We start from the raw sequence: 562,842 nt of genomic DNA, 5'->3' as shown, positions 1-562,842 counted from the left end.
GAGAGTAAAGGGAGCGAGGGAGCGAAAGGGAGAAATGTAGAGAGAGAGAGAGAGCATGAAAGACAGCAGAAACACAGAGGCAGAGGCAATGAAGAGACAGACAGACAGTGAGTGAGAGAGAGAGAGAGAGAGAGAGAGAGAGAGAGAGAGAGAGAGAGAGAGAGAGAGAGAGAGAGAAGCACTACAGGTAGATATAAGAACATGGAGATGGGAGGGAGACAAAAAAAGTCTTTTGCAGGTTTTCTGGAGGCGAGATTACTCAAATGTCTTTGAAGGCCTCCACGACTGTCTTCTCCCTCTGCATTCGGGACGACAGACAGACAGACAGACAGACAGACAGAGAAACAAACGGATTCAGAGCGAGAGGTGGATGCAGGGACAGTCTGGTGGAAATGTCAGGTTTGCAAATGAGTGGTTTTAAGGTGCAGCAAGGTTCAGTGAGTCCGTGACGACAAAGCGGAATCATTCAGAGGAACATGACACAGCCCGGAAACAGAGCACAATTAAAACAGTATAACATCCCAATTGGAGTTTGATTGAGGATCTTATCACGCAGACAATTTTTTTATTTATCTGTGTGGGCTGCAGATTCACAAACAGATAAACATAATATTTTTCAGTTAATCTGTCGAGTACACCACTAAATAACAGCCATCTCGAGACGAGTGGTAACAATCTTCAGTCGAAAGAAGTATTCCTTGTCATCACTGTTTGAGGTATTTTCCTCAAAACTCGTTCTTGGCTTCTTATGATATTTGGTTCGAGTTGAATCTGCAGCTTTTTTTTCAGCAAACAAGCTCTATAGTCCCACAGTATGGGATTTGCCAAGTGTCAGCTGGTGAACACACTGGAGCATGTAGAGCTGGTGGAGGCCATAGACCGTGTAAAAAGATCAACAACATGGCAGGCTCCCTAAAAGTCATGCCAAAATATCTTGATCGCTCCCTGGTGGCTGGCTGCAGTATAGGTTCATTAAGCCCAGCCTCAGTATTAGCAGATGAGACATGGATCAAACTATAAAGTCAGAGTAAAGATCAAGTACATTTTTCTCAAAGATGGTTTCTGTCATTTTAGTAAGTTCTTATCACACTGATGTATGTTCTAGATTTTTCCGACAAGGTTGGTTTCCATTAGGTATTTGATGCTAAAAAAATAGTGTAAAACATCATGATTGACAGCTGATACTCACTCATGATTGGTCGAGCACATGTATTGTGGGGACCTCTCTACAGAGGCTCCATCCCTTGATCACTTTACTGCACACACTCTGCCTCCAAATGACGTTTTTGGCGCAAGATGGCAACGTTTGTATCCAGAATACTTTGGCTCCATTTCTGGATAGTGGGAGGAAGTGGAGACGAGCCTTCCCTCTCTATACAGGCTATGGTGTAGAGAAAAAAAAAGAACAAAAATTTGTGTGAATATGAAAGTGGGCAAACACAACTCCAAATGAACTCTGATGCTGCTATGTACATTTTTGTCGCTTTAAAGATACAGACCAATGATCGTTAAGGGCTTTCCTCAAGGGCATTTAGTCATTATTGACAGGACAGTAGCGTGAAATGGGGAAAGAGAAAGGGGGGAGCCACGCAGCAAATGGCTGTGTCGGAACACGAGTCACAGCCACTGCAGAAAGAATCAAGCCTCAGTAATATTAGGAACAGATGTAGACCCTCATTTTTGTTGATAGAAAACGCAATGACATCAAGCTCTTATTTTAGCTTTACCATCGCTGATCATCCTCCTCGAGCTCTTCCTCCTCGTCCTCCTCATATCATCTATCTTGCGTCTTTGTGTACACCACATTACTGTCCTTGCACTCCTGGCCGCCCCTTCTTCTTCTAAGCCTCCCTGTCTCTTCCTGGAAACCTGTTGCACATCTCTCCAACTCCCTCATTTCTCTCTCACTCCCCATGCATTCCCCCCCCCCCCCCCCCCCCCCCCCCCCCCCCCCCCCCCCACTGCCCTCCCTCGCATTTCTAAATACCGGCCACTTTAACGGGCAGGTACTTTGGTGGCAGATAAAGCAGATCGGTGATGTTGACTGCTCTGACCTTGTGTACGATGGTGGTGTTTTCTTAAAGCAGATCTGTTGGTTGTCTGTGTGGGGCTTCTCTTCCGAGGCTCATCTTCCAAACACAGATATTATGAGACGATGTGGAGCAAACATTCCAGTGAAAGCACTATTTAGTTTTGTGCTTTTGGACACTTGTATCTCTTTCCTGGAATGGCTGCGTGTTGTTACAGCTAATGTGCTGGCTCAAGTTCAGAACCCAAACACTGTGATAACGGCACAGCGAGTATTTGTTAGAATAAAGAGCAGGCGGATTTTTTTCCTGTAGTCGGCTCAGTGAACTGTATCAGTAAACCTACATCTGCAGATTTGTCCCAGCTGCACTCTGGCCTTTGTCCTCCTTACCTCTAAATGTATAACTGAGGGCTGATAAACAGTCACAGTAGCCTCCATATAATTGCTATTTATCCAACTATACTGAAAAGAAACATAATCCCTGCTGCTGAGCTGAATGACAGTAAATAACCCATTTGCTTTTATTCCTCTCCATCAACATGTTGAGTTTGCTCTGACTTTGACCCCACTGTGGGAAAGAGGCCTTTTGTTGACAGAGATATGGTTTATGTAACTAACATGTTTTACGTAACTAGCATGTTTGCATAGCTGTTGAATTCCTCTCAGCCTATTAAACCCGAACAAGATTTTTCAAGTGCATTTCAAACAGAGGGAACATTGTTGAATGGTGTTGTTTAGCATCAACAGATAAGAGGTTTACGACTCGAGATTCCTTCGTTAAACTCTTATGTAATGTCCCAGTTCTTTGTCGATGGTTTACTGAGGGCAAATACTGAAAATATTATAACACCTTTCATTATTACACAAGACTTAAATAACTTTATGTAGTAAAATCATTTATGATACTAAAACAAACTTATATGTAAGTTTGTTTTATAGCTCACAAAAGGTTTAAAGGTGCTATTTGCACGTTTTCTCTGTTACTGAATGGTTACGTGCCATGAGTGTTTTTTATTGTGTTTACGAGACAAGAGATCATGATACACACTCTGAGCGGCACGAGTATATTTCTTTATCCTCTCATGCTGAACTGGATACCAGTGTTACCAGAAGTATGATAATCCTCAGATTTCTACAATGATTTTGCCCTCTGTATGGTGTATGACCAATAAAGCAATGTACAATAATTTCATCACTTAGGGACAGTAGGAGTCTTTGTTTATTGATCATGTATGTGAATGTGGACCAATGGGTCTGTCTCCTCTCATGTCACATCTTTTTTTCCCAGTGTTGCATCCTTCATGTGTTAGAAAAGAAAACAACAGCACTACTTGCTCACTGTGAATTCTTCAGACCTTTTTCTGCCTATTCTCATATGGGTTCACTTGGACATTGTCTGTACATATTACAAAGGGGCAGGCAGGAAAAACTCTAAAAATGATCCAGAGCAACTGACTCTGGATACTTTCAGGAGAATGGCTGGATGGCTGGACTTCGGTGCATGTCTGAAACCATCATGAGGTTGATTTTAAAGGATTACAGCTCTTCTCTGGAGCTGTAATCTTTAAAATCTTTAAAAATTAAAATTTTAAAAATAAGATTTGTATTATTTAAATACATACCTGACCCGTTGTAATGAGGCTAAAACTGAGCATTTGGTCTTTGTTGGAAGTCTGACAACAGATAATTTATTAAAGACAGACAAACTGAATGTTAGTAAAAAGAGTTTGAATAATCTCAGTAGGTTGCCACAAAGGTGTGGATTCATTTATAAGCATCATGACCTGAGAGAATTGATTTGATTTTTTTTACAATTTTCAGAGATGAAGGAACCATGACAGGGGTAAAACTCTGTAAAAGAGATGTCGATCTTAGTGACACTTTCTGAATAAAACAACAAAGCATAAAAAAAACGAAACTAAAACGTGAAAACTTAAAAAAATATATCCAAATTTTTGCAGACATTATGTGGTTAGTGAAGAGAGGTCAGGGAATGCTGACATTTACCAACTGGGAGAGTCGGGCCAACATTAAGATCTAAACATGTCAGCATCCATCCCTTCATGAAAAAGTCTTTAAGTCTGCGAATGGTCGGAGATAATGATGATAACATAAAGAGACAACATACCCAGATACAGAACCAAAGCAATCAGAGCTATCAATAATTATATGTAGATTTGAGCTAACCTTGTTTTTTTTTAAATGATGTATACATCCAGTTCTCAGGGAGATTTCCATGCAGTTTACCATTTCAATAAGATGTGCGCATGCATGTAACTGAATCTGAACACGAGTGAGGTTTGTCAGTGTTGGAGCAGAGATGGAGTAAATCTTTTCTACATAGAATAGAGCAAACTTCTCAAATGCCTGGGGGGGGGGGGGGGCATTCATCCTGCTGTCATTAACCCTCCGTGTTAGCATGGGGCACGGACAAAACTAAGAAGTCTAATACATTTTTAGATGGTTTCTGGCATTTTAGGTAGTTCTTATCAATTGATGTATAACCAAGTGCAAATGTTTCCGGTAAGGCCTGCCTGACAGCTGAGACGGAATTTTTTATTGTGATTGAGGGATTGGTCGAGTGCATGTATCGTCAGGACATCGCCACTGCAGCTCCATCCCCAGATTGCTGCTGCACTCCAAATGATCATCTTTGTCGTAAGATGGCTGCGTTTGTTCATTTTTCTGGATAGTGGGAGGAGGTGGAGCCTATAGTCATCCATCTATACACACAGTCTATTGTGGAGACCAAAAAGAGAGTAATCGATCGAATACATCGAATTCATGTTTTCTACAGAAATAAAGCACATTTCTCAGATGCCTGGGGGGGTCGGAGTGAGCATCAGTGGGAATATATCACGTACCTATGTCACATACAAACTTTTAAAGGAGCTTTACAGACCTGACAATAGAGTCGACGGTAAGCAGAAACTTCAGGTAGTCATAATAACTGTAATGACCATATTCAACACAACGTGTGGTCCATGAAAGGTTATTTAGGCTGTGACAGAGCATCGCCTCCCCCTTGTTTCCACAAATAATGACACACTTGTCCTTGTTTTAGGTTAATAGAAAAAACAGAGAAATACTGGTCCACTCTCAACATCTCCCTGGTTAAATATGGACGAATGGGTGCACTGGGGGTGAGGATTATTAAAAACGATCAGTCAGTCAGATAGCAGCTCACGCTCCCACCACGCTGCTGCCAGCCTAAAGCCATTTGTGTCTCTACGGAGCCCCTGATGATGAATAAAGACATGTCTCACTTGCAGGGAATAGCTCGGCTTTTTTTAATATGCAGCAGCAGTAGCGAGTATTCTCTCTCTCTCTTGAAGACATTACATTCAAGTCTACCGCAGCCCGTAGTCTGATGGTGTGGTCTACATGGAGTCAAACAGAGACGAGAAGAGGCTCCTTAACTGGATATCAGGGGGAGGTTATGTAGGAAGGCAGACCAGTCTTCTGGAGCAATTCATTTTCTTTGACACCTATATTGTGAACTGTACAGGTCCAGACTGTGATTTCGCTATATGGCAAACCCTCAGTCAGAGGGCGTCTAAGGACAGCTACCAGATACGAAATAAGCCAATCAGAACATCAAACAAAAGCAATTGTAATAAAGGTAGCTCAATAGCTGTTTGCATCATCAAGACAGGGTTTTTTTTGTCATACAATTTGCTCTGGGAAGGAGTCTCACTGCCTCTGTTAGGTTTTGTGGCTGAATATGAGTGTAATATGAGAAACCAAAGCATTGCAGCACATATCATAGTTAGAGAAGACAATGAAGACAGATAACCTCCCAAGTTAAATTCACACCAACACTGATGAGCAACTGCCATATTTGTCATCCTATGGTATATAAAGGATGATGTCATTATGAAATGGCATTAAAACAATAAAGAAAAGTTAGCATTGGGGTATACAGCATGCTCTCACTTGTTATTGAGGGAAAGATCACAAAAGATCACAATTACATAAGAAGAAGCACAACTGAGCCATAAACAACCTGATCTGACGACTCTGAACAGGGAAGGAAGAAACCAGTGAACAGTTTGTGGCGTTAGTTGACCAGACTGACTATTTGTGCTTCAGCTTTTTCTTCATGGCACAATATGGTGTATAGCAATAAGAGAATACACAGAATAAAGCTACATGCATTCTCATTAAGAAAACATCCACAGTTCAAACCAGCGGTTTCCAATTTCAGCTCACAGTCCACTGAGCACTGATGGTTTTCTCTCCAACCACTCAGTTAATAGCGTTCACCTTGCGTCCCCTCTCAGACGCTCCTTCATTAACTGCCTAAAATGAAAAACCAAGCAGCACCCGGATTGAAGACCACTGATCCAAACACTTACTCCTTCCCTCCCTCCTTCCTTCCTTCTCCCTTTCACTCTCTCCCTCCCCCTCTTTTTGCCAACCTGTAATCCTGCGATCAGTTGTCGGGGCAACAGCACTGGCTACCGTTCCACCACGTGCACGGTGCTGCCGGGTCAGGATGAAAGGGCCTGAAGGGGGCGATGCCAATCATCCACTGCACCCCGCTGGAGATCCTCATATAAATCCAGGGCATAAGCCTGCCCTGGGGTTTCTCTCCCAGCGATGGTGCAACACCTCTGTGTGTTATTAGTGCTCTGGTGTCAAAGATCTCTGCCATTAACATAAAGTAAATCCAGTGTCGATCCAAGACAGATCTCACTGTGTTTACATGCAGTGTGCTGCAGGGTGTTCATCACATTTGCAATCTGATGTTTTATCAGAACCAAACATTATTTCATTCTAGGGCTGTGGCCACAAATTGGCAACTAAACTATTCAGCATTAAATATTGTAGACGCTACCTTGCTGTAATGCCGAAGGTTGAGTCTGTGAGAAGCCACGTAGCAGGGAATAAGCATATACATACATGTGCACATGCTGTGGCTCAGTTGTTCTGCCTTATTGCACATGCACACATGCGTCACATTGTTTGCTTACTTGCACGCCATCAACAAGACTCATTGAGCACACTGCTGTCGCGGAATTAACTCATAACCTTGTGCACTCCGGCATTTCAGGCTCCTCCATAATCTCTCACTCAAACTTTGTGTGAACTCTGGTGCACATAATACCTTCTTTCAGCAGTCAATAGCAGACAGGACAATAGCATAAAGCAGTTTCGGAATATATATATATATATTTTTTAGGGACGACTGCTTAAAATGCTGAAGATTTTGTTTTGTAAAAAAGTGAGATCCTGTAAACTGTGTTAAAGTCTTCAACAACTATATTCCCTCAGATTTAGATAATATAAAATTTTCAGATAGTTAGGTTTAAATTAAACTTTACAGAGATACTATTAATCCCTGAGAGAACTAGAATAGCACTCATGAGAGTATATACGTCCACCAAGGCACAACAGTCCCCTTCTGAAACCACACTTAAATTCCCTGGATCCAGATTTTTATTTGGATCTGCACCAAATTGCACACTCATAATTATTAGTTCCCTTAACATGTCCCATTGTTCTTTTAATTCACTAGATCCAGATAACAAAAACAACTGGAATAGACAAAGTTGTCATATTTAATATCTCCGAATATTGCATCATGCACCAATTAAGTTGCATGCAGGAAAACATTCCATCTTAAAAGTTGTCAGCAGCTGCCAGATTTCTTCGAAATTGTTAAAACAAGCAAGATTAAAACAATAACACTATTTTAAAGAGTGTCCCTCAGTAGAGTGCATACCTCTGCCAAGGCCCAACAGTCCCCTTATGAAACCACATTGAAAACCACACATAATATTAGTTCCCTTAACATGTCAGATTGTTTTCATCAAGTTCCATGAATTATTGTAAGAGAAATTAATGAAAATGTTGCAAAACACCCAATCTCATAATGATAAAGAAACAAGGATCTGCAGATTTATTCGGAGCCGCATCAAAATCGAATGGCTTCTTACACATTCTTACACATTCTTCCACAAAGTTTGGTGGAAATCTCTCATGTAGTTTTTGCGTAATCGTTCTATCTAACAGACAAACTAACAAACAAACAAACAAAAACATAACCTCTTTGGCAGAGGAGCTGGTGAAGGTCAATGTTATGCAAACAGCCATAATTATACAGGCAGACATTTGAATTCAACTAACAGGGTAGAGTCAGTCTGGTCACTGTTGCAGTGGCACTAACTTCCTGAGACGCTCAAAGGGAAACGTAAGTGTTCTTTTACCACAGAGTCTATATTTTCCTGCGTCAATTTCTCTCCCAGTAATTTTCTCACGATCTCCATCTGTCAGCCTCACAAATTCAAAATTGTAAGCCTTCACTTTCTCTGTCTGCTTCCCCTCCGACTGTGAGCATAACTGTGTTCCTGCTTTTGGTTGTCAAACACAGACAAGATACTTGGTGCGTAGAAATTACAAACTCTTGTTAACAAACACACGTCCCATTTTCCCTCCAACAAAGTGGCAGGAGAGACAAAAAATCCTCTCCCATAGAGCGATGGTTGAAATTGCAGTGAAGTGGAGACGTAATTTGGCTCTTACATGTTGAGTTTAATGGTGTGTCCGTACAGCCTGTACCCAACCCAAATTAACAACAACAAAACTTTGGGGCTTTTCAGACATTTGTATGGTTTAAATCTCCTCATAACGTACTCTCTCTGTGTCTCCTCTCTAGCCCTGGTCTCTTCAGCAGAATGGGATCTGACACCTGTTCCATGCATTCACACTCTCTGCAAACTAAATGATTTGTGTCACCGTTATAATACTTTTTTTTCCCCTAACTATTGTTCTGCCGCCGGGTACCAGACCTGTAAAAACTCTACCCGACCTCGAATAGCCAGATAAACCCACAGCCTCACAGAGGAGCGGGGAAACTGTGTGGAAAAATCCGCCGGCGGAGAATGACTGTTGGAAAATTCGTACTGACTTCTTCTCTCTTATTTATCTTTGTGACAGTGGGTCGGGGGATGACAGGGAGAGCGTCCCGTTGTGTTGGCTCTGCGTGTTCGAGGGAGGCTGCGATCATGACTGGCGCTGGAGAGACAACAGTGGCGGGAAGGGACGGCGGGGCCAGAGACAAGAGCTGAGATGGTAATGCGTGTCACATCGATGAGGCCACGCCAAGAGGAGTTGGGAACGGGGTCAGCTCCACATCCCGTCTCCCAGTGTCTCAGCTCGAGGCTCTAAACTCCAATTTTCTCTGCTATCATCAGTTCGGTCTTTCTCTGCCTCTGTATTAGCGTTTTTCTAATCCGCCCTCTTTTTCTCTTGGACTGTTCTTGCCTCTACTTCTCTGCTCTTTCTTCAACGGACACTATTCATCTGTCACTGCTGCCTTTGTCTTTCCCTTCTCTATAGTCTCTCTGAATTCTTTTCAATTCACTTCAATGTTCTGGGAGACAGATTTTTTTTTTACTAACTGAACAGGGCCCCTTTAAAGCCTCATGTGCTCCACAAATGGTTGTACATTCTGAGGCTGTCAATTTTTGTTCAAAATAGAAAATTTATCTGTAATCATCCCTTCGAATGTCCCCTTACACCAAATAATCGTAGAAGTATCTGAGCATTTTGGTTGTGACATAAATGGAAAAAAAAAGTGAATAAAGGTACAGCTGTTAGATGTTAGCTTGGCAGTGGCAGATCTAGGATTTCTCTGGTCATAATGGAGCCACAATTTACACAGAGGGGCCATTTACACTTCCAACATCCATGCACAATTCCTGATTCGGTAAGGTGCACATTTAATTCATTCCTTGTTTACTGTTAGCTCTGTAGCTTTGAGTTAAGCTACACATCAATGTATCTATTTTGAAAACTGTTCCTTGTTCAAGCTCATTGTGAACTTAAAAAGAACTTAGAAGCTAAGAAATCTCAACAAATTGTCTTATTTATTGTTTGCATTGTTGGCAAGTGGCTGGTTTACTTTATATTGACAGGACAAAAGCACTTCAGGGGCCAATCAGATTTCGGCTGGGGCCAGTGCCCCCGACCTTAACCCTGGATCCGCCCCTGTAGCTCAGGGGGCTGTGTTTGAATGAATGGAAAGAAAACAAAATCAAATTCTGATTTGTTCATTGATTGATGGATGATCCTGCTCTAGATGCTCTAGACCCATACAATAGGGAAGAGTTAAAAACTACATTCAGTCACAGCTCTTTTCGAGTTGCTTATACTTTTGAATACTATTTCCTGCTTCTTTTCCTCTACATTTCAAAGAAGGATTGAAAATCTAACTCTAATACATTTATATAAAAACTTAACTTACTTAACATTATCCATTATGGCCGTCATGCTTAGCATCCAGCCAGGGACCTTTTACACATGTGTCATTTCCATTTCTTGTTATTTTTCTTCTCTGCTCTGTATTAAAAAGCCTAAAATGCCCCCACATATAAAAGAAGAGTTGCTCCATTTGACCGGCTGCATTAAATACTGTATCATCTTTAAATAGAAGAAAAGATCAGTAGCCTGGTTTTCTATGAAGTTCAAAAATACAACTTTTATGACCAGCGTTCTCAGATTGTGGTTGTATCTTGTTTACCATTCAAAAATGGAAATGCCTTTTGTAGGTGGAGTTGTTTGCTCTGTAATTATTTCCTGGTGGACAGAAGCCAGGCACTTAGACTTCCCATTCGTCACAGTTAGATTGCCAAAGGATCTAGATTATACAGATGCTCTGCAAAGAAATGCTAAACTAAGCTAGTTGCTTTACAGCTTTGTATGTAACTCAGACATGTGCAGATGGGACTGATCAGGATCATAGAAAAAAAGCTGATGAATTATTCTCCAAAAATGTTTAACTATTCCTCTGTGTCATGTGTAAAACATAATAGAGTGATTACATATGGTCATGCAAGAGAACTTTTACAAAACTTAAATTCAGACTTTTCTGTGTGACTACAAGTGTTTGACTACATGATCCAAACACTTCGGTCACACCTCAGGTGATAATCAATGCAGTTTCTCATGCGTCCACACTTCCTCTCACCCACCGCGTGCCAGGCGGGTGGCGTTAGTCTGGGTGGGCGACACGAAGGTGTCCACAATCCTCCTGCAGCCCACCGCTCTGCTGAGCTGCTCAGAGGAGCTTTTGGGAAGAAAGAAAACAGTGCTAATCACTCCCCCACACCCTCACGCTCTACCCTTCCCTGTCTGCTCCTTCCCACCTCCTCCTCCTCCTCATTAAAATAACTCGGAGAGAGCTGGCCTGCATACTGATGCATTGTTAAGCCCTGTTAATTGAACTTGTGGATTCTTAATTTGCCATCATTCAAATGCTTAGTCTGTGTGCTCTCGGCCGCTTAGTTGGAATCGCCCTCTGCGCTGCATTTATCTCCACCTCCTCTGCTGCCCGTCCATTCAGTTCTTGGTGGACGGGACGAGGGGCTCTGTGGCAGATTTGTAATGTGCAGGCACGGAGGGAAAGGACATTGACTCTTAATTCAACAGAGGGAACAAAAAGTGTTCGCTGGGTGCCAGCTGGGGGTTTCATCATCACCCAGGAGAGAGAGAAAGGAGGCAGTGGGAAAGGGCGAGAGATGGAAAAAAAGTTATTGGACTAGATAGGGCAGGGTGACATCAATAGCATCCCAAGCAGGGCCACAAATTAGCCGGGCACGAAGCAGCGCAGCATGGGAGCCGACAGCTGGGGCCCTGCGCCCAATGCCACCAGGGGATTAACAAGGTTTCAGGATCTGACACAGAGGGGATGAGCGTCATGGGCAGAATAAAGAGCAACGCGGGGATTAGAGAGCTTCCCGACACTCCAGCAACACTCATGAAGGGCTTAAAGGGCTATAGATATCATTAATGAATGGCCAGAGAGAGAGAGAGCGAGAGAGAGGGAGAAAGAGAAGTTGCTAGGGGCTGTGTTTGTATTTAAATTCAGCCTGACCCTTTTCAATGATTTTCAATGATCATACATTCCACGTACATACATTAAAAGTCAGCGAGAGGCGGGCCAAAGAGGCCAACTGCCCGTCTGTTGATCATTCGACAGAACGCACAGCAAACCAGACAGAAATGGCCGACGCAGACCGGTGTATGTTCCATTCATGCCACCCTCTGAACGTTAGGTGTGAATTATTCATCTGAAGGTCGTGGTGAAAATGCCAAACAGGAATTTGAATATTTGTGTGCTTTTTTTGTGTGAGGATAACAGAACAACAAGATTCATTGTGGGTGTGATGCTGGGATACGTGCATCAAATCCAGCACTCAGACACCGGGTGATTCTAGTGGCCACCGGGCTGTGTGTTGTTTTGTAAAAAGGAAATTGCAGAGCTTTTCTCCTGTAAACAGACCATGCCTTCAGATAGGCACAGCCCCATCAGCCAGTCTGCACAGCCACTGCAGGGATTTGGCACCAAGATAACCTTTGCTCTAAGTGGCTCACAACACAACCAAAAACTGAGATGAACTCTCGGAGCTGAGATGGTTTTCGGAAAATGCCACACAGAAGTGAAAGTTTCCAGAGAATTCGCACAATCTGTGAGCTTCGCAACATCCCAGTGCAGCCGCCAGGATAATGACAGCGCTCCTGAGACAAATGGGATATCCTGGACGGGAAGGCACGGGGAGATAAGCCTGCCTGTTGTTTAGGAACATGAAGTTTTCATCTTCCTCCTCCTCCGCCTCGCCAGAACTCTGTGTGGAGCACTAATGGAGTCTTTATCATGAAAGAGTTAACTACTTATCACTGGTTCACTGCTACAGCGATCAAGAGCACAACTGGATTTGCTGAGGGGGCAGAATGTCGTTTGATGAACTTCAGTCAAAGTTTAACGAAAGCAAATTTGCATCCGCAGTGAAGCTCAGCTTGCTCTCTAAGCAGTCTCTCACTCTGTGGGTTCGGTATGAGGAGTTCTGGGAAAGAGGGTCCATGATGTCAGACCATCACAAACAACATACACAAGGTCGTATCTTTTTTATTTCCAAGTCCGAGGACAAAACAAACAGAGCCTACGTGGAGCTTTTAATTGTTATTTTCTTCCTCCCCATGTGGACTTGGTCCGGCGACTCACATCCAAGTAGTCATGGATATTAATTTGGTGCACAGGCGTTCCTGCCTCCCACTGTGCAAAGACAAAAACTGCCCGAGTCCTGCTGGGTCGCAGTGGCCACACCTCATCCTTGAGTACAGTATCCCACCATTGTCCTCAGCAATCCCCTGAGATCTCCAGGAAGGGTGTTTGAGTGTGTGTGTGTGTGTGTGTGTGTGTGTGTGTGTGTGTGTGTGTGTGTGTGTGTGTGTGTGTGTGTGTGTGTGTGTGTGTGTGTGTGTGTGTGTGTGTGCATGTGTGAGTGTGTGTGCCTCCTCTTCCCCGTCTCACCTCTGAACAAACAAAGAATGTATAATCTGCTGTAATACGCCTGAGGAACCAAGAGTATAATACTCTTTATATGAAGTCGTATTCATTTACTATTCCTCTTGTTTCCTGATTGATGTTACACAGAAGAGCCTTGTTGCAATTATTGAGCTTCTTGTTGCGGCCGCACCACGCTTCACTATCCTCTTGGTGATACGTGCACAGGAGAAGAAAAAGACTTGGTTTGACCTTAATTTAGAAGAATAAACTCTCCAATGTGAAACTGCAAATGCATTGATGACATTTTTTTTTTTTCTAGTATGGATTTGAGGGTGTAAGGAATCTAAACGCTGCTAAATTGCTTCTTTGCCGTCAACACGCTTTGTTAAAAATGGAACCAAGTGCTTTGTTGACAATGAATCTCAACTTCAGAACATAAGTGAAGTATTGGCTTCAGAGCAAAACACGCAGACTCAGGAAGGTGGTGGTGTGTAGTTATTACCGCCTCCCATTTTCACATTGGGATTTTAATCATCGGCTACAGTATTTCTGATTGATGTGTGTGCGCGCGCTTGTGTGTGTGAATTGTGCGTGCACATGTATATCTTTGCACACGGGGGGTTGTAATACATCTCCGTAATTAGTCTCATAATTATGAGGCAATAAACTGCAGCACACATGGGAGACTGATAGATCTCTGGGATGCTGCAATTACCCTGCTAAGATTTGTTAGTGTGACAAATCTCCACAAGCAAAGTGGAGCCGAGCACAGTTCCGCTTTAAAACAACATGCAGAGCACACATGGCGCAGGTTAGGGTGTGTGCATGTTTGTGTGGGATGTGTGAGTGTGTCAAAACAAAAGGGTTTAATTGGACAGTTTCTTGGAGAGGACATATATCCGTATCATTTCGTTTTTAAATTCCTGTCCTGTTGCCATGCCGCTCTCTGCACATTTTTTTGTTTCTCTCCCAAGGCTGTCTAGACCGACCAATTCCAAATCTTCTAATGCTGATGCACAACAGCTTGTCTTTGAGTTCTCATCAATCTGGTCGATGTGCTGATATCAGAAGGCCACTGAGTGAGTCTAAATTGGCTTTGCCTCTATTAGATCCAGCAGCGTCTCATTATCAGCAGCCAACATCCAGCCTGCCGGGCCAGACCTCTGCTACTCCGCCACCCACTAGTTCCACATCGAACACACACACACACACACAGGGAACTCACAGGTATGCATGACCATAAGCACATAAGGATGTTCTCACTGTCTTTCACACTCACACTCTAATACTCCCATTTCCATATCTTTGATTAAGCCAGCAGGATGTTCAGGTTACGACTGAGCACACCTGCTTTCACAGCAGCCACCCATGAAGACTGATGGGATGTTTATCAGTAGGAGATGGGATGGGAAACTGCAGCTCTTCCCATTGGTGGGAAGGAATGAATGAATTAATGAATTAATGAATGACTGAACGTGAGCGTAGAAACATCCTCCCTCTCAATGTCATCATTCTGTAAGTGTGTGTGTGTCACTGAGCAAAGGTTAAGTTGCTCAGAGAGAGAGAGATACAATATTGCTCTGATCATAACCTTTTCTAAACCACATGCAGACCTTTTTCCCATTCAGCATCGGTGGTCCCACTCTGATCACAGCCGTCACGCAGAGAAGTCGCACTCCTGCAAAACACTGGATCAGTGATTCAAGCCCAAATCAATACTCTACTTTTTGAAATTAATATTTTTTACTCAGGAGACATGATACAGAAAGGGAAACATAATAAATCTATGGATTATAGATAAGCGCATGTTCAGTTGAAAAATAGATTATATTTATAGGTAATTTTGATCCCCAGACACAATGTGATGTGCTTAAATGTTACATTGCATTATCTAACAGATAAATGTACAGTTTTTTCTAATCTTATCAACGGCTGCTATATGCAGCACAAACACCAGGGGCAGTTCTGGGTTCAGTATCTGACCATTTTATTTGGCCTCCTTGCAACAAAATGTAACATGATGGAGAGTTAAGGCCGATTTTTTATTAGCAGTCAGATTAATAATTGTCTTAGTCATCTGCAGAGTGGGCACAACAATTCATACAGGAGCTGGAGAATTTGATATTGTTGTGAGTATTCGGTTGAGTTGTGAGTATTCGGTTGAGTTGTGAGTATTCGGTTGAGTTGTGAGTATTTGGTTGTGTTGTGAGTATTTGGTTGTGTTGTGAGTATTTAGTAGTGTTCTGAGTAATTGGTAGTGTTGTGAGTATTTTGACGTGTTGTATGAATATGGTTGTGTTGTGAGTATTTGGTAGTGAAATGAGTATTTGGTTGTGTTGTGAATAATTGGTTGTGTTGTGAATTATTGGTAATGTTGTGAGTATCTGGTAGTGTTGTGAGTAATTGGTTGAATATTTGCAGTTTCCTGTTTGCCACACGTGTTGTGACATTTCTCCTTTTGCATGTGTTGTGTCTATTTACACGTGTTTGTGTGTTGAGCTCTCAGGGCCACAGTAAAAACAAGTCTAAGCATCTAACACGTTACGGTGTAGCACAATCGCACCAACATTACCCTCCTCAAATTCCAAACGAGCCATTATCAAGCTCATCACCTGCTGGCTCTATAGCTTCATGTTGAGTCACTGTGAGGTTATCAGACAATCTGCAGAGGACAACACCACAAAACTGCACCAAGGAATAATAGGCGTACCTGCCTGTAAAACAACAAATGGTTGTTTTTTAACGCTTTGTTTTCGTGCTATAACAAATAAGATACAGCGTGTTAATTAGAAAAGTAGTAGAGTTTGTGTTACCTTGGGTTTGTGGTTTCCCTCAGTCTCTAGTATTTACATGCTAAGCTAACTGGACTTTGTATTCAATGCAAAGACACACACGACAATGATCATGACTCCGTCGTCAGTCACTGTTTAAAGTGCTGCCTCTTCTCTGTGGCGCACAGTAGAGACGACACTTCTCTAAACCAGATCCACTCATCTAAATATGCAATTCATGATTTTGAAAATGTCAGATCATTTTGAGTCAACTGAAACAACTCGAAATATAACTAAGCAAGGAGGAAGACAACAGAGAAAGGAGGCAAAGAAGAAAGGAGGGAAAGCACATTAGAATACAGATGACCTTTTATTTAATTTTTTGTGAAAGGCATAAGAAAACACAGCTCCATCCCTGACAATTACACTGAGGGAGCACAGGTGCACAGTACGGAATTAAAATTAAAGAAGAGCAGGAAAGTTGATGAGCGCTAATTTGATTCTCTGAGATCTGGGAGGAAGGTTTGAAAAGACAGCCGCGAGGGTAGGCTCTATTAATTGTCAGAGAAGAGACGCTCAGGGGGATTATGACTCTTGCTGCCAGGTAAAGTGCACTGCACACAAAATCTCACAGAGAGTGGGGTTCTTTATTGCTGCTGTTTTTAGGAGTCTAAACCTGGTTATATATTTATCCGATTTTGCGTGATACTGCACATACATGTACATCGGGTCAGGTATCGAACGTGCTACCTTTCAAGGGTACAACCGAGCACTGATTCATGTTGAATCTATCGGTAAGAAAGCAAGTTAAGTCATCTGAGTGAAAGTGGAATCTATGGAGAGCCTCTGTAAGTGTTGTACGCATTGATACGTGTGGGCTAGCGTATCTGCGTGGCGAGCAATGCTACATTTCTTGGAATGTGTCCATCATGCTCCGGTGACGGTAATCAGAGGCAATGGTGAGCCAAAAGTAGTCTCCAGTGTGATTTCACTTTTCAAAAGTTAAAGGAGACCACACTGTCTGTAGTATTTGTAATGTAAAATGCAAACACTAAACATAAAGCTGAACAGTGTATATTTGATAGCCTGAAGCTCAGGTCCCCCACAGAAGCCTCAGCTAACGTCAGCAGCGCGCCTGCAGCCTGCGTCATAGAAGTTGAACCCTCCGTGGATGACGAAACTTTATGTGAAGCCTCGACAGCTTAACAGACATCGACTTCACCAGTTGGATTAGTTGTGGCTGGAGAAAACGTTCTCGTTCACTGTTGGTTAGCTTGTACTTTGGTTAGCATTTTTTACTGGCGGATCGCAACGATTGACTGTATATGAATTGCAACCTTAAGGTGCAGGGCGCCACCTCCTGTTCTGTCTATTCAATCTATTTTTACGTTATTACATTTTCTGGCATTACAGAGAGAGAAAAGGTTGGGTGGTGATGCACAATTTCAAGTACTCAAACTGGTACTGAATTGATTCAAATGTAAACGGTACCCAACCTTACATATATGTTGAGTGAATTATAAAAGAGTAATAAAACATGAGCTGAGTAAAGGATAACAACTGAGAAAGAACTGAATTGATTCAGAGCTATTTCTCTGCTTAGTTAACCTCGTGCACAAAAGAAGGTCCATCATCAGCATAATTAGACCCACTTAAATTGTAATATTCCTATATTTCCCCCCTTTGTTAATGTGTGGTAACCAGCACAGAGCTGGTGAGTGAAGCCGACGAGGCTGCAGGTCGGGAAATGCTGTGAGGACTCAGGACGAGATGAACGCTGATAGTTATTGAATCAGGCTGCCGTAAATAACTGAAGTGACAAACAGGTCAGAGCTCTGGAACACAAACACTCTCAGTCACATCTCACTTCAAGTGTGTGAGTTTAATAACTACTCTCATATCTGCTCCCTCTCTCAGCTCATAACTCTTCTTTTTTCTTTCTTTCTTTCTTTCTTCCTCTCTCTCCCCCCTCTCTCTCATCCTTCCTTTCTTCTTACCTCCGTCCCTCTCTCTATCTCTTTCTTTCTTACTTCGTCTCTTCCTCTCTCTCACCCTCCTTCTCTCTCTCTCCTAACTTCCTTCCTTCTTTCGTTCCTCTCTTTCTTTCTTTCTTCCTCTTTCTCTCCGTCCTTCTCTCTCTCTCTCTCTCACTTCCTTCCTTCCTTCCTTCCTTCCATCTTCCCTCTCTCTCTCTCTCTTTCTTTTCTTTCTCTCTTCAATCCATCACCACCTGAACAAACAGTGTTAGTCAATTAAAGGTTTCCTCTCTCAGGTAATATGTAACTTCTTTCTGTCTGTCTGTCTGTCTGTCTGTCTGTCTTTCTGTCTTTCTCTCTTCCATCCATCACCATGCTAATAAACAGTGTAAGTCAATTGAAGGTTTCCTCTGGCCCTTCCCTATTGTCTGGCCATGCTTATATAAACCAGACAGCCCCGGCTGACCGCACACGACAGCTCAAACTAGAATAGAGCCTGATTCCATTCTGAAATGCTCTCTCTTCAGCTCCTGTCATCTAAGAAGTAAGAATTTGTTCCCTTCCTCCAGACAAAACGGTCAAATCAAGGGTATTCTTACACCATCTTACACAGCTATCCTGATGTCTTGTATCTTCATCCGGCCTGATGTGCAACATCATTTTGTATTCTTGTTTCCTTGCTATTTCCTTTCAACCCTCACAATTTCTTCGAAGCGATCATTTCTGAGCAAAGCAATTCCCCAGCTCCGGCTTTTAACAATGGGCTTTACTTTCACAGCCTGACGCTCGCTCCTGTGAAACCACATTTGTCAAGTAAAGGTGAAAAAGAAACCCCAAATGAAGGACGAGAACATTGGTCGCTTGTCTGTTTGTGCCGTAGTATGCAAACTAAATCAAATTGTTGTCGTTGAAAAGTAGCAGGCGAAGCACAAACAGTTTCAAAAGTTGGCTGTTTGGGAATGTAGCTTTGAAACCTAGAAGTCCATGTTACCAGGAGGGAATGGACTTTGCCATTGTGCAGCTGTCAAAACAAACAGTCATCCCATGTCGGGACAAGAAAGAATCACAACGCAGCGCCAGTCTGAGAGGAAGAGTAAACAGTGAAGTCCGAGCCAAACTGGTGGGAGCCCCATATTAATTATTAACCCGGTGCAGGGTGGGCATTAGAAGAAATAAAGTTGCCAGTAAAGTGTGGAAATAAGAAAGTTGTGTGTGATCAATGATTGCTAATGAATAGAGCGTAGTTAATTATATAGCTACAAGGGTTCTGGGAGGTTCATTATACTCACAGGAAATGGAGCTGTCTCTCCAAACACAGGCATAAACATGATTCAGGTGAGTGGGCCTGTGGAAGTGACCTGACAAAGTAAACCCCACAGCACTGTCTCTGCCAAACGGTTTTGAAGGTGAGGAAACACATTCATACTTTTTACAACCATTATCAGGAGCGGAAAAATGGCCCAGTTTTCAAAGACTATCCTGATGTTGACCAACTCTGTCTCGAGGAACAATTGAAATATCCTACATCACCGCTCCTAATCAAAGGCTGGTGTAATCTCAGTAATCCGTTTCACTATTTTATCTTACAAGTGCACCCTCTTTCCCAACAGGCGTTCATATTCTTTAGTGGTTGAAGAGGAATCGTGTCTTTTGGCAAAAAAACGTGAGCCGCTCAGAGACGATGTTTGAGCAGAAGTTTAAGTGGCAGAAAACTGGCAAGCTACTAGAACCCTAAGGTTCAAATGCTAACTAGTCAAACTAGAATTGTAAACTGTCCTCAAATAATCTGTCTTGAAGCTACACAGTGTTTGTCTCTCATGGATAACAATCTTATGGCTCCAGGCTACGTCTGAAATACACTCCCTCTTCCTTTAGCCCTCGTTAGATATCATCTCCTCATGAGCACGGTCCTCTTCAGTTCAGACATGTGCGTGTGGGGAGGAGTTTTTTGTAGATAAGGACTCTTTGTAAACATAAGGTGGGACTGATTTGAGCTCCGGCTTGTCCCCAGCTTCTGTAGTGTTGCCAGTTTTGCCTGAAGGGGGTGGACACTCCTCCAGTCCCCCATAAACATGACAGGCTGACTCGCCGAAAGGCTGACATCCATCAGCTGACGTGTCAAACCAAAAGCTTCCTCTGGTGTGTGCAGCAGGGTAAAAGAGGGCTTTGTAACATATCACTCTCACCAGCCACGTCTAATTTTGTTTAGAGACAGATCTCACTGGTGGTATTTCTTCTGAGGCGGTTTTTGTTCAGTCAGGGATGCACAATGGCTCAGATTTCACAGGATGATACTGGACTGAAAGTGAAACAGATTTAGGCTAAATCCATACTGAAACTGTTTCATTTTAAAATTGTGTGTTAAAACTAAAATGATCTCTGTCCACTCAAGTGTTTTAGCTCGTGTAGCATTACTATTCCCCGTCCATGCTAACACACCCGTACTCATATCACATGACCATTCACGTGCACTGGGCATGTGTGTGTTACAATGCTCTTAATATGCTGGTTTATCTTTCTCACTGTAATGTATTATTCATGAGTGTGGACAGGTGTGTGTAGGAATGTGTATGGGTCGTGTTCTTTTGGTGCTGCACAGCAGCTTCGTTCTATTGTTTTGTGCAATGACAATAAAGCTTTCTGATTCTGACTCTGGGGCCAATGACGAAGTGGAGCTGTTACTGACAGTGTAAACAACCTTTTGCCTTCACTGCTGGTAGTTGCGTTGCGACTAGATGAACCAAACAGGAAGCGAATGTGGGTGACGGCGTCATTGTTTTCAAAACATCTCCACTGTTGCTCATCCATACAACACAAGCTTCAACTATCTAAAAAATCTGCTTTGCAAAATTTGCTATAGTTTACAAGCGTACATGTCGTTTTTGTGTATTGTCATTTTTGTGTGAAACACAGAATGTAAACTTTTCTTTGTATACAAAAAGTCAGCAGCGCAGAAGTTGCACAATAAAACCGAACTAAAGTTCATAAGTTCACAGCTTTATGGCTTTTTTCTTAACTAAATGTCAGATTTTTATGACACATGGCACAGCATCTTCACGCACAGACCAGAGACAGAGGAAATCAAACTGAATGTAATGTCCTTTACAAGACGTCAGTATAATTCCATTTCAATTTTCTCACACATGATGAGGATTGTTTAATATTCACAGTGACACAACTCCACTAGCAGCTGCTTTAACATTGGGTATTCACCCAATGCCTCTAAAAAAATTATGTCATATTATCATAAATCTGCAGCCCATACACACACAATGACACAATTCATATTTCATCACGGGGCTGGACCACAGAGGATTGAAGAAATGCTAATGTGCCCAGCAGCTTTATTATTTGGTACCTGATGATGATCCTGCTTTTGGGGTCCAGCAGGACCGTACCTGCAGCTGAATGACTACAGAATTATCTCCATGCAAATACTGGAAGACAAACAGCAAAGTGCTCATCCACCGACTGGCTGTGAAAGAGCCATGAGCTGCTCTGAACCACAGAGGGAGGAAAGAAGAAAACAAGACATCTAGCTGTTCAAAACAACCTCAGAGCTTGCAGTGATTTCCGTTGCAGACTCTGTATGTGAACACACTGCAAGTGTTTCTCAGGCATTTATCGTTTCACATTACTTAGAGGTTCGCTTTTAAAATATAGCTCGATTTGTATCTAATACGGTATATATCATCAACTTTTATATCTATTTTAATCTATCTGAACTCTATGAAGTGCTAATATGTCTATATATTCATTTTTCTTACAGATATTGAGTGGAAATGTGGCACAGAAAGGCCTATTTGTGCTTAAACACACACTTACACACACACACACACCTTTCTGAATGCTGTAATTCCCGAGGAAGGAAGGAAAGCCAAACATGGGCGGATGACATTTTCTATCCTGCAGCTAAACTTTCAAAAAAATGTCATGAGGTGTAAACAGAGCAAAATGGCCAACATGGTTTAAACGCTACTTGACACGCACGCCAATAACAAAGTTGAGGTTTAAGTCGTTTTCAGGGAACTGCTGCTCGGAGGCCAATATTCAGAGCGAAACTGGAAACCGGCAGCATTAGCAGCTTTAAGCACTCTTTGTCACACATCAGAATAAAAAAAGCAGGGGTCAAGCTGAACAGAGCCGTGCATGGCTCCCCCAGGGTGGGAGCCGGGACTGTGATGGTAGAGTTGTACCTGCTCTTACATCCTGTGCACAGTGCAAAACACTGCTGTGATAAGGATGCAGGGTTTTTGGTAGAATATAGAATAACCTGTACTCTTTCAGCTGAAATATGTAAAAGGTCACAACCCTTCTCTAAAAAAAATAAAAAATAAAATCTTTACTGTTCAAATATAGATTTATTTCCATATTCCTTCATACAAACATATTTTATCCCGAAAAATAAACTGTTGAAAGGGATGAATCGATTCAAAGTGCACAGTCGTGGCTAATGAGCCGTGTCCACAACACAGTCACATAGTGGGTAAAGCTGTGTGATGATCAGTTATAAAGCACAAGAGGGGAGATCCTCCACGTTGACTCAAAGGGTTCAGAAAAGCTATAGTCCACTCTGTATCGGTGTCCAACACCTGAGTTGCACAGGAGGACGCTCTTCTCATCAGGTTGAAGTGCGTCACTGGGGTTTTGCTCCTCTGTGCAAAGACTCATTGGATTAGAAAGATAATTATGGACAATTTGATTCTCACTTCATCTGCAAAAACAGACCAGACTGCAGCTCTGAACATATCCATCAAGTCACTGAAGGTTGGGTGGAGTGTAAAGCCTCAGTTCTCTTATAGAAAAAGAAGGAAATGTATCACCAGGGCGGCTGATTTTCACTTTAATGCTAATAAACCTTTGTTTTGACACTTGTGATGAAGTTCACTAATGCACTTAAGACCAGAACAAGTGTCACCTCCAGATGTCAGAGCTTTTGCTCCAACTTGGACATCTGTTTGCAGTGTGGCACGCGCACAGGTTCATGGTCACAGTTGTCTTAATGGAAGGCATGGATGTTCCCTCACGTGCTCCGTCTGTTATCGTTTCATCTGGATCGTCCCCTCTCAGTTGACAAATCGCTCCTCTTTGATTTCATGTGTTGTGCTCAGGTGGTTGGCCAGCTCTTGCATCACGGCGTCTTTCCCGATCTGATCGTTCCTCCTCTTTTCCATGATCACGTCCTCCAGGCTCTGGAACTCCAGGACGTGATGCTGCTTCTCGGAGAACAGCAGCTTCAGTCTGTACGGCTGCTTCCCGATCCGAATCTCCCCTCCGATTTTGAACTCCCTTTTGCCAAAGCGGCACCAGGCGGCAAAACACTCAGAGTTTCTCCAGTACAGCTCCTGGTCCCTGCAGCCCACATAGTCCCGGGCGTTGCGCACGATCACCTCCGGCGGGAGCGCACGGTACCTGTAGAGGCCGTTCACTATCCTGCCTTTCTTGCCCTGGCTGACATCGCTGAGGAAGTTGTTCTTGATCTCAGCCCGGTGCAAATGAATCACCTGGAAGTCCCCGACGTACACGGCCCAGTGTGGATACTGTCCCGTGGCCACGAACTCCAGCAGGTCCCCCGGTCTGCACTTGTTCAGGAGACTCTCCGCAGTGTGCGTCGCGGCTCCGCGGCTCCTCTCGAACACGCTCTCCTCCCGGTAGAAGATCGCGCACTCCACCTCGTCCTGCGGGTCGAAGGGCTTCTCCTCGTGGTTCCCCGTCCTGCTGTCGGATGAGTAGTGGTCCATGTGCTCGTCCTGGTCGTCGTCGTCGTTGGAGAAAATGTAGGAGACGCCAATGCGCGGTCCTTCGTCGCCCGGGTCGAAGCCATTCGGGTCCGACGTTGGCACCTCTGCGTAATTTAAATGCGTAAGTTTCTCCACCTGGTTCCCCATAAGGGTGACAGGTGGATGAAGAGGGGCGGGGGGGGGAATATGGAGTTGGACGCAGAAACCGGATCCACCTGCTCTTCACGCACACGCACTCTCATTCACCGGGGAAGAGACCGAGGGAGGCGCAGTGTATTTTTCACTTAATCCACCGCGGCGAGGACGGACACCAGTGATCCATGTCCAGCTGGAGACACACGAACACCACCTGGAGAGAAACACAACGCAGCACGTGAAAAACTCTGACTCCTCACCGAAGCCTTTCCGCAAATAGAACTACTACGCGTAGCCGGCGTTTCCAACAGGTGCGACCTGACACACCTGTTGGCTCAGTTTCCACGCAACTCGCCATCTTGACTAGAGCTGAGCACTTTTTTAAAACACCTTCTGATTCCTCCTGAGAGACACACCGTCCACACTTCAGCGGACGTGGTCTCCATCAAGTGAACAGAAGTATAATTAATGATCTGCGCGTCAACCCACAGTGAAGTCAGCAGAAACACTCACCTGCAGCTCCCCACACTCTCCTGTGGTCACATCAGTACAGTAAATACACAGGCTCCCAGCTGCTCTGCTCCCTCTGTGTGTGTGTGTGTGTGTCTCTTTCTCTCTCTCTCTCTCTCTCTCTCTCTCTCTCTCTGCAGTACACACACTGTCTGTAGTATGAGGCTCAGTGTGCGTTGCGGTGAAACTCATCCAGGATCGAGTGGCTGCTGCTGGGAGGTGTTGTTGCCATTTAAAGCGGCAGTGCGCCTTTTCCTGCCTCGTTTACATGATCCGGTCTCCAGGATCGTTTTAGACCAGAGGGAGAACGTGTCAGTCAGGTGACACGAAGTCCTCCTTTTGCATAGGAGGTCGTTTTAGAAGTGTAGAACCATAACATGCTACTTTAATCTATATCATTTAGTATATTATATGAAATAAATAAAACAGAAAAAAAGTATTCCACATTGTGACCTCTAATACCAAGATGTGTGCTGTTATATGAATACATAATACAAAATATGTAAACAATAATACATAAAGTTTACATATTTTTGGTTTATACTTAATACTATTGTTTTATTCTATTGCACTCTATTGGATATTGTGCTGTTGCTGTAATCTTGGAGAAAAAGCTGGCCCAACAATCTCCTATGGGATTAATAAAGTCTATTTTATCTTATATCTTATGTTGTATTCATATGTTTTTATTAACAACATGCTATTCTATAACATGAGACCATAAAATGTTGAAATCATAAAAACCCCAACATGAATAGAGAGCATAAGACAGTGTGTATGAAGGAAAGTGAGGGAGAACAGAAACACATCCACAAAGGCTGCAGCATGCACTTCTCCCATTCAGTTCTATTAATCAACACTGGATGTTACCTTTACGCAAAGGAAGTTATGTTCTGATCAAAGTTTGAATAAATTACCAGCAGGATTACGCAAAAAACTAATGAAAGGATTATCAAAAAACTTTGTGGTAGGATGTGGTAGGGGTCATGGAAGGAATTATAAAGTTTTGGTGTGAATCCAGATCAGGGGCAGATCCAGGATTTTGTTATATTATTCACTTTCTTTAACATATTGAGGTTGGGTGTTTTATTTATATTTTTACCAATTTCTTGATTTTTAAAATCATATTTAGGGAGCTGATATCTATGAGTGTGACATTTGGTGCAGCTTGGTTGAATTTAAGGGGGCTGTTGGACTGCCTTGGTGTATGTGCTTATGAAATGCTCTCCCTATAAATTTCCTTATTTGTACCTGGACCTTTCCCACTGTGACATGTCAAAATGTCTCTGCCATGAAATAGGCCGACTCCAAACTCATCAGTGTATGAGTGTGAGCACAGGAAGCTGATGCAGGATGTTCATACAGGAAGATATACAGCACATAGATCTTGTTTGTATTTAATCAAGTCAACTCTGCTTGAGAAGAAATTGTTTTGGTGAGAAGTGAAACCACAGAGAGAACCGTTTCCTTGACAAGTCCGTAGAAGTGTGTCAACTCTGGAAGCAGCTCAAGGAGGCACTCTTGTTTTTCAATGAGACAAACAGTTTGGGTTTAGCCCTCGATAAAGGGGGAGAAAAATGCAAAACCTGGATCAAGCCGGAGTTCAGGGTGCCAGTCGTGTCCGAGTCCCGCTGATCTCCTCCCTCTGCATACAGCTTCCACACAGCCGTGGCCGGGGGGGTCCTGTGCCAGAGAGTGAGACTGCGGGAGATAAAATCCTCCTCGGACAAATCAGACATTGATGCTTTCAGTGTCTCAGGCAGCCATTACACCTGCTCTTCTGAGCTTTTCAATAGATGAGTGTGAATTCCACATCGAACATAAGCACGTCTATTGTTTTTTTTCTCAGCATTGCATGTGTGTGCGATGCTGTGATTGAATTCCTGAGGATATTTACAGCTCTGCCTCCCTCCAAAGAAACAGCATGATAGCTTTGACTGTGATTTGGTGAATGTGTGTGTGTGTGTGTGTGTGTGTGTGTGTGTGTGTACTTTCCACAAATTGAACCTTGTTGTAAAATTACCTGTGACTTAACATGTCGTGCAATAAACGAGATTGGTTTAACGGCATCGTAATTCAAAATGAAGCCGAGTGGAGAAATGAATGACTCAACATTGGCTCGATCATTTGTTGCCAGTTAATATCTTCATTGGCAAAATGCTCTTAGGGTTGCGTGACGCACTCTTTGGAGAGAGAGAGCAATTAAGAGTTTTTTTCCCCCTTTTTTTAAATGCCTGATGCAAGGTTATTAAAAGATTAGCTTCACCTAGTTTCATCTCAACGCAGCCTTTGTTTGTTTGTCTTTGAAACAAAGACCATTCACAGAGAACGGGAGACGGCAGGAAGTGAGAGATTTAATCGCAGAAATGCATTCAAGCAGACGTTAAGGAATAGTTCGTGAAACTGGTGTTTGACGAACTTCGTTTGTCATCTCCAGGACCCTGCATCAGTTATCTGCAGATTAAAGGAAGTGTCTTACTTTGAAATGGATACCAGGGAATTCAAAGTTTATATATATTTTTACGTATAGGCTCATGAAGTTGAAAGCTAAAATGGACACCTGGATTTGTAATTGCCAGTGATGGTCACAACTATTAATAGATCAGAGAGAGCAGAGATTATAGCTACATTTTTTTGTTCTGGCTGAGAAATTGGCTTTACTAGTCTCAAAGATTTAAAACACTTTCCACTACAAGTCCCATTCACTCATTCACACACATACTCATTCAGCGCCTCCATCTTTGACACCTCTCTATCACACATCCCGCTCACACTATGCCGGCATGGCCGTCAGGGAGTTCAGGGTCTTGCCGAAGGACCAGAGGAGACGGGAGGATCAAACAATTGACCTCCTGGGCCACAGCCGCCCTGATAAACGTGTGTCCTTGTGCAGAGGCTGCTCCCTTGTGGTTCTGAAAAATTACTGCATCTTGTGCATCTGGAACATAATTGCAATCTTATAATTACCCCCATCCCAAATTGAAAAACATATTGGACAGCATTGTTATTATCAGCAAGATTTGAAGGTTTTATTAAATTAAACAAGTCTGGATTTTAAAACACTCCAGGTAAGACACAAAAAGCCATTAACTCTGAAATATAAAACTTGTATTGATGAGCTTGTATTGATGTTTTTCCTGAGGTACAAATCAAAAAGAAAAGTACATTCTCTCAAACATTGATAAAATAGATTAGAAACCTAAGAAGGAACTGTCTTGAAGACAAGACCCTTATGATACGTTATCGGTTGTTGTGTCTCTTCTGGCTCTGGATCTTTCTCTTCAGTATCTGGTCAAGAATGAGGTCCGACTCTTTTACATCAGAGTTCCCGCAGCCCACCACAGGGCAGCTAGAGGACACAGAAAGACAGAAACACTTAACACAGACAGAGAGCTCTATATATAAAAACTTTTTTGAACGTGCATATTCAGTGGTCGAATACCTGGTTTCCCTTTGCTCTATTCGTTTCTATGCCAACGCTTGTGCATTCCCTGTATTCTTATTCTGATGTGTGTGCAACAGGAACACCTTCAAACAATAACCATGCTTTGGTGAGTGTTGAATCAAAGCTTTGATACCCGTAAGGACCTGAATGCTGATGTGCACTTCAGAGCTGCAATAATATGGAGATAGTAACGACTGATACAGCTGAAATGCTGCTGTACCTCCGGTCACACACCTAATCAAGAAAAGCCCTCTTGGGAATAGCTGCTATAACTGTGCATGTAAAGTGTGCGCAGTGACCGCAGTCAGGGCTCAAGACAATAGGCAGGTTTCTTAAACAACAACACGGACCAGCTCTGGGATTTCATCAGCGTTCCTCTAGGAGCAGCCACAGTTAATTTGACTCTAACATCAAAGCAGGATATTAAAGAAAGTATGAATTGAGGCAGAATGTTGGTCCCACGCCAGCTCGCTGCCGCCGCGAAGCCTGACTCAACTTTCTATCAGTCCTCCGAGGGAGAGACAGTGTCTTACCGGCACTTCTTTTTCTGGCTGTGTCTTGTTTTGATCAGGCCCAGTATAGCTGCTTCATCATAGAGGTGGTTACACTTCTTATTCTTCACTGGGTTCACCATTTCCACCTTGAATACAGATACAGAGGGGTTATATAATGAAACACAGAGACCAAAAACACAGAGATGGCTGTATATTCGCTCTTCTTTGGGTCTGATATAGAGATGTGATCTTTAAAGAAAGTTTTATAAATGAATAAAAAGATTAAAAAAAAAAAAAAACAGGAATCAGTGAGTGTAAATTAAAAAAACTAAAAATGGCTGGAGTGGTGTACCTGTGTGAGTGGGCAGGTGAAGTTGACTTGGCTCTGTGTAACAGCGATGTCGTCATCCAGCTCCTCCATGCCCTCTGCTGACTCTTGGTTGGCTGAAAACACAACATACATGCAGTTTGGTTCCAAATGTCCAATCACAGGAATCAACCATGAACCGGATCATTGTGAAGATGGCAGGTAAGGACATGAGCTTGGATGAATCTTCTATCTACTAAATCCAGAAATGTTCTGTCTGTATGTTGCTCACATATCTCATCACCTTTACCCCCAGCATGTGTAATGTTAAGGGCCCAAGAAAAGAGGCAGTGACAAGCGATTCTCCAGTTTGAGGTTTTGCGTACTGAGTTGAGTTTCCCTGAACTTTGAATTAACAGGTGATCAGCTCTTTGTGCAGCAGCGGAGGTGCAGCTTCAGTGTTCTGTAACCTGAGTCCTGCAGTCTGTCTTTGCAACCAGTATTACCACAGGTATGTTTAGAATGGGCACTGGACTACTATATGTAAATCAGAAACATCTCCATCTGAGGTGGTATCAGATTCATTCCATTAGCCAACACTAGTTACAGTTGCCTTAATGAACACAAACAAACCTCACCCACATGAAGCATTCGCCCCTTTTTTTGAATCCACGTATAATGTTCACAAGATCTATTGTTGTTTTCTCGGTGCAGCTACTGACTCAAAGGTCAACCTGAGCCCAGGGAATTAGAGAAACTCTACATGCTGCCACCTGAAATTGATCCAGGCCACAGAGCAATGACACAGCCACAACTCAGCTCACAGATTTTGATTTAAGCCTTCAAGGGCAACATGTGAGCTTCAAAATATGCTCACCACAATGAGAACATGTGATAGTTTTGACAACGATTCAGTGGACAATAATATTGTCTGATGGGATAATCCTTCTCAAAATACATTCACCAGCTGCTTTCAGACATGCACTGAGCTCTATGGACTCTCTCCACCTGGTAGAAAGTCTGTAGAAAGTCAGGAGAATCCAATGTGAGTGCACAGCAGGGGATCCCCCCCGCGGGATTCACCGCGAGCGAGGGGATTTGTTGCTGTGGTGAAAACGTCTGTGCAGAGAACCTCCCGCTGCGTTGTGCATGTGTGAAAAGCAAAGTCCGGACCCAATTCTCTGGACTTTACCCGTAGTTCGAGTCTGAAAAGGCTTCTGTAAGATCTCACTTCAGTTTTCTCACATTTTTTTTACTGGGTAATCTAATTCAACTTTTGGGACTGAGTCAGCTTAGGGAAATTTACATGAGCGCAGCAGCTATTTCACTCAGTGTCTACAGAAAGCAGAAAGTCTGTGTGAGACCGCGCTTTTAATAAGGAGTATAATGAGGACAACAATTAAAGAGCAGAAAATAATAGCCACAGGGTGACAGGCAAACACAATTATTCAACAGTAAATAGAGGGAGCTGTGCATTTAAAATGAAGCTAATTATCTTGAAAACAATATACATCCCTGGATTTATCTCTCTTGTTGTCTGAGAAGCTCTCCTGCAAGCACAGCAGCTATTATCAAAGTCTGTTATTAATCCTGAGTCCACTGCACACTGGTGCCAAAACTTCTGACTATTGTTTCCTATTTTCTTCTCTCTGCAGCAGAACTCTCCACAAGCAGTGGCTGTCAGCCAAAAAGCTGACTACTTTATTACTGACTTTCCTCATATAGTGAACGGGTCTTTTTTTAAACCTAATTTGCAGGGTAACAGGCTTTGATTTGAGTCCAGCTTGTATTAGAGTATTATTTATGTATTTGGATTTCTCTCAGATTAATAAGTGTTATTATTTATATTTTAATAAGACGCCCCATTTGCCCTCTGTGCAGGGCTGCTGTGCATGCTACACACACACACACACACACACACACACACACACACACACACACACACACACACACACACACACACGCACAGTAAAAGACCAATAAATACACAACCTGCTCAACAAACTAAAATAACAGCAAATTGTTACAAAGAAGCTAAAACAAAAGCTGCCTATATGTGGTCGAAATGATTATCTTATAACTCTTTTACACCAAAATTGTTAGTGGGCGTTGGTGGTTTTTTGACCAGTGGAAAAGGGGGTTTTGCAAAGTCTTGTAAACCTATCTACTGTCTGAGACAAACCAAATGTGATAAAATGGAAATTCCTGCTGCAATATATATATGATCCAATGTGAGTATTCTTCCATATCATACATTATTTCCACGGTTTGCAACTTGTTTATCTTCTCGTTGAGTTGTCAACTCTTTGTTGAGAGTGCAACAAAGTGATTGTTCATTCTTGATATTTTGTCTTTACAATAATTCACTACATGTTTTGGATATTTGTATACGATGGAAAAATGGCATTGAAGTGAATTTGGGGTTTACGTGCTTTGGGCATGCCCCCTGACCCCCTTACACTATAGCCTGGTGGAAAGGCCTCACCTGGGTTGACAGAGTTCTTGATGCTTTCCTTGAAGGCCACCACTTTCTGGTGGCGGTGCAGATCAGCATCGGAGAGTCTGGCCGTTCTCTCAGTGAACTTCTCCTTCACTTTGGCCGACAGGTTGAACATGGCCTCTGGCTGCTGCGTGGCAACCTACAGAATTGAAATATGTCATACTCTTTCCTCGACCTTTACAATTACAGTCAGTGTTTTTCCTGGTGTTTAAGACTTGCACCTTCACACTGGGCCCATTCTATAGAGTCAGTTATATAATACCTTGCATGTATTCAATAATCCAGATGAACTTTTTATTAATTCATTTACGAAGTACATCTTTTAGGAATACTTATCTGACCGAATGTTCATTTAGTATAGGGTAAACATGTGTTCCACCTATGTGATTAGTTCATGCCAGGTCGCCCCTCACCTCTTGTGTGACTTGTTGCACAGCATCAACAAAGTAGTTAATCTCTCTGTCCAGCTTGGCACACTCCAGAATCATTGCCTCCATCTCTTTGACGCCCGGGTTCCCCTCTCCATCTGGATCACAGGAGCAAACACACAGGTGGAGCAAGCATTTAAGTATTTAGGTGAAGCAAAAATACAAATATCAAACTTATAAAATACTCCCAACACATAAAAACCCTGCATTTAAGGTAATATTAATATGAAAATACAGAGATTTGGTTAACAGATGTGGTTAAAGTACAAGTACTCATGTTGCAGAATGGGCATTACAGTTAGCTGTTGCTGAAATAAAATACAATTACTGCAGACATGAATACAACCAACTCGTGACAGGTCAGCAGCTCAGCTTCTAAAGACTGAACCTACCCTGAGCCTCCGCCAGGTCCATGGCCACATTCGTCACTATGTCCATCCCTGTCCCGATGTCCGTCTGACATGACTTCAGAGTCGTCAGGGTCGCGTGAACTGAGCTCAGAGACATGATGAGGAATCCTCCAGACACAACCTAAACCCGAGCTAGCATCACATTAGCCTAGCTTGCTAGCGTCACCTGCTGCTCCCCTGGTTAGCTTAGCCACAAAGCTAACGTGCTGCTGTTTTTCTTCAAAGTGGAGCAGCGCTGTATTAACACGTGTTACTGTCGGATGTCAGGATATCATTAGAACAACAGCGTTAAAGGTAAATTAAGAAAACACGACAAATCACCCGCGAAAATTCAATTCACATCCGCATTCACTAAGTTCCGGGTTTGTCTTTTCAAAGTAAAATACGCAAATGAGCAGTAGACACAAGATCAAATCAACAGAGGAGAAATATAACAACAAATTATGAACTATAATATTTATTAATTCATTTCATTTGAAAATGGCACAAAGTGATAATACACACAGTTGGGAAGTTAATTCATTGATTCAATGTTTTATGTACAATCTCTTAGTGCATTAAGACTTTTAGGTCAAAAATATGAAATGTAAGTTAACAATTCAATAGGCCTGTATCAGAGAAGACAATCTGGAATGTTCCTGTACTAAAAAAGTGAAGGTGTAAATCATAACATTCATAATGGCTGACATTGTGCAGATACCAGCTCATACAGTGTTATGGTTCACTAGAAGAGAGCCATCTTTCCTGTTATTAGTAATACTTGTTTTTATTTTACCATGACTAGTCAGACTGTTTCCTGTGAAACAAAAGCCTTTGGCAGCGTCATTTTCTGACAAAGGGTTTATCCAGATCTTCACAGTACTGTTCTGAACTCATCAAAAATGAAACTGGGCACATGAGCTTCAGCCACCTAAGGAACACAGAGGGGAAAAAAAGTGAGATACACCTTACAATGAAAAAGCAAATAAAAAAAAGATGAACGATATGACACCTTGGTATATAACAATACATATTTTTGAGATATTACTCAAACATATCGTTAGAAATCAAAGCCCAGGCTTTCCTCCCACCCCGGGTTATTGTAAACTGTCAATTAAAACATATTTATAACATTGAAAGTGAAAGCCAACCTACCTTACGTGACAGTTTTGTGTACTTCACATAGTCTTCCAGGAACATCAGGGCTCCCACCACATCAGAGGGCATGTCAGGGATTTTCTGACTATAATGGAAATTCAAATGTAAGTTCATAAAGCAAGCAAGCAAGCAATCATCAAAAAATATTAAATCGTGTTTAAATATGTATCATATATTCCAAGGTCTCTTGCCCTACCTTGTGCACTGCTCCATGACTGAGCGGATGAACTGACCAATAAGAGCCAAGAACTGCTGTGTGTATCTGGAGTGGAACTGCTTAAGGAGGGTGAGCATGCCGAGCACCAGCGGAGGCCAGTCGACCGGGTCTGCGGCTTTCTTGCACGTCATTCCTGGGAAAATACAAGACATCAGTAGCGTGGATATGTACACGTGGAGGCAGTCTTACATATACCAGAATATATCACTACTACACCAAGAATCAAGTGTGCACACATTCCTAGACCCTTCCAGGACTAAGTAGTGACATCCTACATTTCCCAGAAATATCCTCAATTTGTGCCAGCCTATCCAATTAGAAACCAAGTTCAAGCCAATTATAGTTGTTACGCCATGTGGGTGACGAGGTCCAGAACAACCCTCACATCAACTCTCACAAAAACCAATACATGAAGGGGAAGCAGAGCTACCCAATTTTCTTTCTAAGAAATACAAATTAAATTTTGATGGATTAACAGAACCATAACATTAATGTTCTCTAAAACATAAATAATTATCAGACACTATTTTTCCTGTTACACTCATATATGTACAACTCAATAACTCTTTTAACGTTAATACGTGGGAAAACTGACAAAAACAACTTACCTTGGTTTTTGCTGTACTGAAGTTTAGGCAGCTGAGCAATAACAAACAGGAAGTTGATAATGGGAAAGTAAGGTAGGCGCTTGGTGGTGATGTAGATCTGTAAAAGAAATGAACAGGAAACAGACTGAGAGAGTGCAGATGATAAACACAGGTTTACTGTGTGTGTGTGGAAGTGTGGGAATCTACGCACCTTGTTGAGCGGGTTGTGAATGCCGGCAGCCTCCAGAGAAGCAGTGATCTCGTACAGAAGAATGTTGTCGTCTTTTGGGTATGGCAGGGATGGGTCCTGGTAGTGAGCTTCGATGTCGGCCAGCAGAGACCTGGAAAGGAGTGAGCATTCAGCAAAAGAACTAAAAAGGGCCTAAATATGTCTAATTTTGTTCATAGAGAATTAATTAATCTCTGAAAAGTTAATGAAAATGTGGAAAATGTCCTATCATAATGTTATAGAAAGTGAAAAAATGTCCTCAATTTGTCCCTTTTCCCTGAGTACTGTTGAACCAAAATGTTATGGATTCTTTCCTGGCCCATACCACATCATTCCTCCAAGTTTCATGATTATTTGTCCAGTAGTTTTTGTGTAATCTTGCTAACTAACAGACAAAAAAAGTGAAAAAATTATCTCCTTGATGGAGATAATAAGGAAAAAGTCACATATTTTCCCCTTAAAAACAAAGAGTAAAGGCAATAACATTAACTCATTAATGCACTAGAACTGTAAAATAAATAAATAATAATTAAACATTTATATACTTAATTAAATAAACATATCATGTATCATCTAAATGTTATAAATAATAACCAACATTTAGAAGCAACAAACAACACTTATGGGTATCTTTACATGACACTTAAACAAAGCAACATCTTCCCCTCAACACTAACCACAACAACGAAATAGTAGCCTAGTTCCAGAGATATGATTGTGATGATATGCACTTTGTATTGAGAGTAGACTGACTTGTTGAGGTTCTCCAGGGCAGCAGCCAGGTGTTTGGAGTCAAACTTGCATGAGTAGTTCAGCTCATTAGCGATCTGCTGTCTGAGAATCTGCATTTGACCAACCTGTAAAAAAACATCAGCATTTAACATATTTTTATTTATGGCAGCTCAACAACAAAAATAGTCATTTATAATTAAACTGCTCAGAGAGAATAACATGGAGCAGTACCTTCATGATGGCCTCCAGGTATGCGCCCCAGATCTTCTGTGTTTTGGCCGCAGCGCTGGCGTACACTTTGCTGGCATTAGCTATAGCAGGAAAGAAAAGCAAGTCAGATTTTTTTCAAGAAGTAAAAAGATCCTGGCAGGTAGAAGAATTTTGTGAACGAATACCTACCCACAATTCCCTGAATTGGGTTGACAGCACCCAGCATTGCTTTCAAGACATCCACCATTGCTTTGTCCCTCAGGATGGTCTTCTGAAGCATTGTCAGGAAGTTCTTATGGAAATAAACAGGTTGCCAATTATAATATTCCAGCAGACACACTGACAGTACTATATACACTGACGATACAGTCAAGGCCGTCACAGACTGAGATTTGATTATTATTTCAATGAGAGCCTGGTGATAGCTTTGTCTCACAGCCTGATATACAGTATGTTTTTCATGGGCAAATTACCTGCAGCTCCTTGACGATCATGAAGCAGAGCAGACGGTCCAGTCCGTTGAGGCCAAATGTTCCCAGAGTGTTCTGGATTTCAGAGAACAGCCTGTTGTTGGTCACCTCCTGGTGGCTCTTCAGGTCGTACCAGGTGTTCATCTGCTCAATGTAGCAAGTTATCCTGTGGAAAGGACACGTGTTTCTCTGTGAGCTTATAAAATGCTGCTCCATTCATCTACACATATGCCTCATCAGATCTTAACCTTCAGATTAAAGCCCAGCTGTTCTGAGACAAAAGACAAGACAAGTTCAATATCACGTTTTAGGAGACGTACTTGGGATCGGTGATTCGGAGGATTTCTCTGCAGAGACGACCGATGAAGGTGGCAGACTCATCCACAGAGGGAAACTTGGGGATGGGGATGTGGGTGGACTGGTGCACACTCTCCCAGTCCTGGATCTGATCAGAGCAAGGAAAGTCAATCAATCAAAGTCAAATCAATCAATCAACCCCTATTCCTGACTAGAAGACAAAAACCCAGAGCATTTCCTATTGATTGGACTAATCGGTATTTAGGGATGGGATCAGAGAATGTTAATTGGTTAGTGGATTCTTATAATGCCTGACCTTGGTCCTGAGGAAGTTGTTGCACTCCTGCTCCACATTGTAGTTGATGATGCGTGACACTTCCTCCTGCCAGATTTTAAGGCCATAAATGCTGACATAGTCTTGGATGTACTCAAACGACCTGTAGAACCCGTCCATGGTGGCCGCCATGTCCTTCAACTTGGGCATCAGCTCACTGGGCTGAGAGAAGGGAATATTGTATATTTGTTCAGTTCATCCTTTAACACTTCACTGTTACTATCCATCCCTGATCCTCACAGGGGAAGAAGACATGCACATCAGATCCTAACCTTTTCAGTACATTATATTGAGCCATATACTTATACACACAAATACACACAAACTTGTGCTCAAGATAGAGTTTTTATTTATTACGTGTATTTTTTAGGGACTGTGCATATTAATAATATTGTTAATATATATATATAATATAAACATGAAAACAATCAGTGGATCTGATGTCTGACCTTAGACTTGGGGTTGAAGATCAATCCTTTGTGCAGGGCATAGGCCACCCTCTTCACCAGCTCCTTCCTGATGCCATCCTCCAGAAGCTGCTTAGGATCCACCTGAAGCATTACAGTGTGTTAGAAAAATAAAATCCAATATGATAACTTATTTGTGGACCACACTCTGACTGATGTGTGCACCAAATGCCTGCCAGAAGGTTGGAACAAGGGCAAATACATGTTAATAGTATGCCACCAAGCAAAGAGTAAAGGGAGCAAACATATTAAATATAAATAAAATATCTAACTCTATAAATGATAAATGTATAATTTACCTTAATGATCCCAACAAGAGTGGTCTTCATCATCAGGATCCCCTCAGTGAAAATGGAGATGTCATGGGTGAATTTAGCCACCTGTCATCACATGAAGCAGAGGCATGTTCATGCACAGATGTGAAATCATTCAAATTTCAAAGTATCAGGATCCGCTAAAGGAAGAAGATTCTACATTGATACAATATTATCAAATACATTATTCATTAAATTACAGTGCATAAATAGGACTTTGCCATTCTTTTAAGTTTTTTTATTGAAATTCTAGTCAAAATGTAAACTACAGTGTAAGATTCACATTCAATTAAAATTAATCCTTGACAATATCAGCCTGACCAATTCTATTTAATGTAATTTAAATATGATTCTGAAACATAATCTGTTTCTATATCAATCTGTCTTCTCCAATTTGTTTTTCACATCAAAAGCTCTGCGAGATTGAAAAAATGTTCAGAAACTAGTGATTGCCTCTGACTCACACACAGCAGATGAGTCGACATCAAAACAGTAAAACTTCAGGCCTCTCATACAACAACTTCTAAATATGTATAAGATCTAAGGCATTTCTTTCCTCAGTTCAGTTACATCCTGAACATTAAAGAACAGTCCTGTGACTATCTCAACCACAACAGTAGTTTTACCTCGTAGCGCGCCCCGAGCTGGGAGTAGTCCTTCAGCTTGTCCTTGTCCAGCCGGGTGGGCACTTCCATGATGTCGTGGATCTGAAGCTTGATGATCTTGGCCAGAGAAGTGAACATACTTTCTGGGATGATCTGAAGCACCTGGAAACAAGAAGTAAAAAAAAAACACTGAGAACCAATAAGAATTCTTATTTAATATTTGCATTTATGTTTGATGAGTTTGAGAAAAGAGGAATCAAAAAGCTTTAAAAACAGATGGTGCAAGATGCTTTAAACAAAAAACAAAAAAATCTTGTGCACAGACAGCATGAGCAAATCCTCGAGCATAAAGTAGCGTAGGTACACATCCATTAAGTGGCTCTTTTTAGGTGCATTTTCCAAGCAGATGGTGGTAAAAACATGAATCATTGCTGCAGCTGTTAGTGCCTACGTCCTGAACAATGATAAGCAGCATACACAGCTCATTTTAAAAAATGTAGTAAACTATGCTCATGTATTAGTACCACAGGAGGTGTCTCCTCTCTGATTAACAGAAGCTGCTTTGACGTGATTTACCTTTCTGACATAAGACACCAACTCTCCAGAGTAGAACTGGGAAACACTCAGCAGGTCAGCACTGTTGGCCTGGTTGATTCGGAGCAACGGCAGATCCAGTGCAGATGCCAGCTGGTTACACACACACACACACACACACACACACACACACACACACACACACACACACACACACACACACACACACACACACACACACACACACACACACACACACACACACACACACACACACACACAAAGGACATCTTCTTACTTTTACAAATCAGAATCAAATTCAATCAAGAATTGAAATCAGTTCCATCTTTTCCTGACCTAGAAAAGCTTATTCACGCCTTTGTTTTCTCACACCTGCACTACTTACATCTACCAGTCAATCCTGCAGAACAATGCTGCTCACATTTTAACCAGCACCAAGCGTAGGGCCATATCTCTCCAATACTTACCTCCCTCTATTGGCTACCAGTTCAAATTAGGTTTCATTTCAACATTCTTTTAATAACTTTTCAAGCTCAACACGTTCTGGCCCCCAGTTATATTACGGGGTTACTAACTCCCAATGCTCCGAGCCACAAGATCTTCCAGCCAACACATGATGGTAGTTTCTAAGTTAAGAGTAGCAACTAAGGGTGACCGGGACTTGGCCCTTGGGGCTCTGAGGCTCTGAAATTTCCTTAACTTCTTGATTGCTGTTCGTAACCTTTTTTCAATAAAAGACATAGAAATAAAGTTCTATCATTATTTTTATCACAAGTAACAATTCCCTTTTATGAGAAAACCACAAATCCAATATCTATCTGCCTGTATTCATATGGCAGAAATAGTCCTGACCTTCAGAAATGTAGCTCTCAGCTTTGTGACCATGGATGGGTTAACTCTGATGCTCTCCTGCATTATGGATGTGAAGCTGCAGAAAAAAAACATAATACAGAAAAGGAAAGCTTGGTGAAATCAGGCTAAAATAAAAAGTGTCTTCAGCACTGTGGTCTTCTTGATGGTTTATATAAAAAGCCTTGCAGACGCTTGCTGTCTTTGGTGGACGTTGAGAAAGACATATCTGATATTGTCTACATGTAAGTGAGGATATTTTAAGAGAAAATGTGAAAGCATAAAATATGCAAGAAAATCAGTTATTAACACAGCATTTAACTATTAAGCTGTGTAGCAACTGCATTACTGACAATTTTTGTATTATTTGATCATTCATATTTTTTACCAGTATTGCTGTATGGCTTTAAAATGTATCAGTGATTAAGTACCTGTCAATTATCTGCCATGCGTACGACAGGTCTCCGACTATCTGCATGGTGATGAGGACTTCTTCTTTGATGTTGATGGTGCGGATCATCTGGTGCAGGAACTTCCTGGTGTCAGCCAGGAACTGACAAATCTGCAGGTTCGACTCCAACTGGTGGAACTCCTGGACCTGAGGACACGAAGAAAAACATTTTACAGAAGGAAGACAAAGGGATCTTCTTAGCAGTTATTGTCTTGATGTTAAAAGAAAAAAAACTCTTCATCGACCTTGATTTCATTTTTGGCTCATGAGGATTATTTTGCCCATGAACTAGGTGATTGTGTAAACAGTTACATGAGCTAAATAGAAGAAAATAACTTTTTGAAAATATCTAATTTGACAACAGTCTGTGGCAGAATAAAGAGGAGAAAAGGAGGGCATTGCAATCCACAAAGCCAACAACACATTTCTATCATGTATTCTGGTTTTGTGACTTTGTTTTGCTTTTGTTAGCATTCATTGGGCTTGGATTCAGTTATTGGCTACATGTATGACCGAAGGCAATCAAAGTTACTCCTGAACTGCAATAAAAGATATAAAATAATTCATTTAAATCAGGTTGAGGTAGAGATAGAGGTATCATTATGTTGCTCACCTCAACCAGAGCCTGTATGAGCTGCACCGTCTTCCTCCCGGCAGCCGTAGAGTCCTCATAGTTTAAAGACTCGATCTGCTTTGAGATTTCTCTGAACCAGGCTTGTAGGTTCTCTGTGAGGAGTAAAGTAGACGTGCAGTACAAGCAGAGAAAGATTGTTATCAAAGTGTTTCACAAGTGGCAGTTAAGAAAATGTCTCTCTCCACAAAAGCTAGAGTCACAATGACTGAAGAAAACATGAATGATTGAATCCACCTCTCCCCACGTGTTTCTTTTATGCAGTTTTTCTGTGATGTTTTACTACCTCAACATTTTCCTCTGGAAAGTTTCGAGCTTAAACTTAAAAAGTGTTTGTGTTCCATCACTGAAATATTCCATGACTTCAAAACACAAAACCCTGCACGGTTGAGGCTCCTTGTGTCTGATTCTACTTTTTGCTGAGTGTGCAATCCTTCACCTCATCCAATGTCTCACCGTTTTTCTCCACCCTGGTGAGCGGTTTGACGCCGGAGAAGACTTCGGCCAGCTCCATCATTCTCTCTGATCCCTCCTTCTGGTAGCTCTCCCATTTGATCTGCTTCTCTGACAGCATCTGCTTGAACATCTGGAAGAGGGACAACGCAGATGCTGAGTCGACGAGGAGGGATTAGTCACATGAGTTGTGTAATGACAACATTAAATTTGTGTCCTTTCTTATAGACAGACTGCCAAGCCATATGCTGGCTCACTGTATGCTAATAGAAAACAGAGCAGACACACCTAACGGCTGGCTGGATCACTGTGGAATTACTCTGACACAAATTTCCCACTGTTAATGCTCACTTCACATTTTCCAGTATTGATGTCTCTCACCTCTTTGAGCGTGAACTCAAACTGGGCGGTATCCAGCAGAAGCTGGAAAAGGATCTTGGGTTTGTACTTGGAGTCGTTGAGCACTTGATCTTTGATTTGACGAAGACGCTTGTTGTTTGGGTCGTAGGCTATAAGACAAATGAATAATCTATTTTCATAAACATCTTTTCAACAGTAAAGTCACAAATCTGGAACTTTGCTTCAAAGTACTGAAAGAACCTTTAAGCAAAAACAAAACAAAATGAAAATTCAGGCTGCTTCGGTACTGTAAAACTTTAATTTCTTATCCTTGAAGAAGCCTTTTCGTGGTTTTAAAGTAAAAATAAATTAGGATTCCTACCAGACTCTGCAGAGTGCAGCATTAGCCAGCGGATGGCGACATTACAGTCCCTCAGACAGTTGAGCAGTTTGGGAATGTTGTCCAGGATGATCTCCTCCCTCAGGAAACCTTCCTTCAGCAGCTGCTGCACCTGAGGCCTCAGGGACTCCATGCCCGCTGCATATCTAGTGGCCTAAACACACAGAGATGGTGTTTCTTTTAGGAGGGATATGATCAAAAGTATCTTTTATCTTGGACGATAGATTATATGTTTCCTCCCACTATTGGCCTTTGGCGAGCACTGCAGTGTCTGCAGGCCACAGACTATGCATGGATCATTCATTTGCAGTGGTGCTATGAGAGCAGAGTCCTTCACAATCATGATACTGTGCAGGTAATTTCGATTCAAGTTCATTAATATATTCAATTTCTCTTCAACTAACTTATCAAGCGAAGTATAAAAACGTCTTTCTAAAGTATCTGATTTGATAAATATCCTTGAGTTTTAATTTAGATTTTGCACAGTCAGACTGGATGATTTCTTACTTCTGTAAAATTGAAAAAGCTGGAGATTGTGTGACATTGAAACTGTCACTTTTGTTTTCATACCTGCTCTTTGATATTAGCAGTTTCCAGAGTGTAGTTGAGAGCAGTCTTGGCAGCTTTGTACGGTTCCCAGGCCTCCACCAGGTTCACTGTGATGCCCATGTAGATACTGATAACCTGCAGACAGGCAACACACACACACACACACACACACACACACACACACACACACACACACACACACAGACACACAGTTCAACTCAGTGCAACAGTGCAAATGATAAAACTCATAAGAAACAAACTGAATACCCAAAATAACACAGTGAATCCTATATTGTTTGAATCCCACTATTAAGATTAGGGGCATACAGGATGTCCACTGAACAGTCCTGTTTATAACAAACATCTCACCCAGTTGTCAGGGAAGTACTTGTCCACTATCTCCCTCATCTTGGCCTGCTGGGTCTGCAGTATGGAAGGGCTGAAGTAAAGGCAGACATACAGCATGGCTGCCTGGTTAGCCAGCGCCGTGCTACGATGCTCTGGCAGAGGGTACGCAGAAACCTGAGAGGAAAATTTGAAACAAACCATTTCCACTCAAGTTGTTAACAGTCCCCGTATAAATTCAGTAGTCTTGCAGTAAGTCTAATGATCTAAAATGTGTCTTACTTGATTGTAGATGTCGTCAGAGCGCAGCCTCCCAATGACCATGCTGACGAAGGGGTTGCTGATGGGAACTCTCTGGAAGTAGCTCTCTGGGTAGTTGGCCGGACGTTTGGCTCCAGGATGGCTGGAGAAGCCGGTGCTACGGAGGAGCTTGCAGATGTCGTCAAGGTTGGAGTCTCCTGATGAACGAGCAGCGCTACAAAAAAAAGTTAAACAATACATTGGGTTTTGATAAGAACTCAGAAAAATAGGTGATTAATAATAAAATACTAATAATTTGTAATATTACAAAATAATAAAAGATAATGGTCAAAGCACCAGATGTAGTTGTTTATGTAATAAACCAAAATTTACAAACAATATATTTATACACTATGTCATTCAAATCTGCCTTACAAAGGCCAACTGCAGTAACTACACATCTGATCAAAACTGAGTTAAAAATGGAAATGGACTTTGGGGTCATTGTCATTATCAAAAAAAAAATCCTAAAAAGACATTAAATGAAAGCTTTACTACTAATCTAACATATTTGGCTGGGCATTTTAAAAACTTTAAAGGCATTTTAGTCCATTTCACTGTTTGCATAGTTAATGCTTGGCCTATGCAGGGTATAAATATTAGCATGTTAGTAATCTATTCATAGATAAACTAATGTTTTGTAAATGTAAACATTGCAAAGAAACAACAAAGTTAATGCTAGAAAAGATTAAGACAGAGGTAAAAAAAACTGGGGGGGTGTTCATAAGCTCACCTGTATCTATAGTAGGAAACAAGCATCCTCTCTCGGACCTCCCCTTCAATCTTTTGGTCAATGACCAGCAACATGACTCCGTACAGATACAGAGCTTCACACTGTGTGGAAAGGCAAAAACAAAAACACAATCAACTTAAATCCCTGTGCAGTCTCTCTTTAATTAGGTTTGATGTATCGACTACTGTTAATTAAAGTTGATGTTTACTTATAAAAGATGTTACATTGTTTTATGCTTGTAATGTTGATAAATTAAAGCAGATTTTCATCTGTATTACTCACTAGAAGCTGTTTTCCATCCTCATTTAGAAGCACAGTCTCCAGGGTCTGCTGAATATAAACACCCTCATATAGGTCATCCAAATATCTGGAGGACAGAGGGAAATAATATCAAATCAGCTTGTAACATAGAGGCTTCATTGTGTTTTGTGTTTTTCTTTAAAAAAAGGAGAAAGTTTGATGATATGTGCATCAAACTCAGTTTTCACTGAACTACAATTGAACTGAACAAAACCCCTAAATAACCCAGTCCTGTCTTACCTGTTGAGATCCACTATATATTTGTGGACACTCTCGAAAGCCAGATAGAACCTCGACAGAATCTCAATGTTGTTCTCTCTAAACTCTTCATCCAGGTCTTGAAGGTCGGGTTTGGCTTCCAGCTTCCCTTCGTAATACTCGGGGCCCTGGGGAGGAAGCAGCATCGTGAAACAATGCAATCAAAGTGCAATCGATACTTGTGTCTTTATGAAGATTAACACCAAGCTAACAACATTGGGGAAAAGGGTGGTAGAGTTACCTCAATTAGGGAACTATTGCTACTATAAATCATTCAATGAACTACAGTTCTGAACTCTGGGAAAACCTACAGCAGTTAATCAAAGCCAGAACTAAATATGCACTCACTTCACATGAGATGAGCACACCTCAACTTTACAACCATTAAATAATAATACGTAGTAATAATACATATAATAATAATATGGTCTTCACAGTGACTTCATTAATCCCAAAGGCAATTTAGTTTAAGGTTATTAAAAGAAGACAAAAATACAAGATACAGACATGCACTGACAAACATCCACTGAAAAAAATAACACATTAAAACACCATAAAACAGCTGTTTAGTTGTGTTGAGCTGCAATTTCTATCAAAAATATTAAATTTCTACAAAAATACTAAAAGTTATAACAAATAAGTAGTTCACATTGCAGATAGAACAGAATTGTCCTGAAATGCCTTCACCAGGTGGATGGCTTCAGGAATGAATGAAGCCCTGTGCTAGTTGGTTTAGCACCTGGGGAGACAAAGCCGCCGCTCGAGAGGGAGCATCGTGGACTGGGTTTAGAGAAAATGGGTTGTGTGTGTGTCTCTCATAATGTCATGGACCTAAAAGGGAGACCAGGCTACAAATTTGGAGATGATAATAAAATTATTTGATTTAAAATATCATCCTCTCAGACAGCAGGTGATTCCTTCCTTAACTATTTACAGCTGGAAAATGTTACTGTACCTTGAAGTAGCTGAAGTCACAGACAATGTCTCCATATTTCTGCTGATCACTTTTGTCCTTGAGCCTGAAAACTGCAGGGATGAAATCAGAGAGGCGGAGGAGCTCGGCGATGATGGCGTTTCCTCTGGAGACTATCCTGAGGATGGCTTGGCCACACAGGTTGTTCTCTGCCAGGAAGTCCACCATCGCGGCTGGAGGAAGATGAGGAGGAGGCACAAAGCAGCCACACTCTATTGGGGGGCTTCAGCAAATGTTGCAACTGTCAGAAAAGAAGAGAAAAGAAAAGCAGGGTGTTTGAATACAACAGGTAGTTTTATTTTAATACTTTTTTTTTCAACCACTCATGCTCTCCTGCACCTTGTCTGGTCCTGAGATCTCTGAGGGAACATGCATGTGCGCACATTCACCTTCACACACACACACACACACACACACGCACGCACGCACGCACGCACGCACACACACACACACACACACACACACACACACACACACACACACACACACACACACACACACACACACACACACACACACACACACACACACACACACACACACACACACACACTGAAATCCACAGAAACAGTCTTAGCTTTTTTTGTGTATTCTATACTACTACTATTTTTATTGTCTTGTCTGAAGTATGCTACTGACCTAAACGAAATAAATTTCCATTTTGGGAATATAATATAATATAATATAATATAATATAATTTAATATAATATAATATGATATTACCTTGACTTTGAAAATGTATGGTCCTATCAGAGTACATTAAAACACATCTCTTCTTTTAACCTTAGACCTAAAATATCTGCAGCACTTAGCACAGCCCGGTTAAATAATGTCCCTGTTTCTTGGTGACGCATTAAAACACATGTTATGCACTTGTTTAGCTTCTTAGAAAACAGTTACTTTACAGTCGAGCATTAGCTGTTAGCTTTTCCTATGACTGCAAAGCTAACGTTAGCATCCAGCCTGCCAGCTCCTTTCACGAGTCTCTCTACTGCAGACGACCACACAGGACGAGATGTAAACTAACTATGTGCATGTTTTGATATTCAGATGTAGAAATGTATAAGTCTGTGATGATAGAAAAAGAAGACTTGCCTCTGTGGATGATAATTCCTTCCCTGTTTACTTCCTCATGACTGATCATGTGACTCTACCGCTGGGTGTGTTTGATTCGGGACATTCAACGTACTGGAGACGGGCGGGGGCATCGGTGCACAGAGGTCTGACTGAAGCCTTTATCATTCTGTTACAGCGGGAAACTAAAATACTTCTTTATAGAGCCTAACTTTTAGACAGGCTCTGGTTACAGAAGTAAATGTCCCATTAATTTTCTCCATGGAAATCTTTAACTAAGGATTTTAAGCCTGGAACCAGCTACGATATTAAACCATTTAAATCGAGGCAAAATAAATATTAGAAAACATTAAAATAAAAATCCACAATACTGTGTGTACATGATTTTTTTTTTTAAAGTGAAGGAACTAAATATCCCATAAACCATTGCGATGATCCCTTTTCAACGACTTCAAGCACTTCTTGTTGAATTTAAACTAGTTGTTAACACAATGTTGCAATATATTGCAGTTTGTACTTTATTTATTAAGTACTTTTCATTCAAACAAAAAGAAACACAAAGTGCACACAAACACACATGCACACACAGCATGATTACATAGCACAATATTATCTCAGGGCTTACTGGGGAACTAAAAATCCCCTGAGGAAACGTTATCCCACAGATCTTTAGGACTTGTACACGTACCCACAGGCAGCCATCCACATGAAACACAAGCAATCCCAGCTGCTCATACACACCTGCACAACACACACAAGATGCAGGGAAGAAACACTAGAGTTAAAATAATTTTTAAAAAAGACTCAAATTTAAATTTTAAAATAAAAAAAGTGAACAAAAGGGAAATGGAAAGTAAGATAAAATGATGAAAACCTAAGAGAGAATAGATGTTTGTTATGTTGGTTCACACACTGTCAATGAATGAACGGTGAATTAAATCAAGTCAGAGTTATTAGTTCTATGTACATGTTTCTCTAGATGGCGACAAAGATCCATTTTACTCTGAGTTCATCTCTCTCACTGCTGCTCCACCACACTGAGGGTCCCTGAGTGCAGATTTCACAGCAATGCAGTGATTCTCAGGGATCTGGCCATGAGAATGAGCCTGAATTAAAATCATACCAACCTACTGTGGAAAAGCTCAGAGATAAATCAGCAGGGAAGAAGTGTAACATCCCCTGTTAGCCAGAAATACCCTCCTGAAACATCTCCTGTTGCAGGCCTCTGACGTGACCTTCCTGTCACTTTAACAGCCCACCACTCATTATTAATCATCATCTTTTCAATGATAATCAGTTGGTGGCAGAAATAATGAGCCTAACTTGTAATTACTGTAGTCCAGCAGCCACTGTGTCTGAGCGTGGTTGAAATCGCTGACAACCTGCAAGATCACCAGCATGCGGTCAAGCATAAGCCCTCATGTTTCCTTCAACTTCTGATTGAATTGGACTTTTATTGCCAATAAGTCTAAGACGCTGGCAGACACTTCCTTAAAGCAGTGTGAGCCAGAGGTTAATGACAGTCACGTGGAGGGAGCTGTTTGTTTGATCCTGTCACCTCTCTGCATGGCAGAGCCAGGGTTCATCTCAATCCTGAAGCAGCTGACATGTCTGTGCACATCCGTCAAGATCCATGTGGTAAAATCGCTGTCAGTCTTTCAATAAAACACAAGCGCATCACTTCAATTGCATTTTATCCTTGATATGCAAAGCTCTCTCTGCTTGAGGGTATTTTCAAAGATTATTTTTACTTTACTCATTAGTGCTAAGTGGAGCTTGACAGGTGAAGGGGAGGCCGGGGATGTGACATAAGGCGAGCTGGGCTGCGTTTAATGTCCTGCGCGACGTGCCTCTTATCTCGCCGAGCCGCCGGAGCAACATTATTTCAGAGCGTTTTATGGTGGGACAGGAGAGAGAGAGACAGACAGGTGCAATTTAGATTCATAGCTGGCCTCCTCATTGACCTGGCTGTCCACATACTGCACACGGTGTCCCTGCGGCCGCTGGATTTATTACCCATTTACCATCACACCAAGGTCACATTCTCTGTAGCACCTGGGTCAGCTACTGTATATGGGCTTCCTGGGAAGCCTCATGAAAGGTTTTCACTAATGAGGGCTCCCACTGCACACCTTGTTTATTAACCTTCTGCTGCCTTGTGGGCTTTCACTTGTTGTTATCATGATTGCTCTTTGAAGAATCTCGTCTGAGAAAAGCAATTTCTTCAACAGGGATTGCTTGTGATAATGTTATGGTAAGGTTAAGAGTGTAATCTTATCACAGACAGTACTATCCGAAACAAATGTTGTGTATTAATTAAGCCATTGACTGAAGAGTGACCAAATGACCCTCACATCTCTGCCCATTAAGAACATTGACGTATCTACGATCTCGTTCCCTGAGTAGCCCGGCGGCCATTGACTGTTGGGTCAGGTAATTATCATTTGTCAGTGAAGCTCTTGAATTGGCTGACAAATGGTGATTTCCTCTTACCTGTGAGCTACTTTATGTGATCGCAAACTCACCACACTTCGGACTTCGGACAACATTGTCGAGAGTGACTCAGAGATTTGTAAATTAGAGGTTGTTATCTGCTACAAGTGGGTCATTTTCAAAGCTCTTTGTATGAATTGCCTAGAAGCACATGTGTACAAACGCGCGTGTGTGTGTGTTTCTGCGTGCACATGTGTCACACGTGCCCCCTTAGGCCCCGCGTGCCCTTTATTAGTCGCGAGTTGACTCTATTCAGCTTCGCTAGTGATTAAACCCTTTCGTGGCGGGAACTTTCACACCGCTGTGAGTTGTGTGAGGTGATTAAAGGCTGCTCAATTTGTAGGCCAGTCCCTCTGCTATTCTTCCTCATTGATCTTTTTCAGGCCCCTTGAAGTGAGAGCTGCACACAGCAGGCTTCTCTCATTGGAATTAGACAGGATGCACACTCTGCTCTGCTCTCTCTGCCTCCCTGCTCTCACGTCAGCAAATATTTCATCAATATGTTTCACACCTAATTACAGCTAAAATTAGCTGCCGTGTACGGCTGGTATTTTAATAACACTTATGTGATTAACTTTGTTGTGTTTCCTGTGATACTGTTTGAAAGTCAATTAGGATATTTTTATGTTAAACCCTGTGCATGAATACATTAGAAGTAAAACCCTTTCAATCATATATACAGAGAGTGTAGATTTGTAATAAATATTTAATACCTATATTCTAGATAAATATAATTTGGGGAACATTTTTCCCCCTTTTTATGAACAAGACTAAGTATCTGCAGCCATGTTAGCATCTTTGTGAGGCTGCACTTAGGCACAGTGGTGCTTTGAACTTAATGCTTGTGTCAGCATGCAAATGTGCTCACTAAGATGCTGATGTTTAGCAGGTATAATAATATAACTGGGATGGGGAAGGCTGTTTATAGTTTGTAATGTTAGATATTGGAGGCAGTTTGTCCCTGTCCAAAATGAGGGTCTGAGTCTGAAGATGGAGGGTGTTATACAGTCTGTTTTCAGATTTAAAGGAGACATAGGCCCTGTCCCGATTCCTCTCCCTTGGCCCTACCCCTATGAAGTGCCCTTCACTGGGAGGGTCCACCTTCAAACAGAGCCACAAGGAGTAGGGCAAGAGAATCTTCCCCTAGGAATTGGAAACTTCTGCATGCTTGTTTTGATGGCGTGGAAAAAAATGGCCTGAAAAGCTTGTCGTAGCAATTTAATTACACTTTAATTTGCTACTGGATAAAAATAAGATATTCCGCTGGATATAAATATTTTTTCATGGCTATTTTGCAAGATTTCATACTTATATTTATGAGCATTTTATAAGCAGCAGTCACCGTGTTGATTTGCTTTGTCCATTTGTAAAGCATTCAGGAATTTCGTTTTTAGGGGGGGTCCTGAATACACTGTGGTTGAAGGGGTGTTTGAAGGACTAGCTTTACATGGCTTAGTTAGGGGGCGTGCCAGACAGGCTGCTAGGTGTGCTTTATGCAAATGACACATGACAACATGATGATGCGGAAGTGTCGGCCGAACCACTGTCGAGGCGTTTCGGGATCTTTAGGATCAGTGTCTTCTGTGGAGGAGGGGAGCCCCCTTTAACTTTGTAGAGCTTTTACATAAACAAAAAAACTAGAACACACTAGAGGAAAGAGAAAACTGAAACAAAATAAACCCTGTATTGTGAATTTGGTCGAACACTGACTTGACTCCAGTTGAAATAAGTCTCTGTTTTCAATTTCCCCAAAGGGTGCACAGCTAACACCAATACAACACTATTACTCACTGCAGACAGACGGCTAGGAGATGGGTTATTACATCACCAATACTAGCTGCCAAAACACTTCCCACAAGGAGTTTCAAGACTAACAAGTGGTTTCAGGACAAATAGCAAAGGGTGATGGTGGTAATGCTCTAATATCAGATTTGATCAAGCAGCAGATGTCTTTTTATTGCTAGTCATTACTGCTGTCATACAGATTAGCATATAAATGGTTTCTAGGCCTGCTGAGACCCAAAAGTTATTGCATGTGTAATTGAACCTAATCTCTGCTCTGTGATTGAGATATTGCAACACAGACACACACACACACACACACGTTGCCACGCACACACGCAAAGTGGTGAGTGTTTTGTGCACGCACTCGTTCACAGGTGTTCAAAGTGTTTTTCCTCTGTTCTTTTCATTTAGTAACCATCCTGTTTTTTTTTGCATACACACATCAGTTGAATAGCAAGAGGAGGGGGGAAAACAAGGAGTTGGGAACATGAAGTTAATCATGGCTCTGTGTTTATAGCGATCGGGATCGTTCACATTCATACAACTTACCTTTTAAAATGGTCCATTACACAAATGAAACAAGGGAACGGCAAATGAAAATAGTCAATATTTTAACAAAACTACTGCGCAGTAAAAGCTTAATCATTTTTGGATAAAGGATGTCTGATTTGTAGTGCCAGGAAAGAGGAGAATATCAGCCTTTTATAGAGCATAGTAATTCACTGTGAATTTAAACAGGGTCGTGACAGGGTGAAAGCTCTTTGTGTCTGTCATTCAAATTGATGTGACAGGCTCTTGTGACTGAAGCACATCACAGAAATTACTGTGAGAAGCAGAAGGAGAAGACTTTCATAATTCAATAGGGGCCAGCCGACCTTTAATTGTGCCCTCATCTCTAGTGGCTCTCTTCATGCAGATATTATATCAACAATATTAACAGGCTGATGGTTTGATTTAAAACGGAGCTTTGATTTCTTGCTGAGCGTTAGATGAGAATATCAATACCACTCTGGCTATTGAACATGCAGCTACAGCCAGCAGCAGTAAACTTAGCTTAGTGCAAGGAAAAAAGAGGCCACAGCTCCACCCAACAACCACTCTACAGCTCTCTTAAGCCGTTTTTTCCGACGTGACCTGCGGGTAGAATCCGGAGAATTGGCTTTGGAGTTTACCCGCAGTTTGCCTTTCACACAGCAGGAGGTTTTTCTGCACAGACACGTTCACAACGCAACAGCAACAGATCCTCCCCCATTATTCAAGCGAGAGGTGGAGCAGCCGGGTGCAGCAGGCAGAGGCAGGAAGTGACGTATTAACTCTGCTGCAGAGGTCACGTGATTTTGTTTACAACACACAGACACTGGTGTCGGCTCCTATCACCACAAACTCTCCTGACACCTTCATCTGTGTTTTCTACGCGTGTGGCACCGCTTTTTCACTGGAAGGTGTTTGTTTTTGTTGAGGAATTTTTGACCATCCTTACACATTACTGTACATGTCATTATGTATATAGTGTATAGTGCACATTATATCTGTACACCATTAAGAACGTGGGGTATGTTTTGTTCCACAGATACTCCCTTCTCTCTCTAAGCAGTGCCAAAGGTCAGGTTATAGATAAAGGACCAACCAACAGTACATTGTAGTGTCTACACTCAGGGACTTTCATATCTAACTCAGATGTGCCCAGACAGAGAGACACCAACTCTAACTGTTTTGCGTATTTCACCAGTGACAAGACGTCAGGACACAATGTGATTTAGGAATGCTTCAGGCTTAACTATCCAATAGGATGCGAACACGTACATGTAACATAGAGAGTGACAGCAATTCTAGCCATTCATGGATGTGCTGTTAGAATGGGTGACGCAAGTAGAGGGAGATATACTGGGATGCTGTGGGAGACATCTTCAGACTTGGGGGTGACAATTGCTCATGTTACTCTGTTAGAGTTTGTATATTGTTTCACCTTCTGGTCTCCTTGATGCATCAAGTCTACATTGAAATCTTCTGCATAAGACATCAGCTGCTGCCTAAGTTCTCCTTTCACCAGCTTCCATAAAACTTCCACAACAGTTTCCTTTATTTTATTTTTTTTGGTGTCTGTGGTGTGTTTGCAGCGTTATCACCGACCCCACTCGCTCGCATTGAATCCCTGTTCTCACATCGATTTCTCCTAGATTTCTACAGACATTACCGAGGCCCGTTGAACAAAGTCTGCAGAAACTGCGGAGCGTCCCACTCAGACATTCGTGTTCACACATGCACCTCCTCCAGAGAAAGCCCAAACACTAATTATCACAAGAAGTTCCTTGTTACTAGAAGAACAGAAGAACAGTGTCACCAATGTATTTACACAATATGTCAACTGACTGTCTGCCAACACTGCTCTCGTTTTTTTATAACCTTTTATGTTGCATGGATAATGTGTCTTAACGTGTCTTATGTTGTCTTTGAATGTGACCGGCACCCCGATCTGTTGAGTGCAGCCTTTCAGTTTTATGTATGCTGTAATGTTTATTGTGGAAGTGACATAAAAAGCAGAATCTGAATTCATCAAAAGAAAAACAAATTGGAATGTTTTCCTCGTACATGGGCCTAATATTCCTCCATAGCTATTTGTACGACTACCTCTCGGTAATGTTCTTTTATGCCAAACTAAGCGAACCACAGACTAGTGAGCTGTAGAGGTGTTGGTATTGGACAGAGCCAGACTGCCTGTTTCCCCTTGTTTCCTGTATTTATGGTGAACTTGCAATAATAAGCTGGTTCGAGCTCCATATCTAACACACAGCCATGAAAGTAATACTAATCTTCTCACATAACTCGCAGGGATGACAGAAAGCATTTGAGGGGCTATTGGAGTGTGCTTTTTTGAAAGTATCAATCAACATGAATTGTTCCCTCTCGAGGATACAGTAGCTGGGTGATGCACAGTAGATCAAGTAGCCCCCCAGGTAAACCCTCTTTCTGCATCGAGACACTGACACTTCTATTCGTCACATGAAACCTTCATTTCACCGTTTGTCCTGATGTGATTTGTGCATTTCAGCACCAACACATATGGATGAGGCTCCTCACCAAGGCTGTCGGCCTCAGTCACCAGGGGACGTTAAATTATCACATCCAAGGCTGTGCTCTGCGTGAAAGAGACACACACAAAGTATTTACACTCCCACAAATGACTGTTTGCTGCGCATATGCAACATATCAAGATTCAAGATTCACTTTATTGTCATTCAGATCAAACACAAAACAAGTGCAGAGTATAATTTTGTTGCATGCAGCTCACAACTGTAATTTAGAATACTAAGTAGATTAAATCTGTCACGAAACCAAATAGTGGTTATTTGTATATATAGTGTAAACAGACATTAGGATATTGCACGGAAATGACTGAAATTACACAAATTGAATAAATAGATACATAAGATGTAAACAGGCATGAGAAATAATGCACATAATGGATGCAATTGCACATACTGATGAATAGATAAATATGACAGACATGGTGTAATGTACTGTGAACTGAGTGTATTGCACATATTGCTCAAGGCATTTCTCTGGCGTATACTACACATTTAATATTTTTATACCTGCAATGACAAATCTGAATTGAATTCAAGTTCTTATCAAACAGATTAGTGACCCCAAAATGTACTCAGGAGGAAATAATAAATCACCATTTGGTTGTTTAGTGGCTTGGCCGGCCGACTTGCTGGCTGGCTGGGAAAACTCTGCTGACCTGGGTACATCCAAATTAGAAACTGGCACGGTTGTGTGTATTACACAGTGGGAGTGCGGCTCTGGCTCAGTCACCCTGCTGCTCTAAATCTGGCCAGTGCTCAGCTCAGCAAACACAATGCAACAGCAGGGAGACGGCATCTCCACGTTCTCATTAAGCTGCAGTTAATAACAAGACAAAAGCAGCGCCCCACATGATGTTTTTTTAAGAATATAGGTCTTTTTCCCTGGAATCCAATTGTCTGCATTTTTGTTGATTTGTCCCGACTTTGTCATTATATTGGTTTTGAAGCGAGGCATCCAAATACACTGGAAGTACAAAAATGCAATTCCAAATGTGAAGCGGGGGGGCTGTAACAATTCGGATTGACCACTTTAAAGAGCCTGAATTAAAATGCAGTGACATATAGACAAAGCACATCTCCTCAGCCAATAGTGCCAAAAGCTGAGGAACATAAACCTATGCATATCAGTCACCAGCGACACCCTCCCTCGTAAATCAGTTAAAGGGATGAAAGAGAGAAGGGATGGAAAGAATGCCAGAGAGCAGCAGAGGGGATGATAGAGAGAGAAATGGAAAAGGCAGGAGTGTGGGGCGACAGAGACAGAAAGAAGAGAGACAAAGGGGGAAGGGAGGAGGTACAGAGAATGAGGAGGTGGCCATCGTACCCCTCCCTGTCTTTGATCAGTGGTCCATGGGGAACTGTGCAGATAGCTGGTCCACAGCTCCTGAGGAACGCAGCTTCACATTCCTCCTTGCTCTTTCCCCGCTTCTGCAAAATCACTTCTCGTCTTTCAGAGCAGAGCAGCTGTGAAAACACATCATGGCTTTTCCAAATGCCAGAAAAGACCTGTCTAATGCACTGCAGTGCCATTGTCCTGCTGCTCCACATTCACTGATGCAAGCTCTTTCGTTTACTCTTACCTTATGTATTCTATTGTATTCTATTTCTGTTTAGATTGAAAATTATGAATTTCTCTCCCAAAAAAGAGAGGTCAGAGGTCATCTTCGACAACAGAGCAGGACTACGATCCAGTGTTTGCTTTGGGCCGTTTTTTACAGACATTGTTAATCACATTGCAGAGTCACTTTGTCAAGACCGAGACCTGAACAGAAACCAGTCCACCAGCCGTGTGCCAAGATAACTATCCAATAATCGGCAGCACTGGAACTGCTAATAGAAGCCTGTCTTTAAATTGAACTGACAAAACAATAAACCACTATTACTGGAATATTGATTAATGGGCAAGACAAAATCATTTATAATCCTCCGTTATTATTCACAATAATATTTTTTTCAGCCTAACTCAATAATGTGAGATTTGGAGTGACAGGGCTATTTGGATGTCGGTTCTTGCCAAAGACCTTGGCCTTGAGGGACTATACCTACTCAACATATGAAGAAACACAATAACAGTCCTTGAAGTTGCAATCTGTTAAAGTGTCTAAGGGTTTTTTAACTCCACCAAAACTGGTTATGTTTTCATCTACATTTTTTTGTTGCTGAGCAGGATTACGTAACAACTACTTTATGGATTATCACAAAAAATAGTGGATGTGATATGGGTCAGGGATCCAGATCAGGGGATGGATCCAGGAATTCTTTTTTACTTTCTTTAACATTGTGAGATAGGTATTTTCCCCAGGGAAATCAGATCTGGTATCTCATGAGATGAAATTTGGTGTAGATGGAAATGTGAGTTCATAAGGGGACTATATTTGTGTAATTATTATTTTTTTAACCTCACAAGCAACATCAAAATAATATGTTGTAGTTCCAGAGGGATGTCACATTACACCGATGAGTTTCAGTTGACTAATAATATTTGTTTCAGAGTTCAGTTATCTTTTACAGAGGTTCTTCTTACAAGACAGAAAATATTCCTGTGGATCCCCTCATGTGTGAACTGTGAAACAATTTGACATAGCCTATTTTTTACGCTCAGTGAAAGAATAATAGAAAGGAGTTGTATTAGAAATATATTATATATGTATGAAAGATATTTTCACCATGTCCTGATATTTTAATGAATTAATCCGGAAACTTTTCACGGACCCCCTGGCAGTGTCGACAGGCCCCCGTGGTTTGAGAACCACTGATCTATTACAATGGACCTTGAAGTCAAAATGCATGAGAAGGCCTCAAAGATAAAAGTGAAATTATACTATATTATATACTGCTAATGAAGATCAAATGATCAAAAGCTATTTAGGATAAATTGGGTTTTTAATTTGACTGCATTGAAATTGTTTCTGATCTTTCCCCGCTCAACTCTAATGGATTGGCAAATACATCTCAGCTCACGCTCTGTGGAATCAAACTGTGGTTAACAACACAAATATCTAAATGAGTGCAGACACTCGTTCCCCTGCCTGGATTTGAATAGGTGCACGGGAAGCCCCGCCCGCCTCGGACGTAACGGGAGCCAATGACAACGCACCGTGCACCGTGTGCGGACGTCACTCCACCATCATCAGTCGTCCCGGTGGAGCCGCCGCTCCGCCTGCTCCAGTCTCCACAGCTCCTCTCTGCCCGTGTGCCCAGTGTGAGCCGCTGCCTGAACACTTACACGCCCGGGGAGATCCACGGAGCTCGTCGGGGGAGCGGAGGACACGTCGTGGAGGACTGAGAAGACATGGTCGCAGACGGAGAGGAGAGGACGCCCGGCTGTCTCTACCTCCAACCAGCGATAAATCTACTTTGATGCGGCCGCTTAGCTAACAAGCTAACAGGGGATGTTTTCACAAAGTAGCCAGGTAGTTAGCCTGCTAGCTAGCTAGACCGCCGGCTATAGGAATTGTCTTCCCGGATTTAGCTTTTAACTTCAAATGCTACTTGTATCCAGCGATACGTTCTGTTAAATCATTCCGATAACGTTAGAGACGGGGTGCTGGATGTTTGGGACTCCGGAGCCCTCTGTTTGCTAATTCCCAGCAGGGACAATAGTTAATAGTCCAGGCAACAAGTCTGCTGCTGAACACCCTCAAGTTTGTGCTCATTTTGTGTGGTGTTGTTAGTTTCCTGTGCGGCCCCGGTTAGCTGCTGTCATCCTCTGGGTTAAAATCATAGACTGTTTGTCTAGGGCAAAGTAAAGGTATCTGTTTTCACAAAAGGAAAGTAGGTGGCCACTTTAGATGCTCAGATTGAAAAGGGTCGGGTGTACCGGAGAACCTGTTGTCAGTTGTCGACACAACCACTGACGAGGAGACGAGGTGGATGAACATTACAAATCGCCCACATGCGTTGGATCAGCTCCCGGACTTGTGAAAGGCATCTGAAGCAGAAGGTGGGAGACGTGAGCGCACAGCCCTTGCAGCCCGGGGGAAGATGGCGGAGCGTTCCCGCAAGAGGTGGTGAAAACAAAACTTGGGGACGACTTGGATTTATCACCGGACATCTTATCTCAGATCGTAGGACACATGCAGGCCAAAAAACGGTATTTAATTCTGTTCTCCGCCGGTGCGTGTCTTATCCTGTTGTTCTGTTTTGGAGGGATACAAGTCCCGCTGTCCAGGCGTGATGACCGCAGCCTCGCCGGTTATCACCCCGGGGCTCGGTGGCGTCGCTTCCCGGGGTACCTGCAGCATTTCAGCTCCTGGGAGCAGGACTGGAGCGATGATCGCAATGAGCACATGTCTCCCAGGCAGAAGAGAGACGCCAACTCTGGCGTTTACTCTGGGAAACGCTGCAGAATGGAGTCCTGCTTTGATTTCTCCCTGTGTCAGAGGAATGGCTTCAAAGTTTATGTGCACCCCCAGCAGAAAGGGGAAAAGATGTCGGAGAGTTATCAGAACATTTTGTCCTCTATTGAAGGGTCCAGGTTCTTTACACCTGACCCGGGACAGGCATGCCTGTTTGTCCTGAGTCTGGACACACTGGACCGGGACCAGCTTTCACCCCAATATCTCCACAACCTGAGAGCAAAAATCCAGAGCCTTCCACTGTGGAATGGGGGCAAGAATCACATCATCTTCAACTTATACTCCGGCACCTGGCCAGACTACACGGAAGACCTTGGCTTTGACATCGGCCTTGCCATGTTGGCTAAGGCCAGCATCAGCACAGAGAACTTTCGGCCTTACTTTGACGTTTCCATTCCTCTTTTCTCCAAAGACCACCCCAGGACAGGAGGGCAAAGAGGCTACCTAAAACATAATGCCATTCCCCCGTACCGGAAGTACGTGCTTGTTTTTAAGGGGAAGAGGTACCTAACTGGAATAGGTTCAGACACTAGGAACGCTTTATATCATGTTCATAACTCCGAGGATGTGGTCCTCCTCACCACGTGTAAGCATGGGAAGGACTGGCAGAAGCACAAGGATGCACGCTGTGATAGAGACAACGCAGAATACGACAAGTGAGTACACTACCAGCTATTCAATCTCAATGGTTAATTCACTGCTAGGCTGTCATTCAGACCTTCTTGATTTGTACAGCACACAGTAGCTGTATGGGATGTTGGTTTAACTACTGATTTTGAAGGCCATAAACTCTATAGTCTTTTCATCTTGTCCTTATTTATGTCAGCATCAAAATCAACTCTTATCCAACCCTACCATAAATAGGCATTTCCTGTTTATTCCTAGATTCCCAGGTTGGTGTCAGTAACATAATCAATCACTCATTAGTAGATTAAATTTGGAGGGATTTGATTGTGGTAATATCTCAACAACCCACATATATTACAATGAATATTCTCAATTTTCATCAGATTGTGGCTTTTATCAGTATTGTTCCCATGCTGTGTTTCTTTCTTATCTGTTGATGGGATCTAGAGACTTAAGTCTGGGATGTTGATACATAACGAATCAATCTGGATCCCAGACCTTTGGAAGTGTGATGAGAGTAGTTCTAAATGCAACATGACCCGAGGGCTGTCAAGATCCCAATTCCCCATGTTTAAGCTGAATTCATTTTACACTGTTGTTTTACTCAACAGCAACAGACTTAAATGAACTTCAGTGATTTGTTACTTTTAAATAGTTTTCATATCATATGACCTTATTTACCAAATTAAACATCACAAGGCTCAGATAAGTTGATTTTCCTTAATGCCATCCCTTAGTTACTGTATTAATGTAATTCAATTGATATCTCCATCCGTCTATAAAGCCTGCTATTCACCAGTGAATTTAGCTCTTGACATTTCCAGCTCTCTGGTTATTTGTTCATTATGAGTTATGATAATCTCTGGCAGAAATTTATGATAATGAACATGTTTGCTACAATCCAACCCAGCTGGAAAGTTCAATAATGCCCTGTGATACTGTCTCTGAAACTCATCCCTGCTGAAGGCATCGCCTCAAGAAATTGCTCTGTGACCATCACCCAGCCCTACTGTTTTCTGTGCCCAAATCTGATGAGCAAACTGGCGTCTGTCTCCCTGCTTTTGCCAGTGGGATTCATTTCATGTCACCCCAGACTGTGCTGTGTTGTTACTGGTGACTGTATGGCGCTGGGTGTTTGACTGTGGCTCTTTGGAGTGGATTAACAGGGACAAAGCGCTGGTGCCAGTAAGGGGAAGCCACTCTGGCCCCTGTTTGCACAGTCATTTCCCAGACAAACCCAACTGCATCAGCCAGGAATGCCCTGGCCCCAACCCGTGTCCTGTGTGACCTCTCCGTTATTTGGGGACCTGCATTGATTGATCCCCAATGATGTTGTCTGTTGTTCAGTTAGTGTGACCGACCATCTCATATTATGTCATAGGGTCAATTACGACACCTGGCTGTAACACGTACATCCTCACTTAAGACTCATCAGACTAGTGTAATAGCTCCATTTCAGAAATTATCCTTGTCCATACTAACACATGAAAGTGCATATCACATCACTATTATCATACATGTGTATGCGCTTTAGGTAAATTGAGGCAAATTGTCCACTTTGCCGATGATTGCTTAATATTTAAAAATACCATGAACGAGAAACAGTAATGGCAAAAAGTAAGACCAGGGATTTCTTTTGCTTGGTTTATCGATGAAGTGAAACTGTTACTGACGATGTTTGCAACTCTTTTAATTTGCCGTCCATGTTTCATTTACCACTGGTAGTCGAGGCTGATGCTGTTTTTATTTTAATTCAGTAAAACGATCACATGGTAGAAGCAGGTAAGGATAACTGATCAGGAAGTTAATGTGGTTGCCTACGTTTTTGTCTCATAAAGTGTTGGTTTCTACCTGTCCAAGCTAAAATGGAGGTTTCAAACTAAAACTGGGTCAGCAGCATTTTCAAAATTTCTGTTTTAGGGGCTTGAAATCTCTGTAGTTTTGTGCCATGCAAAACTATAGCAAAAGCAGCATATTAGTGTGGATGGAGCTTTACAGAGATGAGTTGTTTTCTTCATTTACCTTAAATTAGTAGCTTATTTTGATGTGTTTTTATGTCACGATGTCTGATGTCTGATGTTTGCTTAGTGTAAATCCTCTCATGTTTGTGTGTGCCTATGCAGGTAAGAATCAGCTTAGATGGTTCATTCATTGGATTAAGCAAATAACATTCTCCATCCAATCTTAAGACATGAGCTATCTCGGCTCTTTCTGCCAGCTGACGAAATGCTGCTATGTGCTGCCAAGGAATGATTTCACACTGTGAGATGGGTGGCATCAGACCCATCACATGAAGGGAAAATTAATCCTCCTGTCATTAAGTAGCATTGGGCAGAAAAAAAGGGTTTAGGTACCTCACTAGCCCTTGCCAGCTTAACTTCATTGCATGGCCACAGATTGTTCAGTGGCTTTGAGTAAGTACATCCTCAGTAAGCCACACCACTATCCGTCAACAAGCTATGGCTTGAACCCCAGTCAACTGTAGAATTCCTGTTAAATTATATACAAATATACCTTCTCCTCCTGGGAGGAGTGATGGTAGAGCCACAATATTCAGTAAATGCTTGTGAAACCAATACAGTTACTAAAAGTTCTTGCACTTAAAAAGTGAGAAGCATCTATTACATTAACGTTCAAAGTAGACAATATAGACAAATTCCAATTGACAGGCTTTCTTATCTAAAGCCCCTTTTGTACATAGATCCCACGACATTGCCATTGACATTGATACAACTACCAGGCTACTTCAAAATATATGGCACCGAATCATACACATTATGATGTTTCGGAGCTTTGCTAAAGGAAATTTTATTTTTGATAAATTCATTATTATATTAATCGAGTAATAAAAAATAATCGTTAGATGAATCAATAAAATAATAATCGATATGTGCAGCCCTATGTAAAATATTAGCCCACTCCCTCTTTACAGTTTCTGTGGACTTTCAGTGGAGTTTCATAACTGTTCCGAGTTGTGACAGGCTGAAATGAATGCTATCTATCAAATATAATGTTATACGGTAAATTCTATATAACCTGGCATGATTGCCAGTGTGTAATGTAGATGCCAATGAAACATGAATACTCATATTTTATCCTTTCAATTTCTTGTTTTTTGTTATGAAGAAGAATCAAGGGACCTCCTAGGTGGTATGGGTCACATAATATCAAGCGATGAGATGTGATCTGTGGACGGATTTTTTTTAAACAAAAAACTAAAGTTTTCTGGTTTCTCTTGCTGTGTTCATCTTTAGTAATAGATGCTTTCTGGGAACCAGTCACTGGTACATTGAACCCTGAAAATTCTATTATTATATCACGTTTATTTGAGTCTGTTTGGAGTGCAAGTTCAGTGGTGGTTGTCCTTTTTTTGGGAAATCCCAATGTTTAACATTCATCAGTCCCCAAAAGCTGAATCATTTTCAACTGTTAATCATACCCAGACTCACTCTTTATCTCTGGCCTGGCACCGAGCTGTACTTGGCGTTCCAAGCGAGTGAGACTTGAAGGGGCCAAAGATGTGGGTGGGACAGTAGTCAAGGAAGGCAGTTGCCAAGGAGATCAATATTTGTTTTTGGGTCATGATTCCACTTTCCAAATGAAAAGTGTCTGTGACTTGTACTGGGCTGTAAACAACAGACAAGCTGGAGTAAGCTGCTTGTAGCATGTTGCAGATTGGGAAAATATTAACTGAGCTGAGCTCTTAAAACTACCTCCCTGGATTATGCAGCAATTTGTCAGTTGGACATATTTACACTTAGGTTGAGACATTAGCCAAAAGTGTTGTATTTTAACAGCTGTAGTTGTGCCAGATTTATTCTTTATTCCATAGAGAATCATCTCATGTAAAGCATAGATCTAGAAAGTCTTCTGTTTGAACTGAACCATCTTTGAATTGTAGTGATTTCTCTATGCAGGTTGACTTTTTTTGATCGTGACTGAGTTGGGCCCTTGTTACACAGCCCTGTGGGTCAGACAGTACAGTCTGTTGTCTAACTGGGTGGAAGTAATAGTTTCTGTGCCTGGCTGTGCTTCTGTGGTCCTTTGTGCAACAAATCCCTCTTATCCTCTCCCACTGACAACAAGGAAGTTGTGACAGACTCTCGCTATAATTACCATGTAATGGCCATGTCATGTTTGTGTAATAGTTGAGAATTTAGGCTCCAGATGTTTGCTTGGTATGTATATGGGTATTTTGATGTACAGTGTATGGACATGTGTTGCCTTGAAGTGAACATTTAATTACATCTGTCCAGAGCTTCACACTGACTTTAGTTTGTTGGTTGAAAAACAAAATAATCCACCTTTTTACTAGTTTTTCACTGCTCATATCTTCATGTAGTTCATTTTTGTTTTGACTGTGGTGATAGCAGGGGCTGACTAAAGGAATGTTTTGTCATAAGGCTTGATTAATCAGTCTTGTTTGTCTACCTGATAATGCATCTTATGTTTTTCCTGGGTAGGATTTTCAAGGAGTAAAAACCCTGAGTTACATATTCTCTGTTTGGTTTGTGTTTACCTATCACGTCCCTGCTGAGTGGAGCCAGTATGAAGAGTCAACTCTCTGCTTCCCTCTTCACCACACTCTGTCCTTTGTACATCTGTTCTCAGCCACCGTGTACAAGCCTGTAAAACAGCCAGAGGAGAGAAGAAAAGATACAGCAGGAGGCAGGTCAGATGTAATTTTAACCTCAAACTGAAAGCCTTCACACAGCTTGTTTCCAATTAAGAGGCCCTGCCAAGCAGGAGAGTATGAGAGGGGATAGATTGAGAGTCACAGAAGAGTGAGAGACTGGGGGAGGGAGGTGGAGGGGGAATACAGAAACACAAAAATAACTAACAGTGAGAGTCTGAGAAACTGAAAGACGGAGAGACAAATTAAAAGCATGTGAGAAGCAGAAAAACACATGCCAGCCATCCAGCAGTGAGAGGTGAGTGCAATATCTAGCTGGGTGCTGACGTTAGTCTGCTAGGTGTATTTATAGGCTTGCAGGGTTTTAATCCTCAATATTGGCCAAAGCCCCTGGCAGAGGGCTGCTAGCCAACTTGATGCAGGCTTTGCAGTGCTTGGGGAAAACGATAATCGTTGGGGGAAGGATGGTCGATCTCTGAGTTACTGCATATTAACCATAAATGCTTCATGTCAACTATCTCAACTCATGGGATCAGTAGTTGGGTTTTTGATTTAAACAGGCATTTGGTAGACTTGTTCAGAGCCTAAAACATTTTTCTTCTGAATGAATATTCCTTTCCTTTCCTCTTCTTTTGTTTTTATTGCCTCTAGCCAAGCAAATTTATGACACCAACAATGCCAAATGATAAGCATTTATCCATACAACAATGGCACAATACAATAACAACTTGTCTAGCATCACTGAAAAATATCCTCATAGTATATTTTGTTATAGTCCCTAAAGCCCTGGTGTGTAGGTGGACACATTATTGACGTAAACATCCGCTCCATTGGTATGACAGAGCCACAGATCACATACATGTAGTCTCAACAACACCCTGACACACAAGCATAAATCACCTTTAAGGGCCACATAGCAGTGTGTTTCCTCTGGACTGTTTCATTTGGTGAAACTGGTAGATCATTCGTCTTTCTGAATTAAGATGATGACATTGTGCTCAAAGTCACCTTTCTCTTTTTATGCCGTTGTTTTTGGACGATTTCTTTTTTTTTTTACTGTACTGCTATATAGCTATATGGTATTTAATGCTGTGACTTTGTTTATTGAAAGACCCTTCTCCCCACATGGCCCCTTTTTGCCATCCTTCATAAGTCAGCTCTGCTAGTAAACTACACATTCAGTTGGCCATGCAAGAAAGTGCTCGATAACATAGCAGGAAATGAAGGAGGCTGGTAAACCACAAGACCACTCTGAACAGATTATGTTTACTCATCATCAACAAAGGCTTAGAAATGACACTTACATGACCACACAATAGCTTTGGAATGGTCAATATATTTAAAAACAGTATATGGTGTACTGTGCTATGCCAGTTTATCTATCAGAGTGAGTGTACAGGTCATGTAGCAAGCGAGAGGCCTACAAATACCTAAACAGCAAAGGGGTTTGAGAAGGCTCCCCAACAGCTCATTTTCTCCATTCACTGAAGTTGCATTAGTCTCTCAACTTGGTCTTCATCTTTCTCCTGGCGCTCACTCTCACTCAGTTCTCCCGAGAGTTTATTAATTTTATGTTCTCTTACATGTTTATAAGCTATATATAGGAATCGAATGCAGATGAGCTGTGTCTCAAGGATATAGCGTTGCCGTCACACAAACAATCATTTTCACCCACCTTGCTAATTTCACACATAATGTGATGTTAAATTATGTTGTTAAAATGAATCCAGTGTGATCTGATGATTTTTCTCACTGGCTGTTCGGTTCCCCTTGTCTTGTTTCGGAGGCTGAAAAACGGGTTCAGTCCCACTGAGAATATGCTTGAACAATCAGCCCCTGATAACAATGAGTGGAGATGAGCTCCCCTGAATGCTGTGATTGGAAACATGTCTCTTATCTTTGTGTGCTGATGTAGATCTTTCATAAGGATGATAGACAATAGAACAGTAAATGTGTCACTGTGACGCACCAAGCTCTCATCTCGCCTCCAACACAAATCGCCCTGCAGATTTTCTACTGTATTTTGTATTTCCATTTGGTGTATAACTTGTTTGGTTGTGAATATTAAATATATTTTGTGCAGTTTTTGTTTCAAAGTATTTGATCTACGTCAACTAGAGGGTGTGCTTATATATCTTCTGGCTTATGACTTCTATGTAAAAGGGGATTTATTTACCCGGTGGCTCCTAATGGCTGGTGGTCTTGGGTTAAGGGGGTGGAGTGCTTAACTAGATGGATGATGCACCGTTTCCTATAGAGCCCGGGGATTACAGACTGCTCATATTTAGAGAGCCCGCTGTAAGTGATAGCTAGAGAAACAAATGTAGGTAAGCGGATAACAGAACCACCATGATATCCCATGGCTGGTATTGTTATTTTCACAATGGTGTCATGTGATGTAAAAAGGTTAACTGACTTCCTGGTGCAAAGATATTTGCCATATATAGTATACCCTTTTTTGTCTGCTTTCCCAGAAGGGTTCAATCCTCTCAACTCTCAAGTGATTGCCATCTCATTTTTCACTGCCAGGATTTATAAAAAGAGAGGTCGAGGTTATTACCATCAGTGCTCACGTCTCATCACTCATTAATTACTACAGGGAGCTTTGAATCCGCTAGCTCCACTTTACCTTGAGTTCTGCTCTTGAGAGTTAAAGAGTTAAAATCTGGAAACATGAATGGTCATCTTAGTCTTGAGCCGTCAGACAGGGGGGTTGTTACCAGACCCCGGGCAGACACCCAGGGAGCCACATAGGGCTCCACAAAGTCAATTTACAGTGTTAATTTGAGGTCTATTCTTACATGTTTGCACTATATAAAGGTTCTTACAGTTTTTTTACGGCTCTGTCAGTAATTTACATCTCCTCTGTGTCTCTATCATTCGCGCTGCTCACTGTCAACCGAATCGAGCCAAACCGAATGTGCCCCTCCGTCTCGGGCTCTCCGTGTATTGTCTAAGTTTACAAATTCTGTTGTTTTTACCCAGTCTGAATTTACACATGTGTGTGATGACACTGTTTGTGTGTGTTTACGTGTACGAAATTTGACAGAGGACGCCGCATCGTAATTCTCTATGCAGGAAAACCCCTGTTTGAGCATGTGCTTGAATGGTTGCAGTGGTTTTCTGTTCTCTCTTTCACACACACTATGATTCAAATTCAAATATGCTTCATTTGCCTGAATGGGTTTTAGTTACACACTCACTCTCATTGGAGGCTAGTTGTTTAGGACAGAGGGCAGTGCCACATGTTTACCATGCTCCCTCCCTATCTCGTCTCTTCTCCTGACAGGATGATGTATGTGTCGTCCTTGGCAGCCTTATGCAGGTGATGTATTCCAGTTGGAATGCTGACAGAGTGGAATAGGGAACGGGATGTCAACGTGCCAGGCACTGAGTGTGGTCCATTCCAGGAAGAGCTTTTCTGTCATCGTGTAATGGCTCATATCATTTCGTTGCTGCTAGACAGATATAGGGGTGCCACTTAAGAAACATTCATCAGAGAGGGTGAAGATGTACAGAAATGGTAATGAAACACAACAATTCTTGACCTTCATCAAGAATTGATCTAAAATCTTTCAAAACACCTTTCAAAAACTCAGATAAGTTGCTTGCTCGTCATGACGGGGGCTTTCTCAATTATCCCTCATGTACAATGAAATACGTTGTGAGAGCTACATGCAGAATTAAGCAGCACTCTAAAACCAAGGCCAGCCAAATCCTATGGGCTTTTAATCCTTCAGTTACTGTGGTGAGTACGCCTGCCAAGCCCACAGACATTTTTCAGTGGCTGTGACTCCTGACTCTGTGCTACAAAATGTTTTTAATATTTTATATATTATTTTAGGAATGGGGGAGGAGGTTACTGTGGAGTTCGAAAGTGTTTTGAATACTATTTTGGTTTTTAATATTTGTAGGGAAGAACTGACTTATCCTTAATGAAGAGTTGGGCCACAGGAATGTGACTGTCCTTGTATCTCAAAGGCTACTTTGGCATCATATCATCATCATCACCATGTGGGACCTTGTTGTGCTGTGTGAAGTTAACCACACTTGGCAGCATCAAAAAATTACAAGCCACCATGTTGTGGGGCTTGGCTGGGTAATGACTTGGAACATCAGATAAATCTGGCACACACACACACAGATGTGCTATCTCTCACTGTCCTCTTTGGACTCTGTCTGATAAGGGCTTCAGCCAGCACTGTGAAAGGAAGAGAAGCTCCAGCACATGATGATAATCCTTATTATGTGATAGTCTTAACTCTTCCTTGAAATGGTGGCCTGTTCTTTGTCACAGTCCTTAACAGATTAAGTTAGACCCACAATAATAAAGTCATGAAATATGTCAAGACAGCAGTTATATTCGGGGAAAATGTGGACTTGATGGCAAAAATGAAAAACATTTACAAAGACTCCAAGCAGCTATCTGTTTTATTAACCACTTTCTGTGATTCTAACCGAAACAACTTTTCAATGGTACAATGGTTTTGTTCTGCCTCTTGGTGAAGCTTCGTAGAGTTTTTTTCCCTTCTCTCTCACCTGGTGAGATCTCTGACTTTCTCTTTTGAGGCCACAGCCAGAGGGCAAGGCAGGATGTGTTGTCTGTGATCTTTCCTGCTGTTCAAACTAATTACCTGCCCGAAGCAGCAAGCACTGCTGGCAGTGGTATTCATTAACAGCTGATAAAGCTTTGTTCTGGGCCAGTTGTCTGTGAAGATACAGAGGAATTCAGCTTCCTCAGAGGGTACTCTTGTGCAGCCTCTGCAATCAGGTTAACTTGTAGAGTGTTTTAGTATTTGTTAGGCTTCCCCACCTAAATACATTGCATTGGCCTGACTGGGGGGGTCCTGTTTTGTGATTGAAATAATTAGGAATGGCAGATTGGATTTAGAATAATAGAAACTTTATGAAATAATTGTTGTTTGTTATTTATGTGTAAAGAGGATGTATTTGTTGTCTTCAGCATGGCAGTAGCAGCAGCCTTAAGGCCAAGTCATGGTTTTATTTGCCATTGGATGTCATGTGTATGAAGATATATTCTACACATTCTCATAGACAACAGGTCTGTGTTAGCCTCATGACACAATGAAGAGCTCCCTTTTGAAAAGTGTAAAAAAAAAACAACTATGGGCTGTCCATGGAGGTCATCCAATTGGACAAATTGGATGAGAAATAAATAGTACACACATGGTTCACAAAACAAGCACAGTCCCATTTACTTCCATGTGCAGCCAGCGCTGTTGCAGTTTGGACAGTTTCAAATTTTCGGGCTGCACATGGACTTGGACTGATGACCAAACGTACAACAAGCCGACCAATGCAGACACACAAAGCATGAAATGGCCTTTAGATTGAATACAGTGTAATGTTTGCCTGATGAGCTCACCAGATCTTCATCCAATTACATTGTCCTCATATTCTCAAGTATTTATAAAGCTTTGTATTACATTGTGCCTGTGCCTTCTCTGTCCATGAAACAGGTTGTGATTAATATGAGTCATGGAGAAGAGCCATAGATGGAGGCTAGAAAATACATAGTCGGTATGAGTGAAGACTCAGAGACATTTAGGGACTTTCAACAGTTGAAAGATGTCTGACAAAAACAGTCTGACCTCAGAACGTTTTGTACAGTTCTAAATATGTTAGATGTAGTGTGAGTGTGACGACTGTAACAGGAAATTACAATACACCCCCGTGTAGGTAGAAATGATGTTTTTACTTTTTTGCATGTATTCACACCTCCATAAAAGTCCCCATATTTACATTTGTGACTATCTTAAAAGGTAATTGAAGGTCTGCTAAGCTCTGCACAGTTGCCCAAATATATTTTACCCTTCTGTAGTCGGTGCAATAATATGAAACCGTTTTAGGATTTTAGCTTGTGCATGCAGTAGGGTCTCCTTTGGCAGCCCTGATAGCCAGTTGATGTGCAGGTCCGTGTGTGTGTGGTGTATCATGGTATCAGTGTGGGATTAGGTCGCCCTCCCCCACAGTCATCACATTAGTACGTGAGGATTTAGTAGATGGCTTAAAAACTGAGGGGTGGTAGGCAATGGTATATTGCAAAGGTAGCCATCCTTTCAATTCAAGCCTTTATGAGAGAGACCATGTTACAGAGCTAATGTAGGTCGTACATATGGCATACAAGTCAAAAGTGTATTTAGCCACTGATGTTAGTTAGCATGTTGTTTTTGCTAATCAACTTGATTAAATAATGTGACAGGCCTGGTAGTTTTCACTGACTGGAATGAGTACTCATCACTGTAGAACAAACATGTTTCTGACATTCACTGGCCACTGTGCATCTCAATGCTGCTTTGCTGAAACAGAAACCTGTTGAATGCCTCTATGGATGTTTGTGTCTCAATGCTCAGCAGCAGGTCATGCAACGAACAAAGCAGTCCCTCTTCATCTGTCATTTTGAAGAGCATCGCCAACGTGTCAGCCAAGTGCAACATATTTCTGTTTGTTGCTGCAATTTTGTGTATCCTCTGGGATAAACTGCAGTATTTCTGCTTTTCCCCATCATCATTAGTACAGCCGCCACCCTGTAATCTCTCTTTCTGTCACCAAAGCAATGGGGCTTCTCTCTCTTCCGTGGTCTTGTAATTGTGAGGTAATCATCTTTTCCCTCTTGAGAGCTAAAAGACTGTGTTTACACTTCGTTTTTGGCGGCTCAACTTGGCGAGACACTAATTTACTCTCTCAGCAGCAGAATGAAGCCACACTTCTCATGGCTTCACACTGGCTCCGCACTCATTGACTTTCTTTTCCCTGAGTTTTGAGGCTGGTTTTCATCAGCAGGTTGAATGAGCTCAATTTTCTCTCTTTTTCATGTGATCATTTTCCAGATTTGATTCACCCAAATAACGAATTTCTCACTTAATTGTAGTGGTACAGTTGGGGCCCAAAAATCTGAGACCACTTTCGCTCTCACTCAACTGTATCAATCCATCCATTTTGGTTTTAGATATTTAAGTTTGAAGAAGCACGTCTCTAATATAATGAAGGTAAATTTGCAATATTGTATAGTCTAAATAATAATATTAATAATCAGTAATATAATTGTGTATTTCTTTCCAAAAAACTTCATTTGGACTACTTTCACTTTCTGAAGAGATTATGTATTTTTTGCAGTAATGAGGCCAGTGTCTCTTTTTTGTAATGTACTTTTAATCAACTTTAATTTAAACCTGTAATAACCCCAGATTAAATTCCATTAACCTGTTTTAAATATGAAAATGTCCCAAAAATCGGGTTAGGGTTAAATGTGTGTTTTAAAGAAGCTTTCGTGAAAGATATTTCAATAAAGGCAAGTGAATTTTTTATTTGATTATGTAGGCCTTGCTTACTTTAATCTCCCTCCCCTCACTACTCACTCTGTTTTCCCTTCTCCCCTGAAACAGTTGCATATGGCCAGCTCAGATGTCTTTAAAAATAAAAAACGGACTTGCTTACATAGACTTGCAGTTAGTCTGTCGCATAACCCCTCAGATACTAAAATACACCCACACATAAACAAACATAACATGCTTTCAAGCCGACTTCTCAAAGCCTCAGCAGTCAAGATTGATCTAAATCCCTCTCTCAGCATGGTGGATATTGGATCAGATCAGACACAGCCCACCGGTCCATTTGATGGGGAACTGATAGCAAACTTGGTTGATAACAGCCCATATTGTGAACCAAGAGAGACATTACAAAAGCCCCCTCTTCTGCCTGTCATGGCTGTTGTCACGGCTGCTTTGCCATTAAAGGGAGGAGGCTCTCTGAGAGTTGACAGTATTTTCACCCTGATAAAAACAAAACACAAACTGATGTTTGAAAAAGCTTGACATGCTGAGAACTCATTCACAGAACGCACACAGGTAGAAAGTTATGCCTGTGGATACATTTTATTTCATACATTTTTATTGTTTCTTTTTGCTGATTAAATTTCCGCCTGTCTTCATCTGTTCCATGTTTCAATCTTCTTTGCCTTTTGTTATTCTGCTGTTTCCTCACATCCCACCCTTCACCACTTTCCATCTTCCTCTGCCTCCTTCCCTAACCCCACCCCTTCAATCAGTTCCCATCCATTCATCACTCCTGTTTCCCTCTGACTCACCCTCTACCTCTCTGTCATTCAATCCATCCCTTTTCTCCATCACTCTTTCCCTTGTCACGTCCTTCTATCTCTTCCTCCATTCATCCCTGCTTGGCTCAGGCACAGAGACATTCCTGACCTGGACTTATCTCTCTTGCCAAGCAACCACTGCAGCAGCAGCTAGGCTCTATCTCCAGCAGAAGTCAGTTACTGGCTGTTGGACAGCATTCCTTCGAACTCTGTGATCCCACAAAATAATCTGCTCATCTTCCACCTTTATTTCAAATGGGACACACTCACAGCCCATTTTGTAATGTGAATATTAATTCTTGCCTTCAGTTACTCATTAGCCAGGATCATGGTTTTGCTTGATAGCTGGACTAATAGATCTGTAAGTCTGTCAGCCTCAGGCGTAAAAATGTTAATTGGTGACCTACTTGTATTCAGAATGATTAAAAATGTGAGATATAGTTGAATAATTAGCAATCTAGACAACTGAAGGATTGGGCTATATTACTCAGTTCCTGCTGTGTTCCCAAATATGGCCGCTCTCAGCTATTGGCAAAGAGGGCGAGTCCCTTTGTGGTCACTGCAGTCATATAATTTGACCCCATCTGGCCATTCTTGACATCTTTATGGTGTCCGACTTCACAAGTCAGAACTGACATTCCAGCACTAATGGCTTTTCCACTAAGAACAGTCATTTCATTATCTCTAATACTCCCTTGCTCTGGTTTATTGTACCCAGAGAGCACTTCAAAGCATCTTTCACCAATCTCATCAAGCTGATGGATGGCTGATTAGAGAAGTGGGCAAAACTTCCTTTAAACTCCAAAGGGAGTCTGTGAAAATCAGCAGCTCTGTTAATGACACTTTTTGGACGGATGTTAATAAGTGTGCATGTTTTGGTTAGTGCGTGTTCAGCTCAGTGGAACTAACTCTAGGGCGTGTATGGCTCCATTTTGAGGAGGGGATATTTGTAGAGGTGAAAGGTTCCTGCTTTTTGACTCTACCACTGAGAGAGCCTTAAGATGGATTCAGACTGAGACGAGGGAGGAAGAAAAAGAAGAGTGATGGAGGATTCAAAGCATAGTAATTAGGTTAATTAACCTGGGGTCACATACAGCTCGAGACCCCCCCTCTGTGTCTCTGTAAATGTTTTATAAACCTGTCTTTGAACCCGTTAACAAGAGGGAAGATGGGTGAGCCCAAGGTGCCTTGAGGAAATCAGTGTAGGGTTTGTTTTTCAATGAGACATGTTGGTACTAAATTCATCTTTGCTCTATCGACTTATGCTTGAGCACAGACCTTTATATCCTTAAACCCTCTTAGCAGTAATACAGATTTTTTTAGACTTTTGGAAAAGCAGCAATTAACTTTATTCTGTTAAATTTGTAGTGAAAACAAATGTATTTTGCAGAATCCTTAATATGATGCACTATCATCATCATCATCATCATCATCATCATAACAGGGCCAAGCTCATGTAACAATGTGTGGTATTTGTAGTATTGTTGCCATCTCCATTTTTGGACCAGTATCATGCGCTCTGGGTAACATTAGCCAGGTCCAGTGCCTCAAAAAAAGTTGCTCATCTATCATGGTCACAGGTAAAACCACTAAGATTAACTATGCCATTAGGTACAAGATAGTACAGTAATGCCATTCATGCCAGTGTTGGCCATTAATCTCTAATGCTGCCATCCGGAGGCCATTGGAGTATTTTAAGCTCCGTAACTAATTTAGGCAAGTCAGTGTCATGCTCTTCAGTTTTCCTGGCTACTAAATGATATGTCCTCATCTCTTAAAACTCTTAAGTTTTGCCTGCATGGCATTGCTGGAATAGTCATTAGTGTAATTTGAATCCAAATGCAGCACATAGACACACACACAAACACACAAATCAATCATTCTGTGTGTGTGTATGTGCTGGGGGGCTCCCATTGGATTGGTGTTACCAGATCCCTACACGCTCAATAACACCACTGCTGATGTCTAATGTTTCCAGATTCCTTAGGGATGGCTTTCTACAGAAGTATAATACACTCCCTATAACAGAGGCCAGTCCACTTTCTAATATCTATCTCTGATGGCTAATTAACCCCATGTAACATGAGTATGAGGGGGGTGCTCATTAACCCCATGTTATAGACAGCCGTTTGATCCCCTTGTGGAGAGGAAAACAGTCGTGACGTGACAGCTCTCATGCTTGAAAACGCAGTGTATGTGTGTTTACTTGCTGGTCTGATGTAAGTCTTCCACAAAGAGAGTGTATTTGTTTTTATCCCCCTGTGCATGTCACTATGCATTGTACACATCTGTGTCTTGGTGTGCAGTCCTGTCAGGGGGAACTAGGCAGCTGAGTCTGGCTGTGTCTAGAACTATTGAAGTAGCTCTGATGTGTATTGAGATCAAACTGAGGCTTTATGTGTGCGTTAATGTTGTGTGTGACATTCTTGCCCTGGGTGGCGCTGGCTGTGTGGAGCTCGGATGTAGCGTGCGGTTGTCAACTGCTGTTTTTTTTCTTTCTTCCCTTTCTCATTTGATGACACTCACTTTTCCTTGGTGGCTTTCAGGCTGAAATTCCTCTGGCTTGAATTCAGTCCCGGCAACAGCCAACTGCCCATCAACTTGGCACAAGCGTGACAGAAAAGAGGAAGCAGAAAATGAGATATGAAGTCAGTACAGGATGGGAGTGGGGTGAAAGAGTGGGATAGTACTGGAACTGCCCTCACTTTCCCTCTGAAGTTAATTTTAGAGAGTCCTTTCTTGTTGTGGACTCTCCTACTGACCAAGATGAGGGATTGCTACACAATGAACTGCTACACAATGAACTGCAGCCAATGTATTTGAAAGAGTTATGCCTGTAAATGTTTTACTTCATTGATTATTCTGGCGACAATATAAAAGCACAAATTTGAACCCATATGAATTGCTTCGGGCCCTCTGTGGGCTTGCTTCCTGTCAATCAAGGCACAGTGAAGGTGCATGCGATACAGTAAAGTAGGACATAGTGAAGCTTCCCAAGAGTAAAGGAATGCTTTCTCATTTGTTTGAATGAACTTTAACACAGCTTTGTGTATCGTCACAATGGTGCAAGCACACAAATGAGTGGATAAGGATTGCAATATCGAGGCCATAGTCATTGTTCTATAGGCCTGTGGCAAATATACCAACACCTTTTATCCTGTCTCTCCAACTGAGCCTGTATCATTTACTAAGAGATGAATTATTTCTTCAAGATTCATACAAATCAAATCATCTTGTACTGTGGTGTATCGTTTGTGAACTGCTAATTTCTTAAATTAAAGGAGAGGGATCGTGGTTGACACACTTTCCCGGGACAGAGGACAGTCTCGGGGAACCCACATGAGCACTTCAACTCGTCACAGATCAGCCAAAGCAATGCCTCCTTTGATTGCTGTCTTCTCTCTGAGTTGTTATGTTAGAAATGTGTGTGGTCTCTTGCACAGATTATGGGAGACAACTCTTTGGCTGTTCTTCTGAGGCTCCTCGGGCACTTGACAGAATGAGCCATGCATTTCTCTTCCACTCCATCCATTCTTGTTGCTAGGAGACTGGTTGATGTTTTTTCTCGACCCAGCACACTTCCTGTTATTCTTTTCTCTTTTTGCGACTCAGACTGCAATCCTTTCGTGCAATATTAATAAATGACATCTGATCAAATCCATGAACGAGAAGGTTTATATAAAGATGGCACGACAGTACATCTCCCACACCATCAAACTAAAGGTGCTGTTTTACTGCTGGCACCGAGCTCTTTGTTCCAATAAAATACCTTGTAGAACTGAACCATTTTCAGGAATAGACTGTTTCATTATTGATCTGAGTAACAGTGATGAAGTCATGATGCTGCATTAGAACACTTAACATCTCTCTTACTGTAGATGCAGAGAAGAGTTTGTATTTCATAAAAACTGACTACACATGTAACGCACTAGTTTTTTCATGAAAAGTTGTATTTTTTTATATAATGGGTGTTTCAACTGACAGTGATCTGGCCATGTCAATCTACACATACCCTTTTAACAATGTAAAGAAGGTGCATGTAAAGAGTGTATTGTAAAATATTCTTTGCTTTCTGTGGAGATATTTACAACAAGTATTCACACCTTTCTGAGCAATGATAAATCACTGTAGAATTTTCTGAACTACTTTTTGGGACATTTCTTTTATATTATACCTACTACTTACAGTCACCATGAAAACCAGAGTGGTCACATGAAACAACTGCATTTCTAACCAAAAAAAACCAAGGGCAACAAACTGGTCAGAAAACGTCAACAGTTTGGTGAGTCTGATTGAACAGTCGGTCGAGGTTAAGTCCCCATTGAACACGTTCTAGTCCACCACATGAATTCTCCTTGGCTGAACTCTGCAGTACACATTATTACACCTGGACAATTTCTGTGCTAATAATTTCAAACAAATAAAATATCAACATTCATTTAATTTTATCATTTGGTGAAAGCACATTTATGATAATGTCCATTTAATACCCGATTTTTTTTTTTTTTTAATGAAGGATGCAATTACATTAGAGTTTTTATAGACTATAAGACAGTTTATCCCCATATAATTCTAGTAGTTTTAATTATAGCCTTAATTGCAAATCTCTGTTTTATGACAGCTTTTATTTTAGCAATTCCATTACATCATAATAGGAATATAGCAAAAAATAATAACTCGAGCTCATTACTTTAACAGTGTGATTTTTATTTTTTTCTCAGTGATATCCAATCTGTTACTAAGCGACTGCTTTGCTCACCACCAGCCATCTGCATGTTGCAGCACTGAAAATATAGGACAAGGAAGGATTTACCTAATGTCATGTATAGTCAATTGCGGACATTTGGGCCAGATACAGGGTATGAGTAAGTGCTCGGTGACAGCAATCCTTTTTTCTTACTAAGTGTGACCAATCAGTTGAACACCTAAATTAATTGCTCAGAAAACAACACACCAATACAGGAGCTGGTGTATGAAGAAGATGTTTTTTGAGCACTCATACTTAACATCTCTGCTGACATGCGGTAGCATACTGTGAAAGTGGTCCTCCCACAGGCAGCCATCTGGAAGAGAGAGGAAGAATGGAGGTATGCAGGGAGAGGAACATCTGGTCTTTTCTGATTTTTCTCAGGAAATGTAATGGATGTGAGATTTAGACCGTGCCAGGCCCAGATACAGATGTATGCTTCTGTTTGTGTAAGCCTGCAAAATGGTCAGTTATTATGTGCCTCTTGCTGGATTATTTATTTGTCATGTTTAATGATTGTAATGGAGGCCGGATGAATTAGGCCATTGTTTCGTAGTGTAGATGAGAGAAGCCTCTAGTATTAACTCCTATGTGCCATGTTGATAATGGATCTCTGTGTATAGTATAGTGCATTCCTATGGATGGAATCAAGCTTAAATGTAGCTTTCATGCTTTTTTGTGGCTGTTAATCTTCTCTAACACCACTGTAGTGGCTGTAATTGTAAAAGGCATGTGTGCTCTAAAGTGGGATTATGCAGATAGATATTACATAATCGCCAAAGTAAATTCTACATTGCAGTTGATATGTTGCATTGCAGTGATTTCTGACTCCCATGTGATAGTACTGTAAATGCTCAGTATTAACACTTTAGTGAGACCAAGACTTTGTGTTTGGTGATGTGTGTTTAATGGTTACACAGGACTATGACCTCCACTGGAAGACGGCTGTCAAGCCAAATCTTCCAAACTCAATTTTTCCTCAAAAAAGATTAGTCAGACTAATGTCCACTGAGAATTTATTGAGCATATTAGTAGGAAGCTAGAGCCATCTAGTTACGATGGTGACAGTTCTAATGGGTTAAAATAAAGATTATTGTTAAATTATAAAAGATCAAACCTTTACATTACTTTACTTTGTCTCGAGGGTTTGATAACGACATTTTAGGAACCATTCCATTGTTTTTAATATATATTGGCAGATTTTTTTCCCCTCCCAAAAATCAGCATCTGCTTCCAAAAATCCTTTTCAGTAGGGCTCTAAAGAGGGCAGCTCCGTAGTTCATGTTTGCTTTTTAGCAGCTGTTGGATGTAACAATTCAACTGTGTCAACCTTGTCTATTGTGTGTAAGGAAACTTAGTTTTTGTTTTATGTAAATTGCTCTGTAAATGTGAATTTAATTGGCTAATTTAGTTGTGTGTCTGCAGTATTCTTGCAAATGAGGTTTAGCTGAATCTCCTTTAGACATAAGAATTACATCAATATAAAAAAAGACACTATTTTGCTCAGACTCCATTTTTAGATATTTGTTACATAACATGAAATATAGCTCAGAGGGCAGAGAGAGCATTCCTGTTCTTCTGCACTCCTATTGCTGCATGTACATGACATAAATTTGACTTGTGTCTTGGCTGTGCAGTGACCCACAGAGGTGTGGGTGGATCTGTTGAGGCATCGGGTCTTCAGTCATGGAGCGATTTACTGTAACACTGACACTGAGAGAGAGACCGTGCAGCCTGAGGGCATAATAAATCTGTACACACACAAATACAATCAAGGAGAGGGCAGGCAAATAGCTACAGGCACGCACATCACCCTGAGTACACAAATAATCACTCACCTTTACATCCATATTTGCATTCTCATGCAAATGTGACGACACCTTGTCTTAAACACACAAATTTGGAAGCTAAGTGTGCAGGATTGCTCTGTTTACTCAGGATACACTGAGAAATGAAATATGCACACACACACACAGTCCTGTCTCATAAAACCCATTCTAATGTATGAGCAGGCAACACAAGAACAGACACTCTGACTCGCACTCGCTCCTTTGCACATAAAATATTGACACTAAAGGAATTCCAAGCAGCTCCTTAATCCAAGCAAGTGCTGACGGAGGCTTAGATTGGATGGAGGGAGCGGGGAAGAAGCGAGAGATGTTGAGATGTGCAGGTTAGAGGGCGAGGGGTTTAAAAATGAGAGGGGAGTTCAAATGAAAGTATGGGATTTTGTTCCTGAAAGTATTTGTGCTTTTGAAATATTCCATTGTTTGAAAGAGGTGGGTTTTTTTTTTTACATTTTCAGATAGATTGGGCCTGATATGAGCTGCATTCCAAGAGTCAACATTTTATTATGAGATGTTAGAAGTAAACTTTGAAAAGAAAAAAACAATAGAAGGAACGTGTGTCATTTTGCTGTTGTGCGCTCAGTTTTTCTGTGATTCTTCTCACTGTCCTGCATCTGCGTTCAGATTGTGTTGTTTAATTTGTTGAACGAATTAGTTCCTGATGTTTCCTCCTCTTTGCCATCTTCCTGCAGGTACGACTACAGAGAGATGCTGTACAACTCCACGTTCTGCCTGGTACCTCGAGGACGACGGCTGGGTTCCTTTCGCTTCTTAGAGGCTTTGCAGGTCAGTGACACAAATACAGATGTTGCTCATTATTGCCAGATGGAGTGGTGATTAAATGTGAATCACGTAGAGTAGGTGTACTCTGGTATTTCAGAGGATGCATGCTGTGTTTGATTCCTCCAGAAGAAACAAAACAGTAAAGCTGTTAATCAGTGGTTTTGTGTGGAAAAAGTGACGTACAGACTTTACTCCCACTCACTCCTTCACCCACTGCCAGTCATTCTGTGGTTGTGCAGCTTGTGTTACTTCAGCTGCTTCTGACTGTGTCTTCATGCTGCCTTTGCCATCTTTTCTTCTTCTTCACCCACGTCTTCTTCCTCTCCTTTCCTTTCCTCCTCAATCAAACTGATTGAATTATAACTTCAATGTACAGTAAATGCTTGGCTGCACATGCAACATTCCATTGACTCTTTCTTCATTTCACCATCTAGTCTTCATCAAGTGTCCCTAATTCCCAGCGGTACTCAGCACGTCAGCCTGCTCATTTTAGTGATCTAAGCCAAGACCACAGTTATATTTAAAGAATACCTAAATTCTTTTTAATAACCAGTTTTGCCTGAGGCATTTTAAATGCCTTTTTACTTTCACACACTTAGGGTAGCAGTAGGTAAAATATGCATATAATTAAATACATATGGTAGAATGATTTGAATTTGAGATATTAAGCTATTTTTTCTCCACCAGTGACTTACAGCACACTGTACAATGCAACCATGGAAAATTATTTCCTGGGAATAAAAATAAGTATTATTTACATCCACAAAAAATCAAAAGCAACCCAAGTTATGGTGTTGATGTACCGTGTGAGGTTTTTTTGTCAAGTCCTGCAAGCACCAGTGTGGGAAAAACAGCAGAGAATATGTTAGGGAAGCAAGATATTTAAAAAGAAGAAGAAGAAGAGTGATCACTTTTGAGCTTATAATAGAAAATGAGAAGTGATTCTATATTGGGTGTAATGGGAAGATAATTACACCACAGAGGAGGAAGAAGCGACACATAGTGAGACAGTGAGACTGATTACCAGGTCGACGCTGGAGGAGGTGCAGCTTCACTTGGTAGTAGCATGCAGAGGTTGGCTGGAGTTCAAGGGCTGGACCACAGCCTGGAGGTAATAGTGCCTCTATACAAACACAGCCTTACACTGGGGAGCACAAAAGTTGAAGAGGCCAGGCACAAATTGGGGAATTTGGGGAAGTTGAAGGCTACTGAGATTTATTAGTTACACTGGCTCAGTGAAGTATTCCAACAGGCCAGGTAGGACACAGTGGAGACGGTCACAGGATTTAAGTGAGAGCTAGGTTTTGGAGGAGGGGTTAAATAAAGCCCCTTATCCACTGGTCAAAAAAACCCACTAACACCCAAACAGACAGATGTTGGGGCTTTTTTCTGCTATGGATACAATCAGCATTCAATCCTGGGTCAAATTACTCTGCAGTAGACACGTTTTTTTTTAACTGTCTCCGATAGGCAGTGATGGAAACATGACACCTGGCTGAATGTCTAGATGATGACGTTGCACGTTTTCTGGCGTTGTGACGCGCATTGAAGGTGTTGGCTTGTAAAAAGCCATGAACATTTGTGTGGTTATTGTTTTTTACATCTTGGAAACTCACTGTTAGACATGATGTCCAACAGTGAGTTTCTCAGTTTTTGGTGCGTTAGTACAGTGGCCAAGACGTCACAACATAACCACAAAAGGAGCCCCTAAAAAGTTAGAACACAAACATTTTAATTTACTCCTTTTTGGGCGTTCAAGTCACCTCTACCGTAACTCCTCAAATAGACAAGCATTCAATTTTAAGCGGCCACTGGCTTGTCCAGGTTTTCACAAACGACTGCTCACCCAAACACCCAATGCTTGTTTCATTGTCAGCATCTGTTGTCGCTCTCTTCATTTGTGGTTGTGTTTTATGTTGTGTGGTGATAGGTCCAGCAGATTGTAGCCTTTACTAATAACACCGAGGAGATTAAACGTGTGCTGCAGCAGTGCCTGGACGTGCTTTTGCATAAGACCAATCAGTGAATGGTACTCGCTTTGCAGATTATAAGGCTCCTCACTCCTGGCAGGAAGCTGCATGTACTATCCAACTCTTACACACATACACACCTAAAGTCACAGACCGAAACAAAAATGGATAACTGGATAGACAAGAACACACACACACAAATGTGGACGCACACTTCAATACAATTTCATTAATCTCTCAGAAGAAGGGATTTCATTTACAAGTATATTTATCTCCTATTCCACTGAACATAATGGTCATTTAATGAAAGCACAGTGCGTCGTCGCTTTGAGAGTAGTCATCGTGGTGCTGTGATGATTCTTTAGTTAATGGAAATGTGTGGGAAGATGTTGCCCCTCTTGGTTAAATTGCCTGATTTGATTGCTTGAGAAATGGACCTTGTACAGTGATTGGCAGAGCATAAGCCTTTTATTTTTCAGTTTTCTCATTTGCTCATTTTATCTTAATAATAAATAGAGATTATACCACAGACAGGGGTAATACCTTTTGAATTTGAATATTTTAATGTAACGGGAGATATGACATGGCTCTTCTTGATCGTTTCCACACCACAGATTTAATACCTTTATTTATTCATACATTACGTCTTGTCGCTGTAGGTTTGCATTATTTCCATACTTTGGATGTCATGATAATTACAGGTTCCACAAAAACATCTTGTCTTCAACAATTCATCTCATTAACCACGAGTGTATAAATTGTGTGTGGTGTTGTGTGTTACTCTTACAGGCAGCATGTGTGCCCGTGATGCTAAGTAACGGCTGGGAACTTCCCTTCTCCGAGATCATCGACTGGAATACGGCAGCTGTGATGGGGGATGAAAGGCTGCTATTACAGGTAGACACGGCGTCTTTCATACACAACTGAAGTTGTTAACACTGCTCCAAGAAGAAAAATAAATCTGTACACCACTATTTCATTGTTAGGGCTTTCATTTTTTGCTCATGTCACATTTTTGGGATCACAGAATGACTTTGTTTTACATGGACACCAATAGTCCGACATCACTGCCATGTAAATATTGATTACCTTTACCTGAATCAGGTCAAACTTGGAATAAGCAATAATTAAAGTAAGAAATGTGGAGTATTCCAATCGTAGTTGCATTATGTAGACATGTATGCATCTTAATCGCAATATAATTTCCTATCATAGTTTTCACTGCCTTTTGCAACATCGACATACTGAAGTTACCAACTGCTTGACAACGCATTCCCCTGTGCACAGGTTGGCTTGCGCTATAAAGAAATCACATATCGGGGGTGATGGGGAAACTGTAGTTATGCTACGTGTTTTAAGGGAAATGGATATTATGAAGTGGTTGGAAAAACATCGCAATGGCGATATTTTCAAAAAGGTCTTGGGAAAACATGATGTATGAAAAAATGGGCGTAATGATGATGCGAGTCATATTTAGACTGTGCTCTCTACCAGAAATATGAATGGAATATTCTATTAGCGACTCATGTAAACACCCTAACTGAAAGAATGTCAGGTCAATAGTGGGAATATTGGTGCCCATGTAAACATAGTCATTGTTTTGTTTTTTTATCTGGTCTTACAAATGGTTTGAAACACAGCAGTAGTGTGCAGGTGTTCAGCTTGTACAGTGTAATTATAGATGTGTCATTCTTGTATTTGATGAAATGTTTTATGCCTTCCCATTTGACAGCTGAGACTTACTCTTTGCATTTATTGAGGCAAATCTTGCAGTTGTTCTCCTGACAGCATTCTGTGCGGATTAAATGACAGTATCTACTTTAGCATACTGTTTTCTGTTTGTCTTCTCGTATATTAACATGTGCTCACCTCTGTCCCAGATCCCCTCTACAGTGCGCTCCATCCACCAGGATAAGATCCTGTCCCTGAGACAGCAGACCCAGTTCCTATGGGAGGCTTACTTCAACTCTTTGGAGAAGATAGTACTGACAACACTGGAGGTACACACACGCTTTACAATGCTTTCAAAGGAAGGCATAACATGCTTTAAAATATTAAGATTGCCTTTTTTTTTTTTATCCAATTTGTTTTAAGTCACTTATCCCAGATATTGACATTTACTGGCATCTTACATTTACAGACTGTAAGTGTTGTTGCAGACTTCATACCCACAATGGAACTGCTCCAGACAAGACAGAAAACCAAGAGGGATGATGTGTATTGTTAAACACTGCTGTCATGTTCTTTGAGGCTGGCTTGGCCATCAATCATGTCAGTAATTTGTTCCTGTCAGAGTCCATTTATCTGTATCCCTCCCATGGAGGACCAGTCTATCATACTGCTCTTGAGCTGGAATTACAAACAAGCAAAGATTAGAGCAGGGGGGGAATGAAAGGGGAGCAAGACAGAGAGTCTGGCAGAGGGTGTGTTAGGTCGGCTAGCTGCAAGTATCATGTAAATCATGCTCACAACACGGAGTAGCATTTGTGTCTGCAAATGGACCTGCCTCTATCATTATTTTCTCCTAACTTCAACAGTAATGGATGTGTAAACCATGGCAAGTAATCTACCAGACATGTAGGGGAAATAAATGTATCAGCTTTATTATTTGATGCAATAAACTGGAAAATCTCTGCTGATTTGTAATTGTGTTACATTTACCGTAAGCCTTATGGCTGACTGCAGTTTACAGTTAGCAGGTTGTTGTCCACGGATAGTGTTACAAAGGCCTCGTCCCAGGAGGTAGCAGGTCAGGCTGCTAGAGGGCAGAGCTGGGATTTCTCTGTCAGCAGGGTAAAGTTACAGCCCCAAGAAGCTGATCTTCGATCTGTTTACACTCTTTCGTGTCTTAACCCTGTTTGTTCCGAGACATACCTTAGTACAGCACATCAGGGTTTTGGCTCCAAATATTCTCCAAAAGTTAGATACCATTAGCAAGGGATCCTCAATGTTTTAATGCTCAGGTGCAGCTCAAGCATCACTTCATCAGCACGGTTTCCTTCAGAAAGCAGACAGGCTTTACTTTGCAGCTCCCGAGACTGCTTAATATTTTATTATGGTTTCATCTCACTGTTTAACAATCTTAGAGCTTTGGTGGAGTGGGAGACAGGTGATGACGTGGGCCTGTAAAGCCTGCTGTCACACTGTATAAGATACTGGGCTGTAAATTTGGTTTAGAATAATGGAAAAGCTGGTGCCAGCACAATTTATTAAGCAAAACTGAGTGATCTGATGTTACTGTTAAGTTATATTTTGAGTCCTTTTTTACTATTGTGTGGAAAAATAAAGCATTTAAAGCTATTTATTCATTATACCAGTGTTCCGGCCCTGCTGGAGAAGGTGTAAATATGTAGAAAATTTAAGTTTGGCAAAGTTAGTTTGTTACTGTAAGTAGTACTCATTGGTCAGTGATAGAAATGTGTCTGCCAAGAAAACAGTGCATAGAGAACTGAATATAGGAGAGGAATTTGTTTTTTATGAGATCATGTGACACTGTAATGGAAACGTCTGTCGGATCATTTTTTATCTAAAGGGACTCATTATTTCTGATGTTAATTTGAGAAGTGCCAGAGGATACTTGTCCGCACTCAGTTTCCAAATAACATATAACACTGGCCTAATTGTTTAGTTTTAAGTGAAGGATAAAAGATCTTCCAACATCCTGCAACAAAGCTGTTTTCCGACTCATCACACTGACATGCCACAGTCGTGCAGCTTCCGCCTTTCATAGAAATATCTGTCACTTGTGATCCTTTATTCGATGAACAAAAAGTAATGAGTAAAAATTTGTAATGAGCATTTGATTTTTCAATTGAAAAAGTCCCAGAAAACATTAGTTTAAATCTCATTTGCTTCTATTTTTCTCCAGATCATCCAGGACCGGGTCCTGCAGCACACCTCCAGGAGCAACCTGATGTGGAACAGCCTGCCTGGAGGTCTCTTCACCCTCCCGCAGTACTCTACACACCTGGGAGACTTCCCTTTCTATTACGCTAAGCTGGGTCAGTTAATTCTTCATGCATATGGTGCGCTGTACGCAAAGAACCACATTAATGCTCACCCTAAGTTTTGATGGACTCATTTTCAGTAAGACACTGCACAGGAACAGCTGGTGTGTAGCAGCTGTTGCCTATTTGTAAACTAACATGTGAATCAGTGACATTGCCACAAGTTGTGCAATATATCTTTATTAATTCAGGATTTGTCTTGCGGAAGCTCACCAATTAGACCTGCCATGTTGCCATGATGTATTTGTGCTTTGTTAATTGGAAAGATATGTGGCTTGTTGTTGACTTTTAGGATTCAGTTTACTGGCACCTTTTACAAGCCTGATTAAACCTATCAGGTAAACGCAGCTTGAAGTAAACAAGCACCAATGAAGAAATGCTTAAAGCTGTCAAAGAGATGTTACCTGTTTATATAACATAGAACTACAGCTGATTTTCTATCACTGTCATTATTAAAGTGCCGTATACAAGTGATGTAGTATGTTGGTGAACTGGATTCAGAAGGTCAATCTAATGTTAGAAAATGTCATGTGTAGGTTTAAATTGTGTATTTTCTTACCCCCGATGTGCCAACCTTTTCCAGGTATCAAGCCATACCCCAAGTTTACAGCAATCATCCATTTGGTGACCCCACTGGTCTCCCAGTCTCAGCCAGTCATGAAGTTGCTTGTGGCCGTGGCCAAATCCCAGTACTGTGCTCAGGTAATCAAAAAGGCAGCACATAACTCTACATAACCCACCTCACACCTGATGTTTGCAAATGTTACATGGAACTTACACGGTGGACGAGATGTCCCAGAAGTCACAAGCACATTAATGGAAAACATGCAAACAATGCAAAAGTATCAGCACAACTACAAAAGCCATACAACAGAAACACAACCACAACACAACTGAGTGACAACAGATGATGACATACATATATAAATTAATAGTTGTGTATTTTGGCATCTAAAGGTGGGAGATTATGAGACTAGCTGTGCAATGACGTTAGCGTTAATGCTAGGTCATTTAGCTAACTTAAGTCGATCAGATGAAAGTAACTTAACTTGTTGTGGTGAATGGAGACATTAAGGCTGTTTTATGGCAAATTGTTATCTGCACACATCAGTTTCAATCTCTCAAATATCCTGTTATGTTTTTAACTGTTTAACCACCTTTTATATTGAGTGATCAGTCTGTCTGTGAGCACCACAGTGGGCTTGGAAATATAATCACTGAATCACTTCCGCTGGTTGTGTTTCCGATGTGTGGCTTGTACAGTTGTGTTGGTGTTTTTGCATTGGTGTTTTCTATTAACGTGTTTGTTTGAGACGTCTCGTCCACCATAAATACTCCCTGTAGATATGTTCATTCTATATTATCCCAACATTCTCTGTAGAACATAGGGGAAACCGCTACCTGCAGAACTACTTAATGTGCAGTTGTCAAACACCAGAATTACATGTAATGACTCTAATTTCTGAGTGAATTCATATACCTAAGATGCTTTATTAGTGGGGAGAGTGGTACGTTTTATAGTACTTAGTCTTTTAACCCTGAGCTCTCAATTTATGGAGCATTGATTTTAATGTGAACAGTAATCCCTGTAATTTTTTTATTGAATTCTATTTTACTCATTATTTTTGGTATTTTATAAATTGTGTTTTCCTGTATTTGGGACAGTTTTATAGCATTTATAGTAATACAGTGTTTCGCTGTCAGGTAATTGTAGGTGGTGTGACAGTTCTTAAAATAGATCTGCAGAGAAACATCAGGAAGTTGTTGCCTTTCACATAAAGAAGGGATAGATATAAATATAAAAATATGTGGATTTTTAATCTGTACATGCGAGACAAGATTGTCGAACATTAAACTTGTATTTTAACATGTTTTTTCATTGGGTGTTGTATTCAGAATGATGTCTAAGTTTGGTCTGTTTTCCTTTTGTGCAGGTGATAGTTCTGTGGAATTGTGATAAACCTCTTCCTGCCAAGTACCGCTGGCCTGCCACCTCAGTCCCTGTCATTGTCATAGAAGGGGAAACCAAGGTAAACGCCTTCTCCAGATGTTTCTCTCTGTGGGCAATGTTGAACGTTCAGTTCTGGAAGCCTGCGATTGAATTCAGTTTGAGTTGTAAAACGTGAAATGGCAGACAACCAAACATTTTCAAGTGTGTCCTGCTGTATCTGGCCTGACTCAAAGTGGTTTGAACAACCAGTGTTTTTCTTTTCTCTCCAATTTGGCAACAGCGGATTCTGAGACTTGGACTCAAATCACAGGATCAGTGCCAAAACCACATGAATCAAATTCTTTCATGTCCCATCTGCGGGTCCATTTATCTTGGAGTTGAGATTTCTTGTTATGACTTTGGTATTTATGGTGTTACTTACAGAAACACTTAATTTGATAAATTTCATTCGTTATTGATTTAAACCCACAAACTCCCAGGCTTAATGTTAAGAAATTGTTACAATGAGGATGAAAATATGTCCATTAGCCAAAGCTACAGTCCATTTATTGTCTCTATTCACAGATTGTACATGTGAATATGCAGAATATGTAGGCGAGGGACAAGGGTTCGGGGCCTGAAGCCTTCTGGTTTCTAGTTTGACCAATCACATTTGACCAGGCAAGGAAACAGGTAGATGTGGAGAGCAAAACAGGCAAGACCAAAAGGCATTGGCTGTAGTTTCTTTTATTTGTCTGCATTTATATGCACATAATTGTTAATAGAGATTAGCCATAATGTCGTCTGGACCTAAAAAGCATAAAAAAGTATCGCTGTAAACCGTGTGCGGAGAACGATAGCCGAATATCCGCTGTCAACGCTAGAGACCTCAAAATATTGGCCATAACCCCCAGAGGCACATTTTTTGTCCGACAGTAGTAAAGGGGCTCCAAGATTGTATATTTACTGTCTGACTATATTAAGTTAGGATACAGTACAGGAGACAAATATATAACTGCCGTGCAGTATATATTACAGGGTATTACAATACTGACTTGGTAACATGCATTTTCATCAAGAGTTCATGTTGTTACACTGTTGTTAGTGTTTATGTTATTAACAGGGGTCTTGTAGGTTGAATGCCAAATTAGCTACCAAGATTGCTGCAGTCAGGGATGGAAACCCACACACATGCTGTATTTAATTGAAACTAGCATTCAGATTTGTGTGCAGATATTTCTAAAATTGGAAACCACCTTCTTTGCACTTTTTTTTACCCAGTTATTTGCATAGATACATGCCAAAAAGCACAGGCTGCAGGGCTCATCAGGGAGCTAAACACACTCCACTGGTTGTAGATTCCTATCTGTGGTTTTAGATCATCAATGAAGTGCTGCAGTTTGCTATCATTTTGTGTAATGTCAGCTTGTATATTTGGCTGAATTCGCTGTCAACGCTGCAAGATGAAATGACTCTGGGGCACAAATAGACATGAAGAAACTGGTAGCGCTGCGTGTCAGACAGATGCACCTGGCTTGTGTTTATACCGGTTCTTTTTACACACTAATGGTTGCATGGTAAAACTGTTCCCTCCCGTTTTTGAACCCAGTGTCTGTGTTTCTCACCAGGTGATCAGCAGTCGTTTTCTGCCCTACGACACCATCCCCACCGACGCTGTGCTCAGTCTGGATGAGGACACGGTGCTCTCCACCACAGAGGTCAGACTGCCAGATAATTACAGCAAACATTTACAGCTATGTGTAATCTAGAGGACATGTTGCACAAGGTCTTGCTAATACAGCGTCAAATAATCACCTCTGTCTGGGTCAAATTGATTACTGTAAGTAGATGAGTATTCGCTTTTTTAATTTCTTGTGCAGATTACCATCTAATTGACATTTTTGTATTTATGACATTAGTTATAGGTAATGAAACTGACGACCTCACTATTTACTGCTTTTTAAACATTACACCCAACACATGTAACATACCTGCTGCTGTGAGAGGGCGACATTGTAAATTTTCCAAAATGTGGGCAGAGCAGGAACAGGAGGGCAAAATAATTCACAGAGCCATGGTGGTGTAAGTAGAGAAACATATCACGTGTCTGTGTGTGCACACAACAAGCATATGTACACACACACACGCGCAAGTAAACTTATGTTGCCGTAGCTGACAGGGATGGTCGTGAAACTCTTAAACAATGAGTTAGAACAAGTCGAAGTATATGACAGTTTGCGTTCATAGGCCACAACGTTTTTTTTTTTTTTAATGATGTCATGCATGAAAAGATCCAAAATGACCACTGTAAGCCGACTGCTTAATTTTTGAATATGGGACATCTTAGTGAATATCCCTTGTACACCATCTTGTCCTATATTCAAAAATGAAGAATATAAATCAGTGAATCGTGTACAGCATTTAAGATCCTTTTTTGTTGGTTCTTGTTCACTACAATCGCTTTCCACTGTAACTCTACAGGCATTTTACGGCACATATTTCAACAGATCAAAGTTGGCACAGGTGTAAATAATAAAATGAGTGATGGCTAAATTCCATTTAGCTGCTTGTCTTTCAGGGTCCTGGTATGTTGCATGCTGACTCACTGTTGCACGCTCGCGGAGCAGGAACAGGAGCACATGTCTTTTCTGGAACACTCGGCCTGAACAGAGCCCTTGTTAATGTTATCAATAAAATCTGTTCCCATTCCTAATATAACATGCCTTAATATCTGCTGTGAAAAAAGCCCTTATTCATTGTTAAATGTATTTTAGACACAGTTTCCTGGAATTATCTGTTGTGGATTTCTTGGCCCTAATGTTTTCCCTCCCTCTGTGTCTCTATCTGTTGGTTTCTCTCTGATCCTGGTCCAGGTGGACTTTGCCTTCACAGTGTGGCAGAGTTTCCCGGACCGCATCGTCGGTTACCCAGCCCGCAGCCACTTCTGGGACAGCAACAAGGAGCGGTGGGGCTACACCTCCAAATGGACCAATGACTACTCCATGGTGTTGACTGGGGCTGCCATCTATCACAAGTACTGATCTACTTCTGCGGTGTACTTTATTCAATTGTAGCTGCTGTCATCCTTTCTCTGATTCATTTCAACACTAAAACAATTCCCTCTCACTTTCTCCCTCAGATACTACCACCACTTGTACACCACTTACCTTCCAGTCAGTCTGAAGACCATGGTCGACCAGATGTCCAACTGCGAGGACATTCTGATGAATTTTCTGGTGTCGTCCGTCTCTAAACTACCACCCATCAAGGTCACTCAGAAGAAACAGTACAAGGAGACCATGATGGGACAGGTGAGGCAGAAAAACTATGCTGTAAAAGTGATTAATTGTGCTGCCTCAAAGGTGACATCAGTGGCTAGAGACATCTGTCTGTCCGTCTGTCCATCTGTCCTGTTGTCTTGAAAATGTGGTAACTCAAGAATGCCTTGAGGGAATTTCATCATATTTGGCAAAAACATTCACTTGCACTTAAGGATGACCTTGATTTTGGAGTCAAAGACCAAGGTTACTGTGACCTCACCAACCCTGGTATAGTTCATGCATTCATAAGACTATCATGAGAAAATATAAGTTTCTTCATACTTTAACCCATTAAGACCTCAGGCGCCAAATAAAAGCACACTGATGTCGTACCCGGTCTTAATGGGTTAATTTGTTTCAAAGTGTTGGCTTCATATAACAGAGGAATCTGGACTGACATGAATACAAACTGCCATTTGGGTGGTTGGCACAGGAATAGAGTAATTCTAGTTTTAAGCCTAAAGGTGGAACGAAAAATAATAACTAAATCTATTTCGATTTGTACACTTTGATCCCTAAAGGAGCCGTACATTACTTCTTATACATTTTATATTATAGTAGACAATGAGTGAATTTTCATTTCTGGGTGAACTATCCCTTTAAGGCAGGTGGCCTTTAAACTGTCAAAGCCCACATTATCTCATAATTAGTTTTCCACATGGGGCATGAGTATTTAACAGAAACCTGTGTTTTTCCTTATTGTTGTGTAGGCTAATGCCCTCTAGACACATCATACCACTTAAACTGTAACAGTTTTAGCCGTTAGGGGGAAAAAAACATCAGTCATTTGTAACTTTGAATTGAAATGTGTTTATTACAATATGGCATTTCAATAAAAAAAAGCTCATGAATAATTACAACAGGCTCTGAAAGGTCAGAATAATTGGTGATGCATTATTCAATTTGTTTGTCTCTTTCATTCCCTCTCCCAATGTTCCTCCTTGTGTCCATCTTTCTTTCTCCTTCACTCTTTTTCTTTCCTCTCTTGTTTTCTCACCCCCCTCTCCCCTTCAACCCCCACCGCAGAGCTCCCGGGCGTCTCGCTGGGCTGACCCGGACCACTTTGCCCAGCGTCAGACCTGCATGAACAAGTTTGCCAACTGGTTTGGCACCATGCCCCTGGTCCATTCTCAAATGAGGCTGGACCCAGTCCTGTTCAAAGACCAGGTGTCCATACTGCGGAAGAAGTACAGGGATATCGAGAGGCTATAACGCTCCGGAGCCCTCCCGCTCACCGGACACTAGAAAGAGAGAGCGAGGGGGCGGACACATGGAGAAATGCAAAGCAGTTCCATGATTGCATGGAAGGATCAATGGAGATGCAAATGGACTGGGTAGAAGGGGGGGAGGAAAATAAACTCCAACACAAGAGGAGAACAGCACATCCTTTTTGCTCCTCTGTTGTGTCTGTAAAGGTTCCTCCGTGTATTCTACTCTCCACCTTGTCTCTTTTGTGTGTTGGTGGACAGCTGAGCTCACTGGTCCCACTATATTCACTACGGCTACCAACAGCCGAGGGACACCTGAGGACTTTTAAAGTGTTTGACTATGAACTGAAGCAGTCAAATTCATAGGGTTGTAAATGACAACTTTGCAGCTTCTGTGTCCCAACGGTGGCAAACGACTCCAAACTCCATCCCACTGACCCAGACTGTCTGTTCTGCTCTGTACACTATGCACAGGTTCCTGAACGTTTTTGATGAAAATTATTGATGATAATGACTACAAAGAGGATAACACTATTTTGGATTGTGTTTTACAATTTTTTTTTATACAGTGAATGAATGGCCAGCACTACTCTCTGTATTGTCTTAATAAAAACCAATAGCAGGGCGGGCAAAAGGAGGAATGAAAAACCCATCAACCATCAATGATCTGATATTCATAGTGCCTCGAGTTTATGTAATGGTGTTGGAATGTGTCTGAGAGAAGAGCACGGTGCAGGACAAGCACCTTGACCTTGCTGCTTTCTGTTTTGTTTTTGATTCAATGGTTTGTGATTTTCTTTACAAATGATGAAATTATGGATCTTGTGGTAAATTCTTCAGGTCAGCATTCATGTTTTTATTTACTGGAGTGTAATAAATGTTTATTTTGTATTCAATTGAGCAAACTAAATTGTCATTATGTGCCATTCTAAAATCTATTTTTCATTTGTAAAGGCAGAACCTTGAACCTTGAAAATGTGCTGACTTGAAGAACATTATTGGATCATATGCGTCGCCTTGGTCAAGGGAGGCTGAGCTTTCTAGTAGATTTTTTTGAAACACAAACCACTCTAAAATCCAGGGACTGGATCGTGTAGGGCTTGGTCAGTAAGGGATATTTATGTGACATTATTATTCCTCTCAGACCCAATTTCAATTTGTCCAGTGAAAAGTACTTGACACAACCTAACACTGTTTTCATGTAGGAGCAACAAACGGCATTTGAGGTTTCAGACCAACAGTTGGCATCATACTAAGTAAACATCTTTATTTGACCCACTTGTTTAAAAGCAAATATGCAGATGGAGAATAATTCTTACCAAACATTTGAGATATTGCACCTTTGGGGAGATCAGCTTTATTAAGTAAGTGTTATCATTTGTGGTGTTTCCTTAACATAAATACATGGAATTAGAAGCCTTTCGGTAACCGTGTGCTAATGTGCATGGCCACTTTCAAAAACCAAAATGTAAAACCTGTATGTTAAGAAATATGTTCCATAAACGTTAATAATTCATTACATCTTTTTACATGTTAGTCTTCTCACACATCTCATTTGCTGCAAATCTTCATTGAGGGTCAAGTGTCAGTGGCACATGGAATAGTTTTTTTTGCAGATGGATCTATAGGCTAATTGGATTAAACAAATTGAATGTGTTAGGTTTTATTAATACTCATGCTAATTTGTTGGGGTCTTGGATTTGTCATATCAGATTATCTGGAAAATGTTAATGTAATTTGATGAAGCTCAAATGTGCCCTTGTATTTTCAAAACATTGTGCAAGTTAAAGTTCCTCTTTCCTTGAGGTGTGAAACCAGCAGCATTTCTGTGTGAAATCAAGAAATCTAACCACACGTGCTCTGATTCCTCCTTCAGCAGCCTCAGCTTTGAAACAATCATTTTGTTGAGCTCCCCAATCCTTCACAGACCCCCAATATGTGCCATTGGATCATTTGTGGTTTTGTTTGTATAATTTTTTTTTTCATCTAATATGAGGCATGCCATGCATTCCCATATTTATTTGGTTCAATAAAGTATTTTCTGTTTAAGAAAGTGTGTGAGGGGAAGTGGGGAGGACGGAGTGTGTGTGTGTGAGAGACGGAGGAATCAGCAGAGAATAGTGCTGCGTGGTGTTTTTCACTCCTGAGAATGTCCAGCTAGACAGCAAATGAACAATCCCAGTATTCCAGCGCTATCAAGACAACTGAATATTATCGTAAAGAAAATCACATTTCAGAAATGAACTTGGTGCAATATTTAAGGAGACATTTTCTTCATCTTTTCTTCTTTTCCCTTCCTTTGTGTTTCAGAGGGCAGGGGGTTACATATTGATGTGCCTTCAGAAGAAATACACTCACAAGTTGTTTTTCCCCATCTGCCTTGTGCAACAAACAGGTCCCCCATTTCATTACAGTTGTACATCTTTTGTGTTTTTGTTTTCCTCATGAATAGCCAGTGACATGCAACAGCTCCCTAAATGGTGTTTAACACTGGACGTGATACAGACATTCCGGCCTTTTCTGTTTGGAACATCTTTCAACGTCTCTTTAGACTCGTACTGACACACGCACTGCCTTGTATTAGTATACTTGCGAGGGCACAATAGCCGCCTCTTCCTGGTTGTCACAAGTGTAGTAATACATGTAATGCACACACAGTAGAATTCTCTCACCAACAAACACACACACACAGTATTTATCAGGCAGTGTTGTGTCTCCGCTGAATTGCTGCCTGCTTCCTTTCATTCTCCTCTGCAGAAATAACTTCATAGAGATGGAACATGGAAAGATAGAGGGGGGAAAAAAATCACAATTTTGTAAAATAATTTTATAAAACAACAAAATACAACAAATAAAATGTTTGATATAAATTGACTGTGGTTTTGGTCGTATTATTCTTTGGTCTCATTGTTATGAATGTCTTCTGAAGTTCCAATTAAAATTTAGACTTTTCATATACACCCTAAATGTAAAGAAACAACAGTTCTTTTTTCCCTGTTGCACCTGTTACCCCCCACTTCCTCTCTGTTCTGCCATAACAACCCATTTTCAGTTTTCCCAAACCTATTTTGCATGTTATTTCTCTGCATTGTGCCCACAGCGGGAGAGCGGGGCTAAGTATCTTGAGCTTCCTCCGTGTGCATGTGTGAACCTCGTCCTATGCCAGGGAGCTGCTGTGTTTACATAAATCTGTCAGGATGATTGGTTTAGACACGCTGCATAAATAACAGAATCTATCCAGGATGATCCCATGGTGCATGAGAGGTGCCAACTCAGCTGCAGCAACGGCTACGAGAGAGATGGCTTCAACGAAACTCAAAGCAAAAAGGTGAAAACGCTGGACCCGTGCCTGAGCAGGAGAGATGATCTAGTTACAGTTACACTGAGACCCCATCCACTCTGCTAGCTCTGTGTACCAAAACAGCCAAATAAAAACAGGACATCCAGATGGGTTGATGGAAATTAGTGATTCTCTATAACAACATTAAATATCAGACAGCGATACACTCAGCTATATTTTCTTTTTTCCTTAATTTTGTTTTCGGTCGATTCGGAGACATGGTTGCAGTCCTGGTATCAGGACATGATGGGAAATGATGTCATTATGGTGGTATCTGCCGCTTTGAGTTAACTTGATTGCGACCAAACACACGTTGCATGGTGGATTATTGCCATCACATGTTCTGCTGTTGTAATTTGCAATTGAATTTGGAGCATTTCATAAAACAGATATGTTACAGAAGAGTAGAGTGCGGTGGGGAGGGGAGGGGAGGGGAGCTCCCAGTGGCAACATAATTAAATACATTCAGATTAGACACATTATGACACTATTAGCCAGAAACAATTAATTCCACTGGATTAAAAGAATCTAATTCTTCAATCAGCATTTGCCTGGATACAAATCTATCTCCACATTCAGTCCACATCTCCTGTGGGTGTTTGCATGTGTATAAGAATGCTTCAGTGAAAACAAAGAACAAGACGTTTCACTTCATACAGCTGTGAAGATAATAATATACTTGTGTTTCGCTGTGTGGAGATAATCAGACGTTCAGGCTTTGTGACTCACACCTTGTAAGCGGGGAAAGCAAAGGCAGAGAGAGAGGCTGTTTCCTCTGAAGCCGTTTGGCTGCATCTGTCACACATGATAACAGAAAGCAGCAATCAGCCATCCTGGTTCAAATGATCTCATTTAAAAAGAATCGAGCCCAAATTCGGTGTCACCATCCAGACGTGGCTCTGCGGCTTTGTGTTGTGATGAGTCGCACAGCAGTATCTCTGCACACTGCACAAAGCATTAGATGTCTACACAAAAAAGGGCTTGATTGAATATTCCCTTCGATCCATCCAATTTTAAATTTAACACCATTTTAATTCATTGTTTTTATCCCTCGTATCTGTTAGCTTTTGATTCTTTATTTATTTGGCCTAGATCAATATCTTGTTAATCTCAAAATGAGACGGTTGGTGCGATGATGAAATGTGTGTGAAAGGGAGGATCTGATTGATTTTGGAGCATATCTGCACACAGGTAAATACATTTAGTCATCATGATGCGTAATGTTCATTGCATATAACGAAAACATGATGTGCCTCAGTTATCAACCATCCACCCCACTACAGTGACATGGAGCCCTGCTGCTGGTAAACCATAAACATGCTCAGCTGGCAGCGCTTCCACTGCAACAGATGCTGTGGCCCATGAGACAAATCCGCTTTACTGCATACCAATTTTGCAATTTGATTGTAGATGAGTCAGTCTCTCGGTCAGGCATGTTCCTCCTCATCTCACTATCTAATATACTGTTTGGAAATTGGTTTTGTAGTCTGTGTGGATCTCCAGTTCCCTGCACACACACAGGATTTACTTCAAAGCATTGATTTGGTTTTTCTGGGCTGCAGATTGCTTCTTTCTCCTGTAAACATTTTTGCTACAGATTAAGTTTGTCCCACTACAATTTTCGCTAAATGTACCTTAAGTGATTGATTCCTTCATCCGTTATATGAACAACAACAACAGCAACAAGGTGATTAGTCATTACAGAGCCTTTATCACAGCAGACATTTTGACTTTCATGGCAGAGAGCACACCTAATTATGTTAGTAATGTCCCTGTTCCCTTTAGGTGCACCAGTATGACATGGGGCACATGCAACTGAGATCCCTGGATGGAATGCAGCCAATTTAGTCTTTTCTTTCTAATGGAAAAATCTATGAAAGGGAAAATAGTGGGAGACAACAATTTAATTCAAGCTCCTTTCTATTAATATACAGCATGTGAGTCACATCAGGGCTGCGTCAATAATAATAATAATAATAATAATAATAATAATAATAATAATAAACAGTTTTCTTAACCATGTTACAGAGTGCTTTACAAATAAAATAGATAATAGATAAAATCATACAAATAGGTAAATGGGATTAGTCACTGTATCAGTGTATACAACAATAACAACAACAATATTTGAATTATTACTTACTTACTAATAGTAATCATCATTATTATTATTTTAATAATCATAAAATAAATATAATGTAGTCGTGTATTGTTGAGAATAAGCCTGTCACTTTGTAATTTAGGTCTCAGAATTAATTATTTTACAGCCAATTGGAGCATATTGTGACCTATACTACTATACTACTACTACTACTACTACTACTAATAATAATAATAATAATAATAATAATAATAATAATAATAATAACAAGCCGTCAACCATATTCCCACATTTGTCATGAAAGCAACCAACCTCTTGAAAACCAGTTGGTGCAACTCAAGGGGTTTATCCCATTTGAATAAATACATTTAATAAACAACCAGCACAGAAACCAGCACATTATCAACATTTAACAGCAGCAGCTTCATATTTTACAGTAGCATCATTTCAAACTTGAATTATGACCCTGAATTGTAGAGGTTAGCATGCTGGATAAATACAGAGTTCAAGAGAGGGAGACATGACTTACCTCACACAAGGTCAGAGTGCAATAAGAAACTTTCTTCAACTTTAACAGCATTAAAGACAGAGTCAAAAAGACAACAGCCAATCAGAGGTCTCCTGTGGAAGGTGTCCAATCAGATTTGTCCTGTTGATATCAAAGCCAATAAAGAGTTCTAAATGTGACATCTAAGGATCAAAGGACTGTTGTTTTTGTCATTTGACATTTGCCAAAATGGCCACTAAAGTCAAAATGGCGGGCTTCCTGTTGCTTTTTTCAAAGTGCACCTCTGACCTTTTTTGTTTGTCTGGTCATGATACACCTGTGTATCGATTTTTGTGAAGATCGGTCAATGTGAACGTGTTCCAGGGGGCGCGGGGGGCGCTGTTGAGCCATTTTGCCACGCCCATTTAAAATTACTCCAGAATACGTAAATTTTCACCACTTTCTAATTTTCTGCAAACTTTGGTAACTATTTGAGCATGTTAAAGCCCTCAAAAAGCCAATTCATTTGCCTGAAAAAAAATAAAAATAATAATCCTTACAATTTCAATGGGGCCTCCCACTGTCTCCTACTGTTCGGTGCTCGGGCCCTAATAATCACATGAATCGATTTATTACAGTTCCATGGTCACCATCCTTCCTGTTGTCTGTCAGGTACGCACTGTGCCACAGCGCCCCCTATCTGTGCCTGGCGCGCACAGCGGGCTGTCTGTCAGCAGACTCCTCCTCCGCCATTTTTGACTGTAAACATCCTGCCGATTTTAAAAGGACAGCGGTGAGCGGGAGGAAGGCGAGTGGCGCCATCTTGGCTCTTTTAATGAGTACAACAAGGGAGAATTCGCTGGGAGAAATAACCTAATAGTTGGAGTTTCACAGAGAAAGGCGACCTGTGGGTGAGTGAGTCTGCAGCGGAAACCTCCGCACGCTGTTCGCTGCGGGGCCGGGGGGGGAATCTACGCGCGCGTCTGTGTTTATTCGCCGCGGCCTTCACTGGACACGGAGCCTTTAGCCGCCAGCTAACGACACTGTTGTGCTGGTAGAGGGAAAAAAGTGGGAGCTGCTTTTCATGCGCGACTTTCTCCAGCGTGCTGTACTTTCTGTGTTTCCGTGAAAGAGCTGCAGTCTTCTCTGTTGTTTTAAGAAAAGCTCTAATTCATCGGCCAGGACGGAAACTGGAGACATTTCACGCGCAGCTCACGATTTCATTGCTCCTTTTGTAGTTAGCTGGCGGCTAATTTAGTTGACCCAGTTGATGGCGCCGACTATTTACTGGTGTTGATCACCCCTTTGGCGCTCAGACTATACTCTGCGAGGTGATCATGTAAACTCCCGCGTCTTACCGATACATGTCTGATTTATGTGCTTGTGCTAGTTAAGAGTCATATGTGTACTATACGGGAAAGCGTCTGTTGCCGTGGGTAGACATGTGCATTACCAATGTTTGCCTCCCTGCCTGGGAGACAGGCGGAACTTGAATGAAGTCAGCGCTTGTTTTGATTCCATAAAAATCTCACTCTTCCACGTTTACTGCTCTGTTTTGGTATTTTACAATGAGTATGGATCAAATTTACTTAATCGGTGTATAACAAGAGAGAAAAAATTGCTTGGAGGGAACCGCATCGATTTGACTGTTATAGTTAGCTGTATGCTAACCCTAAAGCCTCCAGCATAAGCATTGCGACATTATAAATTAGTATTAACACGATTCTTCTTTGAGAGAGAGAGAGCAAACCCTAAAGGTAACCAAAGTAATAGTTGCTTAAAACCAAAGATTTTAATAATATAAACTATTTTGTCTATGAAACGATATTATATATTAAATAGATCCATATCTTTACAGAGGCAGTTTGTTCTGTCTTGTGTTGCCTTTAAGACTGATGTTTGATGTATTTGACAACAAATATTTAAAACATTCAAATGCTAACCTTGCTAAGCATTGATTCTGTGCACTAGTGTAATTTATATCTACCACCACACTGTGCCATGCACTCCCTGAGCTCTGTATGCTTCTGAAGTTAGCTGATATCACCATTATCTCAGAGCTGCTAGTTTGTGTTTTGTATATATATTTTGTTCTTTCTGTCCTGAGCTTTTCAGAGTGGCCTCTCCTCATACATAAACAAATTGTGTTTTCCAGGTAAACCTTACCGCAGTGTGCGTGAGCCAGGGGAACCGGGGCAATGTTCTACGCCCACTTTGTCCTCAGCAAGCGTGGGCCGCTGGCCAAGATCTGGCTAGCGGCCCATTGGGACAAGAAGCTGACCAAGGCCCATGTGTTTGAATGCAACCTGGAGAGCAGTGTGGAGAGCATCATCTCACCCAAGGTAACAAGACCATGTTGCAGTTGCTGCTGCAGGTCATGTGATCACTTTGTGCACTTCAGCCTCGCTCAGATCCTGACTTCTTACTGGTGCCTGTCTCGTCTTTCTTGATATCTCCCAATAAGTCAAAGCAGTGGATGTTTGTGTTTCCTAATGAAATATTACAACAGAGTTTGTCTTTGCTTCATGCACAATCAATCAGTTGTACTTAGGTCTACATAGACTGGTTTATTTTCAGTGTCACTGATTGCTGTATTTAATGCACTGATATCAGTTCGGTCTTGTTTTTACACTGAACAATGGTCTGTTCGTTAGGTATTTATTCACTTTTTCTGTGGCTATTTTCATTAGGTAAAGATGGCTCTGCGTACATCAGGCCATCTGCTCCTTGGGGTTGTGAGAATCTACCACAGGAAGGCCAAGTACCTGCTTGCTGACTGTAATGAAGCCTTCATCAAGATTAAAATGGCTTTCAGGCCAGGTAAGATAAAATGTTGAGACAATTAAGTTCTTGGACCTTTCAAGACGTTGATGCATTTTTCTAGAATTAGTGATTTGTTTTCCCGAACAAAAAACAAAGTTTTCTGCTGTTGCAGTGAACAGACTTGTTATTATTTGAGGGAGACAATCATATTGTTACAATCATCATACAGTTGTGTGTTATAAAGTTATATCTTTGATTTTAATTCAGGTGTGGTGGATCTTCCTGAGGAAAACAGAGAGGCAGCTTACAATGCCATCACCTTACCTGAGGAGTTCCATGACTTTGACCAGCCACTTCCAGATCTGGAGTAAGTTCACAACATTTTCTTTTGATTTCTTAGTTTTGTGTTAAATACTTGAGCCCAACACTTGAAATGAAGGATGGGTCTGTATGGTGACATACTTTTCTTCTGTCACTAGTACTGGTGTGCCATTCACTCACCCATTCATTTACTGTTTCTCATCCCCAATGTCTTTTTTTCTTCTTCTGTTGTTTCAAACAGTGACATAGATGTTGCACAGCAGTTCACCCTGAACCAGAGCAGAGTAGAAGAGATCACCATGAGAGAAGACGTTGGAAACCTCAGTCTCCTGCAGGACAATGACTTCGGTAGGACACTGGATACTGATACATTATTTAAAACCCTCCCACTATACACAAATGAGTAGATATGATATTCAGTTCTATCAGATTATTAAATCACCCTATAGATGATTTACAATAGCAACCTGTTGTACTCTTCAGCTGACTTCGGTATGGACGACCGAGACATGATGCGCGATGCCAGCACATTTGAGGAGGACATCATGCACGGAGCCTCAGCCTCCAACCTTTTGCTGGAGGCTGAGCCTGGCCCAGCTGCTCTCCCTGACAAGTCAAACCACATGGAGTATGATGACTTTGGGGATGGCTCCTTGGGCAACACTGATGGGGGAATGTTAGGTGAGCAGTTTGACTTATTTCAATAATCTCATTTACTGTATTGGACTGCTCTTTAAGTAGCTCTGTGAAATATTATTAATAAAGTAACAAAAGGATGATTGTCATGTTAATCCTCTTTGTTATTTCCCAGTTGATAAGCTGCTGAGTTCTGAAGATGGAGGCGGTATTTTTGATGATCCTCCAGCCATCACAGAAAGTGTCCTGATGCCTCCAGATCACGGAGATGACGAGGATGACTTTGACAACCTCCAGTCTCGTAAGTGAAGCAAAGTCATTTGCCATATTGCAAGGGAAATTAACCAGGAAACTATGAAGGTTTTGTTGTTTTACATATTTCTCCTTTATTATCTAGTCACTGTTTATCGATAAAATACATTTTCATGTATAAATGTTGTAGAGGTCCCCAGGAAAACCTACATCGTCACGTACTATTATAAGTTGTGTGCACATTGTGTCATGATCTGCTTGTATAAGAGGAAATGCAATTTTTTTTTTGTGTAGCGGGTCCAGACAGCCCAGACTCCGGCCCAGCCGAGCCACTGCCAGCAATGGTTGATCAGACGGAACAGACAACTCTGGTTCATAATGAGGAGGAGGCCTTTGCCCTGGAACCCATTGACATCACTGGTAAGACTCCCTCTTCTTAAGAGGCTGTTTATAAATACATTTATTCTCATATATTTTAGCATTAAATTCTGTGTTAATTATTTTCTGTAGAATGTAAGTAGTTTTTTTTAGATGTGTTGCAACAACCTTATCTAATTTGACACACAATGACCCCAATGCATGAATGCTACCTAGGAACATTTCAATGTTCATAATGAATGCTTAAGACAAGGATTCCCTGATTTGAAAATACCACTCCCTTACACAGAGAGATGGATTCATCAACAGCACCACATTGTCCATCCTCCATAGTAATCGTATAGTTGAATCCTCAACTCTAAAATATTTTATATTAGAAACTGAAGATTATAACCAGGAGTGTTGCATTACACTGCATTAGGTTTAGCTAGATGTATTTACTTTTTCTCAAGGCGCACCTGTTGTAAATACAACTTTGGGGGGGGCAATGAAATTTTATCACAATGTGTTTTTCCTTTTAATAATGGGAACAGCGGTGACATTTACAAGGAAAAGGATTTTATTTGAATAGATAACGAACAATAGGTTTTTAATTATTCCTGCTTTAAACCATTTTATTATATATTGGGTATATGCTGATGCATCTTAACTGATACTTAAATGTTTATTTAACAGCTGTTGTATTCGACTCCTTTTGAATAACAGTTACAGACTTCTTAATCTCAAAAACATTATATTTATAAGCTTCATAATTTAAATGCTGAAGGCCATCGTTCAAAAATATGAAGTTTATGACTGTAAATTATTGCTATGATATCAAATGAAAGTTCAGTTGAGAGAGTCACAGTGATGTGATCCACTAGAAGGAAGATGTCTCACACTGTTGGAAGAAACAATCATTTCAATAATGGTTGTGCAGTGTTTGGGCCTCCATTCTGGGACAGTGCTATTTTCCTCATACCAGCTCTACATTTGACACTTGTTCTGCTCAATCGTTCATAGCTCTCCTTCTTTAAGCAAAACAGTTTTTCATTCCACAGTTTTTCACATATTATTCACATCTGATAGTTACTTTAGCTAAGCTCACTCTTCTCCATCTCGCACTTGCTCAGTGTTTTGAATCAACAAATGAACCTCTTCATAAAAAAAATGAGGTGTATTTGCAACTTCAGCAAAGAGGATTATATCTATTACACTTCTGCAATATCTGCTGCCTCACCTTTTAACACGCAGCTTTGCTCCCTCCCTGGAGCAACGCCAGTAAATGAAATCCTCTGTGTACACACTAGCATTCAGTGTTGATGGGCTATTGCTTGAGACCTGTAACCAACAGGATTGTGCTGTGGCTTGGATGATGCTCGACACTGCAGAGATTGGTGCTTCTAAACCATGAGTTGATTGTATCAGCAATCTGAACTTAAGGAAAATTATGGTTTCAATAATTGTAAAAATGCTGAATATTGGTTTTGAAAATTGGTTGACAATATTTTAAAGTTGAAGCATGTCATGAAGTATTTTTATTTTCTCGTTTGCAGTGAAAGAGACTAAGGCAAAGCGTAAGAGGAAGCTGATTGTGGACAGTGTGAAAGAGCTGGACAGTAAGACCATCAGGGCCCAGCTGTCCGACTACTCGGACATTGTCACCACCCTGGACCTCGCCCCTCCCACGAAGAAGCTCATGATGTGGAAAGAGACCGGAGGAGTGGAGAAGCTCTTCTCTCTGCCTGCTCAACCCCTGTGGAATCCAAGGTTGCTCAAGGTAAATAACAAAAGCTTTTATTAAGTATAAATATGCATGTATTTATGGAAAGTACTGTGTGTCTACTCCTGTTGGAGAACATACCAAAACTGTCAGCTGTCTGCCTGAAATCACATAGATAATATGGGTAAAAAGCAAGCTACACCTGAGGTCTTTCTCTCCGTGTGGGTCAGACTGAAGGCTGATTAAAGCAAAGGGAGAGAGTATGTTTACAATATTATACTGAAGGAACAGAAAGAGGAGGAAGTGATTGGTTTTTTTTTTCTCTCTCTTATCCATATCACTTCACAACCATGTTACACCTCCAGAATAGATAATGTGTTGATTTAGAATTTAGCAGACTTTCCCTTTGTCTTGCATCGGTCTTCCTTAACTACACTGTTATTGTACCACTATTTTGCTCCAAGTTTTAATGGTTAAATCTCTGATGACAGATGTTCACGCGCTGCCTGACGCCTCTGGTGCCAGACGAGCTGAGGAAGAGGAGGAAGGGCGGAGAAGCAGACAGCCTGGATGAGTTCCTCAAAGAGCTGGAGAACCCCGAGGTGCCTAGAGAGGAGGCCATGAGTCAGAACAGAGATGTTGTTGGTAAGTGTTGCTGGAGGAGATGAGTGGAGATCAAGAGACTGATGGCAGAGGTTTTTAAGTGAGACACCTTCATACATATCAACATCTCTCACAGACCAGACTATCATTGAGGAGCCCAGCATGCTGGCAGCCTCTGCGATGGAGGGCAGCAGAACGACCCTGGATGAGACAGCCATGCCTCCTCCCTCCACCCCACGTGGTGTCAAGCGCAAGACCCTTGACAAAGAAAGCCCCCTCGCAGTGAGTAAAAGTCAACTGAGTTTTCCTGTGTATTTCACGATTTAAAATTCAAAGGCGCTGTTTAAAGTTTCTGAGTAATTGTTGATTTTAATGCAGTAGCAGCAGATCCATAAAATGGAAAAAGTTGTTTCCCAATTTTTTTTGTTTTCATACAAAACGATTTATAAGTGGGGTGTCATTACTATTATGTTATCGAATGGCATCAGGATTTATTTATTTATTTTCTATTTACAAAGGCAGTAAAGGTTTGTTGCTCAACAGCCAAATTGGAGAAAAACAAAACATAATCACTTCAGTCTTAGTCTTGGCTTCTTCCTGACCTCCACCCTGCTTCCTCTCTTTCAGATGGCTACGTTGGAGCAGCAACAAGTTGACCGCTCAGTCTTGTCTCAGAGGTTAGAGATGCCTCAGGTAGATCTGCCCCCAGAGGAGACCCTCACCCTCACCCAGCTTGTCCCTGAGTTCGACCTCATTGGCGAGAAAAGCAAAGACAAGAAGGATGATAGCGATGAAGAAGAGGTGAGAGGAAAATTAACCGCTGTCTCTGACCCAGTGGAAACATTGTTGATGGTAGTAGTCAAGTAAAAGTGATGCATTTTGTCATTTTGTTTAAAAACTGCCCAAAGTGCTACTGCAGAAATTGCAATAATAAGAAAGAAACTGTATGAGGCAATTGATGCTGATGACTGTGTCTGTGTTCCTCAGGACGAGGATGGTCAGACAGGAGACCAGGATCAGGAGGAGAAGAGATGGAACAAGAGAACCCAGCAGATGCTGCACGGTCTCCAGGTACAAAACTTACTGTATTCAAATTATGATAACAGATTCAAAGTAGACAAACAGTTGTTAAAAGATTAGTTTGTAGGTTGTTTGTAGTTTGCCACGTTTAGAATATATTTTCTATATATGTTAAAATTAAAAAGGCATTGAGTAACTCTACTTCCTAGAGTAGTATTATTTTCCCTCTCTTGATGAAAGTAAGGTTAAAGATGAGCATTACCTGCTTGTTAGATTAGTCACCACAGCTCAAACTAAAGGACCTGGACTGATATCTTGTGCCTCTTTCTCCACAGCGTGTCATGGCCAAGACTGGAGCAGACTCAGTCAGCCTGCTCGAATTGTGCCGGAACAACAACAAGAAGCAGGCAGCAGCCAAGTTTTACAGTTTCCTTGTCCTTAAGAAGCAGCAAGCCATCGAGGTCACCCAGACAGAGCCCTACAGCGACATCGTTGCCACCGCTGGACCAAGATTCCACCTTATTTAGACATTGGAAGAACAGAAAAAAACACTCTGCTTGCAACAGATATACTTTTTTAATTACTCAAGTTTTTGGCCTTTTTTATTTTGTTTTCCTGTCAGCCCAATTTGTTTCTGGGGAAGGGGCGGGAGTAGCGGGGAACGGGTTGGAAACTTAAAAAAAAACAAGATTTTACTGTACTACAGATGGAATCATGCAGTGTTCATTCGGGTAAAACGAAGTGAGGAAGAATGTTTAACAATTATATTTATAAAACAACATTTTTTTAGTCACCGATTTGCAAGCTTGGTTTCATTGTGTTTTGTAAGTTAAATGTCCATTGTCTGCTCATTCCATTCAGTTTTGTACTATTGCCCCTGTCACCGGATATCGTTGAGATTTTAGATAAAGAGCCCTGTATTTTCACATGAAGTCCCTCATTGACTCTACATGTTCTGGAAAGGTACTGTTTTATTGCTCCAAAGTGTAGCCTCTTCCACCTTCTCCTTGTTGCACTTGTTCTTTCATGATAAACAAAAAGGTTAAAATGTCAAAAGAAATCAGTAAATCTTACCTGGCATTAAATAATGTGTCTCAGATGTATAATTCAGGCAGTTTTATCAATTCAGTTCTTTGGATTTTTTTTTTTGTACCTTTTTTATGCTTATTCACCTTTTTGCATCATGTAACTAGGTAATGTACTTGTTACAGTTAAGTTCGGTATCCCACCTTTTTAGTCTTATGGTAACTTCTAGTTGTGATACATCTGTAAAGATTTCAAATAAACTGTTTTAAGTACTTGGTAAAAGTGGATATTTTTATTATATCTGTATTTTATTTTTTTTTCAAGCATCGTTTTTTAGATTATTTTATATGAAAAAAGAAATTAGCTAAAATCTACTTTTACATATTAAATTACCCAGAAATATTAAGTGATCAGTTTTAACACCTTGGTAAGAAATGCAAGTTACCAGTAATGATAAAACTAAATGACAGTGTACAACTATTGAGCATTCGAACTGAATTTTGCTGATAATTTAATATTTTTATATAATTTCATGAACAAATCTACATTGATTTCATATAGGAATGTGAGGGATTCTTCCAATGTTGAGGATAGGGCTGGTTTTTTAAGGAAATATGATAAAATGACAGATGAAGCTAAGACTACGAGCATTTTACTGGACTCAACCAGAGCATCAACGGCTTCATCGATCTGGACGAGTAGTTCAACAAGTAGCTCGTCGAGAGAAAAGAGAAGGTGAAGCTGAAATTGGGCTGAAAAAGAAGATGCCCTGATGAAGAAGACAAGCAAAGCAGAGGAGGAGCCCAAGTCTGTGACTATTAAAAAGATCCATCTTCAGGTAAACGGTTTCATCTTCAATTACATCTTTGGAAAAATGGCTCTTTGGATTAGATTAGAATCTTTGTTTAGAAGAAGCCTTTCAAATTAAAGTAGAATATACAGCTTTATTTCTCAGGAGCTCAGCCGTACAAATACGAAGAAGATGCTCGTGGGGATGAACGTTGGCGAAATTATACGAAGCACGTCTGTGAAAACTGCACTGAAATAACTTGATGTAATGAATTGACGATTTGATGCTGGGTAAATCAAATTATTTTCATCTTCAGTTTTATTGCGGATACCTTTGCAACATTACAACATGGAGGTGCAGCCTCTTCTGGCTCTGCCATATACAGTTCACTCTTCATTTGTCTCATTAGGATCCAACTATTATTGAAACAAATAAATAATGTAACACTGATAAAATGTAATGAATTCAATCATGATATAAAGACATCCGGGGTCTCTACACAAAACGCAGCATCTGTCTCTCGTGTTCCTGAGTCAGATGTTAAATTAAAGCAGATGAAATCTTGAAATTCGTGTCCAGTTAACTTGTTTCAGCACGAGCAGGAAAAGGGGGGACGCATAGATACCGGAAGAGTCCGCCAGTGAAAACTGTCCTTCCTTTACACGCGTTTTAAGAAATGGCTGCACGTAAAGAGACAACTCCGGTACCCACCGTCGCAGTGGCTACCCCCAGCGGCACATTGGACTCTCCGGTCAAACAGATCCAGATCGAGGGGCTGGTAAGTGTCACCGCGGCGCCCTGGAGCTGTGTGTTGAAGTTTAGTAGCGGCTGTGAGGGAGAAACCGGCCTCCAACTGTTAGCATCTGTGGGTGGGAGCTAATATGTGAGCATCGTCATGGCGGCCAGATGACGCCAAGGGGTGTATTGTACAGTAACCAGTGGCTTTACCTACATTACGTTACATTTATCCAAAATGCTCTGTAAAAAGAGCTAATATTCGTGGTGTAAACCCTCTAAACTACCCGAGAGGCTAACAACAAGCTAACTCAAGTTAGCTGCTGTTAGCTACGGCGGCGTGTAATCCTAAATGCAGGACCCGAGAGAGCATCTGGAGACTATGAAGCCTCAGTGGTTACAGGGACATTTGTTAGTCGCTGTCAGTATCTGAAGGTTTGAATTTCAAAAACAGCGGAACCTAATTCCCAAACTAAATTGGTGTTTTCTTAAATACAGGCTACAGAGTTTCTGTGTCTCTTGACAACCATCACTCTGAGTAAAGCCTTTTGAATAACTCCTGCATTTGGAATAAGAAACATGTCTCACTTCGGTAATGAGTAAGTGGAATTTATTTAATGAAGCACCTTTTTCTGACCAAATTCACAAAGTGCCTTTGATAGATAAAAGGACATTAGAGAGTAATGCACAATACAAATATGCAATAAAAAACAGATAAACATCAGAAAGGCAGTAGAAACACATGGGATTAAACGCAGTACTGCAGGTGAGTAACAATTGGGGTTTCAGTTGTTTTTTAAAGGCCTCAATAGAAACTTCTGAATGTAAATCTATAGGCACCAAGATCACCTTGGGACGACTGTGACCAGTAAGTCCTGTAGGGAAGGAGCAGGTCAGTGATGTAAGCAGCGGCTGGAACATGCAGAGCTCTATATGTGAACAGAAGTATCTTGTGACTCAGTGGTCCTCAGGTTGACCATATTTCCTAGGTGGAAATAACAGTTTTGGGTTAATGATTGGATAGAATGGTCAAAGAGCTTGGTCTGGTCAAATACACCGTCCCTGTATGAAAACATTATTTTTATTAACGTGTTAATGGTATGAATGCAAAGGTGGTTTTTTTTTATGGTAGATATAAAAATAATAAACAAATCGCTGATGTACATGTTCCCCACTTGGTATTGCTCTCACAGCACAGAGCAGCTTATCAATGGGCTCTGCTCTTTTTTGTTGGCCTTTCGTTTTAATTGGATTTGACTTTTAATACAGAAAAACAACTTACCTCAGGCAGGTTTTTCTCTTAGAAAGAGAATATATATACCAACAGCCAGATTACAATTCAAACCAATTTATTCTCCGCTATACTGTTTTTATTTATGTTCCTAAGCCAATTAAACATACTGGGAGTGGGTAAGGGCTGGATGTAGAGATGTCTCGATACCAAAGACATCTCTACATCCAGTTCCCAATTAGATACCACAACCAAAACAATAAATCCCACTTACTTCAACATGCACCCCTTTTATTCAAATATTTCAACATACAAAACACAGTGGCTATGTAACCTTCATGTAATAAGTAAAAAGATAAGGCTGTTAACATTATACAACAGAACAGTGGCAGAGGCTGCACACTCCATCTACTGACACACATCTATATACTCCGTTACTGTAGAAAAAGAGCACCATGATGTTTTTAGAATTTTGGCATTGACTTGGAACCGATGTATCGGTTCTCGTGACAAACCTAGCTGGACAATGTGGCAAAAATTCTATCAAGATAAAGTCATATTAGTAGATCAATAACTATCATAAATTTCCCATTATTTATTGTTTCTTCATGAGCATAGAATGACAAACACTCGATTTACAGCAAAACGTTTTTCAAATCGGAGTTTGATCAACTAAGTGTTGTACCTCCTCACTGGGCTTACACGATGCATAGGCAATATCAACATTAATTTAACTGTTATATTGCTATTGATGAAAATTATGTTGCGATAATAATTGATGTTTTATTTCCAGGACTTTGACTTGGTGGCACTATTTAATCACATGTTGAAACTGATCTTCACACAATCTTAACAGGTACTCTTCTGTAGTACCCCTGTATAAACAGCAGAGGACAAACTTGCTTCACTGCCATGCACTTTATTTCACCCCCCCTGCCCTTAACAGCACTGGACACAAAGCCGCTCATTTGCCTGATGTGCCTGAACACAGTAGCAGGACTTAAACTTGCCAGCTGCTGCCTTCCTTTTTATCTTTCTCATTAAAGCTGCCCTAGAGTCTAGAGCCCTAATTTCAAATCTAAATATTTCACCTTAGTGTGTATTATTTAGACCTCCTAATGAGATTTTCTTAATTCATTTTCTCAGTCTTATCAACCAAACACTTAATCGCAGTTGTTAAATTACCAGTTGAGAGCTGTGTAGTGTGCAACCTTATTTAGAGTCGTCACATTGAAGGAGAAGTGTCTCTTTGAGGTTGGGTTATGAAACGCGCTTCACCTGAATGCATTGATATGCAGCAGTTGCTGCTGTGTTGCGTCATGACCCGTCTGTCAGAGGTGTAGCCGGGGGGTTGCCTACAGTGGGCATCACCACTGCTGTGTAGTAAAATTGGATGGTTTCCTTGCTTTTGAAGGAGGTTTCAGTGGTTGACATTGCCACGGGAGAGGAGTGCTGCACAGCCAAGGGCTCCATTAAACACCCACTGAGATCATACCTGTACTTTTGAAGAAGGCTCGATTCATTCTGACGTCTGATGAACGTCAGACACAGGTCTTATTCACATGCTGTGAATCAAGGAGAAGTCGGGGTGCGTTGTGCAGCACATGTTGACATTAAAGCTCAGGGGCAGAAAAAAGTCTGGAAATATGTCAAAATCACTTTTTAACATTTCCCACCAGTGGCAGACATGTTCTTTGTTTTTTTAGTGAATACATGAATGAGTAAAACACTGTGGCAGAATAGTCCCTTCTTCCCCCTGAGGATTTTCCACTTGTCTGTGGTTCTTAAGCCCGGGCTCGTCAGGAAGGTCTTCACACTACGTAATATGTCACAGTGTATCTGTTAACACACACACACACACACACCAGAGATAACTTACTACCCAGTATAGAAACATATGCTCCATCTGTCCACTACAGTTACTCATTACTATGGTTCTTCTATGACTTCAAATACAGAATCCAAAATTTATGTCCATTCGGTAATTTAAAGTTATAATTTCTTAAAATGTATTTCCTGATTGATTAGAGTTTGCTAGTGTTATCAGCAAGTGTGGTTAAATACTACTACTCCCTGAGCAGAAGAGCAACTAGTGTGTGTATTTATTACGCAATTACCCAAACTTGTGTTTAAGTAAGTAAAAAATATGTTTTAGCCACAATCTGATTTCATTCGACACATGATTCCACACAACAGCAGTTAACACTGGTTACCTTGCTGTGGCAGCTTCTTCTTGTTCGGTTACTGCTTTGTAAACATAAAAATAATAATTTGACTTGTTTTTTGCATGCTGTGATGGCTTCACAATAAAAGTCCCCCCCATGTTTCCTCAGTTGAATGGTTTTAATGTGAAGCCGCAGCCTTGTACAGCTCTGATGCTATAGGAGCCTGAACAGTAAACAGTGAGGCTGGTCTCTGTAAGATCACAAATTTAAAAACAACTAATGCTGTATATGCTGCATTGTTAACTGTGAATCCCTCCTCGATTTGAAAGCAGTTTTGATCCAATGGTTGTAGTCAGGGCCCCCGACTATCATTCCTCAGTCTTGGACTACTTCACACTGCAAGTCAAACATATTTGAGAAAGATCTAATCAGGCCGACAGGCGCAAGATGGCAGATAAAGTGGGAATCTTCGATTGGTCTTCATCCATGGTGCAACCGGACAGATAACATATGCCGCCACACAGACGCGTTCTCTCCGTCTTCGTACAAAAACAGCCCACACCGAGCGTAGAGTCATCTACACACCAGTGGAGCAAACATAAGTAATTATAGGATTGTCTCTCTTGCGGTACTTTCTCATAACTGAAGCCCTGTTGTGGCAGCAATGTGAGCACTTTAGTGTGAGCGAAGATTTATGATGAGAATTAAAGGCAGGCAACGCGGGATTTGGACCGCAATTGATTTTGCACAATTCAATTTTAACCTTGTTGATTTATAAGGCGCTGTCCGCACATCAATCTTGGGCCTCTCCATATGAGTTGAACTCTCTGGGCTAGCTGGTGAGCTAGATCAATACAGTTGTGTGGGTGGGGGTCTGTGGTCAAAGTATTACGCATGTCACAGGGACCCTTATATGTTAACACAATCTTAATATGAGGACTTTATTGGGATAAATACCAAGGCCCATTATTTAAGTTATTCGATTTTAACGTGTTATATATGTATTGTAAAGGTTGGGGTTAGGCAAGTAGTAGTAGTTATGGTTAAGTCTCAAGGAAATTAATGTAAGTGGTGCGTGTGTGAGAGAAAGCAGCAAAAGACCGTACTGGAGAGTGTTAGCCTGTGTGTTTGTTTGTGTGTGTGTGTGTTTGCACAATCCTGGAGATTTCCAGGCTTTGCTTACAAAACCTGCTGTCATTTACTCAACATCAGGAAGCCAGCACGACAAATCCACTGAAACCTCGTTCCTTCCTCCCCTCCCTTTCTTTATCACCTATTCCGTTACTCCCTTTTTAAAGCGTTTCTCTAGATTCAGGAGTTTTCTTAAAGCCTCGCTTGAATTTAGTTTTATTTATCTGACCTTCCCGGGGTTGTTTTTAGCCAATTGTCCATCACTCACCTCCTCCTTTTCCACATGGATGCTACTTAAGTGTGTGATGAACAGATTGCCAAGAGTCAGATAGCTGAGAGCATTGTGTATCTGTTGCTATCTGCACTCACTGAGACCAGAAAAGCTATTTGCAGGAGAAAAAGGAGCGAAAGATCAAAGGGGGGGCAGGGGGCTTTGTAAAGCGATTGCGCTGCCGATCCTGAGGACTTCCACCGTAGCCCTCTTTCCCCCTCGGTCTCCTTGGCCGTCATTTGTTTATCCATCGCTCTCCTTGCCCTCGCCTGGTTCCCCCTCATGCTATCTTTTGTCATCATTACCTGTATCCTTCTGGTTTCTCGCTCACATATTTTTACTCTTGCCTTGCCTCCGTGTTCCTTTCTTACCACCTTCTCCATCGTCTTCTCACTCTTACACTTTCTCCCCCCCCCCCCCCCCCTCTCTCTCTCTATCAACCTTCCCCGAACTATTGTCCAGACCTTCCTCCCCTCAGTCAGAGAAGCCAGGGCTGGCAGGCAGAGAATGAGATTTGTTTTTCTCCCCACTCCACCCCATATCGTCTCCCTTCTCCTGCCCCTAGCTCTTTTACTTGTTGCATGACAGGTGTAGCACTCTATTGAAATAAATCATCTCCCAAAACGTGTGTGTGTGTGTGTGTGTGTGTGTGTGTGTGCGTGTGCGTGCGTGCGTGCGTGTGCGTGCGCGCCTGGGCTACTGAGACCAGTAAGGGCTCCCTCATGGTGGTGACAGGTGTTTTGTTGTGAGTATGGCTCTAGGACTGCCACCCTGATCCTGCATGTATGTGTGTATTATTAATGCCTCTGGCTGTGACCTGCTCACACTGTTATCAGCATGATTTATGCTCTTCCCCTCCACACTATGCTTTCAGCTTCTTGTCCTGTTCCTGTTCATTTAGATGCTTTGCCTTATTCTGCACTCTTTGCTTTGGCTGCTCTCTTTTTTCAAAGCGTCTCATGATGGGTCGGTGTTTGTGTGTGTGTGTCTGTCTATGTCTACGTACTCGGTGTGTGTGTAAATAAGCCGTAGCCCTTAGGTGCTGTCCTTGGTGTCGGTGATGCAGCATTAGTTTAAACCAGGTCTTCAATCATTTGGATGCTTGTCCTTTTGGCCCATTTTTATCTGGCATTAAAAATTAAATGAGTACGGTGATGCATGGACACTTTGTCCAGCTGAGGCACGACAATGTGGGATATTAGAGGACAAGTCCAAATATACCCTCCCACCATGTGAGGGGAGCATTTTTCTTAACATTTCATTGTGTGTCACCTCCTCCTCCTCCTCTGTAAATGGCTAAGCTGTGTTGAATACTAACTGGCTTGTCCGCACTCAGGATCAGTGATGGACCATTGTCAGAGCCGACAGGTGGTGCTTACCATTCAATTTACCTCAACCATAGCCAGTGTTTGACTGAGTAACTTTCCCAAAGTTTCCTCCTAAAATAACAGATTATGGCCATTTACTGTAGTTTTATATAAGAGCTTGGTGACCAGTGAAGGGTGTAGACTGCTGGGTGAGGATTTATTGTGCAATTTAGTTTTGATGGTTAATAGATTCTAGTGATGTGGTAGATTTTCAGGCCAACTAACACGTGCATTCAAACTGAAATTTGAATCACCTTTTTTGTGGAAGGGCATAATGTGTCCACTTTATTAGGTACACTTGTACAATCAATTTTAACTGTTATGTCATAAATTTGGCTTTGATGGTGTCTTTAGGGTTAAACACTATTGTGGATGTGTTAATTAAAACAATGTCATTGTTCAATCTTTGTCACTCTTAATCATATGTTGGACTCCAGGACAAAAGCTGATGATGAAAACGATGATTATTGCCATAAATAGTGATTGATTAAAAATAGTATAAATGATAGAGAATAGTTTCAAATTCTATTTTAAATCTTCACATGATATATAGTGTGTATATACTGTTGCCGTATTTGTTTCAATAAAAACAGTACAAATCTAAACTCAAAAATTAGTATTGCTCGAGGTGCAGTACATTCCTTTTGGAATTTGGATTTTAGTTGGCCTAGCTTGCTGATGTCTAGTCTAGTGTTGAGAAAAGTTCAGGGTTTCTGTGAATGTCTGAAAGGAGCATTTGTCTGTCACAAATTGAAATATCTCAGTCTGTGTAAGGAATTGTGGCTCCATCTCTCTGCCACTCACTGAACAGAGTAGACAAACAGAGAAATCAGCCTCTCACTTGCAGATGAATTAATGGTGTCGGTCTTCTAAGGTTTTTCCAAAAATATTTTTTTAATAATAGGTTTCTTATAATTGAAACTGGCAAATGGCACATATGTACGTTTTTTTTTTTTTTTTTCAAATAAGAACTCAAAGTTTCATATTGAATTGAATGTCCATACCAGTGTGCCTTACAGACACCTACAGTGCAATTGGGTTACAAGACATTTTTAATGTTGGTTTGTTTAAAATAAAGTGTAGTAGGAGTTCAATTATAATAGGGTTCCAGAGTGGAGGCGGTGACCCTACTGAGGGTGGGCTGAACCTGGCAAGATTTATCACCTATAAAGGCTTCACACAGACAAAAAGCAAGCAGTAATTTCTTGGGAAAATCTACTTGTTTCCAATACAACAGCGCAGCAGTATTTCTGTGACATCTGCAAATCTAATTCATCCATAACATGAACACCACAACAGAGCACGATCCGCATGTCACTGTTCTGTAGCTGCAGGGAGGTAAAACCTGAACTAGATAGTGAGACTAAGCTCTTGATTAGGGATGCACCGATATGGAAATTCTTGGCCGATACCGATATTTAAAACAACAATCTAACCGATACCGATATTTGTTTATTACTTGCATGTGGCCTTCTTGGTGTGTAACGCCGGGTTTACACCGGGCGCTGAAGCGCCGCCCCGCGCAGCGTTATTCTCAAGCGCGCAGCCGCCTGGCTGTTCACACCGGACCCGCATTTCTCTGCGTCGGTCAGCCCGTGATTCTCCGCTTGTTGTTGTATGTAACCCGTTCAATGTCGGGTGTCGGGGGTAAATGACGTATTCTCCAAGCAAGCCTTTAGCCCCCCCCCTCTCTCTCTTTTTATCTATATGACTGCTTGTGTGGCTGTAGTGGATGGGCAGAGGGGGACATTTAATTATGTGATTGGGAAAATTGGGAAAATTAAAACTCCAGGACAACAGAAGGGGAATACAAAGTATGGGATGCATATTTGATCATTTATATCATATCAAATATGTAATTTATATCGTTTAAAATCATTTTTCAGTCTGTTTCCTGGCGCGATACGCTCGCTCGCACGCCGAAACCATCGGTGAAGGGCGCTGGCGCGGCGCATCGCAGCCCATGTGAACCGCACAAAGGTTTAACAGGGGGGGGGGGGGGCGCCTGGCTTTCCTGGGGGGGGGGGGCGCCTGGCTTTCCTTGGCGCTGCGCTGCGCGGCGCTTCAGCGCCCGGTGTAAACCCGGCGTCAGTGTACCATAATCTGGATGCCAGATTGGCAGGCTGCAGAAAACATACCAATGAATATCGGCCAATGTTATCGGTGAAAGTCAAGTTTATTACCGATACGCCGATAGCAGTAAACGAGGCGAATATCGGCCGCTACCGATATACGGCCGATACATCGGTGCACCACTACTCTTGATATGTTTGTGATTTTTAAGAAATATTTAATAATTTATATGTTTTTTGTAATTTGGTGTGGCGGTTGTCTCCATAAGAAAGGCCTAATAAAGTTCAAAGTCAAAAGAATTGAAACCATTATTTCCTACTTTATTGTATTCTCGAATATGTTGGATGAATGAATTTATTTGATGACTCGAATGTGAAGGTTCAAGATGTGCTCATGGATGGACCTTTTAATTCAACCCATATTGAGCCTTTGTGATTTGTTTTGCAGTGTTGTGATAATCTAGGGTGCCAGGAGATGGCAGTGTGATAAAATGACTTTGAACTAGAGTGCCAGAAGGATTGTGGTGTTCAGAAAAGTACGTTTTCTGACTAGAGACCCGATTCTTTGATTTATCTTAGTAAGGGCTTTTAAAGCCATCATTTCACCTGACAAGGACCTGTCTAAAGTGCAGCCAAGGTAATTTACGTTGTCTTTCACAGTTATATGGATGCCTCTACCTTGGACTATAAAATCCGATGACCTTGCTAATTTTGTTTGAGAACAAAAAAATGGCTTCAGTTTTTTATTATCTAAGATCTGATAGTCATGCACTTACATTTTATAAGTTCCTCACTAAAAATGTTCTCAAACGTTTTTTTCTTTTATATGCTACCAATAAAACACTTATCAACACAATATAAAAAAGATAGCATGACGAAGTGGATTTTAGGGTATTTATACACATAGGAAAAAATAACGGGCCCAGGATGCTACCCTGTGGCACCCCACATCCACAATTCAGGACTCTGAAAGGGCCCATTTCCATTAACCATTGAAGTATGATTTGATAAGTATATATCAATCCAAGTCAGGGTCAGGCCACTAAAACCCATGGCTCCCAGTTTCAATTCTAACAGGCTGTAATTATGTAGATCGCTATGCTCTTAAGAACATTCATTGCTGCCAAATGTTTTTTGTAGTATTTCTGTGCCATGACACAATCCTGTCTCTGAACTCTGCAGCCAGTTTCTTCGCCCCCTTTGCTTGGACTGTGCTCTGATGTGCATTTTCAGCTATAAGACTTAGTTGTGGACCTTTCTAATTACCTTTCATTCAGTTGAATTTTCTACGGGCTGACCCCAGTAAAGGCATCTCAATGATTATCTGTTTTTAGGTATTTCAATGCAAATTGATTTGTAAATATTTGAATATGTGTGTCTGCATTAGGGCTGTCAAACGATTACAATTTTAATCAGATTAATCACAGGGTAGCTGTGATTAATCTGATTAATCACCATTTCTAAATGCCTGAAAAATCCCCATTTTCTCTGTATATTGTTGTGGGAACGGAAAGATAAATGACAGAAGGCGGATTTAACATTAGTTTTTTTTATTGATGACAACTAATGATAGTTAAGATTGAAAAATCTAACTAAAACATACCACACCATAATTAAATTTGGCTGTCTCTTTGCTATGCCTCTGAGCAAACATAGAATGATGTTATTTAGACAATTGGAGCATCTTAGCCTTTGCTCTTTTTTTTTAAAGCAAATATAGGATTGTTGAATAAAACTTTTTTCTTTTCTTTTTTTAAATCAAACAAACAACCAAACCTTTACACAGTTGAATGTGAAATCAGAATCAGTGTCGCTCCCCTCATTTTAACACTGAGTCCTGACTGTGAGCGTCACGTCTCGTGTTGTACTGAGCACAACATGTTGACGAGTCATTTTCATGATGTTTAAATGCAGCCTCATAAACTCTGGAGCGAATCAAACAAACACTAAGTTACTACATGTACTGATCAGGTCCTGATAACTAGTGATGAGTGTTTATTAGTTCAAGTGAGAGCAGAGTCGAGGAGGACACAGAAAGTCCAGCTCGGTACAAACCAACTGCAGCTTCTATTATGATCATGACGCAGCGGCGCTGATCACTGAGCAGCTGTGACCAGAGAAACTCTGTATTACACTGTTCTTCTACAAAGTCACTGACCGGCTGCTTAACGTGGACGAGCTCTGATCTCACTGCGTGTGTCGCTCTGAGCGGGTGAGTGGGGGCGGGTATGGGTACATGGAGCGGGTCATTCTGCGCATGCATTAATGCGTTAATAAAATTAACCCGTTAATTCCACAAATTAATCATCCCGCGTTAACGCGTTCATTTTGACAGCCCTAGTCTGCATATATAAAAACAAAAGAAAACCACAGAACCGCTTCTGGATGGAAAGAAAAACCAAAGCATCTTGTAAAGAAACATCAACCAAACTATCCCTAAAAACCAAATGAGCACAAATCGACATTTGGAGCAGCAATCCAATTAAATTGAACAACATAAATCAAATGATGACAAAAAACAATTAAAAGAAATTCTGTAAACCACAAAATGCACACACAATGGGGAAAATTTATAAATCAGCTCAGGTTCTGAAAATGAAATTGTTATTCGAAGAAGGATGAAGCCGTCCTCCCTCTACACCTCTGTTCTTTTTTCTTTTGCGGTAGTTCGATACTTCAATGATTTTGCTCTTTTGTTTGTTTTCACAGGTTGTGCTAAAGATTATTAAGCACTACCAGGAAGAGGGCCAAGGGAGCGAGGTGGTTCAGGGCGTCCTGCTGGGCCTGGTCGTCGAAGACCGGCTGGAGATCACAAACTGCTTCCCCTTCCCCCAGCACACTGAGGATGATGCCGACTTCGATGAAGGTAAATGAGAGCACTCTATACTTTCTTTTATCTCTTCTGAGCTCAAAAATGTTTATTCCAAATTGCACTGAAAATACTAAATAGAATAAACGTGTAAAAAATGTGTTTTGGTTGTGGAAACCTTTTGTCTGTTGGGATTATTTCATTTGACTGTCCTTGACAGTTTGTCTGAAAAATTATTTTCGCAATTTTAGCGGGTCCTTGGAATTTCTGAAAGTTGGTGAATTTGAAAATAAACATGTGTTTTTTCAAAATGGACATAAATGGATATTGTTATTTGAAAGTGCCAGATTTGATCTAGTCTTATAAGCATAAACGTAACATCTTACAGTGCCCAGTTTCAGCAGCCAGACTATGTTGAGTTATCATGCTTTGCCCACTCGCTACAGTCGAACTTGGAATAAGCTAAAAGTAGAGTTGTTTGCTAACATTAGCTCATCTAGCTTTAGATGTTGAAATGTCCGCGTTCTAAACAGGCCAGTCATGGACAGTGCACAGGCAGACAAGACAGCAGCACCTTGCAACAGTGAGTTATTCAGGCAATTGTGGGGAAAAAGTGATGAATATCCACAAATCTATTATACTGTAATTAATGCCCAGCATGCTGCTCAGAGAAGTCAGTGGCTCTTCTTACAGCTCTCTCTCCTCTTATGTGGTTATAAGAGATCGTTATGCATTGGTGGCATTTATCTGGTATTTATCAGACACGAGTGCCATGAGTTAATCGTTTAATTTAGCTGCCAAGGTGTCAGAAGATGAATTACCTTTGTCGTCTTATCCTTAAATATGTGTGAAAGCACCATTGTCATAAGCTGTAAAATATGACAAATCCAAAGAAACAGGTTAGGATCGTAGTCGAAGTAGAATTTCCACGTTCCCTAAAGAAACAATAGATTTTCGAGGCTAGGAGAAAGTCATAATAGCAATTCACTAAACATCTCTCTCTCTCTCTCTCTGTGTGTGTGTGTGTGTGTGTGTGTGTGTGTGTGTGTGTGTGTGTGTGTGTGTGTGTGTGTGTGTGTGTGTGTGTGTGTGTGTGTGTGTGTGTGTGTGTGTGTGTGTGTGTGTGTGTGTGTGTGTGTGTGTGTGAGATGTCCCCAGACGCCGTGTTAAGGACAATGCTGACTTTTAACTAAGCTAACTAGGTGCTGGGTGTCCTACACTGTCAGTGCCTGGGTTGATGTGTGAGGGCAGTGGTGCAGGGATGGAGTCGAGGGTTTGATTTGGTTTTAATCTGCCCACGTTCGCATTTCCTTACCCATTCTGCCTCCCGTCAGCATTCACATTTAAGGATGCCATGCCCTCTGACCTCAGCCTTTCCTCTATCAAGCCTTGTTTGTTGCCCGATCATTGTTAGCACAAGGACAGTGTGGTAATGCAAAATCTGCTGCAAGTCAGGCTGAAGAATGGGATCGTGAGAAGATGTGAGGGCCAATGGAAAGGGAGAAAATCATGTTCCACTGCTAACGAGCAACTGTCGAAAATTCTACGAGAGACACAAGTGCCATTGGTGGCTAAAGGTCGTTAGTGGCAGGAACAGCTCACTCCGTTTGTGTGCGTGTGTGTGTTATGGTTGTGTTGTTGACTTTTGATGCGCTGGATTTTCCATCTGTCATTCTCTTTAAGTTAACAAGGCCTTCAGTGAGGAGCGCCCTGACACAAACCCCTTGAACAGAATTCCTCAACAGGGCTTTAGATCGAGCTCCTGAAGCTGACAGACATCACGTTATCTGTCGCTACACAACCAAATTCCAATTTGAAACATGCTGGTAGTCATTCATGTTGTGAGTGTTGTTTGGTGTCAAAATCATTTCAGATCAAGGACGGTACAGTACAAAGAGGACGACTCCGTGAACTGCAGAATGCTCGTCTCTGTTCAGTGTGTTTATGCTGCACTCATGATTTCATCCACTAACTCACCGCGATGGAAAGAGTGGTACTCCAAGTAAAAGTATCATGCAGGCAAAACATGACAAATTTATTTTATTCCTGTACATTTGGGCGTTTTGTTTTCATACTTGAGCCTGAATTGTCTGCCTACGCACACAGCTGACCAGCTCGACCACCCCCTTCTCTTCTCTCTCGTCTACACCGTAGCAACCAATAGTCAGTGTTCATCTGTGCTGATGGTGGGGCGGGTTGCCTTGACCCATTGCAGATACAACGGCACACAGAACAACAGTTTTGTGTGAAGTGTGACTTTGAAACAATCATGTCTCTGTGGAGGATCTGTGAACTTAATCTCAAGAGACATTGGAAATCTTCCAAATATCTAGAACCCAACAGAAGTAATGAAGTTCATATTTCTCCGCTCAGTTGATCACTTCTAATTTAATTCATGGGCTAAAAACGGCATGCTTCCAATACAATGCCAATTGCCACATCAGTAAGGACAAGCAATGGGAAGTGATAAATGAATAGTCTCCAGTGAAACACTGCAGACTGGCAATACCAGGGTCAGTGTCATCTGCGTAAACAATGCCACACGGACAATAAAACTGCTTATTGCCTTAAACAAGGAGTACTTACTTTAGGAGCCAGTGTGTTTTCGGAAGTAGTTGCTCCCACTTGCGTTGTTGCAACTTGCTGGGTCGATTTCTTCTGAAAGAAATGTTTCAATCTGCACTCTATTATTCTGTACCATGCTACTTCTTTTTCATCCGTGGAAGCGAATGGCCTGAAGTAGGTATATGATTGGGAAAGTTGGCAGGAGAGGGGAGGGACACGCAGGCACACAGCCTTGCACTTCCATTTTAGTCAGAACACCCTTTGGAAAAGTGCATTCCCTAGCTCCACCTCTAACATTGACCTTCTCAACTACATGCCTAACGCTAATTCTAACCCACCCTAAAAGTGAGTCTAAACCCTCCAATAGCCCTTTGAAAAAGGGAGCACTGGTTAAAATGTCCTCACTTTCCCTAATGTCCTCACTCCGTAAGGCCTATACTCAAAACGAGTACACACACATTCATGCACATGCATGAGACACAGGAGGTAATTTGGCTAAAATATATTTTTGACATTTGTATCAATTTTTAATAAATCTCTCTCTGATTTTGGTTGGATCTGCATTTCCTTTCTGTCACCGTAGCCGTATCTCTGACTATTGTATTGACTTTCTGATGCATATCAGCTAATCGTTACACCCCTGAGATAAAGCTTTAGATTTAGTTCTAGAAAGAGTCCGCAGAGCAGTTAGTATTCTGTTCTCCTCTAATCAGGCACCCTGCACAGGTTTATTCAGTGTGTTTATCTGTCTCTCTGCTGTGTTTAGCTGGACCAGTGTTGTCATGTGTTTTTTAACCTGAAAGCCTGCTACAGGCCCCTCAGATCTGTATTACTCCTCCAATCTATAACTCTGAAGGAGAGATGGACAGGATCAGGCAGCTGTGTGAGTGGGTGGGGTTTTGTGTGTGTGTGTGGGGATTTGTGTGTGGGTGTGTGATTGACATGAAGTAAGCTGTGTGTATGTGTGTGTGCCTGTGCGTGCCTGTGCTATGCTGCTCTTCCATCAACAGATGCCAGTGTGGAGCTGTATTTGCAGGACAGTCCGTGGCAGCAAAAGTGACTAACATGAGTGAGACAAAGAGAGTAATCAAATGCGCACTGTAGACTCCGATTAAAATAAGAGGAAAAAGGAAAAAAGCCTTGGCTGAACCCCAACTCCGCTATTGCCCATGTGCTGACATGCTCTCATTGACAAAATGTATGGAGAGAGATGTGTAGAACTGCAGGTAGTTATTCTTTTGACATTTTGTGCAATAGAGGCACACAAGTTGCATTTTGATAATGTGCTTTGGGCCTCTTCTATTGCTGTGGTATCAGCAATAAAACAAAGAGCTCTACAGAAAGATTAAGGTCTGTGGCAGAAAAAGTTTACATTAGACATTTCAGAGTCATTTGTTTCTTTGTAAGCAAAAACTACTGGACGGATTTCTACGAAACTCGGTGGAAGGATGGGACATGGGCCAAGAAAGAACCCTATTAAATACTGGCATGGATGCGGACAAAGCTGGATCCAGGAGGTTTTTTTTTTCTTCGACATTTCTACCAATTTCCCAGGGAGAAATTCATGAATTCTAGGACTGATATCCATCATTGTGCGCAATTTGGTGCAGCTTGATTTAAGTCAAAGGTGTTTGGCCTGGGTGAAGGTATGTGCTGTACCGGGTGCATTTATAGTTTGTTTATTAGTTGCATAAAAGCAATTTTTTTTTACATAAGGAAAGAGTTTTTTTTTTCAATGATGCTTAAAGCTACATCAAGCAGTAGATTCAGTGCTAAACTTTGTGTGTACTGTCAATTGTACTCAACACCTAACTCTGCGGCTTTTCTCCGTGCTGGTCCATGTGGTGGACTCTGGCCAACCTCGGCACAGTGTCAACACAGTGTATATTTATTTGATGGCACTGCACCTGTCTAAGTTTACAAAGATTAGTTTTTTTATGCTCAAAAACCCAAACTGTGGCCTGCAGCTGCTTTCTGACATGATCATACTCATGGAGTGCACAATGCTTAGAGTTCACTGCCCAAGATCCAACAACACAGAAAAGATGTAAGTAAAGTAAGTGGCTTGAAAGAAGAACCTAACATCTAGCTACCTAGACATTTTTTCATTGGACGCAGTGCACTATAGTGTAAAAAAAAAAAAAAATAAGTCAAAGGGTTAATTATCATTTCCTCTAACAGATGAGGTAAAACTGCAGTGACGCACTAAGCTATTTCTGTGTCACTTGTTATTTGCGTTTTGGTAGATCGAACTTCAAAAGCAGGTGAATAGAAAGTCTCAGCAATGTGTGAATTTCAGTTAGTTAAACAATGAAATCAAATGTGGCTCAGTACAATTCAGACTTGTACATCATGATTAATTTTCCTGGGATTACATCAACTAACTGCTGCTCAGTACCAATTTTGGGAAGTATGCTTAACATTCAACCCATGTCACTGGTATTCAGGAGCAGGATGAGGTATCCTGAAGGTATAGAACCGAATTAGCCTGCTCTTTTTCTTATTTTTATTTTTTCTTCCGTTCACCCTCTAATACCTCTCTTTCTTTCCCCCTCCCTTTTCCACTCTAACTCACTTGGTAAGGTGAAAGGGCTGCCTCCGCCCCTTCTTGCCCACAATGTCCCTTCTTCCTCCTCAGCAATCAATGACGTTGGATCTTTCCTTCAGTACTTTTCACAATCCCTTCTTTTACAGGGCTTTGTCTGGACAGAGAATTGAGCGGCAGCTGCCTCCACCTCCCGTCAAAATGCTAGTCCCGTGGAAACAGCGTCATGTTTGTCATCGGGCCAAATTCTTCACTTTAAACGGTTGATTACTATAAACAAATTGTGTAGCTTCTGTATGATAGTCCCAGAAGTTAAGGAAAGGTAGCGGTGTCACACACACAATGACTCTGCTGCTATATTCTCTCTCGCTCTCTTTCTCACAGACTCAGCTGACGTCTCTTACCTGCTACAATTTAAACCTAGATTCGTATGAAATGACGCCACAATATCAACACTGATTATCACATAATGATCAATACTTTTCTTAAATGCGTCAAATCTTTCTTCACAGCCGCGCATTCATTCAGAATTCAGCTAGTCTCTCGCACTCACACACACACACAAACAGTGTGATCGGACAATGTGTATACTCAAGCTGGGTAAAAACAACAGAATTTGTAAACTTAGACAATGAATGGAGATGGAGGGGCGCCACTCGGTTTGGCTCGATTCGGTTCGGTTGGCAGTGCACAGCGTGAATGATAGACACAGAGAGGAGGAGTAAATTACTGACAGAGCTGGTGAAAACTGTAAAAAATAACTTTAAGAGTCCAAACTTCTATGAAAAGACCCAAATTTATACTAAGTGGACTTAGTGGAGCTGTGCATGGATCCCATGACTCTGGCCTACCTGTGTCCTTGCCCCAACGCCCTGGAAAAACCCTGTTTCACTTTTCTCCTCGCTAATACACCCCCATTGTCTCGATCTATCCACTCCACTATCAAATCCTCCCTCCGTCCCTGGTGCAACGATTGGAGGATTTATTAAGCAATATACTGTTGGAAAGACGAATGATGCGAGTACCCAACCAACGTCCTGTTAGTAATTATGCCCTGGAAATGAAGCATTCATTTCCTGAAAATGATGTCTTTAAATAGCCACGGAAGGGTTTTGTGTAATCTTTTTGTGACGAGAGCAGTCCATCAATGACAGCCCAAGAGAACCTAACATTTGGAGTTATTACTTTGGCTCTACTTTGAGGGAATACCCCCAAATATTTGCTTGGATAAAATAAATTTCTCATGCAAGTTTGTTAATTTGTATGTACTTCATACATACATACAAACAAAACGTATGTATATTTATTATTGGTTATTTTCCCCTCTAAGAAGTATTTGTATTTTATTCCTTCTGGCGGTCCCACAGCCCCATGCCAAGCTACAAGCTCTCTGCCCAGCGCAGGTGGCAGGGCTGCCAGGCCCCTTGTCTGGGCTCATGTTATGCTTCGGCTTGGCCCAGAGGATGGGAACAGTTGTCAAACTGGCGTAGCAAACTAATTTTAAGGGAGCTTGTTTTCTGATGTGTCCTGATTCAGTAATTAGAGATGTTTTGATTTCAGCTGGGCTCCTCAGACAACACACAACAGCCTTTTCTTAGCCAATGAGCATTTCTTTTGGACATCTGACACCACAACATATAACAGGTTGTTGTTACTCCAATCCTAACAAGACACTTAATTAAAAAGAGCACAGAAAGATTTTCTTGGTGTATAAACAACTTGCGGTCATTAACGAGGTTGATTTCTGCTGATTGGCACCCTCTTTTCAGTTATTAGTTGTGTATGTCGCTCCTGCTGCCATTGTTTGAATTGCTCAGCAAACCAATTAGCCCCACAACTTCAGATGATGTGAATATGATTGAGCAGTGAGATAAAAACAATGCCTCCTTACAATGGGAAAACTGGCTGCTGGCATTAAAACTCCAAAAGGAAAGCCCAGAGCAAGTCATTTAAACAATTCTCAAAAATGTGTTTACCTGTAAAAACTGTAATCTGAAACTATCTAAAGCCCTTGAAACGACGCCATCTAAAGGCCCCACACGCATATCCAAGAGTTTTAACATGTCTTGGACTGATTAGACCTTAGGTTAGAGTTATAGCTGTCCACTTGTGGTAAACCTTTACATTGATCTGCATTACTGATGGTATGTTTTGTTTCCAAACAATATCACACAACCTCTGCAGGAGAACATGACACCGTTGCTCCTAATGAGCTTATTTAACAACTTGGAGGGAGAAGAAATCACTGCCTTCACTTCAAGAAAGTCTTTATTTCTTTAGGGTGTTTTTTTTTAATCCTCATTCTTAATTATGGAGTATGTCGAGTTAAAAGGATATTTTTTGGTTGTTGGGTCACAGTCACTGTGTGGTTGAGCTGTAACAGAGTTTTTTTTTCCCTAAAAGTCATGACGGTGAACAGTTTGTTGTTCATTTGGAGGCATGTTTAGGATCATCAGCATTCCACTGTTTATCTCTTTGACATTAACTGCCAGGATTTGTCAGTATTTTTGAAAATAAGAGTCCATTCTTTACCCACTCTCTATGAACAACACACCTTTCTAAGACATTTTGACTTGTCAAGCACAAGTGTAACTAATAACATTAATCATGGCGGCATTCCATTTCTAGGCATCGCAATTGCGCGTGCTGGCCCATTGGTATGGTGCACTGGAAACTAAATGGATCCAAGCAGTCTTTAATGTTATTAGATACACGTTTGCTTGTCCTGCTGTGACAAGTCAATACCAAAAGGTCTGTACCTCCCGTGCCTCTGGCTGCCAAATGACTCTTAAGTATAATAAATCCACTGCAATGCGAGTGTGTTTTTCTCCCCCGAATGCTTCTCCTTTTTGTTGGCCATACATTTTGTGATTGTGAGTTTTGTTTCATTAGTTTGCAGCACTTTGCTCCTACGAGCCTGACCAGAGTTTTGTGTCGTAGACTGAGGGCAAGGTTGCCTTAGGATTTACATATCATAAATCCCATATCAACATGTTGTACGCCATGTCCTTTATGCATACTTTGCATAAATTTATGACACTAAACGTGTGAGCCTTGACTATAAATGTGCAGCAAGATGCCAATGACGCAAAAAAAAATATTATCATTTTTTTTAAATGAGCTCTGCTTTGGTGCAATTAACACAATTTAAGCTTCAATAACCCAATTTATTTCCTAAAAGCAATGGGTCTGTGTAGTCAAACCAAAACATTAGACACTAATAAGTGTAAAAGAAGTGAAGCAACCACCTCAAGCCATTCACACAAAATTACACCTCAATTGAGGCGAAAGACCAGTTGTATCAATGATTCAAACTGGCGCTTGTACTGATCTATTCATTTAAGTACTTGGGGCCATTGTGAAAGTGGAACTGACGCACCACAGAAAATCGTCTCAGTCACCACTAATTTTAATGAAAACAGACATTAATTATTGTTACACCACCACCTCTTGTTATTTGAGGTCTGCTTTTAAGATAATTCAAGCATGACCTTTCAATGTGAAAACACAGATGTAATTTCTTGGTAGAAAAGTCACTTTACAACTGTAGAATACATTTACTAAATTATAATACACTTTTTCCTTTTTTTTCTTTAAGACATCGGGTGGCTCACATTTGCAAGCTAGTTCAGCTACTAACCTTTTTTCCATTTTTCCTTAACCACCTGTTTCCAGATATCATTTTAAAACATACCTGCTGAATATCTTCCTTCTGAGATATTTTAAACCATGGTAAGAACTTAGAATTAGACGAGGGATCAACATTTATTTTAATTAAGCTATCAAACTGGCTACAGCCTAGTCGATTGAGCCCAACTGTTACGTAAATAGAAATACCTCGGACTTAGGCCTAGTTTACGTAAATTTAAAATATATAATAATAAATACATATTTAAGCTGTCTCACAGCTTTCCCCTCAGTCTTTCAGCGGATGTCCATGTTGTGATAGTGACCTGGCAGAGGATTTCACAGCAATTTGTGGAAGCCTCATTCAGACCTCAAAGACATGCAAACTCAGGGAAACCTCCGGATGTATTCTGGAGTTTCACGTATGAAAAACGGAAAATCTGTGTCAGATACGTTCAGAACAGAGAAATTTCCCATCCAAACATTACAGTAAGGGACATTTTCTTTCATATATATTTTACCTGGGGTTGGGCTGGAAAAGTTCTTGAAAATGTCTGAGTCAGCGAACAGACATTTGCGTTGTCACATACAGCCCCTTCTGAATATTGTCCAGAAAATAAATCAAATGTCTGTACTGCAGCGTGGATCCAAAAGTAGCTTCACTGTTGTGGATATCTCCTTTGCTTTGTCTATAGCTGGCAAAAAAAGCTGCATCACCTGCTTCATATTCTTTGGCTCTTCTCCATCCGTCATTGTCCATCCAATGGTCCTTGACGCCTCCACTGAATATTCTACTCCTTGAGATTTTAGTGGCTTCCAGTGTCCTTGCCTTCCCTTTTATCATCCACCCCTCAGTTTCCGTTGCCACCTTTTGTCTGTAAATGTTTATTATTATTTATAATTAAGCTACCTTGCTCATTGATAACCAAGAAATGAGATTTGAAATGGCTTCAAAGGAAGAATGAACTTTATTTGGCAGTGAGCAAACCCACTTCCCATGCCCCTGTCGAGTTTCAGTGCGTGGATGTGTTCATCAGTGTTGGGTTTGAAACCAATGTTTGTTTAAATATTTAAAGACGTGTTTGCTTTTAATAATTTGGTGATACTCAATAAAAAAGACAAATTTGTTTTTCCAAAGTGAGGCACCTACATCGTATGGCTTGAATAATGCACACCTTTTATCCCAGAGTGAATACACTGGATTTCTCTAAAGGAGTAGTGGTATAGCTAAGGCGTGCTGCATTTCTTTAGTCGTTAAAAATTGCACACAGAAAATCAGTGCATGTGGTGGTATCTTGTACATTTTTTCTAGATTGTATTGCTTAAAAATTATCTGTGTCAAGATCAAGCTGAAAATTGTCCGTTGGAGGAGAGGTTTGTGAAACCACATTTTAAAATAAATCTTAATCTGCTTAAAGCAAGGCAAAGAAATGGAAGAGAAAACACAAACAGAGCTAATTAAGGCCAATTACATCAGCGGTTCCCTCCAGTAGGGTCTGCAAGGTTGGTCCTCGGTTTTGGGAGCTTTAATTGTCGTGTGTGACAGACATTTTCACGGTGGGTTAATTGAAGTCAGGGGGATTAAAAATACCTCTGCCATGATCTTTCCGCTCCTCCCAGTAAATACACTATTCAGTATGCGGCAAGGCGTGTGTGTGTGCATGTGTGTTTTGTAAAAAGTTGTCTCTCTTCCATTCTGATCAGGTCTTTCTCGGGGTTAGCCCTTCAATAGATCACTTTACCTGCCCCAAATGGGAAATTGATTTCCTCCGTTTTTCCTTGCTCTCCCTCAGTGGGGCTAATTAGAAATCACTTGGTATACCACCTTTTAAGGGAAATATATATACATTAAAGATATTATGGTCACTGTTGTGTATTAGGATTTTGGGGGGCACCTTTCCTGAGCGCTAAAAGATTCTCATTCGCTGTCTTTTTGCTCAATGTCCCCAGTCTCTCACCTTTCCTCTTTCCCCCCGCTCTATCTTTTTATCTGAATCCTCTGTCTCACCCACTGTAGTGTAGATCTGAGACTGGCTGTTAGCAGCGAGCTGGAGCTGTATCTGCTTTTGAATGCTCACCCGGCGTTATAAATCAAGAGTGTGGGTCCCCTGGGTGCCGTCACCACTGCCATCAGTTCCACTGTTTTATTCATCTGCTCCTTTGTCTCATCACGATTCAGCCCCACATTAAATTTTGTGTGTGCGGAGGTAGGGTCAAAATGCATCACTGCAGGCTGCTGCTAATCCAGGTGGGCTGAAGGGAGCAAGAGGAGGGTTAAAAGATAAGAACGAGAGAAGGATGTGACAAGGATGAGAGAAATGGAGGGTGACAAGAGAGGAGGGAAGGGAGGAATGAAGGGATGATGGAAAAAAAGGGATAATTATGAGGGGAAAATTTGAGAAACCGAACAAAAGATTGACAGTTGGGCAGAAGAAAGGAGAGAACAACTGGGAAAAGAAGGTTGGTAAAAGGTGGAGCAAGATGACGAGGAAAAGGAAACAACGAGAGGCAGTGAGAGAAAAGTATAGAAACCATTGTCATAACTTGTAGTCATGAAAATAGTGGAAATAATACAAAAATAACCACAGAACACCAATAGGAGACCAGTGAAGGGCTTTATCCCCCCCCTTTAATCTCTATGGTGAAAAAAAAACAATGATTCAACTGTTGGATGTCTAACATCATTTATGCAGAAACAAGAACATAACTTTTGCCTGCAGAAACCTGAATGCCTGAAAGTTTCCCTCCCACTTGCTGCTCTGTTGGGTCTGTATTAATCACCTATGGTCCAATGTTTAGTCATGCAAGTCTGACAGTTGTAGTTTTTTTTTTTTTTTTTTTACACAGGTGAGGCCATGTGGCATACGGATTAAACAAATGATGTAGGTGATGCCTCTGCAATTAATTGCTCCTGTGTGGGAACTACACCTGTGAATACATGCACAGGTTTTAGCTGCTACACCTGTTGTCCCCAGCACGGAGATGAAAGGATAAAGAGAAGGATTTAGGAGGATTTAAGCTTGTGATCTGTTTTGATGAAAGACATTTATTTGCTGCACTTATTTACAAATTTCTTTTAAGTTTTTCATATGAAATGTAACATTTCCATACAGACTTTTATATTGAGTCATAAATGTATGGCTCATGCATTTTAAGGACTACAGACGTTTGGTATGCCTTCATAACGATACATGCACACTCAACACTTTGTACCTGTTGCTAGCTTAGGGGTTGTTAAATGAGCGCTGACAATGAGATCAAGTAAGAATTCCTTCTCCCAAACTAGGATATAAAACAAACGGGCTCATCAGTTCCTCCTCTACATCATCTCCCTATTCTCACTATAAAAACAAAGCCCTGTGACAAGCGGCGCCGTCAAATGTGCATACGGTGAACTCGTCAGTGTGTTAAGCACACAAAGCAGCTGCTCCACTACGCTCTCACCCTCTCCCATGCATCACTGAGGGTGTTTGTGTGCCTGTTTGTGGCCTAGTGTCTGTTTGTATGTGCACGCACGTTTTAGGGAGGCAGCCCTCTGCAGGGCTTGCTTAACTAAGATTAATTGCACCTAATCCACTGTGCCAGGTGGAACATGGATCATAGTGGGTGCACTCGCAAAAACACACAGACGTACTCACAAATAGGCACACACATCCCATTATAGCCTCGCTGCTGAAAATTAGCCCCGTGTCTCTCCTGACACCCTGGACTAGACCACAACTCGATACCACCATTTACTTCCCGACAACTCGCACATTCATCACTGCTCCCTCCCTCCGACAGATGAACGCGTGGACGGACAAAATGCCGTGACAGGAGGACGAGCTATCTGCTCTCTCACATCAGCAGCTGCTGACCTTGACAATGCTTGGAAAGAAAGTGTTTGTCCTCCTTTCTCTTTAGAGGAAGGGAAGCAAAGAATGTGACTGAACCTAATGTCTTTGACAGAAGTACCCAAGATGCCGCCGGTCTGTAGGGCTGTGTGCTCTGTGAGGCACATGTGAATTGGGAAAGGGAGTGAGACAAGTTAGCAGTATACTTACTGAGCAGGGTGATTAGCTCTAGAAATTAATAGTAATGATTTTCAATTAATTTATAGTTATTACACTAATCTGCCAAATGCCATGGCCTTAAATAACTACCCTGCTTTTGTTAATGCTGATTTATAGTCAAATTAAAGTTGGCTTTAAACAAAGATGATTTGAAAATGGAAAATATAATATGGTTGAGTCTTATTTTGACAGGAAACTTTAGCTTAACATTTGCTTCACTCAATCAAAACTTTACTTTACTACGTTTCAACTACTGAAATGATATAAGATCACGTCATTATTTTCATATGTCATTAATATGAAAAAATGTTTTAGAAAGCTATTGATTTGCACTACACAGACCTACCATCTAGGCAAAGTCATCATTTTCTATTCTTTAGCTTGTTATTTCCACTCTTCAGACTCTTAAGTTACATCACACTCAGCTAAGGGTGATACATTGCACTGTATTTTTTATATTTATATTGTAATTTTCATCTTTTTCAAATTGTTGAGATACTTAAAATCTTTTCACGGGACCCCTGGGGTACATTCCCTGGTTGGGAATCACTGTTCTGCACCTTAATGAAAATGCCTCTTATCATGGTTGCTTCAATATTCTGGTGTTAATTTAGTTTTCTTACAGTTCTTTGGGGGGAGGTGGTTTAGTATGAGAGTTTTTATGTGGTTATTTTTCATCTTTTGTTTTAAATCTTGGCTTCTTTTTTATTGTCGGCTCAGTAAATGGTGCTGGAAGCCACCACCCTGCTTAATAAAAGCAGTTTAGTCAGCCCTGTACCTGCATGTGTGTGTGTGTCCTGCTTATTGGAAGTGAATATCGTTTTGTTTTCTTTAAGAAACCAGTCCAAGGTTTATGTAGGAAGCTCCTGTTAGTTCACTCAAGGGCAATGTCAGATAGCTCAAAGCCTAATTGACATATGTTATTGTGCCAGTGGGACGAATGAAGAGCCGTGTTTGGTGTTTTTCATGGAGGAAACTGTATTTTTCGGTGGTGCTATCAGGCTAAATCTCAGTTACACATGGGTGGTGTGGAAGGATGAGGGAATAGATCCATACATTCTGAGAATGTCAAATTTAGCCTCAGTGGCGCACCTTTAAAACGTCTCACCTCCAGGGTGCACGGTACAGACTTGTGCATTAGATGATATCATATCTTCAGTGTCCTTGAGAATAACTTTTCTTTTTTTCTGTCTTTCCTTCTGCCTTCATGTATTTCCTTATTTCATTCATCCATTCATTCAATGGTCCTCTGCTCTGTAAATGCCAAATTAACCAACTTTTTGTAAATACAAAGGTAAAAGCAGAACTAACTTGTCAGAGGTTCTTCATTCGATCTGGTGAAATTTGGCATACTTTTCAAAGTGATAACAAATTTCTCTTACAGGAATTTTGAAAAGTCTGTACAAATCAAAATGAATCGCCTGTATGTCTGACAGATCCAGAGTCAGTTACATAATGTTTTTAAAATATGCTAAATCAATTAACATATTTATCTCCACGAGTCTTCATTTAAATGTTACCTAAACTTATTTGGATACTAGTTTCAAATGGTGACCAGATATTTTAAAAAACGACAAGTGCGCTGTGACATTCAATGTCTTATTGTAATTCATAATGTACAGCATTTTCTATTTCACCAAACGCTTGATCGCCGTGTTTTCTACAATATACAGGAATTGGAATGTGTGATATAATTTTATCTCCAACATTTGACTGTCAAATGCACTTTGAGTAAGAATTGAAAAAAATACCCCAGTTACATCATAGCTACCATGTCTCCCCAGTGGCACAGTCGATGAGTAAAGTTCACTGGATAAACAAATATCTGGGGTTCGAATCCACACATTTCATTTATGTGCTATCCATTAACTGCTTGGACCTGGATCTTTGCTGCTTGCAGCTATATTTTCCTTCTGTATTCATTGTGAAGATATCGTATTACTTTCTAGCTTGATTACATTTCAATCTACGAGGACTGAGCTTTCCCTCAATAATAAATTGTATTGACCCAAGATGCTCAGGGCATCAATGAACACTTGATTTTCAAGTTCTCAGGACTCTACACAATACCGTTGTTTTGTATTGTGGTGAACAGACTCTGAAGAGGAGAAAAAGTTATTATCAGCAGGTATTATCTGTTTTTGTTTAGGGAATCCAGAGGAGAAGCATGGTTAAGAGTGGAAGGGTAAACAGGAATGCAGCAGTAGAGCAACAAGGCAGAACAGCCGGGTTGTCTCAAGGCCTTCAAACAGAGAGATTCACTTTGTACACCACAGTAAACAATAGCAGATGTAGTGTTTTGTTGCAAGTGAGGTAAAGTCAAGCCACGTGTATTTATACAATGCTTAGCAAAATTGTCACAGAGGATTTTAAAGAAAACCGAGGATCTGAAATAAACGTTTAAACACAGTGATGGTAGGAAGCACTCACTCACATTACAAAACAGCTTGGAGTTTGTTTTGATAAAGTTAATGAATGTCAGCGCGACTAAACATTGGACCATAGCGTGAAGTAAAAATATGTTGTTGTTGAATGAATTGGTCATAAGTGTAGACTCACTAAATTAGACTTGTTCCAAGTCCAGAGAGTAAGATGAAAAAAATATGGAGAAGGTGTGGAACAACAGACTTCTTCACAGAGCAAAACACTGGCAGAATAAGGTGTCTCTAAATTGTAAATCACATAAAAATGTGTCTTCTTTCCTTTTGGCTCTGACGTATTTATGAAACGCCAAGATGAGCATGCTTTGTTGCCACCACTAAGCACCTCGGGCAGAATATGAGGAATTAGCAATCCAGCAAACATAGCAGTTGCATCAATCATCCGAAATGACTGTTTTTATGTTTTTCATTTTCAACTCAGATGATATTGATGGGTCATCAAAAAGGAAAAATATGTTTTTTACTGCGTAAGAAAGCAAACTCGTCTCTTGACTTTTACTGTGCTGAACACCACTCCCCCTCTATGGAGGGCACTGCAGTCGGAGTTGAATATTTTAGTTTAAAACAACACATAGAAGAGTTATTTTTCACTCTCTTATAAATCATCTTATAAACAATTTTATTCTTCGTGACTAACAGAGAAAAAGTCTTCCACGTAATGTAATCTGGTTATTGTGGATAGAGGTCTGATTGGCTGACTATCTGAATTCCCCCGAAACTCATGAGGAACGTGAAGGGAATGGAAGATTAAGAAAATGTAGCTCTCCAGGTTTTTTGACACCATTTTATTATCCATCAGCTAAACTTGACGTTCATGGATATTTGTTTGAGTTTGTGTGTGCGTGCACGTGCTAAACCACAACAGTTATTCAGGCAAGGCCCCATCAGCCTGTCGGGGTGGTGATTAGAACATGTTGTGACACACAGCTACGTGCATCCTCACATCCACAGACGCACACACACACTCGCACACATCTCACTGCCTCTACTGAGATGTTGTGGCCTGCAGCAGCATGCAAGGTCTGATGCAGTTCACCTCTTGTGTCATTGAGTATTAGAGTATGGACTATCTGTCTGATTCACTGCAAAGACACACACTTGCACATAAAGTCACACAAGCACACACTGGAATCGCCTTGTTGATTATGACTCTTAACATTACTGCTGAAGGTGTAGAGTTTAGCTCCTAGCTGATAAATACATACACACACACACACACACACACACACACACACATGCGTGTCTCTCTATAGTTGTGAGAACACTCATTGACATAATGCATTCCCTGGCCCCTTACCCTAACCATCACAACTAAATGCCTAACCTAATTCTAACCCTAAAACCTAGTCTTAACCATCAAAAAGCCAATTTTATTTGTGAGGTCCAGCAAAAAATGATGGCATTGAACCAAAATTGGCCCTCATAACTATATATATATGCCCACACAAACACACACACGAGCGATTCAGACGTACAGCATGCAGTACATGGTATCCTTAGGCTTCCCATTTCCTAGTTTTTCCTCTTTCAGTGTTTTCCACACATTTATGCTTACCCACCTGCTCACCTACAAAAACATATTCTTGCTATCCCACATTTTGTTCTCTCACTTACCATCATGTCCTGTTTCCTTCCTCGCTTTCTGTTTCCCTCACTGAACTCATGATTTCACAGATACTCCGCTAAACACACTTTCATTTTCTCTGTCTTACGTACACACACCATCCCCTCTCCTTTTCCCCCTCGACCACTCTCTGTCTCTCTCACACACACACACACACACACACACACGCACGCACACGCACACACACACACACTTGAGCAGTGCAAAGGGAATGGGCAGACTCATTCCCTGTCTGGCCTCTGGACCTAGATTGATTGATAGGAGAGGCGGCAGGGCAGTAGAAATGAGTGAGGAATAGCAAACGGTGGCGCATGCTTCCCCTCTATGCCTTGATGATATTGTTAAATTGGCTATTCTCTGGCTAATGCTGCAGTTCCATCCACAAAGTATCACCAGCTGTCTTACTTGTACTACATTGGGGAGCAAGAAGGGTTTGTCCTGTTTTGGACAGAGAATATAGACGGATGTATAGCTTCTAAACTAGCTGGCCATGCAGGGACTTGCTGTAGATTTACAAGATATTTGTTTTGTATTATCATGTCAGGGCTCTCCTGAAACAGCTCTGTGACCCACAGTGGCTGCTAACATAGTTTTAGAAAGGGAGAGAGAAGGAGAATCAGATACCTGCTATGCTCCTGCTACCTAACCTCAAAATCTCATTTGCCTGAGGTACAGATCAACATTAGGGTTGCCACGGTAGTTGGCGTTACACAGTGTTCAGGCACACACTGATTACATAACATGTCCACTGGCCCCACCAGCTACGACCTAAAACCCATTTGGTTCATTTTCGTGGATCAGTGGTAGCGCCCACATTCATTACATTCATTGCCTCCATCTCAGTGGTACTGGAAAGAACGGAAAACATTATTATCCTGCGCACCAGCATAGCGACGCAAGCAGGATATTGTTTTTAGTCTGTGTGTGTGTAAAAAGTAACTAAACAATGCAACAACAAATTTCCACCAAACTTTGTGGAAATATTACTTGGGAGGGTATCTCCAGATGATGAACATTTGGAGGTGATTGGTCAAAAGCCAAGGTAACAAAATATGGTCAATACAAAATATTTTCCAGGATACCTGTTCAAATGTTATAAAATTAATAATTTTCATATATCGCTTTAAAAATACTTTAATACTGATACAAAACTTACCTTGTAACACGACTCAAAGTTCTCTAGATCTCCAGAGGCTTAACCATGTTGCTGTACACACAGTCTCCAAGGTCGGAGGGTCAGTTTTTGTGTTGTTGCGGTGTGGTTTTTAAAACAAATGTGGCATTTACAACACTCCGTGGTCGTTATTATCTGACATGGGAACGGCATGTTGCAGTTTGTAGGTCTGCCCCGTCTGCTTGAGTGCTGAAAGGAGGTTGCGTGTCATCCAAGGGCTTTCCGAAAACATCCAGTCCTTTTCTGTTATTTTCATATATCATGTTGTTGTAGACGTTGATTCATATAAGGAAAAGTACCACGTAATGTTCATACATGTTTTAGTCCACTTAATTGGGCCCAGATATTTTGAATAGGGCACCCGTTTTAAATTCTATATCTGAGACTTCTGGACCCTTTCTTCGAGGTGAGAATGTATTATAAAAATCAGTTTGCAGCAGTATTATGATTTTTTTGTTTATAAAGCAGCTTCAGAAATTATTTAAACCCCTTGACTTTACTGCAAAACTTTGTTGTAGATGTAATTGTAAATGATCAAAATTGCCATTTTACACAAAATATTCCAAAACAACACATGAAAAACATGTTTTTAGCAACTTAAAAAAAACAACTAACCTCATTTACTAATGAGTACCCTTAATGCAGTACTTTTTATTCTAAGTCCCCTTGGCAGTAATTAAAGCTCTGAGTCTTCTTGGGTTAAGTCTCTACAAGCTTTGTACACCTGGATTTGGGCAGTTTATCTGACTTTTCCTGGCAGATCCTCCCAAGCTCCAGCAGATTGGATGGAAGTATGTGTGAGCTGCCGTCTCTGCACAGATGTTCTGTGGGGTTTAAGTCTGGGCCACTGGAGGCCAGTCAGACATGTCCCGTAGCCGCTCCAGCATTGTCTTGGCTCTACACTCTGGATCATTGTCATGCCGAAAGGTTTAACTTGCACAAACGCTGGAGCAGGTTTTTGTCAAGCACCTCTCTGTGTTTGGCTGAATTCATCTTTCCCTCAATTTTGATCAGTCTCCTTTTCTCTGCTACTGAGAAGCTCCCATATAGCATGGTGGTGCCACAACCATGCTTCTCACTAGGTATTATGTTCTAAACAAAGTAAACAGAAATAAAATAAGGTTTTCCATCACTGTGTGTGAATGCTCGGCGGGGTCTCGGTCTATCCGTGGCTTGCAGCTGCTCAGTTGACCTACGAGCCTTGGGAAAACACTGTGGAATCCCATGTTTTTATAATTTCTTTGTATCCAACTCTGTGCTTTTGAAATTTTCGGCACAGACATAATTGCATAATCTTCCTACAGATCCACAACGTTTCCCATTTTAGACTTCTACACTGGAGATTCTGAATGAAACCAGTTGCAAAGAAGTCAAGGACACTGAGAAGAATTTGGTGACGACTTTGAAAACACTGCATCCACTGTAAAACTAAACATCAGACAAAGCCATTATGTCTACTAAGATTGACAGAGTGAAGGAGATACAGATATTTTGTTAGTAGTGTGGGATTAGACTTAATTTTATAAAACAAATATCACAATGGAAACAAGCCATCCACCCACCCACCCATCAGCATAAAGATATTTTCCACATAATAATAAAAAAAATAACTGGGAAGACTATTTGTGAACAGCTAGGAGAGGAGAAATGGCTGATTGGTTTCCCTGCCTCTCTTGTCAATCCTCCAGCCTTCAGTGTTCACTTTAGAGACAGATCACTTTGTGCACAATTTGCCCACTAATGATAGGGTGGAGGGGCAGGTATACGCATCAGTGGCCCCTGAGAGGTAAGCACCCTTACTGATTGGCACAGAAGTGCAGAGACAGATACAGTAGTTAGTAGGTGGGTGGCAGACTGCCTTCCTTCTCCATTGAGCTCTGTTTGTCTTGGAGTCTGCTGCTAGCCAGCCCCTGGGCAGAGCCACTCTCCAACAGACTCGCTCTCAGTCTGTCACCAACACTCGTCTCTTTCCTCATAATCTCTGTTTTGCTTCTTCCGCTACTTGTCTCTCCCACACGTTTTAATCCGAACACTCTTCTCATTCGTCACCACCGTCAAAGAAGAAGCTCCCACGTGCTAACCCCACCAGCAAATTTTTCTCTGTGAAATAGAGGCTACTAAACACACATTTCTCCTGTGGGTGTGCTACTACGGCAAAGAAACACAAACAGCGCCAGCCACCACCTTTACATGTCCTCCTCCTGTGGTTTGTTGCAGAATTGCTACACGGTCTGCAGTCTTTCTCCCACCCTCATGCACCCTATCTTCCCCAATTCCTCTCCTTCTTTCCCATCCTCCTCCCCTCTGTATTTCTCCCATTCATCTGCTTTGCTTGCTTTTGTCTCGCTGACCATGTCAGTCACTAAGTAAAAGGCTAGATTAAAAGGGCAGATAGGTACATACAGTCCATCCCTGCAGGACAGGTTGTGAATAAGCCCATTCCACCTGTCTGCCCCCATCCAGTGCTCCAATCCAGATGTTCACAAAATTCAATGAGATTTTATTGTCGGGAGAAAGAGGCACCTTAGCGTTGCTCTCCTTTTCATGGCACACACCTGCAGAAATTGTGGGCAATCCATTGCGATTTTTGTGTGTGTGCGTGTTGTGCAGTAGAGACGGGGGAAGGAATGATAGAGGGAGAAAGATTCTGAAATGCTTCAGACTTAATCTGCAAACTGCCACAACTGCAGCTCTGAGTCGTTTTGTGAGGAATAATTGTCAGGTCGAATGTCAAAGTGACCAAAGAACATGTTCATATATTTTGAATGAAGTCACTCCCTGTTTTACATAACATTAGCACAAGGGGTTGAATTCAGGTCGTTAGAAATATGCCAAAAGAGACATGTTGCCCTTGTAAGAACGTCCCATGTCTTCTATAATTTAGTTCCTCTTCTCTCTTCTTTGTCATTTTCCACGTCTCCACTGTTTCTCTCCTTTACTTATTTGTTCCCTTTTCTCTCCCTGAACTTTCTATCTTCCCTCTTTTTACCCCGCCTGCTTTCCACTCAACCTCTTCTCCACCTCTTCGGTTTGTTGTTGTTAACAGCCCCAGCAGGAGAAGGATGTGCTCTACAGTCTGGGGTCTTGGGGGCCACAGCTGCCCAATAACACCCTGATTTATCAACCTCCGTCAGCTAGCCTGCATGGCGATGCTGTTTAGCTCGCTTGCTCCGGTTGTTACTTACAGCCAACAAGGCAGGTAGTTTGTATTTCTGGCTGAGCGTCCTTAGGATGTGTCTGGTGTAATGAAAAGGCTGTGCTCGCAATCTATCTGGCCTTCTCTCCAGTAGCAGAAACCTGTCTGTGTATCTATCCAGCTGTTGTCGCCCTACCAGGATATATTTTCTCACATAAAGAACGAAAGGGTGACTTGTCATCCCAGTTGATGTTTGTTTTAGAAATCTCCACCACAACCACTTGATAACAGAAGATGAAGCCTTTGTTTTTCTCAGTTTCAATTAATTTCTCTTCACATCCCTGCCCTTTTTCGCCATTTCTCATGTGTGTCACATCCTCCCCCCCCTCCCTCGGTTCATGCACCATGTCCAGCTCCAGATGGAGACCAGATAATCGCAGATCCCAAAAAGTTAATCTAATTTCTATGTTCATTCTAAATTAATTGTTTTCTTTCTCTCTCTCTGTCCCCGACATCCTCCCTCTCTCCATGCCCACCCTTCTCTCTCTGCCTGTAGTCCAGTACCAGATGGAGATGATGCGTTCGCTGCGTCACGTCAACATTGACCATCTGCATGTGGGCTGGTACCAGTCCACCTACTATGGCTCCTTTGTCAGCCGGGCGCTGCTCGACTCCCAGTTCAGCTACCAGCACGCCATCGAGGAGTCAGTTGTTCTTATCTATGGTGAGTACGCCTACAGAGAAGACTGTGTAAAGTCTTTGCTTTGATTATATATTTCTTTTCAGGAATCTCACTATCTACCATATTACACCAAACTCAAGTAAAGAGGCGTTGACCACACAAGATGTTAAGCTCAAAATGACTGGGTTGTACCTGTGGTATCAGATTAAAGTAAAACACAACAGGATTCTACTAATCTTTGATGGATTGCAATTGGATACACAACAAACTAGAACGTTCCTTGTAGTTATGTCTCCACCAACCAGTCAAATTGCAGTTGGGCTATAATTTTTACAAAAATAAAGTTTGAATGTGCAACGGTTGAACACTTGACGCTGCACACTCGTCTGTGGTGCCTCCTCAGCTGCTGCTAACAGCTCTGGTGACACGATTGTCTGCTCAGGAGGGATTTGCTAGCTCATGTCCTCCATTAAGGGCAAAAGGACATGCAATAGGTCAAGCTGACAGTGATCGCCTTCTGCTGGATCAGGAGACAAACTACTTGAGATTGTCCAGTGCGCTTCAAGACTGTATATTTTGAATCTGAAACAGGTCATTACAGGTCCAATACAAACTTGTCCCCACACGTTGGAACGAATGTTCGATTTTGGACAAAAAGTCAAATCTTTAAGTTATAGAACACCGTACATTTGTGTCTATTCCTACTTTCAAGAATTAAAATGAAATTGATCAAGTGTTTGCATAACACTATGATGTCCCAGCAAAGTTGACATTTGACCTTTTGGATATTAAATAATCATAACTTGATAATTTTATCCAGTTTGACATTTGTCAAATTCTGTCATATGCAGATTACAATATCATGAGTTATGAGCAAAAATGTTTGTGAGGTCACTATGACCTTTGATGAGCAAATTGTAATTTGTTCGTCAGAAATTGCCTCCAGGTGTTCCTGAGATAAAGGACAAATGAACGGATGGATGTACAGACGACACAAAAACAAGATGCCTGGCCACAGCTGTTGCCAGTGCAGAGTCATAATAATTTAAATTGAAGGAAATAAAGTGACACTAAGCCATGCTACTGTATAAGAACACATTCAAAATAGATTCTGAAATTGTTTAAGTAGTTGAAATGGTTTAATGGTGAAAGCAAAATTAGGTCAGTGGTCAAATTAAACGTAAACCCATGCTCATTAAGTGTGTTTGAGTAACTAATACAGGTCCAACAGTGAGTGACCACTGGGAATAGTCCCATGGTGGTTTCAGCCTTTGCCAATCTATTGCTTTCACTACGAGGAAACCTTTTATTGACAGTTAAAGGAATAATAATGCAGAGAGCAGATCCGCAGCCATGTCGAGTCGATTATAACAGTTTATGATTTTATATTCATTTATGTTTCAGCAATGATTAGACAATCAAATCAATAAACAGTCTCATTATTCAATGTGGATCCAATAATTGGCCTGCTTCTGAGCAGTGTTAAGATATTCTACCCTGGTTCACATTCAGAGTCTCAGCAATAAATCAGTCTGACAGATGTAGGAAACTATTAGTTGATGTAACCACAAATGTCTGGAAAAAAAACAATTTCATCTAAATCAAACAATGTTTTATCCTCATGGTTGGATTTAGATTTACATTGACAGATAAATTCTGATGACATCAAGTACATTTCAAGTGGGCTGAAAAGCTTGAAGAATATTGAAGATATTTTATTTTTGTACAGATCTGAATTTAGGAAACCTGTGTAAAAACAGGGTAGCAGGATGCGTGGCTGGTGAAGAGGCAGTGAGGCATACGTTCTCGTCAAACACCACAAAGACCAGAGTTATTCCATCCTAGTAAATCTTCAATGACAAGTTAAAAAAATGTCACAGTACATTGCAGAGGTAGCCTATGTCTGCCTGCCACCCTCCTGAGGCCAGCAGCAGAGGAGGCAGTGACAAGATGGGAATATAGACAGGACTAACAAGGTTGCTGGTAGCAACTTACATGACACTTATGGAAGCTGGGTGCCTGCTTTACACTAAAAGCCTTTAAGAGCTTCCATTAATTGCTGCACCGTAACTGCCATCCCAGATGGTGAAAGCTTACTATCAAATGACAGCAAATGAAAACCTGTCACTATAAAGCGGTGTGCTTTTAACTCCTTGGTGTCAAAGTAAATGATAATTCATTACCACACTCACTGGTCATTGGGATCATAGGCAGTAGTACAATGCACGGATAGGTGCACATTTAAGTAAATGAGCAACACAAGTCATTTGTTTCTGGCTACTGAGAGCTCTGCTGGCTTTAAAGTTGCAGTGTGTAGAATTTAGTGACATCTAGTGGCGAAGTAGCATGCTGCAGATGAATGCCCCTCACCTCACCCTCCCCGTCCAAACATGACAGAGAACCTGTTGTAGCTTTCAGTTGTCATAAAAACTCAAAAGGAGTGTAGTTAATCCAGTCTGGACTACTGAAAAAAAAACCATGGCGTCCTCCGTAGAGAGGACCCGCCCTGCTGTAAAATATAGAGTTTTTAAATATAAAGGGCCCATTCTAGGGTAGACAAAACAACAATTTGTACAATTTAGATGATTACACAGTAGTGACCAAATCACTAGGATTATTTTATTTTACATTTCTGCCAATACATCAATTTCACCTAAATCTTACACACTGGACCTTTTTTAATATGTATGTATATTTATACATGGTGTTCAAATGGGACCCGCACGTCTAGCTGTAGACAAACAATAAAATGTAGACATTGTCAAAATGACATAGTATTAAGAGAGTATTTTCTATTGCAATTCACATTGCTCACTTTATAATGTTCTGAATCTGCCTCCTTCAGGTTTATGAACTGAAAATGAACACTGCTCTCAAACATTCACTGAGGTCTGGACATTTTACTGAAATATCCCGGAGGGGCTGTATGTGAATATGCATATGATTGAGTCAGTTGTTCAGGATGTTTTTCTAAGGGCTGGCAGGAAAGGTTCTGGTAAATGTCTGAGTGAGCTCGTGTGAGAATACAGCAAGAGAATGTCTGGAAAATTCACAGCGAGCGAGTGGGTGTGTTGACGTTTCTAACATGCTATGGTAACTTATGTGGAAGTATACAGATACATCAGGATGAAAAGGAGGTGTCATACATGTTTAAGGCACCAAAGAAGATGTCGAAACCAGTGTTCATTATTTATTATTATTAAAAAAACGATCAAACTTTATACGTCAAGTTTTGCCTCCTGCATGCTCTACCAATGGCGCCACTGCTCACTTAAATGTTATAGATCTACTGCTGTGTTCTATGTGGAAGGCAAACAAAAATAAGTTCAATTCTGAAAACATGAGCCTGGTTGGCACAAACAAGTCTCACTGATCTGAAATCAGTCTCATTAAAACTGCTCATTTGTTATTGACTCACAACTGCAATTGTAATTTTGGAAATAATTTCATTCATGTGTTTCCCCAAATCACTTCAGAGTGGTCATGCTCTCTGATACAAATCCATGATCGTCAAAGATTAATTTTAACCACCCGACATATGAACCCCTCTGATCTAGTCCTGCAGGACACTCGGGCAGTTACTCACTCTGCCCTTTCTCATTCCAAACGAGGTCTCCTGTTAATGTCAATCAATAATGCAGCGCTTAATGGATCAAAGCAACTCAAAGGAATTGACATCTCTGTTTAAAGTCAAAGGGAAAGAAAATTGATTTCTTTTTTTGTTCTCTTCATCATTAGCTCACTGGTCATTTTATACCAGCGCATTAATCAATACGATGGCCAACTGGCAAGTTAATGGCATCTGTCCAGTGACAGCTTAGAATACGAGCACGTTGTTAAACCGATTGGTTTAATATCTTTACCATGACAACAGTTTTCATACAGGAGTTGAAGAGGTGAAGAGGGATGGACACAGAGCTAACCTGCAAACAGCTCAATGCACTTTCAATTCAGGGTTATGTGCAACCCCTTAAGCACAGAACGTCATTAGAGGCAAAGTGTTAACATGGAGGAGGAGGAGATTTTTCCCATCAGGAGCCATTTCAATATTTATAACATCTTTCGTAGGTCATACTGAATTACACTGCTCAATGAAAAATAAGGGAACACTTTAATCACACATAGGATCTCAATGAACACAATATTCATGTCGAAAATCTTTATTGATATACATTGTATAATTCATTTAGAACAAAATAATGGATTCAAAATCACACCCAAATCACAGTGAAAATTTGGAATTACATGCTGATCCAACTTCACATTACAACAACTCTTAAGGTTGTTCAATATTGTGCATGGCCACCACATGCCTGTATGCAATCCCAACATCGTCTTGGCGTGATCCCGATGAGACGGCGGATGGTGTCCTGGGGATCTCCTTCCAGACCTGGATCAAGGCATCTGTGAGCTCCTTGACAGTCTGTGGCACTACTTGGTTGCGACGGATACACTGATACATAATGTCCCAGACGTTCTCAATCGGATTCAGACCTGGGGAACATGAGGGTCAGTCAATGGCATCTATGTCTTTGTCATCCATGAACTGTCTACACACTCTGTGGCCACATAAGGCCGAGCATTGTCCTGCACCAGGAGGAACCCAGGGCACACTGCACCAGCTTACGGTCTGACAATCGCTCTGAGGATTTCATCCCAGGTACCGACCAGCAGTCAGGCTACCGTTGGCTATGACATGGAGGTCTGTGCGACACTCCAAGGATACGCCTCACCAGACCATCATTGACACTCCCCCAAACCGATGATGCGGCAGGCAGCATGAAGTTCGCACCGGCATTTCCAGACTCTTGCCTCATGCCTATCATCAGTGCCCATGTGGACCTGCTCTCATCTGTGTAGAGAACGGGGCGAATGCCAATCGAGCCGCACAGTGCTAGGCTGAGAGCACAGGTCCCACTAAAGGACGTCGAGCCCTCATACCAGCCTCATGAAGTCTGTCCTGTTCTTCTTTGCGTGTAACGGCTGGTCTCCTGGTATCTCCTCCACGCTCTTGAGACTGTGCTGGGAGACGCAGCAAACCTTCTTGCTACCAGTAGTGACATATCAAACTCAGCAATGAGTGAAGAACTGGACATTTCTTGCAGTGTCTAATATTTTGTCAATATCTTGGAGCAGATCAGTCATTTGCTGCAATGGTAAATCAAGACAAACTGAAAGTTAAAATATGTATTATTTTTTAGGTTTAAGCAGCTCTATGGCAGCAACAAGGCTCTTTCACAATTTCTCCTCCTGAAGGAGGTTTTAACGTCTTGGCTATTAAAACTATTCCTCATTCAATTTCTGCTTGGGTGATGCTATACTCCTGTTTGTAAATAACATAGTGTTGAATATTCTGTTTGATTATCTAAGCTAATATCATTTTTGTCAAGCAAATCAATCAGTTTCTAAAACTGAAGGGAAAAAATTTGAGTTTCCTTGAGATGTAAAACAGCATCAATTATTAAACCTTTGCTGCGTTTCACAGGAGAATATCATCATTTTGGAATAAATTTCTTATTTAATTTAATTCCTCATTTATTTCTGAGAGGGTTTAAAGAGACTCTTAGGAGCTCAGGTCAAATCATGTTTTACTCATCAAGCTTCTTACAGATGTAGGAGGGTTGTCTCAATCAAGTGTAACTATCACCAAGCAGTCTCTATAGGAATTGGCTGCCAATTGTCTGTCTTGTTTGGGATTGGCTGTGGTGTAGGTAAATGACTGTTGGGAACAGTATACAGTAAGTCATGCTAAAATATCTGGTTGACCATTTTTGACCATCTACTTTAACTCGTCTCTCGAGCTCAGTGAATAGATTTTATAAAAAAGAGCTGTTTTGCATCACACAGACCAGTTGGTCCTCCACTCCATTCCTTCCAGCCCAGATGTGTTACCATGTGCAGAAATGAATGTCTTCCACCCTTAAAATGAAGTATTATTTTAGTTAAATGAGAAATCCATCAAATACAAGTTCTGACTCATGTACTGAACGTCCTGAAAATGAATTTTATCGTAGATCATCTCTTGACTGCATCTTTTTAATTTGAAAGTTGCTTGAAAATATGAAATTGACACTAAGCAAGTTATGAGTGTTTTTTGTAAGGACGTATGCATTCTAAATCAGTGAATACATTTTAATTTTGCCCTATGATGGTGGTTCATGCACAGACACATCGGTGTAAATAAAAAATAAATTGTCATGTGGTCGTATGATTTTAAATTGTATTTGCAAATTTAGTTGCTTAAATTAATTTTGCCTATTGGCATGAGAAGAGGACGATAACTTGTGAAATGTCTCTAATTTCATCACCGGGCTTTCAGTTAAACATCTTAAGAAATTGGTTGAATCTTACGTAAACTGTTCTCTCATGTCTGAAGTGAACACACTATACTGCTTTTAGTGTAAGGATTTATTAGAAACTGAAAAATCACCTTTGACTGTTTAGACATTTATATTCGCTCCACATACGTTTTTCTTTTCATATACACTGTTAGTTTGAGGAACAACTTTGATAACCACATGCAAATTAACGCACAAGAAGCTTTGGACTTAAGTATTCAGTTGGAAGCAGTTGCCCACAGGGTAAAAAAAAAAGGGAGACTTGTAATGAGAAGCTTGTTGACTGGGAAAATGTGGGCTACAGGAACTGAATGACAAATGTTCTCAACTCATTCAGTCATCTTTAAAGGTACCCCTGAGCAAGGCACTTAACCCCTGAATGCTTTATTTCAAGCCCCGAGTCGAACAGTGGAGAACCAGTGCTCATGTCCAAAACTTTTGGATCTTTGGAGCCCAGCGTCTGTCTGCAGACAACCATACATATTTACATTGAACTTATGGCTTGTTGTTGTTTTTGAATTCAAAGAATCTGATTCAAAGGACCGTTTCAAATAATTTGATAAACTCGTTTCTCTCTCCTGTCATTCTAGACCCCATAAAGACGGCTCAAGGCTCCCTGTCCCTCAAGGCTTACAGGCTCACTCCAAAACTGATGGAGATCTGCAAAGAGAAAGATTTTACACCTGAGGGGTGAGTAGCTCATCAAGTAGCACGCACACATACGGACACTATGTGGATGAGTTTCATGATCACATTCACACTGAAGTGCAGATGCTCTCATAATTTGAGCATATGTATTAACGCAGCGGCTCATATTACTCACAGAAATATAATTTATTTTGCTCTTTTTACTCTGCTTATTCAATGGATACAAATGCAGGCTTGTGCATCCACAGGGGACACATGTGGCTGCAGTCGGAGATGGATGCTGATGATTTATCAGCTCGTCCTTGCCCATCAAACAAATGTACCATGTTTACGCTTTTTCTGACCCCAAGGCTTATCGTAATTGCTTTTAAATTGCAGCTAAAAATGAATGTAATGAGGGGAACTATTTTCCAGGCTGTTCAGGGTAGTCCAACTGCACAAGCTCGCGCATGCATAAACACACGCATGACAAAAACACACACACACGCATTGCCAAATGTAAGCTGAACATGCTCAGTGAAGAAGTCCCTGGGGCATCAAATTGCTTCTCTGTCTCTCTCTCTCTCTCTCTCTGTGTGTGTGTGTGTGTGTGTGTGTGTGTGTGTGTGTGTGTGTGTGTGTGTGTGTGTGTGTGTGTGTGTGTGTGTGTGTGTGTGTGTGTGTGTGTGTGTGTGTGTGTGTGTGAGACAGACATATTTTGAACCCACTAAAAGCAAGTGTATTTGCGGGGAGAAGGGAGACTAAAGATCTGCATCAGTTTTATGTCACTTCCCCATTTCCTCTGTATTTCTCCACCTGTATGTCTTTATTACGAGCCATTCTGTTATTGACCTGTGTTTGGCCCAGAGTCAGAATCCTTCTGATTTCTGCGGCTTTTCATTAGTCCCTATGATTTATTATGGCCCCAATCTGTAGCTATCAGTGTTCCCAATAAGTCCATGATTGAAAGAGGGCAGCTCAGGGAAGGAAAGGGCAATATCGCCCCATTAGAACAATCTTGTCTCTATCTGCTTATTTTCAGAGAGACTGGAAATCTGAATATCAATAATGTGTCCTTTTTTCCAAAGATGCAAAACTTCAAAAGTGTTTCATTTTTTCCCACACAACAGTGTTTGTTGAAAGCACTCCCTTTCATGTTGGCGTATTTGATGTTACATAAGCTTGCATATATTGTGCACCTTTTTGAAATGAAAGGCAGGGATAGATGAGTGCTGAATAGACCCATCCCTTTGAACTGCTCTCCAAGTCCGCTGGACTATGGATGCAGTGGTCAATAGACTCCACTTCAGCACACAATCTAAAGCGTCAAATTAGTCAGCCTGTGGAGTCAACCTTTGGCTTTGTCCAGCGGGGACCGACTTGGAAAGAGCATGGCATTAAGTGTGTGCTAAGTCCAGTAGGGTTGAGCAATTTGTCCTGCCTGCAGTGTGCTGTCCTTCCATTTCCTCATAGACACCTTTTTTATATCACTCTGTGGGTATTTGAAAAGGTCATAATATGCAAGAAATGTTTTAAAGCACTCCAGATGGATAATTGTGCCAATATGTATAACAAACAGCATTCATAACATTATAGATTTTTCTTATAGACTGCTGTTATCCATACAGATTTTTGTCCTCCACACTCAGAGCCTGAGGCAGGGTTGTCCACTTCCGTTGCCTTTAAGTCTCATCTTAAAGTTTGCCCGAGGTGATGCTCTACTCTGAATACAAAACAGCATTTATCAAAATTACCGTAGCAGAATCAAATGATGCTCCACAACGCTATTTATCACACAGGCAAGCATAGTATAAACATCTGTTTGTGGTACAGTGCACATGGTGGATTAATGCAGCAGGCGTATTGATCCCAAAACAAGCAACACGTCGAACAAGCCAACATTAGACATATACAGACATTAGTTTGTAGCTCATGCACTGTGCACAAGTGACAGACTGAACCAACGCACTCAGTCAATGCTATTGGATTTATGTGAGACATTAAGCAAAGTTTGAAGTTCCATTTTGTGTTAACAAGCCCATGTCAGAGAAAGAGCGAGGCAGAGAGATATGCAGCTTTTAGATCCCGAGGAACAAGAAGATGTGGTTAAAGTCGCTCAGTGCTCTGCACACTTATCAGCACGGCCCATAAAAAATGTAATTTATGCTACTGAGTCGAACAGTGCTTGGGGTAAGCGATATGCACATCCTATCGTATCACACCATTCTTCGATATCAAATGCAACATGCATAACGTTATGATTCATATTTGCTTTTATATGGCTGAGATTCAGTTTACTTCGAAGTACAACATTAGTGGCAAGAGCAAAATACCTGTGTGTAATGAGAAACAAACACTGACAAAAAACAAGCCTGGAGGTAGAGCAACTGTTGACCACACCCACTCAGTTTACTTAAAAATATTCCGATTGGTCATGAATCGGCTACGATCTGGGTTTTTATTGGAATGACTTTTGTTTGTTACTGACTAACGATCCCCACTGATTTCACTCATTTAATCTCAAGGCATAAACACAAATGGTTTTCTCAGATAAAATATGTATTTCCCGGGGTTTTTGCAGTATAGATGTCTATCCACACAATAGAAACAACCGTGTTGCTGTTACACTATAGTGGTTTTCAGACATTAACTCCAGTATGTACATACAACGGGCTTCGGTTTTTCTCTGGAGTTTGCATTTCTCACCTAAAGAGAGATTCTCCAGTTAGATGCATTCACAATGACACAGACAACTCCCGAGCATGAAGGAGGCAGAGTGCAATGTGTGTGTTCTGCTACAGATATCGCATGTTTTTTTTTTATAGCACATAGACACAAGGGTCGTCCCTCTTGATATCTTTGTCTGTGTTTTCTATGTTTGTGGCACCGCTTTTTCATCCTGATATTTGTATTATTTTTTGTTATTTTCAGTTTATAAACTTAATCAAATCACTGACTCGCGGTGAATCCTCAGGAGGATCTTCTGCTGTTGTCACGAGGGCTAATTCGGACGTTCTCCGGAGTTTTTACTAATGGGCTGGCAGGAAAAAACTCTTTTAATTCATAGTAGGAATTTGAAGAGATTAGAATTAGAGACTAGAATTTAGAAGTGTTATTGCAATCGCTTTCAGTCTCATTGGAGGTGGCTCAAACAACATGTCTACATCGCCAGTGTGATGGTAATTGTGTCATAAATTGTCGTAAATTCTGACATTCTTCTCCTCCTCTTTCCTGTCCCTCGCTCTCCAGCTTGAAGAAGGCCAACATCGGCTTCGAGCATATGTTCGAGGAGGTGCCCATCATCATCAAGAATTCCCACCTCATCAGTGTAATGTTGTGGGAGCTGGAGGACAAGTCCACGGTCGCCGACAAGCACGAACTGCTCAACCTCTCAAGCAGGTCAGACATAAAAGCACGCAGCCATTTACCATGAGGGCCTAAGGCTAGACTGCTCGGTTGTAAAAAAAACGTTAGGAGAGAATATAGGTACATTTGATATCTGGATTAACAATTCCGCACAGGTTTTCCTCAAGGGATCAACATTTACAAGGTGCTTCTGCATGGTCTTGTGGGGAATTGTGTGCGTTTATCAACATCTGTCCTCTGTAAAAGCCTCTGACCTTCAATCCGGCTGTACATTTTTCTAATCTAACATTGCGGGGAACACGTAGGGGATCTAACAGATATCACTGCTGTGGATGCTCAGGAGGGATTTTAGTTCTCTCGATTTTGTATATACACATAGAGACGTTAATTCCATATCAAAATGTTTTGTTTGTTTTCAAGTTTTAATGCTCCTGTGAAAATCATGCAAAATTCTAATGTTTTATGGAAGTTTATTAGATTTTGATTGGAGGAAGCTTTTCAAACTTAATAATTAAACTGTCTGCCTCATGGTGTTTGTAGGAGCACGATCCAACATGAAAAAATGATCAATCTCATCAGTCTCTGTGCAAAATCATTCTACGGTCAAATCCAGGAAATAGAGGTTATTGATGGAAGTTACACCCCCCCTCCCCCAACCATCCAACACCAAGCAAAGTGTCACATTAATATGATTCATTTGCTCTTGGTATACCAATAGAATTGTGAATTCATAGCTACAGAAGAATGCAGTTCTCAGTTCTGGAAAGTGTCTTAAAAGCCTTCTTCAAAAGTGCATCACGGTATCTCTTAAAACCTACAGGCTGCTTTCACAGACATGAGTTAAAGCTACTTCTAAATTAAAATTGATTTGACATTAGAGAACTCCTGGGCATTAATCCATGTCTTCTGCTCTGTTCTAAACTGTACCAGATCGGAGGAAATAATACGAGGTCTATAGATGTATTCTTGCTTCCTGTTGCCCACCATACATGGCTTCACTGCTGTTTCCAAATACTTCTTAGGAAGGCTGTTTTATCTTTTTGTTGTCCTCACGCAAATCACATGAAAAGACAAATGTGAAAGTTAATTTATCTGAATAAGAATTGTTTTGTCGCCAACGCTCAAGCCTGTTAAAAACAAATAAAAGAAAGGTTTACTGATTTACACGTTCCTTCATTACAATGAGCACAGCCCAGATCAGATTCATAAATTGAACACTCCGCTGACAACTCTCATGCAGATGGGTTCAGATTTGGCGGACCAGCAATGTCACATGAGCTGAAGTACTCTGAGGAGAGAACGCACCGAGCTGAGCAACAAACTACACGCTCTGTGTTTGTTGTAATGAAGAAATATGTCACCCAGTGCAGCGTTATGGCTCTTTTATCTGTTTTTAATAGTTTCCTGAGGATAATGGAGTTATATGGTACATAGGCATAAGCTATATAAGGCTCCACAGATGCCGACTTGTTAGCAGAATAAATTCTCTGTTGGTTTTGGTCTTTTCATGGGATTTGTTGATAATAATAAAAAGTATACAAATACCACCAGCCTAATTCTATAAACCATATTTCAACCATCTGGGACAGCAGTACCAGGTGGGTGGGGGAACACAGTAGCTGGACTCCTGTGTGTGTGTGTCATGGAGATTTAGTTGAGCAGCCACAAACATGATGAGGTCCTAAGTAGCTAACACCTAATTCATGTCAATTCACAATTACATCATTAACAACACATTTTTCATTCCACCACTTTAGTTGAGGGGCCAGTCATGTCCAACCGTGAAGTCGTGAGAAGCAAATGTTTACTTAATGATCCCTACAGTTCTTGGATGTCAGCAAAAATTGCGAGCTACTGATCAATTTGTGGGTTTGTCCATTTACCTGCAGGCACCATGAACACATTAACACACGCTCAATAAAAAAGCAAACGTCATTTTAAGAGACCATCATTTTTATGATGACGTACTCGTCTTAGTTGATGGCTTGATCATAGGATGTTATTGCATGCAGGTGACAAATGGAAGAATTTAAATTCATGTTAATAATTCCTGAATCGAGAGGTTCTTGCATGAATTCATGATAATTCATGTACCCATTCTATGAAGTGTACCACAGAGGGGGTGTTTTATGCATCGTAATACCTGTAATATGCACAATATAGTTAAACCAAACTCTAACAGGTATTTATTGCTTGGATCAGATCTGCACACAGAGTTTAGTTTGAGTTCCTTTTCCATTTGAGACGACTTATTTGATTTCTGGAGCTTACTGTTGTGCCTCTGGGTCACTATTGGATGTTTGATTGAGATATACAGTCTAAAAAAAGGTACAGTAAATGCCACATATAAATGTCAGAGCGTATTTATTCCGAAAGCTCTCCAAAAGCAGGACTCGCCATCAAACTTTGTCTTCCATTACTAATGAGTGCAATATGAGCAAGCATCACCCCACCATATCCTCTCACAGCCTCTTTAAGTCTTGCATTTAGATCTCAGAGGCATCGGCATCAGTCTCGGGAGAATTTATCAGCAATCATTTATGGAGATAAACCGCTGCAAGTGGAGCAACAGCTGTGAAGCCGCTAATCAAAAAGCCTCCCAGGGGCAGGTGGGAGAAATTAGCACAATAACGACTCGCAGACCTGATTCACACTCTGTTAGCACACAAAATGCACCGCGCTTAGTTGTACACTGCAGTGGAACCCATCAGGAGTTGTTGTGATTCTCATCATCTGTGTCCTGTAACACAAGTAAGCCATCAAGTAAATGAATTGTTTCACAGCTCTGTAGAATGCATCCTCGTGGCCAGCCAAGCTTTGCAGCCGCAGTCCTTTTCTTACAAATTGTCAAATAGACTTGAAGGAGAATGGCTCGCTTTTCTTTCATATCGCTCCATTTTGAAGACGACTACTCAGAGGTCCAAACAAAGCTTCAGATATGACGCGAAATGGAGAAGAGGCAGCCCAGCCCTCCCCGTAGGTTTGTCGGGATGACTGCCGATGGGATGTCTGGCGAGATGAAATTGTTTCCTGAAGTTGTCAGATTGCTACGCAGCTCTGTCCTTGTGTTGGATTGTAGCGTCCGTCTCTCTACATCTTCTGCTGACAGCCCCACCCTTTTCTCCTCATTTCCACTCCTTCAAAAAGTAAACGATAATGGGTTTTATTTAATGTTTTTTTCCCTTTTGTCTCATTTTCCAATCTGCAGCCCCATTTGTCAATGTCATCTATGTCTAGGGCTGAGTGAATGCAGTTTCACTCTGGCAAACAGGGTTGTTCTTACCACAGATGATGATGTTGATCGTGGTGATGGATTGCATGAATGGAAATTCATTTATGTAGCTTTTACCCCCAAACAGGCTTGAAATGGCTCTTTGTTACACAGGAGCCTATATACGTCACATCTAAAAGCGCTTGTAGTGTAGGCCAATCTTACATGGTCTTTAATGAGGGTGATCCGATCAGGATGTTTGGGGCCGATCACCCATCACTGGGTCTATGTCCCTGTTTACGCCTGATTATATGATATTATGTGCCACCTTTGGTGATATAAGTAACCCGTTTGCAAAGATTACCACAACACTACTGAGCACCCACTGGGACACGTTTTTTTTTACACAAGTAAAGAAATAACTTCATGTGTAACGTTTGCCGAATTTACAAGAAGGCTCAAATGATTAAGAATTAGTCGTAGACAGCGGTTCACAAACTTTATAAAGTTTAAACAAGAGCATAAACACATCACAGAGAAGCAAATGGTGATCAGACAGCGTGCTTCATGTGCACGTCAGGTGCGTCTCATTTTGAAAGCCTTTGTATCATGTAGCATTTATTTAACTATATTAACATTGTATAAAATCAAGGAATGGGAAAGTATCATGAATTCATTGGCAACAGTTTATTATTGGCAGGGCAACAGCTGCTTAACTTTAGCTTAACTTTCCTGTGGAATCAATAAAATGCTGCGCATGTGCATCTCAACAGAGATGAGAAGAGAGATGCCTCACTCGCTACCTATTTCCACCATCAGCTCCTGGAATCAAATGAAAAGGTTACAATACAATAGTATTTACTGGAAGAAAAAAAATGAGTGAGCCATCTCGATTCCTTATCATCTCTGTTGAGAGTTGCACTTCCTGAGTGACAGCTGTTGGTTTTGCCTCATCTGATCGGCGTTTATAGAGATCGCTGTTCAAAGTAATAAGAGGGAATATCAACCGATAACAACCGGTGGCCAATCAATCGGAGCACCCTTAGTCTTTAACCATCTTCACAGTTCTCCTCATAGTTAACTGTAAATTATCCTTCAAACCTCATAATTACTCTCTGTTGTCCAGTATGAATAGAGCTACATCATCAAACCATTAGCCACTGTCTGATTAGCGTCATTGGCTGTCTGTACTGAAATGTACGAAAATAGAAAGATATGTAAACATAGCTTCATGCTCTGTAGAAATATGATGATATATTCAATAGGGGAGAAGTTGATCGGGAGCAGGCACAGAGAACAAGAAGAAGACTTTATTCAGGCTGCAGCTAAAGAGGGAATGAGACAAGAGGGAAGAAGAGAGGAGAAATAACGGAAAATAGGGTCACAAAGGAGGTGGTGACAGAAATGATACTGTGAATAAAATACTCTGAGGAAAAATGACCCTTGACAGACGAAATTGATTCAGTGAGACGGTGCTTTTGATCACCGGGCAATAATATTCCTGTCTATGATGATTCCTTTCCATAATGGAATAGTTACAACTGTGCTGTAGGCTATTCAGTCGCATCAAAGTTATATGATATGAATACGTGTGAAAATGTAGTATAAAAATGTGTTTTATGAATACTTAATTTTATATTTTGCCAAGACAACAGTGTACACCAGTGCTGGGACAATGTTCGATTTGCAATGTCCTCTTTAAAACCCTGCACTGCTGCAGAAGCACGTCTGTTGGTTTGTGTTGGGCCTCAGTCCATCAGTGAAAAAGGCTCCATCACTGAAAACAGTCATTGTAAGAAGGGAAGTCACTTCCTTGGCAGCTTTGTTAAACAACTCCTCTGAACTTTCAATTTACTGAATGTCGGCCTATTTTTGCTTGCACATCAATACCGATTTAGAAGTTGTCCTCTGCTGTCCTCTGTGAATATGAGCATGTGGGGCCGAGCACACATACAGTATGGGCAGCCATTGAACCCGGCGTTGAAACAGAATTGGTGATCGTAGGAACTGCCTCGATAGACTTTGATTTCTAATTCAGGATTGATCGGAAGGTTCACTGACACCTCTGAATAATTAAACTCTTTGGAGTTTATGGTCAGACACTGGGCAGTCTTGAATAGATTATTCAGCATGTAGGTTTTTTCAACCAGGTGTAACTGTTAGTCCCATCTTTCAGTGTTAGGAAATACTTAACCCTTTTGAAGTGTGTTTATCATACACAAAAAAAACTGAAAATGTCTTTGAAGTGGATGAAGAATTTCATAATATTTATTTTATTTTGCAATCAACATTGCATTCTCAATTCAGTTATGGTAGCTCAAAATATCAAATAGAGGTCCAGTGGATTCATATAACCCTTTACCACGTGGCAAGGACTCATACACAAGCCCTTCAATTTCACAATGTACTGCAAAAGATAATATGAAAACCTGATATTAAAATAACACACACACAAGATAAATGACTTGATGTATACAGACAGATGACGAAGAATTTTAACCCATCTGTAAATAACCGACAGATGTTTTCAAGGATCCTGCTCTAATGATTTCCATTGCATATATTATAAATGTACACCACACAAAGTGCAGAAGTCAGAACTAACAGACGTTTGATGTTAGATTATAAACTGATTTCGTCTGTCACTCATGTTGCAGTTTGTGAATAATATGATACCATAACAATTCCCCTTTTACTTTCATTTCTTATCACCTTCGTAGCACCAAATATACTGGATTCATAACTGTATTGTAGTAAGTTTTATGAGTGTGTTGTTCAAACATTACTTTTTTTTATTGTGCCACCCCTAAAGCCCGCCCAAAGTTGTTTGCTCATTGTTATAATTGACTCAGGATTCTGTTGAGAGATGAAGTCTATAGAGCTACTGTGACAAAGTGAAGCAATTTAACTAAAGTCATGTTTGTTATGTCGGAAAAGTAGCCTTAGAATTGTTAGATACAAAAATTTGCTACAAAGGAAATCTGCACTGATTAAAAAGGCATATTTGATTGAGTGAGTTCAATTCTGGGTTCAGTGGATCTTGTTTCTCAGCGGTACCAAAACTTTGCTATCTGTATTAATACACCATAAAGAAAGGTATTCCCAATCAATAGTTTCAAGGTAACAGCTGTGGAGACGGTGACAGGTTTTTTTTTTTTTAAGTCCAAGAAATTGAGGGTGGGTAAATTATTTCTCGACAAGATGATTTTTTTTTTTTTTGCTTGCAACAGAAGATGGAGCGTGTGAGGAGCCAGGGGAGCGAGAGAGAAATATTGATTTATAAAAATTGGTAATTGAAAAATCTCACAGCAGAGAGGACAGTAGCTGAAATCACCCAAACCTCTCTCCACTCTGCCTCCACATAATCACAGAAACAATAAAACACACACAAAACAGTTATGTCGGCGCCAGTGCACACACAGCCCAAACATACACAGGGGCTGGCATTCCTTGCGGGTACAATTGTCATTTAAATAAACAAGTCAGAATCTGTTTTCCCACAGTTACGTGCTGCATTATGTAGCACCCAAAACATTCATAAATAAGACAATATCGTGTAATTCCACAGAGGAAAGTAGAAGAGGGAGAAGATTTGAAGTAGAGCACTGCAGCCTGGCCAAGGTTGAAGTTAAGGCAGTAGTGAGATATCCTGTTAAAAACAGGGCTCATGGGAGGAGAGAGAAGAGGATGTTTGTTAGCATTGTCAGCACAGAAGTGTTGGGCTGGGGGGGCGGGGGGGATATGAGGAACATGAGCAGAGACATGTAGCACAGGGACAAGAGGACCGGTCCAGGGGTCTGAGTACAGTCAAACCCCAGGAGAAAGGTTTCCTGTCGGATCTCTTTCAGGACAAATAGGAGCCACTCTGGAAGACGGGGAACTCGTAGATTAGGTGTGTTCAGTCCCATCCGATGTGGATACAGCATTCTTAGACTGCAACGTCTGACCACAGGCTTTTGTATGTACACCTGGCACTAAGATTTCTTGTTATCTCAGTTCTCCCCACACTGTGATTTTAGTATGTAAATTGGTGCGGCAGAGCTGGCGGACTTGCCAAGAAATTTCAAATGTTCCAGGTTGTTTGCAGCCTTTGCTGTCTTTTTGCCAGATTTTTAAGATGGTGAAAGCAGTGGAAAATGTTAACTCGTCTCAAACAAACCAACCAACACACAGGGCAAAACTATAATCTCCTGGGTGGAGGTAATTAGTATGTGGTATCTGGAAGATCAGAAACGAGGGTGAATAAAATGATGTATGTCATTGCTGCTGACACTCACTGATGGCTGTACAAAAATGTGCGAATGACATACTGACATTTTTCTTTCCAGCAATCACTTGGAGAAGAGCCTTCAGCTTCTGATGGACAGAGTCGATGACATGAGCCAAGACATTGTCAAATTTAACACCTACAGCCGCAACCTGAGTAAGCAACAGCAGCAGAAACACCAGGTAACTCTCACGCATTCACACACAAACACACTCACCAATGCGCACACACCACCTACACACACAATCAGCAAGCAGCAGCAGCCGAGGCACCTACCGCCACAAACTCTGGAGGAAAACCGCAGTTATATTTCTCTCAGACATGGACACAACTAGTTGTAGCCGTAATACCAGTAGGCAAGAAGCAGAAGCACCAAGTTGTGTGTGTGTGTGCGCACACACACAGAGTCCACCAGGCTCACAAACACCCACTTAAAATCCACAGCGGTAACTACAGTAAACAGCAAAGGTTAAAGATATATTAACATTTATTGTGTCTGTGAAAGCAATGTATACTCACATTGATGTATGTGGATATTCCATAGACATATCACTGTCAGCTGAAGACAGGCAATGCTGATGATGATCAGATGATCAAATGAACATTAATGAAGTCTTCCACTTCAGTGTCCTTCTTCTTCTTTTTTTTTGATTTTCGAATGATTGTGATTTGAATAACAAATAAACTGGACATGGGGCCCAAATTAGGCAGGGTCCAATTTATATTCGGTCTGGTTGGGTTCAATTGTAGAGCTTCAGGTTTCCGCTCTGTGAGTCAGATCTCTCTGGAGACCACTAATCCGGGCAGCAGGCTGGCTTTTAACTCGCTTAATTAATATACCATAAAAAGCACTGATTATAGAACAACTGCCAGAAAATACAGTCGCACAAATGTTGCCTGATCCTTTTTTTACAATAGAAGCATTCATTTCAAACAGAAAATCCCCACCACCAGCACGAGTACTGCTAACTTCCAGCTCAGACACAGGTTTAAAAGTAATTTTCTGTTGTTTTGAGCTGACACTAATGAGATAAGAATGACTAATGTTAACCTTCAAATATCTGTCATAGTCTTATCACCCTCCACCTCACTGCAGCTGCTGACACGTGCCCATTGCAGATCAGCATCACTCGAATTTCAAACACGCCTCGCCTCCACGTGTTGCATTACTTTTCCTGTCAGGAATTGTTCATTTTTTATCACCATGGGGGTTACATCCATGCTAGAGTCATTCGTTTATCCATATATATAGAAAATGTAGTGCAGGGGGTGATTTAAATCATTCGTCACAAGCCTCTGTCCGACAATCTCCATATACCGTTTGCACCAAGGGGCAGCTGATGGACACAAATGGACATTAAGCTGATGTTAATAAATAGTGTTTCTTTTATTTTAGTCAGTTAGTTAAACTTTTAAAAAATATATATTTTCTGTACCAGCCAGACTCATCACAAACCCAGACTTTATTTCAATCAATCAATCAATCAAATTTTATTTGTATAGCCCATATTCACAAATCACAATTTGTCTCATAGGGCTTTAACTATTTATTTGAAAGCTGCAGCACATTGTAAAACACAGATTGTGTGTGTGTGTGTGTGTGTGTGTGTGTGTGTGTGTGTGTGTGTGTGTGTGTGTGTGTGTGTGTGTGTGTGTGTGTGTGTGTGTGTGTGTGTGTGTGTGTGTGTGTGTGTGTGTGTGTGTGTGTGCGCGCGCGCGCGAAGACTCGAGACACATTCACCTCCTACAAGCACAAACTGAGCCAGAAGCAGCAAAAACACCGGAGCAGAAAAACATACTCACACCCAGATGAAGAGTTGGCCACGAACCATCTGCAACTGCAAGCTCGGCCTGTTGCATCGTAAACATCCAGCATCTCATGCGTGCACAGACAAACAAACAGGAAAATGGAAGAAACGAGGCACAATGTGACACCTCACATGCATGTTCAAACATTATTCTGTCGTTATTCTCTGCGAGTGGAAATTAAGGAAACATCTGAAGTATGGATGTTGATCCAGGCTGAGTCATCATCATCCCGGCCAACAGCAAGTTCACACACATTAAAAAGACTCACAACAAACGTACACCTGCGACTACAGGTTGTCCCGGTATGTACACAAGACATTTACAACCTGGGCTGCAAAGAAACACACACCCCCAGGCCAATCACCCACACTGAAGCCCTCATGATCCATCATCCTCCACTACCGACCTTCTCATCATCACCGCCCCCCCCCCAAGCCTTAACCCCGACACACGCACACATACACACACTCATGTCATACACAATATCACACAGACAGGCAGACCCTTTAATGGGGCCTACTTTTTCCCATGTTTCACACTATTATCTACAATGAACAAACGGGGCACAGAGAAAAACAGAGTGAGCCTCTATTGCACTTTTCAGACATCTACAGTTCTTGCTCCGTCTAATCTTGTGCTATTGACCCTGCTGCTTCCCCGACCAATGGAACCTTATTAATCATCATAGAAAGTTGGAGAAATCGCGGCGTGCTGGGGTGGCTCCATTTTTCATTTACAACTCTCTCAATTTGGTGAATAGCAAGTTCCGTGGCACAATATGTGGTCTTAGCACCCAGTAATTTATGTGTCGCTGCCCTTTATTTATTCATTATCTTTTTTGTCCATTCACAGCAGCAAGAAAGACTTTTTGGTTGTCGAACTCCACTAGCTCACACATCACAAATGCTAGGGTGCCAAAAGGCATACGGGAAGCAGAAACAAAGAGTATTACGGTTTAATGGTCTGACATAAAGGTCTTCGCTTTGGACCTGATCCAAAACAAGCCAGAGAAAAACCTATCCCAACCGTACACACATAAATAATTAAATCCACACTTCTAAAAGAAGACTCAAGGACAGATGGACCAGATTGGTTGATCTCAATGGACTACAGTACAACCAGCAACATGATGCACTAACAGTTGTGGTTAAAGAATATCAAAAAACCATGACTACTCAGTATGGATGGGTCAGATCGCACTTGTCTTCAGATTCATTTTGATCCCAACCACATGACATGAAGTTTCATGATTGTATCTTACATGTTTCTGGTGTGGCTGTGATGCCTTTTCCAGCTCAGCAGGGGGTTTTATGGACAAAAACATGACTTCACCATAGACTTACTAGTGTCTCCCACTGTGCCAACCTCTACATGAAAGAACTAAGAACACAAAGCCCTGACCTCCTACAGAGGAACAGCACCAAGCCACTGGTTTAAATATGTGGATGATGCTCGGGTCAAAATTAAAACCCAGGAAGTGCAAGCCTTAAAATAACTCAAATCCCTGATGGCAGAAACATCAATTTCACATGACAGGATGTCAGGAGCAACAGCTGGCCTTTTTGGACTGAAACCCCACACACACTGACCAGTACCTACTCTTTGACTCCAAACACCCACCGGAACACCAGCTAGGAGTTATAACCCTTCAACACCGAGCTGATAATGTGCCTTCAAGTGCCCAGGCCCAAGAGACAAAGTAAACTTGGAGGATGGCACTTAAGGCTTGTGGAAAACCCTAACTGGACCTTTCTAAAAATACCTGCAATATCTAGGAAGAACACCAACACTGCAGGTGCTAAAGAAAATAATAAACACAACACTGTCATATATCTGAGCAGAAGTGTTCCTGAGATGCACTGGATGATCTTCAAGCACCAGCTAATGACCTGTTGTCACAACAGCAAGGAGCCACCAACCAAGTGACATCAGTCGCATTTATAATGACCCCACATATGTTGATGCCACTTTTTCCTATCACACATTATTCATACACGGTCGGCACATCCCTCAGGGGCAATTTGAGGTTCAGTATCGTGCCCAAGGACAGTTTGGACGGGAGGAGCTGGGGATCAAACAGTCCCCTCTACCTCTGGAGCCACAGCCTCCCCACCAGTGACTTGGCACAGAAAAGCTTCTTGGTTGAGTCCAGTTTCCATTGATTTAACTTTTCTTGGATTCGTTTCCATTGTTCAAAGACCGATTTTATGGAAAATACTTTTAGTCCCATTTTTCACCCTCTTGATCTACAATAAAAGACTCTGAAGCCAACTGGATTGGAGACAGACAGAAGATCATGTCCTTACTAATCAGTTACCTCCTGTGAATCAAATTCTATTTCACAGCATACGTTTTTGCACATAGGGTACAGATTTCCTTACATATTTTCTCCCATGCCACTGATAACCTGACCCCTTCAGGATTCACAAAGTGAGATACAAGGCTGACGTGTAGCAATAGAACAAGACCCTACTCTACCTAATTAGACTGAGTACACGTTGTACCCAGTCTGACTCTGATCCCAGCTCGTTTCTCAGTTCCTCAGAACAGAGTGGTCCTCTAGACTAGATAACAAAATGGGAGTTGTTAGCAATAATATTGGTGGTCCCAGAAACGTGCTGTGGAACAGGCCGTGGAAAGCCTGTGAATGTAGAAATCCAGATGCAGAGGAATCCTGCTGCAGTGCGAGAGAAGTGTGACGATTATCTGGACAGGATTATTTTTCCATCCAGACAACAGCGTCAAACATAAAGCTGAAACTAAGCAGGAGTCCAGACCTCAATCAGACTCAGACCTTGTGGCAGGACTTTAACGCTGCTGTTCCCTCAGTCTCCAGTAGTCTGTAAAGAGTAACTGGGGAAAAAAGCAGCATATGTTTTATATTTGTACTTGATTCGATTTTTTTTATATTTCTGCGTTTATTTCATGTTTTGGGGGTTTTGCACCTACGTTTAAGGTGCACAATGAAAACTGATGTGTGTTTCTACAACATGCGTTTAGTTATACATCAGTATTTTGATTATGCGGCGTCATGCTTTGATGCATCGGCAGGACAAGAACACCCTGGATGGAGGAGTAATGATTCATTAGAACAAATATTTAAACATTTCTCACATGTTTGTGTGAGCAGTTTTTGTCAGCTTTAGTCACCCGTACAGATGCAATGTGGGATGTTTGCTTCAAAGTACTAGAGGTGCTCCCACGCCAGTTTTCCTCCTCCTCCTCCCCCCTCCGCCGCTCTGTATCATTCTCTCCTCCATCTTGCCAAATTAACAAGGCTTTTAGGTTCTCCAGAGACCTGGCACCTCACTGATTTACCGACTGTCAGTCCTCCACCAATCACTCCATCCCTGTCAACACTTACAACTCCTCTTTCTCTCTCTCTCGCTCTCTCATATCATCATCATTGTTTCTCTACATCTCACTTCATTCTTGTTACTGTTGCTATTGTCTATCTCCTTTCTCTTCCTTTTTTCTTCTTCGTACCATCCACTGCCGCTCTGCATCATTCTAACTGTATTTCTCTCCTGCTTGTACATTGCCTTTTCTTTTTCCCGTTTCTCTTACTTCATACCTCTTTTCTCACGTTTACTCCCACTCCTCACCTTCCTGCTGTCAGTTTCACCCTTTCTTTTCTCTTCAAATTCTCATCATGTCTTTTCTTGCCTCCGTGCGCCCATTCTTTCCTCTTCTCTTTCCCTGACCAATTTCTTTTACCATCCATTCTCATTCCACATTCCTTTCTCTTGGTGCTATTAATGTTTGTTTTTCTCTTGCCTCCTGTGCCCCCCTCCGCTAATGTCACCTCTCTTCCTGTGTTCGTCCCTCCCTCCAGTACGTCCAGAGGCGGCAGCAGGAGAACGTCCAGCGACAGACCAGAGGGGAGCCCTCGCTGCCTGAGGAGGACATCACCAAAATGTTCAAGCCTCCCCAGCCTCCACCACGCATGGACACACTGCTTATTGCAGGTACGCACAAACGCACAACTTCCACACACAGACAGCACTCATCATCTCCACCACAGAGACCGCCCGCCCCCCCCCCCCTCAAAACTCCATCAGATGCCTCTGCTCTCCTCACAGGAGCACAGGTTCTGTTTTGTAATTATCTATGCCATTATCTTGAAATTACATTAATTTAAAGTTTATCGACTCAATCTCCAAGTCGACCGCCCCGTTCCCTGCTGCTTCACGCTGTTCAGCTCTTCTCCGCCTTCTGACAACATTCTGATCCTTCCGTTTACTCAATTCCCCACTAATTTGATGTTTCTCCCCTCCTCCTACCCCTCTCTCCCACCTCCACCTGTTTGTGTGCATTTGTCGTATGTTTCTGTGGGTGTGTTTGTGTGTGGGTGCATGGATTCATGTGGCTATCCTCCAACAGGGCAAATTAACAACTACTGCCAGAACGTTAAGGAATTCACCTCCCAGAACCTCGGGAAGCTGTTCATGGCGGAGGCTCTCCAAGGCCACAACTAGAAGAGACGACAGGGGGGAGGAACCTGCGAGAGAGGGAGAAGCAAGTGCACAGTGGAGGGAGGTCATAAAGAAAGAAAGGAAAGATAATAGATATGCAAAACCACGTCTGCAACAACTGGAGGAACACTGCGCCTGTGTTTGTTTTCTAAGAATTTATTCATTGTTTTTATGCCTAACTACATCTTGGATACAAACGTATCTTTGAAAATCACTTGATTTTGATTCGAATAAAAGACTTGCATCTCAATATCCGCTCAGGTTTCTTGTATTTTTTCACAGATAAACTGTACTATGGTTTTGATGGTAACTGCAGTACACTGCTGTGGGCCCTGACATTGTTTGGTTTACTCACCAAATTTGCTTGTTGTATTTGTTGGGAATAATAATTCTAAAATAGATCTTACACATTATACAATATAGTTATACACTAGAATAACACTAGTGACCTATTATCAGTGGATTTGTTCACATAGAGGGAACAATGATTTCTTTGTAAACAGAACTGCAACAGAAGTATCAGTAGAGTTGGGCGTTGAGTCATATGCCAGCTATGTGACTTGGCCCCCACTGTCTCGCTGCACTAAACAGACTTTTAATTGTCTTTTGAATCTGCCCATCTTGCACACAGGTAGCAATTGGCACCTGTTTGTTTTTAAGATGCAAAAGTAAAGTCCCAGTAGAAAGATTTGGCATGAAACAAAGAATTGAGTTCTCTAGACAAACATTTGAAGAAGGATCTCCAGGTGTGCCGGATAATAGACAGAGACGCTGTCATCTGCGTGGGGTGGCATTCCTTCTTTAGTCTGTAATTGCCAAAATCCCATAAATTATTTAACACAACCTTTGAGAAATGTACCAACAGTGGAACCAATTACATCTTTGTGATGTTTATTCATAAAAAGAGAAATAAATCAAAGCTGTGTAGCTGCTGATGAATGTAAGGCATGATTTATGACAAGATCCAGAGATCATTAGGCCTATACATAATGACAGCATTGAATTCCCAGCTCTTACAAGAACTCAGTTAAAGATAAGATTGTCAAGCATCTTCTTAACTTGTATTTATCAATCTGTTGCCAAGAGAGTCCTGACATTCAGATTTTATTTGCTGGTTTATCAGCAGGAGAGAATCAGCCTGAGCAGGCGGTGTAATTAGTATCGATTCAATAATAATTGAAGTCAGGAGGTATTTGGGTTCTTTTTTTGTCAAGAAATCATAAGGTAATCAATGAGCATATTGAAGCTACATGACCACAGCTCAGGAATCACAATTCCTCCACTGCCTTCAGGACATTACTGTACCTCTAAATTATTCCTCTGCTTGATTCCTCTGCCGTCAACATCTCAATACTTCATACATGTTTTTGCACAGCTTCATTACTGTTATTCATTCAGTTTATTTAACCAGATTAATATACGCAGTGTCAATACTGTTGTTGAATGCATTGTGGGTAAATATATTAATAAAACATGGGGTCTGCTATTTAGACATCTCCTGACATATATTATTTAATTCAGTCCGATAAACAACACGTTAAGGGATTCGCTCTTTAGTTATTTAGTTAGAACTCCGTGCCCGTACTCAACCTGCCTGTCTGGAATGAGCTGTTCTCTTGGTCTGTGTTAACGCTCTGGAGCTACTTCAGAATTATTTCTTATCTTTGGTGGGTCCTCCTCAAAAAGTTCTACAATATTCTGTCACTTTTTATTGTTTTGACGTTGTGTGCAGAGCTTTTTCTAAACAGTCTATGGTGCAGAGTGAAGTTAGAAAAGTTTGTGTCCATACTACCTGGTTTATCTGCATTGAAGATTTTATCGTCAATGTTTGTTGTGAATATAAACAGAATTTGCTTTGTTATTGCTCACTTGTCGGTTATATATGAACAGAATGTCTGTTATGGTAAAATGAAAATAATAAAATTCTCAAAATTATCTGCCAGCGATTTCGACCTGTTTGACCCAGTTGCCGACCACTGCTGTAGTTTATCTGAGGATGTTCACACTGCTCGGTCCCCACTGACTGCTAAAGAGCGAGTTTATTCCTATGTGAATATTGAATGATTGATCATTTGTCCAAATCGCACCAATTCAACTCTGCACTTCCCTGAAACATGAGGGGTTTGAAGTCGATAAGAACAACGGTTTGCAAGAAATGTGCTACCAAATACAAATCAATCACAGATATCAGTTAAGTAAACTTGTTATTAAATTATTTATTACTTTTCCTCATCAACAGTTGTCTGTTTTTTGTTTTAATGCACGTTGCAGTATTATTAATGCAGGAATGATCCTTAAAAGGTTTTGTCTTCAGGTGACTTGAGCCTGGGCTGACAGTTCCCCTCCCAGCACAGCAATGATCCAAAGCGTATAAAGCTGAGACAATGTTCGAGAGGCTTCAGGCCAAGTCTCTGTCTGTCCTTGAGTGGTCCAACCGAAGCCCAGATGTAAACCCCAGAGTGTCTGTGAAGAGACATGAAGACGACAGTTCACAGACACTTCCCATCTAATCTGATGGAGCTCATGAGGATCTGCCGGAAAGTCTTCGTGGGCTTTTTCTCCACATAACGTCTCTGGATCAAGTGGTCAAATCTAGGTGTGTAAACTTTGTAGAGATGTGTAGTAACTGAAATTTAATAGACTCGCAACGACATCTAAAAACATGTTTACGCTTTGTTATATTGGGCAAATGAGCGTAGACTGATTGGAATATTTTATTTTTTCCAATTAAAATGTAATCAACAAAGTGAAAAGGTCTGATTACTTTCTGTAGAAAAGCTTGAAGATGATTTGTAAGTGTTTTACAGCCTTGACCTACAGGTGTTGCTAAATAGTAAGAAATAAAAAATTGGATTTCAAAAAGTTGAGTCACCCAATCCCTGGTGGAAATTATGCCTGTGCACAGCAGCTGCGTGAGTCAGCCGAAAGTGTAGTGGATTTAAAATGAAAATGAACTGATAAAAACATCAAGACACAATAACCTCTTATGAATCCTGGTCATCCTGTACCCTTCATCCTCAGCAAACTGAGCATCCAGGAATTAGTCTCCCCCCCAGCTCACATCCTCCTGCATAACAGCGTTGGCTAAACACCTCACAAGTAGCTGGGAGCTCCTCTGCAGAGTGTCACACATCTGAGAAGTACCTTCCCAGGTCGTAGAGTTGCAGCTCATTTGCGAAGCTTGTCACCAGCGTCCGCTCCGCCCAACAACAAAAACCCTGAATGATGGCTCCCCTTGCTCGATTCAATAAAGAAGCTGCCATCGCGCGGTTCAATGTATGATAATTACAGTGCGGCTCTCTCGTCCCCTCCGCCGTCCCTCGACCTGCGGTGGAGCGGCATCATCTAATTCAGCGCATGATGTTATTTAACGTGTCGTCAACGTTGCCAAGTGGAGTAATAACTTGTCGCGCTCCTGCTAGTCATCGGCACAATGTCATTAACAATAATTACAAGTCAGCCGACATGATAAACGTTTATTAGAATGGCGACACTCGAGCCGGAAATGATTTCCTCCCTCAAATCATAACATGTTTCCCCCGACACGCTGGCAGGACGAGGAATATTAATTGAGCACACAGGGCCTCGTTGATATTTATTAAGATATCTGCTGCTGTGACAGGCACACCTGTGCATGTGATGGATGTGTCCTATGATGGGAGGCCTTTCCTCCTCCCAGCAGCTATTGATTAGCTTTTTTCCGGCAGCGGCTTGTGCTTAAGGTGAATCTGTGTTATTAGTCATTCTGCAGCAGCAGCTCTGCAGGACGACGTTTGCCCTTGAGGCCTGACGGGGGCACAGCCTCCCTTGTCCCTAATCCAGAGGCTGTGCGAGGAATCACAAAAACTTTTCCCCGTGGCCCCGACCGAAGCTGTGCGACGCCCCTGCAGAGTGTAAACACGCTGACAGGGGTTCGGCTTGTATTTAAAGTGACAATGTTTTGATTGGGGCGGAAGGCGGTGGGGACTGAATCATGCAGTCACAGCAGGGCTCAAGGGCAATGGAGCGGAGGTGCGCGGGAATCCAAGTGGTGTTTTTGCCTCCACGTGACTCCAGTCATATAAATCAGGACGTTACTGTGAAGTGATGCAAGCAGAGTTAAAGATAATGAAGTGCAGCCTTTTACGAGTGAAGCACAAGCTCGTATAAGAAGACAAATCAGATGGTTTCTCATATTAAAAGTCAGTTTCATGGCCTTCTTACCAATAAAGGAATAGGGAAAGGTTTCACAAACACTATAGTGCAGATATATAGACATTTTATAACTTCGATGAAGAATTTGCATTGACTGTTACTCATTGATAACACTGTTACTTAGCTGTAATCATTTTTAATGATACATGAATTTGGCACCTTCACATTAAAAGGTTCCCAGTTTAAATCCCCTCTTGGAATTTGCATGTTCTCCCCGTGTCTGTGTGGGTTTTCTCCAGGTTCTCCAGTTTCCCATAGTCCAAAGAAATGCAGACTGGGTTTAGGTTAACTGGAGACTCTTAATCCTCCATAGTTGGACAAACAATGAGGATATTATATTAATAATTATAAAAAACAGGTATGATGAATTAAAACTTTGTACAGAATACAGCCACATATCCTCATGTCAGTTGTAATGTCACCAAATTAAACTGCTTAGATTTTTATTAGGGCAAAGAGAAGCTTTCCTGCCTCATTAGATACATGTTAAAGTAAAGTTTCAACATCTAAGTGAAGAAACACTGAACAAAACATTTTTGAGTGAACGATGGCCTATTAAAATATTACACCTGCTTACAGTTATTTTTAGTGCTCAAATACATTTAGTAATTATTCATATTCTGCTCTGCTGATAAATAGGATTTTAAAGTAAAGTGTTGTTGTAAAAGTAATTGTTATTGATATTATATCGAGTTATTCTTGTCATCTTGAGTGTGTTGTAATAAAATGCAGCAGAGAGGTTGAGATGAAACACACATGTCCACCTCGTGTCTTGTTCCCACTCTCCTGATGTGGATTCAGACGTGCGGAGCGACTCTGCCTCGTCGTGCAGCTTGTTTTGAAATGTTAAACTGGTTGGAAGAAAGAGGCACAGGAACCCGCAGCAGCAGCAGCTGCAGCAGCGATTTCCTCTCCCACACTATCCTGCTCAATTGACCATGAGACGACTGTGAGTCAGTGAAAATGAGAATGACATCTTCAAATACGAGACCAATTTTTACCCACTAACAGCACAGCACTGGAGTCGGTGGCCAGCTGACGCAATACTTACGATGAAACTTTCCACCTCTTCCTCAAAAGTGATTTCATTTGCTCTCGCGGCTACTTTAAAAAAAAAAAAAAAACATTCGGTGATGTCACGTTTCTCCTCAGCATTTGCAAAGATTACCCTAAACTACGTGTTTGAACTCAGCATGGGAACCGAATGAGGGCTTTAGCTGTGTAAACAGCGAGGCGTTTTGTACACCGCAATAGGAGGAAATACTTAATTAGGATTATGGGATTTGTCTCTGCACCTTCAGATTCCTGAGAAGGAGGCTGAGAGATGTCAGAGGGATATAAGTTTGGTCTCATTTAATCAGTGAGTGCGGCCTGCACAGCCCTGACCCCCGCAGTAATTTATTAGCACACAAACACAAAGCTCTCTCACCGAGCCGCCCGTCGCCCTGTCATTGGTGATAGAGAGAATCAGCTGGCTGAATATAATGAAACCAGTTATTTCCCTGTCAACTCTGAATGCCATTTTCCTTTTTTTTTTTTTGCTCTCTCTCTCTCTCTCTCTCTCTCTCTCTCTCTCTCTCCCTCCCCTGCCACAGATATTGCCATGGCAACTGTGGATCCTGTATGGAGTAGCTGTTGAGGATGTAAAGTAGTTCCCGTGGAAAAATAATCTTACAAATCCCCAAAACAAGAGCAGAAAGGAAGGCAGATGCAGTTGTAGGATGAGGTGTGGGCATGGTTAGGGAATTTAGCATTTATGGGATTATACACTTAAATCCAACGCACACCGTGGTGTGAATACATTTCTCCACATAGCAACGCTCTACCTGTCATTGAAGCAGCTCTATATTTGCCTTATCTCTCTCTTTCCCCGTGGTCAATAGATCTGCTCTGTGATTGGCAACTGTATAGATTGAGCATTGTGTTACAGTTGCAATTCCTCTCTCCCTGCCACCCAATTCGACGGCTGTCATCCGGCAGTGGCACAAATCCCACAGGCCATTATGAGGTTGGTTTAATCCCCACAACAGCAGCAGCAGAAGCCTTTCAAGGAGGGTTTGGGAGCATGATACCCTGTCTGTCACATGCATCCGTGGGCTCCAGGCGAGGCTACGGTGCATTGTGGTGATCCGGCTCCATCACTAATGTCTTAACTCATCCACGAGCCACAAAGACAAATGTGCTGGATGTCCTCCGTCTGAAGATCAGTCACGTGTTGCCTGTAATCTTCTCCTGGGATTTGCGCGTTTGCCGTTGATGCTCAGATTTTTATACCTCGTCTGTTGTAAAAAAGTCAATTGTGTTTTTAGTGATGTCTTGATTTTGCTGGTGGAAGTGGATTCGTAACTGTAACTGGCTTTAGGCCCATTCGTTAAGTGTAATAGTGATTTGTTTGTGATTCAGGTACGAAGCAGGACAAGTTGTTGGCGAGTTAATTTCAGGTTTATCCACAGGCTGTTTGTAAAGACAAGTGATGCAGAATCATCTTGATCGCCCCCTGTTGGCTGGCTGCATTATTGGTTATCAACCCTGCCTCCGCCATGTTTGTGGAAGGGACATGGACCAAACTAAAACGTCAAAGTAAATGTTAGATAAATATATTTATTTTCAAAGATGGTTTCTGACATTTTAGATAATTCCTCTAACACTGAACACGTGTACAGGCAGGACCACGATCACTACTGCACAGACTCTGGCTCCAAATGGGCTTATCTGGGAGATTTTAGCTTTGTTTTTTTACTACGGGAGGAAGTGGAGACACGTCTTCCATCTTTATATACTCAACAGCTTATGGGTTTAACTCCGGGTTTTCTGTGAACAAAGCCGGTTCACTTGTTACCCAGGTAAATCAACTTGGCAACTTAAGCCGCAGCTCTTAAATCTGAAATAAGGGATCAAACCTGTCAACAGCCGGCTACTGACCCATCAGATCACCTGAAAACCAAAACCATCATTCTACAGGAGCCTGCTAGGGACAAAAGAGTTTACAGTAAAGTGAGTAAGCGATATTTTTAAAGATGAATTTAATTGTTTCGTTGTTTCAGATTTTCCACGTGTCCACTTTAAACCAGAGCTTCTATCGAATAGAGGGAGAAAATAAATACATAATAAATATCGTGGCTTCACTTTAACTGAACAAAGATTCTTTGATTGTGACAGAATTCATGACAGTGTTGATGCTTTTACTTTCTTATTCTTTCACTGCAGCTCAAAACAACATGAGGAGACTGTGACGATGATTACAAATAAAAACTAAACCCTCTTGATGTCTTTTATTAGAAACATTATCCACACGCTGTTTAATATTTCACATGATTATTGAGGAACATTTCAGTCGGATTGACCTTCTCACACATGAACTGCTTCTCTTCTCTCTGCTGTGCCTCCAGAAACGTTACCGCAATATACTTCGGTTCATGAACAGACAACAAAAGCAAAAGTAAGTGAACTCAATTCAATTTTCTTGTGTTTATTTGCAGTATATCTTGAGGCTGACTTTGTCATTGAAAATGATTTCTTATGTTCCGTGGTCATGTTGTTTACATCTCACATTGTGGGATGATTCTATAGCTGAATTTATCTGCAGGTATTTCGGTTTGTTTGTTTGTAATCGAGATTACAGATAAAAAGCAACAGATTTCCACGAACTTGGTGGAAGGATGTGGTATGGTTTCTTAAACATTTTTGCTCATTTATGGATCTTGATGAATAAAAATCAAACATGTTTAGGGGACTGATATTTACGAGTTCATGCAATTTGGTGTAGATTCAAATAAAAATTTAGATCTAGTGAATTTAAATATGGTTTCATAAGTAGACTGCAGGGCCTTGTTGGAGGTTTGCGCTCTATTGACTGCAATGATTCCTCCACATCAGTGTTTGTAACAGCGAAGGGAAACCCAGAATTAAATCCTCGTACAGATTATCCAGGACGACCAACGTTAGGCTAAGAGATGCCAAATAACGAAAAGATTCTCTGGTTATGTTGAACCTGCTTCATGTGGCAGGCCTTGATCTACAGTATGTGTATATTTGCTTCGTGTAAATTCCCTCACTGCTGCCAGCCCATGCCCATGTTGTCACGTGTATTTCAGTAGTTTGACATTTGAACATTCAGAGATTATTGAGAGGTTTTGAACCACTTTCATGTCTGTACAGTAACTGTGGAAGTAAAGTCTGGAGTCTGTTATCTCAGTTTGGCATAGAGAGGAGGCCGGGGGAAGCAGCTCGCCGTTCTTTCTCTGAAGTTGAGAAATGGACCTACCAGCACCTCTAAAGCACCTGTACATACGAGTCAATGTCATGGATTCTGTTCCCCAGGGTTTAGAGACTCTGCACTATTGACCTGCTTCCTGTGCAGAACACAGTCAACAGGGTTCCAACATCAGTCCCCAGCTGTAACACTATAGGACAAATGTACTAACTCTATAAAGACCACACTTAAGGTAACATATCTTCTCTGCAGTTTGTGACCTTCACTCTCTCCTAATGCTACATTCGAGTGCTTGTTGCCTTTGCAGCACCAGAGGCATAATTATCTTTTATCGAAACCTTGAATTTCCGACTCTGCCCTATTTCTTTTTTCTTTTGCTGGCTTATCACATTTCCCCCTCTAATAAAGAAAATGAGAAAATGCCACCCAGAGTAATTTATTCTAATTCATGATCAGCTTGCCTCTGTTCCTTAAAGGCTGGAAGATGCCAGTTTGGCTTGGGTACAGTGATTGATGGGACGCGTGTGACCCACAATAGGCAGATCAACAATTAAAGCGCGCCTTATCTCCCAGCTCTGAATCTCAAAGATAAATGCTGATAGCACCCTTCGCCTCTGACGTTCAATCATCCACTCAATGCCGTGGTCTCAGCCTGTGTCCTTAGAATGACTGATGTGCATTTGAATATTTCTTTGTCACAGGTAAACATTAACATTCAGTTCACTCCTCCTCCCCCTGTAGCCTGTGTGTTTCACAGGCATCCCCTGTACCAGCGGGACTAATAAACTGTTTTTTATTTTGGAGCTGTGCATCAGATAATATGGGTCAGTGTTTTGTTTATTTCCTTCTGTGCCTCCTCTTTATTTTTGATTCTCTCTTCCTTATTGTTAATTTGGCTCTGACCCAATTACCATATTCTGCAATCTAAAGCCACCCACACAGCCTCCCACGCACAGCCACCGCAGCCAACTTGTTTTTTAACTTTCTTCTTCCACTGGGACATAATCTCTTGACCACAAGTTGCCATCTGTTCTGCTCTTTGGACACATTAAGCCTCAAGATGTTTCCCTGCTTTTACTTTCTTTAGCCAACTTCTCTTGGTTTCCTTTTCCTGGGCGGAGTCCATCTCTGACACAGCTCCCTGAGATCACCTCCACGCAGACATGGATGCTCGACCTTGACGAACCTAACTTTCCTACTTTTTGTCGGAGAATTAGTTTTTACCAGAAAATAGTAAATCATTTTCCTAAGACACAACTTATGAAAGACTTTTCATCGAGCCTTCTATTGACTGTCCAATCTGTGAAACCACATTCAGTGATTTGAGTTTGTGATTATTATCAGACTGCACTAGTTAGAATTTTAAATGGGATGTTTTTAGTGCAGATATATTTACTGATGCATCTTTCCAGGCATCATCGTCCTTATCTCGGACTATTAACGCTCATACAGTAGATGCATCAATAGAAATGTGGATACACGGAGTTTTAGGTGTGAAGCACCTGCTGAATTGCTTCGATATTCACACAGCTGGATAGTCTGCTTGAGTTCAGATCTTCCTAATGAAAAAAGAGACAAACTTTACGCTTCTGTGTTTGTGTGACGAAGCCGTCCACATTATCCAGTCGATGGTTATTAGGAGTTTAATGATCGAACAAGGCAGCCACGTTTTATGCCTGATTCCTCTGTGAACGACTCCAAGAGGAAAGTGTCAATGATGATACTTGATTCAGAGTGGTAATAAAACTGCTCCATCAGTGTGACGGCCTTTCGGGAAATTCCACATCATTCTGCGATCTTTTATAATTTTGCAATGCACAGTGAGAAATGCCGCCTGAAAGTCAGTGAAATGGATGTAGAGGTGTGAGTCTCATTCTAAGCACTGCTCCATTGTGCACAGTTAAGCCCCCCTCCACCACCTCCCCATCCTTTTGTTGATTTCTTCATTTCTCTCCCTCAGCCTATTATCTGTTTTTGACTCTAATTGAACCAGGGTAGAGTTTACTCCACGAGCATCAACATGTAACCACATCATTTTCTCAGATCTCTGCTCTATCTGAAGCAAGATTAGTGCAACTTTAAACATTTTAAATGCGCCAGCGTTTAAAGAAATGACATTTTTGCTTACTGAACTGTTTCTAAATATGTGTCTCACACTGTTTAATACAGGCGCAAACTGTCAGAGAGGCTCATAGCAGCCGCCGCTGACCTTTTATGAACCACAAACATCGTCTCCCAGCTGGTAAAACGCAAACACAAACATTAAGTGAATAAAAAAAATATTTTCTCGATTTTCTTTTTTGCAGTTTTCAGCATTATTTTTATGCATTTGGTCGATGCATAACAAATGTTGATGCCTGAGACCTGATGCCTGTCATTTGGCCTCCATTTATTTCCTTTGAGGGAAGCAGCTAAACCCACTGACATTCAATCACATTATTTTGGCCCACTGCCTCGCTGCCTCCACCTGTGACCTGAACCACACATAACACAGTGCATGACATGTGCTGTGTAAATCAAACCCACAGGACACTCTCACACACACACACACACACACACACACGGGTGCCTCACTGAATCTCATGATCAGACCCCGACCAGCAACAGAGCTGATCGTGCGTGCATCGGTAAACAAAGCAGGCGGCAGCGGCGGTGAACATCCAGGACGGCACATTTTACCCCCCTTCTACAATATTTGAATTCAGTTTCTCCCGAGCCATCTGCAGAGTGATGCTGCACCAACTGGATGCAGCTGCCTGCCCGTTATTGCGGGAGTGTGATAGAGGGTAAGCTTATAGCCGCCATAACAGGCTTTTGTAAGGGCATGATGGCCAGCAGGTAAGTGATTTAGAGAAAATCAGGTTGATGCTCTCCTGAACCCTCAGCTGAAGAGGCACGGGCCAAGGCCGAGCAGTTGTAAATTTTCTCAAAGTGTCAGCATTTTCCACATCGCTCACGTTATGCCCGGATAGAATAAATTCTCAGACAATTTTTCAGAGCTGAGATTGGTCATTTCTTTAATCTTTTTTTTTTTTTTTTTTCTTTCTACTCCAGGACCTCTAATACTTGTGCGAAGGTGCTGTTTGTAGGCTTGTCTCACTGTATTTGGCCCAGCACCCGAATCCTATACTCACTAAAAAGACATTTCTGAATCTTTCACCCAATTTAGAAGGAATTGGTTCTGCTGCACAGGCCTGATTTGACATGGTCTGTGCCCAGAAAGGTTCAGGCTCACTGCAACTGGGTGCCTCATTGAGGTGTACGAACAGGTACCACTGCCCTCTGGAAGTCAGGGTATAAAATCCCTGCTTGTCCACATCCCGTGTAACATTTTAGCAAAATTTGCCTCGGTGCACGTGCGCCATTATTCACATCCCATTTACCACCATGTGATCATTTAAATGATAGATTATGACCTTGTATAAACCCACAGACAGATAATTGGTCCAGCGACTGATGAAGAATATCCGTTAAAAGCCTGTAGTTATTACAACCAACAGTCAAAGAAACTCTTTAAAGAAACAGAGACGAGGAAAGTGTGGAGAATAGGACACTGCATTAATATACATGAAATGCTGCAGGTTTTTTCATTGAAAAGAATGTCCTTTGTACTTTAATGGAATTAAGCAGGACACATTAGATTTTCAAGTGTAAGGTATGCAAGGAATGACAACGTAAGGGTTCAATTGCTTGGGGGAAATTATAGAACAAAAATAATACAGACTAAATTGCACCATTGTGCTTCGAGGAGCAGGATGTGCCCCTGGAGTCTCCCTTTGAAGAGGGGAAATGGACAAGGTCTTTTCTGAAAGAAACCCTGCAGAGAGCTTCACAGGTTAAGTGTGGTGGTGAGAATTAGCTGCTCCGTGGGTCAATACTCATCACATTTTGACATGTGTCCTTCAACAGTTAGTCCTGCGCCAACACTGGCCCTGACCCGAAGGCCGATGATCTCTGACTTTAAATCACTCCGGACATGGACCAGAGGGGAAAAGATGGCAGCTTAGTTTGAACATCGACTGAGAAGATTGATGGTTGGCCGTCTGTGCAATCATACAAAATGAAAATGTCCCAAAGCACAAGAGCACTTACATGTTTGAGCCTGTTTGCTACGAGTTAACTGTTCCATTTCCTTGCAATTTTCCTGCATAGTCAACCTACTCAGCCCATCAGGGGGTCGAAAGGAAATGGTGAAAATGTTTTAAATTCTGGTGACCTTTTCAGTACAAATTGATAAAGATTGCACACAAACTGCAGAACCATCAAGAATGCTCAAGGCTGAACAGTCCACTTATGAAACCACATTTAAATTCACTAAATCTGGATTTTTATCAAGAAAATTGCACAGATTCATAAATACCAGTCCCCTTTACACGCATGACCTTTTTTCATCCAGCTCCAAAAATACTTTTCTGAGACATCAAGGAGAATGTTGAAAAATACCACCATCTCACAATGATTGAAGAAAGTGAGAAATAAAAAATAGATATGCACCAAATTGAATTGAGTTCTTCTCTCACCAACACATCACATATCCCCTGTGTTTCGTGGAAATCTGACGTAGTTTTCCGAGTCATCTTGCTCACAATCAAACCAACAGGATACGGTCAGGGTCATAACTTCCTGGGCGAAGGTGAGATCAAAATGCATTAGCAACAAGTAGACTTCAATAAGGAAAGGTTTGACATTTACCATCACTCCCACTCTCTCATGGCACAAAGACTGACAGTGGAAACCCGGCTCCGTCTAAAGGTGACAATATCCACCACCAAGCTTCTCTAAAGATCTCGGATTACCATTTGCTTCTGATTGCATTTGATGGCTCAACTGCTTCTTTGATCGCACTGATAAATGGTCCTCGCTCATGTAAAGGTTATGCAGTGTGGAGTGAATGAGATAGAAAATTAAATAATTGTGGCGATCAATGGGGCCGCATCCTAAAAAGTTAGTTAAATAAAGTGTTTACAATGTAAATATCTGCTGTTCCAATGTCTTATTATGGTCTGTAGTATTTAATCTGATCAGCAGATATAGCTCCTTGTTAGCCTCCTTGCTTATTCGTGCCGCTTTGACAGTATCGAGCAATCTGACACCTGACGGAGAGATTTAACTTTGCCGGTCACCGGGCTTCGTGGTCGGTTATGATTTGTTTTTCTTTAAGTTTGTTGTTTGCCAACAGTCAACAGAAAAAGCCCATCTTGAGCCGAGCAGCTCAAAGGTCCCTTTATTGTGCGGTGGAGAATTTGATGGCCTAGGAGCAGGTGAAAACCCATAGTGTTTATCGACTGATATGAGTGATACTGATCTGAAAGCAGTTATTTCCTCTCCACCGGGCTGTCATTTGGCTGGCTGAGTGAATCCAGCCCGGGCTTTAGCCTATTCTTTTACTGCCAGACGGCTGTGTGATTGGTGCTGTGGCAGTCTGCCGCAGTGCTGTTCCCTGATAAAGGGGTCACACTCACACACACCCACCGCTAACCCACCCTGCCACTGAATAGTCAGGATGTTGTGAGGCCTACTTAATCCTCTTCGTCCCTTTAGGGGCATAAAGGCATCGACGATCTGCCTCCATCTGGGCCTCACCTGGGCTGCGTGTGTCTACCTCTCCTCATATTAGACCCATCTCTTTCAGTTCAGCCGTCACAGTTTGCCGCCATGTTGTTTTCCAGACGGTGTTCATCTTAGGGCGAGAGCGGTATGTGGTCTGGCCCATTCTGAGGACATGCCCAAGCCCCCCTCTAGCACCACAGTTTGGCTACATCTACACTACTAGGTTTTCGTTTTAAAATGTAACAAGAAGCAGTTCATAAAATGCCACAGGTCCCGTTTTAGTTCGAAAATTCTGGGGCTGCATTTTTGTCTGGACAGGGAGAAACGAAGATGTTTTAAAACGATGACGTACACTCTCACAAACACTTGCTGATTACGTCTGTTTAGTCACGACGTAAACTTCAGCATAGAACGCAACATAGATAATCAAACACAAGTGTTGCTGACCAGGTTGTCTTTGCTATCAGCTGGTGTGCAGTTGATATCTGATTTTTACAATAATATAACTGCTTACTGCTACATAGCTGCGTGTGTGGGAGACGCACTATGATTCGAGCAATCTGCTACAATTCCGTGTCCAGCAGAATGAGTCTGTCCAGTGCACATGAGTGGCCACATGATCTGCTTTTTTAGCATTAACAGGGATTAAAACGCTTGTGTGGACATAGATTGTTTTAGTTTGAAAAGGCTGTTTTCAGACGGAAATGTAGTAGAATGGACGCAGCCTTTGCCCTTCAGTCTCGAGATCTTTTACGTCGATATTTTCCCGTTTTACCTGGTGCCAGCATTCGGAGCCATAAAGGAGATCGGGTTTGACATTGCTGTTGTAGAGTCTGACCTTTGTTCTCAGGCCGTACTGCTCTGACTGCTTTGTTGTGAGGCCTGCTCGCGGTGAACCGGACCTGGTCACTGTCCCAGCTCCTCCACAGCCGGCTGCTCTATGAAGCAGATGGACTTTTGCTCCCGCTCCTGTAGTTGCAAAGCATCTCTGCACTGGTGCACAAACAAATGCACTGATTAATCTTAGTCAACATCGGAGCCAGAAAGCCAACAATGCAGTCTGCCTGTAGGCACAGTCTCTTCATTAAGTGCTGAGGGATCGGAGACCACACAGAGGAGGCTGAGAGTTAGTTAATTGGATATTATATTGAACAGAAGTAGTTTAGAGCTGAAGGAGAAAATAACTTTTGCTGGTAACGGTGCAGCGGCAGCATGGGGAAATAAAATGGATGTGATTCTCCCATCAGAAAGTAGGTTTATTGTGTCTGGAATGGTCTTCTGAAAAGGACCGAGATTGGAAAAAGATTCGGGGGGGTTTTCATCTTTTCACAAGATGATTTACTGCACTGATATACTTTCTAATCAGATTTCCCTGGTGTTTGAAAAATCTTTTAAACATCAAATCTCAAAAAAAAAAAATCTGCCTAAATTGAAACTCACAGGAAAATGGAGCTGAAAGTCTGAGTATTAATGGGTTTGCTGCCTTGAAAATCCACTGTTGCTTGATCTCAGTTTAAAATGTTTGGGTTTGAGAAAGGCTGCAGTGCAAATGTAAGCTGAATCCGAAGTATCTTTTTTTTAAATAAGAGAGAAACACTGTGTGGTATTTATTGGAAGTTTGGAAAAAAATCTCAGTGTTAAATTAAGGTTTCCAAAAGAAGAAGCACAGGACAAATGTGAAGCACACATAAAAACACTGAGGGGTCGTGACTTGATGATCGAGTCCCTTTTTAAAATTCCGGTGTGTTATCTCGAACACAAAAAGCCCCGACAGCGAAGCTACAAAACCCCGTATCCGTCCTACAGGCATCAACCTCATTCAGAGCTGAGTAATTATAACAAGCAGGGGAAGTTCAACACAGCCTATCAACATTTCGAAAATGAGCAATTATCACATGAACAAAGAACGGGCACAAGTCATTGCAGCTCACCTTGAAGGCTCCTGGAGGGTCAGTGGCAGAATGCTTTTCATCTGGCGGTGCTCACGCCCTCGTCGGCACAAACCTCGCAGACACACCATGAATTTCATTACATGCTTCTTACCTTTGACGCGACAATGGCAGTCGCTGTTAGTTCGCCGAGGAAGTTTTCTTTAAGTGTCACTCACCTGCCCGGGAAATCCATCAGGTCACAGGCCCCGATTACAGAGAGAGGAAAATGCTACTTTGCAGTTGTGCTTAGAGATTCCGGACTCAGTCAGGATTCACTCAGATGAAACTCCTTTCAGGATTAATCATTTTATTGTCTCATTTTCACCCACACATACACACACGCACACACTCACACGCACACACTCACACGCACACGCACTCGCACACACTGACTCCTACCCCCCGAGCTCAGTTCCATTAGTTTGGCTGACTTTTCAGAATGCATTGCTAAGCATTATCACTGACTGCCTCATGGTTGTTGCTAATTGATGCTGAAGTCAGTTCATTATTTTAGTCTCCCATGGCCGCTCAGATATCTGATTCATACATACACCCTGCACTTAATCAAACTGATCACGATGCTGCGGAACGCAACCAAAGAGGCTATGACGAGGGATTAAAACCATTAAACCGTGCACGTGTAGACTATCAATAATGTTTAAGATCACTGTAAGTCATTGTTTATTATAATTTAAGAATTCATGTAGAATTATTTAGACATATTTGCCGATTGAAATAAATTAATTGGACATAAGATGCAGTGGGATTTGCACATCACATCTTAAATGTTGTTGCTGCTGGCACTGTTATGTCCCATGAGTAACTACATGTGCAGCATTCTGTATGAAAGCAGGGTGTATGAATAGTCAATTGTTTGCACACAGTGTTAAATCAACATCTGGGCCTCATTTATCAATCTAATGTCCGTCTCACTCTGCTGCTGTGCGGGAGCTTCAGGAATGAGACATGGCAAATGTTTGTTTAAGGCACATTAGATTTGGTGCCCTCTTCTCCAATTGGCTGTTAGACCGGGGCTAATATATTGTAGGATATCGTTGCCTCTGCTCGCACTTAGTTTGCACTGCTTGATGATCAGGTGACATTATTACGCGCTCCCTCCCCAATAACCAGATATTATCCCATTTGAGCTTTTACTAGCCAACATAAAAATGGAGTACCCAGGTGATTACTCAGAGTAATGATGGTACTGATGATAAACATAGGCCTTGCACACTAAAGAGGAGCAGCGGACGACACAGGCAGCAGCAGCCATTACAGAGCAATAATCCCTGGAAATCCCTCAGCTGGCGGGATCCCACCAAGCATGTCTGAAACAACCTTTATTTAGTCCTCGTGTTGATAGTTTACTCAGAACATCTATCTGCTATCTGAGGGACATCTAGGATTACCTTGCAATGGCAGACAGACTGAAATCACCTCATTTGAATGCATCACTCTGTGCATAACTCCCACAAATGATGCATTAAAATGCCATGAGCAACACGTAATAGACCTTATGCCACCGGCAAAAATTCACTCAAGCAACGGAGACTGTATGCCTCTGATAAAAAGCATACAAAAAGAAAGACAATTAGGATGTGAAAAAGAAATTACCAGTCTCATTGATGGGCCTGAATAGAGTCCCGGAGGAGGAAGAGGTAAAATGTAACGCTTCAACAAAAGGACATTAACACAGATCCCTTCATTACTTTGAGTATAATGATCGCCCCCCGCCCGCACCCACTGTCTATCCACATGACCCGGCAAGAAAAATAATATATAATGGTTTAGTAGCAAAGTTCTTCAGATAAATCACTGCTGCAGCCAGACATTGTCAGATGAAGAGAAGAGGGCTCAGATGTCAATGGTGTTAATGAATCCTCAAACAGCTTCATGTGTCTGCAGCTTCAGTTTCCCCTTCCTAACTTCAGATTAAGTTTGAGGCAAGTGTCTATAAATCCAAATGGCTTGCATCACACATCATAGTTTGTAGAATCGAGTAACAACAGGTGGCGATGAGTGACCCACAAAAAAGTTGTGTAACGGGTATACAAAGGAAAATCTCACAGGAACGAGCATGGGTAAAAATAAAAGGCAGGCAACGTTTTTCTTTTCCAGAGAAATCCTAATTTAAAACGATTGTGCAGTGATTGTTTAAATCAGCTTTTATAAAACTAATCAGCTGCAAGGATTTGTTTTTATCGTATACTTCTCCGAGAATACAGCTCAACCACTAAAACAGGAGGACAGGGAGGCCATAGCTCAATTGATGTTAACGGTTAGTGACTGTGTATGCAGCATGTTTGTTAAATCATGACGGGTCATGTGTTACGGGTCCGGGCGAGTCTGGATTTGACTTCGAGATAATTGCATGTAACTGGTTGGGTCCGGTGCAGAACATTTGTAGGTGCAGGCGAGGGGCGGGTTTGCAAAAGAGGACCCATGCAGAACTAATCGAGATAACCAACCTCTCTTTGGTGAACAGTTGTGTTTAGCAGCTACGTCACAGCTCTCAGTTACTCTCCAGCCCCTTTCACGCTGGACAAAGAAACCATTAACATCTGGCTTTTGTCATCCGTGGGAAACCATGTGCAATCACTCCTGGTTCTCTGTCTAACTTGGACTCTGCAGTCGTCATCTATCAGCTACATCAGGCTATGAAAGCTTGTTGCCTTCATCAGTAATGTGAAACCTGCTGTCTGTCTCCTTTAAAGCAAACATTGGACATTGTTTAGTCAGCGCTGAGTTTGAAGAGACTTGATTAAAGGATTATAAAAAAAGTAAGCACAGTAACATAGTCACTGGGCTCCATGCTGCTTTCTACTGTATATTGACCCTGTTTGAAGTCATGTTTGAGAAATCAAACATGACTTCAAACAGAAAAACTGAAAGGTATATTCATCTACTGGCAACGGGGAAGCAATCCCTTTCACCCACTCAGAAAAACGTTCTTTATTGTTTGTCTGCCCAACAAATAATCAAAGGGTTGAGAGACTAAGTCAATAACAAACAAAAAACCGTACCTGATTTTGAATTTGGCTGCGATCTGTTTCAAAGCAGTCACCTGGTCACCTTCCATCGCTGTGTGCAATGTCAAAGAAATCGCTGAGCATGCTGTTGTTCATGCCTCTGAGCTGTAGTGCCGTCCTTGGTGCTGGAGGATGCGGCTCCTGCACTGTGAAGGCTGCTGTTTGGAGTCTGAGTCGCTGCCATAGACCCAACTTTAGTGGCTCCACATGATGTTGAAAGAGAATCTGTGTGGTGCTCCATTAATGCCAAACACGAAAAGTTTTGGAGCTTTTCGATCTCACCTCTTACATATTTCCCAGCAATCGATTTACACATAATTTATAATATCAACCTTTAGCTGTGCAACATAATTTAATAAATCACCAGGCTTAAATTGGTTAGTATCTACAAACAACTTATTAAGTACTTCACACACATACTAAGTAATGTGTTTATGATAATCTGGTTCATCACAGTTCTGGACTCAGCATCCAAGCAGTAAATCTGTAATTAGCCTGATCCTAAAGGTACAGACTGAATCCAAATAAGCACCTTTAAGTTATTATTAAAATATTTCTCATTCATTTTTAATAAAGCGCTGAAATTCTAGTTCAGGTACATCATTTGCTTTTGACGGCGTTGGGCCGAGTTTACTTTTTGCAAACACACCGAGCACCATATTGATCACCTTGAAGGCAAATATTAGAGAGACATGAAGCCAGTTTTCTCATTACAGGGCTTGATTCATTGAATGTTATTACCACGGACATTGGAAAAGTTATTCAGCAATCACACTGACTGGAATAATGTGAGCAAGGGCCGCTGCCAGGGATTTTGGACCCATTAAAAGATGTCACATGAGGCCCCATCACACCACAGGCCATCGTGAAAATATTCACCATTTGATAGAAGATGTGCTCTATTAGAACTGTGCTACAGGTCATCATTTTCTTTCTAAATGTAATTTTGAATGGTAGAAATCTAGAAGGGAAAGTATTCTAAACACTAATGAATAATTTAAAATGAATGTAACTTCAATATACATGAACCTTGTCAATTAAAATAAATGAACTTTTCTATTTAATGATCCAAAAGAATAAACAGTCCTTGAAAAGCATTCAACCATTATTGTTTTTCCATAAACGTAAAAAAAAAAAGATATTGCAACAGACACCCTGCACTTTACATGTCATTCAACATGATGCTGCTCACCCCCCTCCCCAGCTGGGAGTAGCTGTGGTCGAGGAACATGACACACGACTGCTGAGCATGACGCTGCAGCTGTCTGGTCAGACACCATGCCGGCCGCGACAGAGACAGACCAGTGAAGGTTTGCCTACATTGATTAAATGTCGGCGGAGGAGCAAAATGTAAACACTCATTATTTCCCGAGACGTTATGAAGTAATGGATCCAGGATCACATCGTGGATCATGGATTGTGGTGGCAGTTTATCGTGGATCATGATTACACCTAGATTGTTCCGTCAATACTGATGTCATTGCTTTTCATCTCTGTCAGACATTGTCTTTTGTATAAAAACCTAAAACATTGATACACCTCCATTTATGCTACACGCTGTCTTTTCTCATGAATGTTGTAAATATTGTTTTTTTGTTGAAGTGCTCTGTTACACGCAATATTTATTTCTCTTGTGTGGTTTCTTAATTTTTACCCCTGGAAAAGTAAAGTCCTTTTTGGTTGTTTTTTTCTCGGAGGATATTACACTTTGTTAATCACTATGAGGAAATTTGATATTTATGAATATGGGCATTATAAATAAAATGTGATTGATTGATTGATGATATTAGAGGAGTGTAGGTGGCCTATCTCGCTATTTACGAAGCTAACAAGTAAATATCACTACTCATGGACTACACCGACCTTTCTGGGTGAAATGCCGGTTGCCCGTTGCTCTTTAGGAAGGTATGGAGCCCGTCTGGTGACATTTGGACAAAAACAATATAACATGGCCATGAAATAATAACACATGGGACCAAGATGATAATTCATGGTTGTGAGTTAGTTATCTCGTTCCCACGACTTAATTACTTGTGGCCACTTGTTAATTATCGTGTTACAAGGACTTAATAACCAGTGGCTATGACTTATTATATCGTTATTATTTTGTGGCCATATCATTTATTTTTTCCCTGACATTTCAGCAGACGGGCTCTGTAGGAAGGAGCCATGATGCTCCTCAATGCAATTCTCTGCTAGTTTATACCTCGTTTCAGTGCAGAATCAAATAATTGTATTATTATGTAAAACTATTCCTTTTATTATTACATTGTAAATAAGATATTGGATCAATAATAATAAAAAAAACATAATGAAAAACAATGTTTTGGACAGGCAGGCTGGCGATCTATGAAGGGAGATACAGTGGAAATGATTCCACTGCTCTATGTTCTCCACATGGGTCACATTCAGAACAAGCCTTGCAGGTGAGTAATTAATGAAAGCTTAATGAGCAGTGGTGAGCACTTCAAATGTGAACCATGTCTCCACATACTAATGAAGCAGGAGTTGGTTTCAGTAATATAAAGATGTATGTTCTTGAATCATGCTCCAGTTACAGAGGAGGAGATTTGAAATTTGAATAGAAGACAGGGTGGTGTTCAAGCCAATCAAATATTTGAACTAGCTGTATGAATATTTGATCTGTAGAAGTGTGTCGTGTGGGAGTGAGTGATGTGTGGGTGGAAAGGCAGGAAGGATTTCTTCATTTTAGTTATTGTTTCACTTGTTCACTGTCACCCAAATCAAAGTATTAAATGTTGTTGATTTCATAGTAAATCACTTCTTAATTTGCTCACAGGCGATTGAAATAGGTAAACATGTTTTTGAGAGTATCGAAGTTAACTATTCTCCTTTATCTGAGTTTTAGAGCTTTACCTTTTCTTTTTTTCCCTTTTGCAATAAGCCAGCTGCCATATCAGTGTGTCTGTGTCATAATCCTCTCGTACTAACCTTTTTCTCACTTGCTAGCTCAGCCAAAGCTCAAAATCTCCAGTGATAACCTGCTATAGCCTCGACTAAAGGCCTCTGGAGCTGCACAATGGCTTACTGATGATGCTTTGAAATTTTAGTGACACCCCGAAAAGGGATTTTCGGGTCCTTGATTCTTGTGATTGATTCTCAGCGTTATAAAAAACTTTTCTTTTACGTGATTTAGTTCACGCACAAAACGGAATGTGCAGACCCAATAATGCTGTGCACTCTTGCATGCCTCCACTAAACATGCTCAAAATACATGCCAAATAAACCGCTCTGAATCTGGACTCCTCTTTATTTTAGGCTTGACTCTAATGATGGAGGGAGGAGAGGGGGATGGAGAGAGGGCAAGGTAGAGGACTGGAGTGCCGCCGCGGTCCCAGACACAGATGGACAAGATGAGAGGGGAACACAAGCACAGCTGAGGCCTTGCAGCGCTGAGTATTATAAGACCAGGAATCAGTGAGCCCCGGTTCTGCACTGATGACACTGGCTTTACCGCCGCTCAGTCATTCGCCGCTCTCACCAGGAGCTCCAGGGACGTGACTCGCCGAGCACAGTTGCATCAAGATTAAAGGCACCTTTCCCCTCTAAGATCAAAAGTTTACAAGGCTCTGCCAAAAGTGTCTCCAGTGGACTCACGATGGCACAATCTGATATTTACACAAAGGTCTAAAGCCATTAGCAACAGGGACATGAAACCAGACTCAAAGCGTATCAAAATGATGTGCACATTCTAATTAAACTGCGTTTGTAAAGTACGTCTTCCATCTGTTTGGCTTAGAAATTGTTTGGCTGGATTCCAGTGGCCAATTCCCAAAGTTTGAAACAAAGTTTGACTCATCAACTCTGACATTTTGCGCCGTCAAATGACTATAATCATTAGAAGCTTCATATCAGAGCTTTTTATAAAGAGTACGGTTTATGACAGATGGATTGGTTTGACCTATTGTGACTGCTGTCCTTTATGAAACACCGGCTCATGCATGAAAATCAGGTTTGCCTGCCAGAACCGAAGAAACGGTAAAATAAATGTAATTATTTAACAGGAAAAATAACAATAAAGTTATCTCTTTGGTTTCACCCTCCCTGTGAGATGAAGCACAAAACCTACACTACCTGAACTGTGCCGACTGTGTAGAGACCGGTAATCTTCCACCAGTGCCTCAGCAGGGAGGAGAAGAAATGCACACAATAGCACCATCCACTTCTGATCCATTTTCTAAACAGAGACAAATAGGTAAAGAAAATGAACAAGTTGCCTCTACAACTATTGCAGGGACCGGAAAAAGAAGCAGAGAAACAGCTGTCACATTCTTAACAAGTCGTCTCCTGTGGGTTTTTGTGAACAATTGTGCATGTAATGCTAATTCAAAAAGAGCTAGAAATATATACTTTATACTGCAAGATATGAGTTTCTGTGATGTATTAATGTATTAATACAGCCTGTTCTAAACCTGCCTGTTTGGAATGTTCTGTTCTCTTGTTCTGTGTTAAAGCTCGAGAGCTACTTGAGAATTCTTCCTTGTCCTTAGTGAGTCCTCCTCAAACAGTTCTACAATATACTGTCAGTTATTTGTGTTTGCACGCTGGACGTTGTGTGCAGAGCTCTATGGTTCAGAGAAAAGGTAGAAAACGTTGTGTTCATCCTACCTGGTTTATCTGCAGTAAAGATCTTAAAGTCAAACTGAATTTTCTTTATTACTCTTCACATGTGTGAGTTTGAAGGATTTACTTGACTGGTGTTATTTTTTTCATATATTGAATGTCGGCTATTTTAGAGGGCAGTTAAGCAACCTATACAATCATCAGGCCCAACTTTTTTTGAGCACCCTCTAGTGGACCGTGAAATGTTTTCAATTTGATACTAGTGGGCCGCGAGGGGCGCATACGTCATCAGTTTGAGACGCCCAGTTGACAGGTGAGCTAATGCTAACCGCTGAACTGTAGTGTGGAGTAATGGAAAAGTTCCTTAAGTGGAAAAACATTGACGGCAACGCTACTAATCCACCGCATTAAATATGGTTTTGTCAAAGGAGGTGACGATGGAGAGCCCAGAGCCCAGTGTGTGGAGTGCTTGACGCTTTCAAATGAGGCGTTGAAGCCTTCCAAACTAAAGCGGCATCTTGAGACACGACACCCAACTCTTGCTTGGAAGCCAGTCGACTACTTCAAAAGAAAAGAAAATGGACTACAAACACAGAACAGGTCTGTTGTCTCTTTGACTTTAAACTCAAAATGTGCATTGAAAGCCAGCTACTTGTTCGCGAGACGTGTGGCTCAGACTAAGAAAGCCTTCAGGATAGCAGAGGAATTGGTGCTACCTGCTGCTGTGGATATGTGCCGCGAGATGATCGGGGAGGCAGCCGCGAAGAAGCTGCAGACTGTCCCGCTCTCGAACGACACAGTGAATCGGCGAATTTTTTAAATGGCCTCCGACATACAGTGCCAGGTTGGGGAAAGAATTAAAGACAGCCCATTTTTTTCTTTACAACTAGATGAGTCCACCGATGTCAGTCTTGTCGCATAACTGCTGGTTTTTGTTCGCTATCGTTGGGAAAGTAGTCTGCATGAAGACATGCTTTTCTGTGGAGAGCTACCAACACGAACTACAGCTCAGGAATGTCAGATGCTTTTCTCAGCTGTGTGAGCGCATGGAGGCAGATCATGTCCAGCTGCTGTATCACAGTGAGGTGAAATGGCTCTCAAGAGGACTGGTCACAGAGGAAACATCCCCACTCGCACATTTCTGCACAGATCTGAGGTTCCAGGCTCAACTTGCCAACCTCTGTGACATCTTTTCACAACTGAACCAGCTGCACCTCTCACTCCAAGGGAGAAACAGCAACATCTTTTTGGTTGCTGACAAAGTCCTTGCGCTGTGGACAAAGAGGGCCCATGAGGAGAGGATGGACATGTTTCCACTTGTGAGTGAAACATTGGAAAACTCCCCACATGTGAACATAATCGATTCAGTCTCTCAACACCTCTCAGAGCTGACAGAGAAGGATCCCAGAGAAGGAAATATATGGATTTTTGACCCATTTTCTGTGGACCTCGCTGCAAATGACATTGCTTTGACCACACGTTTGGAATCCCAGTTCCTGGAAGTTGCAGCAGACAGCAGCCTAAAGTTACAGTGGGACAAACTGGACCTGGGCTCTTTCTGGATCACTGTTTCAAAGGAGTACCCATGCCTAGCATTAAGAGCTGTGAAATTCCTTCTCCCATTCACAACTACATACCTGTGTTAATCAGGATTCTCCATTGTGGGTGCAACCAGGACCAAGACCCGAAACAGACTGAGAGCAACCCTCAGAGTGGGCCTTTCCCCCCATCCCACCTTCTGGTGTCTGAGAAGCAAGCTCAAGTGTCTCATTGACTACTGAACATGAGAAGTAAGTACTCAATCTCTAAAACAAATAGAATTATACAGCACTCTTATGATAATCTTTCAATGTGAATATTGAAATTGATACATGCTGTGTGTTTGTTTGTCACAGATATGAAGAATAACTACTGGTTCTGCCACACCAAATATGAAGACTGCTACTAAACCTGCTCCATCTTAATTAATTTGCACAGATTAATTATATTTAATTATAATTATACTATATTTTTTAAATGTCTTTTTTTAACACAACTATTAGGCCTGTTCATTTTGTTCATTCTATTATGATTATTTATTATTTTCAATGTATTGATTCACAATTACCTAATTTATTATATTTATTATTTTCTATTTATTTACTTTTCTCTCCACTTATTTTTAGAGCAGAACTTCCTGGTTTTCAGAACTTCTTTGTTTGCTGTGGCAAATACTGAATTATTAGTTCTTGTTGTGTTAATAGGCAAGACTCCAGCCTTATAAATTTGCTCCTGTAGCAGTTTGAACATTGTTCCATGAACTGTTAACCTGTTGGGTTTTACTTCATCATATACTTACAGTTCATATGAATATAGGATAATGTATGTGCAGGTTTATATACGCTTTATACAATAAATCCCTCTGGGCAGAGAAATTGTTTTTTCTTGCCCTCTGTCACACCCATATCATTTATAAAGAACCTGTTAGTTTTTTATGTATTCATTGTATTTTGATGGATTTTGTCTGTAAAACAGGGAGTGGCTTTGTTGTAGATATTTAATACAATTAAGATAGAACAAAGACTAGAATCAATTAGCCAAAATAATTGAATTGTATGAAAAGGTGGGCCTTGAAGTAAAAAAGGTTGAGAACCCCTGCTGTAGTTTATCCAAGGACCTGGAAAAAGACATGTATCCCATGCAGACTTTTTTTTAAAGATGAATTGACAGAAGAACAAGGGAGGAAAATCCAGAATTGATGGAAAGAGTTTTTGATAACTCTGATCCACTCCACCATCAGCTCATAATATCCCCCTCCTCTCACAGGGGGAACTTTCAGGTTGGCAACACAGAGCAAACTGACGCCACAGACCAAAACTGGTTTCCAAGGTAACAGCGAACATTCCCCCTTCGGATTGAATGGCTATTTTCCACACCTATACCTTCACCCAGACAACAGAGAGATGTATATTTCAACATGCTCTGGGAATCCTCGTCTGAAGCCACAAGTGACCACAACATCAAGGCTGAAATACCTGAATAATGTGTAGAATCTCATTGATACACCTGCCGTCTTTTTCTTCCTGTGGATCGGTCATTACTGCCATTTCTCTGTGTGTTCAGTCATCCTGTTTTTGTTCTTCCTTTTTCCTTTCTTACAATAATCTTCACTGTGGCTGGGGTTTTTTTTTGGTGCTTCTTCCACCTGCCGCCTCTTTCTCTTTCTGCCCCTCTCTCATTGCAGCCTCCGATTCAAACTGTCCTCAGGTGGCTCTTTTCATCCCCTTTCAGTGTGTCAGTTCATCAAGCCTGAGTGTCCTCCCGATCTTTCGATATATAATTAGCACAATGTCCTGCAGAGAGACAGGAGTTATCCAGCACCAGCTGTTACATCCTGGTTGAGGGGTATTAGGGCACAACATAAGGACAAGAAGTGGAGGGCAAAGATGAAAGCTGAAGGATTGATTTATTACTCTACACAGTGAGCGTCAGTGAGGCCGGAACTCCAAAGGTCAAAGCCGAAAACAATCAAACCAAATCATCTTCTCAAGAATAATTCTGTCTTATGACATCCTCAGGAGGGGCTGTATAAAACTCCGGATGATGTCCGAATGAACTCATTTGAAAACACAGCAGGAGATCCTCCGCAGGATTCACAGCGACCGGGTGGGTGTGCTGGTGACGTTTCTAATACGTGACAGAAATAAAACTAAAGAAAACGACAACAAAAAAAATATATCAGGGTGAAAAAGCGATGCCATACACGAAGAAGATGCAGACAAAGTTTTTGGCGATAAGAGCAGACGCTGTGTCGATGTGCTATAAACAAAAACAGGTGATCTCTGCAGATCTCTGTGAACGTGTCTGAGCACAGGATCTCCTGCTGCTTTGCTCATGTGTGAAAAACAAACTCTGCAGAAAGTACGGACTCAATTGTGTCCAAAATTTTCCGGAGTTCATGTCTGAAAACGGCTTTACTGACCCTAACTTTGTAGGCTGTACAAACAAGGAGAGCACAGTGTCCAATGCGAAAATAGAAATTCGCCCTTACTGCTTTGTGTCGTAAATACTCACACAAGCAAAGGCTGTGGGAGCTCATTGGTCCTTAAACATAAGTTTCACAAAGGTTGGAGGCTGAGGAGCAACAAGTTCTCGACATCAAGCCTCAGTATCACATCCAACTGAACAAATGAGAGAGTCAACCTCATCCCACTCACCTGAAAACCCATTCGTTAAATAGGCCGGCCTCTGGATCAGTCTATCTGCAGCAGCCACATCACGGGAGGTCAACCAATCAAAAAACTAACAAAAAAACAAAAACAGCCCCTTTCAGTTAGTATGCAGATCCTCACAAAGAAAACAGAGCTCCCACTCTTGACCAGAAGCAGATTTATGCAACTCATATAAATACAATGTGAATACAACTGGGGACATAACAGAGCTATTTGAGAATTTACCAAATGAGAAAAAGAAGATCAAATAAATTGTATTGCCCACGTGAATAATTAATTAGACCCATTATAATTTGAGAATATGATTTCAATTTTCTCAAAGTCCCTGCACATTAAAATGAAATATACATGTTTGAGTTAGCAACAGTCAAAGTTCAAGTTCAAAACGTGGTAACATTAACAAACAACCACACAACTGTACTCAGTTCCAGTGAGAACACAACGAACTCACAAATACAAAAAGATTAATTAATTCATGAAAGAACCAAAACCCCCATTATTTATTACTAGAAGCTTACAGTGAAATTAAGTTGTAAGGGCCTTAAATTGACAAAGAATTTAGCCACATCATTTAAAATATAACGTTTTAGTTTAATGTTCCTCAGGTTGAGTCCCCGTCCTTCTGGGGCCAGAAGACAAACAGTCTAATGGCATCGAAGACATTGTAATTTGTGTGTATCCTAATGACTGTTGCCTCGAGCTGTTTGCACAGTTTCCCAGCAAGCTCAGTGAAGGTCAGCGTGGCATCACAGCAGACTATAAAGACTGACTCAATAGCTCAGACAAGTGACAAGTGACACACACACACACACACACACACACACACACACACACACACACACACACACACACACACACACACACACACACACACACACACACACACACACACACACAGAGCGAGAGAAAGAGGACATAACATTCACTTACATTGATCTCCTGGAGACTTACTCTGTTACCTTAAGCATAGAAATACTTACCCTAACCTTGAATTTAATCTTATCCTAAATTTAACCTCAATTTAACCTTAAAACATGTCTTAACTTTAAAATGTAATGATTGATGTTGTGAACCACCACTTGCCTAACCTTAACCTAAACCTGGGGATTTTCCTTTCTACATGGGGAAAAGATACAGCCACACGCAGGCACACACACAAGCAGGCACACACACACAAAAGCTCTCTCTCTCTCTCTCTCTCTCTCTCTCTCTCTCTCTCTCTCTCTCTCTCTCTCTCTCTCTCTCTCTCTCTCTCTCTCTCTCTCTCTCTCTCTCTCACACACACACACACACCACTGACACAGCCGGTAACACCTGCCTCTGGGCAGACACACTTGTCATGACATTTGTTAACGTGTATCTTATAGTACTCTGCTTTCATCACACTGACAGTTTGCGAATCAGTGGAAGTATTTTCTGAATCCGAAGTATTTAAAGGTCCTTTTCATTCCATGTCGTAAACAAGCTTTTAAGAGAGTGAGGCATATTTGTTGTCTTGTTGGCTGTTCGCAGCTTAGCTGAGACGCTGTCAATCTTTTATTTTATTTTTCCCCGAGTATGGAGTGTCAGTCAAAGGGATATCAAGTGATGACAAGTCATTCTACTGCACATTCTTACATTTAAACACAAGCAGCTGTTGAATATAAAATAATACAATGAATGTGCTCTTCAGAACAAGCCTGTGATACTTATTACTTGTCTTAGTAAATTCAGCTCATAAATCAGAAAGTATTTCTCTGTTATGATCACAACCAAGTTGATGCAAAATAAACCGTTAAAAGATCGAATGCTCCTTAATCCAGAAGGAATTTCATATGGGAACCAATCTCATATGATATTTTTCAGTTATTTCATTTAGGCCATTTTAGAGCAAGAACATGAAGCCCAAATAAAGTAGAGAGATGGAAACATCTTTTCTTTTCAAAATATGAAAATTATGCCAGGGTTGATTTTCGAGCAGGCATATGTTCCCATTTGTCTGCTCAAAATAAACACGGGCATAATAGTCATATTTTCCATCCACTCTTACTGTCCTCTGACAGAAAACACAATCAGCCACTCATCACCAACTTTGCTGCTTTGCTGCATTTTCTATTCCCACAGTCCAGCTCAGTAAATGCCACATGTACAAAACACACATGTATCCCGAGCAGTGTAACTTGTATATGTGTTACCTAAACCTTTTTTGGACCCAATTTGCAATCCACTAATTCTTTCTCCAGTCATGAAAGACCCTTATTAAAATCTGTGATGACGTCGAGCTTTTGAATCTTGAAAAATCCTTCAAAATGACTTTACTTCTCGATCAAAGTCTAAGAATCTAGAGTAAAAGTATGTTGGAAATATGGTGGAAACTCAAACAAGATTACTGGGGTAGAAGCTATGATGCAACCCAGACAGGACAGGTTCAGGTTCAGGTTCAGGTTCAGGTTCAGGTTACTGTCTTTATATGTCTGTGCAACTGAGATAAAAAAAACAGTTGAAGGAAATAAATGTATATGGTCTGAATCCATAGTGTGAGTAAATGAGTGTTGCTAGCCTCGGTCAAGTCTGTTGCACATTCTGTGGGCAGGTTCTGTGCAGCCCACAGATACATTACGAGAGGTTTTGACACACTGATGAATCATGCCGTCGAATGGTTTTCATGTTAAAACCCTTTTCAGCCACTGTGAGACGAGAATTCTCCTTAGCTTCCTTCAATTATTCATTGAGTCTGTTGGACCTGAGAGTCATTAAGTGTGACAAAAGGCTTGTTTTGAACATTTTGTGAGATTTATTCCACCTGTTTAAATATTCTCGCCTGCTTTTTTCCTGCTGGAAAGAGTCTTGATAGCTAAATTGTCTTACATTGAATGGAAGTGATGCAATTTCTCTCACAAGCCTTCAATGCTATTTCACAGAAAGAGAAGTGCAGAGAACTCCCTCGGTCTTCTCAATGGACCTCAAGACTCTTACACGGCACAAAGCCGAGAGTGAAGGAAACACAGAGTGAATTAAATGTCAAATGATACAGCGGAAGTCAGAAGAATGTACAAGATTCCTACTGCGGACATTTACAAGAAGCTTGATGATTTTCTAACTGCATCTGTAAGTCAACACATTAATTAAATATATGTTTTGCTGATTCTTTTCCAGCAATGCATTTCTAGCCTAAGGTAAGTTTTACAGGCAGCATAGTCTCAACCCTTTTTTTTTTAATACCCCCCAGCACTTCAATGCTTGTCAGTTTAATGTCAAAATAAATAGAAAATCACCATAATAGAAAAAAAATACTGTAAACTTTAGTTTTGGCCATGAAAAACTTTGCACATGTTTCTAGTTCTGTTTTGCATTAAATTGCATTTTCCACAATATAGCAACAAAAATGTACCCGGAGTAGCAAAAGTGTGACATCAGATGGCCCTTGCTTGCATTGTACTGCAGGATGAATCATAGATGGTTGCACCTCTGCCTAGAATGGTTTGAAAGCGAAGCACAGGACAGCATTGTAATGGATGTAAACTCTGACAACACAAAGGCAAACGCTGACCAGGAGGTCCTGCTCAGAATAGCCTCGTCCCTCATAATGTGCATTCGTCTTTCACACAGAGATTCAATAACAGATGTCACATAATGGCTGTTTTTTCCAAAAGGATGTATTTGTTAGTGAAACCATGTAGAATAAAGCCTTTGAGGAAGGTGTGTGTATGATTCAGCGCTGCTGATCAGACCTGGCTTTGTACCAGTTGCGTTTACTTATGCAGGGATTGTAATTGCAATGGGTTTTGGAGGCAGGGTAGAGAATACAGCAATCTAAGCAGGTGAATTGGCAGCTTTGGTGCGGCGGCGCTGAGCAGACTGCTAAATAAGGTCTTCTGTTGTCCGGAGAAAGAGCTGGGAATGTGGCAAGAGGAGCGAGAGAGAGAGAGAGAGAGAGAGAGAGAGAGAGAGAGAGAGAGAGAGAGACGGAGAGAGAGAGAGAGAGAGAGAGAGAGCGATGGGACCGGGGATACTGAGGTGGACCAAGGGCAAGGCAGAGAGGGAAAGAATGAGCAAGAAAAGAGAGAGAGGCAGGGAGGTGTGGAGGGAGAGGGAATGAGGGAAGATATACGGCGAACGTGGAGCGGGGAGGACAATGGAGGGTGAGGGAGGGAGTGAGAGTGAGACGAGCACCTTGGAAAATCAAGCAGCCAGTCTATTCCCCGGGAGGCTGCGAGGCTGGTTGTGGCTGACTGATCCAGTGCGGTGCTGCACTGTGCGAAAGGGGCCAATAACAAGCTGAGTAATGGGATTGTGCCACTGCAGGTTTTGTGTGAACAGGTTGGGTCCTTGGGTGTTCCCACACGTCGGGTTAGCACTGGCCTGGGCGAGAGCGGACTGAACGACAGCCAGTTCTGCCTGTTGTGCTCAACATCTATAGGTTATTCATTTTTAGTTTTTTAAGCATTGGACCCGGGGATTTCTATATTTGATTCTCTCATTGTCAACAAATCCCATGAAAAGACCAAAACAGCAATGAATTGATCCCACTACCAAGAATTTTCTGTGAAGCTAAATCCCAATATAGCTTATGCCTCTGTGCCATAGAGCTCTATTGTTGTACGGGAAAAAAATTAAAAACACATCAGAGAGCCACACTGTTGGATTGGCTGACACGTTGCTTCATTACGATAAACATGGGCACTGTTTTAATTTTTAAATTTTTTTTTGTTCATGTTTATCTAGTGCTGAAAATAGTCCACAACAAATACAGTACTACACATTTCCTAAAAACCAACAGAGCCCAGATATGTTAGGTAATTACACAATGACAGTGAGGAATTCTTTCTAAATCAGGGGTCATAAAGGGGCCACAATCTACACAGAGGGGCCAATTATGTATCCAGCATCCATGCACAATTCCTGACCCTGTAAGGAGCACATTTAAGTATTTCCTTGTTTACTGTCAGCTCTGCAGCTTTGAGCAAAGCCATACATCATTAAATACATTTCAATCGATATATCAATTTCAATGAACGGTTGAGCCCCCCCCCCCCCCCACACACACACACGGATCAGCCCCTGCACAATAATTGAAAGGATGAGGATGCATTTGTAATTTATTCAGATTAAATCAAATGTGGTACCATAGTGTTAAAGCTAACAGCTGTGGTCAGCAGCTGGATTTGAGAGTCAGACTGTGTTTCCTTCAGCCATCACATTTCCATCTATGATAGTGGTGTGGAACCTGTTTCTATCTCGAGCCATTCCAGTTTACATAACATCCTTTTAGGGCTGAACACACAGCACTCTCTAATGCAACGGCTGGAACTGCTTCTGTTTGGGGAAGCATCAGATGGTAGATGATGGTGATGATGATGATGGTGATGATGATGATGATGATTTGAACTGGTTTCAGCCAACACATCTTACTCAAACAAATCCTCACATTTGGTAGTGCCATGCATTGTCTGCAAAAACACAAATTTCTGCCTCGTATATCAAATGATCCCACACATAATACTGACCAGTTGTCGTGTGTTTGTTGTTTCATCACAGGCCAAAAAGAAAAAGTGGACTTTGTGGTGTTCCTTATTGTTTTTTCAATATATTGGATAATATCAGTAATCAGCTGGTTCTTTGAGACAAACTGACACTTTGAATAATTTGATTTGGTCTTTGCAGCAGCAACAAGGCTCCTTCACAAGTTCTTTATCAGTTCTTTGTTATTGGTAATCAGAGTTTTCATTCAACAACCAAGGTTATCCAGATTATATACACCAAGCAGAGACATGATCTTTGGGGTGCTGGCCATATCCAAAGTATTGTGCGTACATAAAACCTACAACCATTTTCTATTATAGTTTGGAAAGTGATGAGAAAGCTTGGACATAAACTTCTGAACTTATTCTTCACGTCTCACATCTTGCTGAAGACATGTGGTTTGAATCTCATCCAGTTTTGCTGCTTGTTTCCCCCAGTAATGACATTCAAGACTTTGAATAGAAACAAGCTTACTTGTCTTTCACTTCAACAAAAGCGGCACACAACTCAATACATTCAATATTCTTTTATTTCTCTTGGAAAATGCAACATTTGATGTCTACTTTTCTTTTCTTGACAATTGCCATGATGCTTGTCAGCAATAAGTGACACCTCACATGCATGTTGGATGCAAACTTACCATGACCCAGATGTGAAGGACATGTTGATATATAATTCTATAGTCAGTCAAATTTTTTTTTTGTATTTCTGAGTTACTTCTTTATATTTATGAATCATCAAACAGTCTCACAGGCCACATACAGCAAAGTATCAGATGCAAAGTTCCTCTGTAGCAGAGATAATTCCCCTTACCCATACTTTTAATTAATCATTCCTTGTTTGATGCTATATTTTAGTACTTACATTTTATATTTACCACCATGATCAGTATATACACCTGACCATAGCTTTGAACACTGGAGGGTAATCAGGCTTATTTTAGACCTGATTTGACCCTTCCGACAATCACACGGTGTTCATGACTGGAGGTCACGTGCCGATTATCTGCCCAAATAATCGTAAAGTGTGGGGGGTTCACGAAATAATTATTAATAATAATAATAACTGAGTGAGACGGAGCCTGTAATAATCAGCTCTGACAGAAACCTGCAATAGCGAGAGAGACAAGAGCGAGCTCACCAACTGGATGTTGCATGCTTGTATAGCTGCGACGCATATGAGTGTTCCATGCTCCAGTTCAGAAGGTGATGGTAATGCATCTTAAAGTCGTTTCCCAACCACCATAAAAACACTGAAGAAGAAGATATTATCGCAAGTTTCTGTAAGATTTAAAATCTCTGGAATTGCCACTGTGAAATTGTTTCCTACAAACGGCAAGTGTGTGGTCTTGCGTTCTGTTTAAATTGTCCAGTGTGTGCGTTCTGAAGATTATAATATTAAAAACATGTTGAATCTGTCATTATGTCTGTGGTCTCCCACGTTTTGAAAATCGGTCAAGAGTTGAAAATCCTCTAGTGTTGCAACTGAAAAGTAATATCTTCCTCTAAAAGTCTATTCTCTTTCAGTTAGTCTGTGTTCTCTTGTTCGGTCTCTACACACAAGGTCAGACGCAGGTCACCATAGTTGACTGTTTATGTCTCACCGAGGATGTGCGCAGCTGTTCCACTCCCATCAGCAGTAACCATAGCAACCAAGGTAACAGCAGGGCCCCTTATTAATCGACAATAGACAACCTTTTCTTTCGAGCTTTCAAATTGGGGCGGTATTACATCAGTAAACATGTGGATATCTGTATTGCCCATTTCTTCTTGATGTATCAAGCATCAGACAGATATTCCACTAACCCACCATTATTCATGTTGGGAATTTGATAGAGGTCATATAGGTTAAGATTTTCTGAATTGGGACTTATTCTGAATTAAGCATTTTCCACTTGGACACAGTGTATTTGGATCTCCAATGGTACAGGTGCACACACAGTGATTGGGGACTACTTTCCCGGGAACACATGGTTCTTTCCATCATCGATCATACATCAGACTCTGTTCACCGCAGCTGTCAAACTAAAAGCTTGAGGAACAGTTTTGGAAAACTTTCAGAACAATGAGGATACAAAATGTTTATGTTTATCGTCATGTTCCCAACTTCAAGTAACCAAGAATTTCAGTGGGATATTCATGATCATTACCAAGTAACGACTTAATACGAACATTGTCTGTTTTAAATAAAGGCTGAATGAATGTAAATGCAGTGACTTCATCTGTGTCTTCTACATCTGTGGCTCCTCTTTTTTCTATCCTGAGATATTTGTATTATTTTAGTTTTTTTCAGATTTGCGCCTGTCGCATGTTAGAAATGTCATCACTCACTCCACACATTGTCCTGCCCTAATCTCACATTTGCCAGACATTTTACCAGAGGGCTGGCAGCAACGGTTCCAGAAAATCTCTGGATCAATTGACTGGAGTATGTGCATTTCAATGAACGGAACTGTCTGAGACCTAATATAATTCTGTTGTTTGAAGGAATCTTCACGTTTACACATTGTGTCTCAAGTGTCTCACATGCACTGCCAGCCACTTTATTCCTTTTTTTGTGTGTAAAAGCTCATTTGAGTTGAATTGATTATTTGTCACAAGTGAATTTTGAATTCAAGAGTAGACAGATCTCTTGTTCCCCATGTAACTGGCATTAAATGGTTATCAAGGGGCTGTTAAAATCCCAGGTATGTGTCTCTGTGTGTGGTGCCCTGTCACAGGGATAAGATTATTTTCTGAAGTGAGTCAGTAGGCTCCAGTTTGATGTGTGGTTTAGTTACTGTAGTTCACACAATGTCAGTCTGGATTAGAGCCTCCACTGCTCAAACAGCCCTCCACCTCCTGCTTTGAAGCCGACTTGCTCCACGTCCCGCTGCTGCTTTAGCTCACATTTAGCACGTCCCATTGCATTAGTCTCACTCTGTCCCTTACCTTGTGGCTCCGCTCAAACGGCTGCAGCCCAGCCATTTCCAATTCCTTGTTGCTTCTTTGATATTTGTCCATCACATCAGCCGCTCACTCTAGTGTGTGGGCACATGTGCAAATGCATTAGCGTATGTCGCCAGAGTGCAGGAGTTAATTGCACCGGTGCGAAGTAGCTGTGCGTTACCGCGGTGCTTAGTGATCGGTGTTGCTAATGCTTGCCTCAAAGCAAAGAGGAAGACGGGGTTGTACAAACAGCCCAAGAAGATATATGTGTTGCCACATTCAGAGCTCTGTAGCATCTCCACACCAACACAAAATACATCACATGATGAGTCAGAGGCCGTGCAATTTTTAAAGATTTTATGAAAGAAATTTGAACAGTGTTGATTTAAGATTATTCAAATGAACTTCCCACTTGCTGCACATTTTGAAAGGAGAATATAATTCATTGCGAGCGGCCAAAGCCTCGACTGCTACTTGTATTTTGCTCTCACACTGATGCAACAGTCGTTCCATGAAGAGACAGTCTCCATCTCCTTCTGGTAAAAGCTAGAGAGAGGACTCTCCAACAAAATGTAAGCCTCTGACATCTCATTACTTTAGATTAACAAGTCACAAGTACCACCGCTGACAGCACTGGGGCTGCAGATGATGGCCTGAAGGTTTATTCATAACCTCTGGCACTATAGTGTCTTACCCTGCCAAGGTACGGGGTATGGAGAGCAGAACACTGCCTCATGCCTGATTTAAACTTGACCTTGAGCTTCTTGTTTGGCGCAAGTGTGATTTTTGTCTTTGCATCTAATTTCAGAGTCATTAGTGCATCCGAAAGGTTGCTTTCCCCATGCTTAACATTTTATTCTGCCACAGTGCATGAGAAATGGGATCTGATGAGATTCTGCTGAATAGAGATGAAAGCAGAGAAGCACACAAGTTAAATCCACAGATCAGTTTAATGCTCCGTGCGAATTCATGTATAGAATCCATGAAACGGGAGCATATGGTTACGCTGCGCGCATATGCAACGACCTCCCAGTCAAACCGAACATGTTAAAACAATCTCACTTACTCCTGCCCTTTTAAATCAATTTGTCTCTCTCTCCATAGCCAAAAATCAATCTGTTTTCACTTTAGTTTGACCTCTACCTGCATTATGTCCCACAACAGCATCCTGTTTTAGTAGCTCAGAAATCACATTAAGGTTGGATCAGAGCTGTAACAGACAAATGCCAGTGCACAGTACTTATATAAATATAATATATATGAAAAACAGGAAAGAAGAGGCTTGTGTGCGAAATTTTGAGGTAAACCCACTGAATTCTACTGAACCATCATTAACTAGTGAATATAGTGTTGCTATTAGCACAGAATTAGAAGTTGGTAGAAATGAAAGAGGGGTAAATACTGGATTTGCCAAATGGGCCCAAAAAAATAAAAATAAAAATACTATAATTAAAATTAATTTAAAAAAAAGTGTTTTGTGTTGCTTTGCTGAAAAAATTTGAAGAAATGTTTGCAACGTTTTAAGGGAATAATATTTTTGTGTTATGTTTATAGTGGCCTCAATTGTCCCCCCCCCAAAAAATGTCAAAGTGTAATGGGGTTCTTCCCAGATTTTATGCTTCAGTTTATCTTTTGGGAGTATTTAATAGCACATGAAATATATGTACCATGTTTAATATCGTCCGTGGGTGAAGTGTTTGCAGAGTCTGTGAGAGTAACTCGAGTGACGTCAGCCTGTGCCTGGAGATATATATTTTCTTTTAATGAAATGTCTGTTTGAACACACTTCAAAGACATCGGCTTATAACACTAACGGAGGGTGAAATGGTCGATTCCACTGTATTTTGGGAAGCGAACTCGGGACAATCAGGGAATAAAAGTCGAGATACTTCTGCCACTGCTGCATCAATGTTGATCATTCTTTAAAAAAAATCTGTCCAGTTTCATCAAAGATCAGTTGAACCATGAGTCACTGGAGCTCTGTTGTGATTAGAATCATCACTTTAAATGTAACCAGGATTAAGATGAAAAACCTACATGTTGGTGTAAAATGACACACGTTCATATTTTGGCTCAGATATGATCCACACTGTGCTGGACTGCTCCATGACAACAGCTGGTTCAGGGGTAATTAGGTAGATGGATACATTTCATTATGCCCAGAGAAAGACATGGCTTAGCCCCGTGCTCCCCTGTAATCCCTCCATCCATTATGACTCAGCCCCAACACACTGTACTGAGAGTCATCACTTTCCAGCTACAGTGGGCCAGATGAGCCAGGTGCCTCGGGCTCACTGACACCAGCCCCGTCTCTGGTGACTGAAGTGGAGCTCAGCACAGGGCCCAAGTTTCCTCCTCTCAGGCAGAATAGGGCTGGAGGGAGCAACGTTTAGTTCCCCTTGTTTAAAGATAAGATAAGGCTAACGACTATAATAGCTCCTCAGGGAAATAGATACTCAGGATAATAGAGATCCACTGCTCCTATCAGGTTAGGTGTATTGGACAGAGCAGGGGGTTTTGTTTGGGTTAAACCGACTTGCTTTGCATTTGAAGTCTAATGACTGTGGAGGCATTGAGGGAAAATCACGTCATATCTCTTTTGATATTTGTACCATCATCCATCTCTATTTGTTCATTTTTCTCTTTGTTCATTTAAGATTTGCATATTGAATCTATCCATCCATCCATCCATCTCAACGACATGTACTGATTTTGACAGTTGAATTCAGAACATCTGTCTCCGTTCCGCTCTTCTTGCCGTCTCTCATCTCTCTATCATCTCTGGAGAGTTGCCGTGTTTTTGAAATAGTTTAGCTTCTGACGTTCTGTCGGTCAACTTCAGGGAGATCTCAATGTCTTCCTCCATCTCTTTCATAGCCTCGGCTGCCGTCTCTCTGTGTGTGGATTTCTGAATAGCGAGTGATGCTTTTGGGTTTTTGTTCGCTTTGTGCAGCTGTTGAAAGGATGTAGACTTTCAGAGTGTTGCGCCAGATGCAACAAGTGGCATCGTGGGGAAACCTCTGTGTGCCGTGCATACATCCATCCATCCATATGAGGGCGCATTGTGAGATGTGTGTGGTCTCTGCTTCCCCACCTTGTGCTTCTGAACAAATTGTAAAGCTCCTCTCAACAGAAGCTCGGCCAAGTGAGAAGAGCAGAAGTGGTGCTCCTTTGACCTGCTCGATAAAGAGCACATTAACCTGCACTTTCTTTATTAGAAATTTCATTCACTTTCTGTATAATATCAGAGGTTAAAACACAGGTCTAACTAATAATGACACTTAGTGCTGAAAGTGCTGTGTGTGTGCGCGCACATGTGAACGAATAAATTCTGAAAATGTGTGTGCACGTGCATTAATGATTCTCTATGTTTATGTGCATGTGCAAGAATGAATGATTCTACATGCCTGTCTGTGTTTTCCATGCATGCGTGTGTGTGTGTGTGCATGGGTGTGTGTGTGTGCATGCATACCTCTGTGAATTATTCTGCATGCATGTGTGTGTTTGTAAATAATTCTCTGTGTGTGTGTGTGCGTGTGCATGCATGTGTGTGCTTGTGTGTGTGCATGTGTGTGTGCATGCATGCGTTTATGAATAATTCTGCATGTGTGTTTGTGTGTGTGTTAGCATGTGCGCGCACATGTGAGTGTGTTCCAGACAACAACAAGTGTGTGTTACTGTGTTCAGTGTGCTCACTGTGGAGTGGATGTCTGCACTGTGTCTCAGTCATGTGAATGAGGCAAACCTTTATTTTGGTTACTCTCCTTTCCACTTCTTCTCAAATTGTCTTTGGCACTGTGCAGCACTGCACCACCAGGGACACTGCAACACAAGCAGGGACTGACAAATAGGAGCATGAACTCAAGGCTGAACTTAATTTCAAGAGGAGAAGGCATCAACATAAAGGGCAAGTTATAGAAGTGTAGCCCATGACTTGTAATTATGTGTGCCTGTCTCTAAATCAATAACCCTGATTCCTCCGTGGTCTTTTATTGTAGACATTTATATTCTCAGCCAGTCAAAGGCCAGTTTACATCCCTCATGGTGAGCACAGATTTTGGCAGTGTAATATTCTAACAGAAATAAAAATGTTCTTAGTAACTTGAGTCATAAGTATCATTTCCTTTAACAAACAGTACCTGAGAGGACTGGCAGACTCTCCAGAGCTGGAGATAGTTACACTGCGTACTCAATCTTTTCCTTTCCCTCTCTGATCCCACACTGAATTATTACCTGACATATTTGCTGCACAGAGCTGATTTCCTGTGTGAAAATCTACACACACACTGCCCTGAAAAGGTAAGATCACTACCTCTCTGTTATCCTTCACAAAGCTCCCACTTGTTGCTGCCTATCAAGTAGCAATCTTTGTGTAATTGACTACAGCTCATTGGTCTTTTAATCTTCTTCAACCTTTCTGCTAAAACTCTTACTCTACTCTTGCTCTTACAACACGTAGAAACAAACACTGCAGCTTCCTCCCTACAGCTCCTCAGTCTGCCCTGCCTGACACAAACAAGAAACAAAAATCTATAGCAGTGGTCACAATCATCTAAATTGCACCTTCAGCTACATCACACACATTTTGCCACCGACCACTGCTTCAACAAAACACAAGCTGTGGTTGATATGACTTCCTTTATGTTGCTTTACTTTCACTTATTCACACTTGAATTAACTCAGAATTTTAAGATTTAATTTATTTTTTATAGTATTTTAGACCCATTCGTTAACTCATTTAATCTCCAGTGCTAATCCCCAGCTTTTCATTTGCGTTGTCATCAGCAATAGCTTCACTAATCTTAATTGCCTCTTCAGGTAAAGACTGCATCGTAAAAGCAACTGTCTTTTGAGTCTGTGGTCCACCGTAGCTACACTGACCCATGGGATACAAAGATGGACGGGACACCCTCCCACTATTCAGAAATGAAACCAAAATATTCTGAATACAAAACATTGCCATTTTGCACATTTGGAGCCAGAGTCCGTGTAGTAGCGGTCACGGGATGGAGCCGTGGTAGCAAGGTCCCGCTGATACACATTTATCAGTTATCAATTATGATGTTCCATCCTGTTTCTGCTTTAACAAACATCAGTGTGATAAGAAGTACCTTAAATGACAAAATCTATATTTGAGGAATATTTGCCTTTTACAAGTACTTTGTCTTTTCAATTTGGTCCATGTCCCCTACGTTATTATGAAAAGGGGGGATTTGTGACCTATTCTGCAAACCTCCCCCTAGTGGCGCTCCAAACGCTTTGGCTTTACTTTTGAGGAGCTGTCATATCGTCCATCTCTATGTACAGTCTGTGCTCTGACCAGCTTGGGTAATTCAGATGTAATGACTGACATGTCCTTGGATCGCCAGCAAATCACTTACAATGTAGGAAAAAACGATATTGTGGTTTTATCATTGTAGAGCTCTTTTATAATTTACAGGGCATCACTGAACCTCTGAGTAGAACAGACCACAAGACAAATCTCCCGGCTCTCATTTTAAATCCAACAGGGAAGACTCCACAATAACAGAGAAACTTTTCTCCGGCACTCATCAGTCAGCCTGGGCTCTGAGTGCACAGACATTTGTCCCATAAAACGCTTTATAAAAGGCTCTAAGTGGGACTGGCTTGGACTGATTTTATATGCATGACCAGTAATAGTGAATTTACTTGGCCCACAGGGGAGCGATGCTCCCTGTCTGTGTAATGCTTTGATCACCACAAGACACCAGAGGCACTGGGCATGTTCCCTACCTTTAACTCACCCTATGCCACAGGAATACATTAGCATATTTATCTTTGAAAGAGCTGTCGCCTGTAATCGCAGGGTTCTGGCAAAGTCTTTAAGGACGTTTGTTTTTCTTTTGTTTGCGTGGAATTAAAGATTCTTGCTGATAAGTAAAAGGCTTTAATTCATACATAAAGGTTGCAGTGCACATGCTCTTGATCTTATACCCACTGACTTGGCATCCCTGAATGGAGCGCAGATATTGGCAGGAGATGTGATTTTAAATAATTCACGTACTGTATGTATGAATACGGTCGTCCTAATGTTATTTTTAACTCATAAATATGTGAGTTTTGGAGCATTAAATTTTCCTCTTAATGCACCGCCTAAAGCAATGTCAAGTTGGATAGGCTTTGCTTTGAGTCTAGAGGTGTTAGGTCGGCAGTCTCTGACCAAGCATCGACTAAGTATTCCTCAGGCTTTGTTTATATCAGGTCCGGTCTTGTTACGGTGTAAGAGACATTTGTGAGTTCTGAAAAAAGTTTGGCCCGTGTTGCGGGTGCAGCGCACAGCAGTTAAGAGTCTCATGAGTCAGATAACTAACGAGTCCCTTCGCAGGAGAAAATATGTCTAAATGCCAACAACATCAATCACAAGATGTAACTTTCAACATATTGACCTGATTCATGTGCTGGAAAAAAACTGGCCCTTGATCATATGATATAGAATTCACAGCATTGCATCATTTCCTCACAAGTTATGCCTGTGTCAAATCCATTATTTTTCACAATGTTTCTCATCTCTACGACTCAGCCGGAATAATTTGACACTCAGATGCCCCAAAGTTGTTTGCAAGTCAAAATTTTAAGCTCTTAAAGTTAGTGGAGTCGATGGCAAATTAGACGATTAGGCTATTCTGGTTTTAATCAAACGCTTTAGTTCAGTGATGACACTGCCCCTGCTGAGAGACCATCATACTTGCACTTAGGAGGCCACAAAAATATTCATAGCCACACAGCTCGCTGCGTTTGCAGTTGAGGACATTGCTGAATCATGCAATTATGGTTTGGATGAGAAAAGTCGATAACTGCCTTATTCTTGTCCCCGGTGGAGACGCGGAGAGATGGCTAAGGTCACACCTGTAATCATGTGGGAGCAGCACAGTCCATTGACACAATGATGAGACTGCACAGACATTTGGGCAGGATTGAGATAGGGGCTGACTGTTCCTGATTGGAAGATGGAGTCTGGCTGTCATGAATGGTGTTGTCGCGCAGATGGAGATACGCACCAGTGGTCACATGTTTGCTCAGGTCAGGGTGTGATATCCTGCCAGCAGTGCTTGACTAGGTGGGTCATACGTATAAGGGCCTTTATAAACAGGAAGCAGTTAGAGGCAGTGCACCAATTGAGGAAAGTTGGGTATAACTGAAAAACTTACTAAAATATTTAGTAATAAGAAAAAAGTTTGGGTTGCTAGATTAAGGAAAAAACTTTGTCTGAATGGATTGCTATTATTAAAGCCAATTAAAAGTTAATTCAGTTTTATCAATGCTGTTTGAAGCAGTGGTATATGATATATATCCACAGTGTAAAACTTATAAACCTTATAAAAGTGTTTCTTATTAAAGAAGCAGTACCTGCATTTACAAACGCATGCACGAGTAAATCTCTTTTATGTATTGAAACATTGCAGAGTTTCCCTGTAAAGGCCTGGTCACACCAGCAGTGAAAACAGCAAGGACTGTGTCGCATATTGACAGTGTTGACCTTTGAGGAAACTGAGAACTCTTGAATGGAGGAAGTTATGTGTCTCATTAATTGTGTTGCACCAGCCACTTTTATCATACCCTTCTCTGTTGGACTATACACTGCTTCGCAGAACAGGGGAATGCTCAGTAGTGGTGGCTTGTTAATACAGGGCGCTGCCCCCTCCAAAATCCAGAGGGGAAAAAAACCTATTTAAACATGTTAAACATGATTTAATTAGATAATAATAGTTTGCAGGATGCCGGCCAAATGAGATTTAATGTAGCAACCACGGGACCTGCTCTTCAATTGGTTGTTGCAGATTTTTCATGAACTTTTATTTACAGCAAATAGGTATTGATTTACGTTTTTTAGGTAAATTGGTCGACCTTCGATGCCGTCTCAGGTACATCCACCGTCAAGGAGTTACTTGCGCTGTGAGCTGACCGGCAAATATACGACGACTTCAAGTGGAACAGCGGCAAATCTGCTAATGTCTTTACAAAAACACCCCGTCGCAAGGCGGGAAAAAAAAGGAGCTTGGTCCAGACCGACACGATTCAGAGATTCAGCAGCGGGCAGGTGATGAGAACGAACTTACACCCGGTATTTCTCCAGCTCTAGCTATGAGAAACAGAGGTGGCTAACTGGATGTGGTGTAAGTAATGTCTTTTATTGCCTCCTTATGTTGCCACAGGCATTCAGACAACACAATGAGGGAAAGGTTTTTTTGGTAGGCTTAGCATTGCTCAGCATTAAGGCTACAGGATTGGCATATTGTGCGTTGTGTTGTTTTTGTTGAGTGTGGCTTCACTTTGTTTGCCACTCTGTGTACATTTCATCCGTATTTATCTATGGATTCTGAAAGCTTAAAGACACAGAAATACATAGACAAATACTACTATTGGAAATCGTGACGAGCAGCATAGCAAATAGTTCAAGCGAGACGACCATAGGACAAAAGGAAGACATTTCAAGGATGGCGAAACCTTTTGAAGAGAGACAGCGAGCTGGTAATAAACTACATATGATGCTACTTAACCAGGGCAGAGGGATGAGGACTTTTTCAAGAGGTACATTACTACGACCTCCTCCACTGTCGCCAACTTTCACAACAAGCATAAACGTAGCCTAAATGAGCCTTTTACTGTGATAGACTAGCATTAGCATTTTCCTGGCTGGCTAGCATGTTAGCTACAAGAAGTAGAGAGTTTTCTCTTCAAGACCAAGCATCTACAAAGAAATGTTTGGCAGGTGGATGTTATGTTCACAAAGTCGCTAAATATATGTTGTTATAATGCCTCCAGTTGCGTATAAGGTGTCAAAATTGTTTTGAAAGAGGTCATTATTACTTAAATACTCATAATTTTATTTAAAATATTTGTCAAATGTTACCATATTTCTTCACTATTAATATTATATTGAGTGAAAGTTGTCTGTTTAAAAAAGTAGCACATGTTTTTTCAGAATAGAAGCATGCACACATGGACACCACAAAGTTTGTGCAAAGAATCTGATGAGCCAATGGTAACTCCAGTATGATTTCACAGTGTCCCAAAGAGCCACTTGTGATGTCACAGAGTACTTGGCTCTCTCAGTTTTCAAGAGCACTTATAAATGTTCAGTAAGGTTGAGGTCAGGGGGGCCGTGGAGGAAAGTCCGTAACAGTCAGGACTCATCGGTCTCATTTGGTCTTCAAGTATTCCTTACAAAGCTCTGAGGTGTGTTGTCATTATTCTGCTGCAGTCTGAGGAATGGAGTGCTACTTCTCCTCGGTCCGGGTGTAGTCAGTTCACTGCAGGTGTTCCAACTCCACAACGAGCAAAACACCCTCAAACCTAAATATTCCATCACCGTGCTTTACTGTCAGTTTGATACACTGTGTATCCTTATCTCTCCTGTTCATCTTCTTAAATACATCCTTCTGTTGCTGCCATTTTCACAGACTTTTTTAGCCACCCACAGTGAAAAGCGGTTATTTTTTAGCCTGCCAAAAGCGTTTTGCCTTATTTCCTTTCATGAGTAGTGATTTATCAACTGCTGCTTTCTCTGAGACCACGACAAGACACTCCCCTTTGACAGTACTTTTGCTGATTGGAGTCTTGTTCTTTGTGTTTGAAGTTACTTTCCTATCTCTCACATTTGGTCTGCCAGACCGTTCTATCCAGTTAGTGCCAAGCAGTTTAGAGTTCTACACACTGCACCTTAAAAACCTTTAGTCATGATTTGATACTGAGAAAGTTGCTCGGAATAAGAATTTGACTTCAGACACTTTCACTTCTGGTGCAATTGTTTCACTATCACAAAAAACCTTAGTGAGCCAAGATCTGGAATATGATCTGGAAACAAGTGAACACTGGCATACGTACTTGAATGACTCGAACAAGCCTCTGATTAGTAGATCAAATCTACCTAAGTGTCAGTGTCAGAGCCCCTTGGCTATTGTCTGATGATGAATTAGCCTCAGCAGCAGATATTTGGGCCAAGACTGTCAATGTGTCTCAATTCAGCAGCTGAATCCTGCAGAGGACCCGGTCTACGCAGCCGACGCAGGCTTCATCCTCCAATGCATCGACCGTCTGGTCTTCCTATTTCGTCACCGGGCTTGTCCCGCCATTGCAGCCGTCACCTAGCAACAATGCTACGCACGAAGATGTTCTTCGGTTGATTGAAAATGTGAAAAACATGAATACGTTAGCTGTTCGGTTGATTACTTCCATTGAAAAAAAAATTCTTTGAGCTTTTCGCCTCGCTTTTTGCCACCATTACCTCTTTGAAAAACAGTTTGTCACTGAAGAGCAATGAATCATGGGACATGTTGGGCTGGGAAGGATCCACCTGGTGGAGCTTCCGTGGGTTGGGGCTGAAAAAATTCATTTGTCGGGCCTTCAAATTTCGACAGTCTAGTCTCGCCACTGTGACACATCGGTCTACGAATGCAGCCGCCCCTGAATTGAAACACAGCTAATGTCACTGTTCACTGTTCACTGTCCCCAGTTCCATTGTTTCTTTTATCCTTTGTTGAACATTTTCTCCACACAACACCAACAGCGACACTTCTGTATGTGTTTTAGTTTCAAAAATGTTTGGGCTAATCTCTATACAGCGATCTGCATATGAATACAGATGAATTAAAAGCTGCCTTTGCTCTCCACACGGACAGTTATCCTGCAACTAACCAAAGCCTGCTCAAACATAATTGGTCAAAAAGGAAAGGGAAACCAGAAGGCTCCCGGCCTTCTAGCCTGTCCCGCGCCTACAGATTCTACATATCCACATGTAGGATCTTTTGTTAGAGATCACCTGGGTGTCAGTGGAACACATGCTACAGAGGTATTTATACAATTTTAAGAAAATCTGACATTTTGTACAAAAAGTTAAATTAATCAATGACACAAAGTTGATTAAATGTGATTGTTGACCTAGAAAAAGGGCAGAACTTTAAATGTTTCTTCTTTATTTTACATGACATACCTTGTGTTTTTAGATGTTCCTGAATCCTCAAACTTTCGGATTATTTCCAGTTTTACAGGAAAATATTAGCGATATTTATTAATTATAATCAAATATTGCTCTCAGACTTTTGGACCTCACTGTATAATTAGCTGAAACTAGCATGACTTGCCTTTGGAAAATCTTTATGCTCACACCCGAGCATTACATTAATTGATATATCGTGTGACATTTTACACATTTAATGGGACACAATTAATATGTATTTGAGTTACAGCAGGTTAATAATGAGGCCTGAAAGCAGCCTGCTCTAACAACATGCCACTTGCACACGTATAAAGAGCCGGTGGAAATTTGTGACATTGAGTTGTGTGTGAGCAGGTACGAGCTCTGCTGCAGCCTCTCATGGAGATGATTCATTAGATGGCACCCAGATTTTTGCAACGCTCCACTGTCCACTTCACTCCAATTATTCTTAACAAGCGCTCACTCGGAGGTCATCATTATGCCAAACCGCCCCGCCCCGACTCTCTGTCATTTCAAGAGCCACAGCCGAGTGGTGCAGCATCATTTGCTCATCTTCCTGCAACTTTTTCTTTCTTTTCTTTTTTTTTCTCCCCTCAACATTTACATATACTGAGCCCGGTTACATGAAAGATCACATTAATAACAACATGACTCCTCTTCTCATAATCCCAGCTCCATTCTTTCATGGTGTTATTGTGTTTGCTTATGCAAATCTTCAACTACTACAGTGCTTTCTAAGATCTAAGTCTTCTATACCCCGAAGCAGCACTTACAGCTGAGAAAGAACGGGGTGGTTGACTGCCAAAATCCTCCAGTGTTTGGCTCCTTCAGTTTGGGGCTGTGGAGGCAGACGGCACCGGAATCCAGAATCTCGTTACAATGTAAATGAGAGCCATTACAGCAATAAAAAGACATTTGGCTGCATTATTCTAATTAGTCTGTCAGATGAGTTCCATAATGTGTTTTTTTTAAATTACAAATGATTTATTTTTGCATATAAACTGTAGCCTGTATTATTAAGTCAGTGAAAACACCATTGTTTACCTTTTCTCTTGGGTTGCAGACAGTGCAGGGATTCATTACTTCACAACTTCGGCATATTTGTCTTCGTACAAAAGTAGGTGCAATAAGAGAGAGGGACTCATCAGAGTATTGTTAGTAGCCTCGAACGGGGCTTAGTAATAGTCGGCGGGTTCAGCTTATTAGCTTGTTTGTGTGTGTTACAAAAACTGAAGGTGTGGCGTGTGTTGTCGTACTAGTTTGCTGTGTGAGCGCCTTGCAGAGATACTGTACATATTAAAATGTTTTTTTGCCAGAAGCATGTTCTCTTGCTCATAACGATCTCTCCCTAAATGACTGCAGCAGTAATTTCAGAGAAGACCTGATTTGTTGATGCTTACTCAAATCAAAGTGATCCATTAGTAAACCACAGCAGGTGCTAGATGCTCTTTTGAAATTGGCTCTGAGTTATTGCACAGTCGCGGCAACATGTTTGTCAGCCGTGATATTTCACAGCTTAACCAGCCACACAACAGTAGGAAACACTTACATTTACATCAACCACAGCCTGCTTTGTTACTTTTCTACATCAAAATGCTGCCGTGTTCTGTTTGTTCGTTGGGGGGGGGGGGGGGGCGGCTATGCAAAGCCTTTATCTATTATCTGAGCCTTAAACTATACCGAGCAAAAAGGTATGGTTGGCTTAACTGCCTGAGACTAACGAGCATATTTGAGGTGCTGTTGTTTCGCTGGGAAGACGGCCCTCTTTTGATCTGAGCAATAATCTGTCTTCCACAGTCTGTGAGCTATTTACAGAGGAGATTTATTTCACTGATTCTCTGTGTACAATGAAGCATCTGCTCCTGCCAGCGCAGGTAGAGAGGGGCTGTTTCAGACAGCAGCTCACTGGATATATGCTGCACCCCCCCCTCAAACACAAAGAAGGAAAAAAAGTCTATTAATAGTCCACTGAGTGTCCTCTGTATGCTGCTAGATGTGTCTAATGCTCCTTTCAACGAGTTGAAGCAAGAGAGAAATTTCTCTGCATCCCTCCCACTGTCTTGTCAATGCGATGCGGCAGTAAAAAATACCACAGGAGGAAACTTTTGTCCGTTTTCTATCAACAGCGGACACAACAGAGTTTTCATCTGCTCCACTGCGACTACAAATAAAATAAAAGAGCTACGAGTGGAGTTTTCCAATGGATTTGTCTTTGCTTTTTATCTCGCAGCTGCAAAGTGAATTACAGCGGGCCTGAGCGCTGTCTGGCAGGCCTTGAGAGATTCCCAGGCAGGAACAATAGAGGTCAAGGTGTGAGAGCGATGCTGTGAGCACGACTTGAAATTCTGCTGGTGATCTTCTCCCACAGGCATTCTTTCACCCCCCCCCCCCCCCCCTTCCCTTTATATCACTCCCTCAGCCCGTCTTTCTCTCGTTTTCCCTCTTCCTCTCCTGTGCACATTCCCACTCTGTCCGTCTGCGTCTCACTCTCGTCCCCAGTTCTTTTTAACACCTCTTTCAACTTCGTATCCCCTCCCCTCCTCTTCATCTCTCTCTGTACAGGTGCAGTCGCATATGGTTCCTGTAAAACCAATTAATATCAAACTGCTCTTGTATAGACACATGCAGATAACAGCGAACAAAATAAAGCGACCGCCACTCCGCTACATATGACACCATGTAATTTTGATTCACATTAAAAGAGGGGACTGTTATTCATTGTGTAGGAGACATTTCTACATGTCCTGCATATTTAGAAAGTTTGCTTCTCTTTTCCTGCATCAGCTTTAGGGAACATTTTGGTTTCATGCCTGCAGCCAGGATCTTAACCTGAGGTCATTAGTCCAGACGAGGCCTCTGTTACCTCGGCCGTCGCTGTTGTAGTGTGCTACTTGGTGTATTTTTTAAATATCCTATCAAGCTTCAACATATGTTTCCAGTATCACACTGTTTTGCATTATTTGTAAATATTTTACATAATTGTGTTTTGATTGAGCCAATTAAATCTCAGCCATGCCAATAATCCACTGGGTAAAATATCAAAATGTAAATTAATTCTGTGCTTCAACATCCATATTCAGGAAACTGCAAAAAAAAAAAAAAAAAACATTTTGGTTTAATGTTTCCTACTTGTAATGACAGTCAGGATGACATATGTTTTGGGAAATAAAATATTCAGTGTGAATGACACATGCAGTGAGTGTGAATGCTTGTGTTGTGTGTGTGTGTTGGAGTCATGGTGAGTGTTTACTTTGCTTATGACATCTGTCCTGAAACTTTCTCCATGTGGCACCTTCAGCCAGACAGAGAATGTGCTGTTTCTGGACAAAGTCCTCCTGCATGTATGCAGTGAGAATAACATCAACGACATGAACTGAACAACTTGAAACCTCGAAGTCTCTAATAGATCCTCCGGCATGGCCACTGTATAAGAGTCAATATCAGATGATGATATATATTCCTATCCTTTACTAGGCCATTCAAACTTGTTTGATTCTCACAGTATTCTGTGTTAAAGGGAAACAGAAAACATTGCATGAAGCTCCTGAAACGCCTCGTCTGCAGTTCAGCAAACATTTCTGCACCATCATAATGTCACGTGACACCATAACGTCCCACATTTGCATAATGCACACCTAGCGATTAGGCACACCTCCTAACAAAGTCAGGCAAAGTGAGAGCGGAGGCTAACATTTCCCAAGTGCACTTGAAGCTGTTGACCAATCACAACAGAGTGGACTGGGCTTAAGAGAGGGGGGTCTTAAAGAGACAGAATCTGAAATCCTAGCATTTCAGACAGAGGCTGAAAAGAGGAGCTGTAGCAATGGACAATATGAGGAAAGTGATGTGTTTCCTGAACATTAGAGCACGTGAAGCTTTTTAAGTAATAACCCAAATTAAAATGATGAACCTGGAGATGAGCATATGTTTCCGTTGCACGGTTAAGTGTAATATTTATTTAAAAGTCCTTATCAAGATGTTATGTTTGCAGGCAGATGGTCTGCACTGATTAAATGAGTTTACTTGTATTGTAGGCAATTCAGAAAAGTGTGTGTAAAAGCTGGACAAAGTTGTTTACACTGGGCGAGCAACTCTAATTGGAATAAATGGGACATTTGCATTTAGGTTCATCTTCTGTTTTGTCTTGGTGTTTTGTTTTTTGATGTTTTCCATTTATCATCCATATGGTGTCACAGGTTTTAAAATCCATATAATAACAGTAGTGCAGCAAGAAAATATGATCCCTTACTGGTTTCCTACCTTGCTCCAAAATATATATTCATTGCTGTTCTGTGGATATTTGACACAGATTTTCAAATGTGCTCGACACATTGCAGATACGGCGTTCAGGTTGAAATCTGGATAGTTACAGTCAACTCACATAATGTGTTAAAACCTTGCCATACTTTCTATTTTTATGCTACAGCTGCTACCTTTTAATTTTGTTTAACCTTTATTGCATCACACGGCACCGCAGTCTGCACAGTAACTGTGCCATTTGCTGTAACTTATATGAGATGCAGCAGGAGGACACCTCTGTGCATGTTTATCTTTGTAATGCTAATGAACATTATGATGTGCTCGGAGTGTGCACGTACGACAGCCGGCAGCAAGGTAGCAGCCACATGTGTGATGCTTGTTTATTGATATATTGATTTCAGGGTGTGTAGCACCACTGCTAATTAGGTATTCAAAAGCTTTATTGTACCTCTATGGTTGTTATGGTTGTTGTTATGGAAAGCCTCCAAGAAACAAGCAGCAGTGACTGTGTTCACATGCACACAGACCCGAGCACATTGATTTAATGCTGTTCATACATAACACCAGTGGAAACTATCAAAGCTCAGACTGTTAAGAGACACCGTTACGACGGCTGATACTTTTAGTAGCTTAGCATCTTCGAAACTCTTTGACTTTGACATGTGAACATTTTGACATTAGAAAATAAGACAAGATAAAACTTTATTGATGCCACCCTGAGAAAATTCAGAATGAGGTAGAAAAAGGAAGAAATTAAATGAAATATATGAGAAAATACAGAGAATATGCACATCGTGTACAGCTTTTACTACATACCTATTGTTTGGAGAGAAATGTACTTGAGTACAGTGCAGTGGCACCAGGTGATTGCACGAGGACGTATATTGTATTTGTGCATTAGTATAAGGAGATGTTGAAATTGTGTCAAAATACATTTGATTTTAGTAATTGCAATAACATATATTTGGTGGTATGGCTCTATTCTGGGACCTCCCTGCCCGTCCACATGCATACATGGAAAGACTAAGGTAGAGACAGCACACCTCATGCACTCCCATGAGCCTCCATAGAAAGTGAGGCAGGGAGAGCAGCAGCTAAAAGACCCTGACACAGAAACAGAGCAGGCGTCAATGAAAGCACACGACACTGATTATGTCAGCATCAGTATGAAAAGGAGGTGCTTGGGTGGAGGAGGGTTGTGAAGTGGCTTGCAGTGGAAGCAGGAAGAGTGGGCAGCTACAGCAGCTTAATAGAGAGCACAATATGAGCTTTGTCAATTGAATGCATGGGAGGGGATCAGCTGATGTGGGCTGTGATCTGCTGCTGTCAGCTGACGTGCTGGATTGTGGCTGAGCTCGACTTCATGACCTAACTGTACATGCTCAGTTTATTTTACCTGTGTTTTCATGTATGTCAGTGAAATAATGAGTTTGCTGATGAACTGTTTATCTCTGTGACAACATCACAAGTCAACACTAATGTTCTCTAAACTGGTTTATTCATGCCAAAAGTGCTGTTTAACCTGGGCTGGACGTTCACCTGAATTTGGCATAATAATTGTTTCTCCAAGATCAAATCCAACTATGGCACCAACACTTGGCAAAGAGCAGCAGAAAGTCCTCCCTCAGACGGTGGATGTAGTGAAGTGCTGGGCTGCACGTGGGAGGGGTGTCACCGAACACAATTCTGTTTCTCAAATCAAGTTGGGTTGCATTGTTTTTCAGCATTTTCATTAAAAAAACAATAAAAACAGCAGAATATGAAAATGAAACCTCGAGCATTCAATGAAAACATGGAAAAGTCTCATCAGGGAGAAAAGTAGGGACCTTAAAAAAGTGGGGCCTCCTTTTAGGGAGGTGCAGAGAACAGAGAAAGATGAAATGTTTATTACTCAGTGCAGCAATAAGAACAGAGACATCATCATGGTCAATGACATCTGATTATGATGATTGCCATCTCAGAAAAAAGCAATGGTTCAGCAATAGTTCATAAGAAAGTAACAAGTTGAATGTATATATACTAATAGGCTTTACATAGTTAGACCTATAGCAAGATATATATATATATATATATATTAACAAAACGCTGCATTAAATTGTATATACCAGATGACTTTGTAGGTGGTGGCTCAGTAACAATAAATCATCCACTTTTATTTTAGCATATGCCTCCATGCAACTGTTGTAATTATGTAAAAAAGGTGATTATTATAAGGACATATGGTTAATTAATAATACAACTTCAGTTCAATGGTGCAGTATTAAGCTTTTAAATCGTAGTTTTTTTAATTAGCATTTTTTGTTCACAAAAAGAGAAGATAAAGAACAGATACAAACAACAAAACTACAAACACCAAGACAGCACGCGAGAGGCTGCAGACAAAATATACACTCTATAATGAAATGAAGATATAGCTACGTGTTTGGAGTTCACCGCATTAACCAGCCCTTCATAAAAGTGCGTCTTTGTTCTGAGTACAGGGATTATATAAATTATATATACAAATTCTGGGAAGGAGTTAAAAATAAATAAATAATAAATGAAGATGTATCAGTATCCTCAGAAGTTTGTTAGGAAATGGAATGGATGGATTAAAGTCCGCATGAAACACAACGTTTGATAATGTTGGTATTCCTATCTGTAAAAAGAATCAAACTTATGAACTAATTGCTTTTATATGAATAATTGGCTGAAGGACTTCATAGAACTGATAACCATGGAACACACGGCCTCAGCCCTGCAGGAGCATTACAGAGACACTGATTGACATGGGTCCACTTACTGAAAATGCTTTTGCATAAGAGAGCAAATGAGTAACAGCCATTCACTGAAAGCGAACAGTATGAGCTGGCAGCCACAGCATTGACTGGGAAGGTGTCAGAGTCATGGACAGCTGGAAGGACCTGAGGGAGGGTCACTGAAATCTAACACCAGAGACCATCTTTGAACCGAGACAGGGGTTACGCTCTTCCCCAATATACCACCACCTGTTGTGACAGAAGTTCCATATACCCAGGTCATGCTAGAATGATTTGTTAGGGTCTGACAGCGTGCACCGTTGGGAGCTGCAACATGGCAGACCTTAACATAAATCTATATCTTTGAACCATCTACTGCAGTCAGTGCTGGTGAGGACTGTGAGTGCAGACGTCAATGCAGGAAGGAAATGGGCTGTTTTCTGTGGGGCTTAGTCCTTTTTCATTCGGAACATATTCCTGCGTCTCTGAGTACAAATCAGACTCAGAAGAATGAATAATGTACAATTTGGCAGCTTTCTATATTTTTTCTTTAAAACTTCTATCCAGCCAACAAATTTCACTTGAACAGAGCTTGAACAGTTGAACTTTATACTGAAAATGCATTTCAATTTAATATCACATTTATATATGGGTTGAGCATGAACTGAGGAAAATGGTGTTTATAGACAGTGGACTGGTCTTATTCCAGTAGCACAGCATGACCTTTGGCACCTCCCTACAACACACATTCTCTAAAGGAGACTGTAGTTTCTGCTCAGAGTGAAGGGAATTATTGGGATGGTTGTGTGTTGCTTTTAATTTATTGTACATTTTGTGTAATGATAACCACTTTACTTTACAACTTATTCAACCGCCCCTCCCCCCTCTCTCACACTGCCTCATCTACAAGAGCTCAGGCTTCGAGCGTATCGAAGCTGGCACCAACAGCTCCACCTGATGTGGCTCAGAACCACCTCGGTCCTCCACCACACTGATGCCCACTTCAAGGGAGTCTGGAGGAAGTCCCTCACTTCTAAACAGTCCTCTGTGGCAGAGGTGCTCTCCAGTTCCAACGGTGACACTGTCACTCTCACATCCAGCCCCGCCTCCCCTGCCCCTCAGTCCATTGGCCAGTTTTTAGCTTTTTTTTCTCAAAATGATTAGTGGGTGGAGTCAGGCTCAGACCTGGGGGTGAAGTTACATTTTAATGAAGTTTAGCAATTTATTACACAAAGTAAAGCAAAAGTCTTATGAGTAGGTGAGGCGGACAGCGGTCAAAAACAGTGAAGGGAAAAAAACCTCCAATAAGGAACAGGCAGGAGTCCAAGAAGTCCATATAACAGACAAAAGGTCAAAGCACAGGGACGGCAGGCAGAGGCTGCTGGGAACTGAAGAACGAAGCAACAAACAACTTTCTGGCAAGAATCTACAGGAGTCAACAGGTACAAATACTGCAGGGCTGATTGGGGGAGTGGGAGTAGGTGAGGTCCGTCAGGGGATGATGATGGAGGGAGGGTCCGAGGACATCTGATGGGCAGTTAGTAGAAGCCATGCAGGTCCGGGGAGATGATGGGAGAAACACGCTGTGAGAAGAGTCTGGAGTCAGAGGCAAACACAGAGACGGATCAGCAAAACATCAATCACTCTATAAGCAGGAGATGATTTAGAATTAGAGTTAAGAAATTTACTTACACTTGATGCGAATATAACATGAATAATTCTTCCATTTGTGCCCAACTATTTAACACAAACTTGACTGAATTACTTGAGGGCGGAAAAAAGCGATTTAATTGTCTCCTGCATCCTTGTTCATACCACAGTCTGCTCGAAGCTATTACATCCAATTTCCACCCTGATGATTATTATGTAGTAGATACTAATAGAATAATGGCGGGAGAATAGGAGAGTGCAGAGGTAATTAGGAAGCAGTGGGTCATCTCGTTTGCCCAGAGGACGATGCAGATGGAATTACCTGGTCCACAGACAGAGGAGACAGGAAGAGCGAGGAAGACAGATCGAGTATAGACAGAGGGAATATGATATAAACGTGGCGGAGATGAAACAGAGGAGGAAATATAGAAAGGAACAGTGAGCGACTCAACAACAGGAGCGTAATGGAGACTGAGAAAGAAAGAGAGAGGTGGTGTGAGAGGAAAGAGAAAAATGAGACTTGTTTCATTTTGAAATGATGGAATGTGTTGCCGCCCCAGAGCTCTGTTCAATAAGCCGCCCTCTGTTGTCGAGCTCTGGAGGAGACAAGGAGGAAAAGAAGGGAAAAAGAAAAAGAAAGATAGAGAGAGCAAAATGGTTGTGTGTGTGTGTGTGTGTGTGTGTCTGTGTGTGTGTGTGTGTGTGTGTGTGTGTGTGTGTGTGTGTGTGTGTGTGTGTGCAGAGAGTCTGTGTGTATCCAACCCATATTTCCAGGAGCATTAGTCCGCCTACTCTGCTGCCTTCAATGCTGTTCACTCATTCCACTGCATGACTGATTATGATCAAAGAAAGCTTAACAGATCTCTACAGTTGTACAAAAAATATCTAGTATTCCAATGATGCTGCGCCATTAAAGTCCAGTTTTGCGTTTTTTGTGCTCAAGTGATCAATAAACAACTTGGTTTTATTTTTCAGTTAAATATTCTCAGTGCCATTCAGGAGATGAAGGCACTCTAATTATAGATATTCATGTTCAGTCACACACAGGTGTTTGAACGTGGGTTTAAAAGAATATTAAATCCTGTACAATGTCACAAAAGCACTGGAAAGATTTAAATAACATTTTGCAGTAATTTAAGTACCAGTTCACACATTTTTTGTAATAAATATATTTAAATAGTGAGTAGACAGATCTAGGAATTTGGAATTTTTGAGGGAGTTTTAGTTTAGCTTTTCGAATCCAGCACTACAATATTCGCCTCTTCAATCTTTTTGTCCCTCTAGACCCGCATAGGTCTACACCTGGTACCTCCCCTACTTCCGCTGTTCCAATTTGTTTACAACTCTCGTCTTTGGGTCCTGCTTGATGTGACTGCCAGACAATCCTGGTTTAGCACTGCGAGCATTAGGTAAGTCTTTAACACCCCTACACCCTTACGCCCGTCCACTCCGCTCTGCATCAGCCAATCGGCTTGCTGCTCCCTCACTGCGAGGGACAGCTAGCCACTTAACAAAATCACGACTGTTTGCTGTCCTTGCTCCTAAATGGTGGAACGAGCTCCCCGTTGACATCATGGCAGCAGAGAGTCTACACATCTTCCACCACAGGCTAGAGACACATCTCTTCTGACTTCACCTTGGTTAAGAAGATGATGTCTAATAACCATCGTCTACTCTGGTTTTTAATATAAAAAAAATAATGTTTTTTTAAGTTTAATTGCACTTATATGAAGCACTTTTGGTTTGGCTATTTGAAGTTACTGTACTTCCTGGTTCTTGCTGTTCTGGGTTTTTACCCTCATGGTTGAATCAGTTATTGTAAGTCGCTTTGGATAAAAGTGTCAGCTAAATGATATGTAATAATAATTAAAAAAGTCCCTTCTTTGAACGCCATGCACAGGCGAGTGTCTGGACTCTGAATTCTCAGTGTGCAGGTGTGTTTTAGGTCGTGCTGTGGAGAGGGGTACGTGTTTCCAATCCAGTCGTTACATACACCACAGGTAGGTTTCGATATTAGTGGTTGTTGTAAATTTTATCAGCAGAATTCTAACACTGTTTTCTTTTCTTTATAGCTCATTTGCCACTGCTGTTTTGTTTGTGATGCTTAATTGTTTATAGGCTGATTGTTGTTTTGGATGATTGTTCATTTTCCTCAGTGGGTAATTTAGTAAACTTTTTAGTGTTGTATTTCTGTGTTATATGGTTAGGTAAATAGTTATTTGACAATCTAAGCCCCATTGTGTCATTGTTGTGTTGTTGTGTAATTTCCAACCCTTTCTTGTAAATTGACCTCATGTCTCTTTTGGGTGTTACAGGTCGAGGGAAGACAAGCCGTCCTCAAAGTGGCACTTCACTGCCCCTTATTATAGTGTGTGAGTGTGAGTGTGAGTGTGTGTGTGTGTGTGTGTGTGTGTGTGTGTGTGTGTGTGTGTGTGTGTGTGTGTGTGTGTGTGTGTGTGTGTGAGTGTGAGTGTGTAGTTATTCATGCACTTTTCACCATATGCACGTTTTCTTTCTTGGGCATGTATGTGTGTTGAGTAGTCTACACTAAGACAACAAAGCTAAATATTAGTGGGTCTTTGCCCATATATTTAACCTGTAGCATCCGTATCTTATTTCCAGTGTCTGGTTTTTAAGAGTTTTGCCCTTTATCCTAAAGAGACAATTTATTATTTGTATTTCTATGTTATTTTTGAATACATTTTTGCTCTTGGGGTTCTTTACCTCTGCAAGTTGGAGCGTGACCTCTGCCCGGTCACATTTTTGTTGTTTCAATCTTTGTATTTTGACTTCATTATTTCCTGTTTTACCTTGAAACTTCTTTCCTTGTGTCTGCCTCTAACTTTAGTTCCTGTCTTTGTCATATTTTCTCGCTCCTGTGATTGTCTGTGCCTGCCATGCTGTGTCACACCTGAGCTCTCTAATCCCTGCCTCGTTTGGATAGAGGGTGTCAGGAATCACCTACTCATTCACGAACCCCTACGTTACTATATAGTGACTTCTATATAGAGCACTTTGTAGTGAGCTCATCGCTAAAAGAAGAACAAACGCTACTCTGGGCATTTTCTCTGTGCCGGTAATTACATCATTGTTGCAGGATTATGACGAAGTACAACAACAACTACAGGAGATGGAAAAATAAATTATCAAATTAAATAATTATTTTACACTTAGTATGGATACTTTTCGGGGAAAACACATGAATGACCTTCTCAGAAATAAAGTTGGTTGCTGCAGTTTGTGCTGTTTCACTTCCCTCGGTCCTCTTGTCTCTCTGCTGCGAGCGCAATGCATGATGGTATTTATTGCTTGGTTAGTGACCATTGGTTGAGCACTACCTTTCACGATGCATTGTGGGAAATAATTTGTGCGTTATCGAGGTTATGGAAATTTTCAGTAAACATTTGGACAGCACTACAACATGTTGAACTCACTATATAGAGGATTGTACAGTGATCATAGTCTCTGTGCTTCCCATTCTTCTCTGTCAGTTTCTAAATGCATCTGGATTTTCCTCATGTTTCACATTCCTCGTGTCTCTGGTTTGTTATTTCCCTGAATTTCTTTATGCCTAAGTGTTTCTGGTGCAGACGCTTGTGAGTTTCGCACTTTAACTTTGCTTGTTTGCCTGCTTGCCTTTTTAAATATGCATTATACCTTTCTTTCCATGTGGCGTCTGCATTGTGATCCCCACCTTCCTCTGGATGTGACAACTATCTCATTATATCATAGAAAATAGGGAAAAGTATAACAGGTCCCCTTTAAGGAAAGCCTTGTGTATTTTTAGTTGCAAGACTATTATAGCCATTTAAGATGTTGTCAGATCATAACCGACTAATCAGTAAAAGCAGATCTGCATTTTCCACATTTTGACATGCCACAGCGGGGAAGGCGTAGGTGTAAATATTAAAATGAGTGACGAGCTGAATTGCATTTAGCTGCCTGGTCCTGGTTTTGTGCAAGCTGGCTCACTGTCACCCTGTCATGTCTTACTGGGAGACTTGAATAAAACCATAATGTTATTACAACCCACATTTTTCCTACCACGACATGTCAAAATGTTTTGCTGTGTAAAAGGCAGAATTAGACGGGGTTGTAACTGTATTGTCTCAGGGAAATAAAGTCAATGTAAGATAGAGGTATATGTAAATGAATCTGGTTGTGGTATATGATGAGTTCATACAAGTTCAGAACTAATGTCACTAGTGAAGTGCCCATTTTAAACCTGCCTGTTTAGAACACACTGTTTTCTTGATCTGTGTTGATGCTCCAGAGCTACTTCAGAATCATTCCTTGTTATTAGCATTAATGAAAAGTGACCAAAAGTTGCTGACCGCTGCTGTGTGAAGATGTAGCAAAAGACACGTTCGCCTTCGTCCACAGACTGCTTGTTAGCACGCTGCCCCACCCCCACTGACTGCAAGGTGCCTGTTCATTAAATTTATATTATGGATCGCATGTCCAAGTTTGACCCTACACTTCCATGGGACATCAATAACACACATGCCAAGTGGGGAGCTGATAAGATGAACACTCAGACATTTGTGGAATTAGTAAGTAGGGGTTTGTGTTTAAAAACATAGCAGAAAATTCACATTTCTTACCTCTGTGAAGGAGGTTATCATTTCATCCGCATGCGTTTGTACGTTTTGTTGTTGTTTTTTATCATCAGGATTACTACTAAATGGATTTCTTTGACACTGGTTGGAAGAAAAGGACTTGGGCCAATAAAGAACCCATTAAATGTTGACGCAAATCTCAACAAAGTAGCAGAACCAGGTTTTTTTTGTTGTTGTTTTTTAACTTTGTGTCTCTGTTTGGACATTTTCACATATTTCCCAGGGGAAGGATACATAGATCTTGATGAAACAAATCAGGCATATTTAAGGGACCGATATCTACTAGTGTGTACAATTCAGTGCAGCTTCATTTTTTTTTCTTCTATGTTTAGTGCCTTGAGATAATGTATATTATGATTTGGCGCTATACAAATAAAATTGAATGCAATTAAATTTAATTGTTTGGCCTTGGCGGAGGTATTAGCTCCATTTTAGTTATTTATGTAGTAATACACTCTGATTAATCCTGCTTGTCCTGCATTATATATTGTAATATTTCAGTATCAGAAATGTACCAGCTATAAATGGCCGCCCCGGCGGCTGGATCCACCACCACTTCCACCCCCAGCTGAGGTCACAGCTCAGCTCCCCAGGGAGTAATACCTAATTCTAAATGCACCATTTGCTCCCTCAGCCCAGTACCTACACCTCTCTTTAAATCCTCTGTGCCCATCTTGTCTCACTTCATCTCCACGTGCATCAACAAATCTTTGCAGACATGAGAGGTGCCCGCTGCCTTTAAAATAGCAGCTGCGAGTTCAAAATTCTTGTGAAATCTAACCTCAATGAAAGCTTTTGCTCAGACCACACAGCGCCATCCCCTAACCCTGCTGTTTCCCACCAAAACGCTTCAATGTGCTACTCCGCTCAGGAACTTGATAAAACGTTTTGGCCGCAATCGGTTCACAGCAGCACAGAAATTGTGTTGAATGGAGCTTTTCGATGACTGACTAATGGCAGCGAGCTGTTTTTATTGCACAATATTCTCCTCCATCACTGCCCTGAAATGGTGTTCACTCCACTTTACTGCAACTTTAGGTATTATTTGTAACAATATGTATGTGTGTACTGCAGCAGCTGTAGATAAAATATCAGATCTAAAAGCGTAGGATTTAAAAGGCTGCGGTAAGAGATATAAGGTGTAAGTGTTGAGTGGCGCTTTCATGTGATAAAGAAAAATGCAACTCCTACTGTAGTTTTCTATTGCTTTAGAATTATTGTTACACGTGTACACATTGCTTTGTTCAAATGCACAGGTGTTTTGCTACAGATACAAAACTTCATTGTATAAATGCAAAGGGTTTTGCAACACAAATACATTTTAAACTGACAAGATTTACTGGCTGAATTAGTTCAAGTGCAGCTGGAGAATAAAACAGAAAAATAAAATGCAACATTGTAGCGGATCCAGAATATTTAGAACCTCCATATTGCTGTGATGGAATGGCAGACATAAACACTATTTGTTATTTCTTAATGAAACAATAATCATTCGAACACACTCAAAAGGAAGGAAAAGGAATTTAAATACTTAAGATGTTCAATACACAAAACATTCAATAGTAAGGAGCAAAACGAGATGGAGATGTGATGCAAAATAACAACTGCAGTCAGCAAAACACTTAAAAAGCAAAAGACGAGACACAAGTGATCATAAACACTAGATAAGATCAGTTAAGATAACAATGAGGGGTTGCATCGCTGGGAAACAGTTAAGTGGTCATTTTTTATAAAGCTGCAAAGGGAACTCATTTTTTGCTTGAATAATACAGTAGATTCACAAGCTCAGTATCTATCAGACTCAATAATAAATACTCTCCTCAGTTTTTATTCAGACAAATTCAAAACTAACCTTAAGTCTTATATTCTCAGTATATTGTCTATCTCTTTTAAACTGGCTCGTTTACCTTATATTTAAAAATGTCATACATATGTTTCATATAACTTTCCATGTTGTTTCTCTATTGTTGAGGGAGATGCAGCAATAAATAACTCAGGAAAATGTCCTGGAAATAGGGTCAGGACTTTGTCAGGAATGTGATTGTGATTCTGCGGAATGAGCATACTCTTAGATTCTTATAGCCTTAATTTTACAAATGTTGAGACAAGTGATAGTTTGTCTTCCACTGGAAACGTGTCTCAAGAAGGGCTGTACATCACCTTCCTCCCTGACTCACATCCTCTCTCCACCACTGACTCCAAGTGCTCCCTCAAAATATTCCTTCTTTCTCTCTGTTCTGCACCGAGGTTGTGTTTTCACCCGTGTCTGTTCATCTGATTAGTGTTAACAGGATTACACAAAAAGTACTGCACCGACTTGCACCAAGCCTGGGAGAGGGACGCAGCATGGGCCAGAGATGAAGCCATTATATTTTGGTCTCGATCCAGTGAAAGGGCTTTTTGTTTTTCACCACTTTACTCTTTATTCATAGTGATTGTTAATTTCTTACGAGAAAATGTATGGATCTTGATGTATTAAAGAAATCAGACATATTTCTGGAGTTTGCATCGATGAGTATGTTTGTAGGGTTTGGTGCAGATCCAGATAATAGTACAGGTCTGTTGGTAGAAAATGCTGAATCTGCTATTGTTTGGCCTTGACAGAGGTGAGCGCTACAGAGTGTCATTCTCATTCAATTTCAGTTTAAGCCAACAGGATCATTAAATGGTCACAGGGGTATTGTAAGAACCAACAGAGCCCAACCTTTGCACTCCTTCATTTCGGTAGCTTTTCCTATGGGTCCTGGGAATTGAGTCTTTTTTACAATGTTATATTTTCACTGTAAGACACACCTGGTAAAATATAATATGAATAATTAACATGTAAAATTTAAATGTAAGGCTTTTAAATTGCAATTTTCTATGCAATAAACAGATATACAGTACACAAACAGGTGTTTATGTTCAAAGCCATATGCTGGGAACAGATTTTGGGTCCCCTATTCACATTTTATGCTACTGCAGCAAAATAAATGTGCTTTCACTTCAGACAATTATTGCTGTGTATAATTATGGTTTCCGGGCATCCGTGGAAGGAACACAAAAACATGAATTTAAAGCAGTTTTAGGAGTGTAACCCACTTTTTGAACAAGTTGCTCAAAGGTAGGGGTAAGTATTAAGCAACACGGTAGAATGTGCCACTCTCCCACTCTGTGTTTGCTTGTTCCAGGTATTACTCATTTTACAGGGACCGGAATTTGTTTACAAAGTCGCATTATGGCGACAAAAAGAAATCCCCCATAATTTAAATCATAACATTTTAAGGTGAGGAGAGAACACAGATTATTTGTCCTATAGTTTTACTCTTCTACACCAACATTATCTACTGAAGCTCAAGACCCAGCATAACTCAACAGGCCCGTGTTGTGTGCAATATAATATGTACAAATTACAACAGAACTGTACATGCAGTTATACATTTAATACCATTAAAGTGTTAAATCCTTCAAAATTGCACATCTTACAATAATGTCATTATTTTTTAAGTTGAAGTGTAAAATATCGAGGGCTGTGCTGGATGCAAATGCCAGCCATGCTTACATCAGTAGTAAACAAGCCAAATAATCCCTCTGATCTAATACATGCTATATGCTTACAACACTACTGTAGATATCAAACAGAAAACAGAGATTATATTGTATCATGTTGCTCATTCAGACTCACCCTGGCTCTAAGGAAAGCAAGCGATTGTCTATAGCGCCCTGAGCTGAGAGTGGAACCCTGAGGACAGCTGATTATGTAAGTCCACGGCAACGTCAATTTTATGACAGCCCCATTTAATTCTATGATCAGCTTTGTACATGAGATGGCACCATGGTTGGAAACCTTCTAACGAGGCCCCATGCCACAAGCTCTCTGCCAAAAGCCTCATAATGTTAGAGGTTTGGTTAAAGAATAGAAAGTCTCATGATGTGTGTGAGATGGTGGTGGGGGTTTGCACTTGACTTTACTATTATAATATCATTTGTATGCACAGTATGCACTTCATCTTTAATTTTGATTGAAGAATAATCCTTTACCCTCCTATTGGTGAATTTTACCCCATTCAACGTTTAACATCTTTTTTACATTAAGTGCTATTTAAGTAGTCAACAAAGAAACATAAAGTACCTGAAACATAAACTCGGGTAACAATCTTTATTTAATAATTTTCTGGAAGGTTTAAATTGGATAAACAATGTTAGTAAATTTGAGGATAACAGGAGGGTTTCAGTTCAGAATGATGAGGTTTGGTATCATGTGCTTCCCATTGAAATGCAGAGATTACTCCACAGTGGACAGGAGAACTAGACATGTAATGGAATGATTTTATCCCGGTCAGCACAGTGAATGTGAGTGGTGCTCACGCCTGCACACTGACTGCCAAAATAAATAACAAGGAATGCACGACGTGAAGAATCTCAGTCGACTGTGGTTGTGTCCGACTGATGGTTCAAAATCTTTGCTCTAAAAATAACCCGTGAACACCACAGCCCTCTCAGTTTTGGCCTGGGTTGCGTCTCAGTGTCTTATAAGTAAGAAACCAGATTAAAGACTTAACAAAGATGGAGGACGACATAACAGCATCAGTCAGTTGTAGCAGTGGTATAAGAGCTACATGAAGAGTCGTGCTAACAGAAGGCGCAGTGGCTGTCCTTGAGAAATGATACCACGCACAATTCTCTGTTTACACAACCTGGTGATGAAAACAGATGGGTAAGTGTTTCTGACTTGGCACAAGACCTTTCATTGGAAAAGTGAGACTTCAGTGACTCATCAGAGAGTCAAGAGCGTCTAATGAAGTCAGCCACTATGGACAGCGTTCAAGAGGAAAACCATTGGACACAAAACTACAACATTAAACTTTGCCAAAGAACACGAGAAGAAGCCCGGTGAATATTGGCAGCGCACTCTTTGGTCAGATAGAAAAATGTGTCCTGGACTAATACAGTGACCACCGAGCTCTGGCTGTGAAACATGGAGAGTGCTGATATGAGGCTGCATGAGTGCAAAAGGTGTCGGGGAGATGACATTTGCAGAGGGCAGCACGAAAGCAACTTTTGTACCAACCAAGAACTAAATAAAATGATCACTCCCGGACTCAAGAAGCTTGGCAGGAGAGAATTCCTACAAACATGACATTGATCCCAAACACATTGCAAAAATCACAGCAGAGTTTTGAAGAAGAAACAAGTGAAAGTCTGACCTGGCCAAGTATGCTCCCTGACTTGAATCCAACACAACTCATTTAGAGTGTTTTCAAGGAGAAGGTAGAGCAACAAAAACCCCTCCAGCTAAGAGCAGCTGAGCAGAATCTCTCCACAGGTTTGGGCAATACTGGTATCATCCACACCCAGAAAGATCAAAGCTGTCAGCAAAAATAAAGATGGACAGAAACATACCACTGATTCTGTTTGTCTGTAGTCGGAATGCATATCTTGACATTCATATTGTTAATGGCCCAGGGAGGTACACGGTCAAATATGGTGGGATTTTGACCTGTGATACATTCACTATTAAATTAAACAAACAGTTAGTCTGCGAAACAAAATTAACATATCTTCTTCTACTTCCTTAGACAAACTACAGCAGCTGCCGGCAACTGGGTTGAACCGCGGGTCAAAATCAAGACTAGTTTTTAGTTTTTATTTCACCATATCGGACTGACACAGCAGGTTGTCTTCAAAGTAAAAGCACAACATTGTTTCATTGCTGCAATGCTTTACACTGAGCGGAATAACAGAGCGTTTATTTTTGAAAGGTTGTGAACTTGTGTCTGAAGATTGGTTGCATAACGAACCTCTGATATAGCCGACATGCAATATATGAAAAAATAACAGCAGTTCAGTTTTGAAACACACATGTGAACAGTAATAAAGCAAAATTTATTTCATGAAAAACACTGATGAAAATCTTGTATATAATAAATTGCAGATAAACCAAGTAGGATGAAAACAAACTTCACTCTGCGCCACAGACTGTTTATAAAACGCTCATGTATATACACACATATAAAACAGTTTGTTTGAGGACTCACTAATGACAAAGGTCAAGAAGACAATCTATTCCAAACAGTCAGGTCTAGAACAGTTGCTGCACTGGTAAGAAAATAAGAATATGGAATACTTGTTTCTCTGCTTTTTGCTTCTCATCCCAATGTAGGGTCGACTGTCTTTTATTGCAGCAGGTTCTTTAATATGGACCTTTTACTAGTTGAATTAGTAAACGTCACCAGACATGTAATACATCAAGGAGAATGATCCCTCGCCTCTGATCAAATCTTCATACATCTGCTCTGTGACTTCTGTAAATCCCTCTTGAGCAAACATGTGTTCACTTCAGTTCCTTTCATTAGAATAAAGATACAATTACATGACATTAGAAGCCGCATTACAGAGCAAATTAGTGCCGTAATTAGTTCATGAATTCATATTGTATATAATCCCAACGTCTTGGATGTGTCTAATTCCATTTAGATGCAAAACAGCGATAGCTTTACCATGATGGTGCAACAATTAAACGCTCCGACCTGCAGTAACCTGGCTCTTTTTGCCGCATTCTCGGCGCGTTCTCCTCTATCACAGACACAGGAAATGAATTAAATTTGTGATCACATTAATATCCTTGTGTAGATATAAGTGGTGAGTCATCTAACCCACCAGCTCAACCTACCCACTTACAGCTCTGTGCAGCACAGACGCTTTTGAACAAAACAGGCGGCATTTTCAATAGAGAAACAGGTTTTTTTCCTCAGACACAGCCTGGCTTGTTTGGATTATTTTACCAGTTATTTCTTCCGACCATTTTTTCCAACATGAACATTGACTATGAATTGAAGTTTCTTATTTGTTTACTGTTCGAGGGAGGCTTTTGCACTGCCAGAGATTGTCTGTGTGTGAATAGCTCTGGAGTGAGAGAGTCTCAAAGGGAAATTGTACAAAAAGACTGTGAAATCATTGATGTTTTGGTCTTTGTGACCTTTAACAATTAAAACTAGGCCCTGCCTGATGAGCTTATTAACCTCCCTTTTCAACATTTCAACCTCCTTTCAAGGTACTGTACATAAATGTGTTACCCACGGATATGTTAGTTTTTAATTTAATCTTGTAAGCCGTTATTAATGTTGATAATACGCTGGCGCAATACCAGACCATGTTTCCTGCTGAAGGCAGACAAATGGTGTAATTTGAATGAAGTATTGATTAGTTTCATTCCTGCTTTAGAATTCACAGAAGCTGAGTCAGTGGAGAAACAGAGCCAATTACAGGTAAGGAATGGAAAGGAGGAGCATTATAGCGAGTCCATAGCATGCAGAGCTGCAGCTCTAACATGATGCCCTTGAACCATCACTTGAAACAGGAAGTGCTCGGAGCGTGACCTCGAGGGAATTTGACAAATATATGCATTTCACCTTGGGGTAAACTCTACATGTTATCTTGTGACTTTCTAATCTGACTAGCAGGATGCTGGCTTTGCCTCAGCCTTTGCTCTACAAAACGTTATGTTTTGTGATCGCTTTTTTTTTGTGATCGCTGAATACTTTTTTTTTTTACATTTGGCTCCATCGATCCCACAGTATGTTCTACATATAGGGAGAGTGTCAAGTGCTGATTGATTTTTTTTTACTTGGCACTGAGGCTCTGTCGACATTTAAAAATAATGTAGCTATTCCAGTCACGCTAAGGGAACAATTATGCAACAGAATGCAGTTATGCTGAAGAAACACTATTTTTAGGGAATTCAAATGAGCATCATCCCCAACAATGAGGACAATTTGGTAATATGGGGAACAAGGAACAAATGGATTTATTTTAAAAAGTAATGTTCGCAGTTAATGCATAAATTTCAAACATTTTAAAATATCTTTACTCCCTCAAACGGTTGTGAGTGTAGCAGAGGCTTAAAGCTGCTATTTAAGAAGTGCAACACTTTAGTGAATGTAGGTAAATCTGGTTTTTCACAGTGTGATTAGCCCTGGCTGTCATGAAATCCAGATTATGTTGTGGACCGTTAGAAAAACCTCTCACTCAATAACCCCTGCACATTTTTAATACCACCAGCACATTTCTAAGTCTCTCCTCCACATAGACTATCAAACATGCCATTTTAGTCCCAAAAAAAAGGTGTTGAACTCGTTTTTTTTCTGTCTCTCTCTCTCCTCACCCCCCCCCCCCTCCTCTGTGGAGTGAATCAAAAAGCTGGCGTTTGCTTATTCTCTCCTCCTCTCTCTCAATCAGCAATTTTTCCTTTTGATCTTTTATTCATATGATTAAGTCTGTGTATCACCAGACTGTTCATTCTACATTTCAATATATGATGAGACCATCTTTGAAGTTGGCCATGCTGCAGTGGAGTCACTTTGGTGAACCCCCCCCCGTCTCTATAGTTTCACCAGTTGCCGTTGTGATGGAAACACTTTCAACACCATCGTTATTATTATCCTATGGAAATCATTTGACCTCAGGTGTAAACACACACACAAACACTCCGGCAGGATGTTTGTGTGGTAAAAGCTATTCAATAAAATCCTCTTCATCTGAACTGTGGAAAGATACTGAAACACTTCCAAGCCTCTCCACTCACATGTTAGCTATTTGCGTGTGTCACCAAAAAACTTGTTATCTCTTTCATAAACACATTTATTTGTTAGCCAGTTAGATTCACTACTCATTAGCTGTTACTCCTCTGCTCCTCAAATCTATTTTCTCACTCGCTTATTATAATGCTTCACCCTAGCTCATCTCCTCCGTCTGTCTCTCCTCCTCTTTCCAGCGCCTCGATTCATCCTCGCTCTGCCGCCCTTTTCGCTTGTTTGTCCTTACCCGTCTTTTCTCGCGCACTCTCGTCAACTCACATCTGTTTTTCCATCTCTCACCCCTCGTGTTAGCCGCCGTCGCTCAATCAATACTGTTAACCCTTGCTCTCTCTCCAATCGGTGTTCTCCCTCATCCCCGACCCACCTCCCCGCCCCCCCATCTGTCTGCACGATTTCAGACTTTTCCTTGGAAGATGAAAGGTTTAGGGATGTTTAATGTCAAATGTGTGAACAAAGCACATGGGCAGGCTCAGTCAGCGGGGAGCTGAGTGAAACATAGGCCTATAGAAAACCTAATGAGCGTGGTGAAATCACATGTAGTCATGAAGGTGGTGAGATGAATCAGAGTGTGCGCGTAAACAAGAGGTCGTGTCGGAGAGAGACGGAACATTGTGTGATTCCTATTTTGTGAAGCTTTTTACTTCGTCTAAAAATGGATCAAGACGGTTTTTGATGTCACTTTTTAATCCGTATTTATTCAGACTGAACCCTTTTGCATGACTCATACCTCAGAGTGTTGCCCTGAGCTAAAGTGCTAGCATCGGGCTGACAGTGATCTTGCCAGGCGCGTCAGGGAAAGTGTCAATGCTTGTTTTTGTCAGTACACCATGTAACCAGCTACAGGTCAGGAGGGGGTGTCAAGGTCCATGTCAGAGTACACCACACATTTGATTTTGCATAAAGGGAAAATCCCCCCTCTATTTCCCACCAGACCTCTGTCTCTGACTCTCTCCACTTTAGTCTTTATTCACTGATGAGGCATCATCCTATAGAACTAGAATAGACCAAAGATCATCCACGTTATGGTGGCTGAATTCATTTGAACATTACGAGTGTAGTGCCTGTTCTAAACCTGCCTGTTTGGAATGGGCTGTTCTCTTGATCTGTGTTAATGCTCTGGAGCTACTTTAGAATTATTCCTTGTCATTCATGAATCCTCCTCAAACAGTTGTACAACATACTGTCACTTTTTATTGTTTGTGCGCTGGACGTTGTGTGCAGAGCTTTTTATTAACAGTCTGGGGTGCAGAGTGGAGTTAGAGAACTTTGTGTTCATCCTACCTGGTTTAAGTGCAATAAAGATTTTATAGTCAATGTTTTACATAAAATGAATCTGACTTTATCATTCACATGTGTCAGTTATATCAAATTTAAATGGTTCAGTGAGCTGCTGTTATTTTTAACACATTGCATGTCGGCTTTCTCAGAGGTCTGTAGAATGAGCGACACAGTCTTCAGTCCCAGCTCGAGATAAAGCATTGAAGCAATACAATGAGCAGTTTTACTTTGAAGACAACTTGCCAAATGTGAAACTATGAGTCAGTCCCATATGGTGGAATAAATAGAAAATATTTGAATGATTTGTTTGCAATTTTGACCCATAGTTTGACCCAGTTGCCGACCACTGCTGTTGTTTAGCCGAGGACATAGAAGAAGACATTTTCAACTTGGTCCGCAGACTGAAGGCACACTGCCCTGACCCCACTGACTGCAACAGATGTTTGAGAAATTAGTAGGTATACTGTACACACATGAATAAAAAAATGTTTGTTGAGATTAGACATTGGTTTAGACACAAGTTGACGGTTTTATTTGAAACACCTTATTTATTTGCCTCCATCTGACATACACAAAAGCTGATTCTATCCCTTACTACCCTCTCTTCTCATGTGCGCAGATTTCGCCCCTGTGCCCCTTTCACCTACCCACTTCTTACCAGTGCCCCTTAGGTGCTGTAGGTAGCAGATCCAGGGCAATGGAGCAGCAGAACCCAGCGGTGGATTAGCAGCAGTGTGTGAGAGAGGCCAGATCCAGACACATTCCCCAGGGGAAGTCAAGCCAGCTAAGCCGACCCCAATGTTTACTCTATCAACCCCCCACCAGCTGCATTCTATGTCAGCAGGCACACACACACACAAGGAAAATATAACCTGGGCATAAAGATTTCAACTTAGATGTTTGCCAAGGCTTGCGGCAACAAAGCACGTGTCCATGCAAACAGGCATTCACACACATTGTAGTGTATATATCCCTGAAGGGCACACGTGTTAGGTACACGCAAATAGTCTGACACATTTATTCACACACACGCATAACTCATGCATGCTACACACATATTAAAGAATGCACACACCTGGCTGAAACCCCCCACAAGGCCCCCTTCAGGAAGACAGGAGACCTTTGGTCCACGTGTGACACAGAAACCTTCCCAGGTGTCAGTCGTCATACATGGTTGATGCTAATCAGAACAAACCTCCCAGGTTCACTAGAACAGCAGCGTGAGTCCCTGAGGGAGAAACAGAGTTGTTGCAGTCAGTGTAGCAGTCTGACCGGCTGTTCAGTTGACTGGCTGATTATCCGGCTGGTTAGTTGACTGGTTCTGTTCTTCTTCGTGTAGTGGCAAGTGCATAAAAGTACATTCAACACATGAATTTACACCACAAATGCTGTGATGCATTGAAACCCTGAGCCAATTCTCTTTGTAATGTATCTGTCGCATTAAAGCAACACTGTGTAAGATTTAGGAGAAAGAGATCTAGTGGCTGAAATTGAAAATAAAATGATCCTAATGATGTTTTCACTCCTGTTTAATCATCTAAATTGTACGAATTGTTGTTTTCTTTACCCTAGAATGAGCCCTATATATTTAAATACATTTTATTTACATCGGAAGCGGTTACTCATGTTTTTTACAATTGTCCAAACTGGACAAACTTAACACCTTTTGAGTTTTTATGACAACTACAAACTTCCACAGGTTCTCTTTCATGTTTGGAAGGGAAGGGTGAGGTGAGGGGCATTCAGCTGCAACATGCAACTTCACCACTAGATGTCACTAAATTCTACACACAAAACCTTTAAAATAACAGCGTTAAAATCATTTCTATGGTACAAAAACTTATAACAGGGAGAATGAAATGTCTGTCTTTTTCACAGTGCTCCCTGGACATCCTTTAACTGCACCCTGTAACTCCGGTGTACCGTACTGGAACATTACAACCTGCTGTATGAAATAAGTCACATACCAAAAAACTGTGTCATTTACGCCATGTTTTTAAAAATGTCCTCTGATATCCTCCTCTGGAGACGCGTTCGTGATCACACTCAAACACTGCACACAAGCTCTCACTCAAGGGTACGCGCAGGGTGCGTGGTAGCATTGCTTCTTCCGGTAGTGAACATTTAGGCTAAAAACAAGGTGTAAATGATGCCGTTTTGGGTCAAATTTGAATGTCGGGACCTACAGACACTTGGATGAAACCACACGAGCAGTATGGAGGCATTTTATTTTATTTATTTATTTATTTTTTTCGTTATTTTTTTACATTTGAACAAGGGGTTACTTCAATTGTATTGGATTTGGCTGCAACGCTATTTACCCCTGAAACTCCAAAAGGGTTTTGTGGACTCAAACTCTTCACACACCCCTTCATAGTGAGTAGATAATTAGTGAATTTAAAAATTTTCTGCGAACTATCCCTTTAAGTTAAAGCGTGTAAATATGCCTCCATAAACAGAATGCATAACCACGTTGACACATATGCGTGTGCAAGAGCATACAGTATATGCTCAATTTTGGCATGCGTGAACCGTTAATACATAGAATGGGACACAACCACACACACATACACGCAGATGCACACAAAAACAACAGGAGGATCAGGCAGGAGGCAGTCTGATTGCTCATCAAGCAGCCAGCAAGACCTGGCGAGAGGCATCAATACCACTGAAGCCCACTCTCCTGAGACCACCTGTCGATTACAGTGGCAAAGACAAGCTGCCCGGTGCCTCAATCCATTCCTAGCAGCCTCCACCAGGCCTATAGACACCTGACGAATTCTGATGCCAAGAGGGAATAAGGGACTTCACACTGAAAGATACGCAGTGGTTTGCCTCTGCTGCATAAACCATTGATATAAACAACTCTACAGAGAAATGGGCCAAGGATATAAATCTATCACTCATGTGGCGGCGTTTCAGTTTGTATGGGCACGACGAGATAGATTAGCTGTCCACAGAAACATGCAAAATGAGATTTCCACGAAGCACGACAATACTTTTCACTGAGTTGGCAAAGACACAGTGAATACATACTTAAAAACCTAATTCAGAAAGCCTATGAACTATTTACAGCATAAAAACCCAAACAAATCTCATAATATTACAATCATTAATGATGGTATTTATCACAATTTGACCTTCAGAGTTGAATTATGTTTTCTGACTATTTGGTCAAAGGACAACAATCCCATTGCCCTCTGCTGCTTTATAATTAGATACGATTAGAGCAGGACCATGCTGTTTTCTCTCATTTCTCCTCCCAAGAGAGCGCAGGACTATGTGTGGGAGGTTTACCCTGTGTAGTCAACTAACCTTGGATATGGAACGGAAACATGAGAGAAAGATGATCATCTGAAAAGGCGATTTGCACTTTGGAGTTGTACTTTAGGTTGAAGGGTAATGGTTTTCTTACCCTATCAACCCATTAACTGTATTATATGATTATAGCATATGAGTATGATTCACAAACTGCTTTTTAGTGGGAAATAATGGAAGAATACGCCAGTTCCTTCACAAAAGTGCATGGCTGCCATAGTGACTGTGATGGAAAGTTTCAGCACCACGGACAGCTCTCATTCTGTGCTGCTGAGTCCCTTTTCGTTTCTCCTCCACCACAAAGAGAGAGTCAGCTTTAATTTATTATGCTTCCTTATGAACGTACCCCGCTGACTTCATGCTAATAAATCTTGCCAACAAATAAGGCGCAGGATATTGATTTCTAAGGAGGTCATTGCTACTACAATTATTAATTGGGCAATATTCAAACCCGGAGCCACTGTATGCACATAATTGATATCCTGATACCCAGGCTCTTTCAAAAGCTGCTGATCTCACACAGTATAAAGTTTATTTGTCGAGCTATTGAAAGCTGTAACAATCCAGGCACTATGGATTTGTGAGAGATGAGAAACAAGGCCGTGCACATTAGAGGCAACAGCTCTTGAAGAAAACCCTATCTGAATGTGTTATAGAGCGAAGGATGTTCCCTCTATGTGCAATCACAGCCCCTCACTTCACTGCTCCCCCTTTTTCCCTCTGCCTTTTCAACGTGGAAGTCGGTGACTTTTCCGAAGCTAGATGGCAGAAGAGCCCCACTGCAGCTGAGAACTGCTCTGCAGCCGTCATCACCCCATCTTTGCATTGCAAATTGCCCAGTCCCATCACTCCCAATAACGGCAGCGCTCGATCTCCAAAATGAAAATCAGAGTTATGGTGGGAATACCTACCAGGCGAGTTGTCTTTCATCGGCTTGCAGGACGGGATGCTGTCTGAGTCTCACCTAGCACACACACACACACACACACACACACACACACACACACACACACACACACACCCACACACACACACACACACACACACACACACTCACACACACACACACACATACATAAATGCATACATAGACACACATACCTCCACCCCCCCTCTCTCTTACACACACAAAAACGCGGGTGCACACACACATGCACACACACACACATGCAAACATACACATACATATAGACACAAACGCACGCACGCACGCACGCACACACACGCACACACACATACATATAGACACACACTCCCTCCTCCACCCACCTCTCTCTCTCTCTCTCTCTCTCTCTCCCTCTCTCTCTCTCTCTCTCACACACACGCACGCACACACGCACGCTGTCATTAACGGAGTTCATTTCTTTCCCAGGATTTACATTCTTCCCCGTATAGACATCCTCCTCCTCCTCGTCTTCCTCGCCACCCACACCTCCCTGTTGCCACTTTATGATTTGTTACCCACACATCAGCCACATCATACTCACACAGGACGCTCTCCTTCCTCCTCTGCACCCCCTCCCTACCACCAACCACCTCTCTCTCTCTCTTGCTCTCTCTCTCTCACTCTGCCATGGTTCAATTGCCGATCGATGAAGGCAGCGTTCAAACTGTATAGGCTAGACTCCTCTCAGTGCTCCAGCCTGTTTGTAGGGATTTAAAGAAAGAGAGGAAGAGGGGGAGATGCTGAGCAGCAGATGCGAGGGCGCACCAGCAGAGATGCTCACACTTGATGCCCCTCTCAGCAGAGATGGTTGAGCCCTCGTCCAGGTTGCCGTGGTCTCTCTCTCCTCAAACCCAGACTCGCGCACTTCTCTCCCGGCAACTGACATAGCGCGGCGGCAGTGGTGGCGCGGGCGGCTCAGCCTGGCTCTCTGCTCCTGAGAAGGGAAGACTCCACACTTCACGAAGAGAAAACACACTCTCACACACACACACACACACACACACACACACAGACACACACGGGGATCGGAAAGGTTAGATGCGTTAGTTGAGAACATGAAGGGGATTTACAGAGACGGATACTACGACGGATCTATTGAACTACGGGACGTCTTCAACAGGAGATGCGTGAAATGTGAATGCCGAGGGGACTTTGCGCAAGCCAGGACGATGAGGATTAGGACGGGACTTGTTTTTTGGAACCTCGTCTTCTCTCTGATGTTCACATGTGTGAAAGGTACGGGCCACTGCAGCAATGTTCCACATCTTCTCACGCGCCTGCTATGTGTGCGTGCGTGCATGCGTTGCTGCTTTAACGTTACAGACGTGCGCAAAATAGGCTACCACGGTTTACTGGAGGGACTTTTTGAGGGACGCAGCGCTCAATGCAGGCTTTGACTGAGGCGCTCAATAGATATTCTTGCGGTAGCCTCTTCTAATAGCCTACGTGAGCTGCTTTGCTTAGTAGGCTAACTAGTGGATTGTTGAGGCGCAAGTGCATGCACTGCAGATTTCCTACAGGATGTTGGGGGATTGTGATTTATTTAGACTGAAGCATATTCTCCCTTTTTTTTCTGGGTCGAGTTTTCAAATATTTAAGGTGGGATCTGCGTCAGGGCCAATTACGCATCAGAAACGGCCATTTAGGGGAGGGGGTCCAGGCAATTAGTGGTGTGGAATCAATTTGTCCACTGGTGTTTATCGGACTTGCCAGTGCAGACAGGTGTAAGGTGGGCTTGTTAGTATTCCAGTGGCTCTTTCGCAGGCACTGCCCATTTGAATACTCGCTGTGGCTGCTGAGGTAACCACTGTCTCCTTGTTTTTTCCCCCCTGTAATGCACCTACAGTTATTTTGGCCAATGAATATTTCACTTTTTCTGACTTCTGATTGTGTTTTTTCTTTTTTTGTGCACAATTCCTAGTCTTTGCACTCCAATGTCTCGCCCCATCTCGGTTTTCCTCCCCCTTACTTCACAACAGTAATTTGATTCATGCTATTTGCAGCTTTAAATCTGTCAAAGCAATTGTTGCTCATTTGCCACACTGCAATGACCATGAGCTCATCTTTTGTCCACTGACACTCCAACGTTTCCAAAAAACTAATGAAATTCATCACTTGCTTCCTGCAATTTCACTGATGTTGATGATAAAAAGTGTCTTTGTGTGTGTGTTGGTGTGTGTTTGTGTGTGTGTGTGTGTGTGTGTGTGTGTGTGTGTGTGTGTGTATGTGTGTGTGCTCTATGTTTATTGTGACATTTACTGCGTGAAATCCCCCCTTTCCAACTAAAATAAATTAATGAAAAAAAATGCAAATCCAATACCAACCCTCAGAATGTTTTTCTTCTCAAATGTGTGTATATGTACAGGGACAATCTGTGTGTGTGTATGTGTGTGTATGTGTGTGTGTGTGCATCTGTGGCTGTTTATCTGCTCAGCGCATATATGTGTGTCTGAGTATGGGCCCTCACAGATATCAATTTACATGCAGATTGTTCACCCTGTGAGTAATTCTCGTGTCTGTCTATTGCGGCTGGATGAGATGTGCAGCATGCAGAGTACCATCGCCCACCAAGACTGAGCCAAGTCGAGTCGAGCAGAGTCGGTCACAGTTGCTGTTTCATCACCACCCACATTGTGGCAATGTCAAACCTCGAGGCCACTGCCAATCCTCCTAGTTCTGTTACTTATTAGGGAGCCAGCCAGCCAGGAATTGGGGAGGGAGGGAGGAAAGGAGGAAAGGAGAAGGAGGAGGCCTGGGTCTTCACTTAGACAAGAATGAAGGAAATAGTGACACAGAGGAAGGCGAGGAGGAAGACCCACACAGCTGTTGTTCCTCTGCTCTGACAGTTGACACAGTGTGTGCAGAAGTAAAAAGATATCCACTAGATCTAGCCTGTGACTCACTTCCCTTGCTAAGATAATGATGTGATATAAAAAGAAGAAGCCCCATATCTAGAAAAGTTTGTTCAACACCGCCTAGCTATAGCGGAGCCTTTTCATTGACTAAAAATCTGATTATTTCTGAACCAGGATCCGGTGTGTGGGCGATGCACAGTTCTGAAGTTTTCTCACTCACCTGCTTGATTCTTGGCACATCTCATGAAGTGATGTTTGGTGGATTTCATCAGCTTGGGTTTAATAGGGCCGCACAGTGATTAGTGAAAACATTGCAGCAGTCCACTACCAAACAAATGAGGACATCCACTGGAACTGTGTCGCAGGGGAACTTATAAAACTGCTTGACACAGACACAAATATAGGAAGATAAACTGCAAACACGTTTTTTTTTTAAACAGAGCAAAAGGCCTGGGTCAGATAAAAATTGAATTTCTTTACAGTGACGCAAAACTAAAAGCCCCCCATTCATACTAGAAGCTTTTATAAGCTATGGCTCACATTTTGTTAGGGTGGTGATGTTCTTAAAATGGAATTGAAGAAGAGACAAATTGGAGTCATGGCCACGGCTTGTGTGTCTCCTTTATATTCTTAAACGTTTTTAAAATATTTCTTATTGAAACTGATCAATGTTGTGGTACTTTCCAGATGAGAGTCGACTCAAACCGTCGGTTTCTATGTTTTGGGAGTTTTTTTTTTCCAGACAGGCCTCAAAGTGACCTGATAGAGTAGGAAGGGACAAGAACATCATGTGAAGTTAAAGGGACACCACAGGATTGGACAAACAGAACACACAGACCTGTTTCCCACTGACATTAGCATGTCAGATGACATCTATCCATTATCTGTACCACTTATCCTCTTGAGGGTCGAACAGGGAGATGGAGCCAATCCCAGCTGACATTGGGCGAGAGGCGGGTGCACCGGGACAGGTCGCCAGCGTATCACAGCTCCATCATACAACGGCAAACAACCATATGGTCAATGTAGTGTCTCCAGTCAAACTAATCCTGAATCTGCAAGTCTTTGGACTGTGGATGAAGCTGGACGACACGTAGAAAACCCCCACAGACACAGGAAGAACATGCAAACTCTGCACATAAAAGACCCCAGACGAACTCGTATTCAAACAGGGGACCTTCTTGCTATCTATGTTTAAGTCAGCTAACAGTGAACAATAATTGATATTGAACAGATTGTTAGAAAATGGCCGTCTTGTGTGTCACACCAAACAATTTTGAGAACACTGCATTTCTCAAATTTCCTTCTTGCTTCTATATTTTGTAAAAGTTATCTTTTGGAACTGGGTCACTAATTGTTGGTAATCAGGTGGGCTCCGCACAGACAGTAATCTGGCCACTGAGCCCTCAGTGAAGACTTTCTCTCAATGTGATTATGTAAACAGGCTGGAAAGGCTGCTAGGGCTAATCAGGATTACAATTTGTCTGTGTAATTACACACTATCTATGGGGAATGTGGGGCATTATCCTACTACCCCCTCAGTTTCTTGATCTCCACAACGGAAGAAGAGGGGTAGAAGGGGACAGTATCCCGAAGAATCGCTTGGGTCCAACTGTAGAATATACTGTTTTCCAGGATACATGACAGTAGTTTTACTCGCTGGAATCCTGATGCCTCTTTTACTGCTGACATTTCACCATATAGTCCTAGTGGTGTACCAAAGTACTACTCAGCTCACCCACTGGCCTCATGCCCATGGCTTGAGGCCGGGGCCGGGCTCTCAGATGGCGCTGACAGATTCCTGCATAGACGGGATATAGTTTGCTGGTTGCGAGTGAGTCTGTTCTTCTCAGGTATCAGTTTTAATATAAGCAGCACTCTTGGGGGAGAGAGAGATTGGCAATATCTTGTCTTCAGGAAGAAAAATAGCTCACCGTTTGTTAAGATTAAATGTAATAGGTTGAGGAGATGCTGCTTCCAGAGTCAAGGCTACAGATACAAAGTGGACCGTCTGCACCTCAGGTGCCATTGTCAGAGGGGATTAAACTCAGTTAACTGTCTGCAGGCATATTTGCTGATAAAAATGTATGCATCTATTTGGCTTCATCCATGCTGAGGTAAAAATTCTAAAACACCTGACCAAGTGAGAAATTTCCAATCACATTGTAGTCGAGATATTTAGCTTTAATGCAGTAACTTTGTGTAATAACTGTTTTTAAGAAAGAACATAAATTTGGAAAAAAAGACACTATAAATGAGATCTTACCAAATTATGTAACTTCTAATGAGCTGTAACCAAACATGTTTGCATATAAAACCCATATGCATTTCTTAAGTTTTCACTGAATCACACAATAGAATCCATACATTTGGGTATTTTTTGTCTGACCTTGTCAAGAATTGTATCCACAGTATATTTCCAGTGTTATTCACTTTAAAACCTGTACCATGCACACCCACGTACCTCCTCGAGTCCTCCTCCGCAGTGCCCACTGCTGTTCTTGTTTGTGTCTGTGGCTGTCGACTGGATTTTTGATATGTGACAGGGGAGCAGGCAGGGGTAAGGCATGGTCGGGGAAACAAAGCAGGATGATGTGAAGGTAATTGAGGAGGTAGGGTGTTTATTGGAGGTTGCTTTGATTCCGTAGCAAATTTCTACAGGAATTAAAATGAAAGGTGGTTATAGCTTAACAGACGGCTGTTTAGACACTCAGCTGCACCACTTTGCTATCAGTGTTGAGGAGGCAGCACTGGGGACTGCATATATTCCATCGAGCTAGAAAATACAGACCTAGACAGACCTGAGCACTTCCAAAGTACAATCTCAATTGCTGTCGAGAGGCTCTCAGATCGGCTGCATAGATGTTACATTGCTGTTAATTTAACAATTGACTTGATAGTTTTTAAGTTCTCTGACATCCTCTGAATGATAAAGCAGTAAATGTGATGTCTCATACAGGGTTAGTGGGTTTTTTTGTCGGAAAAATACATTCAGGCCTCTGCTGAGCGTGCTGAAAAAAATCATTGATTGACTAATTATCTGATTTTACAGTTCCATGCTGTGTACATTGGCCTATGGTGCTAGCCTGGGGAGCTGTATTTATTAAAGCACTTATTCATTCATCTTTGTCCATTCAGGTCTAATTCTCATCATGAGAGCATCAACAAGGACGAGCTACTGTATGTCACTGATACAAAGAAACCGAACCTCTAGGAAAAGCCAATAACACCAAACTGCAGTGCTGGCACTTTTAGACTTGTACTTTAGCCCAAGAATTTAACGTTTATCCAAACAAAACACAAACAAGGGAGGTGTTTTAGGTCCTGATGACATTTTAGGTAATCTGTAGAAACAGCTATCTACAGGAAAATTAAGAAACCGATAGCAGGTGCATTTAATTCAATGTGTTCTGCCTATTTGCTGTTTACGTGCAAGCAACCAAAGCCTGCTCAAACACGACTGGTCAATTCAGAATCGAAAACCCAAAACCTTGTTCCTCGTTCACATGCGGAATCTGTTTACAGAGATTAGTGTGACTCAGTCATGTTTTGTCTTATCTGCAGCTGCAACAGGTGTAAAATGCTAAATTTCATTGCCTGCAGGTGGGGTAAGTGTTCAAATTGCACCGGCTCTTTTCTTTCCTCTGTATAACCCCAGGTTAGCATGAGTGGAATTGGTAACGGTTTCTGGAGAAAGTGCAAACTGCCAAATGTCAATGAGGTGGTTTGTAAGTTTGTGATTGAGTTTCAAGTGAAGTGCATGAGGTGCTTTGAGTTTGCAAGAAAAACATCTTCATTGTTTGAACAGGCTGAAAACTGGAGGGAGATGTTTACTCGGAAAGTGAAAAAACAGTCAAGTATAGTTTCAGCCTCTCTTCGTCGACAAAAAGACGCTTTCTCGTTCCGTGCTCTTTTCGTTCTTCCTTTTTTCGGGGGGAAAGTGAAGTGTTGATGTTATTTGTTTGGAAAATTGGAAGTGAGAGAGACAGGCGTCCTATTAGATGTGTTGTTGGCTCACTGTTTTGTGTTGTACAGCAGCCCTCACAGTGGTGGCCTGGCATCAGGTGCAATATGGCTCAGTAGCACTTTGAGGAGTTATTGGTGTCTAGCCATAAAATACTGTATCTGCTCGGAGGTAGCTGATGCACCGGCAGCATTCAGACATCGGGAAGCAGTTATTATACTTGGCCACGCAGACACGCAAACCTCAACCTGTTATTTCCGTGTGCAATGGCCTGTGCTCGGGCTGGGCGTTTGTGCACGTGCCAGCTGTGTTTCACTGTGGCAGAGTGTTTGATTTTAGTATTTTTCACCTCAGTGGTTGGCAATTTAAAACCACCAAATGGAATATTTCAGAGCCCTTTCCCAAATTGCAATGACACACTCATGAGGTAATAGTCATTCTGTAGAAAGCCTCTTTTCTGTTTGTGCTGTACGGAGCCCATTTCCTTTTCATCAACCATGCAGACAAGCATAGTGAGGGCCTGCGATTATGCACATTCTATCAGTATGAATTGTGAGGGTGCCGCACAGCCATGCAGATAAAATCCTTCTCTTTGGGGACGTCAATTTAAGATTTCTGTCTGCTAAGGTTGCAGCCGGGGCCGTGGCAGTCGTCATTGTTGTATTCCTGCTTGTGCTGATGAAAAATTATTTTCACTTCCCTCCACATGTTACTGTCTGTGACTCGGAGTGCAGCTTGTCATAGCGCTGAGAGAAAAGTGCTTGGATTTCTAAAAACAAAATTACGTCTAAATATAACTCCTGAGTGCTGTAGCATCTCTGATTTGATACAGTGCAGACCCCGAAGGTGGGACAGCAGATGAGCAACTTGAGTTTCGCGCCGTGTCTTTTTTTTTTTGCATTACCGCTGATCAATGGAAACGTAATTCTATCATTTCAATTTAACTTTTTTTTGCTTTTTTGTGAAAGTTTCCATTTCACTCAGATTTCATTAGAATTAAAACAGAATATGAAAATTATTACCCAGAGTTGCACTAATTTATCTCCTAAAAACTGTAGTTAAGAAAATGAATATTCATGCAGGAGCGTCTGTGTGCTTCTCTTTGTGGTGTTTCATTGCAACAGTGAGACCAGAACTTTGCAGCAAATGCCAGGGTGTTTGCTGACCTTTGTTTTGCTCGGTAAGGGCTCTATCTCTCCAGTCAGTGCACTGTAACCAGGCCTCGCTGATGGATATCTCTGTATTGGCTGACTAACCTTTCAGGTCAGGTGGAAATCAATGCAGGTTTTTTCGTAATTTAACTTTGATTGCTAGGAGTGGTGCTGTTGCCTCCCTCTCAGTTTGTAACAGGCCCTCATCATGAACAATGATGAAATGCCATCCGGAGAGAGAGGTGTCCTTGACGAAGCATATACTACAGACCATCATGAGGAAATGGAGTATCAAGCATAGGGAGAGAGCTAGAGAGAGAAAGAGAGATAGAATAATACATACCTAAAACGAGTCAAAAAGAGGAGAGTGAAAAGCACGTCGCTCAGTGGGCTTGTGGATATTGGGCTTTGGAGTTGTTTGAAGAAAGATACTGTGATGTATGAAGGATGAGGGCAAAACACTGTTCATGCATAGTTCGACTGGCGCTGCAAGTGTTGTTCAAAGCGAGGCTCGAACTGCTGTGAGTGTTTTTGCACTGCAGCAGAATTTGTGTACTTGCACTGCAAGATTAAGTCATACACTTAATTATGTACAAATTTGAGATGGTGATGCCCTTATCGTTTCATCCTTATAAAATCATATGTAGAGGTTTTATGTGCTCTTTTTTAGTCCCTTTTATCCTAAACAGTATATTATAGCCCATGTATATCCATATGAGGGAGAAGCATGTGTACAGGGATTTTATGTATATCAACTCATACACATCAACACACACAGTTTGTGCCAGAGATTCGAACAAATCACTCATTACAAGTCAAAGTAAGCTTTAAAGACTCTGGGGAACTTTGAGTCTCAGCTCATATCTCCACTGAACATAAAAACTCTGTCAGCTCTATTTAGTATTTAAATAGATGTCATGGTTTAAAAAGTCAAATAAAATCATAGGTGAAGCTTAAACACAGTAAAACAAGTAAATTCATCATTCAGACACAAGTGCTATACAAATGGTTGCAGATCCAGATCCCCCAGATCCCCAATGTTTTTCTGGACCAATCCCTCACAGATTTGTTCAATTAAATTATTATATTTAGTTTCTTCTGCTTGTTAGAGATGTTATCATATTTCATGATCTGAGAAATGAAGGGATGCATGCTGATTTTGGAAAGAGGAGGCCCAAGAATGGAGTCTTGAGGAACTCCACATTCGAACATTGTTTTGCTCAGAGATAGAGCTTCATAGATACCAGTTGGCACAAATTTGAAGCCAGTTTAGCACAGTGCCATAAAATTCATCCACTTTTCTAGTCTGTCGAGCAGTATCTCAGGTCAGCAGTGTCGAAAGCAGAGATCCCGTAACACCAAGACTGACATTTTTGATGCATCACTGCTCAAAAACATGTCATCTAAAACTTTAACTAGTGCACTCTCAGTGCTGTGGTTTGGTGGAAATCCAGACTTAAAAAGCATTTAAGAAATATTTTTGCGCCAGGACAGTGTTATGTTGCTGAGAGACAATCTTTTTTTCAATGATGTCTCCTTAAAAAGGTGAACATATATAGTTATTTATCATGGAGGCATCCAGCTTTAATAACTACTGTCTTCATGGCGCTTGGAAAGATCCCTGACTGAAGAGAACAATTGGCTTCCTACTATAATCTGTGGCTACGCAGTAAAAAAGAATCAACAATAATAATAGGAACTATATGAAGTGATAATAAGTAGTAATCATTCATAAAAGCATAATTACTTAAGGAATTATACCGCATTTGAAAAACAGCAAAAAAAGCTCGTATTTTTTTAAGAGAAACTCAATATAATCAGCCGTGAAACATCTCACGAGTCAGAGCAAGGAGAAGGAAGAAAGCAGTTCACCTCTGTCTTTGGTCTCTTGGCTCCGTGCTTCACACACACACACCCACACACACACACACACAGGAGCCTGATTGGCCAGTAGCTCAGGTGGTTGAGCATGTTGGTCATTTGTCATGTGGTGGCTCCCAGGATTTTCCTACTCGTTGAAGTATCCATGAATGGAACAACGAAGCCCAAATGTTCTGGATGTGTGTGCTTGTGGAAATGAAGGTCAGCTTCTTTGGTCAAAAGCCTCTGCCAGAGTATGGTAACTTCATAATGTCCAATAAACCTACACAAATGTCCTTACATGAGCTCAGCTGGTGTTTGTCCACACATTATTAACATAATTAAGTTTGGAAATGTTCCAACTAAAGACCAGCACCCTTTTGTATTTAATGCCTGTGTTTTTTAAATCTATGCTTCACAAACTAAAGGGCACTTAGAAGTATTGTGCAGTGCAGCTCTACCAGTGAATAAACTTTACACTATCTGGAACCAAAGGGGGCGCTACAACATTTCTGTAGTTGCCAGTACTTCTAATTCCATTAGTCAGGGCCCAAAAACTTTCATATCCATATTACATAATTTACTCCAAGCCACAGGACTTTGTTCGATTAGATCAAGTTTATTGTCTCTTTGGAAAAATTACTTTGGACACACAGGCTACCACATAAACTAGGGATAATAAACAGTTGATAAAGGGCAAATACAGTACAAAAGACAGCAGATAAATTCAATACTCTTTAAGGACAATAAAGCAAATGGAACAGAATACATTTGCCAGACTGGAGTGCCGCAGTCCTTCATCAGAATTCAACACTGCCCGGGGAGGAGAAGACTTTGTCTAGCAGTTAATTCTTCTCTGCTGGATCCTGAAGCAACTACATGAGGGAACAGGTCACACTGTGAATGTTTATTTTCTGAGCCTGTTTAATGGGTGTCTGCTCAGAAATGGTCGATTGGGACGGGCCAATATCTCACACCCATTAACCATTATATTATCATCTATTACCTGATCGTCTGTTTGTCACTCATAATAATCTGACTGGCTGTAAATGACTCCTCCTCCTCTTTTCCCTGCTGCACATAATCATTTATTTTTATGACTTCACTACAAAACTGCATTAATTCCAGAGAAAAACACATTGGCTGTTATGCACCTCACACACCAGTCCATGCACTGGGAAGTCAACATGTTGCCTCTAATTTTCTTCCGTGCTCATAGCAAACATTAAATAACCAATTTAGCCTGAAACAAATTAGTTTAGTCCTTGAAAATAATAGGATACTCTCTATGATGCATTATGCATTTTGTTTAAAAAATCAATCTTATTTTCCATCCACACAGGGCACAGCACTGGGGTTCATTAACTGGATCATTCTGCCCAAAATCTCTGTATTCACTGGGAAAGGGATCGGAGAATCACATTCATTAGACTTGTTCTCTGTTTGTATTAGTGGGAAGCAGTACAACAAGGCCAACAACACACATAAATATGCATGTTCACACACGCACATGCAATTCAGATTGACAAACACTTTGAGAACTCCCATCAGGGTGGAAGCCAACTGCCATTTTCCTTTCTGTGTTTTGCTTAGCGCGTGTAACAGTCATGCAGATATGAACAAAGGTGTAGCGGAGTGAAAATGTGTGCAAAAAGGCCAGGGGTAAATGTAAGTATTTTAAGGAAACAGCTGGGACCGTTCTTGTGCTGCCTGTCAGCCGGCCGCGGCCGCCCGCTGTGCCCCTGTTTCTTTCAGGCTCGTGCGTTATGATACTGATTTATCGTTGTGAACTGTATTTTCCCCACTGTGCAATCACAGCATGTTGTTAATTTGGTTTCTCATCGCAATTTATGGTCAGTGTTGCAGCATGATATTAATGTGGGGTCGGGAATAAAAAAAACCCTACCGGGGAATGCGTTTTACAGCTGAGATGATGATGGAGGTCGGAGCGGGCAACTTAGCGGTGACAGTGGAATTCAAAGAAGACATACTGTTGGTCTAAGTGGTAAATGGATTTAATGCACGTCCTCTCCCCTGACGAGGAAGCACAAGTTGTCAATGTTTTCCTTTGAAGAAACAAGATGAGTGTTTACAATGTTCTTTTTATAGATCCAGCTTTTATGGAGATGACAGTACTTAACATATTACAAGCTTGTATGAATCACAGCATTGAAAAGGGGATTCTAATTCATAATGAATAGCTTATGGGGAGAAAAAAATAGAAAACCCGATGGGAGGGGGGACAGTGGGATGAGGAGGAGCTGGGAGTTGTTGGGAAAATGAGAGGTAGAGTTACAGAGAGAGAGAGAGAGAGAGAGAGAGAGAGAGAGAGAGAGAGAGAGAGAGAGAGAGAGAGATGAAGAAAGATTGTGGGAACAATTGGCTGAATAGGCAGTGAATGAAATAGGTGAGAGAGACGAGGGGGTGAAGCTGAGGGAGATACAAAGTGGGACAAAATCTGCAGATGGTGAGAGAGAGATGCGGGGATAATGAAGGATGAAAGGAATTCTTAGATCTGAGAAAGAGGAAGGGAAAAAAAGCGAGCTCGGCAGAAAGGGGGAAATAGATATCTTGGCATTGAGCATCTGTTTTGTCATCCCCGGGACATCAGAACAATCAGCCAGGCAAACACTGCTAAGCATTTCACACAAACAAGCATTACTCTGAATAGGTTGAAACATTAGTAATGCTTGACAAACACTGATGCGGTATCAGACGGCCTCAGTTAAAAGCAGCCGTACTACATTTTTTGTGGGTTGAAGATTGTGTGATTGATTGAGGCTAACAGAAAATGTATAGGTCTTTTCCTTTGCCTTGTTGTTGTCCTCGACCAGGATTTCGTCAGGTTAGTTTTACCATGATGTCAGCTGAAGTTACACCGTTACAACTTAATCTAGTTTCCTTCATTAATAATAACGTTTTTGTAGCAATGGTTAAATGGTAAATGGACTGTATTCATACAGCACTTTTCTAGCCTTATCGACCACTGAACACACTATCGACTACAGTACAAGCCACATTCACACAGGGCTTCGCTTTTCCTATCACACAGTGGTACAATGTAAGTAAAGTTGGACCCCTGCCCCAGCAGCAGCAGCAGCAGCAGCACAGGTGGAGAAACAGCATCTAGACCATAGACCTTATATAGACTCAGACATAATGATGTAGGATCGTGGTAATTTTACTTGTGCTTGAGTACATTTAAAAAAATGTATTTGTACTTAGGTCAAATGTTGGAGTACTTCCTTCACCGCTGAAGGATAAGCAGTATAGATAATGGATAGATTTAGGAAGGATATTTCAAAACTCTCATGCCAACAGACATAAAACCAAGACATCTGTTCTCATTATCAACTGTGATCCTTCCCTAACCCTAACCCTAACCCTAACAGTGAAAGGGTTTTCCAGCAATTTAATATGACTGATCTCATGAATTAAGAAGACTTGAGTACATTTCCAAAACACTAGCTCCTACAAATAAGGTAAATGCCAAACTGTGGTTAAACCTTCCCTATTTTCCACATATTTCTAACACCAAACTGTGATCCATAGGCTTATTGTTTAATGTTTTCTCATGGTTTAGGCTGAGATAGCCCTGACGACATAATCTGAATAACTTTTTCAACTTTCTAATAACCACAGAGCATATATACCTTATTATACAACTTGTTTTTGTGGAAGTGGTAGTATTCTTGACAAGCAAGCTGAATTTCATGAGGAAAAATGGCGGCATTCTCCTTCCATCAAACAAAGCTTACATTTTTGCATTTCCGTATGTCCTAGATTAAAGAAGCAATTTAAAGAATGTGAGTATTCATTATATCTATGTTGCTCCCACTGTTAGTCAGTACAATTCCATCATCCTGTGGAGAGAAGTTTTATGTTATCAGAAATATTTTTATAATTATGTTCATAAACATGGAAGTGGTGACTCATCGCTGGCCTCGTAATTATGCCAGGGCCCACTGCTTTGACTGAAGTGAATTACGTGTAATCCGGAACAACAACAGTCCAACTGCAGGTGGGCTCGCCTTCAGTAATGGACAAAGCTTTTTCACATTTCTTGCACAGGGACATTTTGTAATTGCCAATGTGAGTGTGGACCTTTTTGTCTCCACACACTTCATAGCTTTTCTTTAAATATTACCCATGTATCCGGTATCCGGTCCATTATTCCTTTTGGTTGGAAAGTAAAACTAATTTTAGCAACCAGGAAAAATATGTTGGTGGCAGATTTGCAAAAATGAAAACAATGTGAATCAGGCATCTACCATTTCAGTTCATTAAAATCAAGAATGTGTGACAACATGCTACAATACTCAATGTAGAGGCCACAGAGCAATAACAAATATAACAGCAGCTGTTGGTCAAACAAGTAAGATTGCAGTTATCCTCAACCTGTGATCAGAAATCCTTACCTTTTTCACTCATGCTCACAACTGTTTGAATCCTTGCTGAGGGTTATCTGGGTAATTATGATATTTCCAAGAGCACTTGATAGCAGCAACAATGTACAGTGTCCGAGGTTGGACAGTGTCGACCCTGTAGGTGGTGCATTAATGCTGTAAATCTGCCATGATTACACCAATTGTTGGCAGAAATAATTACACCTTAGACATACGACGAACCTTGGCAGGATTTTTACCCACTGCGCTGAGAGCAGCAGCTCATCGCCAGACACAACATCATAAACCCTGTACGGGCATACTGTATCTATAACTGTATCTATAACAAGGTCAGGCCACTTGATCACCGCATGGGGGAGGAGTGAATTGGTCTGCAGGGGCAGTCAGTTATCTGACAATAGGTGGAAATATACAGTGATGTCAGGGACTCTGGACGGGAGTATAATATCCTGAAGGTGTTGCAAGATGTAGAGATTGTGTAAGGATGTCCCAGTGGATAATTTTATCTGTGATAACAGAGTTGTTTTGTGTGTGAAATACAAATAACAGCTGCTAGGCTTTGTCCAAAACTAAAATTAGAGAGCTTGACAGGAGGAAAATGAATTGTCTGTTTGTCTTACAGTTTAACATTTGGACTATTTGCCCACATCAGTTTATAAGAAGGAGTGCATACTGGAGAAAAATTACGGCTGTCTGTCCATTAAGAGACCATCTGAGCTGCATAGTGATCTGTGTGTGTTTTGCTGTGTGTGTGTGTGTGTGTGTGTGTGTGTGTGTGTGTGTGTGTGTGTGTGTGTGTGTGTGTGTGTGTGGCTAACACTATGCAAGAAACATCCTTTACCTACAGAGTGTGAAAAGCTAATTACACTAAGGCTAAATTGTGGGGGTAAACCATGCATCTTAATTAAGTTTACTTTTCATTAGACAACATTCAAGACAGACTCAAATAAAGTAGTTTTCTTTTCTGTGCACCATGGAACAGTGTGTGTGGCAACATGTTTATACACTGTGTGAGTGTGGGAGTTATACTGGGAGTGGTAGTGTGGAGGAATGGGTTTTATTGTGTGAGGAAAAAACTGTGTAGCGTGGAGTGTTCATTTACATTAACACTGCTCAGGTTAGCCAAGCAATCACATTAGTGTAGTTTGATAGTGTCGTGCTTTATCTGTTGGCTGTGTGTTATGGCTGCAGTCGCTGGGGCTGAATGGTGGAACGGACGCATTTTTATTTTGGGTACATTATTTTCAGGCCTTTGCACAAAAATTGGGGTTTCTTCTAACAGGTTAACCTTATATGTCAAGAGTATTGATTTTTTTTTCAGCAAGCCAGTTTACCAAGGTACCAGAGATCTTTCCTGTGTGGGCTGTGAAACAGATTGTTAAGGGCTTGTGGCACCAAATTGGCAGACCTTGCTTGTTGCTTGTCTCTGGGGATTTCTGACCCTCTAGAATGAATTTGGCAGTAACGATGCATCACAAACATTTTGTTCAGTGTAACTCTGAAAAAAAAAAACATAATTGAAGTCCTCAATTGTGCATTTCTTTTTCATTATTGCCACGGTTAGAGCTGCAGACGTTTTTTTTTTTCTTTTCTTTTTTTGAATTTGACTGAAACTGAAAACACAAATGGAAACACAAAACTTATCTCCTGCTCAGCTGGTTGGCAGATTCCCCTCACAGCTTGTGCCAGCAGAGAACAATGTGAATTTTCCGAACAATTTGTTCTCAGTCGAAGAAATACTGCACCTGAACTTAAAGCTGTGCATGCAGTTGTTACAATAAAAGCATTACTTGAATAGCGTCTGTTTTAAAGCCATTCAGGTAATTTATTGTTGCATGGATGTTTGAACCAGGCAAAACTTAACACATTTTATGTAAGGATAGCTTCTATTTACTCTTTTCTTCAATGTGTTAAAGAGAATTTCTCTCTTTTTTTGCTTCTCCACAGCTGTGAGCATTTTTCACACTCTCTCGAAGCCTCTGATAATAACTCAGTGTTTGTTTTCTCTCATTCCAGGTTTTATCCACACTTGCGGAGGCACTTTGAAAGGGAGGAATGGGACGATAGAAAGCCCCGGCTTTCCATATGGATATCCAAATGGAGCAAACTGTACCTGGGTGATTGTTGCCGAGGAGAGCAACAGGATTCATATAGTTTTTCAATCTTTCGCTGTGGAGGAGGAATATGACTTTTTATCTTTGTATGATGGACATCCACACCCGGCTAACTTCAGGACGAGGTAAGGGAGCGAGCGGCCCTGAAGCCGTGCATCTTGAAGGCTGCGTTTGAAGGCTGGCAGGCAGGGACGGAGAGATGTGAGGGGGGAAAGCCTTCAGTGATCACTTCTGATGGAAAGTTCATCTTTAATGTACACAGGACAAAGATGGCGCATTCTTATCCCGGAGTTGAAAAAATATACACATACACACACATATATGTTTCTATAAAAAATGTTTAAAGCTTCTTTCATGAGCGACTATAAATAGAAGTGAGTCAAGATTCCAAAAGCAAAGAAACCCATCAGTCTGAATCACTAGCATTTATTTCTGAATCAGCATGATGTGTAGGCTTCGGTGACGTGCAGGTCAGCTTGGTAATCACTGACCTTTATTCAAATGCTTCACTGTAGGACACAGGGGTAGAGGAAAACATCAAACACAAAGATTTCACGTTGTTTGCTTTGGTAACTGAAAAGCCAAATAAATCCTTGCAACCTCACAAACGCTGATATTGAAGTGCTGCTCTACCATTTTCCCGTGTGGCTTTTTATATCTACATCACCCTCTCCTCATTGTCAGTCTCTAACAGATCCATTAGACCCAACCTGGGTTTGATTTTGACTGTAAAATCACTCTTTACAGCTTAGCACAATTCAATAATTGAATTTAATGAACGAGACAGAGAAGGTTAAGGAGACAGTCACAGGATCTTTGCAAGGGAGGCTTGTACTGAAACGGTAAGACATTATTAGGGATGGAAACAAGACTCTTCTCCACAGAGGCATTCATACCGAGACAGAAATACTGAAAGCTCAGGTTTGATGAAAACATTTTCCCAGGGTGACTTTTGTTTTGCCGATAATTCTGAAGCTTTTATTTTGGTTTATTAAACATGGTATCACAAATATAAACTCAATCAAACCCTCAAATCTTCCAGGACTAGTGAAGCGTGAAGGTTACGAGCCTACAATTGAATATTGTGAAATTCTTTTTGTTTGGCAATAAATAAAAGGATATGATGTTTGTCAGATTCAGAGGGAATCTGAACAGCAGCTTTCTTTGGATGATCCATTTTCCACTTTCCCAATGAAGCCTGCATCAAAGAATTATTTTGTGTTTGGATTTCAAAAGCAGAAGACAACAAATTTCAAGTTTCACCTTCTCATTGCCAAACCGAACAGCTCAAAATAAACAATAAATCCACTCTTTATAGAAATGTGTGCTGCACATTGTGACAAAGTTATCTCTCGTCTGTGCTGACTGAGGAGTGAGGATAAGCACATTTTACTAGAATATGATTCAATTTACGTTTTAAAGACATTTTAAAGTCTGACCATCCACTTGTATTCACGAGTGTGCTTCGTGAGAGTGGGCTCCAACATTAGGCAGTGCCATATACGTGGCTGAAGTTCAGTGGAAGTGGACTGAGGTCACATGGGGGATGTATAGCAAACAGTGGCAATGAAGGGGAATTATTCAAGAGCTGAATCATTGTTGATACTTTAGCGGCTGAATCACTTTAGATACTTAAAAGATTATGTTGCATAATGCGGTTTTCAAGGTCGGGCTTATGAAAGGTTTCTCACCATGCTGGTATGACTCCACATCACGTATTGATCCCACATCTCTTGTCAAAAATGTGTTTAAAAAAGGCCTAGAAATAGTGAACCTTTTCAAGTCTTTGAGCAATTACAAAAGTGTCTGACATTGCTGTGACCTTTAATCACTGTGCCCTCCTGCATTTGGATAAAGAATTGGAGGACGTAGCTCTTAGTCTGCTGCTGCACCAGTGAAATCTTCATTGCCTTGCTTGCCTTGAACCAAACCAAAAATTTTCAGCCTCACCACAACAACATTGGTGAGTTGACACCAAAAGAGACATTTTAATACCAGTAATTTCACTTTTATGCCAGTGAAATTACACAACAAGGAGTAATGGCAGACATCATATGCTTCTTCAGTTGCCTCATATGCTGAGATAAACATATTGGCTATTAAGTGTAACTAGTGTTGTCACTGTGCCAGAACCTGTACTTCACTGCCAATAGTAACTTTAAAATTCAATCAAGTCCCAGTGCAGTTTTGATAAAACAGCTCATTTAACCAGTTGGTGTAAATGCAGGGTGTAAACCTCAGAATTTATCGGTGATTATTGTTAACAACAGTTATTAATAATGTATATTGGCGAGACAACCCTTCCATAAAGAAGGATTCCACAAACGTCTGTCTGTTTTTCTGTCCGTCTGTATGGGGATATCTTGAGAACCGTTCATCCCATCGACTTCATATTTGGGATGTGGTGTGTAAATTATGTAACAAAGTGCAGTACTAGATTTGGTGCAATTTGGAGACATAATACATTTAATATTAATACAGTTTGACAAAACAACAGGCGCAGTCAGTGGAGGTGGGGCTTAACAGGCAGTCTGTGGACCGAGTTGAATATGTCTTCTTCTGCGTCCTCGGGTCGGGACAATGGTTGGCAGCTGGCGTCTTACGGCCAATAATATCAGGCCTGCCAGTTCATTTTGATAATCTGGCTAGTTTTATTTCATCATACTGAACTGACACAGACATTCATGGATGTTGCGGGTGCTGGTCTCCGTAATAGTAAAAACATTCATAGAATCACTACCTCTTTAGCAAATTGTCTTCAAAGTAAAAGCACAACATTTTTTTTGTTGATGTTATGCTTGACATTGAGCTGTATTGCAAAAGTTTAGAACTTGGGTCTGAAGATTGTATCGCTTGTTAAACAGACCTCTGAAATATCCGACATGCAATATATGAAAAATAACACCAGTCAAGTAAATCATGAACACACACATGTGAACACTAAAAAAGATAATTCAGTTACATTTTATTGAAAGAAAACATTAACTATAAAATCTTCACTGCAGATTAACCAGGTAGGATGAACGCAAAGTTTTCTATCTTCACTCTGCACCATAAAAAGCTCTACACACTATGTCCGACCTAACACACACACACACACACACACACACACACACACACACACACACACACACACACACACACAATACAAAGATATATAAGGTATATTGTTGAACTGTTTGAGGAGTATGGTAGCTTATTGCATTCACTTGAGAAAACAAATTTCCGCTCTGTATTTCTGAATTAACGATTCATTTTCTCGTTAATTCAGAAAAACAGGGCAGATTTGTTAGATTTTTTTTTTAATGAAAATGATCTTGTTAATTATTTAAATAATAATAATAATTTAAAAAAAAAGGAAATCATATCTCAAAATCCCGCGAGAAGCTCACTGGCACAGTAACGCTCTAACAATAAATAAATAATCGGCTTTGTTTTTATTAATTAACAACACAATTGAGTCGTCAATTAAGAAAAACAGCAGATTTTGTTTTTCTCAAGTGAATGCAATAGCTACTCTTCCATAGAGGAGGACTCACCAATGACAGGAAATAATTCTGAAGTAGCTCTGTACCGTATAAAAGAAGCTGTCATTCTCCAAATTATAACACAGAGCGAACATTGGTGAGATGATTTCATCTGTCTGTCTGACTGTCTGGCACGTGTAGACCGTTCAAGTCCTCATTTTGAAATGAAGAGCAGAAGCCATATTTCCGATGTTTTTGAAAGCAGCACCACTCTTCCTCTTGAGGTAATGGCGGTGACCTCAGTCAGAGCAGTGACAGCTGAGAGAGGGAGCAACATGGAGGACATGAGCCTTCACCTGTATCAGTTACTACTGTCTGTCAGTCTTCACTTTCTACAGGAGCTCATTTACTTCCTAAATAAGATCATTTACTTTCTACATTAGCTTCTTTTACTCAATGTAACGTTAGCCAGGTCAAAGTTAGCTAAGTTTGGAAAAAAGCTAATGCTAATGCCAATGCTACATAGCTGAGCCCCCAACATGGCAGAAGGAGCAACATCGTCCCTGCGTCTGCGAACTTCAGGTAATTTGTCAGTGAATTTCACAGTTTCACATTTAAACAGTCCTACAATACAAGAACATTTAATTTGACATTAATTGTGCCTTCATTCCATTTCTGTCCTTGACCTGGTATTTTGCACTCTGCAGGGGAAATGTCATGTCTTAACTTTCTTTGACACCTCAATGGAACATAGTCGTAATTAATATTATTTGCTGCTGTTGTTATTGAGACTGTCAGATACGTTTAGGATTATAATTACACTTGATTGGTTTTAAAGTGTTTTAAAGTGTGTGTCACACTCCACAGTTTAAGTGTGCAAACAAATAAGAAAAAACAAACATTGCTAGATGTTGGTATGTGGGGCTTGGCGATGAGGCCGAAAATAATAATAAAACAACTTTCAATCAGTCGATATTGATAATTATCACAATAAATGTCACTTTATTATTTCTTTGAAGTTTTAGGCAGAGAATGACAAACACTTGATAAACAGAAAAACATTTGTCATATCTGAGGTTGATCAAGTACATCATGTGTTGTACCTCCTCACCATACTTACATAAATGCATAAATAATATATTGATTTATATATTGAACCTTTGTTGTATTGCCATTAATGAAAATTATATTGCAATATTAACTGATATTCGTTTATTGCCTCGCCCTCTTTTTGTACGTGGGTGTGACGGACGCCATGTTCACACTAATGTGGATATTTTGCTAAACTAATTTTTTCCTCTTTTTTTGGGCCTCTTGTCCACTCACAAAAAGCGTTTAAATTCACTAAAATGGAAGCTTTACTAATGCCTTTTCATGTGCAGATTTTTAAAATTAACGGATTCTGTGTATCCATGTGAACATGTAAAACTAAGTGTTTGGGAAATGTTGATGTCAAAGCTTATGATGCGCATTTCCACTCTTGCTTTGTTTAATGAGCATGCCCCAGAAACGACCGTTTTTTTCTACGTTCGGTTAGACACTGCTAACTGCTGGGCTTATTTGCAAGTCTACAGCTAAATTTAGCATTGAACCACTGCAGTCTTTTCTGTTTGTATGATGGTTGATGTAAACTTTATCGCCACCTACTGGTTCAGAATGCTTATTTGAATGTTTTTTGTTGTTTTTGTCTTATATTTTATTTTTTGAAATATCCGTTCAAAAGAATTTCCTTAGTTGTGTAGACAAAGCCCAAAACGACCACAAATAAAAATGATTGATGTCTGGATGTGGCTTGTTTGGAATTACAAAGGCCTTAATGCTGTCATGGTGACGCCTGGTATTTGACAGGTTGGTCATACTGACACTGTGTAAGCTCCAGAGTGTTGTCACTGTTCTTCTTAAAGCTGCCTCTGTTCACTGTTAATTAAATGGCCACTCAGTGTTCAGTTGAGGTTCCAGGTCCATTCAATGACAGCTGTTCTGAAATAACTAGTGAAATATAAAGGGATGGATTTCAGTGTAAGTGAACGAAGGTAATTGCAGCTGCACTGGTTTGTCAGTTGTTCTGTCAGAAACAGGCAGCTGTGCTGTCAGAAGCAGCTTTAGTTTGTCTCTGATTGTCTTGCTGGCTTTAGATGAGTTTAAAGTGAAAATAAAGAGTCAGGCATGTTGACGTACGCCCTCATCTAATGTCATCATACAGGTGATGCTTCTCTTGTCTTGTTCCTTTTCTCATGGCCTAGAAAAAGACAGTGTAATTTGCATGTTCTGTCCCAGAGGCGGTGTTGTCTGTTAAAGGCACAAACTACAAAACATAAATCTGTGATGGTACAGAAACTTGGCCATTTAAAAAAAAAAATGTTGTAAACATTTTTGAGAATACACAAAACTACATTTTATAAAGTCTAGTTTTAAGATTCTAATTTTGACACGGTGTCAGCATCGTGTCTTTGCCAGTTGATTATCATTTCTTTTTAAAACCTGTTGTAACTGAACCCAAACATTCATCAACCATTTCAACATAACGTTCTACAGCTTCTTTCTGTATCTGTTTTTCTTTGTGAATCTCTCTACCTTTGGGTTTGTTTTAACTCCCTGGTCCTGGTGTTTTTTGTTCTCAGTCTAATTATTCCATTTAAAGTAACCTAATTTGAGTTTAATTTTGTTGTGATATGATTGCAGCACAGCAGGGTGTTCCCTGGCTCCATCTGCAGATGGTGTATGGTACGGGTAGAGGGAGGTATGGGATGATGATTAGAAGCCTTGAAAGTCTTTATAGTGAATTTCAAACCGGATTTAAACATGATTTTATTTTGTAATTATTTCCACCATAGTGTTGAACTACAGAAAGCTTGAATGTCTGTGTTATATTTTGGCCTGTTATTGTGTATTGTAATTATGTTAGACAGGTTTCAGAAGAAGCTGTTTCTTTGCTGGTTTGTTTTAGTAAAGGGTCAGTTTTAAACTTTTAAACTCTTATTATCGCAGCAATGACTCAGGAAAAGGCATTTGTTTATCTGCAGTAGACATTTGCAGCTGTAAGACTCACTTTTGCACTATGAAAAATGTATCCACTGTTGAAGCATGTGAGGCAAGTGCAGCTAAAACAAGCATACCAATACTTTATTCACTTTTTTTATTGAACATTAAATAATTAAATCCCAAATCTTATTTTATTAAACTATGACAGGGATTCAGAGATTTTAATAGAAAGGATATTATATACTATCCATTAGAAATGTTTAAAACAAAAAAACCAACAAAGAATTAAGAGGATTTTATTTGAATATTCAAATGTATCATGCTTGGCCTGGTTGTTGTTTAAAATCCATATTATGGCATTAAGTGGAATTTTTTCCGATATGCTTCAATATGGAAAAATTTAAAAAATAATAAGAATCCAGTTTGTGTTGATGGCAATGAACTGTTACAGTATGCATTACTAAACAAATTCACTAATTTGAATGTTGACAATTACAGTTGATAAGCAGTAATGTGGCAATACAATTATTATTGCCCAGCACTATCCATGTATGGTAGTGGGAGAACAGTTTTTACTACTTCCTAATTACTTTGGATATTATGTGTAATTGTAATATCAAATGGAGAAAACAGGTTTATTATGAAAGTCAATATCAGTTAATAAGGGATGTCACGATACCAAAAATGTTGTAGTAGATACTGATACAATGACATTTCCATGATGCTCGACACCCAATTCGATACCACAGCAAAAAACAAAACAATAAATACCATTTACTTTAACACACACTCCTTCATAAATATATTAGAACCAACAAAACACAACAGTGGCTATGCAGCCTTCAAGTAATAAATAAAAAGAAAAGGCTATTAACATTACAAAAAAGAACAGTGGAGAATTATGTAGGAAAATTATGAGAGCAGTGGAGTACACGCAATGTACTAGCAGACACACACACAGGCACACATACACGAATACACACACAACTTTAGTGCAAGCCCCGGTTCTAATAACTTCTGATTAGTGTCGGTTTTTATTGTAAACATGTAAAGTGAGCGCAGATCAGTGCGGGAGGGAGGATATGTGGCAGGGTAACATGGCCCAGTACAAGGTACCCGGGCCGCTGCTGCAAAATGTACGTTGTGGGAACCCGACAGTTGGTGAATGCACGTATTGGGGAAAGTATTAACCGTATTAACAGACATGAGCAAGATTAAGTCGGTTAAAGGTTCTAAATGTCGGTTATGAATTTTCAGTTAATTGCCCAGCCCTACTCCAAGTCCAACACAAAACTACATCCACATAAAGTCTATGGACACCTTGATCTGCTAGTTAAATCAATAAAGCAGTTTTATATGACTTATTGTTCATATGATTATGGTGTTTTTTTTTACTTCAGTGGAGCAGAATATGTTTACTATAACTTTGGAATTATTCTCTTCTGTGCCTTTAACACACACCTTATACCGCACAGTCACCAGAGCTGCATTGGCCTCCTCCGTGCCCGTCTGTAACTAATCAGATAGTGCTGTGGGTGGGACCTTGCTCGAGACCACAGAGTGTTGACCACACACAGAAAGAGCCAAAGTACTGCATTTTTGTTGTATCTGCAATTGGATAAAAAATAGATATCAGCCAGGCTGGTGGACCCCATTATTCTCTGTTTCACTTTTCTGGTAGCTTAACACTGGGAGCCCCATCATGCAGGTGGTCAGTGATGATGGAGGTTGCTAAGTATGAATGTTATGCAATGTCATGTGAGCTGATTATGGTTTGGTCAGTAGTTTGGAGTTATGATCAAGATCTTTGCTAAAATTGAATAGTTAATTCAAGAGATATTCTCTCTTCCACTTCAATGTGGCATTCCACTTGCAGTACAGTCAGATGTTTGTTCACAGAGATGTTTGTTCTAACATTGTGCTTTAGATGGATGCATTTATAGTTCTGCCTTGAAAGGAAACCTAGTAAGGGCTGTGGCTGTGCAGAGATGATTTTGTGGTGCAAATGTATAATGTGTGTGTGAAGGATACTTATGTAACAGTTTTGTGTCAAAATGTAGGGAAATACATCCTAGATCGTGATGGTTGTCTTTAACCTCTGAACCACTAGAGGGCAATAACATGAAATTCTTAGATCAGGTCTACAAACTTTCAATTGGATGTTTTTTAGGGTTAAGTTGTGTGCAGCAGTAATTTTCTTAGGCATCTATATCTTGTGACAAATCATTTCACGACTTGACTCATGTTTACTAATATGAAGGAATGTGTAATACTTTTGTCAAGTCATTGCTGATTAGGCTATGTGACGTATAGGGTAAACAATTTACAAAACAAGAAAGGAGAGATTGTATTTTTCTGAGGTGCTTTAAATTCACATGGAACTGACCCTGTCATTAAGAGAGGAGGAAAAGCTTCACTTATACTTGGTATGAGACAAAAGCAAAGGGCTCAGATTTGATGGGTTTTGCCAGATCCAACCCAAACCTCTAAATTGCAATGTCTTACTTGGTGTTTTTGTCATACATTTGGTTTTTTTCCAAGTGGTGGATTTCCTCCCATTGTGGGACTGTGTTGTGTGGCACTAGAAAATAATTCCACGACAGAATCTTTGCTGTGCCTCTAGGGCCCAAAGTGTGTGCCAGTAGAATGCCTGCTCTTCCTCAATTTATTCACTCCAAACAAAAATCGCTCAGAAGAAGGGAAAAACAAGCTTTCTTATCTTGTACTTTCTTACTTTTTGTTTAACTTTCTTCAGAAAGATGCAGCACATACGTTTTCCAGCATGTTGTTGTGAAAGATGCTCATATCCATATGGTAACACCTGAAGTTGTTGTTGTTGTTTTTCCTTGTTTTTCTTTCCTTCCTTCACTGAGGTGTAACTTCATCTGGAATGAATAAGAAGGTGAACATAATGATGGGCAACACTTTTCTCTCCTTTTCTTACCTCTTCCAGGGTAATTATAAATAGAAACCTTGATAAAGATTAAAGAGGCCTTTAATTTATTAATGTCATTAATTAATTAAGTCAGAAATTCAGAAGGGAGCACGACAAAAGCGCCAATGAATTTTTAACATGAAAAAGAAGCGACTCCCGTGATGGACCTGATAAGTTTGTCTCCCTATTGATCTATGTATTCTCTTTGCTCTATGAAGTTTTTTCCCATCGCTCTCACTCTGTGCTGCACTTATATTACATTCAATCCCTTGTGCCTGTGAATGACTGGTTGAAGCACTCATTATTGTGCTGAAATTATATGCTGAAGATGGTAGAGGACGGCCGGAGAGTTAGGGTAAAAAAGCCTTTAATTCCAGTGTAGCCCTGCACAAATAATGACCTCATTATGGTGGTCTTTTTGCTGCTGTCATTATACAATTATGTTGACAGCTGTTGCTTTACTAGATGCTAAGCATCATGGGACCTCACATTTAGAGTATATGTGCTTGTTTACCATTAGTACAATATTTCAAGCGTAATTCAACACCGTTAAGAGGAAGAAAATTATTGATTTGAATCTTGATAGTGATCCTTTCTCTGGGGAGATTTCATATAGTTCTTGTTAGGGCTGCACAATATATAGTTTGAGCATTGTCTCCACGGTGTGAGGATTTTCAATAGCCATATCGCAGGATGTGCAAAGTCAAGTGAGGCAAATGTCATGCACCTTTTTTACTGCATGATACAAAAGGAAATCTGGCACAGTTCTCATTTTCCATGACTAATCTACGAGAGAAGTCTATTTGAATGAACATAATTTATTCTGATTTAAGGGTTCAGAGTTTTCAGCTTTTGAGTTTGATGCCGGTGATTGACATGCAGCCTCTGCATGCACAATGAGCTATCAATCACAATCGTTCTTGATCAGCTTATGAAATTACCAAAAATGACAGAGAAACAAGAGAAAAACTGAAAAAGGGTTTTGTCTCAAAAAGTAAAGCAACATCAGTTCTGTGGAATTATTCCTGTTACTGAATGGATGATGTTGGGGGAACTTCCTGTATTTATTTACACTACAATATACTGTGCATCACAGAAAATGTAATTGTAGATGTGTAAGAATTCTCCCATAATCAAAGAAACCAGAGTCGGGTGACCTGAAAATAGGTCTTGACACGACAGAAAAATGAGTACCAAGCACATCCTCACATCCTACTGAGGTTCCATTTACATGGATTATTAAACTCCTGCTTGACATGTTCGCCTTATCAATTGGCAGATAAGTCAGAAAATCCCTTTTTAAATGAAGGGTTAGGGTTTTTTTTTCCCTGTTGAATGTCAAACATTACACAGAATCAGTATTTCATTGTGATAATAAAGTATTATATTCAACACTAAGTTTAAGAGGCCAGAGCAAAATGATGAAGATATTGATCAGTGATTAATAAAAGCAAGCGTTCAGCTCAGGAAGTCTTCATCTCGATTTTCAACTGAACAAGTTGTGATGTGAAGTGAAATTCAGGGGCAAGAGGAGAAGCTTTGAAAGAGCTGAGACATAGACACACAAGTAATGTCATATTTGCTGTGTTCATGGTTACCAATCTTTTATTCAAGACGACAAGTATTTTTCTGTTTTTTATTTTTGCACACGCGGCACACCCCGTCGCCATATCCTCCTCATTGAGGAAATAGATAGAGGTCCTGTAATCAATCAATAAGCAGTAGAGACTGAAGAATATTTATTCGTGACTATTTTGGTCCAAACGTTTACCTGCCACTGTGGCACATAACAGAAAATCTACCTACATTAGCAGGTTAATCAGCGTCATCGGTTAAGTAAATACGTCGATTTGCGAAACGTGCGTCGACACGTCGGGAAGGTGGCTGCGCACAGTCAAAGCATGGATTCACCTGATGAGCAAGCTGAAGCGAAAAAAATTGCCTACGATCATCTAGCAGAGGTCACCAATAGGCGGACTGCAGTCCGGACCCAGACGCTGTTCTATACAGACCCAGACCTGTTATTAGATTTTGACGGAGCGTTTCTATTATAGGCTTGCATTTACGGTAGTCTTATTTTAACCTGTGCAGCTTTTTCGTCTTTACGGCAGTAAATCCTGGCAGCACACTGTAGAGTTTACTGTTTAGTTGTTAATGTTTGTTGAGATTGTTTTTTGTGTAATGTAGTTATATATTAATAATTATTTATTTATTCTGAAATTACTTTATTTTAAGATGCCTTTTTCAAAAGGTCTTTATTTTATTTTTTAAATGCAAAACATTTTTTTTAGGGTACCCTTCAGTTCAGTGTGAAAATTTATAATAAAATTGTTGAAATACAATTGAATTGTACTTACTTTACGTTTTTTGACTTCATACAGACATTGATACAACTACTAGGCTACTTCAAAATAATTTTTTTTGGTAGACTGCTAAACAGTGTTTTGATGTTCATCCAGAAAGTTACTTGAATTTTACTCAGTTTATTTTGTTGTTGGGCAGCTTAATGTAGATTGATATATTGCTTTTAGTTTAATGGAACAAGCTCTTGCACTAATTTTAGTTTGGAGAGAAATGGGACTGTAAAAGGCAGATTAGCAGTTCAGACTGGGCTATCTTTGGTTGTGGAATAATGCCTTGCAATGCAAAGTATAATCAATAAAATAATAATCGATAGATGCAGCCCTACCCACATTTGATACTTGGTGAGCTTTAAATTTAGACCCTGGGACAGGAACTTTCCAAATAAAAGACAGACAAATGAGATGTAAGAGAATACATAGATGTCAGTCTGTGGTTGTATAGTAGTGAAGCGCATCCAGTGAGACTTCAACCCTTTATTGGACAGTTTTCTCTGTTCAGCATATATGGGGATTTAAAATGTCACATTAGTTCTTCAATGACTTCTATAACTGTGGCTAAATAGTGATGATAGAAGCTTTATCATTGGCCACAGAATAGTTGGTGAAACTGAGGCTGAGCCATGAATCCGCATGAAGCAGCAATCTTAAAGGTCCCATATTGTAGAAATTAAGATTTGTGCTTTATAAATACTGACACAAGAGGTGTAAAGATTATGAAACAGAGCCCAAAACTAGGTATAAATGTCCACGATCTCATATTGTGACACAGGAGGACTGAACCACGATACCTGACTGTGCTGCCACCCCTGTAAGAGCAGCCTGTTGAGCTCTCATTAAATGATGAAAGAAATGATAATAAAATGACAACTCTTGAGTAAACACACATGCACCACGCTTTCGTGACAGGTACACAAGAAGGCCAGTGTTATGGTGACTTCTGCCTGCCTGCTGAGAACTGCATTGTGGGAGCATGCACCGCTAAAGCATAAACTACTAGTGTTATAAGTTGTGCTTGCCTGCCTAGGATGGTGAAACATGCAAAATAGATTTTTTTTGTTGATGGTCCACCTGGCCACTGATGTGCCAGCTTACCTCTTGGTCATTCCTGGCCAGTCCAGCTATTGGTTGACAATGTGTTGTGCGATAGAAAGAACATTTATTAGGTAGGGCTATGAGCACTGCACATACACAAAAGAAACAGTGTAAAACACTACATTAAAGGTCTTTCATGTTATGAGAAGTGTGAATTTATTTGGGGGGTTCTCTATGAAACTGCCGCGGGCCGCCAAAGTCTAGGTGATCACTGGGAAACTGACATTTCCTGCAACAAGAAGCAGAAGCATACAACCTGAGATTTACCTTTCATACCTCACAGCCATAAAAACCTTGACCTTATAAATCAGTTTCCAGGTATCACAGTCTTTCAGCTGGTCCTGTGATTCTTCACCTGTATGTTTGATATATTGCTTCTCTCTTTTCTGGCCTGTGATAAAATCCTGCAGCCTAAGATGTACTAGTCATAGGACAAGTGGTGTCACTAGAGTCAAGTGGTTATGTCTAAATTGTCTATTCGTACCGAGAGAACATGGTGCAGTTCAGACACATTATGCAGCTGGCTACCGTCAACTCATGTACTAAAGAAACACATTTGTGGCCATATAGTGAACAGAGTTGGCTAATGTCATTGTGAGAGGATGAGCAACATAAATGCCGCAAACGATAAAGGATTGCATGCATGGAAATAAATTAAACTTGTAAGCCATGAGTTTTGTGCTTTAGAAAAATCCCTTTCTGAATAAGTGAAAGTAGCACAAGGTTATTGTGAAATCAAAGCAATATTAATGGTTGTGCTCTGCTTTATTTATCTGCTCCAGCCTTTGTCTCCTCCAACCTGGATGACCTAAATCGTATCTAGTCCTAGTCTGTCTTCCCCTCTTCACCCAAATATACCAGAACACCATTCAGAACGGAGTCAAGGGTGGAGAAATACACGATTAATAACCCTCTTTTCAGCATAGCTATGAAATAATCAGGTTTTTTTTGTTTGTTGAAATTATGGCTTATATTTATTGTTCGTTTGAATTTTACACACTGCTTAGACTCATCAATATGGCAGCCCACCTTGACATCACCCATTCGTTTTTGAACTGCTGTGTTGAAACCTAGAGTTTGGCATTTTGACCAAACATTTTTAAAATAGAAGTAACCATATACGGAGGAGCATCCAATGGATGGTACAAGCTGACAATCAACTATTTTTCTGTAAATGGGATCATATTGAAAATCTATCTGTTGTGAAGAATACTGAAACTCGATTCCAGATAAGAACCGAATCCAGAATGCCAAGGACTGGGTACCCGTAAAAGAAATAGAATTTCGGTTCTGCTTGTCGGTTCCTAAACTGCAAGGATGCCGTATGTATCTGCCAGGACCTGCCTACCTGACTACATCACGCACTATGCAACAGCCTGTCAATTTGTTTATACGCGACCTAGCATGCATGGCTAACATGGCTAAGATGAGCCGCGATAAATGGTCAAAAGTCAGGTGGCAAACATTTAAGGCAGCACGGTGTCGATCTGAAAGACTGTACAGCGTTTAATGTCCTGCAGTCTCCGAGCCCGAGTTTGTCATCTTCAGCTAGCTCTAGTAGCACCTTGCTAGCACCGCCAGTAGAGCTCGGGGGAAAGGGAGCCGCGACGGCAGCGGCACACCGTTCTCCCTGGCATTCAAGGAAAAGCTGACTTACATGACTTGTATGATTTATGTCAGTAGGTTTCCTATAAATAAGATGTACAACAAGCAGCTCAAAACATTATTATCCACAAATGGCTCAACTGCTACTGATTTCCACTGTGTTGCTATGGAATATATGAGAGATTAATATTCATTACATATCTTAAAGTTGACAATTATTGATGTTACATTAGTTTACAGGGACAATTAGAACATCTTCTTCTAATAATTATCCACAAATAAGACTGTTGTTTGGTTAATTTAAACACCAGTATTTTCAAGGCAAAAAGTTTCAGCATTGCCTCTATCTCAGTTACTACTAATTTACACAGTTGGGTTAGACACATTGAGCATGTCTGATAAGGCTCTGAGATGAGTTGTGTGGGTTTTCTTTTGTAATGTTGCCTGTCTAGCACAAGGCACAGGCAGAATCAGAATCGGAATCGATAAAATTTAAACGATACCCAACCCTAACCATGAGACCATGAATTCCTTAGGAAAAGGTTTACTCATGTTATAAATAAAATAAGAAAAGGGTTCAGACTTATTTTGCAACCAGTGGAGATGATCTCTGCTGGTCTTTTGAGAGAATACAGGTTTTAGACACTTCACTGCATTGACTTCATTTTCTGGATCCTGATTCTACATCCATGTTTTTACAGAGTCTATGTTTTTATCCGGAGCATTACTTTCAGAGGCATTGTACTGTAGAGGATGGTAATTTGATATGGGGCAAAACTAAAGATGAGTTGTACACTATAGACAGAATGAGGATATTAACTTTATTACCATTCACCAGACTTTCTCCATAATGCATTTTCCTTCGCATATTATAAAAAATTTAATATATTTTAAATATTTCACTCTTATTAGTGAGAGAAACCAAGATTTAATTAATAGGATAATTTGACCTTTATTATTAAAATGCAATGTCAGTGTCTAGGGCAGCTTTAATGAGTTAGGACATGTCAGTGCAAAACACATCTATTAATCATCCCATGTATTTTTTTAAAAATTTGTTTGAAAGAGAAGGCCAGCAGGGTATTATTCACCTTATAAAAGTAGCAGGCCCTTATTTTTGCTCTGTTTTGAACAATAAACTAAAGGCGAGTGGTACACTTTGATTGTCGGTGACTCGGTACGATCAGTCACAACACTTAAGGTCTCTCTCCCCCACTGCCTTTTTTTTGTTCTTCTTTCACAGGACACACAAAGAGGTAAAGAGCATTTCAGCAACACAGAGGTGGGCAAAGACAAACGGTGAACCAGCAAGACAGGAAACGTAACAGTGAATAGGAGCGACCTCATGCAACAATAAACAGAAAGTCAGAGTGACACATTGTGACACAAAGAGCTTAAGTACACAGAGGGAAAGACAGATCGAGGTAGAGAGACGGCGAGTCAGACAGACGGAGGGACATCATTCCCGTCTGTCTCTCTACAGAACGCAGCTACCATGACACTCTAATCAGATGGCGGGAATGTCTGACAGCTACCTTCAGGGCTGATGTAGTGTGTTCAGGTGGAAGGAAAGGCTACATCTGTCCATGCAATCATTGGCATTATTTGTCCAGGCCCACATCATCATTCTGCTGCCACTGGTGTTACTTTACTGGCGTCATATTTGCTTAGACATCAGGTGTCTCAAAAGCCCCGCTGACATTTTTGGTTGACCTGGTAGAGTCCAGCACAGATGCAGAACACCTGGTTTGTATTTGACTCAGACATGCAGCACTGGCATTTATATTTGTGGAGCTGCACAAAGTTCAATTTAGTATGACTAAATTAATGAACTGAATAGGCTTTGATCAAATTTATAAAAGTTCCCATCACACTTTTGCCTGAAGGAAATCCTAATTACTGCATGCTCTGCCACTGTGAAGACTACACAATTTTTTTTGTTTGAACAGCCTTGATAGAAGCCATCAAATTACTGTCACGCAAGTAATTTTGTCTTTTTGTGACCTCCTCTGATGCACCAGCTTCCATCACCTTCACAGGTCAAAGTAAATCATTTTACTGACTGGCTAAGAGTGGTGATGCATTATTTTTTTATTGGATGACCTTTATTCCAAAAACTTTTCAGTACTTTTAAAATAATTAATATTCACCCCAACATAGAGAATATATATCTATTGAAACATGAGGGTGATTTCTACGATTATAGTCACAAACCAACTGACAAACATCACAGGGTCTGTCCTTTGTATCAAACTTTTATTTTTTCATCTAGGCTGTTATGCCTTCAACTGCTGTATTTCTATTTTCTGAAGTTAAAAGCAAAATGAAAGTGCCCCAGAGAGTCTGGCCTATCTCCCAAAGTTAGATTAGGGCATAATCCCTTATTTAACACGTCGTTTTTTTGTAAAACATCAAATAGAAGAGTGATTTACTTTGTCGACTTGTATCTGATATCCAAGTCACAGGTTCCTTGTTTCTGAGAAGACGGCAGCCCCCATGGTGTTTATTTGTTAATGACATTTTCCAACCATTCACCCGATGCTCCTGTTGCCAAAGCAACAAGCAGCAGTGAATACCAGATGACACAGGTCTCTTGTCTGCTTTTTGTTAGACTTGTTTTGGTCAGAATGTGCTTCATTGGTTTTAAATAACATAAAAAACAAACAGTAAGATGTCTCAGAGAGTCACTTGAGAAAATGTCATCTGGTTCTTTTTTACATTAAAAATCATGTTCTTTTCCAAATGCTGCACACAAGCCACAAAATGTACCATATTATTTCATAATGATGGTTTTTTTTCGGCAGCTGCAGATTATCATGTCTATGGCTTGAGATGTTGATTGTTGAGGTTTTAATGAATCCTGCATCAGCCTGATGAGTACAACTTGGGACATGACCTTTCTAAATCAGAAATAAGTCTTTGAGTGCAGAACTCTGAACAAATCTGTCGCCCAGACTGCCACCTCATAATCCTTTTCACTGATAGCCTCAGAAAAGATGTCTTCCCCTCATGTACACTAACCCCCTGACATATTTATTTCCTTGCTTTTTCGTGCAATCTAAGAAAGGATTTATTCTAAGGCCATAAACGTGGCTCTGAGGTTCAGTTTTTTTCTTTTTAAATTGCAGATATCGGAAGTTGTAGGCTACTAAATGACAATACTATCCTCATCTGGTCTTATTCTTTATATTATCCTGCAAATTTTGCCACATCTCTGCATTTGTTGTCTCCCGTCCAATTGTCCCATGTTGCCACAGCAGCACATTTGTTCCTCTCCTCTGTAGACTCTCTCTCTATAGCTGTTGCTGCTAAATTAAAATGAAGAATTAGCGCAATAAAAAAAAAGCTTTTTTAAGCTTTATTGTGTAAATGTACTGCACTCATCCCAGTTGTTGCCATTGACATCTTTGACAGCATGTACTCTACAGCCACTTGACTGCTCTGCTCTGGTTAGCTAGTGATTAGCTTCCCTGTGGATCCACCCTTCCCCAGACTTGGTGAGAAGCACAATTCTAAAGAGTCACCAGTTTAAAATCACTCTCATTCACTGAAAATATGTCTCTCCCACATGGAAATGGTGCTGTGGACCCTGTTCTCCTGTTGGAATGGCAATGAGACATGGTTGTCTAACTTGTCTTGTGAAAGAGAGATTTAGGGCTGTTTTTGTATGTGTCACAGCAGTGGGCCAGAGGCAAAGACAAGGTTCAACATACGTCTTTTCAATGTGACTTTGTCACTTTTCTGAACCGTAGCACAGAAGCAAAGTCGGACCAAACCGATGTGTCCTCATGCAAAATTTTAATGTGAGCTATGACTTGAGCTATGCTGTGAGAGACTGAATATTTAGCTTGTTCCACCACTACACATATTTTGTTGCTTTTGATTGTCTCTGTGCAGAGAGCGGTGTTTTCTATACAGCCTTAGCACCAATCTGTTTTCTTGTTTCTTGTCTGTTCATATGACAGATTTGTGCCCATTGACGTAAGGTTTTTTAATATTTAGATTGTGCCAAGTTTAGATATTGTCTAACCAAACATTAACAAGTAAAACTATTTTAAACAGTGGCACAAATGGCTTCAGTGTGTTCACTGTGCTACCTCTGTCCCATGTGTTTACTTCTCAACAAGACAAGTCTATTTATACGGCATCAAATAATAATAGAAGTAATCTCAGGGCACTTTTAATGTAGAGCAGCAGCATTGTATTTACAATACAAAGACTTTTGTTGTGACGCACAAGCTTGGCCTAATTATTCATTAACCATGATGGCATGCAAATTCAGTACAAAGCTCTTTTATGTGATTAATCTTACAATAAGGTCACGTTTTAAGTTGTCTCCTGTATTCAAAATTGCATGCATTCATGTAGCTGTTGACTTTTAGCAACATCTTGGCATACCTGCGATAAAGGCTAATTATTTACTGCAAGAGACCAGCACAGTTCACAGAGCTGTAATTGGAAACTCTATTGAAGCTGTAAATACAGCACCCTCTTCTTCGCTGTCACTGGGGGGATTTCTGCTTCCCCACATTTGGCCTACAACAGACATTATTCACCGGGCTTATTGTCAAGTAGAGGCTCAGTCACACAAACGGCCCCAAAACTAGCAATGAAAAATAACAAGAGGAAATGAGATGGCAATAGAAAAGAAGACATTTAGTTTCATGCACAAGTTCAGTTCATGCTGCACTGCCTGGCTTACAGCAGTGCAAGGTCGATAGAACATCAGCAACTGCCGCTGAGGAACGGTCAGCAACACATCTTGTTTACGACGTCGTGAAAGTAAATGGATTTGTTTGGATCTGCACCTAATTTGAAATGCAGTAATGAAGCAGTCTGTTACAATGCTGCTGCCAGCCCTCAAACACCATCCAACAATAGAGAGGGTTCTCGCTTGGGTTTTGATTATATAGTACGCACTATATTATTGGTGGACAAATTGCATCACAATTCTCAGAGCAGTTCTCTTTTATTAAGCACAAAATGCTACAGTGCACAAAGTCGGTGGTGGTGTGAGGTTTGAGGTCTCTCATGGTACTTTTTTATGTGAGAGCTTTTCTGATTTAAATACAGAAATGATATACGTTTAACAGACCCAGGTATAGTTTATGTTGGTTTCAGCCTCACAAGTTTTTAACTGCGTGGTCTTAGCGGAATCATTATAATTTGGGGTAAAATCCAAATGGAGGTAAATGTAGTCACTACAGGGAACAATTACATCCATTGCTGTAGATAACTGCTCTTAAATGTGTGTAGTTTTGCTTGTTGAAGCTGAAAAAGGCAAATGTTTTACCACAGTAATAGTTTTTATAATTTTCAACTGAGGTATAATTGGTCTGTCATTATATACATTAGATTTAATCAAAACCTTCTTCTTACATTTATTAAGTATCAGCTACAACTGCAAAATATATTTGTATATTTCATTTGGATATAAATGTGATGATGTAAATTAAATCATACATTTAGCACTGACTTCTGTTTCTCTTTTCTGCAGGTTAACAGGATTTACCATCCCTCCACCTGTTACCAGTTCTGGTAACATTTTTTCACTGAGGCTTACCAGTGACTTTGCAGTAAGCGCTCATGGATTTAAGGCAGCTTATGAAGGTAAGGAAAACATTATTATCTGTTCTTTGTCTTTAAATGTCAATAGGAATATAGGAAATATGACAGACATTTGAATTTAGGTTTGAGAATATGATCAGGACAGCTCCTCATAAACTCCTCATTTAGCGAGGTGAAGTAGACACCATTAATTCTCAAGAGAGGGACGTGTGATCACACTTACTCCACCTGATTTCCTGCAGGACTTCTTCCACTGTTGAGTTATGGAAACATAAGGGACCTCAATTAAACAAATGAATCTCGTATTTTCCAAATTAGCACCCCGCCTCCCCCCAAAGTCCTGAACCTTTTCTGTGACTCCAGAGGTGAATGTGAAATTGCATGGCAGATGGCGATGGGAATTAGTTGAACTAATGGATGTACCAAGTTATCTGAGTTGAAGCAGAGCGGGGTGCAGCTTGGTGCTTTCTAAATATGAACTATCCTTCTGCGACCATCTCCTTCACCCCTACTCGTTTCCCCTATACTTCTACATGTGAACTCCAACTCTAACCCATCTCTAGTTCTCTTTCTCTGTTTCCTTTTTTTATTGATGGTTTGTGTTTTGTCTCTGCTCTCCTTTTATCTCATTTCATCCTCCTCCTGCCTCTGATCCATTTACTACTTGTCTGCACCTTTCTTTATTATTTCTATACTTTCTGTTCCTAACCTTCTCCAGCTCTAACAGGCTGACCCCATCCTCTAAGCTCGCTCCTCCTCCCTTGCACGATGTCCTTTTCTATCCCACCTTTACCCCCCTCATCTCCCCACCTGCCCCAGACCTGGCCAGTCCAGGACCTCTCCCCTCTCCATCTGTCCATCTGTGTTCTTTCTCTCTCTTTCTCTTGTTCTGTTTCTCCCTCTCTTCTATCCACTTCTCCCTCTCCCTCTCTCAGTCTCCAGTGGGTGCCTAGGTTGAATTAGATCTTGTTTTCCTGCCTCCATCTTTTGCCTGTTTAATCATCGACAGAATTTCATGCAGATTTTGATCACATTTTGTTACACATGACAAAAAATGTCCATTTCTCAGTACTGAGGATTAATGACAACAGTGGAGAGTATTTTCCAATAAGGAAAATAGGGACAGTCACACTGTTTATTTAGTGACCATCTAGTTGTTGCTCTGTGGTCACATTTAATGTGTGGAATTAAGGATCGTAGCCAAGGCAGTGATATGGTAATATGTAGACCATAACATATACAGCTCAGTTTGTTATGACTGTTACTCATTCTTTAATACCCTGGTCTTACTACACGGTACACAGCGCACAGCATAAATATTTGAACAATAAGTAGCATGCTATTGCTTACTTGAGACCTCTACAGGCGCGTCCCCAGATGTCTCGGTATGATGGTGCTATCAATTTTAAAACAGTGTGTTGCATAGTATCATTGTATAAAATGTGAATGTAAAACCCTACACTGAAGGAAATTGAGGTGCAATTTAAGTAAAGGTGTCTGTGAAAAAGTGAGTTGATCCCTGTCATTGTCATCTAAATTTAAAAAAAAATGGAATTATGTATTTAGAGTATAATATAGGAGTAATTGTGTTAGTTACAGGTGCATATTAAAAAGGGTAAGGGTTGATCAGAAAACATGTACATTCTTAAAATCAATATTACATAAAAGGATTATTTTCTTTCTTTTCTCTATTGTTATTTATATCCTTTTTCACACATTTGAGGCCATGGGAAAACGGAGAAGATAAAAACGGCCTTTTGTGCTATTTTAATTTTAAGAGGATTAGCTGCAAGACAGCAAAGTGAAAACAAAATGTTCCATGGAACTGTCGATTCAGTTTTATTTTTATCTTGTTTACTGGTTTTCACTCCAACATGATTCTGTGGAAAATAAAAGGTCAAGGAAAAATGGGATCTTCGTCCGTTTTTCCAGACTAAGCAACATCAGAGCGATTCCTGGGTTAAGTCTATTGTGTCAGTGATACACACACTAGTAATGGAAAACAATGTGGAAGTAATCCAAAGTATTGTGTAATCTGTATTGAACTTCATTTTAAAAGTAATGCACCCAACTTGGCCCACCAGCTTCACAATCATCATAAATTTCCATTGTTTATCTTGACAAACCCTTATGACAGACACATATGAAACGTAAACACATTCATCGTTCCTATCCATAACGTACTCATTTGCAAACCATTGTAACTCACTGCCATCGCTGTATATTTTTCATCCTTGTTATACTGATGTCGTTAGCTACATCGTACACATGAATATGTATGTGCCGCTCAATCTCATGACTGAAAACGTGTGATTCTTGTAGACTCTCAGAGATGATTGAGTCAGGACTAGAATTAAGTGGATTTGAATCTGCATACATGCTAAGGACACAGTGAAGGACGCGTCCAGATGGAATGTAATTTGTTGACGGCCTGTCAATCTTTTGTTAAGTATGTTTGAAAGAAATCCAGCTCCAACTTTTCTGAATTTTATTCCTGATTAGTGCCAACTTTCCTGCAATGTCACGACACCGTCAGCGTGATCTTGCAACCTTAAGCATGGCCTGAAAGGTTTGTGCTGCATTTATTAAGGAGCTGAGATATGAGGGCTTTTCTACAACACAGCCAAACAATAGCTAAGAGTGGCAAGGGATCGAGATAGGCTGCAGCTACTCTGTACATATTTCGAGCTCAGAGTACCGCTATCTGCTTGCCCTTTGTTGAAGGTTGTGTATTTGCAACAAACACATCCCTGTGCCTTTCTAAAACCTGTCACACTGCCATTTCAACCTGCCCTTTCTTTGGAAGAGTCTTAAAAGACAGCTGACCTGAAAAAATAATTTCGTCTCTTCTCACCAAATCATTTCATTTGTCCCTCTGTGGTGATGCAGATGGTCCACTGAGCTGGAAAAGTACTTATTCGAACATGTGTGCTTGCGTGTGAGCATTGACATGTTGTTTACCAGATGCTTTGCCCTGTGAAGCAACATGGGTGCAGTCAATACCCTTTTTATTTCTTTATTTTTACGCCTGCATGAAAAATCCAGCTCAGCAGCCACTCAAGCAGTCCGCTAAGAAGCCAGACAGGCAGTCTACACAGGAGGCTCCTGTGGGGAAAGTGTGCTGCTCGTGTGCTCACAAACACTGCCACTCCGTCAAAACTCCCATCTTCTTCAAAGGGCTACAGAGTCATTAGATATACAGGCGAAATAAATAGCTCTGCCCCAGAGAAATCTCGCACCCAACTACCTCATTTACTAGTTCATAAAACTCACTCGTTACCACGGTTGTGGGGGATAATGCAAGACAGTCTCTCTTCTCCTGTCTGAATGCAACTTAAGGTGAAAAATGCAGATGACAGCCTAACTGGCTGTATTCATGCCCTGTAAGCATTCAGTTCACATAGCTGATTTCTACTCAGGGTTTCACCGTGTAAAACGCCCAGCAACAACATTATGTTGTTTGTATTGAGTTTTCTTTAGCGTTCCAAATAACATTGTGTATTTTGTTAAGCACCATATGCGTTGTTTTCAACCCAGCTTTATTTTGAAGATGAGGTGATTCTTTGTGAGATTAAGTACTCCACAGTACCCACTGTTGTTTGCATCTCTTTACCCACCCCGAGGTGAAGTTTGTACAGGATTTCATTTGGTTTAGCTTCAGCCCAGCCCCTGGTGTTTAGGAGCAGCTGTTTTCCCAAGGTTCAGTTTTATCAACACTTTATTTAAGGTCCTCTAGACAGCAACACTTGTTAGCTCAGGGCTAACACTGTGTCTAAAACACTTGATTTCTTTAGGGGCTTCTTCAAAGCCTCATAAAAGCAAAACTCCTGATTCAAGTGTAGGCTGTTGTTCAAAGTACTACTTTTTCCACTCATTTGCAGTTACTGTAGTTGCAATTGAAGTACAGTATTTTAGTTTGCATAAAACGAGAGGCCTTATCTGAAGCAACTGCTTCAAATAGCTGCAACTATTAAATGTGATTAATGTAATACAGATGCTTTCCTGTGAATTAATTCTTGGACCATGTCTGTCTGAGACATTAGTTATGACTTTCCATACACCAAAGGGCAATGAGTCAGTGCTGCTATAATTACAGATGGGATGCATCTGTTACTTTTTAATTAGGGACCTGGGGTGAGTTTCTCAAAACAGTTAATTGCAAGTGAGTATTTTATTTTGTTCTTCTATATAGTTTTCTCAAGAACAACCGCCACAGACTAATGATTATTGCCATGAATGCCTGATAATCACCACTAGTCAGTTTAAATTTCATGTTTTCAAGTGGGGTCAAATTAGTTATTGCATAAATCAGAGCTGCATGCACATGACCATTCACTAAAAAGCTGTGCATCATGCTGCACAATTAGCACTTTTTTTTTTTTGTGTGAGCCTTCACTGCATCATACCCTCAAATTGAAAAGTAAAGATGGTTACTTTTCTTGGAATCACATGAAATCATCCTGGAAAATAATTTGTATGTTATCACATTTTTTGGGCTGAGAGCAATCTGCTCGATGTCCCTGGAACATCTGGCAGCTGAATTTAGAGTTCCGTTCAGGGGAAAGCTGTGGTTCACCAGTAACAGGCACTCAGTGCATGAAGTTCAGACTTTTCCATTTTACTCTTAGTCACATCAAACCAACTATATTAGGTTAGGAAAAAAAAGCAAAACATGAATTGTACGGACATGAATTCAAAGTACATATTTTTACACACTCTAAATATTCACTAAAGAGGAGTTGGTACCAATAGTTTACATCAAAGTCTCTAATGGGTTCTTTCCTCTGTTAGTTTAGCTTTTTTTACATTTACACACTTGGTCCTGACAGGCCTCCATCCCATTTGTGCAGTGGTAGTGTAGGCAAAGGGCAGTAATCCTGGCAAATATAGTGCTCTCTCATGTAGTCCCATGAGATGCATGGTCACATATTTAACAACTCTCTACTCTCAGCGTTTCCCTGTGGTATTAACTACAGTAGCAAACATGGCTATCACAACAGTTCATCTCCACATAAATTGCAAAGAATTCATGTTTCCAAAAAATGGAGAGGTAGGGGGTGGGGTAGAGGGATAGAGGGGGTAGAGAGTGGGAACACTTGTGTAACTGTTGTATTTAATCACTGTCAGACAGGTTGCTATGAGGATAATGATAACTGATAATTATAGATGTAATAATGTTATTAATAACAGTACGTATAAAAAATAATGGAGCTGGTGTTCCACAGCATTCTGGGTCTATAGCAGCAGGTTCAGAGCTCATCTGAGCACCACAAACAATAGGAAAGTTTTAAGTTCAACCCAAAATGTAGAGAGCATCTGCCCCCTCAACCCAAATTGGGCGCTGGTTCCGCAGGAGAGGGGCCTAATAGCTGCAGGCTCTGTCTCCTCTTCTTCTCTTGGAGACTCTAGAAATCACATTTAAGCCTGCATTTAGACATCGAGGTGATTGGGATATTAAGTTGCTATAAGTTATTTAATAAATGACAGAGCTTGGTCATTAAGAGATTTGTATGTCAGGAGAGGATTTGAATTCTGTTCTGAATTTTACAGGGAGAAAATGGAGAGACACTAGTTTTATGATATATGTTCCTGTCAGTCCTTGTGCTGGATCAACTGGAGGGTTTTCTTTGTTATTGGAACATCCTGATGATAAAGAATTACAGTAGTCCAGTCCAGAGGTAGCAAATGCATGGACTAGTTTTTCAACCTCCTTCTGAGAAAGAAAGAAGATTTACATGTTCAACTTTAGAGGAAAGCTTGCAATATATGGATCCACATTAATTTTCAAAGGCTTAAATGTGCTTCACATTACATTATTTCATTTAGTTGACGCTTTTATCAAAAGCGACATACAACAAGTGCATTCAACCATGAGGGTACAAACCCAGAACAACAAGAATCAAGAAAGTACAATTTGCTTCAAGAAAGCCAAACTACAAAGTGCTATATGTAAGTGCCATATAAGTACTACTAAATATATATAGTTTTATTTTTAATAAAAAAAAATGTATCCAAGGTATAGTCGGAAGAGATGTGTCTTTAGTCTGCGGTGGAAGATGTGTCGACTTTCTGCTGTCCTGATGTCAATGGGGAGCTCGTTTCCCCATTTAGGAGCCAGGACAGCAAACAGTCGTGATTTTGTTGAGTGGTTACGTCGCAGTGAGGGAGCAGCAAGTCGATTGCCAGATGCAGAGCGGAGTGGACGGGCTGGAGTGTAACGTTTGACGAGTGGAGGGAGCGGAGTAGTGTGGGTGAACTTAGGTTGGTTAAAGACCAGTCGAGCTGCTGCATTCTGGATGAGCTGCAGAGGTCGGATGGCACTAGCAGGTAGACTACCAGGAGGGAGTTGCAGTAGTCTAGGCGTGAGATGACCAGAGCCTGGACCAGAACCTGTGCCGCCTTCTGAGTGAGAAGGGAACGTATTCCCCTGATGTTGTGCAGCATGAATCTACAGGAGCGGGTTGTTGCAGTGATGTTGGTTGTAAGGGAGGGTTGACTGTCGAGTGTCACACCCAGGTTCCTAGCAGTCTGGGTGGGGGCTACCATGAAGTTGTCAAAGGTAATAATCAGGTCATGGGTGGGAGAGCCTTTCCCTGGAAGAAAAAGTAGTTCGGTCTTGTCAAGGTTGATTTTCAGGTGGTGTGCAGACATCCACTGAGAGATTTCAGTCAGACAGGCCGAGATTCGTGCTGCTACCTGTGTTTCAGACTGGGGAAAAGAGACAATTAGTTGGTTGTCATCAGCGTAGCTGTGGTAGGAAAAGACATGTGAATGAATGACAGAGCCGAGAGAGTTGGTGTACAGAGAGAAGAGGAGGGGACCCAGGACAGAACCTTGAGGGACCCCAGTAGTGAGAGGACAAGGTTGGGACACAGAAGGTTGTTATGGTGAAGACAGGAGGAGAGCTGATTAAAGATAGCTCGGTCGAGAGCTTTGGAAAGAAAGGGAAGAAGAGAGACAGGTCTAGTTATTTACTTCAGATGGGTTGAGGGTGGGTTTCTTCAGGAGAGGGTTTACTCTTGCCTCCTTCAGAGAGTTAGGGATACAGCCAGTTTGCTGATGTGCTTTTATTTAACTGATGTTTCTATGCAGGACACGAGGGAAGGGGTGTGAAGGGTTTTAGTATTTGGTAATAATTTGAATAGTTTGTTCTGGCTTTTACAATTATCAGATCTCAACCCATGTGTTAAGATGACGGTATACTCCAATACAAATGCTTATTGGATGGTAGCTAATAGCATGAAGCCCCCTGTCTTGTACCTCAGAACCAGAGAATAGAAAAAGAAAAATAGAAGTGCTATTGCAGTGTTCTTATCCAGTCATTATTGTGTCTATTTTTCCTTAAAATAACAGCTTAAAAATCATTTTGATGGTACAATGACTTGTACAGTGCCTCCTTTATTCCCACTGTGCACCCCAAATTCCTGCTCTTGCACTGTGTAACTTTGTGAAATCTCCCACGAGAGATGCCTGGCTGAATCATAGTCTAATGCCCAGGAGCTTCAAGCATAATGCTGATCTGTAGAGTACTTAAATAGACTTAGAAGGTATTAAAAACTAGCATTTGTTTGCAATAATCAGCAAGGAAACTTTAACAATATCAAGAATTCTAAACTGAGTTTGTTGTGTTTGTTACCGTGGGGAAGCTAGGGGTACCGTCTGTTCAGCCATATTTCAGCTCAGCGAGTGCAACTATGCAGTCAGAGCTCCGGTCAAGCGATTGATAGGCTTTGTTTTCTTTACATGAAAACCACTTAACTGCTCTGACTTGGAGCCCAACAGAATTAATTACCACTTGTGGCTGCAGAGGCTGCTGTCACTCAGCAAAAGTTGCATAGTGTTGCTTTAAGCCCAGTGATTTGACCAAAGTAATACAAAAATTCTGCTTCAAGTAAAGTATATCCAGTATGCATGTCTGGGTGATGTCTTAATGCATTTTTCTCTAATCCCAAACCAAGCCATTTAAGCTTGAGCATCTGCCGGTTTTCTTTTTGCTGCAGAATACAGCCTTACGTAGGCCAGCATTAGAATTGATGAACACTGACACTGAGTATGTGCTCACCATAGAGATTGAGAATAGTAGATCAGCTACAGTACATTCAATCCAATTTAATGATAAGATCATACCTGACATTTACAGTGCAGTGTGTGATATATTGGTTCTACAGTACCTGACCTCATTTTTCTCTCGACATCATTGGCACAGTTCTTCACCAAGTCGTCCAAGAAAAGCTTGCCAGCATGGTTCAGGTATTTTTTTTTTTTTGGCCTATGAGTGTTAAATAGCTCGAGCACTGTATGCCTTCGGTACTCTCCTGTGACTGTTACTATCCTTGTTCGGTAAATGTCCAATTGCAGATTATTTGTCGGCGTTCTGAATGATATCTAGTTGCACACAGCACCAGGCGCTGACCAGTAGATTTCCTTTTTTTTATGCAAATGTTTTCAGCTCTGCAGTGTGCTGAATTTTAATTTCACGTTGTTTGCACCAAACTCTAAAGGCTTGTTGTGGTGAGTTTGTACATATTTGGATTGCCTGTCATATGCTTTTTCACATGTTGTTGAACTACACCAATCTGGTATTTCAAACAAATAAAATTCAATTTCGCAGGCTCCCTGTAACACCCATGGAGACAAATTTGCAATTTGTTGCCAAGGATCATGCTGTGCCATGTAGGGAAGCATATATTCATTGCAGCCTGTATTACAAAGATAGATTTGATAACAGTGAAGAATTGCTACATTATAAAACATCAGATCAATCCACATTAGATAATTTGTATTCATTTGTATAGGGAATGGTTAACAGTCTGAATATTGAGGTCGTTCCCTTTTAGGGTTTATATGAACCAAATCTATTTTGATTTGGTATAAAAAGGGTTAGGGTTAGGGTCTGTCATGTATACACATCTGCTACTGCAAAGTACTGGAGCTTCATATGAATGTGATAGTTAGTAGTCTGACTGTCCCCCCTCGCCACTGACCTCTGCGCTGGTCAGATGTCATGCAGATACCTGCATTGAATCTTAACTTTGTTTCTCACTCCTCACCCCCACATCAGTCAGGGTGAATGCCAGGTTCTCGTTATATAGTAAACAAGACACATTTTGCTGACACAAGATAACAAATAATAGCCCGAGACAATTTTGTCATAAGTCACTCTCTCAGACACACTGTGGGTTTGGGTCCACAGCTTTCAGATATTTTCACCAAGCGGACAACCTAATGTAGCAGAGAACAGCACATACGCCCTGAGAAAATACTATGGAAACACCCTTATATAACAAAGATCAAAACCAGATCCTTTCATTTCTGCACTCTGCTGTGTCTTGTCAACTTCAGCTTGATCATGTTGCAGCTCTACTCCTTAAAAATACAGGCTGAGCTCAGACAAAAGAAAGGTTGGAAAGATTCTTTCACAAACATATATACGGGCATTTGGGGGCAGTGACTAAGTCCAGCATTGTTTTGGAGGTGAAAACAAACAGGTTATTGGCAGAGGATTGCAAGACTGTAACACACAAAATTGTGTTTTCTTAGTTCTAACAAATCAAATGGACTGAAGTTCTTCACATCATGTCACTGTCAGGGATGGCTTTCTCCCATTTATCAGTGATTTAATCTTACAGACTTCGATTGGCCCAAACCAGCTTTCCTACCTTATTCCTGTTGCAGTCTGTTGGTGATTCATTTTTCACATGAATATAAACAGCTGTCAGTTGATGTTGAGATTTTATATTGCACTCATTATAGACCATACGTATAAGGGATGTGTATATGAGCATCTGCTGTGTAAAATAGATTAGAAATTAGACTAAAATAAACATTCCTGGAAATTGTGACTTCACAGATGTCCATCAGTGAAATCAATTTTGTTCATTTACACATTTGGCAGACGTTTTTATCCAAAGCGAGGTAGAATTGATGGACAGCACTAAACCTCCAGTACAGCCGACCCTTGGAGTAAGTGCTAAGGGCTAAATCTGCTTAATAAGACAATGTGTAGAATAAGTGGGGCAAAAGTGCAAAGTAAATGCTAGTTAGGCATGTTATGTTGTAAGAGGTGTGAGGGACAGTAGGTGTTCTCAGAAGACATGCGTCTTCAAGAGGTTCTTGAAGATAGAGGGAAGTTCGTGCTCTGAAAGCAATAAATAGCTTGTTCTGCCATTGTGGAACCACAGATGAGAACAGTCTAGACCATGATTGCCTTGTGTGTAGGGATGACAATGCCAGACATCGCGTAGAGTAATGCGCCTTTATTCTGGTCTGTCCTGCAGACCCACAAGTTTTCTCTGTTGGCAGCCATGAGTCACCTGAATTCGATTCTGGTGACCAATGGAGTGATGCGTGCCCTTTTAGGTTGATGGAAGACCAGACATGCCGATGCATTCTGGACAATCTGTAAGGGTTTCACCGTGCCTGAAGGGAGGCCTGCCAGAGCCCTGCGGTATTTGAGCCTGGAGATAACCATGAGATAATAATAAACATGGACTGTACAAAGATCAGGATCAGGGCCTTATGTATACTTTCCTATCTCTCTGTCTATCTATCCATCTGTCCATCTATCCATTCATGGAGTTTATGTTGGTGTAAAAAAAAGCTTACTGTTTTCTGACTTGACCATTGGAACAATTAGCGGCAAACAGATGGCACATATTAACAATAGTCGTTTAATTTGACTGCATGGTCATTCAGAAGCTGCAGGATGGAAGTACCTAGTATTATCATGAGGATAACACTGGATCTGATCAGACTAACTGGGTTTTATTGATCGGCGGGCCCACGATATCACGGCACCCTGATCACTACTGCAGACTCTCGACTCCAAATGACGGCAAGATGCAAGCTCTCGTATTGGGTATATTTTGGGTTTATTTTTGTACAATGGGAGGAAGTGGAAACGTGTCATCACCTAACAGTCTATGATCAGTCTCAGCCATTTTGGTTGTGTAGCTGCACATCTATTGGCACTCCTGTCAGTCATCATAGAAAACCTTACAATTTTAGGTAGATGGTTGTTACTGACCCATACTGTGATGGTAGAAGCAGTTGAACATTTCTCTCCTCTACATATTTAAAGCCTGTTAAAATGGTTGTGTGTTTAAAGGGCTCTTACTTCAAAATAACCTTTGTGAATGCATTGCATGTGTAGATAAACAATTTATTCTTATTTGTGATGTTTCATATGGTCTTTTTTATGTGTTTATTGCACATATTCGTACAATTTATTGGTTATAACTACTCCTGAGGCAAAAGAAAACAGTGATGTGTTATTGTCCGAGACTGCAGATTGAAATAGAAGCTTTGCCAAAATTCCCCTGCAAATGTCCGGTCTGCACAAAATGTATCAGCAGAGACAAAATTATAGAGGTTTAAGAGGAGAGAAATGTACTGGAAGATTTTGTTCAACCAAAAGAATAGAGGAAGAAACCTCTAGGCTTGTTCATCACACTTCTGGTAGATGTTTATCAAAATTATCTGTCAGTAGTTTACCAGTGAATACATCGATCATAAGTACTTTGGCTCTGTCAGCACATGAGCACAATAGGACAGTGTTTTCTTGTGGAATATTTATACTTCAATATATCTGCTTTAAAAATGGGTCTGGCTAAAGATTTAGAATATCATTGCCATCTTGTTTCTTATTTTTCATGGGTACTGTTGTTTTGTGACATGCAGTACCTTTCCTGTAATATCTGTGCCATGATAAGCACAGTGATACACAAGGCAGAGAAATAAGGAAATAAAGAATAGAGGTTGCAGAAAGGTAATGGAGAAAACATTAACTGGAAAAATGGTCATGTCATTCAAGTAAAAAACATGCCTGCTGCAGATTTACCCATATTTCTGCTATTACCATGAGTTACAGTAAAAGTGCGTCAGAAAAATGAATGAATGGGAAAGCAAATTAGAGACAGTATTTAAATTCAATATAAGAGATCCATGTTCACAAAGGCCATTTGACAATCGGTGCTTTTTAACATTTGAAGATCTGGTGCATATTTAGTGCTGTGAGGTTTTTGTGATGAGGATTTTTTCAACATTGAAATGATGAAAATTACTTGTTCTTCCCCAACTATTAAGCAGAGTGGCCACTCAGGACTGTAAATGATTATAGTCTGCAGAGGAGGTGTAATGATTCCACTTTCTCATATTGCGATACAGAATGATGGAACTGTGACATCCGCTGGCACCACTTCAGGTGCAGCCTGTTCAGCTCTTTCAAAACAAAATTTTAGATTTCACAATTAATACTGGAACACATGAAAGTGACAAAACTTATTATTTTGACAAAACTTATTATTTTGTACAGTTAAGTCAAGCTGTATATTTTGCGTCCAGTATTGACAACGTGATCACGCCTGTGTTAAAAGTTAGGCTATTTGAATTAGTTCAAGATGGATAACAGCTCTTCAATTGCAGACTAGACGGGCACATTCAAGTCATCAGGGGTGGCTCATTTGCGTTTCCCGCTCCCCACAAAACAAACAAAACAAAAGAAAACTCAGATATGAACCAAACTGTGGATTTGGAGAATCGTTATACCTGTAGTTTTAGCTCCTCCTACCATCTTTTTTCTAGCTTTAATTTTTTGTATGTTTGCCAATTTACTTTGTTTTTGCCTGCATTTCATTGCTGCTCCCAGTTATAGATTTGTTATTTTAGTGAACTCTTACCATAAGAAGATTGGTAAGACACCAGAACGGCACATCAGTGCTCCTTGGACATCACATGTTATCATAGTCTCATATTCATTTAAGTTCCCCAAATGTAATTGGGCATTTGAGTAGCAATGACTTAAAATGCAAACTAAAAGTTTAACAAATTAACAGTGTATGTAGACTCAATTACTAAAGTTAAAACTACTAAGACATATGTGAAATGGCTTTGCATTTAGGACTTAAGATAATATAAAGGAAGACTGGTATATGTCATATATAGCAAAACATTGTTATTCTGAACAACTTTGTCTTCTCTTTCCATTTTCCAGAGCTAAGAAGCAGTTCATGTGGAAACCCTGGGATTCCACCCAAAGGCATACTGAATGGAACTCAGTTCAACGTAGGTGACAAGATTCGCTACCGGTGTGTCACTGGCTATGTCCTAGATGGACATTCACAACTCACCTGTGTCACTAATGCAGCTGGGGTGTCAGTGTGGGACTTTCCTGTGCCAATCTGCAGAGGTGAGGATGTTTTATTACTGAAAATGAGTAATTCATTATTTTAACTGCATGTGCTGCTTTTTTAAGCCAACTTTATCTCCCAGCTGTGCAATATGTTAAAATGATGTCATGAAGAACATGATGTTATCTACATCTACATATTTTAGGGTTGCCCCAAGAAATTTAAAATAACAAGGTGATATTTTGTTTTGTGATTTAAATTTCCATTAATTTCTTCTAGTTAATTTCTTTTGAATTACTGACAGTTTGTGTGACTGGATGATTGGTCTGCACCGCAGATATAGTAAAAGTGGTACAAGTCCTCATTAGATAAAAAATGTTTTGCAATGGGCTGGAGTGATTTTAATCACGGTGAAGTAGTTGATTAGAGCCTCAGAGTATGGAAAGGTTAATCAAATATTTATTCCTGTGGAGGAGGTAGCTTAATACATTATTGCTGTTGGCAGGAGTCATACATCTACTATGAAGTGTTGCAGCGTTTCTGCTGTGCTGTGACTTCACTGAACACTTCTGTGCCTCTTCTTTGCAACACTTAACAGGTCTACCAAATCTGATCTTAACAAAGTGTGGTGGGTTCGATGACCTGTAAGGGGGCAGGACAACTGCTGTCTTACTGAGGTCTCGGTCACCTCTCCTCTCAGACTGAATGGGTAGTAACACCAGGTTACTTGAGCTACGAGAATAAAGGCACATAGTCCGTTATTACCATCCAGGAATGTTGGACAGTGAGAAATGAACCCAGACTCACTTTTAGTTTATTGTGGTTACCCACCAGCTCCCAAAACACAAGAAGGAACTGTTCCAGCCTGTATACAGACACAGAAGGGAGACAGACAGGGGGTTGCAAATGAAAATGCTAAATTATTCCATCATACCTGAAACTCATGCAATCGCAGTATTTACTGTTCCTTTTTATCCTGCCTGGCAGATTGGAAATACTGTGACTGCTGGCAAATGAATATGGCAGGTTTATGTTGTGGAAACGTTTCGATTGTAAAAAATTGTCTACCTCAGGACAAGTGAAACCAAAATAAAATGGATCATATGGGCTGTTAACCTTGTTGCTCGTGAATGTAATTAATTTTAACCTGTTATTTATTCTTCAGTGAAAGCTGTCTGTTAATAGGGGATGGAGGATTTTGCAAGTCTAACCATTTAAAGTGCCTGTTTTTTTTGGATAATAATGCACAAAACATAAACATCCAATCTATGAAAGCTCTACCAAAATACCACATTATGAATGAGTATTTGCCTCATTTAACATGCACTTGGTAGTTCTAAAATATTCAAAAAACTGAAAAATGATGCGGGCCCATACTGTTTGAATGTACAGCTGGTGCCAAGATCAGTTAACTGCTCGAAGATATTTTGAAAAGTTTCAGGAGTCAGTTTTTCTTTTTTGACACTTGGAAAACTTCATATTTGTTTCATTTCCTACTCAGAAACTGCTTTGTGTAACGGATATGGATTGGCCACAAGGACGAATGACTCAGGGGGTTGGTTTCCAGCTTTTTATTCACTGTAGAAAACACATTGCTTTGCTGTGGTTATTTTACACCTCCTGCTGCATCTCTGTTCTTAAACCCTCAGCAATGTAAAACAACACTCATTCATACTTTTAACAACAGTATGTAATAAACACAGTACAAAAGTGACATGAAATAGAAAGGTGCCTTGGGTTGGGTTATTAAACAGCTTATCCAAAATTTGGTTTAAAAAAGGAAAGCCCACATACCTGTAGAAAACACATTGCTTTGCTGTGGTTATTTTACACCTCCTGCTGCATCTCCGTTCTTAAACCTTCAAAATAAAATAATTTACTTCAAAGGGCTGCCGAAATCCCCGCGACGCTACTAAACAAAATGGCGCCGCCATCATGTAAAATGTATCACCGTGAAAGTTAAACGACAACATTTACAAAACATATCAACACTCAAAACAGCAGCACAACATATAATTTAGACCGTTAATTTTCAAGGAAAATTATAAAATAGCGTGGAGCATTTCCGCAGGTGACTTACCCTCAGCAATGTAAAACAACACTGAGGGGGGGAGGGGTTGACAGGAAGTATAAGCTTTCGGAGGAACACAAAAGGTGACGCACAGCAAGGTCACTTCCGCAGGTAGCGTTAATAAAGTAAAATAACTAATAAAATTCACAAATACAAATTCTAAATAAAAATAAATAAAGTACATTTCTAACTTTGTTACATTTGCATATTCAAAAACACTGTTACCCAGGACTTGAACTCTTAAAGAAGCTGTGCATAGGCAATTTGTGTCAACAAGCTCCTTCGCCCGACCGCCAGGAACACAAGAGAGTGAAGAACATGCTATAATAAAGGTCTCTCTGGTATCTGGTTGATGAAAGACTGATGTGCTCTTGATATCATGCTGTTTATCCAATGCTGTGATTAAATGAGACCTTGTCACAGTAATGCAAATAATCCACTCTTAAATATGTAGAGAGGCATTGTGCTAATGAGAGTGATTTCCTGCATATTGTGATGACGTGCACAAAACATAAGCAGTGTATAGTGTATAATTTAACAACAATTCTTTAGCTGTAATCACTTGGAGCAGCTAAGCATAGACGATTTTGGTTTAATCAGTGCTACAAGCTTGTCTGAATCTCCTTATGGACACTTCAACACCTTTTTGTCGCTGCATTTGTTTTACTCAAGAGAACTGTTTAGGTGAAGAGATGTAGGTATTTATTGCAGTTTGGCTGAACATCAAACTTGTGATGCACATACTCCCAGCAGGCAACACCTTTTCCTTTGCATTTGCTGTGTCAGCCTCACTTTACCCCAAATCACCTCCCAGTAAGTGCTGCTGTTATTTTTAGAGACAGCCACCACATCATACAGTGTCCGCAAGGACAAATTAACTACTATTAGGTAAACGCTCTTAAAGAGAAGGCTTGGAAGTCATTCTCATATCATTTTCTTCCAATCTACCAGAATACTCGTCAAACTTTAACTGACTTTATGATGGTTATATTTCATTTCCCCCTAACCCTGTCTGTACTTTTTTAAACAATATTTTTAAGTCATATATTTTTTTTTTATTGGAATGAAACACAAATAACTATACCTCTTAGGCAACATCCATAATTAAAAAATTTGAAAACAGCATTTTTACCTAAAACAATCTCAGTCCACACAAGCGTTCGGGCTCCGTATCAGTTTATATCTTTGTCCATAGTAACAAGCCAGAAAACACGTATCACGGGACCACTCGCATACACTGGGCATGTATGTATGCTCAAATAATAGCTTGTCTTCTAGGCATGTAAAAGGTTTTATCATTGTAAAATTCAGAGTTTAAATGCACAACAAGCAAAGACAAAAGACTCAGTGAAGCATGTAATTGATCCACATTGCATTCTACACTGGTAGCCAAGGCTAATGCCGGTTGTTTTCTTTCCGAAAGAGGGTCAAGTGATTGGAGCCTGACGAATCAGCGAAGTTTACTTCTTGATGGGAAAAGACCAAATAAGCAAGAGGTTGTGAGAGTCTATGTCATTGTTTCCAAACATCTCAGTTTCTGCCCCTCCAGACTAATATACAGCTCTCGAGTTTTCAAACTAAAACTGAGCCAGCTGCGTTTCCACACTTCTCTGTTTGGGCGACTCTAAAACTCTGGAGTTGTGTGGTCGCCAAGCGTATCTGGAGCAGGGTTGGTGCATTTTCAAACAAAACCCGTAGGAATGTGGATGGAGCCTTAACTAAGTTTCTGCATTTTAATGCAGGTGGTCCCCCAGCGTTCAAACAAAAAAGAGGAAATACGATAAGAAGAGTCAAAGTTCTCCACCTCCCATCTTTACATACAATCCTAAAACATCCCAAAGCCAGCAGAGCATATTTGCTCATGCCAACTCACTCTACAATGCAAAGCACAGCAGAAAGAATATGGTTCAGCATATGTTTGAGATACGGCAAGCATAGAGGAAACAAAAAGCTGCAGATGGAGGGTTCCTTTTCATTAAAGGATGGTGTTAGCCTGTTGCCAGGGGCCAGAATCATCACTCTTTTTCAGGACTGGGCTCCGATTGAGTGTCTCTCTCTCTCTCTCTCTCTCTCTCTCTCTCTCTCTCTCTCTCTCTCTCTCTCTCTCTCTCTCGTGTGTCTAAATCCGACCCGGATCCTGTATGTGGGCAGATGGCGCTTTGATCTTATTTCCACAGAGATCCTGCCCTTTCTACTCATCACCAATTGTTCCACACTAAACACACACAACTCAAAATCTCTCCCCAATCCACCGTCCACCCCCCACTGTCTCCCAACACCTCAGTGTCTCAACCAGTCACCTCCTTTTGTTAGTATTTCTCTCTCTTTCATCTTTTTCCCAGTTTTCTCTCACCCTTCCCACCTTTCAAAATCCACGTGTGTGACTGACAGAGCTATAGGCGAGGCAAAACACAAGTGCAGGGAGACATACAATACCAACTACTTGTACAAACTGCTGTTTGATCATGAAGTTGTATACAGCCCAAGCTTGACCAATGTTAAATGTCATCACTATACCGTGGAATTATCAGATATCCGTTTATTTACTGGACAGAGTAGCCATCTCTCATTTGATTTAAAGTGGTCTCTGCTGTGCTTAGACTGGAGGCCCAGCATTGAAGTCAGTATGAATAAACTGGTTTAAGTTAGCATTTCTTTCCTTATTTTTTTCCCCACTACCCAACAAAACACTATTTTCGCTGTAGTTCTTGTAAAGGTAACCCAATGCCAGGTGATATCCCATTTAGATCAGCCGTAACAGTGTGTTTATCCCGATTCACTGTCTTTCTCAAGGAAAACATGAATGGTTGAAGGAAAACTGAGAGCAGTAAGTAGAGTCTAAGTGCAGGGTTGGTGTAAGTGTAGTGTCAAAGAGACTGAAAAACTGACATAAAGAACCAAACAGGATCAACTCCAAGCAGAAAAGCAGTGAGATGGAGAATTAATGGCTATTCTAATTGTGAGCTGCTGCTGCTTCTCACAGGGGCCCATTTCGATTCCCTCCATCTAAATTGTCTCTGGACATTCATTAAAACGGGCAGCAAGAGAGTGTACAGGCAAGTGTGGTAACATGAGAATATGGTCTATTGACACACTGTTATTCTTGTTGCCAGCCTCTGTCCAACAGAATAAAAGAATTAGGCCGCATAGACCATTCAAACCATTTCCATGTCTGGGAGTGTGACTGGATTAAACTCACAGTGCCTCCTCAGCGCTCTACTACACAAATTGAGAATTAAAGTCAGAGCATTGACGTTCCCACTTGCCCATGGCAAATTTTTTTTAGTCCAAGTGACTGCTGAATCTTTCTTCACATGTAGAGCTGATATGAAAATAGCTCAGTATTTTCACCAAGTTATAGCTGTCAGGCGTGAAATGCGCAAATATATTAATTGCATTTGTAATTACAACATAATTAGAAATGTGAACCTCCATATTCCATATTAATTGATTTCAGAAGTAGGAGATGTTGATGAGAGTCATCATATATTTTATAAACTATGACTAAATGACAGCGGCATGGTGCTGCAGTGGTTAATGCTGTCACGTCCCAGCTGGAAGGTTCTTTGTTCGAATCCTGGTTTATTTTTTGGATTATCAATGTACTACTTATATCTATGTGGATTTTATTGGGCTTAGGTTCATTGGAAACTCTTAATAAACCGTATTGCTGAATGTGAGTGTGAAAGGTTGTCTATGTTGGTTGGCCCTGTGATTGGCTGGCAACCTGTATATGTGTATGTATGATGTCATATGAATAATATATCTGCAGCCATTACAGATCTCCCTGCTGTTCCTCAACCCTATCAATGTTTAACTGGACTTGCGACTGAGCAAATGAGGGACTTACTGTAGACATAGTCATTGCCTTTGCATTAACACAGGGATTATTACAAAGGAAAAAACCTGAGGTAGTGCAAAAATTATACATGAGTCCCTTCCTTTCCTCTATCCTTGGGGGTGAATATTTCTAAGTAGAAAGACAAGTGTTATATATCTGATCAAAGTCAAGGGGAGAGAGGCTTAATCCCTCCTCAAGTAGCATTAGATTGCTGATGCTGGGGATGTAAATGAGCTCAGCTAAAGCAGTCCTAATCCTCAGCACCATCTTTTTTTTTTCTAATACAGCCACCATTTTTAAAGGAGACAGATACGACCTCCCTTCAAATCCAGAACACGCTTTTAATGATGTGTTCGGGAACACATTGCCCAGCATTCAGTTCCTTCCTTTTATGTAACTAAACCTCGTTGTCAGACCTTACCTTATGTGCTGCAATGCATCTCAGTGACACACTGCATGTGAATGTATAGAACCTGTAAGGCATTATCCAGGTGAAGCCATTTGAATTTCTCAAGCTGCTAAGCGTTTTTAAGCATCAGACAGCAGTTTGCTTGTGCATGATTTACAGTACCATGCATGGATGCTTCTCATAGAAACAGTGAAGAAATCTGTCTCAGTGCTTTGGTACTATAATGGATTTCTTCCTAGCATCGATTTAATTTGCCTGTGCAATTTAATTGGCTACAATTGTAGACACATTAATGAGTTATAAGTGAGGTTATTATCATTAAATGTGGTTCTGGAAATCTGTCTCATACCCTCGAGGAAGCCCTGTGCTGAAATATTAGTGATTAATCCAAAGCACACGAACCCAAAAATGACTTTCAGGTAGTTTTACTAAAAAGTCTCTTAAGTTACTTTATTTGCAGACGGGACAGTAACCACTGCCACGTCTGCTTTTTTTAGTCACAGTTCCCTTGTACCTGTCACATCCAAGTTTGCACACGGCTTCCTGCTGCCACCTGAGTTGAATGGTGTTCAATGGCGATTTACCTTTTTATTTACTTTTACTCTATTTTCCCTCTCAGTCCTTTTCATCTCTGTCCTGTCTTTCTCATTCCCTTCATTCTTTTCTGTACCACATTCTCTTTTTTTCTCTCACTGATTTGGTTTGCACTTGTCTTTTGCCCTGACACTTTTTGGTATTTTTCTGTCTTCTGTCCTACACTCACATCTCCAACCATCTCTCAACACTTCTCCACTATTTCTTTCTCACTGTCTTTGCCTCCATGGCCATAGGGACACTTTATGCTGCTGCCTGTCGTGAGGTTTAAATGTAATATCGCTCCTCTGCAACACATCAATATGCTAGGCACTCTTTGAAATGTGGCCTTAAATGCATTAATGGGATACACAATTTCTCAGTCAGCACAAGTGTTTTATGGTGGTGAATATGCTGATTTACACGAGAAGCAAATCATGAGTCCTTGTGTTTTTGTAGTTAAGAGGCTGTAGGCATTCAACAAATGAAGGCCTGCCCATGGTGTAGTCTAAAAAGGAGTCTCCTTGATATGAATCATATATGTGAGGACATCATGTCTCACACTGTATCATTCTGCCATCTCTGCCTTCCCATAAAGACTTTGATCAATTGCTATGCTTCTGCTGTGTCAAAGAACATGGATCAAGCTAACCAGCAGCCTCTGTTCTCCAATCTTCTCCCTCTTTTTCTTTATCTTATTTGGAATTTCATACATCTGCTTCCTTGTTCCTTGACCAATCATGTAATGCAGCATACAGGAATGTTCCAAGGCTGGCAGCTTTGACAGCCCTGAGTGGAGCGCTGAGCCATCAAAGGTTTCAGCTGGCACAGCTGAGTGTCACATATTAGTCTTAAATGATGTGAAAACTGTGAAAGCCCTGCCATCATTACAATTCTTAAGGGAGAAAAAAACGAATGCAGGGATAGAAGGGAGGCTGGCGAGTAATAGTATAAAAGATCTGAGAAGGTTTGGAAGAGTGGAATGGAGAGAGAGATGGAGAGATATTAGAAAGGGTGAGGGAGAGAAGGGGAAAAGGGACTTGGAGTGAAAGAGAGCAAGCCACTGTTATGGTGTAGTGCATTAACATTCAGCTGACGTGCCTTGCTCCCCACACTGAAAAAATATACAATTTCACAGCATTATAAGCCCTGTTTATCACCATTTGTTTGTTTCCTGAAACATGAGGGGCTCCGCGGACATAATGATGAATTACTGACTCTTGGATGGAGGGAGAATAGATGGGGGGGGGGAAGAAAAAAAAGCACAAAAGCGAGAGTTGGGTCTTTTCCCTCTCACATAGAAACTGCTCAACAAAACTGTGACAGAATTAGTGCACAATTAATTGGTAAATAGTTTTGCCGATTGACACTAATGAATGCTTTATTTCCTGCCATTGTGTAGAAAACAAAACAAACCTTTTATTCGTTTCATACCATTATCAATTTCCTAATTGTGTCTAAATGACCTGTGCAGCTTCATGTTTAAATGACCTGTGCAGCTTCATGTTTAGATGACCTGTGTAGCTTCATGTTTAGATGACCTGTGCAGCTTCATGTTTAGATGACCTCTGCAGCTCCAGCATCAGCCTCCACATTTGTCTGTCTCTGGTTTTCATTTATCTGAAGGGACGGGTACAGATGTTTTATGCCTACAGCCACTTTTCCCCCATGTTGAACTTTGAATAATAGCTCTGAAATAACCCAGAGTCTGTGTGTCTTTTTCTCTCTGCACCCGGCCTTCCTCTTTGTGACTGACAGCGGAGGACACGTGCGGTGGCACCCTGAGGGGCTCCAGCGGGCTCATCTCCAGCTTCGATTTCCCCAGCAGCGACTCCCTGGGCACTGGCGGAGGTGGAGGTGCTGGAGGTCTAGGCAGCAGTGGGGAGTGTAAGTGGACCATCCTGGCAGATCCCGGGGATACCATCTCCCTGGTGTTCACTGAATTTCAGATGGAGGAAAAGTCGGATTATCTGGAGGTGGAGGGATCTGAAACGCCAACCATCTGGTGAGTTGGGCTGTGAGAAGGAACAAGGGTAGTGTTTGTCTTTAAGTTGATGTACATAAATAGTTTTAGTGTAACTGCATGTTGGTATGTTGGTATGTGTTACTTGTATGTCAGGTGAGAAGGGCACTACATATCATGAAGAAAAATATTTTTAGTGCAATACTGTAGTAAAGCTGTGAAATCATGGCCTATATTCTGTCAGAAAAAGAATAAGTTTTAAAATCCAGATATGTTAAGACTTTTATCACAAATGATTGTGTTTTGTAAGGTTGAAGTCAGTTTTGTCTTTTACTAGATTAAGTTTCAGTAAAGAAAAGTAATTAAAGTGTATTTGTGTAGCACAATATCACATACAGTCCCTGACAAAAGTCTTGTCACTTATCCATTTTGTAGAAACAACAGCTTATAACCTGACTTTTAATTTATCCATTGGTTTTAGAAATGGCTCATATGAAAGCTAAAACCCTCCCAAATTATGTTTAATATACTAAAATAAATTTGCTTCACTGAAGAAAGATTGATCATTTAATGAACACAGAAAGGTCAGATTTTGGCAAGACAAAAGTTTTGTCGCCTACAGAGAGTAATGTGAAAATTGAACAAATAATTTACTTGAAATACAAAAATATGTTGCATAACATCAGTGAATTAAGTAGTGGTGCTGTGAGATCCATATTTAATACCTTGTATGACTTCCATGAGCTTGAAGGACTGCATCCATGCGGTTCGACAATGATTCATACAATTTATTGATGAAGTCATCAGGAATAGCAAAGAAAGCAGTCTTACATGCCTCCCAGAGTTCATCAAGATTCTTTGGTTTCGTCTTCCATGCTTCCTCTTTCATTCTACCCCAGACATGCTCAATGATGTTCATGTCTGGTGACTGGGCTAGCCAGTCCTGGAGCACCTTGATCTTCTTCGCCTTGAGGAACTTTGATGTAGAGATGGAAGTATGCGATGGAGCACCATCCTGCTGCAAAATTTGACCCCTTGTATGGTTGGGAATGTAAGAGGTAGCTAATACTTCTTGATATTTTAGGCTATTGATATTGCCTTCCACCCTGCAAATCTCTCGCACACCCCCATACTGGATGTAACCCCAGACCATGATTTTTCCGCCACCAAACTTAACTGTTTTCTGGGTGAATCTCGGATCCATGCGGGCTCCAGTAGGTGTCCTGCAATATTTGCGGCGGCTGTGATGTAATTCAACCGAAGATTCATCTGAGAAATCCACCTTCTGCCACTTTTCCAGCGTCCATCCTTTTAGCAGGCTATGGGCCTTGGCAAATGCCACACGTTTTTTTAATTGCCTTTTGTTTAGTGCTGGTTTCTGGGCACTGATTCGACCATGGAGGCCATTTCGAGACAGAATTCTACAAACTGTCCTGGTTGACACGGGGACTTGAGGTGACCAGGCCTGGTGGAGCTCTGCTGCAGTGGAAAAGGGGCTGGCCTTGGATTTTCGAGCCAACAAACGGTCCTCCCGAGCAGTTGTCTTGCGGGGTCTGCCGGACCTGGGCTTGTCAAAAACATCTCCAGTCTCTTCAAATCTTTTTCTTATTCTTTGTACTTGACGCTGAGACACATTGAAGGTGTCAGCCACCTCAGCAGTGGATCTGGTCTTCAGCCTCTTGATAATCAACGCTTTGGTCTCAGGGTGAATCTTAGGCATGTTGTCAGAGGTCAAGTTGCAGTTGATGTGAAGGTCTGGTGTGCTGGGGTTCTTTTTATACACACCCACTAATTGATTGATCAATTATTGATCACAGGTGAGGCTGTAATCTAGGATTGGGTGCATCATATGACAAGGCGACAAGACTTTTGTCTTTGCAAAAACTGACTCAGTGGGCTTTACCAAGCTGTGAACGTTAGAATGCTTTTCAGCAGTTTCGTTTGGCACCAAAACATTATTTCAAAAGCTGTTGGGATTGAAATTAGCCATTTCTTGTAAAAAAAAAATTGATTACAAATATATTTGAGGGGCACTTAAGGTCACCTTGTACCCAAGCGACAAGACTTTTGTCAGGGACTGTAGTGTTTCCACAGGCTTTACAGGCCCACAGCTGTAATTCCACACCCAGACCAAACCTTCAAAGCTTTACATATAAGAAAAAAGGATGAGATGCAAAAAGAGATCCTTTATCATTTTCATGGCCCGGAATGCAAAGAGGTGCAGGATGGGAAAACAGCAATTGCAAAAAGTAAACAGGAAGTTGTAATAGTTGGTGTAATAAAGCATTGCTGTGGGGTTAAAATCCAGTAGTAAAATTACATTTAGTTCAGATATATAATCTACCTAGCTGAGTAATTTATGTGTTTGGGACGGTGTGTAATCATAAAAAACAGAAGTTAATGGGCACTCAGAGAGAGAACAAACAATTTTGGTCTCTAGATTTACTGATCGTAAGAGAGTTGGCAGCTCCGAGTTAATTCCAAAGGGTGGCGGGGGCTTGGTAAAACAAGGCTGTATTGCCTAAGGCTTCTGTCTTAGTTCTTTGGATAACGAGGAGGTCTGCCTGCTAAGATTTCAAAGCATGTAAAGGAACAAAGGTTTAGTATGTATGGTACATGGAGTGTGACCATGTCATTTTTTATATGATCAAGTCTTTAAAAGTCAGCTGCATGCATTGGAAGCTACAACATACGGAAGCTAGCCACCTTTTAATGACTTTTCTTGGATATTTACGAGCAGAAAACATTTTGAATATCCCATGTGGTTCTAAATGAATTAATTTAAGTCAAGTCACAGAGAAGGTGATTCCCTGTTGCATAATTCTGATGAAGGTGCACATGAATCAGAGTTTGGTTTAAAAAGCAGCCTTCAGACATTTTCATTTATGGCTTTCTTGTAGGCTTAATTTAGAAGTCACTCCCAACTGAAACAAGGAAATATGAAATGGGTTTGACCTCCAACCTTGAAGCTAAGGTTATCTGTCTCTTCTGCGTCCTGTGCAAATGGGAGCATCCACCAGGTTTATGCGATCCTGTCGGGCATTAATTAAAATTGTCTGAAAGAAGCTCTAATCAATCACTGAGCTTCAAGCTTTGTTGTCCCTGAGAGTTGTCATCTGGAGTCGGAGGGAGAGAGAGGCAGACATTGTGTCAGTGAGGGAGAGCGAGCGAGTGAAAGGGAGCGGTGCTCAGAGTGGGCCAATAACTGCTAAGTATTGTATTGTTGACGCAGCTAAAGAGAGTGTGACAGTGAGCTGATATGAGATGACATTGATGTGTTTTGACAGACCACCAGGTAACCTGCTCTGAAGTACGAGAGTTTTAAAATTAACTCTTGTGTCTACTGCTGTATACAGAATTAAAGAAAATTGTTCTATGTTGTTACATTTTTAATTATATTTCATTGCTATTTATGTTACTTTGGTTATCTGATCAGAAAAGACTGGCTTCTGTCCCTGACTCCTCCTGTTAACTGTTCTGGGCTGGTACTACAAAATAAAAGCATGTATAAATGTAATTTGTACACTGATCATAGTAGTAATTAGTAATATTTGCTTCCATTAACAGTTTTCTTATGAATTGTTTTATTCATTTGATCAGTCATCAATTTCATATCCTAGGATCTGCTTGAGGGAATGTCTTCAAATTTGGGACAAATATTCACTTGGATTTAAAGATGAACTGATACATTTTTGGTGCCTGACGGTCAAAGGTCAAGGTCACACTGACCTCACATTCCTGTGACCTCAAAAACATGTTTTTGGCCTCTTGAATGTGGTATATAACACCGTCTTGAGGGAATTTCTTCAACTTTTGATAAGTTGTCACTTGGGCTCAAAGATAAAGTAATCATGTTTAAGTGGTCAAAGATAAAGGGCAACATACAACATACAACCACAGTGCGGTAATTCTAGTTAATAATAAAAATATAGATTAAAATATATGGTTACATTTTTATGTTACATTTCCCATCATCACGTCTGCTATTAAACTAGTACAATTCTGTGTGATTAAAAATGTATTTCAGTTTTTTGCTGCAGTGTAATGTCTAAAGAGGAGAACAAATACAAAGTGTGTTTATTTATTGATCAGGTTAAACAAGCAGCACTTTTTTTTGTTGGAGTTTTACTTGTGAATGTGATGAGCAGCCAGCAGGCATCACTTGAATTCTTTGAAACTCCAAAATGATGTTTTTCCATGTCACCAAATGTCAGAAGATGTCAGGCAGAGTTCTTTTAAGCCCCTACAATCCAAGCGGGACCCAGTGAGCTGAAGTGCACTGGGGCCATAATTTTAGAGAGATGGCTTCAACTCGGCCAGGTAAACAAACAGACGAGCAAACAAACACGATTCAAAGCGAGCAATTCTCTCATGCCCATAAAATCCATTGCTCTTGCTCCCCCTCTTTTTATGTGTGTCTATGGCTGTGTACGAGGCCATTGGACAGCTAAACTTCCAAGCGTCCTAACATATAGCACCAGCTGCGATTGGAGACAAGCAAACTGTCAATATACCCTTGAGCTTTAGAAGTTCTTAACGATGATTGACAGCCAGGAAGCTCCGAGTCAGAGAGATTTATCTCCTCTTAGCCTTTTTTAGGCAAATAGCCGTAAAGCCTGACCCAAATTCACTTGTTATCCTCTCTTAACCTGTGCTAATGCAGGTGGTTATCAAGTATTAAACATGAGTAAAAAATATGGATGGAAAAAATTTGTTTGCACATTTCATCCCTGACAGAATAATTAATTTAGTGCTGGGTAATAAGAAAAACAAAAATAACTCACAGGACAGTCCACTACACAGCAATTATTCCTAACATAATTAACAATTGGATAAAAAAATATATTCCACATATGGGATTAAAAGAAAAAAAGAAATAAGTGCAATTACATTAAATGCAGATTCTTCCATACAGGGAACACTGACTGGTTTAAGAGTAGGAGCATTGGGGATATGTTAGCTTTGTAAATGTCAGTTTGAAATGTTTATGGGTGAGTTATGGAGGAGCTTTGGGAGACGGAGGCAGTGATATTTCTCTCTGTCCCAAATGAACACTTTGAAGGCAGTTTGTTCAAAAGCTTCAATCACTAATGGTCTTAACAGTCTGCAGCGTTCAACTATTGGAATTATGTGTTAGACAGCTCCCACCAGAGCAAACAGGCACCTACAAAGCTCCGTACCAGACCCGACCCATCACCTATGATTAAAAACACACGCTACATACACTTTCACTTACATCAAATAAGTTTTGACCTTCTTGTCCTCCTGTTTTGATCTTTGAATTGTGTTCTTCTAAAAGTATTGGTCAATAATCGCAGCACCTCTGTGACAACGTACCTCGTTTGCGGCTATCAAAAGCGAATATTTTTTGGCACTTTTTACAAGCAGCCACCTAGAATTTATTCACCATTGCCTACCTCTTGATGAAGTAGTTCACTGTTTGTAGTGACAGTTATTTGAGCGGAAGAGAAATTCACAAAGGTGGTTTCACGTAACAAATCCTTGTGTGACTCAGCTTTATATAAGCTGATTTGGATATAAAAAATACTGCACAATAATTTTAATTTCTGATTTCTCCAGAAATACAAATTACTTAATTCCTTACCCGCTTACTCAGACAAATGTAAGGATTATAAATTTTAAGTTATGTATGGTATAAAATGGAAAACCTAGTAAATGTGGAACAGTCCAATGTTGCCAACCAGTTTTCTTAAAGTGGATGATCGCTAATTAATAAAAACAATTTCTGATAGTTGAAAGTCCACGAAATCCAGGACTATGGGGCATGAAAATATGTTTTGCTGACATATTTTAGCAGCTTCTATCCTTTTCATCAATTGAAGATTTCTATCAGATCTCTGCAAATGAGTTTATCGATTCCATCGCTGTCACGCTGGCGAAGGTTGATGTGAGGCTACACATCAATCACAGTGGAAATAGACAAAAAAATAAGCAATCTGTTTCCTTTTTTCAAAAGCCAACATCGGATTCTTTCTAAACCAAGAAAAACAGTTCTTTGTTATTCTTCTGACCTTTAATATGATTGTACAGCCTTGTTCACAAAGGGCAAAAACAACAAGCTGTGGATTACATGTCACTCATTATATCAAATGTGGACACGAAGCATAAAACCTGGAAGGCTTTGTGGATTTGAGATGTGGTGTTTAACCTACACATTATGGAAGTCAATCCAAAAATGCTCTACTTTTTCTATCATCCAGTGTCTTTGCCTATTATTCTGATTAGCATTAATTCTGCATGTTGTAAGTGTCCAGAAAAAATAGTTTGTTCACTGAGCAATCTGGAAATATCTAGCTTGGTTCACTGAGGAATCTGGAAATATCTTGTTTGGTTCACTGAAAATGAACAGTGGCTAAATGCTTCTCAGAGGAAGATTACAATATTCAAAGCAGGTTGAAATTACCATATGTATTAGATTCAATTTCTTCTTTATGGGATTTATTATTGATCTTCCCAGGCAAAATATCAAAATGCCTCCAAGAGATGTGCTCCTCTACGATCTGGGTCTGAAGAATGCAATCTTTAATTGAAAGTATGTGAGTTGACAGTCGACCCAGGTATTTCACCAGGGCAATTAATATAAGAGGCCACTGGGTATACAGTGACTGCATGGCTCACTGTTTTCAGAAGCCGATCTGCTGGCAGACAGGCACCAAGCTGTATAAGCGTATCTCCTGAAGAGCTTCTGAAGAGGGAGTAATTTGATGAAGGATAGAGAGCACATAAAATATTCTTACAAATACTCCCTCTTGTCATATTTTATAGAATGTGTGTGGGAGTAAAAGCCAAAATCACCAGGCCTTATCTTTTTTGACAAATTTGAATTGATCGCTCATTATCTGGGGTGCACCTACATATAGGCTGCCTCTGTGAAGCAGAGTAGAGGCACTCGGGATTTCAGCTTATCACTCTGGCCTCAAGGCCACGTTTGGCCACAGTACCTGCACATTGGGACTCATTATGTTGGTATTTTTGATGAGATTGCCATTACCCACGTTATACTCAGACTTCATGAAAACCCTTCAATGTGCTTCACATACCTACATCTGAATATACCATTAGTCCTGGAGAAGCCCCAAATCAATGATATGAAGCATTTTAAAACTTTGATAAAACCAAGCACATGAAAAATCTGCACTCAAGCCAAGAAGTAATCTCAGAAAAACCATATTGCATATCTATGAAAGAACAAATGCTAAGTGAGCCTTCAGAGATAGAATGGAAGTGCATTATGTGAGGAATCCATTTTTCCAATTGGACTTTCTCATCTTTTGTCGCTCAGTATGCACTGGGGTAGATACAATAAGAAAACAGTAGACAGCACTCACTTGTTCTTATCTATTTTAAGGAGACTGGGCAGCCCACTTTCCACAAGTAATGCATTTGTTTCCATGACAGTAACAATGACAAGTAGCAGTGATGTGCATCAATATTTTGTGAAGCACAACCCTGAATTATTTTGTGCAACCATTCAGCTGATGTTAAAGTTTTATCACAAACTGGAAATACAAGGGCAACTTAACAAACAAAAGGCTGTGATAGAAATAATATATTCCTACTATCAGTCACAGAACGTCCTCACTGACATGACGCAACATTTAATATCTTGACCTTTGCAGTCATAACATTTAGGCACGCAGTCATCAATTTTTCAGGTCACATCTGATGCTGTAAGTCTTCTTCCTTTGATGGCTTCCAGCATATGAGCACATTTGTGTTCATTCGGGAGCACAGTTGCTGAAGGGAGTGGTGAGTCTATTCCCACTTTGAAAACCAGGCATCAAAAATATATTTCTTCACTTTGTACTTGAACGTAACAGGGCGAATTTTGCATGCATGGTTGTATCGGATAAATCAATAGTTTGCTCTGTATAAATACAAATAATAACCATCAGAGAAAAATTCTCTGTCAACATGGCTTTATTTACAGTTGATGACACATCATGTTTCACTTGCCCTGCCATTCTCTGCCGTTATGACAGCTATGAATTCACCTCTGCTGCTCCTAAATTCGTAACATCACTCCTGTGCTGCCTGGAGCGTCCGAGCACCTTCCTGATGGGTATAGCTTTATTGTCACTATCCATTTTCTTTTAGACTTCGAGCAGAAATCTTGTGATAATTTGCAGCTTCCACTGCAGGAAACTTGTAGGCCGTTTCCTCTACATAGTTCAGCCACTTGAAGGCTGTTCTTTTTCATTCTGCCCCATACATCAGGTTCATTAGCATTTTATCAATGATGCACTGTAAGAAAAGGTCAGCTTTTGTGTGAAAATTAATTACCTTTTAATTCCCCTGTGAAAGCTGCCGTCATCTCCCCTTACAATGGATAATATGAAATAAAAACAAGTAGTTAAAAGAATCACAGGTAGTTTGCAAATCAATTAAAAATCAACATGTGACAGCATTTAATCTGTCTGATAAGAGGCATTTTACCTCTTTAGGTAATCAACTGCATCGTGTTTCTTTCCGCCTGTCCCAAGTCTCTGTTTAAAAGCTACAATGGCATTGTGCTCTATTGACTGTGGTATGACAGGGTACGGTGCAGGAACAGCAAGGCAATTGAAAAACAACCCAGAGCTGGTTAGCCAGACAAACGAGAAGGCCCCCGGCAGCTTTAAATCTCTACGATTATTGAGAGTCTCTGATGCTATGGCCAGACGCTGAATACAACTTTTGCTTTAAAGCACTGAAGTCAATATTAAGACAGACGTGGTCTCACAACACACAGAGGTTTAACAGAGATAACCTCACATATGATGATCCATGTCTGCACATATAGGTGAAACATACAGACCTTTCTGTACAAACCTAGCATGATACCCGAGCAGTGGACGTCTCATCGCTTGCTGATGCCGTTATTTCTTTGAAGTACGGTTCTTAACTGAAGTGCAATGAATCCTGGGATAGGTTGGGCTGGGAAGAATCCACCCATTGGAGCCTTTGTCTCTCGGAAATGGAAAGACGGATTTGAAGCAGCCTTGTGATGCAATTGGTCTTCAAATTTAGCCGCTAAAGGATACAGCCCATGAATACAGACACAGCCTGTTTGTCTTACCACTTTACAAACACACACACACAGATTTCAATCGCCGAAAAGCTGTCTGTTTGAAATAAAGTGAAAACAAATGACACAAGTATTCTTTTATTTGTGACTCTTTCCACTCAGGATGACTGGGATGAACATTCCAGCTCCAATCATCAGCAACAAAAACTGGCTACGGCTGCATTTTGTGACAGAGAGCAACCACCGCCACAAAGGCTTCAGGGCTCAGTATCAAGGTAAGACATGATTACTTAATTTGCACATGGTAATAGAGGGTCCCCTTCTTCAGCGAAAAAGGGATCGTCGTAGGAGAAACACGGTGTAATTACAAAACATTTTTTGATCTTTGTTAACTGCATATTAAACAGTCTGATTAATGCCCCTCTGTAGAGGGCACTGATGCCTTTTCAGCTTCAAACCATTGACTTCAAAGGACTAAGTTAATCAAATATTTGAGAGATAAATTCGGTATATACTCTTCTACTTCCTCTGATAAAATTCAGCTTCAGGAGCTCAGTAATCCGTTGCCCTCACATTGTTCTATGGCTTGACTTTAAAGTTGGCGTCTGTGCTTCATATACTATAACACAGAGGCTTAAAGCCAGGCCCCAAGCCAGATATTAAACCTGCAACTTAACCATCACCAGCTCGATAAAAACTTTCAATAAAGTGCATATGTGGCAATACGGTAAATGGAAGACACAAAATCAATTGCTTGAAAAATCGCATTTCTCATCTATTGCAGTGCTTTGGTGTGCAGTGGTGGAGCTTTTATATGGGTTTATTTTTAGTGCAAAGGGGAGATACTTTCAAGTGAAGAGAAGAACTGAGTTTTTTTTTTTTTTAACGCAGTGTGCTTTTGAAAAGTCCTCATGTGGTCTGTGAAGTCATGTGACCCAATGCAAATAGCATGTTTTGCTTGTTGCATCATTAATTGCTTTTGGATATTCTGTTGATAGATCAAAATGATGACAGCTACTTACATCACCTGGCTTTTTGTGCAATCTGGCCCCCGCTGTGTTAATAGGACAATTTTAAGTTTTTTAGAATTGCCGTCCTTGAGCTCCCCTTTGATTCTGCATGATATTTTCCCCCCACAAGCTATAACCATTAAATCTGCTCTGACCAATCAATTTGTATCCACTGTTTAATATGTCTGAATTATATGAACAGACAAACATGAAAAACTAATTTAGAGTTTATAGAATTGCCAAGGTAACCCTTAGGAATGCATCAGGGCCATTGAACTCATTTCTTCAGAGAAAGGATGCACACCAGTAGCAATTACATGTTGATGTTCTTCAAAGGGCCAAGTATTATCCAGAGAAAGAAACACTTGTACTGTATCTTCTCACATCTAATACTGTAACTTCTTTTATCTAATGAACTCTTTCTGTTACTCTCGACCAGTGAAAAGCTCTGGAGAGCTTAAATCCAGAGGGGTAAAATTATTACCAGGAAAGGACAACACTAACAAACTGTCTTTGAGTAAGTCTTTTATTTTTCTTATGCAACTGTTTCATTGTTTGGATTTTTTTGTTTGTGTAGGACTTGCTTTCTTTCTTGTCTCTTCTTTTGCTGCATCATTTGGTGACAGAATTAAGCTACAGTACTAGATTTTGCAGAAGTGCAGTCTCTTTTTCTTTCTGATACTCCATATCCCCTGCAGTCCCGGACTTCCTGTCCTGATAGAACTGAACTCATTTAGATCAGGCTTAATAATTTATCTTGCAGCAAAATGCTAAATTTGATCAGCTGCAAATGCCCAAAACTTCCTGTGTCTCATTTTGCACTATTGAAGCAATACATCAGGCTGACTTATGTTCATTCACTGTGTGATCTATACACACACAGCGGTAGTCAAGGTTGAGTGACCTCTCACGCAGATGATTTGTGTACACTCAGACTGAATTGAATGCGTTTTAATTGCTTGCGGAGCTCTGTCATTAACATAAATCAGGAACACAATTCCCTTTAACTCCACAGTGTGCTAAACATTTCAGTGATAACAGGTTGTAATCTTTATTGCCTTATGTGTCATTGATTCTGCATTGCATGGAGACATGAATAATGCAAAGGGCTGTAATCTTTTCTAAGAGACACTACTGTATATCATTTAAAAGACTGTGAAGAGATGCTTCATTTGCCTGGTGGATTCATTGCATATAATTGAACTCATAACTGCATTATAACCCACAACAGTTAACTTCAAAGCTAATGAACTTCCTGAAAGACGTCAAAAGAGAAAACGTTTGCTGGTAGTATTATGGTAGTATTAAAACAGATGGGTCTCTGTGTGTGGGTTGATGTCTTGCTGCAAATATTACAGCGATCTTTAAGGATAATTGGGATACTACATATTTCATGAATTTCATTTCCAGTGCATGAGGTGTTTGATTTACAGATCAGAACATAGAGAGATGGCTAGAGTCCAAAGCAGCACCTTACCTTCCTACAATGGTAAAGGCTATGAAACCATATCTGCAAGACTTTTTCTAACTCCAGCAATTGATAGTTAAAGGTCATTTTATCATCTTATTCCCTGCCAAGTCCAGATACATTTCCTTTTATATTGTCTAGTACAGGTAAGAGACTTGCTTTTACCCTTGGCACTCGCTCTGATCTCACAAACCACAAATGTTTAACAGTGTTGCCAAATAACTGGCAGTTGATAGTCCCTGACATTGAGAGATGAGGTTGATTTGTCCAACTACATGCGTGATTTCCTGGAAGCGAATTTTGTTACCAAACATAACGAACATTCAAAGTCAGATTTATCTACTCTACGAGTGCTTTCCACTGCAGTGGGTGTTTTTCTGAAAGTATGACGCTTGGAAATATAAAGTGTCTCTCTCACAGCTTTCTTGGTCCTTGTCTTTCTCACTCAGTGAATGAAGGAGGAATCAAACAGGTGTCTAATTACTGCCCTGACCCGGGGGAGCCGGAGAATGGCAAACGGATTGGCTCTGACTTCAGGTGATTTGGCGCCTCTGCAGCTGAAGTGAAGCAGCTTGGGTTTAGAAGTAGGAAAACATGCTCTCCAACCAATTTACCCAGTAACCATTACTGCCTTTGTAGATGTATTTACAATTTTCCTCAGCCATGGAGATCCTCTTGTGAATATAATCCATATCTTAAAAAAATCACAATATCCACATACTATATTGTATTTCAGGAGAGAACAAAAATATACATTTTAAGACTATTTACTTTGACATTTAACAAACTTCGTATACAGTTTGTCTTGTGAGTCGAAAAGAATACTAATAGTGCAGCTTTAGAAACCCTCTCCAAATGAGCCTGTTGCACCAGAGATTTAGTTACTTGTGCCACAAGTGATTTGTTTGTCCATATAAAATGATATACGCTCCGAGCCTAAGTGTCTCCTGTCCCAGTGGACTCACAGTCTAGACATAGTGTATGTGTGGAAAATAAGGGCGGTTAATAAATAAATACATTTGCCAATTTATCTACTGAATGGAATATATTGATCCACTGTCCAATATAAACCTGTAATGAATGACATGAAAAATAATGCATCTCATATTTGATCAGGAGTCTTTTTTGAGGCATTGATTGCTTTTCCAGGCACTAACGGTGTTTGTTATCTTCTCAGCATCGCAGCAACTGCTCAATTTACCTGTGATGAAGACCATGTGCTGCAGGGTTCCAAAACGATTACCTGCCAGCGTGTAGCCGAAGTCTTCGCTGCTTGGAGCGACCACAGACCCGTCTGCAAGGGTGAGCCAGGCTACTGAAGAGCTAATAATAAAACAGTTTGATTAAGGCAGTGCCTCTGGATACAGGCTCTATGCAGATAGAGGAAAGTTCAATTCTGTTAATTATGTATGAAAGCCTCTGCTGCAGCACTCTATGTTTTCATTCCAAACTGCTCTGGCTGTTATTCTATGTTTCATAATACCTTGAGCACCTTTTAGGACTTGATTAATTGAAATGCAGCTCGTAGACCTTCTATAAACAATATATTACCTTTCTATTGTGTTACAATGCAGGAATTATTACTCTGGCTTTCCATCCATATTTATTGTAAATTTATCAGTCCTACGGCTGACTTGTAGATATTGTAGATTATTTATAATATGCACACTGAATAATGATATATTATTAATGTATATATTTTTAAGTGATCAGTTATGTTTTGAATCTTTCTTAAATACACTGTCTTTGTCTCCATGTTTGTCTTTATATGGCTGCAGTGAAAACGTGTGGGTCAAATCTACAGGGACCATCAGGGACCTTCACATCCCCTAACTTCCCCATCCAGTATGAGAGTAACTCCCAGTGTGTCTGGATCATCACAGCCAGTGATCCAAACAAGGTACCACAGCAGTATTACAACCTAACATGCTTCTCTCCTCTTCAGATGGCTAAATAGAGAAATTAAACGGGGACACTGGATGGTGCACAAGATAAGCTTTGAGTCACACATTCATATCTGCTTCACAGCATATTTAAAGCAGTTGCACTGTAAATATGGCAATTATAAAGATGAAATAATCACTTAACTGGATCCATTTGTTGAAGAAGTCCCAGAGAGCTCAAAGAAGAGTTTAAGTAAGTGGTCCCACTTGTGTTTTTGCTAAAGAAGTGTAACAGTACCTCATTAGATGTAGAGTAAACACAAATAGGCAATTTTCTTCTGTTGCCCCATGAGTGAACCTTCACCTTTTACATTAGAACATGCAGTATTTGTCCAGGCATTCCTTTTCTGTATATCTATTTAGGAGTGCATTTTTTTTTCAACGGCCTCCCAAGGTGGGAAAAGGTTATATAGAAAATGCATGTATTTTGACTTAAGCTCACCGTAAGTGTCACTCATTAATATATTAGCTGCAACGGGATCACATTTCGGTTCTCACTACGCCACCAGTGTATGCGTGGCTGGTGGTAATTGAGCGATTCACTTCATTCATCTGGGACAACAGAAATGGAGAGAAATAATGATTAAATGAGACCAGCTTTTCCCCAAAGTGAAGAGGTCAAAGCTGTTTTCCTAATGGTCATTACTGCTTCTACATCAAATTCCTCTCTATTGGTATTCTGTCCAGTGAGTCATATACACAGGGGTGTCATCTAGGTGCCATCCTGCTTATAAACAATAACCAACTAGTGCTCATTTAATACTCACCCTCTCCAAGGCAAACAAGCCATGGACTTGGCACCGGAACTTGGTCCATTAGTGTTATTATGGTAATCATGTGTGTGAGTGCATTGTGTTGAAGCTGTTTCACATGGATGTTGTGCAGACATTTTCCTGGCATGACCAGAAAAGATAATGCTTAGGATGAGCACTTGTCATCAACATTCATGTTAGTACAGTACATCCTCTTTGCATCACTAACCCATACAGGCAAAGTGAACAGTGAGGTAGTGTGGTTTCATTGTGTAATGTCTCTGCAGTACATTAATGATTATTATTAGTCCAAGCAGATGTTGCCAATTTGATTTGTAGAAAATATCATCTTTTATGATGTTGTATACATGTGTGAAGAAAATAAAAGATGTACCATTGACAGCTGACATGAAACTCTCCTGGATGAGTGTGGACAGGCAGTGGATAATGTAGGACTCTTGAATTGCCTCGCTATAATTGGCTCTTATTATTTGATTTGACAGTTTGTGGAAAAGTAGCTGTTAGTTTATATAGAGCTTAGATGGGTGTTTATGATGTATTGCATGGATGTGAACTCTTTGTCAAAGCCTTATTATGTTAACACTCAAACATTTCATGGAAGTTAAGTCTTTCTGTGTGCCATCCATTTTTAGTTGTAGTTTCTGCATATTTCATAAAAATACTGGAGTAAATTGCACATTATGCAGCTATCTGAAGTATAAGCAGACAGCAGACAGCAAACAATGCTTCAAGTCTGCTTGCAAAAATGTTCATGGCATTACACGTTAAATAGGCTTGTCTCTCAACGTTTAGTTGTCTCCAGAATCAGAGTCTCCAAAGAGATGGAAATGAGTATAGGGTAAAACATTAATATTCTGTGCTGGTGAAGTGATGTTCGCAAATAATTTCACGGCCTGCAGATGTCTATCACCTTTGATGTGCATGTGAAAAATGCTTTCTAAATGTTAATTCTAAGTGTGTGAATTTGTAAAACACAAAAAAGTCTTACAAATTCAAATTTGAATGTGTAATAAAGTTTTGTGTGCATGTATAACAAGAGTCATCAGAAGATAAAATATTCCCCAGGCAACCCTTAAAATATCCAAAAGCAAAACTTCAGTACCCGATTAACATAATAATAAAGTTTTCCACTCGTGCTGCGGATGCACAAACAGACATATAGATCACTTAATCCTGCAATCCCCATTCCAGGGGGGAGGGTGCATTCATGTATTTGAATGTGCAAATTTGTTAAAAAATCAACTTGTTTGTAGATATATAATAAATTGTCATGTACAGAAATGGTTTGTGTGCAATTTAACCTTATTTAATTCCCATCCAATTGAGAGGGTTTGGTTTTTATGCATGAATGCCATGAATAAGATTGACTGTATTTATTCCTAAGACTTTTAGTTTTGCTCTTGATTTTTCTTGGTGTCTTGGAAATCATTTTTATTCTCTGTACTCTGCTATATTGCAAATTAGGTCTTTACCTCTATGTATTCCGAAGTTAAAATAAAGGTTGAATAATTATATTCATTGACATTATACAAACACATATTTAACATGTCAACACATGTACACAAACGTTTTGCACTATATTTGAGTTTTACCTTTTTGCATGTTAACAATAAGCAGATTGTAAATCTACTTATTTTTATTAACAGGTTATTCAGATCAACTTTGAGGAGTTTGACCTTGAAATTGGGTATGATTCACTAACCATCGGAGATGGAGGGGAAGTAGGTGACTCCAAAACAATAATACAAGTGTAAGTACTGATGAAATACCTCATTGAATATATTATTGTATTATAAATTTACAGTTAAATGTTGCTTACCTGTTTAGTTATATGTTTTTACATAATATTAATTCTATATTCTACAAGGAACCTTTATTTAATCGAAAAGGTGCACCATTTGATTTGAGGCTTACTTTGTTGAAACCATGCTTCAGTTTGCTTCAGTTTATTTTGGAAGAACGTTTCCATATAACATTGGGAGATAAGACAACGTTTGACATTTTGATGTGTCTTTTTTGCTCCCCTGTCTGCAGGCTGACTGGGAGCTTTGTCCCAGACCTGATTGTCAGCATGTCCCATCAGATGTGGCTTCATCTCCAGTCTGATGAGAGTGTGGGCTCGATCGGCTTCAAGATCAACTATAAAGGTATAGAGACTTTGGTGCTGATATCATCTCTGATTGTCTGTACTCATGTCTGTGTCTGTTTTCCTTTCTGCCTTTCTGTCATTCTATCTGCTTGCCTGTCTCTCACTGTCTTCTATATCTCCTTCAAAAAAAAAACTTTAACACGTTCCCAAGCTTTTTACCTGGACTTTTATAGATGTTAAAGAGAAAAAATGCATTTTATATAAAAGTGCAAGTATTGCTTGACTTTATCTTTTCTCTTTATCCCCCCCCTTCCCATTTCCATCCCTCCCCTCTCTTCCTCTCCTCTCACCCACAGAAATTGACAAAGAGAGTTGCGGTGACCCTGGTACACCTCTGTACGGCTACCAAGACGGTAGTGGCTTTTTAAATGGTGATGTTCTGCGCTTTGAATGCCAGTTTGGATTCGAGCTCATAGGGGAGAGGATGATAACCTGCCAGAACAACAATCAGTGGTCGGCTAATATCCCCATCTGCATATGTGAGTCCAGCGCTGCCTTGTTTTCACGACAGCTAATGAAGCAATTACTTATGCTCTTGGAAAGTTCGCAATGACATTAAACTATTGAAGGATTAATTGCATTGTTGTTAAATGACCATGCAGTGCATGAAGTGTAAACAGCAATATACATAATGTAAAATAGGAAATTGATAGCATATGCTTGCCTCGGTATTTGAATTTGATTTGAAAAAGAAGGACGTAGGTTACACTCTGTTATACTGTACAAATAGTCTGGAGAAGGGAAACCTGCATTATTCTGTAAACAGTCTTTTCTCGATATAACCTAAACCCCTCTGAGGAGTTTCACTATACCTAACCAATATCCTTAACAAAAATGTATTCTCTTCTGTTTGTACAATTTAACTTGGTCCATCGGGAAAGTGTATAGTAATCCTCCGCACCTATAAAGCTCTATGTCTGTATTTTTGTGTATTCTATGTTCAACCCTGCTGCAGTTTCCTGTTTCTTCAACTACTCCACACCCATGGGATCTGATTGCTGAGCTTGTTAAACAGTCCTCACATTGTTCTATACTGATCTATGTGCATGATACTATCATGGCAGAATCCACAGTGTAGATGGCCATGTGTTTGTCCGTATTTTTATCAAATCGCTGCTTATATATTTTTCCCCTTCCATTACACAGTCCCCTGTTTCTCCAACTTCACTGCCCCCATGGGGACGGTGTTGTCTCCTGACTACCCAGAAGGCTATGGGAACAACCTCAACTGTGTGTGGCTGATTATCTCCGAGCCGGGCTCCAGAATCCACCTGGCCTTTAATGACTTTGACCTGGAGCCCCCCTATGACTTCCTCACTATCAAAGATGGGGACCAGTTAGGGGCCACAATACTAGGACGCTTCTCAGGGGCCGAAGTTCCTTCCCACCTGACGTCCAACAGCAACGTACTGCAGCTGGAGTTTCAGGCTGATCACTCTATGTCTGGACGGGGCTTCAATATCACCTATAGCAGTAAGTGACTGTTTGATCAGTTTAATTCTAACAATCATAGCAATTTGTATCAGCATTTATAAGCGAATGCAAGCCTCCGCCTTATTCTATTCAGGGTTAGAGATCCTTTCTACTGCTTTTACGTATGGTTATATCAATTATGTAACTATCCCTGCCCATATACTTACATGTGTCCTTTACATTGATATGGTTGTTAAGCAATAAATCCACAAGAGGGTAGCCTAGAGTCTAGAGTTTCTGACAATAACAAACTTGGCGACAGTGGAGAAGGTTGTTACAATGTACCTCTTAAGACAGAGGCAAAAGCAACTGTTTTTCCCTTTGCCTGCGCAAAGATGCCTGTAGTTTCTTACTCTTGAAGTCTCTCCTCAAAAACTTCCACCACTGTTGAAATCTATTTCTTGCATTTTAACTATTGGCTACTCTAACCCCCCCCCAACGATTTCAGGTGGTACTGCTCCGTTTGATCTGTTTTGTCTGTATCCATAAGTTTTCAGAAGACGTCCACAAGAACAGAATAAATGAATGCAGAGTACGGACAGGCTCCATCCGTTTACATATGTAACGTTGAGCATAAATGAGGCTCTAGGGATCAGTGTGATGAGACTCAATACTGGCTGTCTGATCTGTTGAATACAGACACAATTCAAAATTGTATAAAATATTTTCTAAAGCAGTAGCAATTAGATTTTGATGCAATTAATGTCTGACTAGTTATATTTAATTAAGTTCAACAGCAGTTATATTTTTGTGAATGTTCCATTTACAATCAATACTCTAGTTCTTTTGTGTGTGTTTTTTTTAATGATTGCTTTTAGCAAAAGCTCTTCTCCATAGGGACCGTAAGTGCCTTAAGAAACAGCAGCATTTAGGGCAGTACTTGTAGTGTGAAACTCATTATCTAATGCAACACCACTGTAGTTATTTCTCTCCTGGTGTGGTACAACAAGTTCTAAAGACGGAGGCTATTGTCACCCTGAGGTTCACAAAGCAGGCTTCTGTTAGGTTTTTTTTCCTCTCCCACGGACAGCTACATCCATTTCCCTTATCTACCTACTCCTCACAGACCCCATTCCTCATTCGCACAACAGTGTTTGTCACTAGATCTTGTTCTCTTTCTTCTCATTACAAGCTTTTGGACGTAATGAGTGTCCTGACCCTGGCATACCGTTGAATGCCAGACGCTTTGGGGACAGCTTCCAACTAGGGAGCTCCATCTCCGTGGTTTGTGAGGAGGGCTTCATCAAAACGCAGGGGGCTGACACCATCACATGCCATCTGGAGGAAAGCAAAGTGATGTGGAGTGGACTCATTCCCAAATGTGAAGGTACTGAAATGGAATAGCCAATAATTGTGTGGTTGTTGGACAGATAGGTCAACTATTGAGTTAGGAAGAGAGAAAACACAACAGAGGGAATTTTGATGAAGAAGTGAGTGGGTTATGTGGAACAAGCAGCTCAGAGTCCACCCATACTGGGCTACATTTATCTTTTTTTCAGGTGCTTGTGTAACTCCAGTCCTTTGGTGACTCATCCTATATATTTCCTTTCAGTGTTTTTTATTTTGGTTCAAAACGATTACTGAGTGTTATCCTCTTTAAAACCACTAGTTTACTTCTCCATCCATCCCCCAACCATATTTGTTCCTTCTGCCACACCCACATCTCTTATCTGCCCAACCCTTCCCACCATTTATCCACATCTCTGCTCCTCCAGCTCCTTGTGGGGGTCACTACTCGGGTCCATCTGGTGTCATCCTGTCCCCGGGGTGGCCAGGCTACTACAAAGACTCGCTGAGTTGTGAGTGGGTCATTGAAGCTGAACCTGGCCGTTCCATCAAGATCAGCTTTGACAGGTTTGTGTGACAGTGCTGCGGTAACTCAGCCATGGAAACAAATATACACACACTCAGTCAGAGACACAGACAAAGATCTGAAAGCCCAAAATCCCTCATGTACTTATATCCACATACTGTACTACATGTGAGAACTATACACAGTACACCAATGTGCAACACAGAGGTGGGACCCTTAATCTGAGGTAGAAACAGACAGTTAGAGGAGGTGGAATGCAGACCTGTAATCAGTTTCGAAAAGTGTTGAAAGCCTTGAGTAACTTTTTAATTTACTTACTGGCTCCTGCTCACTTCCAGATTGCTGCAATAAAAACAAAAAAGTCCCACTCTAAAATCTTTATTTCTTAAATTAAAAAACCTAAACCATAAAATCATCATATTTTATAGCTATTGCATGAAATGAGCCAAATTTGTTTGCGTCTCTGTTGCTTGAAATGAGCCAGTGTTCTTAATCCTAATTAATGCAGTTCATAATCGTTTTATACAGGAAGTAGTATGTTTCTTTTTTTCCATATTCTTTGCTTTAATAACGAACAGAGGCTTGAATTTTTAGGCCTCCGTGCCAACAACAGCCATGGTCATGTTTTCAGTCTGCCTCTGTCCATCTGTCCCATTCTCGTGAATGTGATATCTCAACAATGCCTTTAGGGAATTTCTTCAAATTTGGCATAAAAAGTCAATGGTAGACTTTGTTTTACGTAATGGTCTGCAAAAATCCCCACTTTTTTGGCCATTATATAACCACAACTTCACTGGTAGGTAAAGACATACAACCACAAGTCAATAATTCTAGTCTCTTTCTGAAAATGTCTGAAAGTATTTTCCCACAATATAATGCTGATGTCACTTGTTTGATGATTTAGGGACCTGAGGGTGACCACAGATCCATATCATATCAGAGCTCCAAGAGCTCATTGATCTTATACTATTGCATAATTGGAACTTTCTGTTTAGGCTTTGTCTTCTCATCTATCTTGTCAAAATCTGAATTTGTCCTCAGTGGACAGAATAGACTAAATGGTTTTAAATAGTCTAATCTGTCAAACTAGAGGAGTTATTCAGAATACAAATAAAGGTATTCTCTGCATCTCTCTCCCTCCCTCTTCTCCTTTTACTTTGAAGGTTTCAAACTGAACTGAGCTATGACTTCCTGGAAGTGCACGATGGTCCCAACCTCCTCTCCCCTCTAATTGGCTCATTTAATGGAACCCAGGTCCCTCAGTTCCTGTTTAGTAGCAGTACCTTCCTGTATCTGCTTTTCACCACCGATAACAGTCGATCAAACAGTGGCTTCAAGATCTTCTACGAAGGTAAGAGTGAAATGCTGTGGGTGCATGAGTTATGAATACAATTTTTTTCAAATAGATTTAAACAAAAACAAACAAGTCCAAGAACGTCATGGTTGGCTCTAGGAATTTAAATTGATCTGCTGTTCAGGCAACACTTTCACAAGGTTTTCTGAAACTATGTTTTATTACTAAATGTCTTGAAGATGTGTTTCTGGCGATACAAGAACACCAGTGTTATCATAACAACTTGGCTCAATGAGCTTTGGTTCTCAGGTTGAAAATATTTTATTCAGCTAGGGTTCAGAGATATGAATTGATGAGTGAGACTACAAAATATTGAACACTGCTTTTTTTTTTTTCAAGGTCCACGCTGCTATTGTGAATATTATCTTATCCGTTAACTGATGTTGACTCTTCACACCATTTTCTCAGGCTGAGCAGAAGTTTAAAAACCCCAGTGTTTGCATGTTTATATGGTCTGTTGTGTGAGAGGTTAAAAATATCAATTACTTGGTGAAATAAAAACCAGATGTCAGGACTAAGTTGGTAGTAGATATCAATCACTGTAGCTCATTAAATATTGTGGAGACAAGAAGGTTTAGATCAAACACATTTTTCTGGATTCGTGATTCCAGATGATAGTCTGCCTATGATGGAGGAAAACTGGTGGAAACGCAGGCCGGTCCACTAGATAGCACCAAGGTTACCAGAATCCTAAATGGAACGGGTTCAAAGACCAGAGCTAATTCGGTAGAAAGAGCCCTGTGTTCCAGCATAATGCTCAATGGCCAATTACATCTAAACCTCTCCTCAAAAGCGGATAAGTCCAGGGCTTAATTTCCTGGTAAAATCTTCTTTGTTCTTAAGGGAGTTTGGGTTGGAAGTCTTTTCTTTCTTTCCATATCACTGTATGTGGAGGGGTAGTCTTTGAAAAATCAAATACAAAAATACTCCTGACAAAGTATAACATATTTTTGCGATTATTCGCAGAAACACAATTTCTCTTGTCACTCAGATGTGATTCATAGACAGACTTTGTCATTATGTCTATATTATTGACTGAAAGCAGAACATAAGTGTCTTTGTCTTATTATGTTTCACTCTCAAGTGTATTTCTCTTTTGTTAACGAGGCTATCGAAAAGCAATAACAGTAAGATCACATTAGCCTTTTCCATTGCAATTTAAGACATATGTTATTGCTGAAATGCTTCGGGGAAACCCAGCCTACTTCATTTGTAAAATTGGTCTAACAAAATAGGGATGTAGTGAATTATGCTGTAAATAAACTGAGGCACAGAGACACTGCATCATTCCTTCTTTGTGTAATGGATATTAGATGTAATCACTTACAAAATACTACAAAGTCTTATCACATCATCTGCAGGGACACATATAAAATAATTTCCCTCCTGTATTTTTTATAATTATTTTCAGTATTAAGATATAGAATAAAAGATGAATGGAATTCCTGCACCCTAGAGACCAGTGCCAGCAGTAATCTATTGAATGCTCTATTTCTCTGTGTTCAAACTTCATGTGTTTTATTTACTAAAACTATCAAGAAGAGCAATTAGTATTAGTATTCTACAGAAGCCTATAGCAATACAGAAGAGGAACCCTGTTATCTAACATTAATAATCTGTCAGGTTAGGCTGTTATAGATTATCAGTGTTGATAACCTTAATCTATAGCTCAGACACCATATAGTATAACCCAGGTCCTTTCTGTGTTACACTGCTGACACTACAATTTCTAGTCAAAGACCTTCAGCAAAACAAAATGTCTCTCACTGGACTGTTTATTACAATGGGGCGTTGAACCTTATCAGATCTTACAATATTAGTTTGAGTGTGTTTAGCAGGTGGGATTTGATTGTGCTGTGGGTGTAATTTTACAGAAATAAATACATAAATTCAACACACTTGTCTTAGTCATTTTACAGAGTCACCTGAAACCTCTGAAATATACCACGGTCCCATTCACTTGAATGCTGTCAGACATCTTGATCCCCCTTCACCAAAACAAGTGACATAATATTTTCTCGGAAAACATGCAGTACAGGGAAAAAGTTTATTTGCACAGTTTCACCTAGGCCATAGGTTCTCTCTCTCTATGCTTGTACTCCTCATCACCTTGAACATCTGCTTTGGACCTTCTCACAGTCGTCAACTTGCTTACATTTTTCCACAAAGGGATTGCATGAAGATGAAATCTTGCTTTCTTCAACACTAAAAGAGCTCTATCAAAGTTATTCAGAAAGAAACTGTCAAACATCAGCAATGCATCAATGCATTTGTCCATTTTTCTTCCGTCTCGATGTGTTGCATTAAAAATATATTTTGCTACTGTCTGAAGTGTAAAATAAAAGTGAAAGCAAATATATTGCATTGCAATATATATGTGCACTGAGACCTTTTTGTTTTGATGATTGTTATTTAAGGTTCTGTTTGCACTATTTAATACTTCTGTTCTGGACTCAACCTTGACTGGAGGCATTCCGGGTTGTCCGTCCATCGCTCTGTCCTTTACTATGCGTTTGTTTTTGAACAGACATGGATGCAAACTGAAATTTAACTGGTTGGTGGAGGCATACAACTGGGAGATGGTAGCTGGTTGTGTAAATGTGGCCTAAAATCTTCACTGATTGCAAAAATAGAAATGGCATTTCATATATCCTAAATCTTGTATGATATACCTCTGTAGCTCAACAGTCATATTTTATTTGCAATAGCAAACCTGTGTATAAATACTTAACAGAATCTGACATACTGTGTGTCAGAGGGGGAAAAGAAAATAATCAATCCATCCCTTATTTCTATACCACTTATTATTTGGAGGGTTGAGGGGAGGGGCCAAAGCCATGCAAAATAATACTGTACTTAATACATGTACACATTGAAAACATGTGGTTTGGTAATTGATGACGCAGTCAGATTAAATTTCAAAGGTGACTTTGTACAGTTGTTTAGAGATACTTTCAAGAAATAATGCTTTGATCTCAATTTCTCTAGTGGTTACATTGGACACGTTCTCCTGTATGGATCCTGGTATCCCGGTGAACGGAGTGCGGTTAGGCCAGGACCTGTCGATCGGCTCCACCGTTTCTTTCCAATGTGACCCAGGATACAGGCTGAGCCATGAGGACCCACTGGTTTGTGAGAAGAACCACTTCTGGAGCCACCCACTGCCCTCTTGTGATGGTTCGTATACACAAGTGTGTTAATTTTGTGCAGCATATTCCAACACATGGATCTGTCACATCCAAGAAGTTCATAACACTGCAAGTTTCTTTTCAATGAATGTTAATCGTATTTTAATAGATTTTTTTAATGTTCATAAAATGACACTGGATGACACCAGATGACAAGATATAGTCCTTTTGAATGGCTCAGAGCTAAATGACCCAACAATACAAAGCCCAGTCTTCTTGTCCTTGAAATATTTCATGAATGTTAAGTCTTCGAAAGTTTGTAGAATAATGGACACGACTATCATTTGAAGTCCTGATTGAATTTTATACGTAACCAAATTACACAAGCGAGTGAGTTTCCCACAGCGAGTCGGACTGACCAGACAGATGATCGTCAAAAGATGCTTTTTCTTCAGCAAATAGACTCAGTTCTTGTGTGACAACGTACCTGGGGTGTTATGAATCATTTAAAACTGTAGTATACTCAACTTCAAAGCATGAAGGTCAGCATGTTCCCGATAGTTCTTATATCTTGCATAATATCTCTCTCTAGGTCGTGTTTGTACACTTTTGTGGGATTTAGAAGCACAATGAAGGACAGTTGAGGTGATTATTGTTGCAGTGTACAACCCGTAAATGATGCCCCTTACTCACGGATCACTCACTTGAAAGAATATAATGAATCAAACGCATGCAAGAGTTGGCAAGGCGCTCCGTAGCATGCATATGATACAGTGCTGTTTCATGTAGCTTCAGCCCAATGACTGGCCTTGAAAATTCATTTTATATCTTGGAGCGTTTTCCTGACTAGGTGTGTGCCAGACTGGTGCCCAGTGCTTTGGCTCTTTGCCTACGCAGCATCTGAAGTAGATCCTTTGCCAAGTATACTCATCCACTTTTAATGACTTTATGTAATTTCGGTTCATTAATAAAATATTTGAAATAATTTTGTTGGTGGGTAAGGATTCGGGCCTTGATGTGTTGTGCTCGCTGGAGGGCCCAAGGGTGGAAGGAGAGAGGAGAAGAGGAGGCTGGATGTGTGCAGCTGTGGAGCCTCAGGCTTCTCAGCGATCCTCCAAAACATCATCTGACATTCATTACTTTGAAAATATACATGCACAAGAGTTCTACTGCTAATATTTGTCAGCGATTGGTGTTTAGCATCCAGGCTCTTGGCTGCCACGCCACCTGGCATTCAGGCCAAAGAAGAAACGAACGCACACACACACACCGACTTAAAGAAAGATGGAAAAAAAGCTTGTCAAACTTCATCCATGCTTTTTTTTTTTTTATAAAAGCAATACCCTTTATGTGCAGTGACATTTTAGTTGAAACCCAATGACGGGATAAGAGAATTGTTTCAGGTTTGAACAATATTCACTTAGACCAGTTAACCTTCAGACGGATGGAGCATTAACCTCCCAGTGCCCAGCACCTAACGAGGGTAGAGCTTTATTTCATTAGCTTCCCTTGATGAGATAAGGAGCTTTAAATGATATGTCAATATATATATATATGTATGAGAGTCATATACACTACCATTCAAAAGTTTGGGGTCACCCAGACAATTTCGTGTTTTCCATGAAAACTCACACTTTTATTTATCAAATGAGTTGCAAAATGAATAGAAAATATAGTCAAGACATTGACAAGGTTAGAAATAATGATTTTTATTTGAAATATTAATTTAGTTCTTCAAACTTTGCTTTCGTCAAAGAATGCTCCATTTGCAGCAATTACAGCATTGCAGACCTTTGGCATTCTAGCTGTTAATTTGTTGAGGTAATCTGTAGAAATTTCACCCCATGCTTCCTGAAGCCCCTCCCACAAGTTGGATTGGCTTGATGGGCACTTCTTGCGTACCATACAGTCAAGCTGCTCCCACAACAGCTCAATGGGGTTGAGATCTGGTGACTGCGCTGGCCACTCCATTACAGACAGCATACCAGCTGCCTGCTTCTTCCCTAAATAGTTCTTGCATAATTTGGAGGTGTGCTTTGGGTCATTGTCCTGTTGTAGGAGGAAATTGGCTCCAATCAAGCGCTGTCCACAGGGTATGGCATGGCGTTGCAAAATGGAGTGATAGCCTTCCTTATTTAAAATCCCTTTTACCTTGTACAAATCTCCCACTTTACCAGCACCAAAGCAGCCCCAGACCATCACATTACCTCCACCATGCTTGACAGATGGCGTCAGGCACTCTTCCAGCATCTTTTCACCTGTTCTGCGTCTCACAAATGTTCTTCTGTGTGATCCAAACACCTCAAACTTTGATTTGTCTGTCCATAACACTTTTTTCCAATCTTCCTCTGTCCAATGTCTGTGTTCTTTTGCCCATATCAATCTTTTCTTTTTATTGGCCAGTCTCAGATATGGCTTTTTCTTTGCCACTCTGCCTAGAAGGCCAGCATCCCGGAGTCGCCTCTTCACTGTAGACGTTGACACTGGCATTTGCGGGTACCATTTAAAGAAGCTGCCAGTTGAGGACCTGTGAGGCGTCTATTTCTCAAACTAGAGACTCTAATATACTTGTCTTCTTGCTGAGTTGTGCACCGGGGCCTCCCACTTCTCTTTCTACTCTGGTTAGAGCCCGTTTGTGCTGTTCTCTGAAGGGAGTAGTACACACCGTTGTAGGAAATTTTCAGTTTCTTCGCAATTTCTCGCATGGAATAGCCTTCATTTCTAAGAACAAGAACAGACTGGCGAGTTTCACATGAAAGTTCTCTTTTTCTGGCCATTTTGAGAGTATAATCGAACCCACAAATGTGATGCTCCAGATACTCAACTAGCTCAAAGGAAGGCCAGTTTTACAGCTTCTCTCACCAGCAAAACAGTTGTCAGCTGTGCTAACATAATTGCACAAGGGTTTTCAAGGGTTTTCTAATCATCCATTAGTCTTCTAAGGTGATTAGCAAACACAATGTACCATTAGAACACTGGAGTGATAGTTGCTGGAAATGGGCCTCTATACACCTATGTAGATATTTCATTAAAAAACAGACGTTTCCACCTAGAATAGTCATTTACCACATTAACAATGTATAGAATGTATTTCTGATTAATTTAATGTTATCTTCATTGAAAAAAACAGTGCTTTTCTTTGAAAAACCAGGAAATTTCTAAGTGACCCCAAACTTTTGAACGGTAGTGTAACTGAGGGGGCACAACATTCCTATCGCCTCATCTGTAACTACTTAGCACAGCAGGCTGCTACTGGATTATCCTCAACCTAAAAAGCAGCTGGATGCTGTGCTGGGATGATTGTTTCTATTTGGAGAAAAATCCAAATCATTTTCAAATCTCAATCAAAATAAAGCCAGATGCTCTAATCTGCTGAATATGCTTGTCAGTAAATTTAATGGATTATCACATTTTCTGACAATGACTCTTAGTTTAAGATACCATAGTAGAAGAAAATATGGATGGATAGCCAAATCAATGAATAATTTATTGTCCTGTTAGGCAGTAGGGCTGGTTCTGAGAGGGGGAGAGAAGAAAAATACATTGTGTTGGCAGAATTACCGGTATTCATAAAAATAGCAGGACAGGATGTGATATGACTGGAATATATTATTCATTTAAATCTCTCCTCTGTCTTCAGGTGAAGGATTTATTGGTTCATTTACAGATTTCTTTCTTTTTTTTATCGTTCACTATCTTACCTTTCTATTCAGCATCATGCGGTGGGGATATCACGGGACCCGGGGGGATCATTTTATCACCTGGCTACCCGGAGCTGTATCCCAACTCTCTAAACTGTACGTGGACTGTAGAAGTCAGCCATGGAAAAGGTAAGAAAACTGCCCAGATTTTAAATTATACATAAGTATATAAGTATACCTTCAACACAGACTAAAATATGCATGTTTTATTGAGTTAAATCTTTCTATAAGGACCTTTATCTCTATTTGTATGTACTCATCAGTAACAGTATGTTTATTTATATACGACACACTTGAAACAATATGGCCAAATGATAAAACTAAATATTAAAGCAACACCCCCTCAACAGATTAAAAAAACATGCTGGGTTTTATTATTATAAATAGAGGGGTGCGCAAAGCGTATATATTACTTGAACAAAGATCATTTAAATTAACTGACTTTTTTACATCATAAGGCAACTGGCCAGACTCCGTCAGTTTAACATCACACTGTGAGGGCCTTACATATTGAAATATGTCTCCCCCCTGTTTTTAAAAGCATGTTCCAGTACGGTGTTGTATAATAGGCGGCTTTACACATTCCTCATTTAGATATTTTTTACACCATTAGGAGAATATTTAATTTCATACATTTTTTCACCTACCTCATTTAATGAACTGTTTTGACATTTCAGTGTTTCACTTGGTAAAATAATTCTGTTATCTCACTTTTATTCACAGATGATTCTTTATTTTATTAGTTTAACTCTATTATCACAGCACTCACTTGACAGTTATTTGATAAGTTACCAGTGCTCTCAGACATTCTTCTTCATTATCATTTGAAAAGCTCGCTAAGCTTATCTCTGTGCCCTACCACTGTATTATTCCTGTATTTTACCAAACCGTTTCTTGTTATTCTCTTTCAAGAACCATTGAAAAGCCACGTTGTACTCTTTTAGAATTGTGTCCAAATCAGCTGAATTATTTGACACCATGAAAACAAAATCAAGCTTTGTTTTTCATTCTATTTCTGCCTCAAGGTATCCAATTTGTGTTTGACTCTTTGTCAGTTTTTTAGGGGAAGAAGTAATTGTAATTTGGTCATCAAAATGGGATCAGATCTTCATCCAAAGTATTAGTATATGCAAAGAATGCTTTTAATTTAATAACACAATCATAGAATCACCACAGAAACCATTGAAGGACACATGTCAACTGAACTGTTTGATTGGATTGTCCAAATCTTCTTCAAAACTCACCAGTTTCAGTGTTTAAAGGCCAGAAGCTGTAGGAGAATGCTGTGTGAGACCAGCAGCCAATCATCAGCAGATGCTGCTTGTGGACAGAAAACTCAACCCACGTTGAGGGTTTTTGTCAGAGTCAGAGTGTCTGTAGCCCACACATCTAGTCCATGTTCAGTGATTGAACTACAGGTTACTGTAGCATGGTTATTGCTAATGTAAGTAGCTTTTGTTTATGTCAGAATGCATACGTTTTCCAAACTTCATTATAAATGGTTGAGTGAGAGGACATATGAATACATATACATACGCATACAGGTATTTCCAATGGGTTGACTTTACATTTGCCTTCAGTGTAACCTCTAAGAGGACACTAGCTTTTAATGAAGTATCCTATCCACAGCATTATACTTTTTTAATATGGGTTTTTTAATATTCAACAATAACTGAAACATGAAACTCAATATCACCCACAAATGAAAAACTGATAGCAGCAACTCTAAGTGAGTCAAAATGACACAAGTTCTAATATGGCTTACTTAATTAATCAAAGTGTAAAATGGATTTAATGAAGTGAATGAATTTAGTATGTGTCCATAGCAAACTGTGCTATTTGCACCTGTGGTGGATACGCAATAAGACTCTATACGCCCAGGTATACATATAGTATTGTAGAGACTGGAGTTGGTAGCCAACAATGCTACTTTTACCTACAATTTACCAAATAAGGCTTTTTAAGACAAACTTTTTACCACACAGATTTTTTGTACCCGCATGACATCCAAAAATCCCCCTCTAGTATACGGCGTCTAATAAGCACCTCAAGGCGGTAACCATTTAGAACACTACCCAATGTGTGATGCTTATTAAACTGCCCAGTGCGTCCAACTATAACTTCTTAGACCTTGTGATTGAAATGTGTCAAGAGGTACATTTGTACAAAATAATTATCCAAACCACTGAAGTTCCTAGAAGTACAGTGGTTTCCATGATTTTAAAAATGCAAAACTTGTACCACTACCTTGACATTTACCTAGTGTGTAACCCCAAACAATATTGTAGCCTTTTTTTGTTTCCTTTCCCTACTTAATATAAATAAATCTTTAGATAGGTTTCAACATATTAATGTATTCAGATGTATATGTACACCCACAGGTCACTCTTCCTGTCAGTGGGTGTCTTCACTGCATTAAAAAATATAGATATGTATATTTATGCTGGTTTTACTTACTGGACGACATATTCATCTACATCACTATTCTACTCCGTAATTAGCGACATACCTACTCTGTCAAAATATTGGAATGTCCCTTCATATGGATGGCTCTTGATTTATTGTTCATTTGCTTTTACTCTCTGTGCTGTAATTTGCTGTTTATGGAGCACAATCAATCATTTCATGTGTTATTTATTTTATGGCTATTTGGGTCTTTATTTATCAAGTGAGCCAAACATCGTGTGGCCAGTCTACACAACTCAGAGATGGAAACATCTTTTTCCCCGATTTTACATTCATTTGTATAAATTACCATGAATGATTACATAAATATCCAGTAAGAGACATAGTAGAGTCATAATTGAAGAGATGCAACCAATGCGATATAGAAGAAAGAGCTTATTGTACTGATAATAAACCAACTGGCTGTCATCAATGAGATGATCTTATAATGGGGTCTGAGGTATTATGGGAAAATAAAAGCAGGTTGTGCAGACCATCAGGATTTGCCTAAATAATATGTAGATTTTCTTTGCTGCTGTGGCAGTTTTGTTTTATATTATTATTATCTATTAGTAATCTTGGTTTGTAAGGTAGTGATGTGTGTATTTTTGGAAATACAATATAAAAAGGTTTCAAGTTGTACATAGTTTTAAAAGGTTGGCATATGGCAAACTGGTGGCAAGCCTTTGCTTCTTGAATTACATAATAGTGAATGAAAATGAAATAAAAAAAAAGAATTCACAAGAGGTTTTTTAATTCACCTTTTTTAAATGTAAAATTCACTTTTCATTACAGTAATAGCATTGTGGTAGGATTCTTTTTAGTATGCCTATTCCTTGTTCTGCTGTAAATCAAAGCATTTATTATTTAATGAATGAAAAACATTATGTGGATTGATATTTTTTTGTAAGCTAAACCCATATTAATAGCTAGACTTTAATCATGATATGACATTTGAAATTACAATTAAAATTTGTATTGAATTGTCACATTCAGCTTGAGGTCATTTAATTGTTAGTCCGTGCTCTGCACTGTAATAATATTCTATACAATGCAACTTTATGGAGGATATAGTCAAATTTGTCCATTACATATTTTATTCTAAGCTCTCTCTGTATCTTTGGAAGCTATTCTTCATATTTTCTTGAAAACGTCTCATCAATGGGCTTTCTTATTTTCTCCTCCAAGGTGTCCAATTCACTTTTCACTCCTTCCACCTGGAGGATCACCATGACTACCTTCTGATAACAGAAAACGGAAGCTTTGCTCAGCCCCTGGCTCGACTCACCGGCTCAGAGAGGCCTGCACCAGTTAACGCCGGCCTGTATGGAAACTTCAAGGCCCAGCTACGTTTCATTTCCGACTTCTCCATATCACTGCAGGGATTCAACATCTCCTTCTCGGGTATGAAGGCATATTAAGGTTCCTATGTGTTGGAGGCATGGAGGGGGGCATATTGGAAGGTGTATAGTCAGAATGGGAAGGTGACGAGAAGGTGTTAAGAGGGAAGAAGTTGTGGAAGAATTTTGTAGAGGAAGAAGAAGGATGGATGGGAATGTGGTGGCTGGATTTCAGGGGTAAAGAAGTGATGGGTGACTGACAGACAAAGACAAAACAGATGATGAGATCAAAAGTGGTAAGCTTTTCTAAATTGTGTATCAAGTAACTGGAGGAGTGATTTGCCCATGATAATAGGTGCAGGCTTAAGGTAGACAGTGCCCCAGGCTGTGCTGATCAGAGGAGGACAATTAAGAGACAACGAGGTTACGCAGGTAGAGGGTGTCTGACCGTGATAGGAATGATCATCAAAGCATGGCATTTGGGTCAGTATCCTCAGGACTGAGGAGATGGAGGGAAGGGGGGGGTTTACAGAAATAATGGGGGCCCCCATGTAGAGAGAAGGAAGGAATGTAGCAATAGGTGGAGATACAAGGCTTAGGGAGGGAGATGGAGAGAGAGGAGATGAGACAGATGGTGATGCTGAGTGAGCAGGGTTGATGGAGAGGGCGGGGAGAGAGAAAGAGAGATTGAGGGAGAGGGATATGATAAAGTCGGAAAAGGAGAGAGAGAGAGAGAGTCTGCTCCATGAGCATCCTGGCTAAATGTTTGCCTGCTGTTCGCTGAAGTGAAAGCATAATTTATGCAGCCATGAATATTCATGAAATTTAGTTTTTGTGTGTGTGTGTGTGTGTGTGTGTGTGTGTGTGTGTGTGTCCTTGTAAGCTCTATCATTAGCATCTATAGATTTTCTGATTAGAATTCATTTTGTAACCTTTTGTGACCTTTGATGAAATTTTGCCAATGCTGTCAGGCCACATCCTACACTGGGGTTCTGCTGTAACGTGTTGCTGTGCTGAAATCAATAGGCCTTCATACAATAGCTCTTCCTTCTGCCAGATCCAGGCCGTGAGAGGAATAGTGCCCAGGAAAAGAACTTCTTCTTGCGCCGCCTGAGTTGCATCTACATCTCAAATCATAAGGCCACCAACAGCCTATATATATAATAAAGCTGCCTACAGGGTGGCCTGTTTTTAGAGGGCCCATTCTTCATCTAGACATGCTGGGCTAAAGCTTTTGGCATGTATCCCAATCTGATGAAGTGTCCTTGAGCAAGGCAGATAATCCCTACTAACTCTCATATTGTTTTCCTTATTGGCCAAATGGGTTTTCAAAGAGTTTATTTGAAAATATACATCATTATAATAGCATAATGATGTTATTTTTAAAACTGATTTATTTTTTTGGGCTATCATGTTTCCAGAGTATGATCTGGAACCCTGTCAGGATCCTGGGTCACCTCAGTTCGGCTTGCACACGGGTTCCAGATTTGGAATCGGGGACTCGCTGGCGTTCACCTGCAATACAGGCTATCGTCTACAGGGGGCGAAGGAGGTCGTGTGCTTGGGAGGTGGCCGCCGTATTTGGAGTGCCCCTCTGCCAAGGTGTGTGGGTACGTGGTCAGCTGCTTTTATTCTGATTTCTTCTATTGTACAGTATTTTTATTGCAGAATTTACCCTGTTAGCCAGTGTTGCGTTTTTAAACATGTCAATATCAAATAAAAACTTAATAACAACCCTGCCTCTGCTACATATTAGTAATAATGATCATTCATACATAGCATTTGAATTATAGCCATATCTTTTTATTAATAATAATTGAATGTATTAAGTCCATTATCCCTTTACATTTTTTATTCCAATTTTAGTTTTAGAGATTAGATTTTTTTTGTAGAAGTTTTCCTGTTGTTGTTAAACTGAACATGTCTCTTTTCTTGGTGTTGGTTTTTCTTGCAGCTGAGTGTGGATCAACAGTCTCCAACAGTGAGGGAGTTCTTTTGTCGCCAAACTACCCAATGAACTATGACAACAGCCATGAGTGTGTGTACAGCATTCAGGTTCAAACTGGCAAAGGCGTCAACATCACTGCCAGCACTTTTCAACTCGCACAAGGTGACATCATCAAGGTAAAGACACAATACAGTCACTCCATGTTGGTGATGGAAAATAGATAGAAAGATAAAGTTTATTGTTTGTCCCAAAGTGACAGAAATTCTCCGTTTGACAGTGCTCAACAATAAACATAATTCACATTTGAAAACACAAAGTATAAACAAGGCTAAACACTACACGTAGATAATCAACAACTAACAATGGCATATGAGTCAGCTCCTGGTGCTTTTTATTATGTACAAAAGAAGAAACCAGTAAAAGGAGGATTTTGTGGAAAACACCAGGCAGAATGCACAATTGTTTTGTATTGGTAGGTGGGTCAAACAACAACAGCAGCAGCAGCATCTCTCTGGGAAAGAAAAGATTCATTTCGTTTCTCAAGGGCATTTTAACAGCTTTTTGTACGCACCACAGATGTGATGCAAATGACTATGTAGTCCTCACTTCACAGCTGGAATGCACTCTTTTTGGGATGCAGATGTCTTGTCTTATGCTTCAATTAACAGCATTGTCGCCCACTATCTGTTTTTTTAGCAGTGGAGTTGTGTAGACGGTCATCTCTTGTACTTAGTCATCTTGTGAGGATCTGAAATGTGGACAGACAACATTGCAGAGCTAAATTGCCTTGAAGAAAAAACAAAACAGAAAACAAAACAAAGAATGCCTCAGGAGTATTTCAAAGGAAGAGCCCAGAGTTATTTCACAGTCAATCAGGAAAAGGTTATATATATTACTGGAAATCCAGAAAAAGGGAATTCTTTTTGACAAATAATTTGCATTGGTTCAACACCTTGCTCGGCTGAAAAAGATAAACAAACAAAGATTAATAAATCTATTTGGCGTTAATCCAGATAACAGAAAAATGCCTTGCTCTCTGCTTTGAGTGATTTAAAACTCTTGTTGGATTTTAGCTTTTTAATATTGAGGAACATTTTAATATTTGCTCAACAAATTCACTCAAACCATTTGATTAAAAAGCCAATATTATAAAGTAAAATGAACATTCCACTACACCTCCAAAATTGTCCTTTTTTTGGCATCATGTAACCCAGCACCATCTTGTTACTTCAACTCTAAGAGGCTCTGTATTAAATCAGTGGGATAAATTATGGTCACTCCAATCTAATTTTCACATCTCATTTAGGACATTGGATTTGCAGTAGAGGTGCCATATAAAAGAAGATATACAGAACTCATCGCTTCTTTTTAACTGTCGCTTTCATTCTTGGGTATTAATATTTAATTCGTAATTGTAGATAGCACACACCTATAAAGCAGAATAGCTCATGTCGCTCTCTGTCTCTAATCAGGTGTATGATGGCAAGGATGGTGCAGCCCCACTCCTTGGCACCTACACAGGCACGTCGATGCAAGGTCTGTCCCTCACCACCACTTCCAACTATCTGTGGCTGGAATTCTACTCCGACCAGGAGGTGACGGCAGCGGGGTTCCGGCTCATATACCACAGTAAGTCACATTTCATTTCACTGGAGGAGGGGGGACTTAACGCTTTTCCAAATGACTGAATTTAGCCTCACTTCAGGAGCCAGGCGGTTCAAGTAGCGGAATTTAAAAGAAAATTTTAATTGACCCTTACCCTGCTTCACTGTGTCTTTCACTGTCAGGGTATCCATTAAACACAGCATGCTGTTTCCGCTCCACTCCTGCAGGAAAATTTGCCTTTTTCTCTCCCTCCTCTCTCGCTCTGCCTTCCCCTGTTCCTTCTTTTCCTTTGCTCTCCACGTCAGCAATTGTCTGGCTAACTGTTCCTTGTTAAAACAGGTGAATTATAGTTGGTATTGTTTGAAATCAGTGTTTGCTAATGTGTATGTGCATGCACTGCAGACAGTGTGTGCCTCTGCATATGCATGAGCGTGTGTGTGTTGAAAGTTTGGGTCATTGATGTAAGTGGGCCAGTAATAGATGGGTTTTGTTTCTCGCCCTTAATTGGCTTGCTGACTGTGTATTGTTGCTAACCGTTTCTAATTTATTACTGTGACGAGAGAATGCTTTGGTGACACTGCACTTTGCAGTCCAATTTAAAGTGTTTTTGTTGTGTTTCACCTGCAATCCCTGAATTCCTTTTATCTACCAGCGGGTTTTCTAAGGTAGAATTCAATATAGTTAGTACAGATGACATCAGGCCAAGAGCTGTTTTCACTTGAACAGTATAAAAGCAAAAAAGTCTTTAGCTAACTTCCAGTTACAATGCCGATGCTAGAAATGATCATTTCTACGGCAAATGTGCGAGAAACTAACCACTATAAAATAGTTGACATAAAATAAGTTTTATGGGATAATGTTATTACACATGAAGTTTTAGATCCCGACTGAAAATAATATATACTCATTTACATGAACTAAATAAATTGCCAGCCGAATCTAAATGGAACCACAATTAATTCAGGGGAAATGAAGTTTAATTATTATCTGCCTTTTGAGTTACAAAATTACCCATAATTAAGAATCACATAATTGGATTTAATTTATGACTTTTCCAGTGTTGTGTACAAGGTAAATAGCAGAATATAAGCTCGCAGCCATTATCCATCTCAAAGTGCAGTTTTCCCTCAGTCCTTTCAAGCAGAATGAATACTCTTTTCAACTCGGAGAGGATTGACTGATGTGTGAACAGCAAGAGGGCGAGGAGGAGGTGGTGTACGGGCAGCTTAAAACTTGTCAGAACATGAAATCTAATCACGTTTTCACGACTCTTCCACCTGAAGTGCTGAGATTATTTTCCAAATGTGTTGAGTATCTGCTCGAGATTTACACTGGGCATGACACTTGTTACACCACCATAACATCTGGCATGGGCACGGACCTCGCCGTGAGAAGAGATGATAAATCAGCACTGCTGGTTTTATGTGCAGTCACTGTTGCTGCATAGCAGAACACTTACATTTAGTACCTGAAAGAGAGCAACACACATAAAGGCCACGGTCAAGTTCAAACATGGCAAGCCGAAGAGTTATTGCAACATTTTCTTGTTTGTGGCTTGTTTATTTTATTTCTCTTGTTATACCCCAAAGTGTTACGAGTGGATGGGCTGTTTCTCAGTCGTGGTAAACGTCCACACTCAATTGAACATTTAATTGTGACTGTCTAATTGGGCTGTCGGCCCAAAAGGAATCGTTTACTGCCAAGGAATATAATGGCAAAGTAACTGAGCCCTCATTTGTGCTCAACTAGAAATTAATTCTCAAAGCTCAATCAATACCTCTTTACAGTACAGATCAATGGAAATGTTGTAGATTTTTGTGGTTATGTCCCCAGTATTCATGTGATGTGATTCTTCAACTCATTGCCTCCTTTTCCTAATCTCACCCGTCCAGGTTTTGAGCTTTCACACTGTGATGATCCAGGTGTGCCGCAGTTCGGCTTCAAAGTCAGTGACCAGGGTCATTTTTCTGGAAGTGCCATTACTTTCGGCTGTGATCAAGGCTACACCCTGCACGGCAGTGGCATCCTCAAGTGCATGACCGGGGAGAGAAGAGCATGGGACAATCACCTCCCGTCATGTATAGGTAAATCTTTCTACCTAAGTATTTCTGCTGTCTTTGGCTACGTCTATACAACTATGTTTGCAAACTAAATCCATCTCTTTCCACACAAGCGTTTTGGCTCAATATCAGTTTTAATCCCCGTACAGGCCTGAAAACACATTTCCTGTGACCGTAAAATGTCAAATTTAACTGCACAAAATCAAAGGTAACTGGGTCAGCAACGCTTGTAATTGATTATCAATGTTGTGTTCCACACCTGTAGCCGAGGTTGTTTTCCTCTGGAAGGGAGTCATGTGATGGAAGTCTGACGATTCAGAAAAGGCTACATGACTTATAAAACCTAATCAGCAAGAGGTTCTGATTAGGTTGTCCACGTCATCATTTACAAACGTATATGTTTCATCTCACCTAGTCTAAAACACAGGCCCAGAGTTTTCAAACTGAAACAGAGCCAGCAGCGTTTCCAAACTCCTCAGTTTTAGCAGCTCTAAAACTCCAGCAGGCGTATCCATAGCCAAATTGATCGATTACAAATAAAAACGTAGCAGTGTGGATGAACCATCATTCTCTGTCCCAATTTGTGGCATCAGACATCTGTTTATCTCTCTCTTGTCTTCTGTAGTTACACTTATTATTAGTGAGATCAGGTAAACTGTTAACATTGCAGCTAGCTGTTAATCCCAAGGATTCATACTGATATGAGTTCTACTCAGTTTAACTTGCTAGAAAGAACATATGCTACTTGTAATTTTGTCGGGGAATATAAAAGGCTCCGATGTTTTATTGTGAAACATTGATTTCTTTGTGTTCTTGATGAAAAACAGGGTGTATGGAGCCATTAAGAACACAATGTTGAAGAAAGTTGCTATTGCTGTGTTTCTCTGTCTGTTTCATTTGTAGGCTCCATAATTTAGAAATTTACCCACAAGAAATTCAAGATCTTAATTTTTTTTTTTTTGTAGAAGCAAAGATGCAATTATCAGAGTGCTCATATCAGATTGAGCCACAGACAAAAATGCACAATCTTGGCTGTACTTTCATATTCAGAACATGCTGAGACAGACAAATGATAAAGCTATTACCTACACGTTGCTTGAGTCTGGAAGGTGTTGTGAAGCAGTGTCTGTTTCTTAATGTCTAGCAGTGATGGATTAGGGTAAAATATGATTTTCAAATTCCGGACGTGTGCAGAATTGCACTTTAAATGCCACTGTTTCCCCAGGCCTTTTTCAATGAAACATGTATTTGTTCCTTTTTCAGTGAAAGTGCTTCAGTCTTGCATTGTGGCATGTTCAATACAATAAAAAAAAAGAAAAAAAGAAGAAAGGTAATCAGTCTATTGATTAACTGTTGGTAGTGGATCACTGAACGGTCAATATTAATAGTGAGCTATGTTTCTGTGAGCTGAATGTGAAATGGGATTTCTAGCCATTTCTCCTGGGCAACATCCTGGCTCCTGTCAAGGACTTTCACATTTGCTCAGTGTTATGATGCTGATTATAGCCAACCACTGTGGCAATCTAATGCAATTTTCCTATTAATTAAATGCCGTTTGTTCTGTAACATAGATAGCGAGATGATAACCAGGGGAGAGACGGCACAGATTGGATAAGATATTCCATCATTAACATTTGTAGCAGTGGTTCTCCCTGCAGTCCGAAGCCCAGCCTATATATTCTCTGGACACAGTCTTTTTAAAGTTAATTAATGGCATCATTAGGAGGCATACTTACAACAAAACAAGTTTTGCATCTGTGAGTTTCTCTGGTCAGGCAGGAAGTGATTGCTGCAGTCCTATTACCTGATAGTTGTTTATTTTCAGCAGAGCTTCAACTGTTGCTCATTAGTCCTCATTGTGGACTCTGACAGTATTTTGGGGGTTTTTGTTTCGTCACATGGACATTTGCTTCTGTGTGCATGTGGCTGCATTTCCTGTTTTGTGACTTTGCTTTTTTGTACTCATTTGTGTGTATGTCTATGCAGCGGAGTGTGGTGGCAATTTCAAGGGCGAGTCCACAGGGCGGATCCTCTCTCCCGGGTATCCCTTCCCCTACGACAACAACCTGAGGTGCACGTGGACAATTGAGGTCAACTCTGGCAACATTGTCAGGTAACTCAATTTGCTGAATATTTATGCATTAACTGTATATCCAGTATAAATGAAAACCAATTTGCTATTTTCTTTGTATAACTTACTTGATAATTTAAAATATTTTAATTAAAACATGCAATAAATTAAAAAAGCAAATTTAATTGAGCATCATTACTCACATAATATGGCGATAAGGAAAAAAAAAAAGGGGCTTTTAATAACCTAAAGTTGGGCCTTAAATTATTAAGTCTGCAAAATAAACAAATACAGCTTTGGAAAAAAAAAGACACCCCTGCAAGATTATCAGTTTCTCTGATTTTACTGTGTTTAAAATTAAATTAACTTTTTGGTTCTATTCTTAAACAGACACTAGAATGAAGTGGCTTTCATACATTACAAGAAATCCTGAGTGGTCTCTTAATTTTTTTTATGTATATTAGGAATCAACAGTAGGACACTCTTTTTGTGGTTAAATCAAAAGGAATGTGACGCTATAAAGAGAGTGCTGTTTATAAAGGAAGGAATTTGCCTTGAATTGAACAGAAGGTTGTTGATTAAATTCTTCCCAAATTGACTGAGGTCATTCTAACTTGACCTGACTATGAAAGACTCAAAGAAAAAAAAACACCTAAACATGTTTTCACTGAAGTCCAGTTCAGTTAAGATTTTAAACATGAAGCTATCTCCTCTAAAGCAGGATGTCATCAAGAGAAACACCAGCTACATCAACAATTACATCCAGGGTTATTTTTGTGGACCAATGAAAGATTTCTTTGGGTTAAGAACATTTAGTATTACTGTGAAATAACACCTATTTACTTAGATGTTGAAGTAAACATGGTATGATTCCATAAAGACAGAAGCTGCTTCAGGCCATCTCTTGATGAGACTGCAGATAATTCTTTGCACTTGTGTTTCTTACTTTGATAGAATTTGATTAATGATACAAAATCTCAACTGAAATGCCCAAAAGCATGGGAACACTATTTCCAGATAGATCTCTCTTTTGACGGCAACCTAATCTTGCCAAGTTCAGCTCCCATAACGCCTGCCTTCTTGGCAAGACTTGTTTTTGTTTCCTTTATTCAATTAAACGTGAGTGAATAAACTGTCACTTAAGCTAAATGCATCTCAGTCTCACTCATCATACTGTATGTTAACATAATGACCTGACTTAACTTAAACTGACAGAATTAAAGCACAGTCAGTAACACTCTCCTGCGTTCCTGTCTCCCAGTCTGCAGTTTCTTGCATTTGACACAGAGGCATCCCACGACATTCTGAAGGTGTGGGACGGGCCTCCTGAGAACGAGATGTCTCTGAAGGAAGTTAGCGGCTCGCTGCTACCTGAGGGAATCCACTCCACTCTCAACATCGTCACCATTCAGTTTGAGACCGACTTTTACATCACCAAGTCTGGGTTTGCCATTGACTTCTCCAGTGAGTATATCCTTCTGAGTAGCTGTAGTGTAGGATTGTACTCTCTCATGCTCTTTGTGAGACTCATTGTGAATGTGCAAATAGTCAACAAATTATCAAAAACTATATAACATATACTACATTTAAATGAGGAAAAACGAAAACCTATAACCAAACATATTGTGAATAGAATTAGGGAGTTCAATGTATGTCTATGGAAGCTGTGAAATTAAGATTAAAAACAGCTGTAGTTAAATAAAACAAAAACGTAACGTAAAACCAAACATATAGGACCTAGAACATTTAGCCAGTAACAAAGAGTGAAAAGTTACCTGATTGTTTTGAGTGCCACTGAGCGTGTTTACGGATTACCACCACATGAATGTTGTCACCACAGTGCATATTTAGCATGTTCATACATGATATAAGGAGAACATTGAAGCTTCACACTTTGTTGACTTCTAATGAGAATGTTCCCAAATGATATTAAGTTAACCATAGTGAATGATAGTGGGTTTACATTTTGTCATCTTTCATGTCTTAGCATTATATGTTATCTTTATTTGTGCCTTGATGAGCAGTGAAGGCCCATATAGTTCACATGAACCTTTGCTGTCATAATACTAATACAATTTTAAGGGTAGAAGTTTCATAGCCACATGTATTCCATATCTGATGAAATGATGTTCATGTTTTCATTCTCTTTAGTATATAGACATGGCAGCCTAATGTAAAAATCAATGATGTAGGATTCATTGCATGCGTTTGAGGCTGAGATCGATTCTGGAGATTCACACTGTACTTAAACACCCTCTTGCCTCAGGCGAGTGGTTTTTAGAAACGAAAGCACGATGGGAGCAGTAGTCTTGCTGCACTGGCCCCAATCGTTTTCATAAAAACCATGAAATATATACATTTTGTTAGTTTAGACTTTAACTACTACAAAACAGACGTGCCAAATATTGAATTCAGTTGTGTTAGTTGAAACCTCTGCAAACCGTCTTCAATGAGTGACCGTGTTTTGTGATGGCAACCATTGAATTCTGGGTATTAAGTTACACCTATACTTACCATCCATGCAGAATAGAGGTTAAGTGTCTCTTTATTAAAATGTGGATCATTATGATCCCTTGTTTCACAGATATTAAATCACAACCACTGATTATTTTACACGTTTTGAAATTGCATAATCAAATGTATTGTTCTGAGTGTGTCATCCATTAATCACATCATATGCAACATGATTCTCTCTTAATTCACATTTGTATTTTATTTATTCTTTAACTTCATTTATTTAGGCACAATGTATTTTGTATTTTATAAAAAAAAAAAGAAGCAACATCATAAGTCTCCAATATGCGTAACTTTGTTAAATCTCTCAATAAAGTCTGTGAAGATGGGAACATTTGAAGAATCCATCACATTTTACCAGATCACCCTCGCAGTGCTGGGCTGCTGCACAGCTGTGGTTTAGGAAAACAGATTAGGAAAACATGGCAGGATTTCGGCTGATATCAGTTTGTAATCTGCTTTGTGCTGTAACACTGTTTGAGCCACAGTTTCAGTTTGACAGCTGTCTACCATATGATATGAAACTGTGTGTGCTCTCTCTCGTGCTCATCGATTCCCTGTACATTGCAGGCAGATGCGCGTGTATGTGAGTAACATGTTTGTGTGTTTGCCCTTCAGGTTCGCTAGCGACAGCCTGCAGAGATCCAGGTATTCCCATGAATGGCAGTCGCAACGGTGAAGGGCGTGAGCCTGGTGACTCGGTGACCTTCTCTTGTGATCCGGGATATGAATTGCAGGGAGAGAGCAGAATCACCTGCATCCAAGTGGAAAATAGATACTACTGGCAACCCAGCCCTCCAAGCTGCATCGGTAAGAGAGAGAGAGTGGAAAAGAGAGGGAAGGGGGAATTTGAGGAGGATATTGGGAGAGGCATATGGATTGAAGGAGAGAGGGAGAGAAGGAAGTGTAGAGGATCAGAGTGAAAGAGAGATGGTGAGAGGAAGAGGGAGCAAGGGAGTTTTTCTATTAACTTGCTGCAGCATAGACTATAATTCTCGCTCACTGATGTCTTAAAAATATGTGGAGGATAAACAAGACTGTTCAGCTGTGTTTGAGTTTTTGCCAACCCTTATGTGGACAAATCCACTTCTGTAGCCAGTTAAAGGCTGAGTACTCTATAGTCTCCCAACACATTGCCGTATTAGAGTTTAACAGCTAATTACTTAACAATGCAATTAGAAATAATTACACTAAGTAGGTCCAAAGAAACCTAGATGCTCTTGAGTTGCTGCCAACTGGTCTAAGTGAGGGCTTTTTTTCCCGGGCTGGGAACCGCTAGGAATTTTTGCAATGCGATTACAAGATCACACAACTGAGCACAATTTAATGCCGTCAGGAGCAAGTCTGTCTGAGTCAGAACTTGATGTAATTGTCAGCTGTTCTTATATTAATTATTGTATAAATTTCTTATCATAGTAAATAAGAGCAACTTAGTCATCGGTGTGTTGCTGACACTTGGAAGTGAAACTGAAAGCTGTGTCTTTATTCATCAAACTCACAAATGACAAGGGAAGCCTTCAAAAGTTAAGCTCGGAGAATATCATCGAACATGCTCACACACCAAAAATGCAATTTAGAAAAATCACATGAACAGAATTCACACAGTAAATGGTTAATGTTAGCATTATTATAGAATATTAATTAATTGATGATTAAATTGATGTCTTGCTAGCTTCATATGCATCTTACAGAATTGGTTTGTCACTGCAGAATCACTGTAGTCCCATTAAAATCCAGGAGTCATGTTCTGTAGCAATGAACAGAAAAAAAGATGAAGGAGCAATAAGTAACATTGTTGAGTTAAAAAATGTTTAAATAACTTTTCAAACTAACTGTTTGGGATGAGCAGAGATGCATTTTGTTGTTTTAATAATTCATAGTTCAAAAGTTAGTTTTTCATATTTTTGGTCAGATGCATATTTATTCTACATGTTTATCAAGTTAAACCGAAAATCAAAGCACTTTTTGTCTACGTGTGAGTTGATCACACCCTGTTGAACACTGAGTAGAACACTTTATAGGATACAACTGAAATGATTTGGCATATGTAGCCAATATTAGGCGCCTCTATAAGAAAGCGGTCAGACACATATCTCATATATACATCTCTCTCATCCACCGCTTCTTCCTGTTTTATCTTTCAAGCTCCCTGTGGTGGAAATGTGACTGGATCTTCAGGATTCATCCTCTCTCCCAACTACCCCAACCCCTACCCACACAGCAAAGACTGCGACTGGCTTATCGCTGTGCACTCAGACTATGTCATCTCCTTGGCTTTTATCAGGTAATATGAGTGGCTGCTGTGTCCACTTTGCTTTTGGTGAAAAACAAAGAAAAAAAAAATACAGGCTACATTTTTCATACTAGCAGTTTTTTTTTTATTTCAAAGCACAGGGCTTTAGGTTGTTTAAAACAATTATTTATTAAGCAAATCCAGGAATTTAAGGTAGAGTATTGGCAGTGGATCAGATTGAAAATGCTTGATGCCTGTTAAAAAACATTGTTGTCCCTTAAGTACACGGTCCAGTGGCTTACAAGATGGAGCTTTCCCTAAACCTGTGCTATGTTTGTAACTTACCTGCAACAGAATGGAGTCAGTTCTCAGTGGATGCACAGCAGCTCAGGCTGTGCTGTGGAATTGCTTGTTTTCTGCAGCGGAACCAGGTATAACATCATGGTATTGAGCAAAGTTGGCCATGTGTGTTAAGCAGAGGACCTGAGTTTGGAGCCCAGGTGGGTTGGGAGATAGGGGCAGAAGCTGCAGTGCCTCTACAAAACACCCAGAAGGCAGGTATTGCTGCCACTTTGCTGGAATGTGGTGAAAGCAGATTTCTGGCTGAATGCTGCATATACTGCACGGAGCTGTGTTCTGAGTGCAGCTCATTTCTTAAGCTGTATGATACTCAGACAACAAGCTTTACATTATTAATTACGATCTAAGCATATAAAAGCAAAACTGACAGAGCAAACTCACAGCAAGGCCTGAGGGCACATTTCACTGGCAGTCTTCTTTTGACTTCTCATGTGTTATTTCCATAGTCGTTTTCATGGAGGGTGAGAGAAGAGGCGCAGGTACACTGGCTCTCGCTGCACTCCCACCCACTTGCCTTCTCCTTCAGGCAAAGAGAAGAAACTCACTGTGTTTTTTTTTTCTTCAACTTTGTCCTTCAAAACAAACATCTAATGGAGTTACCACAATGCTGCTTTCTCCCGTGGGACCGCCAAACGAAAGGATGGAGTTATGATTTTAAATTGGAGTTGCCTTGATCCAACTCAAATGCAATTATCTCCAAGCTATTTACATTTTTGTCATAAACCGTGCTCATTATTTTGAAAACAAATGCTCCACTCTCACTGCAGCATGTGATTTGATACACAGTGCCACGATATGAAGCGATCTTTTCACACTGCATTGCCACTGCCGTCTGGGAAGATTTTGTACCACCGCAGTGTCACAACAATTTAATCTCTTCTCACCTCTTCGGGGAGATATCTTTTTGTATCTCTTTGTCTGGAGATGCAAAACAAATCACTTGGCATGACTCACTTCTAGCACTACGGTGCACGCTCTAATTTTGAAACCTTAATGCATTCTAAATCTCTCAAACAATTCGTACAATCTGGTGGCTAAGACTTTGGAAAATTATAACTGTCTTATCTTTTATTTGTCCGTTTTCTTTTACTCTTCACAGCTTCAGCATTGAGCCCAACTATGACTTCCTGTATATCTATGACGGTCCAGACAGCAGCGCTCATCTGATTGGCAGTTTCCAAGACAGTAAACTCCCAGAGAAGATTGAGAGCACCTCCAACTTCATGTATTTGGCATTTCGCAGTGACGGCTCTGTGAGCTACACCGGCTTTCATTTGGAATACAAAGGTACTCAGAAGGCCCGTGCAAGTGGGAGTCTACGTGCATTTTCAAAGAATATGTTTATGTATAACAGCAGGGGTTTTTGTTCGATACATACATAAATGAATTATACAATGAAGTCTTTGAAGTGTGCAACTGTACACAATTATGTTATCTAATATTGATGCCAGCTGTGAGAATGGCCTCTGATTCAACCTTATATTTCCACCATACCATGTTACTTTTTAAAAACAGTGAGGTTAAATCAAACAGACTGTTGCAGCCTTCAGACTATTTATACTTATTTCTGCTCTATTAGATATCCTCTCTCATTTTAGACTCTGTTCTCAAAGCCTTGTTCTTTTGATTGGCAGCGAAACTACGGGAGGCGTGTTTTGATCCCGGCAATGTGATGAATGGCACTAGAATGGGTACTGACTACAAGCTGGGATCCATGGTGACATTTCATTGCGAGGCTGGCTATCTGCTGCAGGGCTACTCCACTCTGACATGTGTCATGGGCAACAGCAAGAGACCAGAGTGGGACAGAGCCAAACCAAGCTGTCAAGGTGAGAGGCAACACGCTGACAATAGCAGAACACCTGAGTGGGCGATAACTGCACTCCAGCTATATGGTCAATATTTGATACTGTGTGAAACCAGGAGGGTGCTGTGTTAAAACAAGTTTGCGTGGGGTGCACACTTCTTCTGCAGGATGCAAGAAAAGTAAACCAAAGGAGAGAACTGTGTTTTAGATATAAACACTTAAGTCATTGCAGAACCCAACAGCAGAACCCCATGATTATAATCAGACTAAGTCATACCTCAGACTTCTAATACTGACATTAGGGAGATCTTACTTGGTGTTTTGCTCCGTTGCTGCATTGGATGGCCACGTGCAGTGCTATTTGCTGCGTGCTCGCTCGAGCTATCATCCATAAAGTTATTAGCGTTCACGCAGTCAGACCTCACAGTTTTAGCTACAGTTGCGTAGTTGCGTAACCTGCAAGTAGCATGTATGCAAGAACTTGTCTTTCACTCTTTAGTCTTAGTACCTGTTACTTGGAATCTGTTTGAATTAATCTTGCGGCAAACGCTGTAAGGATCTGTCCATGTATTCTAATCAGCTCCAAAAATGTATGGGTTCTTCCAAGGGCCATGTCTGACCTTCACAAAATTTCATGGGAATTGGTCCTGTAGTTTTTGCATAATCCTGCTAACTAACAAACAAATTCAGAGTAAACAATACCTCCTTGGCAGCGGGAACAAAAGATTGATATAAACATTCATGATATGCACTGATAGAAACTAACTAACTTAATTATAAAAGCCACAATATTTGGTTGCTGAATAGACTCAAGCTGATGTGTAGAAGTAGTGTGTTGAAACTAACAGTGGTTTAGACAATCTAATAAAGTGTTGACAGTAAAGCAGTTTCAAACTGGGCTATTTAATAGTTTCACAGTGTTTTGCAAAGAGAACATAATATACCAGGGAGTATTATTTATTATTCACAAATCGAATGTGTAGGCGTCTCATAGAGATTTGCAGCATCAGTGTCAAGGATAGAGGTGAGAGAAGATGTGAGGAGTTTCCAGATGCGTACCCAGTTCTCCTCCTTTCTCGAAAGGTATTACACCATTTTTAATACTTTTTAGGTGCATAATCAGCCAAGGTTGAATTAGAATTCAGCTCTCGTTCCTCAGCAGTGAAGAACGGGGGGCACCCAAACTCACACCAGGGAGCTGTTCATTTCTTTCACAGTTGGCACCTGTGTAACTTCACTGAGTTATGTGCTTTTCTAAAGTATCCATCAACATCTCTCCTTTTAGTATTTAAAAATGAAAAACACTGAAACCCCCTAATGTCTCTGAAACACTGTGGTACATATCTTTAAAAGGGCTGCATACCAATCCGTTTAAATTAGTCCAATGTGGCACCATCGCATTTGTTTGATTACCTGCCTCTCAACAACCAAACAAATACATTTCTGATCTGTTTTTCCACATTAGCACCTCTGCTTGCTGTTGTTCGTCTTCTTCTGTGCTGACCAGTGAAACAGCAGTGACATATGCATTCTGTGGGCCACAGGGGGGTCAGAGCAGCTGGTGACAGCGTCCCTCCAACAAATGAGTGTGTGTTTGTTTACAGTCGAGGCTCCCTCACCCGATGGCTCGGTCCGAGGCAATAGCATTAGAGGGCCTCTTGGCAAATTAGGTTCATTATTAACAGCTTACGGTTGCACTGCAATGTGACGCAGGTGCAGGACAGACCATAGCTTCTAATAATGAACATGGTCACAAATTGAATATCTGCAGATATGTGGTGCAAGGAGATGTTGTGGACGCGGTCTTCACTGTAGCTTTGGCTTTACAAACTGTTACACCGTACTAACCTAAATGGATGGTATATTCTGATCTTCTAATCGATTGGGTCTATAATTAGAAATAATTATCTTCCAGCTTCAAAATGAGAGCACCTGGATTTTCTATATACTCAGCCTGCTGACAGAATGCGTGTTTTGGCTGAAGAGTTGAATCTAAAGTTTCTGAAACATGCCGCTGGGCAACACGGTCTGATTAAAGTCACAGGCATGTGGAACTTTTGTGATTATGTGTGTTTTGTTGATTGATGGTGTTTTCCTGTATTTTGAAGTACTTTTTCTTGTTGGTTGTTTCCCCTGTTGGGTTTTAACCCTGTAAACACAACTACGGCTTCTTTTTCCAGTCTGTTTACAGCTCACTTTCCTTTTTCCCCAAAGTGTTTCTCAAATGTCATATTATTTTGGTATGCTGGCCGAAATTCCATTTGTCAGCAACTGAAAGTTCAAAGGTGACTTTTCATCTCATTTTGTTATATGAACTGCTTACCTGTGCAGTTAGAATGGATTTGCTGAATGTATTTTATTGCCTTATTCCCCAGGTAAAATGAGGTGGTTGTTTCACAATTGTTAACCGTGCTTCTCTGTTGCTTCCCTTCCTGCTCATGCAGCTCCCTGCGGAGGTCACTTCACCGGTTCAGAGGGGACTGTGCTGTCCCCAAACTATCCACATAATTACACCAGGGGCCAGAGCTGTGTCTATGACATCTTCGTCCCCGGGGACTTCGGTAAGCATTTCAAGCATTTTCACAGAGTTGCAGAAAATTGTCACCTACAGTCTGTCCATTTGCCACTGCCCACATATGGTATTGTATAGGTGTCCGACTCAGTTACACTTAAAACATGGTGTGAGAGGAGGAGCCTTAGAGAGATGATTGATTGTGTGTGTTTCAGTTAATAATAAAGATGGAGGTGTTCTCTCAAAGCTGGTCATAGGTGACCAAACATATTTTATCTTGTTTAAGTCATTTCCCAGTAGTACTTGGTTTGTGTGTCATTCATGACAGTGGATCGGTGTATTTGATGGTTACTGCCGTCGTTTGCTGCTTGATTCATTTTCAATTCCTCTATACTGCACTTGCTTCATGTGTGACAATTGAATTGACATAATATCAAGTCAATGGTTACACAAGGAATAGACAAAGGTCAGTGATGGTCACTGCTATTGCTCCCAGTGGCGTGTGTCTGATGGATTCTCATTAATCAATACTGGTGTTAGACTTCTATATCAACATCTTGTTGGGACCGTTTCCCACTCTCATGTGTTAAAGTACAACCTGAAGAATGGTGGCGTCTGGGCTCTAGGAAGAGGTGTGAAAGCACGATAGGATCAGGGCATACAAAAATTGATTGTGTTGACATGAAAAATGCTCAGTGCTGTAGGTAATGGAGAGAAGGTCAAGCAGCGGAGGGCTGTGGGGAATAGACGGAGCGAGCAAATGCACAGGCCCTTGGTTTATCCAATACATAATTCAGCAAAGATCTCAAGAAGACCTTGTTATGCCTCCGCTCAATATTCCATGTTAGTCATAAAGAGCTGCTGAAATCGTAGGCAGGGGTTTTACACTGTAAAGCCCCAATCTCATGAAACACTGATTAATCCCCAGTGTGATGATCCAACATGACAGTTTACATCCTCTATTGCCGTCTCCCACTGCTCATCGAGGCCAGGAACCCACAGGTTGTTTTTTTTAAATAAATATTGCATGCAAATGTAGCCTTTTCTTAAACTGCCTGCAGAAGCTTAATGGAGCGTGGAAGTCGCCAAGCAACATTCCCACCTGGGCCTTCAAATTTATTCCAGGGACTGCAGACACAGCGGCCCACTGAAGACTGCTGTGGCGTAGGTGGCTTGAGGGAAATATATAATAAGAAGCACACTAACAGAGCAATTGGGATTCACAGTTTGGGTAGAGCAAATTAAAAATGGTGGATCCACAAGATTAGCTTTGATCTCCCAATAACTCTAAAATGATCTAAACCATTTGCCTCTTATCGCACTATATTATGTCCAGTTTATGCTGTGATGACAATCAACGAACCTGAGGTTATAGAGAAGTGGCCACTGGCTAGTTATATAGTCCAGCATTTTCCCAAATGTAGATTTATAGATTTTTTTATTTAACTTATTTACTTAATCATGTGAATTAATCATTACATTCAGCATAAGGAACACACACTGTATCAGGAATCCAACATTTTAGCCTATAATCTCTATGCATAGGACTTCTGTTTTCTCTGTAGCAGCTGAGTCTAGCCTTTAGGCAGCTTGATAGCAGAAATCACATTTCAGTGTCTAGTATACAGGTAATTGAAATTTGTAAGCCCCTTGGGTAGAGTATCAAATGTGTCTTAGTCTGTCCCTCATATGACTGATAGTGTACCATAAGCCTTTGAGACATGGTGTCAACTTGGTTGAACTGCCAGGAAAATGTCAGTTGAAAATACAATTTCATGTCTCTCTGCCAGTGACCAGAGGTTTTTACACATGGGGGAAAAACCGAGATATGTGTATGTACAGTATGTCCTTATTTGTTTTCCTCTCAAGTTGTAAATATAAGTGTTCGGACAGACATTGTAATATGTATTTAAAATGTTTCTCAGTATTTGAATGTTGCAAACACACTGACTTAGTGTTATTAGGGAAAAAACTAAGCAGGTTCGGAGTGGGGAACAGTTTATTTACAATTAACTAAGCAATGTGCTCTCGTTGATTATTTTTAGAACATTTCATCAAGTTACGGTCAGAGCAGTGCCTGACATTTAAGTTTGACTTATGCTTGCTGAGGACACAACCAGCGATTAGCTGTTGCTTGCCTGAGTGAAAGGTTTGTCTTAATTGCTGATCATTATAAAAATGGATTTCACTGAAAGTGGCTTAGTGTAAGTAATAATTACAAAACTAAAATTAACAGTGATAAACAGATGTTTTTAATTTGACTTTTTTTACAGAGTAGCCTCGAGTTTAGTGAGGTAAATACAAAAAAGGGAAATTAATCATCTGCTATAATCCTGATCAGATCTGCACTTTAATCAGTCATATCCAACTTGGCTTGATGTGGATTTGCAGCAGGGCATGGCTGACAATTGTTGTTCATATTTCAGGAAACAATAAAAGGATAACCTGATTTTGTGTTACACTGTGCAATGTTGTCATGTGCTTAGATCTTGGGACTTATTTCATAGATGATAAGATTATTACATAAGATCATTACAGGTTGTGAAAAAGCTCCCTTTAATTTTAGCTTTTTCAGTAACCCAGTTAGAGTTCACCACTCAGTCGGTGACAGACAGCAAGACAGCCACATGTGTAAAAATAACCCTGTCTACAAATGAACATAAACACGACAGCATCACTCTCAGTATCCTTCTGCACAAAAGTGAGGAATTCACTTTTCTTTATTTGCTGTAGTTGTTTTGTTGTCAAACCAGGTTGATGGTTTGGATCTTGTTGCCTTGGGCAGCTGTAACTGTTGAGCCGTGCAGTGTACCATTAACTTCTCTCACTTGTTTCTAATTACAATACTTTTGCATGTACACACACGGGGCTACTGCTAATGAAATATTGTGCTACATTTTTTTTTTTTTTCATCTACACCAGGTTTTCATAAAAGCACAGGCTTAGCCTCTTTTTTAAAAGATTCTCTGACAGGTTGTCAGTGCAGAGGATTGTGTTGGCTGAAAGTGTCTGATGTTACATGTGCTGACAGATAGTTTGTTCAGTGGTATTATAGTACGGAATATCATAGATTTACTGTACTTACAGAATGTCTTGTCATGTTATTGTCTAATAATCCAGTGAAAAGGTGCATACTTCCCTGTATGTGTCTGTTTTCCTTTGGACTGCATTTTGCCATGCCACAATTTGCATTTAATATACTAACAAATGATACAGTATGCACATGTTATACAGTTTATTATACCGTATGGATAATAAACATCCATCTATAACATCATAATGCACTGCATTGTAATTGAGGAATTCTGCCCTGAGACATCAGCTCCATCACACATATAAATGTCTGTGTTTTTGCAAAGGACTTGCTCTTCTTACCTGACTTAGATTTACAGTTTGCATACCTGGTTTCTGCTCTTATCCAAGCATATACAGTGCATGTTAATATTGGCATTTATGTACTGTGGCGCAGTGGTGGATCATAAAAGTGATAATAAAAAGTACACTCTGCGCACAGTCTGTAAAAAAACATCTCTACGTTCATTTTTTTAGACATCCGTTTTGGGACCTCAGCACTCGTTCTCTGTGTAAAGCTTGTTTTCCTTTGCAGCATTCACATGTCATCAAGGTACAATGTGCATTTGTCTTGCCCTTTAATGTTTAATTATTCTGTCAGAAATAATGGTTGTAGTCATATTTCAAACAATAACTGAGCTTCTTTTCTAAGAGATGAATTATTCATGGCACTCAACCTTTGCCTTGGGCACTGCTTATAAACATACATACTTACAGTGCCCCAGAGGAATTCACTCTTGTTTACACCAAGTTACAAGTTCAGTGGCGAGTGTTGAACTTTATTGTCCTGTACTTCCAGTAGGACACGATGTTTTCTAACGTAAAACTGACTGAAAGTTCAGATATTTAAACTGAAACTGTGCAATAGTACACAGGAAACATTAGGAAAAACATGTAGTCTAAGCACATTTATCTGACAAAGGCTTTTATTCTTTATTATACTTTATATGTAAGATTTCAATTGTTAGTTTGGCAAAGATGCCAAATTGGTCTAATTATGTTTTCAGCCTGTTTGAAATGTGTCGGTCTCTGTGTGGCATTGTTACCAATGAATAGCCTCATTTGTCAGCCTATTATAAAGTAATAATGTGAAGTGCGAGATCATCAGTGACAAACCAGTTTTTGTCAACACTTCACTTCCCAGTGTCCCCAGCAACAAAGTTTGAAATTGATTGGATGAGCAGTTGGTCGGTCAGAAAGACAAAGATTTCTCTCAGTTTAATCGATTTTCTTACATAACAACTTTGTATCAATGGTAATTCAGCCTTGAATATGGGCTTTCTTTGGTGCGGCCTCCTTTGGTGAGCCATATTCTTCTAATTAGCACAAACTACCATGATATTTCTTGTGTAAATATATATATTTTTCTTTTGAAATGTAACTTGTGCTTTTTTGCGTTGAGTTGGATTGATGCCGTGCCTGAAATATTCTTCGTGCTGAATAGCAACATTCACTCCATAGATCATTAACTTTGTAGATAACCTTTAAAAAGCAGGTATGGAACTAAAATCTCGTTGAGTGGATTGTCAGAAGCCATTTACACGTCGAAGGTCCAGAATTTTATCTCAGTCACAATGCTTTTCTTGCTGGACTTTGCAGTAATTCCACCATAACTGCCTTTAACTTGTGACCCAATTTGATCAAAGTTTTATTATAGGCATTTAAAGCAGATTGAATACGTATTTTTACACAGTCTTCATTGCGGTTAACTTTAAAAAAGTTGAATGTCTCGCAGGATGCTCATGATGAGTAATTGGTGAATTTGATTTCATAGAAACAACATTAAGTCACCTCTGTTTTTCTGCCTGGGGCGTTTTATAGTTCCACTGTATATGTCTGTATGATACTAACACCAACATATGCATAATGGTCACCACGGAATATGTTAGGAGGCGAGACAGGAGCGCTGACAGATTGCAGTAATAAATCTTCGCTGTAACAAGATGGACAGAGAATGAGAGAGAATGAGAGAGTCACTTCGAGAGGTGTGAAAGTGAACGTGAACGTCTCAGAGAGAACAAGTTAGATGGGGAGTGTGATAATGAGTGAGAGAGTTCTAATGAGCGAGACGGAATGAGAAAAAGAGGGAGAGCGAAACAGAGTGCTGCTGAATGCGATCATAATAACGTTGACCCCGGGGGCTGATTGTTGACTCATCAGCGATGTTTGCTGGAGAGTAAGATTAGACTGGGGGCCCTGCTAGTACACGACTAACTACATCTCACAAAAAAAAAACATTACCGTGTCACTCTGCTTAGTGTCCAGTATATACGGTATCCTCCATGTGATTAACCTAATGAAAAATATGAACTCAATCTGGCCTCACTTTGAAGTCAAAGGTGTTTTTTGCCCTACAGGTGCATTCAGTGTGGATGCTTAATAGGATTCTTACCTTTGTCAAATCTTAGTGGGGAGAGCACTTACTTGTATGATTGCAATGACTTTCTATGATAACGTGTTGTTTTTCGGTTGATGATCTTGTGGGTACTCATCGTAGTGGGATGGGTTGTGATAGCTGTCAGATACGGCCCAATACTGAGAATACTGTACACTGAGTCGACAAGGAACACGGATAAGAAACACCCAGCGAAAGAAAATCTAAATCTAAAATATATAAATAAATGATAATCTAAAACTGGAAGTACAAAAAGCAGGTGACATATCCTTGTCTCTTCCCCTCTCATGAAGTGCCCAAGATAGAAACCAAATGGACTGGAGGCAGCTTGTGCCAAGGTGCAGCCGCACACTACTCGCCGAAAGGGCTAATGCTATTTCGCTGTGATAATGTGTCATTAAATATATATGTGTCTGTGCAGTCATACAATCCTTCTGGTTTCTGTAAATGAGGCTTGTGTATGCTGTCACAGCCCAGAATCACAGAAGGCCGGCGCTGCCACAAAGCAGAGACGACAGGTAGCTATTCCATAATTCATGGCCAGAAGGACAAACATATGCTGCCATTTTTCTTACCTTTTTGCTATTGCTGGAGCTGCGAGTTCCTTTAACACCTTATCTGGGCTTTGTGCATATTTTGCCTCGAGGCACATGTACTGTATCTAATGCAGTGGCTGTGGGCAAAAATAGGCTAGGCTTGCATTGCAGTTTCATAAGTGGTGTTCTGAGTTGATGCTTTTCAAAGCATGGCTCAATGATGGCTTACCTGAGCTGCTGTGCAGTAGTAAAAAAACAATGTTACCACATATATTAATCCCTGACAGCATGTTCATGCCATGTATCCTGAATGATCAAAAATATTTTTGCGTGGGTGTTTGCACTGCTTTTCTCTGGGTAATGCGGATTCCCCCCACAGTCAGGGATTGGGTTTAGGTTAATAAGAGACTTAACATCACCGTGGGTGTGAATGTGAGCATGAAGTGTCATTTGCTTCTATATGTTGGCTCTGTCCAGGGTGTACCCCGCCTCTCGCACAGTGTCAGCTTGGATTGGCACCAGCTCCCTTCGGAACCCTCAAAGAATCAGGGTGCATAGAACGCTCCAATTGCAAACAAATTGTATTTATAGCTGGGGAAATGGATTTTACCACATCAGCAGTGAAAGGTATACATGAAAACCAGATGGAAATACTTTAACAGGAAAATCTCCACAATACTCTCGTCAACATAAGCTGTTAAAACAGGCAAAGCAACAACAACTTTTTTGAAAACAAAGGCAGCAAAGATGAGCTGCAACTGTTCTGCTGGAAAGACTCACTAGAGTAAGCAACTTATCAGAAACAAGCGGAAAAGGATGCTCATCAGGGTTAGATGGAGGCTAGTGCAATTTATAACTGAAAGAGATGCCAATCCAGACGATACAGACATCTATCTTGCATTTTACCTGAGATGATTAACTGGTCAAATTAATAAATATACACAAATCTGTGATGGAAGCACGATGCTTTTTGTTAATTGAAGTTGCTGCTGCTTGACTGTCACATTAAATCCTTGTAAGGATCCTTTCAGAAAGAGACAGGGCAGAGGGAGATTGAGACCCTGCGGAGGTAGTTAGGGTTCACTGATTAGCTTCCACATGATACCTGAGAACTGGAGCCTGTTATCTGACTCCATACTGCATTTTAGATAAATACTCCACCCAAACTGCTCCGTCACCACAGAGACTTGCTGTGCCGGCAGGGTTTTGTGCAGTTTTAGCCAAAGCTGAATAAATTGTGATACAATGGGAATGCTGCAACTGCTCTGTTCAAACACTTTAATGTAACTTTGAATGTCTAATCGTATGTCGTGCATTGCAGCACGGTGGAGTCACTTAAGTAGTTTCCTTTAATCTTCTCACATGGAAATGTTGTAGATAAGCTGCTCTGTCCTTGTTCGGGCAAGTTTAAGGAGGTTCAGGATGTCGGCCTGTCTCATTGTAAAAAAGAGCGATGCTGAGAAGTCATAGGCCAAATTGTTTTGGAACAAATTGTGCAAGACTGACTTATGACACCAAGGGAGGGAACCAGAGGAGAAATTACTGCTGCAATTTGTTTGTGGCTTGTGAATCAAATATTACTGGGCAATAACAAAGCAGATGCAGCGTGAGTCTGCGTGAGTCTTAGCCAGTTAGGTGGGTAGTTACTTATCAGTATTTACATCTGAGGCAAATTTGTTTTTAAAGCAGTAGACAGCGGAGAAGGTGTTCATGCTCCAAAACCTCTGCTGCCATAACAGTGTTCTGGAAATACTTCATACATATTAATAGCCTTGTACTTTAATAGTGTATTATGTTTATTATGCTGTCTAAAATCATTCAGACATGTCTGTTCACTGCATGAATCCTTCTTGTGAATCATCTCTGAGCCTTATTTCTGTGAATAGAGGCAAACCTACAAATAAACAATACCCAAAGGCAGTTCCAGTGCAGATTGGTTCGTTTAGGTTAAATTGTAACAGAGCAAATAAACAAGATTATCATTGCAGACAATACAGAGATGTGCAGTTCAAAAAGGACCCCGAACAATTACTCATGCCTCACTAAGAAGCAGAGACATAAATTCATGAGCATTTAAACACAATGACCATCAACATTTATTGTGCAGAGACTCGGCATCTCCTTAATAACACCTCATATGAAGAGAAATAACTAAACAGTACTTCTCTGTAGTACCTGGGTGTGTGTATGAGCGTGATAATACACACCAGGGGTCTCACTGGTTTATTGTGAAAGTTCTCTCCTGGCTGGCATACATGTAGTATCGTGATAACGCATCAACTACACACTGATCCAGGGGACCATGCACATTCATTGTGAAAGATCAAACAGCAGAGGAAGGCGAGAGGGGGAATGAAAGAGCCTTTCTGAGATTATGACATTTCTCTTCCCTGCTGTATTGTAATGATCCTATCTGCAGTACAGGCCCCTGGTTTTTTGACAGGGAAAGCACTCCATCCCAAAAAGCCGAGATGATAAAGAAGCCCAATGAAAAGTGCAGCCAAAGTTTACGGTGGAGAGGCTGTAGTATTACGCCAGTCAGATATGTTGTGTATTTTCCAGCCTCAGTTGCTCTTATGTTCTCGTTATAGAGTAGAATTCATTTTTCCCTTTGATTGCCACAATCTTTCACACATCATCTGATATTTCTTAGCTCAGAAATACTGCTGGTTTATCAGGAATGAGATCCAGTCAATCATTCTTATCAGATTTTAAATATCTGTTGACATAAATCCGCACCATATGAAATAGGCAATCAAAGCCATTACTTTTCTAAATTGCCACAAAACCTTTATATACAGTTAGGGATGAAAACATGTCATGTGGACAAATTGGTCTATAACAGCAAACCTACACCACATTTTTCTGTACTGCCGGTCCACACTTCGGTGCTGCACCAGTTAAGCAGCTCATATTTATTCACGCTCACAGATGGGTCTGGCCCGTCTCTCCTTCAGACCGATTACCATCTGTCCTGAAACTGGTCGGGCCAGTCACAACCATTTATCTAAAATGGGGAGCGTTTGATATGATGACTGGAAGAAGAGCTCCCAATGGGAGCGCTGTTGAAGCATTTCCATTGAGAGCCATGTTGGCGACTGCTGATGTGTCGAGGTCTGTTGAATCTATGGAGAGGGTAAAAAACAAACTGCATGGTCAAAGGAACAAAGAACTGCTTCACGTTGTTGATTGATTGGTTGATTTTTATTATTGTGTCATGCACATTATGTGCCCAGCCTAAAACAGGCTTAGAAGACACCATTATAGTTAGAAAAAGTACAAATACAGACAGAGACTAGACTATCTGCATCAATAACAATATTAAACTAATACATTTTAGACAAATGCACCAGAGCATTTTTTGATTTGAACATTTCATGTGTTATAGATAGTCCTAACTCTTCAACACAATACAATAGAAAAACTTGAATCATTCTCTGCTTCTCTTAACCACAATTCACACAAACTGTGGGAACTTCAAGGCCCAGAGGGAGGATTCCTCTTCTCAGGTGTATGTGTAACCGAAGACTTGTGACTCCACTATGTTTTTATCCATTGTATTAAGACAATATGTTATAAACACATAAAATGCGTTTTCTTTAAAGATATTTAGGAATTAAAAGTCAGGGTGTGAAGTCCGGGCAAATAAAGTGGAGACACGTGAATCAACTTGCCTCGTACAAACAGTACAGGTGGTTTGTTGTAGTTACTGGTGTGTCGATGTTTTCTTGACAAACCTTACGACCCTTAATGCCATCCGAGCACCATTCAGACACCACAGCACACTTAGACATTGTTACTGACCAGGTGCATCAATCCATCGCTGCAGTCTACACTTTTTCAATTGGGTACTTCCAGGAGGATACCAAGCCCTGTCACAAAGCACTCGTCATCATAAAATGGTTCCAGGAACATGACAGTGATTTTAATTTACTTCACTACCCTGCACTTTCTCCAGGTCCCAGCCCAATAGAGCGCCTTTGAGTCTTGGCAATGGATTTTCGCTGTGTGAATGTACTGGTAAATATCTGCAGGAACTGTGTATACTGAGTCAGAATGAACCAAGTAGTGGGGGCCGTCACCTTATTAAATCCTTTCTGGAAAGAGTTTATGCTGTTTTGAAGCAGATGTCGCTTATGTAACTTCAGCTATAGTGTATCTTTCAAAGGAAGTTTTAAAGTGGCCTTTGACTCGGCTCTTTTTACAATCCATTCATTTCTGTAAATGACTCTAATCTATGACCACTCAGACTTGATTGCTTTAATCACATGATTAATTCAAACAGTCCCCTGGCACCATTAATATCTGGCAGAAACCACCAAGGTTAGTAGAAAACATCCCAGCCTCACTCCACATTTTTCAAAGTGACTTATTTCAAAAGTAGGAAAGTGAAAATGAGATTACCACCTTATGAAAGTAGGATCAACCAGCAATTGTATATTTTTGCGTTATCATCGCTCAACAGGCAAAGTGACATGAAATACAGGGATGTGCTAATATCTCAATCTAATACTCAAAGAGGTACCTGATTACAGCAATTTAACGGCATTGGGATAATTCAAGGTGAAGATGCAGGCATGAGAATGTTGTCCATCGTCCAAGTGCATTGCATTATAGTACCATGACTGGGCCCAGAGGACAAAAGATTCATCATAGTGCTGCATAAATTAGGGTAACGAGTTTACAATGATTTATTGACTTAATATCTGGACGTGATTACAGCAAAGGAGCAGATTGGAGTCATGCATGGCTGCCTTTGGATTAGAGGCAGAAATGAGCGACACTGTGCTTGTGAGAGTATGTGTAAATGTGTTCGAGTTTGTGTTCGTGTGCGTGTTTGCGTGAGTTCGCAAAGGGGGAGTGCAGCGTATTCCACATAGCACGGTGTTAGTATGCTAATGCCACAGCAGTGAGCTGTCCCTAAGGGTAAAAGCATCTCTTATTCAGGCTCTGGTTCAGCCATAGGCATTCTCACTACTCAACAGATAAAGAAACAGGTCTGGCTGTTCTGCTCTGTGTGAGTACACATTGTTGTGTGTGTGTGTGTGTGTGTGTCCACATTTGAATTTTTGTTATTTTTGCTTTGTCAGAGTTCTTTGGCTGCCATTTGTCTTTGGCTGCTGTGTGTGTTCAATCCGTTTCATGTCACACAGTAAGAAGCCAGGCACCCTTATTATAAAAACATAGAAATTGTGACATCCATCCCCACTTCTCCTACTTCCTGCACGCTCCACGTCCTCACTGCTGTGATTTGTCTGGTGGCTCTGCAGTCGGTCCAAGCCGCCATCTCTTGGGACACAAGGTGCAGCACTGCCTGCAGGAGCTGTTAGGGTGCATTTAGTCTCTCAGTTGTGTTTCTTACTATGCCACTCATTCTCTCACTCTTGTGTCTTTCTTGGTTATGTTGTGGGTGTAACGATTTTACAATGCACTGCTCTGTGAGGCTACATGCCAGAGGAGATCCGTACTGCTACAAAGTGAAGAAGATAAGAAGCTGCTCCATAATTAATATCCAGGGGGACAAACACATGCTGCCTTTTTTTGTTACCTTTAGCAATTGCCTCTATTAACATTTTTTTCCCACCTTTTCAGGTGGGTCTTCGTGTGTGTTTTGCCTTAAGGCATGTGGATGTAGCTAACCCATTGGTGAAAGCTGTTGCGGGGCGAAAACAGCCGTTACTTGCTTTACTCATTTGGCAGTTTCATATTTTCTGTCCATTTACAAAATGGTCAGTATGAATATATCGCATTTCTAGTCATATAGGCCACTTACGGTACAGTTTTGCCGTTCACCCATTCACACACACACACACATTCATACAGTGCATCCATTTGCAGCACTTTCTCTATCACTCATCACTCACACTCTGCCGGGGGTTCAGTATAATGCCCAAGGACACTTTGGCAGGCGAAATGAGGGAGACTGGGATCAAACGACCTTCTGGTCAGATTTACACTCATAAAAACAAATAGTGGAAAAGTATTTCTTACTAATATTCTCACTATGCTAGAACTATGACACTGTTAATCTTGCACTATTATTTATTTAATATTTTTTAAACAAATTCCTCAAACCTCCCAACTCAATGGATCATTAAAACAATGTGAGATTATTGGGAATTCATATTCGTGGAAACATGCCTGTGCACTAGAGGACGAGATTGATTCTGTAATCTTACCAGCATGATCCAGTGTCTTACGTCTATTAATTTGGTTGGAGAAAGATCCGATTATTTCCAAGGCCGTGTACACATTGATATAATCAGAAATGCTTAATTGCAAATATTCATTCAGAAGATTATTTTAAATCAGTTCATTATCATAGGTTCTTAGAAGATTCACCCACTGTTATTTACCAAGGAAAATTTGATGATTATATTTGTGATGAACAATCATGATCTTTTGTGACATGTCATTAATTAAAAGCTATATATTTGAATTAAAGGTCAGACTAGAAGAACATTGTCCAGATACCTTCTCCATGAGAAGACAATGTCACAGGAATATGATATTCAATAAAGACATGCAGGGGAGTCTTGATTTATTTATGCATTTATTTGTTCTAGGAATTATTCATTTAATTTTTTGTGACAATATCTCGAATAATATTATCGTAAACATGTCACACAGTCCTTCAGTTCAGGAGTGTTACTTGCACAGACCAATATGTCTCATATTTAAAAATAAAATAATTAGATGGGGGTTAGTTTTGCCTGCTACAGTGTTCGTACTGTCTGCTCTGTAAATTACCAGCCACATGTTTTCATTAAAGCAGTAATGACACCGTTCTATTGATGGCAGATGGGCCCTCAGGCTGAGATCAGCTTCAAGTTTCCTCCTAATCTAACTTAAAAAACATGAACTGGGTCTCGTCCTGAAACTTGGCTTGTTGAACGAGTGACCCAGCGAACATTCTCTAAGGAAAAGTGCCCTGATGATGTCAGTTTGCAGGCTAGACAGCTAATTATATGGTCATATGCAGAACATTAAACAGCATGTAATCATACCTGCAAATGTCACTTTGGTCAGTTTAGATGCCGGCGTGGTCCTTACTCTTCATTACCACTGCTTGCAGTTTGCCCTTGGCTCGTAACCTACACCATAAGAATGTTTACCCGTTCTCACGCGGTACCAAAGTTTAGCCGTCCAGCTGCTGCCAATCGAACACAGACAGTGTCACTCCCCCTCCCACAGCTGATAGAAAAAGGAGCATGGCTTATATTTTCCCGAAGACTTTTCTTTCTTTTAATGCTTAAAAAGATAGTCACTTTTAAATAATTTAAACAATATTTCAGACCGCATAAAGGGTTGACATATGATTTTACTCTGACTTTCAGTGTCACACCTTGTAATGTGTGAAGGTTATTATTCCACATGTTAAATGCCATGGCATGAGAAGACAAAATACAAACTTCAAAGGAATACCTAATTATTGGTTGTTAGGAAAATGTCACAGAAAGGTTTACAGTAGGTTGTCAGATACTACTTTGCTTGAGGGATAGTGACCTATAAAAAAGCTGCTAGCGAACTGAAAGTCACAATATTTCCAGCAGTTGTTAATGCTTTGCTACACCTTTGTATTGGCTCTTATCACTGGAGTGAAATGCATTGATATTTTGAGGGCATAGCCCCTTACCCTAACCGTAACCATCCAAACTAGATATCTAACACTACCCCTTACCCTAAGCTAAACCTAATTCTAACCCTTAAACCAATATTAACCCTCAAACAGCCCTTTGACGAAGTGAGGACCAGCCAAAATGTCCTCACTTTCCAAAAATGTCCTCACTCTGTAGGGTCTATGCTTAAAATGTAACAGGAACACACACACGCACACAGAATAGAATGTTTGTTTATGGTTTTGTTTGATTTGTCATCATTATAACATAATTTTATCTAATGAAATATAACACATTTGTATTTTGTAAAGGTTGCCTCTCTGCAGAATGTTGCTACTGTAATACACTAATCTTGAGCAGACTGCTGTTTAGGCTGGCCCTAGGTGGTACCACATAGGTGCTGCACGAGTGATTGTGTGTTTAGTGGAAAAAAAGCGACAGTGGAACCAATCAAGTCCAAATTATTGTGTCATAATGGAAAATAAATCTCTGCTCTGCATGTGAATTGAATCGGTTCATTACAGTCAGGACAGACTGCAGCTCTACACCACATTCTCACACACTTACTTACCATCTATGTGAGCAAGTGTGCAGCCATGATGTCTGTCAGCAGTGTCGTTAAATGAGTTTGTCAAAGTCAAATTTATTCCAGAAAAGAGAGATTTACTTAATAAATTCTGCCAATCTTATTTTATTTAAAGCCTGAGTGTTTTGACCCACTGGTCTGGTAGAAGTTTGTCCTGGGTGCCCCTCTCTCCTGAGGAGAGACACATGCAAATTAGATTGCAAACCCGACCCTTCGGGCAAACAGAGTATTCCAGTCAAACCTGCATTAGATTATGTTAGGTTCAAGGTGTCAGTCAGAAAGATTGAAAGATTAAAAAATATGTAATCATATTAATTAAGCCTAGCTTACCTGATAATTGCCTTCCAGGGACGATTTTAAAAAAAAAAAAAAAAGCCCCAGTGAATTGGCTTAATGCTGCCTTATATGTTCTGATTGCCACAAAATCCACCTTTACGTATTAATTCACCTCTGTTTCCCCTCCTTTTTTTTTTGCAGTGTTGTTCGGTCAGTTTGTGGTTTTCCAAACTTTGAGCAGTGATGTGGTGGAGATCTACGATGGATCCTCCACAGATTCAGCCCTGCTCTCCTCCATATATGGATCGCACTCAGGTAAAACAAATAACGTAACTCAGCATCCCTTGAGCCTAGTGTCTTATTCTATTTATTCTACTTGATCATAGGTGTGAGCAGTAGTTCGGTCCAGCACAGCATTTTGCACTGCAGGCGAGACAGCACAACCGTCTCTCAACTCAATTCAAATCAAACTAGAAGGGCGCTTGGAGAACGCATACCTCTGCCAAGGCTAACACCCAATCTCGCCATGTTAAAGAGAATGAAAAAAATAAATCCTGCATTTGTCCGTTTATTCAGACCCACTCAAAATGTAATGGATTTTTCCCTGGGTCATGCTGCACCCCTCAAACCCCTTGTGTCAATAAAAATGGTTGAGTAGTCTTTTCGTAATCCTGCAAAATAACAGACACACAAATGGCAATGAACACACAGCCTCCTTGGCTAAAATAAAAGCAGCTCTATGTTGCCAAGAATTAAAGGATTTTTTTTCCTTCTTACATTTCTGTACAACAAAACACAATGATAAAGAAAACATTTCAATTGCAAATGAATAGACTCCTGAGATCTCACTTCAAAAAAACGAAAGCGATGTAGCTGTCTGATGTTGTTGTCTTTCACCACTTGATTAGACTGAAACAATGTAAAAATTCAAATGAATCTTATCTGCTGTTTCAGCTACATAAATATTCAATATTCTGATGATACTCTGTGGATCAGATCGTACATAAGACACAAACAACCACTTCTTTTGATAATTTACATGTAGCGAGACCATTTTATTGTTTTATGTTCATAGTTGTCACTTATTTGTTTATATCTTATCTCTGGCCATTTGTTAACCATTTAATCTAAAACAGTCTTGTTTATGTTTGATTTTATATTTTAGGCGAGACACTTCCCTTGAGTTCAGGAAACAAGATAACACTCAAGTTTTCCACGAATGGGACCGAAACGGCAAAAGGTTTTCATTTTGTTTACCAAGGTAAGACTGCTTTTTCTGATGCGTTTCCAGAATTCTGATGTGGAAACTTATTTGTTGCGATTGAGTGTGTTTGCCTCCTTTTGAAAAAAGATACTTCAGCTTTGCTCTCATCACAGAGTGCTGTTCAGCCAGAGTGCCATTGGCCATGGCTGAGCAGAGCAGGATGATGTGGAGTGAAAGAGTCTATCGTGGCAGAGCAGACAAGAACGACTAATGATGTGCGAGGAAATTCACAAGGGCTTCGCCATTTCTCTCTGCCTCCTTTTGTCTTGCCATCTCTCTTCTCCTGGTTGTCTGCCTGCCTACCACACCCATCCACCACTCTTTGTCTTTGTACTTCTTCCTCTCATGCTCGCTTCATCCCCTCTTATCCCCTAGCTGTTCCCCGGACGAGTGCCAGTCAGTGCAGCTCGGTTCCCGAGCCCCGGTTTGGGAAGCGGATTGGGAACGACTTTGGCATCGGTATGGCCGTACTGTTTGAGTGCAATCCAGGCTACACGCTGCACGGCTCTAACGCCATCAGGTGCGAGGCCGTGCCCAGTACCCTCGCCCAATGGAACGGCACTGTGCCCACATGTGTTGGTAAGCGCACTTATCCTCCTATACCCTCGCTTCATCCCCTGCATGGACACTGTCTTTCTCTGCCTCAAACCAACACACACACACACACACACACACGCACACACACACACACATCCAGGAGCAGGTGCAAAAATGTTTGGCGTCTGCTTTTCCTAGTCATTACTTATCCAAATGTCTGTCACCCATTACAAAGCATCCACCTATCTCTGGTCTTGATAGCTCAGACAGGAAGAAAGAGGCAAGGACAAACATAACAACAAAGTGTCACATAAATTGTATACCTGGGGACAAGGGATTTCAGTTTGTGTCTTTCTAGATTAATGGGAAAACAAATAGCAGTCTAAACTGAATCTAACAGCAACACAAACTTCCACTTGAGATTGTTAGGTAACCTTTCCTTTGTAGCCCACATGCATTATATATATATATTTATAGATGCAAGTCAATACAAAAGACATGCAATATAATGTGTATTTAGTACAGTATCATTATCCATAAGGTCAGGATTAATGCATGAGGTGTACAAAGCATTACAAACAACATAGTGATTTATGGATGTGATGAAACATTATTATGCAATTAATCAGGTGCACCAAGTACAATCTAGACTTAAATGCACAGTAGCCTGCAATAAAGCGTGGCTTTGTCACACCACTTCTTTTATACTTTAATAATAACATGTATGATATTACGATGTGAAAACAATGTGACAATGGGAAGTAATGAGCTGAAACTTTATATCAGGTTTTAGCTCATTACTTAGCTGCCCGGCCTGAACTCCACTGCTTCGGTTCACTCTCGCTGCTCTCTTTGTTTTCGGTGAAACAGGCGGCTGCAGATTTCAGTGAGAAAACTCAGTGAACGCTACCTGCTCAGCACCAGACGGACACAGTTAGCAACTACAGTAGCTGGTGAACACAGTGCAGCACTTAAGGCTGCTGCACACTACAGGATGTTCAACTCTTTTATTTTATTTTTATTTAAACATGGGAGACCACACTCTTATAGTCTTCAGAACACACAATAGATGATTTGAGCAGAACATAAAACCACACACTTGCCGTTTGTAGTAAATGATTTCACAGCGGCAATTCCAGACACTTAAAATCTCACAGAAACTCCCAAGATTCTTCTTCTTCTTCTTCAGTTATTTAATGGCGGTTGGCAAACAACTTTTAGGCGCATTACCACCACCTTCTGAACTGGAGTATGGAACACTTGTGTGATTAAATATTCAGAAGAAAAACAAACATGGAGGAGGACCGACGCTGTGTGTCTGTTGTGTGTCAGCTCTCATTGCTATTGTGGGTTTCTGTTGGCGCCGATTCGCAATCGGGGAGGCTCCGACTCAATCGGTAGCATCAGGATTATTTTGGCTTGCGTTCTGCAGCGAAGGTTTCCGCGTCCGGTCTATTTTTTTCGCTCGTCGCGACCGTATAGCGCCAGACAACACACTTAAAATCGATTTTAAACGTTGTAAATTACATATTATATATGATATAAATGATCAAATATGCATCCCATACTTTTGATTTTCCTGCTGTTCTCCTGGAGTTTCATTTTCCCTGAATTTTTCCACCACATGATGAAATTTCCCCCTCTGCCCATCCACTACAAACACACAAGCAGACAGACAGAGAGAGAAAGAGAGGGGTAAATGATGGTCTTCATCCCCTACATTGAACGGAGCATACAACAACCAGCGGAGAAAGCAGAATCGCGGGCTGACCGGCGCGGAGAAATGCGCGTCCGGTGTGAACAGCCAGGCGGCTACGCGCGCGAGAATTAAAGCTGCGCTTTGGGGTGCTTCCGCGTCCGGTGTGCACCCGGCGTTAAGCAGCAACAGAATTAGTTCCCCAGGGAAATTGGTTGAAACAAAAAGTTGAACCTGAACATTTTTATTTCTAATTGCAGAGTGGCCAAAAACATGTCTCCAAACACAACAATATGCTGGTTGGAAAATAAGAATCTGTCTGCTAACAAGTTCTCTATATCAGTTAAATGTGATGATATGTTAATGACATGTTTATAAGTGGACAAAAAATATGTTATTGCAGCTTTAAGTAACTCAATCACGTACAATCACTATCTGTTTTGCTATATCCACAAGTTAGTTTCATAATGTTGACCTTACTGGAAGTAGAATGACATTATTTCTTTGCAGAACCACATTGTTTAGAGTAAATAAAGGCAATAAATATGTGTTATAAATAATGATTGAGAGGAAGTGTTATCAGGCTTTTAAATGTTGTAGCTGGATGGATAGAAGTTTTGATATTACGGGGTGGAAAAACAAAAGTAAATCAAAGAATGCGAATGCTACAAATACCGCTTTAGCGATTATCATCAACACAACATAAGACAGCAACTCTTCAACAAAAGTCATCGGATATCATATCGTTTGATGTAATTTTATTCAAAAGCTTCATAAATCAAAATGATGGGTAGACAGGAACCAGAAATCTGATTTATTTTGATATTGCCAGAAAATACAAGGAAACTGGTCGGTATGCAGGAGCCATAGAATTTACAGTCACATTTAGTGGCCTATATGCAAAGTGTGGATCATCCACTGAAGCGAAAAAAATCTCTCTCTACATGTTTTTTTGGCTCGAACCTTGCGCATAAAACCCTTCCCTCATAAATACAGAATGCATAGCATGAGCAGATTTGCATGCCTTGTCGGCACACACTGTTACCAGACATGTATATACACATGTGGAAGGACATGCACTAGGTCTCACAGAGACACCCACCTGTCTACCTTGGGAAGATAAAGAACCACAGATGAAGTAGGCAGAAATCTATTGAAGTCAGGCCTTGTGCCAGACAGCAAATAGTTCCAGCTGGTGAGTGCAGGAGATTTCAAGCCAGGGTTCATCCGAGTTTACTGCCAAGTGGTGAGCGAATAGTGGTGGCACGTGCAGTTCCATTTTAAACATAGTGATTTTTATCTGGAGATTGAATCTGGCTGCGGCGTCTCCCCCAACGGCAGTGTACTCGTCCAGAATAATGGATATAGTTTCATGGAAGCTTCAGCAAAAACACTATGCTCAATTACTCAAGGCCACTTTATGAGATATGACGGTATCAGACGCTGCTCTTCTGTGAGGTACCTGTGTTTTAGAAGATAGATATCCAGCTCCTTGTCCGGGCTGTGATTGACCCGGCGCGTCATGCTACACTTGATATGCTTTTCAGTTCGCAAACACAAAGCTGCCGATTTACTGCTTTGGTGTTGAGTTGTGCTCACACCACATTTTATCCTGATTTAATTATCCTCACCTGAATGGTTCTATAATTTTTGGCTGACCTCTGTGTGTGGAGTTTATGGAGAATGGTTGACTTGAATAAATAGATGTTTTTGCTGGTACCAGGTGGAGTTTGACTTTGCAGTCAGCATTTTAAAATGTATGTAATGCAGCTGAACTGGATTTTTCAGTGTCATGTGTAAATTATGGCATTTCTTCAGTGGACATTAACTAGGGTCTTATGCTGGTTACAATAAAACATTTAAAACCAGTTTTCTGTTGGTTTGTTACCTGCACAACAGATAGAAAGGCAGCTGAATTTCACAGATAGTAATTCAGCTCTGATTATAGAAAATCCTGACTGCCCAATATTACATAAGCTCACAGATTGCCATGATTCATACTAAGTAAACCCACACTGTGGATCTCACTGTTGGCTCAAACTCACTTCTGTGAAGGTGTTAACAACTAAATGGTGTCGTGTTGAGCTTGTTTTCTAACAGTGGATTCCTTTTTTAGAATAACTTTCCACTACCATTTTAAGTATCTCATCCCGGTCTGGAGCAGAAGCAGAAACACTTTGAGGTCATGCTACTTTTAGGATTTTACTTAAGTTCCTGTAATGACAGTGGAAATTATTGCCTGTTTGACTAACACTGTATTTAGTACTTTTTTTTTTTTTTAATCAAGAATGTAAGCGACACAAATTCAAGTACAACATAAAAGAACATTCACCACCCACTGCATACAGAGAGCAAATCTCTGTTTTGTAAATAGTTTTCAAGTCATTAGGCTGTGACGTTGTTTCATTTTGCTCAATTTATTATACATAATAACTTTGACCCTCTGGCTAATATGGACCATTTCTTTGAGCCTCCAAAAACACTATTTGTCCTAAATATGGGAGCAAAAGCATTTTCTCCTTATTCAATTTCCAATTAAAATGCTTTACATAATTTTGGTAGTGTTTAGTTTTCCAGAGTTGTCTTCACACTCTTTCATAAAATAAACTAACCTTCATAAAATGACAGGGGTGTCAGCTTCAATGTTTATTTTATTTTATTTGAGGAATGTTGCACTCTGTTTCTTAAAGAGAGAGATATGATGCTGTAGCAGATATACTAACTCTGATTTTTGTATGAAGTTTGCAATTATCTCACATTTTGGATGAATTATATGAATATTTATCAGTGAATTAACAGTTGGCAGTTTTTTATTGTACAGTCTATGTATAAATTTAATCTAGAATGAAAGTAACATTAGTAACATTTATCCTGAAAATATATGACAAGCCATTCAGGAATACATAATTAAATTATCACAAATTTTTAACACGTTTGTTTTACACTACAAACATTAAATCCATTGAGATTTTTGATTTCTCGATAACAGCACTTTTAATTAAAAGTCCCTGCATATCAGATGGTGCAGAAAAGTGTCTCATAGTGTGTGTGGTCCCCAGGCTTGTCTACCTGTGGTATCTGACATATGAGCCTGCCGCAGATTGAGAGGGGCGGGGGAGCGTTTTATGAGTGTCATGATTTTTAATCTTGCTCCACCAATTACATTAACTGACAGCTCGGGAGTCAAAGGAGCCGTTAAATTACACTGAATCACTGGGTCTTTCCCTGAAACGAGTCCGTTGCTTGTTGTCAGGACTGTGGTCTCTTGCAATAAGCATTTAAGTTTGTTATTCTTTGGGAAAGAAAACGTCATTATTTCCCTGGACTTTATTTCAGATGTGAGGTTTAGAACTCATAATCATAATGAAAAACATAATTGTTTTCATACTGTGTACCTCTATTCTTTTCATTTAATTTTGGAAATCCAGCAGGAAATGATAAAACAGAAAACAAATACAAATTAAATAGTCTGATTACTCATCACATGCTATTATTATTATTATTATTGTATTATTATTCTTATATCATTATTTAATGCATGAAGACATCCAACCTTCAAGGAGCCTTTAACCAATCTCCACAGGTCAGTTCACTAAATTTCATAGGCTCTGACCTTCATCTTTCATTTGCCCAGCAGAATTCAAAACAATTACACAAGCTGCTCTCCTTCAGTTGTGTTGTAGGAGTTAATCGATTTCAGTGTAGATTCCTCCACGTGTGACATGCGTAAGCTGAAGATGACATTGCTGTTGCAGTCATTATGTGGAAGTGTGATTGCTGCACTGTGTCATTGCTCTGAGGTACAGCACAGAAGTAATTTCCTCTAATGTGCTACTCGGAGTGAAGGAACAAAGAAAGTCACTTTGGCAGGATTCCTCGACCATGTGTATGAGGGCAGATATCACCTGTAAAATATTGATAAGCTTCATATTGTGGCAAGCCCATGGCTAAAAACGTCCGTGTGTGGTTTTCCCTCGTTTCTAGCGAAAGCATGTTTTATTTCTCTGTTGATTCCCAAGTCTCTTGTCTTTCACATGGAAGCCTCCAGTGGCTGCATCAACAACAGTAATTTCCATTGACCTGTACAGGGTAAAGCCCTGTCCTTGACAAATAGCATGTGGTTCTTCATTTTGAGAACACATTGTACTACTCTGCTGAAGGGCTTCCTCCGCTCAGAGTGACAGCTATCCTTATGTTCCCTCACTGTAGGGGAACTGTTCAATACGACTGTAGCTAACCATGGATATCAGAGGGCTGATGCTGCAGTTACTGGGGTGGATGTAAAGGAAGACAGATGGTCTGTTGTTTCCCTATCCTGCAGTTATATCTTTAGAGAATCTAAGATACACTTGTATGTGCTGTGTAAAGGGAGAAAAAGAAAAAAGAGGAGATGGTACATTTTAGTAACTGGCTTTAGATCTTCACACCACAGAATCTGTCAGCGGAGCAATGGATTGTGACCGAGCAAAGCAACAATGAAAAAGCAAGTACACTTCTGCAATCAGACCTATTGTGATGATAAATGTTTTTGCTGGCTCTAATGACAAAGTCATAAGAGCCTGATAGGTAATAACATGCATTAGCCAGCATGACCTTGATTTAACTTCAAACATGTGGAAGAAGATTTGCAGAATTGCAGACTATGGGAATGTTTCCATGGAGCCTGCGAGTGCTGAAGGTTGTGCAAACCCACAATTCATCCAGTTCACAAGAAACCTCAAGTGGACTTTCTGCAGACTTCCAGAGAGTGTGCCTGGGTTGTAGACTTTACCAGACGCCACTGAACTACCCACAATTCATTTGGGTACATGATTTCTGAAACTAGTTTTACCAATTACAAACTAAATGAGCTTATTATGAATGTGTAAAACATTGACTTTATTAAGATGCTACTTGAAGTATAGTAAGCCAGAAATATTATTAAACCACATTATGATACAGAAATATCTTGAACTAAAGGCTCTACTTTTTATTATTATAGTCTTTAATTGAGGGTAACCTGTAAATCTGTGCAATGTAATGCCATAAGAAATATAGTCGTCAAAAGACAATGATAAAGGCAAAACCAGCAGCGACCACTATGTACACAAGTTGCCTGTGTAGACTGGATGTGACGATGGTGAAAATGTCATTGTACGTCCAACTGAAATCCACAAGGTCTCATTCCATAAGTCCAGAGGGTGGATATTTGGAGTCAGTCTGTATTTCTAATGGAAGGGAATTCAGTTGTCTATTTTGTTGAGGGTAATAAACGAAATGATTGTGGTCTGCAAAGCTGGGTTACCACAATCCTTAATGGGCAAAGAGTGAAGCCAAACACTATGTACAACATAGCTGGCCAGATACAAAGCCAATTGGCATCCATCTGAAAAGCAATAAAGAAATTGAAGCGGTTATTGCCCTTTCCTCATTTTTTTTACCAATTCTCAAATCCATCTCAGTGCCTGCCAGTGTCACCATGACCAGGCCACTGACTCCAATTCAACATAAATCTGAGAGCTGAGAGGCTCAATAAATATGTTACTTGTGGCACTGGAAGAAACAAGGTCCGTGCATGAATAGCATTCACAATTGAAAATATGTGATTTGTGTTGCCTCTGCAAGATAAAATTACACATCAGGGTTGAACTGTTTACTTCCAAGGAAGCGACAAGTGTGTGCTGCAATGCAGCGCTCTGAATATTACAATGCAGTAATATCATGGGGACAAGGAGGCATATTCTAGTAAAATAACAAAATTAATATACACGACATACTGAAAGTGGCCATCATGGCTTCATCATGAAACTTAGATATTTTACAGTCATTTCAAATCTACACACTAATGCTAATTTACGATAGCTGGAATGATACTTTTGAATATATATATACCTAATATTACTGTTTTTTAATGTGCAATATAACTCTTCACATGCAACATTATCATATTATGATAAAAACAAAATCATGTGCAATCTTCCATATTACTCCTGTTAGCATTGCTACTTACTGACACTTAAGCTTATTAGTTTAGTGTCTCACGTTGTATATTTTATTGTTCTTTGATATCTATTGTTATTTCTATTAGACACTGGTTCTACATTTACTCCATATAAACTTTATAATTTAATTTTGTATTTCTTAGACCTAACACCATTTTGTTTTATTCTTATGCACTCTATTGTATATTGTGTGACTATGATCTTGGAGCAAGCTGGCACAAGAATCTCCCTCGAGATGAATAGTCGCTCATATCTTATCCGTAATGCTCGGCCCATCATGACCCCTGCTCACTCCTGGCTCTACAGGTTCTTTAGACATCCCATCTCTCAGCCTCGTCGTGAATCTCTTTCTCTCCTCTCGTTCTTTCTCCAGTTCCCTGTGGTGGAGCATTAACTGACCGCAGAGGCACCATCCTCTCTCCTGGATACCCAGACCCGTACGCCAACTATCTGAACTGCGCCTGGAAAATCTCCGTTCCTGAGGGAGCCGGCATCCAAGTGAGGGGACACAAATACAGGCCTTAGTATCGTCATGTTTGAAAAGAGATAAAGATTTGATGGATGGACTTAACTAAGTATTAAACTATGTATTTGCACCATTTTAACTAATGTTTTCTTATTTTTGTATTTCCTGTATTTTTCATGCTCTTTTTGGTTCGTATTAAGTCGTCTTTCCTTTTCAGATTCAAGTTGTGACCTTCGCCACAGAACACAACTGGGACTCGCTGGATTTTTTTGACGGGGTTGATGGCAATGCTCGGAGGCTTGGTAGCTACTCAGGTAAATCTGATACAACTGAATTTAACTTGTCAGCTCCCTCTTGAATTTCAGTCACGGACGTTACAGGGCCCCGGCAGCAGACTGATGTGTTGATGGAGCTGATTGCATTTGGCATGTCCTTTGAGAAGGCTGTCTAAAAACCAGTTAAAGAAGTCGAACAAAAATACCCTTCTTCGCTCACACAATGTTCTTATCTGTAGTAGAGTTCTTTTTTAATGTAGTCTCCGTTTCAGTCTGGAATTTTACAAGTGCACTACTGTTGCCTCAAGGCTCACACTAATGAACATGGTGCTCTTGCTACATGGTAACGTCCTAAGATTTGCCATGCATAATTTTAGATGCTGAATCCTAGTTTAAGATGGACTGGTGTAGCATAATGACCCTTTACCTCTATACTGGTATACTATCAGTTTTATGAGACTACAATAGATGTAAAATTTCTCATATGGTGGATAACTCATTTTTCAACCAAAGCCTTTACATTCAAATAGCTCCACTGTACAGCTCTCTCTGTGCAGGGAGCTGCGGCGTTATTAAAAGGGTGAAATGGTTCAAATGGCTGGAAATACATTTTATTGTGGGGTTAAGTTAGAAAGGTGATTACAATTATATGGGAATCGAGAATATTAGTGTTGACATTTTAGCACAAAATATTGTGTAGTGTAAATTTCCCAGATACTGAAACAAGCTTGTATGGGTTTGAACTCAGAGGAGATTTGAATTAAAACAAAAAATATGGGGAGAGCATGTGTGAGCCATGCAGTTTTAATTTTTCCATTAACTATTCCTTTAACCATCATTATCTAATCATGTAAGTAAAGATATTAGAAAATATTAAGTTACTGTGTATATTATGTTGTATACACTGTGACAAAAATCCATATGCTGGAGTGTCCCCAAAGTTGCCCGAACGTGCCCAAATTGTCCCTGACGGCTGTTCCAGCAGTGTGTCCTTGACGTGGGATGCACATATATGCACTGTATGAATGTGTGTGTGAATGGTAAAAACTGTACTCAGAAAGAACTTCAAGTGGTCATCAAGACTAGAAGAGATGCTATATAAATAAAGACCATTTATTTTCCCCAGAATTTATTATACCACTGTCTTGAAATTACAATCTTTATATCTTCTTTATAGCAGCATTTTTCCTGACACAAAACACATAAATATATTTATTTTTTAAGATAGATTCTGCTTTTACTTTACTACAAACTATTTCCCATCATATATATGAAGCACTTTGTTCTTGCACCATGATTTCAGTTGTACCTGCTGATGAACTCTGTAACTCATTAAGCAAAGTGAAAAGGCTGCTGCCAGTATATGTCCACGTGTTATACATTTTCACATGTCTAAATTTAGAATATATCTCCTTTATATTGTACAGGTACGACAATTCCCCAGCTGCTGAACAGCACATCCAACAACCTGTACCTGACCTTCCAGTCTGACATTAGCGTGTCCGCCGCCGGCTTCCACTTGGAGTACACAGGTATGAGGAGAGACGGCTCGTCTGGCTGCCTGTCACTTTGTCTGCTGTCTGTATCTATGTGTCCATCTGCTGCTGACTTCCAGCAGCTGCAGAGGGTTATAAGAAGTTAGAGGGACAGCTGGTTTGGGTGGCACAGTTGGGCAGACAGAGTTTGAGGGAGTGAATATGTGGGCACGTTTTAGTTTTTTTAACTTCCTCTGTATGTCCACTAATTTTCAGTCTTTGTATCTGCTTCTCTGGCACTCGTGGTATTTCCAGCTGGTGTCATGTTTAAATCCTCCCCTCAATTTTAACTTACTGGGCCTTCATCTGTTTCCATTTAATGAGTAAATTTGCTAATCTCTTAACAGGCTATTCACATAGGGGTTTATTTACTGATGAGCATTATAAACATTTTAAGGCGTGTAGCTTGCCCCAGAGGAGCGACTTATTTACAGAATCCTTCAATTCAAAAACTATATAAATGAAAAATAGGGATGATGCATCTGCTGGTGATGCATGGAGCTCTTTGCACTTATTTAATAATACTGTCCTTTGAGACCATCTTCCCATGGTTATTTACATCTCAGCCAATTTCCCTTTGTCTCTTTTAATGTCAGGGGAACTTCCCGTGGTTTTATTTTGTCTCTCCAAAGTTGAATGAATTCTAAGCTTAAGCCTTCTTCGTTTCCTCCTCCTGTTTGTCTTCCTGCTGGTTTGTTACTTACCCTTCACGGACACATTAAAGAAATCTACAGACTTGTGTAGCTGTGGGAAACCCCTTTGTCACTAATTTTCTGTGAGGTGCACGATGTAGTATAACAGTGCAACCATCGGGAGAGGGGAAAAGAATAACTTCATAACGTTCAGTGTGTCGGAATGAGGATCGCGGAGCTCAGCCAGCAGGTCCAACTCTGAGATTCCATTCACAGCGCAACAAAAGAAACACACGTTTTTATGTAAAATCCGCTCCCACAAATGTGTTGCAAAACAAAAGAAGCATGAAAAACATTGCTGTCACAGAATGTGTCCTCGCTGTCAGCGGTGTCAGTCCGCGAGCATCATCCCACTGTTGAGAACGATTTCACAGTCATGTCTCTCGCAGTCAGTGTTTCGTTTCCACAACACCCTCCTCTTGCTTGGATCCACTCCGCAGCCATGTCTCTCAGTGGGCTGCTTCCTTTCTGCCCTAACCCCCCTCCCCCACCGCCACTACCTACTGCTGTGAATCACTTCAGTGCCATGTCTCAACGTCAGCTCTCTCCTTCATGACTGTCTTACACTTTGCCTCTGCTGCCCCTGTAAAGTGCATTTGCTGATTCTTCGTGTAAACCGCAGGTTCCGGTCGTCTGTTTTTCTCTTTCTGTTTCTATTCATGTTTTTTCTGGCTTGCCTACATTCCTTAGGCAGACAGCGTGCTGTAGTTGAAAACACTTTCACAAGCAATATGGCGATTTGCATCCAAAATAACATCCCACACTGGGCGTCAATCACAGCATACTCTAGAGACCTATAGTATTTCCATTTGAATTACATAGAGAGATTGTGACAGCACAAGTTGAAAAGAAATTCAAATGCCAGACAGACAGATCTGCTTGAAAACACACTTTCCAGGTACACTCATATATGTATAGGTCTTAGTTTGTACACTTATAATGTTACAAATCTTACGTGCACAATCATTTAAGATAAGCAGAAATCACCTGGTCAGTATCTGCATTTCATCCCTTGATACCTGTAATCAAGTTTAGCATGTTTCTTACCTGAAAAGTAACCGCAGAACACAAACTGCAATTGTATCTAAAATGACTAGACTGTGGTCTTTTTATCATATGTACACCAGCTATTATTCATGTATCCAAAACAGCCACTCATGTGGCGACAATACAATCTATAAATCATGACTCTATAGAGGTCAGGGGTTCCCTTAATGCTTACATCAAACATAAGAATGGGGCAAAAAAAGTAATCTCAATGAATTTGACCGTGGCCTGATTGTTGGTACCAGATGGGCTGGGTTTGAATATTTCTGAAAGTGATCATCTCCTGGGATTTTCACACACAACAGTCTCTAGGATGACTTCAGAACAGTGCAAAACAACTGAAAAACATCCAGTGTGCAGCAGATCTGTGGACAGAAATGAGGCTCAAAGGAACAGAACGGCTACGGCGACTCAGATGACCACTCTTCAGAAGTGTGGTGAGAAAAGCATCAGAATGCACCACACATTGAACCTTGAGGTAGAAGACCACATCAGTTTCCAGTTCTGTCGGCCAATCACACAAATCAGAGGCTGCAGTAGGCACAGGCTAATAACCAAAACAGCTGAAGACTGAAACGCGTGGTGGGATCTGATGAATCTGCATTTCTGCTGAAGCTGCAGGTGGTAGAGTCAGAATTTATCATCAACAACATGAATCCATGGACCAACCTGCCTTGTGTCAACAGTCCAGGCATGTGGAGGTGGTGGTGTAATGGGTTTGGGGAAAGTTCTCCAGACAGACACACTTAACCCCAATCAACCATTCTTTGAAAACCAAAACGCATCTGAGGATTGTTGCTGACTGTTATGGCCACAATTGACCATCTTCTTATGTTCACAACATGATGATGCTCCTCCATGCCATAAAGCAAAAGTAGTTTCTAACTGGTCTCATGCACATTACAGGACCATCATTTGCATTTTCAATCTTTGAGTCATTGATGCCTATTTTCAGTCTTTTAATCAAAGTAAATGTGGATGCACTGCGTTATGAAACATTTCAGTCATCTCACAGAATGCTGCAGAGGGGAGGCTGATTGCTCTCTACAGTTAGGACACATAAAACATTCATGAAACTGTTTAATTTATTGCCGCATTTCACTTGGATGTCAAACTTACTTTATTGCAGCCTTGCACTGCAAACATTGCCTTCATGAATCCTGTCACCGAATCTTCTTGAAATCACAAAAATCTAAGTGGTTTTCCAAAAAGTTGTCAAAAATAATCGTTTTACAGTTTTCACGTGTGACGTTTAGTTACCTCGAAATCATCACATGTTGAAGAATCCTCCCACTCCTCCTGTGTTGTGGTTCTTCTTCAGTTGTATCTGTGGCTGCTCTTGTTAATTCCTGTTAAGAGCCTCACAGCTACTGTCTCCTCCCACTCAAATATCCGTTCTAACTTTCACTCGATGCTAAGCGGGGCGGCCTATAAATTGTTCTGAGTCCTGTGTGGTCATGTGGTCCCTGCTGCCATGTTTACATTCATCCACCCACATACTGCCCTGTTAACGCATGGAGTGTGTGTGTGTGTGTGTGTGTGTGTGTGTGTGTGTGTGTGTGTGTGTGTGTGTGTGTGTGTGTGTGTGTGTGTGTGTGTGTGTGTGTGTGTGTGTGTGTGTGTGTGTGTGTGTGTGTGTGTGTGTGTGTGTGTGTGTGTGTGGTTCTTTTGAGTGAAGTGTTATCTGTGCCCACAAATAGGTGCGATACTTTGGTCTTTTTTTCTGCTGCTGTGTTTGTATATTCTCCTTCACACTACTACTCACACCATGACCTGCTTTCTAATAATGTATCAAAGATAAAATGTCTGTATGAATGTATATGTGCTTTTTTTTTTTGTGGTATTACAAAGGTCCCCTTTCCATCATCTATCTTTTATTACAGCCAGAGCAGTGCAGCAGCATATTTTAATGTGGGTTTTGCATTCAATCGGTTCAGTTGGTTAAAAGACAAAATAAAATTTTTCCAATGCTGTATTTCATTGAATAAATGCTTGATGGATGTCTCGATGAATCAAATCAAAATCTATTTATCTTTTATTTATTTAGATATAATAATATACTGTATTTTTGTCACCCGAGGACACAGGAAACTCATATTTATGTCATTACCATCTGCCATTACCGTTTTTCCAAAGCTGGGATCACCGTTGCTTGTAAGCTCTTAAAACACAAAACATGGCCTCTCTATACCTGGCGAGTGGCTTTGTAATCACTTTGTTCCCATGGAGGTGCGTGGTTCTGTCGAGTAATACTTCAGGGATTGCATTGTAATTTCACAGTGATTGCTCCAGATCACAGTCGGAAGCATTTGCGATTACAGCCACCAGTAGAACCGCTTTGTGACTTGTCCCAGTTTCTAAACGTTATCATGAAGGGAAAGAAAAAAAAAATGACTTACTCAATTATTATACAATTACAAGCATATTAAAATGAGGCTCTGTGTAATTACATGTTAAAACGTTTGGTGTTAATTTAATTATTCCCTTTTTCTCCACAGGTATTGGATGATTAAATATAAATGATACCAATAAATATTTGCAATGGATGAAACGATATCAAATGCTTTGATATACGTTACAGGTCTTAAACCCACTTTGTGCAGAAGAATGATTGCTGTCCACACTTGTGTGTTGTGACTATGTCCTAAGCAATAGGTTTGGATTCGTGCCCAGAGCCGCTGCCTCCCAGTAACGGCCTAAGAGTTGGCGAACGCTACACTGTGGGTGACATGGTGTCCTTCCAGTGTGATCAAGGCTTTTCGTTGCAGGTAGGTGAAAGCATCCAGTGCTGGTAACACAGATATCCAGCATTCATACATTCATGACTTGTGAATCATATCTACCTGCCTGAAGTGACAGTTTCAAGGAAATACCCTTAAAAGGAATACAAGGATGAGTTGGTCAAAGACGCGTCACTAAGTACATTTTCTATGACATTTGTGTGTGTCGGAGCGGAACAGTAAGCGCGGGCAAGAAATGCCTGAATGCTCATGTGGGGCTACTTTCCATGTGTTAATGCTTGTATCTTTATTTGTTAAGTGTGTGCGCGCCGATGTTCGCGTGAGTGTGTGCCACCGCAAAAGCAGCTTTAAGTTCTTCCAATCCTCCCTGAGTAGATACTGCAGCTGTGGCGTTTTGAGCTGTAGAACTTTCCAAGGCCACGGGCAATGGATTGTGTTAACAGTTGCCTCACTAATCCCACGCTGATTTTTATTCCCCGGCCCGGGTATTCACTTCTTTTTTACATTCTCTCCGGACCAACCAGCAACTTCTTACACACATCTTCAGGCTGAGTGTCTGAACGGCAGAAAAAGATAGACACCATTGTGGAAACAAAAGCCACATGTATGGTTGGGTCTTTTGATTGTGTGTGTGTGTGTGTGTGTGTGTGTGTGTGTGTGTGTGTGTGTGTGTGTGTGTGTGTGTGTGTGTGTGTGTGTGTGTGTGTGTGTGTGTGTGTGTGTACAACTATGTTTTGTAGATCACTGTTTCAAGGTTTGGCTTCAGGGTGTTTTTTAAAGAACTTACTTGTACATTTTACAAGTATCTTGTCCAAAGATGATTTTAATGGATCAAAACACTGCTCTGAATATTTTAAGAAGGATTAACTTGTCACTTATAATTTAGCTGTAAGACAAGTGTAGAAGCAGGATGTAGCTCATCTCTATGTAGAAGGTGGTACCCTTGCCCGGCTAGCGGCTGAGAGGTCCCTCTCCTGCTCCTGATATCATCAAATATTTACACACGAGACCTTGAGAGGATGTTCAGAAATCCCAAAACAGAACAAAGCATCAGAAAATCTGATGCAAGCACCACATGCTTAATATTTTCGGAGGAAGTGAATATACTGTTTGTTTGTTTCTTCTCTGAACAGGGTAATACATATATTACCTGCATGCCTGGCCCCGTCAGAAGATGGAATTACCCCGTACCTCTGTGTTTAGGTAATATATTCTTTTATTCTGTCTGGTATCGTCAGCATACAGGGTTTCAATGAGGTGATATTACAGACGACAAAACCACATTTGTTGCATCAAACAGACTCACTCTCACTTTCTGTCTTTTTCCATTTACCTTTTCTCATTGGCTTTTTCCTTGTTCATCTTTTCTACTTGTCTTTTTTATTATATTTCTCCCATTCTAATACTTGAGTCATACACAGCCACACAATACATCAGTAGCCTCACAGAGGACTTGTTATTATATTAGGGAAAGCAACAATTTAATTTTCAGATCGGGGAAGGGGATGATGGGTGGGAGTGTGTGGCTTGGGGGAGGAGTTTATGAATTTTCCCTTTCAGTTGAAAACCAATAAGGCTTTGCACCATCTCAGTGTGTTATTAGATTTTTTTGAATCCCCCCGATGATTCTCTGGTCTCCCCCAACACATCTTCTGAAGTTGATTGGCACGGTGACAGATGCCACAGATGCCACAGATTACTAAGGAAGTGCTCCACTTGGGAAACGGTGAGGTGTTTCGACACCTCACCGTTTCCCCCCAATTACACATGTAGACAAACATGCACACGTGCCAGTGTCAGCACTGTTACACACCCTTGCATATGAACACAGGCAAAAAAAATGCACTCGTTCGCACACAGACACACGTTCACTGTGCTCTTCATGTAAATGATCTGTCCCTGTGGTTTTCACAGTTCACTGCAGACATAAATCCCAGCTTTGCAGTTGACAGCCCTTTTCTTGTATGCGTGTGCTCGCTCGTTAGCCCACTCCTCGCTCGTCTGCAGCATAAGCTGATCCCAACACCCGAGGATCTGTACTCACTTTGTTGCTGATAAACTTACATCAAAGTGGTTGCATGCCCTTGTACTAAACAGTAAAACATCCTCATAAGTGCCTCTTTGTTTTCTCTTTATACACAAGCAGGTAAAGCAGGTTTCCCCCACTTGGATCACAGTTACATCCCAGGGTAGTTTTAGCCTAATTCTGGCTTTTTGTGATAGTCCCTGGAGAAATGGCAGCAGTACCCCCCCTCCCTGCTGGGCTTAAGATGGTAAAAAAGGGGAATGATCCAGCTACAAGTTTACATTGATGCCTCTGGTGGCTGTAATTGTATCACACCTTGGTGTTTATGTAAGAGTAGGGCATGTGCCACAGGAGGAGAATAGGGGATTGAGAGTAACCTTCACTGCGAGCTGAAGTGTTCTCTAACACACATTCAAAGAGAAGAGGTGGGCTGTTGCAGGGGGAGGGTGAAGTAATCACTGCCACCGCTGAGCACTGGGGTGCTGTACTGAATATTGACTCCCTCATTTATTGTAATTTAAAGCACCACCAAACAAGGAATGTGCCTCAGTCTGTTATCTTTTCACAAATGCCCTTATGGAGCGTAATCCACACAGTCAAGCAGAGATGCACAAGTCACAGACACGCTCAGACACTGATACATGCACAACACTTCATTTTCTCTCTCACCCACAAAGCTGCCCTATTACAGCCTGCACATAAACACATAGAACACATGTTTGTGAAAGCATGTGGTTAATGCATACCCAGCCCCACTATTCTTTCCTTTTGGTACACATACCCAGAAATCATGCATCTACTGTAATCAGAGACACAAAGCTCTCGCCCTCCCTGGATATTTAACACCTCAGTCATTGTTTTTCTTTATTTTTATCCCATTGAGCTTTTCCGTGGATAAGTGACATTTTCTTTTTTCCTTGGTCTGTCTCCCTCAGCTCAGTGTGGCGGGTCCATGACAGACTTCAGCGGCGTCATCCTCAGCCCAGGCTTTCCAGGGAATTACCAGAGCAGCCTGGACTGCAGCTGGAGAGTTCAGCTCCCTATTGGCTTCGGTCTGTCATCACACCCTCTCTCTTCTCCTTTCTTCTTCTCCTCTTTCTTTTTCTTACATGTTCTGCTAGTTCTCATGACTTCTGTGCTGCTTTCTTCTGCATTGCTCTGTTATTCGCCTCTCCTCTCCTCTCCTCTCCTCATTGTGTTAGAAAATAACCCTCTTCTTGTATGTATGCTTTAAACATTGAATTTGAAATATAGTACTTAAAAGGAAGATACACATTCACTCACCTTTGTTTTATTTATATATTCATGAAATGTTTCCATACATTAACCCATTCCTTCTGATTTTTAGGGATCCATCTGCAGTTTCTAAACTTCTCAACAGAGCCTGTTCATGACTATCTGGAGGTCCGCAGTGGAAGTCTGGAGACGGGAACAGTGATTGATCGGTTCAGTGGCCCCATGGTGCCCAACTCCCTCTTTAGCACCACACACGAGACCACACTGTTCTTCCACAGCGACTACTCCCAGAACAAACCTGGCTTCCACATCGTCTACCAGGGTGAGGAGCTGAGTCCCCATGGCAAAGTAAAAATCGGGTGTTATCATAGCGGCAGCTTAAAAAGCGGAAGATTGAAAAGTTAGCTAATAGAACACTTAAAAGACCATCAGTCAGGTCGGAGACAGATCAGGGACAGCGATTAGTCCTGCAAGGCAGACACTTCTACTGAGGTGGTAAGATTACAAAAGTGTAAGGATAAAGAAATCAATACTGACTTCTGTTGAGACACTCAATAGCACATATGATTGAATAGTAATACCTCTGGATATATCATTGAAGAATTGTATCTGTTAAAGTCAAACCTTGTACACTATCAAAAAGTCATTTTTTTGGTTTATCAATAGTTAGAAAGGGCTTCAAAGACAAACATTAAAAAAAGCTTCATATCATACCTCCACTAAGGCTGAGTAGCCACTTTATCACCATATTGTATATACGTGTATTCAGATCATATACATATAACATGCACACATCCATTTTAGGCCAACTGAAAATACTTTTCAGTCAGGACCACTGGGTGTGTATGGGTTTGATTGTTTTCAATGCATTTATTTTTTCCAGCATATGAGCTACAGAGGTGCCCGGACCCACGACCATTCCGGAACGGCATCGTGATCGGTCAGGACTACAGTGTGGGGATGACTATTTCTTTTGAGTGCCTGCTGGGTTACACTCTGCTCGGAGAGCCGTCCCTCACTTGTCTGCACGGAGTCAGCAGAAACTGGAATCACCCCATACCTCGCTGCGAAGGTGATTGTCTTCTGTCTGATAAAATCACAACAGGTGTTTTTCAACGGTGTTGCTCCTGTGCAGAAAAAAAAAACTAGATTTACAGCATCAGCAAACTATATTCATCACTCATTGCAGTTTCCACAAACTCGCTTGGGAATATTAAAATAAATGTGCACTAACGAAACCTTGAGAAAGTCATGCATACTACTTTCTGAAAAGCTGACTAGAATAAAGACAGATGCTTTTTAATACCCACTAAAAATAAGACCTTTAAAGTTATTTTGAATATAAGAATATATATTTTTTAGATCTGTTTGTAGTCCTGTCCTTTGTTCTGGCACATTAAAGCATCTGACTCGCATTTACCACCACTTCACTGAACTATAAACTGATATGGCTCATTATAATGATATATGGAGCATTTGCAAGTCTTTATTACAGAGCTGATTATGCCAGCCTCGGTTGTAAATTTCAAGGAGACTTCTCAGATGTTTCTCAGGTATGATGAATAACATCTTTCCTCTTCTCGGTTAAGTTAGGGAGTGACACGCATTTCACAACCACAAACTTTGGTGTTTGTTATGCTCCTTAGTCACTGCATTGTCCCTGTCAAGTTTAAAGTTCTTTTTAATCCCGAGGCCACTGCTTTTGGCTTTGACTCTGAGTTCAAAGTCGAATTTTAGCACATCCCCTCTGAAGAGGTATGACGGGGGAGTTTTAGTGTCAGAACCCCTCAATGTCATCAAGTTCTAGGCAACCAGTAAAAATCCCCTGCAGTTACAATATATCTTACAGGTTCACCCCCTCCTATTTTCTCAGTGATAACCAAATAACCTGCAGTTATGGTTTGTTTTCTCTGCAGTTAGAACTTAAATTCAATCAGAGTCTATTTTTATCCAGCCTCTCTGACTTTCTCCCCTCCCTCCAGCTCTCTGTGGTGGCAACATAACATCCATGAACGGCACAATTTACTCTCCCGGACACCCGGCCGAGTACCCCCACTTCCAGGACTGTATGTGGACGGTCAGAGTGCCTCCTAGTTACGGCATCTCCATCAACTTCTCTGTTATAAATACAGAACCAATCTACGACTACATCACTGTGTGGTAAGTGTTAATTTATTTCTCGTTATGATGTTAGTCATCAAGCATCAGCTTATGGTACACATCAGACACACACTAGATTTACAAACCAGTGATTTTTTAAAATAATACTTAATAGTGAGCCAAAAAACGAGTCTGTATCCTTGTTAAAGAATACAGATGTGTGCTTTAATACAGTGCTTCGCTTATAGAGCAGATCCCAGAAGGTTTTATAAGTGAAGCGTTCTTTTTGGAGTATAGAAGATTTTCTATTGAGCAGAGTGCATATTTCCCTTCTTGCAATAGCAAACTCAAAAAGTGGAATGCATTGAATTCAAAAGTTGACAAAACGTTAATGCCACAGGCCAGTTGGACAAATGTTGCTTACAGCTCCTCGTGTGACACCGATAATTGACGAGCCAAGAACCGTCCAGATAGGTTGACCTTTGTCTGGACATTTATAGATTCATTTTTCCCCTGACAACTTCTCTCCTTACAACTCCTCGCTAAAACACAAAAAAGATTGCTGTGCATGTTGAAATGAAAGAAACCGAATCCAAGGCTTAGTCACTGTGTCCCTCTTCTCAACTTCACCAAACTTAAAGTAGATGTTAAACTCCACATCCCCAGTGCATCACATAAAAAGACAGAAACGTGTATCGAAATGAAAACATGTAAGTTAGTTATGCAGAAACAAGACAAACTTTATCTCTTCAGAGCAGTAAACTATATTACCTGCATCCTATCACTCCTGCAGCTGTCTCTCTCTCTCTCTCTCTCTCTCTCTCTCTCTCTCCCCCCCCCCCCCCCCCCCTTTCCTTTCCCTCTACCTGTCTGTATCCTCTCTATACTATAGTGGGCCTGAGGCAGTCAAGGAGCTGCCCTCATGGGTGTTAAAGGAGGGAAATGCCTTCCAGCATCTAGGGCTACGATTCAAAGTTTGGGAGGAGGGAGCTACTGGCACCACTGTTTTCAAATGAAAAAGTGCATAAATAATCTTTCCCCTGATGGCAACAATACATTTTCCTGTCTGACTGCCATCTCCCATTTTGCTGATCACCCTGAAATGACAAAGACTTTTTTAATACATAAAATAGGAAGGCACACACACATGCAAAACAGCATTTAGTGAACATCATTCAGGTGAACGCTACCTGAAAGTGTCAGGACTTTTCTCCTGTGCAAAGAAAGCGTTTCTAACAGTAATCTTTCTTTTTATCCACAGAGAAAAGTGACATTTGTGTTGGCGCCGCATTTTACACACAAAGACTGTTATCCATCTTGTTTAGGCAACTTATTTCCGATAAAGATCGTGGCGATGTTCTCACGAGGGTTTTCTCCTCCTCTCATTTGCGGAGGTGCTTCTGTGTTTTTTGCATTTGGCAGATATAGCTTGCCTCATAAATGACTTCAACGCTAATTACAAATGCTAATATCACCCCAAAGCCACCCATCCATCTTGGGGTGGGGGATATGCATGAACTGTTCACAGTTACATGTTGTTTTGTAAATATCTTGAAAAAGAACATCAATATAGAAATGATGTATAATGTAGAATAACCTGTTGGGAATGTGTGATTTGCCACATCCAGTTAATTAGATACCTAACAAATTATGGTGCCTCATATTCTAATAGTCCAAAAATCCAATCACTCAATCACCTAACCGGGCCAAATATAATAATGGGGCTAGAAACCTCAGTAGTGATGGTGTAGAAAGTCCCTACAGGTTGGCACATCTCTGCCGTCCCACAGAATGTATTTAATCATATTGCCCATTCCTCCGTCTACCTGCCTATCCATTTTTACCCACTTCCCTCCAGCTCCGTCTCTGGGATCCTCAGGTCCACCCAGACCACCTGAAATATATAAGCAGGTGCTGGGTCTGCTCCTGGGGTCTCCTCCCAGTCACTCGTGCTCCACAGGGAAGCGTGCCAGTCATCCTAATTAGACGCCTACACTACCTCTGCTGTCGCTCCACAGCAGGTCTAGTCTGAGTTCTCTCAAATATCTGACTCGTCACTCGTCACTCGACGACCCACAACCTGCACAGGCAGCTCATTTCAACTCTTTGTGTCCATAAATCGAGAACTTCACCTTCAGGCTTAGCTCCGTTTTCAACATGACATTTTAGTACTCTGCCACTTGTCAATTTCACACTTCATTGTAACCTCATTCAGGAACAAGGCCCACAGATACTTAAAACATCTTTCACTTGGGGCCACAGCTCCAGCTGCCAAAGATAGATGCTGTCCAAGAGATGTGTCAGACATGACAGGCCGACAACATTCAGGGCCTTCAGCATCTCAGGGTGAATCTCGTCCACTGCTGGCTTGGTGCCGGTAACTATTTCATTGACGGTTACTCCCCTAACCTCTTATCTTCAAATGTGCTGTGTAATTTGAAGGTGCCTGGAGGAGTTGGTAGACCTGTTTTCATCACTTGAAAGATATCAACATCGATACATCGTTGCCACATTTACTGTAAATCAGGTTTGATTATCAGACTAGAGATACAGTAAGCTGCCATGTGTACATATGGAAATCAAAACATTTAAATCAAATTTAGATTTTCCAAAGGGAGGGGTTACCGTTTCTTCTATTGTGCAGTATTCAGTTAAGTGCTTAAGGAGTCTGCTTAACCATCCATGAATCTGCTGTAACATATGCTTTTATCCTTCCAGGGTCGTAGGGTCTAAAGCTTTTCTTATAACCTTACACCTTTATTCTATACATACATGTACAGAATGTTAACAGTTCCAGCTTAAAAAGATTGTTTTATCCATCCATCATTTATCTATACAGATAATCCTTTGAGGGTGGCGTGGGTAGTTAGAGGCAGCTGACATCAGGCAGGAGGCCCGGGTTCAACCTGGACAGGTCACCAATGTATCCCAGGGTTCACACTCACATTCACTAGTCTCCAGTCAACCTAATCTCCAATCTGCTTGTTTGCAGAGAAACCCAACGCAGACACAGGGAGAACATACAAACATGTTGCTGTGAGGTGACATTGCTAACCCCCGCACCACCTTGCCACCCAGATTGCTTCATATGAATAAAAAAGACACAAAAGCTGTTGAGGATTTTGCATATTTTTGCATTTTCTTTTGGCCCAAACCTCCTCATCAATATTTAACTCAGGGGCAAAAGTTCCAACTTATATACACAACTTTGACACTGTTGATTAATGTGGAACTTTTCTCACAGCGGCAGAATGACTATTAGGTCCACAACACTGCTTGAGGATAACTAGACCTGCTCTTTGATCCCAGCAAGTTATTACTGCTATTTATTCATAAATCATTTTCTCTCTCCTTCTCGCTCTCGCTCTCTCCCCTCCCCCTCTCACTCCTTTTACTCTTTCAATCTATCTTCCTCACATCCCCGGCTACTTCTTCCTCTATCAGGGATGGACCGGACCAGGCCTCGCCTCAGATCGGTCAGTTCAGCGGCAGTTCGATACAGGAGGGCGTGTCCACCACTGCCAATCAGATCCTCATCAAGTTCCACAGCGACTTCAGCACCAGTGGCTTCTTTGTGCTGCATTATTACGGTAACCTCCCTTTTGATAGTGGCTAATTAAAGACCTTGTCCCGCACGGTTTTAATGACCCTTGCTCATTTGATCTCCAGCTCTCCACACTGCAGGGAGCCTGCTGCAATAATGACGATCACAAAGAGATTGTTCCTTTGTTTTTATATTGGAACACCTTTCTTTCTTTTTTTAGGGTTCATTATTAGGCCTTTCTCATCTTGCTGCTGCTTCCAGCTCTGTGTAATGATAAATGTCCTATTATGCCACCTCTTTTTCTGCTGCATTATTAAAACGCCCCTTTGAAAGAAGTTGATTACTAATAAAATGTCCCCCAGCTCAGGTAAATTAGTGATTGGTTTTTGATGCTCATGGGCAGTGATAGGTAGCAGTTTATGATCCATTCAAGTTTCAGTATGAAGGGAGAGTAAAGAATATGTTGCTGTTCAATAGAAAATACACAAACACTGTATCTTCCTGTCTCACTTGAGTGCACAGATTTCAGTATGTGTCCTCTCCCCAACAGCCTACCAGCTGAGAACATGTCAGCCACCCCCTCCTGTCGCCAACGCCACTATCCTAACCGATGATGACGAGTTTGAAATAGGTTTGTCTTATTTTATTTCCCTTGTTTACTGGCCAGGGGAATACATGATAAAATAAATTTGCACCAGACATAAGGTAATTTGCTTAGAAAGCCCTGGACAGAGTGGAAAAAACAAGACTAGACATATCGAAAATGGTTTTGTACAATAATCAATTACTCACTTGATTTTTTTGTTTGTTTATTGAAACCATTTTTATGAAGGTATTAATCCATCTATCCATTTCAATGGGTTTTCTTATAACTCTAAATATCTCAATCCTCCAGCATTGTGCTCTCAGTCTCTCTCTTTTTTTGCTCTATGATATTCCATCCTGTATTTCTTTCCTTCCTATTGAGTGTTTGCCATGTGTTTGTGCTTCGTACAATAACGTATTAGTTGGAGGGCAGGGCTAATTAACTCTCCATATAAGCTGTTTGTATTTTCAGTGTTCAGAAGTGATTAGCAAAGTGAAGTGGAACCCATGTGGCTAGTGGCTGCCTTATTTTGTGTCTTTGAAATTGGGTGTAATTTTGATTTCAAACGTGTGTGGGTGTGTGTGCGTGCATGCGAGCCAGTTTGCAGCTCTGTAATGTAATGAAGTGCCTCCAGTACAGCTAGGGCATGTCACTCTTCATTAGAAAATGTGTTGTCGATTGCTGTTTCAAGTGCTTGTACTGAGGAAACTTTTTACTAACATGGTTCTGTGTGGATGTATGTGTTTGTGTGTGCTTGTGTGTGTCTTTGTGTGTGTGTGTATGTTTGTGTGCGTGTGTGCGTTTGTGTGTTTGTGTGTGTGTGGGTCTGTATGACTGCGGGTGAAAATGACCTCGCAGGGGACATTATTCGGTACTCGTGCTTGCCAGGCTTCACCTTGGTGGGCAGTGAGATTCTGACCTGTCGTCTTGGAGAGAGGCTACAGATGGATGGACCCCCACCAGTCTGTCAAGGTTTGTTTAATTCAGTGTTCAGTTTATGATTCTTTGGATGTGTCATGAATTTGTGTGGTTTTATAACTGTTACTGTGTTTTCTTTTCTGAATATTGTTCTGTGTGTGTGTCTGTGTTTAAATGTCGATCTTTGCACATACACTCAACACATGCATTTGTTTGCGTATTGATTTCCAGTTATGTGTGTCTGTGTGTGCACGTGTGTGCACTTAATGCGACTCTGCCAAGGTTGCTTGCAGTCAGCAACACCTGTTGATACATCACTTAACAAACTGCCAGCAGGGCCCCTTCAAGCAGGTTCCTGGTGACAAACAGCATCTCCTCTGTAATTAATCAAGCGTCACAGTCTGAATGCTACTGACCTAAGATCATAGCCCTGTGCTCCCTTAGAATCAACACTGGGCTGTGAAGGATCAGCGGGAAACAAATTACACATCAGCAGGTTTCATAGACATGTGTCTTTTTGTAGTGTATCAAGGGTGGGCAACCATAGCTGATTTGTTTCTTTCTCTGTAGAAAGAGATCGGAGCTTATTTTTTTACCCCTTAATCCTGCTCAAATGGCCCCATGGGTTTGATTGATGAAAAAAGTCTCCCTCCCATGTTTTTTCAGAAGATGATTATTCAAACAAGAAACAAAGGGAAAGAAATGTCTGTGTTGTCTGCATCAGAGACTTTGTTTAGACCGAAAACACAAATGCCATCCGCCAGCCTGTCGTGCCAATACATCTTTGCAGCAGACAACAGAGCTCTCTGAAACCCCCTATTCCCTATGGTTAGACATCTTTTGATGTGCCCTGAAGTCCTTTCTCTGCAAGTCTTGAGCTGATGAGCGTTTCTGTCTTTGTGTTTGTAGAAACTATGAGTATTGGACTTGTGATCAAGGAATGACAGATACTCAACAAACCCATAGCCCGCGTTCAAAAAGCCTCTTAGAATAGGACTAGTGATTTGGAACATATATTTGCTCATCCCTGGCTCTTATTATTTGATGTCTGACTTGATATCTTGGTTCTCCCCCTCGAGCATTTCTGCAGCTGACATTGTTTTGCTTTTACTATTTCGAAATTGGGCGATGTGTGTGGAAGTGTCACAAGTAAAGCAACACTAAGGCCCACTCCCATTTCACCCCTTTTCCCTACCCCTTGTTTTGGAGGGTTAACTTGCCCCAGTTCAGTAGCATCGCTGCTCTACGCTGGTTAAATGAAGTACATCGTGTATCTCTAAAGAGCAAGGATGCGACATGAAAAAATTGCTAGCGTGAGCATTTTTTTTAAGGTTGTTGTGAAAAGAAATGGCCATAATACATTGAAACGATAATAAACTGAGATATTACAATCATTATCAGAACTTTTAAATCTGTATTAATGGAGAAAATTACATTTGTGGGTCCCTATCCCATCTTGCCGGTGATTCAGAAAAGAGAAAATAGGGAAATTCTTATAGCCCTCGGTTTTAACTGTGAATCTGAAAATATCCGTTTCGAGGGCTGAACAGCCCGAACACTTGGCCCTCCCCCTTCATCCAAACATGTACCGGGAAACACTACCCCTACACGTGAAAGTGCAAAACAGAGGGGAAGGGGGAAGGGGTGAAATGGGATTAGTCCTAAGTAATGGAAAAGATTTCGTCGAGCATCCTCATCAGTGATCCAGCGACTCATATTTTTATACTTTATTCATAAAGGCCATAAGCTGCATTGCTAGTGAATGTCTCTATTAGCGTATGCACAAAGGTCAAACAGGGCTAAAGAATGGCAGTTTGATACAATGTGCCTTGATGTCGGTGCACGTGAGAGACCTGAAAACAAGGCGTACCTTCCCTTCTGCTGCATAGGGCCTAACTAACATTTTTCAAAATTAAAAATGTATAAATGCAAGAGGGATCTAAAATCCTGCTGCATTGTTTTTTTGCTTGACATTTGTTTTTGCTTGACATTACAAAGAGAGCGAGAGAGATAGAAGACAATGGAGCAAAAAGCTTCATTGCATCCTGCATCATAATGGCTTGGCATACAAATCACATTATTCTGACTGAATGAATTTGTTGTAAAATGCTTTCCAATGCTCAATTCCATTGCTCTTTTTAAAGTGACCAATTAGCAGATCAGCAACAACAGGAGCACTTTGGAACAATGTGATATGTTCCTTCTGTGCCAAGTGAGGGCAGTCAGTCAGTCACTTGAGAATAGTGGAAGACATTTCAACCTCTCTTGCTATGTGGGGTTTGCCAGCTCTCACCTGCTCATGTGTTACTGAATACACGAAGCTCTGCCAACTCCAACTCGCTGCTCTGAGCGTAAAACCCTCGTACTGTAATTGAAATAATTTCACAAGCTTCAATATGAATGGCTAAATTAACCTTCCAAATCATGATGGGTGAATCATCCAGGTGGGACTAGACGGAAATTAATTTTCAGTTGATTTTATTGTGCAAGGCTAGAAACCATAAATCAGCATTTGAGATATTTGAAACATTTTTGACAAGTTGGACATCGCAAACTCTGGTGTATCACAGTAAGTTGTGTTGCGTTATATAAATTGTGTTACTACTAAAGCATTGGGTGTTCTAAGTTAAGTCATGCTTCATTGATGGGAAATGTATGAAAACATAATGAGTCTAAAGAGAAGTTGCACATCCATTTCATTGAGTATTGTTTTTTAATACTATGTGCGTCACTCAAATAAAAACTTGCTTCAAAGAGTTTTCTAATGAGCGGAAAGAATTGCCAACATTTGCAAAAGTTTTATTTTCTCAGCCTTTTTTACATTTGTAAATTTGTTCATTGTAAATCATTGTTGTTTCTCTAAACCTAGTGTTTGATAAAAAAATATATATATCTTGCCAACACCCCCTTCTTCCTCTCAAACATGTCTCTTACAGACTGAGCCTTGTTAAGAGGGTCAGCAGGAACATCGTCTCCTTCATTGTTATGCTTATTGTTATTTTTGTTGAGAAAGAAAACCTACATTTCCCATAATGCATGTTGCTCTTCCTACCAGCATTTCAGTGATTCACAATGTATTTCATCAGTCACATGTCTTGAAAACAATCATTGTTGATAAGAAGCACACATCTCACCCGGCTCCAAAGGGAGAACCTGAGAAACATACACACATATGTTGCATCAGGGCTTAATGGGTTAAAGTGTAAATCAAAATGGGCAGATGATGAGTCCTCATATTTCCCCTGGTCGAACTGCTCCCTTAAACCTGCCTTGAGGAATAGTCAGGACTATTTTAGGACACGTGGATTAGTAATTCGTTGTCTGACATTTCCATGGATCACCTCATTATTGTAGTGAAGAACTCATTGCATTTTCTTATGTCGGGTATGTTATGTCCTTGTGCCACCTGTAGCAAGAAACTAATTGCTCTCCTTGGGACATGTAGAGTTGAACTTAATTTGAGTTGACCTGCTATTCACATCCCAGAGACTGCTACAATAAGCCTGTAATGGGGCCATTTCCTGTCGGCAGCTTGCCGATAGGGCAGGAAAAGGAATTCTCCTGTGTTCCCTGATTCCGCTTTTGTTTGCTGTCAACCCTTCTGTTAATTGTCATTTTAGGCTTAGAAGATAACACGGAAATGTCCTTGCATGGCTGTGCAATTTCACCCCTATATGCCCCTGGTTTGTAAGATATTTCCCCAGGCTCTGACTCTCTGAAAGCCTACGAGGAAGGTTACCCAAAAGCTTTGATCAAGGATAGAAACATGAACAATAAAAATAATTTCATCTTCACCGTATTTATGCCTCTGTAGCCAACAATGTGTCGAAGGCAGTGCATTGCCTTCGACAGAAAAAAATCAATACCTCAGCCAAGGTAATACCAACACGTGTCAGTTTTAACAAACGCCTACGCATTTCGCATTGAAGCAAATCATGTTTTAATATATTCATATTTAACATAGAACAGTCAGTACTATATATAAGGGTTTAAAAGGGTACATGATATCAGCATTGAGTATTTACCTGAATGTAATTTGCTTGCTAAGGATGGTTGGTCAATATACTAATTCACAGTTTAATGCTTATTCCCTTGAGATAAGATGTGTCCTCACTTTAGAAGATCAAATTAAATTAGAAATACACTAAGGTACAGAGGTCTATTTGCAGTATAGCTATCATATAAACACATTGTAAGCTTCAGTTTGCTCTCGGGGTAGCATTCTATCCTTATCAAGGTTTCTCTAAAAACTCATCCCACAAAGTAGCAGTATTGATGTGTCTGAAACAGTTTTAAGCCTCTCATAATTTATCTTTTTCAAACGCTGCACCAAAGTATGAGGCAAAGCAGTTTAAGCCACAACTCTGCTCATTGGAAAGTGTTTGTTGCCTGGCAACGTTAGCTTATTAAACAAGTACCGGGGGCTTATTTATTTCAATAACAAAGTCACCCAAATAAATGCCTCTATGTACAGCACATGGCATCTTTGCAACATCTATATATGTGTGTATCAAAAGATTGTAATATAATGTATATATATATATATATATAATCATAAAACCATATAATATCATAATCTCCTGCAAGGAATGTGGGAGTGTACAGTGTTTAAAGGGTTTTGGGGTTGGTGACAATGTGCAGGAGTGAAATCAGTATTTGTTAATAGCAGTTATTTATAAATTTAGGAGTAGTTCTCTGTTCAACAAATATTCCCACTGATGCCAGTAAAGCAGATGCTCCTGCTGATGTCAGAACTGAGGCAGCAGCCGTGTGAACTCCGCAACTGAAGCCCCCATTTTGATCTCCATCATATTGCCAATGAGTCATAACTCTTCTGCTAAAATCGAGTGGCACAGACCTTGTTTTTCAGCTGAAATGCAAAATCAAGTAACTGAACTGCATAGAAACACACTCAGACACCTTTTATTTTCTCTCCAGGAGTGTGTGGGCTTCAGAAAACAAAGTTTTTGAATAACCAACTGTTAAACTAAACTAAACTAAAAAACTGAATTTAAAAAAAAATACAAAAACATTCCTCTGTGCATTGTGACCCTATGTGACGACAGCATTCACAATGTTAAAAGCACAAGCTGCTAATCTTCAGTTTTACAGTTAATTATGAGTAGAATTTGTTTTTGTAATATATGTTAATTGCAGAGCACAAGAGAAAACAATGAAAACGCACAGTGATTTGAAATAGATAAAGATCTCTCTGCTTTTAAAAACACAAAAACAGTGGCAGAGAGGAAAACCTTTGTAAACATACACACAGGAACATATTGCTCATGTTTCTCAAACTGTGAAGCAATGAAGAAAATACTATTCTTTATCATATATGTCTTCATTTGTTTTCTGAACAGATCTGAGTTTAATTTTTTTTTTCATTATTTACATATTACATTTTGTTGTTAAGATAATGTAATGAGTATTTTTCTCGACCTCTGTCCTCACAGACAGCTTTTTGTGTATTGTGTGGTTTGAGAAATACATTGTTATTTTGAAAATCACTGACTTTGACATTCTGAAGATCATATCTGTCTGTTATCTTTGAGCCAGAGGCTGTTCTGGTTCAGCCAGTTGAAACTTTTGCAGTGACTTGCCAGCAGAAATATTCATACTGCTATGTGTTACAATTCTTTCCTCCTGGCCTTTTTCGTGATATACGTCCGATTGTTTCCAGTGACCTTTTTATCTGGAACAGTTGTTCGCGTTAACCTTTTATATGCGTCATGTTTCTTCACTAGTGGCCCAGAAGAGAAACGTCTGTTACCAGCACAAAGGAAAATAAATAAAACAGGACTGTCATTATTTAAGACATGCCAGCTTACAGGAAATGAAAGGAGTGCTTAGAGCTGATACACACGAACTTACACATACACATGCACACACAATATTTCTGTATAAAGTTAGCTGTCTCACCCACTGAGTATTATTATTTGATAGATTGATATCGGGGGAGCTTGGTGACAACAGCACATTTACCACATTAGCCCTCAGGTGCAATATCAGTCTGGCTGAAATTTAATTGTTTCAAGACCAGTTATTTTTTCACTGTAACTTCTTCTGTCACAGTAGAGTATTTCTGACTTTTCCTCCCTCCTCTCATGTTGCCTTCTCTGCCTCTGCTCGGCTTTCCCCCTCCCTCTTTTACCTCATTCCTCTTCCACCCTCTGTCCTTTCTAAATTTCCTCCTCATCTTCCAGTACAATGTCCAGCCCATGAAGTGCGATTTGACTCAACCGGCGTGATCTTGAGTCCGGGCTACCCTGACAACTACCCCAATCTCCAGATGTGCTCCTGGCTGATTAACGTGGAGAAGGGTTACAACATCACTCTGCACTTTGAACTCTTCCAGACAGAGAAGGAGTTTGACATCTTGGAAATATTTGATGGTGAGTTCTGCTGGGTGTTTGAGTCTTACCGTAAACAATTAGTCAGCAGGATAATGCCAAGTGAAATCTTTGATGTTAGTCTCTGTAAAACATTTCCCTGTCCAACACTAGTGGAGTGTTTAGAATTGGCTCTTTGCTTGGCCTGTGTTAAAGCTCCCAAGCTACTTCGGAATTATTTCTTGTTAAAAGTAAGTCCTCCTTAAAGAGATCTTTTATTGTTTGTGTGGGGGACATTGTGTGCAGATCTTTTTATAAACAGTCTGTGGTACAGAGTGAAGTTAGAAAAGTTTTGTTTATCCTACCTCGTTTATCTGCAGTGAATTTGAAGTCAGTATTTGTTTTATTAATATTCACAGGTATGGTTCATATGTAAGTTCGGATACTTTCCTCAACTGCTGCCACTTATACTGCTGCAGAGCATTGGTCAAGTGTTTATTTACATTTTATCAATATTGAACTTATCGTGTGTCCAAATCGCACCAAACTCTGCACTGCACTTCCCTGGCCATTAATAATACACATGCAAAGCATGAACATAATTAGATTAGAACAGTTTGCGAGATATGCGTTCAACGTACAGATTAATTTTTTTCTTACACCTTAAATATTTGGTTCCACTAATGTGTTCAGTAAAAGTTACTGTGGTGTATATTTGATACCATTATTAGATGCCTTTTAGAAATATTTTTCACATTTAATGTGGTCTCCTCACTTGTATAATTGTAATTATTTACTCTGAAAACATTAAAGATCCCTGTCCATTTTCTTTACATTAATGCCCATGAATGTGTGACACTCTGTGTTCAGGTCCCAACATCTACAGCCAAAACCTGGCCTCACTCAGTGGTGACGTTGAAACACCGTTCAGCCTGACGACCACAGGCCACCAGCTCCTGCTGCGCTGGTCCTCGGACCACGGCACCAATCGACGAGGCTTCCACATCAGATACGTGGGTGAGTATCAAAGTATGTATCCAGCTTATAATCATATTCTTTTTCTATTCAAACTATTTGAATATATTTTGTCTTCAAATTGCAAAAAAGTGATAAAAGTCACGGGTTTACAATTCGGTCCGGTCAGATTTCAATTGAATTAGTGATAACCCTGCATGGGGGCAAATATTGAATCAGCTCTGCTGCAACTATTGAATATTTCTGTGCCCATAACATGACCTGTGGATTTTATCACAGTGTGCTGTTATTATTTCTGGATATGTATTGAGTTTTTAATATCAGTGAATTTACAGAAATACTCCACAAGTGGGGGAAACCCAGGTTGTTTCAGGAACAGCATCCATCTTAAAAAATGTCTGCAAATTCAAATAGGCAGATGGCAATCCACTGTTCGGACCCCTCATCCAAAACAGTATCAGCCAAAAGATGAAAACAACAAGAATGTCCACAGAAATGATGAAGGCTCACAAAAGATGTTTTCACACACAAAATTCATGAGGCAGGAAGAAGGTCACTGAAAAGCTCGCTTGCTCTTTTGTGCTGCTTAATTTCAAAAGTTTTTAAATTTTTAATTTGCTGTTCAATAAAGCAAGTGGTGCTAAGCAACAGTAGCACAGGGGATCCTCTTCCATTTGCAATACATCAATAATAATGAAAAAGGCACAAAAGACATTCATATTTCATGTTGTGACTCTCCATTATATTTAACACACAAGAGTGTTAGAGTGAAAGCATGTCGGCACAATGAATTTTGTAGAGGTCTCCTCCTTGACTTGATTGACTTGAACAGGAACTGACTTAAACTCCAGTGTGCATCTTTTCATCTTAAATCCTCGCTGCCTCGCAGACATGCTGATTTGGAGGCATGTTTGACAGCGTTTCTGAAGAGCACTGTCTTTTCCTGGATCTTCTGTCCCATTGGCTATTTGCTGCTTAAATTTTAGAAATCAGAATGACCCTTTTTTTGTGTTTGAGTAGCTCAAGTAGCAGGAAGACGCAGCAGTTGGGGGACGTCTACAGAACTAGACATATGACCACGTGTACAGTGAAATACTGTGATGGATGATGGCATCTGGCGGGGGTTACAGGTTTACTAAGTTTTACCTGGTATTGAGCATTGCTATTGCAGGTTATAATGATAAATGTGCTTGGTTGAAAACGCAGTAACAGATTAACTTGATGAAACTCCTAAATTAAACTTGTATGTTAGTTTCAGTGCTCTCTGCATACTGCTGTCAGCACTTGTCAAAAATGGTTTGTGAGAGAGGATGCTGGCCTCAACATGACTGATACTACCGTCCATCCTTAGAAACCCTTGCACCACTATCACTAAGTGAATGTGTAAAATATTTGTGACACTCCTCATTATCTTCCTTTATTTAACATAGAGGCTTACTGTGACTTTTCACCTGAATCTTATTCCAGAGGGTCTCTTTTCTCTTTGTCTCTTTTCCCTATGAATATTTTCTATCCTCCTTCACTGGCTTCATTCTCACCTTGTCTCATGTTTCTCTCTCCTCTCCTCCGCCGTGCCACTCTCCCATCCTCTCCCCTGTTCGTTAATTCGTCCATCTCTTGTAGCCCTGTACTGCAGTACCCCTGACTCCCCACAGCATGGCTTTGTAGTGAGCCAGACCGGAGGTCATCTTAACAGCATGGTGCGCTGGGCTTGCGACAGGGGGTACAAGCTGATTGGAAAGGGCACAGCTGTGTGCAAGAAGAGCGTCTATGGCTTCTACGCCTGGGACGCGCCAGTCCCTGCATGTCAAGGTGAGCTCATCGGCTGTGGCAGCCTTTTATTTCCAACTTCAGCCAGCCTCTTACCCTGTTCTTCTGGTCACTGCCTCTGTGCCCCTACACTCAGCAGGCAGACAGGCAAGCGCTTAAGGCATCCGAGTGTCTCGTCCCAAACATTCCTGTGTTGTTAGGAGCTGAACTGCATCCAGCCTGATTGAGAGTCAGTACCCTGTCAGGTGGAAAGGAAACAGAAATCAATCCCTCCTTCTTCTGTCAATTTCCACTTCTTCAAATTACTTTAGCTAACTTTCCATTAGCATGCAGTGTCTGCCGCTGTTGGGTCTCACTCAACTAATTGGGTTCTTTGATGCACACACGTGAAATGTGTGCATTCTGGTGCCCGTGATGGCATGCACTCTTACACACACACACACACACACACACACACACACACACACACACACACACACCCACACACAGCCATGCAGCACCAAACAGCAACAGATGGCGTGCTCAATTGCATCTTATCATGCTGCTGTGAAATCAAAATATATATGTCATGTACTTTAAAATGATTTAAAAACACTTCACACCTGTGATTGATTCCGTCAGTTTGGTAATTGCACACAGCTTTTCTGGAGCACATAAACCCAACCATGGCTGCAAATAAACTAATGTATTCAGACAGCTGCTGTCCATCTGCTATCTGCAGGATGATTGAGATTACATCGCAGCATGTTCAATCTTTCCCTCTTTCCAATCCATATTGTTTGATAGGTTGAGAATGTGCAGTACATTAATCCATCACTGAGCAGAGACCTGGAATAATGGTTCAGGCATACTGACCTTTTCAACTTGGATCATTTTAAAGAGTTCACTCTTTTTTAACTTGAAACTTTTCATCTGCAGTATAGAAATGCTTTGGGTGCTTGTAATTACCATTTGTTACCAGCAGTTCTCACAAATGAATGTTGAACGCACCTTCGATGTTTCTCCATGTGCAACTGCTCCACTTTACGATGTGTGTATTTGCATAAATGTTTGGGTTTAGTCTGACCCTGCAGATATTGGTTCCTCCAATCTGTTCACTCCCCCTGACTTGGCTCTGACAATAAACACCTTGAAACCTGCTTTAGCTTTCTACTTGGTTTAAACACTGCTGCTGCAGTAATACCGATTTAAGAGATATAAGGACAAGGACATAGTGCTACATGGAAGGTGTGACTGTTTAAACAGTGACTTTATAGGTAGTTACTTTAATGAGTGGGTCTTCATTAAATGTAAGTCATTAGTGTGTTTTCAAATGACCCATTAATGACATCTTAACTAATCCTATAAGTGTCTTTGAATTGGTCTAATAGCCTATTGTAAATCTTCCTTTATAAAATTAATGGAGGACTTAAATTTTAATAACTTACCTTTCTGTGTGTTAGACTATCTCTACTGGGCCAGTCCTACATTTTAATGGATTTCTTTAGCTGGGGAGAGTTTAAGAGCAGAGCTATCGATTCAGTGGTCTCTAATATAGTTCAGTTTAAGCAAATTACTTAGTTAAACGCTGATGTGAATCCACATTCCCACATCACTATTAGAAATGCTGTAGGTGCTTGTGAGCACATTTGTTTTCCTTGTTGATGATGACTGTTTAAGTAGGTTTAATGTTTTAGCATTTTGGAAACGTCTTTAGCGGTGACCCTTTAATCGACTCTTTGACTTGGCATAGCAGGAAATTCACTGGTGCGACTTATTCTGTTAAAGATTGCTCAAGGGCACCAGGCAGCAGCGTGCACAGTACCAGGAGTCTGGAAGTGGCTCAACCAAATATAATTTATTCATTATATTGTGTCATTAATATCATATGTGTGTTTCCTGCTGTGACATATTTGAGTGATTTCCATGAATAAGGGTCTGTTGTTGGAATTCTACAAGGCTGTTCAATGTCAGCACAGAGTGATTATTTCCTTTTAGGCTTTTACTTTCCAAATGTGACCATTCAAAAGAAGAATAACAAAATAGCTGCTTGTGCAAACTGAAAAACTACCATTGCCTGCGCACCACAAATGGGTTTCTCTCCCTACACTGGGGCGAGCACATACACACATACATGTGGCTGTTATGTGAATGTGCCTGCCTATCATGTCTGTGTTTACCAGACTCTCTGCAAATCCCTATAGGATGTGTCTTGTCTTGTGCATAAACATGTGTGTTGACAATCGCTGTCTTGTCGTCTGCAGCTGTGTCATGCGGTGTGCCCAGTGCGCCAGTGAATGGAGGTGTGCTCGCTGCTGATTACTCTGTCGGCACACGGGTGACCTACTTCTGCAACAGCGGCTACCGGCTTTCCTCCAAAGAGCTGACGACCACAGTCTGCCAGCCAGACGGCACCTGGAGCAACCACAACAAGATACCCCGATGCATCGGTGAGTAGAGGGTGAGGATGGTCTAGGAAGATGGGGTAACTACAAGATCCCACAGCTCAGTCGTGCCCTGCTAAGAGTCTGAGAGATGATGATTGGAAAGAGCTATGGCGAAACTGATTTTTGAAATATATCTGCTGTATTGGAGACAGAAATAGTATTTAAAAAACATTCTGGAAGAGTTGTGGAATACAACACTTTTAAAATACACTATACTGTAATGGTAGTGGCAGTCCCATAAGACATGAGTCGTGATTTCTTTACAGAAACTAACTTGATATGTAGTAATGATAAGATGGAGAGGTGAAAGGAAAGACAACAGTTGAGAGTATCTCCAGCTCGGGGGTGGGCTGAGTGTTTTACATGCCACAGCGACTCCTAGTATAATGAGTGAGTGACAGCATTGTTTACAGTTGAGACCAATTGTTATTCCCTCCTGTAAATATGTCTCACAGCAGAGAAAGGAACAGACTTTGTTTTGCAACCCATTTGGTTTTGCAGGATGCCAATTCAAAAACAACCTCGTTGCAGACGAACTGCAGAAAAGTTGTTGTTTACATTTTAACACATGGATTAGATTATTCTACTGATTAAAATATTTTGTTCAACTACTTGCATTTTCCTCTGGGTTGTTTAAAGGTCTTCACTCAGCCACGGGTGTGTGAGGGATAAGAGAAGAAATTGAAACAGAAGGCATTTGAATTATCCCCAAAATAATAATGTCCACTCCCAGCTGAATCACCTCTTCTGTTTTCTTTTCCTTTTTGCCACAGTAATGATGTGCCCAAGTCTCAGCTCCTTCTCTCTAGACCACGGGAAATGGAGGATAGTCAATGGTTCGCACTATGAGTATGGAACAAAAATAATCTTCACCTGCAACCCCGGATACTACCGTGCTGGCCCTGCACACATACAGTGCCTGGCCAATGGGGTGTGGAGCTGGAAGAACGAGAGACCTCGGTGTAGAAGTGAGTGACTCCTGCAACACATAAATCAACACATATATATATTTTTTAAATCACAAAGTCATAAACTTGAAAACTGAACTAAACAAAAATACAACGTAATGCCAATATAATAACCATCCAAGATTATTTCATTATTGCATTATAGGGAAAATAAAATCAGTGAAGGCACTAAAGTCTAGTCACTGAAACATATAAGCTCCGGGGAATGGAGTCAGTGGGGTCAGGGCTTTGTGCCTTTCCCACCATGCAGCAGGAGATTCTCAGCTCAGACGTGTTCAGAACAACACAGAAATCTCTGGAGCGTTCAGTTGAGGGGTGGCACAGCAGGCAGCGGCAGGACGTAACAAATGAATCGCACCGCAGACGTCATATGGTTTTGTTTTCTGTGCTTGGACACTGGCGTCGGCCTTAATCACCAAAATCTCTCTTGACATCTTTGTCTGTGTCTTCAACGTGTGTATGGATATATTTGTATTATTTTAGTTATTTTCATGTTTGCGTGTTAGAATCATCATCAACACACCCACTCGCTCGCTTTGAATCCTCCCGAGGATCTCCTGCTGTGTTCTCATATGAGCTCACTCTGACATTTTCAGAGTTTCTACTAGGGGGCTGGCTAGAGAAACTCCAGAGAAGGTTTAAGGTTCAAAGGCTTTATTGTCATATGCAGAAATAAACAAGTTATCAATGCGTTATCAAGTTAGCAAGAAGGTCTGGACCCTCTCACTCAGACATTTGTGTTCTCGCATACAACCCCTGCAGAGATTATCAGGAGTTCAGTGACTCTTTGAATGCAGTTATATCGTTGCAAGATAAAATAGAAAGACATTTATCGCTGTTATCCAGCCAGACTGAAAAATCTATGTCCTGTGTAACCACGGATACAGTAAATTCATTGATTGTAACACCACAAGACTTGAAGAATAAATACCCTTATTCAATGCTCGCTTGATCAGCCACTCAATAATTCACTCGTATACTCTTGACCTATTCCCATCTCAGCCTAGGTTAGATATTGTTTATTGTGGGACTGGGAAATAAAAAGGTTTTCTGTGCTGCCATGGAAACTCCTTTTATGAGAGGGGCGAAAAGCACTGAATAGCCGTGGTAATGGTAAGAGAGGAGAAGCCAACCAGAATGATGAAAGATGTTGGGACAAAGGCAAACACCATCATTATCCTCTCCGTTAAATTGTACAGGTCAATGTTTTATCGCATTAAAGTTGCTCAGATGGGTGTAAATGACTGTGCTCCTCTATTGACTGTGAAGATGTAAGCCAACATCCATCTCCTCTTTCTTGTTCCCTCTCACTTTCCCGGTGGCTTGCTCTTTCACTTTCCCTCTCTCCATCTCCCCCTCCTTCGTCTTTTTTATTATCTCCTGCATCTCATTGCAGTTATTTCCTGTGGCAATCTGCCCACTCCTCCTAATGGGAACAAAATTGGGACTCAGACTACCTTCGGAGCATCAGCCATTTTCAGCTGCAACCTTGGCTACATTTTAACTGGATCTACTGTCAGAGAGTGTCTCCTGTCTGGCCTCTGGAGCGGGATGGAGACTCAGTGCCTGGGTAAGCATAGTTGTTCTCTTTAATGTTAACTGTTCAGACAGTGTGAGCTTTTTTGGGGTTTTGAACAACATGTCCATAATAAAACCAGATGGGCCAGCAGAGGGTGGCCATAATTGGTTTTGTTATCAAGCGTGTGTGGCCGATGATTAAACATTTAGAGCGATGTGGAGTTTTTTCTTGGGCGTGCTCTGAACACATGCTGGTACTCATCACTGCCACTGGCACACGTTGGACTGTTTCAGGGCTTGTGGAGAGCTAAAGGTAAAAGTTGTGCAAATGTGCAAACAATTTGCCAACTACCTTAAGTGGATTGGATCGGGGGTGGTGTACAGTAAAGCCTCCGAGTCAGAGTGATTTTGTGTTGCTAAAATGTTAAATGTGAGTGAGCAGCGATAGAGCCGCAGCTGGCCCCAAACAATGAGACACCTGCCAAGCTGTACCAACACAATTTGAGCTGTTGTTAAGATATACTGTACAAACAAGGAAATACACAAACAGCTTAGCTTACAGCAGCTCGTCACAGCTCTGTAATGTGCAAGAAAAGGAGACATGCGTAATTACTGGAGCCGCATTCAAACCCACACAGCAGCAGAATGTGACGGTTTCCCTGGAAGATGCATTAGTCCGCTCATCAACCCTGTGGCACCAGCACTCCAGGCTCTGCTCGAGATTGGTTCACTTCATTAAAGGAAGGGCACCGCTCTCTTGTTTGCCGATACGACTGTCAGAGTTGACATAGACAGGGACCTCTACAGTACAGTTGCCTACTTCAGCACTATCTTCATAGAATCTGGCTGTTCTCAACTGGGGCGTGATGATAAAATACTCGACTGAGTTTCTGGGTGCAGGAGTAAATTAGGGAAATCAGACTCACAGTCAGTGGCAATTTCCCAGGTTTTAAGTGGCAGTGGAAACCTCAGCAAGATTCCTCCTCTCAAAAGGGATTTATTGTAGCTGAAAGTAATACAATTACGTGCATGAGTGTATTGCACAAATTCTGAAGACTTGCACATGCCTCTCTTTCTAGTGTTGATGAGAAAAGCTGACTTATCACCACAAGTGATGCTGAGGTCAATATGCATTTATAAACAATAATTCGGATATAATGAGCTGAAAAATGCTTTCCAAAATTCATTATGTTTCACGAAGACAATCGGAAATTTGGTTCCCACGCATTGTAATTCCAGGACCCTTTCAAATCACCAGTTTGCTCTTTTCATTTTATAACAAAGTTGTCAAAATGCGATATTATTCAAATGTGATCAAAACTGTGTTTCTACCATGGAGCTGTTATCATTGTTAGATCCCTGGGCACTACTGTGGGCTATTATTCTTAGAAGCTTGAAAGTTGAGCCCACATTTTGCACCTCATGAATGATTAACTGAAATTATTCACTGTGATCTAAGTGCTTTGCATCTAGTGTTAAATCCAGTCGACCATATTGGCTCCAACTGAATATTATCCTGACAACAAAAAAATCATACATAACAATTGATATTTGATGTGCTGTCTGATTAATACATTTGTTCGAGAAAGAAAGACAAAGGAAGTAGTTATACATGTTTAAATAATTTTTCCTTTTTGATTATTCTTACAGCTGGTCACTGTGGTGTCCCAGAGCAGATTGTGAATGGGCAGGTGATCGGGGAAAACTTTGGGTACAGGGACACAGTGGTTTACCAGTGCAACCCTGGATTCAGGCTCATTGGCTCCTCGGTACGGATCTGTCAGCAGGACAACAACTGGTCCGGACAGCTCCCAGTTTGCATATGTAAGTACTTTCACCAAACTTCTCGGCTACTAAATAAAGGGAGCTGTGCATGTGTGAAGGAAAGGAAAGAGAATGGCTGTGGTTAAGAGTCTGACAGGAGTGGGTGTGCACGTTTGTTTTTTGCAGGGTTGAAGGAGTTTTTAGGTCACTGTGTAAGTTGAGATTAAAATGGACAGGATATTTTCCTGCATTTCTATGGCAAACAAGAGCCGCTTGTTATTTTTGCCTGTAGATACTACTGTTCAAATTGAAAGGACATGTTTTACTTTAAATTTCTGAATTTTAAAAATTCCGAAAAGTATGCTAAATAAATACAGAGAACAGAGAAAAGGTTTGTCAAAAATGCGTTAATTTGATTTAATTATTGAAATAAGTCAATAAATACAAATGCTATTATTCTTTTCAAATAATTAAAGCATTTTGCTATTCCCATGCTTCCTCCTCCTTCCGCCTGAGCAGCCCTCAAGTCGGTAATCGATAAATATCCTCATAATGCGATTTACCATCTCCTATTCACCTATTGATGCACTGCAATGTGCTGTTTACCCTTTTAAGATTGAGATCATGTCTTGATTCCTAATTCCCCTGTTGTCCTCTGGGGTTAATTATATGATAATGATATTTCTATGATAGGTGTCACTGTACATGACTTATTGATTTTTTTTATTGAATTGTCTCTCCTGTCTATTCTCTCTTTCTCTCTCCTCACACGCTGTGCCTTTTCTCTCCCCTCTCGTCTTTACCTTTTCTCTGCATCATTTCTTTCATCCTCCTCGTTTTACTCATGTTCCTGGACGATGCACGTCAACTTCAGCTGTGACATGTGGCCACCCCGGCAGCCCTATCTATGGCCGCACCACAGGGGATGGCTTCAACTACAATGATGTTGTGCGCTTTTACTGCAACAAAGGATACACCCTGGAAGGACCCGCCACAGCTCAGTGCCAGGCCAGCCGCCAGTGGAGCCACCAGCCACCGACATGCAGAGGTAAGGTCCAGCTGAAGAGCTCCTGCACAATGGATAAATGACTGTTGGCTTGACTGACTCAAGGAATCAGAAGGCTGCAGATGTATCTTCAACTAGAAAAGCTGTTTGTCTCTTCCAGCGTGTTTAGCCCCTGCTCAGACAACACACACTCGAGTGATACGAGAATTTGGAAGCAGCAAATTCATCGTGTTCGTGTGCATGTCATTAACCATCTGCATCTGATTCCTTTCTGAAGAGGGTACGTCTTGATGTATCACTACAACTGAAGGTGTTCAACACATGCACAGGAGCCAATTCTATCTCATTTTCCTTCTGTGAATCGGGCTAGCCATCAGTGGGGTGGGTAGCTGCCAGCAAGATGAAGTAGGATCCAGCCAGTGCTGGAACGGAATGAAACAGCTTCCGCAGGTGCTTTGGGATGGTTTGGGAATCCAATGTTCGGATGACCACAAGAATTCAGCAGCCCGGCAGATGTATCATGATCATTCAGAAATCAGCGGCCAGTGACAGCCAAGATGCAGAGACACAGATATTGAAGCAGAGTTGATAGAGATGGTGCAGATCTATTGATTTGAATGAGAAAAGTCACTATCTGTTCTCTGGAAACAGCATAGCGTTAGGCAACAACATCTGGAGCCCTGGCCTCAGAGCAGAGGCAGGAAAATAGCAATAACGAGCTTGCGGCAGAGTGTATGGGAAGCAAAGAGTTGTTGGAGAATTGTTTCTACAATTCTACTGCCAATTTTACCACAAAGCTCTCTGCAGGGAAAGATAACTTTGAAGGCAAGAAAGCTTGGAGCACATTCACCGCTAGATATCTTATTGGGAGTGTAAGATGGTGGCTGTGTGTTAGTTGTGTCCAGTTTTAGTTTGCCCAGGTTTGGCTCATTAGTGCTGTGTTTACAATCAACAGTAATCCAGACATTTTGTTTTTTCTGCGACCACATCAGAACATTTTTTTGACAGATTGACAACATTTCCCACAATTCAAACAGTTGTGCTCAAGATAGAGATGGACAATATCACAGAGATTACCCTGCTCTATGATGGAAGCTCTTAATTTATTATCACTTGGAAAATTTGCTTTTTCATATTTGCCTGTGAAAATTGGTCCAGCATGAGACTGATATGTGATGCAGGGTGAAGCTAAATAGTGTAAATACCGTGTGGTCTTAACTGACTAAAATGCTATGAAACAAGGTAACATACTAACATTAAATCAAAGAATAATTTGAGTGTAGCTTTAATTGGTCTGCCAACAGCATTTAGTCAGCCAACGCTCAATTTGCCAGACTTTGCCCATTTAAAAATATCTCTCCTCTTGGCATGCGTGTTGTTGGCAGTCAGATGTGAAGAGACAGAGTTTTCATTACAGTGAATAGCACCGTAGAGACAGACCTGGTAAAAGATCAAAAGAGTAAAATCATATTAAACTGTCATGACTCCCTTTGTCAAAATATGTCTGTTTGCACTAAAATATTTTACGCCAGCTTCGTCGCAGGTTTACATTATTGATTTAATTTGATGCTGCTCTGAACTTAACTTCACCCTCATCTACTTTCCGCTGTCTAAACCCCCTTGTCAGCAGTGAGGCTGCGGAGCACACGGCTGCTTCTAAAAAGAATGCTGGTGAATCTGTGAAAATAGATGCGCCTTTTTGTTACCAGCGGGAAACATGAAGTGCTATTATTATTGACAGTGCTTAAATATAGCCTGGACTCACTCGTCTCGCAGTTTAAAGAATAAGCAGAAAAAGCCCCTGATCGGGTCATATCAACAGTTCTATAATTAACTTACAAGTGAACATGCTGACAAATAGCATTTATGTAAATGAGGCTCCTTCCCGAAGAGACAGGGCTGCACAGCTTCTGGGAAAGAAAAGTCGCCTCCCTGGCGATGATACTGGGTGGAGGTAATGAGGCAGCTTACCACATGGATGTTATGTTGTCTCGTTTTTTACTCCATGCGAGGTAAAATTATTCTTAACACAATCCAAATCCAAATACTCTGACGTTATGCACACATTACACATTTACAATACACATAATGTAGGCAGAGGAGATTGTAGAAAATCTATGACACATATTTAATATAAACATTATAATAAACGCTTTATTGTGTAGTAACTGCAGTACTCTATGCCTTATTTTATAAACTCCTTTGCATTGTAATGATGTACGCTTTAAAATCATGGCGCCATAGCAACTGTATGGAAAGAGATGAGATTTACACACAAGTTTATTTCAAGGTAAAATCATTTTAAAAACGTGAGACACATTTCTCTGCCAGAAGGTTTCAGTCGGGTGCAAAGGCTGGTTTTCTAAAAAGATATGAAATGGAAAAAAAATTGTGCAACCCCATCTATTTATTTCCAGCAGCAGGATTTAAACCCATAAGAAAAAATAAAAGCCTTTATGTTGATGAAATTATCTGCTAGACCGCATGTTGCCATTGTGTTTACCAACACTGGTCTCATATCTTCTCTGACTAGGGCTTCTTTTGAGCTGTGACAAGTTTGAAATATGACATACTGTGTTAACTCTGTGTCTTATCTGTCTATCTCATACTCTCTTCCTCCTCTTCACCTCTCCAGTAACTTTTCTGATGTCTCCTCTCTGTTGCAGTCCTCTGCTCTCTTCTCCTCTCCCCTGTCCTGGTCATAAAGAGGATCAGACTAGACCAACCAAGATCTAACAAAATCTCTCTCTTTGTCAAGTGAAGATCTAGTTTATAAACATATAAATGCATTCTACACGTAGCCTTAACCAGTTATTTGAATTCACCAACCAGATTATACAAAAATAAACCAATAAAGCCCAATTCCATCCTGTGTCATCTGTGCTTATTATTTCAAAAGATCTGATAGTTACGCAACACAGCAGCACTACTGGATGCCAGCTACAGGCCAATATTCCGCGCAGCAACAGATGTACATCAATCAGCGCTCGATTGCTATGTATTACTTACTGCAGTGGAATTTCATGCTCTAATAACATCTATCTTCCATATGGCACACTGGCACACTGGTGTGCCTCGGAATTATTTATGGTGATTTACATCGCTATAATCAAATATAAAGGTGTGCTTGGAAATACTTGTTTTTATGAATGTGCTTTGTGAGAACCACTGAGGCAGACTAACTAAATAGCCCTCGTCTTCATCAACCTGAGCTTGTAAAGGAGGCAGTAGGAAGACTCACGTCCTGACTCATCTGCTGCTACAGGAGAAAACTCTGCCTGCGCTTCATTGCCTTCATATATTTTCTTTTTAAAAGGCTTCTGATATCCACAGGCTTAAAGTTTTACCTCAGTGAATTAGATCACTAGCTACCAACAGATACAAAGAACAACAAGTAACTGGTGTGTTCTTTGTCTTTCTTTCTCCCCTTCTTTCGCTTTTTCTCTCAGCTGCTTAAACGACACCCAAGACTTACATCCTACATGTTTTTCAGATAAACAACACTATTATTTTCAAGGGCTTTGACAGATTAATAGACCCAGTTTTTTATCATTATTATTATTTTATAAAGAAAATCATATATATCCTGTGTTTTTATTTTTTATGATCTGGAGATATTCATAAAACATTCAGAGCCATAGCCTCAGATACCAGGCCTAATGACGCCTTGATTGTACATATTCATAAGATGGGTCTGGAAATGCTGCCAACAAGTGAATATTGCTGCGGCCACTGTAATTTCAGAAAGCACATGCAAAGAGACAACACAAATGCTAGTCAACAAAAACATCTTCATCAATTTGACAACACATGCAGAACACAACCATAGAGACAAACACACTGCTAATACACACAACACAACCAATGACAATGCAATATCCTGTTATTTACATTGAATATACATTTTCGCAGAAAACCACAAAAGATTGTTGTTTGTAATGTTGCCAGGAACTGTTCTGTTATCCATTATTACATTATCACAGCACCTTATGATGAGGAGAATATACAGTAGGTCTGATAGTGAATTCATAAATAGATATAAGACTGCACTCAGGGCAACAGGAACATGAGTAATAGGCTTCTCTTTAACAGTGAGCTCCACAAACAGTCATGTGACTACGCTACTGCAACAGTAATTTACATTAAAAACATCTGTCTTGCTTGAAATATTCTTGCAGCAATAAAAGTGAATTGAACTGCTGCCTGTATTCCCCCATTATGTTTAACTAACTGAATAATGCGCGATGGCATAACTTTCATTTTTCTTTTTCTTTTTTTAAACAGTTGTAAATTGCACAGACCCGGGTATCCCTGCCAACTCTATCCGGGAGAGTAAGATCGAGCACGGCAACTTCACATTCGGCAGCGTGGTCTTCTACGACTGTAACCCCGGGTATTACGTGTTCGGCTCATCGGTGCTCACATGCCAGCCGGTGGGACACTGGGACAAACCTCTGCCAGATTGCATTGGTAAGTTTTTAATACAGTTCCTGTTTGTGTATATGTCTGTCCACTGTTCAAATTCTACTTTTTCCTTGTAATCAGTGAGTTTTACACTGATGTGATGAATGAATACACTTTAAACGAAAGCCAGATTAAATGAAGAGAGAAGTTTCACTCTCGATTGGTTGTCCACAACCTTGTTTGTGTCCCCATTTGCTTCTCGAGTTTTAATGGCGCAACTTTCTAAATGCTGTGACTGGGAGCATCTGTGTAATGTTCGATGCCCCCCTGGCTTATGGTTATGTTGCACACTGCCTAATTGAGAAATGAGGGAAACTGTCATAGGACCAGTTGTTCAGGCTATCGCTAATGTTCCCTCGAAAACCAAGCACTCGCATTACACCAACAACCATCCATGAACTTTAGGGGTTATTCGAGGTTGTAATGTCCCTTTCAAACACCTGGCTTATCATGCGCACACGCTTTTGTACGGGGCTGCCAGTGACACCACTGACGTGTTTCCAGGGGAATCATCGAAAGTGAACCTCTACGTTTTGCACACAGCCTCGGAAAGCACTTCATTTCATGGTAGAGAGATGACGCACCGTATTTATTTTATCAAACGGAATAGTAATTAAAGAGATACACAGGAGTGTCTGTCTCAAATGTTTATTCACGGCTCTGGGCGTCACTGAATCTTTTCTCAGAAATTAGTTTTGTGAAATTACAGAAACTTCCTTTGTGTTATGAGACTAAACTCCCCCCCCCAACCACACACAAAGGTCAAACAAATTAAAAAGCAGAAGCTAAATAAGATTCTAGTTCTGAGAATAAGCGAGCACTTAATTCAGATGTATATACAATGTTGCAATGTACTATTTTTATGAGAAGTGATTAGTGACAGTGATGCAGTTCTGGGCAAGCAAACTGATTTCTGTCTAAACAACAATCTACCTAATCTACCTCAGTCAACACAAGCTTTTCTGTGCCACTTATAGATATATGTGTCTTTACCTACTGAAATAATCCAAATATTCACTGAATCTTCTCCTGAAACATAAAATCGATTGTTTTTCTTCTCTCAAGCTGTTTTTCTAACAATACAAAAACAACCTGGTGTTCCAGCAACACCAGCAGCAGCGCGAGTTGTGATTTTCATCAAGCATGTCTAGGCAGACGACACTAATCCATCCATCCGTTCATTCACCCACTGATAATCTTATTTCCTCTCCGCACTCTGTCATGCAGAAGTGGACTGCGGCCACCCAGGGACACCTCCCCACGGAGAGATGAGTGGAGAGAAGTTTACCTTTGGCTCCACGGTGCGCTACTCCTGCTCTGGAGACCGCCAGCTCATAGGAGACTCATCACTCACCTGTCAGCTGAACGGTCACTGGAGTGGTCCACTGCCCCACTGCTCAGGTAAACAAACATTCACAAATATAGTCATGCAGGCTGCCTGCACGCTATGAAACAGAAGCCTCTCCTTTTCCCTCTCCCTTGTGACACTGATAACAGCATCATATTATAGGAACAAGTAGTTTTTGTTTTGAAAAGAAGACAATCATTTTATCTGAACCCAGTCTGTGCTTGGGCAGGTGCTCTCCAAATAAATGGAATGATTTGTGGTTTGGTTTGACCAAACTGCAAAACATAGAAAAACATAAACAAAACTATATTTCATCACTTGCCTTTAGTGATATCTACCAGAGAGATAGTATTAGTTTTATTTACACAGGCTTTGAAATATCTGTGTCTGAGATTACTGGCATCACCCCAATAGGGCAGAGTTTAATAGAATTCTATTTGTGGCGTCCGCAGCTCTAAAATAATGGCTTTTAAAAAATCAGCAGCAACATCTTGTTTTCCTTTTTTTTTTCTCCCAGAAACAATGTCCAAATACTGCAGATCCTCCACAGAACACTCTGTCAGCACTTTTCACAAGGTCTGTCCTTGCACAGCTGTTCACAGCAGCGTCTGTAGATCACAGACCAATCAGGACACAGATCTGTGGGGACAAGTTGCAGATAGATTGGTTAATGCATGGCTACATGGCACAGAAGTTGATTGATAATTGTCATCGTGTGATAGTACTCGGAAGTCTTGGCATCGATGAAGTATTTAGTTAGTGTCTGTGTTAACTTCAGAGAAAAAACTGCCCTGGATAGAGATCCGCTAACTGAGCCAATTATTTGCCCTCAAACGACAGCTCTGTGCAACTCAGGCTCTTTTTAAAGGTTTCTGCGTGCCAAATGTTTAACCATTATTATCAAATTCCGCTCTATGCAAATCAGTTTCAGCATTTCAATTTTAGCACAGCCACTCTCGTGGTTTGTCGAACGTGTCTTCATCGGGCCGAGGAACCAGTGCCAAACAGCCCAAACCCTTTATCCATCACTTTTCTTCGATTCAGTGACATTAAGTTATGACTTCTCGTCTCAGCCAAAGAACGTGTGGAAGCAAATGCTTCCTCCTGCGTGAGACAATCAACCGAGCGAGAGATGTCACCCCTGACATACCCCAAATGCAAACTCTGGTGAGCAAATTGTGTTCAGTGCATTTAGTTGTAGACTCTCCTCGCCGATTTCTGAAGAAAAGTGTGTCTCGTGGTGTGTTCCTGCAGAGCTACAAACTTCTCCCCCACTAACTTAATCCCCTCTGTGCACTTCCCTCCCATCACACTTAAGCCTTCCTGACCATTTAAGTGGATTCTCTTTACTGAATGTTCACTTAGTTTGTTCAACTCATTGACCCAGAAGTAATGTTTGTAAGCAGGCTTGTATGACAGTGTTTTCCCTCTTTTTTTAAGTGGGAGTCCAAACTGTCTACTCGACTTCAATATTTTGTATTTACTCAGACAGGTGGAGAAGCAGTCTGGCAGTAGTGAAGTTAAGACTGGATGCTAAAGGGATGTACATGATTAGAAAGCCTCAAATGTATTATCCAGTCACAGTGTCGGTTATGTTTTGTTTGCAAAATGCAACATTGAGGTGTAATGGGGGAACTTGTCATTGTTTGAGCCTGCATAATTATCTGCTGTGCTCAGCCTAATATTTATTTTTTGGTCTGAAATTATAGTCGTGATTTTAATGATTTGGGTTTGGGAAAAACACTGTTGCAAGATATTTTTTTCGTCTTTATTGCCTCGTCTTTTGAAACGATTTGGGTCTACTGAGATGATTTGATCAGCACCCTGCTGTTATGATAAATGTGCCTCTTTGAAAGTGATGATTTGCAATTTTGTATTATATTTAATTTTGTCACTCACTCTGAGCTGTGTCTCATCAACATGGGCTCCACTGTCTCCTGTTTGTCTTAAGGAATCAAGCAACGATACTGCACTTTAATCTCAGACAGAACATATAATAGCAAATTAGATTTTATTGCATTAACTTGTCCAAACCATAATCAGGCTCAATTTATCATTTGCAAAAGGGAGATATGGAAAGCTACCATGAATCTGTTTCCGAGTATTTAAATTGTCAAAGAGCAATAGCTGTTTAGAGAGTGAACCCCTGTGGAGGAATTTGTGCAGCAGAATGTGAGCGCTGGGTCACTGATCAGAGGATTTAATCATAATAAATGATGCTGTGACTTACCCAGCTGAGGAAAAAGAATGTGCTGAGGTGAGTTATAGCAGATATGAATTTTGATTACATGTACTGAACTCAGACATTACAAAAGTGTCACTTTTATTAGTTTTACCCATAAAGTAGCACTGTTGATGCTTCTGTATAAATGTATGGTGTTGGGCAAACTTAGGTGAAGAAACAAGGTATATAAACAGGTTTTTAGATATGTGTGACAATTAGGATAATATAAGGGTAATGCTAACATAGGTTTTATACATAGATATTTTAAGTGTAAATGTGTAGATTGTCCTTACATGGCCACACAATACTTTACTGTACCACTGCTTCTCATTAGCTGTGATGCAATAAAAGAAAGCTTTTTAGAATCACTAAGAGGCTTGATGAATTCAGACCTATAGCTGTCAACACCTGTTTCATCTTTAGAACAAGTCGGTTGTTCCTTACAGGAGACAAAGTTTCAGTGCATTAAATGGTTTTAAGTTTTAAATTGATACAGTTTACGTTTTCACACCTAGTTTTCACAGGAGCATTAACGAAACCTTCTGAAATGATGCAATCAGTGCTGCAGCGTTAAGTAAATAAATGAGCTCTGTGGAAAGTACGTTTAAATTCTTTCTCTTTTGAAAATCGTCTTTATCATATCCATTGGTCTAAGCTTCTTTTTTTGCTTTTCCGGCAATCATAAAGCTTTGTTGCAGGTTGCTGCATAGTCTTTAGGCAGCTTAGTAGGAGTAGAGATTATTAAAATGGCACACAAAGATTTTTTTTTGTATTTTATCACCAATAGCAACAACAACATCCGTGCTTTGAATTTTTTAGAAGTGCAGCCCAGCATCAATGACAGTTCTCATCCATGCATCTATCCTTCCTCTCATCTGTCCTCCCTTGTTAATTAGTAAGAGGGAGCTTAAAACTGCTTGCCAGGCCATTCCCCTTTTGTCCTCATCTGTTGCATGACTGAGTTGAAGGCCTTATTATTTCCTCACAAAGGCAGCCTGGTGAACGGACATTAACTCTGATTCAAACCAAATCCACTGCCATCCCAATTAGTGAGATTATAGCTGTCACGGTGCATGCCGAGCTGGGCCGCCTCACCTAACCGAAGGAGACTAACGAAGTACCGGCAGCTGCTGTGAGACACACGCACGCATACATGCACACACCCGGGCAACAAATAAGTATGTATGCCTAACATGCACTAACGTATGCAGGTACATGCACAGCCAAGCAGCGAGACGCACAAACACTCACATGCAAGTGCACTCTCTTACAGAAACACACACACATACGTATATAAATGTAGAAGGCATCACACACAGGCACACGTCCACTGTGCTAACCACAGTCACGCACAAACTTATCATCTCCAGCTTTGAGCCCCTGACCTGACAAATCCAGCTTGTGCACATGCGATCAGTAGAATGTGTGTTGAAGATATGAGCTAGGTGTTTGTGCAGCAAGGCTTTGTCAACAAGTCGAGTATTACTGCAGCTGTTTGCTGCTCTGTAGATGGGGAGCAGCAGACATACGGGGAATGATACACAGGGTGTGTGCACAGCTCGGAGAACAGGATCTCAAAGCCAATAAAGCACAGATCCTCCACAAAGAGACGACACATGCGGAGCTGTAAAGACAAGCACAGCACTAGATTAGATAACTCCATCACTCTATGTATTAATAAATCTGTCTGTCTGTGATACTGTCTTCTGAAGCCAAACATTTAGATTTTTAATTTCACTGGTTTCATTTCTGTGATAGAACTGAAACAGCAGCAGATGAAGTGATGGTTGGTGTTATGTGTGTTATGAGCTTTATTTTCCCTGCTGTCTGAGGATGTCCCCCCCCCCGTGAATGCAAAACTAAAAACCACTCCACTCCCTGGACTCGATTCTAACTTACACACCACTCGGCTAAGCTTGCTGTTCATTACAACATAAAACTTTCAGTAGGCATGGCACTTTCCTGACTCCATACCTGTTATCTCCCTCTCATTTCCTATGACTCACTACCCATCTTTTATCACTGGCTGGAGAGCGCCATGAGAAGAGAATCAACAGTTGAAACAGCGTTCTTCTTTTTTGTATTAATTTGTGGTCGTGCAAGACAGGTGGTGCATGCCACTGAGAGTACTGTATGTTCCTCCACAGAACAAAAGACAGGGGGAGATAATTCAGGATAATGAAAACGCATTCAGCTTCGGAGGTCAAACTGTATTCATCATTTCTCATAACCACAGCTGGTTGCCTTTTAATGCTGGTCCCGCTGCTTTTATGGACACAAAGCTCCTGGTGTCAAAGCAGTGAAAAGCATTGGTCCTTCAGGTTGTTGGCCTGGTGACAACTGCTCACTGGTGCATTGTGTGTTTTAGAGTTGCTTCCCGGAGGATTCAAGAGACGTACAGTTTGAGACTAAGCCCTCTCTGTATTGTCTCTCTGCTTGACAGGCACAAACACTGTCTTGTTATTCTCTGCCACACCAACGTACACTTTGACAGTTAAAGTGGATGCCATCTTTACTTTCTTGTTTTCATTGATCCATGTCTGGTTATCTCCCGTCGCAGGCGACTCGGGGGGCACCTGTGGGGATCCTGGCACGCCTGCCCACGCCAGCAGGGAGGCGGGGAATTTCAAAGTCCGCAGCAAGGTGCGCCTCACCTGCGCAGTGGGACACACGCTGTACGGCTCGGCAGAGAGGATCTGCTTCCCCAACGGGACCTGGTCAGGCAGACAGCCTTTCTGCAAACGTAAGGCAAAACTTAAAAACGTCTCTGTGATGTTATGTATGAAAACAGTAGGAAAGGAGTGAAACTGAACTACACACATACACATTGGAAAGTCACACAGTTTTACAAGGGAATGTGTTCTTACTTTGGGGCTGGGTATCAAGCCTCAATAGGTTTTTTTTTGCACTGAATGAACACAGCCTGATACTCTGACGTTGCAGAACCAAAAGCTCTCACTGAAGGCTTCGTCAAGTCTTATTTTCTTATTCTTTGACAAGATATTTTCAATTGTAAACCTTATTTAGAAATAATTTCAGAATATTGTATTCAGGTGCAGTTTTGCTGTGCTTTGTGTAAAAGGGTGACAAAGTGTACCTGATGATGTCATCTGTGCTATTTCGGCTTGAGCTCGGAGAGTTTGAAAGACGTGGGTATTTTCCTACTGAGCTGCATTACAGGAAGGAATCCAGTATTTTAGGCGTTGAGTCCACACTTCCAATTTCAGGACAAATCTGACTTTGCAATAACATCTCTTCATCCACCAATGTTATAGAAGACCAACATTTTATTACTGAAATACTCAGTTAAAAAATAATTGCTTCCAAATTTTTTTTTTCCTTACTCCTCAAATTACATTACCAAAAGCACGACTGTGCAAACAGTTCACAGATCAGTCCCTCCAGTATTTCCTGGGCTTTTGTCTGGGTTATTGTAACCTAAAATTATTTCACTGCCGCTTTTCAAAAAAATTGAAATGACAGCTGCATTATTTTTCAGCTTTTATTCTGTGTGCTTCATTAATAATTTCTTGATTCTCCCACTCCACAGTAGCCTATCCTTTACAAGAAATTTTAAATTATTTTCATCTCTGTGTCCTCTCCCACACATAAATGCTCTTCATCTCTGATTTCATTCCACATCCAACCTGACACTCTGAATAAAGCTTTCACGCCATGGTTAAAATATTTTGAGAGATTTTATTCTTAAACAGCTTTCTTTGACAAACATGGGGAAGTGTTTGTCAAGCGATGACTTTCGTTTTTATGTTTGTTTGCCACCACGATGTTGCATGCACTGTGCACAAAACAATTTCATGCCGAACATCAGGGAATAGCATGATCTTTAGAATACATTTCTCTTGGTAAATATGAGATGTTAGTGTCACACACGTCATCTTGCAGCTGGCAGGCGCGTGTGTGTGTCCACAAAGTTGCTGCTGGCACGCTGTCCCTGCCAGTGTTTCTACGTTGAGTTTGCTGTGGTTAATGTTCATCAATGATAATAATTACCCCTTTTATTGAGTGGTTAGAAAAGTGTTATAACCAGAAAGAGAGGGAGTACAGACTGCCATTCACCTAATGTTTTATTAACCATTTCACATCATATCATTTACATTGTTTCTTCTGTGACAATATAACTCACATGTAGCCTCCTTTCTCATGTTTAGTCATTCACAAATGTTTGCATTTTGTCTGGATAACTTTATTTACAGCTAAGGCTAGTATTATAATATATGTTTTTTATATATAGCATAAAGATGCAACAAATAAGGGTAGCCCACAAAATTAGCAGTGATGCATGAAGGTGGCTTGGAACAGATTCAAATCACAGCCTGAGTTATGGTTTCAGTAGTCTGCTCATGCCACTATGACTGGCACATTGTACAGGGATTGAATCTATTTTTCCTCAACTGTTGCGATCACAACATTGCAGCATGCAGGACTGAGAGACAGGTGCTCATGTGTATCCACACCCACACACACAAATGGTTGCAAAAAGCTCACAGAGTATTGCACCAGATGGATCCGTATCTTACTGCAGCACTGTGGTATTTCCTGCAGCACATGGTACTGTGGCGAGCTTCCCTAATACAACAAAAAAACATGAATTCTAGAGACCTAAAGCCAAGTTCCTTTTGGATTGTGATAAAATAATCATTGTGGATTTTGAAGATATTAGTTCACACAACAGCAGCTCTAAATCTTGCATAAATTACCCTCAGGGGTCAACCAGATATTGAGGTGAATATTCGACTGCATCTCTCCTCTATCTACTGTCCGCCAGCTTGGCAGGGTACCAATGTCATTCTTAATATGATGGGGCGATGCACTGGCCTTCTGAACTATCCTCTGTGTACACGTCTTTCATTTCATCGCTCTTGTTCTTCCCACTTTTTTCTTCCTCTCTCTTTATCCTTCATTTCCCCTGATGTCAGCCTTTTTCTCTCTTGCTTCTCCCTTGATTTCTGTCCGTCTCAATCTTGTTGTACGGCTGTTTTTCCATCCCTCTCCACACCTCCCTCTGTCCCTCCTTTCTCTACAGTTGAGCCCTTTCTTCCCTCCCCAACTTTTTGCCCCACATTTACCACCTTTTATCTCTCCATCTCCCCAATGAACCCCTGATTTAAAGATTGTTTTAGCCATCCCTCCACCTCAAGAGGATGGGGGCATGAATTCACTGAGGCCTGAACGAGTTTCAACACTGCCTGTCTGTGATCTAAAGCCCTGTCTAATGTTAAAGCCCATCCATCCGTTATCCACAACCTTTTACAGTCTCTGGAGAACAGTCACTATGGATATTCAGCTTAATATCCATCTCACAAAGCCATCAAGGTCTATTTTGTGTTTCTGTCATCATGTCTGTCTTGAATTATTGCAAGAGGAAGCCAAAAAGGTGACCATACTTTATTTTTGGAACGTGTGTACATGTCCTTGTGTGTGCATTTACAGTAATGTGAGCATGTCGGCACCTGGTGTGTGTGAGCGATGTACTTGCCCTGCTGTGTGTGTGTGTGTGTGTGTGTGTGTGTGTGTGTGTGTGTGTGTGTGTGTGTGTGTGGTAATTGCGAAATCATCACTGCACCTACGACATGTCTGTTTCTGACAAGAATCACAACTTCAGATTTTCCAGGCAATTAGGTGATTGAAAGAGTAAATGAGTTTCATAATGAGACATTATGATTTGGAGTAAACGAAAAGCACATGAAACATATTCTGTTCTCTCACCTTTTCAGGGACACAATTTAGTTGACATATTCTGGAAAGGCTGTAAAGGATATCTCAGTGTGAAAGGCCGAAGCCCACAGTGCTCTGCAGAGAGACGACCCCCTCCCAGCCCACCCCCGAGGGATTGCACGTCTAAAGCAACACTTTGCATCAAATTCAGCCCCTGAGTCTGAGCTCAGCTTGTGCTTTAAACTGTAGGAAGTGATAAATCATAATGTGCAAAGTCAGTAAAAGTTATTTAATATTTTGTTATGACAAAATAATCATAGATTTCGAGAATAAATCTGAAGAAAATGTGTAATATTATAAGAATAAAGTTGTAATTTTACAAGAATAAATAAAATCTGATAGCCGGAGTTCCGATTAATCTCTTTGTAACTAATGACAACCATCAACCACTAACAAAGAGGCAATTTCCTTCAAGTATACATGTGGTTCTTTCTTTGGAATAGACTGAATTATGAAAGTCCTGATACTTATGATAATGTGGTGCTGATGTGCCAAAATATTTAGAATTTTATTATTTGTTCAACGTGCTAAAGTACAACTTGACAAGATGCTTCATATTCCTCATTGTAAAGCAGGAAACAGGCTGATCTTCTGATATTCCCTCTGATGTAAAATGACTGCTTAAATTGTGACTTATTTCTCATAGTTGTTTATCTAAATCTCTGAATATTTTTTTCTTAATCCCTAATACTCAGTCATATTTTTGCATCTGTTCATTGGTTAATACAATTTGAAGGGTCTTTAGTCCACAGCTGCAAAATGTCATTACTTCCATAATCCTCTTTTTGTTCCAAGTCAGCACTAAATGTCGTTTCCATTGATCTACCATCGAACTTGACAATACACAAACTGCACTTTATTTTCTGATGAGTCATCAACACACAGTGTAACGAGGCACTGCACCACCTTTGCTCATTAGCATCTCTTAATAAAGCCGTGATGCTGTGCAGATTAGTGTGTCTTTGCTTGTTGGGTGATGTGAAGCACACACACACACACTTAATGGGAACTCTGACATAAGACAACAATTTCTCTCTGCCCTTTTTCAAACTGTTCCACGTGAGTGCTAATCTGACAAGAGACAACAAATATTCATCAAGTCAAAAGCAAAACAGCAATTATTTTACAAATAAATATTACTATTCACATGTTAGGAATACATTTTCTCAAAACTGGCGGAGCCAAGATGACTTTACAAAGTCATCTTGGCTCCGCCTCGGGGGGGGGGGGGGGTCCCAACCCTCAGACTGTGAAACATTGATATGAAAAATAGAGAATGCATTACTATTTTATACCTCTGACCTTCATCTCCTTTCTTTTCTCCTGTTTTGCAGCGGTGCACTGTGGGAACCCAGGTACACCTGCTCATGGCCGCATTTCTCGCGTGGATGGCACAATCTTCTCCCACTCCATCGTGTATTCTTGTATGGAAGGCTATTTCCTCAGTGGGTCACCCACACGCCAGTGTCTGGCAAATGGCACGTGGTCTGGCACAGCTCCAAACTGCACAAGTGAGTTTTCAATGCACAGGAATATGACATGAGGTCAGAGTTGTGACAGAGTTATGCAGAGGAAGAGAAAAGAAATGCATTGTCTACTCATGTGAAAGAAAATGATCAGTGCCAATGCAGTGAGATGCATTCATTGGAGAATTACACCAGTGCTTTGAATAGAGAGTCACACAACATAACAACATTTGCAGTCACAGATTTGATCATTTTATTAAATATACCAAGAAAATAAGTATAAGAAAAGACTGAAATTTAGATCTCCCATGGGTGCATCTAAAATACAAAGAATCAAAGTGTTATCTTGATAATGAGCCTCTACTGACCAGTTACACACGGCCAAGCATATCAGTCACATTAAGTTTGTTAGTACAGTAAATCAGCCATTGTTCTATTCTCTATTATACCTTCCAAACAAACTAACATATGTAATAATTTACACTGAAGTGCAGATAAACATCCCTGAAAAGATTTATGACAAGACAGGAAGGAATGAAGATGATTTTGCTCCCCATTTCTTCCAAAAGGAGGCTCTTTGAGTGATTAACGAAGGTGCTAAGAAAGGATATAAGATTTCATATAGCACATAAATCTTCACAACTGTCAGGTAGTTTTTCTTTTTTTTTTATTGTCTGGGGCTCAGCAAATGATCCTTGCAGTAATTAAGAAGTATGCCAATCTATATTCAGTTTGCACCAGGATGACTATCAAACTAAATTACACACATTGTTCTTCTCTCTGAAAATCATCACATTCTCTCTTCCTCATTCTTGTTATTGAGTCACAAGATAAGATGAATCGTATTGGTATGATTTTCAATTTTGGAATGAAATGAGCCTCTGTGGAGACGCACACAGGGGGAGGGCGCAGGAGAGGAAAATTGAAAATTGCATTGAAAAATAATGACCAAACATGCAGAAAGGTGGAATAGCTTCCTTGTCCCCTTTCCCCCACGTTGAAGCCAGCTTATCACCCAACTTATTATTGTTATTCTCCTGTATGCTATCACTTCCCGTAAAATGTTAGTGGTCAGTTCAGGGACATCAACACTTACGATGCTAAAATTGGCTGAGTGTGCCTTCATTAGGGAGGCAATCATTTTCACGGTTCATGGGCAATCGATCATGTAGGTGACCAGATCAAAGTCGCTCAACATTCTCAAGGTGAGACGGAAAAGTTCCTTTATTTTTATTTGAACAGTCTTGATGGTTGATAAATTTAATTTATAGAGCCAGTTAAGGAATTAGGGAATCATCTGAGGAGCATTAGAGAGGAGACTTGTTCAGTGGAGTGTGAGGTAAAGTCATAAAGCACTTTATGAAATAAATAGTAAACACTGATTATTCAGGGGGACTATTTGCCTTATAAATGCCATGATCCTGTTGGTTTTTATCTGCTGTTTATAGCATTCTCCACCTCTCTCCTCCTTCCCTGAGTTTAAATGCCAACACAGTAGAGCTGGATTCTCCTTGTAGATCTGCTGAAGGGGATATAATTAAATGAAGACATCAAAGCAAAATGCTTCTTAAAAGATTCAGAACTAACCAGGTTACAGTCACATGTCTGCAGTAACCTGATTCATAGGCATCATTTAAATCTCTATGTGCTTACATCTGATATAAGTCTCACTACAACTGTAGCTGAAGTATGTATAGGTCTGTTTGCACACTACAGATCCTGATCTCTGCTATAACTGTAAGTCCTCCAAAACAGGGGAACAGCTCTTCGTGATGCAGCACCATATGCCACAAAAATACCCACAATATTTTAGTATGGCTCAGAAAACGCAGTTAGGGAAAAAGAAGAGCTATCGGTTTTACTGGAAGCAGGTTATTGCAGTGTGTGTAAACTCCTCTGATTTCATGCCCTTACTGCCTTCTCCCAGTAACCTGTTTTCTTTAGAGCCAGTCTATTTGCCGAATGAAAAAGCTGTACTCTTTAAGTTGAGTTGTTGAAGTCAACAGCCTTCAGCTTTTCTACATTGTGCTGACTGGCTGGGTTTTTTCCACTTTTACTGATACAGACAGGCACTTGTAAACATTTGCATTGAACTACACGCACACTTCTCCACATTCTAGCAAGATGTTTTCGGTTGAAAATTGTATCAGCTGTCTTTTATTCATGCCAGCTGCTTCTGGATATATGAGATGCATCATGCTTAATTCAACATAATGTGTTTCAGTTTAATTTTGGTGGCTCAGATTCCAAAGGAGTTGAGGACATACATTGCATCCGACACAAACACCAGTGTACACTCAACAGAAATGCACATACACACTTGCTGTGCAAATACTTGGCTGCTGAGACCGTAGGACAGCTGCTGTTTCCCATCATCATCATTTATGGGTGAATAAACTTTATTTATATAACGGTTTTCATACACAGAATGCATGCTAATGATAATTTAAGATGATTCTAACACTAAAAGACAAACATAGAAAATTCTAACAACAAATCAAGTTTCTCTTGGCCATGAGATATATGACAAATAATCCATTGTTATTGCAGCTTTATGTTTACTGAGGGCATTGTAAAATCTGTATATTCCCATTTGGAGTATTGGGGTTAGAGTCAATAATTGTATTAGTATATAGCAGGATACACAGGCTGGACTTCTAAGTTCTGTAAATTCAACGCAGTCATCATTTTTTACTGCTAAACACCGGTATGTTGGGACTTTTCAAGTCTAAGCATTGACACTGCACCGCTTCTTTTTCATCCGATATATTCAGAAACCAATTTGGTGAATAGTAAAAGATTAGTCCCAGTGTACCAGTGTTTTTTTTTTCCTTTACTTTAAAAAGTTTTAATCAAATATTTCACACTGAGAAAAGTTTTCATGACTTAAACATCCAATATGCAGGTGAAAAGAAAACTTGCAGTCTTGTAAAGAATGAAAGTACTTTCCAGAAGAACATTACCTCCCAGTGGGCAACAGTACTGTACATATGGAGAAGTGGAAATAAAAGCCACAGAGTCCTACATCATGAATTTTCCTATAACACACATCAGATACAACTGTTGTGAACACATGGATAATGGCGGATACTGGGTTCAGGAACCTCTGCAGATGATATGATGTGGAAATCATCCAAATTAAAAGAAAGCTTTCAGAATTGCCCTTGAATTTCACCACATTTTCTGCAGGGTACTCTCATCTGTCACTGTTTTCCTACCTGTCTGTGTTTTCTGTCGGTGCCTGAAGTTATGTGTGGATTTTAAGAATAGATGCATCTAGGAGAATTAGATTTATTATCGGAGCAAGCATGAACAAACTGCCAGAGGACCCAGCATGTTGTCTTGTTCCTGAGAATTAGCAGCTCTCACGCGTGTTTTGTCAGGATACATAGTTAGTTTCACCCAGCGATGATAAATGTGCCAATGTGTCGAGGTCCTTGGCGGCAAATGAAAATAAACAAACAGATATTAATTTAAGAGAGGAGGCGTTTGCAGGAACAGCCATATGCATCAAACTGGCTTCTTACATTAAGGTGAACAAGTCAGGGAAGGTTTTATAATCAGTAATCACAAATTAATACTGAAAGATGAAACAAAGGCTATTAAAAACTCGATCAAATTGAGTCTGGCAACTTAAATATTCATCAGAGATAGCATTAGGTTAAGACCCGACATCGTAGTATGGCCAACATTCAGTCCTCTGTTCACTCTCGACAAATCTTGCCACGAGAAGAAGCCAAGAATAAGCAGAAGAGAGGGGACAAAAATGTCATTGTCCGGGGGACCTACTCTTGAGTTGAAAAAAACTAAATCAATGCTTCAAGATTTAAAAAGGGAATATGTGTTGTGGTCACAATGCATTGATTGTTTAGTATTGTTTGTCATTTGTGTTTGAAATGAAATATGTAAATAAAGCATAGTTATTAGTATTGCTATGACATTACAGCCGTCCTCACACTGTCAGGGGCATAGTACAACAGATGCTGTGTGATTAAGCTTTGAGTGCTCAGTCAAAGGCTAATATGCTAACAGCTGTATCTTCAACTTCTCTGGATATTTCTTATCTTCACATAACTGAGCAACATGCCCCGCATGCTTAATGCTGCACACAAGCACAGAGCCATTACGCATGATGATCCATTGTGGTTGTCTTTATTGAAATATGCAGAAGCAGCACCAGGTTGCTGCAACATAACCCCACAAGCATTTGTGCCTCACAGTTTATCTTTGTATGGAGGTGTCAAGTGTTATTTTTAAAGGTGCAGATTGACCAATTATGTTTATGTCATTGCTGTCCAGTGAAAATAATTATATCCCAATATTTGGTTTAGTTGTTAAATTTAACAAATGTTCCTTTATCATGTAGTTTATAGAATATTTTGCTCCACAATCATTGTTATAACTAAAGAGAACCCACAAAAGGCTTTTCTGCAGTACTACACTTAGATGCTTTTTTAACATTAATTTTCAAAAAAATGTAATCAATATTTACAACATTTTTCATTTGCCCAAATTGTTGCCAATACTGTGCTCCACATATTTTAGAGATCCACTATGATAATATAATGAAATATATTCACTCTTTGCTGCCTGAAACCTTAATCGTAACTAAATCAGACATGTAGAATAAAGTCACCTTGTTGAAAATCCAATTCATTGTCATGGAGCTTAAACTCAGATTTTTAAGTTAAAACATTTTTTTTAAACTGTGGAAATGCCCCTTTTACGTTTATGGGAGAGATTGTAAAGATGGCAAATACTCTCATGTTTACAACTTGAGCCTTCTTCTTGTAGGATATAAAAAGACAGCTGTATGATTACAGAGTTGTTTGAGTGACAGCTAAAAATACTGTGCGTCAACAAATTCACATCTTAAACAACTGACTCCGGCTGAGGTACAGCATCTGTGTGTGGTTTTCAGGCACTTGTGTATTACGTTGTGCAAAGTCCGACACATCGTGGCTTTCCAAAAGTCGGTTTCTCTGTTATAATTACAATTTTGACATGGACGATGGCCCCGCACACACCTGGTGTTTAACATCCATCCTTAGAGATCCGATCACAAGTGGCCAGTGTCGAGTACGTGTGTTCACGCCTGGCATTAACATGCATCCTGAATATGTCTCCTGTGACCACTTGGGATCGGATCTCACTTCCCCGCTCTACATGCAAATTAACAAGCTCGTCATTTGTGTTAGTCGAGACCAAACAATGTTGTTTTGACCCAGTCTGAGTTTACAGATGTGTCCGCTGTCACCGTGTGAGTGAGTGTGTGCGCGCACCGGCACGAGCGAGTGAAAGAGAGGTAGAGAGACGGGTCGGGAGAGCCTGAATGAATCTCATGCAGCTGTGAAGAAAGATTTTTGCCAATTTAAGGAAAGTATCGATCATCATGTGTTGATCAGTGCTGATATTGTGGGGGTGGTTACAAACAAATCAACGAGAAGAGAGAAGATACGTTCGATTCATAGTGAAACTGCAGCGGCTCAGAGGAAGTCAGCTGAGTAGAAGGTCCTTCATATGTGGCCCCGGACAGTTTTGCGATCACACTGTCAAAAGTATGTGGACACCTCTGAATGTGGTCTGGGCCACAGCTTGAGTACCATAACCACATGTTGATACCAGGTGTGTACAGGGCCATAAATGCTATGTCATGTCTTACATCGTTACCAAGCTCAGTTAAGTGAAACCCTGACTGAAATACACAAACGTCAATGTTGAATTCATTTCTTGAAGCTCAGACTTAATAACTTGTGCAACAGTAGCTTGTAGTAGTCGAAAACTAACCAGTGAAATATTGTGGGTCAAGGCCAACGTTTTCATTTTGCACAACTGCATTTAGCTCAAACTTTTGAATATTAAGGCTGAGAAGATCATTATTAATCTTCATGAGTCCTACCTACTCTTTTTGCCCAAAGCATATGAGTAAAACCAATAAGTGCCCTGATGACATAAGGTAATAAATGGAGGATTAGGAAACCACCAGCAACTTAACAAGAGAAAGATAAAAATGGAAAATCTTGCAGACAAAGCAGGACCTCCCCTGTGGTCACATCATAAACCCTCAGCCCACTTTCTTCAGGATGCATAATGAATAATTACATCAAACACTGTCGTGATGAACTGATACATTTTTAATGCAGGGTATAGTTTATATTGCAATTTAAATCACCGCCCAATGTCAGTATGTGGATCTTGTCTAATTCATGTTCCTTATGTGTGACCATCAACGACAGTGATCACCTGTGGCGACCCGGGTATTCCAGCGAACGGACTCAGGTTTGGCGACGACATCACCGTGGGCCAGAACGCGACGTTCGTGTGTCAGCCGGGATTCGTGATGATCGAAGGGGACAGCACTGTCACAAGGACCTGCACCAACAATGGCACCTGGAGTGGCACCATGCCAGCATGCAAAGGTAAGAACTGCACACAAATGTAACCCCCCCAAGTACGCTGCGTCGTACACATGCTGCAGTCAGTCAACCTTGATAACCATCAGAACTGGCTGTCGCAACCTTGGCATGCTAGCACTGTCACATACAATACAAAGTACATGCTTACACCCTGAGATCTGATGAGATTAGCAAGCAAGGTGACACAGGAGTCCCCATGTGGTCAGATAGCGTCATATTGTTCACTTCAGTCCGCTGATAAAGGAAGTCACGGCGATATATTACACTGGATGCGAGAAGGACAGAGACACTCACTCATATGCATATTCTGTATAGGTTCATATGTTAACATGCCTACCCACAAACGCTTCCCTAAATTACACAAGTAAAACTATACTTTACCAGGTCCTTGATAAGAGACAGTGATTTCTCCCACACCTGCATCTCAAGTTGCACCTGTGATGGCAGGGAGCCAAGGCTAAAAGTTCCCCAGACACCTGATGATGGATGGCTAACAAGTCCTCTTCATCACAACAAGGATCCTTCTAATTGTGCTCCAACAGTTAATCATTGGCTGGCTCCCTCTGTAAAAGTTTGCGCGCCCTCTATGGGCTTGATTAACATCAAAGTTTGAAAATCCACCAAGAGGACTTAGCTGTTGTACGCCCATCAGCAATACATCACTCAATGATTTATGACGCTCGAGTGGAGGCAGAGATTAGCATGTCTGCCATAGACACCCAAAAGTGAGTATTGCAGGGAAGATTAACTTGTGCAGTGAACAGTTCAAAAGTACACCGGGAAAAGGGAAAAGCCCACGAGGCAAACGGTGGCTCATTGTTGCTTAGGAACTGTTCCCAGGCTGCCGTCTCAGTTACAGCGTACCGAGCTGGCGTTCGGATTCGCCTCTTGAGAATTGGGAAAGGACAAATGAAATGTGAGAGAAAAAGAGGCGTGAGAGACATGCAGGCAGACAAATGTCGCAGGTTGGAGAAAAATACAAATACAAGTAATTGAAAGCCCCAAAAAATTATGCTAAATCAAACTCTTGGAACTTGGACAAATTCTTCGAGAGTGAATGAGTATCAGGAAACAACATAGAGCCAACTGATATTTTTTACCTCTTATGGCTGTTTTTGTGTCTAGATATACTCGGTGTGCACGATGCTGTTATGTTTCTGTGCCACTGCCATTCCTCACCTGGGAGCCTTACACTTTCTACCCTCCTCAGGCTCCCTGCATGACCTCGCCTAGACATTTACAACATCCAAACTGACACTGATTTGTAATATTTCATGGCTGTGTTTCATTATTAACGTGGTCCGTGGTGTGTTGACGCTGCTGGAGGAATTAATGGTCGCACAACTGTTACCCGAGGTACTTAAAGTGAACAGAGAGAGCGAGGGTGTATGTGTGCTCACATGTATGTATTAAAGAGTGTGTAGCTCCTAATCTCCGAGCTCTAACCCTTGACAGATACTGCAACAGCTCAGGCGCTCAGCCTCACTGCAGCTATGCTTGATGACGATGGTGTGCTGAAGTGAAACCCTAGAGCTTAACCTTCCTCATAACACACACTCACACACCACTGTGCATGCATACAGTCACTTGGGGGCATTCAATTACACAACTGTCTCTCTCATGCATACATACACACACCTTCTTCACACTGGCTCCCACCACCACCACTGCTGCTGCTGAGTGCTGTCAGCTTGTACTGACCTGTATGCAGCAGTCAGCGAGCCAGAGGGTCCCCCCTGCCTCCTCTCACTCTCTCCGCTGCTCTCATCTTATTTTTCTCATTTTGGTAAACAAATTTTAAAAAGGCAAGAGAAGAGTTGATTACTAAGCGCTTGCTCTATATTAATTTTGCCACTCCTTAGTGTGTGGATGTGTTATTAAGGAGGAATGCACTCTGTATGCTTTATGGTTTATTTTCTCCCTGTCGCTGCTGCTCCACTCCCTCGGTCTCTTTCTAAGACTATCTGGGACAAGCAACAGAGCAGCTTGCTGGTAATCATAGCTTTTTCATCATGTCTCTCACTGACAGCCTACGCAGCAAGAGGTCTCCGAAAAGGGCTGCGTAAATATCTATTTTCTTACAACTGAAAACAATGCCTCATCCAATAATATTTGTTGGCTTTTTCTCTTGCATAATTGGGTTTAAGTTGAAGGTGCAGCGATTCAGGCAGGGTGAGCTATTTGAAATTATCATGATGCGGGACATCTGTCATCTTCTCATAGATTTAGATGATGTGCCGCTGGGATATGAGGAGATATTTCAGGGAGGGAGGGTAAAAGACGGGAAGAAGGAAGCGAGAGATGGAAAGGCAGAGAGAGAATTTGAGGCAGAGAGAGAGAAAGGTTTTACATGTGCCGACTGTGCATAATTTTGCACTTAACGCTTGTGAATCAGTGCTAGCCGCAGCATTTGTGTGTGGTGCCGCTGATGACACATCATAAGCCTTGCCCAGCAAGGATTGAGTTTGAATCCCGGGTTTGGCGTGTTCAGCTAAGAACTGCTAATGCTTCTTAGAACTACTTAGGAAAATGGGGACACTCTCTGCTTCCCATTCAGTTCTGCCTGTCACTCATGCCTTTTTTATAATTATTATTTGTGTTCCCTATTTTTAAGTAATTTCGGATGCAGTCCATTCCTATGTTTACTCACACATCATCCCTCCATCTGTCCATCTCTCCGAGACATACTTCAGTAAGAGACACATAAACACTCCAAACAACTTTCGACTTCACAGAATCCAAATGGGCGTTTTAGTGAGGTAATTCAGAATGAAATGTCTTTTTTTTTCTAGCGCTCCCGAGCAACAACATGGAAATCCCAAATCCCAATAGTCACTGTTTACAAATTCATTTACATCAAAGAGAAACAATTTCAAGTGAACTTGTTTCTCCTCGATAACTTTAGAAACAAAATTATATTACTAAACAAAACATTAAAAAACAGATTGTACCATCAGTCCGGTTTTGCTTATTACTTTTATTCACATTCATTGCGGCCTAAATATCTCTCCAAATATGACATACTTGTAAAGCATATGTAAACTGTATAATGCTGCAAAACATCTATATGGAAATCTTTCTGCATCTGCTGCCAACCAAGAACAAAAGAATGTTTCCCCTTTGAGGAAAAAATGTGGAGATATGTAATATCCCTCAGTGGCCTGCTCCACATTTACTATAATTTCTTCCTGCCTAAAAAAAATACATTAACTAAATTTGATGTGCCAAGAAAGTTGTTGATCTTTTGCCTACTATATATTTTGACTTTATTAAACTTTTAATTTGAAGCGTACCAATTTTCAAATCTGACCAAAAAAACATTTGAAAACATATATATATTCATTTTATTTCCATATATTTCCATTCCATTTCATTTAAGGACAGATTTAAACCCGAACCCATCTTTGAAACCTGGCCACTAAATAAACTATATAAAGTGAACTGACTAAAGATGAAGCATGAACCACTTAACTACACAGAACTATTCATTCATGTATTGTATGCTGATTTCCTGTCCTGCCAAACACAACAGCAGGTGTGTGAATTCGTCTCCGGGAACTAATAACAAACCAATGAAAGTGAAATGACCTGCTGTAGTCTTTATCGAGCCTTAAAGTCAGCATGATGACTTCTGGCATGCAGTATATGCCAAGTTGTTTCGATGTAGCGTTGGTGCTAGAAGAGGTCACTGTGCACGGTGTTAGGCTTGAAGCAAATCCAGACTGGTGGGAGGAAGACAGTCGAAGAAATGTCCAGTGGTCCGGTAATTTCCTGTCTGCCTCAGCTCCGTCTGTGTGCTTATAATGATGAGTTTGTCTCTGTTCATGGTTTTTTCCCCCAAAGATTCCTAGAGCCAGTCTTCACACTGCAGCCTGTATATTTTTTCCTGTATTTTGCAAGTGAAAATGACGATGGTTTTTGTGCTGCCAGAAGAATAAACCTTAACTCGTGAACTAGTTGTTAACATGACAGTTTAAGTAACTGGATTTGTAAAGTAAGCGTCTGATTTTGCCAGACAGTTGCAAGGCCGTTGCAAGCCATGACATCAATTTGCAGATCTTTGTTGAAGTGTCTTGGATGGCATGAGAATGTCTAAAATAGAAAAGAGACTTGGGGAAGTGATGGGTTGGGGGAAGGATAGTAATGGTATAAAACAACTGCTGATTTATTTACATCCCTAAAACCCATATCCCATCTGTGTCCCCACGGGCCCCCAAGTGTGTCAGAACAAACTCCGAGCTTTATTATACATTCATTCATTGCATTTGTCGAGCAGGAAGTGTATGGCTCTTACACACATAAGATGTCCCCTCATTTCTCACCGAAATTATTCAGTATGCTCCACATACAAACGGCAGACAGATTGCACACAGTCAAAACACAGACCATCCCTCTGAGCTTGAGAGATTTCACTCAGTCCCATTCCATATAATTGAATATTGCACAAATAACAACATGCAACATCAGTAAAGAAAATGTCAAACATTTTGTTTTGACAAAGTTAACTTTAGTTTAGCTGTGTCTGAATGGAGGCAGTGCTGTGGTGCTCTGGGACACTAAAATATTTGATTAATCTTGTTAAAGGATAAGACCTGTGAGAATGACTGTTTATTGGATTAAACACAGGTTTATTGCAATGTTTAATACATATTAACACCACTACTCCCTCTTCTATTCAATTTCTGATTAGAAATGTAAAGGCCCAGGATGTAGTCAGTCCCCTGGAAATCCACATAAATCTTAGTGATTATCTACAAGCTTTAACATTGTCTTTTATCCTTGAGTTATATGCAACAGCTGTTGTGGTTACGTTGCATCTAGAAGGAAGAAAATAATGTTTGAGTCCATGGCCATAGAACCAAATATTCTCAAGCTTCTTTTTTTTGTGCCTCAGACATGTCTTGGTTCTCAAGTGATCACATTCACATCACAAATAGTATGAGCACAGAAACTGATTTAGATTCCACCGCTCCATCTTCTTCATGTTTGCTGTAGGGCCACCGCCTGCTGCAGAGGAGAACCACATGCAACACATGTGGTTTGAAAATGTAACATCAGAAAAGCCTGACTGGTGTCAGTCCAGTTTCACCTCGAATTAAAGTGGAAATATTTCATTTTAAAATGCCTTGTGACTGACTGTCTTGTTTCTGTATAATCTTGGTGCATTTACCAAGACTTGTTTGTCAAATTGATTTGTATGCCTCCGTGCCAGTGACAGCCAGTGACAGGAGGCATTATGTATTTAAGTTGTCTTTCCGTTCGTTCCATTTTTGTCCCATTCGGTTACTGTGACCGTAAAATTCAAATTGTTGTCTCTTGATCACAATTTCTTAAAATTTGTAACATATGTTCACTTGGACTCAAAGAACAACTAGATTTTGGTAGTTGGAGGTCAAAGGTCAAGTGCACATTGACCTACTGTTCTTGTGAATGTGATATATCAGGAACACCCATTCATTACATCAGGTTCAAACATTCACTTACTCTCAAAGATGACCTGAGTAGAATTTGGAGGTCAGAGGTCAAGGTCACCGTGACCTCACAAACTATTTTTGCCTTGTGAATGCGTTATCTTAAGAACATCTCAAGCGATGTCACAAACTTATACTCATGGATTCACTGATTAGATTTGGGTCCCAGTGGCATCACAATACATGTTTTGGGACCTTGGCAGAGACTGCAACTGCAGTGTGGTATTTATAGGTAAATACATTTTTTTAATTTGCACATTTTATATCTTCCGTCGACAAAGACATGGTTTGGTCTCATGTTTGTCCTGACCTCAGCCTCACAATCCAAAGTATCTGGTTTAAACTTGAACTTGACTGGATCTATTTTGTACTTCACACTGATGAGCTTGTCTTAACTGTGTCCTCATTATCCCCACAGTGGTGACATGTCCTACACCCCCAGCCATTCCAAACGGCCTTCTGGAGGGCTCAGTGCTTGAGTGGGGAACCAGCGTGAGCTACAGCTGTCTACCTGGCTACGAGCTGTCCTTTCCCGCCGTGCTCACCTGCACAGGCAACGGGACCTGGAGTGGAGACCTGCCTCAGTGCTTGCGTGAGTCACCATTTACTGAAGGAAGAATGACTTTGACCTTCTGCAGGTGCATCATTTCTCATTGGTTCTATCCATGGAGCCCCTCCAGCTGATCAATGAGAAATGAGCTCCAGAGAGTCAGACTCACTCTGCACACTTCTGCACAGCCCCATGCATCTTAAAATCCTCCTTAGTGCTTGTGTCCTCACAATATCATCGATTATGCTCAATACCAAGAGAATCTCACCACATCTCAACCTGTGTCATATTCCTCAATTTATTCCTTCTACCAACAAATTGTTTCCTTCAAACATGACTTCACTGGTGACTATTCTGCCAACATCTGAAACATGGTCATCAGCACAGTTAGCTAAATAGGGTCTTTTCTTTCTTTAAATCATTATCAAACATGCGGTATCGTGCGGCTTGCATCATTGAGAAGAACATGATTCCACAAGAGATATAATAATCCGGTCAGGAAAAGACATAATATTGTACAATTTCCTTTGGGGGAGTCATGAAATAACAGGTAATTTGTCAAAGATCTTTAATGGGGATATACCTGCAAGTTATTTTACAACTTGTCTCATACATTCATTCATTACCTTACATTAGTTTGAAGTTGTTTCCTCCAAGGCGAGCCCTCTTACACCACTTGCCCCCTTAGAGGTTATCTCAAGTTAATGAAATTAATGAAATTCATGAATAAGTCATGGTATTTAACATCAGGGCTAAGGTTGAATACTGAATTACGATACAAATAAAATAAGGCAGTCCGGCAGAGATGTGATTATTAATGCTGCTCACTGCATTTTTTTATTTTATTCTTGTCACAAAATGACATTTTCCCTAAAAATATTAAGTCTGAAAAGGGTATTGCATCTTACCTGTTCATAGAGACCACAAGTCTCATCATTAGTTCATCAATCAAAGCTACAGTTTACATTTTGATGAAATAAAAAGGGAATTGAACCTTTGGTCCCATATTCAGTGTTTCTATAATATTGATGATGAAAATGATGATGTGAGTGGAGTCACGTTAGGGGAAATAATGATAGTAGTTTTAAAGAGAGTTTTTAAGGTTACTCAGACACTTTATGTGAATAAAAATGATCATAGAAAACATTAAGACCCTCTCAGGACCATCTTTGCGAGCATAATAATAACCCCTGGGATTCATGAGAGCTCGAGGGCACCACACGGCATAACATCATTCTTATATGATATCAGCCACATAGAAATATAATATCAAGAGGGGCAAACTATTTGCATGTGTTTGTGTCTCTCTAAACGTTAGCCGGGACTTAAAAACAAATAACACTAAAAATATTCATGAACAACTCTCCAAGTGCTGAAAGATGTGTCGTTCTCTTTCTGTCTGCTGTGATGCATTTATAGCCTCTGCTCTAAAACTGGTGGATGTAGGCAGTCCTTTTGCTTTCTGTTGAAGTGCCCCATTTAGCATCACACTAACTGATTATTGCAGGATTTTCTGCTATCAGACATGGATTTTATTGTGTAGGTGCATTCACTGTGCATATACTAACTTTACTGAGTTGATTGCTGACTTTAGATGTAGGTTTATGAATTACAGTAAAATTAGGTGGTTTGCTGTTTTTCAGTGCCACATGTTGAACCACTGTCTGAGACATTTTTAAAACAAAAACAACTACATGCACTTGTGTGCTCTTTTGTAATTGATGCTAATGACAACATTTGGTGCTTGTAGCCATTTTCATTGAGGCCCAATCGGTCCCATTGGGGTATCTAGCATCTGAGATCCAGCCGACAGGCTGCTTGTGTTTGTGACCATGTAGCACAGCCCCCCGAGCAGCCATTTGTTCTTCTGAATGGCCACATTGTCGTTGTTATTGTAATTGATGCACGTCAATGTACACAATGCTGTCTGATTTATATCCTCCTTAAATGTAAAGGATCATATCTGTCTGCTAGGAGCAGAAATGTGCTTTAGCACTGTTAAGTGACTAACTGCCTATTTTTATTGCGGTGCATGTGTATCTGTGTTGTTATTTGTTGTGGTGGCTAAGAAAACATCATGTTGACATAAAATGGATAAACTACTACTCTGTAAATCATATATACTTTCTACTGCAGTTCTGATGGCCAGTGTCATCCGTCAACACATTATAATCATTTTTCCACATCAGCACCACCAAATCAACCTCCCGCGGCTTTGCAAGCGAGTAACCTTTATGTTCCATGATGTAACATAGTGGTGTTTATTGTGTCTCAGTGGAGAACTGTTTTTGATGCAGTAATTACATTTAATAGCTCTATTACTTACGACCTAGAATGCAGGTTCCAATGTTGGTGCAAAACTGACATAAACTCAGAGCCGTACTCTATAACTGTTTGATCAATAACTAACTTCTGTGAAGAACCTGGCTCTCCTAAAGATGTTGTTAGAGCAGCAGACTTGTACTACAGTACTTAAAGTGGGAGCAGGTCTGGTATAAATCACTGACGTTACTCGGGCAAATAAATGAGTCTGAAAAGTGGGAACAATGGAGAAGAAAAAGCAGATCATATTAGGTTATTAAAGGCAGAAAGGATTATATGTGTGTTAAAACACCAGCACACCACTACCTACAGCCGGCTCAGGCTCCATACTACCGTCTATATATCACTGTGTCATTAAGATGTAGATCCTTAGTGTTCATTTTCTCAACTTAACTATGGGGCTGACCCTTAGTGTAGATACTTTGCAGTATTTTAATTATACATACAATTGTCATGGAACAGGTGTAAATGCACTTCAGCCAATAATGTTTTTAAATCCATGTATGAGATGCAACGATAAAAATGTTCTCGAAACATGAGTCAATACACTGCTTTGTCTTGTCTTGACTAAGGTTATTTTGCATTCACCAAAATAAATTATAAGCTCAGCGGGAGGGATAATCAGATTCTTTGTGCCAATGTCATACACATTTGCTGCAAATGAAACCTGATGAGTTTATTTAATTTAATTTGGTGCCGAATAATTTTACAGCCACAGTCTTGCTGTTTTTTTCTAAACATATAGTAGGGGTGCACTGTATATTTGAGAGAGATTACTATTCATACTCAGCCCTTTTAATTTAAATACAGCTCAGCAATACTGCAGGAGATGCCATGCATCTGTAAAAGCAAATCCTTCTGTGCATTTCTTAAAATCTCTACCATTGTAAGCATGTGCAGCCAAACAGGATTAAGACACATATTCACATTCTGTATAACAACACATGGGGGAAAAAAGAGAGCAAGCAGCAAATTTCAGTATCTGAGAATGCTAGTTCATGTGTCTGCAGGGATGAGACTGTGATCCTAACTTTGAATCAGGCCTCTGCATACTGATTACTTCAAAGCATTGATAATTCATCAAGGAAGGAGAGAGGCAATGGGAGAGCGAGTGAGAAAAAGTTTGACTAGTCTCTCTCTCTTTCTCTGTCTCTTGCTAATCCACATACACACAACACACACAAGCACATCAAATATGCTGAGCTGGGTTTGGCCTGGGGCCATTTCTCTTATATATCCATAAAACAGAACATTATTTCCCTGCGGCTTGAAGTTTATGACTGATGTGCATGTCACCTGTTTGGCCTGTATTATCAACCATCCTAAAAAATGCTGTCCGAATACTAAGTATTACTATGCCATTTGAAAAGTGACAGGAATCCGTTTCAGATCCGGACATCCAGACATTTGCATCTGTATTTGTTGTCACATCAGATACGGTCAAACAGTTGGAGACAGGGTGGTTGAAACTCACAATGCATCATTTTCAGAGGGGACCTCCAGTATAGGCAAACATATTTTCTAGGAAAGAATATGTCTCTGAATAAAAGGATTTGTTTCTGAGATAACAGTTTTGCTGTAATGGCTTTATACAGCCATTCCTGCATAGGCTGGATTCTAATCTACTCCTTTACTGGATATCTATTATGTCAGGGATTGGCTGTGGGAAGCCCCTGTTGGTTCCTGTCTTTTTGGAAGAGAGCAAGCAAGAACTTATCTCTGTCTCCAGACCTCCACACAGCAGCACATGTCAGGTCTGGAGAAGCAGCCTGCCTTATTATTGGCTTGATCCCGCAGTGCTCCGGCTGCGTGACTGAACGCTGTGACTCTTGTCCTCGCCTCTGCTCTCTCACACACTGAGCGTTTCTGAGCCTCCTACAGCTAACAAGTAACTTTTACTCATCAGTATGGTTATAGAATGTTAATGAATTTATATATGCAGTAAAGATGAATAGAAAGATACATTGGCAGGGCTGTAAAACAGCCCCCCTCCCCCCCATCAAACCTACTCAGCCTAAATTATTCCAGGCAACTTGATTAGATGTCTATAAGCAATAAATTGAATGAGCAGCAGCACTAATCCAAAGGCTTCATCTGCTGGGGCTGTGGCTGGAGTGCCATCAAATAGGCAATATCATACTAGAGGCATGGAGAGCAGCAGCGGTGGCAGATGGCTCCAGTTGTGTTAACCTTAAGGCCCTGTCAGAAAAATTAATATTTCATTTGTTAATTATTTTTGATCTAAAATTGAGTGCCATAACCTCGCTCTCTACCTCTTGCTGCCAAGATGAATATCCTCATATCTCCTATAACCACTCAGCAGAAAGGGTGATGTTGGAAACTGAAAATGGTCAGACGGAGGAATTAATCCTGAGAGAAGAATGTCAATGCATCTGCCCACATGCAATGAAAAAATAGCCAAAGGAATTTGTGCAACAGGCATAATGTCAATGCAGTTGAATAATTCAGTCCACGAAGACCGTTTAAATCATGTAGAAAGTTTTTGCAGGCAGGTACTGAAATAAATTGGACATAGTAAAAAAACAATCAAAACAAAACAAAGCCTCACAACAGCAGATGAAAACATTGTAGGCACTCCTCATCACGGTCTGGTCATGTGGGCACAGCATCAGCCCACACGACTTATTATTTCTGAATTGAATCCTGAATAGTCTACTGAACACTGCACTCTGTTGAGTAGCTGCTGTGGTATTCCTTATATGTTATGCACTTATAAACAGATTCATGTTTGAAAATGAGGCAGATCAAGTGCGTATCCACATTGACACGATTGAAGGAGCTGTGCGGAGATGCAGAGTGATACACTGCTGCATGATTTCTTGCAGGAAAATGTGTAATATGTGTTGGATCTGTTGACCCACATCAGCAATGCTGAACATTTCTTCCTCTGCAGCAAAGTTCTGTGGAGACCCTGGTATGCCTGCCAAGGGACGGAGAGAAGGCCGCAGTTTCATCTTCAAGTCAGAGGTGACGTTTAGCTGCAGCGCCCCCTATGTGCTGGTCGGATCAGCGACACGCATGTGTCAGGAGGACGGCACTTGGAGCGGATCTCAGCCTCGATGTATAGGTATTGAACATTAGCCTCACATGCAAGACATGTGCTTTTTGATTTGTAGAGCAAAATAAGAAAGTTAGTGAAATGAAGAAATATAAATGTCTGCCAGGTAGCATCAAAAGTGAATTTGTAATGTGACAAATCTTCCAAATGATCTCTCTCTGTTGATTCTGTTGAAGCGGCTAACAGAATTATCAACACAAAGTTGAAGGTGAACTCGCATCCCAGCGATACCATCTGGCACTGATGTAAAACTAAATCACTTAAATGAAATACATTATTTATAGTGGTACTTTATAGATGTTGCTTTATTTGCTGCTCAGTGGCGCTGGAAATGTTAACTGCTGAAGAAACATTTTTTTACACATGGTTGTGTTTTAATTCGAATTTAGTCTCACCGACTGTTAATAGTCTCACAAGTGCATATTATTATGACTTCATTTCTAAGAAATGGATGGTCAAAGAGTCTTTGCGAGGATATTCTGCCCATGTTGCCCTGCCACTTCAGTAATTGTCCTCTGGTACATAGTACACCAGAGGGAAATTGCTTAGTCATTATCAATGATTGCCCTTCTGTCATATTCTCATTTTTACTCTCCTGCATCCCTGTGCTCATCATAACGGTGATTTCTTGTTCCAGAGCCCACGAGAACCACGTGTGAAAATCCGGGGACACCTGAGCATGGCTTCATGAATTACACAACAGGCTTTAAGGTAAAATGGGCCAAAACCTGAAATGGATTGGTTTTTTACAAGTGTTGCATAAAATGTCTACTTAAACTCTGAGGGGAATTTGTCCCAGAAAATGTTTTTCTAATGCATCTAAAAAAAAAAAAAACATTCCTAGATTAAAAAACAACTCTTGAGCTTACCTGCATTATATACAAAGGTGATTACAGTATTTTGACTTAATATTAGAAACACTTCCGATACATTGCAGTCTAGTGCAACACAAACCTCAAAAACTAAGCCTCTCAAAGAAAGGATTCACTGGAGTATAGGCAGCACAAGTAAACACATACCACAGTGTATTTAACAGGCATGTAGCATGGAAATATATGTCTTGTACTTCACTAATACAAAATATACCATATAACATATGGACCACATTATGTATTTTGTGATATACTTCACTAATTTAAATTATAATAATAAATTAATAATGATATAATAATATTATTAATTACAATATATATATAATAATAAATCCACAGCAAATATCCAAGTGAATTAGCCTGGCTGTTGTACCTGAGAGGCGGAGGTAGATGAGTGTAAACAAAACGCACCAAATCAAAGTACCATTCTCAGCTCACAGCTCTACCATGCTACCTGCACTTATGCTGTGTTCCAGTCAACTCAGATCTCTGAATTTTCTGACCTCCTACTCGATAAGGTGCAATGTAAAAACACTCAAAGTCGGAGTTCCAACTTGTGAACCCTCTGTTGGACTCTTGTTTCCTCATTTGTGAGATTGAGTGACAGTGCGTGTGCGCGTGTTTTTCTCCCTCTTATGTATTGGAATGTGTTTCCAAGTATAAAATTGCCGTAAAATATAATGTATAATGATTTCTGTTGCCTCATGCCTCGTTTTCCCTCCTCTGCTTTATTTATGTGTGAACGGAGGTTGCACCGGTCACAGTTTAATTGTCTCATCACGAGCCAAATAAACATCAGCTTCTCACTGTCAGACATGTTTGTTTACATTTGACCTCGTGCCATCACCGTGCATCGAAACGCTTGGAAGTCGGAACTTGGAAATTTCCAGTCGGAATATCTGAGTTTTCTGGAACGCAGCATGAGTCCTCTTTCAAATGGGCAGTTTCCAATAGATGTTCCTTGTAGAGTCATTATGTATTCCTTTGCATGATGGTGTGCAGTTGCAAGGATGAAACAGTGAGTCGTGTACTTATCCATCACAGGTGGTTGCACCGAGGAAAAACCAGCTGAATGTCTCCACCACACTGGGTACAAACATGGTGCACATGTAGAGCTATGATAATGTGCACCCTGTGCAGTTTGAGCGTACGTGTGAAAGGAGCAATGCTGAAATGCATCATGGTCAAAAAAATTGATATCATGGTCGTTGATGTGTGCTCAGCAGCTCCCCTGAGACACTTTCAACCAGTGTGTTTCATTTTATTTCCTCCCTGTTGCTCTTAGAGTGTCACTTACAAGTTAAGTGCAAACAATTTCTCCACAACGTTCAGCTGAATATCTGAAATGAAATTTGTCCCAACTGAAAGCAGAAGCAGCTTATTATATGGATCACTGCTTGTAACGGCTGTAGTCTTGCATTTTTCTGCATTACTGAACAACTTAACCAATATCCTGACACCACAGAATGGGAAAATACTGTGTCGATGCTGTCTTCAAACCGTTGACTGCGATGGCAGCTGAAAATAAAAGTCATTTATTAAGATAACTGAAAACAGCAGGGTTCTATATATCTTACTAGAAAGTCAGCTCCCTCTCACTTTCTAATGTCTTTGCATCAGTTGAGAACACAAACATGTGCCATCGCCTCTAGGAATAGTCTCCATCTGCCTCCACACACTACAGATAATCATTAAAAACAGGGAAAAAAACGTTAGTGTGCAGTATTTTTTTTCCAAGCTCTTTAGATTTGATGCTGGGAGCCTATTGGCATTTGCATCAGTGTATTGACTCCCTCCACTTTATGTGCTGTCTGTTTGTGGCCAGGTGGGCAGCAGAGTAGACTTCCAGTGCCAACAGGGACACCTACTGCAGGGCTCCACCACCCGGCTGTGTTTGCCTGATCTCACCTGGACCGGCATCCAGCCTACATGCATCCGTGAGTGCTCATTCCTCCTGCTCTCTCTGTATCTGAATCACTCTCCCTCTCTTTGTTTTCCACTAACCCTTCTGGCATCCTGTCAGTGTTTATCTGTATTGCTGGCACCTCAGACACTCTCTTTTCTTTTTACCCACACCCCCCCCACTCGCTCCCTCTCCCTCCTTCCAGTGCGACTTCTCTCCCTCACTCAATCCTGCCATAGCCTTTGACCTCCCAGTAGATTGCAGCTCGCGCCTCAATCAATCTGCCATTCCAGTCATTCTGGGAGTGAGGTGTTGACCGTGATTACTGTCACTCTGTTTGAACTACCTGAACTGTCGACCAACACCGAACTAGGGCTGTGCAGTTCAGCCCAGTTGCTTTGCCAAGCCAAGTGCTTTTTTAAGTTGTGATGTGATTCTGTACCTCAGTGGAATCCCCCTCAGCCACAGCATCTTTCATGGAAATATTCAGATCCTTGCTACCGTCTGCATTTTACTATGTTCGTACTGTGACAACACTTGAGCTATGTGATAAAAAGGGGATTCACATGATCTTTGTAATCTTGTCTTCATAATCACCCCGAGATGTAACACCTACTTAAATTTCCCAGACACATTTCTGCTGAGGAAGCAGAGACATAATACCTACACTTCATTCTGTCTGATCTACTCTGCAGCAGGGTGTTATTTGTGAGTCTGCGTGTGTGTGTGTGCGCGCGCACGCATTCATGAGTCTAGGTTGGAGGAGGGTATGTTTTAGAGGGATTGTGAAACCTTGAAAATGTGTTATGTCATGCACAACATTTCACTACAGAACACAGCAACAAAATATTCACAAAACTCTCACTTTTACAGTCTTATTGTCATTCAGGGGGTGAGTCCTCTAATTTATATTTTATAAAACGCTCATTTGAACAGCTGACAGCAGAAATAAATCTAGAACAGCACTCCTGCTCAGCCTTCTGTCACCCGACAGCTTCTCAGCTCCTGCTCCACCTGTATCTTCAAACTGCTGACCCCATCATCGTGTTCCCTCAGGAATAATTCACGAGGGTGCACATCCCCTGGCTCTTCAATGGCATTTATTGCCAGCACTGTGACAGGTCGCACCAAATAAAAGAACCATCAAAGTTAGTTTAAGTCAACAGTATTAAAGGTGAACGTGCCGGCAAACTCCTCAAACTGGCAAACTAGCACAGGAAAACTGAAATCCTCCGTCTGGAAACAGGTTTGACAGCTGTGTCAGGTGAGAGATAATGTTAGCATGCAGATAAATGACTGATGCACAGTGGATAATATACAGTTTCGTCTCGAGGGCTGCGTGCACCGCCTCCACAATCTTTTAAATGTTGGGGTGGCAAAATCCGGTGAGAGAAGCTCTTTGTCTTTGAGCTTCCAAGGAAAAGGGAAAATACCCAAAATAATTCAACAGAAACCACTAAACAAGAAGATATACTTCTAAACTTTAAAATGTAATTTTCTTGGAGTCACTTTCAAGTTGCTCTTTTTTCTCCCCTGAGGAAACCTAATGCATAATAATGTAGCCTCTATTATAATGTTGACGCATGTGTGGATTCAACCAGTGCTGTTATTGAAGGCTTAATAACAAGATCTAAGTGCGCTACTGCCAAACAATCCTTTCTCCACTCCCAATGAAAATGTCTGAACTCACATTCAAACTCGCTACTGCTATGTTTGAATGTGGTAATTGATATCGCAGAGTAAGGGTTAATGGTTCCCCTAAAGAGCGACAAAACTGAACATGAAATTTAAAGCAAAGACTGAGTGATGAAACACTAGAAAAAGAGGTGTATAAATCAAACAACACATGTTTACAGCTGATGCTAATGGATTATTTGCTCCCTTTGGATTCCATGTGGTTACTGTAATTAGTCTCACGTATTATAAGTGGAACATGAATGGCCTTTGAGAGGTTCCACTCTTCAACCCTCTTGGCTTTGGATACACTGCAAGCCATCACACCAGCTACATTCGCTTTCACAGCGGTAAACATAAAATAACATATATCGCATGCTCTTTTGTGTGAACCTCTGAAATGGCAGCCTGACAGCCCGTCTGGATTTCTTTCAGCGGCCTGATGTTTTGAGGTTTTAAATTTCCTGACTGGCTCTGCTCAGCAGGTGCAGCAGCATCTTTGCCAGGTCTGTCTCAGCGAAGGTTGCTGCGTTTCAGGAGCGGCTCTCTGGCTCCGGTCCATCGTTTCCGGGGACTTGAAAAATGTATTGATTTTGCTCTGCCCTCGTCCTTTCATTGTTACAGTTTTAATTAAAATTGAGAAATGTTTCTCTGATGATAACCAGATTTTAGGAAATAAAATACGAATACATTTCAAATTGATCAAATTTCTAAAACTCTTATTGGCTAACTTTAGACAAACAGTGGTGATATTTAGTTGATGAACAAAACTGATGAGTTTCCACATGGGAAATTTGATTTTCATAAAACATTAACACATGAAAAACACATTAGTTAATTCCCTGGCAATTGGTATAAACAGCCAGTACTTGTAATGTGTGTGTGTCTGTGTCTTTAACAGTGTAGTTTTTTCGTTGAGATCCAAAACATAAATCAATAGGATACTGTGGATTTCTGCTTTAAAATGAATATAAATGTAATCTCTTGATGTATGATATTATTTAGTAAATCCATTTTTCACACACGATGAATGTGCACATGTATAGACCCAGTTGACTCAACAGGGCTAAAGGGTCTTCTTTGCCCTTGGTCTTTACCCTCAGAGCCACAAATCCTCCAAAATACCTTTCTCTATGATTAAATGGTCTTCTGCTACCATGAAGACACTTAAATGGATTTGTGTGAAGCCAACCAATCTTGTACTGCTGGCTAAAGCAAAATCTCGGAGGGATTACCAGCCCAATGAATGTAATAGATGCAATGGACACAAGTCACTGGATCTTAATCAGGTTATCTTTCTATCAGATTTATATTTTTCGTTAAAAGCTACACACCATAATCCACAAATTTCTTGTCACCTCACTTTGTGTTGAAAATCATCATAATCCTCGTCATAATTCTGAACTGCAAAGCAACAACAGTGACATTTGGGAATTTGAGCTAGTAGCAAACCATTAGTCTGAATATGTGAACAGGAGACACAAAAGCCAAACTAAGCCTTGTTTTTTGGTAACAGTAACATTTTCAAAAAATCCAGTTCGAATTAATATGACATGACGTGGAATTTGTTCAAATACCTACATTCATTACTTTGTTGTCTACCGTGTAGAACCCAAAAAACTCAAGCAGTTCATCAGATGCTCAGATTTCGTGATTTACTCACAAGAGTCCTCAATTTAGGGTGTGAATGATGAGTGATAGGAAACGTATATAGCAACGATGTGTGAAAGGATGGATGTGGAAGTACTTTGATTGGTTGATTAGTGCTATCTAAAAACAAGAGTTGTTTCCATCTGCTGTAGAGACTGAGGTTCTTGCAGGACACTATTAAGGACTTTTTACGACACTGTGGTGGCTTCTCCAGTATTCTATGCCATTGTCTGCTGGGGATACAGAAAGAGATGGACAGAAAAAGACAAGTTAAAAGATCCAGCTCGGTCCTGGACTGCCCTCTGGATTCCACTGAGGAGGTTGGTTTTTAGCGGAAGGATTTTAGCGAAACTGAATTCCATCATGGACAACACCTCTCACCCCTACACAACACTGTGAAGCCCCTGAGCAGCTCTTTGAGCAGCAAGAAGGAACTCTACCACAGGTCCTTCATTCCCACTGCTGTCAGACTCTACAGCATCATCCGGAATGAAAAATACAATCCTGTGGGCTTTTTTCTCATGTCACTCTACTTACACTCTAACGGAATATGTCATTTTGTACATCAGCTTCCTCTGCACATTATCCGTATTATACCTATTATTGTGGGTTCACACCCATTTATATTTATACCTGCATATATTCATCCTATATTGCGATATATATATATATATATATATAGCATGCTATACTCATATTCTTTTTGTATACAATATCTGCCTATAACTGTTTTTTACATGCTTGTGCAATTATCCTGTGCAACTGCACTTTACTCTTTCTATACATACCACTTCTGCAGTGAAATGAGTATATTATGTACATATTCTGCATTTTTTATTACTTTTTTTATTTTTATTCTTTAGCCTTTTTATATTTTTATTCTCTTTTCTACCTTATTGTGACTCGCCTGCTGCTGTAACAACTGAATTTCCCCCCCGTGTGTGGTAATAACGTTTAATCTTATCTAATCATTTTCTGAAGCAACGCTGACAAGTTGACCTAAAATAGCTTTAAGAAAAACATGGTAACATTTGAAAAGTTAGCTTTGTCCTCATGACCATCCCCTGCTGTTGAAGTCTGCTGCGGTCCAACCTCTAGAGAACTCCAACAGCAGGGCTGCCTTTGTGCATCTGCCTCTATTTCTGTTTTTCTGTGCCCCTAACTAATGTACTACGTCTCTATCAGAGACACCAACTTCAAACAGAGAACATTACATGTTGTGGTGTGACAGAAAAAAAGTTAAAGTGTCTTTTGAGGACTGGTGTAATCTCAGGAGTAAAGCTATGCTGTGCCGTTTGAAGTGTAAGTAAACATGGCACTGTCAGCAGAGCTTGATGGGGGATATGGCATATAACAATTCATGGTCTTGTAAGTGTCTTCTGTATTCATGGTCTACAAACTCTACAACCAACCTGGACATGTGCTGGCAGTTTGTCATTTAAATTGGTTACATAGAGTTGTACTCAGGCAGTAAAAACTGACTTTAGTTATTTATCTATTTTTTAGGCCTCCAGACCTACACCCGACAATATGAGGCAGTTCTTCTTGATTCTCGCAGTGTAAATAGAATCCATATATGCCAGATGTGCAGAGCCATTGAAAAAGCTCAGGGTGGAACATAGTTTACTCGTACAGTCGTCCTTGAGCTTTCTCCATCAGGATTTTTTTTATGTATATTAAATTCTTCTAGTCCCTGTAACTGAGGTGGATAGTCGCCAAATTTGAACACTCAACTTTAATTTACTGAACCTTAATTACCCTGAAGAGCAGTGACACTTTTATTTCCAAAGTCAAACAAACACATACTGTTACTAGCTCAAACACCAATAAAAGTAATATCCAACAATGGGAATTTCCTGCAGTCTCCTCTCATAAAGCCAAGAAACTGGGTTTCATCCTGGCGTCCCCTCCACATCCTATTGCCACTAATATCATTAAGACGCCATGAAGGACCGATTTGCTACTGTGACTCACTTGCAGCTGTCTCCCATTTGACAGCTGGCGACATACTCTTTCACTCACAGGCTGTAAAATTATTTCACTATTTTCACAGTATTCTTGATGCCTCAGAGCCAGAATTTTCAACTCAGTGTTTTGGTGGTGTGAGGTGATTTGCATATATTTTTGTTTTGGAGAGAGTTTGTTGATGTGAAAAACTAAACTAGTATACTCAACCCACTCATGAGAAAATTAAAATATTTAATGCGGTTTATAGGAGGCCAGTGTTTTGGCAACACAACATTGCAGCCTCTGTACTTGATTTCTGATCCGCTCTGATTCTTGGAAATAAAGCTTTGCAACATTGGCATAAAGCAGCATGTCACTACCTACCTGTGTTTTTGAGACCGAATAAATGGATAAGAGGAGAAAGTCAAACTCAAGAAAACTGAATTGTAGTCATAAATATTTAGTGTGTTTGCTGGTTTCTGGTGAACATTGGGTGCATATAAAAACCTCCTATTGACCAAATATTACCAGTCAGTTAAGGTAAGTATTACTGTAGGCTCAGGTTAGTAGGCTAATAGGGGTTATGGTTGATATGGTTGATGTGTTTGTGTGCGTGTGTGTGTGTGTTCCTGTTGTGGGAATTACCGCAGAGGCAATTTTGCGTACGTTTGCAGGCATTTATGTCAAATGATTTGGAGCAAAATGATTGCAGAGTTGAAAGATGGATGTGGTCTGACCTATGAGTACTCATGTTATAATGTAGTATTGACCACGTCATAGCTCCCATCACATGATGACAGGCATGTTGCTTACTTCCAGGGTCCATGAGCGTCCGTGACCTTGCACCTTTATGACTTTCTAATTATGGAAAACACGCTTGCAAGATTTACACTTTACACAAATTCTCTCCAGGACAATTTCGCTCGCTCTAGTCTTTTGATTCATTTAACAAATACAAAAACAATCCTGAATGTTGGTTTCAGCTAGTGTCAGAATTATAATGCATATGTACATTTGCAATCTAATGCTAATTTTAAATAACTGAGACATTGTGTTCTCTTAATTTAAGGCCTGTTCTTTTTGCAAGTGACCACATTCCAAAATCAAGCAGTGCATCTCCCAAGCCTTAGGTGTCCATTTTAATATAAGACCAGAAAGTAGACATATTAGTATCAGTATGGTCTCTAATAGCTCCCTGGACTCAATTAAATTGTAAAACATTTGTGCTTCCTTTTATCCCCTTTTTTTCTGACCCTCTCCCACCTCTCTGTCTCCCACTGAGTGCTTAATTATCTTCCTGTCTGTCTGTTTGTGTGCAGGTGTGTGTGGATGTGAGCGTGTGTACTAAGGTGTCTGCCCTCTGTTTGCTCTCCAGCTCACTCCTGCAAGCAGCCACGCAGTCCTGCCAATGCTGACGTTGTGGGTCTAGACCTGCCCTCCTACGGTTACACCCTGGTGTACACCTGTCAGCCAAGTTATTTCCTCTCCGGGGGTTCAGAGCACCGTGTCTGCCGCTCTGACGGCAGCTGGACTGGCAAGGTGCCTGTCTGCAGAGGTATGTGGTTGCCAGAGGTCTGCGGGGGCAGATGATAGAGAAGATGTGGCGGAGGTGGGGGATGCAGTAAAACTTGGGTGAAGGGTAGGGAGTTTCGAACAGAGTACACGTGTGTATACACTTAGTATTTAAAAATACCTCCTGTGTGACTTCTTTTCACTGAATACAATGAACACATTGTGGTTTTTCTAATGTTATCTGTAAACCCACTGCGTCACTTCTTTAATTTTATTGTCTTTTAATATGCTCCTGTTGAGATTCTCTTTTTAACTTGAAGCTTGAGCAATGTGTTGATTGGTAAATGTTTGTGAGAACTGAGCCACCAGAGATCTTTAAAGCAGGCACCATGTTACAGTAAAGCAGTGATTACTCCTCCAACATCCTCCAGCTGTTAAGCTTTGCCGTGTGTAGCTACACATTTGTGACATACATATTTATGTTCTTCTGCAGTTGGCTCCAAATCACATGAGAAAACTGTCAAACACGTACCAGGGACACCAAGCCCAAAAATAAATGGTGAGTTTTGAATTTCACAAGCTGTTCAAATGTTGGCCACAGAAATCTGCAGCTCTGCATCTGTCCGTTCTTGAGAACGAGTGTCGGCTACAGGAACTTATTTTTGAATAGTACAATTTCTCTGTCAGTGCATTGACTGTGCTCAAGAGCTGGAACTGCAGCTCTGTACCCGTCCAGTAGGTTTATGTTATAGTTTTGTCCACAGATTTAATCACTGTGTATAAATAGTCGTGGTACTGTGCTTTGAAGTCAGCATTTCATTGTTAGTGGGCGAAAATAATTAGCTCATAATGAAAATACATGGGCGTATAATCCACTGTGTATTGTTCGTATCATGACCATAACATGTGTTGTTATCTGATTCCTCTCTGAGTAGTTTAGAATGAATAATTGCTACAAAACATAATTAAATGTCAATATCACCAGGGAATATTAACAGACCATAATATGTGCTCTATCGTCTAAACCCGCAGTAATTAGTCTAATATTAGAAAATAATGGAACAGCAAGGTAATTTCTTGTAAATTGTGCAATAATAAGTGAATGTAACCTGCAGAGATATTACTTTGTATTTATGACGTAGACGTTCAAGTCCTTGAGTGTCAGTGAGCGCTGATACAACAAGGAAAAATCATTGTTCAGAATTTAGACGCTAACATAATTACAATCATTAGCCCTGTGTGTGATTTGTGTCGGAAAGTCCAACTTCTAATTTGACAAAGTAATGATTCAAATTAACCTCTGCTGTACTTTTCGATTGGTGCTAATCAGCAATTGTTATCATGTGAACATGCTAAACCAAGATGGTGAAGATTATGAAGAAAATGTAATTATGAGCATATTAGCATGCTACAGTTTGTCAGTACTGTAAAGCCTCCCAGAAGCAGCTAGCATGGCTGTAGGCTGTAAAGATACTTAGTATGATAGACACACATAATAATAATAATAATCATAATAATAATAATCATAATAATATTTTTCAAAACCTTTACAAAGTGGCTCACAAATAAGACAATCAAGAATACAAAAATAATCAAAGACAACAAGAAAAATAATACTATGTCATATAAAATCAAAGACAGCAAATGGTATCACCAATGAGGTACAGTGAAATCTTTTAAAGTGTTGGTAGTATTTGCCCTTGTAAAATAAAATGTAACCTTTTCTTATTCAGTATCATATTAAGTAATAAGATACAGCGCTATCAAAGTCACTCAACTGGAAAATAGAGTCTCTCTTTTTCAGCCTCCTAAAACAGCTGCTTAAAATTATCTTGTAAATAGTGGGTAATTATTCTGACTGTTATTATGTTGGTACTGATTATAAGCACTCACCTTTTTGCACTGATAAATGACTTCTAATTCCCTGGTAAATAATTACCAGCAGATAATGAGTGTGCTGTAATAACAGAGATACAAAAAGTTTTATCGGTGTGTAACTATTAAAAAAGTTCAGCAGAGTTCAGAGTTATCTGTCAGAATAGATTTTGTCATTATTATTTAAGATTGAATGAAATGAATGAACAGATTGTCGTCAGCTGTTTGATATGTTGCTTCTGTTGCCTGTTGTTGTTTTGCAGTGTGGGTGCAAGTATTAAGCTCAAGTGTAAAATATAATATTGATTTCACGTTGTTTAGAAAATAACACATTTGATACTGCTGATTTGTTTTTCAGTTATTTGACAATGTAACATAATTACATCTGTCTTTATTTCTCTTCTCTCAAGTTCCTGACACCGTCTTTGCCCCTGATTTTGTCTGGAAGGGCTCCTACGATTACAAGGGCCAGAAGCAGCCGATGACTCTGACAGTCACAAGCTTTAATGTTTCGACGGGAAAAGTCAATGTAACTTTAAGCGACAGTAGCATGGAGTTTCTGCTCTCTGGTGAGTCATCTATAAATCATCCGTCTTCTACTTCCTCCCCTCTCCTCCTCCTCACTACCTCTGTGTGTCACTTCCATTTATTTTAAGGTGCCTCATGTCAATCATGCATGAGAGTTGGAATTAACTATTTGCTCTAAAAACGGACGTATTAGTCTGCACTGACGGACTAAATGTCCATTCAACACTCTCTGGTGTCCGCCCCTCGTCCCCCTTCTCTACTGTTCTCTTCAGTTCCTTCCTCCGTCTGTTTCTTTTCCTCCATTGCTTTCCTGCACTTGTGTTCCTCATCACCTCCTCACATCATTTCTCTACTTGCCTCTTGTCCTCTACCTTGTAGGAGTGTACAAGCGCCAGGAGGCACGGTTAATGCTCCTGCTGTACCAGATGAGAGCACTGGCCCACAGCTCCATGAGCAGGATTACTGTGGAGACTTGGGCAATGGATGGATTTGTGAGTATACATTGGAATTGGAAGCAGCTGGCAAGCGATCTTTTTAGAAGTAACCAAGAGCTGTGACTGTCTTTTATTTTATACCGTTATTTATTTATTTATTGTTCAGTCTAACATACGAGTAGAATATTGTAGGCAACACCACTATTAAGAGACAAACATAATCTTCTTTGGACTGAACCAAGCCAACGTTTGCTCATTATTAGTGATAGGAAAGTTTCACATTAAACTGTCACAAGCAGAATAGTAATCTCCTGGCTTATTGTATTTACATATATTGATATTGGCTGTGGATCGGATGCAGCAGGCACTCTGTATGAACCGTTTCAGCATTTCTACATTGACCCTTTGCTGAATACGCTCAGACACACACAGGACATCTAAGGGAAATGGAATGACTACAGAATACAAGAAGTTCCTCTTGTAGGGGAAGAAAAAAACAAAAACTTCAAGGTCCACTTAATAAAAATGTGTGACAGGTGACTGCACGCAGCGGAGCTATTGATAGCATACTGCACAGGGTTTCAAAGAAACAAGCTGTTATTTTTTAATGTAGCCTGACAGAACGTGTGGACAGTCGGACTAAATTCGGTGTATATTTAGTTTTTGATGTGGTGTAGAACAGATGCAATACTGTCTCTGAAGCAGTTGAAACAAAACGTGCCTTTGTTTTTTCCACCAGGTTTCAGCTGAGCCTGAGGGAGGCAGCTACGTATTCCAAGGCTTTATACAGGGTAAAGACTACGGACAGTTCGGACTACAGAGACTTGGTATGTGTCATCACCAGTTACAATTTGTACCATTACCAATTCTTCTCAGGCCCATTTCTTCACAATAGAAATATCATACGTTTTTTCAGTGAAAGAGCCAAAATAATTCTAATTTTAATGTTTTTTTTACCATGATATTCAGTAATTATTAGTCAAACCATTTGTTACATGTCATAAAACATGTCTGCAGTTCTTATTTAATTAATTGTTGTCATAGAAAATTCAGAGTCGTAGTGCAGTGCCCATTCTAAACCTGCTTGTTTGGCATGAGCTGTTCACTTGGCCTGTGGTGACACTGGTTGCAGCTTCCTTCTTGAAACAGTAGAAGTGACCTGCAGTAATTAGGCCGTGGCAAGTAAAGACCAGTTGCAGAACTCAGTCCACAGAACTCTGAACTGGAGAATCACTTGTCTTTTCCATTGTCGTGAACGTGCTGATTGACAACGTGACTTGTGTTGATGAGTACCACGTGTCCAAATCACACCAAATCTTACTCTGTACATCTTTGGACCCTTACACATGCTGGTTGTGAAGCAGATGAGATGAATTGTTCTTGAGCTATGTAAGCTACATACAGATACACAGAGATTTCTGAAATGAGTAGATAGATGTTACAAAATATAGCAGATGTAAATAATATGATCAAATTTTGCTGGGACATAACTCTGTTAGATACAATATTCTACTTTCAAATGGAGAGAACAGACTGGATGATTTATAAGAATGAAAAAAATGTTACGACATAGGTGTTTCTTTAAATACAAACAAAGAACCAAAGGAAGCCTTGTTTGTTTTCTCTTGCACCTATTACTGTAATAGATAAAAGGTCCGGGCTAATTTACAACGCTCACTTTGTAAGCCAGTTTAAAAAGGTTGAACTAGTTTTCAAACAGAATAATATTTGCTCTGTGTTTTTGCGTGTTGCCCCTCGTACCTGCTGTCATCCACCAACCGCCACAGTCACACAGCAGAGGAGAACCCCCCCACACACACACACACACATCATCGTCCTTCATTTGATTGTGCTCCACGTCACTATAATCATCTCATTATTGTCTTCAACAAGATTATCACAGTCGCAGATCATTATCAGTGTGCGCATCACGGCTGTCGTCTTTATCAACTGGCTGCTGTGTCTCTGACTTGACATCATTGTGATAATCTTCCTCATCATCATCCTCATCATCATTGTCATCATCAGCATATGATACGTATCTTTCTATTATTCCCTTTGTTGTTGTTGTCTACATTTTGTTAATCTAAATATTTTCTTCATGTTCATATGTCATGTGGCTAAATGTGTGTTGTTTTTTCAGGTTTGAGTGTGAGGGAGAACGTGACCCTCGCTGACCCTGAAACCAACGGCTCCACCAACAGCAGCTCTGTTGCTGTCGCGATCCTCGTGCCTTTCTTTGCCCTCATCTTTGCAGGCCTCGGTTTTTATCTCTACAAGCAACGGTACGTAGTCGGCCCTGGTGTCTTCCACAAGAGGCATGGAACCCAGATTTAGCAGCTGCTGTAGTCTGCATCCGTTCGGATCCCACATGAAAAAGAAAGTAGCACATTTCCATGAGTCTGTGTCCCAGGTTGAGTTTTGAAGTGATTTACCACAGATGTGATGTTGAAAAAGTTTACGAAACAGATTCATGTCGGTTTGGGTTGAGTCAGAGGAGCTGCACAGGAAGATGAGGTTGACGGTTCACTGTAGCCCACTTCCACAGCCTCCTTTACTGCGCCATGGTTCCTCACTGGATACAGTAGCTTACAAGTGAGGTGCTTCAAAGCATGATGCGATATTAGTCAACACATTCTAGACCACATTACACAGCAATACAAGTCCAAGTATCTGGATATAATGCTGTATTTAAACATACAAAAGTACAGCACAGTATAAATGTGTGTATGCAGTATTGACGGAGGGATTTGTCTTCATTTAAACAGATAATCTCTCAGAACAATACACACACATCGATTCTGTCACATGCAAATCTTGCACTCATTATATTAGTTACCAGTGAACTGGCATCGCGCTCCTCTGCTCTTTTCAACAGTAATTACCATTCAGCCTCATTTACCTACTGCAGCTGTCCCCAGCAACATAATGGAAACATGTTTATTGAATTGGAAGGAGCGGTGATAATTGGGACAACGTCTCTCAACTAATGTGCAACCTCCTTTTGGTTTATTCCCCAGGAAAACAGATAAAGCGCAGTACACCGGATGTTCTGTCCACGAGAACAACAATGGACAGGCTACTTTCGAGAATCCCATGTACAACACAAACACAAAAGCTGCCGAAGGGAAAGTCGTCCGCTTCGACCCCAATCTCAACACCATCTGCACCATGGTTTGATGTCTACTGAGTATACGAGAAAGACAAGACTTACATATATATATATATATATAAAAATGACATATTTATATTTTCCCTACTTCTGATGGCATACAACTAGGACACAAAGAATTGCTCAGAAACTTAAGCACACCTTCGGCAACACTTAAGTTGCGACTGATCTTACACGGAGGGTAAAAGATTAGAGAGACAGGGAGAGGAGGTTCCACACCTTTCGAGATCTTCCCGTGTTCGGTGGAGAGAAGAGTTCTTTACACTCTGTGAGTGTTGGCTTCATGAATAAAAAAGAGCCTCTGGCATATAGATAAAATAGAGTATTTTATGCTCTGTAGTATAAATATAGAGGGGTTACTTCACAATGCCAAATGAAAGATTTAAACTCCTCTTCTGTTTTTCCAAGAAAACAGCTCAGACCGAGACCCTCTGTTGTTTGTTTTTGTCTTAGTGTCCCATTCATCCTCATGGGGGTTGGTTTCTCTTATGGAGGTGAGGAGCCTCTCGACTGGGAGTTGATCAGCCTCATCTTCAGAGTCTGTTATCCATGCAGGCAGATGTGGGAGAGGTAATGGAGAAGTAGAAAAGCAAATGGCTCTTTGAATAGCGTCGGCGCAGTTCTCTGTTCAAGGTTATGTGGTCAATTATACCTATTAATTAGCTGGTACCTCCGACTGATGAAATATATGGCCAGGGATTTAATTACTGGACTGCAGTACTTATTTTCAAATGTGACTGGGTATGCTAGGGCTCCTATTGTTACAGTGCAGGTAATCAGACAACAGTAGAGTTCATTTTCTTATTAAGAAGAGATATATTCAACATTATAGAGTTTATAATCAAGTTGTCTGCAGTGATTTAGTTTTTGACAGATATGTTCTTTAAGTATGAGAACTTTTCTAGCTGACTTGCTGTGGAGGCAAACTGTACCGTTCAGCATATTGATCATATGAGGCCAATCATGCATCTATTTAACTGATCCTTAAGTTATTGAAGGAGTTGTGACACCTGATTTCCTTTCAGGTGTTTTCTCTCTTATTGTTATTTCCTTCTGAGTGTATTTGTGTCCCAAATAAACCAAATTTGGAGTGAATTAACCCCAGCCCCCCCCCCCCCCCCCCCCGAGGCTCTAGATATCAGGCATCTCAAAGTGGGAGTTCCTATCCTAATTATTTCAGGTTTTATTGACTGACGAGGTTGAGCATAGCCACAGTGCTCCGTGTCAACAGCAGGCCAGGTTTCCCAGAAGTTTATTTCAGCCTGGATGTCTGTGACTCAAAGTTCAAAGACGTGTCAGTCGGGCAGCCTGGGGTCAGATGAAGATGAAGATCCCGCTGTCTTGCTTTGTGTTGATTAAAATTTGAAGAAGCATCTGCCTTACTTTAGAGGAAATCCGAAATCAAACAAGTGCAACCACCGCGTCATCTCTGTTTATCATGAGCGCTTTTTAATGTTCTTTATTTCTTTTGGGAAACCGTGCCCTAGTCGGTGAACTCTTGATGCACACTCCTACTCTGAGGCACTGGATGAATACAGACCTCGGCCCGTCTCATTGACACCTACTGACTCAAGTGGTTATTTCAGTGTCTTACTGAACCATCAGCTTCTGCCAACAAATGTACAGTACAAGGAGAAAAACGAGAAAAGAATTTGCACACTTAAACATGAGCCTCCATCAGTGTTGTTCTATCATCCAAGTCCATCCATGGTTTCAAAGTAAAAAAAATAGATTTGACACTGTCATCACATCTGTACATCATTGCAGTGCCTTGGATACTGTATGCGCATATATTTTAAAGAAGACATGTACTCTATTAGTGAAGCTGTACATCAGTGTCGTTTCTCTGCACAGTTTTGCATTGATTTCAATGTCAGGTCTGCTGATTTATTTAAGAAGATGTGTGTTGGAACAGCAGCTCATTGTTTCATGGTTTCATACCAGTGCATGTTGGCATAAAGCGATCCAGTATAGCAATTGCTGCTATCGTACTTTGTACCACTCAGTTGATTCCTGTCATTGCCGTTACATTTTGTACATTTATACAGTTTTGATACTTGATGGCATTCCTTGGCAAGATGTCTTGTGTTATCAATATGTAATATATTTTGCAAGTTCATATTTCTTATTGATGAGAAAAGAAATGCATCTGGTTAAAAAAAAAACAGTATTCAACAAGTCAGTCTCACATCCGATTCCAGAGTAGAGTAGAATGCTTTTAAATGTACCACACACTTGTTTATCCCATTCAAGATCCTGTGTATATGAATATGTACATATTACAAAACTTTTGTAAAGAGATATATTTTTTATGCAAATAAAGCATTTGTAAGTTATTGAATATGTTGTGTAAAATCCCACATGTAAATGTCATGTAAGATCAAAAATGTTTTGTATTTTTTCTTTATCAGCAATGTATAAATCCTTAATTTATATATAAAATATAAAATAGTGATCTCCAATGTTTCTCTTGCTTGGTTTTGTCTCCATGATGCAACTCTGCACTCTGCTACAGTGATTACAATGTGAGGAGAAGCTGTAGGAGTGAACTGAGCAGAGAGCTGGTTGTTTAACATTCAGTCTGCTTCTTCATTCCTTTGCACCTTTACTGTTCTTTTAATGAGTTTCCACTTGATGACCACTCTTTGGTTAAAGCCAAAATAAGATTTACACCACCATCGCTGCTCATGGGACATTTGAGATCTTTAAAGCCTGAAACGGATACTGCGGCAAATAATCTTTGTTTGAGCAGAAATTCACTCTCGACTTAAGAAAAACTTTTTAAAAGAAGAGAAATTGTACAACTTGACTCCGAGTTCCACTTCATTTGTCCAAGCATGCAAGAGCAGTAAAAACTGCAGCATTAGCATCAGTGAACTGAGTCTCATTTAGCCTGCTCCTCTCTGTCAGGCTCTGGGCTTTACAAGTGGCTGAGAATTGAGTCTAAGAGGAAGAGCTGCTCCACAGAATGAGATGACATTTGATTGTACTTTAATATGCATGTATTTATGTGTTATATTTCTTTATTAGCAAATATTTTCAGTTTCTATGATCTACCATTGGACTGCATGCTACAGCAACAGACTTTTTTTAGCGTAGTGGCCATTCTTAACATGCCAGTGTGAAAAAGGCTGTTTGCTTGGCCTGTGGTAATTCTGGTTTCTTTCTGAAACTGATACAGGGACATGTAGCTGTAGCACGTTAAAAAAAAATGCTGCAGGACTCTGAAGCTGCTTCACCTCTGCTGCACAAAGAGCTGTTCACCTATAAATTCAAAGTTCGGCAAAGCCTGACCCAGAACCCAGAACTGTAGAATAAGTTGTTGCCGTTGTGAACGCACCTTTTGTCATGAACGCGCTGTTATGATGGATAACGTCCCAGTCACCACTGCTATAGAGCGCTGGTAGCCTGTTTATTCAAAGTTTATTAATATTGAACATATCACATGTCCAATTTCCACCAAATTCAGACGGCATAACACGTAGAGGCAGTTTCTTGGGCCCTTAACAAAACACCAAGTGTGAAGATGATGATGTGCTCGCCACAAGCCACATTTGACCATGATACTGTTTATGCGCCTGAAGAGTTTGTTGGTGTCAGAATATCAGAAATTATAGTGAGGGACAAATCACCGGTCTTCAAACATCTCTTTGTGACAGACTGGATTGAAAGAGGTGGATACCTGCCATGCTCTTGAGGAGATGGCAGTTTGTCAGGACGTTATGTAATGAACTATAAGATGAAGCTAATTTCGGCAATAAAAGCCGAGATGAACGGCAGCGCGGTGACAGAGATCACAGAACCCTCAGTGAGTCAAGTATGAGGAGGATGCTTAAAGATCCAACAACATGCACTTGACAGGAAGTGGTTCAATGTCACACTCAGGTTAAGCATACACTTTAAAGTCTAAGCCTGGGATTTGTGTATGGATTACAAGTATATGCCACAAGGATTTTTCCATTGTTTTCTCTGAAGTTTCTCCGGAGCTTTATCAAGCAGATTTCCCTCACAGGCTGCTGATGTCATGTAAGCTGGTGGAAGGCCCCGATGTCAAATAGGCTTAGTGTGTTTGTTCAAAATGGGTGTACGCTCAGTATAATTCACTATTAGTAACACTTTCTAAACACTGACTTGACCCCCTGTTTGCCATTAGAGCAGCAGAGCTTCATTAGAGCTCTGCTTTCTGTGCCGGAGAATCCCCTGAGGAAGCTCTCTGGTGTTCGCCGGCGGGCCTCGGCGGCAGCAGCAGCAGCAGCAGCAGCGTGTACCATGTCATCCCTACAAATGCTCAATTGAGATCTGGTGACTGAGCAGGTTAGCGCAGTAAGCTGATTTCACTGTCCTGTTTATAGAGGCATTTGTGGGTCTTGTGGCGTGGGCATGTGCCTGCCAGAGAAAATCAATTTGCAGAGGTGCATGCGCGACTACAATGAGGGGATGTTCCTGGCTGCCTGTGATGTTTAGATACCCCGTGGCCTTCCTCCACTTTCATCAAGGGGCTGAATGTGTACCGTGAAATCCCACAACAGCACCGGCCGGCGATATTGACACATTGCTTGATAGATGGAAGTACTTGTGTTTTTTTTCCATTACACTGGTTTTCTCCCCAGCGTGAAAAAACAGTAACTGGTATCGATCTTAATGAGCCCTGTTGATAGATTCTTAACAGTTTTTTACTTCCCATAATGCATTTCTCTGGAGTTTGCCTTTTATTGAACAACGCAGCAGGAGATTCTCCGCTCAGACGCGCTCATAACAACACAGAAATCTCTGGGGTGGTCGGGTGCCGGGTGGCACAGCCGGCAGAGACGGGATGGAACATATAAAATCCCAAGCGGAGATCATGTGTTAATCACACTACCGATGGCCCCTTATCACCAAAAGCTCTTTTGACGTCTTTTACAGTGTCACTGCCTTTTTATCCTGAGATATTTGTATTATTTCTTTGTTTGTTATTTATTTCTTTGTTCCTTTTTTAATCGACTCATGTTAGAAACATCATCACGCCCACTCGCTCACAGTTAATCCCGTGGAGGTGCTCCTGATGTATTTTCACATCGAGTCATTAAGATGTTTTTCAGTTGGGGGTTAGCAGATGAAACTCCGGAGAAAGTCCAGAGCCTCTCACTCATTCACACATGCAGCCCCTCCGCAGGATGTGCATAGATTAAAGTTCACTGCATGTGTGAAAGCAGCTGATGTCTTGAGAAGCAAAAGTCGGTTATGTCTCAAGTTAGTGTTGGTTTTCTTCCATTGTGCTTGTCGAAGCATAACGAGTTGTTTGGATGGATCTCCTGGCTCTGGTGTTGTGGATTGTCAGTTGACTAACTAGCCTTCCTCTTGCTGCGTTTCTCACTCTTTCACTAATGAGCCCTTTTCCAGACGTCCTCAGGGTGGTGGGCTGTTCTTGATACAGATGGGAAGCTGTTGAGAAAGGAAAACCCCAAGGAGACCTCAGTAAGAGACACACTTACATGCAGGTGCAACTATCTCAAGTTTATGTCTTAATTGGGACCAGGACTCTTTTGACTAAAGAAATCAAATCCCAAACCACCTCATGATCTGCCAGATTTTAAGTGTTCTTAATAATTTGTGTACTAAGTAGCCGCGTTTCCACTTCTCATAACAATAAAACTCATGTAAAGGTTATGTCTTGGAAAATAAAGTGGGGTTTAATATTCTGTGGAACAGTTTCATAGAGCATGACCTGGAAGAGTTATATAGTTTGAAAAACGCGTCTTGATCTTAAAGTGGATGAATAATGTAAAATTTCCCATAACCATTTCAGCAAAATCAATTTTTAACTCAGTTAAATCACATGGGCTGCAGGAAGTAGCCTGCAGGAGATTGAGGACGTCTGGTTGAAATGAGTTGAAGAATGTTAAACTGTCACCATCAGGAGAGCAGCTCAGAGAGCAGCAGTGTGCTGGAGGTTAATGTCACTGAGACTCGACACAGTGAGGAGTTCTCAGATTCCATCAAACACCACAGTAATAACAGGTAACAGGGTTTTCATACAGTATCCCCCCCCCCCCCCCCCCCCCCCCTTTACTCAACTGAAATATAAATGTATCAACCTACACCTATAGTGACAACATGAAACATGTTTTTAGAAATTGTTACAAATCAATAAAACTGAAATCTCAGATTTTATTTTTTTTTTATAGATTTGTCATTTATATCAACTCAACATTACTAAAAAGTATATGACAGTTTGAGAAGATTGTATAAAAGCTTTTTTGAATTACAAGTTATGAACACAGAACATTTTTCTAAATATATACAATAATGTGTGGCTTTGCTCAAAGCTATAGAGCTGACAGTTAACAAGTACAGACATAAATGTGCAACTTACTGAATCAGGAAAGGTGCATTGATGATGGACGTTTATTTGGCCCCTGTGTAAATTATGCCCCCTTTATGGCCCCTGATTTAGAAAAATCCCAGATCTCTGATGCAGACACAAAAACCAAGCCAATCCAGGGAACTCTGTGTAAACCGCCAACAGTAAGATCTTCAAACCTCTGTCTGGTGAACACCAGCTATTGACCTGTCTAGTACCACCTCTATGTGAAACATGATGATAGTAGCATCACACTGTGTGGCTGCTCCTCAGCAGCAGGGACAGGGAGACGAGTCGGTACCCAGGGAAGGATGAGTGCACGCGACCTGACGACTGGGGCGACGGTTAAACCCTCTATAACATCTGTGGAGAGACTTCACAGATGGTTCCTAATCAATGTGACAGAGCTGACAGGAATGACAGGAGGAATGGGATCAACTGCCCAAATCCTTGTGAGCAAAGCTTATGGAGACTTTACACATGACTCAAAATGGTAACTGCTGCTAAAGTGGCTTCTACGAAGTACTGAATTAAGTTTATGAACACTTGTAAATGAGAGATGTCAGTTTTTGATTTTATATAAATTTGCTCAATATTCCAGACTCATGTTTCATGGGTTAGTTTTATGTTTCAAGTGTGAAATGGGCTGAACACTTTATGCAGACACTGTATAATCAGCCACAACAAATCATACTATTCACAGCATTATTGTTGAAAACATTCTCACCTAACTTCTGCAGTGTTCCTGCTTTTCTTTCTGAATTTACAGAAAAGTTTTATTTAAAAATAAAACTTGGAGGAATAATGTGACATTCTGGAGGATTATGCTTGATGTCTTTCTTGCTGAGAGTTAAGGGAAAAGATATCTGTCTCAGATATCTCGTGTTGTCACTGTGAGGTTGCCGGGCAACTAACAGAGACATCAGCAGGTTCCTGCTGCCAACCAAGAGACAGTCAGATGCCCGAAGTCCCAAAAAACATCATTTGGGCTTTGATCCTGGTTGTTATCAGTGAGCCTTTCAGGTCGACTTTGTACACAGTATATAAAGATAGAAAACATTATAGCTCCTGATAGTGAAGCCCAGACCGCTTGTTTGCCCCCTGAAGGCTGGTTGCAGTATGTGTCTTAAACCTTGTTTCTCCATGTTAGCAGATTGGACATGGGCTAAACCATAGACTGTATATAAAGATGGACATGTGTCCACTTCCTCCCATTAACCAGCGTCCTACCAATGCATATGCTCAATCATGACATTTCACACCAACTTTACAGTCTCAAATACCCAATTAAAACCAAACTGACTTTTTCATTTGGCCCATGTCTCATCCACTAACATGGACGAAGGGATGTTTATGACCTACACTGCAGCCAACTACCAGATGGCAACCAAGATGCTCTCGCTTCACTTTTTGGAGCTGTCAAGGTCGTCCGTCTTTACATAAAGTCGACGCCAAAACCCATAAAACCAAAGTACGCTTCAAATACATTTTTCTTGAAGATGGTTTCTGTTATTTTAGGTAGTTCTCATCACACTGATGTTTGTTCAAGTGTTCATTTTTCAGGTAAGTTTATTTTTAAATACTTTGATGCTGTAAAAAATGTAGCAACCATGGAGACTGTGGCTCTAAATAACATCATCATCACAAGAAGGCATCTCCTGTATCCAGGATATGTTGGTTTCTTTTGTACATTGGGAAGAACTGGAGATGCGTCATCCATCCTTATATACAGTCAATGGTTTTGATTCCTTATGCAAGGCTCATCTAAATCTTGTGACCTGCTGCAGCTTCACCTTTAGTGTACTTATATGAAATTGGTATCAACTCCCAATGAAACACTCTGTAAGAAAGAACAACTGAATATTTCTCAGAATGTTAAACGACTCCTTTAATTTACGTAGCTTGATCACAACCTCTGAGCACATTTCTATCTCATTTAATCGGCTCATTGACTTCAGCTAACAAGTTTTCATTTTAGCTTATTTGCTCTCGTCATTGCGACTGTTTCCCTGTTAGCATTTAAACACAAACTTCATTAGGATTGATAAATGTGTGCAGATCTTATCAATTACACTCCTGATAAACAGACACCATGTCCGTGTCACAACCGCCCAAACTGTCGATGCAAATTACACTTTACATCTTGGCACAAACTCAAGGTCACTGTGACCTCATAAAACAAGTTTTTGGCCATAACTCAAGAACTTACAACGAAATATATATTTAAAAAAAAGAAAACTCCACAAATGTCAAAGCTCAACTTAACTGTGACATCACAATGTTCTGCAAAATGACCTTTTCTGGCCATCCTTTAACTGCATTACTCTGATCCATAGAGGGAGAATGTGTGACCATTTTTCCTGCAACATAAGTGGTTTGTTGAAGGCACACAACCTCGAGGCGGTAATTGCAGTTAGCACTGCAGGAACCTTGGGAAATCACAGGTTCCTGAGTAGCCTACATACAGATGATGTCCATTAAATCCTACTATAAATAATGTAAAAGCATGGTGGGGTCCACGACTCTGGGCTAAGTGAAGAAATACTGGGAAAACATATATGAATACTACTTGCTTGTAGCTCGTCATTCAATCTTTTCTGTACATGTAGAAAATACCTGGGAGCAGGATTACAAAAGTCACCCTTGAGCCTGATCCATATGACCTTGATCTACTGTACCAACACAGTGGGAAAGCTCTTCTCGGCACATGCCAGCTTCAATCTAATTGCTCACAGGGTGTCCAGCTTAATAGCCCCCCTGTCTGCAGCAATTAATTGTGGAAATTTTCTAAATTAGCTTCTAATGCTTTGTGACACGCTCCTGAAGGAAGGGGAGTCAGTGTGATGTGGAAAAAAAAACAGCTGCACACAACAGATTTTCCTTTTTCTTTGTCTTTGAAAAAAAAAAATGCTTTTGACCAGCCGATCACATCTGTCACATACTTCACCACAGAAACATCACTTCTCCCACAAGGCAAATCCCAAAGAACAAAAAACACGAAGCTGGTAATACGCTCGGCTGTACGGGGGATGAGCCTCACGAAGGGCGGCTTGAAAAACACACTCGGCATTTCTGTAATTTCATCAGCTCTCAAGGCCTCGATCACAGCAGTCATGAAAAACTCCCACACCTCCCAAACAATCCCCTCTAGGAAAACCCATAGAAAATGAAAGCCCAGAGCAAAGCAGCTGGCTTTTGATCACTCTGGTTGGCGAGTGAGTAATTGGGCTTCATCAATGAAACCACACATGTAATATTTCATTGAAGGGGGCAGAACAGCTGAACAGGATTTCTGTTCTCCCTTTGTTTTCTTGGACTTATATGTTGATAATACTGTAGAAACAGCCACTAAAGCTACGTGTCTCGTTGTTTTTTTTGCATTAAATATAACAAGTAATTTCATTGTGATGCCGAGTGCTTCATATTTACAATACATATATGATTCTACATTTCATATTTAGAAACCAAGAACATAATAGAAAGTGAAATCAATAAACCATTCCGTACGCCGTGCTCTGTCTGTGTGAAGCACACGAATGATCAGAGTAAATATATAAAGTGCAACATTTTGAGAAACACTTGAATTGGAGAGAAAACCGCTTCCGTAATGAGTCATGAATTAATGCGCAACATTTTCCTCCCATCAATGAAATGTTTGGGTAATGATATACAACCTCTCAGTTATGGACCACGTGATAAATCATGGGATCTTGACATTTTGGAGTTGTTATCATGCGTGCTCTGCAGGAAGTGGAACTCATTTCAGCATAAAAGTGGAGGGGAGGGGCAAGTGTGCCGCTGCCACATACGATGCTGTCTAAGCATATGATTGAGCACATTTGTCCTGCGAGGAATAATCACACAGTCCTCTGCTGATGATGATGCCACTGTGGCACCTGCGGCAGCGTCTCAGAGAGGGCGGCTTAAGTTGTCTATTAAACGGCACTCAGAGAAAAACCTGTGGCTGTGTGCTGAGATCTGTGTCAGCTGAAACTCAGGTCCAAGCTCAGGATTAGCTTTTTATATGTAGACCACAAGTCAAGAGGCTTCTACTTAGCATTTTTTTTTATGTAATGTTTTTTTTAAATTAGAAAATGCTGAATATTTGAAAAAATGTACTTGAATTTCAGAATCTCCGTATGTGATATGTCCCCTTTAATGACAGCATGCTCTGAAGCTGGCATGGACTCCACAACCCCGAGGAGCCATGTCATCCCAGTATGATTTGACATTGTCGCGAAGAGCCGCTTGTGATGTCACTGGGCGCTCGGCTGCCTCAGTCTTCAAGTGCACTTATAAATGATCAGTGGGGTTGAGGTCAGGTGACTGCGAAGGAAAGTCTATGACTTATTTAGTCGTGGAGTATTTCTTACAAAGCTCTGAGGTGTGTTTGAGGTCATTATCCTGCTGCAGTCAGAGGAATGGACGACGACTTCTCCATCGCCAGGGAGTCGTCAGTTCACTGCCCAGCTCCAGACACTGTACTCGTCTCACCAGGATTCCACGCTGAGGGAGACCCTCTGTAGTTAGAGGCCATTTTGACACTTTCTGATGCAACCTTCAGTCGGATGCAGTATTTTTTTCACTATCACAATTCTCAATAAACAAAGATCTGCTAGAAATGTGAGTCACACTTTTTTTTATAGATTAGTTATATAAGAAAGTGATTATTTATTTATGGACTTAGATTATAAGAGGTGAACACTGGCTGTAAGTTGAGTCTCTGATGAGTAGATCAGATTCACCCGACCGTCATCGGAACACCAAGTTAAATTGATCAAATTTCAAATTTTGAATTGTAAAATATAATAAAGTAAATTGTTTATTTTATTCACATTTGATGCTGATCTTGAAATGGACCAGAATCTTAAATATTGTCCCTTAATTTACGCAACTTGTGTTTGCACATATTCTACATAATTTCTGACTCCTCAAACATTCTGATTATTTCTATATTTATATGATAATAACAGAGATTTTTCAATGTGCTCTGAGACTTTTGCACCTCACTGTATTTAGTTTTGTTCTGTAGCACCATTAAGTCTTTTGGTGACTGTGAACTTGACTGCACCTCAGTCGAGGAAAGGCTCCAGTGGTGATGTGTGAGTAGCTATTAAATGTGACGTGCAATTTTGGTGTCAAGGATCACTGAATGTATGTATTTTTCTACGCCCTCCTGCCCAGTGGAGGTCAAAATCACAACAACACAGCAGCACAGCTGCATTCTGGGCGTCAAGCTTACAGTCTTTTTGTGGATAAATGCACAGAAGATATTTACAAGTCGTTTTTCATGCTGTAAAACAGAAATGTATCTGGTTACTGTACAAAATGTCTGTGTGTTGTGGTGCTTGTATGCAACATCCTTCATAAAGTAGAGAGTGTGCAGGCGGCTCATTTCTCTTCAGACGTCACAGGCTGTTTGATTGATGACCCCAACTTCTTCTTTTTGGCTCGTTGTCAGCGGAGCATCATTGTCACAACATGTGTTATCTCCTCCCAATCCGATTTACATGAGAGTGCCATGTATTGACTCGTGGTGGTCCTGTAAATCCAATACAAGGACATTGGACTCCTGTTGGCTCAGACCTCTGGCTCCTTTAGCCCCAACTCTGTAACATCCTGAAAAACTGTAATGCCTCACTGTTTTGCAAAGGAAGTTATATGAGCCTCGGACTGTTTACCTGCATGTAGCCACAGCCTGCTGCAACGTGATTGGTCAAACCAGAAACTGAAACCAAAAGGCTTCCAGCCCCAAATTATCATCTGTCGCCTCCAGATTCTGTTTATTCATATGCAGAATCTCTTTAGAGAGATTATTTGAGCTGTGACTAAAATTAGTCCCCCTTTACTTTTCCCCTGTTTGGGTCTTCAGAGTCGACAGTCGTCATTCCTGAGCTTTGTGCCGTCGTCCATGTTTGCATAACCTACCACAAATTTACAAAACTGAAGCCAATTAAACACATTTACTTGTAAATCATTGAAATTCTTGGAAGAATTCCCAGTTTGTTTCTGCTGCTAGATTCTGCTTCAATCTTCTGCATGAAAACATTGTACGTGAAGCAAATGTAACTACGTTCTTCCAGTGAATATTCCTAATTGTGTTATGTTGCATAATGGTGCATTTGCTGTCTTTTCCTCATGCATAAATAATATGAGGTGTCCTATAGGCTGCTGGAAAATCTCTGCGTGCACATTTTTTATTCACTGTGCAAAACACAGTTACAGTAAGAATATTCCACTCGGACACTGCAGGTCTGAATTAGTTCTGACAGTGAGCACACAGACTGAGCTGTTAGTACAAAATCTACATGTAGAGAACCTGTATCCTTTTGCCACAGATCAGCTTGGTCTGTGTCATTAGTTTATTTATCCTTCCTTTCTTCCTGCTCTGATTCTGAAAGTCCTTTGTTGACGGTGTAGTCTGTTGTGTACAGTACACGCTAAATACCTAAAGCAGAAAACATGCAGTACTCTGTGTACAAAAACATTTCTTCCGTGAGCAAATTCTTTTTTCTATTCTGTCAGATATTTAGTCCAGTAAAAGATACACATATCTCTACAGCTCATGTCCAGGTAGTCCTGGAGTTTACCGTCAATATTTATTAGCCCAGTAGAATCATTTCTAATGATTTTGGTGACGACCTGATGTTTTGCCTGCTGCTGTAATCAGAACAGAATTTCCCAGCTACCAAACATTTTGGTCTTTGACACAGTGATTTAAAAATAGACTTCAATGCGCACTGCAGACAATCATCGAGCTCACAGGATGAATCGTAGTGTCTGCACAGACATGTCTTCATTCTTTTCTTGTTCCCAAAGAAAAAATAATGCATTTTTGTTTTTGAGTGTTATTCGCAGAATCTGTGAGGTCGCAAACAGCGGTGAACTTGACTAAACAAGTAAATCCATGTTTCAAATCCCCCGAGTCGTGTGAAACAGGCAAAACAGATCTATCTTTAACAGAACATGATGTATTTTATATTTAACTCCATCCCTCATAATGAGGAGATTGAGGAAATAACTTTTCAGTGCCTTTAAATCCAATGACTGTGAGATTTGGCATCATCACCCTGTGCATAAGAAAACAAGAAGTGGAGCTAAGTATGTAGCGGTTTATATTTAATTCTGACAGAGGCAGCAACAATCTGAGTAAATGAAAAGAAAGTATCTATGGTGCAGGTTTCTATTACAGCAGCAGTTCTCGGCTAATGATGTTCTCCCAGTGAGAGAAATGCTCCCAACTTTCATTATTGAGATTATTAACCAAGCGGGCTGTGTCATGACAGCCAGGAGAGGAACAGGCTGACATTTGACCACTGGATGGTGGCAGCAGTGGTTCCTCTTGTCAGAGCCATAACAGCAGTGAAATGCCACTGTCAGTTATTGCTCGGTGGTTGTCATGGCTTATGTGAAATCCATTTTCTCTGTTTGAATAAATTCGGTCAGGGAAGAAAAGACCTAAACTCAAATCTTCTCTGCCCAGCTCTGACGGGGAGCATCTGACAGCAAATGGCTGCATGACCTCCTCACAGATGAGACATCCATCTGTCCTTGCAGCTGCCTGTTGTCTTTCTTCATGGATTTTTTTTCTGCCTTAAAGTAGTTTACGACCTTTTGTCCCGTCGCCTTGATTGTTCTCCAGTTTGGAGGGGAGACTGTGAGATCTCAGGTGCCCATCCACTCTGCAGCCTGTATTACAAAAAGAATTTAACCATGCAAGATTCCCCTGTTTGCTCATTAGATGTCTACATTAATGGTTCTGTATCGCGTGATGAAAGAAGTTATAATGGATTGATTTATTTGAACATATATGAGGCCATTACAGCCATTAATACTTTGGTAAACATCATTAATTTAATCCTCATTCGGTGATGCACTTCTCACATGAAATCTCACCATTACCGGGTCTGTCTGCAGCAGGGATACATAAGGAGGGAGAGACGTTTCCATCACGACAAATGCTCTCGTCCCTGAGGGATTTTATAGAGCTCCAACATATATTTGACCTGGCAGCGCGTACCCAGCGTGCACCCAGCACGTCTCACACTGCCATGGCTTTGAAGAAACTTTCCCTCAATCTTTTCGCAGCATCATGACACTGCGCTCTCTCTCTGAATCCGCCCCAACATCCCAAACTCGGCATCTTAACACCACCAGCAAAGTGAGCAGTCAGAACGTGTTCAGCTCCGTCAGGGAGGGTCACACCGAGAGCCGAAAAACTCCAGTTAACTGACTGAGCTTTTGCAAGGACAAAGAAAGACAGACAGGTTTTTCATATTTAGCTTTTTCATGTTCCACGTTGAGCTGTGACTAGAGTTGGTCTCGTTTTCATTCTTTTTCTTGACCTCTGGGCCAAGTTTTCACCATTTAGCCCTGATTTGTGCAATTTAAGCCATGTAATGAAAATCACAGAAATGATTGTACTGTAAAGGTCAAACTAAGAATACTCATTTAGTTTCTGCTGCTAGAATCTACTTATTGAAAACATTGTACAGTACATACAGCCACATTCTTTCCATTGAAATATACATGATTGTGTTATGAGTTGCATGTATATATATATATATATAGAGAGAGATACTGTATATAGATATAGATAGACATTATTGTTGGGACCTGGTATTTGGGAACTACAGTTCGGCCTACATGTGTAGTCAAAAGCCTAAGGCCGCATGTCCTTTGTTCTGGAGAAAACCAGAAACCTCCAGAATTCCGTCTCCCAGGGTGCGGCAACGTCACACAGAGGTGTGAAAACCGACCGGGGACACAAGTTTCAACTACTATTGGTCACTCTGGGCCCCATGACCTATGAGGTCACCAAGCCAATATAAGGCCAGGTTTCCCTCTCTTCATTCTCTTTCTACGCCACCTTCGAGAGGAGAAGGGTGTCCAGCTCACTCTTTTCGACTCATCTCTTCAACCGAGAGGAGGTCACCTCTCTTTCTGCTCAACTTCAAATGGAGGAGAGGTGCAGCTCGTAGCTCACCTCACCAAGGAAACCTCCTCCCAATCCAAGCACTACCAACCTTCAGGCAGCGACATGAGGTCCTGCCGGAGAACTTCGAACAGCAACTGAGCTGCACAGCCCAACAGAACCACAAAGGCAGGAGCCACAAAGCCAGCAAGACGACTTCACAGAACTTCGAACAGCACATCAACCTTTTTTCCCTTTCCATGGACGGGTAACACAACTGGGCTTAATAATTATACTAGGCTAAGCAAAGACTGTTTATTTGATTCCTTGTGATGTTTATAAGTTTGATTTGTGTTGATTTGTGTTGCTGTGATATTTTGGTTACAAGTTATTTGAAAGTTAATGTTAGTTATGCTCTCTCAGCACCCATCTCTCTACATGTTGTAAACATTCCAAAGTGGGGGGGGGGCGTTATCTTTGGAGTGGCCAACCGCCATTTTGGAAGCACGCTGACACACACAGACACACACACGTATACTCGCATACACATCTTTGTTTAATAAGTACACCGTTAGTAATTTGTGTTTTTATACTTTATTATATAAATGTTTTTCTTTCACAAATGTTTTTTCATTAATGTTGCATAAGTGAATTTTGCCAACCTCTACACTGTCAAGAACTCCATATCCTTCAACTTAGCTAACTATCTATATGGTAATTTTGGTTATAGTTATTAATTTAATTGTTAATCAGAGTTCCAAATTTGTAGTTAGTACTTTTATGAGACTTAATCAATAAATTGGCTATCTTTTCCCTTCCTTTGAAGGGTGGTGCCCCGAGGTAACTTTAATCAATTAAAGTTATTATTTAATATTAATATTTTTAATATTAATATTCAGTATTTTATTTTGATAACCAAATTTATTGAATCACGAAAGGCACACCATTTTATGGTATCACGTTTAATGCATTATTGCACAACATTATGGATGAGGAAATTGTATTTTATGTGAAGCATTTTCTGTAAAAGCTGTGCAATCTTAACGGTAATGCCCAATCTCGTCCCACTTTTAAAAAACACATTAAAACCCACCTGAACACAAAGACTTGTGACCTTTACCCTACTTTCATTATCTTCTACACTTATTTTCGGTCCTTGGTTTGTTTCCTTTCTTCTTTCATTTTCCTAACTTCGTAAAGCAGCCTTGGACACATTGAAAGGCACAATCTAAATCCAAGTCAGACAACTCGTGTTTGTAATGTTTGTTGCAGTAGCAGGACATGTTGTGTGTGTTTGGCGTCTTGGCTCAAACTTTATCACTCCCCCCCAGATAAGATTACTTGATATAATGGGAGTGATGAGCAAAATATAAAAAACCCTGTCGGAGTGTACAGGTAGATGTTGGGGTGGTGGAGGGTCTGAATCGATTCAGCAGCAAAACTGGCGCAGCAGCAGTGGGGGCCAAGCAAAGGGGGTGATGGGAAGTTTTGATGTTTAAATCGATCGGTGTGCATTTAGAGGATTGTGGAGAGTGAGGCATGTCACATGATTTCAGCAGCGCAGCTCGAGTTGCTGCCTGAGCTAACTCGCAAGCATCGCTCCATGTATTATTATTTTTTTGTGAAGACATATAGGGATAATACTATTAAGTAGAATAGAGATGAAAACAGGATTTCTTATTTTATCTTATCTTATTACTTTTATTTTAAAGTAATTCATTGCTCTCTAATTTCAACGAGGTTGTTTTATTGGAGGATCTCAAAGCTCTCACAGATCTCTGCAAGTAACAGACCAAAAATCTGTGCTAATTACAGACGAGATGTGTAGGATTCTTATAAAACTGCCACAAAGCATTTGCTCTTGGTCAGAAGCTTGTGTTAGGACTGAATTAATTTGAAACAACTTCAAATTCAAGAGGAAAAAACTCAGTGAAGGAAAGCAATGTGGATGAATAATGGGATAATGGCTTCCATTGTCAGTGCAGATGTTCCAATCTCTTCTGGTAAAAATACCAAAGTGGTACGACAGCTTTATTCTGAGGAAAATAAAACTTTAATTTCATAACAAATCTAACAATAAAAGCGGCTTCAGATACTGTTGTTGCTGCAAAGAAGCAACAAATTCTAAGACACGGCTGCTTCATACACATCTTTTGGTCAGAATTTCCTCTCTGCTCATGAGTAATGGTCAGAAAACAGTTTTTGCAGAACATGATGATGTCAAACGGACGTTAACTCTTCTGGATATAAATCATTGTCACTTATCAGACATTCCTCTGAAATATTGTCATAATTTGCACATGAATTCTTAAGTTTTAGATTTATTTTTTTTGTCTTTGGGAACTTGACCATCAAAATCTAATCAATTCACTTTTGAGTCCAAGTGATTCATAAGATTGGGACGAATAAACCAGTGTGATGTGAATAACCTGAAGTTCTATATTGCTATGGTTTCTTTTAAAGCATTTTTCAATCTTCTATTAAATTTTGAATCTCTTTACATACACATACTGCAGTAGGTGTCGCACTTTAATATCATTTTTTAAAACTGTGACTTTATTTATTCCACAGATCCAAACTGTTGTCAGCGCATAGATTTTTTTTCTTTTCTACAACATGGTTAAATTGAAGATAAATTGAACGGAGCTGCAGATGAAAATAACTTTATGATCTTGGACTGTAGTTTACATACATCTCTAGCACAGTTGATGATAATAAATGAATCCCCTCATTAGATATGTTTGGACAGACGTTTCTCTGAGATTATTTATAATTCAGTAATGGAGTGCTCGCTGTAGACACAGCTAATGCAAACTCTGACTCTAATCAGGATAAATTCCTCTGCAGTTTGGTGCTCTTTGCCACTCTAGTGTATTATATTTAATCAGCTATGGATAACGTTCTTTTATTCACTCAATTATGCCCATTGAGTTACTTTGACTGCAGCTGTGCCATTGTATCACATTCATTTACTAACCAAGAGAATGCAAGTCGATCTGGAAACCAATGTGTCGCTGGTCTGGCCCTGATAGTTGATCCAAATGTTGAGTCACAGTGGTTAATTTCACTAAAACAGGATTCCTTATAGTTGACGGCTGGACCAGCTGATATTATTCAGTGGAAGACAGTGCAGATTATTTACAGTATCCCATGCAGTCCCACTGTGAAGTGCAAGCCTCTGTGGAACTCCTTCCATCAGCCATACATCCTGCTGAACTAAATCATACATTAGCAGCATTAGCAGCCTCAGGAGGGCTGTGAATTAGAGATGAAGAGGTGTTGAGTGGCACGGACCTGCAGACCTGCACCAGGGCTCCGTGAGGCCACACAATCCACCTCTACAATCCTCCAAATAAATCTTTTTGTGGCCGGAGCGGCCGGGAAGCCGTGATTCACGACTGCATGCAGGGGAGAGAGGGACTCGCACGATGACTACAGCTCTCCTTCTCCTGTGACACCGGAACAAGCCCTCCTGTGATCCTGTGGCCCACAAGCCCCAAAGAGCATCGCAGCAGTCTGACAAAACAGAGCTGTCACAGTGTGTCTGTATCGAGACATTCGCACGTCTCTCTGTCTTTTCTTTCCCTCCCTCCCTCCCTCCACCCTGCGTCCCACGGTGTGGACAGAGCTCTCCGCTCTGCACACATTATGCACCATGTGGCTTCAGCCTCATGTGTTGCTCCTGTTTGGACAACGCAAGAGGCAATCAGATCTGTTAAATGTGGCCTCACACTGGGCTCCACACTGATTGGTGTGTCAACACAGGCTGGATTTCGGCTGCCTGCTCAAATGTGACTTTGTTTGTTGTGCCACCCGTTCAAATCCCACTCTTGATCTCATGAATAGGTGAGAGCAAGCTCATCAGATTTGGACGTCCAGCATGAACCCGTCCCAGAGAACAGAGTTTGTGGCAGAGAAGCCGAAAGTTTCTTCAAATACGATGCACAGATCTATATTTTGGTGTTTTTTAACATAATTTCTTTATACATAAAACCTAAAAAAAAACATTTCTCTTTAAGCAACACTTGAAACAAAAAGAAACAAGATGACGTGTCCAATGTTGAGTGACAGGAATGTAGGATGTGATCCAGCAGTTTAAGTGAAGAGGCAGTCGGTCTCTGGAGGACTCTGTGCTGCTGCTGGTGTTGGACAGCCGGCAGCGAGAGAGGGAGGGAGAGGCACAACCAAATCACTGCAATTAGCAGAAGAAGCAAAGGAGACTAGTGCCCCCCAGTGTTTGCTTGATATATGAATAGTGGCCATCAGCTGCTGTGTGAACTATTTGCATTAAAAAAAACTGTCACCCTGCAGAAATTCCCCTTTTATGTGATGTGCAGCCACCCAGTCAATTTGGAATTAATTTAGTTTTTGGTGCCTATACACCATGAAACCTCACCTTCAAATACTGAAACAATCATTTATATTGTTTGGGTCTCCTGCAGAGTCCCTGTATTTCACGTTGAGTTGGAGTGTTTGCACATGAAGCAGCTCTACCACACTCTGTAGTTCTTCTTCCATGACTTGACAAGATGTCATGCAGAGGTCACGTAGGACATTGGGCCACCTCATCTGCCAGCTGGACGCTATTGGACTGTTCAAGTCACAACCTAAAACAAATCTGTTTAGATCACTAAACAGTTTCCAACATTTGGTTTTACTCCGAGTCACATGTGATGTACTGTTAGGTGTCAATGCCTGGTGACCTGATTTCTATGGTCTCATGTTTTGACAGGTGTTTGCTTTTCGTAATCTGCTTTTAATGTTTGGTTTTACTTATTCATGTGTTTATTTATGATATATATTTAAGGTTTTCTTCTGAAATAAAATCTATCATATATATATTATGATTATTATTGTTATGTATCTGAAGCATAATCACTTTAAGTATCACAGTATAACACTGAATCAGTTGTATAATTAAATTCAGTCGAGGCTAAGAAAAGGGAAAAGAACAATGTACTCGAGAGCTTGAGCTTCTGGTTTCTCATTCATGAAGTCACTATGGTCCTTTCAGTGCCAATTCTCCATGGAGAAGCACTAAGACTGCATTGACCTATATTAGCACATGTATTTTCCGCATAGAGTAAAACGTCTTCAGCTATTCTTCCTCGACACGACTCAATATCCTTCATCCCTTTTGTGTAGGTTGGATTGATCCTTGATCCGTCACTGTTTCCACCAGCAGCGTTATCAATGTGTAACATCATGTGACCCCCAGGGTTTAACCAGGGTGTCATTGTCCTGCATTGGATGAGATGTTACACACACAGGCTGCACTAATGAAGAGACATGACATTAACATGTATAACAAACAGCACAGCTTCGTATGAACTTGCTCTAAAGGCCGGTGTGGATCAGCCCTGGTCAAAGAGAAAAGGCAAAGACGACGTGCTCTGACAAAGAGCCTGCCAGGTTGGTTTAATGACATTTTAAGAACTTCATCTGAATATCCCATTGAGCCTAATGAGGGATACATGCCTCTCCCCCCCCCCCCCCGCAGCTGAAGTCCTGTCTCTGTGGGAAGCGGCTGTGAGCAGGTGGACTTTGCCCACTTGGGGAAGCGACAACAGGAAGAGCAGCCGAGCAGATTCCTGTTCGTCGCAGCAGAGGTAAGACACGTTCTAATGGATTTGAGCTGCTCTTATTTGATTCATGCCGAGCGAACCTGGTGTCAAACAGCAGTTGATCACTCTTTGACGAGCAGAAAAGCCCAAGGAAGGGGGCGCTGGTGAGAGGGCTTCATTCATTATGTGACAGAAGGGATGTTCAAGACTTCCGGGCAGAAAGTCCATCCTCATGTCATTTAAATATTATAAAAATAACATTTACAAACATATATTTCCTGTCCAGTCTGAGTCGAAGATACTGAAACATAAGTCAAACTTTTTACTAGTTACTGATATTACAGGAAGTATATTGTTAATGATTAAACGATATATTAATATCCATTTCAAACTGTTTTATAGGCTCTCTGTCATTATTTATCTTGTGGAGCTAATTATATGTTATGTTCCAATGATTCATGGAAAATCAAGGACTTTAAACCCTCATGTCCTGATAAAATAAATTTTCGTCTGTCCGTCCCATCTGATGACAACTGAGTTTCCTCCGAGATCCATTAACCACAACCTATTTGGCCATTAAATATACATACAGCTCTATTAAATGGAGGCTTACGGCCATAATTATGGATGTTAGTCATGGATGGCTCTCAGTGTTTGCGCGATGCATCATTTTTGTAATTACCCATGTATTTGTGCCACACTGACATTGCCCTGTTTGCCAATTTACCATCCCTGATGGAAGCGCTGACACTACTCAGAGGGATGCTTTTGTGTCTCCGCCGTGACCTTAACTCGCCTGTTTCTCTGACCTTTCTTCTCCGTCAGTTTTGTGCCTCGGTTGGTGAAGAGATCTTGCGAGCTGTCAGCGGGATGGACCAAACCAACAGCAGCAGTAACGGTGGATATGGACCTCGTCCCCCACCGTACAACCACCAGGAGTCCGAAGAGGGGGCTTACACAGGGGTCAGCTATCAGGTTAGTAGTATGCCATGTATTTATATAGAGCTTTTCTCGTCTTGATGACACCTCAATGTGCCATTCACGCACACGTCACCAGCCCAGTACATACAGTGCATCTATGTTCAGCACCTTTTTTATACAAGGGGCAATTTTGGGTTGAGTATCTTGCCTTAGGACACTTTGGCAAGTGGAAATTGGGGACACTAGGATCGAACCACTAACCCCTCATTTGTTGACGACCCTCTCCACCCCCTGAGCCACAGCCGCCCCAGAATGTGTTAAACTAAATTCTGGTTTCTCTCCTATTTATTTTTGGATTAAATGTACCTCTGTTAGTTCAGCATCAGCCAAAATCCCCCAGCACCAGGCTTTGATCATAGATCATTATAAAACCTTAATCATCACAATGTCCACAAGGACTGTTTGAACATTTGATTAAGCAGAGTTGAGAGATTTTCTTTCTTTGAATCGCATCAACGTGAAAACCAAGACCACACTTCACATCATTTGTTTTGATTTTATGATTATAATTGTCTCAAAGACGCCTGACATGTAATTTAGTTTTTCTTCATCCAGGTAGGGAAAGGAAATGTCATGGTGGTGTCCCCTCCCGGCCTCTATGATAACGTGGTCCCTTCTGAGGGAGCAGCAGGAGGCCCCCAGCAGTTCACTGAAGCTCCACCTGAATACTCTTCCGGCTTGGAGGAGAGCGGCTTCAGCGACGCTGTTATACGAAGAGGTGAGAGCAGAAAATGGATAAAGTAAATTAAATTACGAAATTCAACTAATTAGCTTTTCAGAATTATCTTGAAATTGATTTGTAATTCAAAGCTGTTCCCTGATCAGCTGTACCCTGCCACACATCACAAATGTTTTCAAACGAGAGGAGGAAATGCAGATTTGGTGGAATCGAATATTTTTGATACAGGGTTGCAGCGTAAACAGCCCTGAACCTGCCTGTCTGCTTCACTCTGGCATTGTCTTCTATCTTCCCCCTGTCTGTTTACCTTACTGTCTGTCATACCTCGCTCTGTGTCCGTGTCAGGTTTCATAAGGAAAGTCTACTTGACCTTGATGATTCAGCTGCTGGTGACAGTCGGGATCATCTGTGCTTTTCTTTACTGGTGAGGCTCCGTCACACAAAGGGCGTTCCATTCTAAAAGAGAGGAGCCCACCACAGACACCTACCCATCCATCCACCTGCAGTTTAGTCTGTCACAGTAGCATCCTTCATCCCAGGGTATCACATTGTCATGCCCACAAAAACCCAAAGCTTCACTGAATTCACCATAAATATGTGAGTCGAGACAAGTTGGTAGAGAATAAAAGAGCCTTTCAACCACATAATATTTTAGCCGGCAGTAGTGTGAGAGCTTTATATGTTTTGTATAATGGATGTGGTAGAACGCAGCTCCTGTAATTTCTTTTCATAAATTGTGCTCAGCTCCCATGTGCCCAATGCTACGTCCTCTGTTAATATTTAATAAAATCCTTCTGCTGCCTCTATCGAATAAATGTTGCCTCTTTTAAACACTCCGCTCTTCCCCTCTTCCTTTTTTTCCTTATCAAATAACAGGGTCACTCTCCGGGAATGGGCGTTGGACACCTACTGGCTCTCCTACTGCATGATGTAAGCTTTCCAAAACATCCAGTGAGATCGTCAACGCCAGACACTTTTTCTCCATTTGACCAGTTCTTCAAACCTTCAGTTCAGTGTCTCACCTGCATGAAATCCACAGGATTCAAATCACAGCTCATCACGGGAGTCTGAATCCCACTCTCAGCACCGTCCAGCGTGACTGTGCATAAATAGTGCACTCAGTGGATTCGCATATTGAACACAGTGCTTATTTCCCGCTGATGGCCTGTTTATTTGCTATTTACGACACACTCTATATTCTCTGTGAAATAGGGCAGTGGTGATGGTGCTCATCGTGGCCTTGTCCTGCTGCAACAACCTCCGTCGTCGAGTCCCCCTCAATTTCATCGCCCTGGGCCTGTTTGTGAGTAGCGGTACCAGCCAGCCATCAAATGAAACCCCCAGCACACCTGCTCAGTTTCAGTTTGTTGTTGTTGTTTTTTTTGCCTTGTATTTACTTTCCATTTGCCTCCCCCCTCCTTCCCTCTCTCCCTCCGTCTCTCCTCCTCCCTGACTCAGACTGTCGCAGAGGGCCTGATGCTCGGATCTGTGGCAGTGTGAGTATTTGTTTCCGAGGACGAGCCCCGCCGCCGTGCCGACTCATTTGCACAATAACAGCCCCCATTCGATCCATATCTGATAGTATGTTCGTCAGCAGCGATGAAGCCATCAAACCCAGATAAGCTGCTCTCATTGTTGGTGTGCCAAATTTTTAAAAAAAGCCCATGGAATCAGATTTTCCACCCAGAGCATCACAAACACTTCAAAACCAATTTTTCTGCACCAGTGCCTGTGTAAACACAAGTTACCTTTTCCATCTGAGAGACATTTCTTTTTTTTTAACAGCATGTCACTCTGTCAGCAAAGGCACCAGCTGAGGCCTGACTATCAATAATATATTCAGATTATCATATTTATAGGATATTGCCATAACTGAAGCTGCAGCTGATATGAAATGAACTTAGGAAATACATAATGCAGTGCGTGTCCACTGGGGGTCTCTGCCATTGCTCTAGCTGAGACATATAATACAGACTTAAATGAGAAAATAACAAATTTCTTCCAAGGAAGAAATGTTCCCCTTTAGGATGAAAACAGAACCCTACTGTTCATGTATCCACGCCGCCTGCCGAGTAGTTAGACGTGGTACGATGGGGTGTCTCTGCCACCACACATGTGTTTGATATCTCTGTCTGTAGGTACTTTGATGCTGAAGCAGTTCTGTGGGCTGTGGGGGCCACGGCGCTGGTGTCCTTTGCCTTGACTCTGTTTGCGATGCAGTCAAAGGTAAGATCTGTCCCACACTTTGAACTCAGCTTGCAGTTTTAGTGGAAAAGTGTAAATTCGGTAAACTGCGGCGACTTTTGCTTTGCAGTCACAACGTCCACACACTCAGCTGCGTTTCCCGAGCAGTCAGAGTGAAAAGTGTCGAGCCGAGCTGCTGGCAGTGTTTTCTCCATGCAGCCATCAGCAGAGGTTTAGAACTCTGATGGGTTTGCTGTCCAGGCAAAACTGTGATTACTGCTGAGATCAGTGCATTTGTCAATCAAGTTAATTCCTTGTGTCCAGGGGTGGGACAGAGTTAAACCTCAACCTGGCCTGTCCTCACTCTGGCTCCTACCATAAATCTTAAGTTCAGAAATAGCCTGGAGGCTTTTTGTTATTTCCTAAACCCTGTCCCTCTGGCTCCTTTCATTATTAACTGTCTAATAGCTTTTTTAAAAAAGCCAATTGTTTTCTATTTTGATGTTAAAAAAGTCATTTCTGGTGCATTTGGTGCAGTGGTATGTACTTTAAAGGAAGGAAAAACCAGTAACTTGTATTCCTAAACTCTCACCGAGAATCTTGTTGAGAATTTACTGTAACATTTGCAGTGCCTGTCCTGAACCTGCCTGCATGGAATGTTCTGTTCCCTGTGTAGATGCTGCAGAGCTACGTCAGAATGATTCCTTGTCATTAGCGAGTCTTTGGACGTTGTGTACAAAGCTTTTTATAAACAGTCTATGGTGCAGAGTGAAGTTAGAAAACTTGGTGTTCATCCTGCCTGGTTTATCTGCAGTGAGGATCTTATAGTCAAAGTTTTTCGTATAATGAAACTGAATTGCTGAATTACTTTTTAGCGACACTATCCTCAGACCCAGGTTCACAGTTTTTTAAAACAAAAGCTCTGTAATTCAGCTCGATATAAAGCATTACAGCAAAAATTATAGAGATAGATATTGCTGCTGTAGTTTATCCGAGGCTGTAGAAGAAGACATGTTAAACTCTGCAGACTGACAGTGAACTGCCCCTCTGACTGCTACGGAGCACTGGTTGCCTGTTTACTCCAATTTTATTAACAATGAAATGTTCAAATTGCACCAATTTGAATACTGCACTTCCCGTGGCCATGAAGAATACACATGCCAAATGTCAAGCTGATGAACGCTTTGTGTAGATATTTGTTCCACATACAGGCCGACGTCTTTAAATAGATTAAATAAAAGATTTTTCTTTTGGAAGACATTGAACATTTTACAGTTTGTTGTACCAGTGTTAATCTTGCACAATGACACTTGGTTCATAGTTTAATTAGTGCAAATGTTTAATTAGTAAGGGCGGGAGTGAGGAGACCCTTTAAGAACAGCTCCACATGTATTGAAGCAGAAAGTGGAGCTGATAACTCGGCTCATAATCACATCCAGGACAAAAGTTTTCAAACGAGCAGTGAGGCAAAAAAAAAAAAAAAAAATAGAGACTGATGAAATAAATGTGGCTGAAGTCAAATTGAATTTTAAGTCCCTGTTAATTGTTTCCCAAATGCAGTTTGGAATTCCACACATTCTGCCACTTGTGCTTGTGCAGATATTCAGTCTTTGTGCTTAGGTTTGATAAAAGGGGCGAGCAGGTGTCTAATGATTACAGAGAATATATGAGCTTTTAAATGCTCTTCGCTCGTGATTAATCTGAGGCAGGGAGGCATGTGCACCAGGTTTAAACAGTCTGCATACCGAGGGTTATACTAGGATATGAATAGACCCATAAAAGATATCGTTTTTTTGGTCGAGCGAGCAGTCACTAACACACTTTAAGTTTATATTTTATAACCTCACATTCACACAGGGCTTTTTTTGTGTCTGTCGTTGTCATATAAAATGTTTGGGCATGAGCTGATGAGTGCTTCTCCTGAACTGACTGCCATCTTTTCCCTTCAGTCGATGTGAGAAGGGCACGCAGGCCAAAATCCCACCTCCGCTCCCCTCCTCTATGCCTGCGCTGCATCTTGTTGATTAATTATCCAGGATCTTTGTATCCAGAATCGTTAGGATTTTCTTCTGTGTTAAACGGCAATATGTCTTCATCATTGAGTAATCTGCGGTGGCTCGCGGCACAGCTGCAATGCAGACGACCTTGAGCGGCCCCCGGCTTTTATGGCAGTGATGAGTTTAAATGTTCTGTCTCCAGTTTTCTGTTTGAGAGGCTCCTCACATTCAGTGTCACTCTCTCTCTCTTTTCCACCCTCTCTCTCTCTCTCTCTCTCTCTCTCTCTGGCAACAGTGGGACTTCACTGCAGCAAATGGCAGCCTGTGGGTGTTCGCCTGGACCCTCTTCTCCTTTGCAATGCTCTGTGCCATCCTGCGCTCTCAGGTAAATCAAGGGGCCATTGTGTTTACTGTGAGAATGGCTCTGAAATGCATTGCAGCAGCAGTACAGTTAGAGGCAGACGTACAGCCTCCGAGCTTTTATTCCCACGATGTACTGGCACTGACCTGCGTGCTGAGCAGACTATAAAGAAGAAAGTGTGCACTCTCAAACCTTGCAGGAGTTCCACTGATCTCAGACTGATGCATATAAAAAAAAATCTCTGTTTACTGTTAACTGTGACTGCCTTAAGCTGGGGATGTGCAGATATAAGCATTCTGCTGATTTTAAATGGCTAAACGCGTGAAATGAACTGGAACCGAAAATAAACAGGGCTGTCCTGAAGAATATTGCGTCCACCATTTATCAGCCTTCACCATCATATTCACTGTACAGAGCAACTAGAGAGTAAAGGACAGTAATGTATTACTACTACTTCTGAGTGAACAGATGAGACCAGGAAATAATATACACCTTTAAATACCTGCTCCTCTCAATTGTGTCAGAAATGATCAATAATAATAACATTTGTGTTTTTCCTTCATCAGTATCTTTACATCGTGTACGCCTGCCTGGGAACTCTGCTGTTTTCCTTGGTAAGTCCACTCAAACTTTCATGACAGAATAGGATTCACACTCATTGAAAACAAGTGACCTTTCTGAAATGAAAGAAAGCATCATCACCGAAAAGAAGGTTGAATGTCAAGTAAGTGTATGTGATGTAAGGTCTGATCCCCGGGCTGAGCGGCCTGCCACCAGCGTTTGTCACAGTAGTTAGTGTCGAGAGAGAGACTCTGACGTCCTCGTGCCCTTTCATTTAAATTATGCGCCGCGTAACAGCGGTGGGCTTCATTTTCACAGCTACCTCTCTGTGTGCCTTTGGCATTAACAGCAAATGTTGTGACCCTTCCCGTCAGCCGGTGGAACAAACTGCGCCTGCACGCCGAGCGGAACAGGCTGTCAGCAGACACTCACAACTACATTATCATTGATACGGGCTGTTTGTCTGTACGGTCCCCCTCTAAGAGATTAGAAATACTACCCTGGTTACTGTAACCAGTGCTGCGTCTCTTTGTCATCACACTAACACGCCGCCCTCAGATGTCACTGCTGCTCTTGTTGAAGCGTCTCATCTCTCTGTGTCTCTCTGCAGTACCTGGTGTTCGATACCCAGCTCATCCTGGGCGGGAAACACAGAAAGTATGAGCTGTCTCCTGAGGAGTATGTGTTCGCCGCCCTGAACCTCTATTTGGACATTGTCTCCCTGTTCCTGCTCCTGCTGCAGCTCATCGGCCTCTGCCGCTGACACAACACGCCAGGACTCACATCCCATAATCAACACAGAGACACAAGACGACTGCTTTTGTTAAAATATAAAAATCTACAACTGGATTACATGTTTCTACAATGATACTGAACTAGGATTGACAAACCACTTGACACTCTTGTTATCATATTTGCGCAGTTCCTTCTCTTGATGTTCACACATCAAAGTGAAAGTTATTATGCACTGGCATTTTATTAAGTGATTTTCCCATTTGATTTTTATTCTGCTGTAAAATATGTTGCCACCCTTAAATCAAAATTCAGCCTGCTTAATATGCATTTCATTAAAGTTAACTTAACTGTTGTTTTTATTTCCAGTGTTCTGAAACAAGAAGCTGTGATGGAAGGCGAACAAAGAGAAACTGAACAGCCACAGTAACATTATCACTTCAAAGTAGCTCACTCATCCTGTGAGCTGAGCTGCGTTCACTTAACTTTGAAGTCTTGTCCAATTAATGACCAGTGTTGAGGGATCTGTTCAAATGAAGCTCGTGTAAAACCAGATTCCAGAAACTAATTTAACTCCATTAAAGGCTGTGTGGAATTTAGTGACATCTAGTGGTGAAGTTGCGTGTTGCAGCGTGAGTTGACTTAATTTGATTGCTTTTATCAGTGCATTTCTTTGCAAACATGAACGAGAACCTGTGGAAACCTTCAGTTGTCGTTAAAACTCAAAAGGTGTTTAGTTTGTCCAGTCTGGGCAACTGTAAAAAAAAAACATGGCAGCGTCCGTAGAGAGGACCCGCTCCTGATGTAAATAAACAGTATTTAAATATAAAGGGCCCATTCTAGGGTAAAGAAAACATTAATTTGTACATTTAGATGAAACACACAGATCATCTGCCATAGATCATTTTCACCTCAATCTTACACACTGGACCTTTAAAAGACAGAAAGTTTTTTCCTTCAGATAAAACTGTGACAGTGTCATATGTATGAATAAAGCACACCAATTAAAACTCAACACATAGTTTATTGGCATCACACATCAAACTTTTTTTTTTTCATATAAAGAGGGAATGTATCAAGTATAGACTATGAAAGTGCAAATAGCATTTCAAGGATTAGTTGCTTTACAATAGAAAATCTCAATGTGTTACAAAATGTTATATGCCATTTGAAAAGAAATCACCTGGACATTAGAGGTGAAATACTAAGGAAGTACAAACTCTATTCAGACTCGTTCCCGTTTCATGCACAGCATAGTGTTACACAAAGAGGGACACTTGTGTTAGATGCTCCGTTTAACCCACTAAACACGAACCGAGTCCGACAAAGTTAGTCCCACTAACCATATGGCACTCACAGTTTCACAACTTCAAGACACAAGCGATCGCTACGTTTAGATTTACTGTGGCTCTCTACATCTCCTCGAAAAGAAAGAACGGTCATTTACTTCAGTCTGTTCAGAAACAATTAAAACATTGATGTGTTCATTTCATATCAGTTAATCATAATTGCGTTTCTGTAGTGGATCAAGATCATTTTAAATAAATACCGACCTCATATTGCAACTTTCCTCCATTTTTAGTGTCTGACTTCAGGTAAGATTGGTGACACACATACAGTGGATCAACAAAGTCGATACAGTGATTTGAGTTTCTAAACCACAGGAAAACCAACTGTTTTGAAAAGTAAGACAAGATTTCCTACTGCACAAAAAAAAGAGAAATAAAGCCAGAAAGATTTTGAGAGTGTGACATTAAAACCAAATCATAGGAAATCAGTGTTACCCTCTAACCTAATACTTCTAGAACGAACGAAAAGCCTCATGCTACAAATATTTTCTTGAAGGAAAAAAAAAATATCAAGAGCTCATGTCTGCACACTTCAAACTTAATGTGAGAGAAGTAACTTTAAGGTAACAGGTGTTTGTTTTTTCTTTACACTGTAAATACTGTGTAATTAGCACTCAGAAGAATCACGTGTGAACGAGGATTACATAACTGTGATTGACGTAAAGGCACTGTGTAGGGAACCGTTTAAAAAAACAAGGGACTCCTCGTTGGAGCAAACACACGTTCGCATTCTCTCGATGGCCGGGACGTCTGCAGGGCGCTGAGAAGGCTTCGCTCGCTTCGCTCGCTTCACACTCACCAAGAAATTGATTACAGCGACTCGGGCTTGATTGATTAATTCACCGGAATCTGAATGTGATTGCTTGATTATCTCTTTGACTTTTTTTCTGCTGCGTATAAACAAGACGACTTCGCTGTCGACATCGTCTGTCACGCTCCTCATTCCGCTGCAGTACCCCCCCGACATTGGTTTTAACAGGAGTTACAATGGGATTCAGAAAGCGCTGTTGCAAAGGTGCGAGCTGATTGATGCTCAGCAGCCCCTCTGGGCCTGTCAGCGTTTGTTGTTTTTGAAGCTCTCTTGACATTTCCTTTTCAAACTGTTCTCGGATTGAGGCTCTGAGATGAATAGGTGCTACCTCGCTCCTGCTCGTCTGAATGATGCGAGTGTTTCACGTAATGAAGTACACAACCATTATGGTCTGGAACTACAGATTTACACAGCACACTACAGCTTTTAGAATTTAAATTTCACTCAGCCGCAATCTCAAAAATATGGCTGGAGACTTTCACATTACCGTTTAGCTGAGTCATTGAGATTGTAAGAAGCAGGCACAACTTGCTGTGAATAATCCACTTGGTGACTGCAGACTGTGCTTTTGCAAGTCAGTGTTTGGCACCTATGAAGACGACAGATATGGACAGGAATGAGAACTCTTTCTCAGACTGTACCCTACAGATTTAATATTGGATATTAAACTGCTGCCTATGCACAAGGGGAAAAACCTCCCTCAGACCTGATCCAGACACATACAGTAGGCTTTTACTCCAGTGGAAAAATAAAATACCTGCACAAGGATTACGTCTCTAAATCTCTCGCCTCCTAAATCTGCTTTCAGGAAAAGCAACTTGTTCATATTTCTATCAGCAGAGAATCGTTTATGGAAATATATCATTGAAATTCATAATCTCTCCTTCAGTTAGTGCTTTGTTTTCAGGAGGGCTGGTTAATGGGGGATTGCCTCTACAGTCACCACAGGAAAGGACCTGACTGCAGTGTTAGACTAAACTAAGAGTCTTAAAACTTCTTCCCCCTCTGTCCACCCAAGTATGAACTGACACATTCTTCATTCTGTTTACATTCCATCAAATAAAACTCTTTCAACCTCTAGTGTTTTTTGGCCTTTCAAAAAAAAAGAAAGAAAAAAAGATCCTTGCCACCTCAGCCAATCAGATCATACTAGGTGCACTTGCTCCTCCCACTCAGAGGAGCTGGTGCTGGGCAGCTGGTCGGATATAGAGTCACATTGCGGAGTGTCGACGCGGCAGACCTTCGAGCCTCTGCGCTCTGCGGGGTCTCCACTTGGTTCAAGCGCACCCATGTACGGTAGCTGCATAGTTTCCAGCCCCACAAGATCCAACTGGGTCGGCCTCTCCGCCACGGCACAGTCCTTTTCCTCCATGTCACTCAGTCTCCGAGAGCAGAAACCCACGTCTGCCATCACTTCCTGAGGCAGGACGACCACGCCGGCTTTCTCGTCATCTTGCGGGCAGCCCCTTCCGCCTGCATGTAGTGCGCCCAGGTTTGAATCTGTGTCGGAGGAGGTTGATGAAACCAGGGTGATGCCTTGAGGATTCATGTCGTGGAACCACGCCATGATGTTGCCCAGCAGGTTAGCATTTGCAGCTAACGCAGAGGACGAGGATGGGTCGTGGCTGCCGCATGTATTTGAATCTATTGTGTCACTAGAAGAGGAGAAGAGGCCTGTCGACGAGCTGCTGCCACCTTGGGCCACTGGTATGGGTAGAGAGGCCCTGTATGCCCGGTGGCGACTGTCATGATGCTGCACGGAGGCGTTAACACTGGTAGCAGCAGAATAATGGCTGCCGATGTTGATGTTGCTGAGTCTTGCCAAGTTATCTCCCAGCTCCAGCAGTTCTGAGCTGCTTAGGGAAGCTCTAGGGAGGATCTCTACACCAGGAGCCCTCTGCTCAAGCCTAGAAGGCAGGGAGGTGCCAATAGCGCCAAGAGAGGCTTCGTTGGCAAGGATCTCGTGGCTGGACCCACTCCCAGCCAGGCCAGAGTCCTGGAGAGACAGCTGAATGGCCAGTAAAATGTTAGGGTCGTCGTCATCGAATGAACCGAGACCCTGCAAGAAAACAAAGGATACACAGTGTCACAGTTTATGCAGAGTACCTGAAACCAGGCCACATCATCCAGTTACAGCAACAACAGTTTTTAAAGCTCCAGTTCGACTCAAATCTGCAAAATCTTTTAGTAAAGAAAGTAGAAGCAGCAGCAGGTTAGAAATGATGATCAGACGTGATATGCACCATCTACAGATAAAGAAACTAATTCAGTTGTGACCCAGTTTTTCTCTTTTAAAGTTTATGTTTAGCTTTTTGCTGTGAGAGAGTGTGTGTGTGTGTGTGTGTGTGTGTGTGTGTGTGTGTGTGTGTGTGTGTGTGCGTGCGTGCGTGCGTGCGTGCGTGCGTGCGTGCGTGCGTGCGTGCGTGCGTGCGTGCGTGCGTGCGTGCGTGCAAGTTTGAGGCTTTACATTTTACGACTCTGTAATGGCAAAAGGCTGAAAGCTTGACAATGTTGGATATTTTTGCTGTCAACATCTCCCATGAAATCATAGTGATTTAGTCCCAGTGTGTTCTGACTTCCCAGTGCCCATGTTAGTTATGATGAATGAGGATTTCATCCGGTCGAACACTGTGATGTGTTTTTATAGTTTTTGGACAATATCTAAAATGAAAGACAATACTACTTGTTTTTTTACATTAAACACACGAGGCTAACGTGAGACTTTACTCATACTAGCCATGTTCTGTACTTGTATCATCTGTCAACTGGATTCTCTTTGGCCCCACTTTATTTGAATTTCAACTCTTGAATTAATCTTCTCTCTTTTGTATAATTCATCAGTCTGCAAAACCATAGTAGGAAGTGCATCAAAACTTTTAAAAGTGTTCTTTAAAACTGCCTTTGAAGTAAAACTAAATTAAAAATGGTCAAACAAAATCATTATCAAGCCCAGAAACTTGATTATGAGAAATATGTGTTATCATCTTAAAGGTTTTACAGGCTGAGGTGTTTGGTTGAGATGAAATTGTAAACTGTGTCTCACCATCAGAGGACCTTGTCTTCGTCCACCTCCGACATCATCTTTGGAGAAAAGGAGATTGACAAAACAGTCACATACAGAAAAACTGATTCTTTACAGCAGCACTTTGATAGCAATTAAGACCATTCAGGAAAATCTTCTCCATTTCAATGAACGCTGCAAAAGCAGCAAGTGAGAGCAACCTGACGGAGCATGTGCATTCAGCACTTTTTCTGGAAATTCACTAATTCAGTATCTTGGTCTGAAATCAATTAATCCTTGTTGGAAAAACAGAACCAATTAGCTGGCTTCAAAACTGCAAACTCTGACCATCTTTCACTCCACGCAGCCAAAAACAAAGCAGCAGTGTGATGGACGACACTGATGGATTGCAAATATTGGCTTGTTGAACTTGAGCAGCTGTGATTTTTCAAAGTTTGAGGCTGTACTCTAATTTGCACGCTCCCAATTCCTGCATTAGTTGGACAGCGCTGAGGATTGTAGGTGAGGGGGTGGGATGAAAACACTTTGCTTGCCTGAACTTGCATAATGTAGCTTTAATGAAATTACCAAGTCCTCCACCAAGATAAAAAAGTTAGAAACCCCAGAGGGGGAACGCTGTGCGTCCACTGCAGTACCTAAAGCGCTGTCGCTGGGGTCGTCGGGGTCGGGTGTGCTGCTACGCAGACTGGACATGTCCCCTCGCCTCCGCTGTCGGTGTCTCCGTCTGTACTGGAACTCTGCATACTCCTTATAAGATCAAGAAGAAAAAGGCATTTCAATAACACATGTCACCAAGTACCATTGTCTACATTCACTTCTATGGCTTAATTTATCTGATCACTTGGTCCACAACTGTCAAACAAGTTCTAGATTGGCAATACATGGCTCCTGTTTTAATCAATTCATATCCCACTCTTTTATTGATGTCAAAAAGAATGAATACGTCAATATGTAAACGTGTGACTCTGATTCGAGTAGCAGAGAGCTTTGCTTTAAATCTGGTGTGAGGCTTGTGTTCGTGGAAAGATCAGCACCACAAGACTTCAAACTTCAAACCCTTTTATCTCCAGACCAAGCCTTTAGTCATTAGGCACCAGTCTAGAAAGAATCCAAGCAGAACAAACTCCGACTGGTAAGGAATTGGAAATTAAGCAACAAGAGGCCTGAGGTGCAGATGTTCGAGTGTGTGTGTGTGTGTGTGTGTGTGTGTGTGTGTGTGTGTGTGTGTGTGTGTGTGTGTGTGTGTGTGCGTGCGTGCGTGCGTGCGTGCGTGCGTGCGTGCGTGCGTGTGTGCGTGCGTGCGTGTGTGTGGGTGGCTATATGCCCAACTAATCTCAGAGGCAACCAGAATACCTTATCAAACATGAAAGTGGTGTTATTAAAAAAGAAAGTCAATAAAAAATGTATTTACTTGCAGAATGAATTTGAATCCATATCCATATTTTGTCCAGGTTAAGTTTGAGTGACAACAAAAAGAAAGTGAACCCTTTGAAATCAACTGGTCAGAACAACAGACAAACTATGAGCTTCAGCTGATAACACAAAAACTATGACAATGTTTCGTGTCTTTATTGAAACATTTCCTGCACTTTCACAGAGCTGGTGGAGAAAATGTTTGGATTGACCAACTGGTTAAAACGTCCTTTGGCAAAAACAACTGCAAATAAACACTTTGTGTAGCTGCAGATCAGAACTGCACGATGCTCAGGAGGAAATTTGTCTCTTCTTTCCAACAGAACTGTTTCAGCTCAGACATAATCTTATGGTGTCTGGCATGAACGGCTCTCCTGAGGTCATTCCTGGACATCTCCACTAAGGTCTGGGATCTGACTGGGCTACTGCAGATGGAGCATTTTCTTAGTTTAAAGTTATTCTGTAGTACATTTAATTTGTTGTTCAGAAGAACTTGTGAGAAATTAATAAGATGAATTTTTACTTGCAATGGTGGCAAGCTGTGTTTTTGAGTGTCTAAAATAGAGAAGTTAGTTAGTTAGTTAGTTAGTTTTAGTTTGAAAACTCTGGGACTGCATTGTAGTGTGGGCGGGCAAAAAAAGTACATGTTGGAAACAATGACGCACTCACCCACATTTGCTTCCTGATTTGACTCAAGTACCAGCAGTGAAGGCAAAAAGTTGCTCACAGTCAGCCACAGTTCCACCTCTGTGTCGGTGCAAGAAAAGTAAACCCATGTCTTAAACTTTACCATAGTTTCCTTTGCAGTGACTAAGCCGCCAACAGCAGAGTAGACAATCTGATTCCTGTTTACACCAACATGCAGCATTGATGTAGCCTTAGTGCTTCATGTTCTTCCCATTTAATCTTGGCTTAGTTCAATCAGACAAACAAATATTTGTAGTTGTAGTTGTGTTGTGGAAAGTCAAAATGCACTTTGGCAAACTTTTGGCCTCAGTAGGTTTGTTCTGTCCTGCTGTGGACAACACACGCCTAAACTCTGGGCGTCTGCTTTGTCAGAAGTTGTTGAACTAAATCATGTTTATTTATAGTTTGCCTAACTGTGGACGACTCATCTCTATACTCATTGAAATCTTTCTAACCCTTCCCAGCTTTTTGCAAATGAACACTTCTTGAGAAGCCTTCGGAGATCTCTCTTTCCTGTCGGCCACGGTTCAACAGCAGATGGTTCTTGTGAAAAAGCAAACTTTAAATGTTTGTGGGGTTTTTTTTAAGTTAAAGTTGCTCTAACCTCTCCACCTCCTGTCTGCTTTCATTGATTTGACACCAGGTTCACTAACTCTTGTCTCCAGTTAGCTTTGGTTTATTTCGGCAGCCTTGGGGCTCACATTTTCGTACCGAAAACAACAATGTTTTCGGTACGAGTGTTATTAGTATAAATAGAAAGATTGTGAAGTTAGTAGATCGAAGAAAAGATTGTGTTTGTTCATTATTGTAACTCTGACCATATTTCACACACATATAAACATAAATTGGGCCTATTTACTTTGCCATTAAATGTGTGTGAAGATTCTTCTTTGCATCAATGAAGGAAACAATGACTGACATGTCAAGAGATACAATAATGGCGTGATGACATCAGACGAATAGTGTATAATGCAGCCTAATAAAGTCATAAAATATATCCACTGACATCAAATTTTACAGGGAGTATATAACTAATTTTGGCATATACTACATAGAAACTGAAAACAAAATAGAGCATTTGTATGTAGTGTATACATAGCTTCAGTACTTGTAGTGGTCAGAGGTCAACTGAGAGATCATTTCAATGCCAATCTGGTGAAAAACACACGGCTGCTCTCTGGTGTTTCTTGGACTGAACATACACATCTGCACATCAGCACCTCGGGACATAATCAACTGTATTCTCCGTTCAATCATCTCATGCCTTTGCAAAAGTCATTGAGTCATATTCTTATAATCAAAAGCCTGTCACCCAAACGCCCTCTTTTCCATACGCTCTAAAAATAGCTCACTATAAAGTGATCTGCCGGCATTGTAAGTACCATGGAGCGGACCATCTGTAGCTGCGTCTGTGAGGTGGTGTCGTCCCACTTTGATTATTACGATGGTGTCCCCATTAACTGCTGCAGCTGAGACACAGCCTCTTCATTAGGACAAGAGATATGCTTTAAGAACTTTATGGTGTTTCTGGCATCTGGCAGTTTTAACTATGAATTTAATTGTCGATGAAAAAAGAATAAAATACTGAATGACTTTTTAATAATTTAAATTACCTGGTTTAATTTAATTTGTCCTTACAGCTTGTACATGCTTTATGCTGGCTTGAAAATGACATTCGTCAATAAAGACAAATCAATAACAGTCAAGCACCGTTCAGGAAGCATATATGCATTAAGATAATGCCTCATTTGGCTTCATATCTTATAATTAAAAAAACAACATGATCAGATGGGAGTTCTGTTCCTGATAAACAACTTATTACAACATAACTGGACATTTTATGATTAGCAGAATGCTCCATAAAAGCACAATAGCTTGTTCTAAACGTCCCTCTGGCATTGGTGTGAGTCATGTCTCTTGCAGACAAGCTGCTGCATCAGGTTTACTCGCTCGATAGCTTGCTGATTTCAGTTTGGAAATGGTAAAAACAACACAATTAACACAGTGGGTCCTGATTTGAATGAAACAATTATTTTTCCAACAGTGGCTGTTTACTTCGTAAAACTTAAGTAAAAAGAATCTTTACAAAGCTTTACTTGTGATTGAGCTGAGCAGGCAGAGGGCGAAGTGTTTCAAAATGTCTTTTTCAAACTGGCAGACGAGACAAATCTTTCCTTTTGTTTCACTGACGATAGGGAAACAGCCGCTTTAAGCAGTTAACAGATGCGCACAATAACCAGAGAAGCTCATTTTTGATGTCAGATTTGCATACTGGTGTTGTGTTTTAACACTTCAGAAGGAAGCACCACAAAGTCTGAGGAGTGACTGAGTTGTTGAGCTGAGGGAATTTGTTCCAGATGGAAACCCTGTATGTTTGAAAGCTGCCACCGTGTATTAACCCAACATTAATAGAAACACACAGTACTAACTGCAGAGCATTGACTTATGCTCCACCATCGAGTGCATGCATCAAGCTGTGCATGAGAAGTAGGCAGGTCAATAATCAAACCATTATGTGGTCATTAGTTTTATGAGTGTAAGTGTTAACTACAAACGTCTGTTACTAATGTGCAATGATCGTGAGCAACCTGCTTAGGTGTTTGCCAGAGCACTGTGCTTTTAATCATTCCAACTGTGTGCACAGGGGAACACTGAACCATCTGGCTTCTCCAGAATATTAAATAACATGATGATCTTTGGGTCATCATGGTTTGTCAGAGCTGTTTACGCAGCCAAAGCAGCATTATTAAAGATTGAGAGATACATATTGATGGAGGCTTGTATGTAACAATCATGATTCCACTTTCTGCAATTAATCAAAACTGATTAGCTGTGACATTACCAGAGTAACTCTTGTGTTAAAGGTCATCCAAGTGTCTGCAAGCCCTGACATTTATATTCAACTCAAAACGGAGTCATTTAAACCATGTTTTAAGCCTAAATGTCCTCTGATATCCTCCTGAGCCGCGTTCACGTTCGCACACATCACACCGGAAAACCACACACACTGCACACAAGCGCTCGCCCAAGGGCACGTGCACGGTGTGTGTTAGCATTGCTATGCCCCCCGGCATCGCTACTTCCATTAGTGGACTTTTAGGCTTAAAACATGGTGTAAATGACCTCTTTTCGAGTTGAATATTAATATCTGGGCTTGCGGACCACACGAGCAGTAAGGAAGCATGTTGTGTTTTTTTCTGTAGTTTTATTACGTCTGAAGAAGGGGTCACTTTGGCTGCAACACTGTTTACCCCTGAGACTCCAGAAGTCATGTGTGGACTCAAACACTTTCACTCACCCCTCCATCGGCATAGTGGTGAGTGGATAATGAGTACATTTTCATTTTTCGTGAACTATCCATTTAATGCATAAAGTCCAGCGCTGCATACCAATCACAGGTAAATGTTACAATCACACTAATTAACCACGTCAAACATGGACATGTAGCAGATGAGAGATTCAGGTATAATGTAGCCGCATCTTCTGTTGTATTCATACAGGTATGGGTGCATAAAGTGGTGACTGGGTTATTACTGACAACTCTGAAAGAAATTATTGATTCGATTTGAACTGGTTTGATGTTTATTTTACCACTCAGGCTAAACTTTAACTGTAGGTTTACCAAATCATTGTAAAAAATGAAGCCAACATGTTTAAGATAACAATGAATAATTGTGATGTAAAGGTTTATAAAAACAATTCTGATTATTTGAGCTGTGACCAGGCAGATCTAATCTGTGCAGAAATGGCATCAGGTGAAATTGAGGTGAAATCTGACATCGTTCAGGCCAAGTGTCGGCTTACAAAGATTTGAACAAAACTTCACTGAAACTTAATAAAGGCTTTGTAATGATTACCTCAGGTGATGCAAAGCCTAAATATTCCCAGTCCCACGTTCCGCCAGCAAAACTGCAAGTGACCAAGACACACAACAATTAGCCAGAATACAAATGTGAGTAATTTTAAGTACTATACACCTAACTAGTCTCATTTGATCATTTCAACTGGATCAGTAATACAGTTTCTCTCTTCTCTAAAGATTAGTCTGTATGTTACCTGCGCCTGGGGGCCTCAGGAGAGTCATTGGGGGCCACACCCCTGGCTACTGAGGCCAGGAACTCCAGCCTCTTCTGCTCTACCAGACACGCTGCACGGATGATCTTGTGACGCGGCGTCCGCAGGTAAGGCCGATTGACTTTTTGAGCCAGGTCCTCAGTAACCATCTCTAAATCAGTCTGAGGAGAGAAACACAGTTGGCTGAGAGATCTTTTAGCAAACTCAAAAGAATGAGTGGTTTTAGTGTCTGAATGCACTCAAAGTTTAACTTAAAGGGGACATAGCATGCAAATTCCACTTTGTTAGTGCTTCTACAGGTTAATGTGGGTATCTGGCATGTCTACCAACCCAAAAACTCTGGGGAAAAAACACTCGCGCGTTTTGTTATAGTTCCTCTAAGTCAGAAACGTCATGCTTGAGCGACTCGATTGCGCTTCCTGGGTATTGTGTCGTAACAAGGAACTGGAAGTCTCCCTACATGGTCTTGGCCCACCCACCCCCCGTCCCCCCACACTCGTTACTTCCGGGTTTACACCGGAGGCAGCGCAGCGCCGTTCCCAAGCACGCAGCCGGGCTGTTCACACGGGACGAGCATTTCTCCGCTGGTCAGCCCGCGATTCACTCACATGTGGCATTTGTCTGGATCGTTGGGACTGGGAGGCTGCAGCAGCTGCTCGGGAGCGACCGCTCGCTCTCCCGTGCGTGAGCTGGAATTTGTGTCAGCGCCACACAGCCCTGCTGGCTGTGGAGGACTTCCGCAGTGTTCAGCGCTACTGTAACCCCCGAACCCCGACATTCAACGGGTACAACAACAAGCGGAGAAAGCAGAATCGCGGGCTGACCTTATATATACAGTCTATGGGGCTGACCAGCGCGGAGAAATGCTCGTCCCGTGTGAACAGCCAGGCGGCTGCGCGCTTGAGAACGGCGCTGCGCTGCCTCGCAGCGGTCTTCCACACTGCCAGCTGTGTGGAAGACTTCCGCAGTGTTCAGCTCTACTGTATGCCGGGTTACAGTAGTTACGCCGGGTTACAGTAGTTACGCCGGGTTTACACCGGACGCGGAAGCGCAGCTGCGAGGCAGCGCAGCGCCGTTCTCCAGCACGCAGCCGCCTGGCTGTTCACACGGGACGTGCATTTCTCCGCTGGTCAGCCCCATAGACTGTATATATAAGGTCAGCCCGCGATTCTGCTTTCTCCGCTTGTTGTTGTACCCGTTGAATGTCGGGGTTCGGGGGTAAATGATGGTCTTCATAGCCCCCCCCCCCCACCCCCACCCCTCTCTTTCTCTCTCTGTCTGTCTGCTTGTGTGCTTGTAGTGGATGGGCAGAGGGGGACATTTAATTATGTGATTGGGAAAATTAAAACTCCAGGACAACAAGGGGAATACAAAGTATGGGATGCATATTTGATAATTTATATCATATAAAATATGTAATTTATATCGTTTAAAATCATGGGGGGAGAGGGGGGAGGGGGGAGCTGGCTCATTAGCATTTAAAGGAACAGGCACTCAAAACAGGTCGCTCTGTGGAGGGCTGTTTTATACAGGGTAAAAAGGGTGCTGTTTGAAATGATCCTTGTGGTATTTTGACCAAAGTATGTTACAGACATTTCATTAAGACCCCAAGGAACCATATCAACTTGTGGTAAAATGGGCATGCTATGTCCCCTTTAATGTCTAATTTATTCCAGACTGGGATGTTCAAGGACAGAGACTTAAGAAATAGCCCTTTAAGTGAACTACTTTTACTGCTACAATGTATTATCAATCAATTTTATAAGCTTTAACAAAAATTATAAGAGCTATGTGAGCCTTGCATGGTCATTTTACAGAATTTGAAAAGCCAATAGTGTTAGGTAAATACAATTTGTGTCTTTCCATGTGATTACAAATAATATAACACTAGATCTTTTAGTAGAAGCTGAGATGTGCAGGTATAATTGGGGTAGACTGTGAAGCTCATGAGGTTGAAAGCTTTAGTCCCACATCTTTAATGGCCCATACAAGACTGGCTGCTGTGAACACTTGTCTTTTTTCTCAACACTGAAACCTGCATAAGCTCGTAGATCTCTTTCTTTGTGCTTTTGGGCTCCAGAAAGAAGCCGTAAGGATAAGAGCACTTGAGGATGCGGCGAGTCTTCAGAAGTTCTAGGACCGCATCTTCAATGAAGGTTGTGTCAGGTGGTCCTCCTTCCCCTGGGAACAAGAAGTAGAGTTTCAGATAACAAAATGAATACCTGCCTTACTTTTGTCAAATACAGCCCTGAATCCATCCTAAATCACCGACACTTCGAAGCAGATCAGTGCTAAATGAGAAATTCTGCACAAAGCATAGAGAGGAAAAGCTACAATGTGCTTAGTGCGATGTAGGTACTGTTTCAAATGACTCTAGGGGTCTAGGTTGATGGGAAACAAGGAACTGTCCAGGTGAAAATAGGAAAAACATCCTCCTGCCCCTGCCCCTGCCCCTGCCCCCGCCCCTGCCCCTGCCCCCCACCATTTTAGATCTACACATGCGGGAGCCATCATTTTAGACTGAGAATCCTTCTCAGGGCAACGTATACCCCAGGATTCATTGCGCTTCTGTGACGTAGCGTTTTTCAAAGAGGTAGTGGCGTTAGCGAGCGAAGATACACTACCGTTCAAAAGTTTGGGGTCACCCAGACAATTTCGTGTTTTCCATGAAAACTCACACTTTTATTTATCAAGTGAGTTGCAAAATGAATAGAAAATATAGTCAAGACATTGACAAGGTAAGAAATAATGATTTTTATTGGAAATATTAATTTTGTTCTTCAAACTTTGCTTTTGTCAAAGAATGCTCCATTTGCAGCAATTACAGCATTGTAGACCTTTGGCATTCTAGCTGTTAATTTGTTGAGGTAATCTGTAGAAATTTCACCCCACGCTTCCTGAAGCACCTCCCACAAGTTGGATTGGCTTGATGGGCACTTCTTGCGTACCATACAGTCAAGCTGCTCCCACACCAGCTCAATGGGGTTGAGATCTGGTGACTGCGCTGGCTACTCCATTACAGCCAGCATACCAGCTGCCTGCTTCTTCCCTAAATAGTTCTTGCATAATTTGGAGGTGTGCTTTGGGTCATTGTCCTGTTGTAGGAGGAAATTGGCTCCAATCAAGCGCTGTCCACAGGGTATGGCATGGCGTTGCAAAATGGAGTGATAGCCTTCCTTATTTAAAATCCCTTTTACCTTGTACAAATCTCCCACTTTACCAGCACCAAAGCAGCCCCAGACCATCACATTACCTCCACCATGCTTGACAGATGGCGTCAGGCACTCTTCCAGCATCTTTTCACCTGTTCTGCGTCTCACAAATGTTCTTCTGTGTGATCCAAACACCTCAAACTTTGATTCGTCTGTCCATAACACTTTTTTCCAATCTTCCTCTGTCCAATGTCTGTGTTCTTTTGCCCATATCAATCTTTTCTTTTTATTGGCCAGTCTCAGATATGGCTTTTTCTTTGCCACTCTGCCTAGAAGGCCAGCATCCCGGAGTCGCCTCTTCACTGTAGACGTTGACACTGGTGTTTTGCGGGTACCATTTAAAGAAGCTGCCAGTTGAGGACCTGTGAGGCGTCTATTTCTCAAACTAGAGACTCTAATATACTTGTCTTCTTGCTGAGTTGTGCACCGGGGCCTCCCACTTCTCTTTCTACTCTGGTTAGAGCCCGTTTGTGCTGTTCTCTGAAGGGAGTAGTACACACCGTTGTAGGAAATTTTCAGTTTCTTCGCAATTTCTCGCATGGAATAGCCTTCATTTCTAAGAACAAGAATAGACTGGCGAGTTTCACATGAAAGTTCTCTTTTTCTGGCCATTTTGAGAGTATAATCGAACCCACAAATGTGATGCTCCAGATACTCAACTAGCTCAAAGGAAGGCCAGTTTTATAGCTTCTCTCACCAGCAAAACAGTTTTCAGCTGTGCTAACATAATTGCACAAGGGTTTTCAAGGGTTTTCTAATCATCCATTAGTCTTCTAAGGCAATTAGCAAACACAATGTACCATTAGAACACTGGAGTGATAGTTGCTGGAAATGGGCCTCTATACACCTATGTAGATATTTCATTAAAAACCAGACGTTTCCAACTAGAATAGTCATTTACCACATTAACAATGTATAGAGTGTATTTCGGATTAATTTAATGTTATCTTCATTGAAAAAAACTGTGCTTTTCTTTGAAAAATAAGGAAATTTCTAAGTGACCCCAAACTTTTGAACGGTAGTGTATGTAGTGTATGTAGTGTATGTAACAGAACGGCTAATGGTACACATGTTAAAAAAAACAGAGGGACATTACAACTTTCTTGTTGTGTCCAACTGCAGCTCTGTTGCTAGGTAACAGCAGTACGGGTGGAAAAGCTGGTGACGCAGATGATGGAAATATTTTGTGGACCAAATCGTCTAATTTTGGTTCGGCCTTCGTGGTCTATGAAGGAGGCGGTCCTCGTGGGCTGCATAGACCCCTTAATTGGGACACAGGTTTAGAGAACAAAACCTGCCATCAGTCACTATATGATGAAGGAAAACCTGTGCAACCTTCAACTGAACAAAACTCCACTAATTACAGAGTTATGATCCATTTCTCTGCAGACTTATGTAGATACCACCACTGCCGTTATATCTCAACTGAAATTTCAACTGTTGAGAATCTGAACTAAACTCGAGGATGCTAAACAGGTGGACAGTGCTTGTACAGACGAAGGTTTAAAGGACTCAACAAACTTTTTACACAAAGCACGGCCTTATTGTAACTTAGACACGCCTGCTGAATAATAACCAGACTCACTGTTGTTAATACATTATTGAAACACCTTTGTGTTTCTTCTCCCTCCTGCACATGTCCCAAAGCTCAGTATCAGAGGACCAGATTAAGATGTGTCTAAATGTGTAATGAAGAGTGATACTGTTGTGGCAGACTGCTGACTCACTTCCACTTAGGGCTCGACTGAGCTGCTCCATCTTCTCTTTGGCTGTTTTTAACAAGCGCTGCTCCAGCTATTGTGCAGAAGACAGAAGCTGTTTTATGTGTGAATTATTGGAAAAAACATCTTGAGAGAACTGTTGGACTAAACACTGAAGAGAATGCCAGAATATGAGGCTAAACAAATTTAAAAGTGGGAGCACTAGACCTTTTTTTAACGAGGTTGTGATGTCTGATTATTGCTTCCATAACAAGCCCCAAAACGTAGGACAGTCTCTCCAGTATTATTATAGATGTACAGGATACAGAAATATTGAACATTTGACAGTATAATGCCTCAGAGAGCACAGCCGCATATGCAGACATGTGCCAGTTAACATCCACTGAACATTATACAAAGCAGACATCACATCATTAGAAGGCAAAGTCAGAGGTGGTTACCTGATAGCTGTGCTCATGGTTCTTGAAACGCGTGTAGTAGTGCATAAAACGGTCGAGTTCCTGAAAGCTCTTGTGTTTCTTCTCTGCCTGAAAAACCATGATGAAACACCAGTCACAGTCAATAAACTCCCGAGAGTGTTGTTCCCCCTCACAGGCGTGTGTAGGTACTCTGGCTGAGAGCGGCCCAAATAAGTCAAAATAAGTGAGTAGTGCCAGAGGTGAAATCAGTGCTTGTGATTGGGAGGAACGCTGGTGCAGACTGAGAATGGACTTCTTCTTCTTTTCAACTTCTGATGAAGGTACGTGGGATTGACAAAGGTTAATGTATATGTTAAAGTGTTCTTGCTTATTTAAGCTGCATAGAGTACATGTGTAGGCAAACTGACAAGCACTATTCTTGGACATTTTCAAATATCTATGTTTGGTTCAACATACTTTTTCTCCACAAAAAATCCCTTGGACTAATGTTTCAATCGAAATACTAATCTTGGTGCTTTGTTACACCATCATGTTTTTGCTTCTTTAAGTTGAGTATTAAGAATGAGCCAATTGACAATCAAATTGATTATCAAGTTCAGTTAAAGCATTTATTATTACATGCAGTCCTGTACAATAAAATTCTTTCTTTACCTTCCACTATGAATACCGTGCTTTTAAGAAGTTATAGAAAAAATATCAAAGTAAGAAAAATATAAATATGTGCAAAGTAGTGCAATACAGTGCAATGGCTGAGAAAATCATTGCCTGTGCTGATGTTTCTTTAGGAAGTGGTGGGTAAAAATGTCAATGTAAAAAAAGGTGGTTGTTATTTATTTCTAAATGTGTTAAAGGGGAACTCCACCAACTTTACACATCAAAGTCTGTTTACAGGTCTTACGAAAACATATGGGAAGAAGGTTTTCTGTGAAAATCTTGTTTTTCTGATCTGATAAACTGCCTGGAGTGATGTCATTTAAGGTACCACTGGGGCTAAAGACTAGAAATTTGAGTTTGCATGACGATGAGAGCTTGCTTTTAATTCCTGCAAAAGACCCAAGGCTACATTGCCCTCTACCGGCATAACACATCCAAATCGCTGGCCAGACTGTCAGGTGTGTGTGTGTGTGTGTGTGTGTGTGTGTGTGTGTGTGTGTGTGTGTGTGTGTGTGTGTGTGTGTGTGTGTGTGTGTGTGTGTGTGTGTGTGTGTGTGTGTGTGTGTGTGTGTGTGTGTGTGTGTGTGTGTGTGTGTGTGTGTGTACCTCTTCAGTCATCTCCTTTGACTGCTCTTCCACCTGCTGGATGACCTCATAGCGGGTGCAGCGATAGTAGCCTCCTGTTGACGAGCTGTGCTTTTTCCACTCTTCCAGACAGATCCAGCAGAAGTCATACTTACACTACAGGGACAGGATGAAGATATTAAGACTTAAATCTGCTCTGTGTGCCTTCTATCACTGGGTCATGGTATGTGAACACACACATGGTTTATATGTATTCTCAAATGATTGTTCCCCCAAGTTAAAAGACTGACGAAACTAACATAGTGTGACTACTCTAAATATTACATTTCATTTAGCTGACGCTTTTATCCAAAGCGACTTACAATAAGTGCATTCAACCATGAGGGTACAAACCCAGAACAACAAGAATAGAGAAAGTACAATTTCTTCAAAAAAGCAAAACTACAAAGTGCTATAAGTAAGTGCCATTTTAAGTGCTACTAAATTGTTAGTTTTAAAAATGTTATTCAAGGTATAGTCGGAAGAGGTGTGTTTTTAGTTTGCGGTGGAAGATGTGTAAACTTCCTGATGTCCGGATGTTATTTAGCAAAGACCTGTGATTTGAAACAAAATCTAAATCCGCTGCTTTCAGTCTTTCATGTCTTGAATTCTCTACGACATGAATTAAGATCTGCTTAGAACCATATCTTTATTAAAAGCAAACTAACTTTTAGTTAGGTCATCTGTATTATTATTGTGCCATTATAATAATCGTAGATTCCTTTCTATTCTCTTCCCATTTTACTGTAATACCTTCTGATATGTTTTTGTTGACGATTTTTATTATGTAGCACATTGATTCTATACCAGCTATGAAATCCCTTCATTCCTTATCTATACCTCAAATCCTTTGAAGGAGGAGGAAGCCAATCTCAGCTGACACTAGGCAAGCTGTTGTATGAAAAGGGCTATACAAATGAACTTGACTTGGCTGTAAACCCAGTAACCTGGGACTCAAGATCTACTTGCCTGTCTCAAGCTTCTTACTACCAAATAGCAGTTGTTTGAACCTAGCAGTGGATCCTGAGCCTGCTGCCGCTAGAAGGCACCCAACTTGATTTGAGATCAGAAATTCCCATTGCGTACTGTAGAACAACAGAACACTACAGCCCCTCTAATCCACAGCCTATTTGGGTGTAAGTGATTTTGCTCCCTGTGCAACAAGTACTTCTGGGAGAGACAAGTTAGCCAGAGCGACACAAAACCCTAAAGGCTGAGACCTCTGTTGTCCTGGAAACACTCTGCTTATATGGTACTTCAGAAAAATCAATGAACGGCAGGGGGGCATAAATGGAATGACACAGAGACACAAAAAGACAGTGGGTGAAATGGAGAGACTTCAGATAAATAAGTGTGAGGCTGCACTGGAGGGAAAGAAATGGCAGCGAAAAAGACAAAGAAATGTTCCTTGGCAACACTGAGTCCTGTGTTTCCAAGCAACAGGGGTAAAGCCATTTCTCAACATATAATAACAGGTCAAGAGGCTGAGCCCTCTGCGGCCTTTGAGCTTGTGAAAGCTGCTCCATCTCTACCAAACTAATCTCCATCTCTAGTCAGCCTCTTTAACCAGGACAGAGACAGTGACAGGGCTGTCACAAAGACAAAAGGAGTCTGCTTGTGTGACTGCACTGGGCTGCTTTCATGGCCTGCCCTCCAGCAACAGTGTTTGTCACAGAGACACAGTCAGGCATCATGACTGTGCGATTATCAGTCTCACACCGTCTGCCTCCACCACTCAGCGAGTGTCTTTTTATCTCCATCACCTCTGTTTTACTCTCTGTTGTCTGTCTCAGTCAGATCGAAGCTCCTGACTAAGTACAAGGCTTACTGGCTTCCCGGCTGTTTGATGGATTGTTTGTGAACATGACAGTATCATAAGCAAACGCTTGTAAAGGGAATTTTTAGAATGACTGCGAAATGCAGAACTTGACTTATAGCAGCTTAAATGGGATCAGGCTCCTTTTCACCTTTACAACTACATCACAACACCAGAACAAAGGAGCATCTTACTTGTTCATGTCTATAGAATAACGTTGGCACAACACATCACAGCCTGATAGTGACGCCCAAGGCAAATTCAAAGGGTCACCAGGACCATAACAATTCACCCACTGAGGATAATTAATATCTTGACAAGGACCAATGTGTTGCCTTTGAAAGACATGCTTTAATGCTTTATAAATACTCTGCTTAAGGGTGTTTACAGTGTGTCTCTTGTGTGGAAAACTTAATTTTCCACTCAACTGTTTGTTTACACAGAGGATATTATGGAGCCTACAAATACTTAGCTGTCCCATAATTGCACTATGTAAGTTATGTAAACTATTCTGTACCCACAGAGAAGAGCAAAGGCATTAAAAAAAATATCTGACATGAGGTTATTACACATAATGAACTCCATATATGAGTTCAATATGATGTCAAACCTTCATTTTGTACTTTTGATAAAACAACCAGATTTTCTAAAGCAGCTTAAAGGTTTCCCACTAAATAAAATTGAGCACATTTAGCTGATCAGAATCCCTGTGCTGAGCGCTAAGGGAGCAAGAAAAACAAGCAGCAAGGCCAAAGGCTTAAATGTAACTGTAATTCTTATTGCTGCTGGTTATCCCCACCAAGGAGGTTATTATTAATTGGTGGAAGGATGCAGTATAGGTCAGGAAATAACCCCTGAGATACAATTGTCAGATAATTATGAACTGCATTAGTAAGACAGATATGTAAAACGTTCCAGACAAACTGACCTTAGCACACTGCATGTGGTTGCAGCCCTCGTTTTTTTGTATGGGGGACTTGCAGATGGCGCAGGGCTTGGAGTTACTCATCAACCATAAGCAGTTGGCTGCATCCTCGTAGGCTTCGCTCACACCCGCCACTTCAAGAGGAGGAGGGAGAGGTAAACAGAACAAATAAAGGCATGATCAGACAGAATGAGAATGGCTATTAACCATAACATCTAAACAGGTCGCTGCACTGAGTGGGAAATTGTCCTGGCTGACTAATATGGATTGCTTATACATTTTGCTAACATCTCCCAAGACGCTCATGCATCCATCCATTCTCAAAGAGAATAATTGGCTATTATCACAGCACCTCAGATGTGCCATTTGAAAAATGCAGAGATAAAACAGAATCTGGGGGAAATGAAGTGGAAGATGGTCCCAAAACAAAAAAATAGCTTTTTATCTTCTGACTGTCACTTCAACAAAGTGGCATTTGCAAACAACTTGGACCATCTTAAATTATCTATTTGTCTGCTCACAGTCCAATTACTGCTTCAAGACATTGCATTTAAGAGGAAAACTTAGCCCCGGAGTTACAGCACAAACCAAGAGGAAGTCATGAGAGAATATGGCTCAGCAGATTAACGTCTCATTCCCCCTGGTTGTGCGCACCAGTGAGGAGTGTAGAAAGCAGTAGTATGTGTTGCAGTATAAATGCGAGAGGGCAGACTGCAGCACACAAACAGGATTCTTCACACACACAGGTGTTATACCACTTACAGCTGATAGCAAAGTTATCTTAAATAACTTAATAATACCATTTTCCTATGCTTAGGAAACTCCAAAGCCTCTGAAAAGTCCTACTCCAAACAGTTTTTCGCCTCAGGAGCTCTCTCAAAGTGCCCATATTGTGCTTTTTGTGGTTTTCTCTTTCCTTTAGTGAGTCATAGTGTTTTTCGTGCATGAAAAAGGTCTGCTGGGTAACAAAAGCCAAAGACTGTGGAAAAAGAGGTGACAAAGAAAAAGATGTACCCTTTAAAACATCCTGCTCTTGTCTTGTGAAGATGATTTCAATAAATAAGATAAAAAATGACTCAGAACAAACTTACCAACCCTACTTTTAAAGAGGCACAGAAGCAATGTACAGTACAAGACAAATACATATGCTGAGCGTTGCAGCATGAAGACTTATTCTAGTCGACAATTTCAAATTAATATTTTAAACCTGTAAATGACCAAAATATGGGCTTTTAATGACTAAAGTGCTTTTTGAATATTAATAAAGACCTAAACGGAGGAGTAATTCTTAGAAAACATCATTATTTTAACAACTTTCACTTGGAGCAACTAGGAAGCTTTTTGAATACAGCCACAGAAAGTTTAACAATATGGTCTAAAGACTGAGTAAGATAATGTAAATAAAAATAAAAAATGCATAGACTATGATATTATTTTGTTGGAAAAAGAGCCTGAACTCAGACATTTACATCCAGGTGTCTAAAATACCCAAACTATCATAATTATTGTCAATACTCACATTCTTGAGGCCTCATCTCAGAGACTTCCTGTTGCCACAATTTCCAGATATCACAGTCGCAGGGCTCATGCGCTACACCTTGACACTCCCTGTAATACACACCGACAGATAAGGACAGACATTACCACCAGTGACATCAGAAGACAGTCAAATTCATTAATCAACATCAATTCGACTTTTTTGCTTTTAAATTAATTACTGCATTGAACTATTAAAGGTGGACCTGTGTCACATCCAGTTCCATAACCAAACGTCAAATCAACAGAAATCTGAACCTGACAAGTGAACCTAATGGACACTTTGAGGAACCATATAGCGAAATAAGTGAGCTATGTGGTATTTAACAGGGTCTAGGCCATGATATGACAAGTGAGGGAGCAGTCAGACCATTATCTGGTCCCGGGCTGGGGGTGTAAGGTTTAACCATGTCCTGGATGTAGACTGGGCCTGATCCGTTTGCAGCAGGGTAAACAAGTACTAGTGTCTTGAAGCGGATACGGGCAGCCACTGATAACCAGTGAAGGGAGCGAAGGAGCGGTGTAGTGTGAGAGAACCTAGGTTGGTTGAAGACCAGTCGAGCTGCTGCATTTTGGATGAGCTGCAGAGGTTGCATAGCACTAGCAGGTAGACAAGCCAGGAGGTAGTTGCAGGGGTGAGATGACAAGAACCTGGACCAGAACTTATGCCGCCTTCTTAGTGAGAAAGGGACTTATTCTCCTGATGTTGCTGCAGCAATGTTGGTGGTAAGGGAGAGTTGACTGTCGAGTGTCACACCCTGGTTTCTTGCGGTCTGGGTGGGGGCTGCCGCAGAGTTGTCAATAGTGATAGTAAGGTCATGGGTGGGAGAGCACTCCCTGGAAGGAAAAGTAGCTCGGTCTTGTCAAGGTTGATTTTCAGGTCAGTCAGACAAGCAGAGATTTGTGCTGCTACCTGTGTTTCAGACTGGGGAAAAGCGAGAATTAGCTGGGTGTCATCTGCGTAGCTGTGGTAGGCAAAGCCATGTGAGTGAATAACCCAATCCCATTTCATCCCTTCTCCCTACCCCTTATCTTGAAACGGAGTCACAAGGGGTAGTGGTTGAAATCTTCCCCTACAAATTGGGATAGCCCTTTAAGAAGCTGTTACATCATCAGTAGTCGTCTATGTAAACAGATGAGAAAAAAGGAGGGGACCCAGGACGGAACCTTGAGGGACCCCAGTAGTGTGTGGTTCAGACACAGATCCTCTCCAAGTTACCCAGTGGGTACGGTCTTTGAGGTAGGATGTGAGCAGGGAACGGCAGAGCCTGAGACACCCAGGTCCTGAAGGGAGGAAATAAGTATCTGCTGGTTCACTGTGTCAAACGCAGCAGAAAGGTCTAGAAGGATGACTACAGAGGAGAGAGAGACTGCTCTAGCAGTGTGAAGTTGCTCGGTGACAGCAAGGAGGGCAGTCTCAGTTGAGTGTTCTGCCTTGAAACCAGACTAGTCAGGATTAAGAAGGTTGTGCTGGTGAAGATAGGAAGAGAGTTGATTAAAGATAGCACGTTCAAGTGCTTTGGAGAGAAAAAGAAGAAGAGAGACAGGTCTGTAGTTGTACAAATTATTTGTACACTTAGTAGAGAAGAGAAGAAATAGTTCAGCAGTTAAGAAACACAGGTGGTACTTTTTTATCCTTTAGCTTGTTTCAGATCTGTTCTGCTCTGAACAGTTACATTTCTACGTTATCAGACTGTGAAATAATTTTCCTCATACTCTCAGGCTTCCTGAACTGCTGTTTGGCAAACTTCAAGCAGGCTGTTATATGCCTTTTACTCAGAGATGGCTTTCACCAGCCACTCTATCATTTAGAAATGATCGATGGAGTGCTGTTTTTTTGAAGAGATGGTTGCCAACAGAGCTCTCTCTGTTGGAGAGGCCACTGTTGGCTCCCTGTAAATGGCCGTCAGTTCCTCTTTACTGGGTTTGACATGACACCAAAATCTCAGAAGAGTCTGGATTATTTCAGTCTTTTTCTGTTTAACAATGACACAGCACTTTGGAACAATGATATTAAAAATGACAAATTATCAAAACATGTTTCTATTTCATCATATTGGGGCAGTGTGTTAATAAATTGCAAAGAGGGTGAGTGTACTGTCTCCCACATAAACATACATAGACGGACACGTGTAATATTTTTCTATTACAAAAAAACATCCTATCTGTCTTCTTGTCAGACTGAAAAAAAATGTATTCTTGGCTTCAAATGTTTTGTTTTTAATAACCTCTATCATTACATCATCATTACAGTTTCTTGTGCAGTTCTCGATCAAAACCTGCCTGTTTGGAATGGGTTGTTTGCTTGGCCTGGGGTGATGCTGGTTGCAGCTTTCTTTCAGAAAGTTTATGTGACCTGCAGTAATTGAGCCACTTCAAAGTGACACTGAAGCCGCACCACGGCTGCTGAACAAAGAGCCATTCACCTGTTTATTTAGAGTTTGGTGAAGCTCTACTCAGTAGGCAGAACCCCAACATAGAGAATCATTTCTTGTCGTGAATGCACCCGTTGTTGTTACGTACGATGTCCCAACCACGGCTGTTACAGAACACTGGTCACCTGTTTGTTCAAAGTTTATTAATATTGAACACATCGCGTGTCAAAATCACACCAAATTCGACACTGCACTTCCTTGAGTGTAAAGCCGATGAAGCCGATAAGATGAACAGTTCTAGAGATAAGTGTTCCATATACAGACAGACAGATAGAAAACAGAAAGTTTGGAAAATAGAAGTTATATAAACGTTAACATTTTAAAATACAAAGTGAGTGCACTTTACTGACCAGCAAAAGAGGTGGCCTTTGCCACAGTCTACTGCAGGGGCACGAAGAAGGGGGAAAATAAGAGGGTCTGAGGTGGAAGCTCCAGGACCCTGGGTGTTGAGTCGCACAGCCCTTTCACACCCTGCCATAGGACACCAGCGGATTGCTGGATTGTTCTCCACAAATGCCTGTAACAGAAGAAGCAAAGAGTAAAATCAATTGGCAATTCAACAGGAACTGTAGATAATTTAGAGGGTGACGGTATTATACTTAAATCATCCACAACATTCGAAGTTGAAAATTTGACAGTTTGTGCTTGAAAAGATCACTGGGAAAAAATTGGATTTGCACCTGTTTACTTTTTACAGGCTTGCATTTGTGCACAAACAAGAAATCTGAAAGAAAACAAATGCTGATAAAACATGTTAACCTCTGTTATAATAATCTCCTACACTATTGGAATTGTTTATTGAGTCCAGATCATCAGGACAATAACTATAACAGGTCATAAATGCCACCCTATTTTATGAGTAATTCAAAAATGAATGTGATGACTGTGCCTTTACAGCTTAAATAAGAAAATGTTCATGTTTCGATGGCAACTCATATTGGCTGTTCATTTATTAAAGATGTTTATCTCTTGGACTTTTCGGGTAGGCACAGTTACAGGTGGGAAATAATAGTTGGGTTGAAACCAATCTAAAGTAAATATTTTTGGCTGGTGATGTTGTGTGACGTGCTTAGAAGCTATCATTTTTCAGTTCTGCACTGTTCTGTTCCTTGCAGTGTGAGTTCCCAGAGTAGGAAATCTGACATTTTGTTCAAATTAATAAATCCTGTTTACGAATAAACTTTACACTGAAAGTACGGGTGTATCCGAACCGAAGATTTCCGATACAGGCCTTTCGGTACGGGCCTTTCGGTACCCACGTGTACCGAACGAATGCAGCGGGTCCACGTGCGGAACTTATTTGTGTGCATACGGGTCTCAAATTCCGAGGGACAACTTTAGCAAAGGACCGGATGTGCTGTAGGATCGTGGTCATGGTGACAGCAGACAAACAGGAGCTTGAAGACCCTCCCTCATCATTTAGGTTTGCTGTGTGGGAACACTTCAGTTTCACAGTCACTATAATGATGACGGACAAAGACAAGTCATTTTTTTAATTAAAATGAAATGAAAATACAGATATTTAATCATGATAATCACACAATACAATAATGGTGTTGTTTAAGTACAGTTCCCTTTCTACATGCTGCACCTTAATGGATATTGGAGTGAGTTATTTTGTTTATTTTGTTATTTTACTTTTGTAAAAATTACTTAGGTAAGAAGAGACAGCCATAGTTAACCAGGGTTGAATAAAAATAAATAAAAAATCTGTTTAATGTTTTCTGTTCCTTGTTTCTACTGTACCGTGAACTAGAGGAGTCATGTGTTTTATCACTCGAGGTGACACTGTGATTTCAATATTTTGTGCAGTGGGATCAGCGTTAAAGAAATCTGTTCACTATGAGCACATCTGTGTTTTTGATCTGATCTGGTTTACCTTGATGTCAAACTGCAGGTATCGCCTGTCCATCTCTCTGGACACCACACTCTCTATGACTTCCACAGGTACTAGCTGGTAGCAGTCAAAGGCCGGGCAGAAGATGTTATGGGCTTCACCCTCTTGGATCTTTAGATTTAGAAATCTGAAAAAGAATGATATATATTGCAGTGAAGGGTGGTTGATATCCCAAATGTACTCAGTGTATTATAGCTTGGATGCAGTAAAGGACTATAAGGTGCAGGAATGAGACTTGCTTTGCAGTTTTGCTTCTCTCACTCTCCCCTTCAGCTCTCTCCCTCACAAAGACACAGAAAAAACATACATGTACACAAACTTGCCTGGCCATCTAGAGTACTCTCCTGGGCAAGTGTATGTGATATATAAAGGTGAGACATGTTTTTGTATAAATAGGGGGCAGGGAGAGGGCCTGGAGAGAATGAAAGACTGGATTTGCCAAAGAGATTTTATACATGTTGAGTTCAGGAGCAGTGATGGAGGATGGGAGCAAACAAACTGGTTTAGAAAAGAAAAAGCAGTGGATGCATCATCCGTTGAAGAAACAGCAGTTATCTGTGAAATATGCAGCAAAACTGAAGGAGGCAGACAGCACCACAAATTTGTTTCACCATTTGAAATCCCACCCCCTACTGAACGAAGAATGCCTGAAACTCCCTTTGATGCATACAGTCACACCATCATGATGACTAGGTGGTAACTGTATTGCTACCAATATTGGGGGGAAACTGAAGGCTCCACAAGCTTGTCCCTTGACTCAAAAATGGATTCTCAGTTGTGTTGAGAAGCACAGAAACTTGTTTTTTTAATCAAATTTGTTTTGGTTTATTTATGACAAAAAATTTAATGAAACGCATAGAATAAAGTCATTTTGATTGAATATCACAGTTCTCAGCTTAAATTTGTTTTGTTTTTTTTCCTGACAGAAGCATAGGTTAGGGTTTTTTAAAGAAAACATGCCTTTTAAACCTTGGGTGGGTTTGGAAGTTCAGAGGTTTAAAAGCCTATCTGTGCCATTGCTTGGTTTGAATGAATACAGTTTTATTAGTTTTAGCTTAGTTGTTATTTCCACTGTGATTTTAAAATTAATCTAATAGAAACCACTAATGATTAAAAATTATAATATTTTAAAGCAGACATATGTTTAATGGTCAACTGGAATCATCATAGTGATGTCGTTGTATGCATCAAAGGGGTAAATCATGGAGGAGGAGATTTCAAAAATGTGTGTAATAAAAATATCACCAATATGTCACTTAAATATAATTTATGTTGTATCTCCCAGCCTTCCAAACAGCCATTGGATAAAAAGAAAAGCATTGAGGATCAGTGGAAGTACATTAAGGACATAGCAAGGCAATCCACAGAACTTGCAGGCCAACCCAAAACATTAGCTTACCCTTCCCAGCATGCTCTGCAGAACTCGTGGCCACAGGACATGTCAACAGGTTCTTCAAAGACGGAGATGGAAGACATGCAGATTCCACACTGTAAGACAAAAGAAAGAAGATACTAATTGGTTAAAGTCCATTTAGTTACATAAAACCTCCAATAAAAATGAGTAATTCGTGAATCTCTCTGTTTCAATTTCTAAAGGTCCTTCATTAAAATCTATGCATTATTTTGCATCACACTTTGAATGAAAACCCCCTGAAATTTAACAAACGAGAGAATAGGCTGACGAAGCTATCTTAAATATATATCAATAATACTGAACCAAAGGCCACCCAAGGCCAAGATGATGACCTCTCCTTTTGTTTTGGAATGGTAATATATTGAGTTGTGTATTGTTCATTGAACAGAAATCATCCATTATACCATCCTTTCTACCCTTCCTCCTTCCCTTCATCAAGCTCACCACTAATACATGGTTAAATGGCTCTTGGATCCTAGTGTTTGAATGTGCACACCAGCTACAGGTTCTATGGTCCAGAACCGAATCAAATATACTTTAGTCTTTATTTCAGTTTACTAATTAGATACTAATCATCAGATGTATTGTTTTCACTCTCACTGAATCTTGAGACACACGGATACACACACAAACGGGCCTTGTTTCAGAGAAAGACAGACCCTCACAAAAGATATAAAGGATGCAGTGTACTTGAACAATGTAAGTATTGACTTGTGGAAGAGAAGAATGTGACATAATCAACTGTAACCTTTACAAAAGGCTCTTAAGTAGACCCAGTCGATTGGCCCAGTTCAAGACACGCCCTCTCAGAGCCATGACAAAAGATAGTGTCAGACAAATGCAGCGGGTAATTTCTCAAAGAGCAATTGGTAAATCAAGTGTGTCGACTTCAGCTATCATCTATCAGTTTAGTTCACATTCTGAAAACACTGGATTGAAACATCCAAAGGTTAAATGATCCTCTAAAGAGATTGGACACCTCTAATTTTCCCCACAGATGTCAATGTATTTTTAAAAGCCTGAAACATCCTGGTCAAAAATGTCAGGAGTAAAACCGTATAAAATTACAGAAAATTATGAAAATTACAATACAGTCTTCAGTATCGATTGCAGACGTAACTGTTTACAAGTGTCACAACAAGCACAACCACTCAGATTTTGGATGTTAAAAAGCTTGTGATGAAGCTGTTTTTGCAGGTTGCACACAGTTTAGTTGCTGCCCAAAAAATGTACCCATACCTTCAAGCCAGGCTCTAATCAGATGACACGACAGTGAACTTTGCCCTTCTATGCTGCTGACCTCCTCTGGGACACTGATTGTTATCCAGCACACTTGACACCCTTGTTGGCAGTCTTCAAAACAAATTGCGAGCAGCATAAAATCAGCTAAAGGCCAGGGGCCTCATTTGAGCTCCATAAAAACAAACTTGACGGGACAATGTGCACACCCGTATGGAAACCCTTATCCATGCATACAAACACTTTAGAGATGGGGAGAATTGCCAACACAGATGGTGAGGTGGCAAATTGTGATTAGAGAGAAATTAAATACGAGAGAGGAAACGTCATGAGGCCTCTTTCACTTCATATCACACGTTACTTATAGATCCACTTAATCGTAAACATTCCAACCAGCAATGTGATTTGTACTTGTGCTACTGAGCCATATTGATTTCATAAGCATCTTTCAACTGGAAAAGATATTATCCAACTGAAATCTCAAATAAATTTCTGCTCAGTGTTTCAGGCACCGGCTCACCATCACATTACACAGCCATCAAACATAGAGGAGCAGGCCGGACTGTACTCTGTATGGTCGGTTGTGGAGTTCGTGGACAGTGTGTATAAACCAGGCTTGAACGAGAATGTTTGAGTCCTTTCAATTTAACCAAGTTATTAAGGCTAACTGAACATTGTTTGTAGAAATCCCAAATAACATGAAATAGCATTAAAGAATTGCGGAGCAGAACATAACAAGTTGGTAAAGGTCCCATGTTGCAGAAAATTCGATTTGCATGTCTTTTTTGATAATCGAGCAGGTCTAGGTGCTATGTAAATACAGTGAAAGTATCAAAGTGCTAAATCCACAGCAAAATAGAGAAATCTCATTTTCAGAAACCCTTAAAACGAGACGTCAAGACCTCTGCAACTTTGTGATGTTACAACAGTCACCACCCTCAGCCGAGCACAGCCCACCCCAGACCTACTGTCCGAACTTAGCGGATCTCGTTTCTCCCAAGTGTTTAAATCAAATCTGCTACATTCTTATTTGATCTCTATTCAGGACTTGTTAGTGTTTTGTTTGACCTGCTGAATAGGTCAGCTTTTAATCTTATTAACATTATTCTTAAACCTATTGCTGGGTTACTTTTGCTGTATTAAGTTGCCCTTTTTTATCAACTGTATATTTTATGAGTTATACTTCGACTGAAAACCAGCTATTATTCACAAATAAGACTGCTGTGAAAAAATGGGGATATCCCAGACAAAGTCAAGGTAATGTTGCGAGCATTAAACAGGGGGTATTCTGACTCTCTAGCAGCTGGGGGGCAATAGGTCTCCATTATGACCTTGCACATTTGCATATTTACAAACAGAGCTGTGAAGACTACATGTCCCATGAGGTGTTTGCTGCATAATCACATTTCAATGACTCATGCTTACTTGTTAAAAGCTAACTAAATATTTGTTTTATCTTTGTTTAACAAGGCGCTAAAATGTAACTTTACAGATCATATTTGATATGAGTTTATGTTAGCCGCAGAGTAAAACTAATTAGAGACAGCCACAGCAGCAGTCATGCAGCCTTGCTTTAAATGTACCATCAGTATCTTATTTTCCAATGTAAATTAATTTAATGACTAATTCCTTCATGTTTAATGCAGAGGGTTGCATCATACCTATTTTACAGTCTACATTATTGGCCTATGGAGCGTTTCAATCTTGCTAATAAAACTAATTACTAATACCATTTTTTGGAAATAATTTTAATACTCTCTTTATGTTCAGAGCTTGCCACAACATAAGTAACAAACCACTGTTTCTCTGAGGAGTAGAGGTGGTGCTTGTGTTTATATTGGTGAGGGAGAGCACTTGCATGAATGCTAATGATTACAAGGCTGGGAAATAATGCAGCATTATGCAAAAAGACAGGTGTGGTGATGAAATTTTAAAGAATTCAGCAGAAACACTTCAGGAAATCTGTTGCACCATGGGGACTCAATTTAAATAAACATTGTTGCACAGTTTTTACGGGCACTCTGCTGGTTACATTTAGTGTAGTTCCATGCAAGCTTTATCCTTGCTCAGGAAAACATGCTGCTCACTGAGGCTACTCATTCTGTGCTTCAATTTTATCTGATGGCTCTTCGCTGATGAGTACGGTTACATGACACACTGAAGATTCTCATCTATCATGTCTACTATTGCCAGTTACAAATGTCCGTCCGTCTGAAAAAAAAATGTCATCTGTGTAAAAAAACCTGGTCAAACCTGCATCCAGTGCAGGGTCACTACAGCTGCTTCAAACATGCACTGAACTCCGGATAATATCCTAAAATTATCTTGAAATGAAAACACGAATTTCTGAGTCACAAGCTCTGGACAATACCTGGAGATTTTTCTGCCAACCCCCTCAAAAACTTGCATGAGCCCATGAGAGCAGGAGATTATCCGGAGGATACACCTCAAGCATTTTCCGGACTTTATGTCTGAAAATGTCTTAAATGGCAAATATGAACCATGTCTCCATACAGGAACTATGCACTACTTTCTCATTTGCATTTGTCTTACAAATGGGGCTCAACACAGATGTGGCTTGTTGGAGAGTAAGCATTTCATTTTCTCTCTCTTGACAGGGAACCTCAAGACATATCTCACCAGGGAAGACTCCTCGTCAGCAGGCATGAGGCTGATTTGGTCTGGGGAGGAAATGGAAGAGCGGGTTGTGCGTGGCGTCCTGGGCGAGGGCAAGGTGTCCCAGGCATTGCAGCCACTTGGAAGTGGGTTGGGCATCTGTACCCCTGAGCGTTGGCAGCATTCTTCCGCATTGTTCATCCAGGCCTCTAAGAGCTGCTCTCTGTCCCAATCTGTTGCAAAAGAGTAAAAATATACAGTAAGAGAAAGAAAGGTTAAGATGTAAACAAAACAAAAACAAAACAGAAGCATAATTTAAGTCAATTAGAACCCCTTTTGTTTTTTATTATGAACACATGAAGAACAAAGGGGCATGAAGAATGAGTTTGGACAACCTCCAAGAAAAAAATAAGTCAAGTGAACTATGAAGTAAGGCCTGGTGCTTATTGATAAGAAGGCAGACTTTTCATAGAACACTTCTTCTCAGCTAAACTCCCACTTCAGCCACACAAAATGTAGTCACATGAAAACAGTTTGTTTCAGTCCATCCCATACATATTTACGACCCATGTACGACTATTGTGAGATTTGATAAGCGCGGTGCTGAATCCACCAAAGCTCACACAAATCCCACTCCTGTGGCAACTCTACCACATAAGCCTTTCAAACAACATAGACCTGCTGCCATCTGGTTTTCTCTTTCAGAATAGCTGTTCAATCTCACATTAGCAGAGCAACAGCTTTGAGAGTTTTTCAGTATAAATATTGAATGACTTGTGGACTGTGCTGGAGTGCAAATATTCTGACGAAAAAGTCGCTGCCAATAATAAGAAACATGACCCGGTCAACTGTGCAATTAGGCCATTATCAGCCTCCAGACACGTTCCACCGCCAATCAAATGGCTCAGACTCCAAATGGCCTCGTTTAGATAATGAATATTGCAACAATTTGCCCCATCTCCGTTCAATTAAAACTCATCAATGAGTGTGACCCTATCTTCATGCTTTTGGCCATTAAAAGAAGTCTGAAATTAACATTTTCACATTTAGTCTTAAATATGAAAAATTAACTGGGAAATGCAAATTGTCACAAGTGCAGATTGACAGGCTCACAGCTTGGCAAGAACCACCACTGTGATAAGAAAACCGACTCATATGAAAAATGTGAACGTTCCGAGGTTTTTACAAGAAATTAACGATACATAAGTCCAAAAACCCTTCTCCTGGAGATTAACCAAACTCCTAAACTTTCCATCCCTATTTAAGAGACAGGCAGCATTCCCACGATAGGGGGGAATAAATATAGCACCATTCTGGGGTCACTTCCTCATCTCTAAGCTCCTAAAAGTATGTCTAATATGTAGCACACAGTACACATGGCTCTACAGCCACTCAGCCAACTGAATCAGAGAGTCGAGTATTTAAAGGCTGAAAATCAACCCCAATCTCTGACACATTTAAGTTAACTAACAAAATCTGAAGTGAGTTAAATTAAGTTCGGTGAAGATTCACCCAAAGGCTTAAGATCAAATAGCAAAAATTTCTGATTATTAGACGGGCTTCATACACATTCATTTAGGTTTAAAAGACATTTGACTGGACAAAATCATATGTGCTGGACATTCGTATGAGCTGAACTATGTGCATGCGAACAGAACGTTTCCCTGTTAATGTGGCTCTGTTAAACTCAAGCCCTTAACAAGGTGTGTAACTTGGCTTTAAATTCATTGCCAACATTACTTCACACCAATAGATTTAATAAGGCAACTTAAATTTTACACCCTGTGTCACTCTAGATTTCAATCCCATACTCTATTCTCTTCTGGCATTAAATCTAAAATTAAAAAGACCAGCGATTAATTTCAGACATATTGCATTGCTTTGCTAACATTTTCCCATGATTTAACAACCTCAACCTCAGCGCGCCACTACTTCATGAGGTGGATAGAAATCAGGCTGCCTAGCTTATATTTAGAAATATAAAATATAACTGACAATATAACTGACACAGAATGTATAGTTTTTGCCAAATATAGGATTTAGTTGAAGCACAAAACTTCCCACTGTATGTTGTTTTAATGAGAAAAGAGTTGAAGAAAGTATCAAATCTTAACGCATAGTAAACAAAACTATATCAGTGATAGCAATACAGGCAAAATAGCATAAGATTAAAAAATGGTGGTTCAGCTTGTTTGTGGATGTGCCTGTATCTTTTCCTCACATATTTGGTGGAGTTCAGGCTCAGTAATGTGACAATGACATGCTCACAACAACTCACAACAACTACCCAAGGTTTAAAGCTTAAATTGAACCAGCAATGTTGGAAATAAATAGCATTTGTATAAACACTAAGCCACAAGGATGCTCCTATTGGCAGTAATTTTAAGGACCAGCAGACTCAACCTTGTTAGTTACTGTGTGTGTATCTTTGTGTGTTTAATGGTACCATGGGCACGTAGCAGTGCCTCTGCAGTGAAGAGGGGGGCCTGCAGCATGTCAGCTGTCTCCACTATCAGCATGTCCTTCAGCCTCCGTAGATCCTGAGGCCGCAGGCCCTCATATAGCTAGAGAAAAAAAGGGGCAGGGGAGGGGAAAGGACAAAGTGAGCATGGAAGGAGGGGATGATAAATAAGTTGAATAAGAGGGGAGGGAATGAAGGTAAGGCGGACAGAACCAGGAATGGAACAGGCCAAGTTGGCAGAGAGAAGTAATGGAGGAGCAGAGGGAGACAGATGGTGAGATCAGGGGAGGAGAGGGGGAAGGAATGAGGCAAAGGAGAGAAAAGAATAGAAGTATTAAAAGCGAATCAAATATAGATGATTACAGACGCATGACTACGTCAGTGACTTATGATGATGGGAGTCACATGCCTTGAGGCAGGCTATTTTGTGTGACTAATGTGTGTGTGTGCATGTGCTCTTGTACAGCTATCTTTGTGAGGACCAGTTTGAGTCTACAACCTACAGAGTGAGGACATTTTGGGAAAGTGAGAAATTTTTGGCCTGTCCTCACTTTGTCCTCACTTTAAGGGACTGTTAGGGGGTTAATACTTGGTTTTAGGGTTAGGATTAGAATTGGGTTTAGGTTAGGTTAAGGGTTAGGCATTTAGTTTGGATGGTTAGGGTAAGGGGCTAGGGAATGCATTATGCCAATGAATGTCCTCACTAATAGCTGTACAAACGTGTGTGTGTGTGTGCGTGTGCGTCTAAACAAACACTTCACCTGTTAAACACTATCGACCTAACAACTCTATGACTGAAACTGGTTCAGTTCTTACAAAATATAATAATTTTCCGCTATTTACTAATGTGTATAAAGTTATAAAGTTAAAGACTCTCAAGGGGGGGAAAAAGTTTTCCTGACAAAGGATGTTCTGTATTAGCTCTATCTATGTGTGTTTTTTTGTGTAGGTTTAGATCAGATTTTGTATCAATAACAAACAGTAAAGTAGGGAGTTTGTAGAAGAAGTTAGGGATACGTATGTTGACAGTGACACCAGTTGAGGGGAACAAACTGAGAGCTGTGTACCCACTGCCTCTTAGTATTTTATTCTCTACCTCTCTTCGGTCAAGGGCTGCGTACTCTGCCTCTATACCCTCTGCCTCAGGGGCAATCGAAAAGACCATCTGCGACTCCAGGCATAGGGCCAACTCCTTGTGGTGCTGCTTCTCTGCACAGTCACACGGAGTCTCGCGGTTTTCATTCTCCGCAAACAGGTCCGCCTCTCTCTGCAGCAGGAACTGAGACAGAGAAAACAAAGGGAAAAAATCTGTGTTTAAACCTTGGGGGGGGACACACTATATGCAGGAAAATGTCCTAAAGCTCACTGGTTACATATGTATATTGAAATACATTAAATTAGAAAAAAGGTGGAATACCACTGACTCTGATTTTTAGGTAGTTGAGAGTAAGGGTACAAAAATATGTCAGGAATACTGATCACAACCAATTTGATTTTAATTAGTACGAACAATTTCAACGGTTTAACTTTATCTTAACTCAAACATTTTCACTTTTAGATATGCAGGCTCTCTTAAAAGCAGTAGCAGAGACAGAGCCTCTTTTTGACAGCGGTGCTTCTGAACTCAATTTACATAAATATATTTCTTTCACAATTCAGTTGGAAGAGAGTGATTTGATTTTTCTGTCCTCCACTGCAAAAGACTAAGTACTCTAATCAGACTGCCTGCTGGAGGTCCTGAGAACGCACAGTGGCAAACCACTTGCACATCATCTGGAATCGTCCACAGGCTCCTGGAGGCGGTTTTCAGGATTGAAATGTATTTTACTTTTAAAAGCATGTACCTTCGCAATCTAAAAGAACCGCATAGTTCAAAGTGAGATAAATACATGCTGAGGATGTCGTAAGTAGAATGCCAAAAAAATGAAGGGAGGGACACAGATCACAATGTATATGAGGAGAATCTTACCAAGAAGCCAAATTCATATCTTTGACGAAAAGGTATTGAAATCAACTAGAAACTCTGACTTTATAAAGCGGTAATAATCAATAGGTGCAACATCATTATAGGTTGAAAGGAAAGTGTATATATGCGGAAATGTGGGCGTGTATACCACCTAGGAGTATATGTATGTATAATTTACTGTAAATGGTTGAGTAAATATGTTTGCTCAAGTACGAATATCCCATGAACAGTATACAGTTATATATCAGTAAACTTCTCGTGTGAAATTTTAGCTTCCCACAAAAAATGCGTCCAAACTATTCTTTTCCATTTTGTTATTTGCTATAATTTTAAAAAATGTATGTAGGATTTCTGTCTTTCCATCACAACAGACCTACAGGGCTACATCCACATGTTAATGTTTGGTACTGCATAAATTGCTAATTGTAATTTGATAGACAGAATCCCACTGAACAGCTTTCTGGGAAAAATAAAAAATAACAAACTTACACAATCATGAGTCATGGAAATTAATGCTATAGCACATTGTGACAATCTATGATTAGTTTTGCAGCCATAGTTGAATCCAACTGATGTTCATATTGTAAACTAAATTCTTCATGAGGATTACAAAGCAAGGTTTTATACAAACTCCTTTTTCAAAACTAAACTCATGGTCTTAACGAGGACAGATACTAAGAGAAGCAGCATGACAGCTTAATTTATCTGTCTGACGTTTATATGTGGTGTATTCTGCCCCAGGGATTAATAAAGCCGTTCTGTGCTGCACACTCTCTTCCCAAAACTCACCAGGGAGGTATTTGATCACACTTAATGGAATGTATGTGAGCCTGCAAATTACTGTCCCTTACCCAGGGTCGCGACTGGATCTAACACAAGGCCACACACCAGCCACAACACTACAAATATTCACAGCACAAAGGGGCAGATTATGAATAATCTATCTTTCCATCTCCCTTAGACTTTTATCTTCCTTCCACTCAAATGGCTCCCTGTCTTGGTGAGACTCTTCAGTTTCCATCTTTAGAGACATTGATCTACATTCAAAATCTAATACTTGAGAATATTTTACATGAGCCCAGACTGAAAAACCTTACCTCCACACATGTCTTCATCCCTGAGGCAGCAGCATAGTGCAGGCAGGTGTTTTTCTTGTTGTCTGTAGCATTGACATCAGCCCTCTCGTACTCTCCGTGATCCAGCTTTGCCCCAGTCCATGCCAGGATGATTTGTAGGCATTCAGCCCGACGCTGTTCATCTTCGTATGGCCGCGAGATCCGAGGCTGCAGTGCCCCCTCTGAGATCAGGATCTGGGGCCCCATGCAGAGAAGGTGCAGAGACGTCTCATTGTGCACATTACGCTTGTTAGGATTTCCATCTTTGCTTAAGAGAAAAGACCTGACAGAATAAGACAAGGACAGGAAAAACAAAATAATATACTTAATAATATTTTAAATGAAATATATAGAATTGCATAGTTTCAGCCGTGCGGAAATGTAAATGTAAATTGTCCAAATCAGTCTTGAATTTTGGAGCTTTGTGTCAAAATAATATCATAATCATATTTATCCATCCGGCATCTATCCAGATATATATCTTGCTTCCATTTGAATTGAACATCACCTGCTGCCATTTTTCACACACCCTTGCATTTTTCAAAGTCATGTATGAATGCAAATTGAGCAAGCCTTAAATTTACGAATAAAGGACAGGGCCTGAGAAAAGACAAAGACAAACACATGCAAGGCTGTTAGCTTGTCGGGTGGGAAGCTCTTGGAGTCCCATCCTATTTCAACCCAGCATGTCGCATTCCTGAGAGCTGCTAACAGATGGCTATGTGGAGAGACAGATGGGGCAGAGCTATATGAAGTTGAAACATGAAAAATTTGCTCTTACGATGCAGCAATAAGGTAATAGATGGGACCAGTTGATCATCAATACAGTGCTATAAAGTAAGAGGAATGCTGAAAGCAATCCTGCTAGGCTGACTGGCTAAAACACAGGCAATAGAATTCATAATTAAATTTATCAAAAGAATTGGTAGCATAGGGACAGCAATTGACTCCTGCATCTATCAACTAAAAAAAGACATACACTTTTTCCCTAAATGACAGAGTCAGTCCAAAAATGTGAGACTCTAAATGTGTGCATTATGTCTGCTTGTTTGTTTGATTTTGTCTAGGCTACATCCTGACCTGAGTAGGCGTGTCATTGCGTGCCGGGCAGCATAGTGCAGTGGAGTGTTGTGCTGGTAGGATTCTCCGTAGGTAGAGTTGGGATCCAGAGCCTCTTTGAACTGCGGGTTACTCTCATAGAGTTGGCAGGCGAGCACCTCATCCCCATTGATGAGAGCTTTACGGAACTTGGTCGCTGTGTTCCCCATCTCTTCTCCTGCTGTGGGTTCAAGCTCGGACTGACACAGCCACCTTTTGAGTTGTCTTCGACCTGCTCAAGTCCAACTCACCAGCATACTGAAGGTCCTAAAGAAAAGAGGAAAAACAAGGTTCAATTCCTTTACGCCTTTGTTTTTTGTCCAACGATGCCTTGCTCGAAGAAAAATGGTAAAACTCAAATATAGCCAGCTAGTATTTCTATCACTGTTTCACGAATTGCAGCCCTGCGTCTTAAAGTATTAATCACTTCCTCTCCCTCTCAACCACAAGGATGAGACATGCAGCTCCAAGGTTGCACGGTCTGCTCTGCCACAAGCCTGTGTATGCATCAACACTGCGCTGTATACCACCTCCTTGTGATTCTCTTTTTTTATTTTTTGTTAAGAATAACCAAACATTGTGCCAACAAGCTCACACAGAGAGAAGGACAAGACTTCCTCTGGCATCACCAGGTGCTTCCGCCTCTCCTTGCCAATGATGCCCATCCTACTGAGGCAAGGAGTCATTGTGAAGCAAGAGATCATCCACTCAACAGCAACATGCAGCGAGTCAGCATTTCGCTTCCACCAGAGCACCATATGGTCATGACTGTTTGGTCAGTGTGATGCTTTATGTATTTTCTTGTGAGCTGCAGCACAAATACACAGAACACAGCACAGGATGCAATACTTCATGATACTAATATTCATGAACTATCACCACCATTTAAATCCTTTCACGTGATAATGCCTTATGATAAAGTTGTGTACACAAGCAAAGGAGAAAATGCTCCATGAATACCTCTCAAGTTTACCTAATCTCCGGCTCTCAATAGGTCAGTCGGTGTGACGAAAGGAAACGATAAGCAAATGTCGACATTCCACTGACAATTTTCCACAGTTTATGTAAACAGTAATGTGTGGATGGGTCTAAATTGTTTTCATCTTATCAGCCATTCTTTCAAAATAAAAGTAATCTAAAACTACATAAGAGAGAGTTCCTGCGTGTCACAGATTGGAAAATATGTTAATTCCAGATATTTTTCATAACCCTTGGTCATTTTCACTCACTGTAGTTTGAGGAGATTTCAGTGTCACTCTCGAACACAGTTAATATGATGAGCAACACATTGAGTGTATATATAGAGAGCAACATTTGATGGTGTTATTCTGAGACATTGTTTAGACATGTCTACATGAGTTGCTAATAAAATATTCATATTTATTTATATTCCTGTTTACGTGTTACAGAGCAGTTTGATTATGACGTCAAGCAGTTGTTCAATGTTCTAATGCCGTCATGACGTATACATGTCACATACTTTTACAAAGGGCAGAATTCTCCACAATGACCTTATTCAGGTTAAGATAATCAGAAATAGATGTTTACATGGCAGTGTCTTATTCAGACTAATGTCTTTATTGGGTTAGTAACAGAATATGAATGTTCACGTAAACATAGTCATTGACCACTCTCCAAATGGGAAAGTGATCTCAGACTTTCAGACCCCAGTGAAGGTTTGGACAATGAAGCCTCCTGCATTGACTTTAGCTCTTTAACACCAGAGCAGTTTGTTTACATGTTAAGTCAAGTTATGAGCGAGTGCTGCCATGGTCCAGTTGTGTACAGAGGTGGATAAATCATTAACTTAAAATTCGACCATCATTTACCACTGTCAAGTTTCAACTCTTTGAAAACACTGTATTTAAAAATCCATCGTAAAATAAAGATTGGTGAAAAGGGGGCTGGACCAGAGGCGGACAGGACTTTCCCCCCTCCTCTCTGTAACAGATTTATCATCAGTCACTACACTGACACAACTTATTATCTGTTCTTTAATCAACCATCACATAACTACATACTGTTAACTTATATAAATGTGTTATAACATCCACTTAAACTATCCATTTCAATAACATATCAGTGAATATTCCTGAGTTCATTTGTCTTACAGCAGATAAATCAGTGTCAAGTTGGTGGCTTGTGAGGACAGATCCGTCATAAACACACAACACACAACACACAACACACAACATCCCACCTCGGCGAACACACGTGTAAACACCTGATCTTTGAACACAGTTATATAACCTGGTTAACGCGAACTACTGACGTCCTCCAGCTGTATAACTAATTAACTACTGGTTAACGACACTGTAACCAGGGCTAACTTAACACCAGCGGTAGAAGACAGGCGACATGTCACTTGTCACTAAACTCCTGCACGCAGGCCTTTTCCCGGTGTTGTGTGCTGTTTATCGTCTCGGCTAGTTAGCTCAGCCTGGTAGCCGCGGCGTGTTGTGTTAGTGGACAGTCCGCCGGGTTACCTTTCTGACGAGTGGACACGTCCACCGGCTAAAGCGACCTCGGGTGACGGCAGCAGCGAAGCTCTGGTTAGACGCCCCGGTGTTAATCACTCAATCCCGCTTGTTAAGCTGCTGAGTTATTCACAACTAGAGGAACAAAACACCATGACGCTAGCATCTGCGTCGGCGAGAACGTCAGCGCACACGCTAGCGGCGCAGCTAGCGAGCTAGCGGTGCTTCTGGCCAACTTAAGCTAGCACAGTTGAGTAAAGTCGCGGTGAACAACGAGTAACAAGTATTGGGACTCACACACGCGGTGCATGTCGCTGTGTCTGCGGAGTGACCGTCAGCGGCTAATGGGATAACACTGGTTCTCTGCTGTGGTTCCCAGTGAATAATGGGATGTTGTTCCTGTCAACTACTCTGCTGCCTGCCACTCGGGTTGCCAGGTTTCCACACAGGCGGGGGGAAACATGGACCCACTGTCTGACAAACAGCTGAAACATCCCCCTGACAAGTATAACCAGGTCATTATGCATCCAGTACAGGACTTCACTTTGTGCTCTACTGGATAAGCAATGGACAACCAGGTACTTAGTTTATCTTTCAACCCCATGTTATTATTCTCTCCTTGTTTCCCCTAAAGGCTCAGCATCAGTGTGCATGTTGTTGTTGTTATGTGGCAACAACAAGTACATACTTAAGATAAGATAAGATAGGAAGAGGTAATCCTTTATTAGCCACACAATGGGGAAATTTGAAATATTACAGCAGCAAGAGTCAAATACAGGCATTCAGTGAGTAATAATAAGTAACATGCAATACCTGAGTGTAAGGAAATAGAAAAAGTGTAGAAACATATGAATGGAATAAAAGCTAGTATATACAGTGTAAAAACAAGAAAGAATATGAGCAGTGAATGGATTAATATGAACCACTGTATGAATATTGCACAGTTAAAGGTTCACTGTGTAAGATTTAGGTGAAAGGGATTTATTGGCCGACTGCTTATTGGTCTTAGTCTCTGGCCTGGGACCCTACCACCGAACTGCACTGATGTCCCTGCCTGTGACTGTGACACTTTGACTCTTTACAAATAACTGTGCACATTGCACAACTCCTCCCATTTATCGTATTGTTTTATATTTCATTTTTCCCCCTAATTTTATATTTTCTATATTAACAATTGCACAAACACACCACTGCAAATTCCCTGTATGTGTAAACCTACTTGGCAATAAAATCCCAATTCTGATTCTGAAACTGATTATAACATAATTCTAGTGATGTTTTCACTAGTGTGTCATCATCTAAATTGTACGAATTGTGTTTATTTCCCTAGAATGGGCCCTTTATATTTAAATACTCTACGTTCAGATATGTTTTTTTACAGACAAACTAAACATCTTTTGAGTTTTTATGACAACTGAAGGCTACCGCAGGTTCTCTTTCATGTTTGGAAGGGGAGAGTGAGCGGAGGGTCGTTCAGCCACAACATGCAAAGTGTCACTGAATTCTACACACTGAACCTCTAAGAGATCTGAACCACAGTTAAAGTGCAGACCACAATGGGTGTGTGGAGTTCTACTGGGAGCAGAGCTGGTTTTACAATCTCACTGCTGCAGGAAGAAATTACTTACAAGCCTGTCCTATCCAGTGGGTAACAGGTTCCTATTCATATAGTAGGAATTGGATTCTGCACAGAATAAAGTATAAATATATATGAATAAAATACATAAACAATACAAAATACAAAAAAAAACTCAAAATTGAAGTCAATGTGACGTCACGACACGAGTCTCCATCACAGCTCAACAGTCTGCTGCTTTGGTGTGTAATTTGTGTGAGTACAATGAAAATTCACTAGAGGGCGCCACAGTCCATAGAAACAAATAATAGGACATGAAACTGAGATTTTATTGCATCAAATATTTACTTATTTTTCACTTCTTTAACTTTTACGTCCTATTATTTCATTTGTTTGAATTTTAAAAATTCTTTCTGAATGTTTATTTTCGTAATGTCTTATATTGTTTTTTTTACGATGCCTTTTACAACTTTGAATTGCCTTGTCCTTTTGAAATATGCCTCATAGCTTTTCGACACTCGAGTATGAACGAAAGTAAATTTAAATAATGTCTACCAAAATGGGTTAGGTCGATTCTAGTGGCCCTATTCTCCTTCACACCAACACACAAGCTTTCTAGCCATGGGAAATGGACTGATCAGAATGTGTCAAACGTAATATCTTGAGTTTAACAGGCAATCTTTATGTGTTGCAATCATATACTAAAGAAAAGCTTAATATTGTATGAACACATAAGCCCATGTGTTGTCATTTAAACAGAGGAACAGTGCCTTAACTTGAAATAACCACACATCCTCCATATAGAACACTTATGCCTTTTATTATCAAATATCTGGACATTGCAATGAAGGTACATATAGCATAGCATTCCCACATGTCAGTGCACAAAATTCATATCAACAGGCCTTCAATAAATAATCTGTAAACACAAAATCTCAGTGTGAAGTAAAATACAATGACGTATGACACATAAACAAACACATAAACTGATTTTTTTTAATGGGGCAACTTAAACAATTGCTTTGGCACCTTCAAACTTGCAACTGCAGAGTTACATACATGAGACGATCAAAAAATAAGCCCACAACTGAAAGTGGCAATTCACACGCACATGTCACTTTGTTTTTATTTGAATGTGTCCTTAATGCTTCCTGACGGGGAAAAAATACTTTTATTACCACTGAGACAAATTCTGGGTTCACAAAGTCCCCAAATAACTGAATAATATGTTCACTGTGGCAGATGAAGAATAACCAAAACAACAACACAAGGCCATATTTTTAAGGGTTTGTGTAAAAGGAATAATAAGCTGCCATGGCTTTGGATGAGGGGGGGTCTTTGCTATAGGAGCTACTGTTGTTGGTGGTAGCTGAGGCCAAGTCCTCACACTTAATGTCAGAGGGTGAGTCCTCGGTGCTCAGACCATTGAGAGACAAACGCCTTCGTTTGCAGGCCATGGCATAAGAATCAGCCTTGTCGAGGGAAAGAGCTAATGACTGTGTCTCCGTCCAAGAGGAGATCAGGCCTCCGCTGTCGTTCACGCCCTCCTCTATCTGTATCTGTTTAACTTTGTCTGAGTCTTCTAGCAAACCAGCAGTGGGGCTGGGTCTGGGAGACCAAGGCAGACCCGTCGTGACCTTTCGCTGATATGCTGCCCTGGACCCCCACCCTGCAGACATGGCGTTGAAAGGAGAGTCTGGGTAGTAGCTGAGAGCATGGGATGTCTGCATGGAGAGTGATTTGATACCATAAGGAAGCAAGGAGCTCGAGTATTCACCATCATAAGGTGTCAGATCGAGCTTGTTGCTGGTGCCAGTGCAGTTTCCCCCTTGTTGCATGGAGGTGACAAACCACCTCTGCGAAGCTCCGTCTTCAGTCTGAGGTGAGAGGAGGCTGTTAGTCTGTGGTACTGCTCGCTCGCTGTTGTAGAAGCGATTCTGCGGGAGGTTGTTGACAAACTGGTCCTGGAAGAGGGGCTGCATGGTGTAGCGGGCGCCTGGGACAATCTGGTGGGCACGTGGAGAGTCGGTTGGAGATGGGGTGAAGCGGTCATTCTCTGGAACTGTGTACATCCTGAAAAAATACATACTTATTATGTTCAGGTCAAGAAAGGTCAGTGTCTGAGTGGGGGGGGGGGGGGAAATGGTGTGGAAATTTCTTTCAAAGTGAGCTCCCACACTCGAAGGATCTGATTTCAAGTTGTTGAATTCAGAAAGAAAACCACAACACAGTAAGACAGCTGATGCAATAAAGCACATAGTTTTATGTAGGCCTATTCACACTCATTTATAGCTCATGAGGAACGTATGACAATTACTCACGAATCATAATTATCTCTGAATCCTTTGGCAAAAGGGTTGTGATCAATCTTCAGCTGTGTGATCTAAAAGAGAACAAGGCAGAAGAACAAGCAAAACAATATTATTTAAAGAGACAGCGAGAAAAAAATGTAAAGTAGCACCGTGCACATACATGTCTATCTACCCAATGCATGTCAACATAAGCTGACAGTTGATTTTAATATTAATTATTGTCCATGTACAGTGAATGAGAAATTTCAAACAATATGCAACAAGCCTACTGCACAACGTCTGATTAATTTATATATATTTTATAGGCTATAATATAGAATAAGTTTTTGTGTGTGTGTGTGTGTGTGTGTGTGTGTGTGTGTGTGTGTGTGTGTGTGTGTGTGTGTGTGTGTGTGTGTGTGTGTGTGTGTGTGTGTGTGTGTGTGTGTGTGTGTGTGTGTGTGTTGTCCTGCTTACGTCAGTGTTCTGATAGGCGGTGACAGCAATAAACTGCGTCTCTGGAAAAGTGAAGCTCTGAGTTTTCCCGTCAGTGTTGACGTCCTCCGCTCCGTCCTCCGTCACCTCCACGATGTGCAGCCTGGGCTGGTACTTATGCAGCGACTGCATGATAACCATCTGCAGACAAAACACCCGTTATATTATTGAAAATGTAAAGAAATTATAATAATGGCGCAACTTTTATTCGATTAAAGTTCGTTTGCACAACTTGTGTTCTGCAAGATATCCTCATATTCTCCGTGTGAGCGCTGCGTAAAAAACCCTTGCAAATTAATTTCCAAACATGAAAGTAAAACCGTGCGCTTAATCTCGTCTATTAACATGCAAAAATCTAAAAAATGACTATAGACTACTTGAAACAAATAATCTCAATTAAACCGAATTTATTGACATATAATCGTTTAAAGTTTGGATCTGTATTACAATCCTTGGTTTATGTAAATGAGACTCTTACCTGGGAAGTACTGTGACTGGTTCCTTTGTTGTTGGTGAGTTTCAGTTTGCTGAAGGAGATTTCTTGTCTCATCCAGTGGGCCCCTGTGTTTGGAGACTCTGGGTGGATATACACTTTGTTCCCTGGAATAAAAAAAAATACATTTTACATCATAGCCAACGACAAATACAATGTTCATTTAATTTATTTCATTGAAAAAAAGGGGGTTCAGCTTGGACCTACAATGTATTCAAGACCTAAATAAACCTTATTTTGTCTGAAATTACACATATTTTGCAAATAGAAAATCTGCCAATTACATGCATGCATGGGCCAATCTTACAAATTTCCAACTCTCTTTTTTTTTTTAACTAAAGGGTAATGATTCAAATAAAAAATCCAAATAAATGCCTCATATCGACCTGGCTCAGTACCTTGGCTGCTGTTGTCCGCCTTCCCACAGGTGACCCACTTGCCACCTTGAAACCTCCAGTGGTTTGGATCCGCCAGCACCACCTCCACGAACACGTTGTAATGCGTCGACAGGTTGAGACCAGCTATGTTAAAGCTGAGGAACGGGAACATCCGTCTGCAAACGCGGCACAAAATTAAAAGAAGTCCTCATTATTACGCATGGAAATAAAAGTTGGTTTCATGCCCATCACTGCGGAGCGCCCCTGCCTCCTCACCTGCCCTGCTTGGTGATGATCATCTCCGTCTGGTGCCGGTGGAACTTGAACCACAGCGGCCGGTTGCAGAGGTACACCTGGGCCCTCATCCCGGGGCCGGTGGTCGGGAGAGTCATGTTGCTGAGAGCCGAACCTGAGCCGGTGTAAGGCGGGTAGAGGCAGCCGGGGCTCTGCCCGAGCTGGTACGCCGAGCTGAAGTGACTGCGGCCGGTCGTGGAGGGAGAAAACCCCGCGGGAGGCAACACGGAGCCCAGGTGGAGGGATGAGGGGTACCTGCCCGCGCCGGACGGGGCGTAAACCGTCCCACCGGGGGTGTAAGGGATGAAGGAGCAGGGGCTGGCTGTCTCCGGGCTTTGTTTGGACACTGATGGAGGGATGTAGTACCGCTCGGCACCCACCCCGTGCTCCGGGTATCTGCTGCGGACGGTCACATCACCCCCTTCCACAGATGGAGACTTGCGCCTCTCATCCGATGCCTCCTTAGTGGAAGAGAAAGTGCTGCTCTCTCCTTCACCGCCGAGCATGGCTGCTTCTCTGGTCTTGGCTCAGGGGTCGATTGCTCTCGTTGATCCCGGTTGACACCAATCTTGTCCGAGGATTTTTCTTCCCTGTCAAGAGTCACTGAATCTACTTTATTTCAGGTGTCTCCTGCCTGCAAACAGTCTCGTCTAAATCCTGGAGACAGACACCGATTGGGGTTAAGGACGGTCTGAGCTACAAATATACAGTCATCAATCTGTTGTCACCGACACTCCAAAGGCCTAATTGTGTGCCAAGCGCGTGAAGTGCGGGTAAATGTTTGTATAAAGAGACACATCAATACCAAGGCTGAAGATCTCAGTGGGCGTATCAGGGTGTGGCTGTGAAGTCTGATACCAAAAGTGAAATGTTGAATTTCAGTCAGTGTCTTCAGTGGATTTACTGTAACTTGAAAACAAGTCATCTTTGCCAGATGGCTCCATACCTTCCTTTTTATTCTATTTTTCTTTAAATTTATTATAAAGGACCTTATCCTTTTTAGAAACTAAATCTGCAACGTGATAATGGTTAATATGGTAATAATATATATTTCAGACTGGTGACCTGTGTTGTATCCGGATGATATTGAAGGAGCCGCCTTGAATTAAGGGTCAGCTTCTTATAAGTCAAATAACAAACTATATATTCAAGCTTATATATTTATATATATTTTAGGGTGTAGTTTTCAAACTAAAGTTAAAATTCCTCCCCAGACTAAAACCATTGGCACATTAAGATAATTTATGTGATTCACCAGAGAAAATTTAATTAAATTTGGCTTTACATTTGTACATGCATGGTTAAAAAATATTTTTGGACAAAATAAAACTCATTGTGAACAAACGTGCGCCTACACGGTGCTGATAATCCTGTATTATTATTCAGAGTTAATGGATTTGCGTTCATTCACATCTGATGCGGTCCCGTGTCCCAACGGGAAACCCGACGTGAAAAGGGGAAATAGCCAATTATTTTTCCGTTTGAAGAAACCTGTGATGTTTCGTGGATCAGACAGTTCAATGTGAGAAATGACAACAAATAAATCAGAACGACCCATCGAGAAGAAAACAATATAGACAAGAAATAAAAATACATTTACAGTGAGACAAAACAAAACAATAATAATGCGCATTAATTCCCTGCAAATAACTTCAAATATAACATTATTTTTTGTGGTGTTTCCGGAAAATAACATTTTGATTTCTCATTGAAATAAAACCACTGCACCACTGCAAAGTCCTTCAATTAATATTTCACACGAGAGTCCTAAAAACTGCAGTGATCAAATTCAAGCATCTATTTAAAAATTATAAAAAACCCAGACTTACCAAGTGATGTTATTCCCGTTTCTTTTTACAAGTCAAGTTCAAGACGCGCACACATATAAAATATATCAAACTAAATAAAAACTCGGGTAACGTCAACGACCTGCGGAGTTGAGTCCTTAGCAGCACATGGCATCATGTTGTGTTTGGGGTCGAGGAGGGAGCCAGCTGGGAGATAAAAACCCGAGCCATGTGGAGGCGGACTGATCCGTGCGTAAAGGCGCACTCCCTTTCACCGCTGCTCTCTACTTGTGGCCATGACGCACCGATGGCAGCCTATTAACAGACTTTCCTCTGCTCTCCAGGGGAGGGGCAGGGGATCCTCGGCATCACAGTCAAGGTGTATAAAGGGCGAGGTAGCATCCCAACCCACCCGTGAACTGTTTCCCATCAGAGACATCAGTGGAGGTAATATTCCCATCGTCTGGGCTCTGGGTGTGCCACTCAACAGTGAGTTGATAGTGACCCTACTAGTGCCTCGTGTTGTCATATAACCTGGATCATTCTCATTCCTGTGCAAAGACTTTGAAGAGAACTGCATGAAACCAAATTCAACATAAACAGAGAAAGAATCTGAGAGGTGCAGCTGGTCTGAATTTGGCCATAATGGTTATGGGGGCTGAGCGTAGTGGCCAAATCAAGATAAGACATTTTCAGATCAGTCAATATTGATCAATTTCACAATAAATGTCAAATGATTATGTCTGTTGAATTCAAAGATAGATATAAACAGTTTTTTAACCTTTGTTATATTTCTATTGATGGAAATTTTATTGTGATAATCATTATATTGTTTTAGCAATATGTATAGTTTTAGTACTCAGCCCTGTGGTCCACGTTTTAGTCTTTCTACAGTTACAAAATTAGCCCCAAAAACTTTTCAAAGCAACAAAACAGTAGAGCCCTGCTTGTCACGCTTCAGCCACTGCAGTGTTTTACCTTTAACATGTTGTAAGATGTGGCCGACTGTGAAATAAGAAAATGTACCTCACTGAAAATAATAAAGGCATCAAATGGAGAAAGTAAACTTCTTTATTTTTCATGCATAGTGTTGCTACAGCTGCACAGATTGAGTTTTCTTGACTAAAACTACTAAGAGTCTGAGCAGGCCGGCCACATACATATAATCAAAATGATCCCTCACGTCATTGCTGAAGGGGCTGAAGAGACAAATAAGTTAAGACTGTTTTGCCATTATCTTCAGTGACACTAAAACAGAGTGAGAACATTATATTTTTCATCAAAAATATCTGTATATGAAGGTAAACAAGTTGACACCAGATCTCACATACTAACATCCCTGTGCTGAGTGTAACTGCTGCTCATCTGTTACCAGAATATACAGTGGAGGTATGGTCACAAAAGACTTAAATGGGCCCATACCAAACTGTTTCCTCTTCAATACCTCCAGGTTCTCCGGTTCAAAGCAGACCCGTTTCAGACTACACATGATGTTAATGGCTCACCTTTCAGCAGCTTAGAGACCCGCTCCCCTTCCAGGACCAGACGCGATCAGCTGCAGTTGCTGCTCGGCTGCATGGAGGAGAGTTTACATGATAAAGACAGTGAGAGGATTAGTGAGGCCGGTCCCCACCTCTGAAATAAACACGCCGCACATCAAACAAGACAAATCAACTACTTGGGTAAACTGTTTGAACAGCAAACAGTCTAAAGCTAATACACTTTCTGCTGATTGCGCTGATAAACTAATTGAGTGCTTGATTATCTCAAGAAGTCATGAACCTAGAGTAAGAATTCACCTAGTCTGTGTGCAGTAGGCCCTATTTACTCTGTTAAATGCATGTATGTTATCCACACACAGAACAATAAAGGTGCTAACTGGAACCAAAAATCTTTGGAGTGATTCCATAGATTAGCAGTTTTTTAGTGACACAAAGAACCCCTTAGCAAGAGGTCCTTTAAAGAACCATTTCTGCAAACAGATCTCAAGACTCAAAAACATGTCTTTGGAGCAGCCTGGACACAACTGGTTCAATAAAGAAGCTCTTTAAAAAAGTTCTTCAAGCATTTTTATCCATATTATTCAAATTATAACGGATATGGTTTAAAAAAAACATTGGCATACAGTTACTGGCCATTTATTGATATTCCATTTTGCTTACAATTGATTACAAGGTATTAGAAATGTCAGTACAGAGCTTTCGCTTTCTTTATTTAGCGAACCTCCATCCGACACACAAACACATATGGTCACGTGCTTTGGTGGTAAAACCAGTGAGTCAGAAGTGAGAATGTGTGGTGTCCTGAAAAGTTTCTATTGCACTTTCTATATAAGCTTCTTTTGTCCCAGTAGTTCACACTCGCTGACTGCAGTTCCCTCCTTCATGAGTCTCCTCTCAACAAATATATTGTACTGTTGGGGCGATTGACGGAAGTGCAGAGTTTGACACTAGAAAGGGTTTTTTTTCTGCTAAACAGGGACTCAAATTCTTAACTCTCAGTTTGACACATGTATGTACAAATATAATTCTGCCACATCACAAGTGTGGAGCCAGTCACAGCCGTACCACAAGTGTGATAGAAGGATGAGTCAGATGGAAACATGAAACCTGCAGTGCACGTACACAGAGATTTTTGAACAATTCTTTATGAAGTAAATTCACTTTTTGTATAGAAACAATGTAACATACAAGTTTTTACTCTAAGCAGGGTTTTGTAAATGATGTTCTATGCTGATAGAATGTGTGGATTTTTTGTGGATCTTTATTATGCACTTTTCAGCGTTTGACTTATTTGTCTTACTCTTCACTTCAAGTGAAGAGTGCATTTACCATGTTGTTAAATGGTAAATGCACTTTTGATGATCACTTCAAGTGCTTTACATTACAATTCTGCCATTTACCCATTAACACACACCCATGCACACACACACACACAAAACAGTGCAGTTATATGCAGCACCTCTTCTATCACCATCAATCACACACTTCAGGGGCAATTTTGGGTTCCATATCTTGCTCAAGGACATTTAGAAGTGAGGAAGAGCCACGGCTCGAACCACCAACCTTGTGGTTAGTGGACAACCCGCTTTAACTTCTGAGCAACAGCTTTGCTCATGTTGACTAGCTCTCCGGAAACATCACTTCTGTATGTGACATACTGCTGTTTGGCTGCATGTGTTCATTGGGCAGCCTGAGTGACTGGCCTCCCTCCTCACACGCACTGAGCAGCTTCCCCTAGCTGTGCCTGCTTTTTGACACATCTAAAGGGCTGCGTCTGACATCTTGCCATCCTGCCGGTCACCTCTCCCGCAGCGCTCATACCAGGCAGGAAAAAAGCTGGTGACCTGGCCATCGCAGCCCTGCCCTGGGCCACTGGCACCCCGCTGGCAGCAGAAGGTCTGTTGGTCTGACGCCATGCCAGGATCTCTGCCCGCCACAGCGTGTGATGTCACGGCAGACACGTTCTCAGAGGAGGGATCTGATTGGATTTGAAGGTTTGCCTGTCTCGTTTCCTGGGAAATACCCTCTCAACAGCCCACCGACATACAAACCTTATTGATTATCACTTTGATACATTTTTGTTGTTGTAGTTTTTCCTTACTGTTGTTGAGGGTTAAGGGCGGAGGAGACAAATTGTGATTTGTGAATATGGGCTATTGATATAAAAATATGATTGAACTCAGTTTTCGGCCTTTGTTGCTGATCAGCTGATATCACAGGTCATACAGAAAACCAGAAATATCTTTACCACTAATGTGATATAATCTGCAAGAGGAAAGTTTGGTAGAAAAAACAAAAAAACTAGAACAAACGGATGAAAATTTGCAATTAAAATGTTCACAACTCATCATAGGAGTTAGTTAGCACTGCATAAAGAACAGACTTCATTGTCAAGTTTTTTTTTCCCAGATCAAAACTGAACTTGAACTTGAAGAAGAATTACACATTTGTAGCGTGACATAAGTATTGTAATATAACTTGATTAATAAATTGTTCAAAAGTTATTGGTGGGATATTTTATCAAAGCACTTTCTGTAACATTTTGTGAATGCCATCATAATAAATGATGGTATTTTACTATACTCACCACTCAGAGTTTTTACAGCGGGGCTTCAAATGGCAGAAGGTGAAGGCCTCAAGTGACCTCTTCCCCAATCTCCCCCCTACGCTTACGTTTATGGTTCGGTCCTACATCCTGTTAAGAGTAGCAGCAGGAGCGGACCATCACATTTGGTGCTCAGCGTGGGGGCGGTTGGTGAGCTGTCATGTTCCAGCTATCCCATGGAGATACACTTCTGCCTCTCTGCGAAGATTTGGTGTTTTCTCATTTGCATTTGCTAATGAGATCCCGTTTGCATGACTTTATACTGGGAGGCTATCTCTCTGAATATCTCTCTACAAATACAGGAGGAGTGTGAAATCCCATTTATCTAACCGTTACTTACCAGTTAGTCCCATTAAGATTAAGGATGTCTTTTGCAGAAAAAGAGCTGGCTAGTAAAATAGCATTGAGGTGATGTAGAAGTTAAATAAATTGAGTAAAATTGTAGATATTTCTAAGTGGTCCTCAGCTTCTTTTAGTTTGGAATTCTGAATTTTTTCTTAAAACAAAAACCACAGTGGTGATCTCAGGAAAATACAGATTCATCAGTGGAGCAAAAGCTTCACAGTGAAATTTACAGTAAAAAGCTCCAATCCAGACATTTAACAAAGGAAAATAACAGCTTGACCCAATGATATTGTCCTATTCTATAGTAGAGGCTTTAAATTGTGTCCAAACCTAAAGTAGAACATTATTTCTCTTTTCATAATGCCTGTATTTGCCTCAAGAGCGCAAACCATTTCACTGATGATCAAGTGTCTGAGCCTTGTCAGCTCAGCCGGATCACAACTTCACGCAAGAGATTCATCTTCCCAGAAGCTTTCTTCAGCCAAGAGCCATGACTCCCAAAATCACTTATCTGACAGGAAGTTGTACAAGTCGAAGGCCAACGCCAATTAAGTCTTCCTCATTATCACCCAATCTGTACTGTTAAGAATTCCTGCCCACCAATCTGCCAGTGTCAGCAACCCCCTCTAAAGAAACGCCATCACAATTTGATCTCGGGTCACAATTGAGAGATGTTGCCTCGAGGAAACTAAGTCGATCCTCGGAGATGGAGATGCCTTCGAGGTCAAACAACAAGTTCACAAAGTGATAGAAACACACCTTTAAAAAAAGCTTTCGACATATGCTGGTGTAAAATTAAAATTCAAGTTGGAAAATCCAGACGCTAACACACCCCCTGCTTCAATTGCTTAGTCTGTAGTGATGAGCAACTTTGAGCCTGATAACTTAAAGTGCAAAACTGGTTCCTGCTGAAGTGCTGCTGAGCAAGTCATTATGTACACTGTAAAGATAAAATTTGTTACCAACTTATACATTTATAAATTGTTAACAGACAAATGATTGAAGTTTTATCAAATTTAAGTCTAAGTCTCAGTGCACTTTGCAATTCAAAGCTGCTTTTTATTTGGCTGACCTCTGACCTCCCTGAGAAAGCGAGAAGTCACTTGAGCTGATGTCAGACGTGCACTGGACTCCAGACTTGAAATTATCCAGAGGGGCTGTATGTGAGAACGCAAATGACAGAGTCAGTTGATCTCGTCATTTTCTGGAACTTTTTTTTTGCCAGGCCCCTGGTAAAATGTCCAGAAAATGTCACAGTGAGCCCATCTGAGAAAAATAACCTGAAAATTCAGAGTGAGCAAGTTGCGGATGCTTCTAACATGCGACACATATTAAACTTTAAAAAAACAAACAAAGAGACAGAGGTGGTGAAAACATTTGTTCAGAACAATCTCCTGTTGCGTTCTTCACATGTGAAAGGCCAAGTGCCGTCCCAATTTTCCAGAGTACTTCAGAGTTCCAGAGTACATGTCTGAAAATGGCTCTGGAGGAATCACTACAGGGTTATTATACACATTAAGCAAACATACAGTATAGCTGGTCACATATCTCATATCTATGATATTTTTAGAAGAATACATTTAAACATTAAATTTAAACAACTAAAATCCAAGTCTATCGGTCACTGTGATGAACCAATCCTCTCACAGAACAAAGCCATTCTTCGTATTGTTCCGACGAACATCTCTTTGTCCAGTGGGGTGGAAAGTATATATTCTGCATTATGTCCCCTCTGCGAGCTGATAGGACCCTGAGCATGTTTTTCTCATATGGGGAATCTGCTGACTGTGGTATCACATTATGATTAACAATTTAACTACGATCCCCTTCTTTCCCATTGTTATTCCACAGATGACTACGAATAAGAATGTAATGCCGGCGACGGCGTGCAGGCTTCATTAGATTCATTGATTGATTTATTGTTTTCCATGGTTGTAATCACTTCCCCCAAGGTAATTTGTAAGCTCTTTATGGTTCAGAGGTATAAGCCTGAGAGTTAATTAATCGGCTTTGTTTATAAGTTTGGAAGTAGAAATGCCCCTCTGAATTGGTAACTGCTTGGAAGGCAACAGTCTCTGTGACAGAATCCCGTCTTCGCCATGACAAAAAAAACATCAAAACTAAGCAGCTAAACAGACATAATTATATCTGGGTGATATCTGGATGCTTGCATTCTCCTAGATTCGTGTCTGCCTTGCTAATTCTCTTCTTGTCAAATCCAAAATTAGGACTTTGCTATGTTTCAGGAGACAAACTCTTTCACATTTACTCAGAAATTGTCATTAAAATTCAATAATCTGACACTACACACAAACACTTAATTAACAAAAACACTAAATTTTTAATGAATTTGACATAAAGTGACAATTTAAAACTTAAAACTTCTTTAATCATACCCAAAAACCTTTTTACAGTGTACGCTCACTGTGGGAACCATGTTGGGCTTTTATTCTTACATCAGCCCTGTATATATAAAAAAAAGCATTGTTACTCTCAACAAATTAAAATCACCCCAGAATTAAATGATTTTATTTTTATAATCTGCCCCAAATTTGTGTCCCTGTCCCTGCTCCTCTCTCACCCACAAACAAAACCCCAGTGATATTGTCTGGCCTTTGTCGAGCTTAATTGAAGTCCCAGCTCCCTTTAATTGGCTTTTTGATGGTATGTGAATGGGAGCTGCTGTTTATGGGTTAAGTGCATCTTGATCAAAGCTTTAATCCAGTCATTAGCAGAGAAACATGAGGTGTTGAGAGCAGCGAGGAGAGGTTGATAATTGAGAGGCTGCTTCCTTGCTCCATGTGCTATACGTGTGTATGTGTGTGTGTGAAGGCTATATGAGTGGGTGTGCGTGTGTGTGTATGTATGTAAGCACTCGTTTGATTTATCCAGGAGAAAATAGAAAAGACAACATGAGGAAGGAAAATATTTATAGTTATCAATGTGTGTGACATTTTACACGCTGTGACAAAAACAGTTGTTTTTCATACTTTACTGTGCAATCACATGTTTCATATACTTATAAAATAAATAGGTGTACACTTGGTAGAACAAAATGCAAGGGATTCAAAGATCAAAAAACAAAGCCCCATAGTGATTCCATAGCAAAATACAACCACCACAAAAAACACAAAAGAACCGTTTTATTTATTTCAGATCATACGTTTGTTTCCTGATGAAAATATGTACCACTACATAAAAATAGATTGTTATTGTCTACAAAACACCCAACTCCTCCATTCCCGCCCCATTCCTCCCTGTTGCTCAGCTGTCAAATTCTCACTGAGTTTTTCTCACTGTATATTTTAGCACCTATCCCCTGTGTGAGGCCTGTGTTCTTCCGTACCCCCACTCTTGTACCCGTCTCACTCACACACACACACACACACACACACACACACACACACGCATGCGGATGCACAGCGTGTTGAATTGACGAGTCTATATTGAATAAACATGCTGCTTTTAGATAGGTTCCTAATTTGCATCATCCTTTGCAAAGTGTATTTTCCACCATTTTCAGTGTGATTTATTGCAGACTTACACACACACCTACTGATCCTTTAAAAGCACTGTCAATTGCTCACAAACCTCCAGTGCTAGTCACCTTCTCAGAGGATCATCGACAAATAAAACACAGAATGTGGCCTTTTCATACTTTACCAGTGGCCTGGAAGCAGCGTGTGGTTCAGAGGAGGTATATTTATTTCGTGTGTCTACCAAGACTGTATCCAGTTTGGATCTGTTCTTAAAGAATCCTTACACTTTATTAAATTAATTTGCATTTCATAATTTATGTAACTATAGTTGTAGTTTTTCCTAGGTTACATATTTGCACATTGTATAGACAATATATAACTTTATTTCTTTTGGCGATTTAATTGATTTGTTACTTAATAATATCAACTTGGAACGTAGCCCCTGTGTCCACCTCTGTGAGCACATCTCAACATACTTCTGGTTTGTGCAACACCTCACTGCCCTGTATGTATGTGTGTGTGTGTCTGTGTTCGAAGCTTTGTGTATCACTTTAGGGTGTGAAAGGTAGAACGACAAGACGAATACCGTGGGCCAGGTTTGACCTCGCCCAGCTGCTTCACCTCACATGAGTCTCCCTGTGTGAAGGTGTGAAAACATTTACAGGGCATTTACAGCACGAGATGACACGTTCACCCAGGTCAGCAGACACACATACATACACACCCACACACACACCCACGCTTTAATTGTGACTGAGAAGAAAGGAGAAACCCAGCTCTTGTAAAACTACCTGCATGTTGTGAACTCTTTTTAACAACTTCTCAGAGCGTATACATGCACATACATGCGGGATGCACAGATCTATCTCTAGCATTACTTTCCTGCAGCATAGGACTGACAGAGTGAAGAAACTGTAATGCTGCACTTTGTGGAGCCTAGCCAGTGCTTTTGTGCATTCAAAAGTCACAAATGTGATTTTACCCGAACACACACATACGCACGCTGATGCCCATAAATAGTTACCTCTGAGATGTTATTAAAAAAAATTCTCTTCTCTTTTATCCATGAAAAAATTATCGATCTTGTGCTTTGCCTTCCCTACTTGATGGTGTTTTTTTTCTTCCTGTCATAATGGAAAGTCTCACCGGCCATTTCTTCAGCCTATTCTTCATTTGGAGTAATTATAGATGGAGAGGTAAAAGATGTCCCCCCCCACCCCCGATCCTTTTCTTTCTCCATCCTGCCTACCTTCCTCTCCCCTGCGTGCATTCAGAGGAGCTCTCACCACTGCATTCTTATTAGGGACATGTCTGAAAGGCTCTCCGCAGCATGTGGTGTCCTCTGACCATCCACTACGGCTGCTTTTTGTTGGCATTAACAAGCCAAGCAGCCAAGGATAGCTTTTCAACAGGTACAAAGTTTTCCTTTTAGATAATTAACCGCATTCAGACACTCAGCGCAGTGTAGGCTACGTGCGCAGAGAAACCTAGAGAGGATCATATTCTGGACAGAGAAAAGGGAGAGAGGTAGACGGGGAAAAAACTTCATCAAAAGACAAGATGTTCTCTTGTGGTGTTGTTTAGTGCGAGTGGATTCTATACCAACCTCCTATTCAAATGGTGTGGTCCTCATTTCTGTCCCCCTCGTCAAGTCCGTCCTCTTCATCTTTTCATCAAGATGGACCGTGTAATGAGGGAAAACTCTGGTCATTGTGGAGCGGTCAAAGGTTTGCCGTCTTAATGAATGGAAGAAACACAAGAAGGGCTGAATGGTCCCCCTCATTCCTGTTTGCCTTGCCGCAAAAGCCCCAGGATGCCTCCTGAAGAAGGCCTCCTCCATCCATCGCCGTCTCATCTCTTGTTAAAGGGGGCATAAAGCAAAGGCAGAGGGGGAAAGTAATTTTCTTCTCCTGCCTATCCATTCTTTTGGTGGGCTTCTGCCACTTTCTGCTGTGTACTTTCATAAAGCTTATAATTATCTTGGTGAGAGCCCCTCAAGTGAGAACGAATGGAGTCTTTGTACCCTTCTCTCTCCAGTCCTCTCCTGTTTCTGGGGAAGAAGGAAGTCATATTAACATTTGGTCTGTCCTTTTTACTAAGATGCAGCGAGAAAAGCCAGATGTGTCTCTAAAAAAATCACATTTAACGAAACTTCATTTGACAAACGGATTTTCGGATGCACTGCTGAGCGTGTCAGAACAGGACAGGGGGATGATGATGAGGTAACTGGAAGGAGCTGTCAAACTTTAATCTCACATTTACCATTTACCCAACACTAATTAGCAGATTAGCCAGTTTCATTGCAATGTGCAATGTTGTAAAGTGTAAGAAATGTGCTATTACAATTATCTTTTTGTATTGTTACTCCTTTTATTTTAAATTGTATAATAATGTAAAAGCCCCAGAAATCATTACAGGTTCAGGGACTACCACCAGGCATAGCAATAGCAACATATTTACTGACCTGGCAGCAGATATGACTGTTATTTGGGTGAAACTATCATCAATCCACAACCTTCCTCCACTCACTCACCCCTCTCTCCATCCCCAACTCTTTCGGCTGATTACTCCTAATGTAATTTTAATTAAAAACGGTGGTGTCAAAGGGTTTAGCCTGCCTGAGAAGCGGGTGCAGATTGTGGCTCAGTGGCAGACCCCTTCACTTGCTTGAGAGGAAATACATCCTGACATTGCTCGCGTGGTGCCAACACAACCCGAGCCAGGTTAAGCAAAAAAGGCTTTCTGGTCCATTTGGATGTGGATATGGAGTGGTGTATCCAGGCAAAATGGGATTTCAAATACTAAGGTTTATTTAAACTATTGTAATAAAAATAAAAATAATAATCAGTTGCATGCTTTTGAACTTATAAATACCTGGTTATTTAATTATATACAGTAAGACATGCTAAATATGAATTCATGCCATGAATTCACCAGTTGCGTTGTAACCTGTTGTCGCCATAATTAAAAAATAGTTAGTATCCTTCCTCGTCTGTCACACACAGCAGGTCTGGTTAAAGATGAGTAAAACAGGAAGTGGAGGGACTGATGATGAAGTCACAATGTGTCAGATTTTAACACAATGGAGGCTCACGCTTACTTAACCATCAGTTATTCTGGCAAACTGTCAAAGTTCACCATCACTATTCCAGACAAATATTTACAGTCTTGAGTCAAATAAATCAAGAAGAGAAGATGTGACTCATTCCTACATGAAGATACACTCTGCTGACACTGACAATGAGTGGCACTTCGAACATTTCACGGGGGTGACCCGAAGACGGCGCCCCACAGCAGGACTCAACAGCAGAGGTCTGCCTGAAGGTTTGTAATCCCCTCACCCGAGCTGTTGGATTATCTGCTCTCCACCGACCCTGAAGAGGCTCCCCGTGGCTCGGGCTTAAACACTCTTAAAAAAAAAGAAGATCTCACCTCCACACTCCATCTGCCGGCCGAGCGACGTCTTGGAAGTCAGAGATACGGAGGAGTGGGGACGGAGGTTGGAATCAGAAATCAGAGCGCATTCGCCTCCTCCCTCTCGCTGTGGCTCTGTGCACCAGAGAGGAGCCTCTGAGGAAACACACAGTCTGACTTTAGCATTATGCTCATCAGAATCCCTTGAAGCTGTTGTCCACGTTCAAATCTCTTCTACTTGTTGGAGTAAAGACTTTATCTCCCACATTACAACAGATATTCCTCCACTTTTATCAGTGCATTTAGTGGATTCTTTGTTACATTTTCATAAATAAGATGCAGAAATCCTACAACAACTGTTTTTCTGGAGACTCTTGGGGTCAGTGTCAATGACCCTTTAACATTCTCTGACAGGGGCCTTGTTTTGTGGCCAGTTTGTGGACAGTTGGAAGAGCTGCTGGTTGGCCCTGAGCAGTGAGGCATGTAGTAAGAGGGTTTAACTTTGCTAACCTCCTTCTGCCAGGTTCATGGGGCCCTGCTGCTCGGGTAATATTGGCTCAGTGTTGGGAGTCCGTGCCGCTGCCATAACAGCCAGCATGCTACTTGGGGTAGTGAGCACTTTTCAATATCGGGCCAACTGGACCTGGTCAGGGCTTAGTTACTGTATTATCTCCCATGGTCTCTTGAAATTACCCAAATATAAAATGTATCACATTTTGTACAGTATTTTATAGATTATATTGCTTCAGAATATCATTTTCATGACACAAAAGATCAACAACAAGATTTCTAATGAATAACAAATACATCTCATGGAGTTAGGATGTCAACCTTCAAAAACTAACTTTCAAGATTTTACCCTGTAGAATAAAATACAACATGCATTTTTCTATGGTAATTGTTTTTGACGAGGCTGAACAGGGAGTGGAGCAACAAAACAACATGTTGAAGGGTTTTGGTGCTACCTCTCGCTGCAGGTGAAAAGGAGAAGAAGTGTTTATCTTGCAGAGAAAGTCAGAAAGTGGATTAATAAAACTACCTGTTGGTAGTTTAGTGTTTTAACGGAGAACTAGTTTTGCATGCTACCTCTTATCATTTGTTCTCTTTTTACTGACACCATAAAAAAAGAACACAAGGAAAGAGAGAGTGTATCTTCTTCAAGAGGTTCTCAAACTGGGGGGAAAGCTCCCCTGGGGGCATAGAGCTACTGGGAACGGGGACACTAAGTTGAATTAATAGGATTTATGTAAAGAAATTAAACATAAATAGTTTGTTTATGTGATTATGGTGACCTTTATTTCACAAAATTCACTCTGGATCCTTTTGGGGTGAGGGTGGGGGTAAAATTTTAAATGTAGTGTAGGCCTAAATTGAGAAATATACACTGTGTATGTTATGAAAAGTGGTGATTAATTAGAACCATTTTGGCAAATGTAATGTCTTTATTTAGTTTATGCCACTGCAATTATTGCTTTTATTATTATGTGCCCACTTGCATTTTGTGAAAAAAATATCTATAATTTGTCTCACACATTTTTGCTATAGTTGCCATCCACTGTACCATTGACCTGTTCAGAAAATGAATTTCAAATATTTGTTGAACCAGAATTTTGTTTTGCAGAGCCATTTTATTTGCAGGATGAAAAATGTCAAATATATATTTTTTGTTTTTCAGGTTTGGTTTGGTGGTTGTTCAATCATTCGTATGTGCTGCACTTGGCCCCGCGGCGGATACTTGGCTTAAGCTGCGGTTTGAGGAAATCTGCCGATATTAAAATCTGCAGATGTCCACCTAGTGTCAGGAGAGATGGGAACAGAAAGGTGGGCTGTTTGCTGGGGCTTGGAGATGTGTGCGTCCATCTGCCTGTGTGTCTCAGTCTAGGGGAGCGGCTAAACCCCAAAAAGCCTGTGCAGTGCATACAGGTGATGTTTGCCTTCTTTGTTTTGTGAGTTTTTTTCTACTTGTATATATCATAATTTTTCTTTTGTGTGGCCTTTGACTTGTAGATGAAAAAAATATGTCTCCTCCTCAGAGGGAAGTTGCAGCTTTAGCGGTGTAGTCAGAGATCTGTGAGAACTTCAGATGGACAATGTCACTATCTGGTGGTGGTGGGTGTGGGTGTAAAGGCTCATGTTTGTGTGTGTGGTTTTAATGTGGAGGTGGGGCGATTCTGCCTGTATTTTCTTTTTGTGAAACTACATGAGTGTTTATTATGTTTTACTTCAAGATGTGTGTGGGTCTGTGCGTGGTTGCCTTTCACTTTGATTTGACTGTTAACAGGTGGGACGTCTATGCATGGGAACCCGACAGTCGGTGTGCGACATAGCAGACTGTGGTCAGGCTTATTGTGCTCAAAATGCAGTCTGGATGCAGGTTCAGATTCACTGTGATTTAGTGTTGATGTACTTTGAGAAGTACTTATTTCATTGTTTCTTATTTCATTGTTTCTGTTATTTCGGACAGGAGATTTGTGGAACCATATGCATATTTAGAAAAAGGGGGAAACAGTAAATCTTGCATTTCATTATTATTGTTTCCTATAATGTGTATATTATATTGTTCACGATGCTACATACAGAGACTACCGTTTTCAACCTTCAGCTTGCTTAACTTGGGAATCTAACGTCAAATAACATGGGACATTTAATCAGGTAAATGTTACACTCACCAGTACTTCTAGTGCATTTATTTACACTGTGGCATATACACATATATCAGGCTAATTAAAGCTCATTATCAAATTACTTTTATTGCAGTTCATAAGTATAATAGCTGGACATACTTATTTGATCTGCAATTATTCTTGACAAATATATAAATAAAGTAAAACAACAAAACAACCAAAAACAAGGTAAAAGAGTGAAGAGTAGAACATCTTACTAGATAGTGCTGTCCTTATTAACAACATCATATAATATAACATAAAAATCTGTAAACAGAGTTGAACTGGCTGTTCTTTGAAAGTTTCAACAAAATAGCAAATTAAATAAGTTTTACGAAAGGAGAATTTCTTACAGGACTATTGAATTATCTTGCATGCAGCTGTCACAGTTAACTGTGAGGAAATAGCAGTAACCACTTGTGAACGTGTGATCGCAAAATAATCCTTTTACCTTAGGTGGCGGAGTGTGGACTATACTGTTGTCAATATCTATACATGAATGAACATATTTGGTTGTTACTTTTCATTGAAAGTAAATAATAATAGCAAGTATGATGAAGAGTATCATTATTATAATTGTTGCTATTATTATAATGGTTGCTATTATTATTATTATTATTATTATTATTATTATTATTATTATTATTATTATTATTATTATTGACATTACATGCCTTTAATAGGCAGGTGCTCAGTTCAGAGCATGTTATATACCATCTATCGTACAGAGCCGTAAACTCTGATGCATTAGACACAAAGTCTGTTACCTGACTCTGGGATTTGTAGTTTTTTATGCCGCCCAGTTACGTCGGCGGAAGTAGTTTGAGCGGACGTGAGCGAGGTCACATTGGACCTGTGTTGTAATGTTTTGAGAAACATCATCGTTATGGAGGCAGTTAACGCAGGTATTGTACATTTCTGTCTGAAATACAGGACGTACTTTTATCAACATGACGTTAGCCAAGTACTTTACGTAACTGTTGAACTGTGCTTTGTTGTACAGCTTCACTCAGCTCCGTGCATTTAAGAACAACTACTGTGTTATCTGCAGAGGTAGCTAGCTAGCTAGCTTAAATGAAAGTGGCTAGCTCTGTGCTCCTTACGTTGACTTGACGCTGTTCTGGATGTAATGAATACAGAGATGACTCGTGTTTCTCATAATAATGAACGTGTATGAGGATTTGAACTGGGGCTCGTGGGTTCTCACTGTTTACATGTGTCTTTCTTTTCTTTTCTCTCTGCCTCCTCAGAGGAGATGCACCTGAGGCACGTGGAGACAGATGTCCTGATCCCCAAGATGATGAGGGAGAAAGCCAAGGAGCTCTGTGTGGAGAAAGTAGAAGGTGTGTGTGTGTGTGTGTGTGTGTGTGTGTGTGTGTGGGGGGGGGTGTGTGGGTGGGTGTGGGTGGGTGTGTAGGTGGGTGTGTAGGTGTGTGTGAGATCGAAGCTGACACAGCATCTATCTCATAAGTTCAACTCATTCATGAAAACACAGCCAGGCTTAGCTCAAACTTGAGCTGGTAACATCTTTAATAAAATGAGTGTAGGCAGGATTTCATTTAGCTGCAGTTTCAGGGTTCTGGTATACTGTAGAATACAATAGAACAGCACTTTAAACTATAGCTTCCCATGCGACTGACATCATTGTATCAGTGTATTTTTCTGAGGATGTCTGGTATGAACAACTCTCTTGAGGTCAATCCACTGCAAAGTAGATTTACTCTTACATACCCTCATGAACGTATTCATTCTTTTTCTCCTCCATGACGGTGAGCTGTCCAGGCCAAGAGGCAAAAACCTCTGGCACACAGTGACGTTTTTTGTCCTGTCATGGACACCATACTCCATTCACCCATGCACGGTGGTTTGTATGAGATCAGAAGGAAAAAACGGGGGTTGCACAGTTAAATGAATCTACCTGTTAGACTCATAAACATTAATGCCAACAAGCTCCAACTTTTACTTTGAGTTGAAACTGTTGAAACAGTCATCTTATCTGGATGCCCTCTTTTAAGCAGAGTGCAGAAATTCAAATGGTTTCCCTTGTATCACTCATGAGTATGTAAACTCTAAATTACTTTGCAATCAACGTTTCCCGATCATCAGTCTTCTGAGATCTTTTTTGTGAGGCATTGTTTCCATCACTAGATACTTGTTGAAAATTCAAAATGAGTGTCTTTTATACAAAGTAAATACTGTATTCAAAATGTGAATGTTAATCAGGGCTCTCGCTCTCTCTCTCAATAATAGACATAAACAGACTATCCAAATCTTATTCGGATCAGAAACGTATTTCCCATCATATATTGTATGATCAGGTACGTCATGTAGAAGTCACAAAGAAGATTATATCATCAGTGTAGTGATGTACTAACTTATGAGTCAGAATCGACAGCTTATTTAGATCAACCAGTCATTCATTATACGGTATAAATTAAATTCTTGAGGACTTTATCATGAAATGGCAATATTGCGATGTACAAAAGTTATGTACAGCGCACACACAGGGTATGCATCGCTCCGTCCGTGCTTTTCATTTAGGTCTCAGCTTTCTTGTGAATCATCTAAAGAGCTTCACACTCAACACTGTAGTTACTCTGGGCCCTGAGCAATACACCTGCCATGACATAGTTGGGTCCCCTTTCCCATCAGATTGTGGCATCGTAGTTGAGTTCCACTCGTATGAAAATCCTGTCGTGCTGTAAATTGTCCGGGTGCCTCTCTGGCTTTGTTGTGTAGTTCCCTGTTGTGTTCAAATTGGACAGACACAATACAATGATTTTTGTTTACAATAGACTATTTATTCATAATTATAACTAAGATGATGATCTGACTTTATTTCAAGACAAATGTAAACTATAATAATGTGACAATTTACTCACTTTTACTTTTTCTTGCTTAGAAAATAAAACCCTGCACCAAAATAAATTCAGACATTGTGTTTTCTAGAATTTAAAAGCAAATCTTTATACAATAATATTTGTTGTTAATTATTGTGTAAAAATGGTGCTACCAAAGCCTTATTATCCTCAGTGTGAGTGAGCAATGGGTTAGCATGTCATTTTGATATGAGAGGATTATTGATTTAGTCCCCAATTCAGATTTTTACTATTGTTTTGGAGATTAGAGATTTTAACTAATAACATTCAGTTGTTATTAGTTAAGCATCACAGGATACTGCCACTTGCCAGTTGGGTTCAGTTTTATGGTCTCAAGAGAAATAAGGAAGATTTCAGGAGCCTGGATAATTCAAACTGTGTTTCAGATTATAAGACGATATGAGTTATTGTTCAACCTTTGTTTGGACTGCATTAAATAAATAATAAAAATAATAACAAAAGCCCATTCACAATGCTTTTTGTCTGAGAATGTGCGACTCCATAACTCCATTTAATGCATACAAAAAGAAAGAAGATATGTATCCATATAATCATGTTATTTTAATCACTAAACTAAACATTCTGTCTATAGCATTAAATCAAAAAAACTTACCTATCTGACACTGAAGATGTATAATTGAGGCCTTTGATGTTAATTCTTTCTCAAATTTAAACTTTTGGTTGATGTTTTTAATACTTTCATAATTTTGTAGATCAATCCACAGTCTTTTCCTGTACAAGTGTATTTGATCTGTCCCATTAAGTTTCTTTCAGGCTTTTTGTTCCTTTGTCTTGACCTTTTCACTCGTTCTTTGACTGTTTCCTGCCGCTGCGAACACTGGCCTCTCGAGCCCACTTATTTTCTTCGAATCAAGGAGCAGGCCAATTGGCAGCACACCAGCTGCTGCTTGATCTGCATGGAAGTGGTGGCTGTAGCTCTGCTCACACTGTCTGCTTCAGCAACACCTCAGCCCTTGACACTGGCTGCGTTATGTGGTTTCTAGAAATCAGAAGCCAGTGTGTCATGCTCTTGCATAGGGGCGATGCAGATGCATGCCTGAGGCGGTGGGACATACAGTGGCTGTGCGGGCAGTGGAAACTCCCCTCGCCTTACTAGCTTCTCGTCCCACTCGTTTTCACACCTCCGTTCTCCGCCCTCTATCATCTCATCCTGTATGTTTGTGTCGACACTGGTGTCCCAGTGTCTATGATTGTGTCTTACAAAGAAAAGTAAAAAGAAATCTCTCTCTCTCTCTCTCTCTCTCTCTGTGCGCTTATATGCCTGTAGTCCCCACACGGCTGTACACTGAGGGCTTTGTTGTTGAATGACACATACGCATCTTTTTAGTTTGGATTTACCTGACGTGATTCTTCTTTTTGTGCTGATGATTCATGTCAGTATTCTCACATTTCACGTCTTTCAAAAAAAACTATTTGATCAACCCACACATATAATTAGTAGCCTTTTTCACACGGACACCGACTCTTGTTTAAGCAAGACTTTGATTTGTAGAAGCTGGTTGTAAATTGGGTTCATTAAGTCTGTTTCTGGATCTCCAGACTCAAAATCTGAAAAAAATAACAAATAAAACACTAACTTAAAAAAATAGTCAAAAGAAAATGCTTCATCAGTTTCATTATCAATTCATTATTGATTGAATTTTTCTGAAATACACAATCACTCAACATTAATGTCATATATTCTGTTATATCTAATTATGTATTGGAGGTTCACACCTCAGGCCCCCAGCTTCTGCTTTGTTCCAACTGCCAAACTGCATTTCTCCATCTTTAAAAATGGCACACGAAACAGCCTAGAAGTGAAGGTGCCATCACACTTGTGTTTAGAGGGGCCTATTGTGATATATTCTGATATAAAGCCAGTCTCATATTTTTGCCTTTGGTGTAGATGCGCTCAGAGAGGCAACTCCACTGCAGCCTCTATTAGTACCATGGGACAGGGATGAGGCGTTCTTTGATTAGATTAGTCGCACTGTTGTGCTTCTCTAAATTGGTTTTGCTGTTGTTTTGTTTTTTTCACATCTGCATCCTGATGAAAGTGTCTGTGTGATAACCATACTGATGGCACTGATGTAGGTAATTATGATGTCAGGTTTTAGTAAAGGGGACATGGGAGGGCAGTGGTTTTAATTAAAGACTCGAGCAAGAGCTTGCTAACAAGGTGAAGACTCAGAGTCTTCAGCACCTTGTTTACAATGAGGACCTCATAGGTTTAATATGGAAAACAGCACCAGTCATAGCACAGTGTCTCTGATGCAGCCTTTCAGGAGGAGCTTTTGATTTTTATAAGTGACAATCACCATATTTGGTTTTCACTTAATTACCTCTGCAAAAGAGGTTATGTTGTCACTCCTGTGCGTTTGTTGATTGGTTGGTTTGTTTGTCTGATGGTAAGCAAGATTACACAAAAACAACTCAACAGATTGCCACAAAACTTGCTGGAAGGATGTGGAATGCGTCCGTAAAAAACTCATTAGACTTTGGTCCAGATCAGGAATTTTTTCTCACTCTTTAACATTGCAAGATTAGGTGTTTTGTGTAAGGTTTTGTTTTCCTAGGGACTAATTTCGTGGATTTTGATGAAAATCCAATCCAATGCCATATTTAAATGATAGCTATGGGTGTGTGTAATTTGGTTGAATTTAAGGGGACTCTTGGGCCTTGGCATACAGTAGGCATGAGCTCGACAGAGTGACTTTTAGTTTGTATCTGTATTTTATGTGTATTAGACTGCAGCCTGTATACAGGACAGTGACTGAGATGCACTGGAGGGGCCTGAGCTGTAATCTCTATGAACAGATTCTGAATGTGAATATGCAGAAGTAGGCAAGGGACAATATTTTGAGGCTTAAAAAGCGTTCTGATTTCTGTTTCTAGTTTGACCGATCACGTTGGAGCAGGCTTTGGTCGGCCGCACATAAACATGTGCGAGAGCAAAAGAAGCACGTTGATGAAATGCATCTGCTTTTTATTTATCTACATTCGTTTGCAGATCGCTGTTAATAGAAATAAGCCAAAATGTCCCTGGACCGAAAACACAGACACATTGCCTGACCTGCAGCGAAGATTCAATATTAGTTAAATTGGATTTAAAGACGTACTCTCTTAGGTGATTTGTATGTGTTATTTTTAACCAGCCATTTTGTACCTATATACCTGATATAAATTGACAGTCATATGCAGAATTTGTCCAGTGTCTTAAAGTCACAACTTCATGAAATCGTTTGTCTGCCAGCTTTTCCGCATCTACTACACTCTAATAATATGTGGGGCCTGAGATTTCTGGAAACACTCCTTTTTCTGGCTTAGTTATTGTTAAGACCCCTTACTAACCCCAGGCCTCATTGGGTGCTGTGATCCGCGAAGCACAACCTATATTTAATTATTGGGGGGTGGATGAGGCGTGTTTATATTTGCGGGTGGTGGGCTGACTGTTAAAGAGCCAGTGTGGAAACAGGCCGACCACAGATACATGCACTTTGTGGCCAGTACCCATCAGTGAAGGAGGAAACATGGGTTTCAGGTTGATAAGAGGCTTGGCAACGTGACCCATAACCAGGTTCCTTCTTGTGGTGGAGTGCAAATATTCTGTGCATTTTGGTGTGCTATTGTTCATGTTGAACACCACACACACACGCCTGCACACACACACACTTTTTTTGTTTTTTTTGTTGCTAATTTCTCCTCCATCCCTCGGTTTTGTCCCTCCAGCCTTCGGAAAATGCTGTAAAGAATCTGGTTTCTTCATGGTGTTTAAGTGCCGAGAGGAGAATTCAGCGCTGAAGGAATGTCTGACACAACAGTGAGTATTTTGCTGTTTTGCTCTGCATCACTTGCACACTTAAGTGACTCCCCAAGTGTGATCCCACAAACACCTTGTGCTAAGGCTTACCCAGTCTCTCTCACCCTTGCTGACACACTAAACCTTTGCCCATGAAGTCTCAGTCGTCTCAAAATCACGTCATCACCGTCATCGTGATAATCAGACCAGGCCACATTCAGTCTTTAAAATAACTTCTGTTACGTCTGTCTTCCACCAGCTACAGGGACCCTGTGTTTTTCGAGGAGTGTAAGCAGGAGTACATCCGAGAGAAACTGGAGTTTATAAGGACGGGGATCCCTATGAAGAACAGGAAACAAAAACTCCCAACGAGCATGTAATGAACAACGTGACACCCAAACAACTTCCCTCCTCCGTACCGAGGATACACGGTCATCTGACAGGCCTTATTTCTGTTAAAAACACACATGGGATCTGTAACTGAAGCTGTTGTGCGACTGCTACATAATCAATAACTATTTGTTATTTTCTGTATATTTGCAAAATGTTTTCCACAGATGGCTGCAACTTGTAGAATGATCTGCTTCACATGACTGAATCTGCAGCTTTACATTACATTTACCAATGATCTTAGTGATTGATGACACTGCAGCACTTTGGCTTTGGAGGCGTGGATGCAGTTGTCAATAGATTGATGCTAAAAATTTGCTGTTTTTTGCAATTACTACCAAGTGGTAATGAGGAGTGTAGTATGTAATTTCAACATCCTGAAAAGAAGACACAAGTTCAGACATGTACTGTGTTTCTTAAAGAGAAATACCTAAAGAAAGCCGGGAAGAAAACTGTAAATTGCAACATTGTAAATATTCTGTGGCAGTAAAGTGTTTGTGAAATGAAACTATGAATCATCCATTTTATTTCAGATAAAGTTTGACCATCTTCTGTAACATAGTATAAATATGAAATACTTTCTGATGAGTTAATTAACATGTAACTTTGTTTAAAAATGTCACCGGTAGAAGCACCTATTCAGGTTTCTTTAATACAGATTATAAACTGAAGGAACAGTCTAGAGCTAAATTAACTAATTAATTTAAATTAATAAGGATTTTCAAGGATCAGATCACTTTATTTAAAAATGTCTTTTAATGAATGAGGATTAAAATCAAATTTGGTTCATGTTCTTTGACCATCATAATCCCTTTGCCTTATTGGGTCTTATTGTACTTTTATGTGAGGTCTCTTATATCTGCTGTGTTGTACCTATGTTATTCCAAAGAGCATAAGATTGCACGGAGTGTCTGTAATGGGATATCACTGTAATACACAGCAATAGGTTGTCTTTCTATTATTCTCTTTTTGGTGACAGCAGTTGAAATCCATTGAAGCTCTTGTTATTTTAAACAAGGCAGTGCAGTAGCCTTACTTGAAATAATATGTGAAAATATAAGTAGACATTTCTCTTTTCAAGGTAGATTTCTTCTTTGAAATTTAGATTTTAAGGTGATGAGAAAGCCTAATAGATTGACAAAAAAAAATATTTTTTCAAATTGCTTGTGTTAAACAGTTAAAACCCATAAGGTATTAAATTCACAGGTTGTTTCAGCAGCAGTAGTACAGAGGTCTTTAGATAAGACAGTAGGAATTGATACTGTGATACAAGGTGTGAAGTAAATGTCTGAAAATGTTGATGTAGACAGGAAGTCAGAGAAAGAACGTTATTGCTGGTTTCAACTGTAAAGTAGCTAGAAATGCCAAAGCCTACAGTTTATTAAATTGAACCACAGGCGGTCATAGCTAAAAATATGAATGGAGACACAGAGCAGCCTCACACGGTCACTTCCTTTTTCATTTTGTTTAATCGATCATATTTACAAACAGTCTGAAGTGCAGTAAATCTAAAATATAATCCGTATCTACTGTACATTGCATTTTGGTTTGCAAATCGTTTACAGAAGTATGAAACTACTGCTGTAAAATAACATTTTGTAAAAATTAGAAACAAAAAGACCACAGTTATCATGAAACAGAATGAAGAAGATGGGGGAAAAAACGAAACCTTATCCAGTGACCTCCGGGCCCTTTGTGCACCTATTTGTCAAGAAGCGGCTCACGTTTCTTCAGGCTCATGCGCTCATTGTCCTGCCACCATTGCAAACACCTCACACAGATCAGATGTCTTGGGAGTTGGGTAGAAAACAAATAAACAAACTAAAACCTATGGTCTGGAGTGCAACACTGCGTTTGGCAGAGTGGTTTAGATTTATACAGATATGCTCCATCTTCCTTCTGCTTATCTTGTATTCTACTCACAATGCGTTTTCTTTTAGTACACTCATCAAAAAAAGTAACAAAAGAGAAATGACCATCTTAACACAACAACTTACCTTGTACTGCAAAACAAATGTGTCAAATAGTTCAACATCAGCATGGTACAGAGTTTAGATACATTTCCTATTGTTCAAAAATCTCCAAACATAATCAGGTTTCCAAAATACAGCAGAGTGTATGGATTCTATTCCATGAGTCCTTCAAAATAAAAGTCCCACAGAAAACACACCCCACAATACACAGCCTTACATATACACGTCCCTTTACACTTTAGATGAAACGTCACAAATATTGTTTGATAGTAGTTATGAGAAGATTGAGTATGTGATAACAGGCAGCTTTACAGAGGCTCGTGTTACATGTGAAATTGCCGTGGAAATAGTTAAACCTTTTTCTTGTGCCAGTGCAGATAGAGTGTTTAACTTCAGAAAGCAAGTCATCTTTATTTAAGTATCATTTGCTACTCATTATGCAATCTTCTCAAAAATCTCAATACTATGATAATATGATTTGGTAAGCACGGGTCGACTGACAGCCTACTTCGATAATGATCTATAAGGACTGATATGAAAATAATGATTGAGAAAAAGAGTTTTTTTGGTAGCAGTTAAAATTTGGATCAAAAATCTGTGATTATCCAACAGGTAGGTGTTTGTCTGTCTCCAGCACAGCACAGACACAAACAAACCAAGTCCTCAGACCTCAACGTTTTCTCCACATGACCATGACACATACATGGGACTAGGTACCTTGTTTACTTTACAGCGACCAAATGTAAAAAGACCTGCATTTGAGTAAATACAGTTTTACAAATTGTACTACTATGTGTCCAGCTGTGGCCCCCGGTGATCACTGGCCACTGTGAATGGAGAACGAGGCCCTTTAAGCCCTATTGGGTTCATTATGACAGGATACAGATAACAGGCGGGCGAGAGAGCCCGCGCACTGATCTGCACACACAGGCACGCTCTGTTTGATGTGCGTACATAGACACACAGAAGTTCAATTGCTTGTATGCATGCTTGCGCACACTTATGCATGTGCATACAAGGACACTATACTCACAGAAAAAACTATTGATTCTACCGAGGGTCTGTCCTCGACTCTCCCTCTGCACGGTCAGATATGCTCACCGATGCAGTGCGCACGGAAATCAATACGTTTACATAGTCTTGACCTCGAGAAGGCTTCCTCTGGCTTCAGTTAGTTCCCACAACTGGTAGGTCCGGTCCAGCTCAGCCCAGAGGAGTGGTCTAATTAACTTAAGGCAGGTTAGGTGGTAGCTATGTGGCAGGGTTGCAGAGTCCATTCATTCATCCATTCATCAATTATCCATCCAGTTACAAACTATTTAATAATCACCTATTATCCCATCAAAGTCCCTCTCAATAGGGCTTGGTCCACTCAGTGTTAGGAGGGCTCCTGGGACTGCAGTTTCCCATTAAGGATGAGGAGTTGGATGCAGCAGTGTGTCCCTCCCAGAATACGGCGTCACTGGGCTTGGGGGGACTGGGGAAGGACCTAGAGCTCTCATCTAGGGAAGCTTGGTTCAAGGGAGGTGGGGGAAGGACAGCCGAGCTCCCAACCAGAGCCTCTCCCGAGCAGCTCTGGGAGGGCCAGGGCCCGTTGTACCAGCAGTCCTCCTTCAGGCTGTCTGGCAGCAGGGTGCCCAACGGGCCACCAACAGGGAGGCAGGGGCGTCCAGAGCACGAGGGGAGTGGGGGGGCACTAGGGGGACGAGGCACTGACACTCGAGCGACTGGGTGGTTGTTTTTTTCCACATCATCCAGACACTGGACTGGAACTGTTGAGCCAGCTGGAGAGGAACAGAAGGAAAGAGACATAGTGAAGAGTAGAAGGAGGAAGAAATGAGAGAGAAAGGCAATAAAATGTCAGATATGGTTGAATGAACAGTGGCAACAAATATTAGTCTGCTGAGAACCTGATCACAAAGTGAATGGGATGATTTGGATAATTTCATGAAAGGAAGCTGCAGCATCACTGGTAACATTTTCATCTTATTTTAAGAATAAATGTGCAGCTTGATGGAATTTACAGGGACTGTTGGGCCTTAGTGGAGACATGTGCTCTACTAAGTGCCATTATAGTTTTTAATTTATACATTTTTGGTTGCAAAAAAACTTTTTCTTTACTTTGACTTTTACTGCCTTTGTACTAATTATAATTATTCACTTGACTTGAACTTCTGCAATTTTATTAAAAACAGAAAAACCTTTTGCCCTATATTTTACCACTTACTGTTTACAGGTGAATTAAGTTTAGGTAGCTGTAGAGAACAAAATCTAAAGTGCGCTCAAAGCCTTTTGACTCCAGACAAGATAATAGGCCCAACAATCTCAATCTCGGTTTAAAACAGTAGCTTTTTTCCATCCATCCATGTTACTCTTCCATGAGAGCGCCTCTTGAGTCTAGCATTTGAATAAAAGTGATTCCAAAGGAGGAACATTAGAAGAATACAGATGCACAATATGACTGAATAAATACACAGTTCCCCCTCGTCTCCCTCTCCTTGTCACTCCTGCTTCCCTTATTTCTCTCTCCATCGGTTTCATCAAAGTTACAGGATTACCCTCTTATTCAGTGGAATAAATAGTCCAAGATTTATTTTCTTGCCATATTTCGTTCTAATTTTCACCTCCTGGTCTCCTCCTCTGACACTCGGAGGGAATCGACGACAGAGGTAATCTGTTCCAGGGTAGAATACATCAGCACAGAGGGAGGGGGCGAGGTAGGACAGACCATTTCACGACATCCTTTATCAAAGTGTTTGAGTGCTAAGATAATATCTGCAGTCTCATCACACCCTTATACAAATTATAACAAGGAGCAGCAGGGGGAGAAATCTTCTCAGTTAGAACGTACTTTTTTATAAAAAGCCTTCCCGTAAGTGAGGAGAAGCAGTATAGTAAGTTAGCCACATTAGCTCATGTGTAGAGACGCAAGGCTTAAATCCATAAATCTGACACTACCTCACACTCAGATTAAAAAAAATAATTAACATATCTGTTACAAGTATTGTAACAGAACATTTCCAAAAAAGGAAAAAAAATTGTCCAAGATTTGTGGCTTTTAATAAAACTTAAACATAAAAGCAAAACGTGACGGTCAAAAGAAAATATCATAGCCCCACTCCAGTCTATTTTCTATATCCCAGCAAACAAACCACACCCCTTAGAAATTATAATAAAACAATTGTCTGCAGCGTTACAGCAGTGACATACACGGGCCACATATGAACTAATGCTCCTACAATATCAGCACTTTTATTGTGGCTACATGTGGCCTTAAAAGTGAAATTATAAGCAAGCTTTAAAAGAAAAAATATGGTTTTAAACAGGAATATATACATGAGAAAATATATGAGAAAATGGGACAGATATTTAAAAGGGAAAATTATTTAAACAAAAGAAAATAGTTAGCTGTGTTTTAAAGATAAAAGTATGATTACTTTAATTAACATAATCTGGAAGAAATCAGACATTTAAAGATTCTCCCTCGCTGTATGTGAGTGTTAACCTGTGAAAAATTACTATAGGGGGATATAGGGGATACAGATGCTCCCCGTGCTGAGGAGGTGTGAAAAGGCAGGTTACCACATACACAGAAATTAAGTCTCTGTATAGTCTCTGTATAAACCCTTACCTTGTCTTGTCTCGCCGATCAACGGCCTGAGTTTCCTGATCAGGCCTGCTTGGTGCTTCAGCTCCGAGCGGAGACGAGTGACCTCACAGTGCATATCCTGGCACATCTGCTGCATGCCCCTCTCACTGCGGATCAACACATTATTTGATTTAAACATTATATTTACAGCATTTCCGCTTTCCTACACAGCCTGTGTTGTTAGAAGCGTCCATCTGTCGGACTGGATCGCGTTCAGCAGAGGATGAGAAGCATAGTTTGGCATGATGTAGCTCATAGTTACCATTAGTTCAGTCATTAAACTAAAGCGATGCTCAATTTCACCTGTTTGTTGCGATTGCAAGACGTAAAACTGTCACGTAAGACATCATTTTGGTCCAAAGTAGCAGGATGTATAATTATAGAAGCCTGATCTATTTACCAAATTACCAAAAAATCCTGGAGGGGCTTATTAAAAGACTTTGCAAGATGCTTTGTTTCTGTATTTAACACAGTTGCTAACTGTGCTCAACAAGCCACAGATGAGCTTCACAGATTTTTAGCATATTCACCTGAGTGTTAAGTTCACATGTTTACAACATTAAAAATGTTAAAATATGAAGCGCCAATTAAAAACGCTATTTTGGACAGAAATGCTCCACCTCACAGAGCCATGGGCTGTATTCAAACGTGGCAGCTTTTTCCTGAGGCCAGCAACACCTGCAAACTGTCCTATCCACACCTCAAGTAACAAAACATCTCATCAACACTTTGGAGTCTTAAGTTCAACCACCTGCCAGAAACATTAACAAAAAAACACAACTCTTTTTGAAGACACAACCTTAATGCACCATGAGCAGAAGCTTCTTCCTGAAATCTAAGCCAGTGCTAATGACAGTAAGGAGAGTGATTTCATCTGCTGTCGAGCTTCTACACACTGGAGGGCAAATTTGAACTATTTCTAATGGACACAGGTTAAAGGGGTTTAACTGGTCTTGATCATGTCTAAGGCTCCGCTGCGTCTGCGTGTCATAGGCTGTTATGCAGACAGGAGTTCAAATGTATTAAGCTGCACCCTCCTCTAGTGGCCAAAGACGACAACAACACCCCACAGTGAACACAGGAGCAGAGAGGAGAAACTGAATTCACATCTTGTTTAGTGCAGTAAACATTAATCTCATTAATCTTAAACTTGCTCCTCGTGTTGATGCTTATATTTTTCATCTAATTTTTCAAAAGGACCATTATGGTGTTTTTTCCTAGCCAATACATTCACAAAACAAACATTACCTTGCATTACACTTTGCGTCACAAGTCATGTCCAAGTCTGGTCCATTCAGGCCTTGGGGTTCCTCCTAAAACAGAGGGAAGTTATGGGAAACATTTTTGTCAGGGTTTGGTTGATCGTTGGCAGGATTACACAAAACCTACTCAACTGATTTCCATCTCTAATATTGTGAGATCGGGTATTTTTCAACATTTTCATTGATTTCTCAGAGAATAATTCATGGATCTGGGTGAAAGAAATCTTTTACATTTAGGGGAATGATATTTATGAGTGTATGCAATTTGATCCAAATAAAAATCTGGATGTACTGTATTGAAATGTGGTTTCTTTAGCGGACTGTTGGGCCTTGGCAGAGATATGCACTGCATCAAACGCCATTTTAGTGTAAGTACGTTTCCATTATTATTTCTTAGAACAAAACCTAAGACTCCTCTGTTCCCCTTCAAGCCACACTCCTTTTTGTGTTTTCTTTTCTTTCACCCTTCAGCAATGAACCTTCCTGCAGTTTTGTTGCCATCCTTCCTCTTTTCTTCTTCTCAGAACTTCTTGTGTCACTCTGTCTCCCTCTCTGCCCTAACACCTCTCTTCTTGTTACGCTCTCCGAGGCTACCTCTTTTACACTGTCCTCTTCAGATCTCCTTCTCTCTGTCCCCTTCTTTGTCCTGATCCTGGCTCTTTGCTCTACAGCTTACTCACCCCACTTCTCCCCACCAGTCTGCTGTTTTCCAGTGTCACTCTCTCCAGCTCATCCTGCAGTTTATGGATCTTCAGCTCGGTGCTGACCTGGTCCACCTGCCAGTAGTCCTGAGGGCTGTTCAGGCTCTTCATCACTGCCCACACACAAAATACAAGAGGGTGAATAGTCATTGTTAGCAAGTGAGGAAATGATTCAACTAATTCTTTTTTGTAGAACATTTGAACTTGAAATGTTTGAGTGTGAATGCGTCCTATTAGTACAGAAGAGTTACCATCATTGTTTCATTAATAGCAATCTCTGAGCCCATTGGCTATTGTCTGATGACGAATTAGCCTCTGGGGGCAACACCTAATATTTTGGGGCTTTCCGTGAGGACATCGGATATCTGGGCCAACTCTTCCATTTTCCGTATGTCGTTTATAGTCAGACTAGTTTCTTCTATCTCATAAAAACAGTGATTCTTTTTGTAGGTGTTTTAGGTCCAGATGATGTTTTGGCTAATCTCCATCAACAGCTATCTGCATATGAACGTAGACAAATTGAAAAGCCAATAGATGTGATGGACTAGAAACAGAAACCAGAGGGTTTCCGGCCCCAAAATCTGGTTCCCTCAGATTCTGCGTATTCACTTGCTGCAACTGTTTATAGAGATAGCAATGATAGTGACTTTAAAGTGACAGTTAAATAATAATACCGATTCGACTCTGACCCTTTATGCAATCATAAGCAGCAATGCCTACTGATAGTAAAACTACTCCATTACTAGTAAAGGTCCTTAATTTAAATTTTACTTGAGTAAAAATATGAAAAATATTGTCGCAAAAAAGTATTACATTTTTCATAAATGAAAGTGCCTCTTGTGTAATGGCCCCCTTTAAGAGTTAGGGTTATATTACTGGATTATATAACTGGATTATTTCTAGTGGCGCAATAATTTGTAAACATATTTTTTGCAGACGGGTTTTACTAAGTTCTGCCCAGCTGTTATACACAGTACACAGCAGACGGGTGTGCTCCACCTCACCTTGGCTGGTCTCCATCTCTGTCCTCAGCTGAAGCAGTTCCAACTCTTTGGCCTGCAGCTGCTCCGTCAGCAACCTGTCACTCTCGCTCTTCTCCTTTTTCTGACACAGAAAGAGAGGAGGGAGTGATGGGGGAGTCAGCATTCACAGCAATGGAGGAAACTCTTCCAAGTAAGATCGGTGCACCCATGCTGTATTTGTGGAATGTTATCAAATGCTTGACGGTTCTAGTTCAGTTTAGAATTACGGAAGAACAATAAGTCACAAGACCCACTCCCTTTATTTGCCTTAGACTTAACAAATTGCATTGTTTCCAGGGTTGCAATATACACAATCTCTGAGTCAGGCTGTAGTGTCAGTTTGAGGAAGGTTAAAGTTGATCATTAGACTCACCAGTTTGTTAAGCTCCAGCTGCAGGTCTTCCTTCTCTATATAGATACCTCTGTAAGCACTGAAAGCCTTGTTCACGTACTGGGGACCCTCTGATGGAGGCGCATCTGGCCTGAAGAGCTACAGGGGCGATAGAGGAAACACAGAAGAGCAGTGAAGAACTGAAATCAATTTTCATATATTTTTAAAAGTCTGTGGTAGGAAGTTACTTTCTTCCCACCACATCCTTGCTCGATGATGCTGCAGCGGATAAAACTAAAACTGATAGAGATTAAGAGAAGCTTTTATGCCAGCATGTAGTGCAGAATTTTCACTTTAGCACGCCATCTGTATTTGGACAGTTCCTGTTTTCATAGCTCTCTCTGCATTGTAATGGATCCTGTTTTTTTTTATTATCTCCAATCTCAGGAGCCTTCTCCTGCAGTGTGTAGGGCTCCAACACATTGTTTGGCAATACCAAGCTTCTCCAGACCTCCTCTCTGTTTTTAGACAGAGCAGATTTATTTCTCCTTGTTTTATAGCTTTAACTGTAGGCCAACAATGTTGATGATGCTGGCGTGCACACTCTACCACAGGCAAGTGTTTTCCCCAACTTTTTCCACCCCTCTCCTTATGCCATCTCTCTCTTCTTCCTATCTTTTCCTTCTCTCTCCCTCAATCACTAATTCAAGCTCATTTTGCATCCATACCTTATCCTCCAGCTGTTTAACCCTCTTCCTCAGCAGGGTGTTCTCTCGCTCTGTGTCTCTCAGCCTCTTCTTGATGTCCTCATAGGCTGTGACCAGGGCGAAGTGGGAAGCGACAGATTCGTCGCCAGCACACACCGACACGGGGCTCTCGCCAGCGGTGGTGAAGGCTGTTTCGTGTTTAAGAATACAGATGTCATCATCCACTGCCAGAGGGTCCATGCTTGCACAGGCCGATGCTTCGGCAGACAGAAGACCTGGGGATTACATAAGAGTTTCATTAGCAAAATTATTAATTTCCTTTCTGTTTTTATGGAAAAGACAAAACAAAGACTGCTTACTAAAAAGAAACATTAGTTGATTGTGCTTATTATAACTTTGCATAGTTGATGCTTGAGTTTCAAAAGGTTGTGAGATGACTGTCTATTTCTTCACACAAACCATTGCTGCAGGAACCGTACACTGCAGACATTTGGACAAGAGCTATCAGGAATTAAATGTTTAAACAAAACACTCCAAGCTTAAAAATGCTTTTTTTAAACATGGCAATGTACCAAAAGTAACTGTATTTTTGGCTGCTCAGATGTTTGTCCAACAGGGGCGTTTTAGAAAAGGTCTACAGTCGACTGTAGATATGACCACAGTGAATGGGATGGGTTTCATTCAGCCCCGCATGTTAGACACTGTTTTTTCTCATGAATGTTTTAAATGTGGTTTTTGGATGTGCTCTGCTACTCGTGGCATCTATTGCACTTCTGTCCGTCCTGGGACAGGGATCCCTCACTCTCGCTGAGGGTTACAGACAGAGGATGTCAGAGGACGTACAGGTTGTGGATGAGCTCAGCATCACCATCATCAAACCAGCCTTACAATAAATGGTCAAAAGTTACTCAAGCTCCACCAAACTTTAGTTTTATGGCCTATTAAAAGGGTCTATTCCACAGAACCTTAACATGTGTAAACGTGAGCAAACCTCTACATTTTATTGCAAAGAAGATCACATATTGGTAAAAGGGAGGGAGTTATGAACTATGTCATGTTAGTATGAGGCTATATGAGATCTATACAGCTGCTGTTTAAAAACAAATGTAAACTTTGATTGTGCTAAGGTACCCGCACTGGCCTGTTGTTACAGGAAGTGACATAGGGCAATTGAACTACCAGCAAGAATACCAGCAGTCCAGACCATCTAACTGACAGAGATGTTACCTGTTACCTCAGAGCAGCTAATGCTACATGGTGGTGATGTCAGCTGGCAGTGATGCAGCAAACACCGAGGAGCCAAGTTGTTCACACTAAAGGCCGAAGCTGTTACTGGAGTTAAGCCTCAGCAGGACACATTGACAGGGCTGCTGGATCCGTACCATGAACAGAAACCAATATAAACATGGCTGACTCGTGAGGGGGACTTCAGACAGTGACTCCAGCAAGTGCCCTCAAAACGAAAGTGATGCTGAGTGCAAACACAAGACACGCAGAGCAACGCCATGTTGTTAGATTTAACTGGATACAGCAGGAGAGCTAAAGGCTAACCGGCTAACAACGACATCAATCGAGAGATCGTGTTCAGTTACAACCACAGAGAAGCGATGACATGTCAACAATCAGCCAGTCTCGTTTGCATACGATGCTATAACGTTGTGCTGTTAGCTCCCACGAGCTGTGTTGACAGCCGACAAAACACAACGAGAGACGGTTATAAAATAAGCTACAGAATAAAAGCAAAAAACAAACCCACCAGGCAATGATCTAAACCAGCGTGAAGTCGATACCTGACGTCACAGCGATCAAAGCGATCGATCTGTTATGATGATAACAGTTAGCTAGCAGCTCCTAGCTAGCGTCTCCTGGCTATTTGTGGCTAGCTGAAGCAGAAGCAGTCGGTTGCTTTCGCCTCGGGACTCGCACTAACCGTGATAGACGCTGTCCTCAGTAAGGTGCCGGTTGACCACGCGGGATTTTCATTGATTGTTGACAAGAGGAGACCTGTTTCCCGTAAACAAACAAAGAGACGAGGCTGGACACTGTCAGAACTGACAGGTGAGGAAACAAAAACTTCCGGGAGTCACTCGGCTGCTGAAGACCCTTTCAAAATAAAATACGAGCACGCGAAGGAAGTGTGGGAGCTTGGTGGTGAACTGGACTGTGGATGTTGAGGGAAACATGTCAATTCATTAGATTTAGTTCAACAATCTACTGGAGAGGACGTTAGGTTGGATTAAAACAACTGAAAAAACAACAACATAGTTAGCTCTTATAAACGTGCAGAAGAAAACTATTCTAACTTCACACAAGCTAGGTAAGCAAAACATCAAGAAGACATGTAAGTACAGACACAATTCAAATGAGATAAAGTAGAAGAAATAAAAACACCCCAACATCCTGATTAAAGTTTCCCATTGTTACTGTACTGCTAATGGCTATTTCAGACTTAGCCCATGTTTGCTAACTTGCTAAATTGTCATTCCACAGTCAGACACACCCAAATACATCTTTTAATCTATTTCTCATCGACAGAACATTAAATTGAAATGATTATTTCAATGACTGAACTCAGTTTTTTTGCCCTTTTTATGTTGACCTGGGACATTTGATGGGTTTTTGTTTTATTTTATACTATCTACTTAGCTAGCTAACACTAGCTAACCAAGCTAGCTAATTACCTTTAGCAGAAAAGCTAAACTAAATGTCACTAAATGTTATCATTGTTATTTTTTTTTTTGACAATGGTATTGGAATTCATCACTTATTTTTTGTCTCTAATTTAATGTATTTTAATTGAAATAAATCTACTTTTGTAAACACTGTCCAGTTCTACATTGTGATGTCTTATTCTCTTTGGGTTTACAGCAAGAGTTAGTACAACAAGTGTTAGTTGTTTTTAGAGACAGATCCTCTGATGCCCAACAACCTGTCCTGACTGCTCCTGCTGCTGAATGTGGAGCGTGACACACCTTCTTCCTGAGGTATTAAAAGAGGTAACTGACAAATATTAGATTCTGATGATGATATATGTGATCAGAAATCATAAACCTGCAACTCTTAAAAACTGAGAAGTGATACTCCAGATCTGCACGTCATTGGAAATTCCAACAGAAAGTGCACCAAGATGTGTCCCTTTCAGCATTTGGGACTTTTTCTCAGATTGTAATCACCTCTGGGAGGTTATGTTGTCATGGGCATTTGGTTGGTGTCTGGTAGTTAGCAGCATTACACAAAAACTACTAGAATGATTTCCAGGAAACTTCGGTCAGGGAAGAACTTTAAGATTACGATTTGTTTTCAATGTCTTTAAAATAGCGATATGTATATATATTTTACATTTTCACTGATTTACTGGGGAATGATTCATTGATCTGGATTAAAACCATCAGGCTTTTTTTAGGACTAATATCTATCAGTGTGTGAAATTCAGTGCAGCCTGATTTGTTCTCGTGTGAGGTATGGATCTACTGAGTACTATTCCCGTTAGTTTTAAGTTGAAGTGATATCATCTGAACA

At 40.8% G+C, this 562,842-nt stretch overlaps 12 protein-coding genes and 3 long non-coding RNA genes across 27 annotated transcripts; 7 read left to right on the top strand and 8 right to left on the bottom strand.

The window, feature by feature from the left end:
* Positions 1-22,410: 22,410 nt before the first annotated feature.
* Positions 22,411-24,561, bottom strand: lratd2b (LRAT domain containing 2b). Its single transcript, XM_034610822.1, has 2 exons — positions 24,459-24,561; positions 22,411-24,159 (listed from the first exon to the last, which is right to left on the bottom strand). The coding sequence occupies exon 2, from the start codon at positions 23,955-23,957 to the stop codon at positions 23,136-23,138; it is 822 nt and encodes a 273-aa protein (XP_034466713.1). The 5' UTR covers positions 23,958-24,159; positions 24,459-24,561; the 3' UTR covers positions 22,411-23,135.
* A 2,903-nt stretch (positions 24,562-27,464) lies between these two features.
* On the bottom strand, positions 27,465-32,376 carry nsmce2 (NSE2 (MMS21) homolog, SMC5-SMC6 complex SUMO ligase). Its single transcript, XM_034610823.1, has 6 exons — positions 32,022-32,376; positions 31,615-31,727; positions 31,187-31,340; positions 28,747-28,838; positions 28,434-28,540; positions 27,465-27,804 (listed from the first exon to the last, which is right to left on the bottom strand). The coding sequence occupies exons 1-6, from the start codon at positions 32,134-32,136 to the stop codon at positions 27,696-27,698; spliced, it is 690 nt and encodes a 229-aa protein (XP_034466714.1). The 5' UTR covers positions 32,137-32,376; the 3' UTR covers positions 27,465-27,695.
* Positions 32,377-32,480: 104 nt separating this feature from the next.
* Positions 32,481-45,943, bottom strand: washc5 (WASH complex subunit 5). The gene is made up of 29 exons (XM_034610819.1): positions 45,871-45,943; positions 44,757-45,016; positions 43,784-43,929; positions 43,526-43,610; positions 43,244-43,344; positions 42,493-42,685; positions 42,235-42,387; positions 41,887-42,000; positions 41,299-41,470; positions 40,959-41,086; positions 40,581-40,710; positions 40,107-40,219; positions 39,474-39,640; positions 39,046-39,121; positions 38,215-38,325; positions 37,660-37,800; positions 37,019-37,099; positions 36,702-36,803; positions 36,235-36,414; positions 35,942-36,066; positions 35,625-35,787; positions 35,341-35,443; positions 35,173-35,252; positions 34,963-35,066; positions 34,192-34,321; positions 34,002-34,098; positions 33,373-33,526; positions 33,174-33,261; positions 32,481-32,949 (listed from the first exon to the last, which is right to left on the bottom strand). Exons 2-29 carry the CDS (start codon positions 44,940-44,942, stop codon positions 32,893-32,895), a joined length of 3,480 nt encoding a protein of 1,159 aa, XP_034466710.1. The 5' UTR covers positions 44,943-45,016; positions 45,871-45,943; the 3' UTR covers positions 32,481-32,892.
* Positions 45,944-56,324: 10,381 nt separating this feature from the next.
* Positions 56,325-92,380, top strand: LOC117776501 (exostosin-1b-like). Its single transcript, XM_034610465.1, has 11 exons — positions 56,325-58,227; positions 78,234-78,327; positions 81,084-81,191; positions 82,175-82,294; positions 84,163-84,295; positions 84,885-85,003; positions 86,236-86,331; positions 87,860-87,949; positions 89,105-89,265; positions 89,371-89,542; positions 90,578-92,380. Exons 1-11 carry the CDS (start codon positions 57,290-57,292, stop codon positions 90,761-90,763), a joined length of 2,217 nt encoding a protein of 738 aa, XP_034466356.1. The 5' UTR covers positions 56,325-57,289; the 3' UTR covers positions 90,764-92,380.
* A 17-nt stretch (positions 92,381-92,397) lies between these two features.
* Positions 92,398-105,670, top strand: LOC117776503. The gene is made up of 3 exons (XR_004616445.1): positions 92,398-92,412; positions 95,220-95,222; positions 105,052-105,670. It is a non-coding gene; the product is annotated as an uncharacterized LOC117776503 (long non-coding RNA).
* LOC117776502 (double-strand-break repair protein rad21 homolog A-like) lies at positions 97,443-105,660 on the top strand. Its single transcript, XM_034610466.1, has 14 exons — positions 97,443-97,598; positions 98,843-99,029; positions 99,378-99,507; positions 99,718-99,817; positions 100,013-100,119; positions 100,255-100,452; positions 100,583-100,708; positions 100,954-101,079; positions 102,573-102,796; positions 103,231-103,384; positions 103,479-103,624; positions 103,970-104,143; positions 104,330-104,413; positions 104,698-105,660. The coding sequence occupies exons 2-14, from the start codon at positions 98,886-98,888 to the stop codon at positions 104,887-104,889; spliced, it is 1,905 nt and encodes a 634-aa protein (XP_034466357.1). The 5' UTR covers positions 97,443-97,598; positions 98,843-98,885; the 3' UTR covers positions 104,890-105,660.
* A 1,130-nt stretch (positions 105,671-106,800) lies between the features above and the next one.
* Positions 106,801-163,974, top strand: LOC117776953 (eukaryotic translation initiation factor 3 subunit H). Its single transcript, XM_034611385.1, has 8 exons — positions 106,801-106,956; positions 117,860-118,016; positions 139,680-139,847; positions 146,734-146,833; positions 150,020-150,169; positions 157,676-157,796; positions 163,259-163,391; positions 163,807-163,974. Exons 1-8 carry the CDS (start codon positions 106,855-106,857, stop codon positions 163,899-163,901), a joined length of 1,026 nt encoding a protein of 341 aa, XP_034467276.1. The 5' UTR covers positions 106,801-106,854; the 3' UTR covers positions 163,902-163,974.
* Positions 163,975-219,163: 55,189 nt separating this feature from the next.
* LOC117777305 lies at positions 219,164-238,399 on the bottom strand. The gene is made up of 3 exons (XR_004616574.1): positions 238,347-238,399; positions 235,193-235,345; positions 219,164-219,590 (listed from the first exon to the last, which is right to left on the bottom strand). It is a non-coding gene; the product is annotated as an uncharacterized LOC117777305 (long non-coding RNA).
* A 574-nt stretch (positions 238,400-238,973) lies between these two features.
* On the top strand, positions 238,974-452,795 carry LOC117776906 (CUB and sushi domain-containing protein 3-like). Of its 5 annotated transcripts, none has more exons than XM_034611297.1 (70): positions 238,974-239,617; positions 254,634-254,856; positions 274,673-274,785; positions 287,735-287,929; positions 296,523-296,769; positions 305,918-306,030; positions 307,205-307,282; positions 308,683-308,770; positions 309,411-309,535; positions 310,012-310,133; positions 312,596-312,699; positions 312,984-313,096; positions 313,395-313,577; positions 314,245-314,571; positions 315,704-315,898; positions 316,287-316,425; positions 317,548-317,735; positions 320,727-320,915; positions 324,580-324,696; positions 328,201-328,416; positions 329,774-329,962; positions 330,307-330,476; positions 331,773-331,929; positions 333,798-333,989; positions 335,952-336,078; positions 337,298-337,500; positions 339,169-339,360; positions 340,696-340,834; positions 342,243-342,430; positions 342,778-342,972; positions 345,395-345,511; positions 360,148-360,261; positions 361,112-361,207; positions 361,586-361,789; positions 369,798-369,922; positions 370,108-370,204; positions 371,593-371,697; positions 376,089-376,207; positions 377,314-377,383; positions 379,142-379,258; positions 379,555-379,764; positions 380,326-380,514; positions 381,425-381,602; positions 384,987-385,132; positions 385,637-385,717; positions 386,531-386,644; positions 392,794-392,982; positions 393,790-393,948; positions 395,518-395,706; positions 397,908-398,093; positions 398,864-399,058; positions 400,455-400,628; positions 402,227-402,400; positions 403,215-403,388; positions 407,631-407,816; positions 409,038-409,211; positions 413,943-414,125; positions 418,453-418,629; positions 424,821-425,003; positions 430,890-431,063; positions 436,258-436,431; positions 437,060-437,133; positions 439,120-439,231; positions 445,844-446,023; positions 446,474-446,539; positions 448,266-448,424; positions 448,762-448,874; positions 449,557-449,644; positions 450,961-451,102; positions 451,838-452,795. In XM_034611297.1, the coding sequence occupies exons 1-70, from the start codon at positions 239,437-239,439 to the stop codon at positions 451,995-451,997; spliced, it is 10,875 nt and encodes a 3,624-aa protein (XP_034467188.1). In that variant the 5' UTR covers positions 238,974-239,436; the 3' UTR covers positions 451,998-452,795. The 5 variants fall into 5 exon arrangements, with proteins under 5 accessions (XP_034467188.1, XP_034467189.1, XP_034467193.1 ...); XM_034611298.1 differs by having other exon boundaries at positions 376,095-376,207; positions 451,838-451,997; XM_034611300.1 differs by having other exon boundaries at positions 239,437-239,617; positions 393,790-393,936; positions 451,838-451,997.
* LOC117776907 lies at positions 297,498-297,940 on the bottom strand. Its single transcript, XR_004616516.1, has 2 exons — positions 297,760-297,940; positions 297,498-297,694 (listed from the first exon to the last, which is right to left on the bottom strand). It is a non-coding gene; the product is annotated as an uncharacterized LOC117776907 (long non-coding RNA).
* A 19,948-nt stretch (positions 452,796-472,743) lies between the features above and the next one.
* zgc:110410 (uncharacterized protein LOC553618 homolog) lies at positions 472,744-480,660 on the top strand. 4 transcript variants are annotated; one of them, XM_034612038.1, is made up of 11 exons: positions 472,744-472,855; positions 473,658-473,785; positions 474,347-474,509; positions 474,816-474,894; positions 475,347-475,400; positions 475,683-475,773; positions 475,929-475,966; positions 476,609-476,696; positions 478,947-479,036; positions 479,579-479,626; positions 480,184-480,660. In XM_034612038.1, the coding sequence occupies exons 2-11, from the start codon at positions 473,681-473,683 to the stop codon at positions 480,334-480,336; spliced, it is 909 nt and encodes a 302-aa protein (XP_034467929.1). In that variant the 5' UTR covers positions 472,744-472,855; positions 473,658-473,680; the 3' UTR covers positions 480,337-480,660. The 4 variants fall into 4 exon arrangements, with proteins under 4 accessions (XP_034467929.1, XP_034467930.1, XP_034467928.1 ...); XM_034612039.1 differs by having other exon boundaries at positions 472,807-472,855; positions 473,636-473,785; XM_034612037.1 differs by lacking the exon at positions 472,744-472,855 and adding an exon at positions 472,856-472,974.
* A 649-nt stretch (positions 480,661-481,309) lies between these two features.
* LOC117776420 (ankyrin repeat and IBR domain-containing protein 1-like) lies at positions 481,310-521,734 on the bottom strand. 2 transcript variants are annotated; one of them, XM_034610308.1, is made up of 20 exons: positions 521,584-521,734; positions 518,792-519,076; positions 517,694-517,994; positions 515,727-515,909; positions 514,616-514,733; positions 512,194-512,402; positions 508,300-508,388; positions 506,883-507,027; positions 505,354-505,520; positions 502,552-502,640; positions 501,036-501,166; positions 498,274-498,408; positions 497,035-497,121; positions 496,601-496,667; positions 493,697-493,842; positions 491,644-491,822; positions 491,445-491,496; positions 486,123-486,234; positions 485,509-485,546; positions 481,310-484,524 (listed from the first exon to the last, which is right to left on the bottom strand). In XM_034610308.1, the coding sequence occupies exons 2-20, from the start codon at positions 518,977-518,979 to the stop codon at positions 483,610-483,612; spliced, it is 3,351 nt and encodes a 1,116-aa protein (XP_034466199.1). In that variant the 5' UTR covers positions 518,980-519,076; positions 521,584-521,734; the 3' UTR covers positions 481,310-483,609. The 2 variants fall into 2 exon arrangements, with proteins under 2 accessions (XP_034466199.1, XP_034466200.1); XM_034610309.1 differs by lacking the exon at positions 521,584-521,734 and adding an exon at positions 521,296-521,504.
* eomesb (eomesodermin homolog b) lies at positions 516,959-530,171 on the bottom strand. 5 transcript variants are annotated; one of them, XR_004616432.1, is made up of 8 exons: positions 528,642-529,155; positions 526,795-527,469; positions 526,528-526,694; positions 526,127-526,248; positions 525,631-525,789; positions 525,184-525,245; positions 524,019-524,935; positions 516,959-516,969 (listed from the first exon to the last, which is right to left on the bottom strand). XR_004616432.1 is itself a non-coding variant. In XM_034610311.1 (7 exons), the coding sequence occupies exons 2-7, from the start codon at positions 527,316-527,318 to the stop codon at positions 524,143-524,145; spliced, it is 1,827 nt and encodes a 608-aa protein (XP_034466202.1). In that variant the 5' UTR covers positions 527,319-527,469; positions 530,105-530,171; the 3' UTR covers positions 523,862-524,142. The 5 variants fall into 5 exon arrangements, 4 of the variants coding, with proteins under 4 accessions (XP_034466202.1, XP_034466203.1, XP_034466201.1 ...); XM_034610311.1 differs by lacking the exons at positions 516,959-516,969; positions 528,642-529,155 and adding an exon at positions 530,105-530,171 and having other exon boundaries at positions 523,862-524,935; XM_034610312.1 differs by lacking the exons at positions 516,959-516,969; positions 528,642-529,155 and adding an exon at positions 530,022-530,111 and having other exon boundaries at positions 523,862-524,935.
* Positions 530,172-543,371: 13,200 nt separating this feature from the next.
* On the top strand, positions 543,372-550,186 carry cmc1 (C-x(9)-C motif containing 1). Its single transcript, XM_034611937.1, has 4 exons — positions 543,372-543,512; positions 543,858-543,950; positions 549,219-549,309; positions 549,548-550,186. The coding sequence occupies exons 1-4, from the start codon at positions 543,494-543,496 to the stop codon at positions 549,666-549,668; spliced, it is 324 nt and encodes a 107-aa protein (XP_034467828.1). The 5' UTR covers positions 543,372-543,493; the 3' UTR covers positions 549,669-550,186.
* Positions 550,187-551,107: 921 nt separating this feature from the next.
* On the bottom strand, positions 551,108-561,460 carry azi2 (5-azacytidine induced 2). The gene is made up of 8 exons (XM_034611646.1): positions 561,254-561,460; positions 559,345-559,598; positions 558,659-558,775; positions 558,268-558,367; positions 557,243-557,376; positions 556,549-556,613; positions 555,283-555,407; positions 551,108-553,435 (listed from the first exon to the last, which is right to left on the bottom strand). Exons 2-8 carry the CDS (start codon positions 559,561-559,563, stop codon positions 553,005-553,007), a joined length of 1,191 nt encoding a protein of 396 aa, XP_034467537.1. The 5' UTR covers positions 559,564-559,598; positions 561,254-561,460; the 3' UTR covers positions 551,108-553,004.
* Positions 561,461-562,842: the final 1,382 nt, after the last annotated feature.

This window comes from Hippoglossus hippoglossus, chromosome 16 (assembly GCF_009819705.1).
Source record: "Hippoglossus hippoglossus isolate fHipHip1 chromosome 16, fHipHip1.pri, whole genome shotgun sequence".
Taxonomy (NCBI): domain Eukaryota; kingdom Metazoa; phylum Chordata; class Actinopteri; order Pleuronectiformes; family Pleuronectidae; genus Hippoglossus; species Hippoglossus hippoglossus.
Note: the sequence above shows the minus strand (reverse complement) of the source record. Positions and strands in the feature narration are given on the sequence as shown.

What these genes read in the sequence shown, in the direction of transcription:
- lratd2b (XM_034610822.1), bottom strand. Translation starts at nt 23,957, where the DNA reads ATGGGGAACCAGGTGGAGAAACTTACGCATTTAAATTACGCAGAGGTG.
- nsmce2 (XM_034610823.1), bottom strand. Translation starts at nt 32,136, where the DNA reads ATGTCTCTGAGCTCAGTTCACGCGACCCTGACGACTCTGAAGTCATGT. An exon ending in GGACCTGGCGGAGGCTCAGG is followed by an intron (nt 31,728 to 32,021) that starts GTAGGTTCAGTC and finishes CCTGTGATCCAG; the next exon opens with ATGGAGAGGGGAACCCGGGC. An exon ending in CAAGAACTCTGTCAACCCAG is followed by an intron (nt 28,839 to 31,186) that starts GTGAGGCCTTTC and finishes TTGTGTTTTCAG; the next exon opens with CCAACCAAGAGTCAGCAGAG.
- washc5 (XM_034610819.1), bottom strand. Translation starts at nt 44,942, where the DNA reads ATGGTGGACTTCCTGGCAGAGAACAACCTGTGTGGCCAAGCCATCCTC. An exon ending in TGGTGTCTTATGTCAGAAAG is followed by an intron (nt 37,801 to 38,214) that starts GTAAATCACGTC and finishes TCTTGTTTCCAG; the next exon opens with GTGCTTCAGATCATCCCAGA. An exon ending in TCTTCAACCCCAAGTCTAAG is followed by an intron (nt 36,415 to 36,701) that starts GTCAGACATCAG and finishes CCCTTCTCTCAG; the next exon opens with CCCAGTGAGCTGATGCCCAA.
- LOC117776501 (XM_034610465.1), top strand. Translation starts at nt 57,290, where the DNA reads ATGCAGGCCAAAAAACGGTATTTAATTCTGTTCTCCGCCGGTGCGTGT. An exon ending in ATGAAAGGCTGCTATTACAG is followed by an intron (nt 81,192 to 82,174) that starts GTAGACACGGCG and finishes CCTCTGTCCCAG; the next exon opens with ATCCCCTCTACAGTGCGCTC. An exon ending in CGGTGCTCTCCACCACAGAG is followed by an intron (nt 87,950 to 89,104) that starts GTCAGACTGCCA and finishes ATCCTGGTCCAG; the next exon opens with GTGGACTTTGCCTTCACAGT.
- LOC117776502 (XM_034610466.1), top strand. Translation starts at nt 98,886, where the DNA reads ATGTTCTACGCCCACTTTGTCCTCAGCAAGCGTGGGCCGCTGGCCAAG. An exon ending in TAAAATGGCTTTCAGGCCAG is followed by an intron (nt 99,508 to 99,717) that starts GTAAGATAAAAT and finishes ATTTTAATTCAG; the next exon opens with GTGTGGTGGATCTTCCTGAG. An exon ending in AGATGCTGCACGGTCTCCAG is followed by an intron (nt 104,414 to 104,697) that starts GTACAAAACTTA and finishes CTTTCTCCACAG; the next exon opens with CGTGTCATGGCCAAGACTGG.
- LOC117776953 (XM_034611385.1), top strand. Translation starts at nt 106,855, where the DNA reads ATGGCTGCACGTAAAGAGACAACTCCGGTACCCACCGTCGCAGTGGCT. An exon ending in TGATGCCGACTTCGATGAAG is followed by an intron (nt 118,017 to 139,679) that starts GTAAATGAGAGC and finishes CTCTGCCTGTAG; the next exon opens with TCCAGTACCAGATGGAGATG. An exon ending in CTGCTCAACCTCTCAAGCAG is followed by an intron (nt 150,170 to 157,675) that starts GTCAGACATAAA and finishes TTTTCTTTCCAG; the next exon opens with CAATCACTTGGAGAAGAGCC.
- LOC117776906 (XM_034611297.1), top strand. Translation starts at nt 239,437, where the DNA reads ATGAAGGGGATTTACAGAGACGGATACTACGACGGATCTATTGAACTA. An exon ending in GATGTTCACATGTGTGAAAG is followed by an intron (nt 239,618 to 254,633) that starts GTACGGGCCACT and finishes CTCTCATTCCAG; the next exon opens with GTTTTATCCACACTTGCGGA. An exon ending in AGACCTGCCTCAGTGCTTGC is followed by an intron (nt 431,064 to 436,257) that starts GTGAGTCACCAT and finishes CTTCCTCTGCAG; the next exon opens with CAAAGTTCTGTGGAGACCCT.
- zgc:110410 (XM_034612036.1), top strand. Translation starts at nt 473,495, where the DNA reads ATGTATTTGTGCCACACTGACATTGCCCTGTTTGCCAATTTACCATCC. An exon ending in ATCTGTGCTTTTCTTTACTG is followed by an intron (nt 474,895 to 475,346) that starts GTGAGGCTCCGT and finishes ATCAAATAACAG; the next exon opens with GGTCACTCTCCGGGAATGGG. An exon ending in ATGCTCGGATCTGTGGCAGT is followed by an intron (nt 475,967 to 476,608) that starts GTGAGTATTTGT and finishes CTCTGTCTGTAG; the next exon opens with GTACTTTGATGCTGAAGCAG.
- LOC117776420 (XM_034610308.1), bottom strand. Translation starts at nt 518,979, where the DNA reads ATGGGGAACACAGCGACCAAGTTCCGTAAAGCTCTCATCAATGGGGAT. An exon ending in GGCACTGCTACGTGCCCATG is followed by an intron (nt 512,403 to 514,615) that starts GTACCATTAAAC and finishes CTTTTGCAACAG; the next exon opens with ATTGGGACAGAGAGCAGCTC. An exon ending in ACCACATGCAGTGTGCTAAG is followed by an intron (nt 498,409 to 501,035) that starts GTCAGTTTGTCT and finishes CTGTCCCTGTAG; the next exon opens with TGTAAGTATGACTTCTGCTG.
- eomesb (XM_034610311.1), bottom strand. Translation starts at nt 527,318, where the DNA reads ATGCTCGGCGGTGAAGGAGAGAGCAGCACTTTCTCTTCCACTAAGGAG. An exon ending in CAGCCAAGGTACTGAGCCAG is followed by an intron (nt 526,249 to 526,527) that starts GTCGATATGAGG and finishes TTTTTATTCCAG; the next exon opens with GGAACAAAGTGTATATCCAC. An exon ending in CCGCCTATCAGAACACTGAC is followed by an intron (nt 525,246 to 525,630) that starts GTAAGCAGGACA and finishes GTTCTCTTTTAG; the next exon opens with ATCACACAGCTGAAGATTGA.
- cmc1 (XM_034611937.1), top strand. An exon ending in CTGTGTGGAGAAAGTAGAAG is followed by an intron (nt 543,951 to 549,218) that starts GTGTGTGTGTGT and finishes TTGTCCCTCCAG; the next exon opens with CCTTCGGAAAATGCTGTAAA. An exon ending in AAGGAATGTCTGACACAACA is followed by an intron (nt 549,310 to 549,547) that starts GTGAGTATTTTG and finishes GTCTTCCACCAG; the next exon opens with CTACAGGGACCCTGTGTTTT.
- azi2 (XM_034611646.1), bottom strand. Translation starts at nt 559,563, where the DNA reads ATGGACCCTCTGGCAGTGGATGATGACATCTGTATTCTTAAACACGAA. An exon ending in TTAAACAGCTGGAGGATAAG is followed by an intron (nt 558,776 to 559,344) that starts GTATGGATGCAA and finishes TCGCCCCTGTAG; the next exon opens with CTCTTCAGGCCAGATGCGCC. An exon ending in GATCGGCGAGACAAGACAAG is followed by an intron (nt 553,436 to 555,282) that starts GTAAGGGTTTAT and finishes GTTCCTCTCCAG; the next exon opens with CTGGCTCAACAGTTCCAGTC.